This window comes from Melozone crissalis, unplaced genomic scaffold (assembly GCF_028551555.1).
Source record: "Melozone crissalis strain CALT ecotype California unplaced genomic scaffold, PUWL_Pcris_2 ptg000027l_1, whole genome shotgun sequence".
NCBI lineage: Eukaryota > Metazoa > Chordata > Aves > Passeriformes > Passerellidae > Melozone > Melozone crissalis.
In genome coordinates this window covers 12,684,948-13,250,794 of record NW_026535805.1, presented here as the reverse complement: position 1 = coordinate 13,250,794, position 565,847 = coordinate 12,684,948, and the positions used below count along the sequence as shown (strand labels likewise).

The 565,847-nt window shown below is 38.6% G+C and overlaps 4 protein-coding genes across 5 annotated transcripts; 2 read left to right on the top strand and 2 right to left on the bottom strand.

Moving 5' to 3' along the window:
• Positions 1 to 146,999: 146,999 nt before the first annotated feature.
• Positions 147,000 to 279,570, top strand: ZFAND3 (zinc finger AN1-type containing 3). Its single transcript, XM_054280576.1, has 7 exons — positions 147,000 to 147,094; positions 179,922 to 179,962; positions 181,868 to 181,894; positions 234,494 to 234,673; positions 245,425 to 245,490; positions 262,090 to 262,260; positions 279,177 to 279,570. The coding sequence occupies exons 1-7, from the start codon at positions 147,024 to 147,026 to the stop codon at positions 279,329 to 279,331; spliced, it is 711 nt and encodes a 236-aa protein (XP_054136551.1). The 5' UTR covers positions 147,000 to 147,023; the 3' UTR covers positions 279,332 to 279,570.
• BTBD9 (BTB domain containing 9) lies at positions 245,252 to 438,751 on the bottom strand. 2 transcript variants are annotated; one of them, XM_054280574.1, is made up of 14 exons: positions 438,697 to 438,751; positions 436,702 to 436,868; positions 431,595 to 431,805; positions 430,694 to 431,057; positions 428,837 to 429,101; positions 425,551 to 425,770; positions 421,713 to 421,832; positions 369,676 to 369,785; positions 361,602 to 361,791; positions 354,155 to 354,262; positions 338,672 to 338,750; positions 334,734 to 334,754; positions 332,150 to 334,011; positions 245,252 to 245,268 (listed from the first exon to the last, which is right to left on the bottom strand). In XM_054280574.1, exons 2-13 carry the CDS (start codon positions 436,781 to 436,783, stop codon positions 333,907 to 333,909), a joined length of 1,875 nt encoding a protein of 624 aa, XP_054136549.1. In that variant the 5' UTR covers positions 436,784 to 436,868; positions 438,697 to 438,751; the 3' UTR covers positions 245,252 to 245,268; positions 332,150 to 333,906. The 2 variants fall into 2 exon arrangements, with proteins under 2 accessions (XP_054136549.1, XP_054136550.1); XM_054280575.1 differs by lacking the exon at positions 334,734 to 334,754.
• Positions 438,752 to 441,167: 2,416 nt separating this feature from the next.
• GLO1 (glyoxalase I) lies at positions 441,168 to 447,733 on the bottom strand. Its single transcript, XM_054279716.1, has 6 exons — positions 447,625 to 447,733; positions 446,529 to 446,611; positions 445,239 to 445,379; positions 444,392 to 444,459; positions 443,416 to 443,505; positions 441,168 to 441,554 (listed from the first exon to the last, which is right to left on the bottom strand). The coding sequence occupies exons 1-6, from the start codon at positions 447,703 to 447,705 to the stop codon at positions 441,466 to 441,468; spliced, it is 552 nt and encodes a 183-aa protein (XP_054135691.1). The 5' UTR covers positions 447,706 to 447,733; the 3' UTR covers positions 441,168 to 441,465.
• Positions 447,734 to 455,349: 7,616 nt separating this feature from the next.
• DNAH8 (dynein axonemal heavy chain 8) lies at positions 455,350 to 565,620 on the top strand. The gene is made up of 89 exons (XM_054279522.1): positions 455,350 to 455,472; positions 456,793 to 456,982; positions 457,342 to 457,505; positions 458,459 to 458,635; positions 458,992 to 459,105; positions 461,535 to 461,642; positions 463,926 to 464,027; positions 465,354 to 465,500; positions 466,421 to 466,618; positions 467,154 to 467,230; positions 467,689 to 467,788; positions 469,967 to 470,086; positions 470,797 to 470,932; positions 471,626 to 471,813; positions 472,714 to 472,794; positions 473,572 to 473,688; positions 476,197 to 476,316; positions 477,065 to 477,194; positions 478,240 to 478,337; positions 479,267 to 479,373; positions 480,313 to 480,373; positions 481,912 to 482,098; positions 483,731 to 483,918; positions 485,499 to 485,625; positions 488,626 to 488,861; positions 490,827 to 490,931; positions 491,914 to 492,027; positions 492,597 to 492,659; positions 493,585 to 493,685; positions 494,588 to 494,725; positions 495,908 to 496,148; positions 497,143 to 497,342; positions 497,706 to 497,859; positions 497,952 to 498,115; positions 498,261 to 498,363; positions 498,918 to 499,022; positions 499,307 to 499,468; positions 501,284 to 501,508; positions 502,450 to 502,622; positions 504,271 to 504,449; positions 506,153 to 506,340; positions 507,190 to 507,276; positions 507,373 to 507,480; positions 508,254 to 508,388; positions 509,018 to 509,179; positions 510,019 to 510,265; positions 512,043 to 512,284; positions 512,367 to 512,507; positions 515,768 to 516,005; positions 516,961 to 517,103; positions 517,722 to 517,856; positions 519,845 to 519,967; positions 521,055 to 521,268; positions 521,805 to 521,914; positions 522,549 to 522,712; positions 524,690 to 524,882; positions 525,307 to 525,429; positions 527,079 to 527,209; positions 527,547 to 527,700; positions 528,136 to 528,300; positions 528,872 to 529,098; positions 529,485 to 529,603; positions 532,301 to 532,404; positions 533,225 to 533,401; positions 534,266 to 534,433; positions 535,280 to 535,492; positions 536,660 to 536,797; positions 537,138 to 537,265; positions 537,977 to 538,148; positions 539,187 to 539,342; positions 540,636 to 540,791; positions 541,796 to 541,978; positions 542,444 to 542,549; positions 543,377 to 543,629; positions 543,730 to 543,920; positions 544,294 to 544,415; positions 546,373 to 546,491; positions 547,778 to 547,980; positions 548,923 to 548,996; positions 551,223 to 551,375; positions 552,092 to 552,247; positions 554,248 to 554,364; positions 555,586 to 555,687; positions 556,063 to 556,223; positions 560,703 to 560,859; positions 561,378 to 561,530; positions 561,616 to 561,805; positions 564,751 to 564,872; positions 565,333 to 565,620. Exons 1-89 carry the CDS (start codon positions 455,365 to 455,367, stop codon positions 565,618 to 565,620), a joined length of 13,419 nt encoding a protein of 4,472 aa, XP_054135497.1. The 5' UTR covers positions 455,350 to 455,364.
• Positions 565,621 to 565,847: the final 227 nt, after the last annotated feature.

The following is a 565,847-nucleotide window of genomic DNA, read 5'->3' as shown; positions in this document are numbered from 1 at the left end:
CTCTAGCCCGGCGCTGGCTCAGCTGGGGCTCCGGGCAGGGCTGGTGCGGGTGTCCCTTAGCGACAGCGACTCCTCTCCGGCTTTCCTCGGGGCTGGTCCCTGCGTGGGTTCGGCGCGCTGCCCCGCGGGCTCCCATCCAGAGCTGGCCGGGGTGCGGGACCCGGCAGGCACTGAGCTGTGTGAACAGGTCACTCCCTGGATAAAAATGTAATTTAAAAAAAATAATCAAAAACTATGGCCCAAAGAGCGGCTGGCTGCTCAGTCGCGCTCTAACAAACAAGCAATTAATAGATATAGCCCCTAATTAGCAAGTAGTTATTCCTGTTGTAAACGGCGCTCAGTCAGAAAGAGAAGCAGAAGCTTGCCCCAGGAAGAGAGCAGCGACACAGACAGGACAGCATCACCCAGAGCCCTGGATCCCCACAGCGCCCGGCATCCATGCACGTGGGAGGCAATTTCCCACTGGACTCTATTCTATCACTTATCAGGATACCACCCGCATAAAACTCCCCTGTTTGTTTTTGTGGTCATTTAGGGTTTTTTTTTCCTTTGTATTTCTTTTTTTTTTTTTTTTTTTTGCTATTCTTTTTTTTTTTTTCTATAACTAAGGGAAAAATTGCCGAGAAACTGTGTTTTTCACACTCTTAAGATGCCTTTTCCAAAGCTGATAGCATAGAGCAGGGCACCTGTGAAAGCACCTGATATTAGCAAATTTATTCTTTAATACAATAAACCCTTATCTGAGAAGTATTTAATCCTTCCTGCACTGGGTGGTTGCAATGTTAATAAAGGGTGCACAGGTAGAAGGAGGCAGCCAGCACCAGGAGGACAGGTGGATCAACTTCTTTGCCACAGCATGAGGAGAAGCAGGAGCTGATGATAATGAGACAGAATAAAATTGCCTACATCTCCACAAAGCAGGCTGAAGGCAACCCAAGGAAAACAAGATGAAGAGATGTTTGCAGATCCAGGAAGCTTCGTGGTGATGAAATAAAACCGTGGAGATATGAGTCTTGTTCTTTTCTATGCATAATTTTGAAATAAGGATATTTATGTGGCATTTTGTAGCCCTTCCATTATTTTCTTCCAGGGATTCTCATGAAATTATGGACTAGTGCCTTGGTGTTTGAATGCGTATGAATTACGTATCTGGCTAATGAGTAAAAAAAAATCCAAAAAATGTATGCTTCACACCCCTTTTTTGTGTTAGTATTCAATGCACACACTCATGTTTCACTGGCACAAATGCTTGTGAAAGATGAATTTCAAAGTAAACTGCCAAAGTATGTTCTGAGTAGGAAAAGATACTGCCAAAACACAGGAACATAACTGCATTTGCTAAGTAAGGTAATTAATAATTATTGCTTGAGGCCTAATAAATCATAGCATTCATAATTATGGAGTTTCCAGTGGGTGACAGCAAGGCAGCACTCCCATGCATACTTGCTAAGCAAGCTACTTGTTGTAGGGAAACCATACCCTGTAGTGATTCTACTTGTCAGAAAGCAAAGATGAAGGATGCCTTTCCTCCCCCTGACTGTTTCCACAGAACATATTTGTCCCATCCTTCCATCTGGGAGTCAGTGTCTCCGGTCACTTCTCAAGACCCCACTTGTCAAATGAGTCCTGTCTCTGAAATATTTATACATTCTCCATCACCTATATTTCACAGCTCTGTTAAGAGGTAGACAGTCTCTGGGACAGCTGCTGTGTTCAAAGAGAGCAAATCATCCAAAGCATGACACCAGGCAGGAAGCGATTGAGGAGCTGTGTGAGGCCAAGGTCCAGTTGCACGAGCATTAATTATCTCTGTGTCAATGTTTTCATGCTGTACTCTGGTGCAGTCTGTCATTTCATTCTTTCCTGGGATGATGCAACTGTCTCTGGGCCCCGGTGATCTCTTCAGCTCGTGGCCTGACATTTCTATCACCTCTTTCCTGTTCATTTTCTTCTCAGCAACCCATCCAAGAATGCCTCCAGGATCTATGAAGTTTGATCTCTTCCTCCCCTCCCTTCTTCCACACATATATGGAAGCTTTACTGCAACATTTCTCTTGCTGTGCCTACTGAAAGGGAGTAGAAATAGAAAGCAGGAATAGAAAAGGAACATAATGGAGCACCTTAGAGGCAATGGGCAAAGCCAGGGCGACTCCAAATGCTGCAGGAGAGATGAGAGTTGGGAAGGGGAAAGCTGGAGGACTCTGTAGCACTGCAGCAGAGATGTTAGCAGGGAGAGGGGAAAACAAGGGAATTCTAACTGCATCATACATCTGCATCAAGGAGCTGAGCACACAGAGTTGTTCCTGTGCTGCTTCTGAGCTGGAGCAGGTTCTGCAGCAGTGTGGAACAGGGCACCTGGCTGACATGAGGCAGCAAAATTGGGCAGCAAAGGAGCCAAAGAGGGGGAACTGGGAAAGGCAAGGGAAAGCCAGTGTGTGTGAGGAAGGGGAGCCTATCAAACTGCTGCAAACAAACCAGCCACAACAGCACCAGGTACTCTGCAACACACAAACTCATGGAATATGAGAAGCTGGGCAAAGCTACAATGACAGGATGCAGCTGAACAGTCTGCTGTCCCTTTTCTTCTGTTTAATTGGTCTTCCCAGGAAAACTGTAAAAAAATACGTTAAAAAATCCTAGTTTTCATTCTGAAGTGCTGGAATCAGAATTTCTGTGCAAAAAAATTCCCCTGGCCTAGAGCAGTGTTTCCCATTATTCATAACACCAAGCTGGTGCTGTTGCAGTCCTAGATTCTCCTGGGTATCCCCTGCTTTCAGCATGAAGCATGCCAAGATAGGGCTATAAATCCCAAGGGTTCTGCTTTGCTGTCCTCAGTTCTCCTCATCTGCACTCTAGGGAATAGACCTATGCTGTGCTCACTTTCTTCCCAGATGCATTTTACACCACTAGTGGTGCCTCTGAGCCTTTTGTGTATTCTCTGCATTTTTGATTATCTCTTCTCATCACAGATAGCGTTTGGTACTGAAAGGAGTGATGGAGAGGGGAGTCCATCTCTGTTCTTCACCCAAGGTATTTATCCTACCTGAGCTTCACAACCCTTCCTCCCTGCACTTCCCAGACACTGTTAGTCATGGGGCTGTGCTGGGATTTCTGACAGCTGGGTGCTATTGTGTCAGATTCCTGCCTCCTGCCTTCACCCAGCTATACTTTGACACAGTTCTGTTTCCTGGTTAAAGCTTATTTGAAAGCCATTGCAATCCCTTGCCCCTGTGATCTCAATGTGTGGCCACTCTCCCTAGCTCAAGTGCTCACCCCGCGCCCTCCCCGCTTCCCCCTTCCCTGCTTGTGCACTAAACCCAGAGGCTTTTAACACAACATTTTCTACCAATCTCTATGCTTTTTAGCCTGTATATCTAGTTTGACAGAGATCCTGCTGGGTTGGGGTTTTTTTCTCTTATGCTTTAGGACAGATTTGGGCTGGTATAGGGGCGCAGACAAGTGTCTCAGCATCACTGGGAACATCTTTTCTTGTTTCACCTTTTCTTTGATCTTTTTTCTCTTCTGCCTGCTTCTCCTTCTACATTCATGCTTTCTTCTTCTTTCCCACCCTCTCTTTCATGTGTAAAAAGCAAGTTGAGAAAATGTCAAGCTGGTGCTGGTCAAAGGAACCTGTTCTTCCTTTCTTCCACTTCCTTTTATTGCCTCGGTGCCCTCTCCTAGTCCATGTCTCCCAGACTGTGCTGGAGAGGGATACTTTTCTACAAAGAGCAGAGACAAAGGGTTCAAGCATTATTCTGCCCTGTTTCTGCCCTCTGCCACTACAGGCAAAAGGTGCATCGATTGCAGCTTTTGTCAGGGCCAGGCAGCTGATCCAAAACATGTGATCCCTGCCCTGAGGTGGAGGTGGTGGGGCAGGTGACAGCAAAGGAGCTACTCCTGACGTGGATGCCTCCATTCAGAGGACTGTGTTTGAGCCAGTTGTCAGCACTCCCAGGAGAATGTGCTGCTTGAATTTCCCTTGAGGGGTTTTAAACACCACTCACAGCACGGGGAGGGTTTATTGGTCATACAATATGAACCAATAAACACATGGGACATTCCGGTTCAGGCTTTGGTGGAGGCAGACTTTGGCACATCATGTCTCCCTGGTGAGAGGAGGAAGCCATCCTGCAGAGTCACTTCTGTGGAAGCACTCAGGTGAGGCTGTGGCTCATATGTCCTGACACCTCCAGTTGGTGAGAAAACACTCCAGCTGGTGTTCTCGCTTCAGTTGCCCAGTGGCCACACTCATTTTTGGGAAGATGATACTATCAGCACACAGTGACTTACAATAACACACAAGAAGTTCCTCAGTCCCTTTTTTGTCCTTAGAGAGAGCCACCCTCACTTCAAGAATTGAGCATTTGTGTTTTGGATATTGAAAAGTAACTGCAGAGTAAACTATTTTTCTGCCAGAATCCCTTTTCATTATCCATCCCAGACCACAAGAGCTGGCAAAGCTGGTTCCAGAAAGATCCAACAGTGTGCCAGGCTGGCTGCAGAGAAGAACTTCCCATTCAATGCCTGAAGGAGCCTCACTGCTTCCTGGGGGACCATACCCTGCTGTTCAGAGGTGCAGCTCTCCACCAGCCTCTCACTGCACAACAATGAAATAAAATGGAAATCCATAGCTGTCAAAGCCAATGTGCACTGCCAGAGTCTGAACAGCCTGGGCAGTCAGACCTAGGCTGGGATGGGTTCCACCCAGGAGAATGGCTGTGCAGTCCCCAGCTCACCTGGCTGTTTTGACTGGAGGTACCTGAGTCAGCCCAGTGCCTGGTGGAGGCTTCCTCCTACTATTTTCTTGGCAGCTCTCCAGCCCATTGCTATTTTCCTTCACTACCACAAATCCACTCTCCAAGGCTGACCCATCTTCCCACTGCCCAAACTCCTTCCAGGCAGGAGTGCTATCAATAAACACGGCTTTGACCTGAGTTTTGGAAATCCTGAGGCCAGAGTTCTTGTTGGAAATATAATGGTCCCTGTGTACTTATTTCTTCCAGAGGCACTCAAAGATGGATGTGGACCCTTATGTTTTAATTCAAAATTATTTATATGGCCTGTTTCTCTGTCATTCCTTGCTCTGCTCGTACCCGTAGCTCAGGGTAGCAGGTGAATACATCAGAGGGTTTCCAGGCTTCAGGAGAGAATGCAAAGAGCTGCCTTAGTGGGCAGTGCATGTCTCTGTGCCACTGAACTTCCTTGCTCTGGCTCTGTGAGCTGATGAGGTCTGGAGGGACAGAGGGCTGCAAATCTTACTTCCATGAGGGAGCATGCTCTGAGCTCATCTGCGAGGACAGGGTCTTCCAGCTCTCATTTGTGCTCCTCAGCAGTCTCTGCACATATACCACTTGTATAAAAACATTTTTTCATCTCAGTGTTTTAATCCTGTATTACATTAAGAAAACTTGGATGCCTGAAGTCCAAGTGCTTTGAGAACACAAAGAAAGTCGTGGCTAGTTGGCCCCTCTGACTTAATCTAAAAGCCACTCCCTTCTCATCACACAAATCTAGCTCATGGTGCAAAAGCAGCACACAAGGCTCAGCTGCTTTGAGGTGAGTTTGAGAATAAAGCCCCTACAGTTAACTTGTGCAGAAGTAGCTTCCTTGTTGGATATTACATACAGTCCATGAGCTACTCTTAAATGTTGCTATTGCCTCTTCATTTTCAGGTGTTGTTTGCCACTGCTGCAGTACTTGACTCAAGGACCCAGTGACTTTTTTTTCTTTTCTTTTGTGTTAACTTCTATGTACACACACACACACACACACACCCCCTTTCCTCTTCTGTCCAGTGATACACTACAGCTACATTTTTAACAAACTGCCTGTTGAAGTGAAAATATCATTAAAATTCATTGCACAAATGCAGAAGTTGCAAAAAAATTTTTGAAAGAAGAGAAAATGTTCAGAACTGCTGAAAGGATGCAAAACACAACACACACACGCACACACACACACACACACACGCACCAAGGATATTGCTGCTCCCTCTTTACCTTTGGGGTGAGTCTGAAACACGATTCCATGTTGCCTCTATGCTTAAATATTCTCACATCCTTAAGGCACAGCAGCATCCCTGTTTTCCCTCTGTAAATGGATCCATTTTAGTAGATCCATGGTGAAATACCCTCTTTAAACTTCACATGCTTATAATACAATTGTACAGCGATTCAGAGTTAGAAGAACCATTACTGTAAAACTAAGTAACACTAGATGCTACATGCAAGAAATTAACAGAAAAACCCTACTGAGAGGAAATTACAGAAAAACCAACCCCATTTACCAACATATTTTCCATTGGAGTTGCTCTGATCATTTTAGAGGAGCTGGGGCTGGAGCTACCTGGGGACACCAGACAGGTGTGTGAGTTGTGTGCAGCACTGAAACGCTGCTCGTGGGGAGGCAGCTTACCAGCAGAGCTGCCCTTGCCAGGATCACCCATCTCCATCTCCCCCCTGCTTCCAATCAGCACGACTTGCACTCCCACAGAGGGCTTCTGCTGGCATGGCTGTCTCTGCCAGGAGCTGCAACTCTGATCAAAGGCGAGCATGAAGGAGCACTGGCCTGTGTGAGGAGGGGCTGAGACACAGAGCTGAGGTGTGACTCACCAAGCTCAGACAGCCAGGCAGAGAGATGAGCAGAGCTGGAGCAGAGTGCTTGCTTGCCTCATGTCTCAGCGTGGCTGCAGACAGACAGCATTGCCACTGAACTGTGTATTCCAATGTATAATTACTTGCCTATTAGCTGGCTGGCTCATTATGCCAAGAAAGTTATCGGGAATGTGAAACAAAGACATTTCTCCTCTTCCTGCCTTTCAGACCAGAGAAATGCCAGATCATACAACCTGCTGGGAACCTCCACCTTCTCTACCCTTCATAGGCTGTCAGAGGTTGAAGTTTAATTGATTTCTCAGTTACATCTAGTCCTCAGAAGAAGGAGAAAAAGAGCTAATCATGCTAGCCTGACACTAAAGTCAGGGACTTTGATGGCTGTTGCTACTGCTGCTTCCAGAGTGATATGCTAGGCCCACGGGTGATCTTCTACCAAGCCTCAAAGATGTTGGGAGCAACCAACCTTACCACACACCACTGCTTGGTACCTCACAGATGGGGAGGACTAGGGCATGGAGTGTCAGCCTGAGGTAATGCCAAATACAGGGCCACTGGAGCCAAGACAGGGCTTGATTTACCTATTGTTTAGGTGACCTTTTCCTAAAGCTTAAAAAATGTAATCCCCTCTGTTGCAACCTCCCTCTAGGGGCTCACCAGCCACTGCAGTGTTTTAGGGCATATCAGTCCATGTCTGAAGTGTTGCACACTCACCCTGTGGGTTCCCAAAGAAGCCTGTCCTTGCAGCTCCCCAGGTGGCTGCCCTGCACTGAAGGGTGAGGAGCCCCTCCCTGCTGAACCAAGCCCTGCATCCCAACTTCCCCAGGCAGAGCAGTCGAGGGTTTCGAGCAGCAGCAACAAACTTCCCTATTAGCTGTGTCAATCAGTAAAATTAGTGGGAAATTGCATAATTTTCAGATGGACCAAATCATTTCGATTACAGACAGAAGGAAACACTGCTGGTCTGATCTCCTGTTCTAATCAAAGTGCATTGTGAGGAACAACCTCCAGTACTGATTTCTGATAAGCCAATAATAAACCATTCATTTCTATTTCACACGGAGCAGTGCCATATTCCATCAGGGTGCGCAAACCAGTATTCTGAAGGAACAAAACCCATTTGGAATCAGATTTACAGCTCTTCAGCAGCCCTCAGATTTGCAGGAAGACCACAATATCTGACTTGCTGGAAGGTTTCATGGCATGTGAAGCTGGCACTGAGGAATTGATGTATCTGAGTTTCGCACTCTGATTTTTCCTGGTCTTTGGTGTGAACAATGAGGGAGACAGGTGCCGCACTCCACCCAGCTTCAGGGAGGACTGGAGGAACCAGCAAAATCCAGGTGAGAGGGAGGAGCTGGTGGGAAGTCAGGCAGCACTTACTCAGGAGTTAATGGTGTGGACAGAGAAAGGAGGGGCTGGAACATGGCCTGGGGGAGAGGTGAAAGAGGGGCACTGGTGCAGCTTGAATCATGGAAGGAGAAACAAGGGCTGCTGGAAAGATTCTGGGAGCAAGTACACAACTGAAGCTTGGGGAAAGCTGGAATGAAGAAGGCACTGCTTCCTGGGGCAGGGACTGGTTGGGCTGAAATGTGGTCCTGGGCCATGGGTTTGGCAAGGAGAGGCTTGTTGGGGGAGGCTGGGCAGGGTCCCCAGGAGCTGGCAGCTCTGCCCCTCCTTTCTGCCCAGCTAGCCCTTATTTCCCTCCCTTCCACCTTTGTGCACCCCCTCACTTCCCTCACACCCTGCCTTAATTCCCTTACAGTCCTGCCTTTGCAATGAAGCCAGTGGGGTAGGGAGGGCTGATATGAAGGGGGAGTCAGGGAATAACAAGGTAAGAAGTGTTTCCTTGTGCCTTAAGATCCAATCCAGCTGTCCTGGGCACACCTAGTCTTGGGAGTAACATGGAGTAGGGTCATTGCAGCTGACAGGGGATGAACTCATCCCTGCTCCAAACATCCTGTGTGAGATGTCTCATCTTAAATACTCTTCTGCATTCCCCATGTACCTCTGAGTCCCTGAAAATAGCAGACATATTGATAAAAGATGCCTGAGAAAAAATATTTTACAGGAACCAATAGATGCCTTTCTCTCTGGAAAATAAGCATTGGTTAATCAAGGAATTACCAATAAAAATTTCTCATATGAGCACTTTTCCCCCACTTGTTTGTCTGGCTAGAGGATCACATTTCATTTTCAAACCGCAGTTCTACATTTATCATCCCTGATTTAGCAAATTGCCTCTTGCAGAAACAATGTCTAACCTACCTTTATTTAAGATTTTGCAGGATAATGTGTTTATGTTGGACTTAGAGAGGCTCACAAAAAAGTGGTGAACATATTGCAGTGGAGGTAATATAAATTATTTTAGATTCAAAATATTTCTACTCAAGTAACACTTTCAAAATATATTGTATTATCAGTAAGACTTAACTCTAAAATCTTGGGGCAAGAATTTTGTTGTCTTTCTCCTTTACTTTTTTTTCTTAACAGGGATCAAAATCAAGCTTTCAATAAGCCTCTCATTCTAGTCAAAATAGAAGAAGGTGAAGACACCTCTAGTCAGAGTTGGCTCAAGGCTTAACAGCAGGGTAGGTAAAATTTAATTTTGCAGCCCAAAGATTTTCACTTCACCCTTGGGCAAGCAAGTCAGCTCTGTGGCAGCAGCAGAGTGGGTGCCTCCCTCGATGTGCTTCTTCTTTCCTATCCCCTTTATAGCACGCAGCTTGAAGGGGAAGGGCTGGACAGTGTGGTCATGCCTGCTGCAGCCACAGCCATCCCCAGCTCTTCCAGCCAAGCAAACGAGGCTGCTGGTAGCCCCTGGCAGGCTCCTGCCTGTGGCAGACAACAGCTTTGCCCATGCTTGCAAACCAGCCCTGTCTGTAATAAGGTAGAGAAACTCGTATCTGCAGAGCTGAGTCTGGAATCATTATCTCGTAGCTCAAATGGAGCCTCCCCCTTCAATGGAAGGATGCAGATAATTGGGCTATCCGGTAGAAAACAAATTCTTCTGCCCTATAAACTGCAGTCAGCACACATGATGGGATCTCACTGTGCCAGGGGGGAAAGGGGAGTCTTGGGAATGGGGGTGACTTGCTCACCCTGAGCAGGAGAGGACCTCTGTGCCCTTGGCACACACAGCCAAACTCCAGGAGACCATGACAGTCACACACACGGCCCCTTTCCATTTGAGCTCCATGGGAATACTATCAAGATTATGATTTCCAGTGAAATCAATAAGAAAGTAAGAGGGCATCAACACAATCATTAATAATTTCTCTCAATTATAATCCAGTTTCTTCAAATACAGCGGTTGCTGGAGCCTCCAGCCGGAATTAATGATACGGAAAATCTGAAGGACAATAAACAGTATATCCTTGAGCTAGCAGGATGTGAACAAACAGTAAACAAAAATGAAAATGTCAAAGGGGTTAAATCTTTAATAAACTACTGTTCCAATATTGTTTGATAAGCTCTCTTTCAGATTTTGCACAAATATTCTCGCTTGCTTTCAGAGCCAGCCTGGTCTTTTTCAAGCCAAACACATTTCACAAGACAAAATTGTAGAGGAACTGAAATGGCCTTTAAAAGAGAAACAGATTGTAACCTCATTCTTACATTTTAAAAGCAGTAACATGAATGCATGACTACACATTCCTCATAGCTGGGATTTCTCTTTCCTCATCGGTACAGAGCCTGTCCTGTGTTCAGCACAGAGCTCACTGATGTTCAGTGCATTCTGCTTGTTTATAAAGCAAAATGAGCAGGTACATTTTGCAGTTGTTAATACCAAGGGTAATAATATACACACACACATGCATCCACCCACACAAGCACAGAGAGGTTAATACCAATCTAAAAATATTTTGTGTGGCAGAAAGAATACAAAATCATTGTCAGTGGAGTCATTGGAAGGCAGTGTCTGTTAATGGAAGTTTTGTAGTCCTGGGCACACTGTCCATCCTGGGCAACCGCTGCATTACCTCTTGTAAAGTACTTTCTCAAATGCTCTGTGATGAGAAGTGCCACAATCCCTGTCTGCCTTACATAAGTAAACAGCAATGCAAATGAAAGAGGCACATTTATGAAGCCAGGGAAGGAAAGGATAAGTTATCTTAGGTCTTATTTTATGTCACGGGTGCATTTTTGTTACTTTTAGACTTGTCATGAGTGGCTCAAAATGCCAAATTCTAATCTCCCAAGACGCAGAGGCAATCAATCAAAGGGGAAATGCTGAATTCCCAGCATCCAGCCTTCTCTAAGACAGCCGGTCAGCTGTGTAATGCAAACTAATCTGTTTCAAGCATCGTTTTTTTTGTTTCTTTCCCTGGTTCACATAAATACACACATCCAGTGGGAGAGAGAGAAAGGAAAAAAAAGAAAGGGAGGGGAAGAGAGAGGCTACATCTACACATATCTATTATTGTTGGAAGAAAATAGCTAATATGTGGAGCTAGACCTGGAGAAGGTGGGACTGCTCTACAATTCCCTTGGTGAACCATAATTAAGATAGGTCCAGAACTATCATAAACAAAATACTGCATGGAAGACAAAAATCAGGGCATGTTTTTAGCCGTCTGGTGGGGGGAAAATAGCTATAGATTCTGACTGGGAGAAGCAGATGGCGATGAATTACGAGAGCAGGGCACTGCTGCTGCTGCAGCCGCTGCTGCAACTGCCACAGCTCAGCTCTGCTCCATCTGACAGAGGGGCCCCTGGGCAGCCACAGATGAGTCAGACTCGTGTGTGTGTGCAGGCATCTCTGGAGAACCCCAGCTTTTCCCTTTCGTTTGTGTGACACTGCTTCAGGGTTTGAAAAGAGTCACACAGCCCCCACATCCTAAGAGCACCCTTTCCCTTTGCACTTACTTTTCCCAGTGCCCAAGGTCTGGCCAGCCCTGACCAGCACAGCAGGGAGGGCAGGAGGGATCTCTACTGTCTCCAAGCAAGGCTGATATTGGCATCCTCTAAGTGGTGCACCAAAAGTCCTCAGCTGATGCCAGATGCAGAGAAGGAGCCACTGAGGACACCCACGTTGGAGCCACCGTGCTTGTGCTCCTTGGGAACACCTGCACCCAGGGATCCACAGTGCAGAGCCTCAGGATTTGGTCAACACACTGAAACCTGTGTTACCTGTTAGCACTGGTGAATAACACAGCTAACTCCCTTTGGCTCTGGGAGACACTGCAGCCCCTGAGCTACACTGGCCCAAAACTTGAACAAAGCAGTGGAAGCAGAAGGAGAGTGTTTTGAGCTGGAGCCTGGCCAAACAGCATCCACGGCATCCACAGCATGAGAGCATCCAAAGAGCATCCACAGTGTGAGAAGCTCTTGCCTGCTTGCAAAAGAGAAACTATGCCAGCACTGGCACCCTGGATTGCTTTTTTTACAGAAGACATAGATGTTGGATTGAAGCTGAGATGTTTCCTATCCTCAAAAGACTATTTTAAGCTGCTCCACAGAGAGCAGTTGTTGAACAAGCTCTGTAAATACAGAAGAGCAGTAGCAAATTCATTTTGCCTTCCTAGCTAATGGCTTCCCCTTTGGAAAAGAGATTCCTGAGGAAAGAAACAAACAATCTCTGCCACCAAGCCTGACCTGAGCTTCCTTGCAGCAGGCTGCTCCCTTCAGCAGGTGGGAAGGAAAGGGGGCACCTCTCTGATAAAGGTGTCTGCCTTCAAGTACAGGACTGCAGGCTGAAGGCTGTAGTAAAGGAGGGGAGATGAGCTGGGTGAGGAATTATTGTTTTCTGTTCTTTGATACCTTCTGGGAAAAAATTAGGGGTACTTAGCTGCTGTCACACAAACATTTTATGCAAATCTTATCTTTATCTTCTGCATACTGGTACATAATTTGCATCTGATTATCAACTTTGAGTCTATTGTTTTATTCTAAACAGAATTCCTGCTGCTGAAAGGTGTTAGATTGACAACCCTGGTGAATATAATAATCTCATCCTCTCTTTATCAAGAGGGTAGGAGAAGAACAGCTTCTCACACAGGGCTCTGCCATTATTCCCCAGCCAGGGCCAGCAGTGAGGGTGCCAGCCCTCGTCATCTTCTGAGCCTGCCAGCTGATGTATAGAGGAGCTATGAATATGGAATCCCCGTGAATTTTCTACAAAGAAAACCTAAAATCACTTAAAAAGGCAGCAATTCTGTTGGGTCACATTCGCAGACAAAGGGTTGCAGAACCTAGCTGGTTCTGGAGTCACACCCAAGGTTCATGAAACAGCTTGCATGGTGGGATCTTCACACCCAAAATGAAGGCCTTTACTCTCTTGACTTAGAAGAGTGGGGGTATTTGCTTCCTTCAGCATGTGCACAAATCCTGCCAGCTGGATACAGCCCTGTCTCCAGCAGCAACACACTCAGTCCTTTTCCTGACTGTGGCAGGGTGTCTTGCCCTGTGTCTTAAGTTAAAAATATTTGCCTGGAACTAAAGTGTCTCAAGTCCACTGGAGTCAGCGACTTGACTGTTCTATTTCAGTTTCCCCCACTGAGAACTTGTTTCAGGTACACCACATTAGCAGGAACATTTTGGGAAGCCCCATGTAGGAATCAATGACAAGGAGAGATCATGGTCTTCAAGTTTTGCAACATGTGGATCTTATCACTTACCTCTTCTGTCTCTGGAAAGATACTCTTCTTTCCCCTTGAGTGAGTGCACAGAGTGCCTTCCCCTCCCTAATTCTGGGGAAGAACAGGGGACTATTCACAGTAGCTACAGGATGAAGTGGGGACTGAATTAATCCTGCAACACAAGGCTGCTTCAGTCAAGCCAAAGGATGAGGACAAACAAATGTTAACTGGATTCTCAGGCTTCAGCAGTCACATTACTGAGCAATAGGAGTCTGTCCACTTGACTTTGGGATGGATGCCTGTTCTAGCTGTGTTTGTCCTTTCGATAAAATATTCAGGCCCAGCAACAGCTGCTTCTGTAAGAGCACCAGATTAAGACAAATAATGCAGACTTAGTGCTCTTTACATGGATTGCAGGGGCTGACCCTGCTGCAATATGCACACCCACAAATCTTCTCAGCTCATTACCTCATTGAACACGGCTGCTGCTCTGTGAGGACAGGAGCCTGGTGATACCTCGACAGAATTCGAACGTGACATGCCAAGTCAGAGATGGAAAGAGCTGACTGAGAGCTCAGGGCCTGCCTTGGCAGGAAGGTACATCCTGTCAAAAGATGCAGCCTCAAGAAGAACGTGACAGCCGTGATGGACAGGACCCTTGGCATTGTGGAGGAGCTCATTAAGACATCCCTCATTATTTCTATTCTTGTTCTTTGGCATCACCCCCTTAGTATTTCATTTCTCTTCTTCTCTGCACAGCCAGTTTTGGGTTAAAAAGGGAGGAGTATGCATGGTGTAAATGAAGCTTGTTGTTTTTCTTTAAAGTACATGGTAAGGCTTTGAAAACTCAACTGAAGCTGTTCCCAATAATCTCAACTTTCTGCTCTATTTCTCTGGTTAACCTTGCTGACTCAAAACAACAAAAAGCATAGCCTGAAGGAAATAGTGCTCAGTGTTTTCTTAACTTTCCAATGGCATTTTCCCAGAGATATTTTCTTTTTGCTAAGACCTTTGAAGTCCATTCCTCTCTTTCTGTGTGGATTCCCACTGAGACCAAATGACTTCCCAGCCTGCTTCCCCAGGCCCCCAGGGGGTGGGAAGCGTGGCTGCCTTCCCCAGGTGATAACAAGAAGGAAGAGTCAATGAGGGGGCTGCTGAGCTGACAGCAGTACACAAGTGAGCACAGAGATGTGTTTTGTTTTCTTCCCAGAAGATGGTGGGAGTGAGATCTTCCCTCACATGTCCCAGTCAGAAAATTATGACATCATCTATTAGGACATTGCTCTGCCCATCTAGTAAGACTGAGCAAGTCAAAAGCTCACTCTTGACTCAAGAAAATTTTCTTTCCCCACACACACTTGTTTCCCCTCACCCCTAACTGCAGTTAGAAACTGATTGCCTGGAGAAGTGATAGGAACTTCACATTAAGGCAGGCTCCTGTCAAGCTCTGCTAAGATACCTGCCTGGAAGAATAGGGTGAAATGGGCCAACAAGATCACTTGAGGTAAGGCAGACACCCTTCCTTGCTCCATTCCTGCTACAGAACTTCTGGACAAGAGTCTATCTCCTCTCTTGTCTGAGTCCAAAGGACTGTGTTTTCCTTGCCAACCTCAGGCGTGCTTCCACATGCTGGTCAGTGGCTTCACAGACAACCATCCTAATGCCTTAAGTTTTAGCTTTCATAGTTTTCAGATTCTGTACTGCCTTTGTGTATAACTCTGAATTTCTTGTGGAGTGTTAGCAAGTTCTTTTCACAGTTTAGTTAGACAAAACCATCTTTTTCCAGCCTGAGAACCAAGGACACCGTCCCATCTTTGGGCCCAAAAAGTGCAACCAATGGCAAATTGAGGAGAGCAATTTGGGAGGATGTGACTTCGTAAGCTGAAGCTGTAATTGGACAATTAACCCCAATATGTACATAGACCAAAATTTAGAAAAGTGTGAGACCCAGTGACCAGTCATACATCTTGTGTCCATCTTGGATGTAGCCCTGGCCAGGCCTTTTTACTGCCCAAGGTGTATCCTTTGAAGGCTTTTTAATAAATACCTACTTTATTATTTAACTCTCTCTAGCCTCTGTTCTGGGTCAGCCTCTCTAGGCACCAATCCCACAACTGCATGGCATAGATAATGCTAGTGCCAAGGTACAAATCCTGAGTGCAGGGAACGTGATGGGGAAGGGCATTTGCCAACTGTGAAGTGAGCACCACAGCACTACACCATGCAGCTGCCTGAAAACAGGAAAGACACACAGCTGGGAAATGTCTCTGCCAGGAAAGCCTGTCCCCTAGGTAGAGCCTTCATCCAGACCAAGTCAGACCATGTACCCACCCAAAAGGATTCAATATCACCACTCTCAGCTTCTCTCTCATCTCTAAGGAAATTTCTTCAGGGGAACATGAAGAAAAAGACATGTTCTGCTTCCATAAACACCAGCCCTTCCATTGATCCATGTGATGTGTAAAGGGAGGGAGAAAGGACTGTATGAAGAGGCCCCTTGAACATAATTGGAGAACTGGACTAATTTGGTTTGTCCTTATAAACAGTCCAGAGCTGGGCACTAGACTTATCCACAACAGATAAAAATTAGTAACTACATAATGAGGTTAAAATATTCATTAAGCTAATTGCATGTTAATTAAGTAAATGACGCTATTAGGGATCCATTGAGCTCCATCTATGTGTGCAAACAGGAGTGAGAATAATCACATTAGAAAGCAGAGGAAAAGACTGTGGCAGCACACAGGCACCAGGGGTGGAAGGGATAATCAGTGGGGGAAGTTCCAGGTCCTGGGGGAAATGATAGCTGGGAAAAGGAGGGTGGTCTCATGAGAAGAGGGAGCTTGGTCACAAGAAATCCTAGGTGCTGTTGCCAGCACTGTGAGTGGGCATATCACTTTCCCATGCTCCATTTCAGACACATAAAATTTGGACCATATCCTTGTATCAAGTAAGAAAATTACAGAGGGAACTCAGGAAAGGGTCCGGCTAAACTCGCCTTCACTACTGTGTCTGTTGATTTGATAAGAATTTCTTGCAGGGGCAGAGATCCATCACCCCAGAAAGATCAGTAGGACTCAAGCCAACAAGCCATAAGGCAGCAGAAAGGTCTGTTATTGAAAATGGCCAACCAGAAGACTAAAAATAAGGAGGCAGAATAACTCATGCATTTAAACTTCCTCTGTCAGCACCATGGAGGACAGTTTCTAATAGGTACTTCGTCAAAAAAAAAGAGAAAAAATTCCATCTGACATAATTACGGCCAGTGTTCTATATGGCAGAACAGGGAAAAAGCCTACATATTTCATGTTAAAATTCATTAATAATGAAAGGCAAGGGTTAAATTATATAACTGTCGCCTTAAAGTTAAATAATATTTTCAGCAGAAGGAAAGGGAGATGGGGCAACTACATAACTGGCACGTTTATTTCAGCACATGAATAATTTAGGCAAATAATACAACAGCTTTTCAAAGGGGAGAGGATTTGATGAGGAGATTGGGTTAGAAAGGACTCACACTGCATTTGGAGATTTGAAGGACTGGGAGAATAATTCATAATCAATCATTCATTCAATTAATTTGTCCTTTCTTTCAGGCCATTAATGGGCAGATTGTTCTTTTCGCAAATGCACTTACAGTTTGAAGTTACTGGAATAAATCTGGTCCATGGTTCCCCTTGCGTGGGCAGTTTTTTGAAAGGAGACACTGCACAAAATGGGAACAGGTTTGGATTGGGAGGTCATCTCCCAGTGGGCTTCTGATATCAGACTACTTCCTCAAGTACTATTTCTATGAATCTAAATTTAACATCTCATCATTCTTCTGCAATAATTGCTTAAAATTTCTTCTTGCCCAGGTAAACCTGGCAGCTCACCCCACTTACCCGGCATGGGTACAAAGTAGGAGGCAAAACTGGAGTGAACATGAATGAAGCAGATTCATTAAAAATTTCAGACCATTGTTAATGAAAAATTAGTTTATTGTGTTAGCTTGTCCCCAGTGAAGCTGGCATTGTTCCAAACTGCCCTTCTGATGAGTGGGAAGGAGAAGAACTGTTAAAGTCATTCATATTTCTGCAGCGAAACCTGACAGATGATGCTTTATCCAGACACTGATTATTGTCTTGGGAAAAACAAAAATATCCCTGTAGATTCTGCTAAGTGCCCAAACATATGTGCTCTGCTGTGCAGACCCAGAGCCTCCCAGAGAGACTCTGGCTCATGAAAGATGCCCAGGAGAATTGGCACAGCCCTTCCCACAGGCTCCCAGATAAAACCTCTGCAAAAGTTAACCAGATTTCTCTGAGTGGCTGGAGCTGTTGGCAAGGGCTCTACGTGGGTCTAGGGATGATGATCCCTGCGTAACAACAGAGCTCCAGTGCCCAGAAAACATCCCTGTGACTGACTCAGCAGGAAGCCTTAATCCTGATTATTTTATGGCTCTTAGAGGCCTGTGCCTAATGTTTTTTGTCTGGGTTGTCTGCCCATTTCCAGGTAGATAAATGTCTGTGTAGCAAAAGCAGAAGCCCTGTTTGGCACTGAGATGCCTGCCAAGCCAGGGATCTCAGTCTCCACTCCACATCCAGGGAAAGCTGTTTTGCAGTGGAAGGGACAGACAGCCAAGGAGGGCACAAATAATGTGACTTCTGCTCTGGTAGTAGGAATAAGCAAATAACACCCATCTCTGAGGATGCTGATTAATTCTGCACAACATTCTCGTCGTTTAAAGAAAAATGATAAATAATAAAAACTTCTGAAAATATTTCCATTAGATTTGAAACACAAGTGAAATCTAGGGTATTCAAATATGTAGGCAAACTGGACAATGAGCAATAATGAATCACAGTGGGGGTATGTGTGAGCAGGAAATTTTATCTGCTATTTTATCTGAACTGTTTTATGGGGGTAGAGGACCTAGTGAGTCTTTTCTATCTCTAATTTCTCTGCTTTACCTATCTCTGCTATCCCTAGTTTATCATTAAGGAATCACTCACACAAATTCAATTAAGTATTTAACATTTTCCTTCCTGTAGCTCCCTGCCTCACTGACTCTTCATCCCATTTCAAATCTCAGCTGACAACATCTCTTACCTCTCTGGTTCCCACTTCTTTGCCCTTAGACTATTAACTCAGTAGGTGTGTGACTCAATCCCCTGAAATATTTTGGATTCTCTTTCTTGCAAAAGAGACACAAAATGCAGCAGTGTAGGGAATTGACTTAGCCCAGCTGCTGACTGCCCAGCTGTGTGCTGCAGGAGATGAGCCTGCTGCTCTGTCAGCTCTGATGACCCCAGTTCAATGCTGCATTAAATGGATGCAGCAATGAAAATGAGGTTTCACCTTCCATTGCTGGTGTTCACAGGCTAGGTACAACATATGGGGCTGAGTTTAGCAGAGTGCATTCATGGGCTTGGGATGGGAAGAAGCAGGTTGTGACATGGGCCAGGGGAGGGGGAAGATTTGTGCAATGAGGAGTTAAGGGCTGGAATAGCAAAAGGTGAAAGGGTTGCAGGATGTACAGCAGTGGTGCACAGTGGTGCTCAGTCTCAGCCAAGAATTACTGCTCTGCTGGGTTTTGAGAAGGAAATTTTAGCTGCTTACCACCTTGGGTTTCATCTTCCTGGGGTTTCTGCCATTAGTCTTCTGGGTTTTTGCTCTCTCTGGCATATGCTACCCTCCCTTCCCACATACATGTTACTGCAATTATATGTAGGCTTGCTCCAGTTGAAAACCAATGTTCTACAAAGGCTCAGGAGCAGGTCCCAGCTAAGTGCATAATTACATAGTACTTGGAGTAATTTTCCTTTTCCTCTGAAAATGCTCATTGGCTCTGATTTTTCTATCTGCAGATTGTAAGCTCATAATTAGCAGTAAATTACTCACACAAGTGACAAATTTTGTGCTTTCAAGTAAACAGACAAAATACAGTTCACAGATTGCCTCGTAGTGGCACATGCACCTGGCTTTTCCTGCTTCCATCTATCCCATTTGTGAGAGGGATGGATGGATCAGGAAACATTTCTTCAAGGAGCTTGGATGAAGATATCATTAACTGAATTACTACAAAAAAGCCATAAAAGGCAACTGCTAAGCTGGTGCTGGCCAGTCCCTGAGGATTGCGTGTCTTGGCTGGGTGTGAGAAGGAGAGCATGTGGCAGAGGGACTCAGGAGCAGAGGGTGTCCCTGCAGCCAGCCCAGAGCATCTGAGCACATCAGTAAGCCCTCGGTTCAGCAACTGGAACTTCCCCTCTCAAGCAACAGGAAGAAAACATGTGGTCTGGAAAGCTGCTGCAGAGCGCTGGAGGGAAATCAAAGTGCTAAGCTGTTGTGGAGCAAGGCCCAAGCTAAGCCTTGAGGGTGGAACAAACTCCTCAAATTGCAGTCTGGTCTTGGGCAGTGCTGTGTGATGGAACAGTGCCAGTATGATTTGTTAATCACAGTTAATCCTGGCTGCCAGGGGCAATAGCCCAGACAGAGAGGACTGCAGGGCACACAAGCCAGTTATTTTCCAGTTTTAAGAGCCTTCAGCTGAGAAATGGCTTCTGGAAGAAGCCCCAGAGATGGGTGTAGCTGGAAGACCATCTATACCAACTGGACATCTGTCTGAGACTCAGAGAATGGCAATAGGCCTATTCATCTGATTAATGAGGTGTGAGTTTTCAGGGATCTGACCTGATGGTCATCAGTGTCTCTGCTACATAGCAAGAGGATGTCTCAGGAAAAATTACCACAGCAATTATCAGAGAAGTAGAGATGACAAGAGAAAAGAAATTTCTCCAGGGGTTAAAAAGTAGTTGTTGGGCAATGTGTAAGTACAAAGGAGGGATTATTGGAACATGCCATTAGCAACAGAAGAATAACGTGAGGAGGTTCTGCAGGAGGGATGTTGATTTGGGCTAGAGTAACTTTCAGGAACCAGTGTGTACAGTGGCACAGTAAACCCTGTTCCCTGAACACTGTCATGGATGCTGCTGTGAGAGCGCAGGCATAAGCAAATGCAAAAATCATATTCTTGTTTCATCTTCACTGGAAATTCAGGGGGGAAAAACACATAATCTACCCAGCAGCAGAAAATAACAGAAAAGGAAAGATGTTAAAAGTGGAATTTAAAAAACAAACAAAAAACCCCAAAACAACAGGAAAAGATTATATAAAAAAAATTTAAACCAGAGGTTGCTGTTGGCCTGGGATCATAATCCCTTTGTTATTACATATTAATATGTAAGGGATGTTTGCAGGGAAAGGCTAGGATAAAACAATTAATCTAGAGCATCCATCCAAATAGAGGCAATTCTTTCCTAAGCATAGTATTATGCGAATGCATTGGAAACAGAGCTGATCACAGAATCATTTCATATAGAACTCACTCACATTTTTAAAGGTGGACTGAAATTTTCCAATATATATACATAAATACATATTTTTAGGAATACAGTATAAGTCCTCGAATAATAGTACTTTGCACTATTGTAGCAACTTCCTTGTGAAGAACTCAAAGAACTTTACAGAAATGAATGAAGGAACTTTCTCCAACCCACTGTGAGGGAGATAACTGCTTGTCCCTTGTTATACAAAGGGGAAGGAGGGGAAAGAACAAGACAGAATAGTTAAACAATTTGATGAAAGTCAAGCAGTACACCCAATGGTCTGAATGAATTTAAGAAGGGAGCTGCTAAAAAGAAAGTATGCAGCATGTCTGATAGCAGCTCTGAGGAGAACCAGGGGCTGGCAGATGTTGCAGCAGCCCTCTGCAATAAGTGTTGGGAAAGCAGAGCAGGAAGTGTTAGTTACCTGTGATGAAAACAAGACTGGAATGACAAAATATCGGAAATTTGCAGGCATAACAGGGACTCTGGAAGGGCATTTGCAAAACCACTTCAATCTATTAGCACTCTTTGAGCGTGTCAGCAAACATGGCACAAATGAAAATTGTCTGCCTGTTTTCACTTGGATTTTCAAAGCATTCTCGACAGGATCCAAACAAGAGAGTAGGCAATCAGGTACTCTATTAATGAGAACATCATGCCGTGGCAAACAGACAAGCTGGCTAAGCATCCAGGAAAACAACTACGTCATTTAGCATCAAGTTTGCCATTTCCAATGCAGAAAAATACTAGTAGCAGCATTCATCTATCTCTGAGAAATATCTCTGTTGGTTTGTAGATTAATGGACAATGTGGTAATGGCAAAGTCAGTAAGGTGCAGATATTTGCAAATGGTAAATATTCTTTGTCAAACCTACAGAAAGATGTGAGTAATCAACCGTATAATGGTGCAGAGCTTCCTGGTAACAAATGCACATTGGAAGGATTCATTTGAAGTATCCATATCTGTTCCTAGGTTCAAAATCAGAAGGATCTGAAGTCCTCTGATGCTGCAGTTTACATCATTGTAGCACCATGCTACTCTGGGGTCAAACAGTGCTCTCCATTTGTTGGGGCATGAATAGAGAATAGGGTGGAGTTTCCTACTAAAGATGGTGTGAGATCTGTAGGAAAGAGCATTATGTCTGGAATGCTGTATTCAGTTCTGCATTCAAAGAAAATTATAGCAGAAATCAAGAGGGTCCAGAAACAGTCAACACAGTTGTTTCAAGGAATAGCATGACTTCCATGTACGAAGCAAATTAAATCGCAGGTGTATTTATTTTAGAAACCTTATTAATAAAATAGGCATTCAATATAGTTAGAATAAATTATGTAGAAAAGAAAATTCAATGTTCCTATTTATCTTGTCTTTCACACTCTAGCACCAAAGGCACACCGCATTAAACTGAGAGATAAGGAAAGTATTCCATCAAAGGGAATACTTTTCCTCAGGCGTCCTCATTCACCTGTGGAAATCTCTTCTATAAGATATCTCCGAGGTGCAGGGTGTGGAAGGATTCAAGTAAGAAAGAGATATTTGTGGATATTGAAATTTTCCAGATTTACAATGGAAGTTAAGATACAAATGATAATATAAAAGCTTCATGGCTTCACACTACAGCATGTCAGACAACCACTAATGAGGGTGCTAGGGAAGCTGTTTCCCTAAGCAATGGTTATCCTTAACTGCTCAGCATGAGATTCTGTGAGCCTTCCTTTGTAACTTCTGGTACACATCAATATCAAAGACAAAATACCAAAAAAATGAATAATTGCTCAGATCAGACGTGGCATTTCCTGTGTTCTTGAACCTTCTTTTCCTCTATTTCTTTCTGTCATCAAGGCCAACCTTCCTGTCATCTAAAGTGCATGGAGGTACAGTTGAATAATTTAACATTTCTATCGGTGGCTTTTTGGCTCTTTTAAGCAATTGAACTCATGGTGCCCAGCATCAGCCTCACTGCCAATTTTGACTTGACTTGGTCACAATTTTGCAAACACTGTCAATGCCAGAGCAGCAGCTGAAATGGAAATTTTAATGATGTTAATGAGTAAAAGCTTAAGCTGTGCTTTCTGCACCTGGGCAGCAAAAGTGCATTTATAATTACTTGCCGAACAAGCCTCCTGGCTGCGCTCTATTTGCCCCAGGCAAGCAGTTAACTGAGGTTCTCTCCTTTCACCGGGATTATTTTTGAGTGAATACTTCTGCCAGTGAAAGCTGTTGGATTGACAGCTGTGGAGGCTGAAGTCCTCTATTATGTGACAGAAGTGAAAAAATCTGTAACAACAGATTTTATTAGGTCAACTAGTTCATCCCTCTGTCAACACAGGATTGTTCGTTATAATATATTCTTGAGTGATTTCCACCGCCCCGATTCTTCTTCTGCTCTTAAATATAAATCCCTAGGTCATTTCCATTTTGCTGCACAGTCTCTTTTTTACTGACATTGTAGCAAAAAACACCCCCATGTGTGTGAGTATGAAGATATGCATGTGCATCTTCCAGGCTCCCAGACTTCATTAGAGAAAGGGCAAAAGAAAGTTTGAAATCTTCAGGGAAGATGCTGAGAAAATATCAGATACCAATTTCTGTGGAACAGTGATTTTTCCCCTAGAAGCATCCTGAAAAAACCCATTCTTTAACTTGCTCTGATACTAATGCACTATAGGTAGTGTCTCAATGATCACCACCTTTTTACCAGCAGAGCACCTTTAGAACTTATCATAGCAACTTTGGATCTGTTTAAACAGTGAGAATTGAGGCACAGAGGGATTAAGGGACTTGGCCAAGCTTACAGTGGGTGAAATGAGTCTCCTACCTTCAGGACCAAACCCTTAAATCCTCTCTGGGGACTGGTTGAGTAAAATTCAACTACCGATGAATCTTTGTCCATGACAGGATACTGGTCCCATACCAGTGCAGTAGGAACAGAGGAGTCCTTCAAATCCCACACAGCATGGATATCTGGGAATTCTGATCTCCTCTTAGCCCCTTCTCCCCTTACATGTTGATGGGATTCATTGCCTCCATATTGTAACATGAGGGCATTTATTCCAGAATGCATCCTTCTCTCTGTCAAAGTCAAAACTACAGATGAAAATAGGAGCCTGCGTAGCCTCATGAAGAGAATTGTGACAGCTGTTTCTCTTTGTACATTCATAGACTCACAGAATGGCTTGGGTTGGAAGGGACCTTAAAGACCATCTAGTTCCTGCCTCCCTGTCATAGGCAACCTTCCACTAGAACAGATTGCTCAGGGCCCCATCCAACCTGGCCTTGAACACTTCCAGGGCTGGGGCATCCACAGCTTTCCTGGGCAACCTGTTCTACTGCCCCACCACCCTCACAGTATTTAATACATGAATGGGAGTGGGAGCAGGAACTACACTAGGGATGACCAGTTTATAGAGATGCATTTTCGTTCTGTTTTGAAATCATGTATTTACAAATAATTCCAATAGTCAGCAGCAATTACCATACACCCTTTCTTATCAGACTACCAGTTATTGTACTGAAACACTTCTTTGCTGGTTAGCTTCCTCCAGAGAGGCACTCTGAACACCCTTAACTTCAAAAGACCATTACCAGTATATAAAATGGCCAAGACTACTGTCCCAGACGTGATCCAGTTTGATTAGCATTTGGGTTCCTGCCATTTAATTGTATACATCTGGTTTATAAAAGGATCTCAGCTGGCCCGTGTCAAGCAGTAACCAAGTGCTTTCAGTCAGGGAATTACAACTGATTTATTTATTGCTGTGATAGTGCACATGGATGGATCCCAGACTGCATGCCCAAAAACAGAGGGCATCTTCTGCTCTCACACTACAGAGCATATGTCCATCACGCAGTGCATCTCATGCGGAAATTTCCAGGCTTGCACGCCATGATTTTGCTTTGGTTTCAAAGGCACTGGAGCTTCACTGTGTGGTGCTGGCTCCAGGGAGCTGGTCCTGCTGGGAGCAGTGTGCTGGCATTGCTGTGCCACTTCCATGACCTGGCCTAATGTTTCCATGCCACTCCCTGCTGTTGGGCTCCCTCAGCGCTTCAGCACAGCAGTGCACTCTGCAGTGTGGACGTGCCCTCAGGTCACTTGCCAAAGTCATTTTATTCCTCCCAGCTCATGCCATGACAACAGTGCAGCATCCAGATGTGGTTATCAAAAAAGAGGGTGATTACAAGAGCATGCAACAGTCTTGAGGAGCCTTTACAGGAGAAGGGCTGGCTCAAGAGAGTCAGAGCATAAATAGAGCTTAGAAAAGAGACTAAGACTGGGGACAGCCTCTGTTGGGATTTCACTCTGCAGGAGAAAAGTATGTGCATGGGCCAGATTCAGCAAAGAAATGAAGGATATTGGAAGTGAACCTATGCTGCAAAAGAATCAGCTAGGCACTTTAAAGAAGGTGAGAATCTGGGTGGCAAATACGGGTTGTGTCAGATATCTGACTCAAGCCTGGCCACCTGGCCTCCTTCTGTCTTATATTGTTACTTTGCACTCAGCAGAACAAGGTCTGGCTCGCTGTGCAAAGACACCTGGAGCTGCCCCATCCTGGAAGAGATTCTGGGCCTGGCTCCCAGCCACCCTCACGCACCACAGAGCAGCCAAGGACTGGAGCCACGAGGACCACCCTGGGGTCTCATCCACACCACACCCACAGCGCTCATCCAGAGCCACACTGCCTTGTGCCCTGGCAAAATTCGTGACCTCTCCAAGTGAACGATTTCCAAAAGAGTAACACAAGTGACTCATTCTGTCTTACAGTCTTTCACATGTAAATATTTTATATTCCTATTGAATATTTTTAGATGATTATGAATTCTTGATGTGATGAGGACCTTGCTATGAAATGCAGGCAATACCAAGGACTCCACAAGGAGGGAAAGCATTCAAGAATAAAAAATATGCCATTACAAATGACAAGTTAGAAAGACCTGGGGTAAAACCATAGGCACATACCACTCCTTCTTTCTTCTCTGCCTGGACATTTTCAGAACTGTCTGGAGCTCGCATAATGAGTTTTGCACATGGATTGATATGGAATTGACTGCCTCTCACCCCTTCCCTCTCTTTCTCTATCTCTTTCTTCTTCCAATTCAGATTTTGTTTCACTGTTCCTGTTGAAAGTTGCAATACCAATAGCCCAAGGGACCCAGGACTGAAGTCACTCCAGAGCTTCTACTCCATCTGCAGTTTGACTCTTTTCCTGCAGTACACCCAAAAACCCAGATTGAGCCTCCGAATCCATCAGTGAAGTGGGACTGAAGGTGGAGAATTTCTGCAAAAGAGATAGATCCTGAAAGCATCTGGACAAGACAATGACTACTTTTGTAGCCCTAGTATTCATAGTGGCAGTATGGGCTTCATGTACAAGTACCAAAATGCCTCAGCGTCAACAGGGGGGACCTCTGCTAGATTGCAGTGATCTCTCTTCTGGGTCTCAATCATCCAGTTGGTCAGAAGGGCGTGCACACATACAGAAGTGAAGGGGTGAAAAATGTTAAGTCTCAGTCAAGTTAGGACAAGGTTTGTCAGCAGAAACCTATCCTCCTCATTGAACTAAGTAGGGTCAGTTATAATTAATGTTTTACCCTATGTATCCATATATAAACTTGGCTTCTCTTCTAAAAGTCCTTGCCATGTGCTAAGAAAGGGATTTGTAATGCCAATTGTCTTTGTAATGTCCTGACTGATAAGATATTGGTGTCTGTGGGTCACCACAATCCAGCTGTGGCCTCACCTGCTGGTGCAGATCTAAAAGTACAGAGCTTTATCCAAAGGGCATGTAGTTTGTGTTGTTGGTATGCCTAGCTAAACCAGGAATAATAGCGTTTCCAAGGTTTCTCTAGGATCCTTGTTGTCCCTTGTCCAAGGTCTCAGCAATTGCATCTCCGTAGAAATCCTGTGACAAGGAGTCACACTGCTATCTGTACAAGAATAATTTCTCAAAGCCTGTACAGAATACAAAGGTGCCTTAGCCTTCTTTATGTGGTGAGAAGAGAACATTATTTTTGTCAGAGACAAAGCTAATTTGGACAGATCTAAACTAAAATCTGAGTCAGAAAATGCTTATCTGACCCATCTTCCAGACCTGTCCACCTCTGTTCATGTTTCCTGAAGTAGTTGTCTCCAAGCACAGCCTCCCCAGACTGTCTAGCATGTTGCCTGCAAAGACAAAACATCCCACTGTCTACCAGGGAAACATGGCCAACCAGCACAGCAAGGGAAGTTCTCAGCTGAAAAAGCCCAGATAAAGATTGCACAAAGGACCCTGGTTATCTGGTCCCTGTTGTGCTGGTATCAAAGTCCTGCACTGAGCAGTAGGGCTTCCATGTGTCCCCAGGGTGCAGTACACTGACTTTGCTTGAAGTGCAATTTAAGATTGATGAATTCACACATTTTAAATCAACTGCAAGCATCCGGGCTGGCCCCTTGATGGAGGCTATTAACTTAATGAAACTGAAAGGCTGTGAAGTCAGATAACAGACATTAGAGTCTTTATTTACCTAGAGATTTAAGGAGACCTTTCTGAGATAGCTCATGGCTTCTCTTTTGAGAAGTATAAGCCACTGCCTAGCAGCTCTTCCCGTGCACATGTACACACACATTCAAGCTGCCAGGAAGGCACTTTGTGCTGAAAAGTGCTCATTCCCTCTCAAGCTGGCTGACAAGTAGCACACTGTGGCACACTGTGGCACACAGAGAAAAGCTTATTTTAAAAGCCCAGGTTCTGCTGCAGTGGCTGTATGAAAGCCAGTGTGAAAGGAAGGACACCCAGCAAGCATCGGGGTTCCATGCAGCCAGCCCCCCAAAAATGATGCAGTTGGATGACCGAGGGGTGGTATTGACCAGGTGTGTGCGAGGTCACTCAGCAGCAGGGCTAAAGGAAGAGTCTGACTCTCTCACCTGCTGCCTGGCTCTGTGGACCACCAAGCACCGCAGCCTCCCACCATACACTTCAAAAGGAAGAGCCAGGGCCGCTCTCCATCTGAGCGAGCCGGTATCCATCCATCAGCCGCCGGGATGCCCCTGCTCCCCACCTCATGGTTAATGCATGCAGTGCAACACGTGCGTGCTCGCTCTGTGTACAAACGTCGTCCCTTTCAGCTGCTATCACACCGAGCCTCTCTGATAAGCCCCAAACATTATGTTTCCTGCCTCTCCCCCACTCCCACACACAGCTACAGTGACAGCAGGCGCGCTTCGAGCGCTCGGGTGGCTGCTCGGAGGCGGGAGAGGCTGGGCCGTGTGCCTGGCTGCTTCCAGATGGGACAGGGGGGCCGCAGGGCGGGCACCCAGCACCAACAGCGGTCCCAGGTACCCAGCACCAACAGAGATCCCGGGTACCCAGCACGGACAGCAATCCCAGGTACCCAGCGCTAACAGAGATCCCAGGCGCCCAGCACTAACAGCGATCCCGGGTACCCAGCACCAACAGCGATCCCGGGTACCCAGCGCTAACAGAGATCCCAGGCGCCCAGCACTAACAGCGATCCCGGGTACCCAGCACCAACAGCGATCCCGGGTACCCAGCACGGACAGCGATCCCGGGTACCCAACACCAACAGAGATCCACGGGTACCCAGCACGGACAGCGATCCCGGGTACCCAGCACGGACAGCGATCCCGGGTACCCAACACCAACAGAGATCCACGGGTACCCAGCACCAACAGCAATCCCAGGTACCCAGCACCAACAGCGATCCCGGGCACCCAGCACCAACAGCGATCCCCAGGCACCTGCCCCGCTCAGCATCCCGACAGCCAGGGAAAGAGCAAGGAGGAGCAGAGCAAAGGATGGAGAGCAAACAGGTCTAATTACTCCCACAAGCCACTTGCCTCCTCGGCAGTCAGCTCAAGGAGAGAGGGTGTTTGGAGAAATCAAAGTGCCCCAGCCCTGAGTCCCTGCCTTCACTGCAGTCAGTTTACACAGCACTGAAATCCAACCACGGAGATTTGTGATGAGAGCTGTTAGAGTCAGGGAGCAGCTTCCTGCAAGGCAGTAAGGATGCCCCACTCATGAGATAATCTAGAAGAGCAATCTTAAATGAAGCACTGGTGTTTGGATGTGTTTGTAGTTATGCCTCCTTTATTCAAAAATAGACCCTTACTCAGTGACTGAAATGCAACAGAGCAAAATCTTTATTTAAGTCACTTTTGTCCTGGAAAGCCCACTGCAGACTCTGGCATACCTTGCTCAAATATAGCTGGGCTCCTCCCAGCACCAGATAGAAGAACTTTCAGAAGCATGTGGTAGAGGATTTAAATGTCAAAATAACTAAGGAGTATTAGGGAATTTATTTTGGCTAAATGGCATATGTTTCAATTTGCACAAGGCTGGGGACTATTCCATTTAAGCTCTTATGCAGATGATTTTTGCTCTTTTTCATCTATATCTAGCCATGTTTTATCAGAGAAAGTGCAAAGGTCACTCTGAAACACACTTTCTATTCAGTTCTCTTAAAAAAAGGGAGCAGGTAAAGTTCACCTTTTAAGTTCTTTCCAGTTTCCAGTTTTCCTCTTTTACTGATGTAATGCCTCTTTGGATTTTCCTGTGGGCTGAATGCATTAGTTAGACTGTAGCAAACAGACTAAATTTAAATTCCAGAAAAATATTCCATCTGCAGGAAATTTAAATCAAATATTACATGCTAGTTCTTGTTTATAGGCACAACGGAAATGCGAGCACATGTACATGTATTTTTGTAGATGTGTTTAAACCCAAGAATCCGTTGCTGGTATAATCAAAGTCTTAACAGTGTAATCCAAGAATAACACTCCAGATCTGACTGCAACACAAAAAGGAAGCATACTTCTGTACAGAAAAAGCCCTCAATAATAGTAATAATGCACTTCAAAACTTCTGAGTTGGCACCCCTTTTCCTGCTCCCGTGCTCCCCTTTCCATTGTTCTTCCAGGTGTTGATGGTGGTGCTTTCTCTCTAGTAGAAAGTGACGGGGTTTGTCATGGTGTGTCTTCAACATCTGGAGTGCTTCACCAGAAAAGTGTGATGTGAATGTTGATGGTTCCTTCTTCCTCACTCTATGGTCCTGTTGGGGTCTGTTTTATATATCTGTTCCTATACATTTATTTTTTTTTCATTGGTCTGCCCCCCCCCATTACATCCAAATGTATTATGTATGGATAGATACTTCCTTGTTCTCTTAGTCACCCAAGATCACTGGTTTTGGGCAGCTCCAGAACAGCTGTCCAGCTGCATTTCTTAACTGGCTGTTGCTGAGTGGTTTATAGCCATGCAGCTTCCACTGCCAACCTGTGACCCATCTCCTGCTATGTCATACTTGTACTCTTTTAAACCTCTTCATGCCGACAGAGATCCATGTGCAGCACAGCCCTGCTGGTCCAGGCATTTTTACCTCAATGTTGTTCTTAACTGTCACAAAAATCTTGAAGACCAAATGTAAAGACAGGGAGCTTTTCCTTTGAAATCCCTGTGCCTTTCATTCCTCTTACCTGCTGTCTGCCACATCTAATTGAAGTGCAAGGACCATGTCATGAGGATGGTGAAGTTGTATCCAGACTGCAAAATTTGTTTCCCAGCCCTGTCACCGACTTCCCAGATGACATCAGACAAAAACACAGAGCGTGCCCTTTGTTTTTCCCTCTGTAAGAAAAGGATGGCATTACTTGTATTATCTCCACAGAGATTTTGAAGGGAGGGCAGATAATGTATTGACCCAGGTTGGCAGATGAGCTCTGACAACTCAGACAGTGAAGGAGAGGCTAAACCATAGTAATTCTCTAACCAAGTTTTCACTGCTTGTAGTCTTGGAGCAGAGAAAAGAAGCCCTGGGGATCACTAACAATGGAAAATGTATGTAATACCTTAGGGATTATCCACCTGCAGAGGATAGTGAAACCTCGATGATTTTCTACTTTTCCCATATCCCTCATATGCTCAGTGCCAGGGACGGACTGAGGATGACTTAATACATGAGACTTCTGCCAGCTGGGTATGGGGAACTCCTCAGCAGTCAGGTACCCATCCCCTCTGGCAGGACAACAGGATGCAGAAGGTCTGATAACCTTCCAGAGGCTGTAATAACAGCAATAAGAGGATCTGTCTCTCTTGCAGCCTGCCTTCCAGAGAGAGAATTTCTTGCTGAGATTCTCATCCTAATTCACTGCTTCATGCCTCCTGGGCTGCAACTACAGAAGCATGCCATTGTGCTCAGAAACCTTTCTGTGGATGGCTTCTGGCTCCATTATTGGAAAATTGTGCATTATCTACTGGTGAGTGACTCGTGTGTTAAAAGTCACCCACGGGGCCCTGTCCCCTGTGCACGCAGGGACTGCAGCCTCGGGTCACTGGGATCCAGCTCTTTGTTTCAAGCTGCTGCAGACAGGGTTTCCTCTCCTTCACTGTTTTGTTCTGCCCATCTCATTGCTGCCATAATGTTGTGTACCAAGGAGCTGCTCCTGCTAACTGTGGTGCAGGTGGGCAGCAGTCTTGCTGGCAATTGATGGATATATTCCAGGGGGGTAGAATGCAGAATTCAGCCTTCCAGTTCTCTGTCACATCTCCTGCAGCAAATGCAAAAAAATACCATAACACAAAATAATTATATCTCCTACATCTTACCTTTCAGCATTAGGAATAGTTATGGACCTGGATGCAGCACATATCCTGAGTCAGGATTGTAAATTTTGCCTTTTCAACGCAGCTGATAATAGGTATCAGAGAAAAAAAGAAAAAACAAAAGAGCAACAAAATGATAACCATTCCTTCCCCTATTCCCTGCTGGAGGATTTCTTCCCTTTGGCTGTTGCAGAGCCAGAGAAATAGCAGACTGACTGGCTGTCAGATTTCTTCTTTGGCAACTGTCCTTCCAAAGGCAGTGCCTTTTCCCTTCTTCTTTTTGTCTTGTGAGACTGCTCCTTCCTGTGCCCTCACCTTTGGTTTTTGTCCTGCTTGGCAGAAGCAGCCAAGTCCTCATGCCAATCTGAAGTCAATCTGGAGTGATATCAGGGTGACTGATATAGGACCCCTTAGCTTCACAGAATCACAGAATTATTTAGGTTGGAAAATACCTCAGAGATCATTGAGTCCAACCTAGGGTCAAATACCACCTTGTCAACTAGACCATGACACTGCATTCCATGTCCAGACTTTTCTGAAACATCCCAGAGATGGTGATTCCACCAGGGCCCTGGGCAGTCCATTCCAATGCTTAACAACCTTTTCTGTGAAGAAATTCCTTCGGATGTCCAGTCTGAACCTCCCCTGGTACAGCTTGAGGCTGTGCCCTTGAGCTTTTCCCTGGGGAAATGAAGGGGAACTCTGTAAAGGAGAATGACCAAACCAAACCCATTATCATGTGTGAGAACAATTATTATTATATCCACTGTGAACTACTCTAACATATCCCTCCTTTCCCCCATCTGGCAGTTTACATGTGCAAGGTGCTTGAAATGAGAAACCACCCCAAATTGAGATGTCCTGGAGTTACCTGAGCACTGCCATGTCTGTACAAGCAGCTGGGGTGGTAGCTCAGCCCATGGGCAGCTACCTGCAGCTACCACAGAGAATTAAGGACTCTGTCAGCTGCACTGCCCAGAAACACTGGGCAAATAGATCATTTACCCTATAATGCATGAAGTGGATTTTACAAGGTGTAACTTCTGTTTTGCCCAGGAACAAACCCAGAAAAGCAGCTACAAGAGACTCCAGAAGAGGTACATCTTCTCCCAGCTGTGAAGAAAAGTTCTGCCTTGCCTGCTGCTCAGGCAGGGAGGGCCATAGCCACATTGTGATGGTGCAGCCACATGCTCCTCAGAGAGCAGAAGAAGACCCCCATTTTCTGGGTCTTTGAGTTGTTCACAGCCCTGCCTTGGCTCTGCCTTCCCCACTACCTTCTCCCTTGGAGGGGAATTAAACAGTGCCTCTCCAGCCAGGCTGGCCCTGCCCCATGTATTTAGCCTTTTCACTCTGTCATAGCTGGATTAACCCTCCTGCTCATCTGGACAAGCTGATTAGTTAAAGAACTTGTTCATCCCTCTCTAGGGCTTTATTTTTCATCTGTCATTTTCCTCTTTATTACTGCAGTAAGCTTCTGCCTCTCCAGCTTTTTCCATGCTTTCCACTCACTGTCCCTTTCAGCTCCTGGCCGCTGGACTTTGCCAGTCTTTCCCAGCTGGGGTGAGAGTGCAGAGCCTTCCCATTCACCTCAGTGTGATATTTCCCCATTTCCTTTTACCTCCTTCCATCAGATGTTCCCTTTCACCTGAGTTAATGCCCAGTTTATTCCTTCCTTCCTCCCTTCTGCTTCATCCCCCAGGGTCCATGTTGGTCCCATGCACAGCACAGTGCCTGAAGACTTTGGTGCTCTTGCACATTCCAACACAACTGGAGGGAGTCTCATGGGCTTTTACCACTGTGCTTGATAATCCTGGGCCAGGGGTCAAGGCAGAACCTGTATGCAGGTAGATGTCCTATAGAGCACTTACACATCTGTGCTTGTTTCTGGCCAAAAGCAGCTTTGGACCACAAAATGGAGGGTCCAGGACTCTGAAGTCCATTAGAATGAGCTGTACTGAACCTGGCAGCTTTTCTCAGCCTTTTGCAGGCCCAGCATCACCATTCCCTAAGCTGCCTTACACATCTTGGCAGCTGGAACATGGCCTTATTTCTCCTTAGCTCTGTCCATTTGCTGGTTACCTGATCCTGACCATTGCTCCCTGCTTGCTGCTCTTGCCATCTCCTCTCTCTGCTGTTTTCCTTCCAAGTGTCCCTGCACATCCTTCTCAGTCTCTGACCAATGCAGGCAAATACTCCAAATGGTGGGCAATGGAAATGTATCTTTAGGGAAAAAAAAGGCAAAATGAGTCTATGATTATGCTGTCCCTGTAGCTGCCATCAACAGCTCTGATCACTTTGATTGTACACTGTGACCCCTTTTGCCATGCTCCATCTGTTTGTTTTTATAGTCTGAATTGTAGCAGCAGCAAAAGGACAGTGTCTTCTTATTTGTATCTACAGGGTCTCCTGTGCAATCTGCCCCAGCTCTGACCAAGGCCTTGCTCTACAGGAGAGACCAGAAGGAAGAACAGTAAAGAGGGAGCCACAGCCAGCACCACAGCCCTACTTTTGAGAGCAGAATAAGACAATTAAGGAAAGAATTCTCAAATAATCCAAATGAAGAATACAAGGGAATAAATATTTAATACTCCCTCATGCAGTTTCATCCTCTCTAATAATCCCTAATGTTTCTACAGCGCCTTTCAAAAGGGAGCAGTGCAGAAAGGGCAGATGCCAAATGTGGCTCCAACAGGCCACAATCCTCCCTCGTCCCCAGTGGGATGGCAAGTGTGCTGCTATACCCAGGACATGAGGGAGTCCTGTCAGGGGCAGCCACCGCTGTACCCCCATGGAGCTCTGTTGAAGGATATATTCTGCTTAAGCTGTAGCTGTGCCTGTGTTTCATATTCTTACTCCCCTTGACTGCACAGGCAGGATCATGCAGAGATTATGGATTTAGAATCCAGTAATGCTCTGTTTAAATTTGAAAAAAGCCAGTTCACACTTTTTGCAACACAGTCCATGTCCTTGTCTGTTTGGGGGCTCAGCAAGTTACTCTTCTTGAGGGGACAGGGTGCACTGATCACAGCTTCCCTTCAAGAAACCTCTGCATTACACAGACAATTTCTCTGTCCTCCTCTTGCCCAGGCATTTTCAGGTGTCAGGCTCCACTCAGGAATTCCCAGCCCATACCAGTGCTGGTCTGAAAAATACTGATGTCCAGGCTGGGTCAGGGGGAACTGAGGACAGTGGGACAGGACAGACAGATTGCTGGTGGATTAGAGTGGCCAGAGAGAGGGAAGGACAGGAGAGGCATTAGTGTGCTCCTAATGGAGGATGCTGGATATGCACCTGGCATATGTGCTGGATATTTTGGAGTGGGAACATTTTACTTTGAGTGTGGAGAAAGGGGAGGATTTCAACAGTCTGATTTTCAAACCTTTTTCCCTTTGTCTGATGAACAGTTGTGATTATAATCAAAATTAACAAGCCATGCTCCTTCTAGGCAGGTAATATCTGTGAACAAAAGGTCACACACACACACACACACACATATACACACGCACATATATATATATATATATATATCTCACATAAATATATATATATATATATGGGAATGGGCCACCTGCAGAGCATCTGTAGCCTTCTCCACTCTCTAAAAGCAAACTTGGTCTATTTTCCTTCTCAGTAGTCAAAGGCTAGCTGCAAGCAACTGGCAGGAGAGGGAAGAAGTTACCAACGTGCTGCATCTCTGCTTCTGAGAGTACTTGAGTGTATTTGGGAAAAAAGAAATCCCAATTGCCAAGGATGGATTCAGATAAATCTCACTCTGGGATCTGATAGGCTTATTGGGGCTTGTGTTAGCTTCCAGAGACTTGACAAAGCAACCACATTCTCTTCACAAGTTCTCTGGATTACATAACCCTTTTCAATTTTCTGCAAAATCAACCATGCGTATGGAGAAAGCTCCCGCTTTGTAAGGTGGTCTCAAGGTGATTTTATACAACTCAGTCTCAGGTCCTGCCTCCCAGGGTGAAGACAGGATGGCATTTCAGACAGGCATCTTTTCAGTAGTTTCTGTGCAACCATGAATGCAGCACTGTGTAATGGCAACCTTGGATGGAGAAAGGAGCAAAATGAAGAATTGCTGAATAATCCAGGTTGGAAGTGACCTTCTAACTCTTGCTAACTTCAAAGCTGAGTTGGTTATACAAGGCCTTGTGCAGGTGAATTTCAAACATCTTCAAGGATGGGGCTCCCACAACTTTGCTGGGCACCTCTCTCATGATCATCCTCCTGGTGAAAAATTTCTTCCTTATGTTGTTCAGCTGGAATGCTGTGTGCTGCAATTCATGTGTGATGACTGCCTTGTGCCTTTTGACCTCTGGGAAGAGCATTTTCACTGTCAATGCCTTTAGGCAGTAGAAGGCAGCAATTACATCTCCTGTTTCTCTTCCCTGCTAAAGTCTAAGCTGAGTTTCCCTCAGCCTCTCTCTCTGCACTCTGTGCTGCACCTTCCAAGCACCTTGGCAGCCCTACACTGTACTCCCTGCAGTTAGCCAAGCTCCTTCTTTCACAGAGCAATCTCACACTGGACACTACGTATGTCCTCATGAGTGCCAAATGGAGGGACTAATCCCTTCCTCCAGCTTGACAGTCAGATCAGCTCAGATCTGCCCCTAATAAATGGGGCACACCATGGATGTGTTCTCTGCAGTTCTGCTCTATGCACTGCATACATGTTAGAAAAGGAAAAACTTACTGCTGAGTGTCAGACAAAATTTCCTTTGATACAAAAAATTAAAACACTTGAAATAATTAATGTTTGAAAGCTACAAAAAAGGAAGAGGTTTCAAATGTCCAGTAAAATTTAAGAGCCAATTGTGTGTATATGCTTATGGGATGTGAGTAGGTAGCTGAGTGGGTGTCAGTAACACTAGAAAGGAATTCTTACTGCTTTTTAAAATAAAAAAAAACATTAAGGATCAAGCAGTATGAAATAGCAATTACTACGAAGCATGTTCTCATTTCTGAATCTGGTATGAATTTCAGACTCTGCAGCTATTACATTTTGAATAAATAGTAATTAACATCTAAGGCTTTTCTATTTCTTTTAATTTCTTTTTCTTGCCTCCCAACTTCTGGATAACTGACAAACTTCAACCATTCTGAAATTCAAATACCTCTGAAGAGAATGTCAAGATCGCTACATCACCACTAATGAAAAAAAAAATCCAAAGCACATTATCCAGCTTTGAGATTTTGCTTTATCTTCCTGGACTGGCAAGCACTGACCACTTGTGGGTTGTCATTTATTGTAGTGTCAAATGCCTGCAAATCTCATACTGACTTTGCAGCTGATTTGTATTTCAGCTTTTCATTCTAGTGCCTCACTGTCAAGTTTAGACTTTTTTATCCCCTTGTTTGTACGATAAGACCCATAGCAAAGTTTTGCAGACCATGTTCTACTGCCAGTGGTACCTGAACAACTCTATTTTCTGTGGTTCACTGACAGTGATACTAGAGCATATGCTAAGTCTCCAAATTGTGCCCGAAGCAGAAGATGTGGGATGCTCCCACCAAGACTGGAAAGTGGGAAAAGGCAATGTGGAGATGAAGTATGGAGAGCTGGAGCTTCAGGTTACCCTTCCTGATCTGTAATAGTGATGTAGGAGACACCAAACAGAAAACCAGTGAAAATGTAGTTATCAAAGAAAAAAACCCCTAATTCTCAGGTGGTATATTTTTCTTTCACTAGAAAATCCTGTCTGACCCATCTTCTTCCCTTAATGTCTTCAGTCAGTATGTCTAACATCTACAATTAGAAAAAAAGCCTTGAACATGAGATGAAACATCCACATCAATGACTTAAACCATTCTTTTCAGTTTATGAGCTCCTTAAATAAAAATCCAGTGTAAGTGTTATTTATTTCCTGTAGAACAAATGTAAGACTGCATTCATATTTCTTTGTTATCATCTGAACATCCTGTGGGAGCAGTCTGTGAACTTCCAGGAATCTGTAGAGCTCAGGCTGAAAACGATTGCAGTGATGTATGTGGAACGGAACACCGCCTGCAGAGCAGCTGTTGGACCCGTATTCAACAAGATATGAAAGCTTTGGAATAGACAAAACACTCCACTATTAACCTCTGTTTAATAGAAAGTGCTGTTGCTGGAGGACTGATGGGAGTTTTCCTCCTGAAGAGGAAGCAGTACCACAGCCCACTTGATCCTAAAATGCATTAACCTCACCAAGCAAGTGATGCAAATAGACCAGGACCAGCTGCTGCCTGCTCGAAGGAAACCACACTCTGCCCCTCTTCCACGTATAACCTCCAAGTGTACTCTTCAAACCTCCTCTGAAGGCACCAGGGGTGTTGGCAATGCCTTCAGAGTGTGGCACAGGCTCCAGTCAGTTGTTCTTTACCCTCTATTCCTGCTTTATACCCTCCAGAGGGCACAGTGGGAAATCTGGACAAAAGAAGATTCCTGGAAAATTTTCTCCCTGCAAGTGCAGGGGGAGGATGCAGCCTCTGCTGTGGTTTCCAGGGGGGCAGAAGCAGGGAGCTGAGCGGTGTTGTTGAATCTTAATTCATGGCCATTATCAGAGGTCACTTTCAAATGTTTCTCCCTTAATGAAACGCTGGCTGTTCCTTCCTGGTGTTTCATTAAATCACAAGCTGGAGCAGGCAAAGATGCACTGGAATGGAAACAGGGAAAGAGGGGCCCCAGCTGGGCCCTCTGGGGTCTTCTGGGACCCTCCTTGTCTCCTGCAGCTGGAACTCTCCCCCAGCTCACAAAAGAATAAAGAAACTATTTTCTGTGTTGAGGGGTTTTGTTGTTGTTGTTGCTTTTTCCCAGTGCCGTGCCCAACGTTCCAAAGAGAGAAGAGAATATTTGATTGCAGTAATTAGTTAATCAGTAACTGGCATAATTTTTTTCCCTGATTAATGTTCTGAATAATCATTGCAGCCCTATCTGTAGGCAGTCCTGTTATCAGAGTCACTTTGAAAACAGCTTTGAAAAGATGGATCTGCATCCCTACAGATAAAATTAGACAGGTCAGATGCTCCACCCTCCAAAAACTGCTCTTTCATTTAAATTGGCCAGGGGAAAAAGGAGATCAAAAATGCATTCTCTTCTCACAGCTCACTCATTTGCACTTCCCTGTAAGCACCATTCTGGAAGAACCTGGGGAATGAATCCACATGGAAAATTTCAAGCTCACAGGGCAGATGGAGGCACAGGATGGGCCTTCCAGGAAATAAAGACCAGGAAAAAACATTTATACCAAGACTAATCCATCTCTGTCTCTAGAGCTTATTCCACTGCTCCAGGGGAATGCTGAAACAGAGGACCATATGCTGATCTCAGGGAAGGGCAATCTCAGTGTAGACTCTGTGTGTTTACACATATTTACAGTACATGTATATAAATAGGGTTTTTTAGATATATATATATATATTTTTGTATAATGTGTGTTTCATATGTCTTTGACATGTAAAACATGCATACAGAAGATAAACAATAAATCTAGTTTCAGAGAAAGAAAAAGATGTGATCTTTTCCACCCTGCAGGAGTTAGACCAATTCCTAAAGCAGTATCGAAGTTCAAATCAGCCTTTGGAGGGATGAATAATGCAACTGCAAAAATTTTTTGTAACAAATTAATAATTCTGAAAAACTGAATATCACCAGAAGAACATCCCAAACTCAGAAGCAGTCTCTTGGCTCCTGGGTGAGATTTCTAAACTGGACATTTCTAAGAGGAAGACTTCTGTGACAAGAACAGTACAAATGAATACATGCAATGCTCAGAATGCTTAGCACAAGATAGTGCTCAATGGGAAGGACCCAGCTGTCAAAACCATGGCTTTTTCAATTGACTCTGAAAACCTGAACCTTATCCATTTTTTTAACTCATCCATGATCAATGCTGATCAGTCTCTTGCACATGAGCTCTATTTTGAGTGTCCACTCCCAGTCTGTCACCTCTCACCAAAAAAGCTTGATAGATTGGAAGTTCTCCTTTTTGTTCTTTTTCTCCCATGAAGCAGAGGTATTTCCAAAATCCTGAAGGTGCTGGGAGGATAAAATAACATTTCCTGACATTTGGACCACCTGCCTCCAGAAGCTGCAATGGGCAAATCAGTAACTGTGGGAAGAGCCCATCAGCAACCATGACTTGATTGTCACAGATACGAGTTGAATCCCCTCCTTCAGCCAGTTCTCAAAAACCCACAAGGTATAAGGTGAAAACCAAATGAGTTTTTAGATAAAAGAGCAGCAGAATGTACGTGAGGACAGACACTGCATCATTCAGAAGAGCTGGACCCAGCTACATTGTGTGACCCCACAGATATCAGCAGCAAAGGGGTGAAAGAAATTCCTCTATGAAACCACGATTTCCTGCAATTTGTGTAAAGAAACATATTTATCAATCTTACAAAGTGATACTGCAAGTAAATCAGGAGCAATGCGATAGAATTACAATCAGACCATCTTATCTTTATCTAAACTATGTCCTCAGTTATGTTGCAACTTTAGTGAAAAATTGCTTCTTGGCAATGAGGCCATTCCTCCTGACCTTTTGCTTGTGGAAAGCCTCAAATCATTTGTCTTGCACCTCCAATGTTTCCTGGACATTTAACTTCCACTTAGCCTGCCTAATGCTGAGCCGACAAAAGCTGTCTTGGTAATGGGTACTCATACGTGCAAAACTACTACCTATACTCCTATCATATTCCTTTCCTAATGATTATTGTATCATATTTCCTACTTTCTCTTATGGTTAATACTATACTTAGACTTAGTAAAAGAGTCAGGATTAAATGACATGTGAACAGCTATCAAAATGGATAATACTATTCCCCTTGCGACAGGAAGACTCCCAGAGTGATATGGTCTGGCTGGCTGATGCATTTGTAGTCATGAGAAACTGAGCAGACAGATCCCTCCTCATTTCTGTCTCTGGAGGAAGGAGAGCAGCTTAGAGCTTCTTTCTGTCTGCTTAATGGGTAGTGGCCACTTACAGGGGTGAACACAGAAGGACCCAGACAGTGACTGAAGGGGACCCTTGGACATCTCTGTCTCAGTCCTGTACTTGAAAGAGCTAGGTCACTTACTGGTAAAACCAGTAAAAACTATGAGATTTGTTCTTGTTTTCTTTATTTCAGAAACAGCTATCATCTTCCAAAGACTGTTTATGCCTTTATAATTGACCTGGTCCTGCCAGTATACAGATATCTGCAGAGGAGAAAAGATGATAATCCACTGATGTTTACTCACTCTCATCCCAGTGGGGATGCAAATACAGAAGGTCATGGCCTCCCTTGTCCATTTATTTAACTAAGGGAATTTCTGCCTCAAGCTGCCAGGCAAACCCAGACTGGGGAGAGCTGGGGCTGCTGTGCTGTCCCTGCTGGTGGCAACTCCACAGCCCCAGGAGACTCAAACTTCACTGCAAACACAGGGAGCAGAAGCAGTGTTAAATTTAGACGACGTTCATTTCTGCTGTCTGAAGGAAGAGTGAGCAGCTGCCTGTGCCCCGGATTCCACATCTGAGCTGTCTCTCTCACGCTTGGATGCTTGGGCACACAGAAAGTCTGGGAAAGAACTGGGGGCAAAGGCAGGAAAGCTGGAGGACCTCTGTGCAATCTCATCCCCAGGGAGAATCTCCTCAGGCTTGGATGTATTTTTAATCTGTTCCATCAGCAATAACAAACACGGTCAGAAGAAGTAATAACAGGGATTTTTCTGTGTATGAACTTGTTATCATGAAATGTAATCTCTCGATCAAATTAGAGCTGTGTTCACACATTCTCTTTACCGACCTTGGGCTCATCAAGAGAAAAACATTTTCTTTCAAAGTTGGCCTGTCACAGCTGTGTCCTTTAATCAGCCACCTAAACATTTTGCCCTTGTAACTACCTCTTTAATCAGTCGATGCCTTATTCCCTCTGAGTCAACAAGTAAGAGTAAGGTCAGAGCAACAAGAGATGCTGTCTTTTAACATGAGATGTCCCATAAAAACCGCCATTGAGTCTGATCGCTATCTTATTATTTCTGTGCCTGAACCAGATACCAAGTCAAAAGAGTTGCAGTCCATCCTGGATTTATCCCATTGTCTTAGATGGCCAAGAGCATCTCTTTCCTTCATACACTTATCTGGTGTGTACCTAAGAACTGAAAGGCAGCTGCAGCTGTTCACAGCAAGGCTGTGACTAGACCGCAATGCAGGGCAGAATGCTACCTCAAGGTAGGTAATAAGTTGGTGAAGTTCGTGAGACAGCTTGGGTGGAAGATATTCACTCATCATTCACTGAGACACAACTCCTTAGACAATCAGTTCAGGATGTCAGACATCCTCCATCCCACAGTGCCAGTGCTTAAGGGCTCACAAGGACCTTGCAGCTGCTGCATCTGCTTGCTGGGGCAATATGATAAATGTCTGGGGGTTCCTGAAGCTGATCAGTAAATTCCATGGTGCAAGCTGGCTGAGTCTTTGTCCAGTGCTCCAGAAGACTTGTCCAAACCCACACAGCAGAAGTTAAAGGGTAGAGGTACCAAATGACCCTGCTGCGTCCTTAATGTGCCAGCATGCATAATTCATCATCCTCAGATAACCTGCAGTCCTTCCACCCTTCTGGTGACTGTATCAGCATTTGCAATGCAAAGCACTCCTTTAATTTTATTTATTGAGGGACTGATTTGCACAGCAGGGCATCACTTTGTTTATTCTCTGCTATCGTTGTTACCTTTAATGAAGACAATGAAGAATTTTAAATAATAATTATAAAATATATCCCCCTCAGTTACCGTGGCAACAAGCTGGAGCTTTTTAACACTGCCACATATTCCATCTGTTTCTTTCTTTTAAATGACAAAACAGCTTCCTTCCATACCAGCGTTGCATGGAGGAGAGGAGACTCTCAGGAGGAGGAAAACAGAAGTTCTAGCTAACAAACATCTCACTTTACAACCCTGAGAGAAAGCCTGTTTCTAGTCAAGAGTGGTTTCCTCCCACCAGCGCTGTCCAATAAGGTTTCTTTACACAAAAAAGACACAGGTCTTACAGCAGCCAAGCCTCCAGGACTTCATTCACTTCTTCAAGGAGCAATAGGTACAGTGGTGGCTGTGTTCCTCCCCTACCTCCTTCTGAGGCTAAATCAGCTAAATATCTTTCAGTTTGGTGCAAGTCTATACCTACGTATGACTCAGCCCAGTTTCGACTCAAAAGTGCATTCACGTGATACTGCATGAGAGCTGTCACAACAAGGTACTTTCCAATTGATTTTTTAACTGTGGATAGGGGGTAAATAAAATACCATAAAAATGATGTTTTTCTAGAATCAGTTTCTCTCAGTATTCTCCCGCCCGGATTTGCTGGACTGACTTTTTTCTCTTCCTCCTCTTTCTCAGACTCTGTTTTGGGGCTTACCTCAGCTCATCTCCATTCCCAGAATTTCTTAGATCTCTGAAATGAACTCTGGTCTTCTCTCTTCCCTTGCTGGCAGATAAACCCTCTCCTCCTAAGACTGGCTGTCTGCCCCTGCTCAGATATATATCACACCTGCCTCCTGCCTAGCATCTGACTCACAGATGGAACCATTTGTTGTACGAAGTCTCCATCTGCAAGATTTTACTCTTGCTTGTAAGGATGTAAAGCCAGAGCAATTCTCCCAAATTTCCTGGAGATACTCTGTCTCTTCTGCTTGCACTACCAACACCACAACTATGATCAAATGTTCCTCTTGGTCTCGCAACTGATGTTCCACAGAGAAACATCAATGGACAAAACCGAATGCTTAGAAAGTAAGTTAGGAAGTGACCTTACAAGCACAGCAAATATAAGCCTTATCTTCAGAAGCATCTTCAGAATCAAAGAGTTTGCACTCTCCCTTCCTTTCCAGCTCCCAGGGTTCATTTTGGTGTGTGTGGAGTTTTTTTCCCCTATTATCTAAATGTTTCCTGCAGTCTTCTACCTTCATTTTCAGTTGGTTTCTCTTTTTTTCATCTAGTGTCTCAGTGTTTCTCCCAGAGTCCAATTTAATTACCCACAATTTTATTTACAGGCAAGCTGCATAGTGTTTTGGGGTTTTGCCTCTTCTCATATCAATCTGTTTATTGGTTCCTTCTGTCCTTCTGAATAAACAGCAAATTGCAGCTGGGGATCAAGAGGAAGCTGGGAAGCAAACTGACAGTTCACCTACTGACATTGTAGCAACTCTAACCAAGCCTGAAATGAGAGTCAGCTCGTGGCCAGGAGAGGTTAATGCCTTTTCCTTCTGCATCTGTGGGTCCTGGCCAGAGCCAGGCCTCATCTCGACCACTGCTAATGGACACCAGATAAACCATCGTGGTGCCAATCTCTACTTCAGAAAGATTCAGGGCTGGACAGCAGAGAATGAGGACAGTCAGTAGCAAGGATGCATCTGCAGGAAAGCCTGGAAGCCACAGGCTGAAGCAGTAGAAAGTGCTGTGCCACTGGCTGAGGTTGCCCCAGGACATCAATAACAGGACATGGCCCCAGTGGTGCTGGAGGGAAAATTGTGTGCTGGTTGCAGTGTAGAGAACTGTGGCAGTAAGACTGGTCTGACTGGAGGATGAGTAGGAAAGTCTAGATGTGGACACACAAGAAAGCAGAAGAGCACTAAGAACAACAGATGTAAAAGGCACCAAAATCCAGAGGTCACCAGGATAATGGCATATCTACAGGCAGTCTCCCAAGAAACTTGGGAGAAAAAGCTCTAGAAAAAATAAAGAACAAACTAAATATTGTTATAACTTCTTTCTTCTCTTTTTAATATTATAGCCCTGGAAAGTACCACTAGCCTTTTTCTGTCACACACAGACTGAGGTTCTTTCTTTCTTTCTTTCTTTCTTTCTTTCTTTCTTTCTTTCTTTCTTTCTTTCTTTCTTTCTTTCTTTCTTTCTTTCTTTCTTTCTTTCCTTCTTTCTTTCCTTCTTTCTTTCTTTCTCTTCATGCATAAAAAACAGACTCCTAGAAATGCTGTTAATTTCCTGGAGGAAAGAGACAGTTATGAGGGGAGCAGAGATGTTTGCCTGTAACATGATGAGCCATGGAGCTAAGACTTGGGAGCCATGAAGCTTGTCTGCTGACCAGTAGAGTGTGGGATGAATGGAAGAGAGCTCCTCAGTGAAGCATTGGACAATGGTGGAGAAGAAGCAGAAAGGTCACATGACCTTTTAAAATTGGGATAGAAGAACTACTGGATGAGCAGTAGAAGATGGAAAAAAATGGGCTTGTTTTGAGATACATTGCCTTGAGATTTCTAGGGCAATGTGCAGTGTCTGAATGATAAACTGCTAGAATTGTGGTTGATATCAACCTTTAGAGATGCTGTGTTGAAATTTTGAAGGGCAGAAGGGGAGAACAGATCAGTAACATCTTATGTAACATCACACCCCTGAGCCTGGAGGGCTTGGGGCAGGAATGCCACCACCCTGCCTCGGCCCTGCTGTTTCACACTTGTCCATTACTGGGGATTTTAACTTTCATCCCGAGGTGTCCCTTGGTGTCTAGTGCAATAAACAGGGCCCTGGAGCCAGATGGTCCCATTAGCAGTCCTGATGCTGGCAAGACAAGGGCATAGCACTTGGCACTTCACTACCTGCTCCTTTACATTGCTTATAACTGATGGTTGCGCTGCTAAAAAAAGGACAAATATGATAAATAATCATGGGAAAATCTATGTAGATGGATATTCTACTGTAAACCATATGTCTCTGTCCAGGGTACTGCACAGTTGTTACTGAAAACAGCAGGGTAATAAAAAGCAAGATTTCCTAGATTTTCAGTGATGTTTTCTGACCATGTGTAATACCAAGTGTTGAGAGACTAGCCAGAATTTCAGCCCTGGAAGCCAGACAAAACCTCCTCACGTCACACCTTCTGGGATCTTTTGCTAAAAGGAGGAAACCATTGCTGCCGGCCAGTGTTTGCCTGGCACCAGGCCCTCCTCCTCCTTCTGGTGGTGGATCTGCACCTCCAAAGGATTTCACTGCAATCCTGGTGATCATAAAGCTAAAGGTGCTGGCCCTTGACATTAGCTCTTCAAGGGCAAAATCTTATTTAGAGAAAGAACACACACACAATCTGAGGAAAATCCAGTCCCAGCAGAGACTTAAACCCTCAGTTTTCCAGGATCTCTAATGACAGAGTCAACTCATCAAATTACTTTTTTGTACACTGATGAGGATGTCCTTAGGGTTTCTGGACACCCATCTCCCAAACTCCACTCATGACTAGGCATACCAGCCAGGTTCCCACAGAATAACCTGCCTTTGCTGTCTGAAAGCTAATCCAGCTAATTATTCACACCAATTAGCATTCATACAGAGAGGATTTGCCTGAGTCTTTTCTGCTTTAACAATGCCCTGACCATCAACTCTCACCTTACAGTCTGTAACAGCTGTCATTGTCAAGCTTTCCATCTCTGTTGGCTCTCTGAATTCCTTGATTTATATCTTCTGCAGCAAAAACTTAGAGGATGAAAGCTAAAAGTGCTTAGCCAAGCAAGGACTGAGATCGATGAAATCAAGGGTTTGGTACTCCCAGGTGAGGAGCAAGACATGAGTAAACACGATGTGCTCCAAGTTAGAAGCAGTTCTATCCTGTTACCTGCGTCCAGGGAGACATGGTGAGTGGGCAGTTAATTGTTACCCCCAAACACAAACGTTTTCTGCAACTGAAAATCAATATTGCTTTATCTTACAGATCTATAATCCCAGGTAATAGTGGTTTATTGCCCTGTCACAAAGAGCACTATGAGTAGGGAATCCATAAAAATGGAAATAGTCAGAGTCATTTCCTCCTCTACCTGAGTGGACAGACTAAAGGGTCCTTCATCCCTTGGAGCTCTGTCTCTTGGGAATTGGCAAGCTGGAGAGATGACCTTTTTGCTAACAACTGTGAATGTTAGAGGGGTTTTCAGTTGGATTTCTGCCCCAGTGGGTTGGTACAAGTGAAGCATTAAAGGAGAGAAGAGCATTTGCAATCCTTCCTTCCAAGCCTTATCACCTTTTCCTGGCTGTTATGATGAGCCGAAGGATTTGTTCCCCTACCTGTCTTCCCTGAGCTATTTTTCATAGTGGATTGAGAAAGGCTTAAATGTTACAGATGGCTGAAAATCTTGTGGCATCAGCATGAAATGGCTGTTGCTGTTCCTGCTAATAACCTGAAATGAACAGCAGCAGCAGCAACATTGTAAGCCTTGCCCTGGCCCCTTCAGTGTCTATCAGCTGAAAAAAATGAGGCAACATACCTGGTAGCAAATACTGTCCAAAGCCTTTTTGGCCCAAATTGGCCATTGTTTCTAAGACAGGTTTGGCTACCTCAGTGATAGCAATGGACAGGTGACCCATCCACAATGCACAGATCCAGAGAGATTGCCAGCATTTTTAATGTGGTTTTTGTTTGTTTGTTTTGAGCTTTTTAGCAAAGATGAACCTAAGGGGCTGTTTACGATGCTTCTTTTTTATGTGAACTTCCAAAACCTCCAGTGTTTGAGACCATCTTGCTTCCAGGCCCCATCTCCACAATAGCTGGAAGTGCTCAGGTCAGTGTCACGCAGCCTTTTCTTTGCTGTATGGTTTGGGAGCAGAATTAAAGGTGACCAGCATCTGACTAGATGCTTTCTGTCTGTTAACCAAAGCAGCAGGAGAGTGTGCATCCATACATCTGTACTTTTGCTTGGAAGGCATCCCAACCTGTCCTTGTACAATCCTTTCCTCATACTTGGTCCCTTCATGACCTGCCTTCTTTTTCCCTACTTCTTCCTTTCACTAGAATGCAGCTGACTCTGGTAGGGTGAAAAACCAGCACAGCAATCTGATTTTCATTCTCACATCAAGGAAAAGCAGTAAATCCAGGTTCTTGGTGCAAAGGCACCTGTAATTGAAAGCCATCACTGGAGCAATGGAGCCTTCTGCTCCCCATCCTCCCCCTCCTCCATGCAAGACAGGTATTTGCCAGCAGACACTTGCACACATGGGTGTCATCTCTAAAGCCTTCTCTGTAACAAAGTGTGTAAGGAGGAGGTCACCCACACATGTGTTTGAATTGTTCATCTACCAACAAAAAAGTGATCCTTTAAAAATAAAAATATTCAAATTTAAAAGAGATGCATTTGTTGGAGACAGATTTCAGGGTGTTTCTGAGCAGCTGAGCTTGGCTAAAATGATTAAAAGTGACAGGACCTAAAATTCAGTTTCCATGTTTTTCTGCAGATATGTTTTATACCTCAACCATGATTATGCCTTGGACTGGAATCCTAGGAAAGCAGATGGGTTTTCCTGGCATCAGGTTTCCTAGGCTTTTCACTGTTGGAGTCTTCTGCATCCTGTTGTAAGGGGAATGTATTTTGCAGTGCCATAACAGGATTCTGTCTATTTCCAAATATAGTGGTTCCCTCCTAATTCTCAGGCAGGAGGTACTGCCAGGAATGGCTCAGCCTGACACCATTTTACTACACTGGACATGTGAAAATAGCCTGATTTCTGCACTGAGATTCCAAGCCAGAAATTAATTGAACCAAGAACAAATAAGTAATTCCATGTTTATTCCTCAGCTAAGGTTTGCTGCTGTTGTCAGGCCATAACAGGTCAAGGATGACAATTTCTCTCTCTGCCTCAAAGAAAATACTACTCATTGTTACAGAAAATTAATAAATGGCAGAACTCCTTCTCCTCCACGAAAAGGATGTGCCCCCCTCTTTTTAATTTAGTATTTTTAAATTTCTGTCTCTTCACTACAAGTGGTTGGAATATCATTACTACTTCCTAAAACATTAAAATCTTCATAACTTCACTGAGGTTTTCTCTCACCTGTTAAGGTTCATTGTTGGCTTTTGGGGAAAATGCAGGGACAATGTACCTGAAAGAACTGAGCTGAACCCGTAAGTTCACTAACTCCACTAACCCATGGAAGAGTTAGTGAGTGAAGGGGTGCTCTACAGAAGATCATTGCCTCACCAAAGCCATGAGATCCAAACCACAACCTCCTTGTGAAGCTCTCCTTTCCTCTGTCATGCTGGCAACAGGAGCTGCTGGTACCCACAGCCCACTTCCTTCATAGGTACTTTTGAAAAGCTCCTTACCTTGTTGTTCAGGCTCTGATCACCAGCTGTTTACTCTTGGCCTTACATCTCAGGTGAGCACAAGGACATTTCCTGGCCATTGTCTCTGCACAGCAAACCCTGGAAGGAGAGGTTTCCACAGCGCTCAACCTCCTCCTCTGTTGCAGGCTCCTCTTTGGCAGCTGAGGGCACTCTCCATGGTCTCTGTCAGCAGGACAGGAGATGTGCAGCTCAGGAACCTGGCTTGTGTCCCCCCAGGGGAGACACAGGCACTGCTGACACCCATCTGTAGCACAGCAGTAGCCCCTGGTGCTGTGCTTGAAGCTGCCATGCTGTGGGGGCACTGCCAAGATGCCTTCTTGGCTAAGATTGCCTTTAGGAACAGGTTAATGAGAGGGGCACCTGTGAGGACACACAGCAGTCCTGCTGCAGCAAGGGAGGTGCCCAGGCCATCTCTCCCTGCTCAGGGCTGCTCAAGATGCTCCTCTTCTTGGTCAGACAAGGGGCTGCATCACATTTCTGCTCCATGCATCTGCTACCCCCTGTCCATGACATGTGGCTACTGCTACTGCAGAGAGCTCTTACCTTAGTATTTTACATTTTTATACAGCTTTTAATTCTAACATTGCTTGATGATCAACTGGACCCTTCCATCACGGTGTTAAGCACCACTGAAATAATTCATAATTGGTAGAACCTTCCAACAGGGCCTGATTTTCCCCCAGCCTTGAGACAAAAAACTTGTGGAGAAGAGAAAAAGTGGCTGTTTGTGTTGTCCACTAAAATGCTGCAAGGATATAGGACAAAAAGCAAAGTGAAAATCTGCACTAATCTGAAGTGTTGGGGAGATTTAACAATCATATAATTATACAGGCATCAATGCGGACAGGAAACCCCTGTTCAGTGGTTTCTCTCTTTAGAAAAGGACCTGAATTTTGTGTATGTAGCAAATAAAGAATTTACCAGAATATTAACAATTTTCCCATTTCCATATTAGGCACAAATATAAGGTTCAAATAGGCACCCTTGGCACAAATAGAAAGGTACTGCTGTCCACCCACAGTCTGTTGCCTTTGCTACTTAAAGACCCCAAGCATTTTGCATTTTGCCAGCCACTTGGAATATATATACTAGCTATAAAATGATACTTAAAGAGTTCCTGCACTTTGTACAAATGGCTATTTATGACCTGCCATCAATGTTGTTCTAGGAGAGACGTGGGGAGGGGGGATTGATGGAGTACTGAGCCCAATCCATCAGTCACTTTGCTACAAACTCTAAACAGATTTTAATTGTGAGGCCAGATTTACTCCAGCCATCTGTATACGAAACATGTCTCCCCACTGAAACAGAGAAATACTTTATCCTGAATGTGCTTTTGCAATGTATATATTGTATCAATGTCAATAAAATATTTGTCACAGCAAAAATGTAAGCCTGTCTGCTGTGTAACAGAGAGCCCCAGTGGAAGGCAACATTCCCAGATTTAATGCTGACTAAACTTCTCAGTTTCACAGGAAATTAATGGGGCTGGGGAAGAGCCTCGCAATTAGAGGAGCAGGGCTACAAATTCTTGCCTTGCTGTTGGCTTGCTTTATTGGAAAGATCTCAGTTCTCTGAGCAGTACTAGGCTGATGGTTGGAATTGCTGGGAGCTTTTATTTCTCCTCAAAGCAATAAAAAAAAGCCACTGGCATGACAAGCTTACCTATGCCTCCATCCCCTGTTTTGCCAGAGCATCCCAGGTTGTTCCCCACCCAGAGCAGTGGATTTACTCCCCACAACCCCTTTAAACTACAGCATCACTGCTGAGACTGCCAACATGGGAGCCAATTAGGTGGTGCTGCAAAGATGTGAATGCCTGTGGTGTGAAATCTATTGGCTCATCTCAAATATCCCCTGAACTGCTGTAAGTAGTAGCAGCTTTTAATCATTGCTGAGCTTGACTCAGTTCAGACCATTTCCTTGAGCTATCCAGTCCTTCTGTCCACCTTACTTCCACAATGATTAAAACTCTATTTAGAGAGAAGGCAGTAACTTTAAATGTTATTCCTTTCCTCTTTGCTAACCAAAATATGATTGCTTCTGAAGATCCCTGGGTTATGTGACTTCCCCCTCTCTTGTGGTAGACCCAGTCTGCCATCTCAGATCTCTGGGCAGCCTGGCAGAGTCCTCAAGACCTGGTGTCCCGTCCTGCCACTGCTCAGCTCCCTCTGGCACTCAGAGCTGCATTGCATTACACCCTCCTTTCTGCATTGCCATTCACAGATGCGTTTTACCCAGGCAGAACAGTTCTCCTTTGCAATTCCTAATGCATCTGTTAATAATAAAGGCAAAAAGTTACCAGTACAGCCTGAAAGGTTGGTGTCTGGGACTCCTAAAAGTGCTGTGCATGTGAGAAACATTTCCTCCACAATCAAGTGACCACTGCATGCAAGTGTCATCCTTATTTTCTGTGAAGGTGCAAGCCCTACCAGCCGAATTGTACTCTCATTTGTATTTTTTCTCCTATGACATCTGGGTACCACTCACTCATTTGTTGTGGTTTAGGTTATTCACACAGCTTGTGGCACAGGACTCCAGTCTAATTTACCTGAATGGATGCTGGCATGCTAAACATGGTGTACTCAGATTTATAGAGGATCCCTCAAAAGCTTATACTTGCAAGGCTGTTTATAATCCAATTTGCTTTTCGCATTCTGCTGTTTCCTTGTTCCTTGGCATTTCTCTCTGATGGACAATGGAAGCAGACATCTGGCTTTCATTTCAGTTTCTAGTCAGGTTTACTCTGAGTTTTGTGCACTAACAGAGTAACATTTGTGTTGCAAGTTCCAAAAGGGGATTTTTCCTCGTTTTTAAGAACATTTGTTTCATTGGAAGTTTTTAATAAATTGCTGTGTTATGTTTTTATTGGTCTGTAGTATTTATGGGGCAAGAAAAACCTGGACTGAGGGTTAAGCCCTAGCCTTGGAGCTTCCCTCCAAATGGCGGCCCCTGGGCCAGAGTTACTGAACCTAAAACATTCATCACAGGCTTTCTATGTGCATGAGGGGAAGAAGAGATATCGACGGCCTCTTATCTCCATTTCTGGTCAGCCATGCTTGGTATCATGGCTGCTAATTCTCAAATCACCAGGTGTGTAACCAACCTCTGTGCTGTGTGATTCAGAGAGATCTGCCAAGGAAGAAAATAACAGGTCAGCATCAGTCCTTCTGCGTTAACCTGGTGATGGTCGGTGCACAGGCACGAGCCTTGTCTCCTGGGTGATATTGAACAGCCCAGGAACAATTCCAAGCTCCTCAGGCTTTGCTCTTGCTAGGCTGGCAGCACGTCACCCTTCTCCCATTAGTGAAGTGAGACATGGAGTATATGGATTTGAAGATGGGAAGGAATCCCAGTGAGGCAGGCAATAGTTTGGCAGTTAAATTTACCATCAAAACCACTCTAATGTATTCTAGAGGCACTTTAAGTGCACTGCATTAAACACAACCAGTAACACAAAAACAGAACAGAAATACATCTTTGATTTCTTTCTGGTTTTTGTTGCTCTGGTGTGTGCTCTGTAAACCACGTGAGCATTTGCATCCAGGATAAGGCATTAAATGACAGTGAAATTCAGTGGGCAATGTTCCTGCCTTTAGGCAGCAGCATTGAAGGTCTGCATTTTCCTTCAAGCTCATACCTGCTAGTAGGAAAGCAGGAAAAGGCTGGAGGGATAAGCTGCTTTTTGGACCAAGCATTAAACAGAGAAACATTGTGAGATGCAACAGGGTGAGAATGAGGACGCACATCACTCATTCCAGAAACATTATAGCAGAGTATGTACATCTGACACATAACAAAACTTATTAAAATGACAGTACAAAGTCAAACACTGAAAAATTAGGGAAAGGCAGAGATCTTCAGGCAACCATTAGTTTGCTCCCTTATGCATTAACTATGTGGCTACACAGTGTTTTCCCTGCAGGGCCCTGTTTCATTCACTGCACAAGGTAGGCAGCACAAACTTAATAAATAGCATTTCAGTATTTCCTTTCTCCTTGGTGTTTGCTCTGCTGCCTTCACGGTTGGGTTCCTCATCTCCTGTGCCCCTTTCTGCTTTCTCGGTCCCTGTGCTCCCAGTCATGTTCCCCTCCCTTGCTGGTGTTCCAGTTCAGAGCCCCTCCACAGGCACAACACTAAGGCTTGCTGCTCTTTCCCATCAGTGCCTCCAAGACCTCCTGTCACTTTTGTCTCTGCTCCCCTCCATCCTCTTCAACTCCTTTCCAAGGGTTGTTCCTGTCTCTGTAGGGTCCCACCATCATCTCCTCATCTGCACAACCTTGGTCACTGAGGACTGGCCTCCCATACAACCCTCACCCATCCTGTCCCCATCAGCCCCAGGGAAGGACCAAGGAGTCAGCACTGCATCCAGGGCCTGCAGGGGTTGGACTGTGACATGGAGAGACACCCTGCAGAGGGTGTTTGTGCCAGCCCGGGACCAGGGCTCTGCAACACAGGCAGATCCCCAGTTCTCATCAGCCTGGGAAGGTTTAAATGACCTGGAGGGCTCAGCAGCTGATGTCCCTCCTGCAGGCTGCAAGCCTGGGCCCCATCTGACCAGACACAGAGGTGTCCCTCTGAGCTCATCATCTGGTGAGCCTTTTGTTGTCAAGGCAGAGAAAACACAGCGGTCCTGGGGCATGATTCATCCTAAACAGGCACTTAATATAGGTCAGTCGAAATGTTCCCTAGGAGTGCCACTGGCTGTAAACAGAAACAGAGCCTGCAAAGCTCTGCAAGTCAAATGCCACACTGGAGGCCAGGAGGGGGAGATCACACAGGCCCCTAGACACTGTCTCAGCCTCTGTCACCTCAGTCCCAACCTGACTCCCTCACCCAGATAATTTTCCAGGCCCAGTCCCTTTGCTGGTTGTGTGTCAGTCTTTTACCCTTCTCCAGATCCCAGCCTGGCTTCCCTCTCTCCCTCTTCTCTTACCCAGTGACGTTCCAAACCCCACCAGGCTCCTGTGAAACTCTGCTGGCCAGCAGGTGCTAAAAGCTGGCTCCACTTGCCTACAGACCTTGAACAGCAAATTCTGCATAGCCTGAGGCATCAAACATGCCCAGGACACAAGGACTGTTGAGGAAATTATGCTACTACAATCCAAGTAATTCCCAGTAGGCATGTGCAAATCACAGTTTTTTGGGGACCACATTTGGGGCAAGTTCACAGAGAGACAAAAGGTGCATTCCTGACTCAGAGGCTACCCAAGTGCTCAGTTTCAAGTCTTATTTCCACAGCATGCTGGACATAGAACTTTTAAAGGAAAAGGTCACCTTTATTCCTTAATGTGCACAAAGGCACATTATTTTCTGGCTTCATTCTTGAAAACTGTTACATCATTTTGGATTGAACAAATATATGTATCCTAAAAAGGAAGACTGAGTAACCATGAAAAATCTCTGCCCAGAAATGGTCTTACATATCGAAAAGTAAAACCTTGTGATGGGAAGTGCTGGACAAGCTTAATTATATGTGAGTCTAACAACCTGCATGTAAAGATGAGGCACTGTCAGGAACTGATGTGTCAAAAGAAAAATTGTTAGAATAAATGCACTACATTAAAGAGCTGTAAATCACCACTCTCTGATGGCCCAGATTAAAAAATTCTGAAGGCACCTAAGAAAGAAATTTTGGAGGAAAATACATAATCTCTCAATAAAATTACTTAGCTGGAAGACAGCAAACACCAAGTCTGCCATTTTCAGAAACACCAGGATTACTCATTCCATGCAAATCAATACGTCTTACTCTGATAAACAAGTTTTGTAATGAAAATTTAAAACATAATTACAGTGCCACTGATTGAGATACGTTAAGGTCTAACAAGCAAATTTTCGACACAGGAAAATCATGTTTCATTGTTTGATTGGACTTTGGATAAAAAGGCAATGGAGAGCTGGTTGCTACAGGCTACTGGATTCCTACAGAACTTTTGACAAAGTCTTTCTTAAGACAATTGCATAAATCAAGTCGCTAGGGGCAAAGAAACATCATAAACTAGAGCAAAACTGCAAAGCAAAAGAAAATCAAGAGGAACAAATGACCAATTTTCATTATGGTTAAACACCATTAGTGAGATACAGTAAGTTTTAGTACCAGGGGATTTTACTATTTAACATAGTCTTTGGTGCTCTTGAAATGTGAAAAAAACCAGCAGTAAAATGAGCTGATGAGGTCCCTTTATCTAGCCAAGGATATGTAGGACTGTGGGGATTGCTGGGTGCCTGAGCTCCTCACATCTCCAGGGGGTCACCACTGAACCACCAAGACAGAACTTGGGTTTATAACCGCTTTTAACACTGTATTTGCCTGCACTGTTTTCACAAGATTGCAGCTGCCATGCTGCTTCTTTCCAACTTTAATTCACAGTACAGCTGGTCTTCAAACAAATGCTCCTTTAAAAATCACAGGTATGGCTTACAACATGTAACCTTCCCTCCTGGGAAGCTGTCAAGCACAGCCCATGCCATACTCACTTTGGGCCTTGAGGATCAGCACTTGTACAACAGGGGTCTGTTCCTGGAAAGCTTTGCTTCAAACTGTGAAATTTCACCCATGTTTTTTAATAGCATTACACCATGTACATTTATAGCATTATAAAAATTAAAATAGTCTTTTTACGATAACCAGTCCACTCCAATCAAGGGTCAAGCCAACGCAGGTCCTTTGTCCTGGCACATTTGGATAGGAGACTCCTTAAACTCCCTGCAGGGTCAGCCAAAATGAAGCCAGTTGCTGTGGAGGGTGGCTGCTTCAGAACCTCACCTGTCTCTGCCTTTGAAATCTTTTCTCAGAGTTGCTGAGGACAAGAATCCTTTAATCCCAGGAGCTGGGCATGCATCCATAGATCACAGCTCCCATTTTCTCGGCCCTGACCCCACTTTTTGTTTTGGCATGAACAAATCTCCCAGATGGTGCATAGAGTGGGTAATAAACATGTCTTGTGCTCCCAGGTATGCTTCATTGCTGTGGCTGGGGAGCCAACAAGGACATGCTGCTTCTTGTGGCCTCAGAAATAATTCTCTCTTGGGATTTTCCTCTCTCCTTCAGCAGGCAGGAATAGCAACACCAAGGAGCTTTCAAAAGCTCTTCACCCACAGTAGCACCCTCCCAACTCTGCAAAGAGGGAGGTGGGGAAGGAACAGATGAAGAAGAAGAGGCAACATAAACTTATCAGGAAACAGAGTCAGAAATGGGAAGCATTACTAAGCCTTCACTTGAAATTCAATACTCAAAATGGTCAGGCTGGTTTGGAAGCTGTAGTTCTGTGATAAAGTTTGGGGAGTGTTCTGGAAACAGCTGGGCAGTGCCCTGCTTGGTATCTCTGCTGCACAAAGGCAACAAGCTCTATGGCTATTCACCTCTGGGCAGTGCCAGCCATTGGGGTGGACACTGCCCACGCTCTCAAATCAGCTGAGTTTTTCAGAGGTGCTCCCTTCTCCTCTCTCTGTGGTCATTTCCTTCTCTGCACACAGTGTCAGGTGCTCTCCTGGAGATAATGGGGATCTTAGTGATATCTGTGAGACAACTTCACCTCCACCTGCCTCTCTACCTCTCTTCCATACCATATAAGCCATCTCTTGTCTGTACAATCTGATGTTTAAGCTCAGTTTCCCATATGGAAATTCATGTTTTTTATGTTTGACTTCCACAGGGGCCCTTCCCCAACACCCTCTTAAGAAGTAAACAACAATCTAGATTTTTTTCCTACTCTTAGACATCACAAAAAGCAAATAAAAATATTTACCGTTCCTTCATCTATTTCCAAAGGCAGGTGGACATTCTCACACCAGAGAGGGCATGGAAGAAGTGAAAACTGTACTTCAGGGCTCCTAAATAAAAGCAGCTCCACAGAGCAGCCAGCTGAGCTGAGCTCTAGCTCCACTCCCCTGCCCCCCTTTCACTTCTCACACCTTTCTCCAAGTCTCCAGCTACAAAGAAGAAAAGCAACAAATCTTCAAAGGTCAAATGCTGTTGCTGGCTTGCTGGGGTGGGAGAGTTTGGTGTCTCATGTCAGCGTGGGGCTGTTTTCCCTAGAGCTCATGTCAGTAAGACAGAATGCTTTGAGGATGACACCTCAGAAGTAAGATAAATATTTGGGGTCTGAGTTGGATGGCAGCTGTCTAACAGATTGAAAAAGTCTAAGAGGACAGTCATGTGGGTCTGGCAGCAGGGGAACAGCCCTCTGCTTAATATCTTCACATACAGGCTAGAAAGAAAGCTCTCCCTCCTGTCCCTATATCTGACTGCTTCAGAGACAGGGGAAAGTGTTTTTTGAAGCTCTTCTTGCAGTAAAGCATCTCTCACAGCAAGGAAAACATGGTCAAAAGCAAGGCAGCTCTGGGGTATGGTACACTCATGTCTCCCTCCCTGAAGTGACATGCTGAAGTTACTGGCCTGAATGTGCACAGTTTAAATAAACCTCTCAGCTGCCTTAAAGAGGCTCAGCCCATGGAAAATAATAAAACTTTTGCATTTGTGCCATTGCCTTTTGTGCTAGAGAGTCTCTTTTGGGGGTCACATGTGTCCCTGTCTTGTACCTGCTCTTAAAAGGGGGGGTTCTGGGGAGAAGGAAGAGGCAGGCCACCTTCCCCCATGCAAAACTGGATATTGCTAGCTGGAGTCCACTGCCCTTTGCAGGGAAAGGGAGGTGATGGGGAGTGCTGCAGCCTCCCATTGTGCCCCAGCATGGGCACATGTGCCATGCAGCTGACAGAGCACATCACAGTGCCTCCAGCTCCTGGGAACATCACAGTGCCTCCAGCTCCTGGGCAGTCAAGGCTGGGTGGGGCAGCTGCACTAACACCCAGGGTGGAATTGTACCCAGCCATCAGCACACACATTGAGGAGTTTTGGTTCTGTGCCTAAACCATCCCTGGGGGAAGGGAGATGTTTCAAATATACCTTCTTGCCCCAGACAAGGGGTTTTAGATGCATATTAATGCATTTATTTACCTAAGCAGTTTAGACTGTTAGAAACTGAGGACAACTCCCACCAATTTTCCTTTTTCTTCTTTGCACTGATAAAACTCCGAGGACTGAGAATAATTCTGGAAAATTTTCATTAATTGCTTTTTTGGGAGATGTTCATAAGTTGGTGAGGCACTGGAACAAGTTCTGGATGTTTCATCCCTGGCAATGCTCAAGGCCAGATTGGATGAGGCTTTGAGCAAGCTGGTCTCATGGGAGGTGGCTCTGTCCATGGCAGGGGATGTTGGAACTAGATGATCTTTAAGGTCCCTTCCAACCACAATCACACTATGATTCTACAAATTTTGTGGGGAAACCCAAGAGGTAATGCAAAATGATGCTCTAATAGGACAAATGCTGGGGCCCAACACAGGGGCAGGTAAAGATCAAAAGCAGCAGTTGTTTGCCTTTCTTGACACTATCATGAGTCCTAATTAGCAACCTCAGGCATCTTTGTAGGAGTGAATTTTTTCTATTAAGGGTCAGGCTTTCACCTCATCCTTCTATAAGTAATAGCTCAGGGGAATCAAAAATAAAATAAAAATAAATGTCAAAATAAAATCAAAATGAATGTCCAAGATAGGCTCTGTCAAGTTGTGTTCCCTTCAGCTAAGCTATCAGAGTTCAGCTCCACAACACAGCCACGTACAGCAGTTTTAGTTGGGCAAAATGTACAGAGTGTGAAGCTGAGAGAAGGTTTATCCCTTTACACCATTCTGTCAATGATTTTCTCTATTAGAATTTCTCTTCAATAGGAATTGTTTCAATTTAGACCCTCAGGAATAGCCTGTGCATAATTTTTCATTCTGAGTTAATGATATTAGCTTCAAAGCCAATGTAATTAAAGTAGTATTCCCTCCTCCTCCACAGTCACACTTTAACTGGCATAAAGGGACTTATAATGGTACTGTTTACATGAAAATTAACTGCATTAATTTTTCCTTCTCTGCACACCTGTATCACATGCAAACAGCTGCAACATCACAAGGGGATGAACTGGGCATAAAATACTGAAACCTTTCTGACAAATTAAAAGGTGTTCAGGCGTAGGCAGGTGATGCTAACAAGGCAGACCACCTCACACTCTGGTGTTGCACTTAGTGGGACAGACTGAGAGTCAGCATCTGTGGGTTTGAGGAAAAGGAATCTAGAAGAGTCTGAATTGGGATACTCTGTCAAGAAAGTCCCCAAAGAATGGGGAACTTACAGCTTCTGGTGTCACACCAGCATGAATCAGGATCTCCACTTCTGATGGCAGAGAACAAAGTGCTGGTTTCAATTACTGCCTCTCACTACCTTCTCCTACCCATGGCTCTGCCACGTCTCAAAACTTGTTTGGATAGTGGAGTTTGCAGCCACCCTTCCACCCTCCCCACCCTGCTCTTCCATCTCCCAAACTCTAGGTCTCCCTCCAAAGCAACCAGAGGCATCCCACATCAGGCAAGCACCTCTAAGCCACCACAGTCATCTCCCCTGCACAGATGCCAAACAAAGTGCAACATAATTTCACATTTGTCACTTCCCAGACTCCTTCCCAGTCTCCCTGATTTGTGATTCCTATTTCAGGAGCTCTGCAAAGGATCTCCACTGATAAATCCTCCATCTATGAACTAAAAGCAGCTGTAATCCCATGGCATGGGGGAGGGACCCTTAAACATTCCTGGCGGAAAGAGGCAGTATTAATTCTGGCACGGGAACAGTACTTAGCTTGCCTGCAGAATTACTTAATTTGTTTCTTAATGTACACAATGCTTTGCTGATAAAAGCCCTAAAGTGCCTTTAAAAAAAATTAAGAAAGTGACTGTTCCTTCTTTACCCATTGGAGATTTCATTTGTAATGTTTATGCTCCATCCTGTAAAGTGGAAAGGGTCATGCTCCTGATGGAAATTAACAGGTGCAGGCTCGAGTACTTTGTTAACTTTGAAAGGGAAGGGAGGAGTCTGCCATTGAAGAAATGCTGAGAGCAGCTCCTTGTAAGAATTACTGTCCAGCCAGAGGTTCAGGGCAGGGCAGGAGGGATGCCCAGATATCCAGGGAAATGTTTTACCTGTGATCTTGTGTGTTACAGGAGGAAGAGATCAGAGATTAAAGCCAGTCTCTAAATTTCCCTGAATTGGATAGTAAGGAAGGTCAGATACCATATATCAGGTAAAAGCTGGGACCAAACACCACTCCCTAGGCAGAAAGGGTTATCAGCTACTTGGCTCTTTCTTCTCATGCAGCCTTCAGTTCAGGTGTCGTCATTTTCTTATAATTGCTGATGTCTCAGCAAAATGGAGGAGGAACAGTAGATACTAGAGATGGGAATAAGGAAGAGCTTTTTAGATTATATATATGACATCAGAATATCCAAATATAACCAAATATTCAGAAACTGGAAATCAGATCCCTGCCCAGGCTCTGGATCCTGGCCCAGTGCTTTGTTTTGGCCATTTCTGCAGGCTGAATTTGTACTACTGACCACTGCCAGGCAGTCTAGCTCCGAGACAGACGAACCATTTGTTTAATCTAACATGACAGGTCCTGTGTTCTGTAATGCATGATGCATTTCCAGGGACCCCAGGCTTTCATATTAAGCCCAACAGCCAGGTTTTGGTACCCAGGCTGAAGTGCTGGGGCTCCTGCTTGTACTCCTTGCCACATTTGCCTGGAGTTGCTGGGTGGGTGCCGGACCCAGCACTGCCATTTTTCCCTGTCTCCATGGCAGGCAAAGTCTTTCTTGGCATCCCCTCAGAATGTGGTGTGTGCTGGGTAGGGTGCTGCAGCAGGGCTTGCAAGGTTAGTGGATCACCTGCTCTCACCCCTTCAGGTCTGGGATCCCTTGTTCAGTTATTCCCATGCTGCACTTCCTGGAGATGCAAGACTGAAAGGACACCTGTGATGCCATGGGACAGAGAGAGAGAAACAGCAAGCGTTTCTCAACGCGGCTTGTGAGAATTTTTAGGGAGTTTTAAAGATGTAATAACTTGTTAAATATAAACAATCTGCAGGTGGTGTTTTTCTACTTCATATTTCTGTTCTTCTCAAGGACAGTGTAAAAAGAAAGTGTTTTTGTTAATTGGCCAATCAAATAGAATCTATTGCATCACTCTATAAAAACTGCACGGTTCTCTTGAACAAAGCCTTCTTTTGCTCTTTCTACAATACTGCCTCCTGCCTGTTCTGGTGTCATTCTCGGTGCGAAAGTGACAGACACCATCTCCTCTTATGCCTGGAAGCCTCTTCCAGGAAGCAGAGGAAAGCAACCCAACCTCTGAGGTTTATCTCTCTCCCCACGATGGGGACAGCAGTCTGGGTTGGACACAGAGAGCTTGGAAGTCAGTCTCCCCACAGCAGTAAGCTTCCTCCCTGTCCAGGAGATGAGGATGGAGCAACAGAGCTTCTGGAGGCCAGATTAAAGTAGATGAGAAATGAAAGTAAAACCTTTGAGCTGACAGAGAAAACTTGATGATCCAGGAGTATCAGTGGAATGAGGGAAGATCTTGCAGAGATCAGTGATATAAGAGCAATAAAGCAAAAGAACGTGACTAGCTACTCAAAATAAAGCTCCTTGAGTCATATTGCATTAGCCCATGCAGGAGAAAAATGCCCTATGTAATGCACAGAGAAATTACATACAGAAATCCTGGGCCAAAGCTGAGAGAGGGGGAAAGTGCACAGGAGTCTCTGTTTTAGTGTCACTCTCTCACAATCACTCACCAAGGCACAAATGTCCATGAAAGCTGCACATCATCCTGCCCTGGTGTGCACAAAGGGCACCCTTGTGTCTGCAGGAAGAGACAGGGATGTGGCATCCGGTCCAACCAACACTGAAAATTCCCTGACATTGAGAAAATCTAGGTTGAAATCTGCAGGAAGCTCTGTGCCTAGTAGGTAAAAATATTGCTCCTTGTTCAAATAGAAGAAATCAGGGAAATCCCATTCCCAAATGCACTCTTTGCTGGCACTTAGCATCTAGCCCAATGCTGATCTCACTTTTACAGGCATCAAGGCAGCATTAACATCATCTGAGAAGCTTCAGACTTAGAGTGTGTAACCACAATCAGAATCAGGCCTTCAATAATTTTTGACGTGCGAGTCTGTTCCCCTCCCCCTGTTCCTCCCATTATTTCCTGTGGTCTATAAGATAATTCACTAAAAATATTACTGTGTGCTGTTTGTACTGCCTGCCTTTTCAAGGTGTTCCTATGTCATCATCTCTTCCCCACTCCAATCTATGGAAATTTCATAAATCACTGCAGGTTACTCTCACCTGCCGTGAGGACATGCATCACCTAAATACCCTCTTCACAAACCGGCTTTCACCTCAAGGACATAAGAAAAGATGCTCCTGTTGGCTAGTCTGCTTCTTGCCTCGCAGAAGATGTGTGAGGAAAGCTCCAAACACAGGAGTATATTGATCTAAATTAAACACACAGACACAATCTTATTGCACTGACAGGAAACTGGTGTTTAAAGGCAGAAAATTAAAGCTGTTAATATAATAATGAACAGTTGTGCTTACTGTCTGTGCCTCTGACATTTCGTATTGTCATTTCACAGCTAATCACCACCTCTCCCTCTTTTGTGGGAGTTAAAATGTTTTCATCCATTCACCCAACAAGGTAGCTCTCCAGTTCTTTGACAGTTACTAATATATCCTACCTGCTAATGAGCCACCGAGCTGGAGCTGCCCAGGTGATGGAACAACAGCCGCCCACGCTGCGCAGTGACACCGCTCAGGTCAGGCACAGCACACTGAAAGCCTCCTGCCCACTTGATCCCTCAGATGAGAACAGCACCCCAACAGCCCCCCTGACCCCCTCAGTGCTGATGGGGAACATCAGGAGCAGCTCTGAGCAATGCTGCCAGGCTGCTGCAGGAGCAGGGGCGAGCCACAGCCACTGCCTTTGGCCAGAGAGGTTCCTCCCTGGCTCAGGGCTGGAAAGTCAGGCCCTGGCCGTGGATGTGAACCCCAGCTCAACCTGCTGCACCACCCATGGCTTTGCAGGGGACCTGCAACTCTGCCCATGCAGCTTCCCAGAAGGAGCTGAAGAGGTTTTTGAGGCACTGCACTTGATGCTGGTCCTGGCTGTTGTTGTAATTTGGCTCCCCTTACCTCCAGCCAAGGGCTGTGAACACTTCAGCCTGCAGTCCGTGAGGCCACTTCAAAGGATCTCTGCAAGTTTACTGCCAGCTGCCCCCTGCCTGCTCCCCCAGAATCACAGACATGAGCACTGCATCTCGATGGCTTTTTTCGAGAGAGCTGTGCTCACTGCTAAGTAAATATCTCTGCTCCACAGACAGTGAGCCTGGGGGGAGGCAGGAGAACAGACTTGCCTGCAGTCAGCAGCTGGACTGGGAAATGGACCCTTGCCCCAGCCTCTGGCATTGCCAGTTCCCATTTCCAACAGCAGAAGAGGGAGAAGGGGAACGAAGCTCGTCTGCCTTTAAAGACAACCTGCAAGCTGATTTCCTCCAATGATTTTCCAATAAACTTGGCTACATCGCTTGAGTGGATTCTTGACAGCCTCAGCATAACAGAAAGGGCACCACATTCACCTACAGTAGCCCCCACAAGGGCTGCAGGAGCTGAAAGCCTGTGGAATAAATGTTACATTACCCAGGCCAAATCCTGCTTTGTGCTGCCCGCCAGTTATGTCCTGGGTGATGAGTAACTACCTCGTTAATGGCAGAGGGATGACCTTGGAGTTGCCAAAGCGATTGGACCTGTGGCTACAGATCAGCATGACTGGGAGGCATCTTCTGCTTGCACAGCCAGTGTGTACAGAGTCCTGCATCCAACTGGGAAGGAGAAAATCCAGAGAATTAAGAGTATTTCCATAATACATATTCATGCATATTTCTTTTTTTTTTTTTTTTTGTCCCATTCTGTTTTTTGGACACATTAATTTTTGAGAGCAAGGAGTTCCTACAGACCTGGAGCTATGTATTACACAAAAATAATTTCCTAGCTTTTTATGAGCCGCTTTTCAATATAATGAATCATGTCTGAGAAAGAAAATAATTATGAGCCTCCAGTACACTTTGTATAACCCATCTATTGTTTTACTCTCGTCTACCATGTCTTTGTTATTTGCCTCCTGTGTTTGATTTTTAAAAATCCAGTATTTTCCACCCTTTTTCTGCCTGACTTCCAGTTCCTTTTACTTCTCCTACACCTTTTGTGGACACATCTCCAGGGCAGAGGATAATATTGCAGGTAAAAGCAAGCCATTTAACAATATCATAGCATTACCACATAGTTGATCTCCTCTCACATTTCCAGCTGTTCTCTGCCTTGCTTCACCACCTTCCTGCATACTGGAGGGGTTTCATAGAGTTCTCTGCACTGGAAATCTCATTTTTCCTTCCCTTAAGTGAAGACACAGCAATGTCACTGAACAGCTTAAATTACCTCGCCTTGCTCTTCGCCCATGATGGCACCCACATCTTTAGGAAACAGATTTTTGGCTTGGTTTGGGTTAGCAGTTTTCCATCGCCTGCATTTCCATCCACCTGTCACATTTTCTGTCAGCTCCCTCTCTTTATGGACAGCATGAATTGCCCACCAGTCCCTCAGTCAGCCCCACGTCGCAGACCCACACCAGCTGCTGGGAGCAGTGTAGATGAAGATGAATGCAGTCCTTCCTCCTGCAGTTTGCCCTAAATCTTCAGCTGAGGAGCTACAGGAAATCAGCCTCCAAGCCCAGACGCCCAGACTTTCCACTACCAGAGACATGAAGAACAAAATAAGTCTTCATTTGCCCAAGAGGGAAGCAGTACTCATGGGTGACATCAAGTTCCTGTGGGGAGCAGCAAGGTAGTCAGGAAGCCCCAGATGCCACACAGCTTTCTCAGGTTCATTCCAGTGCTTGGGTTGATTAAATCCAGAGGACATTGAGGAAGGGCCTCTGACCAAGCAGGGACAGCAGAAGTCCTGTTTCAGAGGGAGAGTAAGGACAGCAAGGCAAAGTGGAGGGGTCTGTCATGCAAAGCAGAGCCAGCTCCACCATCCTCAGCACCACACTTCAGAGCATTAGTGCACTGGTCCCTGGGGATTGCTGCCAGTGAGAGAATTGCTGCTCAGTGGAAATGCCTCACTTCTGTGTAGTCATGGCCACTGGCACCATGTGCTAGTCAGCAGAGATGGGAGGTGGTGATGGGGGCGATCAGAAAAGCCAAGGTGTGATCAGCTGTAGCAGTGAATCAGCATTTTCCCTGGCCTTGCCCTCATGGAACAGAGAGTGGACAGTGGATGCAAATCATGGCTACTGCACCTGCCTTTTGCATTGGGAGCGAGCCCACTAACATCCTCCTTCACGTGGATCCCATCCTCTGACAGGTAGGTACTATCCAGGCTTGCCCTAAAATTTGTCACTCAGAGGTCTCTTCTGAGGCACTCTGCTCCTTACTTGGCCCACAGCACAACCAAGAGGAATGCAGAGAAGGATGTAACTTCCCATTGCCCAGGCAATGAAAGTATCTTTCCTCGTTTTATAGGCACCTGCCAACAGGCTTTAAAAATAGGGGACCCAATTTCCATTTTCATGGTGTTCCCTTATAACATAAAGGAGCTTTAAATTGGAATGATCTATATTCATCTCATGGTTTCTTTCCACTGCCATAGTGCTGTAAAACGTGCTGTAGTGTAAATGAGAATCAGGTCCAAAGTGTTCCCCTACAGCACAGAACAGCACTGGTCCAAGTCTTTGAGCAAGGCACCTGGAAAGGGGGAGAGAAGGAGAAATTCCATGGTCAAAAAGGGAGGGAAGTAAAAGGGCAGGATGGCAAATGTGACCTTGATAGGTACATTTGAGAAATAACCCTCTACCAGCTTATGGCTGTGGATAGCCCTCAGGGATGAGAGTGCTCAAGCTGTTCACACATGGGTGAATTAATGTGAGTCCAGGCTTGTGAGAGAAATAGGCACCATGGAAGTGACACCTTCAGTGACACAGTGTGTATGTGTATGTATCAATCTATATATTTATACACATGGATATCCCGGAGTTTTGGCAAATCTTTTCAAATTTGTTTCAACTACCACCAAGATCCAGTGGATTTTTGATAATTTAGACTTATCCTTCCTGTACAAGATAAGCAGTTTCATATGCAGTGTAAGCAAATATGTCAAGCAATTTCTTGGTTCACCCATCTGTAGCTGCCAGTCACGCTGGGATTTATGTATTAACTGCGTTGGATCAAATGTTGGCTCAAATGTTGGATAATTTGGTGAGAGAGGCCGATGTTTTTCCAACTGAAAAGAGAACATGCTGGAAGATGGACAGGACAGTGAGCAATGGAATAGTTGTACTTTTTTAACCCCTGAAAAATGCCACAGGCAGCAGGGCTAATCACCTCCATGCCTAAAACTGGGAGGACTGTGGGTTTGGTGTATGCACAGCTTAGGTGCAGGTAGCCACTGCCATGGGCAGCGCTCCCCTCTGACCACATCCTCTGTGCCTGTGGGTGCAAACTTGGGACTCCTGGGCTTGAGGAGGAGGAGAAGGCAGAGTTCAAGAGTCAGAGAACAACACCTGTTCAGCAAGAGGTTTCTCTAACAATTCTCAGCCTCCACAAAGCCCATCTTTTTCTGTCAGAGTATCTGTGTAGTCTCTCCTTTCACTGCTGATGGGTAGGCCAGCACAGCTAGGAGGCATTTTCGTTTTATGACCAAGATCCACAGAGTCAAGATCCAAGTCACTTTGTGCATTCATCTTCTAAAGAAATTAGTATGGAGAGAGGAGAGTAACCGAGTCCCATTCTCCCATCCCTTGGATCCTCACTGAAGTCCAGAGAGACTTTCTAGCTTGAATAAATTGGGCTGAGTGGAACCCTGGGACCTGGACCAGGCTGGTGGATGAATGTTGGCATGTTCCAAGGTCCCCACAGAGCTGCTTTGAGGATTGGAAGGACAACCTCTCTGACCCTTCTGCCTTGCTCTGCCTCTGGTACCTTCTGCCCTTCTGGTTCCCTGTGGGACTCTGAAACCTGACTGCCTGCGTCTCTCCTTGGAGTATCATGAAAAAGTCAGGTACAGGATTCTGGGATGTTGAAAGAGAAAAGAAGGAAGGAAGAAGGGATTTTCCCAACCTAGCAAAGGTGAAAGGTCATTAAGTTTGTAAAAGGCAGCCTTCAGCCATAAAAGAGGCTTTGTCTGAAGTCTCAGATAGGTGAAAAAGATGTGTAAAGTGCAAACACACTGGCCAATGCTTTGCACCATGGAGTTAACACTGTCATTATGTGACACAGCATTTGGGGTGACAGGGCTCCATGAATGTCAGTGCTGTGGGTAACAGACCAGGAGACCCCATTAACTTGCTCCTCTCATGGATTTCTGCTTCAAAACAAAAGGACAGGTTGGCTTGGGGCTCCCCATAGAGAAAGCAGGTGTCCAGTTGGTGGTCTTCTCATTCTGCAAACATCCATTGCTCCTCACCATCAAACACAGAGGTCAGGCACAGTACAGCAGCTATGAAAGCACTGCACATTTCCCAGCCAAAAAGTCTGAAAACAGCTAAATGAATTGAGTGGGTTAGAATGTGTCCAGGATGCTGGTACTCAGTCCTAGGAAAAAAATGCTGTGGCATTTACCAGGGATTAAAGATATCACTAGCTGTACAGTTCATCCAGGTCTTGCTAACTCTTTTATGGATTCAAATAACAGAGAGTGCCTGTTTCCTGCAAGCACAGACACAGCAAAACACCAAAGCCATTTCCCACAGCAGTTAAGTTTCTCACAGTGGGGCACTGACACATCCTGGTGCTGCTTACTTTGCAGGACAGGTCAGAAGCAGATCCCTGAGGGACATCGTATGCTTGTCTTCTTCCTGTAACTTCTTCTTGCTGACACTGGTTATATCACCCTCCAGCCACCTTGGCCAACATATCTCAAGCAGAGAGATTTCTGTCACCAGCTGAATCAGACCTGACCAAGAAAAATCACAGTCACTGGCTCTTGCAGAGCAAGGCTTGTTCACAGCAAGCCAAGAGATGAGCTTGAGACGAGCGGTTTTCCCAAGCTCCCAGGAAAGAGACTGTTCATCCCAGGTGATGTTTCCCAGAAGACTTACCTGGCTGGCATTGTTTCTCCAAGGCTCATTTTGCTTTCGCTACTTCCTAGCTCATATTTGACTAGTTAAAAGTTTTATCAGCCAGGGCCATAAATTATCATGACAGCTTCTAGGGAAACTCAGCCCTTTCGTCTCCTGCTCATTTCCTCTCTGTCCCTTGCCATTGATCAAACCTGCAGAGTTTTAGACTTTTCAAAAGCAGAAAGAAAGAGAACTCCAACCCTGTCTAATTGAGATGTAGGTAAAGTTAAAAAGCAGCTGCCACGCATGTCTTTGCCTCAATTAAACTGGCTCCTTGATATTTCTGATATCTTTTTCTTCTTTCCTTTTTATATCTTTTTTTTTTTTTTTTTTTTTTTTTTTTTTTTGTTAGAGCAGCTTTATGATTAATGGCTGCTGTGATGTGGTGACATTTCAGCGTTTCGCATATCCCACCCCCCTGTTAAATGGCAGGGGCTCGAGCTCCTGTTTACAAGAAGCAAGAGGACTGCAAGTTGTACTATTAATCAACAGGGTAATTCAGCAGGGGTGTGGTGAGAGAGCTCAGAGCCCTGCTCCTGGCAAACGTGATACCCCCCCAGGAAATCTGAAAATGTTTGTATCCAATGCACTCTGCAGCTGGGAGCAGAGCAGCTCAGCTGAGTAGCGGCTCAAGGAGTATCACTGCACTGCTTGAAGGTCATTAATTTGTGTCTGACGAGGGAGAAAAAAAAGCAGTGAAAGCCAATGCTTTTCCAATGTGTGGATTGAGGGCTCTAACAGGCCCTGAAGAGCTGATGCTGGAGAGCAGGAGTTGTGTTTCAACCCATTAAGCCCTGGCCTGACTTTCAATGTCAAAAAGGAGATGGATGATGGTGCTGAGAGCAGTTTCTTTGCACAGGAGTTTGAAGGCTGTACAGTAAACTTTGAACGGGAAGAAGTGCGAGGAATATCAGGCTTTGCTGGGGGCTGCCTCTGTAATAACAAGAGTTTCAGACACTGTAACTGTCTCTGATCCTGAAGGAACTTCAACAAAACTGGGTTCAGGAATGCTTCACTCTGCTGAGAAGGGAAGGGCGGCTGGTCCTGGAGGGAAACAAGCACAGTGGAATAAGACAGCACTGCATGCCAGGAAGGTGGGACTGATCCTCCTTAAAGGGCTCATTGAGAATCCAAAAGCATTGAATGACTTTAAAAGTAACGTTTAACCATGTCCCTAAGAGAACATCCTAAGCTGCATGAGCATTATGGCTGCCTGGCAAAAAGCCTCAAATTTCCACAGCTGAGTTTCTTGGTCAGGTCTCTGCTATGTCAGTCATTGTTCAGCTGGGGAGGGCAGATAAGGTGGTAGCCTGACATGACTTTGTGCACCAGCTGAGGAAAGCACAGCTGAGGAATGGGCTGTCAGGATTCTCCCTTTCTTTCCCTGGTGCAGCATTTCTGAATAGGGGTGCCAGCCCAGCATCTAGCATCTGATGAAGCATCAAAGCACAGAATGTCCTTTCTTCTGAATGGGAGCAGAACAGACTCCCATGCCATTCAAGTGGGAGTTGCACAATGTGGCATGTTCAGCAACAAACAAAAAGACACAGGTTAAAAATAAGACTTCCAGAAAAGGATTGGAGAAGCTAATCTCGATCTTCTTATCAAAACACAGAACACAGCCCTATAATCATCAGTGTCAGGACAACTGAGGGGGCTGCAAAATGTGTTACGAGAGCAGAAATTTATTAAGTCGGCTTTCTGAGTAAAGGAAACTTATGATGTAATTACACCCTACCAGCCACCAGTGCAGCAGCGGCAACAGGTTTCTGTTGTCTCTGGATGTCTCTGTTCCTCCCTACAAGGGTGTAGTTATAGTAGAAGCAATCCAGCCAGTCCAAGCTATCCCACATAAAATAGCAGCAGTGAAGAAAATAATTTAAAGCTTTGTCTGCCACAGCCACATGGGGCTTGCAAATGACGTTCCCAGCTCTAAGAACAGGAGAGGCTTCTCTAGGGACCAGGACACCTAAAATCAGTGTGTTGTCTAACAGCTGTGGGGATGGAAGAAGTTGTGCTTACTCTTTGGGAAGACTTGTGGAGCAGCAGCCCTCAGAGAGAGCATCAGAGGTGGTGCAGCTGTTGTGTGGAGCTATTGCAGAGAGCACTGTGGCTCAGCACCACAACAGCGATTATCCTTCAATGGCTGGGAGGGGAGCAAAGCCAGCAAAGCAAAGAGGAGACACCCCCAGTCTATTCTACATTGCCACCTCTCTTTGCAGAGCACCAGCAGAGACAGACAACAGATGAAAGGTCCCTTCTTGGGCAAGCAGTATCCAAACATCATCATTACTGCTGCCTGCCTAACTCACCTCCGAGAGGTACTGAACAAGTGCTCTCCAACATAACTAAACCAAGGGATGCACACCAAGTGCTTTCCCTGAACTAGAGGAGCTCCCAAACCAGGGGTTGGCAGGCCTGGGAGATCCAAGAGAAAAGAATTTAAGGAGGTTTTGACAGCAGGTTCAGGGCCACAAGCTTCTGAAGGGGAAACATCAGAGGGACATGTTGGCACAGCTAACCTTGCCTGGGGAGTTTCTGGGATGGGCACATGTCTCCTGGGAGAGACCAGCTCTAACCAACCCTGCAGGGGTAGGAGAATGGGCCAGCAGATCTAATGACTTTCTTTTTACTCCCCTTTTCTGCCTTAGTTCCTGAAAAAGGTGCCTCTTTGTAAATAAAAGAAATCATCGTTTAATTCTTCCACAACCAGGCTTAAGCAGAGCAAATAGATTTAGATATAAAACCCAAGGGACAGGAAGCTCTGTTGGAGGCCACAGCTTTATCCAGTAACCCCAGCCACATCCTCTCCTCCCTCCTCTGCTGAATAATTCAGAGCTTCATTTTCTTATCTGCTCTAATCTAGGTTTGTACAAACCAGCCCTGCTGTTAAGTAACATGAGGAAGATAAAGAACAACAAGGCATCTTTGTGCAGGGGAAGCCTCAGCAGGCAACAGATACCTCCCCTTTGTGCTGCTGCTGTTCAAGAGAGGAACTGGCATCTTTCCTCTGCACTGGCACACTTGTTTCCCTTCATTTTTTCTTCATGCTCCTTTCTCCACAGGAATCATTATGTGCCTAGGCTGGCCTCTACCTGAAGCAGGAAAAGCCAAGAAGCACTGAGGGGGTAAAGGAAAAACAAAAAAGCTTCAAGTTCTGTAATAGACTTTTCATTTACTAAATCTTTTAGAAGTTTTCCTTCTTTCTTCACTAAATATCAGTTGCTTAAGATAATCTGTGAACCTGCAGAATGGCCATTAGGAACTCCCTGGTGACTAGGTTAATTCACAGTAAATTACAGGCACTGCCAAGGAGATTGCAGGGAGGTTAGGAAGAGATTGGAAGCAGCAGGCAGCAAAGCACTGTAGCATTTACCAAAACCAGAAAATAGAACAATAATCAAGGATTGTAAGGAACAAGGAGTCCAGGCAGTGAATGCATGTTGGAATAGTCATTTCAAAACTCTGACAAATGCTGGTGAACACTGGCATCAACACTGAGCAAGTTTTCTGAGTGACAGATCAGCAGTAGTCTGTGTTACCATACATAGGAAGCATGAAGAACAGGCATAAAGAGACTGCCCTTTTCCCAACTGTTTTTTAATGTGGTAGAACACAGGAATGTTGGGCAAGAGCCAAAAACTTTTCTGCACCAGGCACTGTGTTCATGGAAAGATGTTTTTCAGGGACATGACAACCTTTCCCACCTTCCCCTTCCCCTCACCATCCTTCCATCCTTTCCCATTTGACTGTTAATACGATGACATTGACCCTGTCATCAGCCCCAGCATTGGTGTTGCTGTAAGGACCTGGGCTCTTTCATAACCCAAATATTTGCTAGTGCACTGTGTGTGCTTGCTCAGGGGCAGGCTCTCTGGGTGCACCATCCTGGTCCTGATGAAGGCCAGCTAGTTGTAAGCATACGGTGGGGGACAAGTTCCCTCTGCACATCACATCTCACAGAGCATGCTTTGCCTCCTTTCTCCTGGACCTGGGCTATAAACTCCTGGCTCAGTTTATAACCCCGGTCCCTCTCATGTGCTTGGCCACTCTGATGTGGGAATAAGTACATTTCCATAATCATACTCGAGAGGAAAGAAGGGGAAAATGCCACAATCCAGGCAATTCCAGAATTACTGAACAGTGATTTCAGTCACAGCAATGTCTAAGTGCAATAAAATTGTGCCTAGAGAGCTTTTTGAGAATGCCAGAGTGGTCTCTACTATAGGACTGTTTCTATCTACTGGGGACTGCAGGTGTCCACTGCGAACCTCCTCAGGGCTCCCAAAACAATTGTGTACATCAGAAAACTGCCAGCATTTCTTCACCACAGCTTCCAGACACAAAAGACTCCCTCAACAGATTTGCCTCTTGTCTGCATTCCTTCAAGAGACCAGCATAGTGAAGACCAGCTTGGCCCATAGTGGCAATGCAGCCAAAAGAGGTCACATAGCAAGTGTCACCATCCCACAGGGGCTTCTCTTCAGCCTCCCACCCAAGATTTGTTTCTTTCTCTTGCCATTTCCACAGTCCCTTACAACCAGCCACTGCTGTGGCTACCAGCCAGTATTCAGATCCCTGTGATATTCTGGTTGTACCTTCCTCATGTATAAAAGGCTGGTATTTAGCACTTTCCCAGTAAGTTGGTAGGAGATCATCCTCCAGTGTTCTGGGGTTTTCTGCTCTATTCAGCTCAATCCATTCTTTCACCTTTCTGGTGGGCTGCAGGCAATAAGGTATAGAGGTCTCTGGAAATTCAGCTATCATCTCAGCCTTCCCTCCCTTCTTCCTTTTCTCCTTTTCTTCTTCCCCCCACCCCCAACCCCAGGCCCTGGGCTGCCAGGGCTTTTTTAATATGAATTTTAATTTTTTTCTGCTAGTAAAACATAACTCTACCAAAAAATCATACATGCCTTTTTTCTTTTTTCCTGAAAATACACATATTAACCTATTGGAAAGCCTTAGTTTCTTCTGCCAACTGGTATCAACAGTCAATCTGAGTCTGTCAACATACCAATTTTATCATCTCCAACTCGGATAGCAGTGCAGTCGTCATGGGAACCAAAATAGTAACTATGGAATAGCTGCCTTAGTAACAACAACAACAAAAAATGTGTTGGCATAAAATTGCATTTGTAGTAAATTTCAGTTAACACTTTAGAAATTAAACAGCTGCTGTGTGAATCCTGTAGTTTGTAAAATCAAGGGCCCTCTCCAAGGAAATGGGGGCTTTTAAAGTTCCCCAAGATCTAACCTTGTTGCTGGCCCCTAGTGCTCTAATTTGAAAGAGAAGTAACAGTGGGAAACACATATTTATTTTGATCTGGGCATTTGTGTAACATGAGATTAAAGATGCAGAGGCTTTACCCTGTTTGAAGAGGCAACCTGCATTCCTTATATACAGAGTTAAATTTGTGATGCTGGGGAGAACTGCTAACTACCGAGACTTTAAAGACAGCTTGCTTTGGTCCTTGTGAAAATCCAAAAGAACATGGGGAAACAGCAGGAAGGGAAACATGGAAATTGCTGTATCAGTGCAGACCTGTGGCCCAGACTCTGGGCATATGCACATTTCAAAGGAAAATGCGTATTCTCAAAATGCTTAGGTCACACATGCACAGAGATTCAGTTTTTCAGGATAGTGGGTCACTCCCTAAGTCCATTGAATGCTCACATTATATTCCCAAAATCAAGTGAACAGAAAGAGGGTATGTCTAAGAAGAGCACTTGCTGGGTTTGTCTTTTCAGAGTACAGGTTAAATACAGTGCTTTTATCCCCTCCAGACCTCTGGTTTCTGTCCTGAAACACCTTCAGAAACAGGAAAAGTCAATCCTAGCTTTACTTTGTACGTGACCTGTAAAGATCCTGCCAGATCTCCTTGCATTGCATAGATGAATATGATTCTCCTAACAGCAAAGATGAATAGCTAATTTGCAGGTCTGCTTTTTAATTCACTGTCAAGGAGGTGACCTGCTCAGCTGAGCATCAACGCTACCCACAGCACCAGGTTCAAATCCCAGCACTGTCTTCTCTGCCCTGCATAGAAAAACTCAGTTCTCTACCACTGAGGTCAATCAGACACTGTGGACAATTGAGAGAATCCCCAAAACAGTAATAAAGTCCTTTATGAAATGTCTTAGGGCTCTTTTTGAAATGACAGTACTATTAATTTCAGTTTGCCAAAACTAACAAATATATATAAAACACATAGGGCATTAGAAAGGCTGAGCCACAGGAGGCTGAAGGCTGTAGAAGACATGGGGAACTACCACTGTCTACTTACATTGGTCTTACATATTTTCTGATAGGTCCATTTTTTTTACTCCTGACAAATAAAAGATGCTGTGCTGTGGGGATCTCTGACACACATGGTTTAGGTGTTACAATACTCTTCCATACATATTCCCAGTTCATTACTGGCCTACAGCCAAGGAACAGTTTTATTTAACCGGTGCTATATTAAAATTGTGAAAACATTGTCATAAAAAGGGAATGGATAGGTAGTAAATGTTTCTCTTTCTAGAATAAGAGGTAGTTTAAATATTTGTGTAATTGCAATGCCACGAGGTTATAATCCATTCACTTTAGCACCAAGACATTCTTTACTGGGAACAAGGCCATTGAGACTGTCAGTTTGCAACAAAGGCCAGTGACCCAAACTCCTGCTCCAGTAGATCATGTCCCCAGGAAAAACACATTCATTTAGAATGGTATAAGTGCTGTACACAATTTAAGTGACCTTTTGGCCAGATGAGTGTGTCCTAGTGACTAGTTACCTAGAGAGAGCACGCTCAGAGGAGAGCAATGGTCAGAAAGGTCAAGAAAACTTTCCACTCTTTCACCTTTGTAAATCTTTTTGTAAGAATGCCTTGAGATGCTTCAGAGAAATCAATAGGAAAATTCTGCTAGAGCAGTAACAAAATCTGTGTCATGTAAAATGAATTTAGACCTAAGGTTTAATGCCACTATCTTAAAAGGGCATCTCTCTACATTCTTCCTAGCACTGTGATAGTGCAGTGGAGAATGGCCTGAAAAGGTGTTTCTCAAGAGGAGGTGTGACCACTGAAGGGTTTGGAGGATTAACCTTTCAATTTTGAGCCAGGGCTGTGAGAAGTGGGTACGAGTCAGTGAGGGCTGCAAGGCTATCAGCATGGACAGAGCTGGCAAGGTTACAAAACAGTTTGGGTGATTAGCCAAGAGGCCCAGTGGAATCAGTGACAGAAGTGAAAACAGATTAGAAATGCTGCAGCTTTGAAGACAGGAACCAGGACGTTGGGTGGAGAATGAGTTTAGTTTGCTCAGAGGCGTTTCTGTGCTAATGAACAGGGGCCAGGGGACTCTGGGGGAGGGAGGGGCCCTGTGAGGCTGATTCAGAAAGCAGAATTATGGTGGGAAAAGGACTAACTCCAGAGGCATTACCAAGCCTAGGGTGTACCCATGCAAAAGCTTGTAGCTATTATTTCCTTACTACTTACCACCCTCTGTATCACTTGCCCCCGCTCCCTTTCATCCTGACATACACAACCACTTTTCCAAACAAAAGTGGGGTGAGGTGAGAAAACTTTGCAGTTTCACAGCTCAGGAGAGCTGAGCTCTAACTGGGATGTCCACATGGATCTGTAATGGAGTAATCAAATTCAGTGACTGTTTGCCAAACTTCCTCTGTTTTCCTGTGTCTATGAAGCACACCCCTTCAGCCCATGAAAGATGATTGCTACTGTTCTAATTTCTAAAAGGCACATGAGAATTGTGATTTCTTTTTGCATCATGGAGTTATGGGTGGATCCTGGCATTAATGGTGCCTAGCTGCTGCCTATAATGTTCTCTAATCCTCAGAAGTTTCCACATCCCACATGTGCTACAACTAAAATGTTTTAGAGAGCAATTTAACACCAAGAAGAAAGAAGCAGAAATATTTCATAAATCCACTAAAATCTGCTGGGATTAGGAAGGCTTTGGGAAGGGCAAAGGGAGAAAATAAAGTTATTTCAAAAGACAAATGGGGCATAACATAGGATATGCATGAGAACCAGTTTGTCACAGCCCCTGTGACAGTGCCACCTCTGGCTCAGGAGGTCACAGGACTGCAGCCCACAGGCAGCCAAGGAGAGCACACCAGGGAAGCTTCATTGTCTAGTGGCTTATTTCTGGTGCTCTTCTTTAGGCCATTGCTGCTGCCAGACACTGGATTCTGAGTGAAATAGCTCTTGGGTCTCACCCAGAGCAGCTGCTTGGATGGTTGTGTCCTGAGCCTTTCCTGGAAGGCAGCTTTGACTACATAAGCTGGAAAGGGAAGATCTTAGTACAGAAGGAAACAGTATAGGCAGTTCACAGTCACCATGCACTAAGAGCACATGTTTACTTTTTATACTTCCAAGAAAACCTTTCTGAAATTAGGTCTGCAACTGCTGACCTATTTTTTCAGTTACAAAACATATCATTTTTGAAGAAAAAGTGACCAAAATTGAAGCAAATTTCCCCATATATCAAAATAAGGAGCCCAATGGGGAAGGCATTTACAGTATGCCCTGCATAAGCAATATTCCTTGTAATGCAGCAGCCCTCAGGGAAGGGAGAGGGAGGTGAAGCCCTGTCTCAGCCACGTGCATGTCCCCAGCACAGGCAAAGAGCTCGGCTCCTCTTGGGTGAGGAGCTGTCTGAACGCCACAACAAATGGAAATCCAGGCCTGAAATGGTTTCATGCCAGCTTTGTGCAGCAGTATATTATCATTTGATGCAATTATGTCATTAACTAATTTGCAAATTTGCATAGAACCATTCATTTAATCTTTAAATAAATAGTATGGATTTTGCACCAGCGAAAACCCTCCAGATTAACTGCTTGGCAAATGAAGCTTTCCACTTATCTGTGAGACAGCAGCAGGACTAGCTTTAGCCACATGCTGACCTGCCAGCACACTGCAACCTCGATTTAACAGATAAATGCACAGCTTCATCTGAGGAGTTGTAGAAAGGAGCTCAGCTCCCTGGCTCAGGCACCTCATAATCTCTCTTGGACCTTTATTGCACATCAGGGCAGAAAGTTTTCACAGAGTGCAGCTGGTACTGAGACTCATCTCAGCTCCTGTGCTCAAATCTCAGCATCTTTGGAATTGAAATGACTAGCAAGTTGTCACAGGGAGCCAGAAATGGCCCCTCCACAAAATGAGCACTCTGCATCTGTGAGCAGAATAACACTTTCACACGTTCTCTCACTGTTTTGTTGTCCTCTGCCAACCACCTCACTTCAGTCAGTTATGCTGTGCTCTGCACAAGACACTCACACCTCCTCAGACAGTGTCTGATGGTTGCTTTATGACAACTGGTTGGATTAGCTCTGCTGCTTGGAAGCTGCCCCCGCAACCATTGCTCTCTTGCAAGCTGCAGAGAGGAGGCCATGGTGTTGAGGAGGAGCAGCAGATGCTTGTGCACCTCTTTGGTGGCAGATGGAGCTGGATTCCTTCACCTGCCTGTCACAGCTGGGCAGACTGACAGACTTTCGCCCTTATTCTGGAAAATACACAAGGGCCTACACTGTAAGAAACAAGAGGAGGAGGAGGATCCAGGCTTTTGCTCTACTGTCTTTCTGAAATCCCAGTAACACGACATAGCCATGACAACTGCAGCTCTGAAATCAGGGAGCTGAGTACCCAAAGACAGTTGCAACCAGAGGAGAGGAATAGCAGACAAAAGTCAGAGGTGGAAAACTATCAGGAAGCAGGTGATTTTGCAGCCTGTGTTGTGAAACAGACCCCGTGCCTCAAACCACTGCCAGGGAAGCACACTCAGCAGTCGGGCACACCTGGACCAGCCACTTGGCTCTGGCTGCTCTTATTATTCTCTGCAACCCTTCAGCATGACTCTTGACAGAAAAATTACCAAATGTTATGCACTTGTGACTTAGTTAATTTGCACCTGTATCTAATTTCAGACCTGCTAGAATAACAGAGCAGTTCTGTAATCAAAAATGGAGAGAGGAAAAAAAAAAAGCCAGAGCTGCCAGTCATTGGCTGCTGTAGGGGAAACTGTCCCCACTTCATACGGTGTCCTCATGCAAGAGTTTGCAGGAAGGTCATGGGTTCCAGAGGTTTCCCTGAGAACACCCAAAGCAAACTTCCTGTATGGGACTCAGAGTGAGCCCATGGCAATTCCCAGTGGCAGCTGGCAGCACCATGCTCCTCCCTGCTTTGCCACTCAGCAATTGCTTCAGTCTTGTATATGTCTCTCCATTTTGGTTTTGGAGATTGTTCTGAGCAGTTTACAATTGTCTACTTGTGGCTAACAGCCATGACTTTCTGGATGCCAGAGGGTGCCTTGCTTCATCATTAGAGAAAGCACAAATGAGACAGAGACCCTCTGGCCCATGGTTGTGGCTCATTAGGGTACTAGTCATGACCCCTCAGTCTCCCCTCCAGGCTCTGTGGTGCCACAGATGTTATAGTTCATGTGTCATTTTTAATCCTCTCCCTCAGTCTCTGTAATGGTTTAGCTCCTCCACAGTATTCAAGCCCCTAGACACAAGATTTAAGAAAGTCAAACCCACTTTGCTTTTGTCAGCTCCCCCGGGACCCTTACTCATGCTGGTGCCAGGGAGCTCTGCTCAGCCTGCTCAGCCTGCTCAGCACCTGGCCATATGCAGTGTGGCACACCAGCCCACAGACCTCTCATGGGCTGTTCTGTGGGACCCTGGGCTGTCCTCATCCTGCCCATTCTGTCGCTGCATCTGCTTCATTGCCTTGCACAGAGCTGTGATTTGAAAAATGTTCTCTCTGAAGGAAATCAACAAGGAAGAGCTTTGGTTTTCCTCTTGACCAGCTTGTCTGTCCAGCCCTCCCCAAAGAGGGCAAATCCATCAGCCTCATTTCTTGCTGTCCCTTCCCTGTATGGATCCCATTGCATCCTGATACCCCTTAAACCAGGTGCTTAAACTTCCATCCTGTCACATTAACTACCTCTTACGCTAAATAATTTCAATCCATACCCAGCCATCTTCCTACACCTTCCCTCAATGGCATCTGCTTTCCTGTAGCACAATCACCCCGCTCATCCCCAGTGAGTGTGGTGACTAACCCCAGCCATCTCCACTCTGTGGGACCTGAAGGTGATACAGACAGTACAGCATGGAGCAGCCTGCACTTTTCCCCTGAGAAAGACCAACAGCCTTCAATAGAGCTGCATAGAGAAAGCAAATCGGGACATAAAACATTTTGAGATCTTCAGATGAAAGGGGTTAGTATGTCATTAACATAAATTTCTTTGTCTGAGACTCATGTTAAGCACAGCTCTGGGAATATGTAAGTCTGATGTTTTAACCTTGGCCTTCATACTGACCTTATCTCTCTAACCCTGGTCATGCATTTTAATACCCTTGTCTTATTTTCCAGCCTAAAAGGAGGTGGGTTCTAGCTGTCCTGCCTTGCCAGGCTGCTGTGGTTCTGTAATTAGGTACAGCCCATAGATCTCTTTAAATGTAAGCATTCTCTCTCTGTAAGTGCCTCAAAACTCAGTGTCTGCAAGAGTGAGTGTACCACAGCAATGTGCTCCCCAAGGAAATAGGACCAGGAGGTTTCACCTCCCAGCCTTGCTTTTCTCCACATGCAAGGGCTCTCCTGAGCAGCCTGTGCAAACAATATCTGCCCATTCCAGCTGAGGCTGAGGGTTGAACCAAGAGGAAGGAATTTGAGACACTGTCTTGGGACGTCCTCAGATATCATGCTATATCAAATAGGCCTTCTCTGCCCTAAACGCAATCCCAGGAGTAGTTGCTCACTCACCCGGTGAGAACAGTGCAAAGCACAACTGCTGATCCATGCTGATGATATCACTGCTGAGATTTCCTCCTGGACATGCAGCAAGAGCTCAGAGAAAAAATCTGGGTGAAGGACATGCACTTCTGTCTTCAAAGGGACCCCTGAAGCCACCATTCCCAGCCTGCCATAGGAGCACACAGGTCATGAAAAGACCATGCCAGCATTCACACCAGACCCACAAAAAGAAAGACTCCGAGGAGCAGGACAAACTCAGGGCATTGAGTGGTGTTGAGGACTTCCTTCATGTCATAATTGGCTCCAGCAAACCTTCTGCATTAGTCACCTGAGAACTGTTTCCCATTCACAATATCTGTGCAGAATTCTTCTATGCCAAGTAGCCTTTATGTGAAACAGTCTTCCTATGCTTAGCACAAACAACTAACAGAGGACTGGAATCCTCTGAGGCCACGGTGACTCATGGCTGGGTAATTACCTACACCCCTGCTCCTCTGAGACCTGCACCTACCTATGGGCTGGCCTTCATCAGTGCTCCTAGTTCCAGTCCTAGCAGAAAGGCCAAGCCCCAAGCACACCAGGGAAACCAAGCATCTGATCCCCCGAGGTGCTGCTCCAGGGCAAGGTTGGAGGCGCATCAGCGATACAGTGTGGGAGAGCTGCAGTTTATCTCAGGATCCAGAGCTATCAATACAGCTGCAGTGGGGAGATGCAAAATCTTTAATTAACTTTTGCTCACTCGCTCCCAGCGCTGGTGGAGGTGGGTGGATGTGATCGTTGCTCAAGGGAGGACTCTCCCCTCCCCCTGCTTTTGAATTCCCAAGCAATCAGTGCTCTGTATAGAACAACATAAATAGAGCTCCTCAAACCTGGTGGGCTTCAGTTTTGTTTTGTTCCCTTTGGGGTGGGTTTGCCCTCCTCCCTGTTCTATCAAATACCAAGAAATTTATGGACCACTTCGAATGTGTTTGCACACCTTCTTTGCATCTTAACTGACAACATACACGCTTTTTTAATTAAAATTTTATTGGCTTTTCCATAAGTGATGTACCTACTGTAAGTAAGCACAGTTCAGTACAGATAACATGTGGTTTGTTTAGCTATCTTGCAGGAGATTATTTCTGTTATCATTGTAAGTTGATTATTGTAATTATTGAAAGAGAGAAGGCTGACAGAGAGAGAGCATGCAGAAGGAAAATGGGGAAGAATTAAAAGATAATAATAAAAGATAATAGCAGTCTCCTTTGTTCTTATTTTTTCTCCTGACAACCTACTGTACATGCTAAATTTCAGTTTAATGTTAGAGTCCCTCCTTTTGCTAACACACCCCCATCAATAACACAAGGTCTTTAAACCCTAGATGCCTGCAATTAACTTCAGTATCAAAAAAAGACAGAAACTGTCTTTCTTGTTACTACTACCAACCCTGTGAATATCTCAGAATTATCCTTTTCACCTCTGTCTTCTGAATTAATTCGATATTTTTAACCCTCTTTAGAAATTGTATGGTTTGGGCACACAGAAAATTAAAGATAAGCATTATGTATGTGGGGAATGTGTGTGCATGGAAAGGCTGAGGGAGGGACATTACAGACTGCACAGTTAACCAGGTGCTCCTGGCATCGTTCCAAGGAGCCAGTCACCATTCTCTTGGTGAAACACTGTGCTGCCCCGTGCTTGTCTGGAGGGACACAGGTTCCAGAGGCAGTGAACATGCATTCCCCGTTCATGTGAAGTGCAAGGGAATCTGCACATGCTGGTAATCTCAGTAAGAGAAGTGCTAGTCTCAGCTGAGATTATTTTTTCCCACATTTCAGAGAGACACTGGACAATGCTTAAAACTACTGGAGGAGGGTATAGAGGGCCACTTCTTTCCTTTAGCTGCAATGGAAAATGGCAAGACTTTCATATAAATCAGATGGTCCTAATAAGGTTACTTTTTTAGATACTTTGATCCAGACTACTAAGGTTCTCAAGGACTGAGACTTTGAACTTGACTATGTATTATCTTAAAACATGAGAGAAAGGAATGGCACAACCAGCATGAACTATTGAAGTGTTCTGGGCTTCAGAAATGTCTCCCACACCACAATGACTTTGTGTTCAACTGGGTCAGCAAAAAAGGGGAAAAGCATAGGTCTTAGTGGGACAGCACCACATCCAGACATTAATAGTAGTGGCATATGTTTTCATCTCTAAAAACTGAGTATGTTCCACTGAACCAGACCGCAAAGGCCCTCCTCAGCAGGCACATGAAGAGTTTCATGGTCAACAGAGTCAAATTCTGCAGAGAGATACAGCAGGAAATCTGTCCTCTAGGTATTAAATGCAGAAGTGCCACAAAAGCAGTTTCATCTAATGTCCTGGCCTGACTCCAGCCAGAGCCCTGTGTCATTCCAGGAATACGGCGAGTGGCAAACCTCACTCAGGTCGGGGGGTCAGAGCTGGAGCCATCCAGCTATGTGCTATTCAGATGCATCTCAGAAAATCCTCCCAACAGACCAAGCCTCGTGAAACCAACCTGAAAAAGAAAAACCAAGAAATCAATGCTGTGCTCTTTACAGTTTTTCTGCGGTAAATAAATACTGCATTACCTACACTGTGCTCACATTAAAGGATTCTCTTCACTCAAGGTAGTTACTCACTTCAGCATATTTGGTGCTTGCTTCCCCTCTTTGCCAAGGAACCTGATTTGTGATGTTGCATGAAAGTTCAAAATGAAGTGCAGCTCTGCCTTCCCTCTCTCAAAAAGGAGGCTAACAGGCTGCACACCCTTGCTCACCTTTCCCGGGGAAGGAGAGCCATGGCCCATGTTACTGCTTTACAATGACACGACTATTTATGGTCTCAAAAGTTCTTGTCAGGGTTCCTCTAGTGAAGAGGAGAAAGACAGGAGATAAGGCTTTGAAGGTCAAAACAAATGGACAAACCAGGAGAATTTTTTTTTCCACTGGGGGAGTGGGTGAGAGATGAGGAGAATACACCCCTTGAGATCATCTTTGATCATAAAAAAGCAGCAGGGATCAAATCAGCTGATTTTCATTTGAGGTGTACAAATCTGGAGATCAGACTGTAAATATATTCAAGAATAACCAATTTTACCGTGCCTTCATTATCTAGCAGTGTCTATCCTGACCTATGGGAAACAAAGCAATGAAAGAAACTGGAAGGAAAATATTTTAAAATTAACCCAGATTTCTCAAACCACCTAAGACAGGCAAACAAACAAATAAAACAGGCGGAGCTGTCACTCACTTGGATGCAAGCTCACGTCAACTTTATTTCTCTGAATTGATTTGCTTGTTTCCATTGCTTGCCATTTTTATTTTTTGGTCCCTGAAAACATTGTAAAAACCAGCTAATAGGGGTACAAAATAGTAAGTTTTATGTACATTGCAGAAACTTGTATATGGTGCAGTTTGTTAAGATCTCTGCCGTTCCCCCAGCACCGCGTCAGGTTTGTCTAACACCCAGCCCCTGAGTTACAGTTTTACGGTGCCGATTTATAGCGCTGTAAGTTTAATATAGTGGCGCATTGTAAAAGGTTGGGTTTGGGTTTGTTTTTTTTTTTCCCCTTTCCCCTTCCCTTAATTAATATTTCAGGCGCCGGGAGAGCAGAGCAAGGGCAGCGAGCGGGAGCGGGGCCGGCATTCCGGAGCGCCCGGAGCGCGGCCGGGGACGGGCAGTGCTGCCCCCTGCCGGCCGGCGCGGCGCCGCTCCCCTCCCGCCGCCGCCCTGCCCGCCGGGCCGAGGGCGGGACAATGCCGGGCCCGCAGGCCGCCCTCAGGGCACCCAGCCGCCGTCTTCCGAAAAAGCCGCCGTCCTTTTAGAGTAAGAGAGCGCTCCCTCACTAATTAAAAGAAGAAATAACCCACCCCGCCCAAGAATATGGCAACCGGAAAGTGCTGCAAATTGAATGGACGCAAACCCCTCGGTCGCCTTTTGTTGCTAATGGTGGTGTGGAACTGTAAATGACATAAAACATTGCAGCCCTTGTGCACGGGGGGTAAAATACCAGCTTTAGGCCCAGGAGCTCTTTCCTGTGCTTGGCTCATTGGTGTGTTTGTTTCTCGTGTTCTGTGGCTGGGATTGTGCCGCTTGCTGGGGCCTCCTCTTCAAGGCCTTCACCTTCCTGGAGCTCACCTCAGCCCGCAGGACTCTTCCGAGATGTAGGGAACCTCTGGATAACTACAGGGAAAATAGCAGCCTTGCTGCTGGCTTGTAATACAATCACAGACTATCCTGAGTGGGAAGAGACCCGCAAGTGTTTCTGAAGTCCAGCTTCTGGCCCTGCACAGGACAGCCGCAAGAGTCACACCATGTGCCTGAAAGCATTGTCCAAACACTTCTCAAACTCTATAGGGTTTGGTGCTGTGACTTTTAAGTCTCCTTGTTTGCCATCCTCCAGTGTGTTGTTTTTTTCCACAGACTAGTGGGACCTAACAATGCTGCCAGCAAAACCAAGCTGTATTGTCTTACAAGGGAGGTGATGTGCCAGAAGTGAGTTGTGAAATGAAGATGCTTCAGGGATGGAGGAAAGAAGAGATGCTTTGGCTTTCATGGCAGCTCCTCTTCCACTGAGCCCCCTCTACTCCAAACAGCTGTTTGCCATCAGCCGTGCCCATCACTGGAGTCAGCTCCTGCTTTAGTCCCTGCTCCCCTCTGTCACTCTTCCCTATTTCCCTAGATCACCAATTTGTCTGATTGTTTGCAATTAACTGTTGATTATGGTGCACAAAAGTCCAAGGAGGATAATTAAAAATCGCTCAGCCAGCAGCAGTGGAAAGACTCTGCTGCTGCAGAAGAGAGAGTGGTGCACAACAAGCACGTCCCTGCTTCAGGTGGCACGACGTGGGCTGGTGAGGACCAGCGAGCCTGGTGTGCACAGGTAGGAGATGGGCTGCAGGAGAGGCAGGGCAGGTCAGAGGCTGGTGGTGATCTCAGAGAGTCAGATGAAACATTGCAGCTTAATGCCACAGCCCCCAGAACCATGAAAAGAGGGGTAGTTCCCCGCCCCAGTAATGATTCATGAAAAAAATTGAAGTCTCGAAATCAGGGAATGAAGTGAGATGAACAGACAGAGGAGGGATTATGATGAAATAAATTCCAATTAAAAAAAAAAGAAATTAAGTAAAAATATTTAAATGGAATGGGATGACATGAGCTAAAATGAAAGGACCATAAATTACCCAAATGATACTCAATGAAATCTCGAAATCAGGGAACAAAGTGAAATGAACGCACAGGAGATGTATTATGATTAAATAAATTGCAATTGAAAAACACCCAAAAATTCTGAAATTAAATTAAAACAATTAAATGATGATGACATGAAGTGCAGTGAAACAGACCAAAACTGGCCACAGTGATACTCATTGAATTTACAAGATTTCATTTCCTTTGTTAGTTGCATTTCCTTCTAACATATGTCCTGTCCAGTCTGTTCATTTCAGTTTGTTCCCTGAGTTTGAGATTTGATTTCCTTTCATGAAATGAAGAATCTTCATTTCATGAAAGGAAATCAAAATGACATCTCAAAATCAGGGAACAAATTGAACCAAACACATAGGACAGAAATTACAATGAAATGCAATCAAAAAGAAAAAAAGAAAATTTTGAAATGAAGTGAAAACATTTAAATGGAATGGACTGTCATGAAGTGCAGTTAAAAGTCCTAAATATTGCTGAAATGATGTTCACTGAAATCTCAGAACTGGGGAACAAAACTAAATGAACAGAGAGAGGAGAAGTTATGATGAAATGAAATGCAATTTAAAAAATTACAAAGAAAAATATTGCATGTAATTAAAAGAATTAAATGGACTGGGATGACATGAAGTGCAGTGAAATATACTGAAACTTGCAGAAATAATACTTATAGAAATAGCAAGATTTCACTTCCTTTCATGAAATGAAAATTCTTCATTTCATGAAAGGAAATAAAGTCTTGAAATCAGGGAATGAAGTGAACAGAACACACAGGAGAGGAATTATGATGAAATAAATAGTAATCAAAATTTTTAAAAAATTCTAAAATTAAGTGAAAAAAAGTAAATGGAATAGGATGACATGAAGTGCAGTGAAGTGGACCAAACCTGACCAAAATAATACTCATTGAATTAGCAAGATTTCATTTTCTTTCATGAAATATCAGTGGGACCAGGAGTCCAGGAACTGCAGCATGCACCTCAGGCCATAGCAGTAACATCAAAGCCTTGAGTGATTTCCTTAGTAACTTTGCTGAATGAGTTGAAGAAACATTTCTCTGTCTCCTCAAGCAGCATCTCTTTTTAGACAAGCTGTCAGTGGAAAACCTTTCAGGAAATCACCTTGCTGTGAATTACGCTTTTGTTGCATGAAATAAAGCACAAAGGCAAATGCTGGAGCTGATAATGCAAAGTGCCCACTCAGTCCTGTGTCAACACAGATCATTTTTATACGCAGTAATAGACGTCATGGGGTGTTGAGGGGAAGCCTGGGCAGGAGCAAAGTACATACAATAAATTAAAACCTTGGAGGACTGAGTGTGAGAAGCAGAGTTTTATTGAGGTAGAGGCATTTTGCTTCCCCAGTTATACAAAAAAGAACTGCAGATCAATTAGAATGAAGAAAAGTCTCACCACTTATGTGGGCTAAATGGACTCTACACTCAGAGCCTCTCTCAGATGCCACCTGTAAACAAGAACTGCCTCTGACTCTGCAAAGGGAAGTGGGAAAAGGGGTGTGCACATAGGACTGTTTGTCTCTTAATAGCATTGCAGAAATTTTAAAAAATATCTTTTCCCCATGAAAAATAAATAGCTTTTCCAAATGAACCATGCATCCACCTATGCTCTTTCATAGGTGAAACCAAGTCTTGGTACATGGTCAGCTGAGCCCACACAGCCTTTTCTGCTTAAAGGATTGTCTTCCTCATCCTGAATGTGTTACTCTTCGAGCCAGGTCTTATGAGCTCTGAGAGGAACCCATTACACCCAAGATAGCTCTGCTACCTGGAATGGCATAAAATCAGCAGGATGGCTTCTGAGGTTGTGTTGGAAACAGAAAAAGGTTTAATAAAAGGCAAAATAACAAAGCTCTTACAGAGAAAACCAGAGCCAGGGGCAAGAGGTTCTTGCTCCTGCTAAAACACTCCACAAAAGTGATTATTTCCTTTGTTCTCTTCTGTTTCTAGTGAATTACCTAGGCCAGACCTCTTGGCTCCTGTCCAATCAGGGAGCCCCAGGTCTGAGGTGAAGTCCTAAAGCTCCTATGAGATGTCTTTATACTAAATTGAGGAGAGGAACTTCTGAGCTTTTTGCCTTTTTAAGCAGACAAAGACAGTGACCAAATTATTCTTTGTCTGCTTAAAATATGGTCACTCCGTCAACAGGGGCACATCCCTACACACCCTGTTGTCTTTCTTTACCTCTCCACTTCCCCTCATCCTGTGAGATAACCTTTCCTTCTCCAGGCCTTTTGAGCCCATTCTTGTTGCCCACCAAACCCTTCAGTGAGCTATATGAATCATTAGCCTGGCAGGATGTGATCCTAATTTCTGGGGTGGTTTCTGCTGTTTTAGTGAGTTAAAGCCACTCAGGGTATGATACATGCAAGGTAAGAAGATGTTACATACAGATGGAAGAAAAAAAAAATCTTTCTTTGAAGGGAATAACACAGTGCCAAAACCTAGTGAAGTGTTTCAATATCGTGCAAGAAATAAACCTAGAGTCATTCCCAGCCCTGACCTGTATTTGAATGACCATATTGTACCCCAGATAAAACCAGCAATACAGAAATGAGTAAAAATGAAGAGTAAAAAGAATAATTGAATTGCTTTGATTTTCAAAGAGGGGTTCAGGACAGCCCAGCTGTGATTATAATGAACATCTTTTGTTTCCTCTGTGGGAGATCTGTAGGGATACAGTTGCTATAAAAATAGGGGCTCAGCAAACTGGTAGGACACAATTACAGGAACTGTGCCATGCTGCTACACAAAGCATAGTTCAAGACACAGACATAATATTTTCTTTTAAAAAGGTGGAGTTAATTTCAAATTTTCTTGGTTTCACTGAAATCTGCATCTTGGGTTGATTTGAACAAAGGAAATGTGAACAGCTGGGATACCAGAGGCAGAGTGAAAAGGAGAAGGAATTCAGTGCAGGGAAAAATGCAAAAATATAAACTGAATCAGGCTTAATACATCAGGGATGAACTCTGCCTTCACTTTTTAAAATAATATCCCTTATCCTGAAGACACAATGCTGGATGTTATAAGAAAATTACTGTCCTCTGAAGCCTGATGTTTCAAAATAATGAAGGCTAAAGTCCCATTAGATGTTTGTTTAAGGACTAACACATTTAGCAGCTGTAAAACCTAACCATAATGTCTTGCTGTTAGTCCACTAAATCCCATTATTCTCTAGCAGTGGGGTGTGTTCTCTGTTTAGCTGCCCTGCCTGCCCCAAAACTAGAGTTTTCTCACTGAATTTGACACTTGGTTGTACAGTTCTTGCTCCAGACCTTGAATTTAGGGCTGTTCAAAAGGGATGTGAGAAACATCTTTGAAAGAGCTGATCTCCTGCCAGGCAGTTCAGGAGCAACACAGGCAAGACTTAGACTGGCATAAGAAAAGGAACAGTTTTTCTTTTGTAAGAATTTAGGCAGCAAACAGTAACTCCTGGAATACAGAGCTATGGGACACTCATTCATTCCAGTGACACAATGCCCTGCCCACAGTTTACTGCTGTCTGCGCCATGGCATGATGGACAGGTCAGAGGGAATGAGGGTTTTCTCATGGCAGGCACCATCCTAAAAGAAAGCAGGCTGCCCATGTTTCATTTACAATTTCAGCAGGAGTTTTGCTCTCTTGAACCCAGTGTGCTTTGGTCCATGGATCCTATCCAGCAGAAAGTTTCATTGCAGCTCAGCTACTCCGTGAATCTGTGTTGTTAAGTCTCGGTGTCCTGGCATTCAGGCTGCTGAAATGCAACGCCTTGAAGTCTCAAATCTTCATGTCAAGTTCCTCATTTACCTCAGTCACTGACAGCCTTTCATCTCATTCAGATAAGCTCCTCTCAGCATTTAGAAAGTCATCCTTACAGCCCAGTCTAACTTCTCTGCTGAGCCTCTTAGCCCGATGACAGTTTTATACCTCTCTCCCCTACTGTGGATGTGCCAGACCCAGAACGACAATCCTCAGAACTCACATCACTAAATTGTGCCCCAAAGTTGTGAGTTTTGTCCAAAAGCTGTAAGCTCAGATAGATTACTTAGGGACAACTTCAATTTCCCATAGTCTGTATTTCCCTATCAGTTGCTGGCTGGAGAACTGGGCTTTAGAAAGAAGGAAAGAACAAAGACATTAATTCCCTGCTCCAGGAGACAGACCTGCAAGACATCGGAAATCCGTAAAATCCTGAGCTGGCACCACCCCCAGCCCTGGGGTCTCAAAAGTGCCACTGGGTGAAGCCAGGCACCATAGCTCATCAACACAGAGAAAATGCAAACTTTATTGTGCAGTCATTGTTGCTGGAAGAATTATCTATTCTTTATCTCTGCGAGAGCGTGAGAGATTAAGTTTGGAAGCCTATTAGCAGCCGTTGAAATGCCATTGTTATCATTCACTGTTAATCATCATGCCTGCCTCTGATGCACTTCATCAGACCAGTTGACACTTGGGCTCTAAATGAGAGTCAGCCAAACGGGAGAGAGGTGGAAAATGCCCACGGCTCTTGCACAGGGCTGGCATCTTCTGCTCATGGCAGTTTTGAGTCAAATAAAGACCCCAGCAGCAGGGTGGGAACTCCTGGCAGATTCTTCCAGGTGCCTAACTGATTACAGCTGGTCTTGGCAGTACACTTAAATGGCACAGTGAGGTAGCATGAGCTCCCTGGCATGAAACATCCCACACAGGACTAACAGACATGCTGAGGAAGCCAGGCCCTGGTCAGGGAAAATGTTTCTTGGGGTCTTTTTGGAAACTCTTGCCTGCCAGCTGTTAATGGATGGGGCTGAACTGCAGTCTGCATGTTAATGAGCCTATTATGAGCGGCACTTTATCATGTGACAAAGGTGGTTTTAATGGAGTTGAAAGGTTTCCCAGAGTAAATTCTAAATGTCCTAATAATGCAATGAAGACTCTATTAGTGTATTTATTAATTACAACACAGCCACGTTTCAGCAAGCTGTTTCAGCACCCCAGTATGTGACTTTCCCACCAGAGAAAGCTCACAGGATCATGTCCTGCAACCTGGAGATGAGAACCTGCAGTCCGTGTCACAGTCCTTCTAGAAGCCCTTAACATGGTGTTCCTTATCTTGTCTTCCACTTTTGCTTTTACTTTTACTCTACTTTATCTGGCAGTAATTCTAGCCTTGATGTCTGTGAGGAGCTCTGGGGGCTTATCACCCAAATGCTTCAAAACACCTCCTCAGCCTATGTGTCACTGTCCAGTTCTGGAGTGGCATGAAGGCTCATCTCATGTAGATTTGGGCCATATCTCACAGCTCCCCAGGCACAACCCATTGTTGGGTAGGATATTTTGATGGGACTTTACCTGTACCATGAATCTTGCAGCAAAACTGATGGTCATGTCAGCCTGCTTTTACAAGGCACTGTGACAATGCACCAGTTGTTATTCTTTGCATGCCTGGGCTCAGATCCTTTAAAGTTCAGGTCAGTCGCTGAGATGAATTCCTTGTCTCAGGACTGATGCTGTCTTTTTTACACTACCAGTCAGAGGACTCTTCTATCTTAGATGCTCTGGCTAGGTTTCCATGAAGATTGTTCAGAGGAGAAAGGGACCATGATAGTTGTTTTACAACACTGTCAGACAGAGGACATCTTTCTTTGTCTTTCAGGTTATGATTTGCATTAATAGTGAAGTGTGAATGACTGCAGGCTTTCTGTGGGTATGCTGGAGTCAAGCTTTTGAACTCTTTCCTCTCCTAGGAACTAGCACACTCAGAGGTGAGGAAAACAAGGTGTGCAATTAACATAAAATTCTGGCACAGTATCACAATTCGTAGTATCACTTGGGTTTTTTTTTTCTGTGCTCATCACCTTTGTCTCTTATTAAATAGCATCTGTGCACAGAAATGTATGTTTTCAAGCTGCAATCCACATCTCATTTGGCAACCATACACCTGTTGAAAAAAAAAAAAGCTAATACAACAATTCACAACTTTTCACTGACAAGGAGAATGTGATCTTTCTTACATCCACCAAAGACTCCAGCTAAGAAACTTGTGGTGAAAGGAGCTGCATAGATCTATAGGAGATGCTTTCATTCATGCCAACAGGCTCATTGGTAATTTTTAAGAAAAGGTTTAAAAGTCTATTTCAGTTGGAAAAGGGGACTAAATAATCTCCTTCAATTCAGTTTCACTCCAAGCTCTCTGCATTATAATTAACTTTACTATCTGCAGCAGTATAAGAACATTTTCAGTCAAGATAAGAAATTATGCTTCTTCTGTAGTACTGTCTATCCAAAGCTGACTTATCATATCATCCTACTGTCTGTTGCCTTCCTTGCTGTGAAGCAGCTTGTCCCTGCTGACAGCAAGCAGTGGTGGGACAGAGAGACTCCATCTCCCTGACTCACTGTCCCCTCCTATGCACTCTGGCTGTCACATTTGAAGACACCATGAAAGAGACCATCCTGCATGAGCCCTTCTTGGTGGCAAGCATGCCTTGCTAAGGAATTACAGATCTCATCAGAGGTCCAGCAAGTTTTAATATTGTATCTAGAAGGAAAATGGCTGCATTTTGGTCTTTTAAAGCAAGAAGGGTGGGGGCATTCCATCATTTCTTTAAAGCAAAGATGAAATTTCTCTGAACATGGAAAATGCCGTATTCAGATGAGTCCATGCCTGGACTCAGATGCCATCACATAACTGTGAACTTCAACATCATCACAGAAGGGTATCATTACAGAAAGAGGTTCATCCTGATTAACATAAGTATCCACACACTTCTGAGAACAAAACAAAAAGACCATGACAGATCTGGGTATCTCTGTTCTACCACTCTTCCAGGGGTAAATTGCAGGGATCCTGGCAGACATCATGAAGGAAAAGATGAGCTTCCTGATGTTTGCCATAAGTGATCGGAGAGGCACATTAAACCACAAATAGAGCTGTTTGTATTTCTAAATCAGTCCTGAACATGGTGGTTTTTCTGGAAAATAGAAATAATATAAATTAATTTGTCAGCTCCTGTTTAGATCCCAGCCTGCTCCACAGCAATACATTGAGAAGAGCTGGTTGAAATAATTATTCTTGACTTATGCAATCATTCTTTTTATTTCTGAAGGCTAATGGAGTGAAAACACGCTTTCCAGACCTTTGCTAATGACAGAGTCAGAAATAATGATCGGGGACCCTTATGTTCCTCTCATAATGAGGAAAGCAACACAAAATGATAGGGATGTGAGTCCTCAGCAATCACTTGTTCTTTATTTAAAAGGCAAATGGAGCATTCAGACGAGTTCTTTAGGTTAATGGAGCCACAAATAAGGTTTTGGGGCAAGAATTTTTCACGGATAATGCAATACAGGCAATCACTCCTCTGGAGGACAGAATTATTTACAGATGTTGAAATTTCTCTGTCACAGGGAGGCAACCTAAAAGCCAACACTGCGAGGACAAGCCAAATTAATCCTTGATTTCTCATTGCCCCAAGTCTGTGCACAAAGTCCCCTGTGGTGCAGAAGCACCACATGCCCAGCCTGGTGTCAGCTGCTGAAATGGTACAGGATGGTCATAGGAAATGAGAGTCCCAAAAAATTCAGAGGAGACATAGTAAATTTGAAAATCACTTCCCATATGCCTGTCACCTGAACCTCATGTCCCTCTGCCATGCACTTTCCTGTCCCCTACCCTTGCCCAAGCTGAGATTCTGAGACTAACCCAGCTCACACAAGACCCCCAGCAAAATGAAATGACCCAGACACTCCTGTTCCACTGTTTGCTGGGGGTCATGAGACTGGACAAAGCAAGCCCAGGAGGTCCCTCAGAGGAGCCCTAAGTAGGAGCTCAGGCAGTTTTATCCCAAGGGAGAAGAGGGCAGAGGTAGTCATCCACACAATCATCAGCTTCAGAGAGAAGGAGTAGAGTATAGGAAGTCCCCCAGGCTCTGTGCTGATGGTGAAATGCAATTTCCCTGACATCTGCTAAAAAGGGCTGGAAGCACTGAAAGCCTGGAAAGTCTTCTTCCCTGCTGGGTCATTCTTGCTAAGGAGATTGTACCTGTTTCTTTCTCACAGGCTGGTGAAGGCAGTGGCAAAATGGAGCCCCCATAACCTTGGAACAGCTGTTCAGGTCCAGCTCTCCAGAGGCATCTAATTTTTCACCGCATCACCACATGAAGCAGGTTCATGTTTCCTTTATAGTTCTTGTTGTAGTCATCAGTACTCCTGTAAATAGACCTGAAACAACATCCATAGGCTGGGGACTTTTAGGGAAAGGGGATTAACTCCTTGGTTGCTAGCACCACAAAAATTCATTTTACATCACCACTTTCCCTTCTAGTGCAGCAAGAAGGGAACCACCTGCAGGTTCAGGTGGTTAAAAACGAGTCCAAAGGCAAGTATGCCCAAATCATTGATTATTCAGCAGGGGGAGGAGGAGGCAGTATATAATCCACTAAATAAGTTCTGAAAGATGCATGATTAGTACAATTAACAGAATCTCATTCCTTTCAATATGAAACCATCAGAGGGGGAAAAAACTTAACAATCACTGTGCTGTTTATAACTGGGTATGTATCAAGAAGCAGTCTCCTGGACAGAAAGAGAGAATACTTCACAGATACATTTGTTTTTTATCAAAGCCTGCTAAGCCCATTAGAAAAAGAAATTTAAACCCATTGATCTGACAGGGTTAACGGCAAGAGAAGCACGTCTGAGAAATTGGTTCGATATTCAAGACCCTATTTTAATAAAGCTGTTTTCCCAGGTTGTGATCTCATCAGCTCTCACAAGCTTAGTGGCAGGAGCTTTTTGAATGTGTTCAGTGGGGTGCCATAAGCATGTAGAGGAGCATCTTGAAGTGATGGGGGAGAGTTGACTGGTCCTGGAAGTCAGGACTTGAGCCCAGCACCCTTGTTGATATCTGCCTGGTTTAGTGATCCATGAAAAGAGACGTGGAGACAATGTACTCTAAATCTGTGACCATAAAATTTTCCACAGGACTTTGTGGACTTACATTAGAGTAAGTGATATTTGATTTCAAGGAGGAAAAACTACTAAAGTAGAGCATCTATCAATGGATCAATTTTCATACATGCAACTTCTCTGTTAAGATTTTTGACTTTCACTCGAGATTCTTTATGAATTTAAGATATTCCTAATAATTAACTGGAAATAGACACCCCCTGTATCATCTTTTGCATTATTGTGTAGAAATATGAGGTTTTGATGCTGTAAAGCAAGTGCAAGCCGGAGAAATTCTACTACTGTGACTTTCCCTACCCTGCCCAAGACAGTGTGAGATGCTCATCACCCTTTAAACATTGCAGCATGAAGACTGAACCTTGGGAGTCTATTAATGAAGACCCAGCTGCAGTAAGCTGGGCTCATGGCTTGGACAGATGGTATGAGACTGCCCAAATAATGAACTGGGAAGGGCAGTTGTCCAAGAAAGTGCTTCAAGTAACTTTAAATGCACATTTGACTCGGTGTAATTCATCAGCCAATATATGAATCTTTAGTCACAAGCAGAGCACCAAGCTCAGGGATGATGTGAGCTGCTTTAATCAGCTTGCCCCTGGGTAGGAGAAGCACACAAGGAGAAGGGTAGTGCCAGCAGCAGAGTGACATGTGCTCAGCACAGAGTAGGTCTCCACAGTCACCTCCACCAACTCTGATTCACTCACTGCTGGTACAACACCGTCACCCTCACCTGTAGGAGACTAACACTAACATATGCAACCACCTAAAAACAGTCTGTGCTGGCAAAAAAACATTTGCAAAACAGTCAGTGATGAGATCCAAATGTATTACCCTAACAGATATTTCAAGATGGAAAAAAATAAAAGTAAAGAAAAGGAAACAAATCACATGCTAGGGCTATCATGAATAAGAGTTGGCCATATCAAAACTGGTTTCCCTGCAATCCAGGTGAATGACTTGGCATCTGGCAACATTAAAAAGCATTTTATTGAAATGGGCACTGCAGACTGCACCATCCTATCTCTCTGTGTAACCACTCTGTCCCCATCATTATTGGCTACTCCTTCAGCTTGTGTGTCATCCTCAGATTTTATCAGCAGCTATTTTATATTTATTTCAAGATCACCAATACAGAAATGGAAATAACACTGGACACAGACTATTTCCTAAAAACCTCACTCCCATCAGTCAGCATTCCCTACGTCTTTTGACTCAAGTCAAAATATTGTGCTGGGCATGCTGAACACAGTGCAAAAGCACATTATCTCTCTGCAGTCTCTGTTGACAACTGAATTTGTAATCACATCCAAAATGAAAGTGGTTCTGTTTAATAGGCTCTACCTCCCTGAAAGCTAAGTTGCCTGATATTAATTATATTTCCAGTTGGAACCTCATATTTCCCTGTGCACTCTTTTGCCAGATATTAATTTCAGGTTGTTCAGCTTATAACTATCTTAACTGCTCCTGTTGCACCCATCTGAAGGGGTGGCAAAGTACTGGAAAAACTTAAGACCTTTGCAGTCATCTGCAATATTGCCAGCACTACTAGGCTCATTAAAAACAGATGTTTCCTGAGCCAACCCTCTCAAGACTCCAGATATATTTTGTCCTAATAGATAATGTTTAGCAGACTCTTTGGTTACTTCTTCTGGGAAGTAATCAGCCTTATCCAAGTCCATATGCTGTGAATTTTCAAACATGGAGTGGAAATAATGACATAAGGCCTTTGACTCCCTGCCTTCATTATATCTTTAATTATCCCTGGCTGATAATGCCAGTATTCCTACTGTTCTTAAACCTGCAGATAGACCTCACTGCCTCTACCTTCTCTCACTAAATCAGAGGGTTTGTGTGCTGTGTTTAGCTGCTTCCTGCTCCAGCAACCCCTTTTCTGCTGCCTCTCCCCCCTCTCTGACACCCCCCTCTGGAAGGGTGTTGTGGTCAAGGAACAGCAGGCAAGTTCTGGAGGGGGATCATGAAGGATGCCTGACAACTGCTCTGGGATTCAGAGACTTTCTGCAATGGGGCCAAAAGCCCTGCCTGCAATTAGAAGGAAATTATGTGAAGACAAAAATTTGAAAATTCCCATTCTCAAGGTCTCTATGCTGTTGTGCAGGGTTTCTGTCTGTCAAAAAAGGTAATGAAAAGTAAGTTAATATTTGGCACAGAGGCCATAACAAAGACAGGGACAGAAGTCATCACTATAAACTATTAATTTTGTGTCTTTTTCCATTTCACTCATTTTTCTTTTCCAGCTTACCTGGTGCATCTTGTCTTTACTGCCACATGCACAACTGAACTAAAAGCTTTGCTCTCAAAATAAATATCTACTACAGGGAGAAGTTTGTTACTGTAATAGCACATGCACCACACACACACACACACTGCGTTGTAATAACTACAGCTGTGTAGAGAAATCCTCTTAAATCAAAGAAATACCACAACGAATAATGAGAATGTTCAACAAAACCCTCTGAAGCAAACAGGGAAATAAATAGATTGTTTGACCTTTTAATACTGTAAATACATCTGGAGTGCCCAAGGAATGGCTCCATCCCACATCCTGCTGAACAAATACCTGATGCCTCTAATAACATCATTTTCCTGCATGTGTCTGTAGCAACCACATGGCTCCTCTTAGCAGCAGGACAGGACAGCTGGGATTATATGGAGCAGCATTTCCCAGCTGTTTTGATTTCTGTGGGTTTTGTTTAGTTTATCTTAGGTTTTTCTTTCAGGAACTGTGTCCATTGAGAAGCTAAGTCGTCAAATGCAGCACCCATTCCTTCTCGGCAGAGTTAGGCAATAGCAGAACACCAGAGATGCACACGTACAACCAGTCAAGGACTACTTTGTTAGTCAGGACAGCCTGAAGGAGCAGCTGCAGTGAAGCACGTGTCCCACTGGACAAGCTACACTTCCCTAGGAGAAGGAACATGAGCAGCCTGATCTCAGAGGTCTCCTAGTCCTGAAGAAACTGTGAGGGTTAGAGGGGAATTTTGGTGAATGTCTGAGGCAAGGGCATGTTCACCTCCTCAGTATCTCCATATCAGGGAAGCAACCTCCATAGGTTTTGGGTTCACCCCATGCAGAAGTGGCTGCAGAAATGGGGTTCTTCATTGTCTGAGATGGGGGATGAGTGTATACACTCTCCCAGGCACTTCCTAAGGACTTCCAAAGTATAAACTTGTCTTCTTGGTACAACCACACACAGGGCAAAGGCCACCAGACTAATTCTGCTGTAATTATCATCCAATCTGGAAGGTGAATAGCTGTGAAGCTGCTTTGCACTACTGAAAGGCTAATTTTCTGGGCACTGAAAGGTCTACTGGATCTCTGGAAGCTGAGTTTGTTACCTGCTCAGAGCTGCACTGTGCTATGAAGACTCATCAGCTTGTTAAGAGAGGCCAAAGCACAGCTCTGGGTCAGGTTTCCAACACAGTTCTGTTCCCACTGAGTTAGGGTCTGTGAAACTCCAGTCCCAGGTATTAGTACCAAACTGTTTGGAAAGTCAAGCCTGAAGCTCTTGAAATCTGCCCTTTTTCGTGCTCTTCCAATTACTACTGATCTCCATATTTAAAAACCTGGTTGTGCTGAGGGGTGGTGTGGTCAGGATGGTAATAGAAATAGATTTTTGCAGTCTGATAAGCTACACTTGGTTGAAATGTTTTAGCCATCCTTTCTTGAAAGTAACGTTAAGAATGAGAAGAAAATAGTAACAGGGTGTTTAAAATGACAGCCAGAAAAGGCAAAAGTGTTTCACTAATCTCTCATAATTTTCTGGCCGTGTCAGAGGGAGGCCATGACCTGCTGAGACTATCAAAATGATTTTGAGCAAACATCACAAAAAAGAGAAACTGTAGGAATTCAGAGAAGGAAGAAAACTATTATTTTGATGAAACTTTAATAAAGGGGAAAGAAGTGAAGAATCAGATGGCCTATTTTCACCCTGGAAAACATCATATGCCTCAAGGTTCCAGTCTGGATTCCACACTGTTTAATTTGTTTGTGTTTATGAACAATCTAAAAAGGACTGGAACTGAAATAGCAAAAATGCACCAGCCACAAATTTTTAGGTGGGTGAGTAATAAGAATTATTATGATGATGACACTCAGCAAAGATAAGGAACATTGGAAAAGGGGAAAAAAGATACGAAGGTGACACAAGGAGACAGTCCAAGTCATCACTGTAGATATATCCATGCAGATTCAATCTGTGCACAAACAATAGCAGATAGCTAAAATTAATTCAAAATCTCAAAAATATTTGAGCAATTCTATGTAAGCACTACAAATCCAGCTGAAATCCTACACATAACATCTCTTCATAGGCTCTAAAACTTCCTCAGAGATACTGCACAAGTTAAATGGGGATGTGGTTCCCATTAAAGCAAAATATTAAGACATCCTAGGGAAAGAGCAGAAGACAAGGCTATTAGCAAGGGTTAGGTTTAAAAATCACTATAATAGGGGAGCTGCAAATGGCGCAGGGTGAAAAGGAGGCCAAAGGAACAGGGAAGCTGGAAAAGCATTTTGGACTGACAGCACTTCTACCTCCAGGATGCCTGAGAGTCCTGGGTAAGGCTGTGCTGACAGAAAGGGTGAGTGGAAGCGTTAGTGTTGGGAGAGAGACAGGAGCTGCTGCTGCAGCTGGAGCAGGGCAGGAAAGGCTGCCAAGGGATGGGTGGTCTGCAAAAATGGCTTTCCTATAAGATCTTGCCTGTCCTGACCACGACTGGGAAAACTGGGACAAAAGTCACCCTAGGTCAGAAATTTGGACTGAGGTATGGATCACAGTTTGTGCTGGGAGAGGTACAAATCTGCCTGTATTTTTGAGTGGGGCTGGAATCTGGCTGCCAAACCAATGCTTAAGCTGCTGAAATAATTCATTTTCTGAGACCTTTTATACAATAATATGATGAAGGAATGTGTAATCTTTAGAGTATACTCACTTTATCCCTCCTCCTTAGCTCATAATGTCAGGAAAAGAGACATGCAGTGAACAAAATCACAGCAAAATCACTACAGATAGAAAGAAATATTAAATACCTTTTGCAAACAGGTGTTTAAGCCTATGTACTCATTGCTGTAGCAGACCAAGGACACAAGGTGATTCAAAATGAAAATATATTTGTCTATGGATAACATTAGTTTCCAGAGTCATGGGAGTTAATGATAACAACAATTTTTAGAGTATATTAAATGCCATCCTTCAAGACTTAATCCAACCTCTAACTATTTTGGGATCAGGATGAGATCTAATGGGGCTTGAGAACAAGGTTGAAAGGATTGATTATCCTACATCTGCCTGCTGTGAGGTTCTTACATCTTCCTCTGAAGCATGCAGTGCTGGCCAGGGTCAGAGGCAGGCAGCTGGATAGGAAGGCACCCTGGATTAGCTTGTTTGTACTCTCCCTGCTCTGCCCTGGCTGCAAGCTAGGCAAGGTTTTATGTCTGTAATCCACAGCTCTCCTTGAGGAGCACAGAGGGCTTCTGAAATGCTAAACAACCCAGGGAAAGAAGCTTACCTGAAGCCATGAGTATCCCAGCAGTCAAACCTCTGGCACAGATTTTGGCATCTTCCTCTTCTAAATGGCTCAAGGTTTGGATGTCTTTGTTTTTAGCCCTGTATCTGAAAGATAAAGGAATTAGCAGGATTTCTTTAATCTTTGTGTTCTCCCAGATAAGTGTGTTAGAGGAATTTTGTAGGTTATGGAAATATTTATTTTGAATTAAAATTAAAGCTACACCACACTGTGTTTATTGTACCTTAGTGTCGGGCACAAGTGAGGCATGCAGTTTCCTATATCTGACTGCAGAAACATCATTCCTTTTGCCCAGACCTGGATAAATGAAATAACAATGCTCATTTTCAGCAAAACCCAGTTTATATCCTATTGTGATGCAGCACACACGGAGCCCAAAATGTCTCTTTAAATAGGTATTTTATTTTCAAAATTTCATGGGGAAATTGATTTTGGCTTTCAAGCAGCACAGAACTAGAGGTGTAACCTAGGGCATTATGGAGTTGGCATGCCTGGTTACTGACAGAGGAGACCAATAATTGTATTTTTGTGTAAACTTCTTTTAGTGAACATAAGAATATCTGGTCTGGCTTTACCTGAGCTCTCTCTAGCCAGTTCCTTCTAATTTAACCAGAGGAGAGGTTGCTGCTACTGTCAAAGATAAAGAATATAGAAAAGGTGATAGTTAACAGGCAGACATGTTTCACCACTATGAGACTATCACTGTGTCCACAAAATTTCCTTCCCACCTCCAACAGAAATAAAGTTTTCAGAAAGGATCAAGCCCAGAACACACTCGAAATCTCGCAGGCAATGATTTGTAAACCAAGTGACCATATTTCTGGGGTGCAGTGCTCCTCTGCCTGAACAAAGGGATAGAGGAGAAGGTGAGGAGTACAATATGAACACCTTCCATCTCAGAACCTTATGGGGTCTCTCTGATTCCTCCTCATGGCAGTGTGAAGCCCTCCCTGAACAGAGCAGCCCACAAGCAGCATAGCCCAGCACCAGCTGAACTACATTGTCACCTAACAACCCTAACAATTGTATCATAACCTTCCAAAAATCTCTCACTCTTAGTCCTGGCCCAGTCAACACTCAGGGAAATGCAATTTAATTAACCCTTTGTCACAAGGACTCCATTCAAGTACCCCATCCAGATAAGCACTAATGTTGGCTCAGTTATATTGCCTCAGTTTCTCTTGTCAGTCCTTTTTTTTCTCCCTTCTGCCTTCGGTAAGCTCTTTAGATTCAAGCACTAACCTCAGGCCAATTTTTTATTTCAAAGCTGGATTACTGCCTTAACTCCCTCTTCCCATTTTTCTACCACTTAGTTCAATGCTCTCTGACTGTGAGGATATAACACAGCAACAAAGGACCAGGAAAAAAGGCAAGAGATTAAAGTATAAGTGGATCTAAATACTTAATAGCTGGAAGGAAGAAAAGTGTGACCTACCTTAATCACAAACAAAGTGGTGACAATAGGCTTCAGCTGGATGTGTACCTAATTGTTTATTTATTTGGTTAGTTATATATTTATTTATTTTTAAGGCAACAGGTATCAAGAAAACATGCTTGAAAAGTTTTCATTCAAATGTGGCTTCAGACAGGATTTGGAAGTTTTCTACCATTTGGAAACAATCAAGGCATCATTCAAGGAAAAAAAAAATAAAATCAGCTTTATGAAGACTAGCCCACCAGACAAAAGGCTGTCAAGAATTGTAGATTGAACCCATGTGTGTAAATTACATAGATTTAAATACAACACAAGGATCTTTGTTGGCTATTCTTGAAACTTATCCTCATGCCTTTAAAACTGCATCTTGAAGGTCCAGGCTCTGGAGTCAAGAGATTATATACGTCTCACCTTCCATCACAAAGTAACACTGAATGTCAACAAGGTTCAGATATCAATAAAGAACCTCTTTCATCTATCTCTTTCTGACTTATGATTTTTGAAGGCAAAGTTATGAGGATGGTGTACCAACTTGTCTTTTGAGTCGCTGGAATGAGGAGTGCAGTACACATGGGGCTGCTGTAAATGTGCAGCTCTCTCAAGGCTCTTGGCTGCATCCTTCACTCTCTCTCCAGTTGCTCTGGAAGAAAGGACAGAAGATTTGAATGGCCAGTGCAAACACCTAGACTTGTGCCACCTCCTGCCTTGTGGGAAATCTGGGAGGAAGACTTGTTCTGCTGAGACTTCTTGGCCCACCCCAGACAGAGTGTGCCTTTGGGGTCCCCCAGACTGAAGCAATGAGCAGCTGAGAGTGATACATGGATTGCTTCAACCTATACCTTATTTGCTCCCCTCCTCTGAAGCACTGCAGCTTGACTCATCACTGTAACTCATCTCAGTAGCCTCTTGAGCTCTGAGCTAGATTGGGTTTCCTTTAACAAATCAGCCTTCTAGCCCCCATTTTAACATTAATTGATTGGAGATGCTTTTAACTGTTCCTTCTGGGTGTATTAATTTTTTACAGATTGAATTTGGTTTGATGAGGCAGGAAACCTGAAACTATTCCTGGCATCTCCTGCATACTCAGAATAACCACTCTAATGCATTCAGAGCAGCACACAGCAACAGGGGGGGTAACAGAGCAGGGCTGGGCACAGGGGTCCAGAAGAAGTGGGGTAGGGTGAGCCTAGGTAGTCACCTATCCATTTCTAAAAGACATCAGTAAGTGATTGCTTACCCATTTCATCTTTTATATTAAACACTCTTTTCCCAGCAATGCAGGCATTTTGATCAGGCTGGGCTGCTGACATTAACAGATATTAAATATACTCAGGAGAAATATGATCAAATGTTTGAAGTGTCTAGTAAATGTGCTGTTAGCTGCCCTCTCAGGGAGGCTTAGTGCAAGCTATTGTGTTTTGCTGAGCAAGAGAAAGGCTGGAATATTAGACAAGGAATCCAAAGGCAATTTTATCAGCAGTGTTATGCAGCCCTGGAACACATTGCTTTTCTATTGGAAGCTTTTCGGTTACAGCCATCAAATTACTTGCTATTCTTGAACATTGAAATGCCATTTTGCATTTTAAGCCTTCCAAGCTGGCATGTGTAAAGGATTACTGTGCTCAGCAGCAATACCTCCTTCTTCTGCCACTGTGGTGAGGCTCTGGACAGGGCCAGGCTTTGATACCCCATTAAACCAGACAAAGGTTTCATCCTTCCTGCTCACCCAGACAGGAGTGGGAGAAACATTTGGCCAAATTCCTCTGTCACATAGCCCTACTCAGGTCAATGTTTAGCCCATAGATGAGGTTTACTGATTCTATTCCTAGCAAGGTACCCTGAATCACCAAATAAGCTTTGTCCATCTCAGAGAGTGTTTGTTTCTTCCCACAAGATTTTCTATCCTTTTATTTACAGAGATGCAGTACCAGCAAACCCCAACATTACAGCTCAACTGTTCTGCTCCTGGAGCAGAGAAAATAACAGATGAGAAAATAATTGCCAGAAGAGGAAGAGGGTTGACCACACCAGAAGTTATATAAAAGAACATCAGGAAAATAGACTGGGAGAAGATCCTCCCTGAAAAATATATCTCTGTCTATTTCTCCTCTCTTTTTCAGCTTTTGGTTTCATAAGAAGGAGCTTGAGGCTGCTCCTTCCTCTTGGCACAGGAGGGATGTTATGAGACCTCTGTAGGGTAGGCAATGTAAACACTCCCTTGCAGATGTTTTCTCATCCTTAAATCAGCATCTCTGTCCTGCAGGACTCTTCCACAGGGCTATAAAAGGGAAACCAAGTAAAAGTGAAAAGCCACTTTATTTTGCAAAAGGCCAGGTTTCCCTTAGGGAAAAATGGCTGTAACATTTACAGAAGAAATTCCGCTTATTACTAAGTTACATAGATTAGTGACATGCACAGTATTTTTGGAAAGCATCTCCATTCCTTTAAAACTTCCCAGTGTATCCAAATAATACATATACAGCCATGTCTGGACTAGATGCAGTCCTTCAAAATGCTCCTCTCCAGCCAAAAGCTCATTTCAGCCAAACTGAAAGACCAGCTTTTATTTTGTATGAAAGAATCCAAATACTATTCTTGTGGTATACATTCACCCCTTTCCTGAGGTGGTCAGTCCCAGCAGTAGCCTGAAGCCTAGGACATCCCTAAGACCCAGGAGTCCACATCCAAAGTACCCATATAGATGATTTGAATTCATCCTGAATTCATCCTGTCTGCCTTTCCAAGAGGCAATGCTAGTGCCTTGTGAGGAAGGACTTGGACCATCTTGTCTGTCCAATCAGTTATGTGATGCTGCTCCAGGGCACAAGTGAGGACAGCAGAGCCAAGCATCATGCTCTGGGGTCCCTGCACCCACCCAGTCTTCAGCACCTGTACATGTTCCTTTACCACCTGTACATGTTTCTTTACCACCTGTACATGTTCCTTTTCTCCCTCCTCCCCACTGCCTGGGCTAAGCAGCTGAATTAGCCCAGAAGTAGCCCAAGGCAGTGATTCAACAGGCTAAACAGGTAGTGCAGTTGGCTTCGTTCTGGGCATTGAGATTAGTCATTAGTTGGTCATGATGGTCAACAAGGAGCTGGCCAGGGCACTACAGAAGATTTTAACCCAGTGTTCAAGCATCAGCAGGTGCTGGCTTTGGTGAAGCAATGGTCTCATTGAGAAAAGCTAGTCCTGGGCCCTCCTGTTTTTTAGAGCAGCATGCTTATTTTAAATTCAAACCTGCTGTCTTTTTTTGCTCTTCTTTTTCTATTGCTAAAAATGGTTTTATGTCAGATCTTGATGGATATGAATTGTCTGCCATATGTTGTTTCCTTTCCTGACTGTTATCTCCATATGTCAAATGTACTTGGATCTGATGATCTCCATACAAATGATAACAAAACAAACAGACAAGGAGAGGCCAGACTACAGGGGAAACAGAATCTCTACCAGAGAGCTGAAATACCAGCAGACAGCCTTTCTACAGGAGACTGTACTGTTTACATGCTGTCACTCAAAAACAGTGACTCCTTCTAGGCACTCTCACACATTACTTGCTCTGTGCTAAGACAGGATGTGTTCAACGGGAAATTCCCTGGGGATCCACCACCAAGCTTAGGATATACAGAGTAGTGAGAGACATAATAAATAAGATTTGTTTTGCCTCCAGCATAACTAGTGCCAGGCTTTCAGAATTTGGGGTTTTTTTCCTGGTAAATTGGGTAAATTATCAAAAGTGCCTCAAGTGACTTAAATTTACCAAATATTTGGTCTCTAAAGTCCCTTAGACTCTTAAGAAAAATGGATCTTTTCTATCTTAGTCGCTTCTTTTCTCCTTTATTTTCTTCTTACCATATTGCCATTTTGGGGGTGTCTTTGAGACTTCTCCCACTCTCCAAGACAGCAAACAGCAAGGCATATTTAGAAAACACAGGATCATAAATACCTCATAATAAAAGATAGTGTAAAGTTGGAATCCTACCACGATGTCCCTAATTACTTTATCCCGTAATGGTCCCAGTTTTGCTTTTCTAGAACAGACACAGGAATTGCTGCTCATCCTTCAGGCTGTTCCCCCCTGCAATGGGCATCTGTGAACATGGGAGTGCTTGGTCTGGCCAAAGTCTCCTTGCCATGTCTGTTGAAGAGAGGACAGGATATTCCAGGGAGACTGGAGACCCTGAGGACAGGTGAAGCCTTGCTCCACAGTGCTTTCCTCTCCTCTCTGTGATGGGAGCTTTCTCTGAGGCAACACAGATCCAGAGCCACGTTGTGCAGCCCCTGTGACCCTGTTGCATCACTGTAAAAGAATCATCTTTCCAATGGGAAGCATACCTGTAGCCCTGCCTCCTTCCTTCTGTGCCCAGACTTTCCTGACACAGTGCCTTTCTTCCTGGCTAAATCCACAAGGAATGAAATTGTTCTTTACAGGCTAAGGTAAATTTGTGCAGCTCCTGAGAAAGAACCCACCAGCAATGTAAAAGTTAAAAACCATATTTCACGTATGATAGCTTTTGACTTCCTCAAGGTCTACATCTCTGAATCCTTTTCTTTCTTTCTTCCCCTCACAGTTATTGCCTTGCTGAGCTGCTCAAGAAGGAAAGCACAGTGTTGGAATAGAGATCTTTCCAAGGTTAGAGGAGACACCTTTCACTTTAACGAATGACAGTCTCCATCTGGTTAGCATCCCTCTCATGTGTCTGTAACAGATACAGGCAGAATTGATTATCTTTACTTCAGGCCTACTAATTAAAGCCCTGCTCTGATGTAATGGTATCACTAAAATTTCCACTTAGGTCATCTGTGTTTTTCTGTGGATCCTGTTTGTTTTTTCTTCAAGACAGAGGCGATTATATTTAAGGGAGTGAATTTTTTAAGGGAGACCAGACAGTAAAGAAACGAAAGGAGATAATGAGTCCAAACAATCAACACAAAGGAGTTTTATTCTAGGAGACCTAGAATAATTCAGGTTTGAAGGGATTTTAGGAATCCATCTAAACCAAGCACAAGCTCAAAATAATCTTCAAAAGCAGTCTGGTTGCTGAGGGCCCTGTACAAAAATTTTGAAAATTGTCAAGAATGGTGATGCCAGCCTCACTGGAGACTTGTTCCAGTGCTGAATTGCACAGCTTACAGGCTAATACAACAAGCAAATAAAGGGATTTGTGGCTGGCATCTGTCTCGAGCTACCCTTTCAAGACAAAACATGGAAAGCAGGCTGCTTTGTGGCTGCTATTTGCTTGGGACTCAGCATCTACCCAAGAAAACTTCAGAAGAGGAGCTGGTAAATTGGTGTTTCAAGCTTTCATTTACCTGCAAAGCATGTCAAGGATGCTAACTCCTCAGGAAGTGTAACTCAGCCTGTACAGCCTTTTGGTGACCAGAGAGGAGCAAAGAAGGTCTGTAGCAATTTGCCTTGAAGAGCTGCTCTTGTGAGCCCAGGACATCCCTCGTCAGAGGGCTGGCCACACTGCTCTTCAAAAGCAAGAGGGTTTAGGGACTCACTTATCACTCATCATGCTACCAATGTTTCATTAGTCTTACAGTGTTACACAGACCTACTTTGCTGGATAACATGGCTGCAGCAAATTTCCTTCCATCTGTCCCATAATCTTTTCCAGGACTTCACTGTGAGATCCATGTCCACAGTACACTCTAGGGGGCAGTCACAGTGGGTACAGGCAGAAATAAGCAGCAATGAGCAATCCAGGTCAGAGGAACAACAACCAGGTCGTGCCAGCTTCAGTGCCAAAGTGGATGCATCAAAACTGTGCTCTGAGTGCTGAGCCACTGCTCAAAGAGATCTCACTGGAGTGAGTGCTGATGCTTGTGTGAGCAGTCAGGCGCATGAAACAGACTGAACCCTTCAGAAAATGCCTCTTTCTAAAACTCAGGTTTCCACTTGTTAGTTTGAGTGTAGTTAACAGAGGTCAGAGGTTCCCTGTAGCTCCTGGGTGAGTCCCTCACTTCACAAACCTTGTCACCATCTGCTCTTGTGACCATGGTGGTCCCTCAGACCTTTCTCGTTGATGGAAAGAAGATTGCAGCAGACCCTTGAATAGTCAGGGAAAGCTGATATGTTTCTAAGTTTCAATACACATGTAGATTATTTGTCAAATTTACTAACACCTAAGATAAAAAGTTTGCTGTTGGCTCAGCCAATACTAAGCAGACTTGTTGGGTTGGCTGTCTTCTACTTGTTGCTGTTACTACTTGTGTATTTAGAATATTTTAAAAAAAAAGAAAAGTTGATCCAAACAGAGTGAATAGACAGTACAACATGCTTGCACACACTGCAGTTTTTCTTTGAGTAATTCTTGAACAACCTCTCAAGTCTGAGATTTCAGTATTTAGCAGTACAGTTCACACTTGTTAAAATTCAAATCTTCTGGGCCACTTGCTCTTAAGCCATAGAAGTATGCTTCTTGGAAGTGCAATAAAAGTAAAGAAATACAAGACAGAATTCAATTTAAATACATAATTCAATTTAAATTCAAGAAAAATTACTCTGGCTCATTTTTCTTACCCATTCAGTTTTCCAGGACTCTGGCCTTCTGACAGTGCATTGACAGGTGCTCTGAAAGCAGTAACCCGTTATGCAAAAACCATTGGGATATGGGAAGGGCTGGAGACCAGGTGGGATCACTTTGAGTGGACTGTGACCAACCCAGCATTAGGGCTGAAAGAAAGCAACAATTTCAGACCTTCCTTCACCACAGCCCGAGTTATCAGAAGTCTGTCTGTCTATAAGGATTTACATAGTAAATAACTCCTAGTTTTGTCTCTGACCATTAAGTACCACCATTATTGCCCTTGGGGAGCACTTAATGTCTCTATCTATTTTAATTTCATATCATTTTGCACTGGTTCTTTAGAAATGCAATTTCATGCATTGCTTTGTTTCAGTCAATACCATCTAGACAAATTGAAGTCACTACATAAACAAGCTCCTTAAAGGTAATAATGCCCTGCGATGAAAAGAAAATATTTGACTGCTTCATATGCTAGAGCAGGAAGGAATTGAAAGGACCACTACCAACATCAGACAACCTCACTATTTAGTTTTATATTTCAAGAATTTGATTATGTTTTGTTGTCAGACTCTTGCATCTCAATTCAGTACTGTTTTTGCCAATATACATTGCACTTCAAAGCTGCTGGTGTAATTGCTTCTGTTTAGATGGTGCCCTTTAATCAACACAAGGCCTTGCACTACAGACAGCATATGTGGAACTCCTAGAAAGCCTTGCCAAGCCAGAACATTCACAGGCTCTAAAAAAAACCAGGCCTCTCTGTGAGTGGGAAATAATAGAAGTCATAAAGCTTCCCTAATTAGTGCATTCAGTTTTGGTGCCATCTAAAGACTGAAGCATGTAAGTCTCCGTGTTTAAAATTAATTCTACAAGGCAGAGAGGAGTCACTGTAGGGCACGAGCAGAACCAGGAAAGATGAGAGAGGAGGAAATGAAACAGCAAAACGACCGTGGCAGTAATGATTATGGCTAATAACAAGATGTTGCAAGAGCTACATTGTCCAGAGAGAAACAGAATGTGTGTGTGTGTGTGTGTGAGGGAGAGAGAGAGAGAGAGAGGGCATGGGACTAGAATCAAAAGGGTTAACTCCCAAATCTCAGGGGAGTTGAGCAAGTTTTTGAGCAAGTTTTTTTAATATAAATAACTTCTTAAATGAAGTTTCTCATATAATCTCTTTAGTCATTGCAAAACGACTGTTCACAGGTTTGAGGTTTTTTTTTCTGAAATTAATTCACCATTTGAAATTGGATCTGAAAACCTGTTAATTAATTCAAGTGATCTACAATTCATTCACAAGGTGGTTGTGGAAAAATTCAGTACCTAAAATTGCCCTGGTTTTGTATAGATTTCTAGATAGATTAATATGCTTCTCTATCCCTAGCTGCTGTGCCTTATTAATTGCTAACACTGGTTTTCAAAGGCAGAATCTATTGCAAATTAAAAATTCACTGTCTGAAAAAAAAAATCGCACACCAGTTAAAATTAATGGTAAAATGTAAAGGATGAAATTTTTCCCTTTTCTGAAATTTCTGTGGGCATATATGCTCTTGGGAGCTCTGGCCTCCAGCTTCCCTCAGGAGAATATGGAAGGGACAATGATAACAACATCTCAAAACAACAAAGGACTTGCAAACATCACAGCAAAGGACCAGAGGAATCAACTTGTGGGAAAAGCAGCAGTTTGAGCCTACATCACTTGACATGAGACACATTTCAGACAGATGTTTTGCATAAATTGAAGAGTTATCCCAAGCAAGGACAATACCAGCAAATTCATTTGAAATCACAAATGTTGATAGCTAGTTAATGAAAAGAATCCCTGAAATTTTTGATATTTGTATAGTGTAATGAGAGGAGGTGTCCTGAGTTTAGGTGGTACCTTTCTTTGCACAAATGAAGGATGGGCACATTCCATCCTGCTAAAGCAGTACATCTCTAAAGCCCCCAATATCTGGGATAATGACAACAACACAGATACTACAGCACATGAATGCAGCTGCTGTAGTTTAATTTTATTAAGTGTCATCTAAGCAGGAAAAAGTAACTTCCTGCATGTATTTGAAGATCAGAGTTGAAAAAGGGCAATGTAAATGGTACCTAAATATAACAACATGTCTGTATGGTGCTAAGCAAGTCAGAGGATCTGACTGCAACACATGCATACATCTTAAATACATTAAGGAGGATTCACACATGCCATACATCTTAAATAGATTACAGGTGAGTTCCCTGATTTGGCTGCTCAGATGGATATAAAATGTGAAGTATCATTTTAAAAAAAGAGTTTCTATCAGTGCAATCTACCAAACCAAGGGACAGAATTGCCAGAAAAGGGGTAGAACTCACAATTTTGAGATACAGGCATTCAGTTTGATAACTGCTCTGTCCAGAGGCAGCTAGAGGGAAGGTGATTTGGTCTTTTCCATGTAGAGCTATGATTTTCTAGCAGCCAGCATTAGGGGAAAAAAGAAACTTCTGTTTTCCTGAGGGTAAAATAATCCACTCTTTCAAATTCATTTCTATGGCAACATCGATGACTCCCAGAGAATGGGACAGCGTGTCCTCCACTCCACTTTGTGCCCCTTCTTCAGGCAACTCTTCCCTTGCTGGGCACCTCTTTCTGGAACTTATTGCTTCCTTGTCAATGGCAAACCTACATCCATCACTGCTGCTGTAGGTTATGGCATCAGGCTTGACTCCAAAATCCATGGAGGCAGGACTGACAACAGGCAATAATTTAAATTAATTGAGATTTCCCTCCTCATTTGGAAACAACTCAGGGAAAACATAAACCTTGTCATGTTTGAAAGACGACTTAATACTACACTCCTGAATGAGGTATGACTGAGCCTTAATCCCCCTGAGTGAAACTTGACCTGTTTGTATTAGAGGTTTATAATTATTATCTCTGATATTTCTCCCACTCTAAATCCTATGTGCATCATTTACATGGGATTTTTAAATGGCAAAGCAAAATCCATTTGGAGAGACATTTTCCCATTTTAATAACATTTTCACACACATCAGCTAAGTCAGTCACTGTTGCAAGATCAGTCTCTGCAGTGATCAAAATTAAATGCCAGCTGATCTCCTGGGAGGCTACAGACTGAGCCCAGCACAGCAAGATGCTGTGGTAGGTACTGATGCTCTCAGTGAATCCCATCACTACTTATTCATGTGTTTAGCAATAATTAAACACCACGTTCTTACAGAAATCACAGGATCCTAGTCCAGCAATTTTTCCTGAGGAAGTTTCTTTATACCCTCAGATCAGACTTCAAACCACCTCACAAAGTGCCAAGTTAGAACGTCCCTCCACTGTGGATCAGGTGAAGAAGTGGCCCTGAAGTTACCACAGGAGCTTAGAGGCAAAGGTGGGAAGAAGATGGCTCCTGTCAGGAACCTAAGAAGTAGATGTCAAATTTAGGCTTTGCTATTGTTTGGACAAATTCAATTATAAAGCTTCTGTTTTTCAAGAAGGAACTTCCTTTTTTTCTCCTCCCCACAGAACAATCTCTCCCTGTCTCTGCTGTAAGGAGATGAAAGGAGAACTAGAAAGACCAGAGTGCAACCTCCCTAAGTCATGTTCAGCACTGCCTGGCTTAACCAGAGCTGGCCTGGGTTCATCCAAAAGAACCACTGGGGACTCTTAGCACCAGCTATGTCTTTTCACAGGTAAGGTCCTTTTTCCTAAATGCTGTGATCACGTATATCATGCTCATTTCCTAAGGATGGTAGCCCACAACACCAAACAGTTCAGGAACCTGTGCCATCAAAGACCTATGGATTTGAATTAACAGACAGTATATACATGTTCTTCTGAGGACACCAGAGGGAAACAACCTCACTTCCAGAGGTAGGAAATACTCTCATGTCAGGGGTTCTTCCACAGTCACTTCCTTCTGTCATCCCCCAAGAATATCTGTCTTCTTAATAGCCTGAGCCCCTACACCTCTATAACAGAGAGCATTTGCTGTGAAAATAATCCTGAAGGGAGGGAACACCCAGAATTTTTTACAGGACTAGAAACCATTTCAGAGGAAAAAAAAAAAAAAACAAACCCAAACCCCAAATGTGCAGTATCACTGTATAATAAAAGGCCTTTCATTCTCTCTGAGGTATGAAATGGATCAGAGGTCACACAAGTATTTTAATTGTGAGTACATGCAGAATCCTTTGTTGTCCTTTATGTGCTGCAGTTAGAGGTGATCACAGGACACCCAAAAATTATTGAGGATGCAAACTGGTACTGTTGTAGTTCCTACGTGGGCTCAGATTTTGAAAAACTAAATTTTGTTAGCAGGTTGCAAATGAACAAGGTCATGGGAAATGCTATTTTATACCTAGTAGCTTTCTAGCTTTATGCCAGTTTTGTTTCGTGGGGATTGTGCTCAGCCTCAGTAATCCTGTGTTCAGACAAGAGGCAGAAGACCTAAGGAAATGTGCTACCATATTTAAGCATTTGCTAGTAACATTCTGTGATTGGAACTATTATAGTATCTGGGCTAGTCTTGCTTAGCACCTTGCACAAGGCATTCATGCTTGAACAAAGAACATACAAAATGCTACTCTTTGGATTTGGCAGCATGTTATAGGCATTTGGCACAAGCATAAATTTCAGTGTAAAGTGCAAGGCAACAAAGAATCCAATCTCATTCACTCCACAAAGAAAAGAGGGGGGGAAAAAAGAGTATTTTGCACTTACCTAATGATAAAATTTGCCAGGGCTGAAGAGCTTTCATTTTTTTTTTTTTTTTACGTTCCTACCAGCCTTGCTTTTAAAATGGAAAGAATGGTAGCTGAAGGCAACTAATAGCTTACAGGGTCATTCTCAGCAGTGGGATTTGAATGAGGAGATGAAAGAAGTCTAAAGGGAATGAAATCCCCAGACACAGAACTACGATCCTTTTGGGAATCAGTCCCGTAGGGCCACTTAGCAACAGGCCACCATCCAAGCACAACACCCCTGAGAGCAGAAGAAAAACTTTTTTTCTTTGTATCTTGCCCTCTCTGTTGGAAATACTGTTTTCAGCTTATTCCCTGGGGAGTCAGAGGCTCATCAGGAAGAAATAAAGCTGGCCAGTCTGGGAGTGATTGTGTCTCATGTTCTGCAAAGGCACACATTTCTCTTATCCCCAGGAAGAAAATTGCCTCATTTTATATTCAGATTCAAATGTACTGAAATTATAAGCAGTAGAATAATTACGTTCAACATGACACACCAGACCTGACCTTAATAAGATAGCCTGGTGTCCTTAGCTCTTATGGGACTGGCTCCTTCCATTTGTAGACCTGGGGGTCTTTTCCACATTCTCCGTCCAGTAAAAATAAGTTATGTGCTTTTTGCATCATGTCCATGTGTGACCCAGGGGCTAAAGCAGTAACTCATTCACTTCTGTAGTGTCTGAATGCTGGCCTGGCCAGTGCCACTAACATAGATTCAAAGAAAGTAAACATTTACTTAGAAAGAGCAATAGACACAGCTGTGGAGTTATTTTTAACTCTTATTACTTTGGTACTGAATTTTAGCAATGCTAGAAGAAACAGTGACACAATGAATTGGCTCCACTAGAATAAGAACATAACCTCTTTCACAAAAGTATTTGGTTTCAAAATCTGTCACAGACCAAAATCTACCAGCTTCTTCACTTCTGACCACCAGGCCACATTGGTATTCCAGTGCTAGCCCCACACATCTCTGCCAGTGCTGCTCAGCCATGACCCACAGGCCCTAGTATTGTAGCACTGAGCACCCACACTATGCAGACAACTCATTTTTCTGATGGAATAGGTGTAACACAAAGCCATCACACCAGTTGGAATGGCTCATCTTGCTTGGAAACCTCCCTGTACTTAGGAGATGGAAAGCTGCAGGATGGGAAGGAGCAGGACGAACAGCTCCGTCCAGGACATATCCTTTGGAACCTGCAGATGTGGTTTTTAATCCCTCTTTTCCTTGGGGATCAGTTAATCAAAAGTACATAAGAGATGAAGATCAACACATCAGCTTTCTCCTCAGTAACAAGAGCAGCTGGAGAGAAATGTGTGGATATAACTTACATCTAATGACTATGTGCCAATTCTACTCCCCAGAGGGGTGCAGACATGAAAATTTGGTTAAGATCATCCCCCTTTCCCTGACAGACAAGGAATTAAGGTTTTTGCAACTAAATATCAGAAAATAGGTTATTAAAGTGCTTTCTTCTGGAATTTATGCAAACATTGCTTATTACCAGTTCAGCTTTCCATATAATTTCATATTTCTTCAAACCAAAGGCATGAGACATGCCTTAAAACCCTGAATTGTTACTTGCTAGGTGTAAAATGAGGCACTCTAGCATTTCCTTCACAGGGAGGCTGGAAGGATAACACTGCAAATGCTTGAAAGGTGTTCAGAGGCTGTGGGTATAGATGTTGCAGAGTATGAGGAAATACAAAAAGAACTGACTTGTGTCTTTATTGGGAAACTGCATGCATATGCATCAGACCAGGAAACTTGGAGAAAATATTTCTGTCTTATTTTCCCAAGTCTGTCCTTGGCATTTATTCTAGTGGATGGTGGAAAACCAGTTTTATTCTCAGTACATCCATCTCTCCAGCCATAGTATGGGAACAATACTACTGACCTTACTGAGAAGCTGAGGAGACTGGGAGAGCTGAATTCACTCACATGCAGAATGCTTCACAATTTGCATCACAGATCATGGGTTAGAATGAACAGTGTCATTGTCCTGGTGCAACCCCAATGCAGCTGATTTTGAGCCTCTCATATTTCAGTGTTACAGCAAGGAAAGCAAAAGTCAGTCTTGCTTTAACCAGCCTTGAACTAACTGCCTGCACTTTCTGATGTACACACCTTGGAAAAGGATGACCTGGCACACTGTAGCCCTTGTGTCAAGGACAAGCACACAAAATGAGGTTGCCTCTGCAACAGTGACAGGCCATACCACCTCTTGCATGAAGCCCCGTCCCTGTTCAGTGAGCTCTACAAAACAAACTACAAACAAAAACAGAGGCTACAAGAGAGCCCAAAACCTCTGTAGTACCTTTGTCCTCCAGAGCTTTCCTGGCAGATGTTCCTCCATGCCTATGATCTGCCTTGGAGAGCCTGGCAGGACAGCAGGAGCCTCATGGCAGTTTGTCATTCAGCGTTGCAGGTCAGGGACTTGTGTTCCCTTCCCTATAGAAAGCCTCTGACAGTAATTTTCCAAGCTACAGTGTATTCTTTGTCTCTGAGGAAGATCCATAATCTGAAGTTGGAGAGGGTCTCTTGCACGGCAGGAACTGGTCAGTGCCCTGCTGCTTCCCAATGAATGCTTCCCAATGATTTTGCGCCTTGTCCTATTTTGCATGGCCTCAGCATTTATAGTCTGTAGCCTCCTGTACACCCTGCTCTTTGCAGTGCCACCATGAAAATGTCTGTATAAATGTGAATTTCAATAGCCATTATACTCCCAGCAACAGCAATCGCGTTCGGTGCCTCAGAGCCTGCTAATCTGCAGTAGTCATGAGGTTACTTATCTCCTGCTCTTTTCAAATACCTCAGCAGCGGATACAAAAGGGAAATGGCAGGAGCTATTCTTCTCTGGAGTCTGAGAGGGTGTTTTTTTTTTTCTCTTTTCTCTCTCTCTCTTTTTTTTCTTTTTTTTTTTAATACTGTACTGTTGCTACATTACCAAGCATCACATTCAAAATCCAATGGCAAAGTTTGCAGTTTGCAAGAGAGAGAAGAGATGAAAATCTCCCAAATTTCTGCTAGTGTAAAGCTCTCAGCCCACAAGGGCAGCAAGCTGCAGGTTCCAGAGTGCTTAGCTGTCTGTTAGCTAATTAAAGCACTGTGATCTGAGAGCTTTGAAAGATTTAGTTCAGATCCTCCTTGGGGTCATTTTTAGCTCCACTACCTATTTGCTGATGAATTCTCAGCTCCAGGTGCTGAGCTACAAAAGGATGTTTGGAGAGGGGTGCTTGTAGCCATGGACTTAGGCATTGTTAAAAGGCAAAGATGTGGCTCCACAGAGACTTCTAGTGAGGATAACGAGAGTTTGAAATGTGCAAAGAAAATAAATTATGAAAAACAATTATCATTTTGATTTGATTTAGAATGCTGTTGCTATGCCTCTTATGGTGAAGAATTTGGGTTGCTGGTTCACCTAATGTCTATCATTGCTGACATCCAAAGTTGAAGCCATTTCAGCAACTTAAAACTCTCCCTGAGAGCCAGTCCTCATCCTTTTTTATATCCTAGATGGAGTGTCACAGAGTAATAGAACACAGGGAGATCTCGCTGTGTGGCCAACTGTGACTAAAACAAAGCCACAAAAAAAAGCACTGAGGCACAAGCTCCATTATTAACCAGCTAAGTTGGAAACATTGTTTAATAGAAACTGAGGAAAATTTTCCAATGTGGGATGAAGTGTCCCAGACAAGATCAGAGGTCTGCCAGGTGGAAATCCAGCTGTGGAACTGGGTCTACAAAAATGGAGGTAACTGGACTTGCACTTCCAAACATGCCTGAGCAGAGCTGGGTGCTGCAAATGAAGAATAATAGAGCAAACTAAGCCAGGACACAGAGTATAGCAGATGTGAAGGAATTAGGAGGATGATGAAGGTGCAAAGAGCCCCAAAAGATGGGGATGATCTGGTTCTCATGAAGAGATGGTAAAAATTTATTTTCTGCTTATAGAAATTAAGAAACTTAACAGTTATTTCAGTTCAACTTTAATAATTTGGTAAACAAGAGACCCTTAGTCAGTGCACAATAATGAAATCTTTGTATTTGTTGTCCATCACTCAGAATTTGGAACAAAGGGATGGAACTGGATTTTTTTTTATCCTGCTGCCCAGGGTCCCAGAAAATTCAGTAAAGGATAATGTTAAGCTCTTTGGAAGGTATCTTTATTTCCTACTGGATTTCTGCAGGCACAGTCATATATAAAAATAAACACGACAAGGTATAATAAAATCAGAGAACAAGGCCTGACAATTTAAGATAAACTGTGCTCCTTTTGTTATTGATCACCTGAACCCTGTGCTTTCATTCCTAGTCAAATTGGAGAGAGAAATAACTTAAGGATTTCAGAGAAAATAAGCCAAATATGGTATACCTGAAATATCTCCAAAAAATATCTCCAAAATATCTCAAAGGCCATGGGCCAGGAGCAGAGAAATGAAATTGAATTAGAATCTGGCTTTTTTCTCTCTTCTTCCACTCCCCCCAGTGAACTGAAAAACTTCTGCCATCATCTGCTTGTAGAAGGGCAGAGGCTTCAGGCACCTGTCTTTATCTGTGTCAGGATCATTGTAATTACATGAGCAACCACCAGCAGAGTAAAGGAGTCTTTTTCTTCAGTGAGTCTGCCTGTTTGTGCAGCCTGGAAGGAATGTACTTTGGGTGTCTTTCCTTGTGCATCCTCACTCATGGCCCACTGCAACTTGGCTGCTAGTAGCTTTTCCTGCCTCACAGGGATAGATAGGAAGGAGGAGGAAAGTAAATGCGGAAGTGCCCAAGGTGCCTCCCAACGTGATTAGGTTTGCCTTCTGAATTATTGCTGCCACAAGCTAATGAACATTTCCCCCCAGCTTTCTCTCACAAGGACAGAAAACTCTCTTGGTTTAACAGCATTTTCCACATGCCTGTTGTTATGGGTAGAGGCTATGCAAGCTAGAAATGAAAAATTTTCACTGTTTGAGGCAGCTGCATAAAAGTAATAAAAAAAAATGCTGTTATAGAAAACAGGAAATGCAATGAATGAGCTCAGATTTGCATTCAAACATTACCTCAGGCCTCAGAGGCAGAGAAATTTGAGGTGATCTTTTGCAGCATGATTCCTTGACATCTTCTGGACGTTCAAGTGCATGAATACAATTTTGTGGTGTATGTGTGTGAGTATGTGTATGTGGTATGAGTGTGGTATCAGTATTTATGTGCAGATTATTTATGTGAACTCTGGCATGGGTGTGTGTACATACATTTAGGGCTTACTCTTTGAGCTGGGGGTGTTTAGCCTGGAGAGAAGGAGGCTCAGGAGTGACCTTACTGCTTTTACAACTTCCTGACAGGAGGTTGTAGAAAGGAGGGAGTCAGCCTCTTCTCCCAGGTAACAAGTGACAGGATGAAAATGGCCTGAAGTTGCAGTAGGGAAGGTTCAGATTGGAAATGAAAAAATTTCTTCACTGAACAGGTTACCAAGCTTTGGAACAGGCTCTCCAGGGATGTCTTGGAGTCACCATTCCTGGAAGTATTTAAAAGCCATGTAGGTGTGGCACATAGCGACATTGCTTTGTAATACATTTGGCTGTGCTGGGTTAATGGCTAGACTCAATGATCTTAAAGCTCTTTTCCCATCTAAAAGATTCTAGGATTCTATGATTCTAAACCTATTTTCTGAAGTTTACTTAAGCAAATAATAATCCAGTTGTACTTACAGCACTTTGCAGCCAGAACACTTGGGGCACTGCAGAACAACAATAGAAATGCTTCAAAGCACAATACAAACACAGTATTAAAAACATCTTATAATTCAAATAAAGCGTGCTGAGTTCCTGAGAGGCAAAGCCATGGAGATGTCAGAAGGGAATAAATATGTGGTTACAATGGTTTTGTTTCAAAGCACAGTGTAGAAAATGTGGTTTAGATAGATTTAGCAGAGGAGTGATGGTGGGGTGAGTTCCTCATGCCAGAGCCCTCTCTGACAAAGACTGCCTGTAAAAGCTGAGCTGTGTCTGGTGCTGACACATGGTCAAATTAAGCTTGAAGGAAGCAAGCCCGGGTTATTGCAAGGATCAGCTCTGTAAAGGGCTTTCAATGAGCAGCATCAGCCTGTGACAGTTGCTCTGCTTCAGAGGAAGCAGCCTTAGTGCTGAACACAGGGCACTTGAAATTTAATCTTTGCCATTTTCACCCACTAGTAGGGATTGAGGGAGTGACCTCCTAACCAGTGTGGGAGCCATGTGAAGAAACAAGGAATGACACTGTGAACCCAGAGGTGAGGGCTGCTAAATAAAAAGCAAAACCTGTTGTTCATACCTGTGGCCCATCTCAGGTACAAAACAAAATCCCTTCCTCGCCTCTTTTATTACCCTGGGCCCTTACCTTCTCAGAGATTTACCCGGAGAAACACAGCTCAGCCCTCTGGGAGCACCAGCTGCCCTGCTCAGCCATCAAGGGGACCCACAAATGCCACTGGAGCCGTTGTTATTCCTTCCATGCAGTATCTCTGAACACAGCACAGAGATATAAAGGCAGCAGAAGTCTTGCAAACAAGAACCTCATGATTTGTTGAGAGCCTTCTCCAAGGCTAGTGCGACGCCACAGGAGCTGCATCTGGCGATAAGCGCCTGCCTCCAAGGCTACAGACAGCTAAATAAGCCCGTGTTTGTTTGTTGTGCAGCAAGCAGAGCTCTAAGCTGGGTGCTGCCCAGTGCTTTCCCCATGTAAATCGGGGAGTTCCTGCCCAGATGCCAAATGTTAGAGCTGCCTTTGAGTGCCTGACATTGATTTCAATGGAATACAATTGCTGAAGCTTGATTCTTCCTGAACAAAATGAAAGACCTGAAGCAAAGTTGTGCCTGGTGGAGCCGAGTGTGGTGTAGCAAGAGAAAGGAGGAACACTGCCCTCTGGCTTTTCAGCTCTTTGGAATAGGCATTTTTCACGCCCAGGCTCCCATAGTACTCCAGGAAAAATGCCAGGAAACTCTCAAAGGAACTTAGGGTCAGGGCTGAACCCTGCTGGGAGTGTGCATAGTGAACTAGAAATAGTGCTGGGAGGCAAGAGTACTGCAGAGGGAAAAAGTTGTAACCAGGAAAGCACGAACACTGCAGTGGAGCATGGGTGTTCAGTATCAGCTGGCTCAAGGAGACCATGGATCATGTTGGCTGTCTCACTGTCACTGCAGCAGGAGATCCCAAGACCATCTTTCTGACTGTCTTGACAACTCTCTGCCAAAGGCCCACCCTGTGTGAGAGACTTGAAGTAGTGTAAAAATGAACCCTGTACTTTAATATAATCCTACTGACATAAACACAATCACAAATTTCACATGCCAATTCAATCACAAATGTGATATCCATATTTTCACTCTAATTTAAAGAACATTGAATGATCTTGACTCAAACTTTCATTTACTATAACCAGGTAGGGAAACAGCCTCAGTTTGTAGACAAAATTATTTGTTTGCTTTATCAGAACAGAATAGAATGCAAATTAGTTACCAATATTTGTACAGCACTTAGACTATGAGTGCTTGGACTCTTGGAGTCTCTCCTCTCAAGAAAAGGACACAAAAGACACTGTTCTACAATCTTTGTGTTCCCTCCAGCAGCTTTCCCCGTGTGATGGGTAGGAAGGGGGTCTGGCTGGCATAAGGCCTGTTGGAATTTCTTCTCTTTTACAATGACAGTATCCCCAAATGCCTAATTGTTACCTGACATGTAAGGTGCTGTGTATCTCAGGTGCAGTGCTCAGTCTGCACTCCCAATTAAGTCATTGGGGGCTGAGAGAATGAGAACTTTAAGTAATATCGAACCAAGAACCGGAATAGTTTAAAGTTTATACTATCAGGGTCACTACTAATATTCTTCAGTCTGTGCCTTAGCTGGAAAGGTTCCTTTGGCAATAAACTCAGCATCTCTGCAAGACTCAGAGGCAGAAACTTCAAGCTGACCTACCCAAGTCTAAATTTATTAAGTGGGACCATGTAAGAACAGACACAGCAGCTCTGTCATTGCAAGGTTAAATGTTTAAAATCTAATATACGAAAGAAGGTGAAACACCGAGATGTATTGGGCCAAATGGTACAATTAATCCCCAAAGGAGGACTGAATTCCACATGTCCAGAATCTCTTAAGTGCTACCTTCCTCTCCAGAGACCTCCCATTATGCTGCCTCATGTGTTATTAGTGACATTAGACCTATATCTATGGCCTCTCTCCCTGTCACAGTCCCTACACATCACACACTGACATTGTCCTTTCCTCCTTCATAAGGAATGACATTTTTGACATCACCCTATGAGCAAGGACTAAAGAAACAACAAAGCAGGATGAAAATGCACAGATCCACCTAGTTAGCGATCTGAGAGTTTTGCAGGCAGGTGATGTAGGTTCCTTCTTCACATGGAAGGAAAAAGGATACGTGGAAGAAAGAGTCTCTCCCAGTCTAGGGCACCTGGTGAGAAATCAAGAGTGTTCAGAAACTTCCAAAGTTCATTTCATTCTTTTAGGGCACCGTTACACTTTTGGGTGTTTGAATTAAAAAACCTCCTGGGGCTCCCTTGTTCATTTTGAGAAACTCCTTTCTTATGTGAAACACTTCCCTTGGACATATGGGCATGAGGAAGTGTAAAAAATGTGCAGCCTGGGAGAAAAGTCTGGAAAGGCTGGCTATTCTAGGCATAGGTTTGAAGATACTGAAAAAGACACTGAGGCCACTTCTGCCTTCCTGTTCTATTATTCTCCTTTTCCCCCCTTCATTTTTCCTTGAAAAGAACTTAAGGATAACAATCAGCAGTAACACAAATAGCAGAAAATGACAGATACCTAGAAACTAATAAAGGTGATGCTTTTCTGGGATTGGGCTGGGGTCCATAATAGTGTTAGAAGGTATTGAAGAACCTGACTGCTACATTGCTCTAATCTCTCTATTCAGTTTCTCACTTTAGTTTTCCTTGGTGCCAACACTATACAGGAATGTTATATGTAAAAGAAAATAAAAAGCATTTAGTGCTGCCCAATTTTCTGAGGTTCTAGCTCAGTGTTATATCAGTCTTTACTCAAGCTTCTTCTGGAGAAAGAGCTGAATGATAATTAAATAGTGGGCATGTAAAAAGGAAATGGATAAACAGAATATGTAATGTTTCTCCTGGAATTTTGTTCATTCTTCAGCCATTACCCTCTATTTATGCACAAGCAGGTGAAAGGATGGGTACAAATACGTTCCAGCCTAGACAAAGTAAAATTGATGGAGACTAGAGATGCCAGAGCAGATGAGATCTCTAAGGGCTCAGAAACAAACTCTCTGACATATCCACTCAATATTCATCGAAATGAGCTCAGGAAACTTTGCTCAATTAAAGACTGGCTGTGGGGGAAAGCAGATCCAAGCTGAACTCTGCAGAAGTGTTTTCCTGGACACCTAAGATCTAGGTCAAAGGAGATGTAATTGTCCAAGGGATGCAATATGTTATAATGACATCTTCCAGAAGCAGTGTTCTGGAGTGGTCTGGCTTAATAATGCTCATCTTTCACAGAGTGTTCACAGTGTTTCACTGCAGCGTTAACATCTGTACAGCTGGCTTAGTAGCACAACTGTACCTGGAAATGCAGATTCCCATGGACAAAGTGGACTTTTGACCCTATGAGTCAGTGAATAACAATTAGGACGGATTATTTTCCTAGTGACATTAAATCTGGAATGAATCCATAGAATTCATTGAAATTTCAGCAGTTTTATAGTAGTACAGACTATTTTAGCTTATTTAGTTGTGGTACTGCAGATTTATATTGAGAAAATCATATATCTCATGTCCATTTCATTTGGAGGGAGGAAACCACAGATGAATAGAGCCAGCACTTCTCATCACCTCCCCAGACTCCCCATAAAAGCTCCAGAACAGGCATGACTTGACCAGGTTAAGCAAACCTGTACTGTCATACTAAACAATGCCTTCCCACACCAAGTCATATGGATGGTACCACTGCAATAACATCTTACATTTCTGTAGTACCTTTCATCCCAAAAGAACCAGTGAGAGAACCTGTTTACAGGCTTTGGTGGAATGCTTTGACTCTCTTTTGTTGCACATGAGCATATTAATTAAAGCTATTTTCATAACCAGCACTTGCAGCCCGTTCTGCTTCCCACTGCTGCAAAGACCTTTCCTGGAGCCTACCCAGCTCAGCCTGGAGCTCTGGAAGGCCACATCACCCACTGACCACCCAGCAAACCCCCATGTCCAACTGAAGCTGTGAATGAATGTGAAAGGCTGCCAGACAAGAGCCACACTTTGCAGGTGAAAATCAGCAAAATCTCACTGCCCTATACAGCAAGGCATTAGGTGGGTTGTAAAACCTAAAACAATGGATAAATGGTCTGACATATCAAATATGAAATTGGATGAAGCATATGCAGAGACTTTTCAGTCTGAAGAGAGAATCTAGTTCAGATGGGGGCCAAGCAAAAGCTGAGCACTTTTGTCATGATGCATTCTCAGGTAATGCCGTGAATATCTAACACAGAGAGGAAAATCACTCCTTTACCTCCACTTTTGGTAATAGCTCTCATGACACTGAAGGCAGAATATAATTTAAGTGAATTTGATAACTAACTCTAGAATAAGGGAATTAGAGCCATCAGTAAATTTTTTCACCTCAGAACCTAAACAAATAGAATCAAATTGCTGTCTGGGGTGATCTAATTGAATTCTGTGGATTTACAACCACAGATGAACTTTAAGCAATAAAGAGAAGAATGTAAATGTTTTATTTTGATACTTGTGACATCACAAAGCTAATATAGCTATGCAATGAAAAAAAGATTTCTAAGCACATTTGTCTTATTTAATTCTCACTTATAATCAAAAGTAATTAAATACATCCCATTAAATTGGAGAAAGCAGAAAAGAATGCTGAAGAATGTCACTTCATTTGTGGGACTGAGATGTATTTTGTTGTTTCCTGCTGTTTATCTTTAGCTCTGTGAGCAGGGGTTCACATTTATGTTCAGTTATCAGCTGCCAACCTAGAGCCCATTGGAAGATGCATGTCATTTCCAGAAGGATCTTAATGAACACCACCAGTGGAGAGGCATTTCACACTTGGCAGTTCATCTGTCAGAGCAAGACATAACTTCAAATTATTTCCATGCCCATTCTGCAAGTGTTTGTGGAAGGCAACTGGCACCCAGAAGATAATACTCAGGGAAGACACAAGTTAGAGAGGACTCACTGGGTTCATCAGGAGAGAGCACAGCTCAGCAAGCTCAGTGGTGACACTTGTCTTGCCATTGTTATGCTACAACAAGTTCATCAGGCTAGTGGAAGAAAATGGAGATTTCCTTGCAATGAAGAGCTCAGTGCTGCTAACAGCATTCCATGGCTCTGGGGTGCCACTGCCAAACCTCTGTCAACTACATCGTGGTGGACAGATGATCTGCAGGGAGAAAAAGGGCCCAGACAAGTGCTTGCATCACATAGAAGAGTTAAGAGAGCACCCTTCAGCCTCCATGGGAGCCTGTCTCTTTAGCAGTGTCAGAGTTACAGTCTTCTGTTTCCCTAAGAAATTCTGGAAGTTGCCAAAGCTACTCCAGCTTAAGAATAAGGCCATAAAGTTCATACATGAATCAAGTGGGTGAAAGTGGTAGCACTCCCCTGAGCAGCACTGCCCATGTCCCTCTGGACTGTGTTATCACAGTCTGGCCATGTTCCTCTCTCTCCAGTTTCCCATCTTTTTATCATCTTCCTGCAATTCTTGGATAAGGGGGAGAATGGGATGATAGCAAACAGAGAAAACAGGATGCCTGACTCACAAGCAGGCAGCAGAAACTGAAGTATAGGTGTCTTGCTTTCCCTCCTCAATGGAGAGGCAAAGGCACAAAGAAAGGCATGCATCCACAGAATCTCAGGAAAGGTGTCCATGTGACTGTGCATCTAAGGAAAGGCATGGCTGAGTGTGTCCCCACAGTACCATGAGGTTGTAGCAGGTCTTGAGAAACAGGAGCTCTATAATTCTGGACATGTATCCCAGAGGATTTTTTTCCTTTTCTGCTTGTCACCATGGATATCACTACATCCTTACACTGCAAGTTCACCACTCCCAGCTACCACCAGCTGGTAACTACCAAGTTTGGGGGACATGCACACGCACACACACACACACACACACACACACACTCTCTCAGAGGCACCCACACAGTCACACACACGCTCTTCTTGCTCCCAACAACACTTTGACAACAAGGGTGTTGTGACTTTTTGCTGTTCTAAGAAAATCTATCCATCAGCTTCCCTCATGAAATTTTATTTTCATTAAACTTTTTAATGAAAATTTTCATTAAACATTTTTTTCTGGGGCACTTCTACAAAAATCACTCCATTCTACGAAGAGTTAATGTGGAATGCAAATGAAATATATATTTTAAAGGCTGACAAAGGCATGACAAAGCTGGAGGCTACTGAGCTATAGCTGCTCCTGTGAAGTGTAAACCCACTGCATTGTTTTGCCCCATAGGTTAACCTAGTTCTGAGCCTCACTGGCTGGTAGAAAGGTGAAGCGCAGGGTTTTTGGACATCACAAGATCAGCAAATTTCAGAAAATCATAGCTCAAAGGTGTGGGTGATTTTACACTTCTTCTTTAAGCCCAGATGCTAACCATGCTAAAATGCAAGTTTATTATGCCGCTTGGCAAGATTTCAGTGATTTTATTGAAAGGCCATTTTGTTATGTTTATTAGATTTGTCAAAAAGGCATTTTATGATGTTTATGAGAGCATATAAATTTATGAAACTGTAACAATTTTTTCAAAAATAGCCTTTGCTGGAAATCAAATAATGCAAGTAGTAAAACCTCCCATCAGAAAAATCCAGGCAGAATTTTCTATCAGGCAAGGTACAGACGCATCCACAGAACAATCTGTAAAATACTGTCAATAAAATCCGTTGTAAATGTAATCCATGCTGTAAAGCAGTGGAAAAGATGCTGGGTGCATGCAGGAAGGCTGCAATGCTCCCACCTGGGTGCAGATGTGGCCTTTCTGTCTAATGTCCTTGCCTGACTACAAGTGAGGGCCCTGCTGGTCTTGTTGCCCCAGCTTTTGCAGAAGGAAGGAACAAGCTTCTGCCCTGTGTTTGGCTTTGTGTTGTCTACTGCTGCCCATAATAATCCCTTGTCCCTCTGCTTTCCTGAAAGAGCTGGCTGGGGTTGACATAGTGCACAGGAATGAGCCACAAGCACATCCTCCACCAGCTCTCTGCTCCATCTCCAAACCAGAAGCCTCTTCTGCAGGGCTGTTCTTTCTCTTTGCTGCTGTTGTTGCTTTTCATTTACTGCTGTTCTGTTCTCTCTCCCTCCTACACCCCCTTCAAGTAAAAAGCTGTCTTGTATTTCTGCTCAGAGACCTCTCATCTTCTCCTCATTTTTTTCTTTTGTTCATCCTCTGCAATACCATCAGGATGATGTGAAACACTTGATCTCTTCCTTTTTCTTTCTTCCTTAGGAGGTCAATTTGGTACTCTGCAATTGATGCTCTCCCCTTTCTTGGAGACTGTGATGTGGCAGCAGGACAGGCTGACAATCAGATTAAGCCATTACTGTGGCAGCTGGGATCTTGATCACAGCCATGACAATGTTTCCAAAATGAGGATTTTGGAATGCCATTCCCAAGTCTCTCTTCCCAGGCAGGGGAAGATGTAGCAACAATAAAATGTTTCCCATGCTGCTTCCATTTTGCTGAAGAGCCCTAAAAATTTGGAAAGGTGGTGGGGATGAGAGGTGTGGGGAGGTTAGGCAGGAGAAATCAATGCACTAAGGAGCTGAAAGAGTCAGGATGGGGAGAGAATGAAGTCAGCCCTGCCTGTGTGTCAAGGCACATTGTTCTTACGCTGGAGAAGTTCATCCTGCCATGAATCATAGAATCATAGCATTTCTGAGCTTGGAAAAGAACTTCAAGAGTCCAGCTGTTAACCTAGCACTGCCAAATCCACTGCTAAACCACATCCCTATTTCTGCACTTACCTTTTACAGCTTGCTCTACAATGTATCAAATTGAAACAGACCTAATACTCATACAGACTTAATACCAATAACTACAGAATACTGGAATAAATAAAAAACTAAATGCATGAAAGTTTGCAATTTCCAACTGGTACTTTTTGCACTGTTTTTATGTATTCCAAGAAAACCAGTGAAAATGGTGTAAATGTACTGTTCCTAGAGTGACTGTTGTCTTTTAAACAGTTGCTTTTCAAAACAGACATGATATTTTGTTACTGGAAAAGCAAAAAGAGTGCTGCAACCACAGTATTTAAATTTCAAAAGCTTTTCATTAAGTAAGGCCCTGAAGGGCAGAGAAGGGAGCTATTTGAAAGCAGAGCACAGACAAGGGAGGTGTGATCACTTTGTGTAGGCAGAGAGTTGTCTCACAGGTCATCACTTCACCAACAACCCCTTGTGGACCTGCTTTGTCTTGCACTCCTGGTGAGGAGGTGCAGCTCGCTGTTCCCCCTCATTCCACCAGGGGACACGTTCAAAGCACAACGCCAAGATGAGTCCCACAATAACCTTACTAGACCTAAACTCTGATGATGCCAAGAGTGTGACTGTGACAGTGACCAGCACAGGGGTATTTAATCTCCTTCCATTTCCACACATCTTGTTTTGGGAAATATACCTCATAAAATGACATGGGAGCTGAAAGCTGACAGTGTCCATCAAATAGCAAAGTGCCTTGTTTATTGCCCACGCTTTCCCTAGCTGCAGTAAACTTGGATGCCCATATTAAGTATTTATCCATCTGAAAGTGCTGCACTGTCATTAGTTTAATTGAGGTGCAGGCATGTACCACAGTGATTGGCCTGGAAAGTACGAAAATGCAAAAGGCTGGGAGAATGGGAATGGTAAATAAGTGACAGTGTGCAATTATTATGCAAATTTTAGAGGAATGGTCATCACCAAATGAAACTTCCTTGGTGTGGATGCTGCTTTCAGCAGACTTAGAATCCACAACCCAAACAGGTTGAAGAAACTGCCTGATTCTTTTGGCCTAAAATGATATCAATTACAGGGCTCACAGAACACATTTGTGTGCCTTCCCTCATCCTCCCTGTATAACCCCAATATACACCTGAATGTGAAGTCTACCACCACCATCTTGAGCACTCTTTTACTGTAGCTCTACAGCAAGTTTATGCTTTTGTTTAAAGATCATCCTTGTCTGGGTCTGTCCAGGGTTTTTGTTTGTTTGTTTTTCCACAGGGGAGAGATCCTAGGTTTACAGAAATTTTACATTCTTGTAGCCCTGACTAAATTAGGACAAGACTCCTGTCTTCCACCAGCACAGGTCACAGCACCCAAGTTTCTGCACCAAATATCAGACACAAAGCCTTGGGGAAGAAGGTGGTACATGAAACACTGACAGAGACCTTGTTTACAGACTCAGAGTTTTCTCTCCCATTTTTGCCAGTTTTATTCCATCCTTGTTGCAATGAGCTATATCCTAAGTACATCCTCTCCATCATTTTAGTATATACTCCTATATCTCCAGGTCACTCGCAGCGTGTCTGATCAGCCTGCTTTTCCTGGGTGTATGATGGTCTATGAGTCCTGGATGACTCCTCATTTTCTGGGCAAGAAGATTGAAAGGTGTGAAATAGTGCATGAGATTTCGAGTATGTATTCACAGGCTACTTTTGGGTACATGCACCATTAGCTGAATCCCATTAGCTTGGCCCTTGATCCAACAAGAGCCTACAGGTAAGCAGATGAAACAACCCTGGCATGAAGAAATATCATATGGGATATCAGCAAGAGGCCAGGTAGAAAAGCACAAAGTATAGATGTGTCCACACAAAACTTTATACACTGTGGCTCATCCAAAGATTTTTACACAAGCCACTTTTTAAATAAATCCAGTGTATCAAAAGTGAACATTGACTTGCTGTAGTTCACTGTGTGAATTCAAAGTGCTTCAGGTTTGTAAGGAGAGGGTAGTACAAAAGCACAAATAGAATAAGCTGGCCATTAGGTGGCATTTGTCATGTGGCTGTGAATAACTGAGGCAAGCACGTGAGCAGCACAAACGAGAGAGCCACAAAAGAAAGGAGGATCAGAGGGAATGTTAGAGCTTCTTCCTCTTAAGAATTTATTTAACCCACTGGCTGCTCATTTGTTTAATTAGGAATAAAAGATTACGGAAAGACCTCCATAGTTCTTGGATGATACATTGAGAATACCTTAATTCAGCACTTTGGATTGGTACCCTTTGAACCGAACATTACTTTGGCATAATCCCAGTGCCTTCTACCAAGATTCTCCCCATTACAATAGAGCTGACTTTGCCCTCTCTTCCTGGGGCCACATAACTGTGCTCAGTAGTTATGAAAGGAATGTATGAAGCAGAAATTAAATAGAAAGAACAGTATGACTGCAGCTTCATGAATTTTACTCCAGTCCAAATGAACTTGGAAAGATTTCTAGGCAAGCTTTTAAAGTCAGGGAATATTAAGGCATCGGGTTTTTTGAGTCTATCAGCGCTGACACTGATTTAGTATTTTCTGTATCACTTTAAACACAAGAATTCATAGACAATCCGTCAGAATTTCAGAGGAGACTGTCCAAGCATTTTGAGGTCACAAATGTCTTGGAAACCAGATGTCCTCAATATCTGTGTGTTGTTTGCAGGTCAGAAGAGTTTCTTGTCCACTGAGAACCTCGCTTTGCCTCTGGTAACGTGATAGGGATTACTTGACCAAAGAGAATTGCTTCATACATAGAGGTATTGCCAGAACTGGTGAAGACCTGGGATCTTCTGAGGTTTGGAGCATTGTACACTGTGGGAACAACTTTACTGCACTGTGCTTTAAGGCCTTTGGAAAAGAACCAACACGGGTGAAAAAAACCCCATGGCTCTGAGGGGCTTGATCACCCCTCCCCTGTGCAGTTTGCACAACTCGTGATGGGATGGCAGTGGGTATCTGCCAGCTGAGTCCCACTTTCCCTTTCCTTCCACCTGTGCTGCCCCAGATAGGTTTGCATCTTTTCCCTGAGTCTGTGCAATCCTCTGCCTGCACACCATGGAGCCTTGATGCTCCTGTAAGATAAGCAGAAGGGTATGTGAGAGGCTGGATGGGTTCCAAACCACTCCCGGGGCAGCTCAAAGCAGAGCAGCTTGTGACTCACGAGATGGCAGCGTTCAAAATACCTGGGCTCCCCTGAGCCAGGGGCTTGACTTCCAACAGGGCCATTCCCAGTTACCTACTGCACTCCACATATTTTCCTGCTTCTAATGCTTTAGATAGGACGTCACATCCTGAAGCTGTGCCTGCTTTGTATGCCTACAGCATGTTTTGAAGCACTATTGGTGAAAGCTGGGTTTTCCCCACTGATTCTCAGTAATGTTTGCACCAGGAATAATCCAAATATCTAACTGACAGGAATCCTAGACGTTCTGGGGAGTAAATTTTCTGGGGAGGTATTCAATAGATAAGATATGCTGCTATGTATATATCAATATTTACAATTTCTAGGACGAAATCTGGAGTGTCACCAAATAAGTGGAAGAAAACACACATATTTTGACAGTGCTGTGTAAGCACTTTGGGCCTCATTTCTAATTTATAATGTGCTTTGGGATTAAAGGTGTCCTATAAATGTAAGATAATTATTAGTAACAGTATCTCTGCAAATCCCAAAACAGTCAGCTAGGAACAGATACAGGGTGTTCTGCATGTTTGTCAAACCAAACAGAACCACTACAGGGGAGTATTTCTTGTCTTTTATTAGAATGAAGCAGAGAAACAGTATGAACAAATATAATTAAAAATACCTTCTGGATTACATGTACCCTGATTGCTCTTGCAAGCCAGATATCAAATTTTGCACTATTTTCTAGGGGTTGATTTTTACTCTATAGTTTTCATCTGATTTTACAGTCAGCATTACTTCAAGCTTATTACATTTGTAACACAATACAAAATACAACATCATTAATTTAATTTTATTTACGTTCCAGAGTTATTCAGCTGGAATAAATTGAGCACAATTTGATTGAAATTGTCCTGCAGGACTGACTTTAGGCACATTCAGCAAGAGTGCTTTATAAATAATGACAGCATTTAGTACACAAAAGACACCCTCTTGAACTGGAGGATTTTCAGGAGCTGTTATCCAATGAGGGAAAAGCAGCAATGCCAAGCATTGGGCTAAGCTGAACACTTCTTCTCTGGAGCCCACTTCTAATTGCATGTGCCTTCAGAAGAGACCTTGGCTGGAGAGCATGATGACCACACACATAGAGCTCCTACAGAAAGCAGTTCCTAACTTGAGTGTTTCACTGGCACAAAAGCATCAGCACTCTGTCAAACTCTTCAAGTGATGGAAAAGGAATAGGGAGATCAATGTTTTGTAGTGCCCCTCAGAAGTCCCAGTGAATGACAGGTAAGCTGTTGTGAAGACACTTTGCAGAACCAAACAGACCATCCCTACCTTCCAGGTGTATGGAAAGGGCAGCAGGTGCATCTGGGCACACAGGGCAGTGGGTTGTTTCTTTGGGTCCTGTTTGTCAGTGTAAAAGAGAGTGGCCACACGGTTGGCAAGCTTTTCATAGGCAACACAGTACAGTAGTGTTTTCAACAGAGATTTGGAAAGATAATGAGGGTATTTTGCTGCTCTTTACCAAGATTCTTCTCAATAGCAGCAAGGAAAAAAGTCCAGAAGTTGTTTCTATAAAAATGTTAACAAGTGAGAAACAGAGACTGACAGAATGATGAGAAGGAGACAACATTGTCATAGCAAAGGAGAGCTCTTTGGCAGGGTGGGAAGAGGCTTGACAGGAAAGACAAATAGCTTGTGTTTGATGGAGTAAAGAAGAGGAATGTAGTAGAAAGGAGCAAAGAATGTGTAAAATCCTCAAACTGATGGATTAGGAGGATGATCTTTATAGCAATATTTTGCAGGGATGTGCACAGACTGAAAATACACTTGGCAAGACCAAAGAGAAGGATGTTCCAGTAATCAAAATGCAAGACATTTGGATTTTAGCCAGGCTAGATAACGCCATCTGATGCTTTTTAATAGGAAGACTAGACTATTAGCAGCAACTTTCTTATCTTGCCTGGAAGTGAAAGGAAGAACTTTGAATTAGTTTTTCCTTCTGATTATCATTGGGTTTTGTTCCAAATTCTGACAGCCTGCAGCATCCATGAGACATTCCCATTCACATCTGTGGGAGGACATAGAATTATTCTGATTGGAAAATACCTTCAAGATCATCCAATAAGTCCAGCCATTAACCCAACACTGTGAAGTCCAACACTAAAGCATGTCCTTAAATGCCACATCTACACATCTTTCAAGTAAGTTTAGGGATGATGACTCCATCACTTCCTTGGGCAGCCTGTTCCAATGCTTGACAACCCACTTGTGAAGGTTGAGGAATCTTTGGTGTCTTGCCACCTCTCTAACTGAGCTTGTGTAAGTCCTGAATGAGAGTTGGAAGATATTACTGTTAGGACAGGTAAGTGAGATTTGTTGGTGCTGATTTGGTGGTGTCTAATAGGTGGGCACTCAAGGTCAATACTGTTATGGAACTAGCAGAAGAAAAAGGGAATTTTGTTTCAGACCACTGAGATATTTGTGATCCTTCAGTGAGATATTTGATTATGAAGGAACAGAATTGCTATGCTATACCAAACAAATGGACCATATAGTTTAATAATCCTGCTGTGTCAGGGCCTGTAGAAACAATTCAGATTAAGTACAAGGAACCTAGCAGAAGACAAGTAGGGAATAACTTGCCAAAAGGCGAAGTTTCTTTTTCATTCTTATCAGTTAGCAACTCGCTTAGGCCCTGAAGCAAGAGGGCTTCCATAACAAAAGAAAATATGTATTGTACTTAATAAGAACATCCCCAATTACATTATCCATATAAATGTCTAATCCTTTTATTTAAATCCTACTAATCTCTTAGGCTTAATGTTATCTTATGGGAATGAGCTAATTAGGTATTGTATAAAATGTATTTCCTTTTAACAGTTTTATATATGCTGCCTTTTATTTCCATTGAATGTTCCCTTGTCCTTGTATTCTGGGAGCATGAATACTATTTCTCCCTATTTCTCCTTCTTTCTACTACCCACATTTTTCACATCCCAGTCAGGAACCTCCTCTCTGATGTACAACTTCCAGTGTTTCCAGATGTTCCCCAGTCAAATACCACATTCAGATCACTTTGCAATTTCTGCCTCTTGTATCTCAGAGCCTTATTCATCTTTGCCAAACAGAAACCAGAGCAGGGAGAAAGGATTGTGCCATTGACCCAACCAAAGGCATTACCATGATTCCAGGCTGGTTTAGCCAATACTCTGAGCAGACTGGCATTATCTGCAAATTTGAGCACCCCATTATGCCTTGAGCAGGAGAATCCACTGCACTCTCACAGTTCTTTTCCTGAGGCATTACAGTTCCTGGAAAACCCTGCAAGTGCCTGGGTGCTCTCCACCACCACTTCCAGATGCACTGTCCTATGCCTGCTCATGCAGGATGCCTCTGCCATTGCTCCAAACAGTTAAATAGTAGCCGTGGCAGGGATTAAGGAGGTGTCTTGCTGCCAATTTTCACCAACTTTAAAATTGAATGCTTATTCCTATGCTTTGTTTCCAGTCCTTTTGCCCAGGTGTTTGATGCTTCTTCTTCTCACCTTTTACCAACCTTGCCTTTTTAACAGTAACTTTGTGTGGGAGGGTTGATACATGTTTTTAAATGACCAAATAAAATCTGACAATTTGTTCACATCCCGTACAACCCTGCAGTGGTACTGAAGTCATGATAGTACAGCTTAGTTCTTACTAGACTGCATGGAGCAAAATATAGAAATTGTGAAGGATTTCTATATTCTGGATTCAGTACAATATTTCTTCTGGCACTCACCCAAGCTTCTCCACATTGATTTTTTTTTTCTCAGAGCTTATACAGGAAGCCAAAAAACCTTTACATTGAACCCAGAAGTAAACTGATCACAAGCCAAAGATAAGTCCTCTCTCTGCAGCTATCTGAACCATTATAGCAGCATTTATTGAGTGCCTTTATTTTTCTGGTTTTAATCTGCACAGTGCTGACAGCTCCAGAAAGATCTTAATGGACTTCAATAGTGATGCAGCGCTCAACTTATATATAGCACCTGCCACACCAAGGCATCCCAGTAGACTTCCCAAATAATAGAGTTTAAAGCTTCTGCTTTCATAAGCCAAAGGCAAGGCTCAAGAGAACAAAATTAGGTTTAGCTTTTAAAATATTGACAAACTTGACATTATTAATTTCAAGAGGTGAATTCATCACTGCTGGAATCGATTGCAAGGGAGAAACCAGGGAAGGATCAGCAGAGATAGGTCACAGCCATACACCTGCATGGGAACCCAGGAATGAAAACCTTTGTTCAATTTGCAGCAATTGCATGTTTACAGCTGTTTAACCCACTGCAATTAAAATCAGTCCAGAAAAGCAACAAGAAGTCTGAAGTCAGACTTGCTCTATGTCATTTTGAGCTTTCATGCAGTACTGTCTATGCTATTAGTCTCAAAGCATTCTACAACTTTTAAGAGGTTACATCTCCCTAAGAGCAAAAGCATTAAAGGCATTGCAAACCTAGACACATAAAGATCAAGTGATCTGTGGCAATTAATTCATAGTAGTACCAATAGCAGAAACTCAGGAACTCAGATTCTTGGATTCTTCATCTATCACTTAGTCAACAAAGCTTCCTGAAACTCCAAGAGACCAATGTGTTCCATGAATGACTTCTCTTTCACTTTGGTCCTAATCCTAAGAATGGATGTATAGGTGTTATTAAGGCTAAGATATCATTAATAACTGAAGCTTTTAACTGGTATAAAGCAGGTGTCATTTCCTTTCATCAGTAGGATTTCAAGCTTTGAAAGACAAGAAAGCAGAAGAACCAGATCTTGTGTTTTCCGAGCAGACCAGTCTTTCAGGAATAAATTAAACATGTCAGAAACAATTTGCAGATCACCTGAAGAAAGAATACAAGGAGATGATGAAATGTTTAGAACATTTATAAACACATTTAAACAGAACCTGGTAAAAGATTTTACCTCATTTCAACAGAATAAGAAACCTATTTCCTAGCTGTCTGCATGAGCCGATGGAAACTGCTTCTGAATGGTGACTACAAAGTTCAAAACAGGTCACACTTTCCAGCAGGAAAAAGGGCACATTCTTACTTAGTGTTACAACTAATATATATTTATTTTTGGTTCCATATCTTTCAAAGTTAAATGTGTCTTCAATTAATTACAGCTATTTTCTTATTCTCGAGTTACTTATCACATGTCTAATAAATCTATGAGCACCAATCAGTGCATCAGGCTACAAGCTCCCATTTGAAACTCCTTAAATATTTTTTTAATAATGGCAATAAATGTTGTTGATTCTGACAGCATAAGTAACTGCATCTTACTGATATTATGCAGAACTGAGCTTGGAATAAGGCATTTTTATTTCTCTGCTGTAAGATTGTCCTCCATGATTTCCAAACCATTCTCAGACATTTTGCTGGCAGGCAAAAGGTGACATGTAAAATCAGCTACTGGAAGGAAATGGTATGACTGGGCAAAAAGTATGCACAAAAAAAGGCAAAAAGAGCTCTTTTCTGAAAGAGAAAGTTTATAACCAAACTCAATGGAAAAAAATAGTCTGGGCATTCAAACTATTCTTATCATCCCAAATGGGAGCTCCATCCTTCCCCAAGGTCATTCTCACTTTCTGCTTCCTATGAAGTCCATTTACAGTCTTCTTCTGAATGTTTATTGAAGGTGTGAAGAGGGAAGTATCTCTGACTGAGCTATGTCTAGCTAGGAACCAATTTGCACCTTTCACCTAATCCACAAATTTGCAGCATCACTTCTTTACACATATGGGCAGAGCATTTGACTGTGGAAACCAAAATGCTAACTTGGTGCCCTTGGGCTGTCCTACTTTTTTTTTTTTTTTTGCTGTCAGGACAATACAGCTGGGTAAGCCAGATAACAAATATCAAAGGCCCAGTTCTGTCACTTTATGAAAATATGGGAGTACCGTCAGTGCTATCCAATGAAGAAGGTACATCTTTGGATTAAACAGATCCAAAATATGAAGTATTAGTGGATTTGGATGAGAAAGTGATGAAGAGATATGTCATCCCAAATGCCTAAGCCTCACAAAGATACAGCATAAAACATGAGGCACAGTCAAGCTCTCCTTGGTTCATGCATTAGCCTGCATGAGCTGGGAAAGGCAGTATAAGAAAAAAAAGTGTATGCTACCTTTCATATCCAAAGCTGGGGCAAATAGTCATTAAGAAGCTGTTGATGCTGGTACTGATAAAGGAGGAGACCAGTCTAGGCTGGGTCATGGAACAAAGGACCAGACAGCAAAGAGGACAAAGAATACTCAGTAGTATTATATAGGGATGACAATATCTAAAAGGGTGGCACTTCCTGAGAGACACTGCCCCCCAGGCAGAGAGTTTGGTGGGGGACTGAGAAGCAGCTTTAGCACCTTGCAGGAAGGAGAATGAATGATCACAGCTTTTTGCTAGGTTTTGTCCAGGGTTGGCATGGCATGAGACAAGAAGAGAGGGGAAAGGAAGTTTAATAAATGGGTACTTTAGCCTGGGGCTTTTAGTGGTTTTGTACCTGTAGAGGATTTGATGTGTTTCATTCAGGAGCCCAGTACTTCTGGGCACTGTCACAACATAACCTACATAGGCAGTTCTGCCTTGATAGAGTTACCAGCCAGGAGCAGGGAGCCAGAAGAGATCAATATATAATGTGGGAGTCATCGGCAAACCACCTGCTTAGCCAACGTCTCGCAGCCTGTCGCCTGAAATAGAATACAGGAGACTAACATGGTGCAAGAGATTCTGCAGTAAATAACTATGGATTAAGCTACAGCTAACTACTGGTAGTTTCTCTCTCATCCATTTTTGTACTGCCTTACCTATGGCTGCTGTCCTCATGCATTTTACTTCAACCTCCAGAAAAAGAGAAATCTAGACACAGACCTTTTGCAGGGGTATAAATTAGAGCCTAGGTTTCAGTGTAAGCTGAACCCAAACTGGACACAGTTGAAACCTAGACAGCAGAGTTTAATTTTAGTAGTCCTTCAATGCCATCACATCTCCTAAGCCTGTATTTTCCAGACTCTATTGCCCCTCCTTTTCCTCCAGGTTACTAGAAGCCACCTGCTTGTTTCTAGAAAAGCTGAAACCCAAAATATAACCCATTGCTTCACTGCTCAGAACTCTTCAACAGCCTGGAAAGACACTACCTGAGTGGGCTTCTTGCTGGGCTGTGTGCTCAGTCCTGGGTGCTCGCTTGTGAGAGAAGGGGGAACAATGTGGTTTGGGTAAGCACACTGACACCTGCATGGGTGTCATGACACAGATGAAAAGAGACGTGGGAAGATGGCAAAGAAAAGGCTTGGGAAGATGTATGTCCTGCTTTGGGGCAGGTTAAACAGAATTACACCACCTCACTATCTGCTTTACAAGGCAATGTACCACCACAGCAAGAGCTGCCATTAAGCTGTCCCAGAGCAAGGTGACTGACAAGGCACATCAACAAGTGTTGATACAGGATCAAAGCAGAGAGAGCAGAGTCCTTGTGAGAGCCCTTGGCAACAGGGGGACCAAGAAAAAAAGAATAGACCTTGGGACAGATTGTGTGATTAAGTGGAGCTGGAGATAATTGTGTTTTAAAGATCTCCTGGGGAATGGGCTCAGAATAAATGCAGCAGCAGAGCTGGATCTGTAGCTGTGTATACAGCAGCTGATGCATTTTTCAGCATAAGACAGGAATTGGAGAACCATGGTCTACATGAGTTCATTTCTGTTGAGCAGGTCAGTGTGCTGTTAACCAGATGTGCTGATACCAGTGATGCAACATTGTCCCACCCAGGCCATTACAGGTCCCAGGGCTATACTGAATGAAAACATTGACAGGAATACTAGTCTCCAAAGGTTATTGTTCACAGTCTGCTATTTGAAAATAATGCAGAAAGCTGGAGAAGAAATAATCTTTAACCGTCTTCTGGTTCTTGGTTTCAACACTACCTGGATGTTCACCCTCTTTATTCCTTATTCCTGACTGGGTGCCTCCTTTTTTTTTTTTTCTTTTTTTTTTTTTTTTCTTTTTTTTTTAATCAGAGGACAGACTTGCAACAAGCTCTGATATTCACAAGCAGGATGAATGTCCAACAGCTGCCAGCTAGCTCTTCCTATTCATTCATGTGATGATCAGCCAACAGGTGCTGAAATCTGTTGCCCATGCATGTGTACAAACTAGCAAAGCTCTGAACTCCCTAATGGAGCCGTCTCCTGATCTTCTCATAGCTGTTATGCATCCTTACTGTGTTCCAGTAAAGATGAGCTGCTACCAGTGGGCTTTGCTAGCAACATGACCATGCCTTCAGTACACCAGATATGTGCAGTAGCAGCAGCTCAAAATACGAAAACCACTGGCTCCCAGGTACTTAGATTTCAGCATTTTACTTCTGGAACCAGAGCAGTGCAGTCTGCTTTTCTTTAAAAAGAGATACCCAGCTTTCACTTTCGGCAGTACAGCCTCCCTTGTCTGGTTGCTGGAGCCCTTTTACCCAGTGCAGCCAAGGGCTGGGTGAACCACCCTGAGTGTGAGACCAGCTATAGCCCCTCTGCAGTAAATCAGGATTGCCAGAAAGTGCAGGAGTAGAAGCGAGAGAGTCACAGCATGTGGCCTTCTGGAAATAGGGAGGTGATGGGCCCATCCCAGAAATGCAGAGACAACTCTGAGAGTGAGTAATGGCTATCAACACCTACTCCCAGTCATGTTCCTGAAGGACTTGTGACACCTTCTGATCCCAGAAGAGAATGAACTTACTTGGTAATCAAAGTCGGTAACAACAGTACTTCACTAATAAGCACATGCAGCTCACACCTCAGAGCTGTTGTCTATAAATTCCTTTAAAACATAGTAGAAATTCCTGAATAGAGTTTTTCTTTGATCAGGACAGCAGAAAGCTTTCTTCCTGAGTGAAATGATTAGGCCTGGACTGACACAGTCTTAATCCAGCCTTGACTATGGATAACAGAATTGGAAAACAAAGCAGTTTGTCCCATATCCCATTTTGAGGTGTTGAACTGTCACATTTTTTCAGAAATAGAAGTCATTACAGACAAAGCCACTCTGACACTTCCCTTGGTCTTTTTAAACCTCTCATGTTAACCACTGCTGGGGGGGTTAATAAAGAAATTAATAAACTCAGCAGGTAACACAAGTGACAGTCCCAGCAACACAGACAAGCTTCAGGCAGCTAATTGTGACAAGTAAGGGCTGGAGGATCCCTGCTCAGAAGTCTCTCTGTTTTTGTATTGCTTGCTAAGACCTCACTGATAACTTCTTCTTTCCTATCCTCCTGTTACTCCTTTCTCCATTGCTATGGTTTCTCCCTGTGGTATTTCACTGAACTATTTTCAGCTTGCTAACCATTGACCTGCCCCATGTTCCACCCCTTCCCGTCAGCAGCCTTCAAGATGTGCCCTGTAAGCTGTTCCTCTGTTGAAAAGTTGTCTGTAAAATGCAATAATCTTCCTAAAACTGATATGCAAACCCCAACAGTGGTTTATTCGTTCTCTCCTGCATGCCTGGTTTAGACTTACAGGATCACCCAGTGTTTCATGCCTGTGCCAGCACTTGGCTCCCCACCTGAGTGTAGGCATTTGCACTGGTCTTCTGGCCAGACTCTTACTCCACTCACACCCTCAATTTATCCTACAAATCCACCCATTTGGAGCCCATACAGGCCAGACTCACTGCTGAAGTCAAAGATGCATTTGAGTTGCTGGAATGGTAAGCTGACCTTCAGAAAGTGAAGAAGCTGCAGTGAGCCCATTTCCATCTCCTCTCCCCACACTGAGACCTCTACCTCCCTCACCCATACACAAACACTGACAGCCACTTTCCCTCCCACCTGCTCTTAAGAAATCCTCCCTCTCACAGCAGCTGTGCGACTCTGGGGCCACCAATGTACTTGGTGTGTTACAGGCTATAAAATCTGGGATGGAGAGTCCCAAAGACTTTGGGACTTTGGGACAAGGTTTGCCATGCCTGCTGCTCCGGGTAGGAAAAGGATGGCTGCTCCTTGTACTATGGGGAGATAGCATCTCCCTGCCTCCACCCAGCAGTGCCCCCACACCATGCAGACCATTCCTCTTTCTGCACTGCTGGTACCATCGACAGAGTTGTGCAGGAGCAAAGGAAGGATCAGCAACAGGGGTTTCCCAGCTGCTCCCACTGGAGCTTGTGGTCATGAAGTTCAGGTGCTGCAGCCTGTCTCACATCCAGTCCGGTCTCCACTTTTTGTCCCAGCTACAATGTTGCTGCACAGACCAATTTCTTTCTCTTGCAGCTGGGCCAAGGTTTGTCACCATGGCTGGTATCTTGTCAGAAGCATCTCCCTAACTACTGCTTCACTTCCAGACTCTGAGTTCTAACTCCCCCAGTTCCCTGGAAACCATCCTCTCATGGCTTGCTGCTTGGATTTCTCATCTGTTGCTTTGCTGTCTGGGTTCTCCTCAAATTTCTCAACTGACTGAAACAAAATGTGGTACCCCAGCTTCAGTGGTAGCCTGCTAGTGAAATGCTTTGCAGTTTGACAGAGGGGGGTACAGAAATCCCCTGCTGAGTTTCTAAGGAAAATTTAAAGCCTCAGCATTCTCGTTGCCTTCAACAAGCACCATTTCCTCACTCTCCAGAAAATACTCCAGCTCCTCCAAAGTGGAGTAGCAGTTCTGTCCTTCAGGTGAAGACTCCTTCAGATCTCAGTGTTTTCAGCCCAGGGAGAGGAGAGTAGAGTACACTGCCCCAGGTATGTTACTGCAAGAGGCAGGACAGGATTCTCCAGCAGCTCCTCACCAATTCACCTCCTTCTCAGTATCTGTTCAAGGCCAGTGGCTCTGGCCTGGGGAGCACTAAGCTGGTAAGGGCCACCACCTCCTCCAGCCTTTCCTGCTTGTATGCTGCCATCACCTTGATGTGACAGGCAGAGTGTGAAACACGTGGGGCTCTCTGGAGGTGAGACTCCCCACCTGGAGTCAGAAGGTGACACACATTTAACAGGATGGGCAGAAGGTTTGAGGACCACCACAAGCACTGGTCAGCCCAGCAGATGCTGCTGTATGGTGTGATAGCTGCGGTTGGCTGCACAGCGTTCCTGCAAGTCTAGAAGTCTGCCCAGTCATTTCCAGCCCACAGCTGGAGAAATGCATCTCAGAGGAACAGCAAGGGAACTGAGCACAAATGTGGTAGCTCAGTTACATGGCATAAAGGAAATCTGTCAGTGTGCACACAGCAGGGGAAACTGTGCCATGGGTACAACTGTTAACACTTTAAACTTGTTTTATAACAGCATCAGACAAATTTGAAACAGCTGCTCTGTATGCTCTTCATTTCCAGTTGCAATGTATTTTTATTTCCTTGCTGTAAAAGAAATTGGTGCTGCTGCTGTTTACAAAATTACCCACACGGCACTTATGACTTCTGATCTTGCTGTGATCACATGGATACCATCAACTGTAGGATCAAGGCTTGCTCTGCTAACATTGGTACCACAGCCCTGGAAAAGCTAAATGCTGGATACATTATGGAGGGGAGCAGGCAGGGGCAGCAAGGGAGAACTGTCAGCTCTCATTTCACATTCTCTAAGACCTTTTGTCATTGAACTACCCAACACTTTCTCATGACGCCAAGCAATTAAGCCTCCCTGACACTGGAGTGTTTATGAGGGAATTACTGCCCATCTCAGCTGTGCTCAGAAACACCAGGTCAGAAGTCAGAGAATTAATAAACCTGTTGAGGTACCAAGAAATATGTTCATTTGCTGCATCCCTCGGGCTGACATCTTCAGAGCAGTGGAGGAAAGAGCAGAAATGGTTATATTCAAATAGATTACCAGGGGCAGGCACCTTCCAATCTAATGAAGGTGAACTTTTTCATATTTATACAAGATGAGAGTTTTATAATGCTTCTTTATCTGTGTTGCAGTAGGACCCAGAAGACATAGGTACAGACAAGAACCCTTTGCACAAGGCATTATGAAATTCCTGAAGACAGGTAAAGAAAACAGAAGAAATATATAAATATTACTAATATTCTACCTTTCCATTTGACCATATTATTTCAGCCTAAGCTGCTTTTTGAAATGGAAGGACATGTACAGTGCTTTATTCATTTTTATCCCTGCAATTTATAAACCAGAAGCTGCAGCAATGATTTGAGATACTGCTGTTAAGCAAATCTGGACACTGTGGCAGAGGAAGCAGGTGCTGGGAGGTGTTTGTAGGAGCACCCAAGGCATGAGTTCTGCAAGAGAGACTCTGCATCGGTTGCTATATTGGGAGTTGAGCAATGTGAATGCTATTACTGAATCTGCAGGTGCCTTCTTGTGTGACCTGAGGCAGCTTGTTTCACTTTCCAAAGTTGCTTTCCTCCTGGTAAAATTGCTGTCACAATGCTTACTTTTTTTTTTTTTTTTCTTTTAAGAAGTACTGGAGATTTGCTAAAAAGAACATTCAAAGGCTAAGATTGGTCTTTGCTGAGTCTGCTGTCCAGCACCAGGAAATGCCTAGCACAAATTCAGCATCATTACAGATTCATAAGTCTTCTTTCTGAAAATAATGGAAGTCTCACTTATATAGAACATAGAACCATTGCATCATTTAGGTTGGAAAAGACCTTTAAAATCATTGTGTTCAACAGTCAACCCAGCATTGCTGCTAAGCCATGTCCCAAAGTACCACATCTACACATCTTTTAACATCTGCAGGTTTATTTTTGTGTGACTGATTTCAGTGTTAGTTGCTGTCACCGTACTGTGTGAGGTCACTACTCAATTTTGTTTTCTAGGCATCCTCACTCCTTCTACTAAATTATGTCTAATATTCTGATTTTTTATTTGAAATACATTATCTGGCATTTTTAGACTAGCCTAGAATGTTTGTTTAATTGCACTCCAATTTTTCTATCTGTGCTTTTTTCCAAGTGCCCTAGATTACATAAGGGGCAGGAAGGGGAAGAAATACATGTCTGAAAAAATAGAAGTATTATTAATTGCCTCTGGGTTAGTCATAATAATGTAAATTGCGACTGGTTAAGAATTTTCTCTTTAACCTTGGACCTTCCATCCAGCCATTAATTGCAAAGAAATAGCACTCTCTTAGTCACAGTAATAGCAACAGCAGCAGTTTTGCATTTCTAAAACAACCATCCAATAAAGATTCCTTTTCCAGAGTGCCCATGAGATTGTTTCCATTTGAGAAAATGAAACTGAGGCACAGAGAGACTTCAAATAATCAGAAGAATGTCTAAGTGCCAACTCCAAATTCTGTGTTGTAACTATTTAATATTGTCCTTTAGTTTTCAAGCTTATGTTTTATGTTTTAAAAAGACACAGCTACAAAACCTCCTAATCTGCATGACTCACAAATTCATAGATCATGGCTGATATTTTGATATTTTTTTTTTGCTTTGTCAACACAAGCAATGTTGAGAGCCAAGATGAGCTCATTTTGCTTTCTTTAATCTGGAGACTTCCTTGGAGCAGCAAAGAAAACTGAGTTGGATTCATTGAGGCCAAGCCAGAGGCTAAGGTGTGGGCACCGCTCTCTTCAGACAGCTTGCACTGACACCTACCTTAAACTAAATGAGTAAGCAAAGGCTGAGGCATTCAGCTGGATCACAACCTGCCAGGCCAGGTGCATACAAAACCCAAGGTATGTGTTTCAAATGCAGAAAATGAGGTGGGCTATGCAGCAAAGAGCAGGCACTTGCAAGCCTGGCAGTCCTCAGTCCCCCCCAGGGCAGCCTTTGGCACAGATCAGTCACTTCTGGGATCAGATCTATGTTGCTGACTTGCTGCAGGTTAATGCCTTCGTGGTCTGCAGTCTGTGCCCTGGGCTGTAGTGAATCATCATAATTGTTCACTTTTATTGTTTGCTATGGCTAGAGCTCAGACATGTCCTCTCCACTGCCCTTTCCCACATGCTCACTTTATTTCACAGCCTCAGTACAGGTTTTAACAAGAATGATCTTCCGAAAGAAAAGACTTCACTAAGAATATCTGCCTACTGAAGAGGAATTAAAAAGTGGTGATTATTTCAATCAGTTCAAGAGTCTCTCAAACAGACTGGCATCACGAGTCACTTTTATCATTTCATGGTAATTTAGATCTCAAGATGAGAAGGAAGATGTACAATACTTGTGACATTCTCCACCTGCTCCACTTTATAGTTGTGCACATGTATTTCAGTTAGGCAATCATGTTTATACTAAAATAAACCACCCCCAAATGTTGTGATTATACAGAGGTACAACCTTTTCTAGCATAGTGAGAAAAAAAGGGGAGCTCTTGAGAAACAATGGTATTTAATTGATGCCTCTAGATTTGGTGGAATTGTGCCTCCTGATTCTGTGAGGTCTATTACCTCATCTAATCCTGCAATGGGGTCCTGCTGACAATGAGCTAGAAATGAACCTCAGAGAGAGGTTAAAATCAGACTTTACCATAAGAACACTTTCTGCATATGTCCTAGGTATTTATCTCCTTAGAGAGATGTTTCTATTTTTTACTAAATTCTGTGTGTCCTGCTAGCAAATACCTTCTATTTTTGGGGACAATTTTAAGTAAGAATATATGATTATAATCTCTCCCCAAGTGGCCAGACAGTAAACATTAGATTTTTCAAGTATTTCAGCATCTGCACCCTGTATTTTGGCTACTTTTCTCTATATTCTCTGAATTGTCTGCAAAAATATGCCTGGAGAATAGCTGCAGGGTCACTCATTAAAAAGGATTAGCACCTTCCCCATGTCTTTCATGTATTCAGATACACAGCACTAAAATTGCATGAGCTGTTTCTCTTGTTATGTACTTAAACTGTTGCTCACTATTCCAGGCACCACTCTTCTCCGAATTACCTTCCCATCACTCAGGAGGTTTTTCCCCCACCTAATGCATGTTTACAATGCATATTTGCTTCCAAAGGCTGAAACATGCTTTGCTGCATCTGGATCATTTGATAACTTTCTGCATGTGAATATTCTCAGCCCTGGAACCAACTAATAGGCTACCTATCCCTCTATGTATCTCCTAAGTGCTGTTCATCCATTTGTCTGTGGATGCTTGTACATTATTGAGAAAGCATCCAGGGCCTGGACTCTGGATCAAAAAAGCCACAGAAAATGTCAGCACTGAAACTCCTCAGGTGCCAGAGGGCTGTCTCAGGAGGAGATCTGTTGGAGGTTGGATCTGAATGGAGGTTGCAATGCCCTGTTCATTACAGCACTAATTTTAGATCAGCTGAACCAGTTTTCTCCTTGCCAGCCTCTAAAGAAGCATCGCTCAGCTGTACTTCCCCTTGCTGCCACATTTCAACACAAGAACACTTTCTGGTGGTTGTAAATGGATGGATGTGATTAGCAGACACATGACACAAATCAAAACATTACAGGGTCTAGAAAAACAGGTACAGATTAACATACTGAATTTTCAGGAGACAATGCTGAACTAATACATTGGTAATTTTCTGTTGTCTAGACAAAGTGGGAAATACCACAAATATACAAAAACAGGGTTGCAAAGGTCATACTTAAAAATAAAAAAGGCCAAACACATTATTACAAACATGACATGAAATCAAAGCAGATGCTCCCCTCTTCTGGATCCCATAGTATTCAGCTGCACTGTAATCCTGAAGGCTATCATGTGTGTGTCCCTGAGATTACTCTTCCTTAGGGCATTAGTAGCAGCCAGTTAGTTTGTGTATCTTCACTGGCAGCATGCTTAGTAAGTGTTTGCTTTGTGTAACAGCATTGTCCCTAATTCATGCTTGTGTTTAACTTTGGAGTGAAGTACCACACCCTTTCAAGGTTTTTAAAAAACTGAACTGCTGGGAAAACTGGAATTTTGACATAATCCCAAGATCACTTTACAAAATTATAGAATGGCCTGTGTTGGAAGGGATTTATAGAGAGATCATCTAATTCCAACCTCCCTGCCACAGGCAGGGACACATTCCACTAGACCAAGCTGCTCAGAGCCCCGTCCAAGCTGGCCTCAAGCACTCTCAGGGATGCAGCATCCACAGTTTCTCTCGGCAACCTGTTCCAGTGCCACACCACTCTCACAGTTAAACATTGTTTTCCTACTATCTAATCTAAATCTACTGTCAGTTCAAAGCCATTCCCTCTTGTCCTTGTCCCTACATGCCCATGTAAACAGACTCCATCTTTCTTCTAGGCTCCCTCCAGGTGATGAAAGCCAAGGTTTATTTGAGGTGACACAGAAGTACTGAGCAGAGAGACTGCTTCTGCACAACGTTTGTAATAGCTGAAAGCTAACTCAGTATGAGCTTACCTTAATAGCAATTATAGACATAAAGCCTATTAGATCATCTTTCAGAAGCCACTCCTAATCTGAGGGGAGTTTACAGCCTCTGGTAGTAGTGCAGGTAACCAGCACAAAAGAGACCATTTCAGTTTCCAGCTGACTTAGTGGCTTAAAGGGCTGAGTTAACAAGGCCAAGGCTGCTTTTTTGCACGTACTCCCTTCTCTTGGTACCCTCAGCAGCTCAGCTTTGTCCTCAGAGAGCTTTGCCTGGTGCTGGTCAGTGCACAGGGTGGTTTGCAGCCACAAACACTTTGGAGAGGGCAGAGTTGCATCAGCTGGGAGTCAGGCAACCCCAGACTAGAATGGTTTGAAAAAATCACCACCATTAGTAAACTGTCATGAACCAGCCTTTTGACAAGAAGTCTTGTTTACATGATTTCAACTAAATTCCAACTTTTTTATTAAAAAGTTGTAAGCATGTGTGTATATGTAATTCATTATTGCTTTTTTTCTGTCATGAATTAATTTCATAGAAGATGCTTTAGGAAGCTTAATACCAAAGCCATAACATCTTTGTCAGAATTAATTAGCTGTTCACAAAGATTCACATACTCTGAACTTTGTTAAAAATGTTTATTATTTTCAAAGTTTAATAACCTTGGTTTTAAGTGCAAAGCAAAAAATCAAAGTGTAAGACAGGCAACAGCAGTCAGGAATGGATCAAAATTCCCCCTCCATTAATTCCACACCGGTATTTTTCCACACATTTCCCACTCAGATCTGAAATTTCTGGCAGGGAGGGGTGGGGGCGATCAGCACTATTTCCATTTCACAGACAAAACCAAGGTACAGAGAGTGCAAGGCTGAACCTTGCTCAATACTATTGGCTAAACCAGTACCAGAAGTACAATCCCCATCACTCAGCCCTCAAGTCCAGGTGCTGGAAATTCCCGTCTCCTTTCCTGTCGGTCAAAGGGCGGCAGACAGTAATGCCCGTGCCAGCTGAGCCCTTCCCTCCCTGCATCCCTTACCTCTTGCAGGTCCCAGAGCACGGGGCCGCCGGGCCTGCCTTGTCCCGGCTGCAGGCAGCCCACAGCTCCGCGTCCTCATGGTGCTCACCACAGGCCAGGAGAGCCCCGAGTACGTCAAACACCTACACGGCTTTAGTTGGGACTGAGGGAAGCGAGGACGAACGGCTACAGGATAACAAGGCAAACAGAGGCCAAGCGTCGCCCTCGGGCCCTCCGGACCTCTCTCCAAGCGGAGCCCCAAGGGAACAAGGCCCTGTCCTCACCCCGCACCGCACCGGAGCCCCCTAGAGCCGCCCAGCCTCCAGGGAGAGCTCCCGAGCGCGCACAGCCGGCCCGGCCCCGGCACACTGCGCTGGCAGCGACCAGGACAAGGGAAAGATATTGAACAGCGTCCCTCGGCGAGGCAGGTCCCGGCACTGCGGGAGCGGCAGCACGGGACGGGCCCGGCCCGGCCCGGCCCCCCGGGACCCGCTCCCACCGACAGACTTCCGCGTCAGGGGCCCGTCTGCGCATGTGCCAGCGGCACCAGCACCCCCACCCCGCCGGCCGTCCCTGGCTGTACCACTGTGTGCCCAACGTATGGGTAGAGGCAAAAGAGGGCAGCGGCTCCAGGCGGTTTTGTGGGCCTCAGTCCCGCCTGGGACTCATCAGTGAGAATCCTGTTCTCTTCTCGAGCCTATGGGTGCCCTCCAAACTCGCTCCTCACCCAGTTCCCGCACGCGATCCGCCCCAACTTCCCCCGGGGAAGTGCTGTGGTACATGCCGCTCCCAGCTGATTCGGTGGCTTGACGAAACCATTGCGCTCAGGACGGGGGGAGCCACGGTGCCGGAGGGGGGGCACGCATTGTTGCGCGAGGGGCCGAGCGGCGCTCCGGGGAGGGCGGGCGCGCGCCGCTGTGGCACCGGGGCGGTCACCGGCACGGGTGGGGGGGCGGCGCCGTCGCACGGAGCTCCGCGTCCCCGTGCCGCCGCGTCTCCGCTCCCCTGCCCGCCCCATCGGCAGGGTGCGGCCGGGCCCCCCCGCGCCCTCCCCCTCCGCCGCCTCCCCAGTGGTGCCGCCCGGCTCCAGCTGACCGGCCTGGAATCCCGGCCGGGAGCCGCGCGCCCCCCGCCCGCCGCCGCCCCGCGCCCCGGCCCCACCATGGGAGACGCCGGCAGCGAGCGCAGCAAGGCGCCCAGCCTGCCCCCGCGCTGCCCCTGCGGCTTCTGGGGGTGAGCCGGGCCCGGGGCTGGGCTGGGGCGGGGAGGGACGGAGGGGGACGGGCGGCCAGGCGAAGGGCGAGGCGGCGGGGGGCCGCGGCCGGGCGCGGGGGGGGAACGGGCCGGGTGGGAACCCCCGGCACCGGCGGTCGCGGGGCCCGAGCCCGCAGCTCGCCGCGGGGAGGGGGCGGCCCCAGGCCCCTGCCGGGCGGGCCGCGGGGGTTCCCCCCGCTTCGGAAGAGGGATGTCTCCGTGCCTGTGGGTGCCGGGTCCCGCGGGGCCCGGACCGCGGTGTCGAAGAGGCAGCGGGTGCCCCGGGGGAGGCGGCTGCGCTGCCCCCGGGCGCGGAGGGGGAGGGGGTGCCGGAGCCGCCCGCGGCCCCCCCGCCGCCCGGACAGCGCGGCCTTCCCGGCAGCCCGGCGGGGGAGGCCGGACCGCTTCCCCGGGCACGCAGGTTTCCTGGAGAGGCCGCCCCTCCTCTGGGGCTGCGGGCTGCGCTCCGGGGCCTGCCTTCAGCTCCTCCAAGGCGCAGCTGAGTAATGCGGGCCCCTGGGTGCCCTGACGGGCGTCCCTGACACATCCCTGCCCTGTGCCCGGCAACCGGGAGCTGCCGCTGCGATTCACGCAGGGCAGCGTTACTAATGAGGGAAAAAGGCTAAGGACAAAAACACGCTTCGTTCTCCACCTTATGAGAGCGAAGTGGTTCATAATAGATAAGGCCCTTGTTAGCTGGTTGCTGATACCCTTTTAGGAAGAAGGAAGTAGGGGTCATTCCTGTTTGCCAAAGGTGAAAAAAAAGTAAATCTGTTCCTTCCTAAACTACCACCTCTAGGGTTGTGTCTGTTGAAGATATTTCCGTTACTGATTTTTTTAAAAAAAATCACTTGTGCCATGGGAGATGGTATTCTAGCAGATACACATCGTCGTAAAATGTCTTTAGTGTCTATCACAGCAACATTAGTCCCTAATGTTCTTATTTATGGAAAATTCATAGGGTATGCGACTAAATAGACTTTGGAGGGCCCACCTGAGATTTACACTTGTCTGTGATTGTACCTTCTTGGGATTTATGTCATGCAATTTAAGGTACTCTGGGGAAGTGGAGGCTGAGAGAAAAAAGATGCAATAAGAGTGATTTAGTGATGTCACTGTAGGTTTGGTTGGTTCATTGAAGTGGCAGGATTTTAAACGAAATCCCATTTTTTAGTATTGACAGAAGCCTGAATTGCAACAAATGCCATGGCCCTGTTGGGAGTGATCTTACAAGACAGATTATAAATACATAGTAAATAATTTTGTTAATTTTTGTTTTGCTAGGCTCCCATATTTGGGTCTGATATTTTTTGTAAAGTAGTGGAGAACAAGTTTTTGCTATCTCTAATGCAGTGCACTGACTTCTGTAACATGATACTTATGGGAGAATCATAGAAAGTTGAAAGTGAACTTTTTCTTTGGGCTCGACTTCTTGGCTAGTTCAGCATGTTTTGATAATGAGAAGAAAATCTGGTGCTTTGTGTTCAAGGATCTGCTTAATGGTTACAGGAGGCTCTCAAGAAAACCCATTGCCTTTAAAGCTGATTTTTTAAAACATGCTTCCCTTGCACAAGCAGATATCAACTGGTGGTTTTTTTTTTGCCCTCCCGTTTTTTTCCCTTCAGAGTGCCATCCATGCAGGGGTGTTTTTGTATGATAATTTTGAAAGACAGCAGTGTGGAACAAAACCCTCACTTTTTCCACTAATACAGTGAATGAATTAGCCCATTTTTCAGTCTCTCTTAAGTGTCTGCCAGGTGCATTTCAATACACAGTGACAAAATAAGTATCTATTTTTCCACTTTAAAAAATGGTCCTGTCAGTTTTCAGAGTTGATTGCTGTACTTTTCAGTCCTGAAAAAGCTTAAATGATTGCATCACCTTATTTACCTAGGCCTTGCTAGTGCTAGAACGGATTGTGTGGTAAATCAGTGCAGATGTGCCTTTCTATTGAAGTTGCATTGTCAGGAGTTCTGAAGGGGTTACAGTTTTATGCCAGCGTTCTGAAGAAAGTAAGTCATGACAGCAGAAAGATTTATATTTGTGTGAAGTTGAAATTTTGCTGCTCTAGATTTCAGCTAGGGTTCCTAGAGCAACCCTTGCTCTACCTAGGGTTATGACATGTTTTAAGACAGCATCTTACCTGTGACTTTCATGTCATTTTAATGTATGTCTGTCAAGTCATTTGTTTTGGAACAACAGGGCCAGTACATTTAAAGCTATGAAAAGTTATGAAACTTGTAATTTGATGTAGTAGTTTCTATTGAATTTGTAAATAAGGTATGTAGAGATATTGCTTTATGTTTTTGGGTCCCTGTCAGTGCAGTGGTTGAGAGCCCTTTCACAGTTCTTCCTGAGTCAGCCCAAGCCAGGAAAGCAGCAGAGCAATTTTGTGTCTGGGGGTCAAACAATAAGGTCTACATTTTACCAAGTATAAAAGATGATGCCTTTGTTTATTAAAATTGCTTTTATATAATGCCTATAGGACTCTCTGTAATAAGATGCATGTTTTCTGTAGTAAGCCACAAAGACAGAAAATATTAAGGAAAAGACAAAGAATTATTAAAATTGAGGTAAGCTATGGGCTCCTGTGCTGAAGCTTGCCCATTGGTTGGACAGGGATAGAAGCAGCTCCAGAGACACGTGTTGATAGTGGTGGCATGCAGAGAGATTACAGGAGCAGACTAGTGTGTGCTATTGCATTGAAGTTGGAGGGGTTCTTCTTTTAGAAGACTTGGGTTTATATTAGAAATTCAGATCCTCTAGGTTTCAACAATCTCTAGAGACTGGAAAACTACTAAACTCTTGATGTTTCAAGATCTGAGAGACTGAAAAATGAACAGCTGAAAGAAGATACTTTTGAGTGAGGCTGTTAAGAACTTCTGAAACATCTGCTTAAGGTCAACAACTAACGTTTGCTTGCCTTTTGTCGAAGATCACAGAATCCATCCTTAAATCTGCAGACTCGCCCTTCTTTTTAGACTCTCCAGTCAGTAATTTCTGCTTGAGTAAAGTTTAAATGGAGCACTGAGATGATCTTGATATTTTACAGAGTCATTTCACTTACCCAGATAATCTCAGCTGAGAAACCTCATCAGTATTCATGTTATTTATGAAAAATTCATACAACTTAGTGTTTTGAAATATTTTGCTCCCCTTTCCCCCTATTTTTGTATCTTCAAGTTCAGTCATTAGGAACTATCTTGCTGTTTATTGGAATAGTCTTAGTATACAAAGATTGGAAAGGGTTCAGTATGCAAGTTATCTTAGATTTCTTAATCTAAAATATGCTGTATTTAACTTCTGATTCTTATGACCTGGAAAAATGCTTTCTTATTTTCCTGGTTAACAGACCACAGAATTATAGAATTGTGTAATGTTTATGTTTTCTTAGACTACTGGATTTCAGCAGCCTTTCCCTTATGATGTATATGAGGTCAAGGTTGAAGATTTCATAAATACATGAAAATATTACTGGATGTATTATATTCCAGTTAAGCATTTTTGCTTGTTAGAGATGAGGTTGATTGTTTAATGACCTACATGTTGGCAATTTCCCTTTGACTTTTAAAAATCTCCATGAGGGTTTCACTGGTGAATGAAGCCATCAGAGGGCTGGGGATACTGCTCTTAAATGGGTGTATGCATAGAAGGGGCTTGTAAGCTGGTGGTAGCCTATACTGTGAAAGGGGTATGTCAGAGGGGGTAATACTTTTACAATTCTATTTGTACTGTTCTGACTGCTGCTTATCATTTTTACTGTCCAGACTGATACCGTACCACTGCATTTAGTGCCTTAGAACCAGAAAAGAAGGAAATATGTTAATAGACATAAAACAAATGAATTCCATTCTTGAAATGGTGGCAGCCAGCAGGAAGTTGATTGAAAACACAGTATGATTAGTTTCATCTTATCTTAGTTCTGGCAACTATAAGGTTCTGTAGTCAGCTAAAGCTGATAGCAATATTATTTGAGAACATGCCAGCAGGGCTTTTGCAGGATGTTGCCATTTGGTCTGCCTTTTTCTGACACTGCATGCATCATATGTGTGATGAGACACTGTGCCCCAAGCATTCTGTGCAGGCCCAGTTCAGAGTTTATTTCTGAGTCTGGGTTTTTCAGTCACTTATGTATCATCAGATCCTTGTCATGCCAATCTGGCTCTTTCCTCAATTTTGTTTGCTAAAATTAAACATTTGATCAAACGGTGAATCATTTCACTTAAGCATGATGTGTTTGTGAGTGTATATCACCAAAGCTTGCTTTTAGGTTCTAAACAAACAATGGTTATATATATGTGCCATTTAGAAGCCTCTTTTTTGACTAGTCTTTTCTTTACTTTTTTTGGTGATTACCGCTATTCAATCCATAGGAACTCTCAGTGTTCCTTTTTAATAAACACTGTCTCATCTCACAGGCAGTGTAGGTCATTGTGAATGCCTAATGCCTCCCTAAACCTAATTTTTTTTTAATTGTTGTGGCAACCTCACATAGATGTTCCTAAATGAAGCTTGAGTGCACTGTTGAAATATGTATCTTTCCCTCTGAGAATCTATTTTCACTGGGCTTGGATCATGCAGTTCCTTAGCCAGGCTTTCCCTGGCTGGCACTTTGGATCAGATGCTGGAGTAAGGAGTGAATTTGTCAGCTTATGTGAGACAGTGTACTCTATTTTGCTCTTAGGTTAAGACTAAAAATACCTTAAGATTCTAATTTTTCAATATTATGCATGAACTTATATAGTACTCTGTTAAACTATTGGATAAAAGAACTTGAAGCAGTTTATATTTAAATCCAGCACTAACTGCTGTAATAATATATCTGTTGGTCTTGCAGAAATAGAAGTGACAGATTATTTTACTGGGAAACAAAGACTCTGATGAGAAATTGATTTATTTACAACTTTCTTACAAAGTGCTACAGTGTATGATAAGGGATGTTGGAGAGGCACTGAAATTATTTGCTTAGATCCTAATTTTAGACGATACTGAGAATTATGAGATAGAGAAGCTTCTGTGTGAGGAGGGAGTGGTGGTGAGGAATTGAGCTTTGTCATGTTCCCTGCTTGAATAAATATGCAGGATAAAGAATGATAAATTGTGATTTCCCTCAGTCATAATGCAACTAGAAGGACATATCAAATAAAGTCAAAAGTATAACTTTTATCCACTTTTTTGTACAGTGAGCTCTTGCTTCTTGCAACTGCAGTTGCAAGGTATCACATTTTTGCTAAGTTTTCCATTTGCTGTAGAAGCTTACCTTGTGAAATGGGGCTTATTTGCGCTTGAAGTAAAAGCAGATGAACTGGATTTAATACTTTAACTGTAATAAGCTCTTTTCTAGGAATGTGAAAACAATGCTTTCTTTTGCAGTACTTAATAGAATAGACAAAACAGAAAGGAGATTTTGTTACTTAATGAAAACCAGCTGTTGTGGATCAGACCAAAGATACATCCAGCCCTATTTCTGATTTGGGTGATAAGTGATGCTGAGGGAATAAACATAAGGACAGGGCAAGCATGCAGTGATGCTTGTCTTGGTATACCTCCTTTGCTTCTGGCAGTCTGACATAAAGTTGTCCTCTCTTTTATAGATTTACAGCTTAGTAGGTCTTACCTATTTTTCAATAAATTTGCATAATGAATTGCTGAGGCCATATGTACTTTTGACCCTTACAAAATCCTGCAGGAAAATGTTCCATAATTTAACAATTCTCTCTGTGGGAAAAAAAAGTAATTGATTCTGTTTCTTTTAAACTTGCTGTGTGATAATTCTAAGGAGTGAATAAATTCAAACAGCTGGTGTATGAGGGCGTTTTATTTAAGAAGATCCAAAAATAGGCCTGCTTGATTAAAAATGTGTGTTAACATAGTGCAGCCAGAATTTGAGGAAAAAGCCCTCTTGCTTAAACCATGAATTTATTCAAAATCTGTGGATAAAATGTTTCGTAAATATTTTCTGATTTTAAATGGGTGCTGTGTTAATTATAGACAGGCATATCCAGCACCTTTTAATCTCATTGTAACTTCCTCATCAGTCAGAATGAAATTCGCCATCGTAGCTGCTGTTCTTACAAGTGGAACAAACAAGGAAGAAGGAGATTGTCCTCCTTTTTGAACTTGGAGGAGTTAAAAGTTACTGTGTCTAGGTCACCTTCCCAGTTTCTGTCTTGCTGTGTGGCAGAACCTTATCCTGTCTTCTGTAAACTGTGATTAGTCAAAGCTATTACTGTTTGGGCAGTGCTGGCAATTATTCCACAGTTAGTGCTAGGAATTATCTGTCCTAATGCTAATTATTAAAATGTTCCAATGTCGTACGGTACCATAGGTGTGTGTTGTGTAATGCTTTATTTTGATGGAGATGCTTTTGGTTATCAATAGTTTCTGATGATAAGCCCAGTCAGTCAGAGGGTAATAATATAGGTATCAGTTTTGGGGGAAATACTGCTGCTGATTTTAATTCTATAAATTTCAAACAATTTACCACTTCTGTTGAAATTTGATGTTCATATTGCTGCTGCGTCTTGGACAGCTGTTGAAGTCTCATATTGGTGGAAGCCTCATGACTCAGTATTTCTTTTAAAGTGTTGAAATCAGTGATGCAAAGCATTAACTAGAGAGAATGATCCTTGATTGATGTATTTATTGGAGATGTCTGGTTTTGACTTGAGTGTTTTCACTAACATGCTATGCCATTATTGGATTTTAATTTCTTTTTAAATTTGAAGTTAGTGAATATAAATAGGCACAGGCTTTCTTTACAGCCAGTGGGTAAAAATTATGAATGTGATATACTTTCTCAGTCAATTACTGCTTATATTCTTTGAAGTTAAAAATTGTGTTCATGTGTCTCCTGAAATATGCAACCCTGACTGATGTAATTATTATTGTACTTCAAAAGTTAAGACAAATGTCTTGTGAGTGTTGGATAGTATTTGATCTTGATTATGTTGAAACCCTTATTTGGGTTAAGATAAACTTCATATTTACTTTAGGCTAGTAAATTCCATTTATATTTTCTCCCTCTTTTTATCTTCTTTTTAAAGTGAAGTGTCAGAAATATTTCCTGTCTCTTTTGACCAGGCAGGGCTCACTAGGATGGAGTCCCTTCTTTGCTTTTGGAAGAAGAATTGAAAATCAGGCATGAATCAACTTCTTTCGATGACAGATCTGTGAAGAAACTTAGGTCAGAGTAGCTGCAGATATTAAAATGGCATCTCCTCAGGACACTGAGAAGGCCACATAACAAAATATTGTTGAGGATACCATATGGGTTGAATAAAAAATGGTTCTGACAAATGAAACATTTATGTGAATGACCGCAATGGTTTCAGGCTGTGGAGATGACATTAATGTACAGAAATAGTGGGTTGGTATTTTTAGGTTCTGCAGAAATGCCCAATCATTATCTTCTAATTTAAGATTTTTATGTAAAGCTATTTTTGTAATAGAGCTGGGTCTTTTTTTTGAAATGGTGGAAAGTTTATATACTTAAAGAGTATGGGGTCAGACTTCTATTTTTTTTGACACTTTTTTGAAATCTTGAATTTCAAACAATGTACTGTAATGCGTAGCTCCATTAACTGTAAGTTATTCCTTACCTGTACTCAGGAAAATATAGTATTTGAGGAGTTGCAGTATTCCAGGAGGAGAAGGAAGATGTTCACAGTTGTGTGTTCAGTTTCTGTGTATAGCATCTGACTTGTAGCATTGTGGTAAGTGCAGTACTTGCCTGTACCGAGAAGTTGTATTAGAAAATTGTTGATGAATTTTTACACTTAGTGTGTTATCTGCTGCCTTCCCTGCAGCAGAGAATGCTGCTCCATGCTCTGTATGAAAGACTTTTAGGTATCCTGTTTGATTCCATCTGTTTAATCTGGCCACCATTTGCATGCTCTGAACTTGAACAATATAAGTCAATGCAAAGAAGATAAATTTCAGTTTGTAAACACTGTAGTATTTTTGTTAGTGTGTCAAGGAAGTTTATTTCTAATATTACTTTCTTCAGTGTTATGTCCTTTAATAAATGTACTTTGGCTAGTATTGGATTTCCAAGGTTTGTGTGATGTAAATTAGAGACTAACTGAAAGTAATGAAAAATTTTGAATGGAGATAAAAACCAGTTTTTCTAAAATAATTTTAATAAGCAGTCCGACAAACAGAGAAAAAGAGTTTGGTTGATGATTACTGTCTTTAGTTTTTGACTCTTTAGATTATATAGTGTCTAATGTTGGGTGAGTTGTTTATTTGAAGGCCTGTCTTAGTAATGTATATATTTAACTTCTGCTTGGTTGAATGTGCTATTTAAGTTGAAAGTCCTATTTAAATACTAAACATCCATGGAAGGGGGAGGAGAAAGGAGCAGAATACTGGATTTGAAGCAGTGTTTAAAAGAACGAAAAGCAGGCTGGTTTCATGATAACCACCTGGTTGTGCCCTTGGAAAAGCAGAATCCAAAGTCATGTCCTCATTGACTTAATTGCTAAAACACAACCATCCTTCACAATATGACTGTTACTGGCATCAGCTCTGTCGCCATAACTGCAGCATTTTTATCTCTAATTATTACATTCAGAGGTGTCTCAGAGGAAGCTGCATATATAAAGTGTGTAAAATGCTGTCATTTAGCGACAGTCCCTCAGTATTGGAAATTGTATTGTCCTCTAACTATTGATTAGGTGCTATTTTGGTCCAAGATAATGTCAATATTAAGGAGCCTGGCTTTTTGATAAATCAATTAAGTGTCTCTGAAATTTTTCTTTAACAATTATCCACTATTACCTAGTGAAATGCCTTTTCTTACCTGAAGCAAGAAGAGTTCTAGGTTGGGTATTGCTGACATCAGTTTGCAGGATGAGGCGTTAGTAATGCTTGTTCATTGCTTAATGCCCTGCTGTTACCTTTTCCTTAGTGATCTCCTTCAGTGAGCTAATGGACAGTGATGGTTTCCAAAATTGTCTGGGTGTTAACAAACGCTTGCTTATTCGTGCAGATAGGTTTCAAATGTTCCCCTGAATTGTTAACATGTTTATCAATTTAAAATCCATTCATCTCTATTTTTAGAATAAACTTTTGACTGTGTACTTCCATGAAGGAATGAAAGCAATTATCATACAGCATGTTTCTATAATGAAGATTCTCTCCAATTTTAATTTGCAAGCATGTTAGTATAATTACTCCATTTTCATAGGTAAAAAGCATCTTAATTTAAATTTTTAAAATGCTCAGAATTTTACAAAATTTAAAATACATTTTAAATTCTTTGAAGAAACTGAAATGTTGGGTTTTAAAAAAAAATTTATAAATAGGTGTGTGGATGAATAATCATTTTTGCTATAACTTACAAAGAGCTTTTAGGATTAGTCCATATATACTCAGTGCCTTCCCTAGGTGCTGACTCATTTTTGAACTTTTGAAAGAAAGCAATTAACAATAATATTTACGCACTTCAAATATATTTTTCTTAGCATTGAGACTTTGTGATTAGTATGTCTTGGCAAAATGATTGAAATAAACTTGCTTTGGAAATAATAATTAAGATGGAGCAGGTTGACTCCTTTTATTTAGGAAAGTGGACTAACTCTGCTGCTTGTTAAATCCTGGTGTTGTCAAATACCAAATGGAGTGTTTGTAACTCCTAGCATATTTATTTTGGAGTATGATTTCTTTCCAGAATCTTACATCAAGTTAGATGTTAGAATGCCTCTGCATATAGTGTTGAATATCACTATATGTTTTTATCTTATTTTGACTGTAGTTTATTAGCAGTTGTTTTATTTAGGACACTGGATGTGTTCCTGTTTAACATTCTCTTGGGTTCTGCTTTAGACGTTGTGCTTCAATGCTGATTTTTTTAGAGACATCTCCCTTTTACAAGACTTTAGAGACTGTAAACCTATAAAGATATGGGTAGTAGGGTGTTCCTTTTTTAATAAAAGTCCCATTCTTACGTTTAAGTTTGGAAAGGATTTATTGCTAGTTCTGCTACTGATACACTGGGTGACAGTCCATGCTTTTCTCTGCATGGAGTCTCTCCTGTTTTCATTTGTGAATCATATATCCCTCTTCATTCAATTCCACAATGCTTTACAAGCCTTGAATGAGAGATTTTAGAGCAAGGAGTATTTAGGAGCAAGGAGTATTTTCATTTAGAAACAGGTGTTTGTTTTAAATTGGAACTTGCTGTGGGCCAATATTAACCCGTTGACATGTTGTTTCCCAGGTGGTTCATCTAGGAGGAAGTGTTTGTGGTGGGTGGAGGAAATCTCTTTCAATCAGAAGAGTTGCTATGCAATTAGAAGAGCAAGAACTGCCTGCATTACACATCTGTGAGTCTCAGGTGGTTTTGCAGCACTCTCTTGATGAAGATAGGACCCCATTATTATCCATTATTCTGTGATGCAGTCTCTCCTTTGGCTATTAAAGTTCTTGTGTGACTAATTCAGGAAAGACCAGAAATCTTTCTGGTGAATAATTAACACTTCCTGTTCTGCTCAAGTGACTTGCAAAGAGAGATTCAAAAGGTAAAAACAAAACCACAGTGATGTGTATTACAGTGATGTATATTATTATATAGCAAATTGATGCATTATATTATACTGAAAATGCCATCACTCAGTGGTATAACAAGAACTCCAGCATTACAATTTAAAATTCAGTTGCCTGGGCTGAAGTGGAGCTGAAATTCAAATAACAGCAAGCACTGGTTAGTGTTGAAACTGCTGTAGTTGGAATCCCAGAGTAAACAGAACTGGACCAGTGCTTTGAGAAACTTAAGTCTACGGCTTTCAGAGATGGTTATAATTTTTTTTTTGTTGCTTTGGTGTTCTCCCCCCCCTTTCAGATCAAGTTTCCATCACACTCCTAGATGCCATTGAGATAGTGATTTAGCTGCTTTTTTGTTAGCATTCTTTTTGACCTTATTATTTCAGTTTGCTGATTTAGAATGGCTTTCTGACTTCTAGCAAGGGTTTTTTTGCAAACTTGTATAAAAAAGAAATATTTTTAAAAATTATTATTTTTGAGGACTATTATTATCTTCTTTTTTCTTTTAGCTATTATTTTTTAAGACTATTTAAGGCTGCCAAACAACAGTGAGTATTTAAATCAGTATATGGTCCAAATGTGTTTATACTTCTTTTAAGATTACCTAGTGAAATTCTGACCCAAACAGAGGCTTCAAGGACTTGTGTTCTTTGTGTGTCCATGAAGGCAGTTGCAGAAGAGGGTATGGGAAATGGTGAGCATGATCCTCATCTCGGGATTATTAGCTGGTTAATCAGTGGTGCTTAACTTTCTTTGGCTTAGTTTTCCTGTCCCTCATCATTCTGCAGGACAAATTCTGAAGGTAAGTATTACATTTTTAGTAGCACAGCTGACTACTTAATTTGGAAAAAGTAGACCAGCTTTTGGAGGCACAGTCATTTCTTCAGTGTATGGGAAAGTTAATGTGCTTTTTCTAAGTATATACCTTGATATTACCTCTGTCCCCAAAATCAGTCTTGCCCATACCCTCAGGTCATCATGGTTGCAGCAGTGACATGAAAGGCAAGTGTGTTCTATCTGCCAGGACAGGTGGCCTGATTTAATGGTTCTGTATTTTTTCAGCTATTTTTGTGTGTATGTTGTTCAGAAACCCTTGTTTCTGGCATGATATGTCGCAAACAGTAAATGTGGTATTCTCCTTACCAGAAAAGATTGAACTGTTCAATTTATACCATCTAGAAAAAAGTTAGAGATGTGTTGAAATTGCTTTGAGTCTAGTTGAATTAGGCAAGTGTAAACATTTTCTTTGAGTGGGTATAGGTAGTATTTTTCTTTCCCAAAACAGAGCGAAATCATCTACATGAATTGACTGAAGAAAAATGATGCTTAGCTGAAAATCCAAAATTGTTATCTGCCAGTCTACTGTTTGCACAGGGTTAGATGTTAGGTAAAAGTTTTGGGAAGTAAGAGGACAAGAAAACAATGCACAAAACAAAAATTAGTAATTTACATATTTGCTGTTCATTAGTTTAATGGCTAATAGTGAAGACACTTTTTTTTTTAGTTCTGTTACATGTCACTAAATTTCCTAGACTTCTGTCATGCATTAGTGTAAAGGGAGAGTGACAAAAGATTCTGTGGAACTTCTTTCATAGGGACATTTTTAATTATAAGCCTAAAGTCAGACAGAATCATGGAAATACCAGATTTTCTTTTTTATTTTACTTGAAGACTAGAGATGATTGAAGAGTTATGGGCTGATATTACTACTTGCTTAAATTTTAAAGCTTATTTTAACTCCTGCTTGTGTTTAGGATTCAGCATTAATTTGACATAGTTAATGAAGCACTAAAGTTGCAGTTTGCAGCTGCAGCCTGGCCCAGTGGTTGGGTGGTTAAAACTTGCTTGTTCTTCTTGTGTACTGAGAAGGTTACACATAGCTTGGATGAGAGTTGAGGATGAGGTAAGGTTTCGGGGCTCATTTGTGTTACTTGCTGTTAATGATCACTCTGCTTGCTCACTGTGCCTTTGCCTGGGATTGCCTTCAGAGATGCATAAAAAGCTGCTCTAAGGAAAGAGCCTTTGCTGTTTGCATGCATGAGAATAAAATATTTGACTTGGCCCTGATTTCCCACTGTCGGAATTGGATTAAATGAATGTACTGATTGTGATTTATTCCCTCAGTCTCCATTATTAGAGGAAAGTAAGTTGAGGCTTGTTCCCACACTTTCTCCATGTTATTCTAAAACAGGAAAATGGTGAGACTAATAGTAGTTTCTCTAAGTGCTGTGATGCCCTTGTTTTTTGTTCATGTAAATAATTCTAGGCTGTCTGCTTCTAACACTTAGAAAATAGTAAAAGCTACCTTGTGAAAATGACAGCTGTGAAGATTACAGTTTACATTAGTGTGGATCACTGAAGATGGAAAAGCCAAAATATCACCCTGGGTAAAGGTTTCCTTCTCCTGTCATGGGATGAAGGATGTAGGATGAAGGCTTTTTTTTCACTAGATGTTTAAAACCCTTGAACTTTAAAGCAAAATGTGCATTCTGAATTCTTTTTACCCTGGTAATTGAAATGCAGTTGTCTGAGACCTGGGAAGTGTGCTGTGTGAAGTAGGAGAAAGGCACAATGCATTACATAGGGGGTCTCATCCCGTCTTCACATCTGACTGAGTCCCTTTTTAGAAAGTGCTGCTCCCTGACCTGTCAGCCACTGAAGGGCACGTGCAGCAGCTCATTTCCTCCACTTCCCATCCGGGATGACCAGTGCAAACATAGTGGAGAAGAGTGAGCTGCCCCTACAGCTGCTCCACGCTGCTTTCTGCAGTAGCTGTGGTCATACTTAAGGGGCTTTTGCCTGATCAGCAATGGAATAAGAGCTCCTGACTCAGCTTCCAAGGCGCTATGTAAGAAAGACTGTCTGCAAACATGTATATTCAAGAATAAATTTTGGCTGGCAAAACTTTAAAGGAGATAGGAAAGGGGAGGGTAAAGCATGTTCATATTTTGGTTATTCCTTTAATTCCCTTATTGCCTTTTCTTCTAAGTTCTCCAAGTACAAAAGAAAAACCTAAGTATTTTTATTTTTGTCAACGAAAGAATATAATAGTTTTGGGTGACCTTCTTCTGTCTGTCCTCCTGCCATTAAATTTTAGTTCTGCTGCACTTGCATGAAGACTTTAGTTATAAATTTATAATGAAAATGTCAAGTGGCTAGTCACAAAGTGTGATCTATCTTATTATGTAGACACTGCAAGCTTCTCCACAAACCGCTTAAAACTCTTTAGGAAAAAACTCACTGCTTATGTGCAATTGAATTATTACAGCAAGAAACACATTACAGAATGGTAAGCACCAATGCTTTTTACAATTTTGCTTTAAATCTTGATGGAGTCACTAGGACATAGGAGGATAAGGTTTAAGATGTTTGAGAGATTCTGATTATTTACTGAGAAGGGGCTGCTGATGGGTTTTATATAGTTTTGAAGTACTTCTCTTCAATTAATAGTATGAATTAACAGGACTTAAATGTTTAAAATGCAAAAGTGGCCTGATGTAGATTGGTCTGTTTAAATTTGGGAGTTTAGATTTGTGGGTCACTGATTAGCTGAACAGATTTGGTTATGTCAAAGTTGTTTCCAAACAAGACCTCCTGCTGTTGATAGCACATTTGATGATTGACCTAAACACTTAACTAACCCCCCTGTCGTTTAGCATGCATAGTGCTTACTTAGTTGCATTTCTCATTAGTTAGATACTGAGAGGAAATGAGATTAGCAGGTTTTGTTTATGTTTTGCTAGGTTCTTGAATAACACTTTCTTATACTGCTCCATTACTTAGATGATAAGTAGGAAATGCTGGGTTTTTCAAAAAAGAACAGCTGCTGCTTGTTTCTTTGAGCTTTATGTGATTTGTTACAGTTTGCAAGTGATAGCCATGTACGTCCTGCTTTTCAGAGCTGCCACAGAGAGACTGAAATGTAAGATAAATACTTTTTTCATTAGTACTTGCATTCTACTAAGCCTAAACTTGGATCTCTAATCACATGAAAATATTTATTTCTACTTTAGGGACACAAAAAGTTCCCTAAACTGGAAAAAACAATTTGTCAAGTTGACATTATGCAGAATTATCAACTCTTAATAAATCAGTGTGTTTTGCACTAGAGTAGTTTAAAATCCTAAAATGGACTTGCTTTCTCAAGCATGTAAAAGGAGTGTGATACAACATAGACCAGGAAATACCTGTGTCTAATAGAGATACAAATGAGTTCAGCTGCAAAAGTATAAAGTTGGGGAAAATGCAGAGGAGATTGAAAATCAAAATATTTGTTATCCTATTGCAAACATAAGTGGAGATTTATGAATGGAAGGTGTGTATGAAGAAAGCTGAATGATCTCTACTGTATATATAATTTGCTACTTACAGGAGCAAAATTTGCATGGTGGCTTGCTACTTAGAGGAGCAAAATTTGCATAGGTAAGAGCAGAGAGCAGGCTTGCTTGCACACTGTACAACCTTTGAGGAGTCATTTGAGCTCAATTTCAGAGGAAGCACAGAACAACTTTTTGTTGCAGTGGATGGATATTATCAAACTCCATCTTTGGGAGGCAAACAGTAAGAAAGAGCTCAAGCTTTCTTTTCCCTCCCTTATGTCATTAAGAGGAGTGAGGATGGTGTTGAAAGAAATTTGTGAGAAAAACAGCTAGAAGTTCTCACTACACCTTGGAGCATGAAAATTGAACAATATTACTTTATATTGATAGAAATCATGAAATCAATGAGTATTTTCATTCTAGAGAGTATTACAGTCTTCTGTGTTTCTGTTGCTGAGGTTGTTTTTGTTCACTTTGAAATATTGAAAAGCTTAAAACTGATGGAAACACAACTGAATTCTGATATAGAATCATAGAGTCTTTTGTATTTTTTTTTTTCTTGTGCAACTTGAGTTTTGAGTGATTTCCTGGGAGGGCCTTTTATCTAGTTAGAGGTGCCCTGAAAATAACGTGATTGGTTTAAAACCAAAAAACTCATTATCTTTCATGAGTAACAAAGCAAACATAGTTCTTGTAACTGAGTGTCCTTCATTGAAAATCTAAATATAAGAAATTATTTCAAAGCATTTAAATGAATTGTGTGTTAAACCCCCTTGACACTCGGGAGCCTTTGAAAATGTTCCATTACCGTCCATACTTGCGTAATGTGATCCGACAGTGATTGTGGGTTTGTAGGACTGAATCCAGAGCCAGAACTGTGGAGAATATCTTAGTGGGGTGATTACTTCAGTGGCAGAGTCAGCACTGGATAGGTTCATGTATGATTTGACCTAAGTGCTTTTAAAATGTTGTTGTGTCGTCCATTTCTTTTAGAAAACATGTATGATTAATATTGAACCAGCTTTAAACAACTCTGCAAAGAGTTACATGTAGGAATAAATGATGCAGTTTTACATTTTAATCTTTTCCCTAGCTGGCAATACAACAGAGCAAAAACTGTTGTGTATGCAATCTGTAGTTAACATTCAGTCTTGTACTAAATGTTCAGAACATTTTAAAGGAATGCCATGAAATAAGTTAACTAATTATGGTTCTATCCATGGTTTGCACATCTGAAAAGAAATAATTAATAGGTAGTGACATTAATATTTTTTAATATCCATATGAAATGTTTTTCTATGGCTGTGGACAGGAGTGCAGTTGTTTTTATTGTAGTTTCATGATACTTATTTAATAATTTCCTAAGGCAAGCTTTGTTTTTTTTTACTTCTTACTGGTTAGTCTTTTATGTGTTTAATTACTGGCAGAGATCATTTTGTGTGTGTACTAAAATAGAAATGTTTTCTCCCTTGGTAAGATGCATCACACCACAGTAACCTGCTATTGTTTCTGATTGTACACTGTTTTGGAAGAAATACTTTATCAGCATTATGTTTACATTCTATTGATGACTATTTTTTTGATAGACCCCATAGCAGTATACCAAATTTTTGCATCATTTGATTTATTTTCAGTTTTGAGATAGAAATGCCTTCAAGTATTTGTTGTGCTTCAAAAAGATACAGTAATTTTTCTTTTGTGGATTTTTGCATGAGTATGTTTACAGCTTGCAAAATAGTCTGCAAGTTCGAGGGAAGAATTTGGAAATCCTAAATGTAGTGGGTCCACTCTGTTGCATTTTAACTCTTAAGTGAGTTTCTCTGCAGCCTCATTGTGCAATATGTTTGAGTATCTCATGGAATCTGGCGGCACTGGTAGCATTAGGATTTTTCCTGGTCAGAGTGATCAAATAAATTGTTTGAAGTAGGGGACAAGACAGGATTACTGAACACATTGACTGGTGAGAGGGGAATAATTTAGATGATGGTAACAGAAAAAAAAAGGTGTTTAAAATATACTTAAGTTTGAGCATCCTGAATCAACAGGTTTTCAAATTCCCATACTTCCTTGTTAAATTCAGAGGAGAGGTGGCAGGGCAAAGAGCCAGGGACAATACCTGTCATTAGTATGTAAGTTTGATGTTTTATCTTGTGAGTTTGAAAGGTCTTTGGAATGTTTTTGTGTTTGTCATAATAAATGCACCCAAAAAAACCCCTCTAGTGTCAGTGAGATGTGGATACCTACACTGGGTAAGAAATAGTCTGTGAGTCCAGACAAGCTGTAAGCTCTGACATTGCAGGGTGGGATGTTTGATTCAGTACAGTTTCAAAAACCTCAGGAACTTGGAAGATGAGTCAGTAGTGCAAAAACGTGCATTACTCCATCCATATAAATTCTGCTTTTAATTACATGTGGTATCAACAGAATGTAAAGCTTTCATACAAAACAGCTTTTATGGAGAAGGCTAATGTTTTTGGAGGTCTTTTGCCTTCCCCTAAGCAGCCTTTGAATTATTTGAGACACTTCTATAAAATCATACTTTCTATTCTTCTTATGCTATAAATGCCAGAAGTACAGCTGCAGTCACTGACCTTCAGCTGTATAATAGTAAGATAAAATTTTTCAAAACCTTTGGGCCTGATGTATAAGTGCATTGCTTTGTACATCAGGGAACTTCACTGAAGAATGAAGACGAGAGTATTCAACTGAGTATTCCAATTCAGAGGATTTTTTTTTTTTAAACCATATATGTAATACTTCTATTCCAGCTGAAAGTGATGATTCAAAATAAGACACCTTTAGGGAACAAAAAGCAGAACATGGAGAGACAGATATGACAGTCTGTCCCATTGGCAGCTCAGAGGTAAGAAGCAGGTAGTTCAACAACTTTTTTTCTTCCTTTGGACCATTTTGTCACTATTACTGAAGAGGCTTCTGGACACTGTGCTCTGGGATGAAATGTTCACACTGTATTACAGGAGCAAACCTTGCCCACACTGTGTGACCAGTTTTAGTTATAGGTGTTATAAAAGGAAAATGAAACCTGCAGTGTAGTTATGGTTTTCTTGCACTGTAGCAAAAATACGAAACTGAATATAAGTTTTATTTCTCTGAAACTGCTTACAGTGATGGTTGCTGTAGCTGATGGGTAAACTATGACAGGTGATGCAGTCAAATGCAAGCTAGAATTCTATTTGCATCTTGAAGCTTTAGGAAAGTATTGGTTGCTGGTTCAAAAATAGTAAGAAAATAAGCTTTCATAGCAAAAATAGCATAAGATAGCTGGGGAAATAAGAGGATTTTTGGATTTTTGAGGTTTTTTGGGTGGCTTTTTGTTGAGTTTTTTCTCCTAGAGTGAGTATTGTAACTGGGAGGAACATATTTCATAATTTTAAGGCATTTTATTTCATGTGTGAAGGTTTAATGTGTGTTTAGAAAGTTGTCTAGAGAAAGTGACTTTGAAGCAATATATCTTTATATTGCTTTGTACTCTTACATTACGAAAGTCATGAGCTGACTGCTTGAACTTATGATTTCTAGTCAATTTCAGTTCTCCAGAGAGCACATTTCACAGGCCACAAACTGACAATGTTAACAGTACACTAATACAAATATACATATAAATATATATTTTATCTGTCTGTCTGTAGATGTATATTTCTATCTTGGTTGGAGCATGGTGGTAACAATGCCAGGATTATGAGTTCAATCCCTGTACGGGCCAGTCACTCTAAGAGTTGGACTTGTGGTTCCCTTCCAACTCAGACTATTCTGTGACATACCTATATATATTTCTCTCTATATAATTTCATTGAAGCCATGGACCTTAGTGTTTTCTTACTAAATTGAACATTTAATCTGGCATAGCTGACTTTAGCAAAGAAGCTGTGTTACATTTTTTTAAACTTTTAAGATATAGGGAAACAAAATTCTTTATGTGATGCATAGAAAAGCAAAAGCTTTACCTATTACAGTTACATATTTTGCAATTTTACAATAATTACAGTTCTCAGATGACTTGCAAATGAAATTTGAAGGAGAATAAAATTGTGGAATATGAAGCCCCAGCCATTTGATAATACTAAGCTACTTACCTTTTTAAAAAGGGACTACTGAAATAAAGTGTCTCACTTGCTTTTTTTCTGTTGTTTTTTTAACCTTTATAGAGACACTTAAAGACTGAGATTTTTCAGTAGATCTGGTGGGCCTGCTTCTTTGCTTCTGCTGAAGTTACTAAAGTCTCAAGAGCAGAAGTGGGAGTTCCTGCAAACCTTTACTGAGGGAGCAGGAAGAGTAAAAATTATGATTTTATTCACTTCGGCATTTCTCAAGCATTTTGTGAATGATTCACATTCTATTTAAATATAGTAAATGTTCATATTTGTTTTTATAGAATCTTTGCTTGGTAATAACACCTTCCAATGTGTTCATTCTCTCACCTTCTGATTTGCTATATTTATTGTGCCAAAAAGAAAAGCAGAAAAAAGTAGACCAGGATTCTTGTAATACAGTGTAAAAAGGAGGCAAACAGATACATGCTTGTGTAATTGCTCGTATTTTCTTTTCTATATGGGGTAAGTTTCCTGGGTTGTTTTGCTTACATGATATTGAATCTTGTAATATGCTAAGTTGTAGTATTGATCCAGTTTCATTTAATACAGTATTCAGCATTTCCCCTTCTAATAACACAGAAGACTACCACATCAATAAATGTATTTGATTCCTGAATGCTAATTTTAGTGAGTGGTATTTCTTCCCTAGAGATTTATTTGCAGACATGGGCATTTGCAGTCAAAATTATCATCTGGTAGTGCCCACTGCAGATGGCATTCGCTGGAACCTTGCAATGCAAGTGTAAGCAGGTTATGTATTTAATTTGGGTTTTGTAGAGCTCAGGGAAGGTCTTCAGAACTTGCTCTGAGTCCTGTTGTGACTCAGCCATTGGTACTGGAGTGTGGTAGCCTGCTTCTGTAATGCATTTCCTTTATACATTAAATTCTTTTTAGTGTTTCTAGTAGTTCAGCTGATTCAGTGTTTACAACAGCAGAAGCCCATGTGTGCTGATAGTTTGAGTTGTAAAATGTTTCACAGATGTTAGAGTACCTAGAGAATTATAAATGTTCAGTGCAAACTAGCAGAGACCCAGAGTACAGATTTTGTTAATGCAGCAGATAGGCATTATGTTAACTCCTACCTCTGTGAGTATTTTCTGTGATGCCACATCATTTTAAAGGTGCTGGGTACAATCCATGGATTTTAGACCAGTTGTATATTTGAAAGTATATTGAGTCATTAACATTTTTTTATTGAACAAGCTGTAAATTTAATTTTCTGACCTTGGTTAAGTGTGAAGGCTAAGGGGAAGTGAACACCATCTAATAAGAGATGAGCAGTCTCTCCCCAACTTCCTTTGCTGCTTTTTTATTGCCATATCTGATATTTTCAATTTTTTTAAAGTTCTCCAGACTTAAAAAAATAACTAAACTCTTGCCAAGAACTAACCTGAGATTTGGAGTTTGGTCCATTTTCTCTTAGTAGGTGAATTAGATACACTGGAACAATTTGCCTGTTCTTCATAGGATGTGCTCAAAAAAAACAGGTGGAATATTTACTGATAAATTAAATAACTTCCTGTGTTAGTGAACACTGTGGGACACAGCTGGTCTCTCTTAGAAATGCTTTTGATTTAACACAAGCCGAGCTCATACCATAAACATCTCTCAGGAAAAGAAATGATGTTAGGAATTATATGTGCAAGATACTTTTGAAGTTGGCTGTAGTTGCATACATATCACAACACCTGCATTATTTCTTTTGCACCCAATTCACCATAATACCTTTAAGAAAATAAATATTAAACTTCTGATTAGAGAGTATGTTTGTTGTAGATCTGACTGTCTTCTCAGGTAGTAATTGTGTAAATAGCAGAGTTTGATGTTCATGCCATTGGTTCCAATTTAACAAATGCTAGGAATGATTTAACAAATGCCCAGGTATGATGGGGGTAGCTGGAAGTTGGCCCATGCAAAAGTGATTAGAATGTGCTTGTAGTAGATTGTTGGATGGTGAGCAGTGCTGATTGACAGCATAAGGAATAATTTGTTCTGTGTCAGGGATAACAGCAGCTGCATTTACAGTGGTGAGTGTTAGTTAAAATTTCCAACAGTGAGTCCTTTAAGCCTGAGATGACAGGTTCTATGGAGAAAGATTCTTAAAATGTATCTGTGAATCTGTTCTTTTCACCGATCCTTTCTGTACTTCAATGGGTACAGATGCTCTTAGTGGAATATAAGGGATTGATTTTCAGGTGTGCTGCAGTTGAACATGCACAGAGAACAGTTTTTGGTCATAGTCAGAAACAAAAAAATTTAGGATTCTGACAAGATCCCCAGCACTTGGATATTTTAATTAATAGTGTTTTGCTGGGATAACTATGTTAACTACCAAATTTGAGTATGTGGAAAAAAATGCTGTTTCTTCCTTTTAGAATTTTGAGAAATATAATTTTATGTAATATTTTGAAAAGGTATAGAAAGTTGAAAGATGCAAAAATAAGAAACTCAGAATAATCTAGCATAAAAATGACAGTGTTCCATTATGACATTGTGACACTTGTCTGATAGATTCAGTTCAGCACTGATTCTGTCTGGTTGTTTTTTGTGTACTGTGCTCATTCTGTTTCAGTTCTTATGGAAGATACTCCATGCTGTTCACTCCCTGATCAATGCCATGACAGTAGCAGTGACCATACTACCGCAAAAGAGAATGGAAAGGTGTTGATTTAAAAGAATAAAAGAAAAGCATCTCTATAATTATTAACATTTACATATTAAGACTCAAAATACTTTGTTTCCTTTTGTTGCTTTATTTACAGAGAAAGTTAAACATGGAAAGGTTTATGCTGTAAGCTTTCCCATAACAGAGAGTTCTTCTTTTATCGGGTGTTTGTTTGAAGAGTTTCAGTTTTTGTCTGTAAGAAATTAATAAACATAGACTAGTAGTATGTCAGTTTTATTCAATGAGTCAGGTGCATGTTAACTTGAATTAACGTGATAAAAGAAAATAGCAAAGACTGGAATACTGACTACTAAAAGAATGCATGGAATATGTTTAATCTGTGTTTTGAAAAAGTAACTTAATAAACTTAATTCTTCTATAGTAGAACCAAATTGTATGGCTACAATTACAGAAAGACCAGCAGCCAGACCTATAAGCTAACTGTAGGTAATGAGAAGATTTAATAATATTTTAGTATTTCATACTATATCAGTGATAGGCAGGTTTAAAATCTGCATTTAGTGAATAACCTTTTTTCTCTTTCTGGAATTGTAGTGGGGTATTGAAGTGCTTTTTCTTTCTGAAAAAACATGGAGTACTATTTTTATTGTAATTGCTCTTGGAGATCATGCATTTGCATTCAGAATGCTGGAAAATGCAAGACATAGACATTGTGGTTCATTACATTATTTTAAAGTTGTTTCCTATTTTTCAGCTGCAAATTCTGGACATTTTGGCTTGAGTCATATGCTCAGGATGTTTATTACAATCGATTTTTTAATGTGTAGTTCTTTAGCCCAGTTAAATTTATTCTGAGCATTTTTCTATTCAAAGTAAAATTGAGACGAGTTTTCAGATAACATAGCTGGATAAAGTAGAGATAAGGCAGTTGTTCCTCCTGGGCACATGAATCATAGGATTTGAGCAAAAGAGCACATTTACTTGCAGTTCAGTTACTGAACTCTACAACATTGTTAACTCATTAACTTTCCAAAATCCCTTACTTGAAAAAAAGAGTGGCATTGAGCAGCATTCCCTGAGTCAAGTTCAGGTCTTCGAAATTGTGTTGAAGATGCAGGGAGGAGATGAAATTTTCAGATTTTTAAAATCTTGCATGTTTAATATTTTAATCACAGCTTGAGAAAACCTCAAAACCAACCAAACAAAAAAAACCAAAATAATGTTCCTCTTCCCCCTAAAAAATAACTACTCAAGTCTCTCAAGCACTTTCATTTCATTTTGGATTTCTTAATTGTGCAGATTTCCTACACCCCCTACTTTTGGAATTGTTTTTGAATGGACTGATTTGGGATATTTCATAGAGCAAACCTCTTCAGCAAGTGAAGGATCTTGGGGCTGAAGACACCTTCCATGGCCAGTGTCCACTGTGTCTTAGAAGCTCCTGAGAAAGCAACTTTGTACTGAACACTGCTGAAAAGAGGGTGCTGCTTTATATGAGCTGTCAATGGAACTCTGGGTCCCAGCCTATCAAATGTCATTTTTCACTGAACTAATGGTGGTTAGAGTATAACTGCTGTTGTATTTCTTTACCTGTGTTTGTGCCTGGGTGCACATGTGGGAAAGAAAAATTCACACCTTTTCCATATTCAGATTCATGTCTTGCTTTGTGTAAGTCTTTGTTATTATCAGCCAAATTCTTGTTTATAGTGTTTTGGGGTTTTTTTGAGGGTTTGCTTGCTTTTTGAAGTGGTTTTACCAAACATGTGTATGTTGGTTTGTTCCTTAACTCTTTGTTGTCCTATATTTTACCTGTTTTGTGTAGTCTTTTTCGGATGCTTTAGAAGTTGAATGTTTAACACAGAAACATTGTGAAAGAATTATTTATAAGCAGTTTTATGCCGGTTAGAAATACTGTATTGGTTGGAATGATGCTGAACTGTTAGAAAACCTCAAAGTACTTATGAGAGCATATCTCTTCTCAAGGTTAAACATTCCTAAGTGTTGTTCTGAGCCCAGACTTTGTGTAATGTGTTGGTGAAAACATTAGTTCATAACATTTCTGCAGTGTAGGAAGAGAGTTACACTCTGTTTCTTTATTCTGGGATGGTTCTTTTGAGGGTGGGAGCCTCTCATGCCTGATAGACAGAAAATCTGGGCAGACGTCCACCTGAGAGCTATTTGGAAATTGGCCAAAATTCTGAACATGAACATGTAAACCTGCTTTTGCTAAGAGTAAGATAGTCTTGGGTGGTTCATTTCAACTTTAAGAGTGACTTTTAATGTGGTTTTTCTTTTCCTACTTTCTTTGTCTTATTTTTCTGCTATTGTAACAGCAGGGTGGAATTGTTTTCTGACAGTGTAGGTAGATCTGCTTCGAGGAATGTTTTGTTTTGTTAACTGGCAGATTGCTCCTAGTGTAGTCATAATCTTAATACAGTTCAGATTCCTGAGGAGGAGCTGAAGTACTTTTGTTTTCTAAAATAGGATCATGAGACAGAGCTGCATTTTCACCTGAGAACTGGAAATGTCTGTGTGTAGTCAGTCAGGTGTAGAGGCAGCAGTGACCAGAGTAAGAGCCCCATTGCTTCTTGACTGTACAATTGGGTATAAGGCAGGCTAGGATCAAAGAAAGTGAATTTCCCATGGTGAACATCCAAGTAAGCTTTTGGAGACTACTGAAACTTGTTTTAAATGGGGAGGAGGAAAAATGCCTGCTAACTTCCATACTGGTACCTTCTTTCAGATGTGTTTATGAATAATGTAGTAAATAGAACTGAAGGCATGTTGTCCAAATTCTTCAGCTGCTTTTGGAGAAGTGCCACAATTCTATAATGGTGTGCAGTTCCAGAAGGATTCAATAATCAAGGAGTACAGAGAACCGTAAAAGGGAGCTTGTCTCTCATTAACAAAATATCTCTCATTGCTGCTTTTTGGTGTTGTCTAGGCAGGTGAGAGATCCTGCTGGACAGCCTTGTCCAAACAGGACACAGCTCTTTACCCATCTCAGATTAGTAATGCTTTCTTGCTTTGTCCAAGGTATACTCTGTCCTCTTGGTTTTGGCTGCTTTATTTCTGAACGTAGCTTCCTGTGTTTTTAACTCATAGAAATGAATGGTCAAAATAATGGTTGGGATTCTAACTCATCCTGTCAGATCTTTTGCATATAGTGCACCTTCAAGTGCCTTCTCTCTCCATGTTTAGGATGGTCAACACTTGCAACTCCTTTTTGCTTGATTAATGTTTGACTTGTTAGACACGAAATTTAGAGCTCTGCAACAAAGTACTTTGTTATATAATTCTGGTGTTCTGCTAACTTTTGAGAGAATCCACATGGCACAGTATTTATACCAGACTTTATTGGCGTGATTTGTTAATACTAAAGCAGCCACAGCATTTTAAAACCAGTTTACATACCTTGTCCTTTTAAATGTTACTTGTCATAAAGCCTGCAGTCTTGGAAATACTTTGCAAAGTTATTCCCCACTCCCTCCACACCAAGAATTCAAACTTTCTAACCATTCTAAGCCATCATAATGGCAGGCATTCTTAAGTGTACTTGTGCCATAGAAAAAGAACTTTGATTTAAAAAATGTAATGCTTTGCTATCCATTTGTGTACAGAAGAGACATGCTGGGTTAAAAATCAGTGAGAATCAAACATTTTCCTACTTTCTATGCTAAATCTGGCAGTTCAGGTTAGGAAGTATTTTAGGAGGGTTTCCTGGCAGAGTTTGATATGTAATTCAAACCCATACCTTTAAGTTCAGGGACAAAACAGTTTCTTTCTTGAGGTTTCTTCCAGCTGCTTTTTTTTTCCCTAAGAATGTTTTACTATTTAGTATCTATTTACTGCTCCTGTGGTACAAGGAATAGCAGAAATGGAATAAATTTTTGAGTGGTGCTTATCAGCAGAGCATTTATTGGAGTGTCTGATCTGAAGAAAAAGATAAAGTTAATATCTCATATTGTAAATCTCAGGAAGGATGATTGTGTTGTCATAGGGCAATGTTATTTATTACCTGCAATATACAGCAAAATAATATCCTTGAGGAATTGGTGGAAGGTGTGTAGCTCACAACTTTCAAGTTTTATTCCTACTTCACTAAAGACTTCTTCAACTCTTAGAATTCCAAACGTTTAATTGTCCTTTAAATAGTAGGCTACACATCTTGAAAAAGATTTTTGAAGAGTTATCAGAGCAATGTTTGGTATATGATTTTGCTGCTGAGATTGTTTTTTTAAAAGCGTAGAGTTGTGTATTCATGGGAATATGAACCATTTAGCTTTGACTGGAGGGCAACAACGTTGTAAGCTCAGCTAGAAACCCAGATGTATCAGATCTAAGTTCTTACAATCTGTCTTGGCTCGTTTAAATGCACTGGATTCTTTTGCAGTTTATTTTAAGAATTGTTGGAGAAGGCTTTTGTGAAAACTATCAGTGTTTTTGTGTGTTTTGTAAGACTCAGGTACTGCACTATTTTCCACATTCTCCCATCTTAGCACTTGTGTTTTTATGCTCTTTTCTGGACTGATTTTCAACTGAACACTTCAGTATCTTTATGTATTTAAAGCATAAAAAGTCTTTCAGTCATGGAGTTTAAAAAGGATGCTTTAGTGTAACCATTGGAGAAATTAAACTAGGATCCAACTACTTCATTGGGATATCAGCACACCAACATATCTTTTGAGTGTGGAAAGCTGCCAGAAGGACATTCCACTAGTAGTACACTGTAAAGTTCATAAAGTTTGCCCTTCATTTCAGTTCAAATTGAGGTAAGCGCATGTGGTTCACTGATTGAAGCATCATTTTCAGCAGCTTAATAAAAATCTTCAGATAAGCAACATTCAAATTGTTTGTAGTGAAAATAAGAAGTCCAACACCAGAATACTGTTGTTTTTAAAGCACAACCCCCTATAGTAGCTGTAATCATAAAAAAATGTTACTGACAACACTTTTTGAATTGAAATTCTTAACCCTGAGCATATAGATATAGAACAGATGATGAAGTGTGATTTTGAGTGCATTCAGATTTTGAGTGCATTCATGGGATATTTAATTTCAGATCTTAGTTCACTTAAAATCTGTTTCTGAATGCATGTGATTTTTCTCATTGCTGAGTTCTCTGTAGGTCCACCTGCGTTTGCCACGCTCCTCTTCTGCTCTTTTATTTGAAAGGAATTTGGCCTGCATCATTTATGAAGAATGATTGAATTACCTCCGTTTAAAAATATTAATAATTGTTTAAACTGCCCCAAAAACCTTGCCTATATTCCTTTAACAAGATTATAAATTACAAAGGACCTATAAATATCAAATATACAGCATATATGAAATCAGTGAAGTGACTTCTGATTTAGAAAAGTAAAATCGCTTTTTTCAGAAGGTAATGTACAAGATATGTAGAACTTTCAAAGAACAACGGAGGATCTTATTAACACAGCCTAATTAACCTCCCTCCTGTACAAGGTGAAGCATTAGATGCTCTGAATGAATGATGAAAAGTGTCAGGGAAATACAGAATTGGATCGATTTTCTTTTAATAATAAATAATCCTTCTAATTTATTTGGATGAAAGTAAATGTGTTTGCTATGGTTTTGCTTTTGCCCTGTGCCAGGATTCAGCTCACAGTGAATTCTTAGCAGAGGTCTAAGGCTTTGAAAATTGCTTTCTAATGGAAATGGTGACAGATCATTAACTACAGTAGTATAAATGCATTGATTTAACATGAGTATAGTCGTCCTAAGTTGCAAAATGCATGATACAGTGTGTGCTGAGCATATAGGGAGTATCTGTGTAGTTTTAACTAATTAATTACATGATTCATACTATGGTAATCTTTCTCAAACATAGGGCCCCTGACAATGCTGGACAGGTATCATTCAGGGGCTGATACACATTTGAACTGTGGTGGCACTGTGATCCCGCTGTAATTGCTGTGCTGGAAGGGGACCAAGAAGCATTTAACATGCTGCATTTAATCACCAGTGCAATTACAGGGACACTGAAGTAGATACGTTTTCCTGCTACCAAGTCATAGCAACTTCTGAATCGTAACAAACCACTACTAGATGTGCTGGAAGGCTTTTTTCCAATAAAAATGCAGAACCTGGGATTTTATAGTCATCCTTAATTAGCATCTGTGGTTTTTAATGTCTTTAAAACTAAATGTCTAATGCAGATTTGCTGCATGAAAGCATTTTTTCTCCAAAATCCTTATTCTTCCATCATCAAAAGACACATGAACAAAAATTAGTTTAAGGAATTATGATTATTCTAATGTTGTCTTTCAAGCATTGACAATGTATGTAGTAGGACAATGTATGTATGTACCTGTATGTAGTAGTAGAATTTTTACTCTGAGGCAACTGCACAATTCTTGTCATTGGTGAACATCTGCACTGATAATGCTAGTTCACCATTACCTTAAAAAGTCTAGGTGGCGTGCTATTACAGGTGAAACTGAGCATTTTGTACTGCCCTTTGGCACTTGTGTAGAGTAAAGCTAGTATTAGATTTAGTGTTTCTGGTCTCCTTTTGTTTTTTGTCCTAAAGATGGGATGGGGAAGTTATGAAGCACCTGACCATCTGCTGGAAAATGGAGGATTCTGTTACCAAACCCTTCATTATTTATTAGGTGTGCCTGTCTGAGTTTCTTGGCAGAAGTTTGATTTTGGAGACTGAGTATCTTGAGATCAGTCAAGTTTTGGTGTACTTCTTTTTAACTCTCTTTGACTGCACAAAATTTCCACATGTGACTTGTTCTTGAATCTTCAGTGAGATTGTCTTTTGATTATGTTTATTCTGATCAGCTGCTGTGCATCTACCAGTTGTTTCTTTGAGATTTAGGGCTAGAATTCACTTTCATTCTCTGAATGTGGTTTTGTATTGGTAGTCATTTATTGGAAGAGGAGGGAGAAGGAAAACCAAACTTCCAGTAAAGACAAGAGTAGAATATGCATTTATTTGGAGGTACCTTGCAGTGATATACTGTAAAGTGGCAGGGAATAAAAGGAACAATTGATAGGATAGAGCATAAAATTGAGTTTATAAGATCAAGTGCTCTTCTTGGAGCAGATAAAGCCACTTCACACCTTTATAAGAATGTAATGGAAATACCATATGAAAATGGAATCAGGTAAGCGATCTCTTTAGTTTTCTCAGTTATATATCAGTGGTAGTACACAATATGAGCACATATAGGATTTGAAGTATGTGATTTTTGCTATTTAACACCCATTGCTGGCTCTCAGTTTGCATTATGCACCTTTAAGTGGAGATGCAGATGTGCATCTCTCTGAGGTTGGGACCTTACAGTGGTCTGTGTGCGTGTCTGTCTGATGCTCAAATAGTTCCCTTTGCTGTGGCAAGTTGTAGCACAACAGCACAAGTAAGAGATGATGGTTTGGAGAGTCTCAAATACACATTTTATTTTTACCCTTACATGCAATTTATTTCCTGCTTAAAGTATAAACATGTTAGAACTTCCAGGATTTCCCATTTCTGTAAATTTCTTCGCTTTCAAAGTCCCTGTGTCATTGCTACTGCTTTCATGGCCATGTTGTTAAGGGAGAAGGTTTTTTCCTTTGGCAGCAGAGGCAGTTTTAATACCCTCACTGTTTTCAGACCAAACCCTGCAGAACTGGTGCATGCAATCATTCTGTAGCCTCTGGGCTTGAAGTATCCTCCCTTAGTCTGCCACTTGACCTTCTGAGCTTGCTTCACCTTGCGGTTTCCAATCTACATAATGATTTTGTGTTACACTTTAGTTAAATGGTTTCTTTTTGACAAATGGAAGTACCTCCAAAGAGAGTTTAACCATATATTCTGCCTCAGCGATAATGCCATTCTATTTGACTTGATTTATCTATAAATATGAATGTCTTTCTGAATGCCAGCTTAAATTATGTACAAGTAGAGATTATAAATTATCTGTATAAAAATTACTTTCTAGGGATATTGTACATATAAAATGTATACTCTGAGTAATGCTGGATGAGGTGCTGTTCAGCATGGAGCTGACTTTTCATGAGGGAAATCTAGAAATTGCTATAATATGTGCAGTTAAAAACTGTGGTGATATGTGATTCAGAAGCATATCCCAAGCCAGCTGTGTCAGAAGGGTGTAGAAGTGCTGTGTGTCAGCCTAAAGACTTGCAGTCTAAACCCCACAATTCTCATTGCCAGGGCTAGCTTAGAGTTCTAGCTTTGCTGTGCCTTATACACCACTACAGTCATGATATTGTTATGTGTTCCTAGAAACAGGAATTGTATTGCCTTCCCTAAAAGTCATCCATGACCCTCTTTTTCCTATGAAGTGGAAACAGAAGGCTGTGTCGTGATTAAGACTTTGATATTTCAGAACTTTTAGTGTTTCACATCAAATTGTCCCTAGAAATAACAGATTGCAGATGTATGGTATATTTGAGAAGGTTGTGGGGAACTAAGAAATTTTACATTTTTGTGTTCCTCCCTGGCACTATGAGCTTCTGGTGAGTTCAGTAGTCACTGAGAAATAATTAAACCAGTGATGTGGTTAACATGTGCTCCACGAGAGAACAGCAGGATGCAGGTTTGCTCAGTTTTAAGTCTGGTGAGTGAACCCTTGCCTGCTGAAAAGAGGAGATCCTGTCAGTGGGACGAGGGATTTGCAGTATAGCAAAAGGCTGTCAAACATTTTACTTGGCATACACTGACCTACAAAATTTGATGTACATAAACTGCGTAATGCATTTTCTTTATAAAACTTTTGCTCTAAATAAATATTGCATTTTCATAAAGAAGCTGATTGTTGATCAATGCTGTTACTCTGTCTTTTCTTTTTTCTTAGTTCTAGTTTAGTGCTGCTGTGTGTATCTGCTGTCACATAAGTGGTTATGTAAAAGAAACTCATAAAAAAACCACTCAAGGTTTGGGTTCTCATCCTGGTAGCAGTCTGAGGCCTTGGATGCCTTGAAAAGGCGTATACAAGGATCTAAAGGAAAGTGATCCTTGAAACTATAACTGTTACTTGGCCTACAAGGTCACTTGTCCAATAATGCTGTCCTTTCAGAAAATTTCATGGAGTTTTGTCTGTTAGATGTACGTGGCAGCCTTTTTTACTCTCTTTCACAGAGCTCTATGTTGTGTTTGTGTCTGTGTTTTTCATTGTTTGTGTGCTGATAAGTAAATATTATATGAGGCTTTGGATTGATATTTAACAGCTGAGATGGTTGATTATACCACTGAAAACATTTGTCATTGCCCATTCCAATGTCATCAGTATGAACCAGCTGAACTCTGCCTTTCTTTTTCTTTGCTGCCCCTGGGGTTTAATGGCTTTGCAGAGAAGGTCCTGCCTGGCATATTGCGCTGCTCCAGAAGGTCTAACCCATAAGCAGTGAGTACTGAACTGCAGCACACTGATGCTGGAGGTGTTCACTCACCATGCTGTTTTTAATTGCAGTTCTCTTGAAGGTGGATAATCTGTGTAGACCATCAACACATTGAATCTTTGGGTATCTACCAATCTGAAGAGATATTTCTGTGGCTACAAATGCTGTTTTGCTTTTCTTTTCTTGGGAATTAACTTTTCTCCTGTGCGCTTACTGTTTGCATTTAAAACTAGCTTTCATGTGTCTGTGGCTCTTGCTGTAGCTGGCAAATGGTTATGTCTCAAATCTCTAGTGATATGTGTTCTTATAGAATTTTTGAGCCTGATGTTAACCAGCTTTCAGATGGGCATGAATTGAAAAGCATCTGTAATGTTTGGTGTGACTGATATCAAGATATGTGACCAGGTCTGGGTTTACTTTGTTATTAGAAAGTAGTGTAAAATAACCATCTGCAAATTCAGGCAGGGAGAATCTATAATTCTGATATGTGTTCATTTATGATACAATTGCTTTGACAAAGTTGTCAGATTTTTTTGTCTCAAGGTAACAAGGAGTTTTTTATGATTGATGTGTTGTTAGACTCAGATCTCCTCTCAAAATTCCTTTCCTGTTTGGTTGGAGGAAGAAAACAACTGTTTTGGTAGTCTCAGTTGTTTCTTTGTATGTATTTTTCTAGAAAGAAATGTGCAACTAATTTGGCTAAATTGTGTGTTCCAGCTGGAGGCTGCTCTGGGGAGGAAAAAAGATCTTACAGGCATGGACAGTTTTGGTGCAACCTTGCCTGTTAATAGGTGCTTTCAGACTTGCCCAGGATGCTGTTAATGCCTGTAGATCATGGCAGAGTTGATTCAGGAATGCTGAACAAATCAAGTATTGGGCAGCGTGCACAGAAACCAGTTCATTCTTACCTAAAGATAATCCAACACAGAATTTTAGAGAATACTCTCCAGGTCACTTTGTAAAGGAGATGTGATGTTAGAAGAGAACATTTGTAAACTGGGGTTAACATAGTGTATTGCTTTGGGTATTTTCATTGGAGCCTTAGAGAGGTCTTATAACCTTAAATTTTAATTTTTTTTTTGGTAAGGCTACTGACTCTCTTATGTTTGAACACCTGTGGCATAATTGCATATGCACTTTGTAGGCATCTGGGAGGCTTAAGATATTACTGTGTTCTCCTGCTGTTTTTCTCTCAGCTGAAGGTTGCTGCCCTCAAAGCTGAGCCACCCTTGGTGGACCATGTGAACTATCCTAGTCCATGTCGGTGCAAAGTCAGCCAGGTTATTTTAAATGACTGCTGAATACAGCTGAGGGTAGTAATGAGCAGCTTGATGTAATAACTAGTTAAACCATTCCATCTAGACTTCCAAGAGCACATCTGTCTGTGTCCTTATAAGTACAATGCTTTAATCTTTCCATTGCTGTATTGTATTCAGGATTTGTCAGGACAGCAGAACTGTTGCCAGGGGGAGTCTGCTATTCAAATGGAATGTATTGGTGCTTCCTATCTATCATTATTATCACATTGCAATACAGAGACTTGAATGATGAATGTGTAACATAAATATTGAATGGTAAAGTAAGTTTATTTTCATATATGAGATAAATGTGTAGAAGTCATATTTTGGAAACTCTTGGAAAGAGGTTACCATACAAAGTCTTCTATATTCTTGTTTCTAGTTCAGCCACTTCTAGCCACTTACCTTTGATTCCTAGCCATTTAAGTTCTTACCTTCTCTGTACCCTTGCTTCATTGCCCCCAAAACTTCCCTGTATTGATTAGAAATATAATGAATTTTTTAGCTCTATTTTTTTTTTATTTTTTGCCCCAGGTCCAGCAAGACTATGAATCTCTGTTCCAAATGCTTTGCTGGTAAGTGCAGTAAAAGGTTTTGTGTTTCCCTTAGATTATTGAAACCACATTGTTGGCATCTCCCTTAGGATTTGTGCATGGGTTTCTTTTCCTTCAGTGTGTATATGTAATCAGATTTTCCTCACTTTAGTGCTTCCTTTATTTGCTAATCAAGAACCTCTTGTGTAAATGTACCCATGAAACTTAATTCTTGAAGTTCAGGGAATTTAGGTACATCCTTGTACTACAGAGCCCCATTGCCAGCACAGCTCCTGTATGGAGCTGTGGAGTTTCCACAACACATAAGTCTGAATTGTAATTTGGAATTTTGTAGGATTTATTGTGTAATAACTTCTGATATATAGAATGGATAAAAAAATTAAAATAAAAAGTTGGTATAGAACACCTCATTTCATTTCCTCTAACTTGCAGCCCTTGAACATTAAATCATGAGTAAGTCATTGGTAGGCTGTTCTAATTACTTCATATTATTTTCGTATTGTAAGGTCATTGCTATTGTGTAAAATCTTAAGAATTGTTTTTGACCTTGTCCTGTTAGCAGCTTCTAGCTTTGCCCTTCTGAATCAATTTTTTTGTATTCCTTAGTATTGTAAGCTTACTTTTAATTATAATTAAGGTCCTATCATAGCTCATGGTTTTTAACTGCCTTGGGGCAACAGATAAAATTTTAAAAGGTCCAGCATTTGTTTTTTTTAACTTTAAAGCTTATTTTGCGTTTTTAAAACAACAACAAAAAAAAGAATTTTGACTTAGATTTCAGATCTAGGGTTCAACATCACTTCATTAAACAAACACCTGGGAAATAAAGATTGCTAAAAGGTTGTTCAGCAAAATGTATTTCTCTGGCTGTTTTCCAAGGGCATGGGTCTCTGGAAATGGTATATTGAAGAAAGTGTAAGTCATTTCTTGTACTGTTTCCCTACTGTCCACATTCACAAACAAGTCTTTGATTTGACTCAGTAGGACTGTTACATTCATACTAGCCCTGTAAGTAGCTTGTGTTTGTGTACTCAGCAATGCAGGTGTTCTGATTCTGTGACATCAAAGCAGCCCAGCCCTCATTTGCTGAGTTTAGCAGAGTACCCAGCACTTCACAGCCAGCAGACCAGGCATTAGACAGAGCATCTTTTCTTTTGGTGTTTACTGGTTTGGATTTTTTTGTTTGTTTGTTTGTAATTTTGTTTCTTTTTAAAGAAAAGTTCTTGGCTTCTATACTGCAATTTTTCCGAAATGCCATTACCTCTGATAAAGTTAATTTTTCTCTGCTGTAAAATTTTAAGATGAGACCTTATGTGATTGGCGGGGTGGAGGTGGGAGAGCTTATGTTTTTAATTTTTCAAGATGTTCCTTAGAGCCTGTTTATTTTAATGACATTAGTCTTTGTAAGAGTTTTAGTAACTTAAAGAGCTGCTAGTGGTTGGAATAAAGGTACTGTAGAAGGTGCTGTGGAAAAAGACAAGTTTATCTTATTTAGATCTTAACTATGGTTCCTTCAACAAGTAGTATTAAAACTACTCCAGCTCTGTTGGAGTCATAATTCAAAACCTCTCAGTGTCATCATTCCAACATAAAAGTGGTTTTCTATTTTTTCTTTTTTTTCCTTGATGTTACTGAAATAGCTTTAGCGTATTTTTCTATACTGGGTTTCTAGCTACATACTGATATAGAAAGATATGTACTCCTGTTTCTGTAAATTGAGCCACCACAGGTAGCAAGATTTTAGGCAAGTAAGGTGTTGAAAGATGTTTTTCACTGTTTCAGGCACTCCAGAGAAGGGATGTGAAAACTAGTTCCTCTTTTTTCTCTTTTAAAATGGCAGGTTATTTATTCAAATGTGTTGAAGCAGAGGGAAAATTTCAAAAGACTATTTCTCTTGACCATCGTTTCCTTTTTCTTTTATTTCAGAAAAAAGAAATCCACACAATGAAAAAGGTTAGTAACTCTTTAAATTACTTTTTTTGATCATTTTTTTCTAGATGGAAGAATCCAGTCTTCCTTTTAAAAAAAAAATAATTTGAGACATACACTGCAGGAAAGACCCTTACATTTGTGTAAGCATTCCTTTCTTACATATATCAGGGGAGAAGGGTGACAAGTCCTGAAGGGATGAAATATTCTGTTTGCACTACAGTATGATTTATTCACAGAACCTCCCTACCTTAGCAGGGTTTTCAGACTTTCTGAACTATCAACAAGTTTGTAAATACATGATCATGAAGTCTTCTTTGCTTCTGCATTTCCTGGCTTCCCTATAGTTCTGGTTCTGCCAGGCCAGGGTTACTTTGTGCAGGTTGCATGAGGTTATTCTGCACCATCTCACCTCATAGCCAGGGGTGGGGGAAGGGGACACTCCTCCAGGGAGAAGGGGTTGTCTTCCAGTCAAGAAAGTCCGGCAGAGAGAGTGGTTGGGTAATGCCAGTTCTGAGCGTTTTGCATGTGAACCACTTTCCTCTCTCTGGTACATTTTTGTTACTAATATTGTCACTGTTAATGTTCCTTCTCTTATCTCATTGCTGTTTCCAGTAAATTGTTGTTATCTCAGCCTGAGATCTTCACCTTTGTGCCTCCATTTCTCCTCCCCACTAGGGGAAGGGAAGAGAGGGAGTGGCTTGTGGTTTGGAGTTTCAGTGGGACACTAAATTTGAGAATACCATTCCTAAAAAAATGACACCCATCCCTTGGGGGAAAAATTATCAAGTTTGACATAAATTGGATTAATTAGGCCAGAATTGGAGCAAAGGGTAATGTCAATTTGCCTTATTGTTTGACCAAGTGCTTCTGTTTCCTAAATTTATTATCAAACTAAATTCACTGAGCTTTCACCCACATTTGTGCAAAGATGAAACAAACTGCAAAAGCAACCAGATAATATGGCAGGGAGAGTAACATTCCTTATTTTGACTATCTTTTGTACTTTTTTTATATATTAAACATGGGAACAGTGCGCACAATATATTACTGAGATAAGTTGTTGGCAAGGAGTGCTAAGTGTATGGCAAGAGTGAGTGGCATACTGCACAGATACATACAGCCCTTTGTCTGTAACTGCCCAGTGTGTTCATGTAGATCAGAAAGTTCACTAAGCTCTTCTGTACAACCACAAAATTGCTGTTCTTTTGCTCCAGACTAGTTCTTAGCTTGCAGATAAGGATTGATAAATACTGCAGAAGAGCTTGAAGTTAGCTACCCTCTTCAGCTGTCTTTGCCTCCTCTTCACACCATCTGCTTATTCCAATAAGGAATACCCGACTTTACTTAAACCCTGTAGAAGCAACAGACTCTAAAATGTTCAAGAGCTTCTCTGAAGTAATTTCAAGTTAATTGTACTTCTGCAAAGTACTTCACAACATTCTGTCTCCAATTCAGTGCTGACCATGTGTTATCAATGCCTCAGAGTCTCCAGATACAGAACAAGTGCAACCCTACATATTGAAGTGCTTCAAATAAATATGCTCTTTAGATGGTGAAGACATAGTTACTTCAGACTTCCCATGCATCTAGAATACAAATGCAGTAAAGTAGTGTGGGTTTGGGAGGCTTTTTGATGTTTATTCTTTTGGTCAGAATATAGGCTGGTAAGTAAAAAAAAATGTAAATTATGGCCAGAGTATCTCCCTTAATGACACCACATCTTTCAAGAATGCTGCAGCATTTATTTTTTCAATACACTAAACTGTGAATTTTGAGTGATTAAATACACAACAGTGATAAGTTAAAATTTTCAAAAGTACTCTTTATTAACCTATCTTTGCTCCCATTAGGTTTATGGAAATTCTAGTATCAACTTCAGGTAGGGACATTGTTTGAGTACCTTTTGAAATGCCACTTGATAAAGTAGAATCTTTCAGACAGAAATTCTGCATTCATGGAAACAGCACCTGTACCTCAAGAATTCAATTTTAATTGGAACCTCTGGGAACAGTCACAGAATGAACTATTACAGAGTAAGAACAAAAATTTAAATAGAGAAAAGGATAAGACTACAGTTTCTACTTACATCACCCCCCAAAAATGCAGTCTATTTTATTCCATTTGATTATGACCCTGGAAGGCTTAATTTGTGCTATGTTCTATCAGCAATGGAAAGAGAGGTACAGGAAATGGATTTCAGCTTTTTCAGTAGTGTGTGAAGCTAAAGGTAAGTGCAGCACTGGATGGTTTGGTGGAGAGATGCAATTGCAAAATTGGAAGACGTTAAAATATGGTTAGAATTTTCATGGATTTGTGAATCAAAATCATAGGAATTCTATCTGAACATGTAATTGGAACTTCTAGAGGTGGGTATCTGTCCCTTAATCCAGCTGTGCAGTATTTATATTCATGTTGTGCAAAGTACTAGATCAGCGTTACTGAAACTGAAAAAATAACTCAGCCATATAACCAAGAATTGTCTGAGTTTTAGGGGCTTCCACTCATAGATTGGTCTTGTTTTTAGGTTGAAGTAAAACACCTTTTTTAATTACTGGATTCTTGATGAGTAAAAAATTAGAAATTTTTAATCTTCATTATAGTAGCAGAAAGTCAGTATTGCTAGAACCACATCTGTATTTTCAATACGTATGCTTAACTCTGTGCTAGACTGTTATGAAATTTTGAAATTTTTATAGTATTTTTTATGTTCCTGAATTGAAAAGATCTAATAAGGAGTGAAAAAGAAACATAGTATATATTAATGTCTATTTATCATCTGAATCTAGAAGTGTCAGATTATTCACCTATTGCCTGAACTCAGGTATCTGACTATAGAGTTACTTAATATTTTTGCATATCTTAACCTTCCTCCTTTTTTGAGCAGATCTTTATTTTGTCATGCTTAAATCACACGCAGTTTTTGGGGCTTACAAAATTGGCAAGTGTTTGTGTCTCAGACTTATTGAATAGTACAATTTCCTTTTCTCTCAGTTTTTGTAAATCTTGGGAGCTCTTTACAACTTGTCTGTTATTGCTGCCACGTCTGGCAGTAATGACTCCTATTGTAAGCACGAGCTGGCAAAAATCAGCGTTCCTGCCTAAATAGATTTTGCTGTTAATTAACTGCTGGTTTGATTCTTAGTCAAGCTTTCAGCTTGCTTTCTGGAAATCTTTTCAGCAGGTGCATCTTGCATGTTGCTAGTTCAAGTTATGCTTTTTTTGCTGTACCCTATTGTATGGTAATTACTAAATTATGCTTCATTAGGCATTGTGTTCATAAAGTTTTCAGTCCTAAATGAATTATACAAATATTTTATGTTTGTATTTTTCATACACTTGTAATTTCTGATGTGAATCCACAAGTTTTAGTGCTTTGTTAGAAAAGCAGCAAGAAGTGTTTCCAGAAATTCGAAAACATGACTAAGAACTAGTTTTCTTTACCACAACACCAGACATTTCTTTTTTCAATATGGTATTCCCTTTATTGGCTCCTAATAGAAGCCAGTGCCTCAATCTGTTGCTTCATTACGTTAGAATTTGCTGCTGTATTCACATCTTTGTGCTTTGAAGTACATGGACTGCTTGCTACAAAAGTGACCCTCACTGACTAGAGTTTGAAAGTAGTCAAGCTTCATCTTTAGCTTCCATTACACAGTCAAGCTTGCAGCTAAATATTTCTTTGGAAAATTGTATAGCTGTTACAGTGGTAGCAGAAATGTTTCGTATTTCTAGAGCACCTTCTAGTAAAGAAGGTAACATTTCAGATACAACCATAGATATTGTTTGGCATACACTCAATTTCTTTTACTCTGTACCCAAAGAATTTCTAAATGGGTAAACCTGGTAGGAAAAAGATGTCTTAGCATAATTAGTAAGCTTGAAATGTGAAATGTGCGCTAAGCTTGAAAAAGAGAGTCACCATGAAATGGAATTAAGAAAAAATTGGATAAACGACTTCAGTTATTTATACGCTTGATTCGCACTGCTGACCCCAATAATTTCTTTTACTCTGTTAGTATGCATTATTCTTTGACTTTGAAAAAATTTAAAAATCTGAGTAGTAGCTCTGTTTGGATTGTTAAAACAGGGCAGTATTTTGTGGAAAGGTGGGGATGGGATTTTTAGTTGACTCCTTTTAACCCTAACCTGTCTTAAAGGTTTAGAGGGGAAATACAAATCAGGAGAAAATGAATTTATTTAAATACAGTTGTATGATCTAAGCTTAGGAATAATCATTTTACATTTGTCAAAAGTAAACATCAACCAAATCATCTAGCATATTTATACAGTGCCTTCCTAGGTCTCAGTATATACAGGAGAATTGGAAATTTGGGAGAGAGGGATACCTGAAGCTTTCTAGCCTTGCTGGAGCTAAAATACAGATCACATGTTGAGTGAAGTTAGTAAAACATGACTTGAGTTGTCCTTATCTACACTGTTGTGGCATGGAAGCTGCAGAGTACAGTGCTCCTGTGTTGCTTTGTGTCAATACTGATATGATTTGGCTGTGCGTTGTATAAAAAGGTGTGGAAGATGCTGAGTAGAAGGCACAACCCTCACCTTCCCAGGACCTGGCTGTGTGAAGGCATTGTATACACAGCAGTGCAATGAAGGGTGTCAACAGGGCCAATGGCTCAGCTGCTGGTTTGGTGTGCTCAATTATTTTGTCCCTTTTCATCCTCCTTTAAGTTCCCCTGGATGAAATAGTGGGAAGGGGCAAGCACTGATGGGGGACAGACCCGTGAAGTTTCTGTGCAATTGTTAGTGGAAGACAGAATTTCTTTCACAGCTGCCACTCAAATGTTGTGTATTGAGGTAGAACAGGTTCTTCTTTTTCTCTTTTCTTCTTTATGGCTTCTTTAAGTTAGTGGGGCATTATCCTGTCACATAAGGGTCTTTTCACCAACACAGTCTAGTAAAATTGAATGCCTTTTAATTAATAACTGTTATCATTTTACAGTCAATCAATCCTATCAGCAAACTACCCTGTAGGACATTAGTGGCTGTTGGATTGCATCTTGCAGAATTCAATCTAGTAGACTGGGGCTTATTTGTTAAAAATATAAATTACACTCACACAAAAATATTTCCTTCTCTCAGTACTGGCTACTTGAAAAGACTACGAAAGTGTCTTAATTTAATTTTTGCTCTGTCTTGACAAGACATCACTGATGTTTTCCATATATTTTCTTTTTCTTATCTCAGGGGATTGCCAGTCCCCTTGTACAGATTGATTTGCAAGCAAAGAAAAGTGCTCAAGCCCTTTTTTTCCTCAGACTTACATTATTTTTAATTTTTCATAGCTTTGTTTTCTAGTATGTTTTTTTTTCTTTATGGTAAAGCTAGTTTCTTTCTCTTTTCTTAATATCTTGTTCCCCTTCTAACTTATAACCTTTCCAAATGACTCATTGAAGCACCAGCTGTAATTTAGTCTCTAGTGTATAGGTTCTGTGTTGATGTAAAAAAAATGTTTAGAAATACGACTTAATTGCCATGATGTTTGCTCTTTGCCAGCATGAAAGTGGAGTTACCTATTGAGGATGTGCAACCCACGGGTTTAATTTATTTAACTTTTTTATGACTCTGTTCCCCTATAAATGTGTGCATAAGATAGAAGAAGAAATGTTATTCTTTTTTTTCTAATTTAGCAATTTGCTTGATTTATGGAAAAGTCTGTGTTCTGTTTTGTGTATGTGCTCATTTGGAACCCTTCTATAGTTTATAGAGACACTAGTGATTTGTTCCTTAGCCTCCCTGTGGAGTTTGTTCCATATTACAATCTAATTCCGTGTCCGTGTCATGCACTCCTGAGCTGTTAATTTGTACATTTCGATGCAGTTTGTTTCATCGTGTTTTTGTAATCCAAACTGAATCTAACGAGCTGTGTGCTTTGGGGACCCAGCCTTGCCTTGCCAATTAGAACAAGTGGTTACTGAGAGAGAGCATGTTTTAAATAAAACATGGCACCTCTGCGTGGGACCAGCAGCCTTTGGGGAATAAAAAGAGGATATTTAACTCTTTCTGCCTGAGAAGAGAGGGCAATATCAGAGTACGTGTTCTAGAATCATTCAACTCATTCCTTTAAAAAGTATTATGCAGGTTCATGGTTTGTCTTTTATTTAAAATGTAGTTTGCCATTGGAGATGTTAGGCACTACTGCCAGAGGAGTATTTAGAAATTCATAAGGATATCTGTCGAGCTGACTGCATGTTTTCCAGGATTCTGATTGTTAATGTCACGTCAAAATTGTACAGGATTAGCAGCTACCTTTTTCTTTTCCCTTGTACTGCCACACAAGAGGCTGAGAGAGAGCATGAGGAATGCCAGATGGTGAAAGAGCTGTTTTCAGAAGGTATTTTACAAGGGAAGGAGTCTAGAAACAGCATTTATTTTTTTAGAGTGCTAAGGTTATGTGCTAGGTGGCCAAGAGGAAGTTATGTTTTGAGGTAGCTGGAAAGATGTGTGTTTATGATCAATATTTGTGATCATCGAAGAAATTTTCCTGCTTCTACTGATCTTGAAACTAACTAAACCTGGTGAATTCAAGCAGGACACAACAGTGATTTAGGAAGTTAACTCTACCTTGCAATTCTTTCTTGGATTCCACCCCCAGAATTTCCTTTCCTCTGTCATTACTATTAACTTGTACATCAACACGCTTGAGCATCTCCAAATGGAAGTAGTTACTGTCCAACAGCAGCTCTTAGCTAAGGACAGTGGGAAAGAATTTAGGTGAACAGTCACGGCAGCTAACTCAGACCACATTTCAACAGTCCTTGCATACGTAAGCAGGGGAAGACCAAGAAGAACCTCCCTTGTGGAGACCTTTTTATTGAGCAGCTAGCTGTAAGGGAAGTACAGCTGTTTGCTAAGGTGATTTAAGCTGTTAGGGAAAGTAGGTGTGTGGGACAAATGTGATTGGATAATAGAACAAAATGTAAATGATGACTTTTCAGTTCTTTAGCCATTTCATATGAAAGAAATGTGATCTAGCAGCTAGACAGCTAGCTAGGATCTTAACTTGATTTCCTTTTCACAGTCAATGAGGATTTCTTTGTGATACTAGACAGGTTGGGATTTTTTTGTCTTGCACTTCTTTTCCTCATCAGTTACTGAGAGATGATACTATTTTTCTACTGATTTTGGGACAACCTGATTTTGGACTTGCCTTTCATGCCCTTGAGAAATGTATGCAGATAGGGATCTTTTGTTCCTTTATTTTGTCTTAGCCTTCAGAAGTCTTAGGGAAAATTTTGGAATTTCAGTTCTTCTCTGTATGTGTCATTTCTGCAGTTGAATTTCTGTTCTTCATCTTCTTGACACTTTTACCTTCCAGTTTGTTTCTCTCTTAATTTAAAGGAAATCATACTGCACTGGTACAATCAATGCATACCATTTCTTTTAATACCTTTAATGATTTTTCTTATGGAGCAAACATGCCAGTTGTTGTTTATTCATACCAGTCTTCTTATATGTATTGCAAAACGTTCTCACAAAGTTAGTCACCAGAGGGCAAACTGCTCATGCAGATTTAGTCAATACAACTATAATTTCCTGCCTCTTTAAAAAAAGCCCAACAGTCTCTGAGTGAGTTTCCATGTAGTATTAATTAAATGAGAAGTTTAATGACTGTTGTCTTCAGAGATAAAGAAGTTACAATTTTACACTGAATGAGATGGAATTTTTAAAAAGTAAAATATAAACTTTTGGACTAATTTGCAAGCATTGGGGGAAAAATACCCCTTTAGATAATCCTTTTCCTTGTTACCACATTAACTATCTCTTACTAAATAAATGACTAAATATCACTTAACTATTAGTCAGGGAGAAAAAAGTAGCTTAAAACAGTTTTCAGCAGGAATATCTTTATCCTTAATTTTAAGTAGATGACTCTATTATGGGGGCAGATGTGTGTGTCTGTGTGTGTGTAATCGTATGCTGAAGATACAGATAAGGCCTTTCTTGAAAAGTCACCTGAAATAACTGCATCTCTGGTAGTTCAGACTGTAAAATGTTGTTCCTTTCTTTGCAGAAAGCATAGGCTGTTGACTGAATCTGGCACTGAAGATTTAGGAAATGATGAGATGGGTTATAGTGCTGTAATAATTAAGCCAATCTGTATGTATGCATTGTAACTGTCTTTTAATTATGATAAAAGGATCAGAGTACAGGAAAGCACAAGATTACTGGCCTAATCTCCTGGTTTAGATCACAAGTAATTAAATATCATCTAGGTAAGCTCTGTTTGCTGAAAATTTCTCCTTTAAAGAGCTACTCTGCCTTGATGTGAGGATGCTTGGGGTTCTGAATGCACCATGGTCAGTAGTATTTCTAATGAATAGGCCCCCATACTATTAAGTAATATTAAGGTATGCCTTCTTAAGTGCAGCATTATAGGGATGACATTTGCACGTTGAGCTGAATAGAGAATAATTATTTTCTTTAGAGAATTTCTTTAAAGAACTCATTAGCCCCCTAGTGATTCAAGTAAACAAGTAATTTACCATCTTGACATTTGTGTGAGTCAGAGGTGGTGATATTCTTGTTCACTGTACATAGATAAGAATCTAAAGCACGAATGCTAAACATTCAAAGATATTTGGTATCAACTTTGAGAAGCCTTCTAACTGCAGTCCTTTCTTAATCTCCCTCCCCTAGGATATACAATTTTTGATGCTTTACGTGTTAAAAATACACACCTCCATAACTCCATGGAACTGTAAAGGTATTTAATGCTTCTCTTGGTGAACCTAAGAATAACTTTGAACATTCTGAAAATAAATACAGTAAATACATTATAAAAGTCTTCTAAATTCTGTAGCAGAGAAAGTAGGTAGAATTTAGTTATCTTTGATTTTTCTTTGGAATGGTGCTTGGGGTTAACACAAAGTCAAGAGCAGAAAGGAGCTTAGCTTTGCTTTGCTTGCTGTAAAATTCCGATTGCACATTTTGAATGTCTTTCATTCTACCCAGCAAGGAAGTTAAGGGTCCTCTAAAAGAGAGGCTCTGTGACTTGCATGCATTATGAAAGTAATTTAAAATTAAATAAAGAGGTCAGATCACAAGTGTAAAAAATTAATTAGATCAGGCACTTCTTTATTTCAGACTGCTTGACTTTTCAAACTCAGTGTAGGATTTTGCTGTCCTGTAATGCCACCCCTAATCTTCTGGTATAAATAAATGCAGTTATGTGAAACTATGAACTATTACTGGGCCAAAAAATTTGGAAACCATGAGTCAGGAGTGTTGATTCTGAGCTGTTGGGTTGCACTCAGGTTGGACGCAAATGCTTTGCCATGGTTGATCAGAAGTGCTGAAGCTGATAAAGCAACCTGATTAGGGTCCTCTCTAGAGTCCATATTCTGAGATTGCTCTTTTCTTGCTTCAACAAGAGCACCTCTAGTAATAGTCTTCAGAACAAAATACAAGATTTTTTTTCTCTCTTCTCTGCATTAAGGCTTCTGATCAGACAAATATGGAAGGAGGCTCTGGTTTGTATATTTTTAACTACTAATGTTACCCATATCCTAGCTGTTCATTACTTGAACAAGTGAGCAGATGAATTTCATTATGTGCAAGGTTAATGATCCAGTGCATAAGAAAGAACCTTGGAGCTTTCTAAACATTTATTTTGTATTTATGTGCATTTATCTACCTTCATAGTTTAGCAACATTGGTAGCATTTTTATTGGGTTTCAGCTCCTAAATAACTGGAGCTTTTATATTTTGGGATTGGAGCATTTCTGTCCAGCTCTGTGGAAAAAGTCCCATATAAGTAGAAAGCAAATTATGAGCAGACGGTAGATGTCTTGGGAGGTTAGTAAGCATTAGAAATGACCAAAAGTACACTTCTGCATCTCAAATGATTGCTCAAAGTTGACCCAGTAGTCACTGGAAGTTGTTGTGGTGAGCTCAATCAGCAATAAAAGACTCATTTCTTTTTTGGTAATTCTGTAAGTTACAGACTTTGCTCTTTTAACAAAAGATGCTGGAGTTTTGTCTTCTGTCTTGTGTATTGCTTCAGAATAGAAAAAAAACCCTAAAACTTTAAACACTTTAGAGGGTGTTTGTGGAGGCAAATACCAGTGTGGCTCATTTCCAGGCTGAGAAGGAAATACACTGTGCTATTTACCTTTGTGTTCTAGCAATGTTTAGTATGGCATTACTGGTCTTCATAGATAACCTTTCATTCCCCTCTGTTGACTTGCCTTGCCCTGCAATATGTGAAGAAATAGAAGGTTGATCCCAGTGTAGGTGAATGCAGTCTTTCACCATGACATTTTCTGTGCCTCAGCAAAGTCACTGCTTAGCTTCAGGTTCTCAGCAGAACTGCCATCTGCTGAAACACTTTGAGTAGCAATTTGAAAGCTAGAGTTTGACAATGCCGACTTCTTTTCTCCTAGAGACTCAGTAATATCTAGAGAAAATTTTGATAGGTGTAAATAATCCCAAAAATGCAAATGCATATAATGAGTGCTGACATCTACTCAATTCACACAGAAAAGTTAATGTTTAGAAATTGTTCAAACATTTTTCTTCATTCTGCACTGCTTCTGTTAGTGTCCATAATTATTTGAAAAGAGTTAAAATTATTGTATAACTGGAAACTTTTAACTGTAAAGTTTTAATGTAAGATAGATATAGCAGTGATAGCAGTGACTTGTTTTGATAATCAGCACATGAAAATCATAGTTGATATGTGGCTGCAGCTAGTGTTCCAGTATGAATACTTTCTTTTTTTTTCTAAATAAGCTCTTAAATCTCTGCACAACTGAATTGTAAAAAAGAGTATGTCTGAGTCCAAATTCAAGATGGCTGGTAATATTCTCCAAATCAATGTATCTGTTAGCTGTGGGTAGCGGTAGGTCTCCAGTGCATTTCAGTCGTCTTTTTTTTCTCTTTTTTTTTTTTTCTCTTTTTTTTCTTTTTCTTTGACAGGTTCCTGGTATGCTCTAGCTGAGGAAGAATATATAGGAATATTAATTTAATAGATTCAGAAATGCAGAGTGCTGAAAGCTTTCGTAACAGAACCAGTTTTTCTTGGTAGTAACTAAATGAGCTTTTCTTCATGTAAAGGTCAGATTTCATGTATTTGTTCCCACTTGAGGGTTTTTTTGACAGAAAGAAAGCTATTTTCCACTTGATTTATAAGATATTTATTGTGAGTTAGTACTGCATAAACATCTGACATTGTGAGCAGCACTGTGTACCGCTGACCATGCCTTGGTGAAAGGAATTTTGAGATGCTTATTGTGGTGTTTTCTGCAGGTACTGCAGCCAAGTAGAGAATGTCCATTTACAGGAGAGCAGGAGTAATTATTTTAACTTGAAACTGTTTTCTCTGTCGTACAGCAAGCTGCAGTAGATCCCTGCAGACAGAATGGTCACTTGTGACTCCATCCACACACCTGGACCTGAGAAATTAATTGTGCCTTAACTTGCAAGGAGGGGAAACTCATGGCTTATTCACTTCAGACTTCTGAAGATGATATAGTCAGTAGGACTTGAGAGTGTGTGTTCATTTAGGATACTTCAAGAAATAGTTCAAGTAGTAAATTTTGTATTCTCTTATGGCAGCTTTTTGTTTAGTTAGACTTAGCAAGGTGTTCAAATAAGAGTCTAGCTACTTTGTATTAAAAAAAAAGCTAGGCAGATAATAGTGTTGATGTGATGACATATAATTTCTAAAAATTCAAGTTGAAGATGATTTCTGTGAAATTTTTACTAACATTTTATTATCATAAAAGCAGTCATTTTTACTAACAGTAGCAGTGCCTCTAAATAAATACAAAGCATTTGAGATAACTTCTTATTCAACTAAGTAATCAATTTTAAGTTCCTGTGTTTGTGAACCTTCTATGAAATTCCAGTTTGCTGTATTCCTAAACTATGAATAGACAAATGAACTAAAAAACAGTAACTGTCCAACAAACAGGACAAATACTAAGCTTATTTATTTTGTAAGTGTGTGTAGGTAGCCCTTATTTTTTTTTAGTTAACAAAAAGAAGTTCTAAATTTCATTATTAAATATTAACAGTGAGTAAGAATCAGCCTTTAAACATGTTCACCAAATAATACATTTTAGTTAAAAAGCATCCTTATGAACCAGGATTAGAATAGCATTTTTAAAATATGAAAACTCTTTCTAGAGCTACCAGGTTTAACCTATTTCTTCCATTTCTCTTTTCTTAATGAAACTCAAAGGAATTCAGGCCCTGGAAATTGAGGAAAATCCTTTTACTGTGAGATTGTGTTCTTGAGCAGGTGGAGAAGTCCCATATTCTGTTGTGTGTTCTCCATCAGGTTTGAGGCTGAGAGGCTGTAGAACCTGTGTAAGCAGCTAACTGCAAGGGTTGCATTGTTTTCTACCCAGCCTTCCTTTTTGCTTAGCCAAAAGGAGCTTTGGCTTCTAGACTCTCAGTGGAAACTCTTTAGCTTAGTATATGTCTGGGCCACCTTCTGGTTCCCTGTTCTCTGAAAGACTCAGGGTTGGGTGGGTGGAGAAGTTAAAGTGACATGACATTTACTGTGTCCAAAACAGACTTTTATTTTCTCCCCCCTTGTGTTAGAAAACTCTTCTTTCCTGTTACGTTGTGCCTTATATTGCATTCAGCAAGGTACTGTACTCTAGTAAGGACATGAGCACCTTTACAAAACACTTATCTGTAGCTGGGTTATTGAAGAGAAAGTTTCCTGAGTTTTGAGTGTGCTTACAGGTTCCAGTTGGTTGGATGAAACTAGTAGCAAACTATTCTTGTTCCTTTTCTGTGCTGTTCTGGCTCTCTAGGTGCATAGCTTTCTTCACTAGAACATGCCTATAGTAGTATTTAGTATCACTTATTAAATAGAATATGGAGTTGCATTTCATGGTTAACTGCAACTCATTTTCTGCCCTTTGCTCAAGGGGAAGCAAGTAGGAGGCTTCTTGCCTCTTTTCCCAGTTTTACTGCTGATCAGGGAAACAGAGACTATAAAAAATTAGTTTCTCTTTCCACTATCTAGGTTTGTTCAGCAAGGTATTAACAATTTTTTGGTTGTGCTCTGGCCTATTAGCAGGAATATACAGTGGTACAAGAATGAATTTGTTGAAAATTTTATGCATCCATGACCTATTGAAGAATGGTATCCTTCTGCAGTGTTATTAAGTAATTTTTCTTCTCCTCTTAAATTAATGTTGACGTTCTGTTACTGGATTTGTTCTTGTCTTCAGATTGGAACATAATGGAAAAAAATTGTATTGCTGGTACATTAAAATTAATTGTTTGAGTACTTTCCTTGAAGTAGAATTCAACTAGAAAGATTATATTGTAAAATCAATGTATGATTTAGTTTTGCTTTCATGTATGAAAAAGTGCTTGTGGAGCATTCAAATCAGCAGGGGAATACAGAAGAGAAGGATGAGTGAAAATCAGAGTGACAGAAGGGCAAATTCCTGAGCAAGAGGAGATACTCTTGTCCATCTGTGTCAGTATTCCAAGGAAAAGCAACTCTTTGGAGTTCTGCCTTGAGTGAGCATGATAATGCCTTTTCAATAACTGCCTTGTGACACTGGTGATGCAAATTTTGTGCAATGTATGGAGAGGTGGGAAAGCCGTTTGATATTAAATGTCAATCCTGGTGGTTTGGTTTGGTTTTGTTTACTTTGAGCAGAGCCTTTTTACAAAACTGGGTTCAGGTTTGGGGCTGGCATTTTGCAAATGCCTTCACTATAGATTTTTGCTCTGATTCAGCTCAGGTCAGCCTTAACTAGAAGTTATTGATAAGGGATTTCTATTTGCCTATGGAAGATAAACAGGCTTTATAATTCTGTTTCTATTGAGTACTTAGTAAAAATTTCAGAATACTCAAGATGAAGCATTTGCTTTTAACTTTAGCAAAAAGATAGATCCATATAGATGGAGCTGGAGTGCTCAGCATAACCAATTAGAGGTTTGTGATTTGGAAAGAAATTATTTGTTTTGCTTATAAGATAATTTAATCATCCTACTTGAAGGCTTACAACCCTGAGACGAAGCTTAGGTATAAGTGTAGGTGAGTTGGTATTTGACAAGGGATGGAGACAGACTTCTGCCAAGGGGGGATGGTGTGTACAATAAAACCACTCAACAGTTTTACAGCAACAGAAAAGGTGAATGAAAAATAATTCACCAGTTACCAGCCCTAGACAGAAGCGCCCCATTTTTTGATACTTTTTAAGTTGGGCTTGTCAGATTGTTCTGTATTCCTTAGGCAAGTGAGGATTTACTCTTACTGTTTTGTATTTGTTGTGGGTTTTTTTGTCCAAGTGAAATGGCCAGCACACAGCAGCTGAGGAAAAAGGAAGTAATCTTCAGTTTGTTCTATGAGATAATTGTGGTTTTCCAGGAGTTTTTCTAGTGTCCTGTCATCTGCTTGCTCTCTTGTAGAGTAACAGCAGAACCATATAAGGTGTATTCTTTCAATGCATTTGGTTAAAGTTAATATCTTCAAATTATATTCAACTGGCTGAGTTATAAACTGAAATTTGGGTTGTATTGGTTTTAATAGTGTTGTGCCTGAGATTTTTATAACTGGTGCAAACTACGGGTTTTAACCAGGAATTAAAAGTGGAGTCATGCACTGGATGGGAGTGATAGATTGAGATGGGGAAGTTAGGATTAGAGTTAGTTCCTTTATCTGGCTGATACTGCTCAAATTTAGATGACAAAAGCAGTAGTTGGAAACTTTTCTACTGAAAATCCAAGTTGTATGCTTATATGGTGGGACTGACTCTTGCTGTTATGACACTTATGAAGAGAGCTTCTACAGAGGCCGTAACCTAGTGTAGTAAAGCCATTTTGATTGCCTAGTCCATCTGCAGATGATATGGGATTTCTCATACTCTTTTTTGGCATCTGGTGTGAGCTACAGAAATTGTTTTGAGGATTAAAGGCAAATAAATTCAAGGAATTGCTTCATCTTTTCAAAGAACAAAGGGAAAACTCTCATTTTACTTATGTCTACCAAATGAGATACCAAAAGGAGTTGAAATACATATGCTTCAAACCTGACAATTGCACTGTAAATATATTTTAAAAACTCAAAAAACATGTTGTCAAACACTCTGGTTTTGCTCTTGAGCTAGATTTGCTCCTAGAGGATTTTGTGGAGGTTTTTAAATAATAACATAACGTTTGTCAATGTATTAGCTTACCAATAAAGCCCAAAACATATGTGTGAGTTTTCTAGGGTTAAAATAAGTTATAGGTGATGCTGACTGTAATTTTTTGTATTTTTCCTTTTTATTATTCTCCTTCATTCTGAGAAGTGAGACCTTCACAGAATGTCAGGTGTATCTTGGCCCCCAAAAAGCATGAAGAATCTGAGGCATGTACCTTACCTTGGACTTGTCTTCTTTCAAGCATTCTTGTAATGCTGTCAGTCTAACTTAGCTTTTTCTAACTTGGCCTCGTATGCTATGGGCTCCTGCCTTAGAAGGTACTAATGATTGAGCCCAACTTAGAGTGGATCATTACCTTATTTTTTTTAAAGATTTGCATGAACATTCATATTATTCAACTTGATCTACAGAAATGCACAAAAGAAAATGAGGAATCTGAATAGAAAAGCCTTCATCTAATGAGGGACTGAGCTTGGGATGTCTGTGTTCCAGGTGGCAGCAGTTTGTGCTGCCATGTCTGCAGGTGTCTGCTGGCAACAGTTCCCTTACACTAGACAGTTCTTTGTAATGCCCCTGTCCCTCTACCTTTTTTGTTTCCTGGTTTAGTTCAGAAGATGACACATCTGTCAGTGTGGAAATACCTTACAGAGTGCAGTACAAAGTGGTTAAAGGAAAGCACCTGTATCTCTGATAGCTTTCTGAGAAGCAGTTTTAATCCCTCAGATACAATACATTGCCTGTCTTATGTGATCAGTGGAAAGTGTTCCTTTCAAATCAGGTGTTCTCTGGTAACCTTTTTAAATTCTTGAAATCGAACCCACAGTGTTCAAGAATTGTAAAACCAATATTATGAAGATTCTCTGAGGCAGATGTGAATTAGCATGTTGAGCAGTGTGCTCCTACTGTTTTTCACTGAGAGAAAATAAGTGAAACCTTAAAAAATTTTATACTTTGTTAATCCGGTAAGTCATTTCCCGTCGCCTTTTTCCATGTAGATATAAATGGTAAATGTGAACTGCATTTTTGAAGGATTTTTTCTGTATCTGTGCTGTCTGGTGTTTAAATTGATTGGGCCTTTTCTTTAACTCTTATAATGAGATTTCAAAACTGTTTTCATTTCTGACTGAAGCTTTCAGATATGTTCACGCTTGAAATGTACTGGGCTATGCATAGAGTAAGTGGAGTTTTTTCTGTATGTATGCTTATTACTTTTCCAAAGAAACTGAAAATTAATCTTAACTCTAACCTGGCAATAGTGTGTGTGTGTGATATGGGACTGCTCCATGATTAAAAATTTAGGGTAAGGTTAATTTACTAGGTACTGACAGACAAATTGTGAAAAGTATAGGAGCTAACTGGAAGAGAGTCTGTAGAGAAACTGTGCTCCCTTTTGAAAGTCGTTAATATTTAATTTTAATTTTAGTTCAGTAGCTTTTATCTGTCTCCCCTGGACATTCTGGGGGAATTGCATCTGTAACTTGTCTTCTGCCAGTAGCCAGTGAAGTGAATATTCAGAGAGCTCTTATCCACAGGGCTAAAGAGATGAGAGAATTGTGTAAAATAAAAATAAAAGTTTGAGAATTTATATTGAATCTTAGGATTCAATTTAAACATAATGACAAAAATTTGCATTGCTGTTTATTTTCAGTGGGCCAGTATTTCACACCATTCCTGTCAAATTTCTCAAAAGCATTAAACTGGTACTGTATTTACTTATGTAGGGTTCGCATATGGGTTGGAAAATCACACTGCTCTCTTGGAGCACAGCAAAGCTATTCAGTAGTTAGTAAATTTAAAAACAATTGAGTCTGCGTAAGTTGGTGGTACCATGTGATACCACTGGTGATGAAAAGTTATTAAGAAGCCTGAAAAAATTCTTTACTCCCTTGTGCTCTAGTCACAATAATGAATCTTCTAGGTCATCTCATTAGAACTGAAAAAAACCTGGATGCTAATTTCAGTTTTGTTTTACCATGGTAGTAGTGTCTATGGAATTTCATTGTGTGGATTTTCCACTCTTTAGGCAGCAGGCATTGTGATTTCTGTATGCTTCAGTCAAAGCTAGAGCTGTGTCCTGTATAAATAAAAGTAAGGCACAGAGTAAACTTTCTTAACATTGAAAGGGGGAGAGGGGACTGGTGCTTCATCCAGCTCAGGCTAAGGAGTCACCCTGCTTACACACTGCTCCTTTATTGGCATAGTGCCATGAACATTGATCTTCCCTGAGATTGTGATCCTGAGCAAGTAGCATGGCAAAGGGAAATACATAGCTGAATAGATTGTGTGGGAAAAGCTGAAGGTTGGTTTTTGAAAGGATGAGTTTTGGGTCCTCTTCTCAATGTGGAGTTCATGTGGGCTTTTAAGGGGAGTTCCTTGCATGGTGCAGGAGAGTGAGACATGTTTTGATGACAAATGTATGTCTGGTTTGAAATACTGCCTTACAGATAACTGCTTCTTTATACCTGAATGTAGAATTTTCTCTCTTCCTTTTTAACTTCTGGTGTCATAGAGAGGAAGAATTTATGAGAAAATGTCAGTGCAGGTTAAAGCAGAGTAGACAGAATTCACTGAAGTTTCTGTATGGATAGAGGCTTTTTACTCACAAGGTAAAACCTGGAATTTTGTGAGCAAAAATGTTCAGCTAATGCTCCTGAAGTATGTAAGCATGTGCACATCAGGGTATTTTCCTTTTCTTGATCAGATGGCCCCATGTATAGTATATTTTTGATTTGTTGAGAGTAAGCTGCTTTAAAAAGAACTGTTCCTGTATTTTCTTTCTGAACAGAAGCTCCTCTAGTAAGTGTTCAGATTTTCTTACATTCATCAAAGCAAGATAAGGAACTACCTGAGAGCTGGAAGTGCAGAACTCAGACTAGGTGACAGTGGGGAAGGGTTTTCTGCCTGAGGCTGTAAGAGGCATGCTTGTCCTGTAAAACCATGTAGAATGTAATACCTTCTGGAAATATTGATGGTGGGAAACCATTGAAACTGTTGCTTGTTTTTTTTTTTTTCTTAGGGCAAAATATATTGGTTTTTAACTCTGAGAGCAGATTCTTTCCAAAGACTTTTCATTTGTCATAATTTGATGGAATAGATTTTTTTTCTGGTTTCCAAGTTATGTTATATGGTTGTGGCTGTGTTAGGAGAGAGAGGAAGTCTGTGTGCATGTGTGCACAGCCATTTATTTATATTAGTTTCCCTTCTAGTTATGTAAGTTTCTCAGATGCTGACACCCTCCTGTTTTGGCTGTTTCCATAGAAGTAAGTGACACCTATGCCAATCTCAGTAGAAAGAGGACGTATTGCTCATTTCAAGTTTTATTCATTGATTGAAGACACTCCTTTCTAGGAGTAACTACTGGAGCATTTTGTTCTTGTTACCTGTCATTGTAGGTAATGAGAATGTTTAATCAGTATTTTACTGATTAAACATCTACATTTACATCTACTTTCTAACAACATATATGAAACACTTGACAGAGCAACGAAATGTATTCACCTCTTATGGAGTTCTGGATGGACCTTTGCAAGAGGACATTCTCTATGCATATTCTGTGCATAAATTATTTTTTTTCCCTGGTGAAAGGCTCATTAAACATGTAAGGACATCATGCATCTGTTTAAAAATAGAGGGGAAATGTGTTCACCATGGCCTGAAGTGTACCCTCTGCTACCTCAACAGTTCTAAGTAGAAAATTTCTCCATTGCTAATCGTGAGATAAGAATTGATCAGCTACATTGCTTGACAGTGAATGAATGGAAGATAGAGAGGTGAAAACAGAAAAGGGAAGGTGGCAGCACCATAATGCTGGAGACATTACTAAAATAATATTAGTTCTGTTGATATACTGTGCTGTGTAAGGGCCATAGTGGAATCTATTGACTCTTGCAGAGATTCCATTAACCATATTTTTCTCAATTTAGGAGGCTTCTTAGCAGGAATTTAGTTTGTTAATGTGACATAGACCTTTTCCTTTGCCTCTATTGCATTGGTGTAGAAAAATTAATTTGTATAATATGCTTTATTCTGAGTTTTAGTTCGAGTTCTTAGAAATAGATCTCTATTTCCATAGTTTTAGGCAAATCAAACTAGAAATTTCCTCACTGAGTTCTGTTTGGTGCTGTTTGTAGCATGCAGTTATTTTACTGTGTGTGAATTTACATCTGAGCTGCCAGCAGGTTTTCTCTTTTGGAAGGTACAATTCAGATGTGGATGTAATGTTCATTACAAAAGTGTTTAGTTAAACAGTAAAGGGAAGAAAAAATCAATTCCCATTGGTATAAGAACATCACCATACAGTATGAAGTTGGACTTTCATTCTCTCTAAGAAAATCTCCTATCTGAAGACATAAAAAGGCATTGTTTAAAGCAGGTTTTCCACTGATAACAATAATATAAGTAAAACTGTACATTTTACTATTTGGTTTTGAGCAGCAGATTACAGTACATCTTGCACTACTTTGATAGCTTTTAAAAGAATTTCACAGTGTTTAAATATTTTCATATACATGGTTTCCATGTGGATTTTGCATTCTGCTGTGAATTTCTCATTTAAATTATCTTTAATTTTTTTTTTCTTCTTTTCATATATGGTACTTGTCTTTGTTGTGTTGATCACAAAATACAAAAATTTTAGCAGATAGTAATTGCTTTAAGAAGAATTACCAGAACTGTATGGTTATAAAATTCTGTTTCAAAAGTAAAATTTTGCAACAAATCTCAAAGCAAGATGGTAGCTCTGGAGAATAATAATGGAGCCTTACATTTATTAAACTAAAAAAGATTAATTAATGGTTAATACTGATTATATCTATGCAATATTGTCTATGTGAGAAGAAAACAAATGTTTTATAAATACACTTCCTTTAATTTATCAGTTGCCATACCCTAGTTTTGAGTGTAGATAATGGGCTAGAATACATTTTGTCCCAGAGTGTAAATGTGCACAGATCTTTGCACTGGAGAAAGGCTTCAAAGGCTACTTGGACAGTACACTTACACTCAATATACTTTTAGTGCTTGTCATTATTACAAATAAAAAATGAGAGTTAGTTTACAACATAATGGATGTGAAAGAAAAATCCCCATAAAATTAGTTTTAAAAGGAGAATGTTTTTAAAGAAAATGGGAACATCTTGAAATTCATGAGAGAAATTAAATAATATTGCATGGTGTCTTTAAGAAAAATCCAGAGATATTCTCTGTTAATACTAAAGTCATCTTCGTTGTGGAATGTTGTAAGGATTGCAAAAACTTATGCCCAGTGTGTTTAAAGTGTGTCTATTTGTATTTAAATATTACGGAAGACTGCTTCCAAGCTGTTGGCAGCCCTTCATGGTAAATGTTTTACTCAGCAAGTTCTCAGGCATTCTCTCAATTCTCCATGGCATTATGTGATCTTCTAGTGGGATTGTGTTCTAGTCTAGCTGCTTGTCTGCCCTAAATACACACTGTCCTTGAATGCTGCTTGTATTGGCTTAATTGTGACATTTCCAATGAATTTAGCTTCTTAGTGTGGGTTATTGTTTCATATATAGTTCTCCTTCTCATAATGCCTGAAATTAAGTAAGCAATCTGATTATCTGATTAGCATCTGCTATGGGTGGTTTGTTTTATCCCCAAGGTAAGTCCTGTAGGGTTGTAACTAAATACATTCCTTTATTCTGTGTTCTATATTTGTTAGTGAAAGCTACATCACCAGAGTATATCTTGCCCTTAGAGAAGATGCTGATAATATTTGCAGTGGGTTGTCTGTAGGAATCCATCACAGAGCCTTGAATTGACTGTGGGGAAATCTGTGCTATGCAGGTGAGCTTTACCCTTGCTTTAGGCAATTTGTGGTGTGTTCTGCATGGTTCTCTTCAGCTGCTTTCTAGTACCGTGTTGGCAGATAACACTTATCACAAAGATTAGATCTGACATCTCACCTGAATTTCCTCTCTGAGAAGCCAGGATAAAGGTTTGGATGGGTTCCATGTGCTACTGGCAGTATGGTGCTGACTGCTATATTCAGCTCTATCTGTAGCTCCCTGGGGGTTTGGACTATCAGCATAGCTGTGGAGCATCCTGAGTATGATGAAGTTGAATGTAGTTCAGGCCAGATCATCACTATCAGCTGGGCTGCAACTTCCCTTTACAGCAGCCATTTCTTGGAGATCATATTTACGTGTAGACTGTGGGTATTTATAGGTTGTTGCCACCTGTGATTTTCACAATGATTTGATGTTCCATATGCTGTCCAAATCTTTTGTTTGTTCCTGTTCTCACACAGTAGCATCAGAAATACAGTCTTAGTACTGCAGGTAACCCTATCTGCAATTTATGAGACCTGCTTTATGTTGTGAGGGATTCTTGTCATTGGTCTGACTGCTGCATATTTCACAGAATCACAGACTGCTTGAGGCCAGAAGGGACCTTTGGAGGTCATCTGATCCAAGCCCCCTGCTTAGGCAGGGCCACCTACAGCTGATTCTTTAGGGCCGTGTTCAGATGGTTTTGAATAGATCCGAGCATGGGGACTGCAGCCTGCCTGGGCAACCTGTGCCAGTGCTCAGTCAGTGTCATAGTGAAAAGCATTCGCAAGATGACAGTATATATGGATTTGGAAGAGACCTTAAAGGATCATTGAGTCCAAGGGTCATCCTCCTGGCCCTGCACAATCACCTGTGCCCAAGAGCACTGTCCAAACACTTCTCTGAACCCTGTCAGGTTGCTGCTGTGACCACTTCCCTGGGGAGCCTGTTCTAGTGCCCAAGCACCCTCTGGGAGAAGAGCCTTTTCCTAGTATCCAACCCTGACACAACCTCAGGCTGTTCCCTTGGCTCCTGTGTTCGTTCATATTCAGATGGAGGCTCACGTGTTTCAGTTTGCCCATTGCCCGTGTGTGAAGGAATGTGTCAGGGAAGGAGCAGGATGAGCAAGTAGTCTAAGTACATATCCTTGCCATTCCAAAGTAAACATTTGTGAAGAAGGAAAGAAAATATAATTAGGTTTTTAATAGTTCAGATTGCTTCAAGGAATATCCATTGTTTCCCTGGGCTGTTGTGTGTAGAAGTCATTACATGGAAAGAATATTGTTTCAAAGTTCTGTTTGCTTTGACACGATCCTATGTCTAAATGCATAATGGTATTACTAGCCAAATATATCTTTGAATTTCCATTCTGTGCTACATAGGAGTATTCCATTTCACTTAATTTTGTGTCTTAGAGCTCAATCAAGCACAAGTGTACTTCCTGAAAATCATGAAATGTTTGTTGTTTCTTTACAGTCCAGGTGTTAGAGGTCACATGACAGGAAGCAACAGGAGAATTTTTGCTTCATACCTCCCAAAATTTGAAGCAGGAGTAGATTTATTTGAGGTTTTAATGATAACAAACGTCTATTCATCCTCTATGCTGTTTACAAGGATTGTAATGCATTAAGTAATTAGGTTAGCTGTAATGATGGATTTCAGAAATCATCTTAATTTGCATACAATTATTGTACTACACAAAGTAAAGTATTTGTAGCTTGTCATATGACAAGCAGTTACCTTGGGTAAAATCAATATTTGGCCAAGTTCTGACTCTCTTAGTTTTTCCAGGCAGAGAATTAAAAGCAGTGTCTCACTGTTATGGCTTGTTATTTCCAGAGCTATTGAAGCAATTTTATAAGAATAGGTAAAAGTTGTTATATAATTTGCATACAATGGGCACAGATACACCAGTCATATGAAAGTGTACTTATGTCTGTTTGTCTCCCTCAAGGGCTGACCAGGGTTCTCCTGGGTTTTTATACTGTGTAATAGTCCTGGGTTTTTATACTGTGTAATAGAGCTTTAATCTGTCACTGTGCTTTTGTGGGGCTTTTTGTTTGGTTTGAATTGGTGTTTTCTTTTTGTTTTTTGTTTGTTTGGCTGGTTTTTTGTTGGTGTTTTTTGTTTGGTTTTTTGGTGTTTTTTTTTTCTGTTTGTGCTTTTTGTGTGGTTTATTTTTTTTTTTTTGGCGGGGGCTTTTTTGTGGTTTTTTTTGGGGGGGGTTATTGTTTTTTGGTGGTTCTTGGGGTTTTGTTGTTTATTTGTTTGTTTTTGTTTTGTTTTTCCCTAGCATCCATTAACTTCATGGTGTTTGTCATAAAGGAACAGTAAGGTAGATGGCTGGCACTCTCTGAGTCACTTACAAAAGATGTTCCTCTAAAATGTGACACTAGAAGAACAGCTAAAATAATTTTAGGTTTGTATTTGAGTGACTTTGAACAAGAATATATCATGCCCTAGAGAAAGGTCAGGTTACTCCTTAGCATTATGGATACAAAGTACTTTATACCATGTTTCCAGTAGAAAAGAGTTTAATGAACCTTCAGGTAGCGTTTAATAACTGAGAATGTAAGTTAAATTGGCCAGCTGTTACACATCTTTGCATTTGCTGCAGTGGCATGTGGGATGCAGGAGAAATTTCACACTCATTTTGTTTCAGATTGTTCTAATTGTTTCTTTTTCATGCAAAGCGTGAAAAGGCTCTCACAATTAAGAGAATGCTCTCTTTAAATTAAATGTAAACACAGAGATTTAATCAAACTAAGTCCCAAAATACATTCACTTGTCTTCATGGTGGTGCCTTGAAAGGTTAGTATATTACTTCGTAACTGAGTTGAAGTAGGACTCCATTGCCAATGATGCCTGAGGTGCCTATGGAGTTGCCTTTGTCTCATTCCTTGACTGATTTGCATTTGTTAGAAGATTTATCCTGGGTTGCCTGTCTTGGGGTAGTTGAATAAAAAGCTGCACAGTTCTTAAAAATCCTGCTGATCTGCCTTTACATGTGTTTTCTGGAGGTATTTGAGCTCACAGGCTAACTAGAGATCCTCAGGAAGAAATTATCAGCATATGGTATTGAGAAGAATTTTGTCCATATACAAGATATGGGGATGAAGCTGTTAATTTGAGAGACTCTAACTAATTATGAATCAGTACCGTCCCTTGGCAACTCTTATGTTCTTCGATGGACAGCAGAGAGGCTGCACCATATGCTAATGGAATAAATAGCACTTCCTCATTATAAGGAGCTGTAGCATCTTGGTGTCAGCTAATTTGAAAAATGTCCAGAATGAAGTCATGCACCATAAATGAGAGCCCTCATGAGAAACTGATTGCTAACTGTTATACAAAAGCACTTTCTAAAATCAAAGTTGCTTCAGGGATCAGTGTGTTAGTTGAAAAGTGCCCTCAAGCTGACATATATTGAAGGGAAAAATCAATGTTTTAGCTACAAAGTCTCTTTGGAAGTGTTATAATGAAAATAGTGTTCACTTTTTCCCTGTACCTAGTATTAAGTGAAAACCTATCCATATGGGGAGGGGGTTGTGTGTGTATATATATATGTATATGTGTATAGATATATATATAGAATGAGAGAGATGCTGTGAGGATAGTTTACCTTATCCCATATTGAACCTGAGCTATTAATCATGCAAATGCATGCAAGTGAACTATATAAGAGACTGATACATGTAAAATCTAGCCTTGGCATAAATTTGAATTTAATTTTTAGTACTTTTTTTTTGTCTGTATAGTTTTACATACTTTGTAATTGGGAAAATAATGTCTTATAAGGAACTAAGCATTTATTTTCTATTTTTCTGTATCAAGTAATTAACACTGGGTAAAATAGCAGTAAAAACACAGCCAGTATTCTTGGTAAAGTATTAAGTAATCCTTGGGGACTGTTTTAAACTAGTGATTTTGGTCAGAGAATTGGCTGTATGAGATAGTAAACTAATCCTAAATTAATGAAATCTTGCCTCTATTTGTTCAGAACCAGTGAAGCTGCTACATGGGAAAGTGTGTTATTGGTTTTGTGTGGAAAAATTAACATCTTCCATTTAAAGATGCTAATTACTCCATGTATTAACCTAAACACATTTTTATTGCTGTAGTTCTCTTCCCTGACCTCCACAAGAATATCCACATGATCCACAAGTGACTTGATACATGGCATTAGAAATACTAAATTCTGGCCACTGTGCATTACATGTGGGAAGGTACTCCAAGCAGTGCAGGGTAGCTGTGCCACTTGGCAGTCACTGATCGTGGGTGGTGTGAAGTGTTACCCTTGTCTGGTTCCAAAGGAGAGCTGACAGGGCCTTGGCCCTTTTCCAGGTGAGCTGATGATTGTATTAGGCATAAAAAAAATATCTCCTTCCTGAAGGAGGAATAGGAAGTGCTTCTGTCGCTTCAAAGTATGTGCAAGTTCTGCAACTGGGGAGGATGGTACTGCATTTCTTAAGCTGGATCCTGATGGTGTAATTATTAAGTTACCTATTTTATCTTCTCACTGGACAGAATTTTAGCACAAAAATATCTTGGATTTATTTGGCTTAAAGTATTAAAAAAATAAAACTACTTAACAAGAACCTCAGGTAGTGTCTGCCAGTCCTTTATTTTGAATTCTCTTTTTGTAGAAAATGATAGGAACAAATTATCAGGTATGTCTTCATATTTTTGTTCCCTAATAGAAGACATTTAAGTGCTTCAAAGTCTGCTTTTTAGATGTTTCTGTAAGAATGAAGCATTGCTTATACTGCATGTCAACTCATTAAGGTAAATTGTTATTGATTGTTTCTCACTTGTTATTCAGAGTTTCCTTTACTGTACATTACTGTCATAGTAGTAGAAATGAGTGGGAAAGCAGCTGCACAGCTGCACCATGTGCCTTCCAACACAATGAACAAACATCGTTCTTATTTAATGTCTTTTTTGTCATGCAATGGGGAAAGTATTTGCTTATGTCCAGTGTGCCAATGACAGAAGCGGTATCCTACATAATCACTCTTGCACACACTAGTATTTGTTAGTTATTGATGATATTTCACAGTTTGTCTCTGTGGCATGGTATCTCTTCCAAAACACGGCCATATCGGCTGAGAACAGGACGTGTCTCCCAGCTCACCAAAGGTAGTGGAGATAAGAGCTGAAACAACTTAACACTGCTGTTAGTAATAATAGGTGAAGCAATTCAACATTTTTAAGTCTCTCTTTTACTTCTGTTGTTTTTATAGCAGCCTGCTGAAGCAAGTTTCTGTGCTTTGAGATCTGTGTTGTGGGCTTGTAAGTTCTTTATTCCATGTAGGAAATGACAGCTTCCTCATCTGTCCCCAGGCTTCCTATTACTAATGTGATAAGTACTTGGATGATTAACAAAAGTTTGTACTGATTTGTTTACTTGAATTTTTAATTTTGCATGATGCTGGTTGCCAGTACATTTCACCAACTATGAAGAATAACAACTTCTAAAATTTCTGTCACTGTTAAAGAGAACTTCTATCCCAAAGTTTTTTCCCAGGAGACAGAATTCCTAACTTGAGTGGCAGCCAACACTGCACCTAGTGCTAGTATGGTAATGAATATGCATATGTTCAAGAGATTATTCTGTTTTCACTACTGAGTGCTAATTCTCTTGCTTTCCATTTGTCTCCCATGGCCTGGACAGTACAGGAGATTCTTGAGAGCAGGAATGAGTTTACAGTTAAGGAACTGAAATATTCATCTTGAGTTCTGCTGTAGACTTCACAATGTTGCATCTCTAAATTTACATCTGTTAATGGTTTAAAAATAATTTCTGTTGACTGTATCTGCTGGTCTTTGCATTGATAGTTGGGACACACATTTTGGATCTTTACATTCTGACTTCTATCAGCTAACATAGAAACATATGTTGGCCTCAGATAAGTAAAATAGTTGAAGAAACTGAAGTACTGCGCCATACCCAATGAGAACATGCTTGGGTATCCCAGGCTGACAATTAAATGGGGATATATGTGATTTAAAACTCCTCTAGACATGGGAAAAAATAATAGGGAAGTCACTCTCACTGTTCTGGATATAAGAAGAGTAAAAAGCAAGTGTTTGCTACAGTGCACCTAAACCTAAGAGATGTTTTATATAGATTCAGAATAGTTAAGTAATTGTGACTTTATTTTCTCAACAGTAATACTTCCTAAATCAATCTAAACAACAGGGTACTTATCAGAAATAAAACCCAAGCTGCAGGTCTTGTACGCAAAATAGCTCTGAAGTTCCACTCACACAAATTTGTGTATAGTAGTGTTCAATATGTAAAATAAATACAGGGCTAATAGTGAAGACTACTATTATGGGTTCTGTGGACAAGCAGGTAGGAGTAATGGAAAAATAAGCTGTTTTTCCTGCTGGGCTTTTATTTAGTTAGGCTGTCTTTTTGTTGTAGAGCACCTTCAGCTGGTGTTTGAAGTTGTTTATTAGTGTACCCAGCCAGCCATGTATTCAGTGCTTTAAAAATACAGTCTGAGAGCTTGATCTGATTAGACCCCCTATATCAATGTTCCTGCTTTTGAAAACACTTTACTGCCTCTTTTCACTTTGTGCCTACAGGGATTCAAGATAAATTCTAAAATGTATATTTCTTAAAGCTTTTTCTGCTGTCTCCTGACAATGCAGAAGCAATAGGAGAAATGCAAAATTTCACACCTTTGTAAGAATTGCCTAACCTGAAAGCAATAGCAGAAAATCACATAACCTCTCAAAAGCTGTGGAGCTCACTGCAGAAATGTTTCCTAATGTTCTTGGGGTTGAACAGATGACAAGATGCAGGTTTCTCAGCAGACAGTGAAGTGACACTATTTATTCAATTTTTTTATATCAAAGATAAAACCGTTCTCTAGAGACATAATGTCATGTTCCAGGTTACTACTTTTTCTGTAAATCCCTTTTAGAAGACTTGTACTGTCTACTGATTTAATAGCTGCTTTTATCTAGTATCTTTTGTACTCTAAACTGACTTTTTTCAGATTTTGTTTTGGAAATCATCTTAAAGGTCATATAGAAATAGACACATGGTAGTATAGATTGCTTTATTAGACTTTAGGTATTGCTTTCCCCATTCTTGCCTGTCAAACAGTAACCATGCTTCAAAGTGCTTCAGTTACTGAGTTGTCCAGTTTGCTCTGTAGATTTCTCAGCTGTGTTTTTATTTTATTGAGTTTGTCTATATTTGGACCAGTGTTACACTGCTCTCAGTGGCTGGTTCCTGCCTCAGTGTTTGGAAGTTTCATCTGAAGCTGTAGGTAATCAAACTTTCTATATTTAGATGACTGAAGTCAAGTTTGCTCAAATGTAACTCACTATAGAGTTGTACTATCAATATGGACTGGTTTAGGTAAACTGAGTTAGAAAGCCTCATTTGATATTTCCTCTGTGGGTGTGGTGATTTTGGCCATACAGCAGACTGAACTAGGGCCAAAATATCCCATCAAAATGCAAACACCTGGATGAGTTCTGTATTTCAGTGTATTTCATCACCTCACAAATAATTTTGTGACCACAAGGAAGGGAGCGATTACAAGTGGGTTAACATAGATAGGTACAAGAAATTAATAAGCTCATTTCAAACTAAGGATATGTTCTTAAACTGTCTGACAATCAATTTAGGAATAAATAGAGGTGTCTTTATATCTGTTATCTGCATCTTAGAATAAAGGAATCAGTACTAATGTCATGTTCTTACATATTTTTGACAGGGCAAAGCCTAGAGGTGCCTCCCAACCAGAGTAATACAGTAGTGAAAGCTGAAAAATGAGAATAAATTTATGAATTCCCTTCATTATTGCCAAGAGAAGTTCAGAATATCATGGAAATGACACTTGAGTTGCATTGTATTTAAAATCTTGTCTGGAGTGGGAGGTATCCAGGACTTTTACTAAGAAAAGTAGCAAAAAAATTATCTAGAACACAAAATGCACAAATGTCTAGTAACTGATAGCAGAGGGAGACTTATTTTTGACCCTTCTTGGCAACTGATTTGCCTTGAGCAGGAGGATTTAATTGATAATTTATTTATTCTTTCAGATAAAAGCACTGTCTATGTTCCCTCTTCTAAATCTAAAATGTTGGCTCCCATGATATGTCTAGTAAATACATGTCTAGCTACAAAGAAAATAATTCTGTTCTTTAGCTAAAAAAATGGAAGGGAAAGTTGTGGAAGATGTGTGGTTGCATTTAGTATGTTTGTTATAAATACTTGACTGTGTCAGACAGTAGTACTTGCTTATAGTTTAGAGAGTTACTGCTAAAGGAAAATATATTGAAAATCTTAGTTGAGATTGTCATACCAAAAGATAAAAGGTGTTTTAAAGTTTTGCTGTTAGGAAGTTGATGGAGCTGCATGGAGGGGAGGGAGAAAGGTCTAGGATGTTGACATACTATCTCCAAGTGTGGAACCATTTATTGATACTAAAATAAATATGCCTCTCTGGGTAGAGGGTATAATTTAAGAAATTTCCCACAAAGCTGCTGAAGCAAAGGTAACTATGTTAGTTGATTTTGCAGCCAGTTTTCAGATACTGAGAACACAACTGCTCTGAAAATTTATCGCTTCTTGCTCTACAGATATATGGAACTGAAGTCAGAGTTTAAAGTACATTTCTTCTGCGATTGCTACAGTTCCAAGGACTCCCTATTGTTTGTTTCCTCCTCACCCACCCCCAGTTCTTTTGTGTAACCTGGGCTGAAAAGTAAGTGATGTTGACCAGAATAAAAGAAAAACTGACAACAAAAATGTTCAGCTCTTTAGGATGAGAGGAGGTGGTGTATTTTTTCCTCATTCAGTGTTCTGGTGTGGTTCATCACACTGGTGTAGGACAGTTGCCTGAGGAACATACAGGGAAAGCTGCTTAAACTGGCACAGTTGTTGGAAGAAATACTTTCTGAACCTTGGCATGTTTATCTCTTCGAGATGAAATTTTTTTATGATGTGGTCATCTTGTTTTGGATACTATTTGGAGGGAAAGTACTTTAGTTATTTTTGCATTGGACAGAATTTCAGACTTCTGGCTCATGCAGATAATAGGGTGGGATAGATTTAGGATTTTTTTTTTCTTTGTCTTTGAGGAATAAAGTCATCCTCAACTAGAGATTGGATTAACTGTATTACAAAAATTACTTCTAAAAATGAATGAAGTCCTACTTTAGCTAAGGAGAAAACTTTTTTTGTTATTGCAGTGCTACATACAGTGTCTTTTTTTTTTAAATTTTACATAAGAAGGGAGGATGGCAAGGCTTACCATTAGCTGCATAATTCTAAAACCTAAGGAAATGCTGTCTAATTATCCTGCTGTAATATTTGGGGATTTGTAGACTTTGTTCTAGCTTTTGTTGTACAGATGGCTCAAAGAGAAGGTTTGGAGGAAGAGAGTAGTGGACTTGCAGGTCACTTCAGGTTTGTGTTGGGAAATGTCACATCCCAGAAAAATGAGCCTGATATTTTCCTAATTTTTTGCTATTGTAAGGGTTTCATGCACTTGAAATTTCTTATTGCTCTGCAATAAGAACTGCCACAGAAAGTTACTTAAAAATGCTAATGAAGGGGATGGTTGCCCTTTATAGTAGATCATAAAATAGTTTTGTTTGATTGTAGTCACCACAAAGACAGAATCCCACAGAAATGCTACAGAAGACTGATTTTGTGATTTCATTATGTTATTGGAAGTTCTCTGTAATATTGCAGATACATTTCTCTGCAGTCTTGCCTTTGCCTGTTCTCTTTTGTTTACAGCTCACCTTGTATGGTAGAACAGCAGCCCTGACTTGTTTGAGCAGCTGGTTAGTACTGTAGTATGGATAGGTAAAGAATTGGGGTTTTTTTTCCTTATTTAACCATGTAAAAAGGTTTTATGGTGTTTGGGGTTTTTCCTTTTGTGTTTTGGGATTTTTATAATCCTTGTTTGTAGGTTTCTCTCTTTATTTCCCAATGCCAGTACTTGGTATAATTCAATATACTGATTTGCTTTTCTGTCAGTAACTGCAAAAGGTCTGACAGGGGCCGAGGTTTGCTTTTTGAAATGGTCACAATGAAAGAGAGAGGCTATGATTTCTATTACAGCCACGTTCTGAAGTGTCTGAAGAAAACATGATATAGTGGCAGTGTTATTAACACGAAAATCTCCTTTTAACTCAAGCAGTTCTGTGACATGCTCTGTCCAGGGGACTTAAATATTGTACAAAAGCATTTGCCTTGTAAAGCAGAGGCAGTGGTTTCTGCACTGAAGCGACAAAGCTAAATAAAATGACTTGTGAAATTAAAGACTGCCATCTCCTTGAAGAAATGTATCTTTTTTTCCTTCTTCCAACCTTTACACAGCCTCATATTGTCCAGATTGCTTTGGGTCTCTTTGTTAAATGTGCTTTGCATCTCTCAGTTAATTTTGTGCCAGTATCACTTTAGGCTGACGGCTGTGGGTGTTTGTGTATCCATTAAGCACACTGCCAGGACATGTCCACCACTTGCCACCTCTCCTATTAAATGGCTGTCAGCAGGTTTACAGAGCTGCTTTCTTGCTTTGCATTAATTTCTGCAACTCAGTAGATGCACTGAAAAGCACCTATAAACAGAGAGCACAGTTTGTCTTGAAATTCCTAAAGGTAAATAGAAATGCCATGAGTAGTTAAGTCGTATTTCATATATAGTCATATCAATATGATTAGTAGGAAAGAAGTGTCACTTCTTTTTAAATTTTCTTTTTTCAACTAACCTTTCTTCTTGAGCTCCGACCTCCAAAAGGAAAATACTGCAAATCTAAACAAGTGTATGTCAGCAAATTCTTGCATGTTACTGTCTTGTTGAAGTTGTATATAATCCCATGCTGAGATTTACAATTGGTTCCAAAATGAAAATCTGTTAGGATTAGATCAAACATTATCCTACCTGAGATAAGCAGTGTGGGGAATTTTAGTGATTTGTCCATCAAAGTTGGTATATAGATGGGCTGTTAGTATAAAGCTTCAAGGAATGTGCTAAAATGCAGGTGTGCTAGCTTAGTTTGATGGGCTGCAGCTAGTTTGCTGCACATTAATGTGGTGTATTTTTTTAGACTAGGAAATTCTGATTCTAGCTCTTAAAACAAAGAATCTTTTTTTGGGTGAAAATCCCTTTGTAGTACTTGAAGCAGTAAAAAGCAATAGTAAATAATGAGAGAAGCAGTAATTTTGTATATCCAAGCTCTTATTAAAATATTACTTTGGAAATCTACTGCTGAATGTGAGTGGGAGGCCAGTGCTAGATAAAGGGAAACTAGAGTGTATTGATTGGAGGTGTGAAGTTTAATCTCAGGCTTATCTTGGAGAAATTTATGTGAGACTTTACTATACTTAGCCCTATGCTCAAAGACTTCAGACTTTAATTTGACATTCTGGAGCATCCTTTGTAGATGAATTTTGAGAACAAATTATTGTGTTGTTGAAAGCTAATTTGACATGACCAGGATATAGAAAAAGCTGAAAGAAATTAGTGAGTTGTGCAACATCACCCAGAACACGAGTGTTGGAGAGCTAAATAGCTCCCAAGTGCTGTGACTCAAATAAACATCCTCTGTGCTGGGTGGCCCAGTCTTCTAAAAATTACCAAAAGTTCTATTCGTTCAGGTCTCAGTGTCTTCTTACACTGTGCAGGACTGTGAATTTTTCACCCAGTGATGTTGTCTTCAAAATCTTTTTGTTTTATACATTTGGCAGAATATTTTGAGTTGGTCTGTTTGAGGGCTGTTCAGTGCTGCTTTTCAGGCAGCCAGTGGTTGATCCTACTTATCTCTCCTAGCAAACCTGCTGGTGGTAAGTTGCCCACTTCCACTGGTCACAGTGTGTTGGTGAAATAAACATTTGCTAACAATGATCAGGATCTTCACTACCTTCTCTCACAGAAATTTGTGTTCTCTGTTTTATCCCTGTGCAGTATTTCTTTTTACCCAACATCTCCTCTCTGTACAAATAGAGTTAGATAAACGTATTCCTGTATCAGGAATAAAATTAACTTTATCACCAGATATGTTCTATTCCAAGTAGTTTCTAGGCCACTTGGAGGTAGTACTATAAAGTAAGGTCAACATCTGATTTAAATACTTTGAGTTCCTTTCTGCTCTTTAGTAATCATTGTGTTGTTGCTGATAAAGTGTTGATGGTTATGAAAATGTGAAAAACAAGCCAACATCCAAAACAAATTAAAAAAAAAACCCTTCTAAAAATGCTTGTGTTTAACTTTTGTGCTTCAAATTTTCTTGTAAACTATGAACTTCTTTGTGGTTTTTTACTGCCTTTCAAAATCTTTGGAGTACCTACTGCTCCATCTTGCCCAGCATTAGTTAAATCAAATCAGCTCTAAGGCACATCTCTATAACATTTTATGCAGGATTCTTTACCGTGTCTCACTGTATGTTTTGATCATTCCCTGACAGTGCTGAAGAAGTATGATATTTTCATGCTGACAGTTCCCTTGTTCTTTTGCCAGGGGTAAGATCCTGTGCTGGCTGTGTAAGTGGTTTTTTGTTAGAAAGGTTTTGGGGAAGGGATGGGACTGGGCAGGTAGATAGACGTGTAAGTAGGTTACGTGTTAGGAGGAATATATATAAAAAACATACTTTGCCTATGTAGAGAAATGAATTGAGCTGTGTGTGGCTCATTGTCCTGAGGGAGCTCATTGCAGGTTTTGGTGAACAGTTTGCCTCCTCCACTTTACCTATCTGACTTTTATAGTTAAAAAATATTCTATTACTCCAAAGATGTCAGCCACTATGTCAGTGCCATCTCCAGCAGGACTCCTTTAAAACTGGCCTTTTTGAATATGGTTCCAACAGTTTTGGTAGCCATATCAAAAATAAAGATCTGTTCAATCCTGTAACACTCTCTGCCACTGAGATGGGAAAAATTCCTTTAGCCAGGAGAAAATAACAGCAGTAACTGTTGTTTCCCATCAATGAAGTCCATTGGAGGTGAAAGCAGAGCTCCTTTAAAAGCAATCAAATTGTCCATTAGGAACCAAAAAAAAATCGCAATTTCAAAAGTGACTTTTAGGATCTTTACATGGAAGTTGGTAGAAGTGTGAGGGCTATTAGGCCTGTAGTCATTTTAGGGTCTTGTATTTTTTATTTACTTATAATGTGGTGATACATAGATATATATACAGATCTGTGCATCCACTAATTATCTACAAAACTAAGTCTATAAAGTAATGTTAAAAAGTAAGGATATGAAAGCAGGAAAATAAAAGGATCTGAAGATGTAAGATAAATTTGGAATTTCCCACAAATTACTTCACTATCCTAAACAAAATTAATTATTTTTTTTATGATGCCTGGTTTGTCAAATGTGTATTTAGGAGGAATCAATAGCATTTAAATATCTGAGCTGAAAATTCAGGTCAGAGTATTGTGTAAACAATAATAGTGGTTCTTGCAATAAATAATAAATCATCTCAACAAGCAGGAAAAAAAGATAGTTTTAATATTTTCCTTTATTCCAGACTTTTACCCCTGATCCTATAAACTGAGCCCTGATATATATTTGGGACTCTCTGGTGGGTACATTATAAGTTCAGAATTTCACTGGGATTTTAAGGACATTTTGAACTATGGAAGATTTAAACAAGAGAAATTTAGACTTCAACACTTAACATAGAAATAGCAAACCATAAAATCACATGTATGTTAATCAAAGATCTTTGAGGCTCTAGCACTGGGAAGCAAACTACAAGTACAAGGATTCGTTCCATATTGGAAAGGTACTAATTCAGATTAAGCCTTTCTTTGCTTAGATACTTGTGACTGAAATCTGAGGACTGTTTAACTCATGTCTGACACAGATCCATTTATTTACTGCTTATAGCTTGAAAATTGATGGTCAAATCTTAAAGTATTGACATCAAATGTCAGACACGTTCAGTAACTTGTTTGCATGAAGAATTTTATCAGTAGAATCAAAATTCTTGTGTATTTTCCAAACTGCTTTCCTTCCCCTTTCCTTCTTTTTCATCAGAAAATAACTCAGCAAGTGCTGTGAACATGTTATGACTGTGTTAAATGTAAATGTCAAAAGATGTTCTGAAGAGTTACATTGCTCTCAAATTCCAGAAATCTGCAGGTGAATTCTGTAAGTCATGAAACAGTGAATGACAACTGGGAAGTTACTTCATTCTTTTGAGTCTGGTGCAATTAAGAGAACAGAAATAAAATGCACTTTGGAGGCTTTGTTTTCCTCAACATCTTCAAGTTCATTGCAGAGTTCTTTCCCACACAATCTCCTAAAACATACTTTTTGTATATAAAGCACTTTGAAAGTATATCTTTTTAAAATCCCTTTTAACCAAATCCATAAAATATTAATGAACATACAAAGAATTAAAATCCTGGTGGAATTCTGTAGCTAAAGCAATTTATGTAATAATAGGTAAAGTCACAGAAAATCAATATGAAGTTTTGAAGAACAAAATTTTTCACAGCTGTCTGCCTTTGTAATATTTATATAAAAGACTGTTGTTAGCAGAGACTGTGCAACCAATAATAGATACTGAAGGGGAAGGTTTCTTAATCACTAAAAAGATGTCATGAAGTCAGCAAAAATAATTAAAGTAGTAGAGATTTTTGAAGCCTAATGCAAGTTGCCTCTCTTGCACTTCTTCTTTCCTCTTCTTTTCACTTCTGAGAAAATTCAAGTTTTGCATTTGAGTATAGATTTGTATTTTAAAAAGGGCAGAGTAGCATGTCTTGTAATTCTAGCTCATGTATTTACTAAGAATGTGATTTGACAGTATATTGTGTATCAGAGTCTCTGATAATAACTGCCTGTCATGGTACTTGATTAAAATAACTTGATGTTTTTTGGTTTTCAGAATTTTTTTTGTCATTTTCTTTGTCTTCTCTTTTTACAACATGTTGATTAGAAGAAGCAATGCTATGCTGGCTAGAGAACACAGTAATTGCTACCTTCTTGCTCAGTAAAGCCCTAATTAGTGTGAATGAGCATGAAAAATAGATACTAAAATACAGTAGATAAAGGTAATACTGTGCCACAAGAGAAAAGCTTTCTTCATTGTGACCAAATTCTGGCATATTTAAAGTATTAAGAGGATTAAATGGGTGAATTAAATAGTTGTGCTCTCACACACCATTTGCATTTGAAAAGAGGGACTATGTGGTAGAGTTTAGAGGAGGAAATGGGTCCCAGCCTGCTGTCTCTGAAGGGACAACAGAAATGATAATGGACCCACTGGGTTTCCTCACAAAAGTTTTTCTTACTGAATCATTTTTAGGAGAGCAGCAGAAATGCGTAAATACCACTAGATTTAAGACAGATTTACCTTAGATGTATTTTGTTTGTAGATGTGCTTTTGTTACAAATTTTTGTTACTAAATTACTTTTTAAAATAGTTTAGTGAGTGCTTGGTGTTTATACATATATATATTCCTCTAATAGTTTTGAATCTTGATTAACCTAGGACTATTGAGTGCTTTCTTAAAGATGAAAATTATTTTTTAAAAAAGCAGTATGTAAATTGCATGCTGTTATTGCAATATCTCTTTTTGATTTTTATTTTCTGATAAAATTACTGTCAGGTTCATGATACCAAAGAGCATCTTTTCTCTTATGGTGTAGCTAATCACTCTGTGTATTGTCTTTTCTCTCATTATATTTACTTGCTGAATAGAATATCAAATAAATATATTTTGGTTGCACTTACAGTTTAGTTGGATAAAATATATGAAGTTGTTACCATTTGGCTGCTTTTTCATTTGCATCTACAGATTTCTAATCACTTCATAATTCAGTTATTCATTAGTCTGGTGTGTTTTTAAACAAGCCTCATAAGTTTTTGTTATATACTCTGAATATTTGCAAGAAATAGCAATTGTTCCTAATTGGATGCATCTATATTCTAGTGTTCTTTACTTTTCTGATGCAAATTCTAGTTCTTTAGCTCAGATAGTATTTCCAGAAATACATTGTTGGCTGCTGAATACAGACTAGATGTTGAGTTTTGCCTGAAAAAATCATGTAACCTCTTGCTTAAAACTTTCAGAAGTTCATAGTTGTGGACTTTCTAAATCTTACTCCTTCTGAAAAACTGAGCAAGTCCCCAAGGAACTTCTAGGCATCAGTGATAGATCCATGACATAACACAGTATAGAGAGTTCAACTCCTCTTCTTGTGAAAAATGGTAAAACTTTGTAAGCAAGACAAAAGTCTGCAGAGTAGTTTTAGCTTGACACTTCTGGATCACTTTCATTTGAACTTCAATTAGACAGCAATTTTGTATTAACGTAGAGAGGCTGTGCTATCAACCTCTATTTTTAAAAGCAGATGTCTTTGAAGATATTTTAGTACTAATCAGGCATCCAGGTGGAAAGCTACAGCTTTCTGTTCTTCACCACATGAGATTTGATGAAAGCCTTTCATTCTGCTGTCATTGGACAGGTAAAGAGAATAGACACTCTCCTTTCTCAGCATCAGAATAGCAGGCTGAGATTTGTTTCCCTAAAGAAACTATGAGAACGAGTTGAGAATAGCAGAAGAATAGCTCTGTACCTTTACTGAACTTTCAGTAAAAAGTAGAAATCAGTAAAAAAAAAAATCTTCTGAAATGTGATAATTCCTGCATGCTTGCTTTGACAAGATTCAGCTGCATTGGGACTGCTTTGCATTTGCCTAGTGTTAATGTGTTTGCTCTCTCAGCAGGTTAAGAATAAAGTTGCTCTAATTTGCTTCCAGCCATGGGGTTTTTTCCCACTTGTGCTTGATAACAGAAGTGAGAGAATGACCTAAAGAAAAAGAAAGTAGAATTATTCTTACGTGAGAAGACAATGCAAATACGACCTACAGTAGTCTTAACTTTCCTTTTGTATAATGTCTTTAAGATATCATTTGATTTGGGATATTATCAAATAGGAGGGGAAAGAAAATGCATGAAGTATCCATCAGTGTAACATCTGATACTGCTCCCTAAAACTAAGTGTTGAAAAGAAGACGTGTATCACTGCGATAGAAAGACCTTGTTTCTGAAAGAAACCTAGAAGGCAGCTAATGCAGAAAATCACAAGCACAAGTCTTGAATTTAGAGGCTGCTGGCAATGTCATTTCTGGGCATGTACAATTATGACTCCTCAGTGACCAATGTCTGCCTCAGTCTTTAGCATGAATTAAACAAAACGCTTGAGGATCCAGCATTTTACAGACAAGCCTGGTCCTAGCTGTCTTTGTGACTGTAATGCTTTTTAAAAAGTCACTACTTTTCTGCCACCTAATTTTGATGTGAAAACTAGTCTGGAAATACTTCGGGTGAGTGCCATGTCTTCAACATGAGGGGCTGCTGCAGGTTTTCAGGCTGATGCAGTTTTTCTCCTGGCATCGCATATCAATACAACTGTGTAGTTCTCTTGTGAAGCAAGTTTGATGGGAAATACTGACTGTGTAAATCATCTTTAAGTTGACCAGGGAGCATAAGATTCACATTTCTAAAACTACTTTTTTGAGGGAGTGTGGAGAAGGAAAGAGATTTCAGGTTTGATAAAGCAAGAAGAAGAGAAAGTAGCTCAAGAATCAGACAGTGGTAATTTTTCCATACATTATAATGAGCTACTTCAGGGTTCTCTGGAAAAGGAGAGCAAAAGTCAGGAACTGAAAAGCTCTACATGTCAGCTGTGGCATTACTTCATTTAAAGTTATGCTGGTCACTTTGCTGTTAGCAAAATAACAAACTACTTGAGTATTGTGTAATGTTTATAAAGATGTTACAAGTGCTGTTTCTTTTCAGAAGGGCTGGGTGATCTCCTTTTCAAAAATATTTTTTAAAAACAGGTTTGTTTGTCTAGAAGGATTAAGATAATTAAGCAAGATAAAAACAACAAGCCTTACAATTCACAAGATCAATGGCTGTTCTCCGAATTTTCGTATTAATTGATTTGTGACATTGAGTTCTTCACACAGTATACAGTGAGGAGCTGTATTATTTCTTTTCTGTCATTCTTTCCTCAGCTCCGTTTTTTGCTACAACATTGCTTGCTCTCTTCAAACTGTTTCCTGTGCACAAATGAGCAATTCCTAAATAATTCATTAATTTGAATAAAGTAATGTTTGTACAGGGCCAGCCAAAGCTATGACTAATCAACACCCTCTTACCAGTTGTGACCAAGGTGCCAGACTAAGCAAATAGGGCAAACTGTTCTCAAAATTTCTAAAAATACTCAACAAAGAAACCCTTCCTAAATTTGAAATGAATGTTGGTTTCCCGAGTTTGTCATGCATCTCAAGCATGAAATTGGGCTAGTAGCTTAATTTTCCTTATGCATAGCTGTTGCCTATCTCTAAAGACAGTTGGATACCCTTAAAAATGGTTATAAAAATATAACAGTACTGAAAGTGTATTTGATAATGCTGAAAAGATCACTAAACAGTAAACACTAATTTAACCTTCAGTCATATAGCATGTGATATTTTCCACTCTAAATGATGTGCAGTTCAATGTAAAGCAGCTTGAAATAATCCTGTTGAACATACTACACAAGCTTGGATTTCATCTGCCACTTCTGCCACCATGGTCCCTTCTGGGCTACTCATTTATTTGTCTCTGTTTAAAAAAAAATCTTTTAAATGTGCAAATTTGAATCTGCTAATTAAAGTAGCATCACAACCAGAACTTGAGTTGTTGATAATTTCATAGAGCAGAATTCAACTTGGGACGGACCAGGCAAAGCAGAAGAAGCACAGCTGTTACTGTAAATGTCTGCAAAACATAAAAATGAGTGTTCTTGCTTAAATTAAATATGAGGTCTTGAAATCTTGTAATTGAAAGTTCAGCTTCTGTAATCATACTGTTTATCTCAGATGTAGCTGACACATTCTAGTATAGCCTGGGGAACTTGGAAATGAAGGAAGCAAGAAGCCAAACCAGTGTTGCAGTCAAGACTGAGTTATGTTCTGAACTGGAAACTGGAGGAGATTATAGATTGAAGTCCCAGAGTGTGTTGTAGAGGTCACAAATTAATTAGCAAGGGAGTATGTTGATGGAATTGAATATATGGGTTTCATAGCAGAGGGTTTGTAGTGCTAATATGTTCTTAGTCATTGCTGAATTTGGCAGGAAGAAGACAGGGCACAACCAGCAACTCTCTTGAGTTTGTGAAATTGAGTGCAGGAGATTTGCAGATGAATTGCCTTTATGAAACAAGATTTAACATTCAGAGTTTGAGTTCCTATGGAATATCAGTATAGTTAGCATGCAAGTCTACAATTTAATTTCTTGATTAAAAGTGTTGAAGAAAACATGCATTAGCTTAGAATTTAGTTCTAGGAAAAGAAAAATGCAAATATTGGGCTGTGGATTGATTTAATTACCTGAAATCCCTTCATTTTACTTCTGCTTTCAGTTGAGCTGCCACTTTTATTTGCTGTGAATGTTAATGTACTAATGTTTACAGAAACCTTGGACAACTAATAGAAAAGCAGATGTTTCCTGATGTTGTCTTCCAGAATATCTAGTGCAGCCTATTTTTTATTTGAATAAATATATGAAACATCTTGTGTGTGTAACCAGTGTTTCTAGAGATAACCCAAGCCTATACTATGAATAAAATTAATGGTTCCATTGCTCCTGTTTCATGTAGAAAAAAAATTCTTTCATTTTTACCTGTTCTAAATATATATTTTGTTGAAGCTTATTTTAGTTTTAGGCATTAAAATATATCTGGTTTTATATATGTCACTATGGTCCTAGTGTATGATTAAGAGAATAAAATCTATACTTCAGAACTGTAACTTCTGAAGTTGTTTGCCTCCAATATTTTAATGCACAGACAATTAGTCAGGATTGAAATGTTACCTTACAGCATTTTAGATGAGGACAAACACTGGAACATCCATCACAGAGCATTACAAGTTAGATTTGCTGTCACTGTTTCCCAGCCAAATCTATTGAATGGGTAAATGCTTTGCTCCCCTTTTTTTTCATAGATACATTTCTGATTCTCCAGCAAGATTAGATTTAACATTGGAGATTGTCCTGGTAAAAGTTATCATCTAGTGTTCATATATTGAAGAACTTGCAGACTTTAATTAGAAATAGTCAATGCAATGGATGACAGATTTCTACTCCTGAAGACTGGCGTACCCTGTATTTGAAGTGATACAGGAAATCCTTGTTTTCTGTTTTTCATCTGCATTTCTATGTACTGGTTTGAGTGTTGCATGTATTCCCTGTTCAGTTCTGTAGGAAACATACAACTCTTGTATTTTTATTTATTTTTTTTCCCCAGACAGGGGGTTTGTTTTTATTACTTATGCAGAACAGGAGAAATTGTAAAGCAAGATGGCAGGGTTGTGAGATTAATTTTTTTTTCCATGCATAATTGAGTTGCTCACTGTATTCAGTAGAAGTGAGTATTTCAAGAGAGCTGTATATTGTAGTTGGTTTTTTTGTTAGTGTTGGCACTCTGAATGTCTTTTGTTTTTCCAGAGATGTCTGCCTCAGTCATCTCAAACTTCTATCAAAATTAAAATCTTGCAGTTAGACATTGTTGGTACCACTCCTTTGTGTCTTAGAAAACTACATTACTGGTTGTTCCCACAGATTTTTACAGCAGAATTTGCCAAAGATGAAATAACATCAGTCTTGCTTCTGCAACTATCTCTTTTTCTCCTATTTAATTTAAAATTTGTCATTCAAGTTTGATAATGTGCTGCACAGCAAGGTGGTGCCACTTCACTTTTTTTTCCCCCTTTTTCTTTTTCTTCTCCCCCCCCCCCCCCCCCCCACCTCCCTCCTCACTGAAGAAAGTAGATCTAGTTTGTGTTTTGGAAAAAAATCTGTAATGGTCCCCAGTCATATGGAAGATGAGCATTTCTGCTTTGTTTTATGTGTCAGAAAGAGGATCAAGGGCAAGGTTTTTGTTGGTTGGTTGAGATGAAAAGGATGGATTTAGTTACCAAGTTGCTTCTGTTAAATAATCAAATTTGCCATAGCTGTGCTTATTCTAAAATTGATATACATAAAAACTCTTCAAAAGTGTTTTTACAGAAATAAGGAAGCGTTTGTTTCTGCTGCAGATGATTAGAATAGAAATCAATGCAGGGAAAGAAGGTTTTGGAAAATGCAGCCTAATAGAACACCTCCCTCTGGTGGTAGATATTACAGTTCAGTCTGCTCGGTCACACCGTGACTGGAACCTTCATGGTGGGAATGCCACTGCTGCTGAAGAGCTAGGAGGGCTTTTTAAAAGGATAATGGAATTGCATTTATAGTCTCCTCCCCCCTGGGTGTGGTGGGGGAGATTTAGGCTGCTTGACCCCCTTCACTCTGAATTGTCAGGTAATCCATACTTTCTTCTCCTCCCATCTTACTGCTGGGATTTGTTGTACTTTGCCATTTGTGCTGGGCTGTAGGAATAGGCTCTGTGGATGGATGTTGGTGCTTTAAGCAGGTAATCAGAACAGTATGCACGAAACAGCTCATAGCTTCTAGCAATCATTTGGCTCGTTCTGAAAATTTAATTAATCTCTTAGTTTATTCATATTTAACTGCTTGGTCTGAATTCCATGTGCCAGTCCTCAGTTAGTTTCCAAAGTAATATCTATATAATTACTTGTACTTGAAACACAATTAGCCACCTTAACTGGAGGAGAAGGGTTGCTGTTAACAGTTTATCTTGTAGGGTATTAATGCCAAGAAACATATTACTTCAAAGATTTTTTTTTTTTTGTCAGCTGAACAGGGATGGGTTCAATCCATCAATCAGGCATCTGAGCTCCCAAAAAGGCTGTAGAATTGTTATTTCTAGCTCTGTTTAGGCATAACAAGAATGCTTTAAAAGGCTTCTTGAAGGCATATTATAGTTCCTTGCTTTTCATGCCCATTATGCTTCAGAAAGTGTAGCAAACGAGCAGAATGTGTGAGAATAACATTTTTGATCCTTTTTTTCCTTTCTGTTTAGTAAGCATTTTATTATTTTTCCTGTTGTTCTTTCACAGCATAGTGAAACCTGCTCCTATTCCCCCCATCCAGGCTGAACACTCAAAATACTTTTAGCTTTGTTTTGTATGCCATTAATAGACGAACCTGGGAAACCTTGTAAATCTTCTCCAAGGCTCCAGTTGAAAAGCATAAAATCTGGGACATTTTCATGAGTAGGAGTCCTAATTCCATGACTATGACACTGTTAATCTCAGAGAAACAAAACTTCAGACATGGAGGACTTGCTACAGAAGCCCATTTTTATGTGCTGGATCTCAGTGTTACCAGCATTTAATCAATGCATTGTTCAAGGTCAGCACATCACTGCTCTGATTTGCTTTAGTGCTGTTTAGACTCCCCTTTAAGGGATTTCACACCTATTGAGCCATCTAGCAGCCCTTTGCAAGCCAGAGCTCTGGAAACACCACTGGTGAAAGGTTTTTTCCATATCTACATTAACTTGGAAGTGATAGCACAGGAAGTCAGATCACATCAGATGACAAATCACGGATATGAGAAGCAAAAGGATTGTTTTCTTCTTACACCTCTTTTATTGCACTTTGTCTTAATATGGAGATAGAGACATAGACAAGAGTGGGTGTTTTAGGCAATTTCAGCAATGATTCTCCAGCACTGACAAGCAGAAGGATCATTTCATCATCATAAGAGATGCTTTAAGCTCTCATGTCTTTGTTACTTAAAAATAAGGTGAATTGAGGAGAAGTATATTTATCTGTGTTTTCCACTGAGGGGACAGGAATGCAACATTCTGAGGAGAGCAGTTTTTCTATTCCTTTTCCTTCTCGACACTTCTCTGGTTTCTTTGCATTTAAAGAAGCATCAATATCAAAATAGTTAGCATTTGTAAGGAAAAAAATACTTTAAAATCCATGAACTTCAGATACTAACTCGATAGATTACTTTTTTGTAATAAATTTTGTACCAGTTTCAAATGTTGAGATGTGTTCCAGCTTTTTTCTTTGGGACCAATTTGCTAATAATGAAAATTATTGTTGTCTTTGACTTATATTCAACACTTCTAATGCCGCCTTCTAAAAGACAGTTTTAATAAGAGATAAATAAACTTTTATTAATTCAAAACTTCGTCATGTTTTGTTGCTCACAGAGAGGTCCAAGCAATGTTTATTTTATGTAGGCATTCAATGTCTGTGTCTGATACTTTTGTTCCTAAAGGACTGGAAAATAAATATTTATATTTAAACTTCACTGAGAATAAGCATGGTATGCTTAAGTACGGGCTTGGTTTCTGAGCCATGGTGTTCCATAGTCAAAATTTAATGTAACATGGTGGTTTGTGGCAACCACAACTAGGGAGACTTTTTAGTGTTTGAGCTTTGGGATTTATAAACCATAGTTAGCTTTTCTTTTCTTTGTCCCTGAGCTCTTGCCTTTTTTTGTTGGATGGTTGGTTGTTTTTTGATTTATTTTTTTGTTGTTGTTGCTGGCAAGTTGAACACTACTCTCCGGCATTTCTGTTATAGAATGTGGTGGAGGGGACGTTAAGTGGGAGGCTACGGCTACTCCCTTAAGCTTCTGGGCTCCTTGTGTAGTTAATAAACTCTGGAGCTTGCAGCCAAGGCAGCAGGGGGTAGATGAGATTTCAGCGAGTGTTCTCACTTGTATGATTAAACATTACTTCAGTTTTCTTCATATTATTGTGCATTATTGAAGTTACAGATTGGTCTCATATAAACTCTAACCATTGCAAAGTTATTGCCCCAACAACTGAGGACTATCAGACTGGGAGTTCCCTCTCCAGGCTTTCCTGTAGCTAGTTTGTATGAAAGGCAGATGTGTATTACAAGAAACATTAGATTGCAGTAAGATTAAGAAGAGTAGGAAGATTACCGCTTATACTTCATTATTCTTTGCTTTGGTGGTAAAACCTAAAGAGTGGGAAAATACTAAATCTTCCTTACATACACACATTTCAGTGTTTGGTTGATTCTGGGAAAATGAGGCCAGGAAATGGGAGTGCTTGCTCTCCCTTTTCTTCTAGAACAGCCTCTGGGCTGTTCAAAGGAAAAGAATCTGATAAATAAGCGGTTCTGGGAGATGTTTTGAGAGTTTCAGTATAGGTAGTTATTAAGATGCCCTAACTCAAGGGTGAGGAAACTGATGAGTGGTTTACTACTAAGCAAGGTTTAATCTGCTGCAGAGGCCTTTGGTCCCTTGTGAAAAATCCTGTCAATTTATGACATAGTCAAGCATTTGGGAATGATTGAACCATAAATGTGACTATTATTGACAGAAAATGAGGCAAATGTACATGTTAATTGGAATCACATAAATTAGACTGGAGGAATTAATTAAAAAAATAACAGACATGTGTCTTGAAATTGGAAGGTTCTCTCTAGATATTGGAAAGGGCATGGTAAGGTCACTTGAAAGATAGCTCCAGTATAAGAAAAGCTAATTGAAACATTTCTTTTATTAAAATAATAGTTCTTATGTGTCCAGAATAAAGATGAGTTGTAATTAAATTCTGTCAGTTAACAATCCCATTTTCAAGATCTCTCATTTATTATAAACGCACCTTGAAAAGTTCACTTCATAAGTTTGTTTCACAGGACTCGCTGCTTTTGCAAAGTGCTTGGATTATGGGTTCATGGGTCAGTTTCCTCCACCAGAACAAATGTTTCTCCCCCTTTAGGTGTATAAGTTTTGATGTCTCATCACTCTGAATTTAGTTCAAACTTGTACATTTACTAATCCCTTTGCTTCATGAAGGGATAGTAATACTGAAGGAATTCTAGTGATAAACATACTGAAATTTAGGGGAATAATAGAGGTGCAGTTTTTAGGGGTTGTGTGCTGCCCTTAATCAGTTATATGCTTGCTTTTTTGAGCATTTTCTAGAGTTGTCTGTTGTAAAATGTCCACGTCACACATTTTCCAAGTTGTCTTTGAGAGCAAATTCTACAGATCACAGCTGCTTAGATGTTTTCCCTAGGTAGTTTTAAAAAAATTTCCCATGTTTAATTCTGTTAAATCTCTGCTGTATTACCCTCAGATCATGTTAAATGTTTGTTCTTTTTACGTGCCAGATGGGTCTTCAAATGGCTGCAGGATTTTACTTTTCCTGGCTATTAAGTAGTGGAGTTGCTTGTCTTGTTTCTTGGAGTTGGTAAAATTGTTGAGATTGCCATGTTTAGCAGAGGAGCATTGTAGGAGTCCTTGGCAAGCTGCCCACTCAGTTGGTGTCTTACTAGTCCACTCTAGTATGTGCTCTTCCTAATGAATACCCACTCCACGCATCATTGAAAAATAAAACATTTCTTGCAGTCATGATGGAGTGGTTTCTTTGTCTTCCTCAGTTACATTTCATGCTTTACCCTTGCACTGGTCTATTACCAATATCCTTTGATACAGATTCAAGAATCTGTAGAATGTCAATTAGTTGGGTATTAAATTATCTTCATGTCTTAGTTTTACCAGATGCAGGTGCTGTATAAGCCAGCCCCTCACTGGTTTCAGGTTTTGCAATGTAACAGTACCTTCAAGTAGAGCTTTTTCACTCTATGTACTCTATAATAAATTAAAGTATGAATGCTAACTGTGGATCTTAGGGGTTCTCTAACAGGAAATTTAAAGTGGATTGTTAAAGTAGGAGTTTGCTCTTCATGGCTTCAGCACTTTGGATCCTGTAAAAGTCAATAATATTTATTCTTTTTATGTTGGTGAGTTTTCTCTAATGACATTTTAGTTGGAATAATGTAAGCCTACTACTTTACGTAAGAATGGGAAATGTGACACCAGGGTACAGAAGTTTTCAGTGACCTTGTTCCTGTACTGAAATAGCTACAGTAAGCAAATTGCCATTATCAGGCAGAGCAAGGAGTATTTGTTCTGTGGGGTAGCCATTCTCAGGGGATACTTTGTAGATGATAATGAAATTCCTATTTCATCAATTTAGGATTTCACAACTGCTTTGAAAATGATGGGATCATATGCTGTAAAAATGGCAATTTTTTTCATGTCTGTTGTGCAATGTATGTAAGCCTGGTTAATACAGCTGCTGTAGATCCTTTTGTATAAAACTGCATTTTCCTTCCTTAAAAACATGTCTGCATATATAATAATGACCTGGATCTTAAGTTGAAGGTCATCTCTAACAATGTTATGCTTGTTGTCTCAATGGTCTTTGCTTATTAGCTATTCATGAATTTTCTTGCTAAATAATAGGCAAAATCTGGTAGTCAAATCTAGAGGTTCATGTAACTTTGGAGAAGAATCATTTTATTGAGCCAAGGGAAATAAGGTTTATTATGGAATGTCATATTTAAGCAAGGAATGTCTTTTTGGAGAGAAAACCAGGTCAAAACACATCATCATCAGACTTCCTCCCACCATCAAAAACCCAACCAACCAAAACAAACGAAAAACTCTACAACAAAACCCCCACCAAGCTAAATCCCCAAAATATTGATACATTGCATAAGATTTACAAATAAGGCAGTGTTATATACCTTGGTCCTCATTCCCGAGTGATAAATACATGTAATTGCAGCTGTGTTGTCTCAGTGTTTTCCACCCTTGCAGATGCATCTTTTTTGTTTTGCATTTGTAATACTTCTCTGCTTATTTGAAAAGACAATGAAATGCTTATGAAAAACTATATATCCAATATGCAAAGCTCAGTGTTATTTGAAATGTATTAATAATGTGCTGCAATTTTTAAAAGTATAGCAATCATAGAGGATAACTTAGCATAAAGAACTCATTTCAGTTTTTCTTCATGAAGAGAAGCTGAAAAAAAAGAGAAAATGTATTTATGAATAAAACCCCTAAGAGGCTGAATAGCTTTCCTGTATCATACATGCTCATAACTCTTAATAAGGTTGTTTTACAGAAAATCACCTTTCTAGTATTTTTACTGTTTAATTCTTTTAGTCGTTTGTACTGTGATAACTGTGAGATCTGCTGATAGTTCATATAAGAATATACTGCAATTGTAATTTTGTACTTTGCAGTCTAATATATTTTATTTATATATTTATAAATATAATTTAGTATAATTAATACATACCTCTGATACCTTTTTATGACTTTGTTTGTCACCTCTTAATGCAAATGCTTGTGAGTATTCAATGGTGCATTTCCCTAATAGCCAGGTATCTGTGTTTATTCTCCAAGTGTGCTAATGTGCATCTTTCTGTCTGCATGTTATTTAAAAAGAAAAAAGCTGAAACTTCTCTTTCCAAGTGGAGTTTTATTGTCAGACCATTATTGGAGCTCTAGATTACATTCAGTGTGTACTGAAAGTGAAGGTTTTATCCATCTCACCTTATTTTATTATGCAAAAAGTAGTTATGTATGAATGACATTTGAAATGCCTGCAGTAAGCTATGAACCACAGAAGTTAGTAAAGAGTTCTCAATAGGTAAATAAAATCTTTGGGTCTTTCAGTACTATTCCCTGGCCATATGTGAATAGTTTCTCCCTTCTCAGTTCTGTGAACAGACACATGAAGAAAGAAAAAAAAAGGCCATAACTTAAAGATTTCACAGTAGCAGTTTCAATGTCATAACATTTGTTACTTCCTATGGAGTATTCTCAGAAAGCAATTCCTTTTAATTTTGGAACTGTTTTCTGAGAAGAATACTGTAAGTCTGTTGTGTACATTGGGGTTCTAATGGACTGGAGACATTTGATGTTATACCAACACCTTAATTTATGCTCTGTAAAAGAACAAGTTGCTCTGGGAATAAAAAACATTGCAGATTGTGCATTTACTGCAGTGTGAGAAGCTAACACTCTCCAAATAACCTTTTTGCTAGCTCACATTGCTAAGTTATGGGGACTGTAGGATTGAAGAGTAAGGAAGTGTAATATTTTCTCTCGGTTAAAATAATTATTTTAAAGACTGTGATTTTCTTCCCTTAGCAAGCTGTTTACTCTGACATCTCTTTCATCACATATTTGAATGAACTTATTCTTTTTAATACAACATCTGTTTTAGGTCAGAGAATAGGAATTGTTTGTAACTTAGACTCTCAATATGACCCAAAAGGAGATTTTTGGAGATGGCATGATTTCTTATGCCATAGCAGTAGTGCAAATGAAGAACCAATCTGGTTTAGTGTTAAGTCATTTCCTGTGGTACTTTGACATGCCTGTCTTTTTTAGAAGAAATACTTTGTGATATGCTGATAATGTTCTTAGTTACCATTGCCTTAAGTTTTAACTGACTGTAATCACAGAAGTTACCAAAAGCTGTGAAGGGTCATTTCCTGCTTAGTCACAGAGCCCTTAGTTAAGCAAAAGTCCAGAACTCAAGATTTTCTTCAGCATTTTATTGGATATTGATGGCTAAAGAAGGCTGCATACTGAAATTTGGACTGTCTGATTTCCTGTGTCACAGAATCGAGTATTTTAGGGGTGGAAGTGGTTGGATGTCCTAAATATTTCAGTGGGTGAAATGAACATGCTGGGAAGATGGGCTCTTGCAGGTTGCTCGCCATAACCTGGTAACAGTAACTGGACAACTGAGCTTGAAAGTTGTGCAGAAAGTGTGCTGTGCAGAAAGTGTGATTTTGTGTGACAACTCCAATTTTATGGGCTAGAATCAGAAGCTGTAAAGGCAACAGCTTTCATTCTTAATGTTATCTTATTAATAAAAATGGGCAAAAAGATTGTCCTGCAAAAGAACGTCTTACCTGAAGTCTGGAAACAAATGCAGCTTCTTGCCTTCTTTAGTCTAAGCTATTAGAATTCATTGTATATATGGAATATGAAATGATTGAATCATGTCTGTCTGTTCACATAGTTGTTGTTTGCAAAGAAATACTAAGCAAAAAAAACCACTCTTAGTATTAATATCCAGTGCACGAGAGCTCTGAGATATTCTATTCTTGCTCAACTATTTAAGATACTGGGTGTGTAACCCCTGAACTCAACAAAGCAAAAGGATTTTGGAGCTTGAAGCAGCTGACAGCTTCTTATTCTTAGCAGCTTTTCTACCAAGCAGTACTAGTTTATTGACAGTATTTCATGCAGTATTTATTGATAGATCTTTCCCTCTACTATTTCTTCATGTTTGCAGGAAAGAGCAAATTTTCATGTGTTATTTTGATGTTGACTCCACCATATTGTTAACAACAGGATACTTTGCAGTTTAACATAAAAACCCCACCACAGGCACCCTAAAAGCCCTAAAAATGAAACCCACCAAACCTGAAGGCAATGGAGAAAGGGAGACAATGTTGAGAGGAAAAAAGAAAACATCTTTTCTAACAAATGGAGAAGGCTTGTGTTAAAAACTGCAAAGATGCATTTCGTTAACTAGGAATGGGCAGTACCGGTGTCATGGACTTTCGGTCACCCTTGTGCATTTTGGCACAGATTTTGGTAGTATAGTGAAAGTCTCAGGAAGAATTAAAAAGAAATTAAATTAAAGTATTTCTCATGCCTTTCCAATTAAATAGGAACTTCTGCAGATGCTGATTAATGTCTTGCCAACTCTTGTTCTGGTTTTTCCTTGTTGAGATTATTAGGTGAGGTCATTGTTCTGTCAACAGAGTTGCATTCTGATTTTAATCAGAATAAAGCTTACCTTTCAAAACTTGCCAGGGTCTTGCCTGTATCATGTGTGTATTTCTGTTTTATTTGTTAAGCAGTTAAGGCTTAACTGGATTTATTCAGGCTCAGCTCTCCTGGAAATACTGCCAACTCTTATGGTGCTTGCAGGAAGAGCAAGGTGATCTGCAAGTTATTTGTGTTAATGAGAGTCCTGGTTTACAGAAGCCAAATGCCCCCCAATACATGGATGAAATTCAAAGCAAGCTTCAGTTACAGTTCTTGTGTTTGGGGTGCTTGGGATCATCAATCTTAAGGCTTTTCTCAAGTACTGTTGCCTGTAATGAAGAAGGGGCTAAAACAGGGGCAGGAGGTGTTCTTGTGTTCCACTCAACTGAGCAGGCTAAAACTTTTTTTGCAAGTTAATTGATTTGCAGTCTGAGTAAAAGTTAGTTTTGAACAGGAGGTCATGGGTTAAGGGAGGCAAAGAGCATTTCACTGTTATGGTGGATTTTGCTGCTGCAGCAGCTCTGAACTGTTAAAATTGCTGCAGCTGCCTGATTGTGGCTGGTGCAGAAGAGTGTCTGAAACCTTCTTGATTGCACAAACACACAAATAAAATCCAGAAGCCCAATTTGAGTTAGACTTTGTTGATACCTAGTGAGACCTGAGTAGAACATCTTCTTGAGTCCTGTAACTCATCCCTGACAAAAAGCTTCCCATTGGTTTTCCAGAGCTGTATTGTGGAGGTGGATCATTTCCTGTCTGCCACCTTCTCCCTCCTTCTCCTCATCCTCCCCCTCCTCCTCCCTGGCTTTGAGTTTGCTCCTCCCCTATCTAGACTTCTGGCTGACTCTTCCCCAGCAGAAGTTGAGGCTTAATTTCTGACAAATCACTTAAATCCTAAATCAGCATTCAGGGGCTGTTTGACTGTAGTGCTTCCCAATCCCAGTGAGTCATGTTGGCAACCTGTGTTTCTAACACATCATCATCTGCAAATATTTATAGACTGCTCTGTTTTCTTCTCTGTCATGCCATAATAATGAGCAACCAAATATTGATTTATCTATGTATTTATGTATTGAATAAATTCTACCCTTGTATGTAATTTTAAAAAAATGTACTTAGATACCAAGTGGTGGTGCACTTCAGCTGTCTTTTTACAAGGAAGACATGAGAGAACTAGATGCTAAGCAAAACAAAATTCATTTGGTTGGCAGGTGTGCTTCCCAGAGGCAGAGTGTGCCAGACTGAAATCCAGTTGTGTAGCTGGTAGACTAATGCTATAATCAATCATATATCAGGACTGCAGATGTGGGAAGAAGCTTTCAGTGGGGAATTTGCATTTGAAAATATTTCTCCTCAAACCTGAATCTGGTTTGGAGGCAAGGTAAGCTGGAGGGTGGCATTTGGCAAACACATGGAATTTGGACTATGGGGGCAGTTTGGAGACAAGTGTGACTTGGCATTTGCTGATAATAAAAGAAAACTTTGAAGCCAAATCATTTGTACACATCTTCAGTGTATTTTATTGATTTACCTTCCACACCTAACTCTCTGCTCTTAGATCAATGGACAGCTTTTAGTGCCAGTGTTGGAGTAAGTGAGGGAAGGAGGAAACACCCCAAACTTCCACCCACTTCCTCTCACACATTCCACCCCAAATACCCATAAACCAATGATGCAGAGGCAATCCTCACCAGCTCTCCATGCTAACCTGGCACTGTAGCTGTCTACACTGACTTTGCCAAAACTGTTTCTGATAGGATTTTGTATAATAGCAGTGAAAATTGTAACATTCCCATAGTGCTGTATTACATGCCTTGGTTCTTCCCTCACTGGATGTCTGCTACCGTTATATTTCTGTACATGCTTTGTGTAAACCCTTTTAAAAATGTTACTATGTGCTGTGGTAAGCTTTGAATGCTCTTGGATGGCTGGGGAAACAAGACCTTTGTGGAACTCTGAAAATATTTTTTCTCCAACAAATAACTTTAAGTTATTTTAAATCTGAAGGAACAATTCGAAGGCCGCTGTTTGTGTTTATCAAAGTGATGATACCTCTGGCAGTGTTTTGAGCTTATTTTTATTACATGGGGGGTTTTGCATAAAATTTGATTATTAGACTGAGCAAGTGTGGTGACATATGAAATCTTGGTTTTGCTAGATTTCCAGAAGAAACAGCCAGACGATGACTCTACTCCCAGCACAAGCAACAGCCAGTCAGATTTGTTCTCTGGGGAAACGAACAGTGACAACAGCAATACCTCTCTAACCACGCAGGCCGCTAACTCCAACCAGCAACTTTTGACAGAACTGAATGTAAATTCACCCAGCAAAGAGGAATGTAAGTGCATGAGTCCTAGGTGAAAGCAAAGGAGGCATAAACTTTTTGCTCAGGTTTATGTTTCACTGAGTTCCTGTGGAAGTTATTGGCTTGGCTTTTGGGGTGAGGGGGAAGGTTAGAGGCTATTCACAAAATAGACATTGATGGCTATAACTGAAGAACAAATAGGAGTTTTTAAGTAACTTCACATTTGATGTATTGTATTTCATATATATGTAAGCTATTTGATGCATGGGAAAGAATTTAATTGTGAGAAACTCCTCACATTAGTGGTAAATTTATGTGTATATTCTAGCATCAACGCCAGTATCTTATGAAATTTGACTTTTAAACATGTTGGATTTAATTACTGTAGTTGCACAGAACATTGACTGTAATGTGTGTTTGTCTAGATTGCTACTTGCATATAAATATAACTTGTTTTGTGTGGTAATTTATCTGTTTTTTCATGACCTATCTGTTGTCTTTATTGAACTGTCAGGCAAAAATTCTCCCTGAAGGTAAGTTAGAATGCTTAGCAAACACAGTGAGATAAAATTGACTTTTAAATTATTCTAAACCTCCGTATAAAGTTCATCTTGCATCTAATATATTGAGTTGTAAAATCTGCATTCTGCAGCCTAAGCTCCAGTGTGTAATTTGTAGTTTCGTTTTTCTCCAGTAGTAGATTTATTTTAGAAGGTGCTCTATGGAGAGAAACCCCCTTGAGCTGAGATTATGTTAGGTTGTGGCTAGTGAGCACATCTACACATTGCCAGAATATGCTTGTTTTTCAGTAGGAAATTTGCAAGAGCTACTCTGGTTCTTGAACATTTAGGCAACTGCTGGAAATAGCAATGTTGACAAAGCACTAGGACTAACACATCTTGCTTTCATTTGTGTTAACTAATTGCTTAGGATGGTTTTGCTGAGTTGCCCAAGTATTTATTCTGTGTACAGGTATGAATAGTTTTTAATTGTGCAGGTTGGCTGTGGACAAAGTATTGGACTAATTAAAGTAAAATTTTTAAACTGTGATGATGTTATCTCTCTTGTATTGTGAGAAATACAAGTGCTCAAGTGTGGAGCACTTGTCATAAGACTAAACTTGCCATGTAACTCTTGTCTCTGCTTTGTGTACACAGTTGCTGCTGACCACCCTTCCATCTCTTCCTTCTGTTCAGTGCTTCTTCAGGGGAAACCTGTACCCTGCTGTAAAAACAAGGCCTTAAAACAAGCTTCCTGGGGAATTCAGGAAAGCACATTATGCTCCAGCAACGCATTTGGGCCTTCACAGTGCAGGGGACTTGGAGCACCTCGCTCGCGTATTAGCCAGTGTCACAGGGTGATTCTGTAGGGCTTACTGGGTCAGCTTTCCTAAAAATTTGTTCAGGTAGAAATGAAATTGTGTTACAACAAAGTGTTTCTGTTGTGCCTGAGAAAGATTTGGTTAAGTGGGAAGGTGATTGCAGGAATGGGAAAGAAATTAAATAGTGTCCTTCATTGTGAATTGCTGTGAGCTTGTGAGCATACACTGAATGTGATGGATATTAGGCAGCACAGCCTGCAAAGCATTTGAAAATATTGCCTATTAAAAACACTCTCTTTATGACTTCCTGCTGGGATGTTTTTAAGTGAAATACAGTGGAGAGATTTATTTACAGCTCTGCCTTCTCTCACATCCTCAGTACTTCTTTAATGAAGCTTAATATCATTTATCAGAAATAATTATGTACAGATGGAGATTTTCTGATGGATAATGACCTCATTGTGCAAGGTTCTTTCCTTTAATGAAGAATGCCCAGACTTAAATGTCTTGTGGATTTTAGTTTGAGGTTATCTTTTTCTGTGCAATATTTATTTATTTTGCAGCATATTCTGTAAAGTATGCACTGCTCTTAGTACAGCTGTGTTCTTCAAAGACTGATACTTCTCACTGTGTGTGATGGCATACAGCTGTATTCTGTTCTGAATAGAATTGTGGTAATTCACCAGAAATCATTGTATGGAATCACTGTGGTAATCCTTATCCAAGTGTGGGAAAATTGATCTAATTGGGAAGGATCCTCATATTTCATTCCACTCACCTCTCTTTCCTTTCAAGATTTTGAGGAGAGTCTTGCATCAAGGCATTAGCCACAGTACTTGAGTCCACAGGGTAAACAGAGGGGACAAAATTGCAGCAAGTTATTTAGGCAATTAAAGTCGTTTATGTTACAACAACTGAAGAAAACCATAGCAATCACGTGTTCATACTCTGTATCAGAAAAAGTGAAAGGGTTTTTGTACTTGTTTTTAGTTATCTCCTTTTTATCACAGAATGAATTATATAAGAGAAAATTTCCTTGAACTATATTTTGCAGGAGTTCAGTTTGGCAGTGTGCAAGTATTTGTGTGGGTTTTTGTTACTGTTTTGATTTTATGTGAGAGTTGCATTTGCATTCCTGAGTGTCTTACATATGCAACCAGGTTGTAGTGACTTTCCATCTCCCACCAGCCTCAGTTCTGAAGAGTTACCTACCACAATGGCTGCTGTGCCTCCTAATATCTCTCCCCCTTACAGGTGAAAGGTAGTTCTCAGTATTATATTTACAGTCAACAAAATTGAGATAAAAATTTATACCCAGTAGTTCTCAATGTCATAACAGTCAACAAAAATGCGTTAAAAAATTATACACAGAGACAGTGACACAACTTCAGTAATTATTTGCCCTCCTTCACATGTGTTTAATCTTTTATGACATATTACTAATCAGTGATTTTTTTTTAAATTCTGTTGAAATTGGTGGGGGGGGAATTCTGTGGAATTCTTTTTTTTCCCCCTTCTTGAGTTGCCTATTTCTTTCCAAAACTTTCAGGTCTCCAGTTGCAGTAAATTTTCTGAAATAAACTTGCAGACAAAGAGTAATATTGATATCGATATAGCTGCAGTTAGTCTAGGGCTGCATGGATTTTACTGATCCATTTCTTAACAGGTAGTTAAATCAGTCTAACTTTTGTTCTATTGCTGCTTTATGTGCAGATAAGTTTAATCTGTTCACATTTTTCCTTCCATGTCCTCCTTTCATTTAGGAGCTCCTAATGGTAGTTATTTTAGCATCAGTCACTATATCAGCCAGTTCCTCTGTCAAAAATTTCCTTTTCATATTGGGTGGGCAAGGTTTTTGATTATTTTTAGCAGAGAGGAAAAAATTGATTTGACAATGACCCTCACTTCTCTGTCCTTACCTTCAGCCACCAACATTCTTTAAAAAAAAAGGCAGCTTATTAAGCAAGGTTCTATGTATTTTGGTAGAGAAAAGGTCACACTGCACATGGAATAATTTTGCTTAGTTTCAGGCCTTCAATGCTTTCTTTGGGGCTGTCACATCATTTTTCTGTCACTGTATGAGCAGAGCTAAAGCTGGTTCTGTGCAGGTTTGAAATTAACTGTGTTGTTATGTGACAGGAGAAATGTCAATGTGAAGAACACTGACTGTGGCAGCTTGATCAGATTTGGTATTTCAGTAGTTTTTAGCTTCAGCTGACAGGATTTTATTTTAATTATGTGCTTAACTTTTCTTGGCCTTCTTGAATAGCAAGAACTACACTTGAAAAAGGACAAAAGGAATATCTGCTGTTTCTAAAAGAGCTAAATGCTTTTCATTCCTGTGTTGAAGAATTTATAAGAAGATAAACAAAGACCATTACTGCTGTGAATGTCAGAAAATACACTGGAGATTTCAGCCCAGAAAGATGGTGATGATCACTGCCCATACCTTACTTCTCTGTGGGCTGAGTTTTAGATGCCCAAATACAAAGGTATTTCATGACTGGATGTCTCTTAATTTTGGCTAGTTTTTGTATACCCTTCATAACTTGAGCCATTGCACATCAAAATGAAAACACCTTTGTCTTGAACATTTAAATTTGCAAGATAAGGTTAGGAAAATGCTTTATAACATCTTTATTTTATTAAGCATTTGTGTGCTGTGGAAGCACTGAAATACCCCCAATGATGGAGTAATATTAGTGAAGTTAATGTACATTAAGTGTACTAGTCCTAGACAAAGATGCAGTAGGCTTCTATAAGAGATATCTGGCAGAAAGGTGAGAGATTGTTTTTGCTACTGCACCTATTGGATGTTTATATTCTGAATTTTATTGCTTGTTGAAGCATGACTGTGTAAAAAGCCACATAGGCTATAGCACTCAAAAAGTAATGGTATTTTTTCTCTTTGGAATAAAATAAAAATATATGTCATTTTTTTCAACATAACTTTGTGAAAAATGGATAAACAAGTGCATTCTTTCTTTGCTTCTTTCTTGCTGAATGGCCTTTTCTCTGACACTATGCAAAAGGTTTCTACCAATTTATAACAACTTCACAGTTTTTGTATTTTGCCTGGGTTTGTGAGTAGAGTTCTAGATGACAGCTTTTCTGTGTATGCTCTGAAAATACTTCATATTTTGAGTTATTATGATGGCATCCTTAACTTCAATTTGTGCTTTTTAAGGAGAGTGATTTTTAAAATGACAGTTGTTCTTGGATGTTACTCATTGTATACTTTTTTTAATGACCTGACTGTGAGAATTTAGCTGCTTATTGCAGTAGGAGTCAGTTTTGTTCTTCCTGTCTTCATTTGTTTTGAATTTTTTCCTTTTTTTTTTTTTCCAGGGGATGAGGGCTGTGTTTTTGTTTTGGTTTGGGTTTGGGTTTTGGGTTTTTTTCCTAATGCAGTCGGTGGAGAGCTTTGTTCTCTGGCTCATCTCTGACTGAAGGTTACGTGCATACCCCCTTCTGTAACTAGTAAATGTATGAACAGACCAAGCTAGCTGCCTGTTTTTGTCTTGCTCGCCACACATGGTTGTAGAAAGTAATTTGCTTTGTTGCTAACCTGATTTATTCTCAATAATACCAATTTTTGTGTTTTTCTCTGATTCAAAAGAATGCAGTAACTGGCAAAACTGTGCTGGGCTACAGTGAAGCCTTTATGACCCACGTGACCCAGTATTAAATTAAACCTATAGCCAAACATAACTGAGAAACCTGCAACTTGGGTGATGGTGAATAATTCTAATTTTCTTTATCAACTCACAGGACTGTCATGTGTTTTCTCATTGTAGTCAATTTTGTGTCTTGTATCAAAGCAAGAGTGGACACATCTGTAATACCAGATATGCACCTCTCTGGTTTTTGATGTTATAGGCATCTTTGGGTTTCTGTGCCACAGAACAAGAACTAGCTATTTTCTCAGGCTTTTGCTTTTATTAAATTAGATAAAAGTAAAAGTTGTTTTACATTGTCTGGGATTTTTTTATTTTTAGCCTTGCTTTCATTAGAACCTATTTACAGATAGTCTTTTTGTACTGTTTTTAATGTTAAAATTAACTACGTTTTTAAATTTGGTTATCATTGAATCTGATTTTTTTAAAATATTTGTCACAAAATACATATATTTCAATAGCAATGCAAGTACTTTTCTTATGGGAATTTGTAAGAATGCTATCAAATGTAACACCATATTGAGTTGTGGGCTATTTCTTTTGAGAAGTGCCACCAGTATTAGGTGCCAGTACAGGACATAAAAGCAGATAGAAATTTGAATAAGTGTCATCATCATCTTTTCTTTGGTGAAGATAAGTTTCCATCTATTCCATGCAGTCTCAGTTTCATATAAAGAAAATATCTGTGTTTTCTGACAAGCAAAGGTCTGGCACAAAGATTTATTAAATGAGCACATCTTTCCACGTCTGTGGCATGATAATTTTGAAACATAATGAAGACCAGGGATGTTATACCACTGCTAATTGTTCCTTCTGATTTGTAGTCACTTCACATGCAGAGCAGACTGTGTATCCTAGGGTCCTGTTTATTAGCGTGAAAGGACCCCATGGAACACAAAACAGAAACACAGTCACATGGGAAAAATGTGGGTTAGAGTTGCACAGCTATTGAGGTTAAATAAAATTGTTTATAAAAATGTTATTTAACTGCTGGTTTCAGAAGCACTTTTTACAGTTCAACTTACACCTACAAAATAGGAGAATATAGCATCTGTTACTGAGGAAAACCAGGTTACCCAGTGAGACAATAGTAAAGGAGAAGGTGGAATCCGAATCCTGTCTCCCTTTACTTCATTATAGTTGTTAAATTTACCATCAATTCAGCAACAAAGCAGTACAGGTTTCATTTCCTTATTCAAAAGCTTCATGCAGAAAAAAATCCACAAAAGTACTTAAAGGCTGATTTGTAAAATTAGATTTTAAAAAAACATTTTTATGTGATATAATCCTCTTATCTGTGTAGTAATGACATCACTTAGATGATCATGCATCTTGCCCATTCTGCAGCAAATAAGCAGTTCTTAAGTGTTATAAAATTCTTCTGCCTTTTTTCCTTAAAGATAGGATAGCTTGACTGTGCAGACTGAACTTATATATTTATGTTTCCTTTTGTTTATGTATTGGTGTTCCTAATCAATGACTGTCCTTGTACTCAGTTGTGTAGATTAATTAGATTAAATCTCTCCCAGTTCAGGAAATGTACAACTAGGTTACTGATGTGGACAGGTTTCCCAAGGTGGGTTCTTTCCTGTATTGCAAATAGGAATGAAATTGTTCCTGTCCTGGCTAGAACACTGCTGTCCAAGGAAGTTCAGCTCTTAATTATTACCTTCTGCCAGCCTGTTGTATTCAGGGGGTCAGTGTGGCTTATCTGGGGAGGAGCCAGCACAGTACCAAAAGCTCTAAGAGAGGTTCCTCTGTCCTTACATTGCCGTGATAAAATGTTACTGAGATTCAGTATTTTTCATGTTTGTTCATTGTCTGGCTTGCAGGTTTTGTGGCATCTGAAATTGTTTCAATGTATTACTGTAATTTAGACTTTTTACTCATGTGTTAACTTCGTTTTGCTCCATTCTGCATCTGTTTCTCTGCACAATGTGCTTCTGAATGCCCTTCAAACCCACGTGATGCGTGTCCTCTGGGCTCAAACTTAGTGCTTCTCCAAACAGCAAGAAGAGGGGGTTGAACACCCTGGTGTTGAACTTTTTTCTTGCATAGGAGGCTCTGACTGAGTGGAGTCAGTTCACTTTACAGGGTTCAGGAAAGGGAAACAGCAAGTTGCCCTGACTCAGAGGTATCCTCAGGACAAATACTGCTTGACTGCAGTTAACATAGTTCAGGAAGGGAGATGGACAATGCAGAAGGGCATTCTAAAAGACAATTTACACATCAGAATTTAGAATTTAGTCTACAATAGAAAATAATAGCAATATTAATGTATCCATAGAAATATAAGCAATATATAAAATTGTACTACTTTGGATAATTAGAGAAATTAGGTTTGAATCTGTTTTTCTAATCAATATATTTTGAGTACAGCTAACAGTAAGTTATGGAAAGCTGTGGATATCAGAAGCCAAGAACATAGTAACTACATTAACAAGACCTATTGTATTAATAATATATGATATGGTTTATCTTGTTTTGTCCTTTGTTAATTCTATGTTTGAATTTGCAAACTTGAGGATTCTCAGAATTCTCACAATTCTTCTGATTTCTTGAGTAGCTTTTAGTATTTTTTGCATTTATAATAATCTTCTCTTGGGATTACATTATCCCTGGGCAGTGACTGCTTTTGTTTGAAAGAGGAGTTGCAAATGTCAGAAACCATACACTGGAAAAAATAGGAGCAGAAGCTGTTGTGTTTTCTGTTAATTGGATATAGAGTTGAAAGATATTTCTTTCCTTCCATTTTAATGTCTTGTTTGTGCTGAGCAAAAAGAGCTCTACAGCCTTGTGGGTTATGTTAGAAGCTAGACGTGTGTGGCCTTTCACTGTGCACTGAAGTGTTTTATATAGCACAGTTAAATAACCTTGAAAATTTTACTTTTTTGGCAATGAAAATGCAGATATATCCTGAATCATACAAAGTTATAAGCCTACCTTTGTGAATAGTCAAGATAGACTGGTGTTCTATTGTTATGACTTCCCTTTTCTTTTTCACACACAGAATTTTTGTCAAAGCTGTGAGAAGTATACTGTCCTGTTCCAAACAATACAAAGATGCTGGAATTAGCAGTTATGTATACCAAAAGATTCCATGTAGTGACTTCCACATAGAGCTGCACAGCCAAGCCCACAGCACTGAATTATGCATGGCATTTTTAATGGTGGAACAAAAGGAGCAGCAGAAGGAAAAGCGGCAAAGTGCGTGCTGCCTTCACTGGTTATTAGGCACTAGTGTACATGCATGCAAATCCCAGGATGCTCTTTATTGAATCTCTGGTGCTGTGCTATACAAATCAAAGCTGTATGGAAGCCATACCTAATGAGGGAAGAATAAATAACAGGAGAAATCTGACAAAGGGAAGTGCAGAATGCATACCAACTTATTGTACTTTAGAGAGTGAGAAATAAAGTTCTTACATTTGGCTGGATGCTGAAAGTACCAGCTACTGTAAATATTTACTTTGCAGTAATTGAAAGGATTAGTCTTATTTGTTAGTCCACAGTGATGATGCCTCTCACTGTCTATTCAGTGAAAACTGGGAAATTGTAACTAAAATTATTTACAGAAGAGCTGCTGCATTTTAAGAGGCAGCTGCATCTAAAGTCAGCTCATTGAAATTCTTTACCCTGTTGAATTTATTGCTTACACACATTTTATATTGAAACCCAATACTTGGTGTCTGAAAGTAAAGACTGACTTAACAGACCTGCTCTGTAGGTTTTTGAATATGCAGGTTTCACTAGAAAACTTGGTAAGGATTCTGTTTCAGTATTGATTTTCTTCCCCAAATGCACCAACCCCTACACTAAACATCTTTTGAGCCTTTTGCAACAGTAGTACTAACATAGATCAAGATAATTTTTCTAGGCCAGAATATAAAAAAATTGAAAATATTGTAGTGTAAAAAATTATTTCTGCTTACTTCACCATTTCTGGTTGTTGAGAAGAGGTCGTTGCTTGCCAGTGCTGTCAGGCTTTAAGCCAATGCCAGTTTGGTGATACCAGGATGCTCCATCCATCCATCCATCCATCCATCCATGATGCTTTATTTTTGCCTAGGAAAGGACCCACTCTGGGACTCCCAGTCCTCCTCACTGCAAAAGCAAGCTTGTCTCTTCTCATATGCAGACTTGACCCTGCATAGAGTCCCCACCACTCCCCTCCCCCTACCTGTGCAGTTCAGCCATTTCTCACCAGCTCCCTCCTTGCCAGCCTGGAGAATCCGACAGTGCCTTGCATCACTGTCTGTAGCATCTGCCAGCTACTGATGCTGTTGCCTGTCACAAGCAGCAATTTCTTATGTCAGGGTCAATAGTTTCCCATATCCTGAAGCTTTCCTTAACCTCTGCTCAGGCCCTGATGAGTGCCCTCAGTGTTGGGCTGCAGGCCAAGAATTGGCTTCTTGGCCATTGTAACCACCTGTTGAAAGATTGTCCATCACACAGGTGGGAAATGATGTGTGTTGCTGGAGAAACTTGTTGGGAGAACAATAAACTCATCAAGTTTATTGATCCTTCTCTGGAAAATTGAGTATAAAACTCTGTTCCCAAGTGGACTTCATTGAAATCAAATGCAACAAAGAAAGTTACTCGTGTTTTTCCCCCTCAACTGCAGATTATTTTTTTTAAGAGTTACAATGCTATGAGTATTTCAAGGTAGACAAAATTCCTGAGACCTGAAACTTAGTGAAAAAGAGAAATAAAGGAAAGCTTCAAGGGGGAGCATCCCAGAGAGAAGCAAAAAGAACCACTTTACTAACAAGCCAGGCTTGAAAATACTTGAAAAGGTAAAAGCATTTCCACAGTCACACTGCTACTTTACAGATATTCAAAGGCTGGGAGGGGGGGGAAGTATTTTTAGTATTTTTGTATTTTTTTAGTATTTTTCAGTGCATGAAGACTTAATGTTAAAGGTTATCCTGTTATACTAAGCTCTGTTGTATTGCCAGCAAGCATTACTATATTACCAGCAGTTTAGTGCAAACTTGATTATTGGTATTTTGATAGCCAAACTCTAGTAGATCTAACTCAATTTCAGGCTCTCTGCCATCTTCCCATTTATAATATTCAATTTTCAAAGCTATGATGTGTATTACCATTGGCAGTGCTACTGTCAATTTGTCTTGGCTTCTCTGCATGGAGTTTATTTTTATTTATTTATTTTTCCTGCAAGTCACTGTGTGCACTCAATTGGTTGCTATTTTAACAAGATCTCTGGAGAACTCCTCAGCGATGATGCATGTTAAGAAAAAAGGCAGAAAGCAATTTACAACCAAGTAGATACCAGATGAGTGGGCAAGAGTCCAGAGCTGAAAAACCTTAAACATGGAAAAGAGCTTGTTAGCATATGCTTGTGCCACACTTAGAACACATAATGAGAACAAGATCAGAGGCAAAGTTGTTATCTCACTGGAGTCAGTAGCAAGATTTGATATCAGAGAAGTGATCACTTTGTCCCTTGTGTTACTTGTGGGTCACTTAAATACATTTCTAGCATTGCAATTACTGTGTATATTTTCCTAAAAATGCCTCTTGAAATATTTATAAAGTATATTTTAAAAGTGTAACTTTGTCCCAACTTTTCATCTTTTCTTTTTTTACCACCAGACATTCACATTCAGCTGGGAAAAAACTGCTGAGAGTAGAACTACTTCCATATGTGCTCTCCAAAGACAAGTGCTCCTCTGTGTTTTTTATGTTATTAAGTATAATCTTGATGTGGTTGGAAATGTTAAATATAGGTGGTGTTTTGAGACACACAATCTTCTCTTTTTCAGGTGGGCCATGCACAGGTACAGCTCATGCCTCGTTAACCACACCAACCAAAAGATCTTGTGACTCAGGTATGTGTTTTTTGGGATAAAGAAATTAGGTTTTGCATTGTATTGAGCAGTTATAGTTTAATAGAAAAGGGTAATAACTGTACCTGCAAATGCCAAGTGAAAATACATATTGTTACTTTGCTGACAGAAGTATACCTATAAAAGGATTAGTATGGCAGATAGTTCATCTGAGAATCCTGTTAAACATAATTCTATAAATACACTCTGCTTTCAGTTAATCTTTGTAAAAACAAGACATACAGGAGTAATCTGTTTAAGTCTAATGATTGTGACAGCGTTCTGGAAATCCTGCCCTTGAAATGCAAAGTATTGAGTAGAAAACTGTTCTGAGTACGTTGCCTTTCCCTGATTGAAGATGCAGTATAGACAGCTGATCTTTGCTTTGAGACTAAATTTTACCTTCTTTGGGTTCTTTTTGATGCCTTTATTTCTATGTGCAGGATGTAGATGGACAATGTCTCACAGAGCTGGTATTAGGAGTGACTTGTTAGGTCACTGTCAGGCTGAAGTCACTGCTTCTGAATCAGATCTGTCCTGAAGTACCACATCTGCACTCATTCAGTCAGGCAGCCAAGTTACCTGCACTGGCTCAGGTCTTCTGCAGGCTTTGGTTTTGTGAGGATTAAGGAAAACTCACACGATTCTTGGACCACTCTTGGAAGCCATAATCTCCTGGGGAGCAGTGGGTGTGTAGGTAGTGGTAATGTTCTTGCAGTCTATGTTTCCAAAATAATTTTTGCCTGTATTTGCATTTATGTGCAGAAAGGAAGGATATTCCAGTTTGAGTAAGGGCCCTTGCTCTTTAAGGAGTTCAGGGGAAATTTCATCTGAAGTCATTCTTTCAAAAAGTCTTTCAAGTCACTGCTTGAGCTGAACTGTAGTTATTCCACAGGTGGTGTTAGCTTGCAGCAGGTGTGTGGTGATACAAGTTGGCTTGTTCTGCAGTGAAGGAAGGTTACAGAGAAGCTGCTTTAACTTGCTCTTGCTGCAGAGGCAGACTTCTCAAGTAGGACATGATAATCTCTGACAGTGAGTGTTTTTTGCCAAAGGAACTGAGTTTGGAACTGAAGGATAGTTCTTCAAAACAGGGAGACTGGATTTTCTTTTCTGTGTAGCCATGGATGTGTATCTAAACAAGATGGAATGTTTGCCACTCTATCCCTTGAAAACGAATCTGCTTTGCTGATGGTATTTCTAAATTGTATTTTCTTTATATGTTAGCTGTTGTAACGTTTACCTGGTTTTCATGGCAGAGTAATTTAAAAGCTTGCTGTGGTGCTACAGATACAGTAAACCGAGAGTATTGTTGGAAATTTTTTGTGTGTGCTTAGCAAAAAGAAATGTATGTTCATTATTTGGAGTGTGAAATGGTACCAGTAAAAGCTCCTTGGAGTAAAGCAGATGAAACCACAAGACATATTGAAAAATGTCTTGGCTAACTTTGCTCAGTAGTTCTTTTATTTTCAGTTTGTGCTCTTGTTTGGTCTGTACATGCTTTTATGTTTTTAATTTAGTGTGTTTTGCAAGAAAAGGAGGAGATGGCCTTAATTTGATAGCACAACTTTAATCTTCAGCTAAATCTACTTTAGAATTAGAATTTAGATTTTGAATTACCTCAATTTCCCTTGAGGTTCTTAAATTATTTGCTCAGTAATCTACATATTATCTTTATAGTCCCTCCCATGAATAAACCTGGTACCAGGAGTTAGGTATCTTCTCCAGATCTTGAATTTTCAGCAAACTTTCATCTTTAAAATAAATTACCATGTTGTCATGGGAATTGACAAAGAAACATTGGCTACAAAATATTACCCAGAAGTGCTGTGACATCTTCAGCCAAGAGCAGCATACTGTGTGGGTGAACAGTTGTCAGGGTTTAACCACAAGGCCAAAACACAGCCCCATTATCTACAGTGAAGAAAATTAACTCTATCCCAGTCAAAACCAGCACATTCTTTCACACTAGAATCACTTCAGCTTCCCAGGAAGCTACTTAAATGATGCAAGTAGTATTTGTCAACACTACACATTGTTCATAAACCTATTTTCTGTAAGTATCCTATGTTTCTTATGCTTGGAAGAGCTTTGAGGAAAAAATGTTGCATTGGATTTTATCTGTGTAGTTCTGTTCACCCTTCAGCATAGTTTATCCCCGAAGTTCCCTAGATCAGCATTTGAGACAGAAAATTAGAAATTTGACCTACTTATTTTATATGTAAGTTTCCCTCAGAATATTAAGGAAGGAGACAAACCTTTCATATTTTATCAGCATGAGTGTAACAATCGAAGAAAGATCAAAACAATAAATCTGCCAAGGTAAAGGAAAAGTTCTCATAGAGAAAAAAGAGATTTTACCTATATACTTGTCAACCTGCATGCTGTAAGAGCTGTTCTGATAAAAAATAGTATTATGACACCAAACAGTGCGGTTTTTCCTCCTGTTCACTAGAATCATCACTGTGGTAAAAGTATTTCTATTCCAGTGTACCCACAGGACAGGGATTACAATGAAAAAAATGAATAAAGCCTTGCAATCATTAGTTTGGATGATGCCTCAAAGGCTTCTGAGTGCTGGCAGTCTGAAGATTTTGTAGGAAGAAAGATGGGGCTGTGTGGTCCAGTGTATAGCTTCTTATACATTTTGATTTGTTTCCTAATGGTTGGGTAATGTGATGATTGATGGCAGGTACTGGGAGGCTTCCTCTAGTGCAGGGCATCCACATCCCATTTGTATCAGGTGCTCTTGTTGGGAAAGTGCAGTAGCAAGTAGCATATTACTCTTGTTTTTCTGCTGTACAACTTTAATGATGATTTACTACACAACTCTAAACAGCCAGATTTTATAACATTTTCATGCAGCTTAAAGAAACCTGGAAAAAATTTGATGGAACTGTGTGAGTATGCTCACTTAATTTTTAATTGTGCAGTAGAGAAGGTGGTAGAAACAGGCAGATAAAATGTGGTAATGATACAATCAATTCATACATTATATTCATAAAGTTGGTGAGGTTTTAAGTACTTTATTTCTCAGTAGCAGTTCATCAGAAATGTGCATCTGTAATATTTTGTATAGTTATATGTGTAGATAGTGTTTTCTAGGTTAAAATTTGAGTCTAGAAGATGGAAATAATTATTTCACTGCTTGAGTAAAGTGGTTAAATAGGGCTGTGGTTCTTTTTGAAGTTTTGACTTTATTGATGTTCTTCTACTAAGATATGTGCTTACTTGTAACATTGCCAGGAATCCAAATACATTGAGGTTGAACCTCCACAATTGACAGGACAGCCTTTGAGGAGATGTAGGAAGGTCAGGTTATGAAAATAGAAGTACAGAGATTTTGAGCCTGAGCTAAAACCATGAAATCATTACATTGATATGATCATTTTTTTAATCAATCTTTATGTGTTGAGCAAGGACAAAAGGACCTCATACACCACTAATTAGATTTTCTTTTTTAATTGCTCCAAAGTGTTAGGCTCCTGAGCAAAAAATACACAAAAGATTACTGAAGAGGGCTTTATAGCACCAAACCAACTTTGAGGTCTGTTTCTCATTGGTGTTTCAAGGGACTATTAAGGTGTTCTTTAGTGTTTGACTTCTGGAGGGCATTGTGTTGAAATCCAGCCTTCTTGGAGCTCTCTCACCAACAGGAGAGTGATGCTAGAACAGCCTTTGAGCAGCATAGTAAATCACCCAGCCCTAGCAATAATAGTGCCCATTAGGGACGCTCTTCCCCCTCCCCGTGCTCAGTTTCCAGCTGCACTAATAGAGCAGCACATCAAGCAAGGCTGTAAATAAAAGTTACAACCTAATAGGTGGGTGCTGAAGTGGAACGGACGGGAGCTGAGGCATGGAGGCCTTATTGCTGCTCATCAGCAATTACAAACAGGATGAAGTGCCTGGGACTGGCACTGATGTGGCAGGAGCTGATGGAGGCTGGGGGATGACACCAAACTGTGATCAGATGATGGATGGTGATGCCTTTTTACTGCCTCAGCTTATTGCCTACTTCTGTGACATGCTGGATTGTCTGTTCCATGCTCCTGTGTCTATCTGGATGGACAGATTGGTTTCCTCTCCTCCTGGTTACCTAAGAGCCTTCTCAAAGTGTTATGATTATTGTTGATTAAAATCCTCCTAGTGGTAAGGATCATAATAGTCATAGCAGTAAACAAAATTAAGGACTCTCTCTAATTTTATGATTTATTTCCACTATTGCCTTTCTCAGCTTTACAAAGCCCTCCTTGTTCATTAAAAATAGTGGTTATGGTTCACCTGAACTTTCTTTTACACTGAAGGCATCCCATGATTTTAGACTAATTGAGTTAGTTGGAAAATCTAAAGAGATGGGTTTGGGGTCAATACATCAAAAAGTTTGTTAAAAGTCAGCTGTAGCTGTGATGATCCTTGCCTCTGAGTTTAAAAACTTCAGCTGTTCCTGGGAAGGTTTATAAGGGCTTGTTAGCACACAATAATTGGTTTTGTTTGTTTGTTTTTTTTTTTGTAAAAAAGTCTTTCTTGATTTTTATCTATCACAGTCTAGCACATTTCTGTGCTAGACATCTAAATCATCGCTTTACTAAACTGCAGTGAAAAAAAAGCCTTGAATTTTAGTCTGTAGTTGCTTTGAACTAAACAGAAATTTTGCAAGCATCTTCATAGTTCATACATTAATCACTCATGCTGTTTACTTTTGAAGAGAATTTTCTTCCAAGTCGTGGAAAAAACACAGCATTCAGAAATGAAAAGGCGTGCAGCAGCATGACAGCATGTGAAAACAATGACTCCTGTCCCTGTCTATTCAGCACAGGGAGGATAAAATAAAGAGATTATTTTTCTATCGTCTTATGGTATTAGGAGAGGAATACTGCTGCTGTGTTAAAGTACACTAAACTAAGATGAATGGAAACTTTTCACAGTACTAGTTGGAAATTAACTTTCATATTTAGTGGCTCCTAGGTGTACTTTTTCTTTGCATTGATCATCAAATGAGGAAACTAGATAGCTGAGGTGGCCAAAAGGGATTAAAAATGTATCATGGCTGTGAAAGCCCTCTTTCACATGCTGTATAGATAAATTACAGATACTTTACAGACATGCCAGTAATTTTTATTTAGGATTAACTCCTTTTTCTTACCAGTCTGTTGTAGTCATTCTTGAAAGGACTGTTGGCCTTAAGAAATAAAATTAATGTTGGCCTTAAGAAATAAAATTAATGTTGTGGAATAAGATAAATAGATGAGCATGATAACATATGCTTATTAATGTTTCCTATTTTATAACATTATGGTCCCAAAAACCACACTAACTGAGATCAATTCTCTTAAGACCATATAAGGCAGTTGAACATGATCTGCAAGAAAGAAAACTCCTAGGTTTAAGAGCAGTTCAATAATGGGGGGAAAAAAAAAAAAAAAACGTAAAAAAAAGGAAAATAGCAGAAAGGAGAGAGAAATAACCAACTTTTGCCATCCAGTTCCTGAGCAGCGGCCCCTGGCCAGGTTTTCCCCTGGTTTATATGCTGATCATGACATCCTAAGGTATGGAACATCCCTTTGGACAGTGGGGGTCAGATGTCCTGGCTGTGTCTCCTCCCAGCTTATTTTGCTCACCAGCCCTTCTCACTGGTGGGATGAGGTGAGAGGCTGAAAAGCCCTTTACTCTGTGTAAACACTGCTTAGCAACATGTAAAACATCAGTGTGTTATCAACATTATTCTCATCCCAAATCCAAAGCACAGCATTGTAACAGCTACTAGGAAGAAAATTCCAGAGGAAGCCAGTGGAAACCAGGACACTATGTCATGCAGAAAGTAGGATTTGGTATATGCTGATGTGATTGGCAGAAATGTGCAATGATTCAGGTAGATTTTGGTTATTCAGAGGTTCATAGGTTATAAGAGTCAATCATTTTTTCCCTTGTGGAGAGGAAAAAACCCCAACCCAGTAAAACAGAAGTAAAACACAATAATCAGAATCTCTCTGTGGCTGGGGAAGAAGGGCCTCCTGGCCTGTGTGAGCTCCCAGCAGGTGCTGACACACACACACCTCTGTGTACCTCATAGTACTCCCAACTCTCTGAGGTCATTTCAAGTTCAGCATCCTAACAAAAAATGTCCTCCAAGTGCTTAAACTGTTATTCCCACTATCTTTATTTATCCTCTCAAATCACCCAAATTTGTCTTCTTTTATCCTTTGTGCAGTTCAGATAAGCCCTTGAAACTTTTTTATTCTTCACTAAATAACCCTTATAAGACTTTCTGGGTTTGTGTAAGTCCATTTCTCAGCTTTCACATGTCTTTATCTCTTTTTGCTGCTTTTGTTTCAAATTTTTCATCTGTTTTCATTTCCAAATTCTGAGTCCCATAAAAAAGAACTACTTGGAGGAAAGTGTACTTGGGTCAGTAGGACAGGATGATCTCTTGAGAGGAGTTCACATTGAATTGCCAGCCAATAAGGAAATTATTTTGAATGTCAAAGTAAAGGTAGCAGATGATAGGAATAAACACTGTCTGGATTAACTGTGTTAGCAACAGTATAGCTGGCTGATTAAGGGAAGAGATTTTTCCCCTCTGGTTGGCACTGGAACAGGTACCCACAGAGGCTGTGAAGTCTTAGTCTTTGAAAATTTTTGAAAATGTACCAGGCCCTGAGCAACCTGATCCAATTTCTTTGATGTTTTACTCTGCACTGCACAGGAGGCTGGACCGCATGACCTCCAGAAATCCCCTCCAACCTAATTTTTTCAGTGACACTAATGGAAAACAAATATGATGTGAGTCTTTAGAGATACTTAGTCTAACCTCAGTAGCATTTGTAGCACTTAATGAGAACTGAGGTCTGGAAGTACAGGCAAGCATTTAGTGCCTCAAGCACTTCAAGCTCTGTGGAGAAGAGCCAGGAGAGAGACTGTTGGAAAGGTGGGAGGGTTGGGATGGTCAATGCAAGGCAAAGATCTGGGAGAGCAGTGCAGGCAGCAGTGTTCTCTTGGGCCATGAGCTGATAAATGACCTGTGCTTTTATAAATGAGACTCTCCTGTCCTGAAAAACATGTGCTGCTGCCCTCAACATTTTCTCACTACATTTTCTCTATGGGCTGATGTTTTTCACTCTGGTTGGTGAAATTGTTGCCAAATACAAAACTATGCAATTAAAAGGTCATTGTCTTTTAAAATTCAGATATTGCCACCTCTTCTTACCAAAGTCTTAGGGAATTATGACAAAGAATTTGTCTTCAGTTTGTTGAAAGTGAACAGCAAATATTATGTCCTTTATGTATATTTTGGTTAAAATGAAACAGCGTTACCTTGATTATTTTTTAGTGGTTTCATGGCATGTTTAGTTTTCAGAACTCTAAAAATCTGTACGGTCAATTGAGTGATCTCTGACAGTAGGTATATCCTATGAAAGAATATACATCTATTGCTCTTTCTTAACATTGCTCTCCCTACAGCTCTGAACTCCTTGTTTTATAACCAGAGACTGCTGCAAAAATTGCATCTCATCACTTTAAACAAAGCACATCCCCTTCAATTTCAAGGGTAAAGAAATCAGGGTTGTATGTCTTGCATTTCTCACCTACACTCTACTGGAAGAGGATATGGGGAGCCTAGGGTTTCCTTTAATTTTGACAGTATGGAGAATGTCACAAAGAGTAGTTGAGATCATTAACTTGACAGGCCTGGCTCCTGTCAGGTTGAAGAATTGAATTGCTTTTACCTCAGCAGTCAGCATCTTGATCTGATCTGTTCAGATCAGACAGCTTCCTTACAGGTATGCTTTAGCAAATGATACACATACTTTTAAATTTATAATTATAAACTTATAATTTAGAATTTTAAAACTGTTACTTTACTGCACTGGGGATTTTTAAAATTAAGTTAAGCATTAAATAACTGGCCTGAAATAGATTTGAAACAAATAGCCACTTACATTTACTTTTTCATTCAGTTTTTTCTTTTTTTTTTTACTACTTTAAAAGACATGTAACTTGTAGGGAACAAATCCATGATCAGATTCCTGCTGTACTTTTTGATTGAGTGAGTGCCCCAAAGGTTTCATCTGACTCTTCATGAAGTTCTCTATTCTGACTAATTATTTCAGTGAGCATCAGACAACTTCTAAGAACAAGTTTTCAGTGTTTTCATTTAGATCACAGTTTTCATAAGGACTTCAAAAATAAATGAAGGTAATTTAAAAGCCTTTTGGAAGTATTCTTTAGTCTGTTGGACATACATGGGGAAAGTGTAACTTCCTAGAAAGTGAGGAAGTTTGTGTGAGAGTTCCATAAACATACAAATGATGTCTTTTTTCTATTTCTGTTCCAAATTATTTCCATAACTTGAACTTTGAGGAACAACTAATAACTAATGAGAGCAAATTTTGGAGCAAAGGAGAATTGAAAAGGAGCTGGATATAAGATACAAGACAGTGCATGTACTGTTGCATCCTCCAAGTTTCACTGATCTGTTCTTCCTCTCCCTGGTCTTTGGTTCAGGTTTGTGTAGAAGCTTCCCAAACATCTCCTTTCCAAACAGTAAGAACTACCTGGTAAACCAGCCTGACTTCTGGTGTACTGTAGACACCAAGCAGGTGTACAGGACTTGTGTCCTCTGCCAGGGTTGGTTGTTCCCCCTCCCTCCCCCCTCAAAAAATACTTGCTAGAAAAAGTAACACAGTCAAAATATAAACTGTATAATATAAATCATTAGGCTTTATTTAAAGGAATGGAATTAAAATCAAATTTGAAGATGGATTAGCTGTACATTTCAGAATGTACTTTCTCACAAATGCACTCAGGAAATTTTTTATCAAAATACAAGAACCTTTGGGGTTTTTTCTTTGACATTAATCAGGTACAATCCTTGGAGCTATAGTCTCTCATTGCAAGATTCCTGTTACTAATGACATCACTGAAGTTCTGCACTTAAAAGAAAAATTAGTTTTTTAAAAGATAAATATTGGTAAGTATTTTTTTCACTGCTAGCAGGCAAGAGTTCTTTACAATTCCTCTTCTGAATATCTCTCTTAGCCTTGGAAAACCCTCATTATACCAATGGGGGAAGGGTCTACTAAGGAAAACTCTGTGTATGAATGAAAAATAACAGAGCAAATATTTTCTATATAGAACTTGTTTTAGGCTATTAGTTTGAAGAATTACCTTCCTGAATACTGTATACCATCTGATTGATGAGGACATAGCTGGAGTATACCACTAGGATTTGGAAGCAGAGCAGCACCACTTATTTATGCATGCTGGAGCTGAGTAGCAAATATGAAATATTTATAACATTATCTATTCTTGCTAATCATATTTTAGAGAATTTTGCAAAGCAGAAGAAGGTTCTCATTAACGTCAGCAAAACCAAAACTATGATATTGCTGAATGCTTTCAAGTTTCCTATTTTATCAGAACCAGTGTGAGCTTATTTGTGTGTATTTCTACATACATATTCAGATATGTAAATATGCATATTTGAGTACTACTAAGTAGTCTTCAGGTGCTGAGGAATGGCCAGGGTGTTAATGATTTGCCTTCATAGGTTCTTCTTAATGTGTATTAGTGTTATGCCTTTTTTCTTTCTACTTGTGTCTTGTTCTTCCATTTAGCTATTTGTAGTATGCATTATCCTTTCACTTAGTAATCCTGTTCTGATTATTCAGGCCACTTAGGATGTCATTTGTTCTCTAACTTCAAGTGTCACCAGAATCAGCCTTTGTCCCTCTCCCAGCCCTAACCCTGTACTATTAAAGTACATTATTTAATAATGAGAAAAGAAGTTCAAATTGACACCATAAAACATTTTTTTTGTAATTTTTTTGAGTTTAGTGTCATGGCCCTTTTTCTCTTCTGGCCTTTTCAAGGTTCATTATTTATAATAGTCTGAATATATGCAGATGACATGGTGCTTGTGAGCCATTAAAAAAACCCCCACCAACAACCTAAGCCAGCTTCTCTTAGCGTCCTTAGAATAGTATCAAGCTTCTACCCTGCGTCAATTGCCCCCCAGTAATCAGGGGAATGAGAATTCAGCCTCATGCCTGTGCACACCAGCAGTCACTGAGTGTATATGATGTTGCTGTCAGCAGCTGTTCTTAAACACATTCTTCAGGTGTTTACCCTTGGAGCGTGAGATGAACAGCAGGCCTGGAATGTCCAACCTGTTCTCTCTTCACAAGCTCATCTGTTGTGGCTTTGGAGGTTTGCAGGCTTCTCCCATGGGTGTAATTCAGGAAAGGAACCCCACTCATGTAGTTTTCTAAACAAACAAAATCCTTCTGTCAGCCAGCAGCAGTAGAGGTGGCCATTGCCTCAGGAAATGTTCTAACTAATTGAAATGCCTGGAGTTAATCCATCAAAGGAACTGTATGGTACAGGTGCCTGAATACATTTAGATATGTGCTTGTTTGAATCAATCTGGTATATAAGTAAAAATGTTTGAGAAATAAATTAACATTTCATTTAACTAAAGACATGCTGACATCAGAGAGTGTGGGGGAAGTAATGCAGAAACTTAAATGTAAAACAGATGTATTATGGGAGCCTAAATACAAGATGAAAACTAATTAGCTTTTCACAAAATTTAACAATTATGAATTTTATTGACAGGAAAGGATAATAGCCATTTTCACACTTTTTCTAATTATAGCTTAGCTAAATGCATGCAGAACTAATGTAGTTCACTATTTCTCATACATTTTCAACATTCATTAGATTAGTCTCTTCTGTTTCATTAGTGATGGTAGTTAGAACCCTCATTAAGTTACACTTCCTCTTTCCAGGTGACAATACTGGCAATATGGGTTTAAAGGAGAACACAAACTGAATGGTGGGAAGGAATTAATATAAATTTTTTAATTTTATTTTCCTGTTCATGAATCTTAGAAGTAAGAAAGGCTGAAGGTGGGAGAGAGCTCAGGAGACTCTGCTGTGCTTAGAGCAGAGTCACCTAGAGCAGGCTGGGGTCTGTCTCCACTCAGGTTTTGAGTATCTTCATGGATGGAGCCCCCTCAGACCCACCTGGGCAACTTGTGCCAGTGCCAGCTCTCCCCTACAGTAAGAAAGCCTTTTCTTATGTTCAAATGGAATGTTACCCAAACTGTACGTATGGTTACGCCCCCACACCTGTCTGTTGTCCTGAAATCATGTAATTAATACCCATTCACTGACGTACATGGATACATGTATATGTATATCCTCTTTTCTAGCAGCACTGTCATGTGTGCCAGCTCTCATTTTGGGAAAATGAAGCTATGCTGTTGTTGAACATGAAAATACCTCTTACACCCAAAGCAGTATACATGCTAAGTTCCTTTTTTGTTTTTTGAGGGTTTGTTTGTTTGATTGTTTGTTTTTGGGATGATTTTTTCTTAAATTAATCCAATGCTTCAAGTCTGTTATGGAATCGTTTTTCTTAGCTCTATTGCAAAGGGGGAAGAAGAATTTTTCTGTCAAGAGTTTGAAGCACATCAGTAATGTTTCAGATTTAGAACATTTTGCAGCAATTCTCCCACTTACGTGTCTCAAACAGCTAGGCTGAAAGTTGTGGGGGGTTTTTATTGGTTGTTTTTACTCATTAGAGCTGGAAACAACTACTGTTGCTTGGTTTTGGTGATGGATGAGAAATAATAACTTATGTAATACAACTTATGGGGGTTATTTATAGTCTCCAGTGTGATTTCATGGAGAGCCTCCTGAGGCAAAGAAGCAACTGATGGGATGTGAGTTCTATAGAGACTGTTCCCATGTGGTCTCTCTGTTCCACATTGTTTAGGGACATTGAGTTTTAGTGCTGTTGCTTTTAAACTCTACGGAGGGGAAAAAAAATCGGTGAAATAATGATGCTAAAGGCCCTGCAATGATACTAGAAAAGAGATTGTGTGGTTAAATATTACCAAAGAGCTTATGTAAGATACTTTTGAGACATCTGTCTGTAGTGTTTTTAAAAAAAAACTGAGGTGAATTCACAAAAGAAATACATTTCTTATGATTGGTAGTGCTTCCAAAGAGGTGCACAGCCTTGAGATGCAGTCACAATTGTGTGAGAAGAAAAGATAAGATGTTCATTTCAATGAAATATCAGAGTTTCAGAATAATATTTTCCACAGCACTGTGCAGCAACAGGGAGGGACTGAGGCGGTCACAGTTGTCAGACTTGGCTTATGAGGTGTTAATCTTGATTTTCTGTTTCTTTATTAATAGTCAACAAACAAAAGGGTTTTGGAACCACTGTGTTAATTTTAGACTCATTTGAACTAGAGAGATTATTTTGAATTATGATTCTGGTAAATGTGATAGGGAAGATTTGTATGGAGGCAGTTTTTTCTAGATGAAATTTTTAATGCATAATCAACATGCCAGCCAGTTAAGTAATCCCTCATCTAAGAACAGAATAATGAATTCTAAAAAATAAAGAAAAAAAAACCCCTAGAAATTGGCAACAAGCTATTGCTCAAATTTTAGTTAATCCATGTTACATTGTTGTTGTCTGTGACTATGCAAGTTTCTTCATGGGCAGAGATTTTAACAGCTTAAGCTGCTTCTAAAATAGTTTCAGGGGAGATAGCAGTAATGTTTGAGGTTTCATTAAAGACTGCTTGTTCTGGTGTTTGCACAGACAGCTGAGATCATAAATGCCAGTCTGTGTGATGGGTTCTTTATGATAAGAAAAAAACCTGATTGAGTGCTTCAAAAGCTGTCATGGAACCAGAGATTAAACAGATTCATCTTGAAGAAAGCAGCAGCAAAGGAGAGATCCTCTTTTTCTTATGCTTTTCCCATCTCTTCCATTCCTCCTCCTTCCCTGTTAAGTTTTGTTAGCCCATGTCTCTGTTGGGCCTAGAGCATCCCACTCTTCCCCCAGATGCCATGGAGGAGCCATCATGATTGGAACTGAAGCCATCTGCATGCAGCCTGCAAACTCCTCCAAGGCTGGAGAGTAAGGCAGTGAAAATCAGCTCAGGCACCATTTTTTTGGAAAAATTTTGAGGGGACAATGTGAGTAATGAAGATGAGAACAGGGACAGTGAGGAACAAATGTGAGTCTCTGTTCATGACATTAGAGTTTTAAGAACACTGCTCTGCTTATTGATTCCAGACAAGCCTCCAGTTTCAGCCTTGCCTAACTGAACTTCTTTGTTCTCTCATTTCAAATGGGAATTTGATACACAATTAGAAGGATCTCCACCATCAGATATCAGAAGAAATCTTGCTTCTTAACTCAGAATTAAATTTGCAGTGGGGATGTGTCAATGGCAGTTACTCTGCTGAGTAGTTTCTTCCTGAAATTTTGGGAATTTCTAATCCTTATTGTTCATTTTTACAGAGAAGTTTTATGATTTTTACATCTGTGGGTAGAAGAAGAGCATTTTTGTTTTTCTCTCGGACTGGGTATTTGTTGGTTTAGGTGCAATAATAAAATGCAAGTTGAGCATGGAAAATGTTTTCTTACAAGCAAAGAAAGAAGTAACTGTTGTTGAATTAACCAGCTTTCTGAGAAAAGACACTGTCAGTCACTGACTGAGAGAATCCTCTTCTCTGTAGGCCTTGTTTGTTGTTCAAAGGTTCATGCTCTTGATTCTGGTTGCAGCACTTCAGCCTGTATTCCTAGGGGGTTTTTTTCAGTTGCACTCCAGGTAGTGAAGCTATGTATGACAATTTCATGTTTCTATCAGATCTTTGAACTTTAAGGTTGCAAGATTCCAGGTGCTGGAAGATGTATCTCATGTCCTGTACTGCATGTGTCAGTATCATGAAAAGCAAAGCAATCTGGAAGAAATGCACACAGGACTGACTCTAAGAGGTCTAATTTCTGCTCTGTGCTTTCTCCTTGCTCACTGTACTTGCCCATGGGAAGATGGAAGTGTGTGAGCTGTGGGTCTGGTTTGTGATGAGTGTTAGCTTGGACTCCTGTGTTCAAGGTCCTGGGCAATCAGTAATCAGAGAGGTGGTGCTGTCCCTGAGAGCCAGGTTGAGTTTGCCTCAGTGCTAAGTGGTTTAGCTTATGGCAGAGAGATACACATTGTAAAAAATGAGATATCTATAATTTCTATGATAATGAACAACTCATGTTAATATTCAGTTAGTCATTACCAATTAACTGAAAGTGTATGATTAAGTATTTTCATTTGTAGGACTACTAGCCTGACTTGAGGTGGCTGTTTTTCTCATTAAGGCATATGGTTTCATTAACTTATTAGACACTGCTTGACTCACGCCATGAATTGGACTTCAGGATCAGCAGACCACTATGGTTTCCATCAGCGTAATTCAGAATACCAAATTTGCTTCTGAGAACTACCAGAATGGTTTGTATTTCCAGAAGCAAAGATGTGTGGGGGGAGCTGTTCCATACTGGCAGTGTATCTGACTAGTGAATAAACTGCGAATGATGTACACCCTCCATTAGGGGCAGCAGGGTGGGCTGAGGCAGGTTTTACTGCACGCTGAGTCAGCCAGCTCACAGGACAGAATCTGCCTGTTGGAGGGGGTGTCCTTATACACCCCAGGCTAGCTTGGTGTTCTAGGCACTCTGAAAACATGTGTCCATGGGACATGAGTTGGGATCTCTGTTCAGGGAGTCAGGCAGTCTGTTCAGAGGATCTTTCCCTTGAACAGTTATCTCCAGAGATTTAAGACAAGACTAGTTGTTCCATAGCTGTATTAATGCATTATGCACTACTTTCTTTTCCTTGCCAAGGCTCCTGCACAGCCAGGCATGCAGAGGTGGAGTACATTATGTACTGAATGTTAGTTTAGGCCTAATATATGTATTTTGTAAGGTGTAAATTGTAATCTGTGACACTGATCAAAAAGGTGACTGTCTTGAGGCACACATCAGATAAAATCATTGCAGCTTAATAAAAGCTTATCACCTATATGCAGTGCAGAAAGGAGATCACTCTTCTATGAAACGTGAGATACAGAAGCTTTATACTTGTTGGAAAGCCAGGCACATTTTCAGCATATCTTAAGAGCAGTGTGACAGAAATAAAGTAGGCCCCAGTGAGGCAAGGTGTTTATTAGTAATGGCTGTGAACAGTGGGGTACAACAGGAACAAAAGTGTGCCACAAGGGCTGAAACACAGGTAAGAAATGTGAATTAGTCTGTATTGCATGTGAGGAGCCAGAAGTTAACAGAGCCTCCCAAAGGGAGAAGCTACCATGTATTCCTTTAGGTGTTTACTCAAGGAAAGTCATGATGTTGATCAGCAGTGGCTCAGGTAAGATAGCTGACAGAACAAGGTTATGGACAGTGTTGTATCCATGGCAGTTACTTTTTCCTGCCTAATCCAGGATAGCACAAAGCAGACATAAGCAATGGAATCTTAGAATAATGGTACAGACATATTCAATGGGTTACCATCCTGGCAAAAAGATAGATTTAGCCTGTTATTTGTTGGATTAATGTTGGTTGTAAAGGGATTTAACTCACCTAATGGGCTTTTTATTCCTTGCTCACCATCATTCAGTAGAATACTGACTGATTGCAGTAATGTCTTTCAGCAGCTCCTTGCAGCACTGCAACCAACAATTTAATTTTTAGTACAGTTGGGATTAGATTTATTTGCAGTTTGTATTACAAAGAAATACAGCACTGATTCTACTGTGCACAGATCTGGGAAGGGAAAATATCTTTTCTGGCCTGACTTGGTTTGCAATGCAGCAGATCCACTGAATTGTCATGTCTCTGACATATCACAAAAACAAGGCTTGGGCATCTCACTGTTCAGTCAGTAATGTGCATTCCGTGTGTTACTCTAGAATCCTTGTCAGTACACTCTCCATTGTAAAAAATAAGAAAGGCTGAAAAAAAAAAAGCACTATGCTACCTGAAGTAAGACTGTTATAAACTTTAACTTTTAAAGGCTAGGCTTTCCACACACCATTTTCTTACAAGCTGAAATTTATGAAGTTATTAATGCAAATAGTATTCTGACTAATACTTTAGAAAAGGCTGGGCATTTGAAATTTATAGGATGTATGTACAGATCATGCTTATTTTGTTTGGGCTTGTATTGTTGGTGTATACTAATTTACATTTAAATTGTTATCCATGTGGAAAGAGAGGGAAGCACGATATGGTGCTTTCATGTACTGCCTTCAGTCATAAGATATACAATTTACATGCTGTGCTTGAAAAATCCCCCTCCTGTCCAGGGAGGAAATAGGTCAAATCTGTGCTCAGTTGTTTTCAATCACTTCAGTCAGTTTGTGTGGGGACACCGAAGGCGGCGCAGGAGAAAATAAATGAGAAGACAGATGAAGCCTGCAATTGTTTAGGATGGTGTATGCTCTACATGTATCTCCATATGACCCAGCAAGGCTGGAAGGAAGCTAATCAGTTCACTTTATGCTCAGTATTGATAGCAGGAGGGGTTCTTATAGGGAACAAAGATAATTTGTCCTTTACTTGATGCTCATTTTGGTTGTTAGAAAAACATGCATATGCAATAGAATGGGATGTATCACACTGCTTGGTGGGATACCTCTGAAAGCAGTATACCAGCTGAAAGCAATATACCTTCAGTCTGTCTAAAGGGATGCCTCAGCAAGGAAATTCTAATATTTTTCCTAAAATATTTGTTGTGAATACAACAGATTCACAGTCGGAGAGTGAGGCTTCTCCTGTGAAACGGCCACGGCTACTGGATGACAGTAATGACAGGCCTGAAGAAACCAGTCGATCCAAACAGAAGAGTAGACGTCGATGCTTCCAGTGCCAAACAAAACTGGAGCTAGTACAGCAGGAGCTGGGATCGTGTCGCTGTGGTGAGTACAGCTTGGCAGTCGCAGCCGTGCTCAGGTCTGGGTCACACGTGGAAACACAGAGAACACTTGCGCTTTTCACCTTGCAAAGATGCTTGAAACAGAAGCTATAGCTTCCATTGGTAGCAAAAAGTTATCATTAGTTCCTCAAATTTCCCCTTTAAAACTTTGGCCTTGATGTACTGCCTTGTCTCAAGAGATGCCAGATATTAATGAATTCAGCTTCAGAAGTTCCCTGTAAGGCAGGAAGGGCATCATACCCACTTGACAGGAGAGGAGGCACAAAGCACATCAGTAAATATGCAAAGAAGGTTTCTATAGGGTGTAAAGGAACATAGGTCAGTAGCTGCTTCTGCATGTTATAATTACATAAATATTAAAAACTGAAATCCAAAAACCCCCTCTAACTGAAAATATTTCCATTCTCACACTTAGTTTGTGTGGGTAAGACTTATTTTTCACCATGCACTAATAATCATCCAACTTGTCTTTTCCAAAGTTGATGACACTGTTCAGGTAGTTGCATTGAAGACAATAATCCCATGCAGGCAGCTAATTTGGGGTTTCACATTAAATGCAAATAATCTTTCTGAAACAATAATTAATGTGACTGCATTCCATAGGAGATGCTCTCTCCTTCATGGAACAATTGTGTTCTTAACTGGTTTAAATGTGCTTGTTAGACCCAGTGATAATGGCATGTGGTAGTTTTACCTGCTAATTATTTTTTCATATAATCATGTATTGAAGGTTGCATTGAACTCTCTGACAGTGCTTTTATTGATACATTTGGAGAAGTTTGTTTCAGTTACTCCATTGTGTCTCAGGCAGGGGATAATTTCCAAAGGATCTGCACAAATGATAGGTGCAATTCACGTTGCACCTATGAAATATAACATCTTGCGTTAAAACCATTATCTGGAGAGAAGGCATGTCCCTCTGAGCAGCAGTGTGGAGAGGAAAGGTGGGCTAAGGTAGTTACAAAGACAGATAATCCTATACTGAATACCAAATGCCAAGTGAAGAGGAGCGATAGAACGCTGCAAAGATTCTGGGTTATGCTTTGTTCTCTTCTTCAGCGTCTGTCTGTCCTCAGGCTCTAGAGATTACTGTTGTGTTGGGCTCTTTTGGACATGAGATAAGGCTTTGTTTTGATATTGGAGCGCTGGCACAGAACTTACATGATATGTGGAGCCACCAAACATGAAATCAAAAGCTGTAATGTTGAAATTCCTGTTATGGAAGTCATGTGTCAGGATACTTTGAAGTGCCTGGTAACATTTTTATCAAACTGAAGAGATTCAGGGCTATCACTGATGCATTTTGGTATGGCTCTTTCTCTCAGCATGATAGAGGCAGCAATTTCTGTTCTTGGTCTGCTATTGTCAAGTATACAGCAACTCAGGCTGCTCACAGGCACCTGACTGAAATAGCATAATGGTCCCAAATAGTGGGAGAGTTTGAATTTTGGGGTGGATTGGATAAATGATTGCTTAACCATTATGTAACATCATTAATCTTTCCTGCATTCTGCAATATTGGAGCTATGTAAGAGCAATTAAGTTGGAAGCAACTTTTAAAAAGCCCTTTCATTGATCAGTAATGTTTTTAAAATTATATAAGACCTGCCTCTTTTTTCTGTAAATTGGATTACAGATACATTTAGCTGGTTCCTCTCAAGTTTTCATGAAGTAGTTCCATAATTCAATACTGTTGTAATATAAATGTTGTAGAAATTGTTCTTTTATTCTTTAATTTTCTTCTAGTGGATATATATTGCTTTATGGAAATACTTCTGTTAAAGTTCATAAAATGTGTTAATAAAACATGAATGTGAAAAAATTCTGAATTCCTCAGCAATAGTGAGGGAAATTTACATTCCTGTATTACATCCTACACAAGTTATAGTTTGTGTTATAAATATTTCTATTCTATACTTTTAATGAGAAAATAGAAGGCAGGAGTCTATTTCCATGTGTCCAAGAGGGCTGAAAAAACTGGAAGTCTTTGGTTCCTGTGCAGTTATGATGTTTCATTAATACTGTGTGCAATAAGGGTGTGTTATCTGTGCTCTGATGTGATGTGAATGTGGGCATACCCTGTGCCACTTACCTTTAATATCATAAGAAGCAAGCCAAATGCTTCCTATTAAGAAGAAGGAGCACTGGGCACCTCAGCTTCACATCACCCAAGCTGCTTTACCAGTGATCAGCAGCATGTGTCTCTGGTCAGTTTGAAAGATGCTGCCTGAGGAACCATTCTTGCTAGCTTGCCCTGCTGTCTGTAAAATTAGGTTGCTTTAGGTCATGAATGACAAGCCCATTCAAAAACCCTGAAAGGATGTGATGGAAATGCAGTAGAATAAATCTGTCAAATTGTCCTTTGTTTAAAATATTTCCTAAATCCACATGACTGGGTTATACTTTCTGTCCTAATGTGAAGCACCAGTAATGAATGATGTGTGGTCAGGTGGAGGTGATGAGATAGAATCAACTGGTGTAAAATAAGCACATACACTCTTCAAAAGTAATGGTCAGCATAGAACATTGTTTAAACTGAGTTTTGAACCACTGCTGTTAAATTCTTGGCATCTTAATCCTGAACTAAAGCAACGGGAAATAATGGAGGAAACTCCTCCCAGTTTTAAACATTAAGAGAAAATCTGATATCAGGATCAATAAAAAGGCAGACACCATCTTCAGAATGATGAGTGTGTGCGTTTGCTTGGATGTAAGGAAAAAGGATTTAAAGCACAAAAATGTTGATCCAAAACTGTGTCTGAAACAGTCTTGTTAAAATCCTAATTCACTCCACAGACCAACAATTTAATTGTTTCCTGTTGTGTATCTTCTTGTCCTAATGTTAAAAGTACTGGAAATCATCTTATTTTTTGATGGTTTGTGCTGGTGAATCCTCCAGTGAGATTTTTAGTGAGACATAGTGGAAAGTAAAATATATACATATTGAACAATGTTTCAATGTAGATGTATCTGCAAATACTGATCCAGTTAGCTGGGACTTGTCCAACAGGGCACAGCCTTTTTGGAAAGGAGACAGAGAGAGTGACTGGTGCTTTACCCCAGCTCAGAGATCTTTGGGAGGCTGCTGTATTGGCTCTCCTGGCTCCTGTAAGCCCTGTCCAGAGAGAGGTGACACTGCTGAGCTCATTCCCTTGACACTACATGGAATTTTAGACAGATTTGACAGTACTGCAGGGCTTTGCTCTGAAGAACAACAATTCACTACTGAGAAGGGAGTTCCAGTAATTCAAACACAACATTTTTCAGATGTAGAGAGATTTGTTTGTTTTCATACACACATACTCTCAAGATCTTTTTTCATTCTTCTTCCGCTGTGTTCAAGTTACTAACTGCTGACAAGAAATTCACATCTCATAAATAATGCTTAAGAGCCATTGCTGTATAAATTAAATGTGTTATGAATTGTGATGGGCCTTTTTGTAGCATTCTATGCCCGGAGCAGGAAGAACAGAGGATGTCATTTTCATTAATTTCTAATGAGGTGCCAATTAAAGCTAAGGAAGGAACTCAGAAGGGAAGAGTCACAGAGCTCCCCTGAATCCTGTGCCCCGGGGCTGTCAAGCGAGTGTGCTGCCAAGCCTCCTCTGAAAGTTCCAGTAAATTACAAACTCATCCAGAGCACACACAAGACAAATTCAGCTTCCCTTTGATCTTCAAAAGAGCAATTTGTAAGATGAGTTCTGAGCCTTTTCACACAGCAAACTGGGAGAAGTGATAGGAATTGTTAATTGCTGATGCACTTTGCAAGCTCCAGTGAGAAAGAGAAATTTTTAAATGAATTCTCATTTTGAGCTTCTGATGGGATAACCTTTGTATCAACACCACTCAAACAAAATCAGCTTCCTGTGCATGGTTTGTAGGTGACAGTAAGAGCAGGCAAGTCCTGCAGAGAGCAGTGTTCTCTAATTTGGGCTGGATAGCTCTTCCAATAGTTCAGTGTCAATAATGATTGTATTGAAATAATTTTTATTTAATATTAAATTTAGGAGTCAGTTTTATCATCAAAGAATTGCAGGAATCATATTCTTCCAGTTACACTCTGTTACAGCATTTTTGCAAGCACTCTGAAATCAACTGCCTCTGATCCTTGACCTGAAAAGGAAGTTGTTGCCTCAGTGGTGTCATAACTGGATGGTTACCAGAGAGTTGGTTCAAAACTGGGGGCACTGAATGTGTTAGTGGAAGTAGCTATAAAACACTGAACTGTTTTGGAAATGTGTTGTAAAAAAGGCAGGTTGATTAGTTGCAAATAACACTATAAATTTCTAGGCCTGCCCTTATTGCTTGACTAGATGTATATTGCTGCTAAATAAAGTCATGTACAGTTTTAAAAGACACTGAGCTGTAAACTTTTACTCTATAGAAATTATTTGCACAGAAAGCAAAATTTAATTTTACGAAAGAGGCTTACAGTTTTACAGTTAAAAGCACTTCTGCTAGCACTAGGTCTGTGGTACCAAGCCAACACGCAGAAGTCTGCAGTGATCCTTTTTATGGAATTACATGAGAAATATGATCCATTCTAGTCAGCAGTTAAAGAAAAATGATTGTAGTGTGCCAGCTCTGCAGCAGCTTTTGTGTAGAACACTTTGGTGTTTGTTGGCCACATCCTTACGGGTGTGTCTGTACCTCAGACTGCACCTGGCTCTTGGCAGCCAGAGGGGTGCCTGAGATAATGGGCCCTGCAGAGCAAGCCAGGCTGCAGCTTCCAGCAGCAGAGCCATTTGCTTGTGTGCTTTTCAGATAGGAATTGCAATGTTTTTCCTGTCCTTGGGCCAGAGGAGGTACTTAAGAGGACGGGAAGATGTTGAAACCTTCCAGCTTGATCACACTTGAAAAATAATTGCTCAGTCATGTTGCGTTCTGATCAAACACTTGCTAGCCATATTTCTTGCCTGTGTGGACAAGAAAGCTTTTCTTGGAATTTTACTGGCCTGGGTTATGTTGTAAGAAGCGACAATTTCCTGGAATGCATCTGGCCTAACAGCTGTGCACTCGCTGCTGCTCCTGGGGGAGGCTGCTGTGAGCACTAACCTCAGGCAGAGGTGAAGGCAGAATGTGGTGGTTTGCAATTTTAATTTGTGAGATGTTGGCAAGTACTGATGTTTGTCTGCTTTTTGGTTGGAAGGGATGGAGTTCACAAGTGGCCTCTACAGCAGTAAGACTGAGCCAGGAAACAAGAGTCCAGCTTTGCAACTCAGCCAGAGAGCCACCTCGGGGTGCTGAGCACCTGCAATTGAGGGTGGAGCACATGGCCCACCACAGCCTGCTTCTCTAGAAGGGCATAAATTTCCTTCCTAGTTACTGTGCTTATTTTTCACATCCCTGTTTTTCATTTAGTTCTGTATAAATCTATAACAATCTCTTGAAATTCTTTTCTTGGTGTTACTGTTGGTTTGTTTTGTTTGGTCTAAGCAGAGGGATAAGAGAGAGAGAAAAACAGACTCCTATCAAGCACTAGCAGAGACAAAATACATCCAGAAGGCAGAGACTGTACTTACAGATAAAATGGCAGCAAGTCTCACTGTCATTGAGTAATCAAAAAAGTGGAAGAAAAGCAGCTGCAGATTCTTAACTTTAATAACAGAACTGCTGGTCCATAAACTCAGGAGATGAAGCACTTGTTTGGATTGTGCCAAAATAAATTTGGAGTGATTTGATTTACTCAGTTAATTTAGAAATAATCTGCAGAAAAACAGGAAAAAAGAAACAAATTTGAATATATAAGCTGCTCCATCTTTACACAAAGTTGTCAAACATGTATTGAAACTAATGTTTCTTTTAAAACTTGGTCAAATACTAAATCATAGTTCCGTTTCCATGGAACTTTTTTCTGTGGAGGAGAATTTGTAATGGTGCTGGTAAATTCACTTTCTAGATGGATAAGGTTTATCTGGTACAAGCCAAAATGGCTTCAGGGCATGATTCTGTCTTGGTATAACAGATGTACTTCCATTGATTAAGATGAAATATGCACAGTGCTTCTGGAGAGTATGAGTCAGCCAGTTGAGTAAGGAGTATTAAAATAAATCTTATTAGTGACTGGTTGCTACAGTCTTGGCAAGTTTTACTGTCAGCCTGTAAGATGTGCCACATTCAGCTGTCCTGTGTTGGCTGCTCTCCTAAGAGAGTTGCTCCCAGAATAGTTGTTTTGCTTCAGCCATTTCAGGAATGTCCAGCATCTTACCTTATCTTGCTGCAAGTACTAAAAAAATACCCAACAAAACACAAAGTCTATTGAAGTTTGAACTTGAACTCAGAAGGGGAAGGGAGTTTGTTTTGTTGTATTTTATGAAGACTCCAGTTTAATTGATGAGGAATAGGAGCTGTTAACTAATGTTGGTTTTTTCTAATACGTATTCTGAAAGTACTGGAAATGAAGAAGTAGTTGATGAATTGGTGCATCATAGACTCCAAGTGTAGGACCCAGAAAAATGCTTTAGTGTCTAGGTTTCAGAAAAGCTGTCCACAGCTTTAGAAGTGTTAATGGAGTTCATGCTCCTTATAATTAGGAATCATGAAATATTGTTTGAAGAGGCTCCAGTATAATTCTCCAGCTTGTTCAATTAACATGGGTTTCTTACAGGATGTGCTGATTTTGATTTCTTCCATTGTGTTACCAAAAGTTTGGCAGTGTTGATTTAGTAATGTGTACTGAGCCTGTTCCTTGCCTTCCTGTAGTCCCAATCAGTCCATGTAATTGAGATGGGCTGCTCATCTCTTAAGTTCTCCTTAAGTAAAACAAGTTAGGCTGTTCCTTCTAAAAACAAAAAGTGGTTTTCTTTTGACATTACTGATGTGGTAAGTCCATCAGTGTATAACCTTCTGGGGTTTTCAAATGGAAACTGCAGTACTGGGTGAAAAATCAGCATTTTGTAAGCGTGCCACATTAAATCTCCTTCCATACATACCTGTATTGTAGTTACAGAGGAATGAAGTGTTTCCGTAAAGTGAAAGAGGATACAATTTTTTAATTGTCTTGTATGCACAAGAGACACATGGCCTAGTGAACTTGAACATAAAAATCTATCTGAGACTATCTCATATCTTTTCCAGTACTTTTAGGGAAGTATTTGCTCAGTCTCTGAGTCATTTTTCTCTTAGGAAAAAAGGACAGATAAGTCCCCCTTAAAAATGATTCAAACATGTTTGTCCATATGTTAACAGCTGTACACAGAAGTACTGATTCTACTAGTATTTGATATTTGAAGTAGACACAGAAGGCCCAAAAATATGCCATAATAATCTGTTTAATCCTGAAGGGACATTACCAGCTAGGTAACTTACCACAAGGTAAGGCTTAGGTAGGGAGGGATGTGAATTTTGTTGATGAAAGTCTAAAATATTCACAGGAAGAAATGGGGAAAGAACATAGCCACAACTGCTGCACCAGAACTGGGAGGAGAAAAAGGATAATTGAAAGGAATTGTCTAAATTTGCTTGAAAAGTCAGAATTCTTTCCAGGAGCTAGAGTATTTTTCCCCTAAGGAGTGCCATTAAATAAAATCTTATCTTAGAGGAAAATACCACTGTGGTCCTTAAGTACATAATTCAATTATAAGAAGGCGTTAAAGGTAGGTACTGAGACTTGAGTCTGTTTGATGTGGATGTTCTAAGGATAATGATGTCCTAAGGAAATGGCATTGAGATCAGTGTGCATCAGTTTTCCCAAATGTAAAAAGAATAGTATTAGTCTGTGTCAGGGCCTTTTAGTATTAAGTCTTACAGGCCTTGGAGGAAAGTTTCAAGAGCCGAGAAACTGCATCAATGGATATTATAATCACATAATAGTATTCAGTAAGTTTTTAAAGGTAATATATTTATTTACTGTATCTTTATGCTTATTGAAATGCAAATGCTTACAGAGGTGTTCAGAGCTGTTAAACATTCCCGAGTTGATGACATTTTTGCAAGTTACAGGCACAAGTCATGTATGGGCTCCTGCCATATTCTGAACAAGCAGGAGCCAGGAATGCTTTGTAAATCTACACTAAAAGAAAAAAAAAAAAAGGAATAGTGGTAGTGTACATTGCTCTAAGCATTTGTTTTCCTTTGTGGTGTAAATTGGACTTCTGAATGGAACTCTATTTTCCTGTGATTAGAAGAAGAATTACTCTTGACATAGATTGCAAGAGGCTACAGTAACAGAAAACTCTCATGGAGCAGAAGGTGTAATCTAAGAGACCCTGAACAGAAGGTGTAAATAAGGAATGAAGACATAAAACATATTTTATTTAGGTTTAAAGGAAGTAGAGCTGCATCTCTCTTGTTTGGCCAGCCAGCCCAGCTGCTCTCAGACTGTAGATCACTACGGTGCAACCTCTACTGAAACCCAGGGCATAAGTAATACAACTCAGGAAATAGACTGAAAGTCAAACCTGCAATTGTATTCAGCATGTGATGAAGTCAAAATACATGCAGGATCCAGGAGAACTGTTACAATTAATGCCACACATACTGGATGTTAGTACAAACCCTTTCATTATTCATTCCAGGTCTTTATTAGTAGCCTTATCTTTCCTGCATTTTCATTGGGCTAAACAAAATTACACACATACATTATTGAATCACTAGGTATTGTTTGCTATTTTAATTAACTTTCTGGGTACACTTCAGCTTTTAATTAAATCCTCAGCTTCTGGGAGAAGTGTATAAGCTCAGGTGGGTTTGGTGTAAAGAATTCTAGAAGTACTAAAGCTCACACAGCTCTTTTTAAAGTGTTAAATATTGCACAAGTCCCAGCTCTGACCTTAGGAGAGCTCTGTCATGCACCTGCCATTTCTCAGGACACTTTAATTAAGGTTTCACACCACTCAAATCTAGAGAGGCTACACTGCTCAAATCTAAATATGTTGAGTGGGAAACAAATGCCTCTTGATTAGCTGGTATAACCCATGGAAGATCTAATTTTATAGCAGTGTTAACATTTGTGATAGTGTAACCTGTTAGTAAAAGTTACCTCTACTTCATTAGCTGCCTTGGACACTAGGAGGCCTTTTTGACATAATTCTGCTTTCTTTCTGTGCATCCTGTTATTTGGTTTCATTTTCCCACATAACCTTGTGAAACTAGGAATTATTTGGGAGGTGCAGTGTTATTTCAGTGTGTTCTTGGCCGTGCAAATGTGGCAATGAATATTCCTTTTACAAGTGCAGCAGTGATACTAATTCCTCTTGAATATGCCATTGCAAAATCACACAATTGTTTAAATAAGGAAACTCCTCACCTACCTAAAGTCTAAACTTCTAATTTTGAACCTTACTTTTCCCCTCCTTCAAATAAATTGATCATTTATGTTTATTATCTGATACCTCACTTGATGCTGTAAGTTGTTTGGAGCAAAATGGTTTCTCCAAAGATTCTCTTATTAAATTAAAGTTTAACCAGTTTTAGTTATTTGGGGGTTTTTCCCTGCCTTTGTGTTTCAACAATTGCACAAGTCTTTGGTGAAAAATGTTTCTTCCAGTTATATCAACATATTACATGACAAATTAAAATGCTAATTTCTGGGAAGTTGCTCCTTTATCACAGATGAACTGGGACCAGAGCCCAGTTCTGCAGAGATTACACAAGAGCAGTGACCCAACAGTTGTGGTGGTTGGAGAGCGAGCTTGTGGTGTCACAGCTGCTGCTTGTGCCTGACTGCTGTGGGTAAAGCTGAGACCTAAAGCCAGGGACAGTGTGTAAGGCCAGAAGGGGAGCCTACAGATGCCATTGTCACCACTGGGTAAGTCAGTGACCTCTGGGGTATGAAGGGAGTATTGATTGCATGGTCCCACTCCCCTGTGTCTGTGGGAGTGTTCCTGAACATGAATTGTACTGACAGGCCGTCCCCAGTAGATAACAGCTTTAACTTACAAACCTGTTGTGGGTGAAGAACTTGTGATGTGGAAGTGTTTACTCTCAAATGCATGAGTTCTGTGCAGCAAGAAGAATATCTGGTCCAAATCAAAATATTTAACCACCATCTTCTTCTGGTGCATGATGGAACTGGGACAGAATCTTTACTAGAGACCTGCAGTACTCAGTCAGTCAACCTGACCCATAGCAAACATTTGTTAATGGCAACTTACTATTACAAAGTAGATGTGCTGTATTTATGACTTTGGTTAGGGATTATTTGAAATTCAGAAATAATTTCCTGAAAACCTCAGCTCTGTTCCTAAACATTTTCCCTACTTCTCTGGGATTAGTGTTCAATACAGCAAAAGTTAAGAATTGAGTCTAGAAGAGTGCCATATCTTAATTTTTTCCACTCCAAATACAATGTCTTCAAAGAAACAGGAGGAAACTTTGAGTTGTTCTTCTTAGTTCCAAAGACAAGGAATAGAGTAGTGCCTTGTGTAGAACCTCTTTAAGAATTGTTGATCCAAAAAAATCCCTAAAAAGCAGCATCTGCTCTGTCCTGAAGTGATATGAATTGTCTGTTCAAAATTTGTCAGGCTCAATGTAGGAAAAAATAGTTTGACATCTTTCTGTGCTAGTAGTCAGATAAATAGGAAAGTGTATTTGAAATTAGCACGAACTAGGATAAAACATACTTTGTTGGCAGGGTCTCCACAGTGCCACACTGCATCTCTTGTGTGCTCCCTAAAGCAGCTTCCCAGGCTTATGATCTTAAAGGAAATAGACAGAAAAAAACTTTGAAACACAGGTTATACATGACCAAACTTGGAAATACAGAGTCTTTTCCTTGCAGTTGGAAGAATTCTTGCAGAATCTTTAACCATACCTGTCTAGCGGCTGTTACAGTATTAAGATTATGTCCTCCCTCTTTCCATTCACTTCTTGGGCAGTCCTTTCCACAAATGCTTTTTCGTCTCTAATGCTGATATATACACATTTCTTTACCCTCTTTATGGCAGAGAGCAAACTAGAGGAAGAACAGAAAAAAAAAATCTTACTCCTTTCTTTTCTCCTAAGTGTACAACCAGTAGTAGAAATACAAAATGAATCTGTAGGATCTCATAAGCACTCTTATGTAGCACCAGAGGTATCACAGAGCTATATGCTTCCAGCATGAAACCTGAAACTATCACTGACTGAGAGCAGGAGGGAAGCCCCAGGGTGCCCATCCAGTCCCAGGGACAGATTGCCAGAGAAAAAGAAACATTCTAAGGTGTTTTACACCACCTCTTTCCTTTTCCTCTCTTTAATTCAGCTGTTGATCATTTTGGTAGTTGTGAGTAGGTATCAATGATCTATATGAAGAAGAAAATTCTGTGAATTAAGTCGCAGTGATCATAGCAAATGGTTAGAAAAATAAGTTAATAGGAAAAGTACACTTCATCCTCCTGTATGTTTTGTGAACCTTTTACAGCTGTGTGCTGTTTGTGAAGATTCATGGAACTGAAGTGCTTTGAGAGGGCAGTGCTTAAGACAATGTGCATTGATATTTAGAGACTTCTGACTTTGAGCACCTAGAGGTTAACACTCCCCATCCACTCAGTTTGCAGTGGAAACGATAGAAAGGAGTACCTAAATTTTGTGGAGTTTTAATAAATACATCTATGTGGTTAAAAAGCTTTATCATACTGTGGCATGCTCCTCTCTTTCCCCTTGGAAATGAATGACAAGATTCCCAACCAAGTTATTCTGAGGTACTTATCACTTTGTCCAAGTCTATGTCAACTTGCAAAGCTGGGAAAGAGAAACAGAAGAGTTTAGTTCACTTATTTCCAAAACCTTGCTGTTTAGCTTTGTGGGATTTGGTTTGCTTATACAGAAAATGTCAGTAAACCTGAAATTTCCTTGAGTTGTGTAATGAAAGCTGACAATTCTAGTGCAGAGCATTCCCACAGAACAGAGAGGAGAGATAATTAGAGTAGATGCATGGATGGAGCTGTCTGAAAGAGAAAAATACCAGATACCAGCAGACTGGAATACATTTCTGTTGCCTACACCGTGTGTCCAAGCTGCCCTGGAAGCTTTGCCTGGCTGGACTACAGCGCACGTTCCCGTCTTTCCATTACCGTGGGTTCTTGCTAAACAGCCTTCAGAGCACAGGGAGTGAGCTGGGTCATACTGCACCTCTCAGGTGCTGAAGCCTTTAGCATCTTGCTTTGTGTCTTGGTAGCTATTTGTTCTGCTCTTCCAGTCATTTCTTACCTATTTCATGCCTTTAAAAAAAACCCAGAAAAAATTCCTTTCCACACTTACTTATAAATAGTTTTATTGTTAGTATAATTTGCAACACATTAAATCATCTTTCCAGTTGGAAGGGCTACGGGGGAGATGCAGAAATGTTGTTTTGGGGTAGAGTGGTGTGCAGTTGTTCTGAACAGTGCAGCAGCATGAGCTGATCTTCTCGGCTGGCTCATCTGCCTGGTTTGGCTGTGCTGCGTGATAGCCTGCAGATATGTTCATTGCTTAAAGAGATGTTAAAATCTGTTCTTGAACAGAAAGCTGCTTGTAGACTCATGCAATACCTTGTTAGATAATACCTTTGGTGTAGTTAGTTATCTTCTAACCTTACACACTTTACTTCTAACCTTTGGTAGAGAATTTTTGCAGTATCTTCAACTCTTAAGTCACAAATTATTTTTAAATTCTGTTTCAACATCTGTTGATTAAAATTTCAGATTTGCAAGAAAAGTAAAATAGCTTGTGAAGAATGTGAAGTCAAAGCACACAGCACAGGATTGTGTCTGTGTCACTACTAGAACTGCTTTTGAATAGGCTTTGTATAGGGCTCTATACAAACATAGGTTGTTTATTAAATGAAATTTGGAAATGGTGCAAGTTCTGACAGTTCTGAACTTCTGCCTGTTGACTTGGGAATGAAAATAATAAATACTAATGCTAGTGGGATAGGTAAGATGATTTTTAAGTACCAGAAGCTCAGGGTTTTATGGTAATGTTGACTTCACTTTCTTTTACCTACCAGTGGGAGTTTCTTTGAATGTATCAAAAGGGGTCACTGTAGCATAAAGGCTAAACCTTCAGAGCAGTTGGTGCCTGCAATGAAAGGATAAATGTCTAGAGTGAACAATTAAGATGATTGATGGTACTTGGTAATGAAGGGCTTTGCCTTTCCATGTCAGTAGTGATACTTGAACGGCTCAGCCTTCAGAAACTCAAAAATGTACCAGGGCTCTTGAGTGTAGCAAAGGAGGAAGGGCAATTGTTTTTCATTACCCACACACAGCATGCTGTAGGTCTGTGATAAACTTTCTGGTCTGGAATATGGAAGCCTATTCTGTTTTCTGTTCTCTCCAATATCCTTTCCCATCAGGTTCCTCAGGAATGATGAAAGCAGCTTCATAGTTGCTGGTGTGCAGTCTTGGGCTTCCTTTGAGTGGCTCCTCTGTAAGGCGAGGATGGTGCTCTGCTTTATGGCTTTACCCATTTTTGCTCTGGTGATGAAATGGAAGTGAATTTTTTTTATGATGTATTGTGTAGAAGTTTCTGTGGTGCTCAGAGGAGCAAAAATGTTTTGAGGCACTACATAATGTTTTTCCAAGATGTTTGCATTAGAGACCCGAGGAGTGGGTGATTCATAGTTTACTTCTAACATCAGAAAACAGTTGCAGAGCTGTGAGATCTATTATTACATTTACTAAATTGAAGTCTTCTGCACTGGGAGTGGAAGTCTGGCATGTTTTAGGTTGATGACTTGGGCAAATGAACTCCAGTTGGCAGATGGATTCCCTTTTGCAATGCTCTTTACACTAGCAGAAAAGTTATTTGTTTTGGCTTTTAGTGATAGTGTGCTAAAAGAAGCATTTCTGCAGTAAATTCCTTTAAGAGACACAACCAGTATTTGATACCATCCCATAATGAACTTAGCAGCATAAACACTGCAGGAGTTCATTCATCTAACCTGCTTTGTAACCATAGAAGGAGAGTTCTCAGGAGAAAAGGTTTCACCCCTAAATATGGATTGGCATTAAGGATCCAAATACAGATGCATCTGTTGGCCTTCTGCCCCAGCACACACCAGGCAGTAATGGAACTGCTGTAAAATCTGATGGCCTTGATGCAGCTCAGGCACTTGTGCACGTGCAGAGCACAGAGTGTCCCTTCTGATTTTCAAACCACTGAAGAAACAAGGAGTGAATACAGCAGTAATAACCTAATTGAATATACCCACTCTGAACTAATGAAAAAATGTTCAGAACTAATGTCACTCAATTAGTTGCTGAATAACAGTGTTTTAAAGGCCTTGAAATTTTAAATAAAACCTACAAAAAACCAAATTCCAATCTTTAAAGTGACTTCAGCATTTGTAGCAGTGAGAATAAAGATCTGAATTCTCTTTTTGGAAATGGAGCTTCCAGGAGATCTGCATTGCTAATTCAACCAGAATAAGACCCATTCCATGAACCAGCCAATATATGCAGAACTATTTTTGTAACATTCAAAATGAGCTTGGGTATTCTTTCATTAGATACTATCTGTTCTAATTAGCAGTACATATTTAAATATATATATATATATGCATATATTAATAACAGGTTTAGATCATTTAGTCACTGAAATTTTAGTCACTGAAATTAGACATACTATTCCCATACTCTGGGAAAAATGAAAATCACTTGCCATTCTTTTGTGGACAGTTACTGAAACTTTATTCAAGAATGTAAAAAAAAACTTCTTGAGGAACAGAAAAAAATAAATAATGTGTCATGTGGAATAAATACAGCATATAGTACAGATTTTCCCGCGTGAAAACAAGTGCTCTGTAAAGAAATAAAAGGTGTTGAAAAATGAAATAAAGATTGGGCAAATCAGAGGATAGATTGTATTAGGGGTGGCAGGGTAGAAAGGAATATCATGAAGCTGTGCTGGTCTGCATGAGGTTTTGTAGAAGGGGAAGAAATGGCACAATTGAAAGGTCATGTTCTAAAGTGATAAATCACGTGAAATATGAACTTCCTTACTACATTTACAGAATTGTCAAAGGGTCTTGGTGAAGCAGTGCAGGAAATGGTATAAATTTTCAAGACTTCTTTTCAGTAACATTAGATGGCATTTCTACATATGCTTCTTAAACATTTGGAAAGGATCTGTAAAACTGCCAGGATTTAAAACAAATTTTTATTTAGAGGGGGGTGATACACCTCCTGCCCAATCCATATCTTTGTGGTGTCTTGCATCTCCTTCTTAGACATTCATTGTAGATAAGATGATGAACTTGATTTTTGAGCTCATCCAGGTAGGTATTTAATGATTGTTACACCTGCAGTGGACTTTGATTCAGCAATTTGATATCTTATTTCAAGAAATAAGGGAAGCCTTCAGACCCTGGTTTCTGTGAGAGGGAACTGAGTGAAATGCCAGTTCAGTATTGGCACTATAGTCCAGGGATATTTTCATTTTAACAACCAGACCTTGAATTTTTGGCACCTCAGGAAAGATATTTGTCACATTTGTGTGTGTATGACCCAGATTGAGATTGAAGTGGAGGCAATGATCACAAGGGGTCAGATACATAGCAATTCAATCTGCATGTTTCCATACATATTTCTGAATTGTACATAGCAATACAGAAAACTTGTCTTTTTGGCTTTGTTCCTAGAACTGGATTTCAAAGCCAGACACAGATAATAGCCGTGTCTTTTCATAGCTTGATGCTACTGAAACAAAGATAAATCAATTTTTCTTCACTTTTTAAAAATAATTCCATTTATAACACTTTTCTCCTCTCTGTTTTCTTAACAATTACTCTAATATAAAGGTAGCAAGTTGTTCTCTCCTGCAATTGATATTTCACACACATATTCTCATAAATGTGTGTGTGTGTGTGTGTATGTATGCACAAAACACTCTCCCAATCATTTTCTCACTCATTTTTATCCTTTTCCATCTCTCAAATATTATAATTTTGTGGGTTGAATATCTTTTGAGCATTTAAGGAGCAGCAGCAATGTAAAGCTTTCAAGTAAGAGGCAGAGTGTTACTCTTTGCACCATCAGGTAGGAAAAATATCCCAGCACAGGTAATATTACATGAACCACACTTGGTTTCCTGTACAGTGGGCCCTGTATCTGTGTGACTTCTCCTTCCTATAGCATCCACTGCTATTTAACATTCATCTTGGAGGTGGGAAGTTTGAGGCATTGTCTTTACTGTTACAAAGTGTTAGGGACAAAGAAAGAAAAAGCTGATTTCCTTTGTAGACTAGAAAGTGGTGTCTATGGCAGATGCCCTCCTCACCTGCAGGGAAAAGTCTTGGCATGTTTCTAAGTCACATGCTCCCTGGAAAGCTGAGTAACATCGAGGAGCTTTAGACCAAGAGACAATAACCTCAACTTCTCAGCTGCAGAGCAAAGTGATGTGGCATGCCATGTCCCTGTGACAAATGGCTGTTCCCCCCTGTGGTTAGTGACAGAATGGTTCATGGGGAGAAGCTTCTGAAGACCAGGATAGCGAAGGAGCTGTGAACTCTCCTGCTGTCACTGCCAGTGCTGGCAGTGACGAGGAAGAAAGGTGCTTAAATTTAACAGTTCTGACTTGAAAATCTGCTTGGGAGATCACCCTAGAGTACCATGGGTGAGTTTCAGAAATGACAACAAAGTCCACTCAAAAGTAGGAAAGATTTCAGTGAAAACCCAAAAGCATTAGCTTAGTTACTATGTAGATGGTACGTAGCCTAGATGATTTTGGAGGTTTCCTGTATAGGATGAGAGGATGGCAAAAAAACCCCACAAATCTTGTATGACTTGAGCTTTGGTACTGTGTTGATAAATTGTCAACAAAAGGCAGTAAATGATCAAATATTTGTTACCCTGCAAGAAAATAAGTAAAAGATTGAAATAGTGTGAATTTTTGAGAACTGAGTAATCCCCAGTAGAGGGGGGTTACTCACTTGTGGTTGAGGTGAGATGCCAGCTCTGTAAGCAGCCCCTAACCGTGTCTCCTGTCTCCCTGTGGCAGGTTACGTGTTCTGCATGTTGCACCGCCTGCCCGAACAGCACGACTGCACGTTCGACCACATGGGCCGCGGGCGCGAGGAGGCCATCATGAAAATGGTGAAACTGGATCGGAAAGTAGGGAGATCTTGCCAACGCATTGGCGAAGGATGTTCCTGAGTGCAAGACTGCAACCAAATGCTGTTCTCTTAGTTCACTAATGTTAGCCTTATTTAGGACAAAGTCAGCCAGACACCTTGTACTAGGCAAGTTTCAGACTACAGCCAATCAGTTTCCTTCCTTTAGCCAGCCGTCCTGGTACTGTAGTTTAGGGATTGATGGTGGTTGAAATCTATCTCTGGCTGGTTACTAAGGTGCCTGCTAGCCACCGTATAAAAATAAAACATGAAGAAATATTATTTTTGAGTATGGCTAGTGGATTTAAACAAAGCAAGAAAAATCCAAAGGCTTCTGTTATTGCTGGAGTCACTCTAAAAGCCTTATGCTGGAAACATTCCAGCTGCAGAGTTAAAACAAATAGTTGTATAGAAGCTGGTGTAAAAGTTTGCTATGCACATGGCTTTCGGACAAACTGTTTAATGTGCAGCCTTTCACCTCTTCACTGCTACTGAATCCTGAGGAGGTGAAATACTACTCGGAGCAGCAACTGCAGCTGCTTAAGCCCAGAAGACCTGACTGGTCACTCGTGCCTTCATCGCATGTGGCTTTTGAGTTAGGCAGTGTCACCAGCATCAGGGATTCTGTTGGGGTAGGAACACCTTTCCGGTTCTTCCCAGGAAGCCAAAAAGAAAGGGGGACAGAGATTCTTATGAAAAATTTTTATATGTATCTTACTATAAAGAACCTATCAAGGTTTGATTTTTTTTTTCCTTCTTTTTTTTCTTTCTTCTCTGTTAAATTATGATCTCTCTTTGAAGCCAGCTCCATCCTGGAGCAGTAAATGGTGCATAACTTTTTACATGGCATCTGCAGAGATTCTACGCGTTGTGTGAACAGATTCCACATACCTTGAGCAGTGCAGCCATTCCCACTGGCCGAAACCTGATTGGCTCTTGTTTGCCTTTTGCTAAGTGCAGGTATCTGATAATTGATCAAATAAGGCTAATTCACAGCACAGTAGCCATGGCTGGATTCTACAGACTGACTTTCTGTAGCTAGACTTACATATTGGGGAAAAAAGGACATTTTGTAGCAAATGGAATTCAGTAACAGTATTGGGGAACAACCTGTTAAACAAACGCCCTTTGTCAGAGTGAGTTCGTGTTCCTCACGTTCAGAGTGTCAATGAGATAATCAAAGGGGCTCCACCAGCCCTCCTTCTATGCAGCTGAACGCGCCCAGGAAAATCCCTGCCCGCAAAGTGAGTATAGCAAGTGGATGTGAATGCATGACCTGGATCTGGTCAGAGCCTTGGTTCTGTTATGCTGTGTCACGCTGAGCTGAGCCGAGCCGCACCAGCTTTGCCACTTCGGAAGCATAAAAGCAAACACCGTAACCGGGCTGTCTCCTGCTGCACGCGGGGCTTCTGCAGGTAAAAGTGATTCGTGCCCATGTTGCCCAGCTTAATCCAGAATGAGTTTAACTTCACAGTCGATTAGTAAGTTATTAACAATGGGTACATTTGTAAGAAAACCTGAGGGAGGGATCGACATTTCTCATCTTCAATTACTGGGCAGATGTGAAACATTGAGGGTGAAGTAACCTGTCACTTGGAAAACCCCAGCTTGTATGAGTCATCCTCCATTCTACTTGTTACAGGTAATTAACTCCTTATAGGCCAAATTATACTGTTACTTTGGTAGCCAGTTAGGAACATTTAACAATTAGACAACTAATTAAAAAAAAATACATATATATGTAATACACATATATGTATCTATGTCTCTCCACACACACACTCAGCATCTGACTGTATTAGCATTAACCATGAAGCAAATCAGAAGTGTCCCATCATTATAAATGCAAGCTGTCCGGAAGGCAAGCTGTTGTTTTTTTCCTTGTTCTTATTCAAGAATATGAACCAGCAGCAAAAGCTTCTGTAATGGGCTGCATTTTCAGGAAGTGGTCCTGGTGAGAGGGACTGTCCAAGGATATTATTTACATTTGCCATGAGGAGTTAAAAAAAACATGGATTTTGGCGGCTGCTGTGATACGCACTTTCTTTTCCTACAAAATCCTATCCTAGCATTTGATGGGCATTCTGATTGATACACAAGACTTTTCTGCATTAATACTGAAGATGCTATTTTGTTCCTCCTTAATATTCTCTTTAATCTCGTTACAAGTGCACAGACGGTTTCAAGGTGGCTCTTGAGAGGACACTACTTAAAGTTCATGTGAATTATGGACAATGTTCACTTTAAACAAAAAGTTGGGGAGGGGGTTGTTCCTTTGCAGTATCTGTTCTGTGAAGTTTGTTAAACGTAAAGAAAGCTTAAGTTCTTGTATCTTAAAAGAAGATCTTATTTAACCCTTTTGTGTTCTAGATTTACTTACACATGTAGCCTAGAGCTCAGTTTTAGTTTAACATTGTGAAAATATTAAAAGAATCTTGTAACTTTATTCTTTTTCCTCATGCTAAAAAAAAATTAAACCAATCAGATTAAAGTTTGAAGTCCTTTCTGCCTATTCAAACAGGTCTTGCTATTTTGCACCATTTCTACTGTAAACTCACGTAAGAAATACGAACGGGGAAGGACCAAGGTTAGGTCAGTAACTTCAAGCTGAATTTACAATTGGTGAAGGGTGGACAGGATTTCTGCAGGTTTGGAAGGGAAGGATAGTATTTCTACTGGGTTTGAATTGAGGGATTTGTTTTGTAAGCAAATCTACTGTAGCCAGTTTGGTCCATTTAACTTTGAGGTTAGATACAGAAATCAAAGGAATAAGTGTGCATACTCTTCAAGTCAAATGCATTCTGTGCTCTGTAGCACGGGCACTAAAATGTGTTAAATGTTCTTTCATGCACTTTGACAGCCTCACGTAGAGTAGCTGTATTCCAAATCAGAATGAGCTATATTCATAATGGATAAACAGAGGAATAAACTATTGTTTCTTAAACATTTAGATGCTAAAAACACATGGCTAATTAAAAACCCAATAATTTTCTGTATTAGAGGGAGAGAGAATGTGTAGTTATTAATTTTTTAAAAATTTGAAAATTGTTTGGAATTGAAATTGTGCCTGATTCATGGGTCACATTCGCTCATTTTTTTCCTCAAACTCCTATGGTACTTTAAATGATAAAACTGATTCTTGAACAAGATGGCTGTGTTCTAGTAAAGGTAAGTTACATAAAACAGCTCTGCCTTTTCATCCAGTTTCAAACTTGTGTCTAGGTGTGAGCCAGGGCTTCTAGGAAAAGCAAGACTTGCGTGGGAATGTTGCTGTGTACCTGTTCTGTTTCAAGCAGCTCCGTGTCTTGACTGAGCAGCAGCACATCTGTAACGTGAGGTACCTGAGACATGAGCTGCTCTTCAGTGGTGCACAGGAAATACCCTGAAAAGAGTCCTGGTGTAATTCCAGCAATTCAGAAGTTATATTAGCTGCTTTTATTAACTGAATGGCAGGTGATAAATACATTCAAAACTTAAATTTTGCATGACTTTTCTTTTGGACAAATTGCAATCCCCTCGCCTAGTGAATACAATGTCCTCTTTATATTTGCCTTTGTACTCACTGTGGTGTTCAGTTCATTGTGTAATCAGCAGTTCCTTCTGTGATTATGCTACATCTTAGATATAAATCTCTAGGGGATAAAAGGACATTTTTTTTTAATCTTACAATGATTATTTCAGTACAAAGACTCGGCAGGGAGGAAAACTGATATTAACTGTGTCATAAAAATACAGGTTTTGTAACAGACTCCAAGAAGTATACCAGTGTAATATCTGACAGCACCTGTCCTCACAGTCAATGTGTAGACAGTTAAGTGCCCTGACAAATTGTAGCATTCTCCTTATTGTATTGTAGTTACTGATACTGTCCATCACCAGAGGAACAGCCAAGAGAAGGTCTGAGCAAAGTAACCCCTTAATGTAACAATGAGCTTGTAGCCAGTTCACACTAGAAATAAATTCATATTCTCCTGGAAACTTTTATGCCTGGAAAACCAATGGAAACATTTAAGACTGCACTTTTTAAAATTAACTGTATTAACTGGTACCAGATGTTTATCTCATTACTCAAATACATTATTTGAATTCTGCATAAAAACAAAAATAATATATCTGGTTCAACACAAAGGTTGTGGTGGCAGGAGCTGCTGTGTAAGGATGTAGTTTTAGTATAACCAGTTCATAAGGTTATGGTTAGTTAAGGCTGCATCTGTACATACTTTACTACAAAAGGACCACAGTGAATAAAGAGTGCATAAGATTAAACTGCTCAAAAGTATTTGCAGTGCACATACTGGTGCAATAATGGGCTTTATTTCTCACTATCAGCAGCTGTTTTGGGAGAACAAATGTCACTGCTGCTGGAAAGAGCCACTCTTAGATAACAATCCTGATATACATCAGTGAGAGGGACTCTTCTTCATCTTCAATAATTTTTCCTTTTTGTGGAAGCAGTCAGCATGTGCAGCTGGGCATTTGAAAGTAGTTCCACTTGAATGTTCCTCTTTTTGGCTTTTCAGTATTCCCCACTGAAAAAAACCCATCAACTTCATTGTTCTTACAAGTCCCTGCACATTAGTTCAAGCAGATGAAAATACAGGTGTTGGTCTACAGAAGTGATGACCTCCTTGTATTTTACTGCAGTGGCAGCCTCTTTCTTCAGTTAACGGAGACTTAATGCAAACACAATTCACCTGTTCTGGATTTCGGGCTGTGAGGTTTTTGAACCTCAGTTCTATGATTCTGTTCACCAACATCTTCCCAGAAACTCTGCATGCTTCATCTTCCACTCTGAAGTTGAGTAAGGATGAAAGAAGGCATGCAAACAGAAGGCAGAGGATGGCAAAGTGACAAATGCTCTGTGATCACATCCACCTTGCTCTTCAAGTCAGATTGGATCATAGAATAGCAAAGAAGCAGGTAATTACTTGCCAAACAGCACCACCTTTTTTCACTTAATACTACAGAAAACCATTTTGCTTTATGTTTGTGACTATACCTGTGTAGAGTTTGTCTGAGTCAATTCTGCAACAGACATATGCAAAGAAATGAAACAGCACCATCATAATAGGAAAACATTTTTGATGGATTATTTAGTAATAACTACATATTTTGCTACTGGACCTTCCTGTTTCGCAATATGCTGCTATTTTCTTTGGAAGAAAAATCAGCAGAACTTTATAAGACTAACTGAAAATTATTTCAAATTCAGTACGTGCATCGAAGCATTAGAAAGAGATTACTGAAATTATATATAGTTTTTAAAGATGATGATGATGACTGCATCCTCTAACAAAAGGGTTTTGTTCTTCACCTAGTAGCAAGTGTTGATGGCAACAGTTTAACCATAAGCAGAATGTTTTCTGCTAGGTTTGTGTAAAGCCAGTAACATGCAGTAGGATGCTCCGAGTTAATAACTTGTAGCACGGTGCAGTGACTGTGTAAGTAATGAGAATAAAATGATAGAGACCTACTCCTGTCTGTGGCTCTCCCTTCACAAAAGGACAGGTAACACCCACTGTTTCCTTGTTGCTTAGTCGCCTTAATTCTTTTCTGAGTCGCAGAAGATGCTTTCCTTCCCTCTACCAGCATGCTCAAGGAGGATGGAAAACCAAATTCTAACTAAAGGTTATTTATAGAAAAAAAGTTGATATGTCTGAAGGCAAAGTATTGAAGTTATGTGGGTATCAGAGATGCAACTCCAGACAGAGCTCTCCTTAGGGTTCTTGGAAGGAACACTTGGAAATTTTGGGGTGTTGTTATCTTTGTAGGATGTTTAGGATCTCTTTGAATCAAAAAGCTAAGCCTAATAAAATCCTAAAAAATAAAGAAAAGCACAGCATTGTATCTTCCTTTGAAAGGGGTCTGCATGATCAGCACTGCTGCTTTAAGCCAGCTCAATGAAAGGTTCACTGTTGACTCCTGAACTACCCAGTCTCATCTCTCTGCTCTTCAAAGGAGCACATAAATGCAAGAGTCTTAGAGGAGGGAGGGAAGAGTGTGAGCTAAGGCTAAGCTAAATTAATTCTTCATTCTAGCAATAATTTGTCTATTTTTCCCCCCACCTCCTCCTTCTGCAGTGTTTATACTACATTTGCTTTAGATTCCTGGAAGTTTCAGCTACACCAGTTTCTGGAGAAGTCTTTTAACACACTGCATTTAGCAGCAGCATGAGGAAGGTGAGGAGCTCCAGTAGGTTAAAATGAAAGTTAAATCACTGTTGGCCAGCACAACTCTTGTCCACACTAGAGAGTCAAAAGGATGGCTACCTAGAAATGTTTCAGCTGATCCTCCTGTATGAGTTTTGCATCAATCCTTCTCATTTGGGTAGTCTGCCATGTGCACAGCAGACAGAAGTGTGACCTTTGTCCTGTCTGCAAGCAGACTTTGCCCTGCGTTACACACACCCACCCTGACATCTCTTTAGACCAGATAAGCAGCAGTTAGTTAGACATTCTACAGCTATACACCTATTTTCAGGTCACTCTGTATACCCCTTGTTTTCTCCTTCTGACTGTTTGGTCTTAGGTCTTGTCAAAAATAATAGTTCCACATGTATTTCCTGTACATGGACCTATATACACTGGAATCTTCTGGGACATCAAATGGCTGTAGCAGAATGATGTTGCTGGAAGAAGCCAGCTTTCACTTCCTGCACATCCACATGTGTATTATCAGTCCTTGTCTGGCTTGTGTTCTGGGGAAAAGTAGCTTGTCCCCATATCTCAATTTGCCTGTTTAATAGTAACTGCAGTTAAACTATTGTCACCTGCTATAGACTTCATCCTGGAACCACCCTCATGTTCATTTACAATTCCACTACAAACACTCCCCTCGAGCAGATGGGAGGTCTGAGTGACTGCCAGCAGTTCTGATCTTTCTCCACAGTGTGTGTCCCACTGTCCTGGGGCACAGAGCTCTGAGGGATGACAGGAGTGTGCACCTGTGCAGGATCAGCAAGGTGATGCTGATTGTATTCCAGCTGCCACCTTAACAGAGATCCTTTGCCCCTGAGGCAGCAATTCCTGCTAAGTTACTGGGAGCAGGTAAATATGTACTATTTGAAACTTACTATCCAATAAATATCTATTTATCAGCCTGTTTCAGCACCCCTGCTGGCCTTCATTTCTTGATTTGCTGTGATTTCCATAAACTTTTCTCTGTCATCCCTTTTGCAAATTCCCCCTCATCAACTGTGATGCCCACTCTTACATCAAATTGTCATGTTCAGAGACAGAGTCTGTGTGAAGACAACAGGAGAGCTGATCCATATCTAAAGGTGCTGGGGCTTGTATTGCCATCTGCAATGAAAACATAATTTTCAAATGTTAAATAACTGCTGCTCTTATGTATATGAAACTCCTAGAGCTGTTTTAATACACTGTAGCAAGTAACATTAAGGCTGAGTTCTACTTGCAATTCAACCCCTTTCTTCCTTGCTCTTAACTCTAGACTTTGTCCCTTTGAGGAACCGTAGGCTAGCTTGATACTGCAGCCTAGGAGATACACAGGAGATATGCAGGCAGTGTTTCATAGCACCTCTGCAAGTACCAAATACCCATCCAGACCAAGAATAAAAAATTTTCTGTTTTTCTGTAGTTCTTTCTTCTTCTTGTTAACCCAGTATTGTTATTCTGTGGATAAAACATAAAGCTATCAATCACTTATTTGCCAAGTAATGCTAAACAGTTATCAATCACAGTGATTGCTTTCAGATTTTTAGCATGTGGTTGATACTGTGAGTTTGGTTTCTTTACACCAAGCTTCATGAAGAGCAGTGTTAACTACTGAAACAGGCAGATCTGACTGACGTAGAAAGCACACATCAGGCAGACCTGAGTCAAGACTTCTTACCATGAATCAGAAGCAGTTCCTTGCCTCTGCTGTTCTCCACGTGGAGAATAAAGGCAAAGCCAACTCTGCTGCCTCAGCTGACAGCCTGTGCCAGTGGTCCCCTGGGTCAGCAGCTGGAGGGGTGCTCTGTGCTGTGCCCCAGGTCCTGAAAGATCTCAGGAGTCACAGAACCATCATCCACCAGTCCCTGAAGGCAGTCAAGCTCTACACTGTACCTCCTCTTTCTAAACATGTTTGTTCTGCAGAACAATAAAATTGTTTATGAAGAGATGTGATGCATTAAACAAGAAAATGCTGACCTGCAGTTGAATTGTGCATTCCAGGGTGGCTTTCTTTTAGCAGCTTTTGGCTGGTAGCATAAAGGTGGGTAAGGAACTTCAACAAGCCTATGGAATTTAAATCACTCCACAGGAACTGAAACAAATGTTAGGCTTTATGTAGTCTGCATACATCCAGCAAGGCACAAAGATTAATGCTTTTATTTCACACCAGCCCTGATTCAGTCACTTAACACCAACACAGATCAGTTTCCCTCAGCCAACATTCAGCATCTTTCTAGAGTAAAGGCAAGGAGGATCAATCATTTTGAGAGCAGTCTGCAGATAAAATGTATCAGAGTTAAATATCTACTATAAGGATTACACAGTTTAGTGTAAAGTGTGCCAAAATAGAATTCTAATACTGCAATGCATTTCAAACACAACGCTACATTTCTGATTTCTCAGAAAGCTCCATGTGAGCTGAGATTGGGGAATTAACAGCAGAAAAAACCAAAAGGCAATAGGCTTCCCACACTATATAATTCTTCACAGTAAGACAGTCTGACCCTTGCTGTTCTTACTGTTTATGGATTTCTTGGTGTAATTTTCTGTTTGAGAGAGCTTAACGGTGAACTACAGTTTGTGGATACTGTGTAATTCCATTGCTAGATAACTGCTGCTCCAAGTGTGTGAGAAGAATGAAAGCATTAAGTCTTAGAATGTCTAGTTTTTATCCTTGGCTAAGGGCTTGATCCCCTGAATATCAGAAAAACAGGCAAATCTAAAGTAGCAAATTTTCTCAAGGAGCCTGTGTAAACTGTGTGCACAGATTCCATCAGCATGTTAATTGAGAGCTGCCAGGTAAACAATCTGCAGTTTAAAAAAAGCCTCAGTGATACAGTGATTCACTGACTCCAGCCAGGGGCACATTCTTCACGGCATGCTTCTGTTCCATATGAATTATCTGTGACTGCTGGGGCCCTGCCTGTCCCAGCACAGCCACACAAACAGTTCCAGCTTTGCACAGTCCACAAAGGCAGCTGAACTTCAAAGGTTTGCAACAGATAACGGGGTTACACAATGCTGCTCCAACCATCCTTTGTTTTACTCCTCTGCTGGCACACAGGGCTTATGGAGAAGCATAACAAATGTCTTTGTTTTGTGAGGTGCCAAGCCAACTAAGACTTAAACACTGCACATAATTGTCCCCAAAATAAAAAGGATCTTTCCTTCTTGAGAATATGAAACCTGGTCACATTCCTTGAGTTGTGATGGGCCTACAACACTCACAGGGGAGGCTCACACAGGCATTATTTCTTCAGAGATGACAAACTACGCAACCTTCACCTGCACGTGAAGGTGCAGGCAGTCCAGCAACTAGTTCATGTAATTTGGCCAGGAGAGAGAAGTAATACTGTGCTCTAAAGTATCACCTATCCCAAATTTATCTGAATCTGGCAGCCAGCTCTGATACTGAGTTACAGTCCACAGCAACCTGCATGAAAGAATCAAGCTCCATTTCTGTGCTTGCCCACATTGACTATGCCAAACCAGTAAAAGAAATGCCATTTCTGGTGTGACAGTCAAACAAGTCCCTTGTCACTCCAAAGTCAAAGGCCCCATCAAGGAGTTCAGATTGGCCAGGCCAGGCTGAGACCTGTGCACCAGCCTCTCCACAGAGAAAAGGGTACAACCCCCTGCTAGTGTGGAGGGAAGTCACTGTGACATTCCTGCACTGACTCTGGTAGGCAGGACAGAAGGGCAGCCATGTGTAAGATCCTGTCCGTACAGCGACTGTGCAGTGCTGCCAAGGCACCTCCTGTGTGAGCTCCATGCTCTGCCCCCACATCACTTGGCCATGACTTCCCTGTACTCTGCAGAGCCTCTCCTGCAGCAGTAGAAAGGGCTTAAGAGCTCCTCTGCAATAACATCCACTCTCATTGTCTCATTCTCTTCTCAGAGAGTGGCAGATCAACACTAGCAAATGCTTGACCAAAAGCCCTCAAAGAGGAAGAAAAAAGACTAGAACTCCCTGTGCTACTTTAGACTGCTGAAGGCCATTTTGAAATCTTCCCCATTCTCCAAATCTTGTTTCAGGTCCTGAAAACCTGTCAAGCAAAGGTCAGTGAAGGGACATACATGCTCCACACAAGCCTACTTCCAACATCCCACCAGCTCCTGCCCAAAGTTCCAGTGGCGGCTCAGTATTTGATGGTACTGGAAAGTTTGGTGGAGGTGACATGGGATGCAAAACTTGGGTGGAATGTCCTCCTGACGCACAACAAAGGAAGTTGCTATGCTGTTTTTGAAAACTGGCATGAACCAGCCTCTGTTTAGTGAGGTGACTGTGCCCATTTTATCATTTTGGACACAGAGCTTCCTGCAGAAGGCAAGTTTCAGTCAGTGACCTGATGTCTGGGTACAAGACTGTTCCTCAGGAACAGGAACAGTAAATCTGCCACAGTTTCATTCTCTGCTCAAGCTGAGCCCTGCATCAGTGATTCCACAATGTCAAGGTGTGACATAAAATATCTGGCTCCATGCTGAACTAATGCTTTGACTCAGTATTTCATTTTCACAAGAAATGAAAAACAAATAGACATGGAAGATTACTGAAAGGACAGGTCACTAGCCAGGGTGACCAGGCTCTACATTACACTGACTTCTTACAAGCCATTCAGGTTTCCTGAGGTTAGCTGGAGTACCATTCTCCTCTTTCCCACACTAATAGGGTGTTTGATTTCTCTTTCAATGTTGTAAACCTGTCGGATCCTCCCAGAGGTATTTGCCCTTTGGGAAAGGGATCAAAGTGTGCAATCCAATTTGTAAAGCACAGAAATACTTGCAAAAAAGTGCTGCATACAGGCTATTAAGAGGCTGTCTGTCAGTATTCATTTCAGAATAAACTGTGTGTAGCAGAAAGCAACATAAGCGTGTGACCCTAAATACAAATAAAGTCAGTATGTGGCTCCTGAAGAAGAACATGAACATTGTTGACCCAGAACCTCAAGGGTACAGTTTAAAGGACTTTTCTTTCAGTTGTTTTAGCAGCCTTGAAAGTAGAAATTCTCCCCATCTCACATAGCTACTTCTCCAACAGTTCAGGTCTTTGGTAGTACTCCAATTTCACATCTGTGTTTATTAATAAGCGGACAAAATGTATTGAGCTGCCACATTTCACAGCTGAGAACTAAAGCTGAGAATTCAGAGACCAAATAACTATGAAAACTTCTGGTATGTGGGTTGAATGAAACTAGATCCTAGCTAAATCAGAAGTTCCTGATTATTATCCTGACCATTAAGATTCCTCCCAATTCCACTGGTATTTAAAGAAAACCTCTCTGCAAATGCTGCAGCATCACAGAAATTGCACAAGACTTCTGTAATAGAACTTTAAAAATCCCAAACAAATATCAATGCCATGAAAATGCATTTGCTGCCATCTCTTTAGGCAGCAAGGACCAAGTAACATGATGTCACCTTTCATAAAGAGTTTTAGTTGGGTACTGCTAATAGCAGTTCTGTGGGCTGAAATCAAATGCACAACATCATGCAGCCATGTTACAACAGCAGCGTATATGGAATTCTGCTCAAGTGCTGTGGGAGACACAGCGAGCAAAAGAAGAAACCCTTCTTTACAGCAACAAGGGGGTCTCATGCCAGGAGAGAGGCAGCCACCCTGAGGGCACAGCAAACAGCTGGGTAGCTGTGGTGGCACTGACCATCCCTCCACTCCACACAGATGCAAAAGCAGCTCTGAACTTCCCTGGGGCATCGCTCAGTGTGCAGTGCTTGCCTTGAAGGCACTGCTCAAGCTGCCTTGCAAACCTGGCCAGCTGAGTTAGGCTGTACTTGTCCACATCAAGTCTGGTTGAATTCCTGCCACCAATTTAATCTGTGGGTCTTGGGCACATCCAGTGCTGAGATCTCCCAACTGCAGATTTAATGTCCATACAGTGCTCAGCACCTGAGTATCAACACATTACTGCCACAATGCCATAAAGACAGCAGCAACACTAACCAGACTTCAGCAAAGCCTTGGGTTGTATCTCATATTTGGCAGAATTGCCATTTATCAGGTAAACAATGCCCAGCCTTTCCCTGCTGAGCCTCACAGCCCTCCTCTGGCCCCAGCAGAGCCAGTGCTTTGGAATTAAGACCCTTTCCTGCTTAAAACTGGGCTAAGTCTCTTCTGCTGTAAGATCACCAGGCCACAGTGATTGCCAGCTGCTGAGCTCTGTTGTTATCTTTGCTTTTAAAGCACTCTAGACAACCACAATGCTGCACAAAATATACTCATTTATTTAGCCAAATTACATTAGCCCTGCCTATTACACTGATGTGGCCAAACTGACATTTTTATTGATCCAGGTAGCTTGTTCTATGTACCTTCTTCATTATTTTCCATTTGTCCAATTAAAGGAAAAGGAGAGAAGAAAAATAGGCTGTGACAGAACCCTGAAACAGCTTGAGTATTCATGTGGAACAACTCCCCACGATTTCTTTCAGATAAGCACATCAAAGTATACCAAGAAGCTCTCAATCTCTAAACCAGATGATGTTCTAGTTTATTGGGCTCTAAAATAAGCCCTTTCTTCAAATAGATAAAAAACTGAGATTTGCTTGGTAAGGCAGTCAGTAAAAGAGTTTCAAAGCATATTTTCCCTTTCACATCACCCTGTTCTTATGGAAAATGAGAGGCACTCTGTCTCTCTGTTAGGGTTTCCCTACCCACGTTGCTGATCTTTTCTGCTGAAGATTTTCTACCTGAGAAGAATCCAAGAAGCCATCCCCAAGAGAAAGTACAAATACTTCCAACAGTATTTCCCCCTCATGTAGCAGGTGCAAGACACACAGGGAGCTCTTCCTCACTGCTACTCCCCTACAACACACCTCGTGAGAAACAAAGGGAACAAATTAAGCAGATGCACCCTTTGCATCTGGTACCAGCCTCATCTGCTAAACAAATCAAAAAACAAGAACTGTGTGCAAGAACTAGGACAACTCAGCTGATGTGCCCGGCCTCCATTACTGTACACCCTAGATAATGAATTTCCTGCAGCCAAGAATAACTAAAAAGTCATTTTGAATAAACAGGAAAGCTGGGGAAAATGAGCTTGCTAAATTTAATTCAGAATATTAAACCTGGATTTTTGTTGTCAGATTTTGTGGGCAAATTAAAAAGACACCATGAAGAGCTATGAAGTCAATATTCTTTCTTTTACAAAGAAAAATCCAGACAGAAGGCAGCTGCCAATAAGGTAGCATTTGTTTTAGTCACATAAATAATATCTTCCATAACCTCCATGTCTTGATGTCAACAAATGACAGCAATAGAGAAACTGAGATAACAGCAGGTCTGGATGAGCACAGAGGTAACTCCAGGTCTCCATTGATGGGTGGGTGAGCACTGTTTGACAGATGGCCTGAAAACCTGTGCAGTGCTCAGCTCATTCTGAATGGCTGCTCTTTACGGTGGAATGGAAAGGGCACGTGTTGACGACACTGTGCAGGAATCAGAGGGATGTGGTTTGCATAACAGCTCTATTCTTATGTTTGTTTGTTTTTAAATGAGGCGTGGGAACCTGTAATCCAAAAGTTTTTTAAATGCTCTCCCTTTTTACAGCTTCCTTTCTCAGCTGCCAACATGTTTTATATCTACATGCTTTGAGAATTTCCATAGCTGTTACATGCAATAGCTTCAGCAGCAGTTGTGGGGCTGTTCAGTGGTTACAGACATATTCAATTAGTTAACATGGAGAAGGCTTTGGTCCTAATTTGTTCCATTTCTGTCTTCTCCAATACCTTTCCACTGAGATCAGAATTCCAGAAGTCGAGTCAAACTGTGCAAGTCAGTCAATGTCAGATGCTGAACCAAAGTGCTTTTTTGAATAGCAAAAAGAAATTTTTCTTCTTTCATTAATTACAGCAATGCAGCACCCCTTTATCTTTCTTTCCTCATCATGCAAAGAAGACAGCTGAGATGCATATGTTGGCTAGGCTCTCCTCTCTCATTTGGAATCATTTAATGGTTTTGTAAAACAGGCACCCAGCAGGCAAAAAAAAATTAGCCAGAAAGTTTTCCATTCAAACACAAGTTTGGTTACAATGGTTAATCTTGGGCCCCTGCCCTCTGTCTCTCAAGCAATTCTGTCGTTTGAGATGCAGGTGAAAATGTGCAATTAGTACCTATTTCTCAGTGGTAGCTGAGCTGACCTACCTTGTACATGCCATTTTTCCTCCTTGATGCAAGAGCATAGCAGCATCTTAACTTCAGCAGCATAAAGGGAAGATCAAGTCAATTAGTGGCAAAAGGAAAAAAAAGCACTTCCTCTTATATGTAAGAAAGGGAGAGCAAGTACTGCACAGATTAGGTGGCTCATTACATTCTTTTTCATCTTAGATTTTAAAAGGCAGCAAAAATGCTATCATCAGAAGTATTTTCTAGGAGTTTCTGCAGTCAAGCCAAAGTCTAAATGCAACAAAGAAGAATTAAAAATCCCACGCAAAGCCTTGGTGCCAAACGATTCCTGATCAGAGCAGTAAAATGCTTCATGTGGCATTTAGAATGCCACAAGCATCAGAGATCTGCCCTTTGGAGATGATATAAGGCATCAGAACACCTCATTATTCTTTACACTAGAAAAATCCAAACATTCACTCTACTACTGAAATTTTACTGCTAGATGTAACCTCAATTGCAAAGAGCCCCAATCACAAACAATTTGTTCTTTCAAAAAATAAAACCTCTAATATGAAAAATACTCTTGTCCTGCTGAGTTGCCTACACACAGGTAAACAAAGCCTAATCCTTTTCATACAGGAAAGTCATGAAATGCGTGGATTAAAGAGAGACTCGTCACTATCCCTCTGAGCATGCTGGTAACACTGCACCTTTCTTTGGCATGAAACAACCCAATCATTTTCAAATGAGATTGCTGTCTCCATCCTGAATGGAGCTGCAAGTGATTGAGTTACTGTGGTGTACAGTGGATCAGAGCTTGTCCATCGAGCAGCAGCAGCCAAGGCCATGGTGTGCCCTTAATCCATTGCAAATGCAAAGTAAAACCACTTCCACGTGGCCTAGCTTAACATCTTGTACTAAGGAACCATCTATCACCCACACTTCAGTAATTCTTCACATGCATTTTCCTCCTCTTGCAAACACAGGCCTTCACACACAGTACCTCAAACATTTGTTATCATAGGAATGGAGATTTAGGGAGGCAGCACTGAAGCTGTTTACATGGAAATTTGAACAGGCCATGCAGAGTAAGATTCCCCCTGCCTTGGGAAGTTTTTAAGTGCAGCATAAACCAGATGCAATTTTCATGTAGTGCATGAATGATGGCACTTCCAGAAGGTCAACATCCCCTGTTATCACTGCAAAGTACTGTCTGCCCCTGAAGAGAGAGGAATGCCAGCTCCTCCATCAAAGAACTACACTCCTTGCAGCACAAACTTTTCCCTCTGCATTCTCCCACCTAAGAACTGACCAGATTTGAACCTGCATTATCTCACAAAATTTAGCAGAGTCACAGCCTGTGGCAGACAGCCAGCATGCCAATCAAAATGCTACTCTGATCTATGCAATGTCTTTTTCCCAGCTTGACTGATTGCCTTTGAGCTGGAGCCTCAACTCCAGTGACATCTTCAAAGAGACCAGTTGTGAGATACTGCACTGCCCATGTCAACAGTCTGGCACTAAAATGGCTGTGAAATCCCACTGCATCAGAATGGGACATGGATATTGTAGCCCCACAAGATGATGTGTACTAGAATGGGAAAACAGGACACACAAAAGGAATACCACATTTGCTGATGTTAAATGGCAGCCACCCAAAGTGTCATCCCTCTTTTTCTTCACCTGTGCAAGTGCCAGACAGATCAAATAACTTTCTGGAAGGTCACTAGTCAGGAAGAGAAGGATTCAACAGCCAGTATTTCAAAGCCAGCCTGACTTGAAACATTCAGGGCATAGCCTCATGTTTATATCATGGTCCATTATCCTTGGGTTAGAAGACACCTTCCTAGACCACAAAGTCTTTGGGATTCTAGATTAAATACAGGGATAACACGGCAGAAAGCAAGGAGCACAGGCTTCACAAGAGGAGTTTCTCAAGCACACACATTTTACACAACAGAGATTCAGTGCCCAGGCTTCAGGAACCCCAATCCTTCAACACAGCAGCCACCCCAGCCCACTGACGATGCAGAGGAACAGTACAAACACCTGTAAAAAGATTTCAGCAGCTTCATGCTGCGCCTACCTGACCGGCTGCAGGCACTGAGGCAGATATCAGCAGCAAGGTTTGCTGGCAGGAATGGTGTGGGATGGAAAAGGGGCCCAGGCTAATAAACCTGGGCTAATAAACCTGTCCCTGGCACTGTGGAATCATGAGCTGCAGCTGTGGCATGAAGGAAGCCTGTGGGAGTCCCGGGTGACATGGAGATGGGAGCAGCAGTGTGTGCCTAAGAAGCACCTGGGATCCCACAGTCTGGTTGGCAGAAGCAGTGTGAGGGCTCTGAGGGCTCTCTTGGTTTGTTGTTGACCCAGTTGCTTATATTCTACTGACACCTGTCCTTTCAATGTTACAGCTTTCTTCACATCTGTACTCTTACATCAGGGCTGACCTGGACCTGTCTGCACTGCTGAAGGAGACAGACAGTAGAGACAATTACTCAAAAGAGCAGATGCTGTCTAGATTTGGACAGTGAAGCGAATTCTGCTTCAGCTTTCCCACGAACAGCCAGGTGATCAGAAAACAAATGAGAAAAACAGAGGTGGGGTCACAGGGTGAACCTCAACAGGAGAGGTCCAGTCCAACAGCAGCTGCACACAGCAATCACAAACACTCTCCTCTCCCAGGTGTTTTTTGTACTCAAAAGCTGGGAGCAGTCAGAGTTGTGATCACTGCCCTTGGTAAGAACTAGACATGAGCATCTCAGTGGGAGAACACATCTCAGGGTAAAATTAGCAACTCTTCTGTAGATGCTCATCAGACTCTGCATCTTGAGAGACCCAAGATGGAAAGTATAAAACCCCTGTTAGATCTGCAATTTTGCTGCAGTAGAGGAGCTGTAAATTGAGAGACATTCAGCATATTTTTATCACCTTAGCAATAAAGAAATCATGCCATGGATGGTTTAGTAGCACTTCAGCCTCCCTTAGAGCACCCCCTACAGCTATCTATAAGCACTAAGCAGCTAGCACTAGATAGCTAAGCACTGTCCCTGCAGCCCAGGTGTTAGTTGGCATTGGGCTAGGAGGAATCTCAGAAGGAAGTTCTTCCTTCCCCCAAAACACTAGTGAAAGCCCTGCTTGATAGACTACACAAAGAATGCAAGGGTAATCCTGAGTGGCACAGAAGCACTGCACAGCCACAAGATGCCAGACACTACTTCCTAAAACTGCTTGTGTAGGTGTAAAATCAACAGAAGAGCTCGCTCCACACCTGCTGTGATTTAATTGGTTTGGCCGCAGGTGACCAGGCTGTACAATACAATATTCTACATATATTGGTACATATATTCTATACATGCTGGGCTTTCCTATTGCTGCTGCAAACTCCTCAGTAAGCATGTCTGGAAGCAGAAATAGAAAGCTGAGTCTACCACAAGGTGTTGGGACCTTGTCATAGTGAGGTCTACCCACATTCCATTTGTCACCTCTGTTAGAGCAAGGGGCTGGCCACTATTTTCCTCTTTCTCTCAGCCTACTGGCTCCATTTACATTACTGCCTCACATAAGGCAACAGCCTTTACTCCTTCACAGTTCAGTTACCTCCACTCTGCAGATTTTTGTCCTAATGTTGAGGCAACCTTAATTGCTCATCAAGTCAAGTGTGCCTCAGGCTCTTTAAACACAAAGAGCCTGTGCTGCCCTTTAAACACAAAAGTAGTCACACAGTAAAATCTACCGTGTCACTGAGAAAATTCTTCAGGTCTCATCTTCAGTGCATTGCCCACAAGATATATAACCATGGTTGGATGGATCATGCTGTTCCAACACTGGTCTCTCCCCAAGCTGCAATTTTCATTCCCCCCTTCTGCTGTTATTCTGCATTACTCTGGCCCCTATCCCTCTATTTTTTAACAATTGTTCAAAGGTTTTTGGGACAGGGCTTAACTTTTCATTACATACAGAGTACAGTGTTGAGTCTGATTGGGGCCCTTAGATGCAATGATACAAAATAATAATAATAGCTACAGAGCAGTGGTAATATTCTGCAGTTGTAATGGGCATGCTGGAAAGATTACTTGATGTTTATAAAGCTTTTTCAGACTCTTAGATGAAAGTCAAGCTAGTGATGCACAGGATTTATTATTCTATTCAGCACTTCAGTATCCAAGGCTAGCATCTATTCTAGTTGAAAAAGATCTTTACTGTATTGTAAAATGGAAACAAAATGAAATATATACAGTGCATGGTGCTTTATATATAAGGCACAGGCAGCACAGGAACAGAATTTCATTATTGAAATGGATGTAGCTGAAACTGTTACACACAGTAGGTAAAAGACCAGATTCAATGACCTCTTATTCCATTTAATCAAAATTGTTAGTATATGGTTTTCCAAAGGCCAAAGAAAATTTCTGGGTTTTTTTTTTCCTTTTCTTTATTACATATTTCATCACTTTGTAATAAACCTTTGTAGTTGCTTATGATGTGAATCTCAAGCAGACTTGACCAGCAAAGAAATGAAAATAAAGCACATGTAGGCTTAGCAAACAAAGCCAGGGTTCTCCTGTAATACCCTGTGCATTTAACCAGCAGTTCACAATCACTGGAGGCTGCACTGCCTCTCCCCCCTCCCAAGCTCCTGCTCATTTCACAGCATCCCCCACTGCTCCATTTAGATGTGAGCTCCCCCCTCCCAGCCTGCGCTTGCTGAGCACAGGGGGAAGGCGATGCTGTTTTAATGGTGCTGGTTATGCTGTACGTGGTCTTGCTGTTTCTAGGAATAGACATGCTCAGACATCAATTAACATCTAATTGCGGGAATTAATCTTGTTCCTCTGCCTCAGACACCACAGAGATCAAACCAAGCCCATTTGCAGCTCTATTTTTAATTTACTGGAATTATAGTTTTTCCCATCCAGTGAAAAATAATTAAGTGACACGCTGTCCAGAGAATACACAGTTCAGAGATCTGTTCAGGGTGTTCAGGAAGAAATGAACCAAGCCAGAAAAGATCATAACTATTTGTGCCAAAGCATCTTTGTTACTGCAAGTCTTTCCTCTGTTCACACCTTCTCACCAGTTCTTCTCTTCACACCTTCCTGCTTGAGTGATCCTCAGAGAGACAGTGAGAACTATGACCGTGCCTTGGGAAGGAGCTGGATTTACCACCCTAGCAGATAATCCCTACTTCTCAGGGTCAGCCTGTGCACAAGGGCAAAACAAGAGTGGAAAGATAAAACAAGGAAGTGGAGGGAAATATTTTAAAAACAACATCCACCAATGCCAACCAACCAAAAACCAAGCAAAATGTTTTTGCAGCTTTGCCTCAAAGCAGTCACTCATCTTCCTTATTATTTATTGAAGACAGACATTGCAGGCCACGGACAAGGCTTTGTACTGTATTTTGTAATTTTTTGTACCAAACGGAGCAAAGCAGCTTTCAGCAGACAGCTCCCAGTCTTAAGATCCTGCCCCAGTTTCCTGTACACATCAGCAAGGACGGCTCGAGCGTGGCCAGTGAAGTTAGGGTGGGAACAAATTGGATTATTTATCAAGAGAAGAACAGAATCCTACACAATAGGAGTGAAGCTGCAACTATCAGAAAGCTGAGCTGTAAAATGCTGTGTGTCACACAAGACTGCGCTCTGGGACTGGGTCACAGCACCTTCTGTGCCAGACCTAAAGCAGCTGAAGCAGGCATTATGTCCATGTACAATGCAGAGTGCCAATCAATATTTATGGAAAGTTCTTTGATGGTTCCTTTGGTTTCAGAAAGAGCTGAACCACCCTTCCTCATTCCTAGGTTAAATGGGCAATGTCCCAGGTTAAATTCCAAGGTCAACTGGCATGACATGTAGCATCACTTTTACTGCCTGTGTCAGCCAATTATTCTCTTAGCTTGTCAGCACGAGAGACCTGAGCTGATCTCACCTGAGGCCATCACCCCTTTGCTTCCTTTTTCTGTCATTTGCCAAATTCAGCATGCCCAGTAATAAATAACATTGAACACCTCCTCTTACTAGAGGAGAATGTGGAACACTCCCCTTCATAGCAGCTCAAACTCCACCCAGAAGTGCAGCTTAAGAAAAAGCTGCATTGGTGAAGCTCTCTGGGACCTTTACTGTAGACTGTCTCTCCCTGTGTGAGGAGCCCATTTGGAGGTGATGAACATCAGTCAGCCCCACACCCAGAGGCATTTCAGAATTCCCTCCCCAAAAAAGGGTGTGGAGGAGCATCACCACCATTCCATTTGCACTCACAGATTTTCCAAAATCCCACATTCTTACTTCCAAAAAGAAGAATGGTTCCCAGAGCTTTGGCAACCAGACCCATCATTCCCACGCTGCATTGTAGTCATAAACATGACAAGTGCTGGTGGAACACCACCATGCCACATCACACCTCACTGGAGAAACTTCTGGTTCCTTTAGAAGGGGGAGATGCTCAAAAACAAGACTCAGTTTGGTGATACTTTCCTAGGAAAAGGTCAAATTTGCACATGCTTATGTGTGAGTGAAAGGCAGAGGCAGGCTGTGAGTAGCAATCTGTGCTAAGAAGTGAGACAAAAAAACCAAAATGCATTTATTCAATGCACATCATTAAGCACTTAATTTACATTCCTACCAAGCAGCAATAAACATCCTTCTGCTGCTTCCCACTTCCCCTCCCCCCAGTATTTCCATTAGGAGCTCAGCTGGAGGCAAGGAAGGAATGGGAGAGGAGGGAAATAGAGAACCTAATTCCATCTATCCAGTTCTCAAAATACTGATACATTATTCTGCCAATACACATTACCTTGACTCATGACCTTTGTGCCCCCAGCAGTCCTTACTGCTGACAGCAGAGCCTCCAACTACAACACCACATCTCAACAACAATTTGACTCACTTGGCACTTCTTCCACTACCTCATTTCTGGAGTTTGCCCCTCTTCCTCCCAGTTGCATCCGCCCAAGCCACCAATAATCCACACCACTGCAATCCAGTAACTTTATGTAGCAAAAAAAAGTAACGCAATCAGTGACAGAGCTGAAAGAATCCATTCTCTACTGTCTCATCCTACCCTACAGTAAATGTACTTCCTTAGCAGAGGGATATTGCAATGAAGCAAGAACATAAAGAGAAACAAACCCTTCCCAGCATAAAGGTCTTCTGTCCAGGTGAAGCCCCCACAAAACACATAAAGTAAGGACCATTCTATTTGAATGGTATTTACCTGACTTGCAACCCACACAGAATTTTTTTGGTGTGAAAAAGCTCTGGCTATCAAGTGCTAAATACATCCTAGGGCACAGAACATAAAGAAAGCAACTTTAATGTAAACCCTAAGCACAAACCAGCATTTTTAAAAGTAAGCTGTGCCCAAACAAAAACATTTTCACATTCAGAGATTTTCTTTCTTTTGCTCTTCAAAGGCAAAGCAACTGATCCCAAAGCCACCAGGCTATTCCTTCAGAATAATGAATACACACTCAAACTCAAGAGTAACAAACAGGTACAGTTAGAGTGGTGCAAACATGAGAAAAGAAATCAAGTAGCTAAACACAACACTGGTTTGGGGAACGTGCCCCAGGCATGGATGTTCTGCTGAAGCACACCAGCACTTTAGATGGCTTTTGTTGAGAGCAGCCAAGGATTTACTGAGCAGGAGAAAAGGGTGTTTAGAAGAAAGACTGTAGTATCCCATTTCTGACTTAAGCTGCAAAGCAAATAAAAGTGTGACTTGCATTCCCACCTCAGTTTTCCATTTATATAATCAGGATACTAATATTCAGACACCTTCAAAAATATTTTACTATCTTTGTTTGGCAGTTGCAACATTAATTAAGTTTATTCATGCTAGTCACTTCCATCATACTCATTAGCTCTACTTGAAGACATCACAGCTTTATTAGAGACACCAAAATTGCTTCATAAATTTCAATTACCTAGTACAAATCATTATTACTATTATTTTATTAACTCTTGTGTAATTGCCTGTTGTGCATACAATTACAAAGTTAATATATGCAAATCCAACTTTAAAAGTTCTTTCTGTAACTTTTATCTCCATATCTGGCACATGTATGCTTACATAATTTTTCCATTAGTTTTAAAATCTCCATCCTGAAATTTTCACTGTGCTCACACACTGGCATGATTTAGACCTTAAAACATTATTTTTTTAATGACCTTATTATTACCAAGGCAGCCATTTGTATCATTGAAAAAAACAAAAATCAGCTTACCATTGAGAAGTATATGCAGAAATATCCATATTTACAGGAAACCTCGAAAAAGAGGAGCAGATCATTATTTCTTTGGTTCTTTTTTAAGAGGGAATCAAAGCCACCTAGTTGGGCTCTAGGCATAAGGTATCAAGATCCCAAATTACTAACCCACAGCTTTCACTCAGCTGTTTCTTATTAATGGCAATGGTCTGCTTTTACAGAGCACCTGAGGACTTAAAATATGCACCTGAGAGAAGGCAGCACTGAGTTTTGAGTATTACTCCAGGGACTGCTATTAACTGATAAAATAACTACGTGGTCTCAGAATTTTGGGCACTCAGGCAACTGAAGTAGTTCGTGTGGGTGCCAAATTTTCTTTTCTCATGTATTATTTTCTGGATGATGACACAGGTAACAAGTACTGTGCCTCTCTCCCTGTAAACTGCAGGCTTAGAGTATTTCTGGGAGCAGAGAGAGATGTGACTTTGAAAGTTGTGAAGTTGTAAAGAGAACAGTCTCTCACTTGCTGCACAGTTTCTCTGACAATGTGCTGTATACCAAGATGATACCTTCATCTCAGCTCCTACATGAGGATGCATTAAGGAAGAAATAAAAGCTCTCTTCTCTTTGTAGGCATTTCTGCTCAGTAAAGAACTCCAGACAGTATCCCAAATATTTCCTAATTAAACACCTGAACTCTAAAAAGAGACATGATGGATGATGAACCCTTCCACTCACAATTTCCTACTGGTTAGATCTATCTTGTGGAGCACTGTTCTGCAAACACTGTTCTGGAAGTAATTTCAAAGCATCTTTAAAATACTGTTCTGGAAGTCATGTTGATATACCCAGCTTTTCCTACAGCCCATTCAAGAAGCACAAGTGGGATTTGATACAGGTTTCAGACTCAGCCCCAAGGAGAAGGGATTTTAAAAGAAACCATTTTGGCATTTAAAGTGCTGTACTTCATTGTGCTGAATTGGTTTTGGTATCTAGCTCCTATAAACTGACATAATGTTGTTGTACTTGCCTGCTTTCCTTGAACTAAACGAGCATCTGAAGGTAAACACAGCAAGTTGTTTTTAAGAGGAAAAACATAGAGGGAAAAGGGTACAAAACTAAATTAATGGGAAGCCGAAAGCACCTTTCATTGTAATATTACAATGAAATAAGAGATTTCAGGTAAGACTATAGAGGTTTTACCAGGCAAGGACGAGCAGTTCCTCTACAGACCCCAAACCTCGGGGTGCACAGCACAAAGGAGCGACTGACACCCCGGGAGCCGCGACACACGGCGGGCCCCGAGAACTGCACAGGAAATCATGGAACCACGACTGGAAAAGGCAGGAAAACAACACGCAGAAACCGAACGAGTAACAGGGCACCTCTTGTAAATAACCGTAACAACGATGGAATTACTGCCAAATCAAATTATACCAATTACAGATGGTAGGGCGCAGCTGCAGAGCTGCCTGGTTGCTCCAGGCGGAGCGGGCGGCGGGCATCTCCGGCACTCCGAGCAGCCCTTTCCCTCAGCGGGATAAATGGCAGCCGCACTGACACATTTCACACCCTGGGGCTTGAGCTCGGCTCTGCCGGCAGGCCCCGGCAGGACGAGGGAAACCCGAGCCGCCCGTGCTGCCCAGAGAGAGAACACCTCGCCCGAGGGGCCCCGACGCCGGCTCGGCAGTCTGCGGCTCCCTCTGCCGGGGCCACACAGCGCTGCCATGGCGGCCGTGGGCGGGGGCAGCCCCGGCACGGGTCTCCCCGTCCCCAGCGTTGCCATGGCGGCCCCTCCGCAAGGGCAGCCGCGGCACAGCTCTCCCTACCTCAGCGCCCCGGCTGGCTGAGGGAGGGCCCGAAGGTGCCGGGCCCGGCCAAGGGGAGCCCTTCCGAGAGGCCTCGGCCGGGCAGGGGGAAAACGCTCGGGGTGCGGCTGCTGGAAGAGGAGCGGGCCTGGAGGAGGAGGCGAGAGAAGCGGCGGGCGATGTTGGAAGTGCAGCGGGGACGGGCCGGAGCCCGGCTGTGAGCCCGGGCAGGGAGCGCGGCTCTCCCGGCGCCTCAGCCGTGAGGGGCGGGCGGTGCCTCCCGCGGGAATCCCGCCCGTGGCCCTGAGGAGGCCCGGGGCGAGGAGTGCAGCCCTGTGCCTTGAATTCACCGGGTATCTGATCTGATAAAGCACCTTTCCTGTAACAAGCATTCTCTTTTCCAATTTGAATGGTCTCTTTCAATAAAATAAGTTGTTTTTATCGTTTATTCTGTCTGTACAAAACACACCAGATTTGTTGCTAGAGATAAAGCTATAGCAAAGTACAATGTTTAACAAAGATATCAAAGGGTTTCTCACAAAGCAGTGCCAAATCCATGCTTCACATTACTGATACGAAGGAAAGAAATTGATGGCCATTGTAGATTATCCATCTCTACAGAGAAAAGAACTTTCCCCTGAAGTTATTAATGCAAAATTACACCTGTCACCCAAAATGCCCAAATCGGTTCTTTCAGCTGTATTTTGCTAAGGATCCTAGAACAAAGTAGTAAACCCTTAAATACATGATTGCATTAAGCTCACAATGTCAACCTTAATATGTCATTATTGCCCTTCTGGCCGGTGGACATCAGCCAGCATTATGTGGATATCAGAAAGCATTAAGTAGTTTGTAGGTTGCTTTCCCCTTAATCTTTCCTAGGCAGCATTTCCTTGGGATACACTGCAAGAAATTATGTAAAAGAAACAAAACTAAATATTGCCTCAACTTCTATTACAGTGTGAAGCTCGTATTGTAGCTCAGGTGAATCTTCATTTGAGGTCTTGTCTTTACAAACTGTTCCTTAACTCACCTGCTTTTCTTTTTTAATAAAATTGTTTTTAAAATGTATGTGGAACATTGGAGGGGGAAAGGACAGAAAGTGCACTGTCAGCCAAATAAGCCCCTAAATGCAATAAATAAATAATGAGGGGAAGCAGAAGGCCCTGAAACATGGGGCCATAAAGATGTGGGAATGCCCAGGAGAGCAGTATTGTAAAAGAGCAAACACTACAGCTTTGCTTCCAGACAGCCACCCAGCAGAGGGGATGTGGAAGAGAAAGCTGCCACTGATGAGGGCAGAGGCAGTAAGACTCCAAGTGCAGGCACAGGCACTTCCAGGGCTAGAAAAATTAATGCTTCACAGAGGAGTCAGATGCTAATTGCAGGTCACAAGGGAAAGGAGAATCAGTTCCTACTTGCAATGATGAGCTCTGTGCGACTGTCCTAGAAAGATCAGGGAGTCTGCCATTTCAGGTCATTAAAAATCTGTGATGCTGCTCTGGAATGACTAAGCCAATTCAGGGAAATCAGGAATTGTCTTCTTTCTTTCTTTCCCTTCCTTCAAGATGAGAAGGACAATACTCACCTTTCCATAATGTCATATGTCCAACATTTGTTGGAAATCTGATGCTGTCATTAAACTGTTAGATCCAAGTTGATGCCATTATTCCCAAGAGTTTTATTGATTTGTTATATTGGAAGGAAGGTTATTAACTGCCCAGATCACTGTGTGCCCTTGGTTTCACAGTTTTCCATTTAAATAGATGGAGACTCAGGGAGATATTTTCAAATAGAGGAGCTGTAAATTTAAGCACTGTTTGATTTTCCGAGGTGCTGATATTTCTTAACTATCAGTGAAAAGAATCGGAGGGGCATTTGCTCAGCCCTGCTGAAAATTAGGGTGGTTTTATTCAGATATTGCATCAATTTGAAAATAAAAGCCCAGTTTGTGCACCCAGGTTGAAGATTTTGGCCATGATTTTTAGCAAGAGTCAGTCTAAGGCCCAGTGCAAGATCCATGTAGCACATGGGGGAAAAAAAATCCTCATTTCATTCTTTGCAAATGTTAAGAACAGCATTTTTGACTCAGCTTTTCTTTCTCAGTAGCACACATTGTTCTGGAGATTACTGGGCCTGCTCTGTTCTGTTCATACTTAGATGCTCATTAATGGAATTGTCCCTTTTGGGGAGAGGGATGGGAGGGAGAGGCCTGAGGATTGATAGCTGAAATACTGATACTGGCTGTGGAAAGCCCGTAAGAGGAATAAACCTATAAAAAGATGATTTTTTTTTTACCATGAAGATGCAAAAGAGCCCGTGGCACATTAATTTTTCATATGGAAAAGATAGAAACAGGTTGCAAGTTTAAATAATTTACTTAGAAGAGTTAACACACTCTCTTTTATCTCTAACTCATTCATTTTTCAAATACAGATATTTCTGAAGAGCATACTACTGCTGGCTCCTGAACAAGTTTATAGTGGGTGTGGTTTTACTGGCTCAGTGGAAACTCCAGGTGCCAAGCCAGCCCCTAAGGCCAACTCAGCCCACCACAGCAGGAGCAAGTGAACAGCAGGGTGAGGGAGAAGAAAGGTCCCATTTGTCAAGACTTTTGTGGTAAATTCACAAGTGAAACTCAATAAAATTTCCCTTTAAGCAGCTAAATTTTTACTGTGATATCCTTATGAATCTAGTCTCAAAGCATCTCAAATTGATACTATTCCTGGACTCCCATCTGTAAGGATTTCTGGGAACACTTTCATGCTGTAGTTATTAGGTGAAGAGCAAGCTTTGCTGTGCTTGAGTCATCCTGCTTCTTGCTGGGATTAATCTGTGTAAGAGGAAGAGGAACATCTCCCAGACCTTTTCTGGCTACATAGTGCAGTATCGTTTAATTTGATAATTGTAATTAATACTATGCAGAGGGTTATGAATGCAACTGTGTTAGACAGGGAATAAGAACACAAAATGTTTTAAATGCACCAAAAACATTCAAAATACTTTGCACCAGCAGAAAAATTGGAGTGTCTATTGACAAACAGTCACATCTTTGGGAAATCTCCATCTGAGTATTAATTTTGGAAGCCTTTCTTTTCCAAGAATTCACTCTAATTAGAAATCAGATCAGAAAACAAAACCTCTAGCTGCTTTCAACATCTTTTTCCACAAGATCATTATATGCATAACAATAAGGTATATTTTTTTTAAGACACTACTATCATGCTAGGAAAACAGCTTTAGAAATCCCACCACCTTGAGCCTCCTACCATGTTTGGAACAGCATTAATGAGGAAGCTGGCAGAGAAAGTGTCTTGGTCTCTGCTGAGCAGTATTGGGGTGTAGCTACTCACACAGGTCTTTCTACCATGCAAGATCTACTAATAAGAATTTAGATTAATCTCTCATCTTTCACTACAGAAAAGCCTTTTTAAAAGACAAGTGTAGAAAAAATAATTGTTTTCAAGACTCCACATTACAAAACCACCTGACAGTTTGCAGCTGACAGTGTATGTGGCTGTTTTGATGTGACTTACACATCTGAGGAGCAAAGAGTATTCTGCATTTAGAATTAATAGTTAAATCATGCTCATATTATTGGCTAATGATTACTTTGTGAGTGATGAATATATTAGTTGTGAGCTATTTTCCAACAGCTATATGACCTCATGGAACAAGCCCATATCAATCTGATTTTAGATTGCAAACATTACAGTGCCAAACAGTGATAGCTATCAGTACAGTCCCTCTGTTAAAATTTCTTTACACAAAATACTCATTGAGTAGCTCTAGGTGAGAAACTGTTCTCTGTTCAGAAACAAAATTCAGACTCAGTGGGTAAATAATCTGTTGCAGATAGCTCAGGTAGGCCAGCAGTGGCAGGCTGGGTGCTCTGTCACTGTTCTCTGTACCCACAAAAAAAAAACATTTGTAAGGGTGCGTGCTGCAGATCAGCATAAAGGACAAGCAAAACATCAAGCTTTTTTTTTTTAAATGGAAAAACTATATGTGATACTTTTGTCAGCTGCTTCCAGTAGACAACATGAAGCTGTGGGCAGGAAAGAGGAAGCTCTAATAGAACAAAGCTTTTCTAAAGGGCAAGTCAAGCAAGCGCTCTATAAAATTTCCAAAGAACAAGCACACTTTTTGCAGTCAAATCCGCTGTCCAACTGGATCTGTTTACCACCTGCCTTATCTCAGAGGCACAGCTGAAATAATAACAGGGATTTTGATGCTGGTGAATTGCTTAAATGTGGCTCATTAAAACCCAGAGCAACTTGTAAAGGTGAAGTATTTTCTACTGAGACTGAGTATTGTCAGTATCAGGGACTGGCATACAAGAATGCCCTCCTTGCTGGTGGCCCACAGTGGCCAACAATGAAGGCTGTCTGCTCAAGGAATTTGGAATATGATTTGGTTTCACTCTGAGACAGGGGCTTGAGTGGGATATGGGAAAAAGGACAATATGTATAAATCAGAGAAGCTGCAGATGGACAACCTAGTCTACATTTATATCAGTGTCACTATCACATTAGATAGCAGCCAAGATTTATTCTTTCTGAGCTTTTATAAGGAGCTGAAGGTTCCAGGCAGGCTGGAGAGAGAATTGCTATGGGACTGGGTACAACATGATGCTTTTCCTATTAAAGAAATGTGATTAGCCTATTGCTTACTGTACCTCTTAACCTTGGTGATTTGAAACCTGTTTCATGCTGACCATGGCTGGCTACGATCCCAGTGCACAGAACCTTGCTGCAAAGGCACTTGGCTACCCAGGAGGGATGATTAGTGACTCCCCTCATCACCATCACACAGACTAGGAAAATAACATTTATCTGACCTCCCCAGAAAATCTGAAACCTCTAAAAAGCCTTGGCAGCAAGAAGAAGTAGATGCTGATCAGTAGGAATCTTGCAACTACTATCTCTGGTCAAATCGTGCCAGCCTTCAGAACATACTTGACTTTTGCACCCTGCAAGGAATAGTCACACTTTTCTGTAAATTCCTGAGTCATTTTTTGTTGCCATGAAGATAACAAAGGAAATGGGTATTCACGGAAGCCAGGGACTTTTAACCAGAACTTTTCTATTAACATTCATTCTGAATCCTTATCCACAAACATGAAATGTTGGGCTCATATTGGTTATTGCTTCATGTTAAGTAGAACAATTGATTCTTCATGGAAAGGTAGTGCTGGCACAGAGGTATCAATCAAAATTCAAGTCTCTAAGTCTCAGCAGTGTTAGCACGTGGGATCCAGAAGAATGTGTCAAAAGAATCAGCATGCCTTTGCCCTTCATTATATAGTAATAAAGAAGAATTTCTGAATCTGTATCTGACTTGTTCTTCTTTCTTTTTTCTCCCCAAAACAGGGTGACAGAATATACGTGCACCAACTTACACAAACCAAGTATTTAAGACAGCAGAAAGCTGATTATAATACTGTGATCTGTCAGCACTCCAGAGATCTTATCACAGTTTGTAGTTGCTAATTCAGGCTCAGAAACCCCGGTGAGATAGGCTGGAGCCAGTATTTTCATTTTCAAATACGAGTAAACAGAGACAGAGTGAGAGGTCATGGCTCATGGAGTATCTCTTCAGGAAGACATCTTAGAAACGTGGCACTGCTGCCTGAAAGCAGACTGGTTAATGAAGGCCTGTGCCCCATTCTCACAGAACTCCAGAACAGTGTGCCTGCTGAGCTTAAGGGTCTTGGTCACACGTGGGCAGTTCCACCACCACATAAGTCATAGGAAGGTATAAAATTTCTTTGGCATGAATTCACATCATTCCCAGGGCATACATTAGTCACTTCTATTAAAAACACTGTCTCCCTCTTGCTTAATTGCACTAAAACCGTTGTGTCCTTTCTTCAGGACATCAAAGGAATAAAAAAAGCAGTAAGTAATTCTGGAGGCAGGGATGCTGGTGTTTGGGTGTCCTATACCCATTAGAGAATCAGGACAATCTATTAATGCTGTCACAGTGAAAATACAGCTCTCCTTCAAATGCTTTACAATCACAAAGAGAGCTGTTTTTAGTGCTTGGTTACATATTCCTTTTAATAGAATTTTTCTTTTTTGCTTGTTAGCCAAGAAGAGGAATGTTTCAGATTACTGCTATCCCCCGCAGTTTTCCATGTTCTCCCAGGGAGGTGACTGTATCCAGGAGGCAAATGAAACCTGCTTTGGTTCTCTCTAAATATTTGAGTACCCGGGATTCCCTTCGAGGGGTTTTTAATTTAGCTGCCTCTCCTGCATATACATTTCAGCAGATTTAAGAAGCTCATCCTACTTTCCCCCTGAGAATACTCAGATAGTCAAGTATCTGATTTATCATGACAGTGTAGAAGACAAGCACTTTTCCACGTTCAGTTCAAGACACCTTTGCAGTCTTTCTTCTCCTGAACCTTCACATTCATCCTAGCCTTGTAGAGCTGTAATTTGGGAAAACTAATACCATGGACACGACTGTGCAGTCACCTCTCTGTTTTCTGGGATTGGATTATTCAGATTGTGTTTATCTCTGGTATGGCTGTAGGGGGACTTGGCTCTGATACAATTCCTGGTATTGCTTAGGTGGAGAACAACGACACACCACTGAGAGGCTTGGAAATCACAGAGCTGATCTGTGTTGCTTGGAGCCCCCACTGTAAACCTTAGATTCAAAGTCCCTCAGTGCCTGTGCCACACTGGCAGGACCAGGTGGGCTGTCAGGAATGGCATGCAGGAACAACTTCCAGAGCAGTGAGACTGAGTACAGCTGTGCACAGCAGCCCTGTGCAAGCAGGATCTGGGTTAGCGCTGTGCAGAACCACTGCCTGTGCACTGCAGCTCTGTGCTCCAGGTTCCAGATTCCAGGGCTTGTTTGTTCAAGGCATGGTGCAGCTGCAGGCCCAGACTCAGCCTAGCACTGTGCTGCATTAGTGAAGCCTCTCTGGAAGACTGGGAATGCCAGTGTGACAGAAGAGCCAGCCTAGCTCTGAAACAGGCAGCTACCAGGCTCAACTGAATGCAGCCCCACACTGGACACAGACATTGTGTTCATTTTACTGTGCTCTCAGGTGTTGTCCATTACCTTTGATAAGGGAGATTCTGCTATAGGATCTCTCTCCCATCTCTTATCCAACAGTATTTATGTGCATGGGAAGAACAAATGTGGATGAGATTTGCAAATTGCCAAACTCTGCAACTGTCACAGCTCAGTATCCACGTTTCCATTCTTAGTTGAATACATTTCACAAGAGATTCTAAAGATGCCCAGGCACAACTTTATCAAGCACAGCTTCATTCTTGGCTCATTTGTTGCCTCTGATGTTTTACTTATTTACACACAGATAAGATCAACAGATTCAGCCTAGAGCAGCACCTGTCTCACATTTCCAAGAGGCTAGGGAGTGCCCAGGCAGCCTGCCAAGGCTGAGTGTGCTACAGGAGAGGCCACCTGACACAGAGGAAAATTGACTGGTTTCTCTAGCAGGAGTGCTAAATTAATTAACTGTGGTTTGTAATAAATCTGGTATGCTTTGGACATTTAATGCTCAAGAAAAACAACACTTTGGAGGGAAATAACAGTAAATAATTATTAGGACTAGCCGATTATGACTACCATTTCTGTACTTCTAGCTCTATTCCCAAGTCCCTGGCTGTCATTTTTGCACCATTGGTGTGTGAGATTTTCTTCAAGCTGATTTAACAGAAAGTATATTTGCACATTTCATTTCACTTCAGTTTTTCCAAAACTAAGCTTCTTTCAGGTTTTTGGCTTCCTGCACCTGATTTTTGTCACAGCTTCTAATTTTTTTCTTTGTTTTGGCTGAGATACAAAAATTGAGATTCTGAGTAACTTTGCTTATTGAGGTTCCATTTTTTGAAAGAACCAAGAAATAATTCAGTTTTCTTAATGGAAAATTCTACTGGCTGTTTTCCTTTTTAATACCTCTTCCACCTTTTTCTTAAGGATCTGTACTGCCCTTTTTATTTGTTCTAGTTCTCCACATGTTTTTTTCCTTCTACTTTTTCTTACTTTCTGCTCCTCTAACCTTTCATTTTCCCTTTCTTTCCAGCTTCTCTCTACTGTGGAGCACAAGCGCCTGTTCCCTGCAGTCCTGCAGGGTTTTTCTCTTGCCATGCTTTGTTTGAAAAGCTTTCCACCTTTAAAATGGCTTCCACCTTTAGAGCAGTCTTAGTGTTAGCCTTAATATCTGAACATAGCATGGGGTTTTGAGTGTTTCAATTTGACTGTTCTCTGCACTCTCTCCTCTTTCTGCGTGCCATTCTCCAGTACTGTCCTGAATTCCTGGACAAGCTGTGAGGATGCATGTTTATTCAGAAGTTTCACTTCAGAGGTGAAGTAAATGTCATGGTTTGCTGAGACTTATAGGAAGTTTTGAGGTGGTTATTAGCTGATTAATAATCACAGGAGAATGAATAAAGTCCATAGACAAATCACTGTCCTGCCAGTACCATCCAGCAGGCTGGGAAACCCATCTGAATGCAGAGATATGTACTAAGATTCACCAAAAAGGGCATTTCAGGAGGAGTGTTTAAAACAAAAACTATGTTTTGGAAAATAAAATTTTCATCAGAAAAATGTAAGCCTGTAACTTTCCATCTGCAGTCAAATTACAGTCAGGCAAGATCGTCTACATGCCTGCAGGGACCTGTTTGGTAGTCAGAAATGGAAGTTTATTTTTTGTTTCATTCTTGAACTTATTAAAATGAGGCCCAGATTTATCATTTTTGAGCTTGTATCCTACAGAGAATTTAAACTGTCCTATAGCCATGGATTATAAATCCCTGACCCGACATGGTAGTGAGTGATTCTTGTTTGCTCCTTCCCTGCTACAATCATTAGAGAAGTGTTTTCTCTTGATCAGAGGCCACAAAATGGATTCCTACAGTTCTCAGGCTAGCCAGCGAGTTAGTTAGCCTGTTCTCTTTCTGTCATCAAAAGAGTTGTGTAGAATGATCAAAAACAGGCCATGAACATGGAGAACAGTGCAATTACTTCAAATCCATATTTTTACCAGCTGTTAATCATGCCAGCAGTTTCCTCCCTCTCTGCTTCATATGCTGAGCCTCCTCGTTTCCTTTAATCATTAATTAGAGCACTTTTCAAGCAAAAAGATTCTCAAAAACTCCAAGGCCCCTCTGAATTTAGTGATTGCCAGCCCTGTCAGCCTTTCAGCAAAGTTTAGTTGTTATGTTTTATCAACTCCATTCACAGTAAAACAGTTTATCACTGCATTGATCCTTGCTGGTTTTATTATGGGATAGCCACTTTCCTGACACATAGTAGAGCCAAAGGGACACTTGCACCAAAGACATGTCATAAAGGGATTGCACAAAAGAGCAACAGCAAGAACCAGAAAGGAGGAGACAAAAATGTGCAGAGCTTAGGATTTATTAATTTAGGATACCCCATTTCACATGTTGCTTTTTCCTCCCTCTCTCATCAGTTTTTTCCCTTAACATAGGTGTTCCTTCCTGCCCACCTAAATTGTAAGTCTGATGTCCCAGACTGAATTTAGTTGTGCTATTTTGTACAAACACATCAGGCTGAGCATCAGTATAAATACAGTGACTTCTGTGTTTTGCTTTTTTTGCATAGTGAAGCCTTTAATCTTGGTTATCTACATCGTGCTGCTAAAGGGAAATTTAGACAAAACAGTAATTGAAACACAGATGTACCACAGTGAAATATGAAAGACAGCTGTTACAATCTCTTTTGCCTCAAGGTATGAATGAAAAACATCCCAAAATTCTAAGGTAAATATGTTATGTGGTAGGATACTTGCAGCAAATTTTGAGGAAAGGCCTCCTGGGATGGAATATTCTAGCTGCTTTCTCTAAATATAAAACTACAATGAAAACAAAATCTGTCTTCTACAGAGACAACACTATTCTATGGTTTCTCTTTTTATATAACAGACATTTGGAAAAGTTCCTTTAAATCCATAATCCACTCTGTAGGTGGATTATTATGAAACGAACTTATTTTCATTTAGAATCATATAACCATTTAGGTTGGAAGGGACCTCTAAGATCATCGAGTCTAACCATTAACCCAGCGCTGCTGGTTCCCCACTAACCCTGAGTGCCACATCTACACATCTTCTAAATACCTCCAGGGATGGTGACTCCACTGCTTCCCTGAGCAGCCTGTTCCCATACTTGACAACCCTTTTGGTGAAGGAATTTTCCCTAATGTGTAATCTAAACCTCCCCTGGAGCAACTTAAGACCATTTCCTCTCTTTCTATCACTTGTTACTTGGGAACAGAGACTGACTCCCATCTCACTTTGTTTTCTCACTTTCACCTCACATCTCTTTATTTTTTTTGTGACCTTGCCTATTGAAATTAGATTTCAAGTTCCTTGAGACAGGAATCCCATATTATGCAACATAGAGATCTTTAGAATACACTGAGCTGACTTTAAAAACACCTTAAAAAGAAGAAAACATAACATGGCAGCGATTCTGAATTTCATGGGCCTCCATTATTGCACATCTCCACCAGTTTTTACTTCTCATACAAAGGATTTTGCATTAGACTTGGAATTAAAGATTCCATGTGGGCAAACTGGGAGCAAAGGCTATACTCATAATGTTCTTACATTTTAGTTTCACAGACCTCCGTCACTCACATAATTAAAGACCAATCTCCCCACCCAGCTAACCAATCAGGTCACCATAGACATCACTAAAGTCATTAGCTCAGGAAGGTTTTTATCATGCTTCTTGCTTATTTAAAGATCCCTTTGTCTTGTGAAAATACCAGCTCTTTGGGGAAGAGGTTGCCTTCAAGCCACTTCTCAGACACCTAGCTTTGCTGTTGCTGAGACACTGATACCTCCTTCTGCTTTTGCATGGGGCCTTTACATTCTAAGCTTTTTTCTGAACTTCTACATTATAGAAACTCATATTGATTCAGTCACAGAGTTTAATGTTACAATCTTAATTTACCATGCCCATTCTTAAGTGTGGGTGGTGCCCATGGCTATGGTACCTGAGTGCCCAGGCAGACAACAACAACAGTTTTACTGGTGAGTAATAGAGTAAATCAGATAATCATGTAGTTTTGGGATCAGAAGTGTTTCTCAAATCTGCACTGGCTGTGCCACTCTGTTGATTGTTCTTACCAGAGCTCATTTTCCAGGTGACATGAGACAGGAAAGAAGCAGAAAGAATTTCTGAAAAATCATTGCATTCTTGGTCTCTGGGCAATGATGACAGCAGCACAAATCGACCTTATATATCACTGATGATCACTCCCCATAAATACAAGCAATTCAGTAAAGCAGCTGATATTGCAGCTTCTTTGGTAAAACTCTGTGATTCAGTGTGTAACACACAGCACTTACTGTGTAACTTCACTACAGAACTCCTCCAGGATTTATGGTGGTTCAAAGCATGTGAGAACATTGCCAGACACTGTGACTTGGATAACTTAACTGTGGATAAATATAAGCCTTTGTATTTACTTGGTTTAGCTACTTTATTGGAGCTTTGATATGTATTTGCCAGTTAGCTGAGAGACTTGGGGAGCTGGATCAAAGAAAGCTCTTGTGTGTGTGTCTGTGTGCATCTGCGTTTTTTGTACATACACATGCCTAGATTCATACATACATAACCTTACCAGTATAAAAAAGTGGGTGAAGAGTCTTCCGGTCTGTCTAGACTTCCATGGTGGAAGTACTTGTTCAATCAATATCTATGACCAGTTCATTCATCTCAGAAAAATACCCTGGAGTTTGTTTTTTTTTAAATTGTTCTATTAATCTACTATTTCTATTTTCATACTACTGTGTACTTGATGCTTTAGAGGTGTAAAGTACTAATAGAGTATAGGAAGTACCTATAAATACTACATATGCCACAGACCTTAGACTATATCCTTCCTGATTTACAGCCTTTCAGTACACACCATCTGTCTGATTTTGACTAACAAGGGGAGGGAGAAAGGAAGAGTGGACTTGGGGGTTGAAGGACAGAATATTATAACTGTTCACATATTTTATGTTTTGAAAACAAAGGCAGATAGGTTAATAAGATTCTCATGCTAATGTTGTTTGTTACCATTAATTAATCTTAATGATTTGCATGCACTGTACCTCTCAAAATCACAGTGACATCTTTCACAGTGCTGCTTTCCAGCATCTGATACCATTGTAATAAGACTTTATATGAAACTCCTTTATTACCGTGGCTAAGGATATAAAAATCTAACTTTATATGAAACTCCTTTATTACTGTGGCTAAGGATATAAAAATCTATACATCTGTTAGATGTATAAATTGAATAAATCAAATTACGTAAATTGAATAAATCAAATTACGCAGTGCACTGATGTGTCTACTGGGAACTGGAAAAAGCAGCATCTACTTTGGTCTGGGTTTATTTTTCCACTTTGGTTCCAGCTGGAAACCATTGCATAGGAGCAGCATGTTGCTTGTATCCTGAAGAGTCCCACTGAGTCTGCATTTCTTTGGACTCTGTTTCAAGATTTTTTAGGATGCTTTTCTGACTCATGCTGCCCTCTGCAAGGTGACCCTTAAGCACGCTGATGCACCTGTTCTCTCCCAGTATGATGATGTGAAAAGTCATGGTCTTCAGGGTAAGGTGAAACAGCAGGAAAAGTGCTTTATGATGCACAACAGGGGTTTGGGGGTTTTATTGTCATTTTACTAAAAATCTACTGAGCACCTAGATAGATTTGACTTGCCAATATCAACAAGATACACTTATATTTTGATACTGAATGGGTGGAACTATGATGCAGTCCTACATTACTGTAATAGCTCAGCAAAGATCCTTGAGCATGTTGCATGTTTTGAATTTGCTGTAATGGAAGAAAATATTTCTGGTCACTTCCTGAGGAGGGGATATTGCTTTACCATGATTCCCCAAGCTTTGCCATGAAAATCAAGTCATAGTCAGCTGTTGGCAGTAGGAAGTCAAAGCTGACCAAACACTCTAATATATGATGCCTTCTGTTTGCTCTTCAGTGTTTCTACAGGTTTCAGTATTCAGATATTCAACTTTAACAGCCTTTCCCAATATAACATAGAGTCCCTGATGCATCCCTAACTAGGGAGGATGATTAGATGAGCCAGGCACACAGTGCTGTTCCACTAAGGGTAGTCTCTGTGGCAAATCTTCGAAAAGGAAAAGATAAACTCCCACTGGAATACACAAAGAACCACTAACCATATGGGGATTGTGATGTTGAATATATCAGAGAAATCAAGAAAAAATATATCTCAGGATAAGTCACCATATGGCAGACATCAGCAAGGCTTAGATATTCTCCTCAGCTTGGGCTGTTTCTTGCACAGGTCACAGATAAAACCCAATAATACCAGGAAAAAAAAAAAAGGAAATATCAAAGTCTGCCCATGAGTTAAAAGCATCTCAATATGTGGGCACAGTACATAATCCATGGAGCAAAATAAGCAGTGTAACATATTGCCAGCTGACACTTCCAACACCTCATTGCACACAGGGGTACAGCCATCTCAGTTCCCTCTGCCTGCAGCCTGGTCTCTGACTACCACTATGGGAACCATGAAGAGAAAAGGAAATCTGACCTCACACTGCAGGACAAACAGTCATCACGTGAGGAGATAATTAGAATTTCTCTTTGCCTGAATCTTATACCATGCTGATTACCACAGTTTCTGAAAACGCACTCAAAACAAAAATTAAACTTCTTTTTTGTCTCCCCCCTACCCTGCATGTTTTCTCAGGAATTGCTTCCTGACTGTCTTCTGTCCAGGACCACTCAAATTATGTATGTTTTAGGGAATGTTTCCCTTCAGTTGAAACATCAGACACCAGTCCTTGACAGCAGCGATGGAACTGATTTGACAGAGCTAGGGATGTGTGACGGCATCTTTGCCAGCAATAGTTTCCCTCCCTTTCTGGAGGCAGCTCATGTATGTACAAACTGGTCAAATTTGTTTTGTAATGCACTGGTCTATCGCTTTGGGAAAGTGAGTTAGCAATTTCCAAGGTAATTCCCCAATTTTCCTGCCAAGAGCTCTGACAGGACCCCCCAGGGAAAGAATCATTAAGCAAACATCTGTCTACTTCCTATCTGTCAACATCACAACAGCTTCAGAAGAGGGGACTGACACGAAGGACCTGCCAGCTTTACCAGAGCCCACATTCTGAGGCTGCTGAGATTAGCAGAAACTCTGTCTCAACAGTGATAAAGACCCAGCGAGATACTTAACTGCACAAAGTAGTGAATTGCTGTTTTCCTAAATGTATTTTGATTGCCTTGATACAATATATGTCAATTTTTACAATAAAAATCTCCCTTGAGAACCTGCTGCAGAATTAGCGTTGTCACCTGTCTGGTGATGATACATTGTATTGTCAGCTTGTCAAAATGATTAAGTGAACAAGAAAACCAAATTTTTAGCCCTTTCTTGATAAATTAAGAGCAGAAGGGGTTTTCCTTCTGTTTGTCAGCATCTGCTATGTTTTAGTAGTTTGGCTTTGATGGTGGAGGGAAAAGGAAAAACAATGGGGAGAAAGACAGGCAAGGAAACCCATTAATCTTGAGAAAAACAAGACTCTGATCTGCCCGTCAACATTAAGATTAAAATCACTCAAAAAATGGGCAATTTTATTTTCACTTAAGAGGAAAATGTTTTAACAACTTGCTACTTCACATTCTCAGAAGAACAATCTACAAAACACCTGTTACCTAATAGCTTCTAGAATATTTTCAGGGGAACAGAATAAGTTACTTATCTTCCTTGACACAAAATGGGCCAGCCAACAATCCCAAACTACACCTGAAATAGCACTTTTGCACAGTACCCAGCAGAGAATATTTTCATAAGTTAGATGACGACCAAAACTGTGATCTTATGTCACCAAGGAGGTGCTGCAAGTGATATTAGTGACAGAGACTGTACTGTAGTTACCTTGGCACAAACTTGTAATCAAGTTGAAAATAATATTTTGGATGTAGATATTACAGATGCATCTTAATGGAATAAAATTTGATACAGGACTGCTTCAGGCAACCATGAGCATTCTCTGTGGTGTCTTAGCAGAAGGCACATAAATCTATGTCTTGCCCAACAGCGTGGTCGATTTGGCCTGCCCACTACTGCAATCAGTGGAGACAATTTGAAATAATATTCAATATGCCTAATACAGGTATCTGCCAACTTCAAAGTTCAGGCTACGTAGTCAGGATTTCACAGCCTTGGAAAGCAGATGATTTAAATTATTTTGTCATCTCTTGACCTTAGAAACTATTACAAGTAGACATACCAGCCTTTCCTCTTGGTCAACTGGCTGTTGTAGCACTGAATATTCATGTTTCATCAGCTCCTATCTCTGTCAGAGAGGAAAAAATCCTTGCAATTTTTACAAGAGCATCTCCTTGACTATGGATCATATGATAGCCTAAAGTGAAGTGCCAGGACCTTTCATGAGCTGCTTCATATACATAAATCTGACTAAAGGATCATTTTCTTAAGACGAATAATAAGCTGGCTTCCTGTTTTCTTACCCCACTGAGAGAATATCTGAAATGTGTAATGGTTAAGCTTAGAAATCATAGCATTGAAGTTATTGGGACAGTAATTTCCCTGAACAGCTACCACTGGGAGCAGTTCAGAGTTAATACTTGGAAAACAAGAAAGAAAATGCCCTTGGAGTATCAGTAAACTTGTGGCTTGTGTTTCTGAGCCTGCCAGTTTTAACAATGACATGAAGGGAAAACAAGATCCTCTTAGAGCAGATGTTTTATTTACCCTGGTACAAGAACCCCCACATGTTGGGCCATCACCCAAACAGCTGTGTGCCAGTGTGAGAGACAGTGGAAGTTCTTAAATACACCCTCAGTCAAGCCTGAATCTGGCAAATGCTAGAAGATTACAGGATTTCTTGCTATAAGTCATGGGGCCTAGTCTAGTTTGAAACAAAAAGAAAGGTCAGTTTAATGGGGAATTCTGATCTCATAAAATATGCAGGATAACACACATATGCTTATATTACTGCTCCTCGTTCTAGAAAAGTAGGAAGAACACTGGACTCACTGTCTGTTCTAATCAGGAGCTAACACTAAATCACAATTGTGCCACAACTTTCCCCAGTTAGTTTTCAAGGCTTTTAAAGTACTAATCCTGTATTCAGTGCTCTCTGCCCAAATACTTCCCCCACAGGTCGGCAGCTGGGAGTGATGCTTTTGGCAAGAGAGCTACTGGCATTTCCCACCATTTAAATAAATACTTGTACCAAACCTGTATGAGAATGTGGACAAAGAAAATATCTGTGTAGTAATTATTTGCTTTATTCCCCTTTCTGTAGAACTTGAGAGCTGGGGAACAGAACTGTCACTGGCAGAAAGCCCTTCAGACTGGAGCCACAGAAGGGTGAAAGCTGCTGGGAGCAGGACAGCAAAGCAGGACCATTAAACATATGGGAGAAGAGTTAACTGTACACATCAACTGGAAAGCTGTTGACTGGGAATATGTGAACATCCCTACTGTTATTTCCTGTGTTTGTGCAGAAAACCACATTTCTTCTAACAGCCTCAATTGCAAAGCTGTGCTTTTTTATTCCCCTACTAAAGTTTAACCAGGACAGTACTAAGACAGCATTAAAAGCATGGGGAATTGCTTTCCTTGTCCAATCACTTCCAAAGGTAGCCATTCCCATCTGGTATTACCATTAATAACCAGATAAATCACAATGTAACTATAATGTAAGTTTATATAATAGTAGCAAACTTCTACTAACATTATATAGCTTAGAACATGGCTAAAAGATCATTGTGACATATGTTCCATTTATATTAATAAACCCCCATTTATCTGTTTATTAATAGTGAAACTTTAGCTTAGAAACACATCTATAACATAAAGCATCACCTCCATTATGTGATACTGAAGTCTGAGCAGTGTAAGTAGCAATAAAACCATACTATGTCAGCACCTTGGCAAAAATATCTTTTCACCCAGCGGCTGATAACAAAATGTGATAATGTCACATCTGAATTAAAACAACAAGGATATTTATGCAGAGGTTTAGCAGAGAGCATTCAGCATAAAGAACACACCTGACAGAAACAGATCTATTTCTACCACATTCTTCTTTCTTAAAATACACATTGTAAGTGTTCATTTCATTAGGCTGCTGGAAAGCAAGACCTTTTCAGATCCTTATAGCGGCATCAGTTGAACACATTGCAATGATGGATTGATAGTAATTTGCCTTGTAAACAGAATGCACTTATAGACCTGTACCAGGCAGCCTCAGCTGTGCCTTAAGCAAATTTCTAATACTCTTACCATGCCCTTCATTGATATGTACATTTGTCAGCGCATGATCTCTTCGTACGTGTGCCTAATGAAACCATTAAATCAAGCTGCAAAATGGCTATTTATCAAAAAGTAAATACTTCTGAACAGAGCCCAGACTTCGTCTCATGCATCTCCAAGGCAAGGGCAATTAGGAGTAATTGTTGCTAGAATCACTTTCACATGGTTTTTAAGCAGCAATCCTGGAACCTGTGACAAAGCTTACTACCTAAGGATACAACAGCCCATATTTTCAAAGCTCACACATTCTCTGTATCTCATTTGGGATCTCTCATTAGCAAAGCGTGTGCATGAGCACAGATGATTTGCTGGTGGCCATTTGCATGAATCAGGTGTGCAGAAATATGTGTGAGCATGCATCACCTACAAGGCAAAGAGGTTTTTGTATTAAATAAGCACAGCTGTGTCTCAGTGTCTGCTCTTGCCCATACATGAGCACCAGGCAGTAGATCCAACTATTTGAGAGTTCCCGAGGCATGAGGGAGTGGCTAAGGGTAGATCAGGGAGGGTGGACTGGAAAGCAGTTACACCTCCATGAGGATTTTAGCCCAGAGAACAGGAGGCTCAGGGGAGACCTTATAGCTCTCTGCAACCCCTGAAAAGAGGGTGTAGCTGGGTGAGGATCAGCCTCTTCCCCCCGACAAACAGTGCCAGGATGAGACACAGCCTCAGGCTGTGCCAGGGGAGGTTCAGGTTGGACCTCAGGGAGAATTTCTCCACAGAACAGTTGATTCAACATTGGAATGGACAGCCCAGAGAAGCGGTGGAGTCACCATCCCTGAAGATGTTTGAGAAATGACTGGAAATGGCATTTAATGCCATTATCTATTTAAGAAGGTGGTGTTCAGTCAATGATCTCAGAGATCTTTTCTCATCTGAGTCTGGTTCTGAGGATGACCAAAGCCCTTGGCTATTCTATAGCTGTGCCTCCCTGGCTGGGGCAGGTTCCTCCCTTACATACAGCACATGCAGGTGTCCAGCAGCAGCTTGTGTCTTCTACAAACCACACCACAAGTGTGAGTGAAGGACTATGAATGAAACTGGGGACTGACAAGCAAGTCTCAGGTAGAAGCACACATATGACCTGGTAGATGGGAAAATGTAAAAGCTACTGCACAGTGCACAGAAGGGTGACTCCTCTTCATTACCTCCTCAAGAGACACACAATGGGAACACTAAGGATGGCTTTGTAGAAGAGATAATTAACTAACAAATACATTTAGTGCCTTGAAGAAGTGAATGAACACAAGGATACCAGTGATCTAGTGGGTATATTTAGGTTTCCAAAAGATACCCAGTTGTCATAGGGTGTAGAATGTCCCCTCACAAAAAATAATATTCAGACAATAGAAAACCAAACATACCTTTTATATTATAAAAACACTTCCTTCATGCCAACTTGATTTTATTCCAGAGATGGTGATATTTCTGTGCTAAGAATACCACTATCTCCCTTACACACATGCTGTGAACATTCACATCTGAAAACATGGAGGCATTTGATCAAGCAGAGCTGCAGATGCGTTTCCATGCTCACATTGAGAACAACCAGTCCGTGTCCTCTGCAGGCCACAAGGGTTCCTGTGCAATCACACAGTCTGTTGCTGAGGGAGGGGGGAAGATTTGTGAATATTTCAGTTTCTCCCTGAGTCATGCAGTCCTCAAGGAAAAACACTTAGCAATTTAACCATCAACCTTCAAGTTAATGTTTACCACCTTCAAAAGCAGACAAGGAGCAGTCTTTCATAAACAGGACTAAAGGGGGCACTGCACAGACCAGGCACTTCCCAATGACTTGGCCGCAACAAGAAGTACTTCTGTGATGTGTCTACTCTTATTAACAGGGATATGCTTTTATCTCTATACCTCAGTTCTTGTTTTTGAGGAAAAACCCGCACTCTTCCAGCTGCAGAAGGTTGGCATATTATTGGATGAGAAAAAGGGAAAGAGAATGGCAAAGCATGAAAATACAGACTCAAAATTTTATACGATTATTTCTTTTTTGCCTTGAGCTATAAGGCAACCATTGCCTACTTTCCAGGATGTTTAATTTAATTAACACAGCCTACAAGGATATTTAAGCAGCAGTTAATAGAGTATAAAATACAAAATGAATTAGCAACAAAAACGTCCTGTTTTTGTGCATTTTGCTTTGCATTGTAAAGATAAAATGATGGTGATTTGATCGGTATCTGGTCTTACTGAAATGATATGTCATGGTGTTTTAAGCTTCAATTGCCACTGCTCAAGCAAGCGAGCCCATCACTTAGAATTAGAAACAACTTTGAAATAAATCCTCAGGCTGTAGCAGAGGCAGTGCTGACAGCACTCCACTACTGCTTGGAAAGGCAGCTCTGTATTTCCACTTCAGTCTCCACTCTCTTCATGAGCCCTCCCTGCTGATGATTTTGCCTAAGCACAAAGACAAACTGGACCCTTACCAGAGCAAGGAGAAAGAATATTTCTTCTTAGCTTTGTTCTCATCCTACCGGTTTTCCTCTCCTCTAAGATTTTTTTAATGTGTTTTTTCTTGTTGTTTAATATATCCAGCCCTCATTACAAACTGCATTATCTTGAACACAATCAAAATTTTTCTGAGGGCTGCAATGCAAATTTCCCAAAGGCCTCAAGAGGCCTCTGATTTGTCAAGACGGTAAAGTCATTGACTCTCTTTTTAACTTGGACACATAGCATGGGAATGCAGATGGCTCCAGCATGAGCTTCTTCTCATTGACTGGGTTATACTGCTTTCTGCCTGGCTTTCAGCCTGTACCTTATTATGCACACATCGCTTCAAAAGTAAGGCTTCCTCACCTCACTATTTCCACCCGTGTCACAATCTGGCAGCTGAGCTGAGTGGCAGCTTATGCTTCAGAATCTACACATCTGCTTCTTAAAATGAACAGGAGGATCTGAAACTTAAAAAAATTCTCATTTTTATTCTCAGAATCTAACAATAACTGTCAAACATATTTACTATTGTATGACTAACCAAAGCACAAAAGAAATTAGATTTAATTACATTATGGCATTGTATGGTTTGCTGTGGTACCTCAGTTTCATCTTACAACTTAGTACCATCTTTTTTTGAGTTTGACCTCTCCACTTTCTAGGTACTTTTATGAAGAAACTAGCACGACATACAAATGTTTAGAAGATTACATGATGGAGGAATGTAGCATAGCTACAGAGAGAGACTGGAGAACAGTCACTGCTTTAGGGCATGAGGTTCTGAAAGATGGGCAAGGCTCACAAAAATTCTGTTTGATATGTGAGGCTGATAAGCCAGGAAGATAAAGGTCTAATACTCATTAATCAAACATTCAATGCTCCCATCTTTCATGGTAGTCTGATGGGTTTATCAGCTAAAAACCTCTGAAAAATTAAGCCTTTTTCGGTTTTTAGGAAACAGAATCCCAAGTCTCACAATATTAGTCCACTTTTTTTTTGTGAAATAAAGTGAAATACTGATTCATGCACTTCATCCAGAGAGTGTAGCAGCACGTAATGGTAGCAACACCCAGCACCTGTTGGTCCAGACATTTGCAGTAGTGGATGCCTGGTGGCCTGGAATCACAGTGAAAATCACCCCCATTTTCAATGTTGATATTAAGACTGTGTTGTTATGAGTTATGAGTTATATATCAATGATGGGGTTATTAACTGCCTTGATCTGATGAGAAATCAATACAGTTCTGCCCAAAGTCTTCTATTCACACATGCAATATATGAGCAGCATCAGACAGGTTCTAACATTAAGTTAACAAAACTACAGACAAGCAGTGAAGCACAAAAGATCACTTTATTTTCCAAATCACACCTCTCTCATTCTTGAAAAGGTGTATTTCTAATTGTTACTATTTTAAATATATTCTATATTTTCCTGTGAAGTTAAATACTTTGAAGAAGAATCCCCAAAGAAATAAATACCAAGCACAACAGTTTCACTTTATTATTTGCTTTGAGCATTGTCTGGTCCTGCATCCACTCTGGCACTCTGCTGCTCTTTGAAACTGTAAAAATCCACAGCCAGCCTTCCTTGTGTGCCACAGCCCTCTGCTTATCAGCTGTTAATACAAACTGTTAATACAATGCCAGAGCATGCACAAAATAGCTTACAGCAGTTTAATAATTCTAAAACTTTTGTTACAAATACACACATTGCTACTAAGAAAATAATTGGGATGCTTCTTTTTCTGGATGCTCATAGAAAATTCCATGTTACAAAATGCTTGTTTGATGATATGCATGTCTGCTGGTGAAAAGGAAATCAGTACTAACGAAGTCTGTTTAATGGATAACTTACAAAACCAGACAATTCCCAAAGTTATCAACTGGATCACTGCAGCACAATCTGCAACCACCATTTAACCTGAAACCTAATTAGCCCAAAGGGTCGGTAATGCGTATCTGCAACAGTATAAAATGACAATAAAATGACACCAGGGTCATCAGAACACACCATGTGGGGTTTATTCTCATATGATGAGCACAGTCCAATGCGATAGCATGGATCCTGCAGCCAGGGATGGAGGCCTGATGATGCAGTTTTATGATGCTTGTCACGATGATGGAGAGGTGGAAGTTGTCCAGTGCAGGCAGCATCATGTCCCTTCAAAGAGAAAGTTGGAGCACTTCCCATACCAGAAGTTGTGCTCCTGAAAAGCTTTTCTTGAAAGAGGTATCAGCGAGAGCCTGAACAGGTGTGGCTGTGAATTCATCGCAATTACATGTCTCACTTGGGACCACGCTCCTGAAAACGCCATCAGGGTCTGGCAGGCCGGTTTTGCTACATACACATGCACTTAAAGAACATTCCAACATTATGATAGAGGCTAAAAACTGTAGCTGAAACTCGTACCTGTTCACAACAAAGTCTGAGGTAGTTTAGAACCACTCTATGTGAAAGAAGGAAAGGGATTTGATGCACAACAATTTCAAGATACAATTATAATTGCTACAGAGAAGGCAAAGGTAACAGAGTGTAAAATGGATTTAAATTACTGTCTGTCAAGAAAGAGGAGCCACTAACAGAGAATGAGTGAAAAAGTTCACTAAAAGCTAATCTATTTAGCCTGGCTCTGAACATTAACATTCACTTAAAAAAGAAAGCCAAAGACAACACTGACACTGAGCAAAAAGGACAGAACATTTTACGAGAGAATGGACAAAGTTAACAGACAAAACTGTGAAGTAATACTGAACTTCACAAAACAAGTCCGTGTGCTCAGTATGATGTTTCATACGGACAGGTGAAATACCCACACACAGGGACATTGAAAATTATGAATTCTTTCAAGGTTCACTCGTGATGATGCAGTTAACTTAGAAAAGAGCACTTACGTACAATTAATGCCTTGGACAATGCACGACTAGCAAATTGAGTGCATAGCTGGTGTACCATGGTGAGAAGGAAATACTTAAAATTTATATTTAAACTGAAGTTATGTAAGCCAGCATAAATCCTGACCTATTTCCTAAGTCAACAGTAAACTTCTTCCTTATTTTCCTCTTAAGGGTAACAGACTGTAAACAGATCATAGAAGTACAAGGCCCAAATAGTATTTTACACATCCATAGAGAGCCAAATTCAAACATTGCTCACTAGCACTTGACAGCCTAGTGGTAGTTGCCTTTTAGAGTCTGATGTGAATGAAAGGGGATGATTATATTTTGTTCAGCATAGGATAAAGAGGTAAAAGTAAATAATTTTAAAAAATTCCTTAATACATCACAATATGGAGGAAAGTTACAGGGAACACCCCAGCAGCAGTGATATGATGCTATGTAGGGAGGAAAAGAAAAGGAGTAACAAGCAGGTTGGGGAAAGCATGTAGGAGAAAGTAACAGCTGGAAAGACTGGGGACAAACAGAATTAGCTCAGACCACAAGAATTGTATCTCTGTGTTGCTCTTGCCATAAAAACTACTAAAGCCTCACTTCCTGTGTTCTCTTTTAGCACTCATGTTCAGATGAGTGATAGATTCCTTAACAAAATTCCATTTTTAACCGAAAGTAAGGCCATATAGAAACACATCTTTGCAAATAGTCACTCAACTTGCTTAACACGTACGTTTCCATTGCTACATATTCACAGATGCAGCCATGTAATTCCATACCAGTCTTTCTTTCCCCCAAACTCCTCTTTTTGCAACTCCAGCTCTTGCTTTAAGAGATATTTCTAATCTAATCACCCAAGCCTCATGAGCTTTGTATTACTGCATGAAAACATTCATGTAAGTATTTACCTCTCAAAGTGAGTGACACAATTTCTGAAACAGATCCAGATCCTGCAACACCAACACCCTTGTTATTCAAAATGGCAAAAACAAACTCAGAGAACAACCCAAACAGCATCCTGGCCTGTAGAAGCAGAAGAAACCTGCTCCTGTTCTCCAGCAATGTACCTGCCATGATTGTTTCAAAAGCCATTCCTCAGCATGACAAATCTCTATGAGAAATTCCTGAGGAGAATCTTACCATCTTTTAGCAACTGATGATAACTCAAAAATCCAACAGACAGCTATAGAAGATGCCCAAAAGCCAATTCTGTGGCCTGACCATGTTTCAAAAGCATAAGCTGAAAGTTTTGAGTAAAGACAAAAATTTCTTAACATCTGTGGTTAAACACACTTACTGGATTCCAGGTATCAACCACTAATCTTGCTACTTCGCAACCACAGCTCAGGAGTACAGACACAACAGATAGGTGATGTAGACCACAAATTACAGGAATGAAGGAAAGGCTAAACTGGGATTGCTCAGCCTGGAAAAGAGAAGGCTTTGGGATGACCTGACTGTGTCTGTGCAGTACTTAAAGGGAGTCTACAAGAGAGATGGAGATGGATGTTTTACACAGACATGTACAGGCAGGACAAGGGGGAATGGCTTCAAACTGACAGAGAGCAGGTTTAGATTAGGTATTAGGAAGAAATTCTCTACTGTGAGGGTGGTGAGGCACTGGAACAGCTGCCCAGAGAAGTTGCAGATGACCATCCCTGGAAGTGTCCAAGACCAGCTTGGATGGGTCTCTGAGCAACCTGGTCTAGTGAAATGTGCCCCTGTCATGGAAGGGAGGTGGTAACTCGATCTTTGAGGTCCCTTCCAACCCAATCATTCTGTGATTCCCTGATCCCTCTCCAGAAAGACACTGTGATAACTGCTGTTCACCTGGACTACTGGGCACATAGTTTAGACACCCTCATCTGAGCGGTGATACTGTCCAACTCACTTGGTATTTCAGGACTTGGCTGGTATTTTTTGGACACACAGAATTTGTATAAAAGACCATATTAGATTCATTTTGTAAATTCCTCAGACTGCTTAATATAACTGACTGAAATTGTTGATGTGTATCTGTCGATTTTCAGGAGTCAGAGGATTAATTCTGAAAATGATGAGAAACATGTTTTAACTGAGCATCTACACAAAGAGAATAGAAGTGCCAAAATGACCAGTACAAAAAGGATGAATAAAAGTTCATTTTACCAGTAGTGTAGCTTTCCCTCCTCTGTGATAGCCCAGGGCCTAAAGAAGTAAGAGGCACTGGAGAGGCATGTTTACACCTGTGCAGGGTGATGCCACCACTCACTCAAATATTTAGTAATCCAAACTTAAATTCCATTACATTCATGTAAGGAATCAATTATAATTTCTTCAGAACACTGAGTTGCATTATTGTATTAGGCTGCAAGGAACAGTACAAGAAGTACTTCTCTAAAGACTGGCTGTGTGAAAATGGATAATGTCATGGGTGTATGGAGCTCATTCTTCACTTCCACCATCTGGACATGCCCTAGTAATTAAACACATACAGTATGATAAGATGGGTATGTGGTTGCACAGGCAGTCAGAATGTGGGCATATGACAGATACCTGTAGTTTCCTCATACTATGCTGCAGTTTTTAAATTGGGCTTTCTTTATCTAAAGGAAGTTGCAGAGCAATTTTAAAACTTTTCATGTAAGCATTCAAAGACAGACCCAGATTCCACCATGGAATGTGAGTGGGACTTTGTCATTACTTCAGCCAAAGCTTTGCAACAAAAGCTTGGCAAGGGCCAAAAAGACTGCAGGGTTTTTTTTCAGCAGGTAATGGAAGTTCTATGAAGGTTCACTCTGTAAATACTGCAAACCATGGTAGACAAGGTAGCTAGGAGGAATATCTGTGTTCTTCAGACTGCACACATCTTTGAGATGAGCATTTAACTTGCTTTTATTATATATACCTCACTACAGCCAAATCGCCAATATTTAACAACTAGACAAAAACTTTGGACTGGTTCACCTGTACCATTCTTAGACATTTACAGTTTTAAAGCAACCAGCATCCTGCCATATCACAACAGCAGCATTTCATAGCTGCCTGCATAGTTGGTTTTTTTCTTTTTCATTTTGGAGCTTTAGAACATATTCTAAATGCAAGCTAAATAATTAGCTATGGCCTCAATTTTATATATATATATGGATGGATGGATGAGTAAGCAGTCCTAAAACTTGACCCAGGACCTTTACTTCCATATCCTGAACAAAGCTTTGTGGAGCTTCCACATATATATATATGAGTTAACTAGTACAAATGACAACAACAATCAGTTCAGAGAGAACTAACGATTCTAACCTAAACAGAACCATTAACTGAGAGATGGGGATGGAAACCAGGCCTCAAGCATCCTCTGGGATCTACAATTACTTTTGAAGCATGGTTTAATCCTCTGGCAACTGATATGATGATGCACCAGCCTAAACATTTACTCTTGGATACATTAACTCTTACTGGTTCTATCATTTGCTCTACTACTCTAGTCACAACAACAAAATTACCAACGCATTTGCTTGTTCATTTGGTAGCAGACTAACACCTGTCAAAATATAAGCCAATTAATATCTTCATAGATAAATTCAATCTATAGTTTGTGAAATCAAAGTTCTAACCCCTTACTAAGTGTCTCTGAGTGGGCGTCACTTTATAACCAGAACTACGATGACACAACAATCAGACAAGAAAGGCAATAACTTTGTCATCTAATTTTTGCACTGAAAATTTAATTAGACTGAAACAATTACAGACTTCTTTTGCTTTCTTTTATGGAAACTAACTCTCATCAAGTCAGGTACTCAACTGAAAACTCTCTAATGTTGTCATTAGTAAAGATGAAGATGCATTAAACTGAATTTTTCAGCAATGCTGAGAAGCACTGAGCTCTTACATGAGTTGTCATAATGAATAACTTATTTTCATGGAGAAAAGAAGAAAGAAATGAAGCTCTGAAGGAAGAAAACTGCAGTGAAGAAGAGTTCTTACTCTAACAAAATTAGCAATTTCTTCTCTGTATTGTCTTTTACATTAGACTTGCATTAACTTCTCATTGTAATTCCATTTAACAGCCATTTGAACTTGTTTTAAAGCTGATTGGAAAGGGCTTGAAAAGCATCTTGAAAAATTGTAAGCTGCACAATGTTTGCTCACTTCAAAAATTAATTTCCTCAGATAATAATTTTACCCTACATTCTGTGAATAAAAACCCTTTTATTTTCATTTGGAAAAAGTTAACTAAATAAAAAGATTTTAGAAAGGCCTTTGCTGAGCTCTACATGAGTTAAGTCTAAGCCTGAATTCAACCCATGGAAGTAAAATTGAGAAAAGAAGGCTTGGGGAATTTAAAGATGCTGAAGTACCAAATAGAATCAATGGCTCAATATTGTCAGTATAGTTATTTCCATTATGCAGAACTTTTAAGGTCTATTTTATAGATTCTGATTAGAAAGCAATGAGTACCTGGTCTGTTCTGCTCTAACCTTGTTCTAAATAGAATAAGACTGATTACACAGTTCTGAATAATTACAGCATTTCATCACTTTGGTAAACCTTGATACTATGCCATAACAGCACGAGTTAGTTTTCCTAAAAGAAAAAGCAAAGATAAAAAAGAAAAGGGAAAAAAAAACTTCAGAGAAATATACGGGAAGTATATGTGAACTTGGGAGTCAATAAACACACACAATAATTAGAAAGAATGAGAACATTCACACAAAACCACAAATCAGTTTTGTGTTGTATCCTCCTTTGTCACTACTAGTACATTGCTAAGACAATGTTTAAGACAAGAGATCTCTTCTAGGCAATACAGGTAATTAGGGGTGTTTCTTGGGGGGCAGCATTGGAAGACCCAGTGGAGTTCAGCTCTCTGTAAACATTTTAGCTTGAAATAAAGAGGGTAAAGGTTGAAAGTGTGAAGGGCTTGTGGCAGAGCTTGCCTTAAAAGCCTGGGAGCTTACTGGGCTCACCTTGATGCCAGGTTCTCAGAGCAACTCTAAATAAATCAAAGACTCTGAGAAAGGCCAATTGTGACTGAGAAGAAGTCTACTACTAAAGATTGCTATTCACCTGAATGAAGGGACAATGCAAAGTTAGTTTTTCTTTTTATTGATTGATGGGGGTGGGAAACTGAAGGGTCTGTAGGACCTCAAGAGTTTTTGCTTTGGGGATTTCAGATATGTTCATCCAGATTCTTGGCAGAGAGTGAATGTCATTGGAAATAGACATTTCTTTTCCACTATGAGTTACAGGACAAGATCAAACAGATGTTCCATAGGTTATAGCCTACAAGACTTATTTGTATCATAAAAATTAACTGTGCACATCAAAGATTATAAATGGAAAAATTCCATTCTTTCTCCGAGAGCCTAGGCTCAGAACAGATGGCACAATACTTTTTTAGCTTTCTTAACATTCTCTACAATGTTGGCTACTAAATAATAACAGCTAGGAAGTTATGTCCTTTGCTTACCCACAGTCTGAGAAAAGCAGGCTGGTTTGATGGAACTGCAAAGAAAAACCACCACTGCCATACAAGGACTTATCTACCAAAAGCAAGATATGCTCCAGGCATCTCAGTAGTTCCAGCGTGGATTGCAACTGAAAAGGTTTTCTGCTCCTAAAGGGAAAAAAATTCCAACATTTCAGACTTGTACATGAACATGGAAATGCTGCCCTCAGTAGCTGGTCTCAATTCTTCCACGCTCCAAAGGCTGTTAAGCCATAATCAGCCCTGCAGACTGGGAGGTGGCTGGCACATGCAGCATCCTGCCTCAGAACTCTGCACTGTCCAAGGCAGCTGTGGCACATGAATTAGAAGCTTTCTACAGCACAGTGGGCATCCATCTTCACCAGCAGACATTCACAAGTCAGAACACAGCAGTGGGAAGGGAGGGAACTGCATGCAAATGTCAGAATTAACTTGTAATTTGGCAATGAAAAATACTATATTATTATTGATAAAGCCTAATCAATTTTATTTGAAAGAAAAGGGATGCTTTTCTTATTTGAAATATCCTCTGATTCATTGCTACCACTGATTATATTTCTTCTTGGGTTTAGCACAACTAGTACCCAACAGGGAAATTATTTCAAATTAAGCAGTGTGATAAATTAAGATACAATTTGCTATGTTGATATAACTCATTTTATCACTATGGTTATATAATAGAAAACCGTATTTATCCTGCACTAGCTTTGTTTTCTTCTGGCAAGGTTATTTATCACCACAGGAAATTCCAAGTTCATAAAACTGGTTAGCTGACATTTCCAATATAATGTACTTTGTGAGGAGGAGCAAGCATCCTAATCAATTTTGCCAATTACACCAGCATTTGTCTTAATACAAGATCTCTTTATACCATATGGAAAGGCTGGCATGGAGCTCTTCCTAAAAGTCATGCAGATCTGGAGAGTAAGAGATTACATCATCATCAGTGTGAAAACAGAATAAACAAAGTAGCAGGCAATGTAATCCAGACAGATATGGATGGATAATGAATTCTGTGACTGGAAAGTAAGAACCAGATCTTTTACAATACAGTGCAAAAGCGTCACGTTTCATGAAGATGACGAGAAAGGTTAATGCATACACAGCCTTTGAATTTTTAGCTCCAGACTGTAAAACAACTCTTCTTGGAAAAATGTAAATTATCTGCAAATTCGTCTTTTGTTATTTGAACAACTGCTTGTCAGTGACCAGATGGAGTTCCACTTTTCTAAACCAAACATTTTTGATGTTGTGTTGCAAGTTGTCTTAGGCAGGCAGAATTTAAATAATCATCTTCAGGAGTGAAAAAATACAATTTTCTTCAAGATGGATGTTTGATTTAGAAACTTCCTTTGAATTTGTACTTTGAAAAGTCAACTAAGGTCAAGATTAATATAGATACATTAATTAGTTTGTTAATATTATGAATGCTTTTCTTATCATCCCACTGATGAATGAGAGAATTTGCATCTCAGCAGGTAAACATGTCTGATACTTCCTTAATCTACTGTACAGCATTTGCTATAGTCAAAAATAAGAAACTAAGTGGAATACAGAATCAAAATGATTTAGAAAACAGATTACTAGTTACAAAGGAATACGGATGAAGAATCACTTTAAAAATAAAACATATTCTGGACTGATGTGTTCCATAAACATTTTTTTGCTAAGAAAAGCCTCTAGGGAACAAATACTTATTTCATATGCTTTCCATTCTGCTTGAGTAATTTTAGATTTCCACTGTAACTCTGCCTTTTATTCCCTTCTGTTTTCCTTGCCTTGGTTAGATTAGAGAGGTAGGGTGTTAATGGGGTACTTGATGAAGATTGAAGACCTATTTTCTCCCCCCTTGGAGACCAGCCTGATTTGAACATATCGAGGACAGTGCAACAGTCTCTTCATGTCCTTGGGAGAAAGCCTTTACAATTTCAATACTTCCAGCTTTGAGACATGGTCCCCTTCATTCCCAAAGAAAGAAAAGGCGCCAGCACAAGAAGGTTCTGAATAATTTCATAGAATGTCAGTGGGGCTGCAAAAGCTCCCGTTCAACCTCCTTTACGTTGGTGAACATGAGGATGCGAGGTGGATCCAGGAGGGGAACGCAGGGAAGCAGATGCTCGCAGCTCCAACAGGGCAAGACACAAACTACTGTCCACCAGTCCCCACCTCTGTTGTTGCTACTTCCTTACTACTCTCGTCCTTGTGGGTACTGTTTTGTGCTGGGCACTCAAAATGCACACAGTGAAACACCTGGAGAGAACAAAAAAATGAAGATAAAGCAAAACACTTTAATGCTGGCAAAAGCGTGATCAAAGTAAGATGAACTCTACATGGAAGTCTATGTGGAAGTCTGCAGGCCAGATCTATATGGAAGTCTGCAGGCCAGTGACAAAGTCAAAACAGAATGTTTCACCATGAGGTCAAAAAACATTTACTCATGGGCAATAAACATTAGGCAGGGACAACACTGGAGCAAGAGAAGGCCTTCAAATTATGCCAACCTTTATATATAGCACTAAAAATCAGAAAGATGGCTCCAAAACAGATAGGGATATTTGTAAACTTTTCTTTTCTTTGCCAACTAGCAGAAATACTTACTACATGCTATTGAATAATAACAATTATATTAGTAGCCTTAAACACATTTTATGATCTTATCACTTCCTCAAGAGGCTGAATGTTCATGCACACCAGAAATGAAATTTAAATCATTACCAACATGATTCTATTTCAAGATTGCCCTCTGCTGTAATAACAATGGCAGCTCTACAGACATGTCCTGGAGTATGCAGGAAGGCATTCAGAGTGTCCAAGGTGGCTGCTGCTTCATCAGATGAAATATTCCTTTTGCAATAGTGATCATTTTCTGATGATTCAAACAATAACTGGGACCAGTGTGCAGGTGACTGTATCTTAGAGTAAGAGGACCATATGCTTAAGCATTTTTCCAATTTATTTTCTACTTTACTTACTTCTACTTGTTCTTGAAGAGCCTGGGAGGAGAAGGGGGAGGAACTCTTTAAAATTGTTACAAAACCTCTTTCCATATGATTTTGCATTGCTATGAATTGCACAACTTTGCCACATACTAAACTTAAGTATTTTTTACACTGCTTTAAATTTGCTATTTTCCCATGCATTATAGTTTAAAAGCTAAAGCTCGATGATTATGAAATCCTGAATTTTAAACTTATTGTCTTAACTTTGTATACTTTTATGACTTCTTCTATTATTCTTGTCTTAAAAGCTCTTCTCACAAACAAAGGTAATCTCTTATAATCTTAACTGCCCTTTCCCAGACCCTTTCAAATTAATATGGGCAAAATCAAATATCATAAACAAGACATGGATATATTCATACAAGACTACAGAATACTATATTTTCTATCTTTTCCCCAATATAACCTAAAATCCTATTATTCTTTTTGACCATCCCTGCTCAAGTGAACATTGAGCAGACATCTGCACTGACATGTCTGCAGTGGCCCCAGGTCTTTTCTGAGGATGTAGCTAGCTAATTTGAATTATGACAGCATATATAAAATTTATTTAAAAAATCTTCAATCAATGCCTGTTTTTTTTTTTAATCCCCATTATATTTTCTTGTGCCCCTCAGTGTAAGTTTTTTATGCAGATACATTGCAATACATTCTTATATTTCTATATATACGCTCATGCTCACATAAAGATGTATTGCTATGTCTTTATATATACATATATATGAACAGATTACAAATCTGCACAGGCACTCACACATAGACACATGTGCACAAAATGGTTTTCCTCTGCATTTCTTCTGTTTCTTTCCTAAAGCTGAACTAATTCCTATACTGGCATGCATTCTCTCCATCTGTTACAGTTCTTGAGAAGCCAATTTTTGTATTTATCTACACTTCTAGAGAAGTCCCTTTTGTACTCATTCCACTCCTCTGTTTTTCAAGTAACAGCTATTGTAATTTTTCCAGCTGCACTTTTCAGGATAAGGCCTTGCAGAAAAGAACATTCTCTCATCTGTAAGATGCTGCTTTCCTTGAAAGGAAGACAGAATGTGATGGAGGTCTCTAAGCTAGAAGATTCTGTATTTCTACTGTATTCCACAATAATAGCATTTCTCATTTAAAACCTCACTTTATGTGGTGATACAGCGTTTTTAAACATAGTGTGGACAGCCCTGAAATTTAGCTAATACTAGTATAGAAAGTCAGAAGTACACAATTCTTAAATGGTAACTTTAATTTTTACTGATTCTTTCATATCAAATTCTTAATGGTGAAAACATGTGGCATATTAACAAGCCTATGAATTTGGAACATTATTCTCAGTTACTCTGCCACCTCAGCATATAAGGAATACAGTGTGTGGGAAAAGCCTAAGACTGAGAAGCACAATTGAGCCCAGCTGCTTCATCCAGTATCAGAATTAAGCATTTCAGAACAGTATCACTAAAACAAACAATCTTGCATGTGCTTCTCTCAAAAGAAACCATGACAGCTTAGGATCATCCTGTGACCCACATCATGTTCTACTTCTCATGGATATTTTAAGAGAGGTCGGGCACACAAAGCAGGAAGGCCAAGTACAAATACACTGGCACAGTAATTTGTAAGCTAAAGCTCTCACATCAGCAGCTAGGTGTCCTTTCCAGGTCACTGATACTGGACAGGAATAACAAGAGAAAACTTACATAAAGTATCAGGTGACCTAGCTGACAAATAATGACAAGGAAAAAAAATTCTTTTCTCTACAAAAGTAGGAAGTGTGTAAGCTTAAGAAAACAGAAAGTTACACTTCTATCATGTTCTAATATACCAAAAGCTATTCAAACTCCAGGTCAAAAAATCTGTGAACGTGCCTTTCAAAACTTGGAAAATGTTATGAGAAAAAGATGAGTTTAAAAGATTAAAGAATTCACAAAATGGAGAAATTTTCTGGGATTTCTTTTAAATTCCAAAAACCAACTCTTCCCTTTGGGATGTACAGATTGTGTTTCAAAGTTCAAAGGTATTTGTTGGTAGAACAAGTAAGGAGTATTTTGTACCTATTACAGTTACACCCCTTGATAAGAATATGATTCAGAATGCTGAATATGCTGTGTATTTTATTTAAAATGAAAATGGTTTGACATACTGTACAAGCAGCTGTGGGCAAGTAATTCTGGACACTGCTTGTATTCTTACTGAAGAGATTACTGAGACTATAGAACAAACCACGACTTTGGTTACACTGTTCCTATTTAATTTGTAAATATGAAAAATATCTTGCTGCTTTCTTTGTAAAATTAAAATCTATGACAAAACATTACAGACCCTCTGTTTAATATATATATATTTAAAAGTAATTTAGTAATATGTGTATACTGACAATGTTCCTTCTCCATAGGTGTTAGAAGAAATAATTTTAAAAATAAAAAGCAAATTAGTGCTGGATACAGATTTTACAGACAAAAGAGGAAAAGATAAAGGAGAACAGCATGTGTTTATAATTCAACTGAGATACTACATGAATAGCTGCAACCTCTACCTATACTCATCTTCACTACAGTTATGCAGTGCTCTATATAAATAATTATACAGGATATTAAATTCCTTGGAAATAGTAACCAATTTAAAATTAGATTTATGGCTAAAAGGCCCTTGCTCATTAGGGCTTAAAGCTACCTTCAAGAACTCAAAGCTGAAAGTAATGTTTCATGCATTGCTAAGTTTATGCAATGCATCTCGTTCTTTTTTAACAAAGAGTTGGGAATTCACAAACACTGGCATGAGAGGAAACAAGACTGTCAATATGGATCAGCAATGGAAGAAGCCTTCTTCACACATGTACTACCCACAGGCAGCTTCTGACACTAATTCTAAGGACTCATTGAGGCTGAACTGTACGTGGTGGGAGACACTGCTCAGAAACACAAAATAAAAATTTGTATTCCCAGTTCTGATGCTTGGTCAGCTGCTTTCCAGCTGTTGGCTGAGATGTTGATATCTGGTGCTGCTTTTGTTTGCGGGAGTTGCACTACAACAGGGAACAGACAATGCCATTGGACAATGCTCCCAGTGCTTAGGAACCAGCAACCCCAAATGCTAAATACAATCAGAAAACCTCACCTCTGGAGCTGACAAATTCTAATGCACCCAAATGTAGTATTGCTACCTCAAGCTCAGTGTAAAGCATCAAAGTACCATGTCTGGTGGTGAGTTACACGTGTGGGATACAGACAGGCAGATCTAGACACACAAGCAGTGGCCTTTGGTGCCTCTTATAATGTCCTGATCTCACAAAGACATTCATAAACTCTTAAATTCATATAATGTAAATTGTTTCACTGAAGTAAAGAGTAAAATCTGGACTTAATCTGAGACAATACAAAATGACTACAAAAGAGAGAAGCACAAGTAAACAAAGATGGGATGATATTGCACTTTCTTTTTATACAGAAAAATATTTTTGTCTGTATAAAATGAAAAAAAATCTTCAGGGTTGGCCACTATTAGTCAATCAATTTACCAGGTATGAAAATTAATTTTAAGGGACTCTTATTCAAATAAGATTTTCCTATGAATAATGAGATTTTTCTTATGTTTTGTTAATTAAAAAGATAATATACGGGTGATAAAACCCAAGTAGATCAGAGACCATACACCTTTCTCTAGTGCACTAAATTGGTATTTTAATTGTTCATCAAAATAAGGATTAATTTAAAACCAAACCCAATAGGAGTGTTTGATGGCAGTGTGGAAAGGTCAAAACGAGGAACAGGTAATAACACTGTTCAAGCACTTTGCTAGAATGCCAGAGCAAAAAGATGAAGTATATACATTTGACAAGTATGTACATTTATCAATTTCACAGCAAGATATGAAAAACTGTTGTAGTATATTCTTGAAGAATGTAGGGTTTTTTTGAAGTTCCTTACCTCATTAGCTGTGTTGCGAGTTCCAACTATTCTGATAAAAGATGCAGGCTGTTTATCAAAAGTGATTGTTTGCCAGGATCTACAATGAAAATTCAGAAATACACACAAATATTGAACATAGTCACAAAAGCCTCCAATAAAACATACAGAATGCATTCAAGTGACAGTATGTACTATTATCACTTAAGAGGGCAAATGGAGAAAGTGAATTGCTTGAATTTCCAGCACTACTTCCTCCTTTTAAAGTGTCTTGACTCTGCTTATGCAATTTCATACCTACCTTATACCACTATAATTTGTATGCAGGGACAACAATCATACTATTGAAGCTGAAAGTTAAAAAAATAGACAAAGAAAAAAGACCTGGATAAAAGCTGAAAATCTTTGACCAATATTGACTGTATTAGATTATAAAAAAGGTCAGATAAATAAAAGTGCATCCTCCTATTAACTTCTCATGAGGAATCACCAGAATTTGGTTAAAGAAAATTACAACTCTAGGAGAAAAAAAAAAAAACCCAAACCACCTAAAACCTCAAACTTTTCACACTCTATGTGGAGCAATAGAGAAAGAGGAGCCAAGGTTTCTTTGTGTGGACCAAGGTCCTTCCAGGAAGTTACAAATGCCACAAAGCACCATTTGCAGTTCAGGTTGTGAGCATTTCCCCATCCTGACACAGCGGCAGTGAGTAGAAAAGACAACTCTCCCAGAGCTGGTGTATAATTTTCAGGCTAGACTGAGAATATTAGAGGTACATTGGGACCACTGTCATCTTTGTTCCTCACTTTCATCTGATCTGAGTGGGGTGCAACACCTCAAGCAGCCTAATGCACAGCAGGAAAAAGACACCAGCACTTTGTGCTCACAGTACAACGGAAGAAATAAAAAGAATACCAGGAACTAAACGTTTCAGTTCGGCACCAGTTTAGTACTTGAACACATTAAAATTTCAATTATTTTATATTCATAAAACATGAAAAAAAAAATCCAGAATTTAACTTCTCAGCCAAACTATACTCTATCATAGAAGGCCTCAGAAATAAACTGAAGTTAGGTTAACTTGATTAATTTACTATGGAAAAAAGCTGGAGAGTTTTTCAGAATGGGTTCTGAATACCTTCAGAAGTGTTCATGTAAGAAAAAGGGGATCTAAGTAAAACTGGAATAGAACACTACTCACTGCCAGCAGACAACCCCAAAGCCTGGCAGTATGAACAGCTTCATTGCTGACTACTTGTCTGACATTTGATTTTTCTCTTGTTGGGAAAACCCCCTTTGTCACAAACATAGCATTTCTCAGCTTAATTTAGTTGGTTATATCACAGCTGTCCAGTTATATTTGCTTAAAGATGATTACAAGTCCTAATTTCAAATAGTTTACTGGTCTTACTGCATGAGGTAATGGGTGTAATTAGAGTCATTCATGATAACAGACAGGTGTGGTTTGTGGCAGGCCTTGGAGATAGGCAGTTATCTACCTAATGGTATGGTTTATTTATAGGCCTTATGTGGCTATACCTCTATTTTAAAGTTGGTTCTTCATGCTCTAATAAAATATAAAATGGGAACAGACTATTTTGTTGATTGTTTCAAGACTTGAAAGATTATTATGATTTAAACATTTCCCCACAAACAGGAGAATCATTCTTCTTGATATCCCTTCTAACCTTACTCTAGTACGGTCAGTCAATCTCCATGGGCAAACAGAACTTGTTATCTTGAACTACAATGTCCCAAAGATGAGAGGCTGGGACAAAGAGATGATCACAGCACTGCTTCTTATAACAAAGCACTGCCTCAGTATGCATTATGCATATGCTTTGACATTTACACACAAAAACTTGATTCAAGGAGAACAATGATGTAGAAACCAGTTTGCTTTCTAGTGATTTGGAAAATAATTTAAAGCTGCACTAAATAAAAGGGTTTAAAATCCTAAAGGAGCTATTAAGAAGAGCCTGTGCCTCTCGAGACACAGGCAGAGTAGAGTGTAGAGTTTGTGTATGTAGAGTTTGTGTTCTGTGATAAGAAAATATGTTAATTAGAGACCACAAACTAGAACAGAAGTGGGTCTGTATTTATTTCTACTATTTCTGAGCACTGGTCAGATACACACTGCAAGAGCTCAGTGCAGAATTTCCAAGCATGGCAATAAATGCCATTGTCTGTGCCATGATGTGATACCAGGGAGGCTGATGATCTATTTGGGAATACATCTGAAGAGCACAGATAGTAAAAGAGGTTGAGAAAAAGATCTCTGAAGATTGTTTTGATGACATACTTCCAGATCAACTCCTCCAGGAAGTTCCTATGCTTGTTCACTTCCCACTGCATTGCAAGTCCTTACTTTCTGCTACAATGGCAGTATTAGGATTTGATTATAATTACTCCTTTAATAATATTAAAATATAATGGAAAAAAATAAAAACATTTCTTGAGGGTGTTTTAGATATCATTGTCAGCAAATTCAGTCCTAAGAATATTTACTATTTTGGTATGTGTCCATTTTACTCCCTTCTCATTGGAAAAATAAAGTCAAAATTACATACAATTTGTAAGCAAGTTATTAAAATGCAATAATATTGCCACTAGAGAATTAATACTTAATTGCATAATGAGAAAACTAGAGGTCTCATTTTATTTTCTTAGCAAAAAGGAGAAAAGCCAAATAGAAAACAAGCTAAGTGGATTGGGAAGAATAATTTTTGAAATAAGCAAGGCAAACCTTCACTAGAAAGATGCATGGATTTGACTGCAACAGTACATTTGAGATTCTCTATATATGCAAAGCAATACCTCTACAGTATACACATTATTATGCAGCAAAGAGATAATTTATGCATGTAACTATACCCCTATGAGAAAAGGGATTTCTTACAGAACATTATCCAGGCATATTTGACCTCTTTTTTACATTTTTTGCTGATACAACAAATTCATTTAGAATTCTATTAATGTATACAGCCATAACAATTTTTCAGTGGTGTTCCTCAAAGACATCACAGGTAATCCTCAAGTTTTTTTTTTAACCTTCCTTTTTTACTACTAGTTATCTCTGCTGGTACTATTTTAATAATTTCAGTTTCTCTGTAGAAATTCTATTTTGCAAATTGTTTTGTAGCCACGTCATTTATCTAGTCCTGCCATGCCTATGTGCTTACTTTACATTTTCCTCACACAAGTTTGTCTTTCTATTCTCAAAATCACTTTTGATCGTCTTTACAAAAATTTCCTCCAAACTTTATACATTGCTTTCACATTGATTCACACATAAGTCACTCTGTAACAGGAACAGCAGCATTAAAGCAGATCAAAAGCACTTCATTTTTAGCCTGGGATTAGATAGTCCTGTGTAATGGATGGCATTTCTTCACCTTTACTCCCCATATGCCAAACAAACAAATTTGTCAAACCGGTGGCAATACTTATACTGTCTTTGCCTGAGACACAGTAATAAAGAAGCTATCAGAATTTACTTCTCTCATAAAATGACACTGCTGTCTTTTGGACTTTTTCTGCCTCTGTACAGCTTATTAGTGACCCTATAACAAATGTATTTTTCAGGGTTTAGCTTTATTAAATATCCAGGCAGTGTTGATATTTTTATGCTTTGACACCTGCCTTGCTGGTTGATTTGTTTTAGATTTGCTGGCTCAGTCTGCAGCAGTTCTGGTCATCACTTTCACAACAGAAATAATCACTGCGTTAAGTTGAGGTTTCCATCTCGAAGAGAAACCCAGGACTAGCAGCCTACTCAGATTTATACCAGGATCCTCAAGCTGAAATGCAGCACTAAAAGTTGTTTGGCTAGCAGCTCCATTTTAAAAAAGAAATTAGCCTCGTTACAGTCCTGCAGGGTTTAACACTCTACATCTCACCTCAGCCACACGACTTCTAACTCTTTTTCTGCCTGACTCCCCTAAGGAGATGCAGTAATTGATGATTAGCATTCCAAAGCCATGCTTGCATCCTGTGAGCCTGTCATATTTAATTACATTTTAACTATATTCGTCTTCTATAATAGCCTGAACATAATTTAGATAATTATCTTTTGCTCTCTTATTCTCTGACTCTGCCTGTCTCACTTAGAGCTCCTTGCAATGAAAATCACTTTCTCTGTTTAAACATATAAACAGACTCTTGGGCCAAGAATTTTCACCTCTCCAACAGCAACAGTTGAAAACATGATGGCTTTGTGCATCTCACAATCTCTTCACCACACTCTATTCAGAGAAAGGAAAAAGATCACTAGAAATCATCCCACTTTCGTATTTCTTCTTCTCCTTTTCCTTATTAGGCTGTTGCAAGAAGAATGCAAGAAATTCCAGGTAAACCAAATTAATACCTTGCTATTCATTAAACTATCTGTAGCTCCAAAATAGCAATTCACCTCCTAAAGAACATAATGGGTTTTTTCAGGATTTGGAATATTTTTCTCATTATTTCTAAGAAAAGCTGCTATCTTTCTAAAGATTTATTACACGTAATAGGACATAAATAGTGATTCTTCCCCAATATTTCTTTCTCTTCCAGAAAGAACAAATTAACAAAGAAGGGGAAGCTTATATTTTATTGAGGTTTTCTAATGAGCCAGTGGCACTACACAATACTACCACACTGTGGGCTTACCAGAGCAGCACTGATGAGAGCTGAAACCCAGTTCAGGCCAAAGATGTCAGACAAAAGAGAAAGCTGCTACATGAAACTAGCATTCATCAAGCTGTAATAACTATTTCATATTTCTATCAAGGCTTGCTTTAGGCTAAGCATGTACATTTTCAATGCGCACATCATGTCTCCTCACTTTCCAAGATGACATACAACTTCAGTATTTCTGTTCCTCACTCCAAAAAAAAAAAAAAAGCAAAGCAGACTTAGCAGAATTAACCTCCATATTTTACTTTCTAATATTTGTCTACATATTCCTTATTCTACAGTAAGTGATGAAACACTTCTTAGCTTATTTGGATGTTGACTTTTTCAACTGTAGCTATGTATTTTTTAATGGAATTTGTAAAAGCAAGTAACAGGACAATGAAAGAAGAGTTGTGTCCTTTTTCTATATATTAGTCTCATGACTGTACTGATATAAAGAAGGCAGATTGTAACCAGCATGTGATGCTGCCAAATAGAATTGTGCGCACAGATAAGCAAGCTTACTGGAGGAGTGCCACAGTATGCTCTGCATGGTATGTTACACCCCCTGCTATGTTAATGAATACCATACTAACCTTTCTTATGGAGTACCTATAAAATAAACACAGAAGCACACAACATAAATGCTATAAAAGTAATTGTTATAGATACTTTTGTTATAAAAAGGTCTACAGCTACCTTATAAATTGCCTATAAAACCCCTGTTTTCCACCATAACAGCACTAAACAATGAAGGGAATACTCCCTCTCCTGCTACAGCTGTACTTTAACACAAGAACTCAGAAGGACAGACACTTAAAGAAGTCAGACTGAGGAGCTGGCTCAGCCAACCCCTTGCCATCCAGCCTCCCAAGCCATTGAGGGGGGAAGACAAAGCATGAGAAAGAAAATATTGTTAGGAATTAAGGGTCATGCATGTTTTTGTTTATGAATGGAAGCCAATTAAGATAAATTCTACTACTGGTCTACCTCAACTAAAACTGAGTTTCCATCTCATGCTGTGACCATGACCCATGTTTTTCAACAGGTGGCCTATGAAACATGGGGCTCCTAAGGAAGCAAGGAAGGTCCAAGTAACAACCTTTTAACTGTTCCTCTCAGAGACGGAGGCAAAACTGATCTAATCATGCATCTTGGCAAAAAAAACCAAAAAACACCAACAACCGAAAAAGGACTTTAAGTACTAACAGAGGTAATAAAAATAGTTTGTATAAATAATACAAGAGTCGAGAATAAATGTGAGAATAATAATAAATACTGAAAGTCACCTCTTGCAGTACAGCTTTATATACTGACAAGTAAAAACATGCATGAACATCTTTTGGGAAACTTTCCCTCCAAAGTTTTTATTGTAAATATACTTCCCATAAGGATTGCATAATTCTGAAAGCGTCTGAACTAAATGTGTAGCTATTTGTAGGATAATTTCTATTATTTGGTCTCTTGTACCAACCCAAACAAAATATCTGTCCTCTATAAGAATGCTTTACTAAACTGCTATAAATGTTGCATTGCATAGGATTTGTTGTAGAAACCAAATGTGGGCTTGACAAAACAGACCTACTAGAAAAAAAATCTGACATATAATAGATTTCATAAAGTCTATACTGGCTTTCTGACATCTGTATAAAATTTCTCACTTGAAAGACTCCATAAAGTAGCACCTGCTTTCAAAGCCTCAGTGCCAACATTTTTACTTTTTTAGAAAAAGTATTACAAGAAGAAAATGTTAAAAATATAATCAAATGGAACAATTGGAAACTGAACGTAATAATTATCTTTCTATCTAAATGAAGCAATCAATTTTCAAATACTTCCTTTATTCCCCAAAATTTAGCTTATATTTTAAATCTTACATAAAATTAAATTACTAGCAATTTGCTGGAAACTGGCAGAAAGCCACAAGCCAAATTTCTACATTGTAGTAAGAATTGTGCATGTAGTACCTACACACACACCCTTGGGGATTGGCAGTGGCAGATAACAGCAGACAAAGGCTGTGAACTGGAGTAACTTGAGAGCTGATCTTCATTCTGTACATCAGAGCATACATGCACATGACAAGTCTGCATAATCCCAGAGGCTGAATTGGGTTTTTTGTGCTTACTTGTTACCAATAGTTATTGCTCCTTATGTTCACACAGGAGCACTACCACCTGATGTGGTAGTAAAGATATGAAAAGCCATCCAATGCAACAGCAAACACAATAATACAGTTAATGGGATGCTTTCAACTTTGAAGACTTCTTGTCCCCATAAATCTACAACAGATTGTAGGCTACTTTTATTATGTAACTTTTCATACCAATGGAAAAGTTGATTAAAAACAAATATATAAGCAATTCTTTTAGAGATATGAGGCAGAAACACGGTCCCTATTAATCAGTTTCTTTGTAGTGTGTACACTAACGCTATTTATCGCACTTGTCCCTCACATTCCCCTGGGTGTAATTTCACGGCCCACTCGTAAAAACTTCACATTTACAGCAACCGCTCTTCTATTACAGTCGATAACATCTAATTGACATGTCAAACCTCCAAGGAATGCAGTAAATTGAACCACAGCCTCTAAGAAGAATAAAACAGTGAAAAAAGTAAATCAGCATGTGCCTCCTCCCAACAGCAATACAAGCATAGTGAGGTTTGGTAATGGAAGGGAGGAAAACTGTTACCCTTTCTACTACCACACTGAATTATCTATTAACCTCAGTGTCAGAAAGGAAAGCCTTGTGACCTCAGACTGAAACTCACCCACTAAAAACCCTGAACCTGAATCCAGGACTGCAGTAATTTTAGACATGAGAGTGAAGTGAGCCAAGACAGACAAAAGTAACACATACAACTTTTTTTCTGTTACTTTTTGAACAGAAGAAATGAAAATTCCTCAGAATAGTGTCTGGTAAACTGAATTTTAGTATTTAGTTGGGAACTCTCTGCCTTCAAAAGTTACAGAGAAAGAACTGGGTAAAATTTAACAAACAGAATTTTTAAAAGAAAGTCATCATGACTCAGGATGAACGAGCACAAAACAAAGTCAGGCAAAACTTGTTTGCATAGCAACTGAAGTATCAGGAAAAAGGCAGAATGATTTAATAAATATGTACATGATATATATGAAATCCATTAAGAAAGAAAAATTAGTTTACAGGTATAGAAGAAAAATAATGAAATGAAAGGTAATATGGTGATATTCTGTACTGTCATTGAGAAATAAAAAATTCTTACTGTGGAAATTCAGTGTAATGGAAAAACAAAGAGCAAAATGAAAGCATCATCTCATTAAATATGTGAAACAAATTGACAAAACATTATTCTAAAAAAACAGACCACATGGCACACAGTGCAGAAGACCTCAAAAGATGAACCTCAAGATATAGTAATTCTTTCACTTTGTGTTTCATGGTTATAATCTGTCTTGCTAAAAACATTACTGTGACTAAATCAATGGCTTAATACTGCATGAATCTCAATGCAAAATATTTGTAACCCTAAAGATCATACCTGTTTAGGCCAGCATAAACAAATGGGTACTATTCAGAGTTTTGATGAAATTAGATCCTGAATATCAACAACCAAATTAGGGGAGACTTCTTGATTTGACGTGTTAACAACTGACTGGCCTCCTGACAGTACAAGGAGATTTCAACAGCTGCTCTATTATAATTGTTTTACCTGTAAGAAAGGCCTACAACAAAAAAAAACCCCTTACATTCTAGTTTATTTGGGTATCTCTTATTCATTAATTTATCATCTTAAGCAACAATGAATTTCAAAGCAAACAGACATAGCCACAAAACAACAGTTCAGTTATTAGACATTCCTTTCTTATCTCAGGCAGATAATTGGGCCAGTTTCACAGGAGACATGTACAATTTGGATAACTTTTTTGTAGTAATACTTATTCATACAAGTGCTGAGAGGGTGCATGCATGCCTACATGCATGTGGGTATATGCATGCACACACAGACATCTTCAAGAGAGAGAATTAAAGACTGTGCAGGTAAGCCAATGTATTGCCACAAGAGAATAATAATAATTCTTGAAAGTAAATGACCATTTTGAATGTTTACTTTGAATAGAAGACTATACTACAAATATTTCACACATACTGAATTGCCTTTTCTTCTTAAAAGTATTTTTTCTAGATGGCAATAGCAATACATATATCTATTCTGAATTCACCAATTTTTGCTGGTCTCCAAAGAAACATTCATGTCTTTGCTGGCATGGGGGAAAAACTCAATACCTAAAAAGAAACAGGTAGTGATATTGTGGGTATTTTGGTATTGCTTATTTTCTCTGAGGCAGAACTGAGCTAACATCCAAATTGATGTCAGATTTACTGTGGTGTTTTCACAACTCTCCTCACAGCAATGTGTGTGAAGAGGAACCGAGACCATGGCAGTCACAAGGCAAAACTTTAATGAATATGGTACATGCAGAGCTGTAGCGAACAAGAACATGGAAAAACATTTAAGGCAGAATAGGACACTGCAGTGTGCAGCTCCTTGTTACTCTGTCGAAGGCTTGTTCAAAAGATCCATGTATATTTGTGGCTGAAAAGCAAACACAAGGAACTGAAGGTAGAAGTGGAAAAACAGAAAAGACAAATGAACGATTTGAAAACCTTGTGATCTTGAACTGCTGTTAAGAAATGTAACTTTAAAGAAGCCAGACACTTCTTCAACTAAGCTAGAATAATCTAAAATAAAACTAGCAAATGAAATGTTAGATGCAGAAATTCTACACTGCTGAGAGGCTCCTAATGCTCTGAAATGGAAACTCTGGTTTCTGTCTGTGAAATCTTAATTCTTTGTGCTTAATAAGACAGCACTGTGAAGCTGGAGTCTTTCTTCTTTTGCCTTATTAGAATAGTTTGAAAATGTGAGCATATAAACACAGGGAAAAATATGTACTTCAATGCCTCTATCGTGCAGGGCTTAAAAGCTCAATAATTACACAAAATGACCCTTTATATCTGTCTGACTTGTTCCAGTAGGCATTATTACCAGGATAATGAACAGACTAATGAGAACTCTTAGTTTATTTTTGTGAAGTGAGACTTGAAATTGAGCTTCACAGTGTAGCAATTTCCCAGACATCTTGCCTGAATATATTTCATTTTGTATTGTTTGAATGTGGCCACAGTGAATTCGGCAACCCTGGAGCAGGCATCTGGATTTCAGAGAGCTGCTGTAAAACTTGCTTCATGTGAAATAAATAGGATGAATCACAGTTGAAATATACTCCATTGGACAGAAGAAGAGGTACAAGAAGAGGTTTGCTGTGAAATTAACTTCATGTCAAATACGACCAAGTATGGTCAAAAAATCTGCTTGACATCAGAGGTACAAGAACAGATCCTTTTATCCTGTTCCACCTGGCCACTTGGGAGCTCAGGCATGAGACAGAATTAAGTGCAGGAACTGGAAGAGGACAGGAATAAAAAACTGCTCTGTTTGTGGTTAAATATAAGAAACTACAAATATAAGTACATAATGTGCCCTGTGCAGGAAAGATACCTGTGCAGGAAAGATATTCATACACTTCAAATATTATCTCCATAGCATAACTAATAATCATATCATGATAGATATTAACCTGGTTTCACAAAAGTACACCCAGGAAAACAATCCCAACTTGAGTTTGCTACTATTATTGCTAAGAACAGAAGTATTTTCTCACTAGAAATCCTCAGACAATATGGAAAACATTTTTCTGTTCATCAGGAAAGTGGTTTAGGACTGTTAAGTGCATGATCTAGATCACTCTAGGTGTTCTTTACCTGTGAATTATCATCAAATAAAATACAGTAGTGAATGAAAACTTGAAATGCACATAATATGTCATGAGGAAGAAATATGAAACACTAGACAAGAGCAAAAATCTCAAAGTTGAAAATCATTCTGGAAAAAAAAATCAGAAGACAGTTAGTAAATTTTGATAATAAATTTTGCATTCACACTCCAAAGGTTGTTTCATGTGAAACTATTGATTAGACTTATACATGAACTACAGAAAAAAAATTTGAGGGGAACTGAACTGAGAATTGAAATAGCTATTATACAATAAAAACTCAATAAGCAATGGAAATGTAAAATTAAGTTTGTAAGCTTTTACACATTTATAACAGCAGAACATTCTGAATAACAAAGAACTAAAAATATATGTATAATGCAGTATGTTACAAACCTCCTGGAAATCAAGTAATGCCTGCCATGAGAAAATCTCAACCAGCCATACAGACAGTTGATACAAACTGCTTTAGAACTGTCCATCTAAAACCAATATTCATTGTCTCTCAAATTCCATCAGAGTATTAGACAGAACATACTATGCCTGCTGCCAAAGGATTAGATCCATTTCATAATAACTACAAAGAATAGAACTTTGAAGACTGATACTGAGTTGATGAGCACCGTGATAGCCTGCTTAGTATTTGTCTTTGCAGGGTTTATTTTATCAGAAGTGTCATTAACTCTGAGGTCTGGTTCTCCTACTGGCCTTTGGTATCTTTTGTTTTTCGTTTGACTTTCAGACTCTGTCAGCAAATTCTCCTAACAAGTGCAAGTCTCTGTTGTTCAACACTAACACGCTCATGTCCACTTATCATAAATGTTTTTAAAAATAGAAGGGAACATGACTGTTTTTCATTACTGTCATACTGTGTAGAGAAAAACAGCTTATTGTGGAAAAGAAAAAAAAATCGCCTCCACAGAGCATGTGAAAATTGTCAATTACACAACCAGTATGCATAAATTGGCTCTCACTTAGGGAAGGTACACAAGCTTCCCCTGTGAAGATAACAGACATCCAGTTTTTTCTTCAGCCTTTTAAAACTGGGAGAAGAAAAGGTTAGGAGTAGCCTGTCACTTCCCGCCTTTGAGCACTGAATTATTAATTTACACAAAACACTACATTAAAAATGCCATTAAAACAACCTCAAGGAGCACACTGAGAGTTTAAAGGGGAAGTTCATGCTTCAGTAGTCTGCCAAAACCAATGCATGCTCTTTAAACATAATTTAATTTTGTTCTCATAGTTTTTTCTTCCACTTCCCGTTTATCAAAGGTGTCTGTCGAGGTGTGTGTTCAGCAGACAGTTCATCCTCCCCTTTGTGCCAGCAACTGAGCAAAAATTATTTGGAGACCTCACAGAACACTTGCAAGAGAGCAAGCTAATGACTTCCATAAAAGTCTAACTCCACTGCAAGAACAGGTAGCCATAAAACCAGGCAGCAAACAGTGAAGGCCAAAAGTCTTATCCATAAAAAGAACTCTTACCCACACATCTTTGAAGACAGGAAAACTAATAGGAAATATTACTAGTAATGCAAATTTTCTCATGGAAGTATTCTGTCTTTTCAAATGTGGGCCCCTGTGAAATTCTCCCATGTTTTCACTACATCCACTTTGATTTTCTACATTGGAAAGCAAGTGAGTTATTTTTCTTCAGTCTACAGCAATATATTAAACACAGAACTAATGCCAGAAAGGGTAACCTCAGGATTTCAAGACCTTATCAATCACTTATATTGCACTCCATCTCCAGTATGTATATTGCAGTCAAGTGGGCAACCACAATCCCATGGAAGGACATTTCTACTTCTTATTTTCCTTAAACAAAGACAAAGACACAAGTCTAAGTGAAGACAATTTTTATACCAACAGAGGATTAGTTAATTTCAGGCTGGGATGTCAAATATTCATCAAAAAACCCCAGGATTTGGCTGAGATAAAAAAATAGCTGCAAAATTGGACCACAAATTAGCAAAAGATTTGTTTTGTTTCACCCAAGTGAGAGAGGAGCACAGCATTCAAAACCATCCAGGGAACAAAGAGATGAGGGTACTGTTGTTTCTATCCCTGTATGCTCTAGTCTGGTTAATAAAAATTGCCAAACGTAGGCATTATAATTGTCTGCCTAAACCTGATGGTGAGTCAAACCCAAGCACAGTGCTTCAGTTTGATCATTACTTTTCCTTGGGGGAGCCTGTAAATCAGCAACAGAAGGCATTCAGAGGCAGACTAAAACTATCAATGTAATGCTAAGAGGAAGGACAGACAGATAAAAAAGAAATCCTTTGCATCCAGCAGGAGTATCTTCACTCTTACACTATGACAGTAAACCAGAAAACTGTACCACCTCCACTTTACCAGCATCTGTTAATTTTGGTTAAGATCCAAATCTATCTTTTCTATTTGTTGTCACCGTTAAAATTACCTGAAGTGAAAACAAGTTGTTTGTTTTCATGGCAAGCATCCCCAGATTTTCAATTTGAGATTTCTTTTTTAATTACAGAAACTAACCCAAAAAATAGTTCTTCATCAGTCATAGGCAGTGACTGGTTCAGTTTTTCCCTTTTCATTAAGAAATCTCTACCATCACATTGAAAGTTTACCCAACAATTTTATGTGAGGGCCTTCATTCAGCACACGAGCCACTGAATGATGATGTCTCTTCTATTCTACATTCCACTATTTTTAAACACTAGGAGTATGGCTTTTTTAGATCATACTGTGTTTCAGTATTTTTCAGTAAAGAAAATTAGTGTGCCAGTACTGTATGTAATTACACACTGTATGAAATGACAACACTCTTTTCTTTACAGACCAATTCTAACATTTGTGGCATTTGGCACTTATATAGCATTTTATATATTTAACATATTTACTAGAGAAAAAATATTGATACTATGGATATTACTGCATATATTTATATAATACATATACTTGGTTATCAATCTGCTGTTACAATTCAAGTAGTTTTTTGAGCTGAAGTAACTTCAGCATTTCTGCAAATCATACCTGAAAATAAAATGAAACATATTTAGTTTTCTTTGACTGAAAAAACCCAAATCTATATTTCTGATCATAAAGGCCAGAGATATAAATTGAATGTAAAAAATGCTATCAGATGCAAAGAAATCACCTGAAATTTGATGGCCAGTGAACTCTGGTAGCTTCATGACCAGGTCTTTTTATCTGTTTAAAGCAGGTACAGACAATGCTAGGACACTCCCTGTTTGTAGACTTCAAGAATAAAGACTGGCATAATGCCAGCTGACTGCACATCTGTCAGAGCAAGAAGTTAGGCAAAATGCAATTCTTTAATCCACATGAAAATTGTTCATGCAGCCACAGCTTTGAGAATTTCCAGAGTATCTATGTTTTGAATCAAGATTTTGAAGTATACCCAAAGAAGGCAGCTATCTTTACTTCAGGGATGTAGCTTTATTTGCTCAAGGCTAAGGCTTTGAAAATAACAAAAAAAGCAAAAAAGCGTGGTTTGAACATGGTGAAAAGATATTTGAACTGGGCAGTCTATCAGCAATTTCACCTACGCTGTGCATACTTAAGCAAGTGCTCCTTTGGACTGTTAAAAGGCTTTCAATATCAAAATGTAAAAGGAAAAAGTGCACAGATTCCTGATATCTCTTTCTCTCCCTTTTGTGGTTTCAACCTTTTAGTGCTCCCACTGCTGGAGGCAGACAAAAAGATGAGTTTTATCTATTATGCTGAGATGTCTTTGAGAACTAGTGAAGATTTAATCGTTCTCCAGACCTGCAGGCAGAACCCAGGTTTCTGCTCATCAATACCCTGCCCTTTACAGGCACTGAAAGGACATGTCAAGTTCTCCTTCACCAACACATCCAGAGTGTGTTGTAAAGCATTTGAGTCACACTGTTTGTTAAGGGATGAAATATAAACTTTAGAAAAATGTGTCAGCAGTGCTGCTACAAAGGCCTGAATAACTCTCTTGCTTGATGTGACAAACTGAGAATGCAAAATGTCTCTGAATTTGTAAAATCAATTTTGTTTTGGTTGGCACAAGTAGAAGATGGGTGGGGGCTGGCCCCATATAAGCTGATGACTTGAATTTTGTCCAAAGAAAGAAAACACATCTCATGGAAAACTGACTCAGGGAAAATGAAAGATGTAAGATTTTTATAATTCTGAGCTTCCCAGGGGTTTAATCAGGGAATCATACCCCATCAACATTCACTGAATGCTGAGCATACCTGGCTTCTGGATACGTAATATATGAATTTGCAGACTGTCTTTTCAGTCTTATGACCAATATCTAGATCATTCTTTGCTAGGAATTTGAATCATCATCGCATGAATAGATTTTATCAGCAGAAACTGCAGTAAGGCCAATGGAGAGTATACAGTTGGAAAGTATTAGTGCCTGATTGATTTTTTCTGATTTAAATATTCAAATGAAAATGAAAGTTTTTCTCTTTTTTTTATCTCTGCTTAAGGAGCACTCTTTTTCTCTGGAAGGGTGCTTTTCAAAAGCAGAGTGTTCAGTGCATAAGTCAAGTACTCTGCTTTTGAACAGAGACAAGATCAAGCTTTAGCAACAGTGTGGTCTATTATGATTTGGTCCTTACCCCCACTCTCCTCAGATGTGATACAATACATTCCTGAGTTTTGGGAAGGGAGAAAGACACGTGAGTAGCAAAATCCTTTATCAAATATGCTCTCTTCCCTCTCCTACCACATTTCTCAAGGCAGGGTGGCTTGACATCGAGGGTCACCATAAACATGTGACCTCCAGAAAAACACAGTTTAACTTGAAGTGATGACAAAACCAAGGGTATAGTAGGCAGACTTTTTATGAATGAAGAATCCAACTGACTGTCTGAAGATCCAGAAGCAATCTTAAGAAATTGATTCTGAAAATCTTGCATTAATCCACAGGTTATGCAAAGATCATTCTTTTCACAGTAACATACGTAAGTAGTGAACAAAAATCCCACCAAAAATCCCAGCTTCCAGTTCTTAATTTGAGCCAATGAGTGTCAAAAAACTAAACTCACTTGCAGGAAATTTTTGTGCGATCCACCACCATGGTCCACTGCTGCTGATTTGTTGAAACCTCAATGTAGTAGCTGTAGCTCCGATCATCACAATCCCAAAGTAGCAACCTACATAAGAAGAAGTTTTTGAGATGTAAAGTTAAACATCAAACCAACTTTTAAATTTTTCCAGTCCTTTATTTTCTCACTTAATCCTTTCTAAGTGTAACTGTTTCTTATGAAATGTACCTGAAACACTCAACAAAGTCTTTACTGTTTTTGCCATCTCAAACTACGGTGTCTCCATTCTTATTATCCTGAGGCCAGCAACAGACTCACAAGCTTGTAATAACCAACTTATGAACACTAATCTACTATATTCATCCAATTACTTTTAACTGATTTGCCACATGGCATTGCCTTCTTAATAAATGATGCAAAGATCTGTTTCAAAAAGACAGTTTAGGAGAGGACAGAAAAAATAATTAGGTGATTAAAAGGATAATGCTGCCTTCTTAATTGTATTTTATTTTGACTTTGGAAAATACATCAGAAATATATTTTTGAAAAGTAAGGAAATGGGAATTCCCAGTCCTGGTTCATCAGAAGAAGAAGGAAAAAATGCAATAAACTGTTAAACAAATTGCTAAAAAGGCAGAAGAAAAAGAAAGACAATAATTCTAAAAAACATGCACTCCCTTCAGGAAGGGCACTAAGTGATATTGAATAGCCTTTGATTTCCATACTTGTCTTACAGAGAAGAAGACCTAAAGCATCAGGGATGGCATTTAGCTCAAGTATTATCAAAAACCATATCTGGCAAATGTATCTTCTTTACTTTTCTTTATATGGGCATAATCCCCCTGTTATAAGAAATATTTGGCCCAGAACTGGACACAGTACTCGAGGTAAGCCTCCCAACACCAAGAACAGAGAGAAACATCCTAGTTCAGGCCTTTGTTTTCAGCTTTTGAAATCCCAGTGTTAAAAGTGGAATTAGGTCTAGTGGCCAAGCAGATTCATAACAAATTCTCTAAATGCTGAATGTAACTCATTAATATTATCAGAAATAATATGCTGTCAAAAGTTGCTTTAAGAAGCTAAATTAAAACACTTTCAACAAAAGTCTTTTAGCAAATACGAATACTGTCTATTTGCAAATTAAAAAATTCAGAGTTGACTTAGTAAAAAATGAAGAGTTGTCTGTGGCACCATAACAATCTTAATGAAACATCCCACACCCCAAAACACAACCACTCAACTTCAACACCTCTCCTTCATCTGATTATACCCACTCTGCTTTTCTACAGCCAAAAGGTCTCCAAAGACACTGAATGAAGAGCATTTTCTTAAAAAAAGTTTACTGATTACAGTCCTCTTTTTGGTAACTGTTACTAATCAACAGGTCCTGAATTGATTTAACATTTATATTTAAACCAAGTCTTCTAAATTATAAAAAGAGCAAAAATAAAAAACATTCATAAATTTGTTTTCCTTCAAAAAGTCTATCAAAATGTAGCTAATTATGCTTTTTGATAGAATCCTTTTTATCATGGTGACTCATTGCTGTTTCCTTGATCCATGCTTTCAAAGCTATGATCAAGAGTTTGAATATCAGAAGCACACTGGTGACTGTAATTTCAACTAACAATACCATAATTAAAACACAGCTGGCTTGTTTTTAAAGCAAAAGTCTAACAGGACATATTTGTTCCTTTCAAAAATATATAATTGATCTCTTCCAAATCAACTGAATCTCATTAAATAGGTTTAAAAATCATATGGTTTAGAATTAATATAAATCAAATAATGAGTGAATTAAAGTCAGCAGCATCTTTCCCAAAGTGACTTTGCATGAATGCTAAATGTAGATTTCTCTTACTTTGATACTTCTGAAGGAAAATAAAAAGTTTTTTCTTCTCTAGCAGCTTTTTAGGAGAAAATGAGGATGTAGACTGACAGTAGAACTTACGTGGAATTTACTCTGCTTGAAATGCCTTTCTGGATGAGCAGTGAAAAATTTTCAGGTGACAACTAAAATATTCAGCAGTGCACACTGAGCACAAAGGCCCCTTTTTATGCCAGGCACAACAATCTTTGTGACACATTACAGGCAAATTACCATGCTGAACTTTTTTAGCAAAGCTATGTTTTGCTAAGATGAATATTAAATGACCAGAAAGAGAATATTCCACTTAAAAAATCAGAACTATACCCATTGGAAATGCATCTGTTTATGGCAAAATCCCCCATGTTCTTAGGACTTTCCATATTGAAATAAAAAAGTTAAATTAGCTCATTAGTGTATCTCGCCCTCAGGACTGAGAAAGAAAAATTGAGTGAAGATTTATCCAGCTTACACACTGCAACACTGTGAGATTTAAACATATTTCTGTTTTGGGTATCTGGAGCCTAAGCCTGTGAATCATTTAATATGACATTGCTGTTTACATCACATGTCCACAATGCCTCACTTTATAAGATAAAAGCTTTTCAAATATGAATCAAACTTCACATTGCAGGCATAGGAAAATGATTATATTGGCTACCTGTAACAGGAAAAAAAAATGCTGCAGTACTTTTTTAAACAGTTATGTCCCTAAATGTCATGTGTTACCCTGTGATTGAATGTTCTGCATTGCTAAAAACATTTTCTCTGTCTGTGCTTACTTTTTATTTTTAAATTTCTGTAAAACAGATTATCACTGTTTAGTTCAGACTGCTATATAACTACATATACTCAAGGTGCTAGCAGAAAGCCAAACATTAGTCATGCACCTGACAGGATGACACCTGCTTCCTGAGTACTGTAAGTCACTACAGAGAACATACAGATAACTATTTGACAGTACTCTGTTCATAAACCACTTGCATACTTGTAGAAACCTAAACAACAGAAATTACAACATGAAGTAGCGACACATCTTGAAAGAGAAAAAGAAAAAGGAAGAACACCCTTCCACATGGAAGGGGAGTTTTTTATACAATTGTTACTGCATTTTTGCCTCTGGTTCTCTATAAACCCCTTCAATTTTCTGCAGATATTTATGTTTCAGTAGTTACCCTGCAAGAAACCTTCTTTCTTCCTACAAAGATCCTATCTGCCTATTTTCTAAGTGCTCCTATGATCATTCATTCTGAGTCATGATTTTACTCTCAAGTCAGGCAAGCACAGAAAATGTGCAGCAAAGAAAGAAAAGCTTCCTAAGTAGAAATGGTATGGAAAATCAGAAAGCATAAGAGATGTATATGATGATGGTATAAGCAAACAGAAAATACATTCAAGTTCACTGATGCTGTTTGTTAATTTATGGATTACTCTGTATATGAAAAGCTATCAATTTCATACAAGCATTAAAGTCTTCAAAAAGATTAAAGTTGGATAAGTAGTTCATATACTTTTCTAAAGACATACTTTTTGTCTTCCTATTTATTCTAATATGAAAATCACTATGGGATAGAATTCCATCTCTACCACATACACTCTAACAATTATTTTTTTTTAATTTATAAGAAAAATCAGGCAAAAGCTGTAGCATAATAGTACTCTATTTCTAGTCCAGATAAATGCAGGGAGAATTAAACAGAAAGTCATTGTGATATGCCAGCTGCTACAATATTCATGTTTTAGCCATTTAAAAATTAAATTGTGTTTACTATGTTAAACACACCAGTTCCCTTCTTTCTGCTCCTAATTAAATACTATAGTATCCTGTCACTGATAGGGACCTTTACAGGGACTAAAAGGAGAAAGATATTTTGTGTCCAGACAGACAACTATGTGGAAAAAATACCTAAATTAACAATAACTTTGTTAACTGTTCTGAGAACTAATAAAAAATAAAACTCATAAATATTTTTTAAAATTTCATAATCTAGAAGATCATATTTACTAACAACTGTTAGTAAACCCCATAGGATCACAGAATAGTTTGGAGTGAAAGGGATGGGTTGAAATCTCCATGTTTTCCATGTCTTCTCTACTAGAAAATAGTATTGAGCATTGATTGTCATTAGACCTCTTTCAGAATTTCTGAGTAAATTTTGATGTGGAAGTCAAGACTCCAAATTTATATACATATAACATATACCTAATAACATACATATGTATACATATATATACATAACAACATATACACATATATTATTTATATACAAATAGAAGTATTCAATATTAACAAAGTTTCAGTGTGATCTCCCATGGAATTCCTGAGTCAAACGGAACAGATGTCATTAGTTGCCTGCATGCCTTCTCAGCAATGAAGGTTACAAAATTATGGAGCTAGAGTAACAGGAACTGAGCCAGCAAAACAATGGAAAGAGATCACTGTTCTGTACCCGACCCTTGTTAGATCATGCCTGGGATACTGAATCCCTTTTTGGATCCAAATAGAACATGGATACATCTCAGCACTTCCAGCAGAGCAGCATCTAAATGTTCATGATATTGAAGCACACACCTGTGGAAGAGACTGGGGAAGCTGGCTTATTCAGCCTAAGGAGGCTTGGGGCTGGGAGGAACCTAGCAGCACTTGTCAGTGTCTGAGAACAGCTTACCACAGGCTACCCAGAGAAGTTGTGGAATTTCCTGCCTTAGAAATTTTTAAGACCTATGTGCATAAAACCTTGATTTGGATGGTCTTTTTTCATAACTGACCCTCCTTTGAGAAACAACCTGATGCTAGATGCCTTCTTCCTCAAGTCCCTTTCAACCTGAAGGGTGCTAAGATTCTCAGACATTGGAATGACTTTGGCAGAAAGCATGCATACAATATACATTCTTGAAACATTCAACTCTCTGCATTTCTAAGGCATATATGAACACCAATAGTTCTTCTGGTTTTTTTTCCATACTCAGAATTTAGTTGCCATGGTAACATGTCTTAGAGGCTCTCCCCAGTGATATTCCCATTTCTGCAGACTAAAAGCAGCTACTACCTTTTTTCCAAAGGTTTATATAATATTTACCCCCTCTGAAATAAATATATTCAATGGCACATTTGTGTTTCTGAACTAAAAAGATACATACTTTAATTCCTAATTATTCACTTAAAATCCAAACCCATGGGTATAATGACTCAGTTTCTGAGGGTAGCAGAATTAATTCATTCTGTAGTCATGGTGTACTGCCAGCCTAAAGCAAATGCTCCCGGATTTTTTTTCTATTAGGTGGGAGCATGAGATCAAGGGAGTTTTCAAACAAGCAAACAGCAGGAAAACAGGCAGTGAATACAGTTCTATCAGTTATGGCAGACATTCTGTTAACAAAAAAAAATTTCTTGCTTCCATAAAGATTAAATACTAAGACTTTTTGCTGTCTATGTTTATATATGATTTGATTTCTGTACAAAACATAGATTTCCTGATGCTGAATAAAGAGACCACTGTCATCATCTTCAGCACTGCATAATACAGAATATGTTCCAGACCCTTGCCAAGGCTGTAGATGCCACAGAGTGAAACTTCACTTCCCCACTCCAAGGGGCAGCTTCCCTTGGCTTCCTATGACCTGCAATAGACATGGCTGCAATACAAAACCCTTGTTCTTCTGGGCAGTACACAAAAAAGGAAAAACGACATGCTGCTAGCATTTCTGTCTCTAGGCAATGCAGGTAGTCTCCTCGGTAAGAAGATACCCCAGACTATGTTTATTACTGTTATTTTTGTAAAGTAAGCTATTAATCTTGTTTGTACTATACATGCAGGGAAACTGACAAAGAAAGATGAGATTCTGAACCTGTAGCTGTACAATTCAATACCACATAAATCACTAAATGCCTATTAGTTTTGAATTACGTAATGTTTGGGTTATTTTTTTAATTTGCTTTATACACTTGCTGATTTCACAGTTATCACTTCTTGGCAACCCAAAGTTTAATTCACCTAACACATCATTTAATAAAGAGACTTATTAAAATCTTCTGCACAAGAATAAACAATAGCATAGCATTTATTATAGGAAATTCAGGTTTTTTTCTCTAACTGGAAAAAGATGGTACAATGCATCAATTGAAGGATATATAATTGAAGGATAACAATTGAAGCATATCAGAAAACAGTAAGATAGGAAGACAGAGAAACTGAGAAACTATACATTCTAGTTAGCATATTCTTCTCTTCATCTTTTATATGGCCAAACCCTTGCTGCTAAAAACTGCTACTTAAGTTTAAAATGCCATGAAAATGACAGCATTACATTTTCATGTACCTATTTAAAGAAATCTGAGTACAGCTTGTTTTTTACTTGAGATGCAATATTTAATAGAATATTAACAACACCAAACTCAAATGAGTGTGGAAAGTTGCCAACCACGCTTACTCAACTTGTTTCCCACAGTGAGAACAATGCTGGACTTGCATTATGCATAACATCTACAGCATGCATATGCACAAAACACTACTTTTGTTGGGTTAGGGATTTGCTTGGATAGCTGATATCAAACTCTATCTTCAGAGTTTTATAACCATCATAACAATGCCATAGGCCAAAACCAAACCACACAAAATAGAAATTGGCAGTCATAAACGAGCTTTCAAATCTCACTTGGCAGCTCTTAACAAGGGGAAGGCACTGAGCTCCTAGAAATACATATCTACATACATGGTCTCTGTTTGCAAGCCAATACTCACCTGGGACTTCAGCCTTTGATCACTGGTACTCTGAACTTCAGAAATCTTTATTTCGCTGTCACAGAGCATGCAAATTAAGTCCCTGAATATACAGTCTAAATTTACAAAGACCATTATCCCATTAAGACAAGGTTTTCTATGCCTGATTTTATGAAACAAACATCCCAAACATTAATAGTCAGAGAATATGAAGTTGGCAAGAATATTTTTCTTTTCACCTGCGAAAAATTCGGCTCTCCTATCTATTTCCTAGGTCTCTACAACAGCCAAAATTTTCATCTTCATATGTATACACGCATTTACAGTAGAAACAGCCCAATGAACGTCAATCCAAATCTAAACACATTCATAAATCCAGCCTTGTAAATCAATATTCAGGTTGCTGTACCTTTATTACACCCTCCATGTTTAAGTAAAAACTAGCAGTAATTGTATAGCAAAAAGGAAGCCAGGCTGACTTGACATGATGATTTTCTTCAAGGAAATTGTTTTCAGAATTAGGTGGATAACAGTAACTGCACCTACTTAACCATAAGTGAGACTGCAATTAAATTCTATTTTAAAATAAGTATATAACTTTAATCTTATAATTTGACTGTTACTACTATTATGCCTCTGAAAAGTATTATTTTCTGCAATTGCACTCTGTATCTCGACATATAATTCACACATTTAATTTTTAACATGCCTGTTATACTGAAGTCAGAAGCCAAGTGACAACTACTAAACTAGCCCCCTAATTAATGTCATTTCCAAATGTCATACATTCTAAAGAAAATAACTGCTCAGCAAAAATTTCACTGTGGCCCCTAATTTAGAGAAAAATAAACCCTCCTACCGTATTGATCCGATCATGTAGGGCTGTGCCAGCTGCACCACAATGGCTCCGCTCCCAAGCTGGTGGCACGTGTACCCAGAATCCCAGTCGTAGTTCTTTGTGTCTCCGTTCAACAAGGCATTGCGACTGCGACTTACACCCTCAATCACACTGGCACAGTCAGCAATTGTTGCAACATTTTCGGTGGGAACTGTAAATTAAAAACACAAAGATGACAGACATACAGTCAGAAAGCAGTGCAGATGCCAGTGGTCTTTATTTCTGGAGAAGAACTGGTAAAAAAAAAAAAAAAGAAAGAGAATAAAATCAACGGAAGGAAATTTATGAACTATGAACAAGTGGTACAGATACTTTTTATACCACCGATTTCAGAATAGCTTGGTAAATTAACAGATGGATTTCAGTATTGGTGATACAAAAGCACTCTTTTAACACAATTGGGAAAAAAATATCTTGTACTGCAAAACTTTAGAAATTTTGAAAGAATTTCTTCCTGTTTTCATGAGGAATCCTCCCCCTACTACAACATTCAAAAATGACTAGAACATAGTTATGAGAAATTTCAGAGATAACTGTATGAGTTTTCAGCATGCAAAAAAAGAGATAATTTCCCATAAAGAGCTAGAATTCTGTGATTTCACTGTGCTACTGGTGTCAGAAGCATAATCGTAAGAAAGCCACTAACCAACCAAAACACCTTAAAAAACATATGGGAAGAAACTGCAAGATCATTGCAAAGTAGTAATCCAAGGCAGTGGAAAAACAACCAGTTTTGGAAAAGCTACTGCATTACCAAATATACTATCATTTCTGTCTGCTCATAAAAAATTACTAAAATCACCACTTCACTATTCTAGAAATCTCCTGATTCCCCAATTACTGAAAAGAGGCACTCAACAATTCCTAGATTCTTATGGGAGAGCAGGTGTTAGACATTAGAAGTGCTTCACTGGGAGCAATCTCAATAAAGCAAAGCCTAACACTGCGAACTAAGAGTACTGGCATTGAATTAAAATTTGTCTAGACTTCCTTTTCTTCCTCTCCTCCCTCCCTGGGAGCAAAGGAACTTATTTGTGTATTCATTTTATATAAACTTTAAAGCATCTTCTACATAGAGCTGGTTTGTGGTTTTTTTTTAATAGGAAGAGGAAACTATTCCAATCTTGGTAAAAAAGAAAATGAATAGAAGAGTCAAAATCAATGCTTATATTGAGGCTCCATGGCACATTGCAGACACACTCTGAGCTAAGTGATTAATTGAATGTAGTGCAGCTCAGTTCATGCAATATTTTGCCTGTGTGCCCTCTGAGCGTCACCCTGCTCCTTCTCACATTTAGATTTCTGCACTAATCCATGACTCTCCTAAGATGATGTTACCCTGATTAATCAAACTCCTTAAAAACTGTACAGAAACTGTCTTGGTGTGCTTTTAACATAATTCTGTGGTCTTCCCTACAACAGCTAATTAGAAGGTGACTCTGACTAATTAAAGTGCGCAGAACGTGCCATCCTGTTCCTTTTCCCTAGGGGATCGGCCACTCCCTATTTTGAATGTTCATTATCTTTTATATACACTTGATAAATTTATTAAAAATACCATCTGGTGGGGACTCTTCTGTATTTTCAAGTCTTTTGGTTGTCTTTTTTTTTCCCATTAGAATACCTGCTTCCGTTTAGGTCACTAATTTACAAATAGAAACTGTCAAAACCAACAGTCTTGTTTCTATTTTTGTTTCCTTTTTTTTTAATCCACCAGCTATCCAGCTATTAAATATTGTCAGAGAAAAGAGAAGACTACAAATACAATTTTTTTCCCCTACTGTTCGTACAACAGTTTTGGGCTGAAAAGTCTGATTTGCTTTTATGGAACAGGAAAGACTGTGTGTTAGCAAAGCAAACACATTCTGTAAGCAAACAAAAGGAGAAGATGATTGAGGTTACAGGACAGCAGCATCAAACATTTATTAAAACTTACTTTCTTGTCTCTTTGTCTTACGCTGCAGTATGGAGTGATGAAGAACTAGCAGTATATATAATTCTAGCAATGGTATTTTTATAAAGGATTGCTATTTTCAGGACATGGCCTAAGGGTCATCTATACTGACTATATTTAAAGGTAAGACAGATATGTTATTCAACTGTCCTTAGAGATCTTCCAAGATAAAAATGTACCAGAAGCGTGTTGTAGCCTCAGTCATATTATCCCTCCTTAAGCTTGTTTCTCTTTGTCTTTTTAGCATACTTGATTTTTCACATGAAATTTTTTTCCCCCTGAAACACTCCAAAAAAAAAGTTAATACTGCTGCAGCAAAGCAGCTTCCATATCTGAGTGTAGACTACTTCCTTTTATCTCTCATTCTGGACAGGTCAGCTTTTGCTTTCTGTCCATCCACTGTGACTTCACTACAATATGGGTGGGTGGGAATATGAAAGAAAAATCCTCAAATAACTTTTTGCAACACAGAAAAGAACAGAACAAAGTGGGTATTTCTACTGGTTTACAAAACCAGCCATTAATAAACCTCAAAGAAACGATGAAAATAAACATACAGGGAGACAGCAGATCTATTACATAGTCTTATTTTATAGGAAAGCAGCAATTTAAAGCATTATGGACTGTTGAATATATTTATACTGCACTCTAGGCAATAGTCAAAAGTTCTTTGCTTATGTGTCATCATTGCAACAAAATTGTTCATTTTAGGGAATTCTCTTAAGACACAAAACTACCATTGTGAAGAAACTATAAACAAGCAATTACACTAGAAGAAGCATAATTTTGTTTTAGTTAGTATGAAGGAATGATTTTCCTCTCATGATTACATCTGTTAAAAGCTCATCTTCCAATCGTTCAATTTTTCACTATAAAATTGCATTCCTTCTCTACTTGAACATCTACTAAACTGACAAAAGTTTCTTTCCTGGCTGGTAGGAAAATAGAAAGCTGAAACAAAAGAAAAAGAGAATTAAGTATGCAAGGATTATTTCAGAGTTTGATCATATAAAATTAAGAATTAAATGGGTAATGGGCATTTTGCTCTCATTATTTTCCACATGCCAAAAGATTTGTTAAGTCTAATCTTTATTCAATATATGAATTTGCCCTTGTTTATTGGCTACATGGTAGAAAAAGTAAGAAATCTACAGACTTTTCAGTTAATTAAAAGTACAGCCACATGCCCTTTCATTCAACATACTCTCTTATTTTCTTGAGTTGAAACTTGCTGATGAAATTACTGTATTTAATATGAATCTTCAATTAAATTATTCAAAGAAATCAAGAGCTAAAAAAATATCAACTTCAAACAAATATCAACAGTATCTTCACCTGTTTCAGTGAAAGGCCCTCTGCAAGCCATATTTAGCTGGAAAAGAAAACCCCACTAATATGTTTTTTTGTCCAACTGTCAGAAATTGTATTAGAAAATCTTCAGAGAAGGCTGATTTTTCACTTGATATTTGCTACAGTTTGTGACTCCTAATCCAATAAATTAGAACAAAACCATTCAAGTCACTAGAACTGGCCATACTTTTCATTGCCAACTAATTGGCTGCTACAGGGCTCTTTCATTAAACATTGTGTCTGCAGAGGGCTGTCAGAAATGTCAGCTGTTTTAGGAAGTGTGCATCCCTCCTTGTGGCACTGGAAACACAGAGAAAAGGATTAAAAAAAAAAAAAGAACTGGAACCACATGAACAGATCTCTCTCAAAACCAACCATGTGGGTACCCTTTCTTGCAGAAAGGGGAAAAAATTCCTGCAGTATTTAGATTGTCTTCAATTTTTCATAATTTCCTAAAGCTATGTTTGCAGCAGAGCTGAATTATACTGCTGGGTAAGCCTGCATTGTTTCAGAAAATGTGACCCTTCTCAAAAGGGAATAAACAAAATATGATAGCTTTGTGTGGAGTCAACATTAAACTAGACAAAACCCAGCATCTTTCACTGCTTCCTTGGGGAGAGACAAAGCAATCTTTTACAAAGCTGAACCACACACTAGGAAACTGATATGACTGGTTTCTCCTTGTTACACATTCAGTTTTGTTTGTTCTTTTTCTTTTTCTGAATAATTGCTGGAGTAAAAGACAAGTGAATGTTTATTTGTATCATTTTATCCCTTCTAAAACAAGCTCTCCTAAGGCATTGAACAGCACACAAATGAAGGTTCATGATGATTCCTAAGAACTGAACAGCATTCCTCAGAGGGTGACCAAGGACATTCTGGCTGTTCAGTCATTATTCACTGTTCTCTCTTTCATGTGTATTGTACACATTACAAGACAGTCTGAAAGACTCAGATAGACCACAGACCAACACTGCTTCATGGAAAAACCATCCACATTGCACTCCCAATGCCCTTCACCAGGCTCAAAATCAGAAAGAAGGTTGGTCAAGCCCACATAATCCTTGACTGCCCCTTGGCACTGAGAATTGATTACAGGACACCGAGATTATAATTTTTTGTTCCATTTGAGGCAGAAAAGAGGAATCTTTTTCCTCTACTAAGGCGGGGAAAAAACACCAAGAAACCTAAAGAGGCCTTGCACAGAAGCAGCTCTTTAACTCTTGTAATTTTTTGCCACCGGGCAGATTAGAATATTTTACAATATATTGCATGACATCAGGTACTACTTCCAAAGCATTATGTCTCTTACTTGAGAAAATATTCTTTTGTTTTGAATTCTACATTATATAGCAATGGCTTAAGACCATTCAAAACTTCATAAGCAGTTCATTATAAGCAAGCACTATGATTGTCAGATTAAAGAATATTTGCATCCTTTTTAAACAAAAGAGTTATGTTAATATCATGAATTTAATATAGAAAACTGCTAACTTACACACTTAGAAATAATGCTATGCCAGAAAGAAAAATACATCTCAACCTTAATATCTGCATTAGGGAAATAATTTCGTATGATTACATTCCTTTCTATCACCTCATTTCACAAGACAACAAACTGTAAACCAACACTTTAAGACCAGGCAGTGCTATAAAGAGCATTTTCTGCTACTTTTGCTTCAAAAGTGCCACTCAGCTACCATTGTGTTGTGTTAGTACCACATCCAGTATTGTACAAAGCAACTGTATAAATCACCTTCCACATTGACTTTTAATTGTAATATGTAAAGTTAGTAATTTTTCATTAAAACCTTGTAAACAAAAACACAACAACAGAAAATTGTTGTTATAATGAAACAACACTTCATTTTTATTATTTGTTTACCAGCCTTCTAATCTTCACTGTATGGTGATGGCCATCACATAGATATTATGTACCAGTAGTAATATATCTGATAAATTACACTCTTCACATATACAGCTCTCTGATCAAGTTGAGTATCTTTCACAAAAATTAAATAAATAATTTCTCAAGTCTCTATAACATCTCTAACCAAATACTTCAGAGGCCTCATTTCTCTGGAATGAGTTTTCAAATGACAAATCTTCACATCTTATCTTTAGTGTTGTTTTGGTAGAAGTAGGGGTCACTAAGTCTTTTTGAAAGGAACTTATGGCCTTCTAGGGCTGACCAATACTTGATTTTTTTAATAAAACAGAGTATAGAAACAGCAGCTGTGTTTTTTCTAGCCTAATTTAATAAATGCCACATTTAATAACATATGGGATAAGCAATGAACCCAATGAACTGCTTTTCAAGGGTTTAAGATTAAAGTTTCTCTACTCAGTCAAGCTTAAAAGCAATCTGCTCTGATTACTGCACTTTCTTATATTTTGTTGACTTTTCCTAACTGCTTTCAGTTCATTTTATCCTATCTGGTCATTTCAGAAGCAGAAACAAACATTACAAATCCTCATCACAGTAACAAAATAAATCTGTGCCAACCCACTGATACTCAAACTGAGTTTTTACTCAGGTGGACTTTGGACTTGCAGTCTGCTTGATTGCAGAAGCCATACAATATGGCACCTTATGGTAATCACCACACTGAAAAAAAGCATTGAATAGATATAATATCTCTTTGATGGATCAAAGCTGCTGAGAATAATTTTAAATAGGCAATACTGATGGCCAAAAATTCTGATGGACAGTCAGAGGTGTTCCTGCTCCATTTAACAACTGGACTGGCCTCAACTAGTCCCCAAATCTTTCAATTTCTTTCTCACCAGAAACTCTGCAGGGTCATGTATACAACTGCTGGTACCTCATTGACAGTTGGAAGACTATCCACACGCCACTTTCAATTAACTGCTCCTCAAATTCTTACTTTTAACTTTCTACCAACTGAATTGACTAATATCCCTTAAATAAAAAAACCTGTGTAAATCTACAGGCCCTTCTCTTTCCTTACTGTTGATAATTTCAAATGACTTACACATACAACATCTTGACTGACCCACACTGAAGAGCAGCAAAGCTGCCCTTGATTATCAATCACCATTAACACCGGAAACCCTCAGTATTATGCTGCCAAATCCTATTCACCTGTAAGATTCTACAAAACCATTCTCTCAAACAGAGAATTTTTAATAAATCCATATAAAGTCTTCATCCCCTAGATTACCGTTGAAACTTAAGAAGTGATAAAGAGATCAAAGTTTGTCTCACCAGAATGATCACTCAACCAACTGAGTCTATGAAAGACGAGTCACTTTCAGTATAAGTTCACTTACACAAATGAACTTGTGGATTTACTGCCTTGCCAACTTATGATCAAACAATCTTTGTGTTAACACTCAAAATTATTTAAGTCCAAAATTGAGCATTTACTAAATAAGTTTTATCATCTGAAATCAAACACATACAAATATTTGTACACACTAACTGATTTTATATGAAGTTTTTAAAAACTCATGGCTGGCAGTGCTGACTATGAAATTTAGCTCAATGGTTTTATTGAATCTGAGATACTTTGTTTCTCTGCTAAACAGCTTACTGAAGGGAGATATTTTCTTTTAACACAGTTCTTCCTTACTGCTTATTCTATTTTGAAGTCAATAGCAATTGCATTGCTGCTTGCACACTGCCTAAAACAAAGGGAAGGCTTTTGATTTGCCTTTGTATAATGCATGGGGAACAGGCTGAAGAAATTTGGTCTTGGTTTTTCACAGCTAAATATTATAGCTTTCTCAGAGAAAAATTTGAAGTGAATATGTCTTACTAAAAATCTTCCTTCTCCTCCTATTTTGAAAACTGTTTTCCCTTCCATCTGTCACGAGTACATATTTAAAATTTAAATATATGTTTAAAACCAGCATGAACTCTGAGAATTTTGCTGAAATTCTTGATTTTATGCCAAAAGTAATAAATTGTGGGAAATCTCCCCTAGACAACTACTCAACACTCTCTCTCCAATGAACTTCAGGATCTGACTTTTGTGAGTTTATATTCAAGTAAGCACAGAAACCACCCCATTTTAACGATTAAAAAAAAATCAATATTAAATCTTTCTGTGACACATTTTATCATTCAGTACCATTGGTCTGTAGGGGATTTTACCTAAAGTAACATAAAGGTACTTAAATCAGTGTTATATAAGCTGCCCAGAGCTAAGAGTGCTCCATCAGTGTGGTGTTCTGAGAATAACTGCAGCATAGCTGATATAATGTTCTGCCATGGCTAAGCATGTCTATGACTCTTTGGGGGGAAATGAACACATGAGAGTTTACTTTCAGCTGTTGTAACCAGGCTGTTTAAGAGGCCCTAAATGTCCAAATCCATCATCACTACAATAAATAGCTATGCTTTGTCCATTCTTGTAAAAGAATTCAGGCTAACCTATTGGGAGGCATGAGCAACCATACTGCGACATGCAAAGAAAAATCACACTGCCAGCACTGACTGACTCAGCTACAAGTGGCTTTGTCGGCAGCGGTTGAATTCCAGCATTCCTGCAGTATCATTAATTAATCCACAGTACTGGAATTTCATAGAAGTTGTAAGGCTTAGCCAGTTAATTCTATGCTTACAACACCGTTTAACTCAATTGAGAGATTTCTGGATGGAAACAGGAGTGCAGTAATGGCCAGCTTTAAAAGACAAGTGTTTACACCAGTTCCTAAAAAAGGAAAATGGTTTCCTAAAAAAGGAAAATGGAAAATATCTCTTACCTATCAGACCTTTCTCCAGAGTAAAGGATTTGTTTGTGAACATGCATTCAAATGCCACAATATGGAAAACTTTGTTCACTGTGTTGTGGGTTCCAACAATTCGAATGTACCTATAGGGAAGCAAAAAAAGGTAAACAGCACAAGTTAAACATGACCAACTTCTGTGCACTTAAATATAATTGATTCAGTTAGACTATACCATGCAGACCCCTAAGAACTGAGTAACTGTTTAAAAAAAGAAAAAGGAATAAAAAAAGAATATCAGTTTCATAGCAGGTTTGCATCTAGTCCAGCATTTCATGCTGGTTCCAGTGCAATTTAAGAAGAAAAAAAAAAATCATTAAAGAGATGAGGAATCTGTTAAAAATGTTTCTGGATTAATTTGTCAAGGAAAGCAAATTGGGGACCATCTGTTTCAGAAATGCCCTGTTAGTGCAAATACATGTTCATGGAGGTTTTAAAAACTAATACTAATAATAACAGTAATAATAGTAACAACAAGAACAACAGTAATAATCACCCTTTTACCAACATATTTTCAGCACTGTGAAAAATTTCATACAGCCAGGACAAACCCAAAAAAGGAGTCAGGCTTTTCTTTCAAAGCCAAAAATCAATTCCATTTTATTAAGACTGTTTCTAATCCTAACACTGGATGTACAGGATATCAATCCTGTTGGTGTATCTTTTATTAATAATGAAAAAAACCCTCATTCAAATATTATGAAACAAAGCTATTCTGGGTGTCCTTCCTGGTGGTATAACTCACATATCCACACCTCAATTGCAAATCAAAGAGAGCTGCTCTCAAACATTGTGACCTATTCACCTGCTGCACTACCCTGGAGGCTCTACCTTCCATAAACAACCACTAACCTTGATGCAGTCTGATCCTGCATTTTCTGAAGAGATCCAACAGTTCTTACTATAAATTTTGAAAAATCTCACAAGGACTATAGTATACCTCTCAATAAATGCTGAACAAGCAACCAGAAAACTACCTACACCAAATACCAATTACTTCACAAGATGGGTTACCCACACTTACAGAAAAGCTTTGTATAAATTTAACTCATTTCAATTACCAACCATCAGAATGTAGGAATCTTAAGCAATATCCTTAGTCTGTCTCTCATTTACATGGTATAATTATATTGGCCATTCACCAACCGCATCATTTTGGCTTGTGCTCTTCAGCAGACCAAGTTGAGAAGATATAGAGTATATTTTCTGAGATTTTCTTTTTAACAAATAAAACAACCATCATAGCTATTTATTGTGGCAATTCTCAGTTTCCAAATTTCATTTAAAAATTATTTAAATAATCATAACTGGGAACAAAGAATTGTATGCTATTGCCTAATTAATATTAACTCACAGATCAATCAATTATCACAGTAGCAAATGTCCTGAAGTCATTCTACGTAGAAAAAACAAAGTTGCAAAAGTGGAGAAAATATTTATTACTCATGAGGAAGATGAACCTGTGTTTTAAGAGTAAAGCAGAACTTAGCCCTTATGCTGTAGCTGTGCCAAGTGCCTGTGAAGAGTACTGCAGGAATCTTGGTTGACAGGCAGGCAAACAGGAGGTGCTTCCCTAGACCTGCCCATGTGAACCAGCTGACTTTTTGTTATGAACTCACGACCACAGTTCGAACCCTAAACACACAGGGAATGTCCAAAATTCGACAACAGTAACTGATCTTGTTCCCGCCAGCCTCAGAAGCACAGAATTCAATTAAACAATGGAATAATTCTGGAATATTTTGAAGTGCACATGGAGCCTGGCTTGCCACACACACTCCCTTGACTCTCCCAGGCAAGGAAGATATTGATTGAGTCGTGCTGCTTGGACAAAATGCACAGGCAAACCACCAGAGTGTTACTAATGGAGATGTACTTTGACATCCTTCAGTTACGCTTCCTTGCATTAAAGAGCTTAGAGAATAAACAAAGTAACAAGATTAATAGGAACACAAGAAACTGCTTCATAATTAGCTTTAAAAGCTATTTTACTTCGATTTTTTGTGTTATAAAATTGTATCATTAGATCAAACTTCTTGATTGTTTGTTCAGAGCAACTGGAAGTTGTTCAAATTCCAGTCAGCAACAAAGCAGGTTCACATGACACAAAGTTATCTATGAATCTTTGTGTGATTACAAAGTAAAAGAATCACAGTCCAATGCCTAGACTAGCTCCACTACTCATGGATGTTAGACTCAACTGATAAGATTGGAAGACAGAAAAAAACTCCTGAATCATTCTTTAAAGAAAAAACCTTGATCAATTTGTGGGGTTTAAACAAACTTCTCTACAGGTAAACAGGAATGCAACATGAAAATTTTGCCCCTTACTTTTATTTTCTGGCCCTTTTTGAGAATAATGGATACTGATAATATATAAGTGCTCTAGAGTTTCATTCACATATCACAGACTTCTCTAGCCCATAGAGTCAAGCTACACATGAACTTAAAATCCTCACAACAGGAATATCAGAAAAATCTGGTTGGTGGGGTTTTTTTTCCCCACTCCCAAGAAAATTGTTTTGAAGATAGGGAAACAGCATGTTCTACTAGATCTTGGTAGAATTTTAAAGGACTGAAATTCGACCTGGGCTGATTAATTAGGCACCTACATGGCAACATCTCTCACTCATACCCCATTCTTCCAAGAGCAATTATTCTCCTTCATATGAAATTACAATATTTGTACCCTGATGTGACTACATATCTGAACAACTAAATTATGTTTTACTTCTGCTCTTTACATCTGTAAAGCTGACACATATAATTCAGATCACAGCAGCTGCAGATGACACCACTGATTCTGCTGTGGATACCCTAGAGGACCACAAACACCAAAGCTCAGCTGCCTACATCATCACAACGGTGCTTAGGAAATATATGTCAAAGCATGAAAATATGCATACTCTAGGAGTCATTTTAATCCTTCATTATAATAAGAGCAGTAAGACAGAGACAAACTAAAATATATTAAGCACAAATTCCAATCCCTTGAGACTATCGAGACAGAAGACTAAATAAGGGGAGGGAATGGAAATTAACAGGTATTTTGCAGATATCCACTCTTCAGTTACTATCAAAGCAACCTAGAATAGCAACAGCAAACTCAAAGAACTAAATCTAATCAGTACAAAATGCACTCCTATGAAACTGGCATTTCATTTTCCTTTGTGGAGCATTTAGTATGAGACACCAGTGCCAAAATTACTACAGACTTTATACCTCTTCTAACTGCTTAGAACCACTAACATTCACATTCCAATCACTGCCACAAAGATGCATGAAGCACAGCCCAACACACAAGGGCATTAGAAGACATTGTGTTTGTTTTTCAGTGGAAAAGGAAACAGTGTTATTCAACACTGCCTAAACTCCATTTATTGACAGCTCCCTAAAACGAATAATCCTTCAGACTCACACAGCTGAATCAACAGACCTGTGGCAGGAAGATAGAAAAAACAAGGAAGAAAAATCTATTGCCAGCATTAAATCATGTGGGAGAACAGTGGACACAAATAAATACATAATATAAATAATTAAGCCAGAACAAACATGAAAAGCGTATCTGTCTTTTGACAGAAGACAAGTTTTCCTGCCCTTAGACAGGCAAGTCTAATAAAGTCTATTTTATACCAGAGGAAATCCCTGCTGCAAATATTGAAAACAACTGTGACAAATTAAATAAAACACTTACACAAGACAAAATCATTGAACTCCAGTAGAAAAAGTACATCTAACACCTACAGAACCTGGACAGTAACAAACATTTTCACCTTGGAAATACAACCAACAGTGAAGCAGTTTGAAAACACAGGACATTTCCCTTTGTAATGTGCCAGAATGTGTATGCAGGTATTTTATGCTGGGGCATTCAAGTGACTAAAAATATTGGTATACAACACTTAAACAGGACATGTAATTATTTGTGTACCACATGTAAGTAATATGTCACCCCATCAACCAGTGCTTCTCAAAGGATATAACCAAATTAACACTGATGTGCTTTGGAACATAAGCAAGACTTGCACAATGTGATAATATGTTGTGTATTCCATACATAATAATCTGTAAGAACAATAAGTTTACAAATACTTTCTTCTTTTCTAATGATTTCCAATTTTTATTTCTTTAAAACAACAACAAAAAAACAAACCAATTTCGGGTAAACTGGCTTTAACCTCCATCTTCACACTGTATGCATCTCTAGCTCCAATGAAGTTCTCAAATCTGAACTTGGTACACCTGGTTTTATTTTGGGTCAGACCTCAACCCAGAACAGCTCAATTTCCTAGAACCCATCTGGATATGAGCAGAAATCTGCAATTACACCTGTTCTCATAACGGACCTCCACTATAAGAACACAAAAGAAAATATGAGAAGATATGAAGATTTGGATGACATGAAATCTATATTTAAACCATACTCCTGATTTGACTTTGCAGCCAAGCACAAATTAAACATCACCTTCACTTATCTTTATGCCATCTCTAGTCAATACATAAAATGGGACTCTATTAAGTTAAACTGTATAGAAAAAAATTAGTTTTTAAATAGAGAAGAAAGCATTGTTCTTCAGAAAGTCAAGTTCTAAAACAAACTGGACAGGGGTACTCAGAGAACAGACACGAGCTGGCTCTGCACACCTTCCAGGCTGATGTGACATGAAGCCACATTCTTTCCAAAGTGAACCTCATCTTCACTACAACTAATTTTCTTTGAATCACACTACATCCTCATGAGGTTTTAAGACTTAGGATCAATTGAGCTTCATTATATAGATACATTGAAGCTTCCACATTTTTAAACATATCGAATAAAACATGAGAAAATACAGGAAAGTGCTGTTCAGTGAAATCTGAGAATGTCTGCCATTTCCCCCAGCTTCTCTCGCTCCACCAGTCTGTGAATTTATCATGCAACACTTCTTTCTTGCTCTAGTGACACTTCAGTAAGTGCTGTCTAGATCTAAACTAGAATCAGACTATAAACAATATGAGAAAGAAATACCTGAAAAGCATTAGAAAAAGGAGAGGGAGGATGGAAGAACAGAAGGAAGGAAAAGAAAGATACATTGATTTCAATCCGCATCAAGGTAGCTCAACAAAGAAATAACAATAATTTTGATCTGTGCTTAAAAGAGAAAGGAAATTTGAAATTCATCCTATAAAACTGTAATGAAGATACATACAAAAATTTGTATTTAGCTCTGGCATCACAAAAATCTGACAGACAGTGGTAAAGAAGTGGATTTGAAAAAAAGACTGAAAATTATTTTTAAAAAGGAGGCAATTATTGAAGAATCTGTTTAATATAAGTGTTGTTTGGATGAATCATTACTAATCAGAAACATAGTAACTCCTGGTATTTGAGCTCACTGGCATAAGAGAATAAGAGAAGACCTCTAGGGCTCTCAAAAGGGGGTCACAAATATACATGAAGAATTAAATGTTTAAGGTAAAAAAACCCCTTACTGACAAACAAACAAATAAACTAAATGCTCGACCACTAATAAACCACCACTTCTATCCAAACAGTATAATATTTTACTTACAGAAAAATACATCCAAGAATATATGCAAGAACCCTTAGCATCCATTATGTTAAAATTATACTGGAAAACTACTAGACAATACCCAAATGAAAACAGCTAAGTATTGGTAACATTAAAATGACTGATTATATATTTTTCATCAATATTTTTATGATTTAAAAACTTGTACCCGGAGATACAACTTCTTATACTTGCAAGTGGTTAGAAAATTGATGCAAAGTATTGCTGGCTCAATTTCAAATTTGCTACTCAGTTTTGGATTGCTGAAATATAGGGTAATGCATTAAGCAAAGTATGTCTCATACATTTTAAACATTTTGCGTAGCATGTAGTGTTACTACTCAAGTGTGGTCTGGATCTGGGGAAAGAATGCCTTTGTTAACTGAACAAGATTTGGTTCTTTAACTAAAGATATGATTATATAATTATTAAATCCCTGTACTACCAGTGATTTATGGATTTACAAACACCAGCCAACAGTAAGTGTATCACAAGAAATATCAACTTCAATTGTTCGACATTAGGAGCAATGTTTTTAGGAACAAAACCATTAAAATACAAAATTACAAGTAATGTCCCACCCAAAGCAGTGGAATGTCACTTCTGAGTGCTTTGGTGCTCCTTTCTAACATAAAGTGTGCAATACCTGCTCTGATAACACACAGCTTAGCCAAACTTTTAAACTATGATCATTCTTTAGATGGATTTTAGAAATTATTACTGAAGACTAAAATTCACATGAAATATATATCAAATACTATGAAAGAGCATTTGTGAAACAAATGTCTGGTGTGAGACAGAACAGTGAAAGAATCAACCAATTATTTCGAAATTCACCAAGTTCTGTCTTTTATGAAAAAAATCTCAGATGATATCCACTAGCAGTATCATCTGCTATACATATATAGCATTGCTACCTCAGTTTATCAGTGTCTCTAAACTTCCTTGCTTATACTTTCCAGCATATTGAAGACCCAACTCTTAGCTACTGCAGGCCTGAACTGAGCTATAAAATAAAGGACAAAAGAAAGATTATTTATGGGCCTATTCATCAAACACAGACAGTGTAGCAGATTCAATCTCGTAAGCTTCATAGGTCTAGTTCTTTTAAAATCAAATTGTGTTTTACTGGAAATAATTGATGACATGGTGAAAGAAGACCATAAATTTGGATTACAAGTAGGTGGTCTGTATTAACCTGTACAAACACTCCTACACAGCTCATCACCAATGAGATGGCAAAAGGGAAGGGTAGTGACTTCCAATATATGTACACAAATAATAAAATATCCAGAAACTCAAGTTCATGTGAGAATAGTTGAATTATGGTTAAAGACAGAGCATTTAAGACAGACAACTACTACATTGATTTCTTGTTCTCACTGCTTCACTTTTTTTTATTTGTTTAATTGTAGAGTTTGAGCCACATGTATCACACTACATTTGCCACATTTGTCTTGCTGATTTAATAAGCAGTAAGAACTGCTTAATTCAGAACAGCACTCTGCAGTATTGCACCAATTAAACTGATTACAATGGATATTTATTCACTGAAACATCATCATCAGCCTGGAGTGGTACACTGAGTGCCACAGCCCCAAGAAAATGTTATTATTTTGTTAGAATATAGTTCTTGTTCTCCTACAAAACAAAAACAACTTATGTTTGACATGTTTATGAAATACACCACTATAACTTGTGAGCAGACCTACAGAAAACAGAAATATATTGACTAAGCTACTGAATTCAGATCTCTTCAATTGGCTCCTTAACCAAAGAACAATAACCACTCAAGAAGTTCTCTTCTTGTGGTTAAGCATCTAAAAATGTGAAACTGTTCTAAATCTAATTTCATAAATCTTAATCATTTTGGGTGCAATGGAAGAAGAGAAGAAATGGCAACCAGAAAAAGAAAAGTAAGGCTTTTCTTCCAAACTTTATTTCTTTTAGAGTGTAATAAAAAGTGAAGTTCTCACCTGCCCAAAATTCCCCAACACTAAGCTCCACATAGGTTACTTCTAGGTGATACTAATCCAGTGGGAGATTGCAACCATTGATACACTGACCACCTCCTCAGAAGGAACTCCAGACTCAAATGGAAGGAAAAACACTACTTACAGAATAATTAACATGGGAAGTCAGGAATATAACTAACAAATAGGGGTTTGGGTACTAATTAATGCAAGTTATGTAATTGCTAACCAACAAATGCTGATGCACTTGTTTGTTGAAATGTATAAACAGTGTAAAGTTTTGATGGTCAGGGAGCCAGTATTTTATGCATTACCACCCAGATCCCTACCTGGAGCAATCTAGAATAAAAAATAGAAATTACCCTCCTAAGTGTGTGAATTGATGCTGCACAGGTAATGAGCCTGTGTTTAAGACAACAATAATGCATATTTGTATCAGTAACAACAAAAAAATCTGTCTTGGTCCTTCTTAGTAATGCCTTCCAAATACTTAATAACAGATTCTACAGAGCTTTGAAAGGACATGAGAAAGTCAGTACCTGCCTGTGCACAAAAATTTCGAACAGTTGCAGGATGACTACTTCTGTAGTGAAGTAAGCTTTATGGCCACGGAAAAAACCACCAGAGTAATAACTTCCTTCACTATGAACAAAGAATCTCTTATCTGAGAATGAAACAGAGCTTTATCTGGATGCCTACTTGAAGACCGAATGCATTAAGCCATCATCCATTTGGCTATCTATATATTAAAAACTGCCAAAGAGCAGTTTCATCAACTGTTTCAAAAAGTAACAAACTCCCCGAGCATAAGAACTGCACTGAAAATGCTGGAAGTTGCAAATCAATAGGCTTAGAGCCAAGTTATGACAAAATAAAGGATTCTTAAATAATTTAATGATCTACCTAGGATCCTCTAATGTAACAAACTTATTTCTTTTTCATAAACCTCTGCCTTTTTCAATTCTGATGACATGCAGTACTTCTTTTCTGAGCTTAAAGCTGTTTCTGAAATATTTTCATTACTCAAAAAGGTAATGTATTAGACCCCAAATCAGATAAATCTTTATATCTTTTTCCTCTACTGTTAAATTTTGAACTATGTTCAAAACCACTCAAATGCAGCTCAAAAATTCATACATACATATATGTATATGTAAAGAAAATGTGAAGGAGATTTTTTAAGTGCTCTGATCCATCTAAATGCTTACCACAATATCCTTGACACCACCTTATAAACCTGTGTCACGCTTCTGATTTCACCTCAATAGCAGCTGGAAGAAGAATTCTGCTTATACAGCACATCTCTAGCACTGACAAGAGTTTCCAACATTTGGTTTGATGGGAACTTGTTTTCTTTGACTTCTACTTTTGACTGTTTCTGAATTCACTCAGCTAGCACTTAGAATGGGACTCCTCAATGAAGAAATAAACACTATACTTGAACTAAAAAGTCAGGAAAAAAAGGCATAGGAAAAGACAAAAAAAGAAAAATAAGTAAAAGGTACCAGCACAGCAGGTAAGGTTGTAAGAATGAAATTAGTGTTTTAGGATATTAGCTCTAACAATTGTACAGTGTATCAGAAACCTGCAGTTAGACATTTGTGTTGGAATCAGCTAAACTGCTCTATTCATGTGCTTCTTTCACCACAGCTACCCTCAGGATATTTGATAGCTCTCTATTGTTATTACCTTGTATGTGGCCTTCCCAAAGTGGCTGTGAGCATACACAATGCTCTCTTATTTGAAATCCAATTAAATCATTACAACATTACACTGGAAAAACAGCCACTGAAAGGCATTAGGTTGTATTGTATCTTCTTCAAGCAGGTTTTTTCCTTTAAATAACACTATTCTTGCCTCAGAAGTGACAGAAGTGCTCTGTGGAAGAGTATCTTTTAAATGAATCTACCACACAGTTATATGGATCTCAGTTCTATGGACATAAACTTCATTAGCACATCAATTCAATTTTCCTGAATGTCTTGCATTACCTTTTAAAACATCTACTTCATTTTATTAAGCTGATAATTTGAACTCAGTACTGCATTATTTTGATATATAACTAAAAGATAAGTTAATGCATTTTATTCTTATATATGAATGCAGTGAAAACATGTTTCAGGAGGCAGCTCTTTGTCATACTTCACTGCTTTATTCCTAGTTGTAACTGATGTCAGTTAGGTGGCTATTATCAGTCTAATAGTACCTTTTCCTCAATAATAATATTATTATTCTCAGTATAATGACATAAATATCCATTTAGAAATGGAGGCAATCAATATTATTTATTGCTATTTTTCATTAACTAGAAACTTACAGAAAATACAAGGCTGTGACTTCTTTCTGTCCTTCATCGAGTAGAACCTTTGAACTTCAGAACTAAGGCTCCCCCATCTGACCTTCCTCACCTGGCCTCTCTGACCTTCTTTACCTATGCTGAAAGTCAATTTTTCCCACTTAATTTTCATATCTTTTTCCCACATAATCTTTCATATCTCCACCTCTCTGTTCACACATTCTTTCCTTCACCTTGACACCCCATCTCCCTACTATGTCATGTATCCTGGCATGTGCACTTGATATATTCAAAATGAATCTTATATACTTAGAATACAGTCTCCAGATTTTAGTAGAAATCAATAATTAACCTGTGTACTTTTCATCATAAAATGATGTTTAAATACCCTACTGCCCATATATTTAGCAGGTAATTGTAGTATTGATCTGTGTAATATATATCTTTTGATGTATACCCCAACAACTTTTTACATACCTCAGAGAGCTTTCTTGATGTCCTACAATGTCTAATGACTCAACTCCATCAATCCTAAACTAAACTCAAACTTTCTGATAATTTCCTTTTATTACATTATAGTATTAGCTCAGAGAAGTCTGGTCATTGTTTCTACCTACATATACACAGTTGACTCTAAATACTTCAATTTTCAGATTCAAAACATCAATTCAGGGAAAAGATCCCAGTAACATCAAAATGCTAGCAGAAGAGTGGTTTATAGGCTGATTTCAGGGAAAGGAGTCCAGGACCACAGATATGGTGACCAAAGCATAAGGGAACAAAGTAATGGTAATTTTTATGCTACACTACCATGGGCTTTACACCTTACATTACGGATTAAAACACATACAAGTCTAACAAATAACCCAGAATCTCAGTAGGTGAAACCTACATCCCTACCACTCACCTATTATTATCCATGGTAGCCAGATTAAAGTTAAAACATGGAAGTTTAACTCATGTTAGGGTCATGTTTTTATTTTGCTATACACATACACCATAGGAACAGGATTTCTGTGTTATCAAACTGCATTTGAAGCTCTCTCATACTCAGGGATTCTACTGTATTTGCTAATTTTCCACAAATGAGTAAGTAAACCAGAAATACAGTGACTGGACACAAACAAATTTCAGCTCTAATAATTTTCTATAGCTGGAATACTAAAAATTATTTGCTCAATGCCTTACTCCATTCTATATCAATATCTAAATATCAATACCATGAACTATTTTGTGAAAACATTACAACTAGATCCTATATAAAGATGTATGACTACACATGACAAACAATTTGAGCAACCAGCATCTAACAAAATGAGGTGTAATGCTAAAAGTAGATCAACTATCTACGAGACTTGACATCTACCTGTGTTTCAAGAGAGATATTATAACAAAAAGAAAAAACAAAACAATAACAAAACCCCCCACCACAATCAACCAAACAACCCACAAAATTAGGGAAAGAGCAGAAATAGCAGATAGAGTGAACAAAAAAAAAAAAAAGGAGAAAATGCAGCGAAAATTAATAAATAGGCAGCTCCACATTATGCTATGGCTATCTCATTTTAACACACGTTTTTAAAGAAACTTACTTTTAAGTATTATTTAACCTCATACTGAAGAGTAACCAAATATTTCCCCATACAAATGAGATCTGATTTTACTGTGACATCTCTTAACATATTTAGTTTCACACTTCAAAATATTCACCATGTTTTGTGAAAGACAAAAAGAAACGAAAAAAATGGTTTGGAAAAACAGCATCATTTTGCAAATATCTTGCTAGGTATGCATTTTCAATATTAAATAGTAAAAATTCAAAGCTCATTTTTCTTATCAATAATTCCCTATTACTGAAGAATGTCAGTATTCTAAAAAGTAAACCCTGTATATATTTTTAGTTCTGCACCTACAGCTTTGGTTTTCCACCTCTGTTTCAAAGCAATAATATTGCACATTTATAAACTAAAAAGGACATCTAGAATGAATAAATAAAATTCAGAAGTCTGCTTTAGTGCACTGCAAATGAACAGCAGTGTAGGTGAACCTTACTATGACTGGTATGAACCATGTCTGCTTTGCACTGGTGAAGTCTATGAATCTGCCTACTCCACACCAAAAAAACTGAGCCTTGAAATCACTCACATTCTCATAAATACTAAAGCTAAAGGCCTGAGACACATTTAAATTAGAACTCAAAGTTAAACCTTCATGACTTTTGAAATATTAAACCATCATCAAAAATACATTTTAGAGGTATTACTTATATTTTATGCTATGATGTCCCTTTCCAGAAAGGGATATTTCAGACCTGCAGTTTAATGAAAGGTCTGGACTGGAGACCAGACTTCATAGAAATAAAAAGCTGAAAACGTGGTGAACCTTTTGGCCTGGAAAAAGCACTCTTGTTTTGGCACAAAACCTAAAGTATAAATCACTCATTTTTGAGAGTGAGTTCATACATGGCTAACATATCCCTTCCCTTTTAAAGCAGATAGATTACTTGAAATATTCTCCTACCAATTTTGATCTGTATTTATAAACATTATTGTTAGTGCATTCACTGCAATCACAGCTAAGATCTGCACCAGATCAGGATATGCTAAGACCAATTTTCCTCACTATGAAAGGATGAACTCTTTGGCTCCTCTTTTTTTTTTAAACCATCTGTTCCAGACCTGTTGAACATTATTATTCTCCACGGTACCCAGAACTCACTTCATTGGTAACTGATACAGGCTTATACCCAGCGCTCTTACTCTACACTGATTTCAGAATGAAAATTAACATTAAACCTGTCCCATGCCTTATGAGCATGCAATTAACAAAAAAAAAGCCAAAACCATCTCAAAACTTTCCTGCATCAGATATCCTAAAAAAGGATACATTCAGGACAGAAGTCATTAGCACTAGCTATCATTAGCACACTCCCCACACGGAGGGCAGAAATGTACCAATCTAACAGTGACCTCTGAAGTGCCCATATTTGGTATTTTGCTTTAAAGTAGAACATTTGCTCTGTGGTCAACATATTCAAACATAAAGAAAAAGAGTTTCTACAATTGTATCTGAAAACTAACTGGTGGAGACTACTGCAGTGGGAACAATTGTTTCCAAAAACTAGTACATCAGAAAGTAGCCTCATAAAAATTTCCACTCCTCCTACCCATTACAGGACACATGATCATTTTAACTTTATATTTGTTTATATGTATACGCAGATATATGTACATATATATAAACGTGCCTAAAAATAAGTCAGCACAAAGCCACAGTTAACAAATAGAATTGACATGACCTATTAGCTCAGAAGCTTCAGATTTCAAATTAGGAAGTTGATTTAACATAATATTCCATTACAAAGATCCAATAAAAATCTTCTCAAAGCTTGAAATAATAGGTTTGCACACCTCATCTGCTCAAGGGCAAACATGAACCAAAGGATGCCCACGTGGTGACACTTAAAATGACAACATGCAGTTTATGATTAAAGGAACTTTATATATATTCATGATCTCTGATGTTTCTGAAGTTGAAAGAGGTGAAGGTTAGCCTTTCTCTGCCCTGAAACATAGGTCAACCAAGCAACATTAAGATTATCAGATGGAAAGATAAACCATATTTGATATTATTGCTTTAATATTATACTTCAATTTTTTTTAACAAGATTTTAGGTTTGCCTGAATGGTTTTGGCTAGTTTATTTTACTTTTTTAACAGAAATGTTAAAAATGTTATTCTGGACTCAGAAGGGATGAACCTTATGAAACAATGCTTTAGCCTCTTCCAAACGGGAAAGAAGAGCAGAAGGGAAATCCTGACATTTTATTTAACATCAATAATATTGCCAATTAATATACACAGGCAATGATTCTGTAAATTGCAATATGGAGCAGGAAACTAGCATTTTATGTAAGCGAATACTGACTGGTCAAATATATTTCTTTTGATAAGGCAAAAACTCTTAGAGAAAACAAATAATTTCCTTTTAAGGGCATCCATACAAGGCAACAAAAGATTTAAATTAATATTAAAATCTTCAAACATATGAAAAATTTTCTAAAATTAACACTTGATAAGAAGTAAAATCATTTACTAAGGGTTTGAGCTTCATTTTTACCCACCTCAGTTTCAACAAATTCTTTTATAAGCATACATAGCCTATGAGTTCAATAGTGCAGAATACAATGAAGAACAATGGGGGAAATTTTCAACTATCAATATGAAATTTGGAAGCAAACTGCCTCCACCAAATACATACATTACATTGTGCAGAAATTCCCACAGAAACAGGATTAAAAGGACAAATGACAATGATGTTGGCATCCTCAATCTCACAGAAAAGAGAACACAATAATGATTTAATTCTTTTTAACTATACTGGGTTGGGGTTTTTTGCCAGCCTTAAAATATCAATGTAGCTCTTACTCAATTCAAAGTTTCAAGTCCTTCCTTATTTTTTCCTTTAATCCTTGCTCTGCTAAATTTAATTGCCTTGGCAATGCCAGAACATTGCCTGATCCTAACAGGTCAGCATTGATTGTTCTAAACCAATTGGTTCCTTCGTTACAGAGAAAATGAGGTAAAGAGAAAAGGCAGGTGTGCCCCCGCACAGTCAGCTGGACTTCAGCACTTGCCCTTCTTCTCCCTCATTAACTAGCAACCAATCGATCAGGAACTTGCCCAGAACCCATAAAAACTATTCATCACTTCTGACATGCAATGGTTTTAACAGGTCACTCAAGGAAAGAATATTTGAGGTATCTATCTTTACAGCCTTTAAAGCTCATACAGTTTTTAAACTTCCATCCATGAGAAAAGAAAACTGAATTGCTACACTCCTATATAATTCCAGTCTAAACCTTGAATCCAAAATAAAATCTGTTAGCTATTTGCCCAAGACAAGAATTTGTGGTGTACCTGATTTTAAGTGTTCTTTAGTGGGAAGAACTTTGATGGAGAGAAAGATCACAGCCGGGAGAAAGAGTGAAGATGGCCCCACTCTCTGCTTAAAGCTCATTTTCTTCTGTACTTCCATGGTCTTTAGTTGAACAATTAAAGAATGCCAGTGAATGTTAATCCTAAAGCTTAACACATCATTTTTACCTCCACCTTTTAAAATATCTGAACACTGTTTGTGTTAGCAATCATTTCACATCACTTTTTCTTAATAGTCCCTTTACTGTCAAGCTTCATACTTAATTTGCCCATACAATTGCTAAAGACCTCTTTTACCTTGTTTGTCAAAGTTACTAACTGTTCAGATAACTTTTCAAGAAGAATCACCTTTAAGAGTAATCTGTACTGATTAGCTCTTATTCCAGTCAGTTATTCATGTTTCTTTCTCTGATCGTAAACTCCGCGCAATATGCCTTGTCCTTGTGCTTTGTTCATTAACACAAATTTATAATTTCACATTACCATCAGTTTGAAACATTGCTATCAAGTTGATTTTAGGGGGGGAAAAAAAATCAAAGAGATACCATAATGAACATATAAGCAGGGAATAAGATATTTGAAAAAGAACAGCCAATACGCCAACAAAACGCGTCACAAGGAGAACAAGAAATGAAGAAAGGGAAGAGGCAGTAGACAACAGATTGTGTGAAGAAATAAAGAGGAGTGGCACAATTTTGATTAGGAAAAAGAAAATTACAATGAAAGATAATGCATTACTTCTTCTAAGAGGACCAGAAAAGAGAAACATCAAACCACTATGTCACTTTATGGCACACTGAATGGAAAAAAAATTAGGAGGGCTGCAGAAATATAGGTGTAATCCTTTTATTTGCAAATCAGTGTAGAAACCACTTCTCTCCCACTTATGTCTCCTGTCTAACAAATGAAAAGAAAAGGTTAAGGTTATTATTTTTAACAAATCCACAGAAGCTAATTGACTAAATCCACAGAACATAATAAAGAAAAAATCAGGTGTTTTACCTGTGTTCTTTGTAATAGAAACATGACATATGACCAGTCATATTAGAAACTAATTTCAGCTGGGAAAAAGTTTTAGCCATTACATCATATTCATCCCAGACTACTATAACAATTCTTAACTATACAGTAAAATGGAATTTCCAAGCACAAATAAATTAACTCATTCTTTTGCTAAATATTTCATCTGCTATGATGACATACAGAATCAGCTTACTTTCTGCTGCTGGTTTTCACTTCCTTTTTCACTTTCCCTCCCTTTTGAAACCTTTGAAGCAGTTGTCCTGTGTATCAGTTAAAGGCCATTATTTCTGAAAAGATATTGCTATGCAGGAACAGTCTCCTCTGAAGCAAAACCATTTACCAATAGAGCGCACTATGTAAAGGGCTTTTCATGTGACCTAAGTTAGCTGTTTGGATTCTACCTGAGCTCTCCATGATGATTTGAGTTCCCCAAGTCTGGCTGGGCTATCCTTTGTCATCGAATCACACACAACCGCACATTTATGAGTAGGCAATTAACACTGACAGAAAGTGGATGATGAGTCTTGCTGCGACTATTCAGCAACACAAAGTCATTCATATGTCAGAAGAGAAGCATGAGCACGTTCAGCAACAATTTTAAACACTACATAATTGCCCAGTAAGTCAAAAGTTATCTTCCAATGGTAAAAGTACATTCCAGCAGATTTGTTACAATTCAGCTAGAAAAAACAATTAAACATTTTACATATTACTGCAGAAAAAAACTGCATTTCAAAAATCACCTAAATCAAAGGTTCCCAAATTCTTTGGTCAGTGGCCATTCTCCAAGTTCTCTATGAGTTTTACACCTTTTGAGAGGTTTTTAATACCCCCCTTCAGACCTCTCTTCTCTAAACCAGTCAGTCACAAGTTTGTCCATCTTTTCTTGTAGGTCAGACTGTGCCAGATCTTGGTATTCCCTTCTGGACTGTTCACACGCTTTTTGAAGTGGAATTTTGTTTTTCTAATGATAAAATGATAATCCCCTCGAGGATCCAGAATTAACAGTTCAGATGTGACTGAACTGAGTGAACAACACTGATTCATATTACAAGTTATACTCCTATCTATATATTAAAATTATATTTTTTTTCACTAGCAGGAGATACTGCAGCTCTATATCTAGTTTGGCATTGCAGAACTTTCTGGGGCTTACCCTCATTCTCTAAATCATATTTCCCTACACAGGGAGAGATTTTTGCCCTTGTTTTTAGGAAACTGCATTCTATTTATTTTAGACTGTCTCCACTTTGTCAAGATCCTTATTAACTCTCATTTTGTCCTATTGCATAACTGCATCTTCTCTCACAGTTTCATGCTATCTGCAAATTTAAGGCAAAAACATTCCTAATATACAGTTGTGTGGACTGTGTGGAAGACCCCATAAAAATCCCACTTCACATTATCACTCCATTTTCCATTTCTATTTAACTATGATTACAACAGGTGCTAGTCAAAATTTACCTTCACTTTACAATATTTTCCCGTAGACCATGTTCCTCTTGCTTGGATATGGAAATAACCTTTTACTGTCAAAAGCTCTACGTATGACAAAATATAACATGTACGGATTTATTTCTTATCCATGCCCAGTTTTTCTGCCTCAGAAGGAAACTAAATTGACTATCTGTTTTTGACAAATCCAGTTTAGCTGACAGTAATTCCTTTATCTTTGAGTGCCTACAAACAATTTCGTTCAATTACTTGCTCCAATATTTTTCTGGAAACTGAAATTATGCTGTGTGACACAGTTCCTCAGCTCCCTCTTTTTGTTTCTTTTAAGGACGGGAAAGGAATAAGCTTGGTAGTTATTACATATTTTCCATTTATTTATAAAATCAATAATAGAAATTCAATATATATGATTCAATATAAAATCAATAATATAAATTCAAATATAAATTTCAAGTACCAGCAGAACAAATTTCTTCCTGGTTCTAAAATTACTAATTGTTAATTGCAAGCATTACTGTCAAGAAATTGGAAGATTACATACTGCAAATTTTCAAGGACAACAACGGATATTTAGAGTTTATCTTATTGCTTATATTTCCCAGTTTTATTAAGAATAGAACAAGTACTGCCTCTTCTCTAACATCACTATTGCTCTTTACAGCCTTGTAGTGAAAAAAATAAGGAATTTTGGAATTAACTTTCCAAGTCATGAAATCATCTGTAGTATAAAAGTAAATAACCTTTTAAATGGAAGAGAAAAATTACATCTTACTAAATAATATTCTCTAAGGAGCACAAATCAAGAACATATAGAGAAAGAAGTAAATATGATGAGCAATTTGGAAATAGTTTAAATGAAATAAAATATTCAGTGTTAGTGTTAAGACAGAATGTAATCCATACTGCCAAGACCGCTATTCACTAATTTAATCAGATGCAATAGTAACCCTAACAGTACACCTGTGAGGGCTTTTCAGAGACCTCCACTGGAAGGCAGAAGAGGAGAAAAAGCCTTAAGTGAAGCTGCCATATTCTGCTGCAAGCCTTTACAGAAAAAAATATTTACACCTTAATTCTCCTCTTCCCTCCTGTGATGGATGGATAGAAGGAAGGATAGAAAGAAGGAAGGACGGGAGGAAGGGAGGGAGGGAATACAGCTATTCCCAACAGCTTTCCGACTTCTTGAGAAGATCCCACTCAAGAGGAAAACCTCTGCAGGTGAATGCAGGAAATGCACAGAAACTACTGTTCAACACACATCATGATTGGACACATGGCTCTGAAAAACAAGTTCACCTCTTTTTTTATTTTATTTACTACTGAAATCACTAAAAGTGTGACAGCTGCTCTGCTGGTATCTATCTGCTAAATACTCATAAGAATTATCTGTTGTTTTCCACCTAAACCTAAGTGCTATAGAAAACTGTATTTCAAAGTCTGTCTAATTGTATCATATATGGAGGTTAAAATACATAAATAATAGAATTAAAAGAACTATTTAAAAGTAATTTATTTTTCTAAATGTAAATTGGTTGCTGGAAGGCACAGCAAACCCAAAGAAGACAGTTCTTTCTTGTTCTTCTGTATGCAAGAAGTAATAATGTTGAGGTAAAATGATGTAGGGTTGTTATTTATTTGAAATAACTGTTTTATAATATGGCTAAATGGGAATCAAGGAGGAAGAACCTATTGCATTTGTCTGTTCCACGCAAATACCTGCAAGTTAATTGTACCATTGTTTTAAAATTTGGAGACTCAAGGCAAGGGAGCAGAGAGAAAATCAGCTGTGTCAATAACAATGTCTTATGTGCTTTGCAACAAAACCCTGAGAGCCGCATTCCCACTTTACAGAAGCAGTTGCTCGTTTACAATGTTTTACAATGTTTTCTACACTTCAGTAACATCAGCCTATGGTGTTAGTAACATATCAGCATGCTTCACATTCGTATCCTTGTACTATTTAATGCAATAATCACTGAAAAAAAGAACAAAACTCAGAAACCTGTGAGACAAATCCTTACCTTAGTACCCCCAAAAATTTATACTCTGATTAGAGATACACTTAAAATCCCTCTGGAGCAGCTGAAGTAACATAGGTTTGTTTAATGTGTAAGTATAAAGCAAAAAAATGCTACGTTTGCTCCTTTAGACCTATTTTCTGACAAGAATAGCCTCAGAAATAGCAAGGGGCAAGATAAAATCCAATAACACACAAATTAGAAATCAAAAAAAAAGGTTGAGTACTTTAGTAAGCTTAATTTTCAAACCTATTATAGTATCCTTTGATGACTGTAATCAGGTAACAGAAGAGCAAGCACTATTCCACAAGAGAGATTAATTACCAGCTCTTCCTATTTAAAGCTCAGTCATTTTATATTCAAATTTTCTCCATGTGATATACAAATCTTAAAAAAAACAAAAAACCATAACATGATTTTAAAATATTTCAGAAATTGTCAGTCTTAGCACTGCAATACTGGAATTGTGACCAGAAGAAACTTCAGTGTGGGAAGAGCAGTACTTGCATGCAGATTTAACTTTAATCCACAAACACCGTTCAAACCACTTCCAGGCTAAGTCCTACAGGGCTGCTGAAGCATTTCCCACCCAAGCTTATTATACTGGAACAAGCACACCACCAGTACTCAGATTAAAAACAAAAAAGGAAACAGACTTCACAGTAAGGGTGGACAATGTTCACCATCCTGATCATCAGGATTGGAAAAGCAGAGGGCAGAGGCTTCCAGGAAGGTTTGCAGAAAAGAAGATGAGTCTGCACTGGGGCTGATAACTCACTCTGCACCGCTCTTAAATACATATCTTGGAGATGTCTCTGCTGAACTTGGCAGCAGAGAGAGTTAAAATCCAGGCACTAATTACTGGTTACTCACAACTAGCTAATACTACTACTGCCCCTCCCATTTTCCCAGCTGTAGATTTAGCTAAGGTAAAGGTACATTCAAACTCCCAAAGCAAAAACTGATGTCTCCCTCTTTCTCTGTACTTGTGTACTTTATTTCACTGTAAGAAATCAAGTCTGCGGATTGTTAAATGTAATATCTTTCCTTTGATACAAGGCTCTTCAAACTGTAAAGCTGCAGTAACAGTTTTCTAACTTCAAGGATTCATGTTCATTCATTTCAGATGGACTGTTAATAAAGTTTAATAGTAGAATTTCAAAGATTGAAAATAGCTGTATCCCACTGAGGAATTTATGCGATCTATTTCTTTTGTCATCATGAAGAAGAACACTGAAATGAAAGTCAAGATGCTGTTCCATACTTATTTTCAGCCTAGGATCATTCTTTATTTTATAGAAAATCTCTTCACTGTTCACTCAACTAGAACAGTTACATGCTTACCTTATTCTGGTAATAGTTCATTCCATATTTGTAATACAAACTTTTTTTCCTGCCAGTAGTTTGCTGTTTCCCTGTGAAATAACAATAAGGTCTTGCATTTCATCACAGTTTATCAGTTGAACATACATCCAGTTGAGTTATATATAACTCCAATATAATATGAAAGACTGCCTAGGCTAAAGTGAAACTTTGAGACATTCAGTGCAGTCAGGACATTACAACAGGATCCTGATCATCACAGATCCAGTGACCCTGACACTTTTGTTGCCTTTAGTGAAGAAAAAATCCCTACCAAAATAGAGCTAACATTACAAAAATTATAAGAATGAAAACCACTGTGAAAAGTAATTTATTTGCTGGTTTTTCTATTTTGTTGATATTTTTGTTTAACAGATGAACAAGAGATGGCAATCACACAAACACTTTGAATTTTCAGGAAAGCATCCTTCATCTCAGTCAGCACTAGCTCCTTTTCAATTAATAGCTCAATCAAAACATGCAAATTACACCAAGTAAAGTATATTTGGAAATGAAAAATATTGAATGACAAATTAACACTTGAGAGCCATTTCCTAGATGTTGCTCGACAAAAAGAAGCTTCAAGAACACTAAATATGTAGCTTTGATACTTGGCAATTTCAAGTAGCATCAACAAATTTTGCTTTTGAAAAGATATTGTAAGCCTACAAAACGAGAATTAGTTACATTAATTTTATCACCCTATTGAGTACATTTCTATGACTTTGCTGCTGCTCCTTTCACCTACCACCTTTAAAGGATGGTAGGTGACAGGAGATTACCTACCAGCAGCAGCAGATTCAGTATTACTTTACAGTAACAATACCACCCTTCTGTTTGTAACACGAACTCTGGTTTTAACATGATAAGAAACCACATACCAATTAATCAGTACAACTTTTGCTTATCTCAAAGATTAATCTATTTTGCCCATTACAATACTATCTTACTGATAATGGAATAAGAGCGAAGACAACTCTGTCTGCTGCAGCTTTCAGTCAGAGTACTTCTTCTCCAGTTTCTAAATAGGGTAATTATTTTTCTAAGACAGTAGGAAAGAAGTAGGTGGGCAGACAATTTTTTTCTAGTCAAACCTGTCTGTCTGTATTAAGACACTTGATACATTTAATATACTTTCAGACCAAACAAACACAGTTTTCAAACTCATTCAATAGCACATTATCATTCCAACTTTCAATATGTTTATTTTATCTCCCAGAGATAAGGCCCCAGAGCAATCACCTCAAATACATGACTTCCCTTATCACACCGTCCTCAGCTGGGGGCCAATTGTGGGGATAACATAAAAGATGATGCTGTAACAGCCTCAGACACTACTGACTTAGCAGGAATGGCAATGCCTCAAATATATTGGCCTCCCAGAGAAAGAAGGCTAAAAAGCAGGATGCAAGGAACACATCAGCACTACTACAAGACTCAGAGAAGGAAAACAGCTACAAAGCTTGTGCATGAAGTGTGAATGCCTAACTTGGCAAACATATTTAAATCGGCTTTAAGCTAAAATGGATACCTTCTGCAAGAGACAGATACAAAGTCTATTTTCAATTACATTCTCTATCCACCACATTGTTTCTGAATGACGAATGGAAAGAATATTTTTCATTCAATACAGTTGATTTGCAAAGTATGTAAATTAAAAGTCCAAAAGAAAACCCCTTAAACTTGTCTTTAGGAAAAAAGGCAAAACTTGTTTAAAGAGGTTTACTTTCCTTTCTCTGAATTGGATATTCCAGCAGATGCAACAATGGTCTGCAATACACAAAACAAATCACAAATTCACCACATCTCATGCTACTTCATAAATATTAACATTTCTCCTCTTTTAATGTCAGCTATACAATAAACCTAACTCCTATTATTCAAAATGTACTTTTCTTTCTTTTAAAGTACAGTATTATTCTAATTGTTAACAAAAATTTCAGATGAAAAACGTTTCTTTGAAATGCTACAGCAGAATTTTTACCAAGAATTGAGAAATTACAAAGAATTGAAGAAAAGTAAAAAAATCTTCTGGAGCGAATGGAGTTTTCTTTGTAGGATTTTAACCTAGCCAGCATAGTAATATTCAGGAACAAATCTTATGTATATCTATGTCAGTATATGGAAAAAAGTAAGACCAAACCCAAATGACACCTTTGACCAATGTCCATACCAGGGGAAAACTGCAGAACCAATGTAACTGTACCACCAAAATATTTTAGGGAATTGTATAATATACTCATCCCTGGAGGTGTTCAAGGCCAGGTTGGATGGAGCTCCAAGCAACCTGGTCTAGTGGAAGATGTCCCTGTCATGACAGAGGGTTGGAATAAGGTGATCTTTTGAGGTACCTTGGAACCCAAACCACTCTATGATCCTACACAGAGCAGGAAAACAACACTTCCCTTACAAAGGCTTGATGGTGGGATATTTATATTGCAGTTTTTAAGACCAAAACAAGCCACTACAACTTATGTGTAAGATTAAGCAAAAGCAACTGAAGGCTATTCCATTTCTATATGACAATCATCATGGTGATTTAAGATCCTTACCTAGTATATACCTCTCTCTCATACTTCCACTGATTCAACTCTGCAGTTGCCCTAGGCCATTACCCCATGTGTGCACCCTGAGCAGGAGGTTTTTTTACATCCCCCATATTATACTATACCACATCTCACAAAGTATATTGTGCTACAGCACATAAAATCTGTGCCAGGAAAAGCAAATGCTGCTTACAAGATACCCCCTACAGTAGACAGGTAATGTCAAATTTCTACCAGGAAAAAATAATAAAGAAAAAGAAGCGTAGGAATTTGGCTAGGTTCCTGAAAACTGATGTTTTCTTTCCCTGCTACATTTAATAGCAATAACTACCTGTCATTTAAAATTCTGTTAATTTTCCAGTGGACCTCTCTTCTCTCTTTCACAAAATTGTTGGCAATAGTGGAACCTTCTGTTTACAATATACTTCTCATATTTGCCTGTCATTCATGTTGAGAGTATAATGAAGACTGCAAGTATTAGCAATGTTATGCCACTTCATTTGCAGTTTGTTCTCGCTCAACAGATGCACAGTGGTTCTTCCAATATGCAATGTTTTACGAAAGTTAGCTTAAGCGATAACAAATTATCAGTGAATATCCTTCTTGTACAAACTGTGTATAGGCTTGGTCAACAACTGTGAAAAACTAACTTCTGCTATCCCTAGTACCACCTTAGTCTGCAAATAAAGGTGAACAGAAGCATTAAATCTCTGCACATAAAAGTCCTGCAAACCCTGCACCCTTACATGAAGGATTCCTGTGCATCAGATGCTTACACATCTTAGTGCGTCCAACTAAAACTCGTCCCTATGTTCCATGATCCAGCGGAATGTACACACCAATTCCCTACTCCTGCCCCACTGAGTTACTCATTCACCTTCCTCCATGCAGCCCGAAGTGCTTCTAATATGCCACTTTGTAAGATACATGATTCATATGGTTCAACCATGTGCTTCTATGCTAAGACAGCCAATGCAGCACTCTCAAGGGCAGAGCTGTGAGTTCACAGAATCAATAAGCCTGGAAAAGACCTCTGAGATCCTCAAACCCAAGCTATGATCAAACACCAACTTGTCAACTAGACCATGGCACTAAGTGCCATGTCTAGTTGTTTCTGGATGGTGACTCTGGGCAGCATGTTCCAATGCTGGACAACCCTTGCCATGAATAAATTCATCTTGACGTCTAACCTGAACCTCCCCTGGCACCACCTGAGGCTTGGTCCTCTTGTCCTGTCGCTGGTTGCCTGGCCTCACTTTGAATATTGTGCGCAGTTTTGGTCAGTGCAATTTAAGAAAGTTATTACAGAGTGTCCAAAGAACGGCTGTGAAAATGGTGAAGGGCCTTGAGGTGAAACCATATGAGGAGTGGCTGGAGTCTTGGTCTGTTCAGCCTGGAGAAGAGGAGAATGAGGGGAGACCTCACTGCAGTTACACCTTCCCTGTGAGGGGGAGAGGAGGGACAGGCACTGATCTCTTCTCTGTGGTACTCAGTGACAGGACCTGTGGAAAGGGCCTGAAGTTGTGTCAGGGTGGATATTAGATAAAGGTTCCTCACCCAGAGGATAGTTGGGCAGTGGAACAGGCTCCCCAGGGAAATGGTCCCAGCACAGCCTGACAGAGTTCAAGAAGCACTTGGACAATGCTCTCAGGCACACAGTGTCACTCTCCTGTGCAGGGCCAGGAGCTGGACTTGACGGTCCTTGTCCAACTCAGCCTGTTCTGTGATTCTGTAGGGATCCTCCTGAGCCTCTTTTTCTCCAGGCTATAGAACTCCAGCTCCCTCGCTTGCTCCTCATAGGACTCATCCTGGTGCTCCACTCAGACACGCTGCAGCACCTCAATGTCCTTCTTGCAGTGAAGGGCTCCAAACTAAACACAGAATGCAAGATGTAGCCTCAGCAGGGCCTAGCTAGAAGGGAAAATTTGGTGCTTGCAATGTGATTCTGAACCTACTAGGTTAACTAAGTTTATCCCAAGAAGAGAGCAATACATTTGTCCAAATGTGATGTATACTCCCTGGATCCTCAGAGGAAAATAAAATACAAGTCAGCAAATAATGCATGCGCACAGCTGGAGCTGAGAAATCAGACTGGTAAATTAAAAATAAGGTAAGACTGACTGCAGAAAACCTGTTCCATTATTTCTGAGGATGAAACTACAGGGTAAAACATGAACAAGAGTCCAGGGCATAACTGGAGCAAGTTGCATGATTCAGTGCTGCACTGCTGAATGGGGCACAGTCCCTTTGCAGGCTGCACTTCTGATGGGATGCCCGGAATCCCAGGCAGAACAAGCTTTTCTCAGGCACCCATCAGGGACGGCTCCCCAATATTTGAAGCTTGTGGCTTGACTTAACATTTCTAATTCCGAACTGAGTTCAACATGAAATGGCAATAAATGCAAGACTTTATTATAAACATAAACCTAAGGAGGTCAAGTAAGGTTATATACAACACCTTGATTTTGGCCTTTCCAAACATCCAATTACAGGATTTTCAACTTTGCAAAGAAAATTCACACAGAGAATTCAACAATAACTTTTGACCTTCAAAAGTCAATACGTCTGCCATACGGTGTAACACTTTTGTCCATTCAGATGAACAGACCAAACACATTTGTCATGCAGGCTTGTCAACAAAAGTCAACCAAGAGCAATTAAGAACAACAGATACTCATTCTCTACCCCATCAGCAGTAGAGGTGAATGGGACATCCAACAAGTTTCACAGGTATTTGCTGCCAATAGGGGAAAACCAACATTCAACACATCTGAAGGTGATACCAATTATAAACAGAATATAAACAGAAATGCAGCCCAATTAACACTCCTGGTTTTAATTTTTCTTCCTAATTTATTTATGCTCATACACACTTCAGATTTGGAAAGGTGATTTTTCTTAATTTCACTTTTAAATTTCCTTTGTGTTGAAAATTATCTTGTATTTCAAATGAATACACGTGCTTCTGAGGGCATCAATCATCAAGATTAACAATTAAGAATATTATTTCTATTGCTGACTATAAACTGCAAAATAAAGGTAGAAAAATACCACCACCCTGAAATATAATGTGAACTTCATGTTTAACATACTAGCATTTTAAGCCATTATATCTGCTCTACTCTGTTCTTAGGCCTATGAATTACTAAGAATCAAAATGAAACAATGATAGTAAGCGGTAAGACCAATTGTATTAAGTCCCCCTTCATATGAAAACAAACCATGAAGTACATTTGGAAGATAAAATATTTTAAGATAAGTAAAAATGAAGTACAGTAAATTTGTTCACACCACCAAGCAATACAAGTTATAATAATTTTTAGAAACCTTAATAAAATAGCCTTTCAAAAAATATTGATTGGAATAGTCAACAATCTAAGTGCTGTTCACACATTGGTGCACATCCTGACCTCTAAGTCCTGACAGGAAAAAACTACTTTCTAGCAGTAGAGTACTGCATGCCCAAACACTGTGTATAATTTTTGTGTTACCTCCTGATACATAATTTCCAACCTCCCACTCAGAGACAGGACATGGCTTGGCTAGGCAGGTTGTTCTGCACAGGCAAGAAACAAGAGCCCATGCAAGTCAAGTATCTCATTTCTCACAGTTTCATCAAAAGAGAAAAAGAAAGGCCACAAGGGATCAGTGCAGCAAACTGACTACAAGCACTACAGGATACAGTTTAACAGCATCCCAATAGGACAGGTGTGTTCCTTAAACCAAAATTTTTGTGAAAATACATTCCCAAATACATTTTCCCCACACATTTTCATTTATACATGAAAATATGTCATCCTGGAAAAAAGAAAGTAGATCCTTTAGTGCCATAATGCTTTAATATGAAAAAGTAGTCAGACAGCTATTATTTAAGGCATTAGTCACAACAATAAAACCTAAGAGGGAAGGGAGTCAAAGAAAGAAAAGTATCTTTCAGGTTGAACCACATAACACAGAGTAAGCAGAACATCTCTTGTTAACAATCACTCAGGTCACAAGAACCCAAAATGTTTTCTCTTTATAAAGTCACACATTGACAGCCATTTCATATTTCAATTAAAAACGAAAAAACAAAAAGAAAAAAATCCAGAGAAATAAATGCTTCAACAACTAATGGTCATTTCATGTTGCTTTACCAACAAAAGAAAAAATGAACTTAGGAATAGTTCCTTGAAAAGGAAATTTCAGCTGTGGCTACTCTGCTTTCTGGATACTTTGTAATATACCTAGTGCAGAAAAAGTAAAACCTGTCATATTTTCAAAGTCTCATGGTTTTCACCTGTTAAATTTAACAGCAAAGAGCTCTCTATCTCTTGTCTTGGGGAAAGAATTCAAAGACAGAATTAATACAGGAGTCTAATCATCTGACAAAATGTCAAGTGATAAGACTGCCGTATTATGATGATCAAGCTGACAACTTCTCTGCCATCTGAAGGGAAAGGTCTCACTCCATTTCCAATTTCATTATTTCAAGCCTCCCACTTTTTACATTTCTGGCCAAGGAGTTCTCTCTCACAACACTTCTGGAGTTTATCAGACAGAGCTTCTTCACTTAAATCAACTTAACTTAATGGGAGGTAGAAAACTACCCTGTCATGGGTCACTGAATTGAAGCTGCTCATGCAGAGGTCAGACATGCACCAGAGCCAGCACAATGGAGCAAGGCAACTCACCCAAGAATGAGGAAAAAAGATCTTCCATCCTTTTCAACCTTACTACAATCTTGCTACAGATTGTAATTGCACATACAGCTAACCCATCTTATGAACCAATTAGTCCCCTGAATTGCTTCAAAGAAGTAGAAAACAAGTATTTCCTCACTGTTTTCCAACAGTAAGCACATCAGGACATTAAGTGAGGGGACACAATTCACATCAACTCTGAGCACTTCTCACAGCCTTGTTCTGAAGCAAGGGGCGACCAGAAGCCCTGTGGTGAAGGTGGTGTATGTGGGTACTTGAATGATAAGTGATATGCTTGAAATCTCATCAGGCACCTAAAGGAAAGCATGGAACTGCACCCAAAACACTCAACTCCCCAAGCCAGTACTTCAAGCAGAATAACCTGGTATCCTCCTAATAAATATGAGGGCAAGGGTCATCAACTGATGCATAGATCTGACAGATACAATTACATGGCTACCAGAAACAGGGCAGCTGTGCTTCCAAAACCACCTTGCTCGGGCCACCAGGTCATACCAAGCTGCAGAGCAACTGACCTAGATGGAACATCACATGCTTTCAAGTATTTAAACTACCCCAGTTACTCATACACATTCCTATAAAGTCTGACTCACATAACTCTAACTAAGGAAATTTAATATAATTATTTAAAACTTGGTAAAATCCAAGCATCAAAATCCTATGCACAAGCATTGTTTTGCAGACATATTTATTCTGCTTTTCCTTTTTTAAAAAAAAGTATGCATTTCCTTCTAAAATCGCTAAAATGTGAGTCTGTGACAAATTGCAACAGAAATGGATCTGAAGCAATGAAACACACACAAAACAGTAAAATACATGGCTAAAGAGATGTTTAACTAAGAAAATTATCCTTTGCCAAAATCTAGCAGCAACACTCTTTAGTTTTCTCCACAAGACAATTTTATTATTCATACAATGCCATATCAGGTCTGATTAAAACATAAAATCTCTTTAGGAAATGGTAAGACTACATTACACCACAATTTACAGCTTATTTGTCAAACTGTGACAACACTGTATTTCTTATCAAACAACCTCTATTACTATGTATGAAAATTCACCCTAAAATAACTTCACAGTTGTCAGAGATGACTGTAAAATTAAAGCCCATGGTTCAGTACAAAATGCATTCAATACACAAGCATAATAGCTGTATTGAGCTTTGTATCATCTACCTGCTCCTTTTGGGAAGACATATGGCAACATTCACTCTTACTTCCATTGCTCACTCTGTCTTAAGCTTTCTTAAATATTGTTTCTGGATGTGACAGGAAAAACAGAGGCCTGTTGAAGTGCTCTGAGCACCTGGAAAATTAGATCAGGTGGCTGTACCATCACTGCTATTCCTCACTGAGATTAAAGGTTATTAGTGAAGACTCTAAAGGGAGCTTCTGTAAAGGAGAATTTGAAAGAATCCTGATTGCCATAACTTAGACAGTAATTAAACCAAAATAATAGACCTTATGCAAAAGTTTTGACCAACATTTTAATGAGGTTGGAGAGCACTTTTTTCAACTGCTATAGCTATGGACTCCTGATAACAAAATACTGTACTATTGAGTACTCACACAATGGAAGCTATTGAATTTCCAAACAAGAAAAGCAGCCAGGACTCTTGCAGCTTTCTAGCAGCTAATTTCAGTAAATTCAAACCTTTTAAAACTGCACAATAAAGTACTTTTGTACACCTTTATTAGCTGAATCTGTATCAAAGACCAAAAAAATTCCTGATGAGATCTCTGGCTTTGAATGCTGAGGTTTTAACTGCAGCAGTAGGAGACAGGAATTAAAGTACTCCCACTGTCAGTTAAGTCCACATTTTAGTTCCCTGTTTAGCAATTACACTGATGTTATTATTTCAGCAACTACAACATTCACTTCTGCTCAATTTATAGAGTCATACAGATTAAAGAAGGTATAATTAGGACTTCAAAATCAAGATTTTTTAGAAACAACATCTACATTGAATCAGCACTTGCTTCAAATCTGATCTCTAAGTCTACTAGAACAAAAACACAGGAAGAACTATAAAGAACTATTAAACTGAGCAGAAGGAAGATAAGAATAGATAAATTGAGAAAATTCTAAAAATTAAAATCTTCAAAACTACATTTATTTTCAAACTTTCTTTCTACATAAGAGCTGGATGGCAAAATATGAATCAGAAAGACTTTTGGCTTGTTCTCTTTTTTTTTTTTTTTTTTTTTTTTTGTTTTGGGGTTTGGGGGTTCTTTTGTGTTGTTTTTTATTTTTTACATATACAGTTAAATTAATGCTAAAAAAAGCCAGCAGCAGCATTTTGTTTTGATTCAGTCAAATAAGGAATTATATGACTTTGAGTAAATTATAACCTTAAAAGTTTAAATAACTTGAAATGAAACCATTACTGTCACTCAAACAATTTTCTACAGTTAAAGCCTGCATGTTAAGTGTAAATTAATTTTCCATTCGAAGAATATCAATAATTTATCTGCTTGATGTGAAGGAGGAAAAATGCAATTGGAAATATTTTTTTCCTGGAAAGATTTTAGCTATTGCATAGCACACTCTAGTGGCAAGAAGTGTTCAAAACAACTGGAACAATTCTGACTGAAGAATTTATGTCATAGCACAATTTTGCATGACTTAATGCATACCTATGTTTCTTTGGAGTTTGGGAAAAGTGCTTGATTTTGTGTTGGTTTTAGTTTTTAGTTTTTGTTTTAGTTTTGTGAGGCTTCAGGTTTTTTTCAAACTACAATCTCTCACACGCAACTTTTCTCCTGGTAGTGCTTCAAATAAAATGTTTGTGAAGATCATCAATGCTAAATCTAATAACATTTCATCTTTCCCTAAATCATGCCTTTTAATTTATATCTATGCAGGATATTCCACGAACAACAACACAGAAAGCATTTGCATAACTCTCCATTGATGTTCTCTGACTTCAAGCAGAGCCCATAAGGACAGATCACTTCGAACTGCTGCAAGGCAGCTTCTACAGCCTGCATGTATACTTCTTTCTAAAGTGTATTTCCAAGAGGCCTATGATTCAGTAGGTTACAAATGAAGATTTGGGTACCCATACATGTAGCCAAACTGTATTTTGTACATTATAAATTGTACCTAACACATATAATGACAAATATCACCTATCTCCATTAATCTGCACCAAAAAAAGACATAATAGGTAATATTTTCTGTTATATTTTTTAAGTAAGTTATTTTATTTTTAGATTAATATTATCTTTGCACATGTCATCCCAAATTCACTCACCCATCACCTGGGAACAAGGATACAAGGATGATTTCTGCAAGAAGTGCAGAGGAATTTACTGGTCTTTCAATAAGCTCACTCCCTACCTCTCCTAACAGCAAATTTTCACTGGGATCTTTATGCTAGACAGTGTAGATTTCCTTTTGTATTTGTGAACTATGAAAAAAACCCCTTTACATTACTTTTCAAATGCAGATCAACTTATTTCCATGTTCATTAAAAAAATAAATCTGAAACTCAGCTGTGAAATGGGAAGACTATACCTTATTATTTAATCACTCAGGGCATGCTGGTTCCTAAACTCCCATTTTATGCCTTTTGGTGAAATGGCACACTTTCTGGCAGATTAATAAAATACTAACTTAATTCTAGCAATAGAACAAGCATAGGTAAGACTGGCTAATCCCTTTTCATGACAGAATTGTAAATATTCTGTTAATAACTGTCTATAACAATTTTAAAGCATTAAATATGAAGTTCAATTGTATTAAAAGTCATTGTTAAAGATGTGAGTATTGCGAGCATCTGACTTAAAATATTCTTTGTCATAAAAGAAATTTAAAAATTACATTAAAACCCTGAAGACAGATAGGTTTGTATGTTTTTTTTAAACAAAATGTAAGGATTGGAATTATAGTCAGGCTAGGAGCCATTGCAATTTACTACATTTGTTCATTTCTTGTTATTTAAATGGCTCATTCTTAAGCATTAAATAGCACATGGAAAATCATGTTTTCTAGACAAGACTTTTACACAATAAAAGGAGTTTAAAGCATTTTAATTACTGAAGTACATTTCAGCCCAAACCTCCAAAGAGAGAACTAGGGATACACTGGCTGGTGTGACACATCCCTAGACAAACTCCCCAGGCAGGAGCAAACAGTGCATTCCAACTGCTGACAGCAAGAGCTGAGCAGGCTCTGATCAAAGCAAACTCAAGGACCAGGGATTCAAAAGGCTCTGGCAGGCAAAAAGAACTTATGTACCTAAATATTGAACTTGCTTCAAGACAGCAAGCCAAAATGCTTTTATCTAAGGAACCACCTAGTGCTGGAGGAATACACAGCCCAGTGGAAAGCCCTCAGATGGATCAGTTTCTTTGTATGCCTAAAATTTATACATACAAGCTCTGAAGCATTATTGATTTCTGATACTTCTTACCAGCTGAGGTATGACCCAGAGACTAGATAAAAAACTCCTAATAAAGCAGAATTTTCCTTAACTTCTACTTCTTCTTATTAGTATAATTATTTTGAGGTCTTTACATTATCCAGAACTAAGATGCTTCTGTTGAGAATACAAGGTCTCTGAACACTCTTTGGAACACTTTCCTTGATTTTATTACCAGGGTCTCTGTTGGGTTTTTCCAAATCTATTTAGTGAAGGTAAGGTGGATATTTGTTGTTCTGAAAAGCTGCCCTGGCAATAGACAGGTCTTTCTGGTACATTAGTACCACAGTTTCACAACTTCTGAAAAACACCACAGATACAAAACCAGCTTTTGCCCAAACCAATCTCTACCTGGAGTTCAGAATGATCCTGCTAAGCACAGCAGGATCTCTGTATGAAGTCAGAGCTCTGAAAAGCTTTGGAAGTACAGCTTATTCCTTTAAGGGTTGTATCATAAAAATATCAATGGCTTAAAAACTGCAGAATTCTTGGAACCTAATAAAAAAACTTAATTCCACAATAGGATAAAGCACTGATTGTTATCATCATGCAAGTTTAAAACATGAACTGCATTTCCATAAAGAACTTTTCCCACTATCAACTATCTGCTAGAACAGTTTGCACCATTTAGCTTTCATTTTGAACATAGTGAAGACTAAATGCTGGAGGATCCTACCTCAAAAAAAACCAGCAAGAGGGCTTTTTAAGACCATATAAATCCATGTTATTCCTTTTTCAAACTTCACAGAAAAATATTCCTATTTCAGGTTGTCAAACACTTATTCTAAATTAAAAGACTTTCTGAAGCATTTTTGGTCTTTGAATTAATTTTAAGGAGTACATGACCATGGAGACTGTGGTTCTTTCCAGAATTGATAATTTAGGAAGGGAAATTTATCAGGACTTCATTCTGAATTTCTTACTTTATTTTATTTAACCAACAAATTCTAGATCCGATAGGCATAGCTGTCTTGATAGAAAGAAGAATTTTAAGAAATCTTTTGTTATAAAAAATCTTCTATTATTGTCTTAAAATATTATTACATGTGGTATCTAGCTAGATTTTCAATACTCCCAGAGTAATCTAATTTTAATGTAACATTTTGAATTTTAAATGTTGCATTCCCCATATAAACTGAGTATTACACCAGCATACAATGTGCAATTAAAACAATTATTCATTATATTTATAAAGGAACTGAATTTAATCTTCCTAAAAGTAGTCTTAGTATTCTGCTTAAATAGGTTTGTATGTCTTCATGCATATACACATAAATGTGTGTGTACATGTGTGTATAGGTGCTTTACCTAGCCACTGAAAACACTATCAAATACTGTGAAAACACTAAAGGCAAAATCAATTCCATGTTTGCTACACATTATTTTATAATGATACAATACCAGAGAAAAATAGTATGGGAATCACTGCTTATAGAAGAAAATCAGTTTTCTTGAACTCCTAATTTATTTGACATCAGTAAGAATGCTTTAAATTAAAATTGAGTACCCTACAGGGGCTTAAATACATAACACACAGTTTTGTTTCCTAGTCAAAGGAAGATCTGACTCTGTACATTTCATGTTAAACTTTGAAATTACAGTAAGGATAGAATAAATGCTTTCTCACAGGCATGCTGACTTTTGCTATGAAAATCCACTGAATTTACATGATAGTTCTTATATGATTTTTGCTACAAAACAGTGTCTTGAACTACTGTGCAGACTAAAAAGCACAGTCTCTTCTTCCAAGAGGCAGTCTTCAAGCATTTTCATAGGAATATGAATTTGAAAAGTTAGCATGGTACCTTAAAACTGTGACTAAATGTAGTGTTTTTCTGACATCTTTCCTTACCATCAAACAAATGGACATTCTGCATATGAACTGTCACAACAAAAAGTTGAGGTTTTTTACATTCTTTTCTCAGAGCTGAACTGCTTCTGCATTGCAAATTTTAGTACAGCACTAGATTCTAAAGAACAGCATTTTTTAATCTCTTATCACCATTTTTAATAACAGACAAGTAATACAAACATAAGAGTTTTCATCATCTGGCCCTTGTATTCCTTTCCATATCAGAATGCAAATGGCCTCAGCTCAGCAGACAACAGAAAAGCGTCCAACAGCAGAGACAAAAACCTCTTTCTGGGCTCCTAATGAGGTCTCCAGAGCCCAAGGCAAACCAGTAACAAATTGTACTTTCCACACATTGGGATGTGGGGGCTGTGAGGGAGGAGAGGAAGAAAACCCTGGAGCTTGTCATCTGAAATTAATTGAACTTAGCCATGCCAGGAAAACACTGGTAATAAACCCTCCCCAACTAAATAAAGCTTTTACACTAGGAAAAAAATAAAAATTTATAGCAGTAATTTCATCTTGGGTTTTTCAAGAAGAGCTTGCTGTTTTTCTTGCACTCGATAGAAAAAATCCCAAAGGAGCAATGTAGGTAGCAATAAGGTAGACTTCTAAAAAGATATCACTTAATTTCTCACTCCTCCCTTGCACTATTGCTCCTCTTCCTCTTGTATTTAACTGAATATTAACTCTATCACTGAAATATGCTACCTCAAGGTTTCTCATTCTGTAGAGGTAGGAAGTCTTATGCTTCAGCATCCCCCTGAGAGGGTATTCCATCTCTGCAGGTTCATCATTCATTCCATCATCCTACAAGCAGTCCAGAGCTGCTAGACAACTTGGTATTAACAAAATGCCACAAAAGATCAAAACATAAAAGTCTAAAATAATGAAATTTCATCTTGAGTCAGAAGATAAACATTCTATATGAGTAACTGACATTGCACTTCTTATTCCCTACATGCCACAACAAAGTGATCTTGGATTCGGCAATTGCTGAATACATGTTTTTCTTCCCTTGCTTATATATCTTACATTCTATAAAAAGTCTAGCAACTAATGTTCATAGAATCTACTTAATATACAGCATCCAAATCCTTTAAGAACAAAAAATAAAGTTTTGCAATTTTAGTTTGTTCTGTAAACAAAAGGAGATTAACCAATATAATTTAGTTTTATTTTCCAATATTTCCAAAAGGATGATACAGCTAAAGGAGTTTTTTAGATGACCTGTATTAAAAAAAAAAGCAATGCACTGTACAAAATCTAAATAAATATCAGTGACATACTTTATTACTTCACTCTGTATCATAACAGAAACCAAAAATTTCTGTACAGCTCACACATATATCTATTGTGTCATAGAACAGCTTACACTGAGATGCTTTTCATGCATCAGAAAAATGACCAAAGTTCTCCAAATTAATTACTTAATGAGTTTAACCTCATGCAAAGAAGTTTTACAATCTGTAGAAGTTTGTTCAAGCAAACCAGAACTATGCCCACCTGACAGCCCTCATTTTAGACCTGCTATCTCCAAGCTTTTACCATATTCTACACAGCAGTCATTCTGCACAAAAGCAGAACACCACCTCTCCCAGAATTCAGTCCCAAGATTATTCAGGCTACACTAACAGTTTTTGAGGTCATCTGAAAATGGAAGCAGATATACTGCCCACACTTTAATGCAGAAGGCCCGTCCCTGGCACAACTCAGCCCAGCCCAACTGGCACTCCCTTCTCAAGCACTACTTCCCTGAGGATCCACACGGGCCAGAAGCTATTCCACCCAAGGGCAATGAGGACACTCAATACATTCTGAAAGCTGAATGGAGTTTTATAGGATGAACATGGCCAAAATGTAAAAGGACACTACATGACTAAAGCACAAGCATTGGGACTATTTAGTCTACTAATAATAATGGACTATAATAATTTTTAGATATTGCTATAGACTACTCGAAGCAGTTTTAAAGGTTTAAACCAATAGTTATTAGGAACAAATATACTTTCTAGGCCAAATGCTAAATTCCATAAGTTTGTTCAGCTTTCCTAAGCATTCTCCAGGCTTGTCTTTCATGGCCATACTTCTGTGATTTGCATATGACACTTACTCGTAATCGTACCTTCCACATATAACTTACTTTGCCCTTTGCCTCATACCCTCAGTTTAAAAGGTTTTCTTTACTTTAAAAGCTTATCCTCCTATTCTTGTCTTCTGCCCAGAAGTCTCTTCTGCTTGTGAGTCTCTTCTGAGACTCACAAGCTACACAGTTCTGAAGAGTTTATGTAATCTCCCAATCAGGCTTATACTGTACGTTTAAAGCTGGAGAATGCCAATTGCCTTCAAATAGGATGAAATAGTTTGTTTTTTTTATTTTAAGAGCTACAAAATCTGGATCCAGAAAAAAAAACAGCGCAGCATTTTTTCCCTTTAAACACATTGGTTATCAGGCTGATTTTTTGATGGAAACTCCTCAGAATTAATTAGTGACATTGGCAGTTACTCTATTATCCTGTATTTCTGTATTAATCCAATTATATTATCCAAATACACACAAAGAAACTTTACAAATATTCTTTACTGCTGCCATATATATGCCATTAAATTTATTGAAACAGTTCCACATCTCATCTAGCACAACTATCCCATCATTTTCAAATCAACAAAACAGTCCTTCCAATTCTGTTGAAATAATTTGATCCATTTTACCTTAAATTAACACAGTATTTACAAGCTGTTGTATCATTGTTGTCCACAGCATTCACCTAGCTGTCCAAATTTTCTGAAGTATCCTGCCAGTTCAGGACAGAAAGATGCTGCCAGAATAAAACCAGCTGATTCCAGTGAGGAATTTAGGCCTTTCCCACATCAAGTATGAAACTTTTACTCCTTATTCTTCCCTGCCTTCTTCCTGCTGTATGACGCAGGTCTCAGTTTTACTGAGAGAAATTAATGATGAGCTCCTGCTGTCTTTACCACATCTGTCTACAGGTAAGAATGTGTTTTAGGAATGAAGCCATGCCAGGTAAACTAAAAACAAAGAAAAGGCACAAATGTGAGATAGCTTTAAAGCTATCTGGCACAACCTCAGCAGAGAATTAAAAGCATCAAAAACACAGAAGAAAAAAGATTGATATAAGAAAATACAGAAACCCTTCCAGAAACAACAGAAAAAGGAAAAGAGCAGCTCAGTAAAACAAAGGCTCAGCCTGCTCCAGGGACTGATCAGATCAGCATTTTTCCACTTTACTGATGACTGGCCTGCAGAGTCACTAGGGCATTGTGCTATGGGTGGAGAGCATATTCATGTTTAATCCAAGAGCGTGTTCTCCTATTTAATTACTGTGCATTATAAACAAGAACTATTCTTCACTCACAGACTAGATACCATCCTGCTCTCAAGCATCCACAGCCAGTGGAAGATACCTAATGATGCAAAAAATCTGATGACTTTTTTTATCTCCTACCACTGCAGAGTGAGGGAATAAAGCAAAGGAAGTTTCAAGCTTGATTCTTGGATCTCCTGGCTACATCTAATTTAGCTAATTGTTTTTCTTTCTGTAAGAGGCTGTCAGAGTTTCCCACACACTCTGGAGTCCCACCTTGCAGTTTAAGCATATGAGGTTAAAGCAGAGCACCAGATGTTTTCGTCTTCAAGAGGAAAGTGAGAGTCAGAATCAAAAATCCCTGTCTCAGTGCTGACCTTGAGCTCAGGGCAGAGGCAGACCAGCAGGAACCATTCCAACAAGGCTTTCTGAAGGAAGATGAAGAGGTGACAGCACAGCATATGGCAGCCCTGTGTTAGTCACTAGGCCAAGAAACCAGCTGTCTTAACACCTGGTTCTTTCAACCAGAATAAACCACTTAAAATTTAGCCCTTGTCTGGAAAAGAATTTAAAGGATTAAATAAGGAATTAACAGGTTTTTTAACTACAAGGATCTCCAAAGCAACAGAGGAAGAATGTTAGCATCAAGACATTGTTAATGTGCAAGTGAACTGCTGCATTTAACTTGCTCAACAGAAAGTGGTGAAAAGAGGAAAGCAGAGTAAAAAAGAAATGCATCTTATAGCATCCCAGATAGCAAGCACTTGTTCCATTTGTTGTTTGGAAATTGTGAGAAACTATTCTAGAAAACAGGTCACAAAAATTACTACAGTGACCCTGGAATAAAGTATTCTTCATTAAAGCTCTGATGTTACAGTAACTATGAATAACAATTCCTCTAACACTGAGGTGTGGCCATAATTCTACAAAGACGAAAATCTTTAACTTTATTTTTAAGACCACATATTTCCTGTACTTCCAAGCCTTGTGAAAAGCACAGGTGTATTTCAGAATACCTGGATAAGAATTCTCCATTTTTGTTCTTCATATAGGTGTTTGCTATTTTATTTTATACCCATTTTATCTTCCAGATCTAATAAATCTGAAGTGGAATGTTGAGAATATTTGCCTATAATTATTATGGAGTAAGTTCACTCTAAGGCACCACATATGAACACCTAAAATATCCTGCACAAGAACACAAACCACAAAAAAATGTAACTCTTCCCCACGAGTGATGTTAATTTATATATATATATATATATTCTCTTTCAAGTTGTGCAACATTAAGATCACACACATTAGTCTATTCCATCTTAGTGGAACTTTTGCTTACTCAATGTAAGAGTATTTTAGCCAAATTTCATGAAACTACTGTATTAACTGGGCTAGAGCTTCTAGGTAACCAAGAACTGACACATGAGCACATGGCTTCCTGACCCACAAATCAAAATTAACTACAAGGTCAACATAAAAATTCTCCTTAAAAGACTAGGTGGGTAGGAAAGTTCCATAGTACTGTGAAGACATTTCTTCTATCCAATGTCTGAAGCAAGAATGATGGATTCTGAAAGCCAGAAGTCAGAAAGAGAAGGAGCAAACTGTGAAAGGAAGCAAACCAAAAGATGGTTTGAGAAACAGCTCTTCTCTCCTTTCAAAAGACCACTAGAAATGGAAAAAAACTGCAGAGATCACTAAAAAGCTCAGTCCCTTTCTATTAGCGTGATCCTATGCACCTCATACAAAAGCACTCTCCATACATTGTTTGTGACTTCACTGGTGACCTCTGTTTTCTTTAAAGTACAACTATTCAAGTAATTTCCATGGTAACTGCACAGAGTTTCTAATTTTAATAGCTAAACCAAATTCTTACCTGAGTGAAATAATACATATTTTAGCTCCTTATTCGAGTGAATTATGTTCATAATTCACTAGAAGCTAAAATGAACAAAGATATTCAAGTGCAGTTATGCCTGAAAAAGAAAAGAAGGTAATTTTCCAGTTTTACAGCTGCTTTCAGAATTCTGCCTGAAGGATTACACTCGGCAGTTACTCAGATGCAAAATATTACTTCTATTGCACAGATTTTGAACACGAACTACTAAATCTGTTAGATCAATAGCCATTCCTCCCACATGCACTTAAGAAATTAATAACAACTATAACATTTTCATACTGAAATACTTCCATTTTAGATAAAGGATTAGAGAACAAATATATTCAACTTTTAACACTGCATCACAGCAGCTACATACAATGTAAGCCATAAAGCTACACAATGAAGATCAGATTATGAATTTCACCAAAACGGCAATTTTAAATAATGTATCACTGAGCTTAACTTAAAATAAAATGGGATAATAGATGTTCTTCAGTGCCTAGATATATCTTTCCCCCTGCAATGTTTTTGTCAAATGTAGCCAGTCAGTTTCATAGTTTGTTTTTGAACAGCTCTAACACTGGTTATTCATAGTACAATATGAGAAAAAGTATCAAGTAATTTCAAACAGAGTAGATAGGTCTTCTCTATCTGGAAATCAGTTAATTAAAAAAAATTATAAATTGAAAACAAGAAGTTGCTCAAGAACAGTTCTAGAACAGTGCTTTAAACAGGCTGTCCAGCAAAATGGGCGACTTACCATTCCTGAACTTAGAAGACACTTGTGGATGTGGCAATTGTGTGGTGGACTTGGCAGGCCTGGATTAATGGTTGGACTCCATCTAAGAGGTCTTTTTCAACCTACATGACTCTGTGATTCTACTTCCTCTTACATGCCACACCGTCAATAAAACATTTATCACAGAATCATCCCAAAAACACACATTTTTAACTGAGGTCCTGTATTTGCCAAAGTTAATACAGGAAATGGGCCAATCTGGGCAGACAGTTTTCATTCCATGCATTGCTTTACACAATTTTCCTTAGCCTATGATCTGGAGGATTCTTCAGCAGTAACTTTTGAAAGTAATCTCTACTAAATGAGCTTAGAGGACAGAATAAAATGTTCAGTCAACTGCCCAGTGGCTAAATACCTTTTAAAATTAATTTTAGACACAAACTAATATTGAATCTAATATGCATCTTTTGAAAATTGCAACTTAGAAACTGTTCCTTAGTTCAAGAAGCCCACAAATTTTGTTAAAATGTTGCAGAAAAAAGTATTCTAAATATGCTGCTGAGCTCAAGCATTATTATATTTACTTCCAGAGACCTATGGGGGGAACCACTTAGGTGCCAGATGTGATGGTGCCAACACATGCCCACATGCCAGAGGATGGTAAAGAGCCTTGAGTTATCTACGTAGAAATCAGGTGATGCATAGATGGTGCAGGCACAGCATAGGTAACTAAGAAGTTTCCATAATACAAAGAGTAAAGAAAGATTAGGGAGTCTGAAAAAATAAATTTTCCAGCAGGGAACAGTAGCTTCTGTTAAAAAGATGGATTGCACACTCTTCTGTGTAAATTACCTGTGAGTACAGTGAACCCCTTTTACTTTACCATAATTCAATACTCGTGAACATGTCTGACAACTGCTGATGATACGAGGAGCATTCTCTTACTACTAATCTGCATTATGTCAATCCACACCAAGAGAATAAAAGACATTTATAGTCTCTAGTTTCACCCAAGAGTGAACTATTTCAATTTAATTCATTTTCACTCCAAAGAAATAATATAGATTTGCTATATTGAAACAATTTATTTCCCTTTCATTTACACACTTACCTATGAAGGCAAGATGAAATATGACACAGGAAGTAATCTCTCTTTACAGCTGTTACATGTGCTTTATAATTTACTGCAAGCTGGAATCATCAGCAATAATGTCTTCTAGCCCTTCACCCTATTTTGATCTATCAAAGTTTTAAAATCAGTTTTCATCTAAATATACATTAAATCATTCCTTTAAAAAAGACGGGATGAAATAATATCTGAATGGGAAGAGTGTCTATGCATATATATAGTGTTTCACACAGATTTAGTTTTCCTGGCTGTTAAGTCAAAATCAAGAATTCTCTTGTAAAAAAAAGAAAAATAACTCCAAATAAAACATTAACATCATCAACAAAATTGAAAAAAATAACTAAATTATCCAGCTACCAATATACAATAAAAATAAAAATAGCAATTCTAAAAAGCCAAGCTCAATAGAAATTAGACGAAAGTTTAACAGAAAAAAACTTAATACTATGCACTGAGGGAAAACAACTGCTAAATAAAATCAGCCTAAGGCACAGTTAAGATTAATTGTATGCTTCAATACTACGTACTCATAATTTACTCTTAAATTTTTCACAAGTCCAAGCATGTGACACTTAAACCCATAATTTCTAGTCTAAAAAGCTTGTTAGAGAAACAGTAAGGCATTACTCTTTTCAGGTATTGCTTTCTTAATTGAAATTATTTTTAAACTCTATTATCCAAATTTTGGTGGTATAAAAAGAGCAGAGGTGCCTGATCAGTTAATGGGAAAATGAATACATAATTTTAGATCACATAGAAAATGAATATAAAATACTCCACTACAAATCTTATACATCTGAAGAAATCAAATAACTTCAAGGTAAACTGCAAAACAACTGAAAAAGTTCCCCTTTCAAGTCTTCACAGGAGAACAGCAAAGAAAAAAATTATTTTAACTTCAGAATGTCTCACTAATTTTTAAGACTAGAGTTCTAGTCATGAACTTAAAAAAAAAAAAAATTGGATTTTTATCCTCTCCCCCAAAAGAGACTTAAAAAAATTCCCTGGATAGGCTTAGAGGAAAAATTTTGGAGAAAATAAACAAACAAACTCCAAAAAAGAAACAAAACCAACTAACCAACCAAGCAGAAAAATTCATCTCCCTCCATTTGATTTTAGCTTCTAAAGTATATAAGGATATTAATTTTTGCAAATGGTACATCAAATTCAAAGAAATACTACCAAATCTTATTTTTAAAATTGAACCAAACAGGAATTCTCATGTGGCTCACACAGTTACTTGTAACTGTGTGAAAGCCAAAAACATTTTCATTTGCTAAGTACTGTCAAATATCAAGAACAGAAGTAGCGAAATCTTTAATCTTGTTTTTAAATACCCTGGGAGCTAATAAGCCTAAATTCTTGTTAGTGCAGCCTCCAAGTCTGGAGAGGAAAGAAACGTTGGGTAGCCAGATAGCAGGGTGGGGCCACTGAAACACTGCACATCATTGGGAAGGTTGCTGAGAACAAAGCAGCGCTGTTCTGTCACTCTGTTACAGCTTGCTGAACCCAAATCTCAAATGCGCACATACGGTTCTGCTCTCCACACCTCAAGGAGCACACACCAGAGTCACACAAGGTACAGCCAACACCACCAAAAACCATAAAAGCAACTGAATAGATGGAACCAAACTGCAGTGGTTGAAGAGTCCACACTTCACATTCACAAAGGCTTAGTAAGAGTCAAAGAAGTGAATACAATGTTTTCATTCACCAGATCCCACAATACTGGAATTAGAAAGAACAAGGTAGCAAAAGGATTGTCTAAATAGATAAAACTACTTTTTTTATGCAATGGTTAATGAGCTTTTGGAAAGTGCTGCCACTACAACCTGCAAGCAGTCGACTGCACCCCAGTCAAGAGAGGGATCTTAGATAAATAAATGGCCAGGCTATCTCTGAACATGCATTAGCAGGATCAGAGGAGTACGAGGATGAACACACAGGAGTCTGTGCTCACAGCCTCTCCCTCACCAGCACCTCCTGCTCTCCGGGTCAGAGACTGGACACACAGCAAGGTGCCCACTGACCCGGCTCAACAGGGCACCTACACTGTCAATGTAATGAAAATGCACCTTGATTAGCCAACTTTGCAATTTGCCATTAACAGAGACAGGGTAATTTAACTGAACAGAATACAGATTTAGAAATCAATACTTAATACACCATCCATCACAACTGTTAGTCTCCAATACAAACAAGGAAGACAACGGTATGAAGAAAAGTAATGAAACAACTACTTTATTGATCACTAGAGATGTTACTTGCAGTACCTAAAATTTCCAAGATCTTTATTGCATCTGCAGTGAACTATAGAAAAATTTGTCCCAATCTTACAAATGAAAAACAAGCTTGAAAGTATAAAGCTATTAAAGTCACTTTGTGGTGAAAATCAAAACCCAAATGCAGAATCTGGTGTTTTAGAATAACCATTTTTTCTTTCTTTTGGAAGACATTACAAATAATAACTGCTTACAGTACAGCAGCAGCCTAAAAATCACAAATCCCATGTGGTTTTCCTATCATTAACCCTACCATAAAAAAGTCTCATAAAACATTTTTCACTTGCAGAGTTTTTCCCAAACATTGTATTTCATCTGAGCAACATATCTCTCTTCCATAGTTTTCTTTCCTTCATTCACTTCTGTCAGTTAAAGAGACTTACACACATGTTCACGTCTTACTTTCTACAAATTTGATTCTCTATAGCACATCATTTGTTCAGTTTGATTTTTCATTTTCTACTGTTTGTATCCTATTTTCTTTCATATTAAAGAGTGAATATTCATTTTAAAAACTATGTAAAGCTGCATCAAATGGAACCATCAGCCCCATCCTCCCAATTGAAACTGAGATGTAAAAGAGCAAATACAGGTGAAGCCAAAGAACCTTAACTTCAACACAAGTTGCATGAGCTTCTTTTGCAAAGAAAAAGGACACTGAAGAGTAGTTTACTTTAGGGCTTTTCTACTCATACTCTTACCTTTCTGCTGCATAGAAGATAACTTGAGGTTTGTGAACAAAGAATCAAGTTTAATCACAGACAAATTTGCTTTACTGTAAAACTTTTATCATACAAATTATTCCACAGCTAAGATTGGCCTAATATTGGCTGACAGGTGACTTTATACATTTAGACACTGAGAAGTAACTCCACAGAAGTGCATTACTTGGTTCATGCAAACAATGTGAATATTATGAATATGCAGTTTTAAGTGTGGCACAGCTTTTCAGATACACATGGGAAAACCATGTCCATTACGTGCTAAGAAATGGGAAACAGAGAAAAGCTTTACACAGTGGCATCAAATAACTTCAGCAGACAGTCATCACCGATCAATGAAGTGCAATTAACCAGAATTGTTACAAATTTCCCAAAACATGATTTCCTCTTGGAAAAGCCTGTCTTTGTAAACACATATGGCAAGTTTTCACAGTAATTCCATCTCTTGGAGTGCAAAAGAAAACACAAAAGAGAGTTTAAAGAAAAGAAGTGCTCAAGATGTCTTTTAACCACACTCATCTTCTGCAACATTAACTTTAAAATACAGCTTGCTGTAGAATTATCATCAACAATGTGATAATTCAGCATTTAGCTGTATCTTTATGCATCACTGTCAAGCTGAGTAATTACTGATAATTTTCACTTACATCAGATCTCATTTATGAGGTGAAACATTGAAAACAGAACTCAAGACAATTTAGAGTTTAAGAAACTCAAAATGAATACCTCAAAATTCAGACTAAAATAATTCTAACCATATTACAAAAAACCTACTTATTATTATGTCAAGCTTGAGAAATATGTCATCTAAGTCTCTTAAAAAGTTAATTGTTTCTTCCAAATCATAAAGCAAAAATAAAATAATATACTTTTTTTTTATAATTCATCTCCAACAAACTGGATTGGCAGGTTCTCCCTATTTCTCAGGTATTTCTATACAAGATCTATTGACCCTCTACAGACACTTTTTCAGACAAATATTCATTTTCAGCTGGTAAGTTGTCTGGCAGGTTGTCATCAACAATTTAAATACACACTAGCTTTTTTACTTTTCCTCAAAGCTGAGTTGAGCTCTTTAGGTTAAGATAATTGAAATTGCTATGACAGACAGGAGAAGGAATCTGAGAAGAAAAAAGCTGCTTTGATAAAGGTCTTGATGAAAAATATTATTGATTATTCCTGTAGAGAAATGAGCTTTTGTATCACTAGGAGCACATTTGGAGCTGAATTTAGAAATGTAAGCTTAAGATCAAAAGTATACATAACCTGAAATGAAGAAAAAGATCTTTTAAATCAATAAACACTCCAACCCAGATGAGGCAATAGCTTTCTTGATCCTGTGTAGATGATCTACATTGTTTGAAAAATCTCAGACTATCACCTTTTCTTAGGAACAGAAAAAACATCAGAATGAAAACCTACTGGAAGAGAAAAAAGGATGCTTAAATACTGATAGACAGAAAAACAAGGAGCAGCTATTCACTAAAATGGAGACTACAGGAAACCATTTCCTATTTCACAGTTAAAAGGCAAAGTATTGGAAACATGCCAATAAAGACTCCTAAATATGATCACATCTTACAAGAAAAAACAATGAGCTCTACTCCCCAGCCCCAAAACAAGAAAGAAAACTGCCTGTAATGAAAATTGATTTTTGAAAATAATGTCAGTAAAAAGCCTCAAAGGTTTGGAGTAACATTTCAAAATTGCTTTTACTATTTATTACCATGCTTCTGTAACAGAAATCAAGATAATTTTTACTTATTTCTGGAAATTACATTATTCTGTATCACTCACAGTATTAGATTCAGGAAAATATCTTAAAATTTCAGTATCCAGAAATAAAGAAAAGCTAATTTGAATTATGCAGCAAGGTTGGGATTTCTTCGTAAACTCACAAACACCAGCATATCTGCACAGTTACAAATAAAATATTTACACAAGAGGCAACGCTTCCCAAAGAACAGTACAAACAAAATAACTAGTCAACATGTTGCCTGTGCAACTATTTGTAGTTCTCAGATGCAGTAACTAAGGTAAAGATGGCTTCATTTACACAAGTTTAATCACTCCATTTGCAAGAAGTCATTTCATAAGGATACTAAGAACTTACTGATGAAAAAATTTTCACATACTTTTCAGACTGACCTTACCAAGCTCTTAACAGCAACTCTTAGTCTGTGTTTTCTAGTTAGGACAGTCGTGCAGTAGGGCTTCATTTTAAGTTAAAAAAAATGTTCAAAATCATCTTTTGGATGTCTCCATGCTTTTTCTGAACACCACCACTCCCTACTGGGAAACAAGACATAAAAAACACTCCTAGCACGAAATTAAATCTGCAGACACTGCTTTCATCTCAGTTTATTTCAAGTATGTTGGACAATACCTCAACTGTATGCACCTCAAGAGTTGACTCCTCATTTGTTTCAACATCTTCTTAAATCAAACTGTATCTGGAATGTCTTTTGGCAAGTTACTATCCACTGAAAATGCATCAAGCTCAGGAAAACTGCAAAATGGCTATCCATAACAAATAACATTGTCAGAGACCTACTGGTAAGGCTGAAAGTGAGACATTGCTGCTTAATCAGTAGCTAATTTCAATGACTCTCCAAAAGACAAAGAAAAAATAAAATTACTGCAGCACCACCAGTAAAAGTTACCTCAGTTACCTGAGGCTGCCTGATTAAGATCAGAATCAAAGAAAAATATTTTGTCTAGCCTACACCTGAAAATCACATCTCGTCGCATATCATTACATACAAAACAACTGTGCACAGACACTAATGTGTCTGAGTTTAGAACTACCTTAGTACTGAAAAATTTACTCTCCTTGTATTTTTTCAATGTTCAGAAGACATGGTCTACAATTTAATTTGTCTTCACTCAGGCAGAGGATTACAAATAGTGTAATCATTAGTAGCAAAAACTGTTGAAGAACTAAATGAAAAATCCACCCAGTATCATCAATGCTTAATAAAAGGAAGGGCAAGTATTTTTTTCTGCACCAATAAATACATCTAAAATACAAATACACCTTCTGAAGTAAAAAAAATTCTAATGCCACACTTTCTACAGCAGCCATGCGCTTTAAAGGAAACAGGGAGCCCTTATATCACTATTATTCAACACATTAGTACCAGAAAACCTCAAGATTTTTCAGCTTAAAGCAGATGTAAAAAAACAGGAAAAACAATATGCTTAAATAATTTCCCATGTTTACAGCATGCTTCTACAGGCATCTACCAGTTCTCTTAATAGAAACATAGTTTAGGACCAATTGTTCATGCAGAAATAATTAATATTTCCTTTTAATAAATCACACTATTATTATCACAAAAAGTATTAAGGCAGTAATAGCAAATACAGACGAAAACTGATCTCTTTACCATTTCAATATATTTTCTGAATGTTGGTATTACTGATAAAATAGGATTGATTTCAGACTATAAATTGGTCTGGTCAGGGAAATACTTCTCCAATCAAAACACAGAATCATCCAATGTCAAACTAAAGATGGAAAATGAATTGAATGTTTCTTTTTGATTTTAAGTACTAACTCTGTACTTGCTCAATCTAGAGCATAAAGAGCAGATCAGAATGATTTTGTAAATCTGGGAAGTTTAATACACAAAAAAAAGCACACAGTAGGAAAAACACTTTCATCAAAGGAGTGTAAACGGAAAGAAATTAAGTCTTTTAAACTTTTATTGGAGTGACACCTTGTGGCTACATCTGCCTTATTATGAAACCTCAAAATTTTCTTGTCATTCTTTTAATGCAGTTCTTCAAATAATGTGGTCAAGAATGAAGTAAAAAGATGAAGTCACAAAACAAAAATGAAAGGACGAAAAAAGTGGGAAGAGTAAGACAGAAAACAGCATTACCTGCTCAAAGATCTTTAGCATTTTTAACATTCACTGCTACAAGAGGAATATGGAATAACTATGAACCTGACACTTGTTCTTAACTTCCACAGGAACATTTTCTGTGTTCTGTCTTCTCTCTAAAGAGTTTTCAGCTTTACATGAAAGTTGATATGAAAGTGTAAACAAAGAAAACAGGACCAAAAGAAATTCTAAAAAAATACACTACTGTATTGAAAAAAAAAAGGTTGGGGGGGGGGGAGAACAACCCTGTAATCCCACTCTCTTATTTGCTTTTTCTGCACAGTATATGATTGTTCAATTCTCAAAGATGGTAGAATAATGTATTCTAGAAGGATTTAAAGCAAAAATTGAAAGTCTAAAACAATCACATCAATAAAACCCCCATATATGTTTTACTCAATATTTTCTTTTACTAAAACCCCTTTAAACACAGCAACACCCTGTTACTTGCTATACCAAGCTTTGACACTGAACAAGCAATCATTGTACAAATTAGCTTGTTTATCTAAATCAGGAATTGCATCCTACAAATAATACAAATGATCTGAGGAGTGTGAGAAAGCACAAACAATCTTCTCATCTTTTTATTTTCCGATTTCAGTCTTGGGTTATTGCCCTTGCACATTTTTTCACTTACTAATCTGACAGAGGTTATGGCTGGCAAAAGTTACTCTGAACACATTAAGACAGACTGGAGCATGTAAGCAACAGGCAGAAGCCAAGAGTGTAAATAGTCTGATCACATTACTTGACTTTGCCTAATGAGTTTGGATGGTTTGATATGCACTTTGCCAAATACAAATCATCTTTCATGGGAAGCACAACAATGCCCCTAACTCCAACACTACTGTAAATATTCCATAACACTCCACATATCAAAAAAATCAAATCATGACAGAGACTATGACACATATGACAAATGATTCATTAAGGAGGCTGAATTGGTTTTAATTCACTGTTGTATAAATTATTTATTTAACAACTAATGGCTACAAGGTTGTCTTTTTCATCCAGCTTGTGTGAAAAAGGCATTGATTGTAGAATTGAATATGAATAGATTTGCTTAAGAGGGAATATGGATAGATTTGCTTATGAGGAAAGTCACAGGTTTTCAAAAAGACAAATACCCCAACCTTTACACATGCAAATAAAAGACACACTCCATCAATTTTTATGCCCATGGAAATGTCTGAATAGCTTCTTAAAACTGAGATGAACATATCAGTTTAGATGTTGACAGCTCTCACCTTTTACAACTAATATTTATGTGAAAGGTAACTCAAAAAAGCAACTAACCCTGCCTAATGTTGCAGGGCTCATATCCTGTTTATAATCTATGAAGAACTGCTCTAGTGTATCAGACAACTGTACATGTTCTACTCCTTGATTTTGGCAAAAGGCATGCAAATAAAAAAACCCCAGCCAATAATTATACTCTTCAATTCTTTGTTGCACTTCAAAATGACATCTTACACAGTGACCTCATAAAGCACTTTGAGTTAAAATAATTTTTTAAAATTAAAAAAAAACCCAAACCACCACCTAGTTGAAGACCTTCCTGGTAAGGCATTCAGTCCATGATTATCTATTAAAAATGCATTCAAAACTTAAAAAAAAAATGCAGCATGGTTCCCAAAGTGGTTGCTTCCAAAAATATTACCTACATCAGTAAGACAAAAAGAGTAAAATGCCAAAACTAATGGCAAGAAGACAGAACATAACACAATACTTCCATTCCTCTGTACTGCTATCCATTAACAGGAAAATTTTGGCACTGGGACTTGAGACACTAAAACAAGACTATACAACAGAAGCAGCACTGAGCAAAATAGAGCATATAAAACCCTTGAAACATATCTGCCCCTTGATAAGTATGTACAACATGCCTGTGAAACAGAATATCAAATATTAAAGGAATACATTTTGACAATCCCATACTTTAAATCTGTGCTCACAAGACTGGAGAATACCTCTTTTTTAGGTGTCAAGAAAATGCTACATATATTAGGATTTCTGTTTTGTGTATGTTAGTATACTGGAAATAACTAATTTAACTTGTTTAAGTAAACAGAACTACTTTAAATACATTATCACAAAACACTGAAATTGGATACAAAAGAAAAGTTTAGTGGTCCATGCTTACTTCCTTCTGAACAAATTATTGATGAAAAGACAGATAAGTAAGTGTCTAATACTAATATCTATGTGTACACAGCCTCCCCTGCTCAAAGCCTCTCTCCTGGAGGGAATTTGATCAAAATTCCCAATCAAAGGAGATTCAACCTTCAAGTAATACCTAACTATTTATATTAATATAATTAAATAAAAAATTCTTAATGTTGAACTCCACAATGGAGCCTTCAATTCTCTGGTGTAAATAAAGATTACAGAAAATCTTATCTAAACTATATTTAATGATTATGGTGACTCAGCTGAGAATTTGTATTTTGCCTTAAGGTTACTGCTCCTTATTGAGCACTTAACAATAAGTGCTCATAAACTTAGGCTGCTACACGACTTTATTTTTAGCTCTTCCATTCTTCAAATAAGCTGCACCTCCAAGAAATTCCCAACCATTTTGTGGGTATGATAATGAGGAACAGAGATTTATAGAAAAGAACAGGATTTCTTTGGGAAAAAGAAAGCACTTCTCTCCATGGAGATTCCAAGAGTTGCTGTGCCAATTAAAAAGTTTATGTCTACAGAATAATTATTACAATGCAGGTCATTTCCTCTCAGGGTCCATGACCCAAACCTAATGATGACAGCATCTTTGGTATCTACAGGTTGTATCCTCCCTATCAATTAGCTCAATTCAGTTTTTGAATAAGGCTGCTCCAATGCGATTATCAGCTTTTTGCAGAACTCCCAATACCTACAGTTAAAAAACCTTTACAGTTTAAAAAACATCTACTCATTTTCACAGAATGGCAGAATCTCAGAATATGCTGAAGGCACCCATAAGGATCAACAAAGTCCCTGTCATGGACAGCACCATCCCCAGGAGTGACACCTTGTGCCCAAGCGTATTGTCCAAACACTTTTTGAACTCTGTCAAGCTGGTGCTGTGACCACTTCCCTGGGAAGCTTGTTTCAGTGCCCAACCACCCTCTGGGTGAGGAACATTTATCTAATACCCAACCTGACCCTCCCCTGACACAACTCCAGGTCATTCCCTTGCGTCCTGTCACTGGGTACCACGGAGAAGAGATCAGTGCCTGCCCCTCCTCACAAGGAAGGTGTAACTGCAGTGGGATCTCCCCTCATTCTCCTCTTCTCTGGGCTGAACAGACCAAGTGCTCTCAGCTGCTCCTCATATGGCTTCCCCTTAAGGCCCTTCACCATCCTCACTGCCCTCCTTAGAACCCTCTCTAAAGGTTTAATATCCTTCCTATATTCTGGCACCCAAAATGGCACATTGGAGGCATCCCTCAAAGCTCCTCAGTCCTAACTTTCCCCTTTCACAACTATTTAAAACAGTGCATCAGTAGAAAATACATAATACATAAAAATACATTTTCAAGTTCTATAGTAGGTATCTAAGTGCATCACAAACATTTAGACAGTCAAGGAATCATGTTTACTACTGAGTGAAAAAAACCCAGCATCATCAACAAAAAAGGTAGGTATGGCTCAAAGAAAAAAAAAGGAGAAGGAGATAGACATGGAAAAACCATAGATTTCAAACTGGATGCCTGCATTGTATCAACTATTCCAATATTAGAAAAGAATAAGATAAATTATTATAAAACTATACGAACTAAGATAAACTATGTTTTTAGCATAGCTGATAAAAGTTGAGATATAACACAACATAATTAAGTAGCAAAATCCAGCAACTCATTCTGTTGCCTACATTCTCTAGTGTCAGCCCACTGTATATCACACTGATGAACTAACCTGCAGACTCGGGCAGGAAAATACAGGTTCTGCCAGGACCGACAGAGGTACTTAGAGTGATCAATAACCCGAATCCAGTCCAACTCATCCATGGACACCTCAATGTAGTAGGAGTAAGACCTATGGATTGTCAAAAAACACTAGTTAGAATACAAGTCAACAAATTTTAGGTATTAAATTTTACACTGACTTCTGGATTTTCAGTTGTGTTGAAAAGAAAACTGTTCTTACCCAGATCCTTGTGTTGAAAAGAAAACTGTTCTTACCCAGATCCCTATTTTCAAACTAGCTTTGAAAAGGAAGTCTCACAGTTAAGATGTATTCTCAGAATGATTTAAAACATCCACACATTCACAATCTATAGACATTAGATGGGACTACTATGCCTAAAAAAGTGAAATGGAGACTTTTGACTCTGCCATAAAAATCATCATTTGTATTCCTTCCTCACAGAATAAAAGTAAATCACCACCAGTGATACAGTGGTACTTCTATTGCCAAATCAATAAAGAAAAAATGAAAACAATTACTAGATCAAAAATGCAAACTCAAACTCCTCACTTGAAAAAAGCAAATATATTTTATGACCATTTCCACTTAATGACCATTTCACAACCGAAGTTGCTCTTCATTTCTGACCCTTTCAGTTCTTTATGATCCATCACTGAGCCTGTCATTCTTCCTTACACATGCCAAAATCACCTCATGAAAAATAAAAAAGACACTGACAGAATCTGTCTTCCTCCTGCTTATCAGTTATGTTTACCTTACAGCTTGCTGTTAAAAGAAAGCAAACCAAACTAGAACATAAAAGTTACAGCTAATTCCCTATTATACCCATGACTGTAACGCTTAGAATAAAGTAGAAATTTCACTTGTAGGACTGGTAGTCACTGAATATATGTTTCAGAGTATTTTCCTAAGGAACTAGCCTGCAACATTCACAGGCATTTCAACAGCACCATGTCAGCCCTTAACATCCTTTCACACTGATTTCTACAGAGGTGTTGCTCTTAAAGAGTTCTACAGAAGCATGTCTTATTGAACATTAACGCCTTGGTTAGTATTTCTAATTTTCCTGATGACTTAAAAGAGTATGTACTTAAAACTATATTGTTTAAAAATCCTTAAAATGTAGATAGTTGTTAATACCTTGGAAAGGTAAGGCTGAGTCTTTAAATGTCAACTGCACAACCAGCTTTCACATTCACATCAATCAGATGTGTGATACTCACGACCCACATAAATACAATGCGTTTTAGCAACGTTACTGTCACTAACATATGGGTACTTGACCAAACTAGGCAGTCAAGTTTTAGAGTTTGAGCAGTTTGTATATGAAAGTAGAGGTTCTCATCATTGCTAACAAATATTTGTAACCAATACACAACATGCTACTTTTTGGTTTCTGAGGATACCAAACAAAGAAATATTACCCCAAAAATACAGTTCCATTATCATACACAATGGTATGCCTTTAGTTTTTTTAAGGCTGGATAGCATCTTATTTGCAGAGGCAGTTTGGATAGCCTCCCCCTAGCACTTTTACAGCTAAGATTCTGCTGTTAACACCTCTGAACTAGAGGTGTAAAACACCTGTTAGCTTCCGTTTGGTTCTGTTAAGAATATCCAATAGATCAGAGCTTCACACAGACTGTTAAAACTAACAGAGTAGCTTAAAAATTGTTCAACAAGAAGCCATCATGCTGTACAGGTCTGTTCATGCCTGTACAGGTGTTAAAACACCTCTTTCTCATATATCACATTATTCATGTATCCCAGTAGAAAGATGCAGTTTCGTGGCCAGCAATTGTTAGAAAAAGATGGTAGAAAGGAAAAGATCTCTACAAAAAGCATGAACCATCTCAGAGTAAGAGAGATATGGACATGTCTGGGCAATCCCATTTGGCTGGCAAAATTCTGCACACCTCTCTGGCCAAACTCTTCCCAAGTTCAACTACCCCACTGTAAATTGTTTTCCTAATATTTATTATTAATTTATCCTCTTGCTTGCATCCACTGCTCTTTGCACTCTCAGCACACAACTGCAAGAGAACTCTGTCCCTGTATTCTCTACATTCTTGCACTGAATAGGTGAGGAGAGCAACAAACTCTCCCTTCTAAGCCTGCTCATCTTAAAACAGCAAGTTCTCATGTGCTAAAGCCTTCATCTTTGTGTCCTGCTGAACTCACTCCAGGAAGTCAGTATCTTATACTGAGGAGCCCACATATAGACAAAGTACTCCAAATGCCCCCATTTCCATTTATCTTAGACAGTTGAGTTACTGGAGGGGAAAAAGCTTGACAATTCATAGAACAGAGAATCAGAGAGTATTCTGAATTAGAAGAGAACCCCTAGGATGATCAAAGTCCAACTCCTGGCCTTGCACAGGGCAGACAGTGCTAATTCCAGTACTATACCTGTTGGGAAGCACAAGAAAGCCCAACAGCAAGCTTTCCACAGAAATCAGGATGATTTAAAAAGAAAAAGTTAAAAATCAGCAAGACACAGAAACTAGATATTAAACCATTGAGCCCTCAGTATTTCATGAAGACAAAAAACTCTAGAGATCCACCTTGTCAGATATTCTGCCAGCAACAACAGTTTGTTGTACAAATTTCAGATGAAGCACACAGGACACCAAGTAACAGATAACTTTGTAACAAGTTATCCCAAGGAGAATATTTTTTCCTTGAAAATCAGTTCATAAATTTGGTTGATCTCCTGGCACAACTAGTATAATATTATATGAAACAGCTCCTTATACCTTCAAAGATCCACTTTTTGATCTTTACAAAAGAAATAGAAGTGAAACAAATTTCAGTTGAAGTAAGAGAACTTCCTTGAAACAGTTAAATAGCTAAAATTAATTAAATTGGTCTTGAATTATTAGTAACTAACTCATGTAAAAATTTATTTAAATTTACAAAACACCTTACCCTAACTAAAACTTTTATACACCCTGCTCTAGAATAACATGGCTTGGCTAAAAAAGCAAAATGAAAATATTCTGCAATGCTAAACTGGGTTTTTTTTTAAATAAAATAAAATAAAATAAAATAAAATAAAATAAAATAAAATAAATCCCTTTTCAGAAAGGTAATAAGGTATTTAGTAAATGTATAAGGAAGCTTGTTTTATTGTTTTTAACAGCTTATGAATACCTGCTGATCTGTCTACTAAACAGTAAGATCTGTGTCATAGCAAGTTACAAAATTAATATATTAAATTTCTCAGAGAAAAAGAACCCTGTAATTTTTCTACTTCAGCAGCCTCCCAATTGCTCAAATGATCCTAATTTGAATTTTCATACATTCCATAATAACCTGAAGTAGCTCAGTAACAACTGGCTACAGCATCTATGACAATTCATATTTCAGCAGTCTAACCATGAATTGGCTTCTAATAACTACTGTAGTCAGTTGGTAATTCACATTCTAAATAAATTTTACTACCTCTGAATTACAGAATCATAAAGTCATTTAGGCTGGAAAAGACCTCCAAGATCAAGTCCAATCTTATTGTCAAAGTGGGCCATTTCTTAACTATTTTGATATATTGAGAAAAATTGGAACAAAAGAAATCTTTCAATGTTTGAAATGAAAATATGTAAAAACATTGAAATACTTTAGGGTAGTTTAACATCTGTAAATATGATCTGGTGTGCAAGTAACCAAAATTACATTTAAAAATCAGGTTTCCAAATAAACCATGCAACTGTCAGCTCCAACACTACCATGCTATTCCCATAAAATATTTAAATTATAGTTTGCACTGCTACATTATCTCCAGGACAAAATGCATTACTTTCCCTTTTTATGTCACCTTGGCACCTACCGACTGTCTCTGTCCCACAGGAGAATTCGTATGTGGTTGATTATGGAGGGCTGGCCCAGTTTAATCTCAATGCCGGAGCGGCAGTCGTCGTTGATGGGGTGTCGAGAGAACCCATGATCCAGGTCATAGTTCTGAGTGTCTCCATCCAACAGAGCAGACTTCAGCTCGCCTTTTACAACTTGTGCTCCATACTTCATTGTTGCAATATTCTCCCCTGGTACTAAGAAGAAAAGGGAATAATTTCTTAAATTTTAAACTCAAATTAGATGTGCTGAATATCAACTCTATTAGGTCAGACCAAATTTATTTATATTGCTAGTATGCTTCCTTGGCCAGAAACACATGCTCTAGCAAAAAAAAAAAAAAAAAAAAGAAAAGAAAATAAGATAAAGAGGCATTAAAAATATTTTGCTACTTCAATTTTATTTGGTATCTCCTACATGCTTTATGGTAATAAAGCTGTGATAATTTACTATTATGTAGCAGCTATATTCTCAGTCCCCTTCATGATTTTACAGAATTCTGTTGCACCTGTCAACTGCTGTTTGCTTTTGGTTTGGATTTTATTGGGATTTTTTTTTTCCCCTAAATGGAAGAAACTTAAATGTACAAGATGTGTATCAAATTTTCAAGACCCATCCTAAATTTGCAGAGTGGTGCAAAGCAGTAAATCCACACATGCTTCTCTGACAGCTACACAAGCTTCGAGTATCCTGCAAAGCTAAATGAACCCAAGTGAAATGGGAAAATTTTGGCTACTTGGGCTTTGAACTCACATGGAAAAGCAAGTTTTTTTATGCCACCTGTAGAAGTCCATCCGAAAATCCTTCATTTTTTGCCTCACAATTGTCATGAGAACTACCGAAGTGTTAAAACTGCTGAGCCAGTTGGGAAAGAAAGTCTCCTGCTTATCTAGTGTGCTCACAAGTGATGTTTGCAGAACACGCCATGCTGTACTCGAAGGGGGCATGCTGCCCTTTTCTGGACAATTGAACTGGACTTTCTTCCAAACTCCTGATCTGGCTGGACTGAGCTCTGGGGTGGCTCCCCCCCCGCTCCATGAGAAGACCCCTCTTGCCTGTCTTCAACCACCATGACGGACCAACAGAGATGCGAATTCCCTCATCAAGGAACCAAGAACCCCTCTGGCACCCTATTGACACCCCCATGGCACCCCCATGGCGCCCCCATGGCAACCTCCTTCCAGAGACTGGGACTGTACCCCCTCCCAACTCAGGGAGGGGGAAAAACCTAACGTACCTGTGAGCATTCGGCCATGAAAACAATGGACTTCTCCCCTCCATGGAAACATAATTTCAGCTACCCTTCCCCCAACCAAGAACAGTATATATATATTGGGGTTCGGTCCGACTGTCCTTTGAGTACTCCCCAAGACGTGTACCAGCGAGTTTCGGCGGCGGGACCCCGAAGACCTCACGTTTTGGTAGCTATACCCCATTCCCTGACCTTCTTTCCTCCCTTTTTTCCTTGTCTTACCCTTCTCTTCCCCGGATCCCTTAACCTAATGCATATTTAGCTGTGGTTATAATCAATAAAATTGCACCTTGTTGATTTGTTACTGCAAAACCCCTGTGCCTTTGTTGGTTATTTTTGCACCCAAAAATCATTCGTCACCCGTTCATTTTGGGCGGACCTTCACACCACCATTTCACAGTAATAAGCCTGTGTCCTAGGAACAGTTTCCTTCAAGCTAACTGGGAATAATGATCCTTAACTTCAACTACAGAACAAAACTCTGTAAACTAGTCTCTTCAACAGACATTTTTAACAGCCTTGTTTGAGGAGAGATCCCATAAAATATGATCTGAAAACCAAATGATGAAAAGCTACCCCAAACTTTTCAGGCAGGTTGACAATAGAAGTATGAATATTAACAGGCTGATAAAAATTTGATATCTAAAGAACAGAATCTGAAGTGCTAGTCAACACTTCCATAAACAGAAAAAGCTTCAAGATCCTGAATGAGGACAAAGAACAAACAACAAAGAAATTCCACTCTCCAAAAAGCTGTGATTAGGAGAATTTTATTGTGGAGATAAATATCCAGGAAAAGAAGGCACAGAAGGCCACATGACTTATTCAAATGTATCTACTGCACTCTCAACAGAATGCCTCGCATAAAAAGACTTTTACAATACCCTAATATTAAACTCATATGTTTAAATATTAATAACTATAACTTCTAAGGGAGAGCAAAGAATATGCAATTCTAAGATAGCAGTAATTCTCAGGGCTCATCATGCATGACTGAGAACACAGCGCAGACTCTTAAAGAACATTGAACTTTTTTCCTTTGCTGTGGGTCAAATTCACACATTAGATGGCTAACAGTACCTTTTTAAAGCTTAAGTGTTAGTACTCTTCTTGAATTAACAGAGAGCACAGAAAAAAAGTCAAACACAAGGCTTGTTACACTTTTTAGGTTTCTGTCACAAACATCTTTTGTGGAAAATCCTTTCTTTAGGATTTTTCCCCCTTCTGGGAAGCTGAGGCCCCAGAAGAAGAATGTAAACAATGGTTATCTGCTGCTGTGAAATGCAACCGGTGCAGCTGTGATTGGCCCATGTTGGATATTTACAATTAAGGGCCAATCAAAGACTGAGCTCTCTCTGGGACAGAATCAGAGAGAGCTCTGTTGTTGATTCATTCCTATTCTATTCTTAGCTTAGCAGCTTCTGAGCTTTCTCTCTATTCCTATTAGCATAGTAATAATGTATTATATATCATAAATTAATAAATCCAGCCTTCTGATCATGAAGCCAAGATTCTCGTCTATCTCTCTCACCCTGAGGAACCCTTGCAAGCCCTGCAACAGGTTTCCATTAAAATGACTTCAGAGACTTATTTAAACTATTTAGACAAGCATGTAAAGAGTGAAAGAAAAGTCATAAGTAGCGGAGAAATCAAGAAAATGTTAATGAAGTAGAAAACAAGTCACATAAAACCATTTAAATATCATATTTCTCACAGCCAATTAATTTTTATTTTCACTGATTTTGTAAAACTTTTTCTATTAAATTACCACTGCCTCTGGGAAAACAGTATTACATTCAAGTTTGAGAAATATCTGAGATACAAAGCAAGAAAAATAACTGACTAATATGGAGAAATAAAAATGGCATGAACAGTTACATAACAACATGTTTCATACTGCAAACCTTTTGCAACACACAGTAATAGATGAAAACTCAAAGCACAAATTAAGCATATCCTCCAGACAACCACAGTCACTAAATGAGAAGGAAACAAAAAACCTGATGCTTACTTAACATGCCCCTGTAGTTGAGGTCCATGTCCCGACTCTCAGAACGAATCTTAATGGCATCTAGGATGGCATCAGGTGACAACAATCCAGAAGGTCTTACAACATTCAGTAGCTCTGTCAGACTCATTAGTGGCAAACGTACTGCTTGCATGATTTCAGCATGGTTTTCCTTGGGGTTATGTTTACACCAGTTCATCAAAGCTTGGAAAATATCCTTTTCAGGAGCTGCAAATGAGTCTCTCAGTACAATACTTAGAAGAGCAGCCTGGAAAAGAGAAATATGAACAAAACATATACCTCCTAAATAAACAGAAATTAAGTTGAATGTTTTTTTTTTTTTTCAATCAAGGGAAATTCAAATAAGGCAAAAATTAATGGCTATTTTACCTTATAGCTATTAAAAATAATCTCCAAAGGGATGACTCCCTGAAATTGTAGATTATTTTAGTTATGTAAGAATTACAGAATCCATTACCAAAATAATAGGCAATATAACAAAATAACTAGAGAAAATTGAAATGTAGAGAACTAATCAAATCAATACAATACCATTCAGTAGTGCAAATTTACTTTGGAATATTATAAGAGATTTGAGAACTTAACAGTGTAGCTCAAAATATTCCTTTAAACTTACGTTGCTATATGACCACTGATGAGAAAAAAAAGTATTGCCTGAAACCACTTTTTTAACCATTTCTAACTACTTGGAATTTCTGTCCTGTCAATCTTTCTCTCTCTTTGGGTACCAACTAAGAATCATCAAGTAAAAACTCCAGTGGCTTTTATTCATGTAGAAAACCCACTGACTGCAAAATGAAGACACAAATAATCAAAAAGCTTTTTGATTTTCACTTAGCTAGCAGAATCATCAGGAACTTGCCTAGAAAATGGAAAGATCTCTCCTATATACCAGCACTGGCTATGTCAAAGATCTCAAAGTGTGCACTTCCTGATGAATGATGTTTGCTCATTTCGTTATTGATAATACACTCTCAGAACTCAACTTTAACAAGCAGCATATGAGAAAGTACAGAGAGAAAAAAAATATCTTTTTTCCTTACACAATGAGTAATTTACAGCAGGGTCATATACTCATTCAAGGAATAGACCCTTCACAGCTCTTCCCCTAAGAAAAAAACACTTTAAAATGCCCCAATTAAAGCATCATTCATTCAAGGTGCTCTGCTGCTTCATGTGAACACTACTTGAAAACACACTCACTATGAAGTTCAGCCCAAAGACCCCTCTAGAGTAAATGCAAAATTTCAACTTTGTAGAACAGCCTGACTCAGTCCCGAATATTTATGCATCTAACAAAAAAAAAAACCACACACACAAAAAACCCAAACCACCATACCACACCACCATATTCTGCAAGTTCAGAGCATGATGACAATCAGCAATATAAATCACAGTAATCTCTAGAATGCTTTAGTTCACCCAGCAGAAAAACACCCATCATGATGAAGCTTATATCAAGGAATTAATAGAACAAAGTATGCCCTGTCACATTCAAGTGTATATTTGACTTTCCCTCTGCAGCATTCGGAAGCCAAATTGTATTATACCAGGAACAGATGAAATAAGACAAATTAAAATTAGATTGCCTGCTGCCATATTTTAGAACACCCCATTAGATAAAGTTTATTAAACTATATTGATTGGTCAATACCTGAAAAACTCAGAACAGATTGCCAAAATTTCCAGTTCAGCTTATCTTGAGCATTTCCAACCATCACAGTTTCACAAGCATAAAATAACTATGAGCTTACACAAGTAAGTAGTATTTCATCACAAAACTGTATTACCATTGAAATTAGCAGTCTTGGGGAAAAGAAGTACAAACTAAAGATATACCTTAGAAAGTGACAGGAAGCCTTCGCTGGAGAGCACCTCTTGAGCATTTCTATCCATGAACATACAGCACATAAAAGTTAATTTGGGAAGAGAATAAAGACTGGCAACATCAAAAGTCATACAGACATTCTGAATATTGAGTATTGTGCAAAGATACTCAGATGTGGAATCCTCCAGTTCTGGGAATCCATATTTATGTGCCAGGCTTAAGAAGTCAAGAAGAACCTCTTCTTTCTCATCTCGCAGCGTAGCACGACCAGTGTAAATGTATTTCAACAGCATGGTAAATGCTTCTGCAGTGGTGTCCTGCAGAGGAATTTCTGCTTCAGGCTGAGATTCTCTCATTCCTCCATACAATAATGCTCTATAAGGAATAGAGTTTAGTTTAGTTAGTGGCTTATCCCTCTGGCAAAACTCACAGGGATATTAAATGTATTTCTACTGAAAAATTTCCAGCTCCTAAAAATAACTGGATTAGTATTATTCCTAGTTTTAAAATATATATTCATCTGTATCAGTCAAACTTCTCAATTCCAATTCATCAAAATCAAACTTGCTATCTCACTATATTCCACAGAAACATACCATAAACATACCATTTATACTCTGAGAAATCAAAACAACTTTGCAGTAGTACTTCCCTGCTCTCAAGTTCTCTTTCTCTTGAATTTGTGAAACTACCTTCAAAATCCAATTTAATGAAGGTCAAAAGAATAACACTGTGACATGGTATTTATCTTTTTCTATTTGAACACAATGATTTGATGTGCTGGGAAACATTCACACAGAAAAGGTCACACTCAATGGACAGATGATTACACCCTGAAAAGTTCACAGGGATATAATGTTTATCTCATCTGCACAAAAACTTCCTGTGAGCCTGACAAAAAGCCTTACTCACCTGAAATAATGGCATCTAGCAGCCAGGATGACTCTGTGTGCCGGAAAACGTTTCTTTTCCACAATAAAGGTAACGTCACTGTATTCCTCCCCGTTCATCAGGGCACCAATGTGCTCGGACAGAATGTGGACGTGGTCGATCTCCCCCACAGCCGTGTACGGACGAAGCGGGTGGCTGTTACTCATCTTGGAGGGATGGTGGTACTGGTAGCCTAAAGCACAAAGAAAGCAAGCAGTATTATACAGGGCAAAAATAAGAATAGCAAGCATAACTGCAATAACAAAAAAGTGACTAATCTAAGTAATTATATATGACAAGAAAAATTAAGCTGAGGTTATCTATCAAAGTTCATTTTCAACCAGACTCAACACAGCTGGCATTAACAATTCTAGCTAAGTATCTCAGAGAATTAGCACCTTGTTATTCAGTCAACCCATTTACTTAAAAGAAAAAGTTTCCAACAAAGGGAATTAAAAATTAAACTATTTTACATCGTGTTACCATTAGAAAGCAATTTTTATCTGAATTAAAATGCACAGACACAAAATAGAAATAAGCAAGGTAACCAATTAAGCTTAGTCTTAACTCTCCTGTCTGTACTAGAATCAGTGAAAAGTAAAAACTGTTTTTGTAGATTTTTATTCAGCTTTTCAGAATTGGGAGAAAATAATCAGGACAACTTTCAATAAAGAACAAGGTCTGCCCGATAGAAAAGCTTTACAATGTACAGTTCAATTTTCTTATTTTTTACATTCAGTTCTCTTGATGACTTTGTTCCTGCACACATACACACACACACACGCACACACATATTATATACATATATATATAAAAACATACCTATCAGTCATAAAATTAGGAGATTGCCCACTAATGTGTAATATAGATAAATACATTAGTCATATCTTCAATAGAATTTTTTTGTTTCTTCTTCGATCACAACAGGTTTTAGCTTTTTATGGTTTTGGTTTATTTTGGCAGAGAGACTTTCTGTAGTCTCAATGGCAAGAGCATCCAAAAGTGAATTTAGGTCTTACACTGGCTTCTACTGTGACACTTTGGTTTACTTTTCTTTACAAAGAAGTTGATTGTTTCAGATAATGACCATCCATATCTTCAGAGGTATCTTCCCTGCTCCAGTTACTAGACACTTTTCAAAACAGGCAGATAGCCAGTGCTAAAAAAGGTGGTGTACCACACAATGATGAGGCCATACCTTACACACACCTAACATATGAATCTTTTAAGTCAAATATTCATGACTGAAATACACTTTTAGATTCTACTGTAAAAATACTATGAGAAAATATGTTAAAAAAAACCCCAAACAGATGCACTTGGGGTTAATTATTATTTGCACTTGAACACATGGAAATGCTTTATCCAAAATCAAGATACTGTGGAAACACAGTCCCAAAGAATCTCAAATGAAACTAAACAAAAAGTGATAGAAATAGAAAATAAAATTTAAGAAAAAATACAGCATACTAAATCAATCACAGATCACAACACAAATGGGAACAAACTCCCAGGTTTCCACTGCTGTCTCTGTTACTTGAATTAGAAGCTGTGTGCCTGTGTAGCCACTGCAGCCCAGAACCAGCAACACTGGCCAAGATACTTGAGGCAGCCTAACCATGGAACACAGAACACTGTAGTCATTCTTCTATCCTGACATGAAAGCAAATTACTTTTCAGGTTTTCATCATAACAGACTATTTCTTCCACTTGCATTGGTTATCTTACTATTAGTTAAGACAATTTAGATTTATTCTACATACACTTCCAGTACGATTTACTTTCTAACAAGCAAGATTAAGCTGATTACATCAGCCCAGCAACATCTGTTTGTACCAGCAATACCACTTACCACAACGTAACTGTTTGACACTTCATAGACAATGGTAAAATTGAAATGTCTTCGAAATAGAAAACTTTTTATTACACTGAGGGAGTATGCAAAAAGATGTTATTTGTTACTCAGCTACAGTCTCAGGTCTGGGTACTCCTTGAAGACTTCCATACCACACCCATAATTGCTGTTGTTGATCTTCATTTGCAATAGTCAGGCAAGCCAACTACGTGTGAATTACACATCATCAAGGAACTCTGTATAATCTCTCTGCTGCTAGCTTAAACATTTGTTGATTCAGGAAGCTGATTTATGATACTTCATTCATGTACAAATATTGGCACATTTTAATTTTACAATCTATTTTTATTTCAACTTTTTTACTATATTCTACTTCCTTGTTTCCTGAATCCACTCATCTTTAAAAAGAAGAACAAGTACTGTCTGAATAAAACTGAAAGACTGTATTAACTTTGCTTTCAGTAGCTGTGGATGTTGTCATGTGCCAATAGGACGAAAAGCTCGAGAGAAATTGTTTCTATTTAAGGTTAAATAAACAAATAAAATCAAAAGCACACTTCCCTCTCAAGAGTACATAAACCTCTGTCTAAACAAGTATCAGTGTATATAAGAGGGCAAAGTCTGAAGCAGGAACAGTTGCTAGTGACCCGAGGATGCCCAGTCCTTATGAACATCAAGATGCTGAACAGCAAGCAATGAAAGCAGAAATTTAGATATCAGCCTGTGTGTAAGCAGCAAGGCAAATTTCTTCTGATGTGTAATGCTCTCCAAATTGCTGGTTCCATGTACTATTCCAGCCATCAGTTTCAAACACAAACCTGCTGAGCACAGGAAATGCAGGACTCAAATGATGGCTACAAGCTGAGGAGGCCTTTCAAATGTTTGAATGACCCAAAGTGCTGGGCAGTCACCTTTACAAAACCATGGCCATGCCTATTCTGTGTGCCATGGGTACCTCAGTATACTTCAGTTTCTTCAGTATACTGAAGAAACACACCAACTCATCTATTGTCTACGAGTACAGATTTCCAACACAAGTTCTGTCTGTATTGTGGACTTTTCATATAAAGCAGACCAGTGAGACAGTCTTGCCTCCAAATATAGAACCAAATGATACATGACTTCATCACTTCCTAGGCTGGATTAATTAATGGTACAAATTCAGGCAACTCGTTAAGCGATCTGTACATTTCTTGTTTGAGGAAGTAAAACTTAATAAGCTCTTTAGTTGTGCCAAATTGCTACAAGCTCACAACTTCCCTGTAGAACTAAACATGTCTTTTTCTAGTTGTTATTCGAAAGTAATATTTATGATTAAAAATAAAATGGATGCTGCTAAGAACTTGCACTGAACCCTTCCTGAAGCTCCTTCTGGCTCTTCGGTCATCAAACAACATCACCTTTTCAGAGAATACAGATGCTTACTCTTCCTGGCAGTCAAAGAACATGCCATTTGTAAGCCTGCTGCCAGCACCACAACCTACTTCCAGGAGGTATTCAGAGCTAATTAACTGCTTCAGGAGTCAGCTGCTGCAGCTTTGGTCATGACACAGAAATAAACAATCAAAACAGTCTTCTCAGTGATTTTGAGGCACCATTAGAACTGCAAGAATATGAAAAAGCATTTGTTCAGTCCTAAGGCCTACAAACCACTTTTCTGACCTCAGTGAAAGACACACTATTTGGTGGCCATCTTTAACAGTGAGCATGTGAAAAATGCAGCCCAGTATTTATGACATAAGGCAGCATGCAATGCTACATAATGTGTGCTGTGCCCGGAGAAACAACAACCCCCTCCATGCTTTCAGTCTCCTGTATTTCTACTCAGTAGGTAATCTGTAACAGGCTATGGGATACAAAAGCATCATCTAGGAAATTTAGCAACAACAGCAATGACATCCTTTCTGAACAACTCTCAGTTGCAATGAAAGATCAGCATTCAGTCTCTTCCCGCCCTCATTTAGGCTAACATTGAAGGATCCTCTGAAAAGCAGTGCTGCTTCAATGAAACATGGGAGTGTTGTTTTTCTACCAGGTAATAATGAATTATTTGAAGAAAAATTTTTCATAACATGAGTAAAGAATGCTTACATAACAGATAGCTCTATCAAAACTTTAGAAATAAATGCAAGTAAACAGACTATTGCTAGAATTAATTTTTTCATTAAGCAAGTCCAGCTTATAGACACTGAGCAAATAATTTCATACTCTTAAAACAACTAATTCCTACATCCTCTAGTTTGTACCTAGCAAGCTAATACTTTTATCAGAATTACAAAAAGAAAATTTTCTTAAATTTTCCTTTACATTCTCTTATCTAAAAATTGTTTCTCAGTTGATTGGATGGCACTTGAGTAGTATTTTGATTTTTTGTAATTTCATTACTTCATAATTACTTCATATATTGTACAAAAATTCCAGTAAAATATTACTTTAGTTTCAATTTCTATTACCACAGACTCCCAGAACATGACAGATGTAACAGTAACACTACTGTACAAACATACCACTGGTTCCAATCATACGGTTTACATATTTTCAATGGATATACATATGTCTTTTCATAAATATATAAACTCAGGAAACAGAAATTTTCAGTAAATACTTCAACATTCAGAGTGTAAATACTTTGGTTCTGCCAGAACCCTAGCTCCTTTGTACTTCCAAGTAACAATGGTTGGTTCAACCAAAGTTGAACCGGAGTGAAAATTGTAACCGGAAAAAAAAAACCAACCCCAAACAAGATTTGATACTTTGTAGCCAAAACAAAAAAAAATAACATAATCAACTCATATGTCTTGAAAAATCGACAGAATCTGTAAGCACAAATAAGGGCAATTCACAGAACTTCCAAGTCTCATCTCCAACCCTTCTGTTGTGAAAGGATTCAAAGGAAAGCAGATGGTAACATTAATGGAGACTAACCACACCATCCAATCACAGCATTCTAAACAGCAATTTAGTACAAAAAAATGTTTTGACTCAAAGCATATGGGGAGTTATGCCCTGCTCATCTGCAGACACATTCCTGTCACTTAAGTGCTGTAGTGCTAACATTTTACATTCCGCTCAGACGCTTTCCTGTCACAGAAGAGAAGGAATAAGTTTAGCAAAGTACAAAGAACAATATACTTAGTGCAGATTATTTATTAACACACATATAAAATTAACCTGGTTAAAATAGCATACAACAAAACCATTAAAATCTCAAGAAAACACATGGGGCCCACTCACCAGCGAAGCTGTCTGAAGACCTGCAGTGCGCGTAGCCCGTAGGCAGATTGCCCGCCTCTGGGAAATTAGGGTTCTTCGCCATCCTGAACAACAGGCAGACTGAACAGCAAGCTCATAGAAATGTTATTCAGCAACATCCAGCTGCACAGCAACAACTGGACCATTTCCTGGAACAATGCATGAAATACACACCATCAGAAAGCATGAGCACAAAGCCTAATGAAGAAAGCAAGAGAGACGCGTATTTCTCAACTCAACTTCTTGCAGAAATAAATTCTTTAAAAAGCCTTCAATGTAACGGGAAAACTTCTAAAAACAGAATGCAGGAATAGTATCGCTATTCTGAGTCATCATAACTTAATTTTGACCGTTAATATTTTGTTTAACCATCACAGAAGACAGTAATAACACATTGCCATATTCATTATAAACCAAAAATTTCCATCCTGACATTTCTGCTACATGTCAGCATTAACGTCCCTGAAAACGCCATTTTCCCAGATGGGTGTCCTAATTAAACCAGGTCTGTACCAACTGTATAACACATGCTTTATTCCCTACACAGACAAAATTCTCCAAGTGTTCTTGCCTAACTAAAGTTTTAGGGGTTCTGTTTGGGGTTTTGGTTTTTTTACAAAACATAAGGCAGTTGCTGACCTTCCTATTGCACAAGCCTTTTTTTAAACAGGAAACCGAAATAAAATTGTAAGGTCACGAAATGGAGAAATCTAGAGGCTTGACTTGCTTAAATAAATAACCAACATAACGAGTATCTCTAAACAATTACATATTACTGTTAATCTTCCCATCACACCTTCCAGGAGGAAAAATAAACTGTATTTAATTTGCTAAATGGATGATATCTTGATCTATGAATTCTCTCATATGGGTCACTCTAATTTTCTTTATGGGATATGATTAAGAGAACAAAGGGGAAGGCAGAAAAAAATATTTTTAGGTAGTCTCATGAATTAGGAAGTAATCACACCTTAATCCTGCAAATCAAATCCAGGCTTTTTGCAAAGAAAGTCTCCTAGTTTTTGAGGATCAAAATTTAATATCTAAGTATCCTTCCTATAAGTAATGCACGTTATCAAGTTGGCCTGTGTTATGAAAATTCATTGAAAAGCCATTCATGAAAATTCTCGGGGTCTTTTTTTGTTAAATTTGAGTAAACATCTCAACGGAACAGTTCTAGCAGCTGATTTAGAATTGTAACAGAAGACACACCAAGTACACCTGCTCTGTGAGCAGGCTCAAATTAAATCCTAAAACACATAAAAGCCTAAATGATTCCAGCACAGGACCTTAAGGAGGTCTGTTTGCTGTGCTTTAAAAACATGAGCAAAAGACATTGTTCGGCAAGCGAGATCACCGGCAGATTGCTACCAAGTTAACATCAAGTTGCTTTTTTTTTTTTAAATCTGATAATATGTCTTCTAAGCTAAGAGTAATTCCAATGAATCACAGTAGTGCGTAACTTGCAGAGTGGTTAAACTACTACGACACCAAAGCACCGGGGAAAACATTGAGTACTGCGAGAGCGTCAAAATACCGAACTTATACTTTATATGAGATAAAATTCGAATTAGATGGCCAAGGAGGGCCTTGAGGAGCCAGCCAGGGGCGGACGAGGGGCCGGCAGGTGAGGCGGGCGCGGAGCGGAGCCGGCGATGCGCCCAAGGTCGCGCCCGGGGCAGCCCGGGCCGCCACCGACCCGGAGCTGGGGAGCCGCCAGGGGAAGCGACCCCGGCCCGCTCGGCCGCCCCTCCCTCGCCTCCACAACACGGCACTTCAGGTGAAACCGCTTCCCCGCCAAACGCGCCCGCCGCCTTCCCCGGACGGCAGCGCTCCCCCGGCCCAGCTCGCCCTGCCCTGCCCTGCCCGCGCCCGGCGGGAGCCGCCGACGGCAGCGCCTCCGGACCCCGGGCGGCCTCGGAACCCCGCTCGGCCTGGGGGTCGCGGCCGCCGCGCCCTCCCGCCCGCGGGACTCACCGGCCCCGCCGCCGCCGAGGCCTCCTCCCCCCGCCCCGCCGCCGCTCATACGTCACCCGGCGGCGCGCTGACGTCACCGGGCAGCAGCGGCCTGCGTGTGACGCAAGCGGGTCCCGGCGCGCCGCGGGAGCGCCGCCGCCGCCGCGTTTCCTGCTCCGCCCCTGGAGCGCGGCGGGCGGGACGGAGGGAGCTGCGCGGCCGGACAGCGGGACTGCGGAACGGCGAGCGGTGTTAACCTTCCCCGCCACCCGCCCGCTGCTCCTTGGCCGCGTCCTAAAGCCCCGTTTCCTTGGTAGCGGCGTGCGTAGCTCCTGCCCTCCGGTGTGCGTCCTGCTTTCCTGCGTCAGGAGAGCTTCTCCCAGCGGGAATGGGAAATGTGGGCCCGTCGCTGTGTAACCGTGAGAGTGACTTCGGCTGCACTGCATGAAGCTAAATTTAAGCCCTCCGAGAGGCAAAGCACTACACGCTATTTAATGCCATGCTTTATTTAGAAGAAAGGAAGCCTTCCTTGGAAGAAGCAAAAATAGCGGCCTGTAATCAGTGAGAACATGGAACAATTTCAGAAATGTTCTACATCTAAAATATTTTAAAAACGTTACAGGTTAAAAGATTTACCATTAGGTGTTTTTCATTAGTAGTTTATTCTTGGATTTCCTACTTGCAAATACTGGTTTAAATTAGTTCTCAGTATGACAAGCAGCAGTACCTTTTTTCTCAAAAAAACCCAAACCCACACCTTGTCCACTTCATGATACTTCTGTAACTGGTTTGTAGATGCCAGTGGATTTTTACTAGTTGCCTCTTTACTACCTCAAAATCTATCATGTCTACACTTTGTCATGTATATAAAAAAGCAAGGGCCACTACAAGATTAGACAACATGCTTAGAGTAAATTTTGATTACTAAGCAGAGAAACTTTAGCATAGCCTGCTCCTACTTATGTAGTTATCTACTGGACTACATGATAGGAAAGATGGGTGCCAATGTCTTTCCAAACAATTCCATGGACATGTGTTAATGTCTTTGAAACAGTTCCTTATGTCTCTACCAACTTCAATCTGCAGGTTTGTTAGAGCCCAGAAATTTGACTCCTGAAACAAATGGGTCCCCATGCAAGCCTGAGATTCTGAACTTTGGGGGAAAATGACATGTTTAAGGAGGAAGCATGTGGTAGGCAGTTCGGGAAGGCTGTACCTTCCCAGTACCTCAGCCAGTGGGGAAAGGAGGAGGGCAACATGTGGCTGGGAGTTTATAACAGGTGTGCGCCAGTGAACTCTCTCCCTTTATTAGAATAAATTTGCAGGACTTCTCTGTCTCCTTTGTGGACACTGGCTTTCCATAGTGTGGCTTTTCTGCTCACACAGGGGCTTTCCAGGGTCCTTCCACCATCTGGGACCAACATACGACAGGAGGAGCTGGAGTTAAGTCTCACCCAGTTTTTAGGTGGCAACTCCCTTTGGTGCTGGCCAGCACCAGGGAATTGACTGGGCTCCCAGGACTGTCCAGGAGACAGAAATGGAGCAGTGAGGTCTGTGAAGAGTCCAACAGGAAAGGACCACAGGAAAGGACCACTGGAAATTTCACTGCTGAGTACAATGATTCAAAACAGAATCCTCAAAGCAAAACAGCAAGCCTTTCAGTCATCTAGAATTCAACAATAAGCAAAGCAACACATCATCATGCTTTTAAATGTTTTGAAATTTTCACCAATGCTTTATTGGGAAGTGAACTGCAATGTCTTTACACTATTAGCCTTTGGTTACACTACACATTATTTGGTAGCCACATAACTGAAGAAGTTAGGTGCTATTCAAACCAGAGTAAGACAAGGCAGAGGGTTTTAGAGTTTGTGTAACACATGGAAATGCTACATGTTTTCCTGCTGCTCACTGGTGTGTACCATCACTTGTTTTGGGAGGGCAGATCAAATGTCTAGTAGTAGGAAACTGTTGTTTCAGATACTCTTTCATTAATTTCCTAAGGCAGAATATACAGAGCATTTAAGTCAAATATAGCCCAGGCTTCTACTGAAACAAAAATTATGAGCAAGTTCTTCCTAGTGTTGAAAGAGACAAGGGTTACTGTGAGTTAGCAACTATGAGACCTCTTTTCTTGGCTATCACTCAACAGTCAGAAACTGAGCCGAAAGACTGAATTCTTTCTGCTGTACAGATTTATTCCCTCTGTAAAATTTCTTTTTGAAAGACTGCTTAAGGCTGCTCCTTAGAAGAATTTTGCTTGGAATTATGTAAGAAAGATTATGACTTTAAGCATGCTACTACTCCAGTCAAAATTAGTCTGATATTTTATTTTCTAGTATACGAGATAGGACATGAAGCCTTCAGGATCTTTTGACTTCATGAAAGAAATATAGGGAAGTTTCTTTCTGCCTCCTCATTGATGCTTATCAGTAGTAACACAGGAGTTGTCATTGCTAGTTTAAATCTAATCAGTGTGAAATGCAGTAAGCTTCTGGTCACTTATCTTTTGACAGTGTTTATTGAAATATTAACATAATCAATGTTCAAGAGGAGAATCTGTGTAAGTGCTCTTCCAGAAAATGATTGAGTGTTCCTAACTGGAAACAATTTGCAGTGACATCACAGGACAAGAGAAAAGGAATCCAAGTGAGGTCCCAGGGGATAGTTTTGAAGGAGACTCTGAACGTGACTGATTCTTCTCTATTAAGCAAATTTCACAAACACTGTTTCAGATTTTCTCCAGGAGTCTGAAAATGGGTCTCTTTTATACAATATACTTCACTGGAACTAAGTGAGAGTCACCATGTGGTTAGGATTCAAAATTTCAATCCAGTAGCCATCAGGATCCTGAACAAATGCAAGTCCTTTCATTTTACCTATTAGGGAAAAAAAAAAATGAAATTAAGCCTACATGACTGGTTCTAAATGTCAAATATGATCACCTTGAAAAATATTTTTCCTTTTGCATGAGAATTAGTTCAAATTTAGATGGATAATTCTAAAAACATCCAGATTAGTTTTTAATCAGCATTAGATCTTTGTATGCAAAAGTGTCAATCCTACTCTCAATAAAGCTGTAGTTAAAAGTCACCTTGCAATTCCATCTTGTTGATTGAAGTTTTTTGCATATGCCCCTGTAAGTGTTCATCCTCGAAATTCAGGAAAATATTTTTGTGCTCTGGGGAGGTTTTGATATATTTTCTTGATCTGGCTTTGCAGGTATAAAATCCTGTGTTCCTCTGCCCTATTAATCTCCCATCATTCCTGACTCCACACTGAACTTTCACCATAAAAATTTTACCTCTGACATGGTTTACAGTATACTTCTGCATCACTTCATAAAGCAGAGAAATGCAGGACACAATTGTTATAAATTTTACTGTTTATATTATTCCTTAAAACAGGGTCCCCAAAAGTTGTTTTCAACAGTAGATCAGGATAGCACAGGTTAACATGTTATCTTTTAAGTGTTAACCACACACTTGTAGTTATAGTTGCTCCAGTAAGTTATTTACTGTAACAGACCCAGCCTAGCTCTTAATATATTCTAGTCACAAAAACAACTGAGAAAATAGATGTTTGACCAGTAAAGCAGGAAAGTAAACCCTATGCTTGATCTCCCAGCTTGCTCTACAAAAAATGTGAAGCCCAAAACTTCCTCCTCCTCCTTGTCATTGCTGCATCAATTTTGTTTCTGAATTTTAAAGAAGAGCTTTTGTTCTGCCCCCACCCCTTGTCTGCTTCAGGAGTTCTTGTGATTCTCTCCATATATAGTCTAAGCTTTTACTTCTATGTACTTTCATTCCTACCACTGCACTAAGTCAGCAACTCTCATTTCAAGCCTCTCACTGTGTAAGACACAGACAAATTAAAAAAGGCTCATAAACTCTAAAATGCAAGAAATACTAAGATTTATTCTTACTTCAAAAAATCAAGTTAAGTTTTCAGCTGTATTTCTTATTTTGCTTCAGCTGAGAACACAGTGAATAAGACGAAAATCACTTAAATCTCTTTTCTATTACTAGTATTACATGTCTGGTTTTGAATGCATCAGTTCTAAAAATCTCATGAGGTCTTTTTATGAAAGAGAATCCACCTGAAAACTTCTCACCACTTCTGAATTTTGCAATATTTTCACATACACATTCTGGGCTTATATACTCTCTAGACATTTGTGCTATACATTATGCAAGTCAATTATGATACAAACTAATGGGGCTATTCCCACCAAAGCTGAAAACAGTTAAAAATATAATAACTAGTAGGTTGTATAGTAGGTGTTAGGTGGATTTACATGAAAATAGCCAGAAAAGTCAAGAATGACTCAGTTTAAATGAGTAGGAATTATTGTTTCTGACTTATTTTCCTAAGCAGATTGTTATTCCTTGTTATTTCCAAGCAGATGTGCCATGTAAATTTGGTACAGTAAATTCTGTACCAACTCTAGGCAGCAGTATACATGACATGTAAACTATGACACCAAGAGAGAATGTGAATTTGACTGAAGGTCAGGCTGCATACAGAAAGCATGTAGCAGACTGATGTATTATTGTTACTGAGATGAATCTATTGCCAGTTTTGCCCACTCTAAAAGGGGGTGCAGGAGTAACTGGTTCTAGAAACCTCTAAGCAGTGGCAACTCCTAGCAACACATTACCCAGCTTTCCAGGAAGATCTCATAGACAGAATATATTAAAACCCAAAAAAAATTTACTTGCATTTCTGATCAAGACTTACCATCATCCGGTTTCTTCACAAATTTCACTCCTAGTTCTTCAAATCTCTTACAAGCTTTATAGACATCAGGAACAGCAATTCCAATGTGTCCTGTGCAAGAAGGTAAAAAGAGTGAAGTGCATTATAAATATTGCTGAGTGTTCTGTGGAAGTTAGTATTTCATGCTGTAGTTCACATAAATTATGACTACATTTAAGAACAAACTCCAGGAAGAGATTTTTGGGTATTAACATTATTCTTCAAACAGTTGTCTTTTGATAATGCCTTTTAAACACAAATGTTAGAGTTGAAATATCTTGTGTTGTTTAGACAAGAACTTTATTTAGAATAGGAAAAACCAAGATTTTCAATCAAATTGTTATATCAGCATGTTCTTCCTTGAAGCAGAGCTCCATAACAGGATTTTGTTGTATTTGCTCTGTTTGACAGCACATGGAGTTCACTATTAATGCTGTTTTTGCAGAGACTGACACTAGTGCTATGCAAGGACTGAGCTTACAAATCACTTCAGGAGCTTTAAATGTCAAGTGGCTGGACCAAGTGTGAAAACTTATTTCACAGCAGTGACCTTTCAAGCACTCAGAGTATCAAATCAGGCCACACAAATCATATCCTCAGTGCTATAGATGAGTGGAATTGTCCTCCTACCTTAAAATCATTAACTAGTGGATTATACAGTAGAAATCCAAGATTAAATCAGTTTAAGCACCATGATAATCTAATATACAACCACAACTGATGTTCTTCACTCAGTAGTTACAATTAGCATGTGTTTGCTTGCCAGAGGATTAGATTCTTGATAAAGAGTGAAACTATGGCTCATTACTCTGAAACACATTGCTTCATTCATTTTCATCATCCTTCACAGTATACATGCTGAAAGAAGAGAGGATGAAAGGCAAGTTTTCTGCTTTCCAAGAGTTAGTACATTTTATTTCAAATGTTAAAAACTATAAACACAAGACTAAAGACCTACCAAATCCTCGGGGATCTGAGTTGCCATTGTGGTAAGACTGACTGTCATCATTTTCAGTGCCCCAGTTGCTGTAAGAAGTAATTATTACATATTGAAGAAAAGCATTAAAATTAACTAATCCTAAATGTTCAGTTTCCTTGGGAGGGTAATTTGTTTCTCCTAAAAAAAGAGAGAATTTCAGCTGTTGGCTGCATTCATTAAACTACAAAGATCTTCCCTAGCCATGGGCTCCAGGGATGGTCTTGGGAGTAATCCAGCCACGTTCACATTCCCTCACTATTATTTAGGCTCTACATTTGAATGAATCAGGAGTACTCCTGTCTCATTCAGCTTAGGGAGGTTTTGCTGCACAAATCAGCTGAACTACCCATCACTGGGGAACAGCCAGTGAGGGTAGCAGGTCGTGCAGTTAAGACAGCATTTGGGACATTGTGTCTGCACAATTATAATGATTAGAAGCATTAAGTGAATTGTCCTGTTTACAGGAAGCACATGTTTTGACTTAATACCTCTTCAGATTAGATTCCAAAAGCAATAGTTACCCATTATTAGGATGCTTTGGGGATCCAAAGAAAGGTACCTGAATTACTTACACACATGGCATGCATATAAAATGTATCAAGTACTGTTTCATATTAGTGTTCACCTAGCAGTTTGAAAGAGCTCTGAAAGAGGAAGATTAACCTTTCCAAGTATCCAATCTTGGATATATTCTAAGTTTGTAAGACAGTGAAGATGTATCCCAAGTAATGATCAAATTTTTTATTAAATCTAATGGGATTTACACTTATTCAATACTTTTTAATCACTGCTACAAAGTGTCATCTCTCCTTATGTAAATACTTACTGTGTCAGTTCAAGTGTAGCTTTTCTAGAGAAGGTCCAGGGTGTTCTCTCAGCTTTCTCTTTTGGGATATCGTTTTTATCTTCATACCCCAGGAAATAGAGTGAGAACTTCATAGTAGGAAAATCAAATTTTTGAAGCAGTCTAAAGGGCAACAATTATTTTGAAATAGTAACTTAAAAGGGTAGTCAGGCAGCTTGCAAATAAACCAAGATGCTTCTCCTATAGAAAAGTTATTTCCATGAATTTTTGTTCTTCTATAATCCATACCTTAAAATAGCTACATTTTAAACTATCAATTAAAAATACCCCAGAACACCTTACAAACCTACAAAATTTAAAAGAATCAGATGTTTAAAAACCAAACTACCAGTAACTGAATAGAAAAGTCAGTACAAAGGCTTGGATCTTCAGATTGTCACACTGATACGTGACTGTGTTTTCACGGGAAAACCTTTAACCACTTTAAATTTCACCAAGGAATAAAAAGATATACTTTGAATCTTACTCATTCTAGAGAGCTCACTGGTACCAGACAAAGTTTAAGAACACAGCAAACACACCTTTAGATGAAATACATTTGCAGTTTCAATAGCTAGCTTTAATGATAAAATCCCTTTCAGATGTGACAATTTAATAAATTAAAAATACATGAAGCATACATTTTTATGTAAGACATTTAATTGGAACAAGTAGGCATGCAAAATTAATCTAATTTCTTTTTTACAAGGCATTTAATTTTTATTTTCACACATTTTCACTACAGTGGAAGTAATTTATTTTATTTTAGTCTGGACTCATTTCACGATGTTTAAAAACATAACTCAAATGCTAAGAAGGCACAAAACCCCCAGCATAAACGTGTTAAGCTGCTGCATGGCATATGCCTTCCAAAAGCCCTCTCCAAAAGACTGAGTCTGGACTTTGTCTTTATCCTTCATTGATTTATTCTCATGTGATTGGAGGCAGTCATAAGCCTCCTCATTATAAGCACAGTCATAAAAGTTACCAGTCAGCTGCAGGCTCAGTGAAGAGGAAGTAAGCAAGTTGTACCCTGATAATTAACGACCTATTTAAGAAAAAAATAAATTTCTAGTCAAGGCCAATATTAGTTCATTTGCAGCTTAGGCATCTACACCTTACTGCCAGACCATCCAACTAAGCATCAGCTGATGGGACAGCATTGTTTATGTAGTTAGACCAATTAATACAATTACACCAAAAAAAAAAAAGTTATTTTCAAAAGAACAGAAAAGAACTCCAAACTTATCATGGCATACAAATTCTACTCACGTCATTCCAAGTATCCTTGTATAAAAATCCAATGATTTCTTCGGATCTTTTACTCTTAACATTGTCTGCTGAAATATAAAATCCTGTGGAGAGAAAAGGTTTATACTTTATACATCAACCAGAATTGAATTATGGGTACTAACAAAGATGCCAGTTAGTAATGACTCTAAAACCAGGAGGCTCAGAAGTAAGGAAGAGAATTACTTCAAGTGTAAATAAAACCTTTTGTTCTGATTCTATACATACAAATTTGTGTTAAATAAATATGTCTTTGTAACGTAATATTTAAAACAAATAAACAATCCCATGAGTGGTATCATTCAATATGTATTATCAGATGCATCAAAACAGAGTATCCTTATATTTATTTTATGGGACTGCAGCATACATGAACAACTTCACACACAAGTGCAACAGACACATGAATATATATATATATATATATTCAATATTGAGCGTCCTAGACTCCTGAGCTCATTATTTTTATTATTTCATGGCACAGGTATTGAACTTCTGTCAAGCTTGATTATATCTTGGCAGCAAAACCGGCCTACCACTCTGTAAAGGATATTTTGTTGAAGCTCCAAGGTAACTATATACCAAGAGGCTTGTGAACGACCAAGTGGATAAAAAGTACGTGGTATAATAGTTGACAGAGGTAACGGGGGGGGGGGGGGGGGGGGGGGGAATAAAAATAATTCAACTACGATGTTCTCCTAATAAAAAGTAAAAAGGTTTGGGGCGTTTTGACGGATTTGTGTGTGCCGCCCGGGCAGGGACTGGCCGGAGCGCTCGCTCAGAGCCAGGACAGCCGCGGGCCCGGCCGAGCGCGCCCCGCGGGCTTCAGCGGCTCACACGGCCCGGCCCGGGCCGGCCGCCCCTCGCCACGACCCCGAACCCCGCCCGGCTGCCTGACAGACACCCCGCCAGGGCAGCTCCGGGCCCGGCCACCCTTCGCTGCCCCGCCGGGACCCGGCCCGGCCCCATGCCGCCTCCTAAGCCCCGCACGTCCGCCCACGCTGAGGCGCCGTGAGGGGGCCGGGAAGGAGAGGGCGCCACAACCCCGGGGCGCGCCCGTCACCGCCACCCAGCCCACCTTGGTGCTGGCATCTGGCTCCGAGCAGGCAGCGTACGCTGCCTCGTCCGTGAGCCCGCTGGGTTCCGCAGGGGCCGCCATGTCGGGATAGGACGGCAGAGGGGAGGAGGAGGAGGAGGAAAGGGAGGAGGAGCAGACGGGAAGGCGGCGCTGCGCTCCGCGCCACCAGCGGCCCGGCCGCTCCGTCGCAAGGATGCCCAAGGAGTGCTGCGGAGGTGTGGGGTCAGATCGTGATCTGCCGGTTCATCCCTACTCATAGCGAGCCGCTCAAGCTCTGAATCAAGCTTTTCAATTTTTGGTTTTTAGTTAGTCAGTAGTTTTATCTGCACAGTTATGATTAAGCAACTACATTGTGAATGTCGTCTGCTTGGCTAATCTTCTGTTTTAAGGAAAAGAGAAAGCAATCCTACATGATGAATGGGCTGTCTGAACTAGAGCCACCAAGAGTGAAGTCAGCAAAACTGAGCAGTAAGTGGGAAAAAGATAATCCCAGCAATGAGCAATTGCAACTCTGACTCATTGACCACCCACTCAAAACGGACCCCAGACTCAAATGGAAGGAAGAATTGCACCTGTGGACACAACTAGCTGAGCCGCAACTAGCAGACACAACTACAAATACGAGGTTTAGCACTAATTAATAGCAAGGTTATGTAATTTGTAACTAATGAATGCTGATGCCTTTGTTTGTTGAAATTTATAAATACTGTAAAGTTTTGATTATTGGGGAGCCAGCATTTTGTGTGTTACCACCCAGCTCCCTGCTTGGAGCAAACTAGAATAAAAAGTAGAACTATCTTGCCTCAGTGTGTGAATTGATGCTGCACAGGTAACAAGCCTGCGTTCAGGACACGGGCTAAAGGGAAGGAGCTTCCCTGAGTGTGGCATTACTTTGCTGAAACGTGACATGAAAATGAGGATCCCCTATGGTGACCTGATAATGCATCCCTCCAGTTGCCACCAGGAGGCCGAGGGTACCACACCTGTGCCACAGCAGACACACCTGATAACCTCCACTGGAATGGTGCTGCTTTTCTAAGTCCTGGCAGTATCAGGCTGTTTGGGAATCCTGGCCTTGCCTTGTTATCACACTCCTGGCAGCCTTGGTTTAGTGTTGACAGAGGTTGATTTCTGCTTTTGCATCCAGGTGCTGGGAAAAGATTTCAAGTAGCATTTGTCACAGAATCACAGAATTGGGCAGATTGGAAGGGACCGGAGTGGATCTGTTCCAATCTCCCTGCTCACGCTGTGTATATGGATTGTGTCCTGATGGTTTTTGAATATTTGCAGGGAGGAGAATATCTCCACAACCTCTCTGGGCAATTTGTTGCAGGGCTCAGTCACTCTCACATTAAGAACTTCCTGTGCATCACTTTCTTCCTTTTATCCCTTATCCTATTGCTTGGCACTCCGGAGAAGAGCCTGGAAACATCCTCTTGGCATTCCCCTCCCACCCCTCTTTAGATATTTAAAAACATTGATGAGCCCCCCTTTCAGTTGTCTCTTCACCCTCTGGAGTTACACACTGTTCTTTAGTATAAAAATATCATTTCAGGCTTAAGAGTGAAGAATAATATTTCTCTCAAAAAGGCAGAATGAAAACCAGGAGTGAATACCCTATGTGGGAAAAAAAAAAAACAAACTCCACACGTTTTATAGCCGAGAGCAAAGCACTTCTGCAGCGCCGAGCTCAGTCTGCGTTACTCAAGTGACTTCCATAGGCGCATTTACCCCCACCAACCGCGCGGGCAAGCCGTTCCCGGGCACACGAGGTCCTTACGGTGGAATGACGGTTCGGATGCCGGGGCTCGGATTTTGGCCGGCCGTGCGCGGGCCCGCAGCGGGCGGGTGTCCCCTGCGCCCCGCGGCTGCCGGGGGGCGTTGGAGCCTCCGTGCCGCAGCGGTTACAGGCTCCGGTACCGGCCTGGCCCCTCCGCCGAACCGGGAGGAGGAGTCCGCCCGCTCTGCCCGCTGAGGGGAGCGCCGGGGAGCGCCCCACTGCCCGCCCTGTGAGGAGACAGCTCCGGCCAGGTCGGTGGGGATCTTCGCCCGCCTCTCTCTGCCAAAGCTGCTGAGGCAGCTCAGCTTTTCAGGCTGTGTTCTTAATGCTCGGGAATCCTTCACTTCTCCTTCCCTCTCATTCTCCTTCGGCCCTAAGATGATGCATGCTGGAAGCCAGACCTGCTTTCCTTGAATGAACAGTTCCTGTAGAGAAGGTTTGGGGCATCCTGGAAGGAAGGAAAGGAGGTTTAGACATAAAACTATGTTTGTTATTCCAGCCAGGAGAAGGGGGCAGATGGAGCTCCCACAGGTTTTTGAAAAGTGTGAGAATCTCACCTGAGATTCTTGAGTATACATTTTGGAGGTAGATCTTCAGCTATCTTGAGTATAGATTTTGGAGGTAGATATTCAGGTATCTTGAGTATAGATTTTGAAGATAGATCTTCAGGTATCTTGAGTATAGATTTTGGAGAGCCAGGGACGATGCCAGGATAGAATGCAGCCTTTGTGGGTGTTTGAAAGAGAGCTGTGAGAACCCCATCTCTCTCATCTTGTGCTTCAGGGGAAGGTATCAGCTAAAAGCGAAGCAAAGGCAGGGAAACTAGCATCCAACCTATTCCACTTGAGTGGAATAATCAAAGAGGTAAGCATCACTGCTAACATTGTAGATGACCAGGCTAGTCATAGAAACAGGAAGAAAAATAAATAAATATGATAAATTTGGGTTTTTTCTTTTGGGTTTTTTTTTTTTGGGTTTTTTTTGGGTTTTTTGGGGGTTTTTTTGATGTTTTTTTTTTTGTTTGTTTTGTTTTTTGGGGTTTTTTTTGTGGCTTTCCTTAATTTGTTTTTTTAGTGGTACGTTTACTTCAAGAAAGAGATGAACACTTTCTGTAGCAGGTGGTTGCATGCCTAACCGTGGAACATCAGCCAATTTGTCACCTATTATATGGGCAAGAATAAGGAGCTAGTAATGTACTACCAGGTGTTGCTTTTCAGCCACGTGTTGCTTTTCATGTCAGCCTCACCTTTGATTTTTTATTTCCCACATCAGGTAATAATGTCTAAGAGAGTATATAACACTGTTACAGCAGTGGTAGGCTGCCTTTAGGCCTCATATTACCTGCTAAGGAATTCTTGATAGTTATCTTGATCCTTATTGTAATAGTACACTGAGCAAAATAGCAATTTCTGTGTATGCAAGTCTTTTCTAAGTTGCTGAATTTGGGTATATATTTTAGAAACTAAAATTTAAATAAGTCATTTGTGTTTGAAACAATTTCTATTTCTCAGTAATTAGATATGCACTGAAATTATTTATATTGTAAAATATATTTGTTTTATAGAGAGGCATTCACTCCACAAAACGCATGTGTATGAAAAATTGTTTTTAAAAAATGTCTCAATCTTCATCTTGACGTTTGTAACCTATCATAAAAATGTATTTAATGTCTGGCATTTTAAAAACTGGAAGAGGATTCAGTGAGGCTATTGAATTTATATACCTGGAAAGTCAGTTTTGAGATGCTCCTGTCTTCTGCAAAAGGTAGACTTGAAATGTTTGGATTGTTAAAAACATAATCTTCTCTTTTCAAATTTCAGATTTTAGAATGGCGGGAGCACAAAAAAATACTAAAAGAGGTTCAGGCAGTGCAGATGATGTACCTTCTGTGACAGTCCACCGATTAGCGAGCCTTTCCTCTTCGTCTCGTTCTCTTGGAAGTCGAAGTCAAAGTTTTTCTAAGATTTACCGCCCTAGTGGCGTTCCGAGCGTGCAAAGTCACAAAGCAAAAAAGGTAATAAGTTTCTAGTTCTTTCCTCAGATTATTAAATTCAGTTTATATTAATAATTAGTTTAAATCTTTTATTTATTGATTTCATTTTTGTTTAGACTCAGTTCTTTTACTAAATTGTTTCTGGCAAAAAGTACTTTTTTCCATGTTTTTAATATTTTAAAATTTTAAACTAATAGAGGTTAGAGGCAGGATATATTAGCTGAATAATTTACATAGAAGCAAAGCTGTGCTCACCTTAGTTCCTGCAAATATTTACCCACCCTAGATACTTTATTTTAAATTGATGTTTTAACCTTTCTGTATTAATTTAATAAATTGAAATTTTGATTGTGAACAAGGAAGCCAGTTAACGTCACGTAAAAATCTTAAAATCTAACTGTAATATTCTTAATGTTTGTTTTTCCTTGAAAAATCCTCAGATTTGACTTCACATCTTATAATAATACTTAATAATTTGTTCTCCAGTTAGCCTCTGAAAATTTAGGTATTTGTAAAATTAGGACATTTTGTATCTGTAAATACAAGACAGTAGATTTCAACATTATCTGCAAGTTAAGTAGCAGGTCATTGTTGTGATTACTTTGTGTATTTTTAGCTTGAAAGTCTTGCTTAATGTTTTAGATTCAATATGAAAGAGCAAGAGAAGATCGAAGAGCAAAAATTAATGCTTCATATAAATACATATTTGACGTTCTCAGTGCGAGGGTAGGCTTAGACTTAGCAACTGTGGAGGAAATGATATTGGACGTCCCTTCGGTGAGTCCATTCTGTATTCCTATTGATTTAAATTATTAGTAAAAATATGTAGCAGATTACCCCTTTGATAGAAAGTGTTATCCATCATTTTTATTGTTCCTGCCAGAAAATGTGATTACTAAGGCACACAATCAATCTAAAAGGACACCTGACTAAATCTTTCAGCTGACTTTCCCAGCAGATTTGCAAATATCTCCAATTTTTGATTGTGGCTTTTTAATCTTTCTTACCTCAAGGAAAATATAAATGCTGCTGTTATTTTGATCAAAGGGTTTATTTTCACATCTAACAGTTCCAAACAGTTTCATCCATCTGAGACTGACTTTATTATGTTCTAATTATGATCATTTTGTTTGTTAGGCAAGTTCTCAATGAAATTTCTAAGATAGAGCAAAAGTGTGTAACTTATGACAGCATTTTGAAAATTATCATGTTGTTAGCAGTAAGAAAGATAGATTAATCCTGCACCATTTAAATACTATGGAAATGTTTGAAAGACCCACTAAGAAATTTCACTTTTGAGCGCTTTATTTATGTTTGTATGTTTAAAAGATTAAGTGAGTTTGCAGAGTGTATAGATCTCAAATCTGTGGAACTTCTGAAAGCTTTCATTATTTTTGTGTGTTTAGTGTTGTCTTTCATGATGTTTCAAAATGATTAAACAAACAGGAGGAAACAGTTAAACTGTACTTTTAATAGATTATCAAAACTCAGTACGGCTGTTGTGAAAAGATACGACTCAACTTCTCTGATTACACTTTTGTTATTTGTTATTTGACTGTTGTTGCACCTCATTGATGTTATTTTTGTCTGTTAAGAGAGATTTGAATTAGCATTTCAGCCAGGCAATATCTCTTTTGATAAAACAAATCAATTCTTAGAACTTCAGTTTTACAGTTACAAGCCAAATGTAGCCTTACTCGAAATTTGCTTGGGTTTTGTTTGTTTATTGATACTTTTATATAATAAAATCTACTTTGCCTCATTTGTTTATTTTTTTGTGCTTACACAACATAGAGGTGTGCTAAGTATTGTCCCTTTTTTATGTTTGTTAAATGATATATTTTTAAATCATTCTGATTTAATGTGAAACTGCTGTTCTACACCAAGTTTGACTAATCTCAGCACTTGAGAAATTGAGAAATTTTGGGTTCTTGATGGGTTTTTTTGTATTTGGTTTTGGTTTGGGTTTTTCTGTTTGTTTACTTTTGTTTTGTTTGGGTTTGGTTGGGTTGGGGGTTTTTTTGGCTGTCACCAGAACCATCTGAAAACTTATTGTGGTTGAATATTTTCCTGCTCCCAGTTTTAGTTTATTTATAAACTGTTTAGGCTGTTGGGGCTGTGTCAACATTGTCTCTCACTAAATTGTCATTTAATAAATTCCCATAAACATATGTCTTTGATATCCATGACTTATGTTTTGCCCTTAAAATGTTAGCCTGCATATATATTCACACAGTGGGTGTGAGAACCACATGGACTTGAATCAGCAGATTGATTCTTTGCAGAATCAGCAGCTGTGGGAACAGCTCACATCTTACCTTCTGCGTAGAATCATACAGGCCCCAAAGTTACTGTTTCTCCTCCTCTTCCTCACAAGCTGGAGTGCTTCTTGTAGTAGTGAACTTTTCCCTGCTTTTTGTCACTGTGCTTTCAGCACTTTAACAATTATCTCTTTCACTGTTTTGGGGTGGGTCTTTTTAATTTATTTTTCTCTGTTTTAACCTTGTTAACACTAATGCTGTTAACAAAAGTGAAATGCACTTCTAAAGCTGGCTTGCTTTTTCTTCTTTTATTTTCATGCAATGTTGTCTTCTCACAAGAGTGGCTTCAAGTTCTGTCAACCTGGGTGTCACTCATTTTCCCATCATTGCTCTGATTCAGCTTTAATATTTGTTTATTTGGGGAGGAAAAAAACATGCTCATAAGAAATATACCACAACTAGAAGTGTATCCTTTGTCCCTGAACAGGTGATGCATCTCCACACATGCTTGCTAAACTTCTGACCTTTTTTTTTGATGAGGAGGAAGCCACTACCATGGCTGAGTCCTTCAGTTGGACACTTCCTATATTCTCACAATATTTGGGGATAAACATTTGAGTATAAACAGTGCCAACAAAACTTTAAACAGTAGCATGGTCACATTATTTTTGCACATCTTTAAGGCACATCAAAATATTTTGAGTAACACGTATTCACTCTTTGTTTTAACAGTTCGATGCCTTTGACTCCTTTTTTGCCAAGGGAGGAAAAAAATCATTGAAAATTTTTTATCAAGAAGGAGATCCACGAGGAATAGGTAAATGTTTAGCAATAGTAATAGTATGTAATAGATGTAACAGTGCATTTTATTGTTCATTTCGTTTGAGGTTTCTCAGAATAAAATCTGCTTTTGCTTGTTAAGAATTTTGCAAGCTTTTGTTCTGAGGACTGAAAATTAATATTTTAAATGCTTGCTTTAAGTCAAATTGTTTAGGAAAAAAAAAATCTCAATTTTGGCCATTCCTGGAAGAAAGACTATAAAGTGTTATCCTGAAGTACTGAATTGGTTGTGACTTTTTCATACATGAGTTTTGCCTGCAGCTCATTAGAAAGCACTTTCATAAAACCTGTCTCTGAAATTTCATTTATTATAAATATTTGAAATTTTTCACGTTACACATGTGTGGTAGAGAATTAGAATGTAATGTCCGAAATCCCTAATGATTCACTAATTACTGCAAATAATGTTCTGTTACTTATTTATATTGAGCTATCAAATTGCATAGGAATATATCCACAAAGGACCTGAGGCCATCTTGAAATCACTCTTTTCTCACTTGGACCTGACATCTTTTTTGGTAGGATAAATAGAAATACAGTACCTTAGTCACCAACAAATTGTTTCAGAACTATGGGCCTGAGCAAATTCCCTTTTCAGTGCAATACACTGCACCCAAATAGGTTTGTAAGATACACGTTATACGTTTGGTGTAGTTTTCTAATAGTGTCATTAATTACCGTTAGAAATTATACTGGCTTTTGTTCCCTGACAAAAGAAGAAAATAAATTATTTATATGCTCAATTTTATTTCCTTACATTGATTTTAAGCATTTTATAATACCCTCATTTTTACAAAGAGTCATACCTATGAAATTCCTTTTCAGAGTGTGGTCGGGTAATTCCAGATGTTGAAAAAGGACGTAAAATGTTTCAATTTTATTTGGAGAGGACACCAGACAAAATCCTAGGACTATGCTTATATTTCGTTCGCTATAAGAATGACACATCCATAAGTGATAAAACTATACACGAGGTACTCTCTCATTTTTTAAAAAAACTAAAAGCTTTAAAAGCAGTTATTTTTTGTTTCATTATTTTTTTCACAGTTGTCACATAACTAAAGTCACTGGTAACTTTTTTGCTCTCCATTTTGGGTAAACAAAAAATTGCTGAATTACTTCATCAAATACTTGTGAATTTAGTGTCTTACAGGATTCTTGTTAAAGAAATATGTATTAATTTCTCATTCTCCTTGGTAACAGTCAAAGCTGCTAAGTATATTTTAATTGTGATCAAAATTCCTAAGCTACAAAGAAACACTGAGAAGACTTTATTGCAAGTACCAGGAGACAAAAAGTTTACCCGTAACTTTTTATGTGTTTTGATAAATAAAATACAAAACAAACATTTGTGCTGTATAAATTATGTGGCATGAGATATTCTGCTTTACAAGACAAATTCTTATATAAGTGTGGGCTTCATTATTGTTCATAGCTACATGTCTTAGTATTTGGGCAGCGCTTAAGGGACTGCAAATTGATAACAAATAGTTTCACATATGTATCTTTTAATTAGTATTATTTCAAATTGTTCAGACAGAAAATCCATTATTAGTTTATATTCTTTATATTTCATATTAAAATATTCCATTCCTTTTGAGACCCAAGAAGGTGAAGGAGAAAAAACACTATAATAAGTAAGATACAAGTTCTGTCTTTATCAAGGGCCTCAGTATTGGTCATAAATATCACTTTTCCATCAAATATCTTCCCAAATAATTCCAAATGCTGAAGGGATAAGGAAAGGAAATTTATGTTCTAGTAAGTTTGTTACATGATGTATGTTAATACTTGCTTATTTTAAATACATTTTAAATACTGGAATATTAGAAATAGTCGCACCTTGTAAAGCTTTGTTTTGGACAGTAGGTAAAAATTTAACTTGATTCAAGATAATATATATTTAGTCAGACAATTGCTTCTTATATAATTTCAGATAAGGACATTCAGAGAATTTTTTGCTACTTGCAATTTTCATTAATTAGTAGCTAATTGTGGGTGAGGGCATTTTTCTACCATTTCAAAATTTCCAAACTCTATGTGATAGATAAAGAACTGATGTAACAAAAGCATAACTAGACAGCTTTTTAAAACTGTATTAAATAATTATTCACTTCCTTTTTTTATTGAAAGTACTATCTTACAGGCACGATGTAGGTGTGTAATATAATGATTTTCTCTCCTTAAAGTTTTGTTTCGCATATTGGAGTGCTTTTATAAAAATACATAGAACTTATAATACTGTTTCTAGTGTAAGTTACTGCTTTGATAACAATAATATTTTTACGCTGCAGGAAGTTTCCTTTGGTGTTTTGGATGCCACTGATGGACTCCTACCTGGTATTAAAGATTTACTAGAAAAGGTTTTTCTCCCTGCTATCCTTGAAACAAGTAATTGGGGTGATTTAGGTGAGTCCAAAGAGGATACAAAGGACAAGCAGAAGTTTGTGGAAACAATTAAGAAATACATTTCATTTATAGGAGGTAAGCATTGCATTTAGGAAACAAACTAGAGGAATTTTGCTTAAGGATTTCTATTTAAAGACAGTAGTGTATAGATAAGGAACTTATTACATTCTGCAAGGAAAAATAAAATTATCCATTACTTGCATAATATATACATGGGTGGATTATTTTCTTAAGCAAACAGTGACACATTGCTTTTAAGGAATACCACTGCATTTAAAATCAGATATTTCTGCTTTATGTGAGTGCAGTAAATTGCTATTATATCAAAATGAGACTGGCTGCAGATGTACATTTCCAAATTTAAATTACTTTGACTGGTGGAAATTTATTTTAAAGTCTAAATTGGTTTGATATTGTAATTGCCTTTTTCTCAGGTGCTGCAGAATGCATTGAAGGAACAGTTGAGTTGAAAAAAGTAGATCACATTAATTTTTCTGAACTCCAAACCTTTGATAAAATAACTGCAGCTGCTGACAGTCATGACACAGTTACCCAGCTAGAGGAAGTGCTTATGATATGGTATAAACAAATTGAACATGTAAGTTGCTGTTTTAACACATCAATTCAGCATGAATATGGATGAGTATTTATAAATTATATGTGAGACTTGCCTGAAGTTTGCCAAAGGCTTCAGCTGCATCTCCACCCAAATTAAGAGAAGCGCTCTGCTTCTATGCACAAGGGAAGTTAAGTAGATAGTCCTCATGTGAATTTACAGTCTAGTGAGAATAAGTTTCTGAGCACTTAATTCATAAATAGTAAGAAGAGAACAGAGAGTTGCAGGACTAATAACACTGATGAGGACCACATATGTATATAGAGCATATCTAACTGTACATTACCTGTTAAGTTTCTTCTGTCACTTGTGGTGGGAAGTACTTCCCTTAGAAAGATTTTTGAGCAGGCTCAGCAGGGCGTATTTTATCCAGTGTAAGTTTTGCATGGTAAGGTCTCAGTTATCAAAGTCTGAGACTTCCATGAAAAAGAGAGAATCCTTTGTCAAAATATGAATCTGTGTAGGCAGGGACATACTCTACTTATAAGGCATACTATAGTTAGTGTGTTTAGCTCATAAGAATAAAAATGTTAAAGACACAAAAAAAGAGCTGACTGCACACTTATCAACACACAAATGGATACATTTATGACTGATATCTAATACTTTTATTAAACTAGTTCTTGAAGTTCTGGACAAGTGAAATTACATTTGGTGCATTTCAATCCACAGATTCTGGTTAAAGGCTTATCTATATACACTGATATTCACCCAGGGTATGACAGCAATTTGTATTAATTGCCTTATTGCAGTTTAAAAATATGATTAAGTGCAATTCAGACTTAGAAAGCTTTTCCAAATGGGAACCATTTTCATGTGTCAGTAACTGCAAGCTTGTTCCTTTCTAAGTTTCCTCAAGAGTATTTTTTCTCTATAATGACTTGTCTATTTCCTGTAGTAGGCGTTTGATTTTTTTTTTTTCAATTGGGTTGTAGGTTCTGACTGAGAGCAAACAGCTAAGGAGAGAAGCTAAGGATTCAGGTCCACTGATGGAACTGGAGAACTGGAAATACATGTCTGCTAAATTGAACTTTATTATTGAACAGATCAAAGGACAAAACTGTAAAGCTGTTATCAATGTTCTGAAAGTTGCACACTCTAAAATACTAAAGGTAATAATTTTTTTCTTTTTTATGCTAGTTTTTTACTGTAAAGGTTATTGTTTGTTTGTTTGTTTTTATTTCATCTAAGAGAGGTTTGCCAAGGAGAATTAGAAGAAGAAAATTTAGATGTATTGCTAGTGTGCTGAATGTATCAAGACAAAGAACAAGACATTTCAGGAATGCAGCCAAAACTGAAAATAAAATACATCATATGTGTACTAAATTCAATAAGTTAACTTTTATTGTCTGCTTTGGCAACGCCTCTTAAAAATTCATTTACCAAAGTTTACTTCTGGCAAATGAGTGCAAGTTAAAGAAGTAGTTCACTATGTATGAAGTTTTTCACAGTACTCTTTTCCCACTAGTCATGGCAAGAATTAGATGGCAAAATCACAGATGCAGCAAATGAATCAAAGGATAATGTGAGATACCTAAGCACACTTGAAAAAGTTTGTCAGCCCCTTTATACCACTGATGTTGTAAGTATGCCTTTTGCCATTCTTTATGCATAGTTTAGGTGTTTACATAGAAATCCCAGAGCAGAATAGTTTCCCTTTCTTATGTTTACTTAAAAGCATTTTTTTCTAATTTACTACTAGTAATTTAGTAATTTTTACTATTTTTTTCTAAAAGCGTGTCAAGCTAAATGTTGAAGCATTATTATATATTTCATCAAATATAGTGTTTTGAAATATGTATTTAGTAAATATGAGATATGTATTTAGTAAATAAGCATAAATACATACAATTTTCTAATAAGTCAGTCCTGCTTCTGGTATTATTTTTTAAAGCAATTAAACCAGCTACATATTTTATAATATGAAAATCTCCAAATACGTCTTCCCCTGAAAATGCCATATGTCTATGATCACATAACTGTAACCAAAGTACTAAAATTTCAGTTATATAGAAAATAATGTAACCTTATAAGGCCCTAAATAGGCTAAACATTTTTTTAATATGGAATACAATATTATCTGCTTCTATTTGCAGAAGTACCTGCCAGTCAGAATTTAGACAATTGGTTGTCTGGGTACACCATTCAGTGGTAGTTCAAGATATTAGTTACTTGGTATAATAACTATAAATTATTATAACAGGTGTATTGCAGAACAGAATGTAAGGAGTAAATACCTTGGAAAAATAGTGCTCATTCTCCTTTGGTTTTGAGTCCTTCATGTTTTGGTCCTAGATGCCTCCAGCTCTCTGTCAGGAAGTGCTGCATTTCTTTTGAATCTCTGGCAGCTTAGGATCCTACTACAAAGTTGTAACAGAGGGCAAGCAAAAGGGCTTTGATATGGCAGAGAGCTCATATTACATGGAATAGTGTAAGAGGCAGGTATGATAAGCAGTGTCACCAAGCTGTTTATCTTCAGCTCTTCAAGGTATCACTAGAGAGTGCCAGGTACCAGGCCATAATGATGAACTACTTCATAGGTGTTATGAAGATAAAATTATTTGTACTGTAAACAAAGACAGACATTAGTGGGTGCAAACCTGTTGAGAAGTTCATAATTTTACCAATACAGGATAGTTAATTAGAGTTCTTTGTTTAATCTGGAACAGTTGGGATACATGCAATTTTCTGTTTAATAATGTTCCTGAGATCAAGTTAATTTAGGTAGGATTTGCTATGATGTTCAGCTTAAAAGCAGTGATTTCCAAGCTTAATATATCCTGTTTTAAACAGATCTTCATTCTGTACAGAGTATCTGGTATGCACAACTCTTTTATATATTAGCGAATAAGGGATGGAATAAGTAATACATGTTGATTTATGATGATATTTGGTGTGTGCATAAAATATGGCATTTAGTGTATGCAGTATCACACAGTGAACATTTGTGCTGAGGTAGGTTAATATATGAAAATTCAGACTGAGCATTTAACTTAAAGCTTTGAATCAGAGAAATTTCTACACAGTCCAGTATTCAGGGTTTTGTTTTCGGTCAAGGATTGAAAAAGAAAACCTATAGACTCAGAATCTCCTGATTCCATTTCACAGGTGGTGTTGGTGATGAACACTATGGACACAGATGGGCTTTTTTATACTATATAGCATTTATTTCACACTCTTGCTAAATGCAAATGCCTTCTATTCACACTATGAGTTTGAGTTTGCAACTCAAATTTAATTACAGGAGCTTGGCTTCTCCATTGAGAAGTGACAGCCAAAATTACTTTCTTGATGTTTTGAATTGCAATTTTGACAAGTTCCTGATAATGTTAATGAATTGTCTTTTGTTTTTGTTTAGTTTTGTTTTTTCCCCACCAAAATACTTTGGAAGTGTTTGAGCTACTGAGTATTTGTAATGTCACTGTATGATTTTAACAATGTGAACATTGATTTCACAAAATATGTGAAAAAATTTAGATGTTTGATATGCTTGAAGGAATTAGGCATTTGTTAATGAAACTCACATTGTGACAATTATTTAATGAGTTTTCTGAAGTGTCTGAATGAAACATTTTATGTAAAGATTGTTATCACAATGAAAGTACATTAACACCCTTACCTGAAGGAAAACAAAAGCATCCATCACAGAAAATTGCTGGCAGAAAAATACTTCCTATTGCACCAAACAATGCAACCTTTACACTTTTAATCAGTGTTCAATTTTGTTCATCAAAATAGGATATTAAAATTATTTTATGTTGTAACATCTTTAATCTGATTTCTTAGCCAATGATCAAACTTAGCCATTAATTGTTCTTGTTAGTTGATATTTGAAATCTTATTGAGCATGGTTAGTCTTTTTTAATAAGAAAACTTTTGGTAAGCTGCCATGACATTTTAAAGACTGATTCATGTGGCTTAGGGAAACACGTAATTCAGAAGTTATCAATAAAATGGAAATATAGTTGCTAAGAATAGAAAGTAATTTTTTTCTTGAAACTTTGCTTTGAGGTATTAATGACACAGGGAATACCATACTTGATAAAGGCTGTACAAATGATTCACCGTGTTTCAAAATATTACAATACTTCTGAGAGAATTACATCATTACTTATAAAGGTAAGTATATTAAACAAAATAGTAATTACAAAAATTGGGTGACTTTTCAGAAGAAAAAAAAATTTGTTTAAATCAGTAGAGCATTAAAAATGTAAAAAGAGTTTAAAAATGGTAGTAAATAGTTGGGTTCTGTAAGGGAAAGAAAAAGAACTCTGTTGATCACGAGAGGATTAGACTTGGACTGCAGATTTCTCTTCTGAAAGGAGCTTTGTTTATTCTTGGTTCATCAGTGTTAATTTTTTTTTATTCTTAATTAATCTTCTGATCTGAATTAATCTGATCAGTTGTTTCCTAAGTCACAGAATCTGCAAAGGCTCTTCTTCTCTCAGCCTGGATGACCTAATGGCAGATGGCCATCAATCTGACTAGGCTGTTCCTCCAAAAAGTCAGAAAGATAAAAGGTTCCTGTTTTCTGAAGCAAGTCATACTTGAAAAGTTAATTGAATTTCAGATCATAAACTTTCCCTCCTTAAAGAGAAAATTGAGACTGGCTGTGCATTTATACCAATGTCTTTTGCAGAATCCAGATATCCATTGCATGCAAAGATGGTTTGTACAATGATTTTCTAGCAAAGAAATCCTTCCTAACTAAGCCACACACCTTCAGTAAGCATTCAGGGGAAATTCACAGTAGACCCTCATTACACAGACACACATTTTTTGTTTCTTTACACCACAGTGTTCAGCATAAAATTTTGTTGCATTTCAATTTGAACTAGGATATTAGGAAGTATATGCTCTTTTGAATCTGTATGTATTCATCACTGTGGCTGTTTTCTATATATCACATTAGGTATATATTACCTATCCTAAAATGGGTCTTTGTACGTTTGTATATTGACTCTTGCTACTGTCTATTATTTAATGGTTTAAGGGAGTAAGTATTTAATTACAGAGGCTAATAGCAAACTGTTTACATGAAGCTATGCTTGAAATAGCAAGGAAAAATCTGTATTTTAATCCAGTAGGTTAAAGTCCCTATTTACTGTTTGTTTCCACTTAATGATCATCAGCAGTGACACTGGAGGTCCTATCTCCAACTTCATCAATAATTTTCTTAAAGTTTGAAGCTGCCTTTGGTATGGTAATTTCCAGTCTTTTTTCAATTAAGAGTACTTAAGGCCTGCTTTACAGTAGCCTCATGTCAGTGTTGCCTTTTTCCCAACCCAGAAATGAAACCTGAGATAATTTTAGTAAGGAGGTAATATAAAAGAGGATCTTTAATGAAGGCCTTCAGAGGCAGTTATGGAAAAATGTCCATGAAAGCCTACCCCTACAAGGATCAGTACACATTTATAGGTTTTAGGAAATTAGCATAATTGATAAAAATCACCAATTAGGAGTACAAGTGGTGCAATTTTCCTCTAGGTCAAGCCCCTTCTCTGGAGCCCCCCCTTCAGCACTAGTTGTGCTTTGTCCATGAGAATGCATCTCGAAGAGTTGTTCTTGGCTTTGGCTCCCAGGTAGAACCAAGATAGCACTGGGGCCTTGTACCTCTCAGGGCTTGAAACTCTGCAATTTGTTTTGTCTTTCTGCTTAGGGAAAGGCCATGGAAAAGTACTGGGAAAACTAGCTACTAACAAATATATTTGCAAAGAATACAGAGAACATATAAAAGAAAAAAGACAAAACCCAAACAACACCATCAGGAGAATTGTTTTGAATTGTTCATATTATTTAATAGACAAAAAAATTTTCTACCTGTAGCTGTTCTCTGTGGTATGTCTTCTGTATCTGCACATACTCCGCTCTCTCCTTCTGTCATGGCTAAATTTGGATTTTTGTGGTTGAGAAATGAAAGAATGGTTGAGAAGTAGAAGAATGGTTGAGAAGTAGAAGAATGTTTTTTCCTTTTTATAGCCACAGGAAATCAAGGTAAAGCCATACTGCTAGGATAAAAAATTCTCTAAGAGCAGTCCTCAAATAAGTGCAGCAAGTGTAAAGACAACAATGTAAGTGAAGAGTAGTTGGAACTCAATAAGTTCTTTTTGTTCTTGAATTTTGATTGATGACATTCTGTGTTTATGTATTGCTGCAATTATAGGACTTACAAATATGTCGTGGGACTTACATATACTTCTAGGGGTGTACTCAGAATTTTTATAGGGTGTTTGTTGTATATATTGCATGTATTTTTTAGCCACTTTCCTCAAGTGAAATTTATTCCAAATTTGATTGATAGTATTGACATGTATATGAGAATTTTATTAGATTTTGAGAAACAGAAAAATTTACTGTTAAGCTTAAAATTACTGTTAAACTTTTTTCATTTGTCTGTCCTAGGTTACAAACCAAATGGTCACAACATGTAAAGCATACATTACAGATGCTGGCTTGAATCGACTCTGGGATCAGGAGACACCAGTAGTCACTGGAAAAATCAATGTTTGTATTTTGGCATTATATTATTTACATGTCAAACCTCTTGATTGTCTGCTGATATTGTAAGGAAGTCCATATCAATATGTATCAAGTGCTTCATACCTCTTGGCTTTTTGATTTCATGATGTTTTGAAAGTTTTCCCAAGTTTTCCCATTTACGGCAATGCCCATGGACTCATAGTCCATGGGCATTGCTGTAATTAAATAGCTTCATCTTTATCAGTGTGGTCTGTCACCGACCTTGGAATTGGCATCTTTGCTTTATGTGCAACCAAGGAATTAATATTTCACATCTTTCCATCTTGAGGAAGAGGGGCTATGGAGGAGGGTATAGCTCTGATATGGTGCCATCTTCCTCTACCCTGGAAAATCTGGTGTATGAATAGACCCTGAATTTGTTGCAGTACTTCCTTTCCATACAAGATTTCCTTGCCACACCATGAAAAGTCAGTGTTAAGATATTCTTCCTCTTCTTCATCTGATGGTGACCTATTAAGAACAAATTAGGCGAATGCAATATGCTATGGCGAAATATGTGCAGCTGTGGGAATACTGGTTGCCAGTGTTTACTTCATTTCCACCTTCTCCTTTTCTGGACCTCAGTTACTGAGTTCCACTCTTCCTCAAAAGGCATAGAATACAGAGGAAGAATCACTTCCCTAGTCCTGCTGACCACACTATTGCTCATAGAGGCCAGGATGCCACTGGCCTTCTTGGCCATGTGAGCACACCACACTGCTGCTCATGTTCAGTCTGCCATCAACCAGTACCCCCAGGTCCCTTTCTGCCTGGCCACTGTCCAGCCACTGTCCCCAGCCTGCAGTGCTGCAGGGGGTTATTGTGGCCGAATGCAGGGCACAGCACTTGGTCTTGTTAAACACCAAATTTCTGGATTCAGCCTATTTATCCAGCCTGTCCAGATCCCTCTGCAGAGCCTTCCTACTCTCCAGCACATCCACATGGACATCCACATTTGCAAATTGGCTGATGGTGGACTCAGTCCCCTTATCTAGATCATCAGTGAAGGTATTAAAGACTGGGCCCAACACTGATCCCTGGGGACACTAGGGTGGCTGCCAACTGGATGCAACACCATTCACCACCACTCTCTGGTTACTGTGCTCTACTGCTGCACGTTCGCTCATATGTTGCGAACACTTTCTTCAGATACTGAAAGAAAACCACTGTGTTTAAGTTGTTGGTACCTCTTGACTGAAACCAGATTAAGTGATAACTAATGGCTTTGGAATGTCAATTGGTTTGAGTACTCTAGTCCCTCACTCATAAGCATAGCATAATGAATATGGTTTTCTTTCCTTCACCTTGTAGGACTGCATGTATCTGTTGAGAGAATATCAGAAATGCTTCCATGAAGCCAGGCAAGAGACTTCTAAAAATCTAGGGGAAAAGGCATTGGAAGTATCAGAAATGTACATTTTTGGAAAATCTGAAGCTTTTTGTAGGAGATTAGAAAAAGTGAGTATATTGGGTGCTGTTGTTATTTGCAAAGAAGAAGCTTCTCTCCAAAGAACAGTTTACAAAGTGCATGCTTGCCGACGTAAATTCTCTTAATCATCCTTTAAAGGAGTCTGTAACTCTCTATTGAGAGAATTTAGGCACTTCCACAGATTAAGTCATCCCAATGATTGATGCTATTACCTCACAATTGCCTTCTCAACTTGCCAATTTATCTCTTTTAGTGTGGAGAGAAATAACCTGACCTAGATTCAGATCGTTATTTTTAGAGGTTTAAAATTATGTGAAAAGTGACACACTTCTGTTTTTTTTTTTAATTACTTTAAAAACTCATGTTTAGTGCCAAGCAGAATTCTTCAGATGATTCTGCTGCTTGGTGTCATCTTAACATTTAGCTTGGTAATGCAGTGAAGGGGTTTTAAACTAACATTCTTGAGTGGAAAAGGTAATAGGTACTTCTTGGTACAGATTAAGGTCAGACAAGGGATAAGATGATAATCATGACAAGGTAGGAATTCTGTGAGTCTTTGATGTACTTTTTTATCACTCAATATACATACTAATCTGTAGGGTTGTGGTTTTTTATTCTTTGATATATCTTTTTGTCATAAGTCTGCCATGTTTTAACTCCTTTTCTGTATTATCCTATTGGATCTAGCAGTAAAACATAAAAAACCCCTCTTTATCCTTAAGAAAAACAGTTATTATTTTACTTTGTGTTGCGTTGTGGTGACAACTGATGTTGAAAACTGGATTAACCATGCCTCAAGTATTGAAGATACTTGACTCAGAAACAGCACATTTGTGAATGCAGTAGCCAGAAGAGTGGCTGTTGAATATTTTATTTTGCTCAGGTTTTAGTTTATAGAGGAAATAACAAAGAATTCATTATGACCATGAATATAACATCTCTATTTCAGATAATGGAAATGATAGCCATAGAACAGAATTTTAATGCACTGACTCAGTGTGCAATTGAAGGTATAGATCTTATAGCAGTAAAATTCAAAAATATCTACCACATTTTTCAAAAGAAACCATATGACACCCTTGATCCACAAGTAACAGAATTTGATGTGGATTTTGTGAAATTCAAGACAGAAGTTGAACGTTTAGAGGTGAGTAATATTTTGACTTCTTATAACTTACTTGGGAAAGAATTTATGGAACTGATTGTCAGTGGTATGTTGGATTGCGAACAGGCTACATTGTTCTTCTAAATAGCATGGAGTTTGTGTTTGTCTGGAGGGAGATTTTTTCCATTCCTTCTCCTTTTTTTGAAGGAAGGTGCAAAAAATATCAAGCAGTGTGTAAGGATGATTTTCATTCTGTGGCCAAAATGACAAAAATTGTGATACCTGAGAGAATGATCTATGTGAAAGTCATTTATTAGCCTGAAGAAATGTGGTCAAATTTTAGGCAGAATAAATTTGCAACTAATTTGTTTATTTCATAGAATTGTGTGACATTTTAGAGATTATTTGACTGAAAATGGCTATTTAATAATTATATTAAGCATGGCATTATGAAGGCTGCTATTTTGTGCTCTAAGTGTGCTTTAAGTAACAATTTTAAATGCTACTATGTTAAGAAAGTATCATCAAAATACTGTTTTCTGACCTGAAAACCCACACTGAATTGTGTATTCTTTAGACACAGCTACAGAATTTTATGCGCACCTGTTTTCGGAAAATTTTGTCTTCACAGAATTCACTTCAGTTACTTCAAAGGTATTGGCAACTATGTTTTAAAATATTTTAAAGTAACTTGAAATTAGTGATTTCCACAATTGAAACAGCCCAGCAAATTTTAAAACAAACAGCCTAATTGAGAATTTTTAATTACTGATATTCTGAACTACATAATAATGATAAAATATATGTTTTATCTTTCTTATGGGAATCAGTATATTCTTTTTCTTAATTTCATTAGAATATTATTATACACAAGAATATACTAAAGGAAAAGCCTAAAACATACTAAGCAACAACTACCAAAATACCCACCAGAGCAGAAATTTTCAACTTGTTTAAACTTCCTTAAAGAAAAAAGTTTTCCAGGTTCAAAATAATTTCCTAGATGTTTGCTTATTTCAGTTTATGTAATGTTCATATACCCCAAGGTAAATCAAAACAGTTATTATTTTAGAAATGTAATTTTGGGTCATTTTTGTCAATTTTTAATACAGGTTTCAAAGTCTGAATATGTCATGCCTACAAGAAGAAACAGAAAATACAATTAGTTCTATTCTTCAACATTATGTAGCAGAACTTGAAGCTACTAAAAAGGTATTTAATTTCTTTCCAGTAACTTGTAAACATCATGTTAAAATAGGAGTAAGCATTTTATTATGAATAATTTTTATTATTTCTGCCTCTTTCACTAATTTACTCCCAATTCTCAATTTATCCTACTTCTGTTTTCCTGTTACAGGAAAACAGGCCTTAGTGAGTGGGCAGCAGAATATGCACAGCTGCTCTTGTAGGCAAATTTGGCCTCACAATTTTACTTTATTATCAAAATATTTTCTGTTATTCCTTCAGAAATTAAATTTAAAGAAGCATGTTCTTTGCTGGTTTAAAGAAGCATGTTCTTTTCTGGCTGTGTACATTTCTTGCTTGTACCTTTTGGATTTTTTTATTAAATGAGGCTTCTGCAGTTAATTTGCATGTATAAGTAGTTATTATCAATTGCTGTGGCTACATAAAATACATGTAAAATATAGGTGAATTGCATTTATGTTCATTATGAAGTAATTTTTCATGATTTTTGTAGTGCACCCTGACTGAAGTATAATGAGAATTAAGTTCTGGCAACTGCTCATATCACTTGACTGTAAACTATCACTTTGTCCATAAAATAAACATCTGCAACAGAACTAGATGTCTAAACTCCCTTTCTACTAAAGATAGAAAGAAAGAATTGCTCTAGAGTGAGTTAATCTGGTCAATTTTATACAGAGTCCTGAAGATTTAAATAATTCCCTCCAAATAACCATTTTTCTCCAATGAATATAAAGGGAATCTGGAAAACTGGATTGTTGAAAAAGGTTTTTTGAGATGTTTACATTTTGTAAGATCAATGATAGAAGTTTGCACAAGGAGCCAATATCTATAAACTCTGCAGTTATTAGAAAATTTTTCCTCCAAACAGTGACTTAGAACTGTAGCCTAGCAAGGCTGTGCTGAACCACTCTTTACAAAACCACTCTTTCCTTTCCCTACCCATACACTGTATATAACTATCCCTGAACCCCTAAATACTGGCTTAACTGGATGAACAGATTTTTAGCAGCACTGCTTGCTTAAAAATCATGTAGCCCACCCTTAGCTGTATTTTCCCAGACAAAAAAAAAACGATAGGTACATTTACTGAGAGGGTTTCATCCAGGTAAGTTCCTCTCAAGGTCATTGTGAAGCTGCTTGGATTTCTTTGGATGGGGCCACCATAGTCAAGGTAGGGCTAAGACGTTCTAATTAGTGAATAGTTGTGTCATCACAGCCTGAGTTCACATGCCTAAAGTTGGGTGGCTCCAAATACTCCTTTTTTCTGTCAAAGAACACGTCTTGATTCTGCTGACTAGTTTTAACTATTTATTTGATATTACTAAATTGACTTTTATCTTTGTCAAGCAAGTTATTTCTAAGAAAATGTTGCTCTTACTGCAAGGCTGGTTCTAAAGTGATTGAATACTTTGCCATTGCATATTTCATACAGTATAAATTTAGGCCTTTTTTGGTTTTTTTTTGTTTTAATGCAGCCATTCCCTGAGCAGGAGACGTTCTTTTTTCATCTTGGGCACAGATAAAAACATGGGCTTTGTATCCAGGAGTATCTACGTGCATTTTAGTTAGGAGTTAGTAGAAAAGTGCATACCATAGAATGCTAAATTATTGTGATTTGAAAGGGACCCACAAGAATCACTAAGTTCAAATCCTGAAATATTATCTAATAGTCAGATATGTGTGTCTGAAGAACAGTGCTGATGTTTCTATTCAGGAAAAAACTCCCAGTTAACTGTCTAGCTTGGGCCTCTCCTAAGGCCAGTTCCAAGCAAAGGAGGAGAAGCCCCACAAGAGTTCTCCTGACACCACTTCCTTAAACAGATTGTTTTCACAGCAGATGGCTTCAAAGTCAGGGGTCAGACTTGATCCTGAGTACTGGCTGCTCTGCCCCAGGGTTCACAGTGCCTTTTGCTGCACTCAGGTCTCTGTCATAAGCGAGCACAGTTGAGAAACTGTGTGAGATAATGGAGACAGGAGAGGTACCAGCGTTGAGGTGTGTGCATCTTTGAAGCGTAGCAAGTCAGGGAAGAAATACATTTTTCTGTCCATGAGCTGCTGTGTGACACAATGCAAATTTAATCTGTTTGGGAGGAGGAAGAAATTGTGCTACCAGAGAAAACAGTTTAGCATTTCAATACATTTTTTAAATGCATCTGTTTAATGATATTGTTCTTGCTACAGCTTTACCAAACGCAGAAAGATGACCCTCCTCTTGCTCGAAACATGCCACCTATTGCAGGAAAGATACTGTGGGTGAGACAGCTATTCAGAAGGGTAAATGAACCAATCAGCTATTTCCATGTAAGTTGATGTGCGGAAAAATTAAGTGTTTTGTGTAACTGTGAACTGTCTTCAGTAGGGTAATCATACGATTTCTGGTTATGATTGCATCACTTGTTATATGCTAAGGAACATTTTTCTTTGTATGTTCATACTGCTCTGCAGTAAGCCTTGTAGATCCAAGATGTAGTGTTGGAATAGAACAGACTAGACTATTTCATTTGAAAATAACTTTGAAGAATTCTTGAAATGTTTGAATGATTCTCCTACAAAGCATCTAGGGTCTCATGCCAAGTTAACTTCTATGTGAGAGAGGTTTTCACTTTCCTGTTTACCTCAGATGGGAATAATGATAATCTAAATCTGTTCCAAGGAAAACAGACATAAATACTGATTAAAAAGGAAACTTTTACAATAAATTTTCACTTATTCAATTTTGAGTAGAACTGAGTATCCATTTCACTGTGAATTGCAGGTATCTATGACAGTATATTAAGTAATTGCTCTTAGTGATGTTAAATGTTTAGTATTTATCCCTTACAAGTTCTTACTGACTTTATTGCCCTGTAAATTTGAGTCATTAATATTTGATACAGTTTTTAACACCTCTGTCAGTATAATTCATAGTATTAACCGACACTATGTATAGACAATACTTAAATTGAGAAAAACCCAAGTGGTATGGATGGTTTTGGATATAGTTTTAATTTGAATGTGCTGTGTTTTAACAGAAACATTCAGATATCTTGGCAAGTCCAGAAGGTAAAGCAGTTGTTCAATCATACAACAAACTTGCATATGTATTGGTGGAGTTCGAGGTAGTCTATCATAATGCATGGATGAAGGAAATGTCACAATTACAATATCGTAAGTAATTAAATATGTAGTTGTTCTTTAAATTTTTGTTGGATAGTAAGTTAACATAAATCAAATCAGATTTTTTTTAAAGCTTCATTTGCCCTTAACACGCGCAAGTGAATCATGATCCAATTATCAGACTCGGTAATACAATCTCAGTGTTTACTGACCTTGATGCTGGGTTTTGATGCAGAGGATTGCAGATTTGGTACAGTGTTTGACTGTACAGATGACTGTAAACATTAGTGACACAAATTTTGGTATTTAAATTCTCTATGTGTGCTATGTAATAATTCTTTCTGGGTTTTTCTTTTTCCAGTATAATAATTCATAAAGTTGTATTGCTCCAGTCCCTCTAAGGACAAATATATTGTTATTAAACACCTAGAAATGTTTGATAGTCAAGCATTGTGTTTCCTGGTACTTAGAGAACTAATTTCATGATTTTTTAACTTGGGCTGAGAAAAATTATGACACAAATAAGACTGGATCTCAGGCTTGTTTAGATTATGAAGAGAAAGGCAGAAAGTTAATATGATGGGTTGTGTATTTTCTTTAACTGAAAACAATATGAAACTATTTCACAAGTAACTCTACATACTTAATCACTATATTTTAACATGAGAAATATGGATTTCATAGTAATTTATAGAATTTAAACAATTGTTTGCTTTTGAAACTGATACTAGAATGTCTTTACAGTCTTACAATCCACGATATTTGTGCGTCATCCTACAACTGAGAAGCTCCTGGTTAATTTTGATCCCCAGATTCTAGAGATTGTGCGAGAGACAAAATGTATGGTAAAGCTGGGTCTAGAAGTACCAGAGCAAGCATTCAAACTAGCAATATTAGAAGATGAATTGAAGTCAAACAAGTTGAAGTTAGAGGTAAACTTTAAAAGTATTGTGATTGCTGTTCAAAAAAATTTAAAAAAGAGTGTATTTAAACATGGATTTTTTCTATAGCTAAAGATTAAAGCTGGGTAAGAGGTAGTTCAAGGTAAATTTGCGGAATACACAGGTGAACATAGAAAATCTAATTTGAAAACCCCCTGTTAAGTCCTGTGTGGGCTGGTAGTTACTTAAATATAAGAATATATACTTCATATATCCAATGGCACACTAAGTATACTTTGGTCATGAAATAATTGAAGCTATACAAATAGTTTTCACAGTCAGCAAAACAGTAAAATGCAGGGGTTTAGAGTTTTTGACAATAAACATTGGAGTTAGTCTGGTTTGGAATTGTGAAGAATTTTGAAGAACTTTGCAGGTTACCTGCAAGAGAAGTTACATTTGTTATATCTATTGTAGTCTCTGCTATGGTGTTATTTCAAGAGCCTGTATCTTGGGGAGCCTGTATCTTGTGCATCATACAAGACTTCTCTGTGTGTGTGTGCGTATGGCATAAGAGAAGAGGATATTTTAAAACTGACTTGAGCATCTAAAGAATATGATACGCAATATTAAGAGGATATTGCAAAGATTAAGCTGTCTTCAGTTCTAGAGAAAGTTCGTTCTTTTTCTGGCTTTGTGCCTTAAGAAAGTGCTACAAAAAGGTGGCTTTTATTTCTCCTTCTACAGCATAATACAAATTCATTACATCCCAGAAATGATGTTCATAGGTATGTAATGTCTGTGTAAAATTCTACATTTGTTTTCAAATACAGCATTGTGCAGCTTTCAATATTGTTTTTCAGATGATTTGATTGTATGACAAATTGTTTTCTTGAGTAAAGAAATGCTTTAAATATTCTGTTTGATGCTATCCTTTCTAACAATCTACAGGGTATTATTGAATCTTATGAAGAATTGTGTCAAGGAACACGAAGTGTGTTTGTAAATCTTTTTGCACCAAAAATGCAAACGGTTAGTATTGCTGCATGCACTTCAGTATACCTCATAAGATCTTAAAATACCTTAATAATAATTTATAATTCTGAAATATTTAGATGGATCTGCATGTTGCGAGCTTAATGGATTTTTCTGAGACCTTTAAGACTAAAAATCTGTTTTTTTGATCCTTCATACAGTTCCCAAATAATGTGCTTTACAGTCAAATAATCTTAGTGCCTGTGAGATAGAAGACCAGTAGAACAAAAAATATGGTCTTTGAAGTCTATCTATCTCCACAAATCTCTGGCTTTAACATGGAAATTTGCTCAGAAGGAATTATTAACGTTTTTAATTGAGTCTCTTCAGTGGTGTACAATGCTACACTATGATGTTTTATGCTATACTAAAAGTACAGTTTTATTGGAGATGCAGGATGTCTATCCCACAAGCCATTTTGTTTTGCCAGACATTTGCAAGTGTACATATGTGAATGTTTTAAGTAACCCTCCCCATTTTGTTTGTAAGAGTCACACTGAAAGGTTGCAGAGTTTGTGTAAGTTTGTATAACTACAAAGTTGGACAGAAGTTTGAGAAACTAAAGACCTGAGGCTATAGTATGCACTACCCTCCCCTTCCTTTCTATTGCATAAATTTGTTTGACCTTTTTTATTGGAAACTTGTAACCTCCCTTACACACCACTCTGTTTTATAAGCAATGTTAGTAAATATAATAATAGAACTTGTTTTAATTGTTTTCTCTTGTGGTTTTGGTGTTTTTTTTAATCTATTAAATTATATCTTTATGCTTAGATGGAAGCTGTGTTGAGGCAAGGACTTACCATGTTGACTTGGTCATCTGTCACACTGGAAACTTTCTTTAAAGAAGCTGATCAAATTCAGCATATATATAGACAGCTTTTGAGAAGGGTAAACATTTGCTCACTATATAAATAAGACCAATACCTTACAGAAATTATTTCTAGGATCCTATATTTCATATTCAAGCATAATCTGTACTTATTTTTGTACCATACCTACAAATTTTATTGCTTTTTAAATTAGGTTGCTTTTCTTGGAGTAGGGATACACTCAATGATTCTCTCCTATTATTGCCATCATACATATTTGATTTTTCCTTCTGTCCTTAAAATAGAATCTATTTCCACTTGTTGTCTTAAAATTCTGTGGCTTTCACTCTGATTTTCAGAGCCAATCCCTGTCTTTGAGTGCTTGTCCATGACTGCAGCTGCATAAAAGACACTTCCATGTAAAAACTGTTGAGTGGAGAACTTTGGAGCATTAATTCTATCCGTAGCAGGCATGTTGTGAAACTCTTTGTGCAGCCCATAAAATAATGAATGAGATTATGCTCTTTTCTCACAGTTCTCTGTATGCTGCTCTGTGCTCTTTTATTCTCTTGGTATTCATCACATAATTTCTGAATTTATTTGATTCCATATTTAATATCTACATAAGTAATCTGGATGATGGCATAAAGTATAACCTGACAATGTTTGCTGATGACACCAAGCTAAATGGGAAAGTAGAAGGACACCCGACAGGAAGACCTGAATAGGCATGAAGAGCAGACTAGTAAGAACCTTACAAAGTCCAACAAGGACAAATTAAGGTCAAATCATTCACCTGGCCAAACATCATCCAGGAGTGAAGCATAGGCTGAGATCTACCTGACCTGGGCATCCTTGTGGATAACAAGTTCAGTGTGAGTGAACAGTGTGCTGCTCCAGCAAAGAAATTCAGCAGGATGTTGGGTTGCATTAATAAGCAGTGGTAACAAATCACCATCTTCCTCTACTTGGTGCTGGTGAGGCCAAACCTGGAAATGTATTCAGTTTTGGTCCCTGCTATACAGAAGACATTTGGAGAGGGTTCGGAGAAGGGCCACAACAATGATCAGAGGACTGGGAAGCCTGACGAATGATGAAAAGTTGAGAGAAATGGTTTTTTTCAACCTTGAGTAAAGAAGGCTTAGGGGAGACCTTATCATCATGGTGTAATATTTGAAGATTGGCTGCAAAGAAGATTGGCTGCAAAGGAGACTCTCTTTTTACAATAATTTATGTGGAAAAGATGGGGAGTAATGGGTATAAGTTACTTGTGGAGAATTATCAATATGAGAGAAGAGGAAAATTTTTTGCAGTGAGAAGAGTCAGCCACTGAAATAATCTCCCACTGAAAGTGGTGCATTCCCCAGTGCCAGACAATTTTGAGACTCATCTGAACAGGGTGCTGGGCTATCTTGCCTAGGCTGTGCTTTTGCCAAGAAAAGTTGGACCACATGATCCTTGAAGTCTTCTTTCAATTTGGTATACTATGATTCTATGATTTACCATGCTTGAGGACCAGTATTGGCTTGGTTTTTTCTCAAGACTTTAACTTGACAGTCAGATTGCCCTTCTGGCTTGATGATTAAACTGTGTGACTATTATCTTTTCTATGAATATTGTAAATTGTGTTTCCTTTGTGGTAGGAGATTGTTAGTCAATAGTCAGTTTATCTAGTTCTTTTTATGTATGGTAGAAAATCATAATTATGAGCAATGCCCTGTTTGCCACTGAAACCCAAAGCTGGAAAAAGATTTTCTTTGTCAGAAATGAACAGTTTTGTAAGCCTGAGTATATCTAAAATAACCATGTTTTTATGTAAATTTAGGTTGTATGTGGCTTTTTTTACTTCCCCCTCTCATATCAATTAAAAAAATTAACCTTGGTTAGACTCTTGATTTCTACGAATGGGATATTATTGTCAAACAGGAAAAAAAGTGATGTGCAATGGAAGCATGAGGTATATTGTGAAAAACAAGATGGAATATCATAAACACAGAGTACTTCAGATAAAAGACTAAAAGATGGACAGAAGTCACTTTTACTTGGATTCTTCCATGGCGAAAACCAATTCAGTATAGTTAACTGTATACTGATAATGCTGCAATTTAGGATCAAAGCCCCAGCAAAAACGGTGTTGACTAAAAGAAGGAGAAGGACTGAAGATTAACCCATAAGGAATTTATAGTAGACCCCCCCCCACTTGCCTTGTTGCTAAACTTGTGGTCAGTAAGATCATGAACAAGTATCCAATTATATTGATGTAGCTTGTTCTATTACTCTGTTTTGTTTAATCTAGAAGCCGTGTACCTTGCATGACAGGAATGATCCAGGGTCTGACTTTTGGTTACTGCCTGTCTGCCTACAACTGCAGTTAAACCAGCCAGGATTCTTTGGGAGTCTAGTCATTGTAAATAACCCTTAAGTTACCATAACTCTTGTTATTATTCACTTGGAGAATTTTCTACTCTATAACATTCTAGCATTTATTTTTCTGCAATACATTTTTTACCTGTTAGAGTGCTCTAAAATGGAATACATTATGCTTTAAAGATAAATGTATGGTATTAATGTGGTTTTCTCTTTTTAGGTAAATATTATAAGTGACGTGCGGATTGGTACATTATTAGAAGAAATATCAAATACTTCTTTAGTTAGCTTGCCAGTAGATGATGCTGTCAAAATTGAGGATCTGTTGACTGACAATGAGGTGTGTGCCACTTTACATCTTTCAACTAGAATTTTAGGGCATGTTAGAAAAAAATGCCTTAGTAAATGAAAATAAAACTATAAAATTCTCTATGAGGAAATACAGAACTTTATTTGTAATTAAATTATTTTAGTTAAAATATTTTATATGAAGATATATTGGTTCTTTGGTATTTGAGATACTAAAGCTGTAGTATGTCATACATAATCTTGTTTAAGTGCTTTGTATTTAGATTAGATTTCTTGTGTATGAAGGACCTCAGAGATATACAGCCCTTCTTCCCCCCTGCTTTTTCCAAACTGTTGTTTTTAAGGAGAAGGCAAAAAATACTTTCCAACAAGTATATTTGAAAATCTAAAAGTTTTCTTAGTACAAAATAGGCTAAAAATGTATTAATTATTAAATCAGTGCAAGTAAATAAAATTATTAAGGACAGTTGAAACAGTGTTTGGGTAATTTCAGATTCAGAATGTGACCTCTCTTCAACATTCAGGATTTTTTTAAGCACCTAAAAGTACCATTGCATTTTAAAACCTGGGCTTTTTTAGGCATTAAAAATATAGTGATAATATAGCAGAAGTTTTTATAAATGTACAAGTATATTTTAATAAGTATATATGTTTCATTGAAATGGTTTTGGTCTGATTAATACAATATTCAGAGAAATGTTTTTAATCTCCATCAAGAGAAACAGTAATAAGATAATCAGTGTTAACTATGACAATGCATTGATATTTTTATTTAACAGGAATATACTAAAGAATGTTCTGAGGTCTTTAACATCAAAAGCATGCGCGTTGAAGAATCTGTTCAAGATCTAATAGAGATATTTGGAAAACATTGTGTATTTCCATCTCTTAGGCCCTCAGAATTACAAGGTAGTTAATAATGCTTATTTAAATAAAAAATTCGGGTGGACTTTAGCTAGTTTTTATCAAAACTGATATGTTTTAGCTAATTTGCTAAACAAATTTTCCTCTCACTAAAATTTCATCTGTGTCACAGCTCTGCCTTCTTTAACCACTGTTAAAGTAAAACACTAGCTCATGAAGTATGGAGATAACTCAGTTGTGGGGTTTCTAGAGTTAAAAGCTGTCCTTCTGTTTAGATTAGCAAAGTATTTGCTCTAGAGGAAGAACATTCAAGTTCCATTTCTGTCAGTCACTCATCATAACTCTCCCATGTCGCATCTCGCCACCTGTAAATGAAATCCAGTGTTCCTCTCTTCTCAGCTCTGTCAGCTAGTTGGTACTGTGCCTCTGTTTTTAACTTTCCTGCAGCAGTACAATTATGTGCTTTTTTGGCTGGTCAGTTTAAATTAGTATTGTCAAAGGCTGGCACTTGAATGACTGGTTTCCGCTTCTTTGAGGTGTCTTACTAAGATTTTAGAAGATCCCGTATTGTTACAATAGAAATAGTTTATATTTGAAGGAAAAAAAATGTTTTAAGGAAAATTTTATTTTGATGCTTAATCAGTAATGGAGCTCTTTTCTTTCATGGGATTTTTTTTCTTCTAGGTTCAGGTTTCTCCAGCTGTAGAGGCATAGGCAGGGTCAATACTGCAGGTGGTTCAGTAGGATGCAAGCAGAAAAAGATGAAACAAAAATACTTCTCTGTCCTTTGTTAAATTGTTTATGGTTATTTTGATTTTTTAGTCATTTTCACGGATATATTAATGACTGCCTAGCCATCCTTAGTAACAGAGTGGTAGTGCACTGTGTTTGCTAAGCTAAGGCCTATAGGCCGGTCTCTAAACCACATTCCTGGTGTGAAAAAGTGTCATGAAATAAAACCAATTTTTGGTGATCCAGGTATTACTAAAAAAAAGTCAATATTTTTTTTTCCTCTAATGAGGGACAGCATGGTTTAAATCAGAATATTTATATAATAACAACTTTCTTTTTTTTTAATTTACAGGAAAAGACAAGCGTATAGCATTTGGAGGTAAAGAAAAAGCTCCTGCTGAAGGACCTAAAAGTGAAGATGGCAGGATCAGTGATAAAGAAGAAGAGTTTAAAAAGGTGTTTTGTGAAAATAAGGAAATTATTTTTAGGCCAATTGGATTAGTAAACAGGATCTTGAGTTTTGGTAGCTGCATATCTGTGTTACAGAAAGACATCACATGGAAACTATCAAATATAATGTACAATGATGAAATAGCTTACCTAAAAAGTGCATTTGAGATGGATTTTAGTTTTCACAAGTATATTGCATTTTATTCCAATTTTCACCCTTATTAAACAAATTCTTGACACGAGTGGTAAGTGTAAAAATTGGAGACAATAATGTGCCTAAGCCATAACACAGGCTTTCCCTCTTGGGTAGACAGGATCTTTCATCATTTCTATCATTCTCTTCCGACTTCATCAGCAAAGATTGTCTTTGTACTTTTCCCATGAAGAATGCAGTTTCTTCATGTTCAGCAAAAAATGAAAGTAGAAGTAAAGAACAAGGACTCTCAAAGTTGGACGTATAAATACAATAACGCTACGATGTTGCAATTTTTAAAAATAGTGATAATTTCATGTTGCTGTATTTTCATATTCTTGATCCAGTTGCATTTTATTGTATTTGTCTCTTATTCAAAAATGGAGGCATGGACACCAATATTCTTGAATAATTCATGGTTTAGTTTTGTGGCTTGGTTTTCTATTTGTTCTTTTTTAATATGGAGAGCTTTTCTGAAGGACCGTATTTCAAACAGATTTCAGTATTCTGTATCTGAATAAGACAAGTTGTTTCTTCACATCCTGTATTCTCTTTTCCATGCAGCTTTTACTTATTTACTTGCTTACAACCCCCCAACTTCTCACTTTGTGTCTTTCATGTAGCTTACAGCATAAGTTCCTTCTGACAAAATCTCTTAGGTTTGACTTATGATGTTTTTGCAATAATTTTCAGGTTCCTATGTGAACACGTTGCTAAATAATGTATGGTTTATTTATTACAGAACTGTAAAGACTTACTTGCCCATTTCAGTCGCCGGCTGCTAGTCAGTCTCCAGAAATCAACCCGACTGTCTTTGGATCGTATTAGAAGAAGAATGAGTGCTCCAATGTAAGTTGCTAATGAAGGATTCCCTCAATAGTATGCACTCTTTATGAATTCTTCATGATAGTGGCAAGATCCATACAAAATCACTCTCCTATATTCAGGTTGATTTCTATAGATTCGTCTCTGTTTGAACAGGCATAGATTTCAGAGACAGAATTGTTTCAGTATAATGTATTGTGCTTTGAAAAGCCTACTTAAAATTCTATTAAGAGAATTTAGTTCAAGCAAGTGAAGATTATGATGTTTTGTCATTAATGTTTGTTAAAGTCTGAGTTGCATTTTTTTTTCCTATGGACATTGTTCATAAAAAATGTCTTGAAATCCTTATCAAAGTCAATGGGATTTTTTTTGGTTGTTTCCTTCATATTTGTCTACTCTATCATATTGTTGAATCCTCCCTGATTTGGTTAATATGTCATACCACAGCATTTAAAATTTTACTTTGCTGTATGTTTTTAGGCTTTCATTTCAGTTTTGAGTAGGTTAACATCATGTTTTTATAATTTTGCACCAGCTTGTCATCTTTGAAACTTTTTTTCCATTCAGTTGAATACTTACCTAAAATGTAGTGGCCCAACTTTTGCTCTTGATAGGTTGCTGCATTTAATGATCAATGAGACCTTCTTATGCCCTATTCAAACCACTGGCAGAGTTCCATCATTCTTAACCTGAGAGTTTAAAATCCAGAAAATACTCTGGAGAAAAAATTCTGAGACAATGGCTGGATCCAAGTTAGCCTTTGTCAGAATGGTGGAGCTCTAGCTATTTTCTTTATCCTTTAAATAAGAAACTTCTGTAAGTTTTGGAAATAGTACATAATTTCATTTGAAAATTCTCCATGAGATTTTGGTCAGAAAATGTAGCTCAAAACTATATTTCTCAGATAAACTGAGGAGGTTTTGTGGTGAACTGTTTATGATATGTGTCAAAACCATTTTACAGCAAATCTGAGAACGTCCCTCCTTTTATAAAAGCAGAAGTACACCTTGAGATTCCAAATCTGGTAAGTGTTATTTTATATGGGTAAGGTAAGATATGTTGTCTTAGAGTTATCTCTGCATTTGCCCAAGTGCAGGCTGTGGGCACACTTGCACTGAGCCAGCATTTTCTCCAAAGGAGAGCAGTTGCTGATATCTTTCGGTGTGCTGAGAACACTGATGAAATGTGCTTGCAGTCTCAATGCTCTGGCCTCTGTCTCAGTAGTGCTTGCAGAACCTTGCTTTTTAACCTTCTGTGATTTAGCAATTACATTGCAATCCATTCATTTGTGTTCTTTGCAGAATGATTGCAGTTCTCCTCACGTGTAGTAGTAGTAGTTGTATTACTACTATTGCATGGAATAGGTTCTACATCTTGCTTTATTCATATGATTATTCTTATTCTTATGATTATTCTTATTCTTATTCTTATTCTTATTCTTACTCTTACTCTTACTCTTACTCTTATTCTTATTCTTCTCTTTCTTGTGTAATCTAAATCCTTTTGTTGAATTTCAATAATGAACATTATCTTTGCTCAGTTTGGCTTAAGTCACCTAAATGGGAATTTAGATGGCCAGAACGAGGAACACTGAACAAAAATAGAAGATTCAAAACCACATAAAGGACTTGTGGATTTCTAGGTACAGGGAAAAAAAGGCAGCTCAATTGCAAAGAAGTAAAGCATTCATTTGTTTTCCTTTTGTAGAGTAAAATAACTATATGTCAGCAATATGTATTTTTTATTTTATGAGAGAAGGTTACAAAATTTCTCAAATATCTTATAAAGATTGATGGGTTTATATTGAAATAACAATGAAAAAAAGTTTTGCTCTTAGGTGATATTCCTTTGACATTGAACTGGCGTTCCTATGGCCATTCTGTTATACATTCACATTGTGTGTGTGTACATATGATATGTAATTTCTGTCAAAGTGTAGAAGCCTTACCTTGTTGACATTTGTAGAAGCATAAAGCACCAAGCTCTACCCACTGCAAAGGAAGTACATCTCTCTCTCCAGTCCTGAAATGCTTGGCTGATCCAGGGCAGTAATCAAGTAATTCTGGGAAAAATACCTCTTTGCTAATGCTAAACTCTAGTGAGAGTTTGCAGGAGCCTTGCTTTTATGTATGTGGCTGATCATATATAAGGCCTGGAAAGGGCGGGAAGTGATGGTTGCATGATAGCATGCAATTTCTAATGCTTTGTTATTCTAGAGTGTAAAAAACAAGGTTTGTAATGTATTCCCATACATTATATAAAAGTCATTATAAAAATGATGCTTAAAATGTTGCAGGTGTAAAAAAAGCCAGTAAATCTATCTGCTTATATACTTGGTTGACTTTTCACCCACAGTATGAGTGCATAATTAGATGGTAGGTCACTACAGAATGTTTCATCTCTTAAGAAGCAATTCTGAGCCAGAAAACCTGCTAAAGTTGTATTTTCCAGCTTCTCTTCTGGGGTAAACTCTGCAATTCACTATGGGTGGAGTAAAACTGAGGTCTCAAAAATGACAATTAGTTACATTTATTTCAACAATTTTTCAACTGTTTTAAATAGGTAATAGTTCCCACTTTAGATGATATACAGCATGCCATCAATCGCATGATTCATTTAATACTGGAAGTAAATCGAGGAGTTGCTCAGTGGGGACAGAGGCATGTGCAAAAATCTATTTTAAAAACAGAACAGCAAGCAGCTTCTGCAGGCTTTGGATCACAAGGAAAAAGAGGCAGAAAAGGAGAAAGTAAGTGGTTTGTTTAGGTTTTGTTTTACTTTTCATTTTACTTTTTGCTTTAATAAATATGGCATATGCAAATAGTTGTAAATAAGCTCTCTTTAGTCAGAGAAGCCTACTGTGGATTATTTTACATTAATTTTGGGGGTTTATTTTGATTTAATTACCTGTATTTTTCAGAAATAGATTTTCAGGCTTACATAAGTATTACAACTCTGAAAAACAGTAAGCAAAAAACTTTGAAAATTCCTAGATTCTGAATATTTTACTTAACTTAAGGCAAAGTAAGCTGTTGATCAATTGTTTTACCTCCTTATTGTGGAATGTAGCCATAATGATATAGCTGAAACCATAAACCATGATTTTATACCAAATCTCATTGAAATATTGAGATACAGCAAGAGACGGATTTCAGGAAAGATTTTAATTGTTAGATGTATCCCTAGATTGGATTAAAAACACCTCAAATGTTTTTTCAAGTGAATGAAATATATTTGACTGGAGACAGACCTGCATCCATTTTAGTCAAATACTTTATTTCTTAATATTATTTCCAAGTGTCTCTCCATACATTTTGCAAGCCACCATAAAAGCCTAAATATGTTTTTACCATTGTTTTTTCTTAGCTCTTTGACCCAGTGATATGCAATCCAGTTATATCTTTGTTATCATTCCTTCAAAAAATCTGTAACATCTTGGAAAGTTTTTCTTTCTGACAGTCCAGGGCTGTTACTTTATTCTTCTACTGATGTGTCTTGTATGAGTCTCACCTCTTTTAATGGGCTTCAAGCAGGGTGGCAGGAGCCAATCCTTGTCAGACACTCAGAGTCTTTTCCTCTGCTGTGTCAAAATACAGCATCAGCAAATGACCATTTTCATCACCTTTAACTAGACACCAGCAACACCTGGGGGCATATGTTAATACTGTAGCAATGAGATTATGGAGTAAACTCATAAGGATGGATGAATCTGAGACTGTTTCCAGTAAGCAGACCCCAGAAAAGGCCTTCAGAGTAAAAGACAACTTGGAGCTGCCTCAAATTCCCCTCATTAAACAATATATACTGTAGGAAGGGTGGATTTTTCTTTGTTCACTGAAATCTGCTTCAAAATGCTCAGGAATTGTTATGGAAGAAGGAGCTCATCAGATCTGAAGAATATCGTTTCTATATTGACCCTGATTTTCTCAGCAATTAATCAAAGAGTTCAAGAAGTTTACACAACTTTAAGCAGTATATACATCAAAGCTTTAATTTCAAAAATTTTAAAAAGCTATTAAATAATGCGGAATATTTATGAGGCCTTTGATGTTCTTACAATTACATTAAAACGAAATTGGATGAAAATTCATTCTTTCATTTCATTCATTCATTTCATTCGTTGAGAAAATGAAATTTGTGAAGAAACTATTTTCTTTCCATTTGAAAACCTTCATTTTAAAGTGAATTTGCTCTAGCTGTATAGTGCCTGGCATGAGCTAGCAGCTGGTACTTCACATTAAGCAGTGTGATAGATCTTTGAAGAGGGATACTCAGCCTTTCTGAAGAGCACCATTGCTCAATTCGGTATGCATAGGTTTAGAAGAGAATTCTAATCAGACTGTCAGCAATTTATTGATTTATATATAATTTTATTTTACAGAAGGTGATGATGTTAAAAGAAAGTTAAAAAATTTTTACTCCGGTGTTGCAGAAAATGAAACTATTACTAAAATAATTGTGAATCTCTCTTCTGCTGCGAATTCTCTAAAAGAAGGAGTTAGTGAAGTTCTGAAAGAATTTGATAAATATAAGGTGTTGTGGACAGGAGACAAAGATGCCATATTTCAGGTCAGTTTAATGATTATCATTTACAGGACTATTCTTCATTAATCCTATCTTTTGAAATCAGAAAACATTGTGAAAAAATCAAGGAAAAAAAATATGTAGAAAACACATTTACAGCTGAAATTCTTCTTTTATCTTTCTGTAGGAATGGTATTGTATCTGCTAATACTGATTCTGTGCCATTCTAGATACTGAAAACCTGGTAATTGCTTTATTTTGTTTGTGTAACTCTGGATTTTTGGCCAGAAAAAAACCAACCCAATTTGATATGAGGCATGTCTCTATGCAAACACAGGTAGCACAGGGTATTAACAAGAGGAGTTAGAGATATGTACATACCTGCAAGGGTACTGGTATCACAGGGATTTGGTGGGATGGCACTATGAGTGGAGAGTTGGAATCGAGGGATGCAGGCTCTTTGGGAAGGAATCGAGGGATGCAGGCAGGGAAGACCAGGTCAGGATTAAAAGGAGGGCAGGGACAGGTGACATTATAGTGGGGATCTGCTGCAGGCTGCCTGACCAGGAGGTCCAAGCAGATGAGACTTTGTGTAGACAGACAAGAGCAGCCTCACACTCACAAACCCTGATCCTCATGCTGCTGGAGGAACAGCACAGCAGGCCGTAAGCAATCCAGGAGGTTCCTGAAATGTGTTGATGATTCTTTTTTGACCAAGTAATGGAAGAGCCAATGAGAGGAGGTGCCATACTCTACCTTGTTCTCACCAACAAGGAGGAGCTGGGGGTGGGGAAGGTGAAACTCAAGGGGCAGTTTTATGCTGCAGTGACCATGAAATGGTAGAATTCAAGAGGAGTTTGTGTGGGTTAAAACCCCACCAATTCATAAGCAGGGCTGAAAATTTCCTGTTAGTCTAATTAAAAATTTAAGATTAAAGTAATTAATGTTACTAGCTTGATCTAGTTACTGCTGAGGAATAGGCTACTGCTACAGTGAAACCTTCAATAATAAGGCAGTTAAGTTTTATACACACATGTTTAATTTCTACGTTCTTCCTTTTCCACTATGCTAACCCTTTCACTGCCTGTCTGGGTACTCTTGGACAGAAGAGTAGAAGCGGGATGATAAATGCTTTCGGCATTTATTACTTGTCCATACAGTGTAAGCATAATCAATACGGGTCTTAAGTAACATAGCTGAATTGCAGCTTTTCAGAATCACAAAATGTTGCTACCTTTGAGTTCTGCTCAGGGAACTACTTAGAAAATGTGTTTTATTGTGATTGTTTCTCACATAATTTGGCTTATGAGGTAGTCTTTCTGTAAGTGTGGGCATGTATTTGACCTCTGTTTCATCACCTATTTTCACAAAACAATTAGGTCCTCTATATGTCTTGGTTATCTGTTTTTCTGTTGAATTTGATTGGAATTTCCCAACAAGGTTGAGTGTTAGTGACAGAGAAATTTATAAACATTCATTTTATGATGCTAGCAAGGCTACAGAAGGCTAAACCCAAGTATAATAATGGTATACATTTTCAGTAATTGCTGAATTACAGTTGCAACATGTTTTACCAAAATTATGGAAAAGGACATTTGTTGATTGACATTTTAAACTGCACACAGGAATTTTTTGCTACTGGTCCCACCTTGTCTGAAATTAAAGAAGAAATAGTTCACTACGATACATTTGAGCAAGAGATGAAAAATTTTAAACCCACTCTGCCTCTTGGTCCAATTGAGTTGCACACAGGTATGACATTTTCTTATCTTAGTATGTACAGTAAGATAATGAGTAAAATAGTCACACAAACACAGAAGATGCATAGTTGAAAGGGACCCACAAGGATCATCAAAGTCCAACTCCTGACCCTGCACAGGCCCATGCCCAAGAATGACACCATGTGCCTGAGAGCACTGTCCAAACGCTTCTTGAGCTATGCCAAGCTGTGCTGTGACCACTTCCCTGAGGTGCCAGTTCCAGCCCAACCACCCTCTGGGCGAAGAACCTTTATCTAATATTCAACCTAAACCTCCCCTGACACAACTTCAGGCCATTCTGTGCCCTGTCACTGGTTACTACAAAGAAGAGATCAGTGCCTGCCCCTCCTCTTCCCCTTCACAAGGAAGGTGTAACTTCAATGTGGTCTCTTCTCAGTCTCCTCTTCTCCAGGCTGAGCAGACCAAGTGCCCTCAGCTGCTCTTCATACGGCTTCCCCTCAAGGCCCGTCATCATTTTCATTGACCTCCTTTGGATGCTCTCTAATAGTTTAGTATCTTTCTTATTTTGTGGTGACCAAAGCTGCACTCAGGCCTCAAGGTGAGGCTGCCCCAGTGCAGAGCAGAGCAGGACAATGCCCTCCCTTGTGTGGCCGGCGACGCTGTGCCTGATGCTCCCAGGACATGCTTGGCCCTCCTGGCTGTCAGGGCACTCCTGACTCCACTTCAGCTTGCTGTCAACCAGGAGCCCCAGGTTCCTCTCTGTGCCACTGCTTTCCAGCATCTCATTCCCCAGTCTGTTCCAAATCCAGGGTTTCCCCATTCCAGGTGCAGAATCCGGCACTTTCCCTTGTTGAACTACACATGGTTGGTGATTGCCCAGCCCTCTGGTTTGTTGAGGTCTCTCTGCAGGGCCTCTCTGACTTCAAGTGAGTCAACAGCTCCTCCTAGTCTGTGAACTTCTTTAGTATTCCTTCCAGTTCTATGTCCAAGTCATTTATGAAGGTGTTGCAGAAGCTGAGGTCTAAAATGGAGCCTTTTGGAACCCCACTATTGCCAGGTCCCCAGTCTGATGTCACCTCGTTCACCACAACCCTTTGTGTCCAGACCATGAGCCAGCTGCTCACCCTCACATGATGTGTTTATCCAGCTGTATGCTTTGTCCAGAAGGATACTATGTGAGACAGGTTTATTCTTGTAAATATGAATATATATATTGAAATATATCTAGATATATTTCAATATGAATAAAAATCACTGAAGAGACCTCATCAACTGTCAGCCAGGGCTCACTCAGATCCTTCTAAGAAATCTGTGATTAAAAAATCCTCCATTCCTCCATTCTCCTTGCCTTCTCTGCTTGTAAATGTGGGCACTAAGTTTTGTCATGAATGTGAAGTTGTTATGGAGACTTTCAAAGAGTTAATGAATGTGTATTGACACTGATTTGATCATCCTTGGTACTCCTGTCTGGCATCACATCAGCCAATGGTTATAAAAAGCATTGGAAGCATAAAGCACCTTCTTTGGTACTGGAGAAAAACTAGCACTTAACAGCATTAATGTGTTGTTCCCTTTCAGTGTTTGTTTCAGGAGGAGACGTGGCTACTTAGTCATTCCCATGTTGGGTATCTCTGGCTGTCAGAACATTACGCTCCGAATTAAGCTGTTTATTCTATGGCATTTGTGCCACAGTTGATTGTGCTAAGGATTCCAATGGCACTTATTCCTTTCACCTCACAGGTTTTTACGAGGCTAACACATCTTCTCTTGACCAACTATCTGGTTGGTACCTAGCGGCAAGTAGAAAATGTGTCCTGCTGCAAATATCAGTGTGGCTGTATTTCTAATGAGCAACCCTCTTCTTACGACAGATTAGTTTGATTAGATTGAGAAATAATCTGTGAAATTTGTCTTTCTTGCACATCAGAAAAGCAGAAGATGCCTGCTTTGAAGACAAGTTCATTTCAGGATCTTGGTGATGTGTTGACCCTATTTCTTTCAGTGAACAGGCAAAAATGTCAGACTGCTGACTGCACATCCTCATCCAGTTTCTCGATGCAGTTTCTTTTTAATGAGACTGCTCTGGAAAACTCTATCTAATGTTGTGTGACCAAGAGTAGGAAGAAAGAGTGTATCCAAAAGAATATGGTTTTTGTTGATTGTCATGTGTGACCTCTGCATCACAGGGACCCAAGTCCTCTAGGTTACAGAGCAAAGATGTTAAATGTCGTTTGTGATCTGGGACAGCAGGTAGTTTCTTGTACTCAGTTCAGGTTTGGGAACTGATTTATTGTGATTTACACATTTTAACTTCTGGAAGGGTGTGGTGGTTTTCTTGAAATATGCCTGGGTTTCATGATTCATCTCTTTAATGTTAATACACAAATTATTAAAGGAGCATCTATATCTGCTGCAAAATTTGTGGTTTTTTGAGCAGAAGTGTTTTATGCTATTAGTATATTTTGCTTTCTTTTACCAGAGTACAAAATGCTGCCTAATAAAATCCTGATTTTTTCTGAAAATAAATTTGAATTCTTGACTCTTCTGTCTCTTCAGTGTTGGCTTTTGGTTATATATTAAGTTCATATAACATGATGTGTCACCTTACAGTTTTAGCTGTGAACTATTCCAAGTCCCAGTTTTGAAATCCCAAGATACCATTTCCTCAAAGGGTATAAAGCATTTAAATATCACTGATCTTAACACATTTGGTTAAAGTATATCAAAGCTATTCTCTGAAAATCCACATTAATAAGTAGACATTTTGTTCTTTATTCATCTTCTCTATGTGCTCCACCAGGTAAGCTTACCAATAGGTTTTACAGATACCATAATATACAATAAAACAACGGAAATATATTTAGTTATAGTTGAATTTGTTTTGAAACTTTTAAAATGCTGTAATGGAATTGCTTGTCTGCTGTTTTCTAACTGCTGTTAAAGAACCATATGTGATGATGTAGGCTTTTTAAAGAAAAAAAATAGGATATGAATTGAGTAAATTTTTTTTATTATTGTTTTTTAAAACCAGAACCACTGAAGAAAGCTTTAGCAATTGAAGCCAATTCCTGGAAGATGGTCCTCTGTCGTTATTTAAATGTGGAATATAAAGCAAAATTGCTAGACATAACCACGTTCATAAGTGATTACCTAAACAAATTGGCTCGACCTCTGCTTGACTTAGATGATGTCAGATTAGCAATGGAAGCTTTAGCTACCATTCAAGAAAGGAGAGCAGATATAGACTTCTCTATGGGACCTATTGAAGTAAGATGACTTCTAATTAGTTATATTGGAAAAATTTTATTGTTATTATTAATAATAATAATATATATAATAAGTGTCACAGGACAAGATAAACTTTGAACATTGTCTTGAAAGAACTAGGCTGAAGATGGGAAACAAAAATTTTTTTTAGTTTTTATATTATAAATGATGAATATATATTCATATGAATATATATTATGAATCAGATCATTTGATAGGATCTGTATTGATACAAAACAGAAAAGATTATTTCTCAAATTATAATATAGAAACAATCTTGGAGACAACATGCAGAAATAAGGAGATGAGAACACAAGATGAGGGAGCACTATGCTCCCTTTTGCTTTTCATTAGCCTTAATCCTCTTACTTTTTCTGTGTGTGTAAACAAACATCTTGATCATCTAACTCCTTGAAATATAGCCAGAGAATATTTATGAAACCACACATAGTGGTACGCTGTCAAAAACTGACAACATTCTTTTAGTTTTTTCTATAAGAAAGAAGCTGAAGGAAGCTAAAACAAGGTCGTTATAAGTACTTGGTATTTACTATCACAGTCTGAAACAGTCAGCTAATAGAACAAATTAAGTAATTAAATGATGTAGAGGTAAACTGTGGAAATACAGCTGCCTTCTTAAGTGTGTGTCAAGTATGTTAGAAAGTCAGCCTTACATCAAATAGAAGAACCTGAACAATAATGTAGACATTTAAAGTGATATTCACATCTACTGAATGTTATTAATCTGTCTTCAGGATATGAAAATCGTACTCATAGCTGTTAAATAAAGCAAGCAAGAGGAACTGTGTCCAGCACTGTCTACTTGTTAGGTTTTACATGAGTAGGAAATAATGCAAAGTGTGTAAATAAATAAAAGATATTAACAAAGATGAAGTGTTAACATTTTGTTTATTATTATTATCATCATCATCATTGTGCTTCTGCCATTTTAAGATGAATAATTAAGATAATGAACTTTCCCAAACGACTTATATTTCACATATCTTGTAAGCATTTATTTCCTTCCTAGATTACTATAATGAGTTCTGTCAATGTCAGTAGGGTTAGTCATGTTAGCAAGTCACCCTTACATCCTTTTTCTTGAGGAGATGAAGAACCCCAGACACCAGTGCAGTCTGGCTAAAAATCTTTGCAGTAAAAGAACTAAGCTCCTTTTTGGAAAATACACCAAAGTGAACATAAGCTAGAAAAGTGCCCTTGCAACAAAGGGGTTTAAGGGTCTCCTGGGCCTTTTACAAGCTGTGTTGCCAGCAGTTGAGGGATATGATTCCTTCTGCTCTGGGATATTAGCTGGAGTGCAGTGTCCAGTGCTGGCCTTCCCATTACAAGACAGACATGGACATACTGGAGTCAGTTTGGCAAATGACAAGTAAAATCTGAAAATGAACTTATTTTTAAATAATGCAGTTTGTGTAGGAGGAGGATCATAAAGCAGAAGGTAAGCAAATAAATTGCAGATGAGAACAAATTATAAGAAAGGTTAATTCCATTACAGATACGTATCCATATATTTGACAGTTCGGCAACCTTAGCAAAAAAGTTTTTATAGATGATATGGCAAAATATTTATAGATGTGTAACTTAACATGCACAGTTATTCAGATTTAGGGAAAATTCGTCAAAATCTGCATTCAGGTGGACTGCAGATATGTGAAATAAAATACTATTGACATGATAAAATTTTATATTTTCTGATATTAAATCTATGGTGTTTGTATGTTTTCCTAGTATTTCATCCAAGACATCTTTGAAGAAATAGTTTTTGCTGTTGTTCCCTAGTTCTTCATTCCTCATCCTTATTAGAAAAAAAAAAACACCAAAACAGTTATGCCTAAAATATAAGAACAGATTTTCTTTGAAATGTTTTTTATAAATTTGATCTATGTTTCCTCAAATAAACTTATAATATATTCCTGAGTTAGGTATGTTTTTTTTTTCATCTAGGAAGCCTATGCCATTTTAAATGCATTTCGTGTGGAAATTACAAAAGAGGAATCAGATGGTGTTGATACAATGAGATATGATTTTAATAAATTAAAAGCCCAAGCTGTAAGTACATAAAATTATGTTATTTTCCATTTGTGGAAAATATGTGAATTTCTTCAGGTCATAAATGAGAGTGCGAGACTAATTGTCCGTCCTCCCTGACTTCTCACTCTTGACAACAGTTGTGCAGTAGTGTCTTAATCTACTATTAGTGGGCCCATTTTCTAATTTCATTTTTATAGATAACTTTGATATTTAAACATTATTGTAGCTTTTAGATATGTGTATAAAACCTTCAAGAAAATGCTGTGTCTGCTCTCCTTCATTTCCAGTTTTTGTGTAATTTTTGTCAGATCAGGGAGTTTATTACCCTTAAGTTACATTTTTCTAAGAAGTGCGTACTCTGCCGGTACCCTTACCCTCAAAAGGTGGTTGTACTTTCACCTTTGTGATTTAGAACAGTCTTATATCCCCCAAAAATTCTGTGTTTATTGAGTATGTTATGTAATGAAGGTGTTTAGATGGAAATATGTAGATATTTTGTTGAATTTATTAAGTTACATGCTCTTCCACAGATTAATCACTCAGGAAAGGACTCAAGAGTACATTTTACATTTTTGTGTAGCTCTTGGTTATTTCTCTCAAAATTTTGATCAAAGAAAGAGAAATTTGTTAAAGAAAAGACAGAGCCCTGTATGAGAAAGATGACTCTGTTAGCTTGCGGTTTGAGGTTTTTTGGAGGGAGGAAAGATAGATAATAGGATCTCGTTCCACTACCCCCTTGTAATGAAATACATTCCCTTAAATTCCAATGCAAGATTTTGTTATGGTTTTTGATTGAGGTGGTTTGTTTTATCCCTCACCTTTCCTCTCAAAAATTGAATATAGCACCATAAAGGAGAAAAAAAAGGTATTTAGCTTCAAATAATCAACTTTTGTTCAAAAATTTGAGATGTTTTAGTCATAGTTTTGATTTATATCTAACTCAAATATCTGTTACTGGTTCTTACAGAAATAACTTTTATTTTAATCTTTTCCATGTCAGATTGTAGTGCAAGATGAGTTGGTTGAAGTTCAGCCCAAGTTTAAGAAAGAGTTGCTAGAAGCAGTTGAAATTTTTCAGGATGACGTGGCACAGTTTGAAACAGCTTATGAAAAGGTAAATGAATTTAGTATTATTTTGGTTTGCAGGATTTGGGTACCAGAATTTTATTCTGCTCAGCTACTGATGTTGGATGCCATGGTTGCTAAGCAGTCATCACTGTAGGTCCAACTTTTCAGTAGGAAGAAATACACACAACTCTATAAAGAAAGAAAAGAAGCACTGGTGATGCAACTTGTAATGAAATTGTGATTATAAATTACAAATTAATTTAGAAACTGTAGTTCATGTTGTGGCATCTTTGCACACACATCAGCATTAAAAAGGATCACTGTCCTGGTTTTGTTATTTTCAGCAAAATAAGGAAGTATGAAAAGTTAGAGTCTAATCTTATTAATTTTAATTAAGGTAAGGGATTTTCAATTCCATAGAAGTTATGTCTTCTTATATTTACCATTGTAGGTATTGAATTACCAAGTTATATGACTTGATTTAAGTTTACTAATTTATTACTTGATTTAAGTTACTAATAAAAAAATGTATTCTGTAATGGTCTGTAAATATAGAGTGGCCTGCAGGCACTTTGAGAATTAATATTCCATTTTTGTTAATTGCTTATTTGATAGGAAGGGCCTATGGTTCCAAACATTCCACCTCAGGAAGCCAGTAAGAGGCAGCAGATCTTTCAGGTAAGGAAGTAAACTGCTGAATTTGCAGCTAATTAATTAAATCTGTTCTTGTTTATCAGAACAAGTTTACCAAATTATAATTTGGATGTTCCTTATAATATTATGTTATCTATAGTTACTCTCACACAATGTTTTCCTTAATGTGGAAGGATTGATTGATTGATCTGTAACCTTTCTTCACTCTTCATATTTTGTGAGGAGAAATTATCAATTTGGAGTAATAAAAGCAGAAAAATAGGCAAGAGTCAATTGTGATATCTTGATAATGGCCGAAAATAAGCCAGGTTACAAAGAAATCATGAGCCAATTTTGTAATCTTTAAAGATCACATTTTTCAGTAGATATTTGTCTTTCAACTTGTTATTTGTTTGTTATGAACCTTAATTCATAGGTCCAGAAGCAGTATTTTCTCTCATTTTAATCCTACTTCTTTTTTCTGCAAGTTATAGTAACTTAAATAGTACTTTTGTCAATCTAAAATATTGTATAGATTGTATAAAGTAAATTCCTAGTTTGTAAAAAGAACTGAGTGACTAAGAGAAGGTGCTTAACACTTGTAATGCATCTAATATGTATTGAAAATTGAGTGATTCTGATTAAATTTGCTGTGTTTCTTATTTTGCCAAGAGAATGCTCTGTACTTTTGGATACTATTTGCGAAAATCATTCTTCTTTCCATTTTTCTCTGGTGATCATATTCTTTTGGACAGCAGTTAGACTTTGAAAGTAATTGTGTTATTTTGCACTCTGGTGTTTTTCTTCAAGCTATATACTGGTTTAGATCAAAAATATTTTCAGATATTTTACATATACTTCTAATAGGCTTAATGAAAGTTTGAAACACTGTAATGATTTTATTTTAGACAATTTTAAGTTAAAACTAAAATACTTGTATTTTCATTTTGTCTGTATGAAACACAATCAGGCTAACTTTGATGAGCTGTGGAGAAAGTTTATCACGTACTCATCTGGTGAACGGTTGTTTGGATTGCCTGTCACAGAGTATGACATTTTATATAGAGTCAGGTAACTGTGCAAATATCATTGCCATAAGTATGTTAGAAAGTCTTAGGCTTGCACCAAAGGCAGAAATATTACAATATGCAAGTTTTCCATTGCCTTGAATAAATAAATAAATAAATAAATAAATAAACAAATAAATAAAATTTATAAAGTTCTAATGAATTTGTTAATTCTAATTCGTTAATGTTGAGTTTGTTAATTTTGAAAAAATTATTTATCTTTTATTGCAATAGAATGATACCAGATGATTTTACTGTGTAGAAATACTATATAAAGGAGCAATATGCCCTGTTCTAGACATAAATAGAAATTTTAAAAAATATTTATTAAGATATGGTAGAAAGTGAAGAAGAAATGTAAGGAAAGATCATTCTATCGTGATATAAGAAGAATTTAAATTTGAAAGTCTGAATTTTTTGAGCAGATGTACAAATGATGATCAGATTCTAAAGTTTTTGTTCCCACCATTTCAATAGTTTGATGATGATTCACCCCAGATCTCACTGTTTCTGCCTGGTTTTAGATCAGAGTTTTAGTTCACATTCAGAGAGTGCACCTAAGCAATTTGACAGTTTTTTCCACCTGCCATGCTCTGCTTTGCACTGCAGAGCCAGCTCAGGGCATATAACCTAGGTTTCTTTTGGACTAATGGGGGTTTTGAGAACTAGGAAAAACGAAAACTTCCTCCAAATATGTTTAGTGTGGATGTTAGGTCCTTAGCACCAACCATCTGCCCTTTTTTGTGGATATTTTTTGATGAAGTATTCTTTTCTACATTAAAAAAAAGACTCTAATTGTCTACCCCTATTTTTTGTATTATTATTTCCTATATAATGTATTTAAATACTGTGAGGTATCCAGAAAGCTGATTGAAATTATTGGCATAATTGCTTCTTTTTTTCCAGGAAGGAGTTAGGCTTGCTTCAGAAATTGTATGGATTATATGATACTGTAATAAGCACTATTGATGGTTACTACGACATACTTTGGACAGAGATAGATATTGAAAAAATCACTAATGAACTTACAGATTATCAAGCCAGGTATGTTTGGCGTATTAATAGTAACAGATGTTGAGTGCATTAAGATTTAGGTGAGTTCAGCAAAGCCATTTATGTATTTATCAAAACCTCCATGAATAAGGTTTGTTGAGAACAATAAGATTATTCAAGAAGGAACGAATTAACACCATACTTGTAGTGAAGCAGCCTTTTACCTGTAGCTTTGATAAGTGAAGGGCATAAGATCAGTCAAAGTGCCAGTCTCATTAGCTAGACCAGCTGAAAGGTTAGGAGGACTGAAACTTTATTTTTAAAAGCTAAGTTCTTCAACGGGGATGATTAGCCCTTTGGTTTTAAGTTTTGCATCCAATAATAATAGGCACAAAATTCTTTCACCCTCAGAGAAGGGCAGGCAGGTGTTAAACATCCAGTTTGGCATCAAGCTGGGAGTTAACCAACATGAACATACTGACAACCACCCAGCAGTGACATAGCTCTAAGCCACACACATGCTGCTGCATAGCTCCTGATTACTGTGAATATGAAATCACATCAGTGGGGGTAGATAAATAAGTGATAAAGGATGCAAAATCAAGGATTTATTTTTCTTCCTGATAAGGATATACGTTCCCATTTGCAATTAGGTATTCCTGTGGTAGGTCACCTGCTAGGTTCTTGGTGTGTTGGCTCTTTAAAAGTGTGGTCAAAGATGTGGATATTTATTTAACTGTTCTCAGGGTTTTTTCCACACTAGAAATATGCAAACCAAAAGTGGAGGAGACAGTCATGTTCACTTCATTTTCATGTCTGTCTCCAAATTGATATGTTACTAAGTGCCATGTCTGTTAAATTGAAGTAAATATATTTGCGCAATTATTTAATATGTGAAATTCAACTAATTTAACCAATATTTTTCTTTGATTTTTCTTTTCCAATAAAGAGTTTCTGATGATAAGCAAGAGATAATTATGTTTTAGCAGAAACTACAGTATTTTTTATTTCCATTATTTGCAGGAAAAATATCAGTGTTTGAGACTATTAAATACTATGATTTTTAAGTAGGGCATTTGTATTAGTTTTTCCTAAACAGGTAGGCTAGTTGACATAGGAAATGTTGACCTTAATACAGTCCACTTCATATCTCCTTGTTTAAACTCTTGTTTAAACAATTGTAATTTTGACAAAAGGGAAATTTGCTGCTGTATCTCTTTAATTGAACCGCAGGTGCCGTAGACTACCTAAAGGCCTCCACCACTGGCAAGCATTTTCTGATCTCAAGAAAAGAATTGAGGATTTTATTGAGTGTTGTTCTTTGCTGGAAATGATGTCTGACAAAGCAATGAAGCAGAGACACTGGGATCGTATTTCTGAAACAACAGGACATACATTTGATGTAGAATCTGAGACCTTTTGCCTTCGAAACATCATGGAAGCACCAATTCTTGAAAATAAAGAAGATCTTGAGGTAGGTACATATGTTTTTACCCTCCTTGCTCCTTTTCTATTGTCAGCAAAAATAATGTGAGTGGTTATAGAATGGTTGCTCTCTTTAAAAATAATTACTTCATTAAAGTCCTTGACTTTCAATCAGACCACACTGGTTTAAAACAGTCTGTGTTTTGTTTAGAAGTTCTTACCTATGTAAGAAAATGTAGAGGTAGCAGCTGGAATCTTTAGACCCTTATTTGTAGATAATCTCCTCACATTCCTCCTGCCATTATTTTTTATGATTTTCTTAGCTCTTTTTAAGCAGGAAAAAATCCTCAGATAAGACCTTAAATGGTCATAGTCACCTAATTTTTTACCTCTGTTGTTGCTTTATAGTTCTGTAGGTAAATCAGAAATTTTAGATGAGGACTTCTTAAGAATATTTAATATTAAAACTTTTTCTAGATTATTAGAAATAATCTTTTGATTATTCTGGATTCTTTTGAACCACACAGCTTCAAAAAAACCCACTCCCTGGAACTTGTGAAAACTCAGTGGAGTTTCAATTTTTAATATGGTAAATACATATGCAAAAACTTATTATATCTATACTTGATTTATATGGAAGCGTTCCAAGCTGACTTGCTTAATTTTTAATTAAGCTGTGATTTGAATAGAATGTTGGACTTGACCTTTCCAACTTAAACTTTCTTTAGATTCTGTGATTCTATAAACTGAAAAGTGGTACGAGTTCATCTGGTGATGAGTCTAATCACTGCCCCTCCTCAGCCTTGCAAAAATCATGATCAAAAATCTTTTTTAAAAAGAAATAACAACATGTGACAACACAGAAAATACATATCCATCCATTTCCAAAAGTGATTTTTTTCAGGTGTCCATACAAGTAATTTGAGTGAGTAACATTATTAGTGTGATATCTGCTTTTTAAAATATTCTATGACTGGAGGTACAGTATTAGGAAATTCATTTCACAAGACTAGAGAGCCTAAAAAGGGGTCCTTTCTTTGCAGGATATATGCATATCTGCTATGAAGGAAAAGGATATAGAAGCCAAACTATTACAAGTAGCTGACACGTGGGCTGCCCAGAATCTGAGCTTTGCACCGTTCAAAGCAAGAGGAGAGTTACTGCTGAAGGGGATTGAATCCGCAGAAATTATGATATTGATGGAGGACAGTTTAATGATTCTGGATTCTCTAATGTCCAATAGGTACTTGCCATTGTTCATGTATGGCATTTTCAGAAATACTCTGTGAGAGCAACAATACTATTATTGAACTTAATTAGCAGTAAATTTGAATTAAATCATTTTTTAAATAAAACAAACTATTAAAAGGCCTAATAAAAAACCTCCTTATGTGTAAGATTTCAATGCATATTCACTTATGACAACTTTAATCTCAATATACTTGAATATAATCAAGCTGCTAAAATCTTTCCAAAATGTTGTTCTTGTTCTAAGTGAAACAAGAGTTAGTTTGTTCTGGGTTTGTGTTTTTTTCACCACTGTAAGTATTTATTTTAAAATAGCTTTATTTACAATTAAATAGTTTATGCTCCTCTCCACTTTTAGATACAATACAGCATTTAAAAAGCAAATTCAGAGCTGGGTTTCTAAACTAAGCAGCTCTTCACACATAATTGAAGAATGGCTGATTGTGCAGAACCTCTGGATTTATCTTGAAGCTGTTTTTGTAGCAGGAGATATTGCAAAAGAGTTACCCCAGGTAAACTTTACAATGCTTGCCTAATATTGTTTACTGAAAGCTTTCTTTGCAATAATTTTCAACAGATTATGCTTTGGTTTTTCCATATATAGGAAGCAAAGCGTTTTCAGAATATTGACAAATCGTGGGTAAAAATAATGCAACGAGCTCATGAAAATTCAAATGTAGTTGCCTGCTGTGTTGGAGATGATACTATGGAGCAACTTCTCCCTTATTTACATGAACAGTTGGAAGTATGTCAGAAATCACTTACAGGGTATGAATTGTTTGATTTTTACTGCTTTACTATATTGTAAATAATTTGTATGAAGCATTAAATGTATTTCAGTCTTACTTACACCCCTATATAGAAAAAATTACAACCTGAAATGGTTTAATAAAAATCTTGTCCAATTTTAAAGATATTTAGAGAAGAAAAGACTGCTGTTTCCAAGATTCTTTTTCATTTCTGATCCTGCACTTGTTGAAATTCTTGGACAAGCAAGTGATTCTCATACAATTCAGGTATGACCTTAATGATTTTTTTCTACTTATAAAAAGAATTAATATAAAGGGAGGCATTTAATAAAATGGGATGCAAACATTTTCTTTTTATAAAATTTGCTTGAAAAAAAAATTTGATATCTTGCTCTCGACTATTTTAAAAAATGTGAAATGGATACCTGTAATTCAAAACAATCTTCAGAATTCAGACCACTAGAACATGGTTTGATCAAGTGATTTGCTGGGGGTTTCTTTCCCAGCTGAACTAATAAAAGGGCCCTGTGAGGCTTTCCTGCTTTGCATATTGCAAAATTCTTCCAGCTAGTCTGGATTGTTACTGAAGGTCGATTGAGATAAGCCAGTGTATCTCTGCTAGATCCTCTCTGCAAACTGTAAAAATACAGTAGACAGGGATAAAATTCTACGCAACCATTTCTGTAATTGCTACCTAGGGAGGGCCAGAAATTCTTCTGTAAGTTCAGATGAATTTCGCAGGATAACCTTATTTCAGGGGGAGTTTTCTGTTTGCTGATGCTAAATATTTACATTGAATAACTCCTGAATTATCCTTACAGCCACATCTGACTTCCATATCTGACAACATAAATGAAGTAGAGTTTCACCCAAAGGATTACGATCGCATACTGGCAGTCATTTCAAGAGAAGGAGAAAAAATTTCAGTAATTATCTGATTTTTTTTTCTAGAAATATTAATAGATAAATAATTTTATTAATGAACATATAAGATGTATTAAGGTGAATTATGCTTAATTACAAATAAATATTTCAAGATTTTTTGTTGACAAGACTAGAATATGTCTTCATGAAATAAATTGCTTGGATATGAAGTAAAATCTGTAGCTGTCATGAACAGGAATTTAGTAACTATCTAGTAACTCATATTCTTGAACAGGATGTTGGTAAATATGTTCAATTTTATATATTTGCTTTCATTATTTTTCAGCTGGACACTCCAGTGCTTGCAAAAGGACCAGTAGAAATTTGGTTGAAGGCTTTATTGCAAATGCAGCAGAGGTCGTTGCATGGCATAATTAGGGCAGCATTTTACCAAATTAGTGACCCAGGATATCAGCTGTTGACTTTTCTTAATCAATTCCCAGCACAGGTAAGAATACGAGGTGTGTACATGTGTCTGCAGTCTGGGCTGTGTCTGGGGGCATGTGGAAGGCAAAGAGCACGTGGGATTGCCTGTATGAGCAAGTTTCCATAGAGGAAACAAGGGGAAGGATCTGGACAGGAGAAGGTAATCCTAAATCACTTTGATTTTGATACTCAGTATATAGCATCATATTTTACTTGCCATCTGCTTTGAATTTCGTTTTTTTGGTTCTCTTGGTGAATATAAAGTAGTGCTTATATTTTCTGTAATGGATTTTTAATCCCTTTCAGCTGCAAATAAAATTGCATGTGCAGATTGATTTCTCTCATAATTTAAGATTTTAAGAGCTATGATTATGATTATTTATCTCATAATTTATAAGATTTATCTCATAGTTCATATATTTGTCACTATGATAATGTGATAATTCAAGGCTATGTTGAAAGATCCTAGAAACTCCTCCATCTTACTGATAATTAATAAATTTCAGCTAAAATTATTGAACCATTTCCCATTCTATATGAATTCTGAATCTCTAATTTGCTGACTGGTACAGTACTGGGTGTAATTTTTAATAAAAATCCTGCAGATATTAAAACTAGCTATCATGTTGCTATTTTCAAAAAAATCAATACATTTAAATATTTAATAGAATTATCCTAAAACTCTATTTATTATGTAATTGGGTATTGTCTCATCAGTGTTTATTTGAAAGTCTTTCCTACCTTGAACAAATAAGGACTGTCTTGTTTCATGTCAGACATTTTGATGTGGCTTTATTTCTGTCTGCAAAGATCTTTTCTCACACCTTGCTAAGTTCTTATGTTCAAAAAATTATTTGTGTTGGAAGGGTTTGGCCAAGGAATTTTTACAAAGAAAAGCTGTGCTACAGAAGAGAGGAGTTGGGCAAAATACTGACAAATTAAATGTTTTCTTCAAACTGTCTTTTTCCTGACTCAGAAACCGCTGTTTTAGATAGGATGAAATGGTCACATCCTAATATAATGTTATTTATTTTTTGTTTTCCTTTGACTAATTGGTGGTTCTAAAATTAATCTTTTTTAGTCTCTACCTATGATAGCTCACCATTTAGAATCATGAGGCTATCTTCCAATACACAAACTTGTAACCATGAAATAACTACAGTTATAGAGAGCCAGAAAAGTAGAAAGAGATGTTTAGTAAAACTTTTAGGGCTTGGTGCTTTGTGAACATAAAAATGTGTGTAATAAAAGAATACAGAGATTGTCTGTCATTTTTTGTTGTGGGTGTTGTAAATCAAAACCAATCTGAAAAACATTAATTTATGTACAACATCCTATAACTCTTTAGATTTATTTAGAAGCAAAATAACTTGTAGTTTAATGTGTTCTAGGCTTTACTCTGGGCATGACAGAATGTTAGAAGGCAAGCCATCCCATGTTCAGTGAAAATTCACAGCAATTTAATGTTCTTTAATTAGTTACAAATTGGCAGTGGAAAATTGTCAGAAGGTCTTCTCCCCCCAGAGCCAGTTTGGGTGCATATTCCTGGAGTCCTCTAAAGGATTAGAAGGGAAACTGACACTAGTCCTTAGTTTAAGACTATCTCACTATGTGACAAATTTTTGTAAAATGTTTAAATCTTTCTCAGCAGGTTGTGCAGCAGAGCCCATTAATTCAGCCAAGGTGTCCTGGTGGGATAGAGTCATGTTGGATGTAGTGATATTTTGGAACTGTCTACACCGTAATTCATCGTTCCTATTATAACTAAGCCTTCTGTCACGCAGCTAGAGTTCAACAAGTGATTAGTTTGTATATTTTTCATGTATTGCATTTTTAGGTTGGATTACTGGGAGTTCAAATATTGTGGACACGTGATGGAGAAGAAGCTCTACGTAATGCTAAGGATGACAAAAAAATCATGGACGTAACCAATGCTAGATTTCTGGATATTCTGAATACATTGATTGGCCAGACCACACTGGATCTTTCCAAGTTTGAGAGAGTGAAATTTGAAACACTTATTACCATCCACGTGCATCAGCGTGATATTTTTGATGACTTGGTATAGATTTTGATTTCTGACAACTAAATGCATTTTCTATCATAGTACTCTTTCTTATATGTGGTAGCTACAGTTACACGTGTATGCGTATGTAAGAGATGTCCATAATCTCATCACAGTAAAAATAATATAATTTTGCTTAAAATAGAATAAAATTAGTTCTGTCAGCTAAATATTTTTGCCAAATGTTTAAACTTTTCCTAGAACATTTAAATTTTCCATGTCTTCCTATAGAGTTTTTTTTGGTAGACAAAACAAAGTATTTCCTTTCTTTGAAAAGAAGTTGTACTATTCTTAATTGCATAACTTAAGAAGTTGAGACTGCTGAGGGTGTTGTAACTGCTACAGAATTTCCTCACGACTTTACAGAATCTCAGTTGGCACATGTCTGCACCTTCCTAAGGAGACTACATAGAACTCAAAAAAACAAAAGACCCACTAAAATAGTTGCAATCCTACACTTGAACTTTTGAGACTGTGCTAAATTGTTACTGTTCCTTCCTTCTTTGGGGAATGGCATCCTTCAGCACTGTCCCTCACGTATTTCCAGAGGCTGTTAAGATTATGCAGAATTTGCTTCTCTGCCTCAGTCACATCCTTCCCTCATCACACCCCTTGTTGCAATGTGTTTGGAGGATTTAGCAGTGTGCTATTTGCATTTCTCACTTGGAAAGTGACTGCCCTACTAAAGCAGTTTCAGATTTATTTGAAAACACAGATGTTGGGACGATTTGGTTAAGTGGTCAGGAGGTTTTTAAATATCAGTTTAGCATACATCTGAACATGTTATATCATGTTTATTGTATATAAGTTTACTTACACAGGAACTTTAATCTGAGTAATCACTCGTTATTAACATAAAAATAAGCATTTTATCACAGTTGGTAAAGTCAGTGAGTACCAGTGCTCGGTTATAACACATACTTTTACTTTCTTTTAAGGTAAAAATGAACATCAGATCACCAACTGATTTTGAGTGGTTAAAGCAGTCAAGATTCTACTATAAAGAGGATTATGATCAAGTCATCGTAGGAATCACAGATGTTGATTTTGTTTACCAAAATGAATTTCTGGGTTGCACTGATCGTCTGGTTATAACACCTCTTACAGACAGGTTAGAAAAGCAATTATAGATAAGGAATACTTTTAATATCTATGGTGTTTATTTAATATTTATCTGTAAAGAGATACAATCTGAGTTAAGTCTTGTGTGGGGTGAAAGCATTCTCATACATATGCTTAATATACGCTTTTAGAAAAGGTAAAATAGAGTCTCACTACTCTGTACACTTACTAATTCCTTTATCATTGCCTTTATCACAGTTTAAAAAGAAAATTTCATAACAGAAATTCATTGTTTTAAGGTTATATAGTAGCATATAGTTTAGCAGTATACTGAAGAGAAGGTTAAGTCAAATATTTCAAATTTTGTAATAAGCGATTCTGTAAAGATTCTCTGGCTTGTTTGAAAATCTGAGAAAAAGCTGTGTGCACTCACCTTACTTCTTCTGTAGCCAAGCAAGTAAATGGTCATTTTGTTTCAAATGTGGCTTAACAAAGAACTGTATTTCCTTTTTCCTTTTGGGAATATCTTTGCTTCCTTCCTTGTCCAAATTATTTTTTCTTTTGATCCTTTCTTGAGATATCACTTTAAACCAAATGAGAAAATAGAAGACCAAGAGATATTTCACTTGCAAAAAGATCCCCTCAAGAAATAAAACCAACTTCCAGTCTACAATAATTTACTTTGATATCTGTGTGGTATATGTGCTTCTATGACTTTTGAAATACCTTTATTCTCCAGAAGAGGTAGAGGTGCTATCGCGACAATGTAGAAAGCTCAGTAGGTTTCTGCAGTCAACTGTATTGCCCTCAGCAACTGAGTATTTTTTATGTAAAATTGTTAAAGTCTACCCCAAAATTGGTTGAAGTAGGATGGCAGAGAGAAACCCTTCCTGACATTTCAGAGGTCCTTATTGTATAGAAAGCAAGAAAGTTCCTGAAGTGCAAGTTGGGCATAATAAATTACAGTGATTCAAACTAAAATGAGGAACCAGTTAGTTATAAAACTCTGTTCAATATGGATTAAAACCAGAAATACTTCATTTAGAATGTGTTCAAACTATGTTGATTTGATAGTGAAGATACCCCATTGTTTAATTCCTTTAGCATTACTCATTCACATATAAGTAAAAATGTAATCTAGACTTTTTTAAACTTTAAAAAAAAAAAAGGAGTAAAGCTTAGGGTTCTTTTCTATTTCTTTTACAAATAGAATTTTAACTATATCTTACCCATCGCATGGGAAGGGGCCACACATATATCCTTATTCTTTCACGCTTGAGGATTTAGTCAAAGGTAGCATAATTAAATATATATGGGTTGGTATGCTGCAAAATATGATGGCATAGCAGAATGCAACAGCAGAATGTGCTCTTTATAGCTGCCAGAAAAGTTAATGAGAAATATCTTTATGGGATGTGCATTGATTTTTTAACTTGTTAACACCAGGGTTTGTTTCTTTTCTTATTTGTTTGATTTGTTGGGTTCTTTTATTTTATAAGTAGTGTTTAAATGTTGTATTTTGTGCCTTTTACCTTTCTGAACTTCTTGCATGGAAATCCATAGGATTGCTTTATAAAGAAGTAGCATTTCAACATAGGGGCTGTAAAAACTATTGCATAACTTGATCTTTATTTTAGATGTATGCATTTATATCTTGAATATAATTTAATAGATTAACATCAATTTTCTATTTGTAGGTGCTATATAACTTTAGCGCAAGCTTTGGGAATGAACATGGGAGGAGCTCCAGCAGGACCAGCTGGAACTGGTAAAACAGAAACAACGAAAGACATGGGAAAGGCTCTGGGGAAATACGTAGTAGTCTTTAACTGCTCTGACCAAATGGACTTCAGAGGTTTGGGCAGGATTTTCAAAGGTAAGATTTCTTCCTGTAGGATAGAAGAGACTTCCACAGGTCATTAGCAGGGGCAGGTACAGCAGGGCGCTCACTCAGTTCCTGACTGTGCTGGGTTTTGGCTGTCCCCAGGCATGGACGTTCTGCAACGCCTCTGCTTAAGTGTTTTGATCGTTCTCATCACATTTTTTGTACTTCCTCTGGCTTGGAATCTTCCACGTTTAAACACGTGTCCATTGTCTTTTCTTCTTCCTCTGCCCCTCTGAAACAAGCCCGACTCCAACTTCTCAGTGCCTCCTATTATCTAGCTGTCAACAGCAATAGGCTTTCTCTTCAGGCTCAACAAATGCTGTTCTCTCAACCTCTCCCGCTGTATCCTGTGCTCCCTCCAGCCCCTGACACGATCACAGCACCCTGGGTGCCCTCATGCGGATGTATCCATATCTCTGCCCTACTGGGAAACCCCAAAGTAAGTGAGCATGGCCCTCCCGCTGCTCCCTCCCGAGTGCTGAGCAGGGGTGAACACTGATATGCCTCACCCTGCACGCTTATGCTCTTGCCCAGTATGCAGCTGTCTTCCCTTGCTACAAGGGCATAGATCTGATTCATGCCTAATTAGTTGTTAAATGGACCATCAGCTCATTTTCTGCAGTTTCAAAGTGCTTTGCAATGCAGTCAGCACAGAGCTTGAACTGCTGCACGGGGTTATTCTGGTCTAAGGGACTTGAACTTCATGGGATTTCTGTCGGCTCATTTTTCAGAGTAATGGTATTGTATGTATGGCGAAGCAAGAGGCATAAAAGTGGCTAAAGCTGTGGGTTTATAAAGATATTGCCCATTTGAAAGTCATTAAAATTTTAGCAAATCTTTGAGTGACAAAATCCATGACAGAATGTCTTTAAAGTGATTTAGTCTTAACTGTGCAACACAAATAAACCCTGAATGACTGGCATAAATGATTCATAATTAAATAACAAGCTTTTAGCATGCATGAAAGAAAAACATGGCTTGCTGTTGGTTTAATATAATTTGGGAAAAAATGCTGTTAGAAACTTTCTTATAAAACATTGTGAAAGCAAAAACAATTCTCTTGGGTGCCACTACATACATGTTACTTTTCCAAACAGAAATTAGGCAACTGTGAAAATAATCCCGTACAAAAAGTACTCTTCTTATTAATATAGTACTTCTAGATTTCTCTTTTAATTTCTTTTTCTTTCTCTGGGTTTCTCTCTTTCTTTCACAGACATATCCACACTTTGAATGTTGTTAATGTGTTGTATTATTATGAGAAACTTGTTTAGTGGGGACTTAAAATAAAAACAGTGACTTTTTCAGTGACATTTAAGACTAATGTTTTGTAGCTCTAAGTCAATTATTTTAATTTTTTTAGACTAACAGTACAGCTTTTTGCAAATAATTGAATGGTGTTCTACAATAAAAGGCTACGTTCACAGAATGACCTATAAAAAATATTTACCAAATGCCCAAAATTATCACAATTTTTTTTCAGACCTTGGTTCACTTTTAAGTATTGTGTATAAATCAACTAATATTAATTCAGACAGATATGGAAATAGTCAGGTGGATTGGAGGAAGATGGGCCTTGACCACAGGGCTGTAAATAAAACTAATGCGATTTAATTACTTGCAGGAAAAGTCATTCAGATATTCAAATACGCATGAAGGACAAGAGATGATATTTTTTTCTTTCCTCGTTTTAGGTCTTGCACAGTCTGGGTCTTGGGGATGTTTTGATGAATTCAATCGAATTGAGTTACCTGTCTTGTCAGTAGCAGCACAACAAATCTATATTATTTTAACAGCAAGAAAAGAAAAAAAAAAGCAGTTCATTTTTTCTGATGGGGACTGTGTGGATTTAAATCCAGAGTTTGGAATTTTCCTAACTATGGTGAGTGTAGTAATAATTTCAAAGAAGTGGCAAATTATACTACATAGAGGTTAAGTGATACAGTGAAAAGAACTGGTTTTATTCATAAAATAATGTTACTATAGAATTAGATTAAAGTGCACAATACATAAATAATACAATTATTCATGAATAGCCTGCCTTCATTTTGACTTTAATATTATGGGAAGTGTTCCTAATTATGTCCCTTCATTGCTGTATTGCTACTCACTGTGCAGACTAAAAGTGTGACCAAGCTTGCAGAATTTTCTGCGCTCACTGAGAGGACTGAAACACTAATACGCGTTACTACCGTATCTTTAATAATGCTAATAATAATGCATCAATAATTCCTGAATGTTTTAATAATACTAATGTATTAGTTGTTTAATAGTATTAATATTTTAACAGTATTAATGAGAAAGATACTGTAGGGAGCAGGGAGAAAAAGAACACTCACTTAAAGAAGGAGATATAAGAAAAATGTTAAAGATGTTTTTCAGGCACACAGGTCTTGACTGATGGGTACCTACATGGATATGTAAAAATTCTTCAATCTCCCGTAATATTAACTTTCAGAGTATGCTGTCTTGTTGCCATGGGATTCTTGAGGCTTCATAGCACTATTTCCTGTAATCTCATGGGCAGGAAATTTTAAGGTGTATGTTTCCTAATGCCAAGGCAGATGGCAATCCAAGATTACTTTATGGGAGATTAAAATTACGGTAATTGATAGGCAAGACTTCAAACTCTGAACTGCTCTAAGTATTTATACATGCATTTATTTTTATTGAACAATAAAAAGGAGGCTATTTTGCAAATCATAATGATGCATTATGTTTTCTTATTTAGAATCCTGGATATGCTGGACGTCAAGAGCTACCAGAAAATCTCAAAGTACAGTTTAGAAGTGTTGCAATGATGGTTCCAGATAGACAGGTATAATTCCTGATTGAACTGAAAGGAAAGTGTTTCAATTTGCTGACCTGTCTTCAGGAGAACCTAATGGAATTTCTACAAATATTTGTATTTCAGATAATTATAAGGGTTAAACTTGCAAGTTATGGATTCATTGATAATGTGGTCTTGGCTAAGAAATTCTTTGTTCTTTATAAACTTTGTGAGGAGCAGCTCACTAAGCAGGTAATGTTATGTATTCTTTTTTCTTTGTATTTACATCATAAAATCTCCAACTTTTTGGGTTAATCAATTTTTTAATGAAACGTCACTTTCATGCCTTTTACAAAATATTGAAGTACTTTAAATGTAATTTTAGAAAATACCTCTTTAAAATTTCTGAATAAATTACTACATTAATTCATTAATACGTAGTTGTATATGGACCTTTTTTGTTGAAAATGTTGCTTTTTAGTTAATTGCAAGTGCATGAAGTTCTCTGCCTAAAAATGTCAATCTGACAGAAAATATCCCAGTCATGTAATTTTTTTGTAACAATTATCTAGGGCTAGGCTAAGTAGTTGGAAATTGGAAACTGGAAAGCACAGTCTATTGAAGTCGTTCATGTCCCTGTAGCGCTGCCTTGACCTGAAGTCTGTGCTTTAAGATGCCTTAGCTGAAAAGACGTGACTCAGAATGGAACTATTAGTTTTTTAGAATCCTGTTATTCAGAACTATAAATTTTTTTATATGGCATGATAAATGGTTTCATCAATTAAATTTAAATTAGGAAAGAAAAACCTTATAGCATACACACATCTTCCTGAAAACAACTTCATTATCCTTCATTTATTTGAACAGAATAATTCCTAAACAGCAGCAACAATTTCTATTTTAGCTACCTTTTCCAGGCAGGACAACTGTACTTTACAAGTAAATATGCAAGTAAAGTTTGATATATTAATGAAATAAAGGTAGAGAATTTGTTACTAATGCATAAGCCTTCTTCCACTCTCTAGGTCCATTATGACTTTGGTCTGAGGAATATCCTTTCAGTACTGAGGACTCTTGGAGCTCAAAAGAGAGCCAGGCCAAATGAAGGCGAATTGAGTATTGTCATGAGAGGGTTAAGAGATATGAATCTTTCTAAGCTGGTAAGAATCTAATTTAATAGTTAAGTACCATGTAGAGGAAAGCCTAATAGATCTTTCATGGGTTTTGTATGAGACCAGAAAAAATCTCAAAAGTTCTTTACTTTAAAAAATGAAGCATGATAACTTTCATGTTATCACTAAACAGCATAGAGAATTTATTAGACTTGTAAAGAGCGTTCATTATGCAAAGGTTTAAATAGATTTATATTAAGGCTTACCTCTGCATGTGACTTTCAGTGTCCTGGCTTGTGCACCAACTGACCACTGTACCATAAGTAAATTGAATAATGAGTATCCACTAAATCAGACTTCTAAAGATTTCTTTCCAGATAGGATGTTCTTTCCAATATATGCTGCAAGTGATTTGCAAATCAATTTTATAAATTGACTCCAGCGTCTACACAGTGGGAAATTTTCTTCAATTCTGAATTTCTCTTTTGCATGGCTTGTGGATGACATTTTCAAAGTGCTGCTTTTTGTAGCAAGCTCTCCTGTTAGCTGTCTGTAAGCATCTGTATCTAGAAAGTATGTTCTTACTGCTTTTTCTTTTAAAACAGAGACTAATTTTGATTTGGAAATGTTCTTTGAATAACCATCCTTTAAACATTTAATGACATTTTTTGTTTCAGATAGATGAAGATGAGCCTTTGTTTCTGAGTCTTATCAATGATCTCTTCCCGGGGTTGCAGTTGGACAGCAGTACCTATGATGAGCTCCAGGCTGCAGTAGCTCATCAGGTTGAAGAGGCAGGATTGGTTAACCACCCACCATGGAACCTTAAGCTTGTTCAGGTAAAACATTTTTTTCTAAAGCATTCTTCACAGTCAGGAGTCAGAACAATGTGTTTGTGGCTAGACCACTGTCTTACCCAAGAGCCTGCACATCGCATGTGGGGAAAAAGTGAAGGTTGTGTGTGCACCATGCTGAGGAAGACCAATTCAAGGGACTTGCACTGTGGTGCCTGTGAATCTTCATCCTGGAATGATAAAAGCTTTTATTCAGCTTGCAGAGGAAGAAACTGTGTGTGTTTCATCTTACAAGATTTTGGCACACTGGAGGATTACCGCTGTTTTGTGCCGTTCAGTTCATTCATACTTGCATAGGCAGACTGACACTTTCACAGCAAACCTAAGGCTAATATTAAATGGCAAACATAAAATTCAGTAGAGAACTCTCCTGAAACTAAACCCATACACAGTCCTGGAGGAAGTGCAGTCCCTCTGCTTGTTTCATATACATAGGTATTTCAGACTGTAGTAATTACTCATACTTCTGTAGTATTGATGTTTTACTACTATTAATTTTTCCTTTTAAATAATGCAGAAGACCCTTTTTCAAATCTTATAAAACTGTTTTCAGCTGCTTAAAAAAGTTTAGGTAAGATTTAGCTCTGTGAAACATTTATAGTGTGTTTGCTTAGTGCTAAAAAGATTAGGAACTGGAGATACGTACTCTTCCACAAAACATTAAAATTCAGCAAATGCATGCTAAATTAAATCCTAAGCATATAACTTGTATGTCTAATACCTCTTAATCACTGCTAAATGCAAGAGAATATATTTCTAAAGCATGTATTTGTTTTTATTTTGATTTTAAAAATTGAAATATTTTATTTTGATGCTGTTAATAGTTGTATGAAACCAATCTGGTACGTCATGGGTTGATGACACTTGGACCTAGTGGGTCTGGAAAAACGATGGTCATAACTATATTGATGAGAGCACTCACAGAATGTGGCCATCCTCATAAGGAAATGCGCATGAACCCCAAAGCTATCACTGCTCCTCAAATGTTTGGAAAACTAGATGCTGCAACTAATGACTGGACAGATGGAATCTTTTCTACTCTGTGGAGGAAAACACTGAAAACCAAAAAGGGTATGTAAATACTTCTCATTTGATATCATTAAAAGGTATCTTGAATGATATATTGTGGAGAGTTTATTTCAGGCATGGCTTAAGGAAAAAGGCCATGAAGACATACAATTGAGAGAAAAGTAAAAGGCAAAAGTAAAGCAGTTCCTAAAGCAGTTCCCAGGCTCAGTTTTATAAATAGTAGAGTTCTCAGGCAGTCTTCCCATAACAAGCAAAGCACTCTATCTGGGAAAAGCTGGCTCCCTGGGAACAGATGTGGTAGTTTTGGGAAATTCTCATATTGCAGTGGGAACATTGGTTCTGTTTTTAATAAACAATTGCAGGTATTGTAAAACAAAAGGAGTGGTTAGAGTTTTCTCTGTTAGCCTATCGTGGGCTCAGATTTTGCAATATGCATGAGGTTAATTAACACTGTTATATAAAGTGACTGATTGATCAATAAATCAGAGTTCGATGCATCAATCGGATGGTCCTTCTCCCTTCACTTCAATAATATATTGAAAAAAGAATATTGAATTCACACATGTTCCTCTTGAGGAAAACCATAGAGAACATATGAGATGAGATGAGATTACACCTCTTAAGAAAGGAGGTTTAAAGATTTAGTATTTCAGTATATCTACATTTTTTAAAAAAGATAAAAAAGATAATTTTCTTGCCACTTCAGCTCTACATGTAGATGTGTTACTTGGAAGCTGAGTAACAAGTTTATAAATCATAAATTATATAAACTTGTTCGAATGGCACTGTCTTTATAATAATGTCATTGTCATGGTTTACATGCATTGATTGCCTGTATTTATATTCCAGTATTTTAGGATTGGCATACTGAAATTCCTTACAGTGTTTAATTTGTATCTGAAAAAAATAAATATATTAAAGAAAGGGAATTCTTCTAGGGAACTTTCCTAAAAAGATGTTAATTTTAGAAGACAGTTGAATTTCTTACATTAGAAATGCATGCGATTTCTCTGTTAGAAAATTTATATATTCGAAATGAAGCTGGAATTCTAAAATTCAATTGCTAAAACATAGGTACTTACATCTATGTTTATATTTCAAAGTATAAGAAAAACAACCAGATTTTAAGAACAGAGGAGTGTACATAGTTTTCATTAACTTGAGAGGGATATGTGAATATTCAATGTCTCTGGTTTAGTTGCTCAAAGAACCCTCACTTTAGCAACAAAACACTAAATTCCCCAACCTCCCTGTGCTGCTGGAGTAGGGTTGGGGCAGGAGGAGGAAGAATTAGATTGCGTTATAAAGAAAGAGGTTGCATCTGGAGAAAGAAAATGGAGTGGGGTAAAAGTGTTCTAGGTGTTTGTCTTTGCTTCTCATCATCCAAATTTATGTTAATTTGCAATAAAATAATCTTTTCCAACTCGAGTCTGTTTTGCCCATGACAGCTGTCAAGCGATCTTCTGGTCTTTATCTGAACCCACAAACATTTTCACTGTATTCTCTCCCTCTGTCCTGATGAGAGAGGGTAGAGAAAGAGAGTAGCACAGTTTCTATCTGGTAGCCAGACAAGGTAACAAATATTCAACACTATACAGGTATAATTGCACCCTCATTTGCTATCAGTCTTTTCAAAAATATTTCCTTAACTAAGTATGCAATTTATTCAGTAAGGAGCATCCATATAAATGGCAGAAATTACAATAAATAAAATAAAATTTTGGGTGATATTTAAGTTCCCAACCATCTTTTGTACAATTATTTTCTTGATTTTTCAGCAATGTGATACGAACGATCTCTCTTTTGATTATTTTTCCAGGTGAAAATGTGTTTCTAGTTTTAGATGGTCCTGTAGATGCAATCTGGATTGAGAATTTAAATTCAGTTTTGGATGATAACAAGACACTCACTCTTGCAAATGGAGATCGAATTCCTATGTCTCCTTCCTGTAAACTGTTATTTGAGGTCCACAACATCGAGAATGCTTCTCCAGCAACAGTTTCTCGAATGGGTATGGTCTTCATCAGTTCTTCTGTCCTCAGCTGGAGACCAATATTGCAGGTAACACAACTATAACTGGCTGCTCCTTATTATACCTTGCTATGCCTTTTATACAGAACATTATTGTGGGTATTTTTTTCAGGCATGGCTGAAAAAGCGTACTGCTCAGGAAGCTGAACTTTTGCAAAGTTTGTACGACAGAATCTTTGAACCAGCATATACATATATGAAACTAAACCTTAACCCCAAAATGGAACTTCTGGAATGTAACTACATTATGCAGGTAAAAGAGATACTGTATGAGTCTGTGTGAATTGACTGGCAACAGTAAAAGTGCAGGAATAGCAAGGAGAACATTTGATAGGCATAAAATTTAATCTGAAAATATTGTTGCCTGAAAAAGAAAAGCTCAAAATCAATATTTGTTTCTTGGGAAATATAAGAGGAAGTGTGAAGATGTGCAGAAGACAATATTTTTCTCTCTACTACTTCGTACCTAGGCTAGTCTTCTAATGACTGGAATTTGCAGGCTTCAGTAAATTTCCAGAGGCATATATTTAATAAGGTAATGAATTAATTTTCATTATTTTAATACCAAAACATTATCGTATGGGTCGCTATATCTCTACTGGCAGTGTCAGCAGAGAGAGAAGAATAATTCTATTTATCTTTTTATCTTCAGATGTAATAGGTGTTATTCTGTCCATCAGGTCTTTCAAGATCAATGTGGTCATTTTTGCCTCTTCTTTCCTATCAGTTGAAATTCTACCTTGAATGGAGTCCAAACTATATCAGTGATTTATTAATAATATAAATATGTGTTTGACAGATTTTGCAAGACTGTCAGTCCTGTACTGCACATCTCCAGCTGATTTGTTTATGAGTCTGTTGTCATCTTCAGATTCTAAGTTTCCATTTGTCCAGGAATCTCCCTTTTATTTTGACACACTCATAAAAAATTCAGTGGTGCCCTTGAAGGAGAGTCTAGACAAGATAATGTTTTGGATAGCCCTCCAGTTTAATGTCAAACTACCAAATTTGCACTCAGTATCTTTTTTCTGTTCATTAGAGAGTTAGTTGCAGATTTTCTAGATTGTGAAGTATTTTACTGCAAACTGATAGCCACAGTAAGTGCTGGAGAGCTTAACTGTGCAGTATTAAATGACAGTAGAGTATCTTTAGAATTAAAGTCCCCAGGCAGAAACAATTGAACTTTATGTTGTGCAATGCACAACATTTTTGGGAGAGGTGTAATTTTTCTTCTACATTTCTTATCTGTGAAACCTCTAACTGAACTGAACTTGTCTTCATGGAAGATTTTTCCTGTGATCAAAAGTTTCTGTTATTTTTGATTAGCACTTGTTAGGAAGTGTCAGCAAGGCAGTGCTCTATTCATGCTGCTTGATCAGGGAAATATTTCCCTGATTTAAGCTGCATTGAATATTTCTTTCTGTGAATGAAAATCTCTAGTAATTTCTGTCATCTCTGTGACAAAGTAAATAACTTAGCAGGCCTCCATGCTTGTCTTATCTGAGAGCCAGTGTCACCAGAGATGTTTACCCTACTTAAAATCTCAGCTTTGCCATAAATGGTCTCTGTGCAGAAGAGAGACCTTATCAGCCTCCTGTTTTGTTGGGTCTTACATCTCTTTAGCAATTGCAGGATTCAGGACGTGGTGCTTCTGTTTAGTTCATGCATTTTCAAAAATTACAACCAAATCAAAGCAGTTGCATCTGGCAGACTTGTATTTGAGTTCAAAACTCAGTTTTGGATGTTTATCCAAACATGCACATGTACCTGATTATGTTCTCTTTTTTAGCACTCACAATTTAAGTTTCCTATTCATGTACAACAGCTTTATAATGGCTTCATACAAATGTGGTCTCACCTTTGCTTTCCTCCTTGCAATTTCCACTGACTTTCTAACTCTTTATGCATCCTCTGGCCTACCTCATTAGGAAGACAAATATCATTTACCTTAGGAGATTCAACACCAATTTTCTGTTTATAGAGTTATCCTGCCTTACGAGCCTATTGGAAAAGTCAGTAAACTTGTAGCTAAAAGGAGATTTGAATGATATAGTCTGCATGAAGGATCAAAGGTGCTTGACATCATTCTTTACCAGGCATTTACATGGATGCTAAATAGTCATAGCAGAAGACAGGAGTTTCATTTCTAGATAAACAATGTATTGGAAGATAGTAAATGTATGACTGGATTACCAGTTTGTAGGAAGGATAGAGGTTATCACTGATCCTGAGGCACCTTTGCTGGGATCACTCCTGTTCAAAATGTTCATAAAGAGTTTGGAAAAGTTTTAGGTGAAGAAATTTATTGATGATACTAGATTATTCAGGGTATTAAGGACAAAACAACTAACCATGAAGAACTGTAGACAGACTTTATGAGACTGAATAAATAGGTAATAAAATGGCAAATGAAATTCAGTGAAGATAAGCATGAAGGAGTTCACACAGGAAGAAAACAAACTGTTCAATGCCATGAATAGCAGGCCTATGGGACATCTTGCCAAATGTTGTAATAGACAATAAAAGTTTATGTAGGCTCAAGACCAGTCTTGCTATTTTCAGGGTGGAAAAAACCACATGGGATTATAAAACAGGAAAAGTGTGTATTGTTTAGAAAGCCACAAGCCGAAGAGGGTACCAACAGAAAATACTACCCCAGCACCACCACAAGCCAAGGGAGATTTTTTTCTTTTTACTCCTCCACTTTTGGCCACTGTTGCAAATGAGATTCTGGGCAAGCATTTGAAGCATGTGTTACTTTATCACTTCCCACTCCAATTATGAGATGCAAGACAGCAGAAAGAGTACTAATTCCAAGAAATGACTGAAAATCTGTTTCACTGTTAAAAAGGCTTACTTTGGAACAATATGCTGCACACTGCCTTGTATAGAAGGGGAGCACAAATGGGGATGCCTAAGACAGTCAAACATCCAAATTCAGCAACATCTCAGAATTGTAGATAACAAATGACTATTTTTCTAGAATCTAGACTCTAGTTCCTTATAAGCAGAGTAAAGCAATCACATAACAGAATCATTTAATATATATTTTAATGAAAAAATAGAATTTAATGTGATAGATACATAAATTGTACCATAATTGAGATAAATACATCAGACAGATGCTGAAAGTTCTTCCATGTTTAAAATGGAAAGAAATGGCTAAGTTTCACCTGTTCTTGGAGTTCTGAATATTGTAAAATCGCTTAAAAAGCTATTTTGTTACCCTAGCTCATAAATGCATGTTTGTTTTGTAGGCATAATTTAGAAGGATAACTGATAATCAAATTACCTAAGTAACTTTGAAAATTTTATTCAGTTTTATATAGCTATCTTTAATAAATTTTATTTGGTTTGTTTATCTAAATTTTATGCTTGGTGGTTTTTTGTAATCTGTATTGATTTAAATTTTGAATATGTATAAATAATGCATATATATAAATAATGCATTTATAGGTAAATAAAAAGTTATTATGTAATATTTTCTAAATGCATATTTTAAAATATTTTCAGTCTATTAATCTTCTGGAGGGCTTGATTCCATTGAAGGAAGAACGTGGTGTATCAGCTACACAACTACTGCATAAATTGTTCAACTTTGCAATTATGTGGAGTTTAGGTGCCCTTCTGGAGCTGGACAGTCGAGATAAACTTGAAGCCTTCATTAGAGCTCATGATAGCAAATTAGACTTACCAAAAATCCCCCGTGACAGCAATCAAACGATGTATGAGTTTTATGTAACTGATCGTGGTAAGAAAAAGAACAAATATTCTTTTTTTTAACTGTCATTTTAAAACTCTCTTATTGCTCTAGTCCTTATTATACAGTCCTATGAGTTGAGGATTTCTTACAGTGTAGTACCAGCACATCTGTGGATGTGAGAAGTCAGAGACAAGACATAGAGTGCTCACTGATAACCTTTTATTATTTCTTTTTAATTTCCTTCTTACAAATTACTTTTTTATCAATTTAGCCAACCTGCAATTTGTAGATAATTCATGCTTAGGCTGGTTTAGTCTAGCTCAGTACTATTTTATGTTTAATTTTCTTATAGGTGGTAGTTTTTATTAAAGGAATAAAATCTGATTTTAATTTTGCTTAGTAATTTATGTCTAATAACTGGTCATAAATCTGAAAGGTCATAGAATTATAAGAATAGTGAGATATTTTGATTCTTGATATTTTCAATAGTGTACTATTTTCTAGAACAGTTTTTAAAATTTAACTAGCACACAAAACCATGGTCACAAAAAACTTACTGTCATGAAACAGTATGTTCTCTTGTGAAGAAATGAATTTCCGTCATACCTTTTTTTTTTTGCCAGCAATATTGATTTCGTGTACATATGTGAAATCCATATTGCCTTGTTCTGTAATTTTTCATTAGCAGTGTGAGAATTCGTTTCTAGGTAAACATTCTTTAGAGTTTTTATTTAGATAAGTATATATAAATTCAATAAATATGTCTACATTTTGTAGGATTTTAGACTAATTACAGGTCATGATTAATAGAATGGCCTTTGTTAGGTGCCTTTTAGACAGATTTGAGCAAATTTATCCCTTTTTACACCTTGTAGTATTCTACCCATAAAATCTAGTTTTTAAATTGTTGTATTAGCAAATTATTGAACATATTGAACATGATCAGTATATTATGGAATTTACTCCCCTCCCCCCCTTTTTTTTTTTTTTTTTGTCATTTCAGGTGCCTGGGAGCACTGGAGTAATAAAGTTCAGGAATTTGTTTATCCAACAGATCATGTCCCAGACTATGCATCTATTCTGGTTCCAAATGTTGATAATACCAGAACTCAGTTTTTGATAAACACAATTGCAAAACAAAAGAAAGTAAGTACAGGATTACATATTTTAGTATATGTCTACCATATGAAATAAATAGAACACCACTTAAAAAGTAACTGGATGTTATAATTGTTCTTCATCTTCTAGTCATTGTCTCTAGTCATTGCTTCCCAGGTGCATAATTATATTGTTTTATTTTTATTTTCTTAACATGGATCCTCTAATTATTTTTGTTAAATAATTATTAGTATATTAAATATATATAAATATATATAAATATCTGTAATGATTTTTGTTCAAGAACAAAACTTTAGAATATAAAGGAAGGAATTTACAGGAAGCCTTCTTAGGGTCATCCACTAAAAGAGACTGTTGCAGCAGATGTGTCAGAAACTGGAAGAAGTTTGGCAATTGGAAGAAAATCCTCTAGCACATTCTTGTTTCTTCCTTTCTCTTTTAATTCTTTAAAGAAATTTCTTGGAGAATCTATGTGGGTTGAAAAACACATATGGTGTCAGTGCATCTGGAGACAAGAAAAACCTATCCAAAAATGTAGCATTTAAAAATAGACACAGAAACTATTATTTTCTCAAAAATAGGTCTGTTATGCATATATAAATATAAGTTTTGATATTACTTATGTGGTTTAAATATCTGTTACAGGCTGTTTTGCTCATAGGAGAACAGGGGACTGCAAAGACAGTTATGATTAAGGGATATATGAAGAGATATGACCCAGAAGAGCATTTGTCAAAAAGTCTAAACTTTTCTTCTGCCACAGAACCATTTATGTTTCAGGTAAAAATATAGATTTTAAGCAATCTTGCATACCATTTCCTTGCTAATTGTATAAAGGGTACTTAATTCTGATGAGTGATTTAGAAATAAATTCTAAAGGATCTTTTTTGTCTAAGTCACTTCAACATTTCAGAAAATTCTATAAAAAATAATGTTTGCAGATCAGAGTAAAATATAGCCACTCACACAGAGATACATATATTCATGTTTTTCAGTAGGAATTCTAAGAATGAATTTTTTTTTTTGCTAAAGACCTATGATTTTCTTTTTCTTTTTAGATTTTTGGATATACTTTGGGGTTTTTCCGATTCTTTAGTATATAGTATTAATTTTAATTTTTGTTAAATAAAGAACTGATTTCAACTTTTAGATAATTTTATTTTTCCTCAGCTCAGGAGTTACTACAGCATCAGAAATTCAATCTTTAAAGACCTCTAGCATGACAAATTTGTAGAAATTTCTCTTACTCTATGTAACTGGTAAAAATCTGTATAAACAGAAAAAATTGCTGTACAATACTTTTCGAGTGATTGAAAGGATATTTTATAACACTGTGGTATGATTTGATGCTACTAATTTGCTAGGATGTGGTTCAGTAAGTTAAATTGGCTTCGTTACCAATTCAGTGCAATGAATTCATAGTGATGGACCTCTGGTAGGAAAAAGAATTCATTTTGGATAATTTAATGACTGAAGAATCTGTTCATGCAATAGGTCTAACAATCTCCATTGCAAAATTAGGCATATTTTTAAAGAACCTAATGAAAATTTTATTAAGAAAATGGTGAACAATAGTGAACCATACACCTATTTAAAAAAAAAATTCCAGACTCACAGAATGGCTGCTGAGTTTTTCCCAGTTTTTCCCATTCTTATGTGTAAGATCTCTGATCATGGTTTGTATGAAAACGTGACAGAATAAGGCAGCCACCCTTTCAGGCATGCAAGGCTTGTGGAACAGTCAGTATCTCTGTCCCAGTGTCCTTTACCAGGCATGTTATGGGTCCTTAGAACATTCTTGGAAACAAATCCCAGGCTTGAGTCAGCTCAAGACATGGTTCACTCTGCTGGTTTCCTATGGAGAGATGTAGCAGAAAAACTGGTGGAATGCTCCTAAACACTTGAAAGAGTTACACTAATTTTTTTTTTTAAATTTCGAGTCACCATTCTGAGGCTATTTGAAAGGTTGTGTGATTTTGGATGCATTAGACATGCTACAAAGTTCTTGATTTCTTATGTAATCACCAGTTTCTCTTTTACACCTTAACCACATATTCTTTGTATGTCTGTATCTTAAAATACTCATCAATCTGGTGTAAAAATGGGGCAAAAACATTGGACAAAAGATGTGTGTATTTTCTGTTTCAAAATTACTTTTAATACTCTTATCTTTATGACAGCACATGCTACATTACTCATATAGGGTGACATTTGTGCTTTTATGGAGAAAACATTACTTGTCTAAGGAAAACATCTGGTACCATCTTGTAAGGTGTTTTTTATGTCATTGTTTATGTATCTTTAGAAATACTGTAGAGCTGTAGAATTTTGAAGAAACATTTCAACTATATATCATTCTTACTTGTCTATTGCATCCTCTTTCTTGCCACCAAAATATTAAAAATTTTGCATTATATCCCTCACAAAACACCTGGAAAATCATGATTAAAGGAATCTAAGCTGCCTCTGTGCCCTGCAGTTGTACTGCAAATATTAAACAAGTTATATTAGTTATTGGAATGATAATGCTATAGTGAAACAATAATTTCTAAGTTTGGAAACTTTTTAAAGAGCTCTGATAGCCAGACGTGGATTGCAGGACTGGAGTTGGATTCCTTAGGAACTGAGCTCCTTAATAGTAGAATTAAAGGTGAAACTGCTAGCAAAAAGAGAGAATCATTGGCTGAGTGCTGTTGCAGGTTTTGCAACGATTTCTTTTAAATATTGTTGCTTTAGATATAAAAAGAGAACTTTCTTTATCTTTTTAGAGGACAATAGAGAGTTATGTGGACAAACGTGTTGGAAGCACTTATGGACCTCCTGGGGGCAGAAAGATGACTATTTTTATTGATGATATCAATATGCCATTTATCAACGAATGGGGAGATCAGGTAGACTTTTTTAATATTTACTACTTATTTTCAAATTTTTCTGGTTTTTCATGTGGACTTCTTATACATATACATATACATATACATATACATATACATATACATATACGTATAAGAATATGTATAAGAAGTCCACTATATATACATATATATATATATATATAGTGGACTTCCTAAATTTTTTTATTAACTGTTAATTATTGGAAGTGCTTTATAATTTTGGTACACTGATGCACACAAAAAAAGAGAGCAAATTATATTTATTGATGAAATATGTAATATAATGATGCTATATTTTACATATTCTCCACTTCCTTATTTTTTTAAGACTAAAACAAAATCAGCACCATACTAAAGTAGCATATTATCAGTTTCAAGACTGACATTAATCTGAGAGTACCAGTAAAGAAATCTCTTCCAAGCGAAAGGCCAATACCTTGGAGAGAGAAATAAAGGATATGAAAAATTCAAGGCCTCCACTAAGTCTTGCATTATGGCCCCAAGACATGGCTGAAATATTTTTTGGTGGAATAATGGTTTCTGATTGGTGACATGCTGCATATCATGTTGGTTTTGGTGGGGTGTGTGAACACATGCATAAGGCTTGCTGAATATCATTGGAGCAATTGCTGTGGGGAAAACTCTGGAGCTGTAGAGTGGAATGAAGAGTGAATAACCTTTCCGAAAAAGATAAAAGAATCAGTTATTTTGCTTCAAAGGACGCCCAAGAGTGAGCGGAAAAGCATAACTGCAACATTTGTAGCTGAATTTCCAGCAACAAAATAAGGAACAAAATTTTTCTCCCTCCATTAATTTCATTAATTTTGTTTAGTTCAAAAGAATACAAACACGATTTCGTGATATTATATGGCAGTAGAACTGTGAAAAAAATTTCCTGCCACTTAAAATCACATAAACAAAGATCTTCCATATTTCTAAGGAAGGTAGTTTAATCTGTTTTTAGATAAAGGTAAAAATATCTCTCTCTGGATTAGTAGAATTACAAAAATAATTTAAATTATCATGGGTGTATTTTCTTCTTTCCTTGCATAAATTTCTAATTTGTACAACTTACATAAATTTCCAGATAACAAATGAAATTGTCCGTCAGATGATGGAAATGAGAGGGATGTACAGCTTGGATAAACCTGGAGAATTCCTTACAATTGTAGATGTACAAATAATAGCAGCAATGATCCATCCTGGAGGAGGCCGTAACGATATTCCCCAGCGTTTGAAAAGACAATTTTGTGTATTCAACTGTACATTGCCATCCAACGCATCCATTGACAAAATTTTTGGTACTTTTTTTTTTGTTTTAGTACAGTTTATTTCCCTTTGTAATGGATTTAAAATTTATAAAAGTATGCTTTCTTTCTCACTTTCATCATGCAAATTCAGAGTTTTTCCAGGGAAACAGCTAAAACTGTGGTACAGCAAAAATAGTGCTGTGGAAGAGAAATTAATTCCTTAAAATGCTTGTCTTTCTAATTTTGGACAAATGAATATTAAGAAAGTAATGATGTTTCCTGGAAGATTATGAGCACTGCTATTTCTGTGTAGGTTAACATTCCAACTCTGGACTGTCTGGAATGCACTCTGTTGCTAAATTTCTCAATTCTGGTAACTCTGTCAATACAGGATATGGCAGAAACCCAGTACTTACTGCCTGATGTTTCTATACCAATTCAGAAAAGCCATAGACAATAGAGAAAAATAATTTCACCTGTAATTTTAAATTATGTTTTACCAAGTATTGTTTCAAACAAGCACCTATTTGTCTTGCTCATGACCTACCTTCAAGCTGAGATTGTTTATTGTGTCTTGTATTTTTCAGGTATAATTGCCAATGGATACTTTCATCCCTGTAGAGAATTCAACCCTGAAGTATGTAGTATGGTGGAAAGACTGGTCTCAACAGGAAGAATATTGTGGCAGCGGACAAAGGTATAAATACAAGGAAAGTTTTATCTCTGAATAGAGTGACTATTAGTTTAGTTTAGGCAACTATTCCCTAAGATCCTATCTATAAGAAAAACACAAACAAAAAACCAGACCACTGAACCCCATCAAAAAAAGGAAAAGAAAAGAAAAGAAAAGAAAAGAAAAGAAAAGAAAAGAAAAGAAAAGAAAAGAAAAGATTAAAAAACCCCCAGAGAATGGGCTACAATGTTTTCAAGATGAAATCTGGAAAATATCAGATTTCAGTATAGAAGACAGAATAGAAATATCAGTCCATTCATTCCTATGAGTTAATTCATGTTACCCAAAGCTTTGATCTCCATAGCTAAGGGGCAGGGAGTGAAATTCTTTAATTTATGAACCCAGAGCAACAGGTGAAAAAATTGCATGTTGTAAATCTTGGTGTTCTACATTTAGTGATAGATTCTGCTTTTAAGGAATTAGATACTCTTGGTGACTTCTTATAAAGAGTTTTCCCATAGTATTACGTGTGAAAAATAGTAATTTTTGTTATTTGCATGTTTTATATGTGTTATTAATGATAAAGTTATGAATTTTATTATTAATGATTCTTTTTAGGTGTTAACTGATTTTGAATATTAACAATTTTTTTCTTTAGGCAAAGATGTTACCTACACCATCTAAATTCCACTACATCTTCAACCTTCGAGACCTTTCTAGAATTTGGCAAGGAATGTTAACTATAAAGGCAGAAGAATGCACAAGCAGCAGTGTTATCCTAAAACTTTTTAAACATGAATGTACCAGGGTAATTGCTGACAGGTATAATAATTATGGCATTTTATAGTTAGTAGGTTTAGCCATTTACTTCATTTATGCTCGTACATCTGTAAAACTTCTAAAGGTTATACATCTTATTCAGCCAATATGAAAACTTTTATCTTATTTTACATACAGTCTGCATTGGTGTGTTATTCCAACAAATATCATGGTATATACTGATAGATTAACCCAGTATCTGAATGGAAAACATCGAAATATCTAGGTATTATATCTTTTAACCTACTTTTTTCCCCCCCCTTTGGCTGCACTCAGCTGATTCCACTGTAGAAAAGAGAACTTTATGGTGTCCTAAATTTATACACATAGGATAATTTAAAATTGCTTTGCTCTCCTCACAGAAAAAAAAGGGATTGCATGCTTATGACTAAAAATTGGCCCATTTCCTATAAATCTCTTTCAAAATATTCATAAAACAGATGTAACTATGACCTGTATGTCTTGGAGACCACTATTATTTTTCTGTTCATTGTGCTTCAATTTCTTGTGAAATTCTAGATGTAGCACTAAAGCTGCTGCTAAAAGCCTGACATATACCCTCTACTACTGTGAGTAGTTATAATTATTTCTCTGTGATCAGAGAAGTCCATCCACTACAAAATGTTAGCAGTGCTGATATCTCTGTCTGATATTTCTCACTCTCTTAACTATCAAATATTATACAAACATACATATTTGATAAAATTTATGTCTATACATTTGTATGTGCAACAGAGTGCTGTTGAAATGAGACAGAGAAAATATTTAATTTTATTTTAAGCTAGGATCCACCCTACTAAGGCAAAAGTATCATACAGAATTATACAGTGTACTATTTTCTGCTTTAAATTAGGGAGCAGTATCACTGGTATTTATTAATATGTTAATACATGTTTTTAATTTGCTGCGGTAAATTTAAAAATGCATGGAAGACATGTATTTGTACACACACATTAGAAAGAGGGAGACAGAGAGTGTAGTCATGCATTCCCTGTTTCCATGCTGTTTTTAAATTTCCTAGTGATTAATATTATAATGTCATTACAAAAGACCTCTAGCAATAGTAATGTAATGCATACCTAGGCTATCTCTACAAAAGTTCTTCAATTTAGTTTGTCTTATTTGAAAACTCACAGCACTGGGCTTCTTCACATTTGTTCTACTTTAAGTTGCATCACTGAAACAAAAAAGAAGGATGGAAACTGTTTTTTATGTACTTTGACATTCACTGTTGGAATTAATTTTTTCTGTGGATGAGGTGGTTCTTGTCTCTTGCATTTGCCAGTCACTCCTAAGTAGTATTTTTTGTTGCTTCACCAGTAATCATAAGCAGAGTAGTCAAAGGTCTGATCTGTATTAAAATCAGATTTAATCTCTTAAGGGAAGAAGATAAAGCTGTTTACACAATGAAATGTAGTCACTAGTACATGTTTCTGGGCTTTAATTAGTCCCCTCTAACCCAATGTGTATTCCTCCACTAATTATGGGTTTTTGTGTAAGACTTGTTGAGAATGGAGTCAGAATGTAGTGGCATATACTACCTTCCTTTCAGTATTCCTTGTCTAATTGCAGTTCCATAGGAAGTGTTGTGATGCCAGAAATTATGCTGTTCTACTGCAGGTTGAAAGATGAAAGCATTCACTTTATCTTCCTTTTTTATCTGAAAAATTACATAGCCTGTTGTTGTCTCATTCTTGGTCAAACTTGGAAAACCAAATTATCTTGTTTTATATTTCATGTGACCGACTATTACACTTTATAGTATGGAAGCACTTGATTTTTGTGAATGTTGCCTAATCCTTGTCTGTGACCACTGTGTATTATGTATTGTCTAATACATATTTTTTTTTTAAATGTTACAAGTTTTGGGGTTTTGTTGTTGTTGTTGTTTTAGGGTTTTTTCTTAGTACTTAGATACCTGTTTTCTCTCTATATAATTAAAAATATTATTTTTAATTTGTACTAATTTATGGTTTTCAGGTTTAATACACCCGAAGACACAGCTTGGTTTGAAAAAACTATTGATAAAACAATTGAGGAATATGTGGAGGCAGATTTAAGTGAAGTTCTCAAAACTGAACCATATTTTGTAGATTTTTTGCGGGATGAGCCTGAACCAACTGGTGAAGAACCAGAAGACGTTGAGCTTGTAGCACCAAAAATTTATGAGGAGGTATTTCATTTTACAAATCAAATACTAGCCACCAAACTTTTCCTTTAATTTTTAAGTGTGTTATATTGCTGAACTCATACAACACAGAGTTTTGTTAAATAGCTATGAAAATTTTTGTGAAAATATATCCAGATTGTTCTAGTTAGCATGCAACAAATCATTTTAGTGATGTTAGATTTATTAATGACATATAAATGTGATCTATCTTTTCCTGTTCTTGTTGCTTCTTTTTTTTCTTCCACCATTAGCAAAAAATTTCTGCGTAAACACAACAGCAATAATTATGGTGAATTAGCAAGATACTATCATTACACATGGCCAAAACATAAAAATGAAGTTTGTGTAGAAATATCAAGGGAGTTTTAAAATTCTGAAGTGCCCTACAAGTGTTGCTGCAGATTTTTTCTTTTTCTTTTTTTCTCAGGTTCGAAGCTATGAATTCCTTTGTAACAAATTGCGGTACTATCAGTCCCAATACAATGAAAGCATTAGAGGGTCCTTTCTTGATTTGGTGTTTTTCAAGGATGCAATGACACATCTTATTAAGGTTTGGTATTGCTACATTTTATTTGTTTAACTGTTGTAACAGTGTTTATTTGGACAGGCTGCTCTTAAAGGGCACATCGTGAAAAGCTATTCTTATCCCCAAACTACTTTGCCATCTTTGCATGGTCATTTTTGAGAACTAGGAAAGAGCTACAGTCATTTTACCTGTTTGCATGTTTTATAATAAATTCCTTATTTAAATATCTGTTTAAGCTTCTGTGTATTCAGACAGATGAAAATTTTCCTCAAAAGGAAATGTGAGACCATAAATAGATATTTATATTGTCCATATAAAATTATTTTTAACCATTTAGAATTCAGAGAACACTTCAAATGTTTGTGTGCCTGACAGGGCACAAAAACAACCTGAGGTAGAATCTGACTGGATGAGAGACTGGATGAAAGGAAATACAAATTGGGGCTGCAATAGAATCAGTGTGTAGGGTAGACATTAGGGTAATGTGTAAGTCTCAACTAACAATCATTTGTTCTCCTAATCAGAAAAGAATTCATCTGAAATCAAAATCTGATTCATGGGGGTTAAATAAAGGCAAAGTATGAGATAAGTGTCTCAGCTTTAAGAAGTGTTATCTCAGGAATTGCTTTGACTGGATTGCTGAAAGACACACAGAAGCTGCAGTGAAATAAAAACAGAAGAAGAGGTTTTGTTTGTCTCTAGTTCACCTCAAATGAAGTAAACATTTGTTTGCTTTGCATTTAAACAGGAGTAAATAAATTTATTTTAAAATATGGTTTACATGATGCTAGGTGCATTTCAGAAGGCCATGAAAGCCTCTGACATTCCATTTGTTATTGGCGAGTTTTAGCCAGAATATCCTTGATATGCAATCAGTGACAGCAGCTCTCCTTTCTACCTAAGGTGACAATAAATCTAGTCACCTACATAATTTCATGTTTAGACTTTAATATATATATCTGGAAAGCCTCATAAGGAAGTGTGCAGTAAGCTAAAATATTATAAAAGATAAAAATGAATATATTTCAAAGACTTTATGTAGATGCCAATCTTTTGAATTTTGTGCATAATTTACGTGTGAACCAAAATATAATGTAGAATCTTAATAGTGCACTAATATGTCATAAACCCAAAGAATATGTGTCAAACAACAATAGAATAGAAAATTTGTAATTCAACTTTTATGTCTGGAGACTTGGTAAGAAAACTATCACAAAAGAAATATTGCAAGTTGATAGACTAGAAGATAACATGAAAGCATAGGTTATTTGTGTTAAGTCTTACTAAAAGGCTTAACACCGGTAAAGACTAAAAGACAGACTACTAAAATTAGGAAATTAGTATGTTTTTTCTTCTAGCTAAAGCTTTTTATTAATATTTTAAACACATTCAGAATGATGCCTTCAAAATAAACTGGAGTTCAAAATATCCCCTTTCATGTATTTATGATTATAACAATCCCATATTCTTATATGCAGCTTCTTCATTAGCCACACAAAATTCCTAAAGAATTTACAAGTGTTCTTGTGAGGAAAAATTTTCTGCAAGTATCCTTTTAATAATTTTTACATTGTATTATAGCAAATTAAGCATAAAGCATAAGAGATTTTTTAATTTTCCTAACTAGTGTTCAATTTTATTACTGATATTTTTCTTTATTATTTCCTCTACAGGTTTCCCGAATTATTCGGACAGCCTATGGAAATGCTTTACTTGTTGGAGTTGGTGGATCCGGAAAACAAAGTCTTTCAAAGTTAGCCTCCTTCATTGCTGGCTATAAAATATTTCAGATAACTCTAACCAGGTAAGAAATGCAAGAAATATAGAAATCAGATTTATGGTATTGCTCTGTCTTTACTTGGCTACAGATTTTTCTATAAATTTTTTTTAATTTTAATTTTGACACCATTGAAAAAATATTGAAAACAATACACTCTTATATACAACATTGCAATGTTGTTGTACACAACATTGGATTTATTTTGACTTGAAAAAGGTAGACCATGTGTTAGCTATTCCTGCACCAAAATATCTGTTTTTAAAAAGTATGTTTGCAATGTCATTTATAAAATACTATAATCCAAAAAGAGCGGTATTCTGTATTGTTTTGAATTAACAAGGAATGTCCTTATCTCTCTTAGATCCTATAATATAACCAATCTGTCAGAAGATTTAAAAGTGTTGTATAGGACAGCTGGACAGGAAGGACAAGGTATCACCTTCATTTTCACTGATAATGAGATAAAAGAGGAATCATTTTTGGAATATGTAAATAATCTGCTGTCCTCAGGAGAGGTAAGAGTCTCAGCCTGACAGCCAATGTGCTCTAGAGGCAGGGTACTGTAGAATTTGTTCTCACTACTTTATTTGTCTTGGTAATACATTGTAGAGTAATTATAATTAAAATATTTCAACTTTTTAAGTAAGGACTGCTCTGGATATGAAGTTTCTTTATTTCAGTGTAAGCCAGGAGAACAAAAAAGAGCAGTGGTTAGTATTTCAGTAGCCTTTTATTAAATGATGATTCGGTTGCCAGTTCAAATTCTATGCTCTTCTGGAGTTGGACTTCTTAGATTTCAATGCAGTTTCATAAGTCTAAACTTGTGGTTTTTAGTCTAAACTGTGTATATGCAAAGAGAGAGAGATACAGATGTAAACAGGCAAATATTTATAAATTCTGTAATAATGACATCCATGCAATTAATTATCAAATTCTTGCTTTGTAAAAAGATTTCTAATTTATTTGCTCGGGATGAATTGGATGAAATCACACAATCCTTAGTACCTGTGATGAAAAAAGAGCTGCCTCGGCATCCTCCTACCTTTGACAATCTTTATGAATACTTCTTAAGTCGAGCAAAGAAGAACTTGCACGTTGTCCTCTGCTTTTCTCCAGTAAGTTTTTTCTATATATCTGTTTTCCTTTCTTCCATAAGCAAACTTGCCTATGTGGTATAAGATAATTATTCAATTTTTATGTTTTTAAGGAAGTTCAAGATGCATAAAAAGATTACTGAAGTCTAGTTGTAATTGCAGAGATAATAAAAGTAATAGTACAGCTGTGAGAACTTAGCAGCAAAATATTTAAAAACTAAATAATTTCTTACAAGTTAAACTATTTTCTTCCTCTCACATATTCTTTCCTAATACATATCAGTGAATGTATTTTTGTGAAATTATGGCTTTTAACGGGAAAACAGTATTTTATTGGTAATTAAAATACATTATTTGATGCTTCAAAATATTGAAATAAAATATATTTGTAATGAACTTCTTTTTTCAAATTTCATGAATGTTAAATGTTAGCAATTTTGCAAAACTCTATTTGAGAAGAAAAAAAATTGCAAGATGTTCTAAGCAGAAATTGATCAAGAAGAAAATAGACTATTTAATTGTACTAATTAAACACTTTCACTGACCTTTGCTTAAGAGTCATATTGCTAACAAACTGCGATTCTCTCTTCAGGTTGGTGAGAAGTTCCGTGCGCGTTCTTTGAAATTTCCTGGTCTGATATCAGGGTGCACCATGGATTGGTTCAGTCGATGGCCCAGGGAAGCTCTTGTAGCTGTGTCCAACTATTTTCTGTCAGAGTTTAATATGGTCTGCCCTCCACCAGTTAAAACAGAAGTAGTAGAAACCATGGGTCTCTTCCATGATATAGTATCAGAAAGCTGTGAGAATTATTTTCAAAGGTAATATTTTCTACTAATGGAATAATTAATCTCAAAAATGTTGCTACTGACAGTGTTTTTTGAACTCCTGTTCTATGTATCAATAAAGGTATTTATTTAATAAAAAATAAATTTGCTATACCGTTATATCCTCAGGCCATGAAACAAAATTGCTATTATTTTGAAAATTCTTCATCTACATTCCCACTATTCAACAGTCTTTAATATTGTCTATGTGGATTAAAAAAATGTAACTAAAAGTATAAGGGTTTGCATCATGAAGAAATCTGATTTTGAATTAATAAAGACTTGAGTTATATAATTTTCTCTTTTTGTGGAAGTGATCAAATAGCTGCATATATCAAAAATATATGTGAAGTTGATGTTGCCAATACGCTTTTGTTTAGGTATCGAAGACGAGCTTATGTAACACCTAAATCTTACCTGTCTTTCATCAATGGCTACAAAGAGGTTTACACTGAGAAGTTAAATAGTATTAATGAGCAGGCTGAACGTATGCAAACTGGTAAGCAAATGCATTCCATGTGCGGTCTCAAATGATCTGTGTTTTTAACATTAGACTTCTTTTTCAGCGATCACTTTTTCAGCGATTCCCACTTCAGGGAATCACAGTCCAGAAGTGGTAGTGTATGAGCACCTTTACCAGACACTCCCCCAATCACAACCTCATAATGATTCTCTTGAAAAAATACCTCAAAGAAGCTACCAGCCTAACCACTCAGCTCAGCATTGTATTGAACTTTAATATTGGCCTGCCAGAATTTTTAATAGAAAGTAGAGCCTGAAAATGGGCAGAGGTAGCATCTGATTTACTGGTGTAGAGAGAGGTAATTGTAAACAGTTATTAACTTGTTTCTGGCGTCTATAGAAATTCTCACCATGCAATCTGTGTGCTTCACATGTGATTTATTTTGTATTTCTGCTGTAGAATAAGTAGTTGTTACTTGGGGTCATTTTATAGCTGGGGTTCTGAAATATAGAAAAGTATTTTTGAAATATTCTTCAGACAGATTTTTGGTATCTGTTTGAAATGGCCTAATTTTTGGCATTAGTATTTAATGGTTTCAGAACACCAGTTTTCTAGTGTTTTCAGTTTTCTCCGGTTTGCATCTAGACATGCTTTTGTAAATCTATAAAGTCAACTGAGCACCTTTGGAAACCTGGCCTTTATCAGAAAAGATATTGCATACCAATTCAATGGAATAAAGAATTCTACATGATAAGATTTTTCATGCAATGGTAAAGAATGTGTCACTTTACCAATGATTAATTGGTACCCTTTACATGAAGAAAAGTCTAGAATAAAAATGTGTAGGTATTTTATTCATTAATTCTTTACTGAATTAGAGTGAACTGTAGAAGAGTAAGTGGTCCTCAATATTTTCAAATTGTGTAAGTTTTGCTCTATGGGTCTGTTGCCAGTTCTTGAAATCCGAATTTATCCTCATTCTACTTTGAGATGGGGATGAAGTCTGAGAACCTTGACGATTCAAAAGACTGGGGTTGGTTTAGGTTTTTTTTTTGTATTCTTTCTACAGTTTTTTTTTATTTCCAAAATAATTCAGAAGTAGTAGCATAAGCAGCTTAAGCACTATCAATGAAATTTCATATGTAGATTTCATAGCCTCTGACATGTTATTACAAGTTCCTTACATGTTCTGCTGAAAAAAATGATTGTGTACCAGTGAACATGTGAATGGATATGTTCTACTGCAGCATCTTCATATCTTTGATGCATAGAAAACCATGTCTAATGAATGCCAGTTAGAAAATATTCTAATTATTTTCACTTTCACAGTTGGTACTGCTGTAATATTTCTTGCTGGAATTATGCAGGGGACCTCAACAAGCTATAAAGGTTTCTCATTTATAATTGAATTCTTCAATTCTCTTTGATCTGCATATTCCTATTTTCTTTCCATCTTTCCTTCTCCACACTGTAGGCTTGTAGCAGGGAAAAGTAAAGCAGCAAAGGGTACCATTTTCCCTCTTGTGGCTTCTGGGTTGAAGGTGCTGGATTGGTGGTGTAACTAGATGCTATTGAGGGTTTCTTCCAACCTAGGTGATTCTGTGGTTCTGTAGAATGGCAGCAACCTAACCAAGAGGCAGCTGTGTCAGAACAAGGGATATGCTGGGAGAGAACTTTTTTCTGTTTGAAATGGGGTAGCATTAAATTGGAGAGCCATCACAGAGAAATATCACACATCCAATGTGTAGCTGCAAGGGTGTGCTGACTCAAATCCTTAGGGAGAGAAGGCAATAAAGGGATTTACTTCCAGAAAACTTGTAGGATTTAAAGATTCAGTGATGAGGAAGAAATAGGCTGGAGAGGCTTCAGCATTCAATGAGGAACTCAGGAATGGCCAAAATTTCTGTGCTTAAGTCTATGAGCAAGAGAGAAGAGAAAAAAAGAACCCATGAGTGCATGGGAAAGACTGAATATGTAACTATACAGGGAGCAAGCACATCTCTTTCTGGATGCTCTCAGGCACATGGTGGGATTCTTGGGGTGTCCTGTGCAGGGCCGGGAGTTGGACTAGATCATCCTGATAGATTCCTTCCATTTCAGCATATTCTGTGATTCCATGGTTCTATAAAAGGCTGAGTTGCCTCTGTGGGTGGCCTGAGTGGTTTCTACAGCACGCAGAAAAGCTAGGATGGGACTGGCCCTCAGCACATGGGTTCTATTTCACCTTCTCTGTCACCAGGGACAAGAGAGGGTAAACTCAATATGCAGGAGCTGGAGATCATAATTATGCTGTGATTTTTAGGTCCACTTTTGACTCTACTTTCCAATTTTTTCTAGAAAGGACTCTATTACAAATCAATCATGGATCCTTAAGTAATTTATTCATGTAACGACGCAATGAAGCATCGTTCACAAATTCTGATTGTCTCATGACTTTATGATGCAATATGCATGTGACATAGTTCCTTTTTTGTTGTTTTTGTTGTTGTTTTCTTTTGAAGAATTAATCTTATTTATCATGATTTTCTGCCTTGGAAAATTACTTATATCTATGAAAAGTGAATAGTAGACACAATCACGATAGTATGACTGCTTACATCCACTTTCTCTCCTTTACATAAAATTGAATGAGAACACAAGGTACAACCTATGAGAGATCTGGGCTTAGGTTGTGTGATCTAACTAGGAAAAAAAAAGTTTCTGTATTTCTGAATTTTATCTTTTACTTAATAGGTCTGTCCAAGCTGATGGAAGCCAGTGAATCTGTTGCTCAGCTCTCTAAGGACTTGGCTATTAAGGAGAAGGAGCTGGCTGTGACTTCTGCTAAGGCAGATAAAGTAAGTGAGTGTTAAATAACACTAGAATATACAGCAGGTAAAATACTACTGCATAATTTTATCATAATTTGCAAGAATTTTCCTCATCTAAAATGAGGTTTTACTCTCTCTATAGTTTTGATTTATATATATATAGTTTCTGAAAGTGAGGTGATTTTAAACTGCAGCAGAGGTTGAGTGCTTTCCTTGTCCTTCTCCCATTTCTTACCCACTCAGATAAGCATCAGATTTCATTTTTTCCATTTTTTTTCCTAATTAACATAATTAAATTTGGGATTTATGTGCACTTACTAGCAGTGAAAAAGTTAACATGATATTGGGACTTTTCTACTTCAAAATTCCTTGGAAAAATGTTCATTGCGGTCCAGTTTCAGATTTTGTCTTTTACATTACCAAGGTATCTGTGTGTTCATGAGAGTGGTGGTCTGGTAGAAATCTGGTTTCCAAAATGACTCTCTGGAAAGGCATGCTAGGGAATGGATCATTATAGGCATTCTGTTTTCTGAAAGATAATGCTCTGATGGTGCATATTTAATATGCAGTGGAGAGTGAATTTTGGCTAGTGATGACTTAGGGACTGCCTGCATTCTTTGAGGCCTTTAATCTCATAAGAGAGAAATATGTGACAGAAAGGGATGAAATTGAACTTCTCACATTTAATTTTTATTCAATAGTTATATGATACCATATATAGTTAGCTATAGTTGGGGTTAGATTTATATACTTATTAGCTGTTACATACTTATTTTATCATGTGTCTGGTAATCATTTGTTCCACCATTTTGATTTATAGATTTTATGTGTTTATTACCAATTCCAGGTACTAGAAGAAGTCAAACAAAGTGCTGAAGCCGCAACTAAAATAAAACTTGAAGTCCAGGAGGTGAAAGATAAAGCACAAAGGATCGTGGATGCAATTGATATAGAAAAGCAGGAAGCAGAGAAAAAACTGGAGGCAGCTAAACCAGCACTAGAAGAAGCAGAAGAAGCTCTGAAAGTGAATAAATTTCATTTTCATTAGTACAGTATTATTTGCATCACCTGTGAGAGGCCAGAGCCACCAACATACAGCTGTCTCTTGGTATTAACTGCTGTCGCCAGCTCCTTGCTGTTGCTGGCCATGTCTCTCAAGAATAATTAAGGCATACATATTTTAGTTCAAACACATAGGAACTGTTTTATAGCATTTCTTCCCTTCCATCTGAATACTTGATCATTATGAAGGTGGAGATCTTTCCAAAAGCTACTGATGCCTTTAGAATATCTGTTATTCTGAATTCAAGGGGATACTTCTTGTGCTAACAGAATGTTTTTAATTCAAACTTAAGTAGTTACACCTGTCTTTTAAGACAAATAAAAATCTATCTCTTCCTTCACCAAAAACCACAATGCTTTTGATTTTAAGACTAAAACAGGAAACAAAGGGGATTCAGGGCAATCAGCAGCAGGGTTCAGAAATCTGGAGGCATTACTGTGCTACATAATTTCATTATTCTGCTCTGAACAGTAAAAAACTTCTGAAATCAGAAATCAATCATGGCCTTCCATTCCAGTGTTATAAGAATTTATGTGAAAGAATTTATTGAGTAGAAAAAGCAAAAAAAGGAGCATTGATTGCTCTTACACTGATATTTAGATAATGAGATAAATGAAACTTCCAAAAATAGTCACAAAATTACTAAAGTTTCACCAAACTATGAAACTTATTAATTAGGCCAGGTTGCTCACTTTTTTGGTGTATCCTCAATACAAATGCGCCTCAGAGAAAAGTACTACAAATGAACATGAAAATTAAGATATTGAATGGGAAAGTAGAATGATGGTATTGATGCAGGATTCTATTGCACCTTTCTTCAAACAGACCATCAGACCAGAGGATATTGCTACTGTTAGAAAACTTGCAAAACCTCCACACCTCATTATGAGGATCATGGACTGCTGTCTGCTACTATTTCAAAAGAGAGTGGATCAAGTTACCATGGATCCAGAAAAGCCTTGCTGCAAGCCATCGTGGGGAGAATCATTAAAAGTAAGTAGAGTTCTCAAATGGTGTTTCTTAAACATCAGAAGTAGCAATTAGTTTATCAGAGAACATTTGATGCTGTTTAGCCAAAACATGACAGAATTTTATTGAAAGGCAAACATATTGTTTTAAGATAAACTGTATCTGTATACTATGTCTAACTGGTAGAAATAGTAGGTGAATTGCTTAGAGACTTTTGCAGCAGAAGCTTTAGACTTTCTTTGACCCTTCCTGGCACATGGCCTGATGGTAACAGTAAGAAATAGTGCTCTTGCATTTTATTTAGACTTTTGCAGTTAAAAAAGTCATCAAAAGCTTTTGTTTTCCACTGATATAATAAAATGAGATAGGCAGTTATTCCATGAATTGCCTTTAGCATGCAAAAAGTTTGTTAGAAAAAATTAAACCAAATTATATCACTTTTCAGAATTTAGTTAATACATCACAACTGCCAAAGCTTTTTTTTTTTTTTTTTTTTTTTTTTTTTTTTTTTTTTTTTTGCATTTAGTTAAGTTACAAATATATTTCTGAGTCTTTCTTTGGGTCAATTTTTTTTTAATTAAATGATGCTTCTTAAATGCTTCTGAAGGGCAACACAGGAATATAGGAGATGGAAAAAAGTTACATCAGTAACTTTTGAATCTAGTTACTGGAGTGTAATTGGTTAAAACTTCAAAATAACAGAAGGCATGTGGGAGCAGTTACAACTGAATAGCACATATATAATATTAGCGATATGAATTACCTCTTTTTTACAGAAGAATTTTAGGAATGCTTTTTAACAGCTTTAACATCTATGAACAAGAATTTGAATGTCAAATATGTAAATAACTCGTGTGTTGTTTTTTAAAGCTTATGAGTGGCCCTTTCTTGAACAACCTAAGGAACTTTGCTAGGGATACAATCAATGATGAGACAGTAGAATTAGTCCAGCCGTACTTCGAAATGGAAGACTATACCCTGGAAAATGGTAAAAAGGTGTGTGGCAACGTGGCAGGACTCCTCTCTTGGACAAAAGCCATGGTGGTATTTTATGGTGTTAACAGAGAAGTCCTCCCTCTTAAGGTAATACATCCTCTCTTGCTTTGTGCTTGCTTACCAGTGGCTAATGAGGGTAGGAGCAGAAACAAAACTATTTGCTCCTTGATTTTAGAGAGAAAACAGAACAAAAAATTAGCCTAGACTAAATTTATGTGATCTGGTTTACTGTGTACGGGGAAAGGTGTTTTCAGTCTTTTTATTATGTTATAATTACTTTATAATTGTTTTTAAAATGTTGTACCAGCATCTTCATTCCTTCTCCAGAGGGTCCTGCAAACAGGAGTTTGCAGCTATTTTAGCATTTTTGATTTCTCCTGGTAACTTAGAAGTAGCGGAGCACTGACATCTTGCCTAAATATTGGCTTTCTGAAGAGGTTCAGAGTTCACGTTAAAGGAGCTATGTTGCAATAGTAGGGAGCAAAATAAGGAAAACATTTTTAAGAGTAAATTTTTACTTTAGTGTGTGTGAGTGTTCTTTTTCAAGTTTATGAAACTCAGTCAGTGATTTTTTTGTTCTAAACAAACTATTTTATCCTTAAATATAGCACAATTTAAAAAAAATAGTAAAAGCTGTGAGCACATGGCAATCCCAATTTTTTTTCACATTTTATCACTAGTAGAAGTGTTCTTTACAGAAGCAACAGTAATACAGATTAATATTTTTAAAAATAATTTCATTTCCTGTGTTCACCATAAATATAATTTTAGGAACAATAGGAAGAGTCACTGTTTTAGGACCATTTCCTAGTATGTAAAAGCAATATTGTTAGCGGATAAAGGACCAGTCTCCTGTTATGATTGCTGGTCACTACAAAATTCACTAATAGAAGAGGAAAATACATATAGTCAAGCAAGAATACTGAGTATTGTTCTTCTAGTCTAACCAGTTTGTACAGATCAGGAACCTTACTTCCTTAACCACCTTCTTGAAATGTAATTTTTTTAAAGGAATAAAATTGACAATATATAGTAGAACTTTAGGTGCTGTATTGTTATTGAACAAAAAAAATCATCTTATCTTTGGTATACATGTGATATAGTTTTCAGCTTAAATGTTTTTATGTTTATATAAAAGTTATTTTGATGTACTGTTGTCTTGTGATTACAAGCTAAGTAGGCTTAAATAGTTCATTGAATTATCTTGAAATCATATATATGATTGAACTTCTATTTTTTTTTTCTCCTTTGCAGGCTAACCTGGCAAAACAAGAAGGTCGCCTGAAAGTAGCTAACGCAGAAAAAGATAAAGCTCAGGCAGAATTAGATGAAAAGCAAGCTGAACTGGATAAAGTGCAGGCAAAGTTTGATGCAGCAATGAAGGAGAAAATGGTGAGATAAAAGTATTGTAGTCTTTCCAAAAATGCTTGTACAATATTGTTATGTAATTAGACTTTGCTGCAAACACACATTTACCTGACACCTTGAATAACATGGCTGAGATTCAGGTGTAATAGTAAGAGATTTAAGCCTATATCTTCTTCCTGCGAAGAGGAGCATATTAGATGCCCTGAAGTGTCAAATATGTTAATTTTATTGGTAAATATTAATAAAATATTTATTTTATTAAATCAGTAAAATAGTTATCATAAATATAAGAGGATGAAAAGTATAGAAAATAACTCCACCATTTTGCATTTGATGCTTAAGTAGGACATTTTTTTAATTTTAGGACTTAGAGGATGATGCAGAAACATGCAAAAGAAAGATGCAAGCAGCCTCTGCACTTATAGATGGACTGAGTGGTGAGAAAGTTAGGTGGACTCAGCAAAGCAAAGAATTTAAATCTCAAATTAAAAGGTATCAAATCCATTACAGAAAAACAAAAAAGAAAATGCTTGTAAAAACTGAAGTGTTGGTAAACAAGTTAGTAGCTTTAATTGTGGTATTTAATTTTCTTCCTGGAAATCTTAATATAGCAATGCAATCAAATGAACTACCCTGAAATTTGAATTTTCCGCCCATAAGTAAGAATACATGGATGCTGAGTACTAGTATTTCAGTTAAGAACAATACCTCTGATTTTGGAATTAGCTTCCAAAAAGATTATTACCAGGGCTGTTATGTATCTGTATTACAGCTGCTTCTGCAGTCCCCCCAATACTGTACATCCTTCTGATGTCACTGGGGAAGTGAAAACCTCAGATAAGCTCAGCTTCTGGAGAAGACTTATGTTACTACAAATTTGCTATGGGGAAAGTGGGCATTTCTGATGGGAGTTTCAATAGAACTAGGTTTGTATCCTTGATAAATACTGTATTTCAGACATATTTTTAAGAAATAAACCATTTTCTTAGCTCATTTATGAAAAAAAGAATAGCTGTCATTAGGGCTTTATTGTGTTGTAGGGGTGGAGATGGTGTTTTCATAAAATTTTACTCTTAAGTTTTGCCTCAAAAATGCTCTGGAAACAACTTTTTTTTATCTTATGCTTCAAAAGCTGGTTGTCTAAGTAATGAGAAATTGAATTTGTGCGCCACCTTTTAATGGTGATTTTTCCTCCTTTTCTAGACTTGTGGGAGATATATTGCTCTGCACAGGCTTTCTTTCATACTGTGGACCTTTTAATCAAGACTTCAGAAACCTTTTGCTTAAAGACTTATGGGAAACAGAGTTGAGAGAGCATAAAATCCCCTTTTCTGATGATTTGAACCTGATTTCTATGTTGGTAGACCAACCAACAGTAAGTTCTTGGTGCTTGGAGGGTTTAATTTGAATTTCTGTTAGCATATTCTACAACTGCTAGCCAGCATTATGCCTGCTTAGAGAAGAACTATAATCCCCAGTATTCCAAATATTGCTGTGCTGGGTAGTTCTGTGGTTTCCAAATGCTCCTGGCAATTTCCACTAAATCTTGGTGTAGTAATAGTGACAAAACCCAAGAGAAAGAGGTGATGCACAATAGAATTTCTCACCCCCTGCTGACCAACACCCAGTCAATCCCTAAACCATGATCAAGCCTCTTCTGAGTAGCTCCCCCAGTTTATATAGTGGAGATGGCATTCTGTGGTATGGAATATCCCTTGGGCTGTTCAGGTCAGCTGTCCTGGCCATGCTCCCTCCCAGCTCTTTGTGCACCTGCTCTCTCGCTGGCAGAGCACAGGACACTGAAAAACCCTTGCCTTGGGGTGAGCGCTACTGAGCAACAGCCAAAACATCAGGGTGCCAACATTATTCTCACACCAAAGCAGAAAATCACAGCACTGTACCATCTACTACTAAGAGAAAATTGACCTTTCTTTTGGCCAAAACCAAGACATTTCTAAAACAGTGGGTTTGGTTGTGATTTAAAATAGAATACACAAAGTCCTTTCATTCAATGTAAATGTATTTGAAATGGGCAAAGAGTGGGAAGTGCCAGAATCTTCAAGTTTCCTTTAGTAAACATTAATTCCCAAAAGCTCTCTTAGACTAGTTTTTACTTAATTTATCCCAATGCTTAATTTGTCTCTCAAGCTGTCTTTTAACATTCTTAGACTCTAAAATATACTTTTTGTGATTCTATACAGTTTAAAAAATCCATAAGAATAAAATTCTGGAAATATTTTTATACTTGCATGAATACTTCTTCAGCAGGTTGAGATATGCATTCCCTTTGATGTCCCTGTTACTTCTTAGAAAAATTTTAATTGAAGAAAAATTCCCATGATAATTTATTTCAAACTACTCCTTTTTCTTCATCTCTCTCTCTCTCTTTTTTTTTTTAATCTTTTTTCTTTAGATTAGTGAGTGGAACCTTCAGGGATTGCCTGGAGATCACCTCTCAATTCAGAATGGTATTATTGTCACTAAGGCATCAAGATACCCACTTTTAGTAGACCCACAAACTCAAGGAAAAGCATGGGTGATAAATAAAGAACAGGATAATGAATTACAGGTAAACAGTGTCTTAAAGGAAGGGTGTGTGCTCTATTATGCTCCTTCACACATTATTACTTTAGAAGGAGGTTGCATTTAAGTCAATGTGATCTGAGATAAGTTTAACATGTATGGAGACTGACAATTATGCATCGGCAGGGAACTTGAGAACAGCTGTAAATCCCACTCAAGGGCTTGGAAAAGACTATCCAACTTGTATGAGTTCTAGCAAAAAAGTATAAAAGTATTTTGTTCAAGATGGGTAGGCATGGTCCCAACACAAAAGAGGACAAAGAGGTGATAATTAAAAACAAAAGAGTATAATATGAAATTATTAAATGAGAGCAAATTGAGCGACTGTTAGTAACATTACAGATAAAGGCAGGATAAGTTACAGTTCTGAAAATGTAGGCAAAGTGCCTCAGTTGTTGCAACCCATAATTTAGGATCTGAGAGGATATTCATCATAAGGTGGTCACTACAAAAGGAAGTTGAGGAAATCCAGCTGAAGCCATACCCATGAAAAATTTGCCTATCCTAACATTACTGCAGTCTTCATAGCTCTTTTAGAAGTTAAGCCAATATGCTAAAATGCCTGCTCATAAAATATAATACAAAGATGTTCATGTGTCACTATTTGGATCACAAATTATTTTTTCCCGAATGATGTGACATGGCAAAAGGAAACTGCATTTTAAAACCCTTAGCCTGAATGCTGAGAAAACTCATATGTTCTGAATATCAATAAATTTTGGAGGGTTTATAATTAGTTAATTATGTAGCTTATTATTTTATGCATGCTTTTTAATAATTTCATATAGTATGAATTCCATTTCATGAAATATCAATCTGAATTCATAATATTGTAGCAGTGTTTCATTTTTTAGACTGAGTTCAGATTTCCAGAAGGAATTTCTCAGCACTTCAAAGCTAAAATTAGAAAATCTAGTCCTTGTAAGGACATAGAACAGAAAATTAAAGGCTAGGTGTCTCTGATTTCTAAAATATACATAACATCTTTAATATGCCATAAGCTGTATCAGTTTGATTTAGTACATTATTACTCTCATAATGAAGTCCTGAGGATTCAGTTACAGCCAGCCTTTTAATTAATCTTTTTGTGGTACTTTTCACTGTACACACAGAAGTATTTCTGCATAAATTGCTGCATGGTCAACATTTATAGCACCCGCTTTAAAATGCAATTAACAAAAACAATGAAAAAAATTTCCATGGTTAGGTCTGTGGTTTTCATGTAAGACTGTGAAGAAATGCTTTGTCCTTACAACAAATTTATAATTTGCTTTTTGAGGTAACAACTCTGAATGACAAGTACTTCCGGCAACACCTTGAAGACAGTCTTTCACTGGGGCGATCGCTCCTGATTGAAGATATAGAGGAAGAATTGGATCCAGTCCTTGATAATATATTAGAAAAAAATTTCATAAAATCTGGATCTGCTTTTAAGGTTAGTAATCAAACAAAAGAAATTGAAAAGGTAGCTAGCCTTGTGACAAATGTTATTTTATCATTGTTATAAACACCTAGGTAAACTCTGTATTCAGTGGAGACTTGTAAAGAATCAAACTGAACTAATAAAATATAAAAGACAGAGGCCTCAGCTGTGTAGTAAGTTAGCAAGTCTAAACTATGAGGGTTATTAACTGCCAGGGTTATTACTGAAGTTTCCAAACTGGAACCAATTATAAACTTATCTGATTGAATGCTTAAAATTCTTTCTACTGATTTCCAAGCAGTGCAAATATGCTTAAGGAAGTGGTTTGGTCCTACTCCTTTATAAGCCAGGTATTTGAAGACATCTTGGAGACTCAAAAGTTGGAGCCTCATTTGCCCCCTACTGTCCCATGGCAGATGATCTTTAAGGTCCCTTCCAACACCAACAATTCCATGATTCATGCTACAATATGCAGTGATCAGATTTCCTTGTGCACATGCAGCTGTTGAGTTAGACTGCTGTTTCAGAATATCTTAACTCTATAAAAAAATATTTTGAATACTTTGAATGAATTTTTACTTCATTTGGAAATATTCTTTGAAACCTGCTTAGTCTTAATAAAGATAAAATTTGTGTCCAGTAATTCCTGTTCCATTGTTGGATCACATAATTCCTTTTACCTTGGACATAAGAGAATGATGACTTCTACAAAGGTCAGCAGTTTCTACTACCTCTTCATTTGAGGTGTGCTTAGAAACCAAATGGTTCTGAAACTGTTAATCATAATCCACAGTGGAAATGATCCCTATATTTAACTGGAGGGAAATGCTACTTTTATAACATACTGTAACTTATACATTTGGTCATTGACTTTTATTTTCATGACAAATCTAAATTGTGAAATAGATTTCCTCTTTTTGGCACTTCAAATAGTGTAATTTTTTTTCTGCTCAATATTACTGAGTTTAATAAAGCTCATTTTCCTCTGTTTAATACTCTTTTAACTTGACCCACAGGTGAAAGTTGGTGATAAGGAAGTAGATGTTATGAATACATTTCGACTGTTCATTACTACAAAGCTACCTAATCCTTCTTTCACACCTGAAATTAATGCAAAAACATCAATTATTGATTTTACTGTTACAATGAAAGGACTTGAGAATCAGTTACTGAGAAGAGTAATACTCACTGAAAAACAGGTAAGTTAACATTACAAATAAATCATAGTGATTTTTTTTTCATTTAATTGGTTTTGGTATGTAGAAAATAAAAATTTTCAAATGGAAAAAAAAATGATATTAGCTATTTTCTAAAATTATATTCAGATTCAGTATAGACATTTCCAAATATCAAAAATGAATTGGGAGGCTCTTAATACATATATGACTGTTAGTACAACACAAACAATCAATTAGCTGAATTTAACATTGATAAGATAAATCACAAGATACTGAATAAACACTGCTTAAAAAAATTTGTTATTAAAAACATCTTTTAGATACCAAGAAAGGTAAAATGCACATTCCATGACTGGATCCAACTCTTCACCTCTATCTTCAATCACAAATCATTCACTTGAAAAATCAGAAACTGAATTTTAAGTATCTTTCATAAAAGTTGGAACCCATAAAATGTCATGCCATTTTCTTTTTTTTCAATAACAGGAACTAGAAGCAGAACGAATTAAACTCATGGAAGATGTAACTTCTAATAAGAGGAAGATGAAGGAACTGGAAGACAATCTTCTTTACAAACTAAGTGCAACCAAAGGTTATGTATCAAAATATTAATCAGATTAGGCAGATAAAACTAATTCACACTAGGTCTTTTCCTTACAGATTTTGGTTTATCCATCTAAGATTTAGTAAGAGAATGTACAATGGCAGGAGTATGGGGAACGTGAGGGATTTGGTGCTATATCATGCCACCATATGCAACTCAGGACACCTGAGCTAACACCTAAACAAGTTTTTTGAAATACATCAATATTTTTGAGAACTTTCTGCCCCTCAGATGAGATCAGGTATCTGACCATGGGCACATCTTTAATCCTTTAATGGAAATATAAATTGAATGGCCTGGCTTAAAATTGCTTTGAAACTCCTCTGCAGTACATTATGAGCCTGAACATGACCTCTTACTATCTCTGGTGGAAAAAGAATCTGGTAACAGAAAATCTGTGAGAAACTGCTGGAGATTCATGCATATTGTTGAATGATCATTTCCCTTAGGACCATAAGTCTTTTTTACTTTGAGAGTGACAATGAATAGACTTCAAAATAATTTAAATCATTTGTTGACTATGTAGACTGTGTGCATAAGATAGGTGACTTCTCTACTAGGTGTTGCAAAGCTGTTAGTATAAATACACTTAACATATTTGGAATGAATTTGATCAAATATGTTGGATGTAAAAATAATTTTTAGTATTACATATCCTGTCTGGTCTCTATTTTAAAAGCTTTCTGTAATTCAGTAAATAGTTTTATTTTTTAAAATCAATAATTCCTGTAATTTGGCCTTTTGTTTTATGTATAGATTTGGAGTGAAAATATCATTACAATCATATCCTAAACACCCAGTATTTTACTTTTCAGGTTCACTAGTGGATGATGAATCTTTAATTGGTGTCCTGCAAACAACGAAGCAAACAGCTGCTGAAATAGCTGTCAAGCTGTCTGTGGCAGCAGAAACTGAAGTGAAGATTAACACGGCTCAGGAGGAATATCGACCGGTTGCTACGCGTGGAAGCATCCTTTATTTCCTTCTTACACAAATGAGCATGGTCAACAATATGTATCAAACTTCACTGGCTCAGTTCTTGAAGCTGTTTGATCAATCTATAGCCAGGTAGGAAGACACAGATTTTTTCTATTATTCAGGTGTTTGCCTTTCCAATGTATTTGGTCTTTTTCATGTGGCTTCTTTGTGCTTTGTTTTCATGATTTAGGTCCAAGAAGTCTCCTGTGCCTCAGAAAAGAATCTCAAATATTATTGAATATCTTACTTTTGAAATTCACTCATATTCTGTTAGAGGCCTGTATGAAAACCACAAATTCCTCTTTACCCTCCTCCTGGCTTTAAAAATTGATATTGAGAGAGGACATGTGGAAAACAGAGAGTTTCAAACTCTCATTAGAGGTAAGTTTTAAAAATTGTTTTATGTGTAGAGCTAATTCAACTTTTTTAACTTTTATGCCATTTCAAAATCTTATTTCTTTGTCTACATGGTTTCTATCAACATTTCTGTGGGAACTGGGCTTGTTCAGCATGGCAAAGGGAAGTCTTAGAGAGCACCCAATAGTAATCTTCCCTGTGAAAAGGCCATTAATAATGCTAAGTTATCCTTTGCTATAAAATAAATGCTAAGTACACAAGAGTACAGTTAGTATCCTGGAGAAAATTACTTAGGTCAAAATATATAAATTAAAAAGAAATGTCAATTATCTCTTGACCCCTGGAATATCACGTATTTCATCAGAAAGTACATTTCATTCTGTCTTTTTATCCACAGGAGGTGCAGCTTTGGATCTACAGGCTTGCCCACCCAAACCAAGCCGCTGGATTCTTGATATGATATGGCTAAACCTAGTGGAATTGAACAAACTTCCACAATTTGAACAAATTTTGAACCAGGTGATATCTTCTAATTATCTTTTTAATGTTAATAACCAGTTTTGTCATCACAAAATTTATTTGTGTTTTGTTTCCACAAAAATACAGAATAACAGAATAGAGACAATTAGGAAGCAGGAATGGTGGTATGTTTATTTATCTTTAGGGTATTTGGTATCATAGTAATTGAGATAGAAAAAGGAGAGAAGGAACAGGAGCAAAGGAAAACAGAAGTCAATAAAAGAGAGATAGGATAAAAAGGTAGAAGTATCAGAAAGGCTCATAAAATTAATCTGAGTGTTAGGTTTAAAGTTACAATCTTTTTTTGTCTTGATTCTGGTGTATTTTTGCAAGTTTGCTGCTTGTTTTTACATACTGATTTCTGTTCCAAGGGTAACATTTTTATATGATGAAATGGCTACAAATGCCATGTTTTACATAGGTATGCATGAACTTACATGCACATAAGCTTGTGACATGTTCAATTTGGTTAATTTATTTTTCTTTTTTTAGTGCAGTTAAACCATTCCCTAAGCATTTCTTGTATCTAAGTGCTCCTTGTTAATCAGGCTGATAGCCAGGACAGCGAGTTCTCCTTGCTGTTATAGCATTGGCCAAGTCCATTTTGTGATGGCCCTGGAGGGTAGCAGACATTTTAGCTAAATGGTTACCTGCAAGTGGTCCTGGCTGCTTCTAAACCCTGGATCCGTACCAGTGCAGTTCTTCCAGTTTTTGGTTTCTTGAGTTATCAGAATATTAAGTTAGGAGAAAGGTGTAGAAGCTTCAGTTAGGTTGTTCACTCTGGGTTGTCAGGGCACCAGAATCCCATTTCTATAAAAGTCCTTTCACCAGGGCTTTTCTAGAATGTGTGCAAACAAAATTTTAGACTCTGAAATACTCAGTGACTGTTACCACAAAAGCTCTCCTTTTTAAGTTAATATTTTAGCACTGTCTTACTTTTGCCAGCTAGTAGCAAAGTTAAGAAGTGACAATTAAAATTATTTCAGTCATAGATAGAAATGGAATTTAGAAGGGTTACAACTAGGATATCAGTTAAAAAATCAAATATTGTGAAAACATCTTTTTAATACTTATTTTTATCCATTAGAAGTGCTGTTATATTTGATTAAGCATATAAAATACAACTGTATCATTATTTATTTAGATGAAAAAAAATTATTTAAAGTGATCAAAAAAGGACTGAGAATGGTATGCCCCATTCTCAAGAGGTCTCCCCCGCTTTTCTTTTTCTCATGCTAGTTTCAATTTAGTTTTCTCCTCTAAAAAAAATAAGTCCCAGAGGCCTAATTTAACATAGACATCTTTTGTTTTAAACCTTTGTCAGTACATTCCTTGTTCTTTTCCCAGTGGTCTGAGAATATTGCAGTAGCTGACCCTCCTCAGTCACTGCATTGAAGGCTCAGTTGCAATTTCAGTATGTTCTGCCCACCAGTACTCCTTGTCCCATTAGGTCAGGGGTTCTAAGAGGTGCCTTTATTGTGATCATATTTGTGGTCAGGTTTTTTCTTTCTCAAGCCAAAAGCTTGCTAGAATCTGCTACTTTTAATTTGTGATTCATTGGCTGGATAGACTGTACTGGGACAGATTTTTCCGGTCCTCTTCATATTTTGTGACCAAAAGGAATAAATTAATCAATCACAGTGTGTTCCTCTTGTGGTGTGGAATCCTCCTGCTAATTACTGATTTTTTTAAAGTAGATGCATGTGTTTGGGAAGGGAATGCATAAATAACTGACTGGCTTGAGAGTCTGCATCTTAACACTGATTGCAGCAATTGAATTAATATTATTTGTAGTATTTTAATAGCAATTCTCATGGCATGTGTCTTAAATGCTATAGGCAATGTTACTTGTAATATGTCCTAATATAATAATGGCCTCTCATTAAAAGCTACATTTGCAAGGGGATTTTACTGCAACTGAAATATATTTATTTGTGTGTTAATGCAATAAATTTAGATAGCTCACCATGATAAGCAATGGAAACACTGGTTTGATAAAGATGCCCCTGAGGAAGAAATTATCCCTAATGGATACAGTGATTCGCTTGACACCTTTCGCAAGCTTTTACTCATCAGGTGAGCATCTTCAGAAATTTTGGGAAATTACACAGTTGCAACACATCTCAACCTATAAGTATGCTCTTATCATAACAGTGTAATTTCAGTTATCTCTGGGTGACTTTAAATAGCAATTCACTCACATGAAATATGTTTTTATTCAATTACTTCAGGACTATTCTCTGCCATCTAAAGATACTTATAGAAAATATTTTTTATAGCTTTGCTTTTACGTCAGGAGAAATGCAAACAGGATTGCATAATGCAGCCTTCCTTGAGAAGCCCATGAAAATGTAGAATATTCCAGATAGTTTTCAATTTTTTAAAATTAAATTTCTTTTAAAATTAACCATTTTAAATACCTTTAAACAAGTATCAAAATATAAAATAAAAAAATAGAGAGATGGTGAAAATCCAAAATAAGTATTCAAAATCCCGTGTGAAAGGTGTGCTATAAATTAGATTTTTTTGCATCATGTAAGATCTCTAAGATCTTGGGATAAAATGGATTTCCCCAAAGAAGCATTCAGCTGCCTTATGCATGAGATCATATCTTATTCCATTCATTTTATACTTCCCAAGTGCTGTAAAAAATAAATCAGAGATACTAATGAAATACCCCAACAATATTATTTACTAGACTGTGATTTGTCTTTGGAGCTGATTCAACCTGTGCCATAAAAAAGGCTGAAATCTGATGGAAATACCATATTGTTTAATGCTCTACACCCTAAGAGGGAGGGAACCATCAAAGTCTGAAGCATTTAAATAATCTTCAAAACCTGAAGATTGTCAAAGTAATAGATTTTACCCAAAAGTAGTTTGTTTTTCCATGGGAAAAACACTCATCACCAGCACAAATACAATCCAGTGCAGAAGAATTGCATTTGTACCCTAAAAGGCTAAACAACCAAATTAATCATTGGCAGAGTTTTACTAAAGGGCAAAAAAAATCTTAACATTTTCCTCTTTGTGTTCTCAAATACAAAAGTTCTGTTTAAAATGAAGAACGTCCCAAACTAATGAAGGTGCCTAGAAGAGAAAATTCCAATGCAAATAGTTAAGGCAAAATTGTAAGCAACTGGAAAGTATCATAAATAGAGGGAAGACCATCAGCTCTGCCTGTTATTATGTCTGTAAAGACAAACCTAGAAACATATATACATGAATATGTGTGTATGTATGCATATATATAATGATTTTTAAAAATTCCTCTAATTGATAAAAATAAAATTTCTAATTTGAGTCTGATCTTGGAGGAAGAGGCAGTGAATTTATGTGTTTGTTTGTATTTTATTTTCTAGGTCTTGGTGTCCAGACCGAACACTTTCCCAGGCGAGGAAATATATTGCAAGTTCCTTGCATGAGAAATATACAGAGCCAGTTATTTTGAATTTAAGAAACACTTGGGAAGAAAGTGACATGCGAACACCTCTCATCTGTTTCTTGTCTATGGGATCAGACCCAACTGATCAGATTAATTCCTTGTCTCGGAAGCTTCATTTGGGTATGAAAGTAATTATTCATTGTCATATGTTAAGACACAGATGGGCAGTGTAAGTAATTTCAGAGATGTTTTTTCCTGAGAAGTATTTCTTGAGTTCTCTTGCACTACTGTTTGTTCCTGAAATACCATCTTAGAGATAAAATAATGTTCTAAATAGAAGACATTATGCTAAGAACCATTCTGTATGAAGTTGGACAGTAATTCAAGTATTTTTTTAATAAATTGTTATCATCCTTCCTGGTGATGATAACTTTTTAAATCCCTATCTTGTAAAGCAATTAATTATTATTTTAAAATTCTGTTATGGTGACAATGATATTTTCTTGTTTTAACTCAACTACAGGTAAATGAAAAATCAGCAGTCTGCTTTGAATATTACTTTATAACAAAAAAGAGCTACAAGAGCTACATTTGTATATTCTGGACTTTAATTCTACATTATGTGGAAGTTTTGAAAAAGTGTGGATACAAACTGAGTTGAGACTAGATCCTGTATATTCCTGACATTAGTCACATTAGTGTGTTCATAAATTCAGTTTTACATCTTTGCATTGTGTTTATCTACACTTTGAGATAAATCTCTGTTCGTATTTCAAATGCTCTGGTGTTGTTAAAATTTGGCACCAATTCACATTCACAGTCAACATTAGTCACAGTCTTTGGCTTCTGTAAGTATATTGTCTATGTGGATTTCAATGTTGTTATACAAAATGTCAATGTTTAGAAAATGTATACAATGTATGCAATATCAATGTTTAGAAAATGCTATATATTATTAGCATAATATGATGGTGAAGGGCTTTCATATGCTTTCATATTTATATATTTTTGCATTAAATTTATTTAATTGTGCTGTATTTATATCACTTGTTGTTGGGCTGAATTGAAATTCTTACTCAATAATGTAGGTTCATTAATCTTATATTGTCAAATATGTTATAGAATGTAGGACCATCTCAATGGGCCAAGGACAAGAGGTTCATGCACGCAAACTCGTAGAGGCGTCTATGGAACAGGTGGGGGAAAAACATTGCAACATAAGGTGATTGTTTGGTGTTCTTTTACACCCCTTTAGCATCCAGTCTACAATATTTTGAATTTTCATCTTACTATCAAGCATATCTCCAGGTGACCATGTCTTTTTGAATGTCTGAGTTTAAAAACATTTCTCTGTGGCATATATATGTGACAGTGGAGTCCAAGGCAATGCCTCTGCCAGCAGTGCTACTGAGCAGCTTCCCAAAAGCAGCACATTCCCTACTGATCACTACACTCTTGACAAAGGGTAGAAGGACACTGGGGCCTGGTCCTGTCCAGATCCCACTTCTTTATTGGAAATTTTTTTCATTTTTTCCCCTCCCATATAAGAGATACCTGGAAGTTGCATAGCTTCTACTGAATGAAACGGTGAGTGCACATGTATCTTAAAGTTGTAGATACAGAAGAATGTGCTTGCTTCTAATACTGTTTCACATTTTTCTTACAACACTGCTAGTGACAGGACCACTTACTCACCAGCACTTGGTGTATCTTCTTTGTTTCTTTAATTTTTTTGGCTTTGAGTCCCAAGCGTGTCTAAGACTTTCTAAACAATATGTAAGAATTTTTCTTTAGAGGTTGTTATGGCGGATGATATTTCCCAACAGTAAAACCATGAAAAACCTAAGTAGCAGCTACAGAGAGATAGTAATTGAAACTTCAAATACAATAGAAAAGTTTTAGTGCAAAGGGGGTACCTTCTGGTCAGCTGGCCACTTCAAGGAGTTGTGGACGGTCTTTCAAATGAAGACATACAGCCATAGTTGCCTGCAAGCTCAAAATATGGGATATCAGTCATATAACTGTACTTTGGAGGAGTAGAATATCTCCAGTAATAGAGAGCAGAACATGTATTGGCATATAGATGTACACCAATTTGGAAAAAGAGAAAAAAGAAATCTCTTTATAGCAAATGAAAATTTATAAGTGCACACATACATCTGGTATTTCTTTTTTTGTATGTCTAGAATGGTCACTGTAAACTCCCAGTTCATTGCAATGGTGAAAACTGGAGCATCCCTTCCTTTCTTTTGCCCTTAAATTGAAGCACAAGGACACTCAAAACAGCACTCCAGTAGAGCTACCAGTAACAATTTCTGAGCCACATGCCTTGGTGCTGAAGGGAGGAAAATGTGAACATCAGATTTGAAACTACTAAACAGAATTAGTGAATATGAAGACAAATACCTATTTGGCACCTCTGGCCAAGAGTACATAATATGATTAAAACTGCTGTGCTGTGTTACAGGAAGATAATTGTCAAAAACTCTGATTCATTTGGAAATGCATGAAATTGATTAAAGATCTCCCTCAGAAAAGTTGATCCTCATAAAAGAAGGAAAAAAACCACCTTCATTTTATCTTTTTTAAATATCCATCAATTCACCACAAATATGTCAATTATATTTTTTCACCAACAGTTACTGATGTTTTTTAAATGAGCTAAAACAAAATTGCTAAAATGAAATTACAAGCTGTAATGAAATCCACTGTCCATCACTGTTTAGAACTGATTAAATAATGTCCCATTTTAATATCAGGCTTCTAATTCATCAGGCTTCTAAAGTGATGCTAAAAATGTTGATAGGATTTAAATTCATAAACATAAGTTTAGGGAGACAATAATCTAACTAGAGCTTTCATGCTCAGTTTGAGAGATGAATAAGATCAAAATAAGTGGAGATGGAATTTCATGCAAATGCCTTTATTGCAGATAAACTAATTGGAGTTAAAAACTTTTAGAGTCTTATTACCACCTCTTTGCACTTATTTAGATTATATTATTAACAAATCAGTTTTTAAAAATACATATTCCTTAAATTTCAGCTGTTACTTTTCCACTCACAATCTTTTGGATCTGAGAACTGGATTGCTTATCACTGATGTTTTGCTGGGAGAGTACAGGAACCTCTTTTTGCCACTAGATAGCACTGATTCTTTACTTAGAATATTGAGCCTGGTTATGTTATTTTCATTGAGAAAAAGAGAATGTGGAAATAACTTTTGCACTAACTTATCCTATTTGCTTTATCTGTGCCAATATCCTATAATATCAAAAGAGAATATATATTTAGGAACAGAACAGAATTTAAAAAAAAAATTACATGGAAAACCAAATTTTATTCTTATATAGACAGCTGGCTTTAGCATTATAAATAACTTGTTCTTAATATTATACGGTAATAGTTGATATCCTTGTTTAGGGAGGCTGGGTGTTACTTCAGAATTGTCACCTTGGACTGGAGTTCATGGAAGAACTACTGGAGACACTTCTTACTGCTGAGATCCAGAATGACACATTTCGAGTTTGGATAACTACTGAGCAACATCTTAAATTCCCAATTACACTGCTACAGGTTTGTTCAAATATTTAATTCGGGTACTTAATGAAAATTATTCACATTAATTATGTAAATGGCAGTAAAAAAATAGAGGGGAAAAAACCAAGGAAAAAATGGACTTTTGTTACAATGTAGATATGTCAGTGTCAGTGATGGTTTTAATCAAGAGAAATTAAAGGTCTATGTTCAAAATCTTTGTGCCTAGTCTAGTATGACTGCAGAAGAGAAGGATTTGGAAAGACCTGTTTGTAGCCTTGCAGTACTTGAAGGGGCCCATAGGAAAGATGAGGACATTTTAGTATGCTGTGTTGCAACAGGTCAAGGGATTCTGGTTTTAAACTGAAGAAGGTTTTATTTAGATTAGCTATAAGTTTTTTACAGTGAGGGTGGTGAGGCACTGAGACAGGTGGCACCCAGAAAGGTATTGGATACTCCATCCCTGGAAATATTCAAGGTCAAGTTGAACAGGACTCTGAGCAACCTGATCTGTTTGAAGATGTCACTGATCTTCAGGGGGTTGGATTGGATGGCCTTTGAAAGGTCCTTTCCAACTTAAACTATTCTCTGATTCTGTGTACTCCTTTTATGCAGTTTAAGTACATATCAACTTCATTTCTACAAGGCTTCAGTTATTTGCATTTTATTTATAACTAGTAGTTGTGGCATTTTCATATGTTGCTATTTTTGTTTCGGTAAACAAATCCGATTTCTTTAAATTTTTCTTGTGACAGATTGCTATAAAGTTCACAAATGAACCTCCACAAGGTATACGTGCCGGACTGAAAAGAACATTTTCTGGAATCAGTCAGGATCTGTTAAATGTTAGCAACCTGCCTATGTGGAAACCTTTGCTTTACACTGTAGCTTTCCTGCATTCTACTGTTCAGGTATTTCTTAAAAGGTTTGCAAATAGTGGTGTAATATATGGAGTCATTCTAATAGAGTTTCCTGAAAAAACACATTCTGATATTTATTGTAGCATCATGCTGCAGGACTAAAGCTTTAATGGCTGTAATCTGTATTTCAAGGTTCATGATTATCTCTTTTTTTTTTTTAATGGCTTTTAAACAATTCTCATATAATGGGCATTTAGAATTTTTTTTTTTCTCATCTAACTTCAGCTGATCAAAAGTTAGTCATTGGGTATATGGGAAAAATTTCTCTCTGTAGTCTATAGAAATAGATAAGTATGCTGAAACAGAAAACCAGCTTATCTGTCACAGCTGTCTTTCTCTAAGAGTGAATATTTTTCTAGAGATATATCATTCTCTCCATTGATTTTAAAGGCAATCCAGATGCCTGATTTAGAGTAGCTATTTTCTAGATGGCTAAAATCAAATAACATTTTTCTAACATCTGTGCCAATGTTTTTTCTACATTAATTCCAGTGTGAGAACAAAGACATCTATACATTGTACTTTAAAGAGAAATAAGTTTTGAGATCACAATAAAGACTAATATTCTGAGCTCTCTGAATGTGCCTCCTTTTCACCAAGGATCTCAAAACAGTTACAAAACACTGTTTAAGCCTTAGGTTCTACCAAGCATCTTGTATTTTTTGGTATAGGCAGCTGGTGAGAGAAGGACAATTTTTGATATTCACTGTTACAGCATTCTGCATTGTTTTTCTTCTTCTACCCTTTTTAAACAGTGAAAAAGTTGTTCTGTGTACTGGCTCGGGATTATACTGTTCTTGTGGAACTACAAGATCTATGCTTATTCAACCCATCAGTATTTTCAAAAACTATTACAGCTATTCATCTATTAAGAAATTTTATGAATTGCCAACCAACAAGCAATATATACATTGTCCTGCCTTAAAAGTGACCAGGTCTTAATATCCTTTGGTGACAAGATCATGATGATAAATATAGCTTAAGATGTAATTCAAAAAACTTTGCAGGAAATCATTACACTTTTCTGCATGGTATTATTGGTTAATGCTGTCTCATCTGCTTATAAGCAGATGATGGTTCCCAACATTCTCATTGAAAAATAAAAGGTGGAGGGTTTTTTTCATTCTAGTTCTTTTTAAATATTGTAGCTAGGGTGCCTAAATGTTACTTCAGGTGTCAAAGACTGTCAGTGATTAGTGAGCCAGTAATATAAAATCTGATAAATATGGTATTACTTAGATAATTTTAAAATGTAATTTATTAATTTGATAAATGTCAGTGCTATTCATAAATTCTTGGATTAATTTGTTCTACATTCTGATAAAAAATCATTGAACAAATTAACTGAGATGACTTTAATATACTTGTGAAAAATCTAATAGTGCTAGATATTGAAAGGATTTGGGGTACAGAATATTTATTCTTTACTTTCATAGTTGAATATTTTCTGTTAATTTCCAAGTAGGCGGACAATAGTATATTTCAATAACGTAACGGTGGCAACCTTAACATAAAGTTATGAATTTTGAAAAAATGTAAATTAAAAAACTATATTGAAACAGTAAGACAGAAGTGGCAGTATAAAACTCTTTGGAAAACTGAGCATAAATATAGGAGCTTGAAAATTTTAAATATCATTAGTCGATAGTATATGTAAAAAGAAGAGAAAAACTGTACCATGCTAAATTAATTAATTGTTCAATATAAAAATCTCATTTTCTACACAGAAGTGTGGCATTGTAAACTTGTGACTTTCAAATTGATTATTAAATTTATTAATACGTTGTTTTTTTGCTTTTTCCATAAATATTTATCCCTTATGGAATAATTTAACTGTATTATTGATATGTTTGAGGCATACAGCTATTTCCTAGGCTACATTTCTTCTCCAGTTCAATTCTTTACTCCATTGGTATTGTTACTGAAATTTATTAAGGAAATAAAATTGTAAGTTGTTTCATAAATATATTTGGTTTTAATTTTTTCCTAAGGAGCGACGCAAGTTTGGACCTTTGGGTTGGAATATTCCCTATGAATTTAACTCGGCAGACTTTACAGCCAGCATTCAGTTTATAATTAATCACCTAAAAAAAATTGACATCAAGAAGGTGAATGCTAAAATCTTTATATAGTACATTTTAATGCTTTGAATGGCAGCAGAAATTGTTTTTTCCTCATGTTTATCATAATTTACTCATTGCTATTCATTTAGTGCCACTTCTAATGATCAAAGGTTGAGGTTCTCTGCAAGAAAATCAAGCTGAAATATTTTATGTGCTGTCATGCATGTAAAAATACGTATTTGTTAAGAACATTAAAATTTGTTTTTCTTTTTCACTGTACCCAAAATTAACAAGTCTGTATGTTATCTGTTTTGGAAAGGGAGCTAAAATATTTACCGAGTTTGATAGAGCAAATCAAACCTCTCTACAGCTACCATTAGATCTTCTACTGCTTAGCAGGGAATAGCCATTCCTTATGGAGCAGCACTCAGCCAAGAGAGAAAAATGAGAAATAGGAAGAAGGGGTGGCGTAGGGAGTATGGAATGTGGGGTAAGAAGAGAGGCAGTAGCAGCTGTGAGTGATTTTGGGTCAAACAAGTAATAATGAAATATATATATATGTGTGTGTATATATATATATATATATATATATATATATATATATATATATATATATATATATATATACACACACATATATATATATAAAATGAGATTTTACTTCTAGAGATCAAGGTATATGAGGAGTGGCTGAGGGACCTGGAGTGTTTAGCCTGGAGAAAGGAGGCTTGGGGTGACCTTGTCACTCTCTACACCTCCCTGAAAGGCGGTGTAGCCAGGTGGGGATCGGCCTCTTCTCCCAGGCAACCAGTGCCAGGACAAGAGGACATAGCCTCAAGCTGTGCCAGGGGAGGTTTAGGTTGAACATCAGGAGGATTTTCTTAGTGGAAGGGGTTGTCAAGCGTTGGAATGGACAGCCCAGGAAGGCTGTGGAGTAACTGTGCCTGTAGGTGTTGAAGAAACAACTGGACATGGCTCTTAGTGCCATGGTCTAAATTGGTGTTTGGTCAAAGATTGGATGCAATGATCTTAAAGGTCTTTTCCAATGTAAATGATCCTGTAATTCTGGATTTATAGTAGCAGGATCAAGCCCAACCCTTCTATAAAATGACAGAGCTGAGCTCAGTAATTACATTAGAAATAACCTATTGTTATATATAATTTTTTCAGTTTACGTTTCAGAATGAGTTTTAGATTGTATTTAAATTAAAATCTTCTTCTTACATATAATAACTGTAGTCTTTCATGTACTTTACTTGCATCCAGGGGATATCATGGAACACAGTACGCTACATGATTGGAGAAGTACAGTATGGAGGCCGAGTCACAGATGACTATGACAAACGTCTTCTTAATTGCTTTGCAAGGGTAGGAGATCTTGGAAATACAGTTATTTGTCATGCTTATTGGAGGCTGTAATACAGAAATCAGAAGGTCTTCTTTCTGCTGAATATGCATTTCACCAGTTTTCAAAGTAAAACAAATTTTTCAAAACATCATTCTTTGCCAGTGAGGATCTTCCCTTTGGTTCCTCTTTGGTGAGGAGCAGAAGCTTAAAAAGACTCACCTGGAGTCAAACTTAATAGACATAATTATTAACAATTTACATTTGTCTTAAAGTAAAATTAGATGCAGTAGCTGAAACAAGAACCCTAATCCTCCAAGAGTAAAAGTGAGGTTTAAAAGCCACCTAAGTGGCAAAATAATTGCTGTCTTTCTTTTTTCCCCATGGATTTTTCACAGGTATGGTTTAGTGAAAATATGTTTGACAGTGCTTTCTGCTTTTACACTGGCTATAAAATTCCAGTATGCAAAACTCTGGAACAGTACTTTGAATACATCCAGTCACTTCCTGCCATGGACACCCCAGAGGTGTTTGGTCTCCATCCTAATGCTGATATTACGTAAGTAGGTCTCAACATATTGAAAATGGAGAATGTTTCTTTTAGTATTTGGGAACAAATTCCTATCAAGTGTTTAAGTAAAGTATGTTTTGCATTGGAAATCTAGGATTCATGTGAATTTCACTGTTGAAGTGGAACACTTCCTGTGTATGTACATTGTTATAAATGCAGTATCTTCAGCTATGTTTTACACGTCCATTTAAAGCACTCTTATTACTTACTCCTCATGATTTTACTTTTTTTAATTGAAAACATTATGAAACTTTAATATGAACACATGATCGGTTGATCTATACAGTTCAACTAGAGAAAGTTTCTAGTATTGGCTTCTGTTTCAAGCAGTTTATTTTTCTGTGCACACTTGTTAAATGATTCTCTGGATTGTCATTTGGTTTACAAGCATGCCTTTTGGATGCAACTACAAACTTATGTTGCAGTTGGTCTGGCCATTTCCATTATTTAAAAGAGGCTTTTCAACTGCACCAAGTACTAGCTCCACTTAAAATTTTATCTTTGACTGAATTCACTCTTCCAGTCCAAACAATCTGTGTAACAGCTTGCCCTTTATTTCTTTGTAATATTATATGCCCTCTGAAAGGATATGAACATCATCATATGTTTTTCACTGAAGTTCTTAATAATTCTTCCATGAAATATTGCATTTTCCTATGCAGTATGTCCACATTCCACAGTTATTTTCTCTTCATCTAGCTATTTTTCTACCTTTAAATATTGAAATGCAAAGCTGCTGTGAAAACCTAACATCATCTAATATTTTTGGATGAAACAATAACTTCCCACAATTTTTCAGTGTCAAAGTTGACAGGCTGGTGCCATGTCAAGAGGCCTGTATTCTAGGTGTGCTGTGAGAAGAGTACACAGTCTTATTGTCAACTCCTACTAGCACATACCACTCTTAATATATGCTTGTGAAGAAAAGAATCTGAGAATAGATTCTGTTTCAAGTCATTCCCTGATACTTGCAAGACCTCCCTTCAGAAATGATTAAAGAAGAAAGACGAGCCAAGATTTAACAGAGAGCTAAACAAAGTCTTGAAGAGAGACATGCTGTAGATCCAAAATTAGGCTTGTAGGAGAGCTAATTTATAGGAGGAAATTTGAGACTAATACTCTTGGAGGAGCTGTAGTGAGTAGGAACAGCTCTCTGATTTCTCTTCAGTTCTCAGTTTTTCTTCCACTTGGTACTTCCACATATTCCTGTTACTTTAGCCCCTTTTTTTCTCCTGTAGATTTTGCCTTGTAGGTATTTCTTTAGAGTTTGGGAAAAATGTTCAATGGCTTAATGCTTTTTTCCATGTCTTATCATGGTCGTGTTATAAGCAACAATGCACAGCTGCTGTGTCTGAATTTCATCTTTGACGCACAGACCAAATGGATTAACATCCCATAGAGTATAAAATTCTATTCAAATTCTCCTTATAATATCTTACCAAGTCATCTCAGAGTATGCACAAGGCTAACTGCTAGGATTGAAACCCTGAGAGAGCCTACAGCTCTCCATGTTACTATTACTGAGGACAAGAAAAATCTTTTCTCTCACTAATTTACTGACGCAGTTTTACATTTCAGCCAAAAGCTCAATCTGTTGCTTACAATTGCAAGGCCTCAATGAATTTCAATGCTTTCATTTAGGATTAAGACCTGAAGACATTGAGAATGATTTTAACTTGCTGTATGAATCATAGGTTCTGCAAAGCCACATAGTTAACAGGTACCTGAGCAGCAAAGGAATATTCTGACAATCTTCTGCCAAAACCCCTTCCCAACTGGTTCCCTTCTAAAGCCTTAAATGTAGCTGGATTTTTGTTAAGCTATTGCAAGCTGATGAATGTAAGGTTTTGAACACCGTGCTGCAATAGATGTTGCTGTTTTCTATGAAAAGCTGAGGCAATGGTGCTGCCACATGCATTTTTTCTTAGTTTTCACTTCCAATGAAAATCCCTGAGGGCACATATTCCAGCTATCAAATAATGATAGTATGTTACGTCCAAATTCTTGAGAGAATACTCTTAATAATGTTTTTTGGAGCCTAGAATCCATAGAAAATTAATTTTCTTTTTTCATCTTATGACACAATTCACTTTACAATACTGTTTTGGGGGAAAAAAATATAAATACGTATTGAGCGCTATATCTTACATGCTTTAAGCAACACTGACACTATAAATGAGATTCGTTTAATGTTGCTGTATCTTCCTTTCTGGTTACTCTAGACTTGCTTAACAGTAATAGAGAAAAATAGATCCTTGTAAAGTGCAATTTCTCTCATCACAAAGCAGACATCTAAAATACATGAGCTGAATAGAGCAATCGAGACAAAGAGCTGCTATGGAGGCATCTACACATAAATATTTACATGTGATGAGGGTCAACCCACCACGTGCAACTGATTCCCTTCTCAGGAACATGGTACTTCCTCTACAGACTTCTGCATCTTTTTATTGTTATTGTTTGCATCTATACTTCATTTTATTTGCAATCTAAAGTAAAGTGAGGTTTTCCAAAGTCAAGAAAAATTTTGTTCCAGAGTGGTTTTTATGTTGAATATGTCCCAGTGGTATGTAAATGAAATTCTTTCTTGGTATTTTAACCTCACTTCCCCAGTGGAAAATTACTTTTAATTATGTAAAGACCAAGATACATATTTTTGTCTTTTCTATTTTTATTTACAAAAAAGTCTTGTTCAAAGAGTAATTATTATTTATGCAAGATTCACATAAATTCTCCTCTTCATAAGGTTCCTAGCTTGTTTCATTTAAGAAAGGAATATCATCAATCAGTATCACCTTTGATTCCATTCCTTTGATGCTGTTTCTCAAAAGCCATTCTCTCCTTTTCCCCAAAGTTTGCATACTGCCTTCTTTTTAAAACAGTTTCTATTCTTTTTTTTTTTTTTTTAGATTTAGAAAGACCATTTTTAAAATTCTGTAATTTATTATAATTTAATTGATGTAATAATCAGGGAACCCATACCTTCTATATAAAATAGTCTGACAAAAGATTTGGAAGAATGGTGCTTACAGTATGAAGAGGAAGGTTCACATATCTCTAATCACTACTTGTTAAATCAGCAAGACAAAAAGGAAAGGTTACAACCGCCAGTATGTCATCCAAATTACCAATAAAGCCATGAGTCCAAGAGAATTTTTATCTTTTCTGCTCATATGTGGTCTTGAATAAATCTTTCATTCTTTTAATGGGGCCATAAATTGAAAAAAAGCTTGAGAGTTTTGAGTCTGAAGTCAAGGGTTATGAAAATCCTTGAAAGCCCCCACCATTCCTACCTTTAGAAGCAGAAATTATATCCTCAGAGAAGCAAAATCCCGGTAGTATTTCTTCCATTTTTCTGATTTATAGTCTTTAAAATTGCATTCACACTTTTTTTTTTTTTTCTTCTGAAGTACTTTAGTATCTAGCTTCTCTGGTATTGTGACACTGTATCCAAAGCATCTTTAGGTGCTTTAGTTCACACATTCTATCCTTGGTTTCATGTCTTATATAATTATGTATGACAAAGTAATAGAAGGAGATGGGTATCATAGGAAAGTTGAAAAGTAATGCTGACATGCTAATCTATGCTTTGAATCAGTGTAAATGTATGTCCTGCATCACTCATTGATGTCTGTTCCTCATGTAGCTGATTCCATAAGGTAAAAGCAGGCACTGCTGACACTTCAGTACTTCAGGCTTTCTTTCTTATTTCCTCTCAAAGCTCTATGCCACTGGATAGCACTCCAACAAAAATACTCCTGTAATTATTCTGTTGAAGGACTGATGTGGTCTACCATCTTTCATTATCCAATGCCACACAAATTTCATTCACATTTTTGTATTGACTCAGAACATTAATTTGCATTAGCACTGCCCATGCTTCACTATGGAATAGAAGCTTTTTACCTGCAGTGCTGTAAATCTAGCAGGCCTTGTCATTAATCCTGAAACATCTGAAAGCAGAATGGATTTACTAATTATCAAAGGGGCAGCTTTCACAGTTATACCTCCACCTTTTCCTGTTTCTGCATTACACTTTTAAGAAGTAATTAAATGAGGCAAATATTCTTCCTTGTTACAAAACTTTTATTGCTTCTTCTCAACAAATAGCTCTTTAGAAGACATTAATCAGGAATATGCCCTTTCCTCAGAATCCCTGGTATCGTAGGTTTTTCTGCCACCTCACAATCTCAGCTTGTAGACCTCCTTCTTATCCCTGAATTAGGCACACAGCAAGTGTGTAACAGGGAAGAGGGAAGTTCATATTCTTTAAAACTTTGGTAAACCAAACCTTCATGATCAGTGTATTATGCAGTGTATTATGGTTGGTGCAGGATGCGAAGGAAAACAATTTTGTGCGAGTTTTGATTTGACTTCATGGCACACTGTTTTTTGTGTGTTCTACAAAGTTATCATTAACTATTGAAAAATTCTATGTAATTTATAGCATGTTCCTCATCCTCTCAGATACCAGAGAAATACATCAGCTGATGTTCTGGATACTATTACCAACATTCAGCCTAAAGAAAGTGCTGGAGGATCTGGAGAAACTCGTGAATCAGTTGTTTATCGTTTGGCTGAAGACATGCTAGAGAAACTTCCGCCAGATTACATACCTCATGAGGCAAGCTAACCTTAGTCATGTCCTACTGTTCTCTCTGTTGAGTTTTCCCACTACACATTCCAAAAAAGAAACGCCGAATTGTACAAAAGATCATATAAATAGTAGCAGATTCAAGTAAGGAACCAACACCCTTATTGCTACCAGCATGAATTAGTATGAAGTTTTTTTATCTAAAATCAAGACATCTAACAATTGGCCATGGAGATATGCTGGGGAGACTACGCTTGGATTTGCAAAGCTACTTGGGAAAACAGAAAAAAGTCAGTCTTGACATTTTGTGATAGCAGTCTCCTGGGCCTTCTGGGTGAAGTCCTGTTCTAGCAAAATCATGTGTAATTGGGTAGTATCAGACAAAAAGTAAAAACTGCAGCAGTTGCAAGGAGATAAGTGTTAGTTGAATAATACACAGATCTAATATTTACTTTTCTGAACACACAGGTAGTTAAAATGTTGCATACTAAAATGGCATTTCAATGATTTAGACTTAACTAAATTTCTTCTGTGCTTTTATAATTTAGGTAAAGGCTCGTTTAGTTAAAATGGGAGTACTAAACTCGATGAATATTTTTCTTCGTCAAGAAATTGACCGCATGCAGAGGGTGATCACAGTTGTCCGCACCAGTTTGAATGATCTGAAACTAGCCATAGATGGAACTATTGTTATGAGTGAGGCAAGTAAAGTGCTTCCACTACATATGGAATACTATGCTTTAAAATATTGATTTCTTTACTTTGAATATTATTTAATTCTTTCAGAATTTAAGAGATGCACTTGATAACATGTATGATGCTCGAATCCCTCAAGTATGGAAAAGAGTATCTTGGGAGTCCTCCACACTTGGCTTCTGGTTTACTGACCTTTTGGAGAGAAATACTCAATTATCTAATTGGATATTTCAAGGAAGACCAAAGGTGTTTTGGATAACTGGATTCTTTAATCCGCAAGGTAAGGCTACTGAAAAGACTTGAGTAGTAATGTATTGAATAGTAGTATTTCAATGGTTATGCTGCCAGCATGTGTCACAGGAGCCAAGATGGAAAATGGGTTCAATGTGCACTTACAGCCCAGAAAGCCAACCTTAGCCTAGGCTGCTGAATGGAGCGTGGCCAGCAGGGCAAGGGAGGTGGTTCTGCCCCTCTGCTCTGCTCTGCTCTGCTCTGGTGAGAGCCCACCTGCAGTGCTGCATCCAGCTCTGGGGCCCTCACAGAAAGGATGTGAACCTGCTGGAGCGGCTGAAGCAAAGGGCCATGGACACAATCAGAGGGCTGGAGCACCTCTCTTATGAAGGCAGGAAGAGAGAGTTGGGGCCATTCAGCCAGGGGGAAAAGGCTCTGGGGGTGACTTTATAGCACCTTCCAGTTCCTAGAGGGGGCTACAAGAGAGCTGGAGAGGGACTTTTCACAACTGCATTTAGTGATAGGACAAGGGAGGACAGATTTAAACTGAAAACGGGTAGGTTTAGAACTGATACTATAAAGAATTTTTTACTGTGAGGGCTTAAGGCATTGGAACAGATTGACAAAGGAAGTGTGGGTGCCCCATTCCTGGCAGTGTCTAAGACCAGGTTGGATTGAACTTGGTCTAGTGGAATTCTTTTTTTTTTTTTGTGTATGTGACCCTGACCATGGCAGATGAGTTGGAACTTGATGATTTTTTAAGGTCCCTTTCAACCCAAACATTCTATGTGATTCTATGGTTCTCTGATCTTTTAGTCTGACCCAAAGCCACAGTTTTTATATTACAAGAAGGAAAACATATGGTTAATAAATAAAACACTTAATCTTGCTGACTTATTGTACTATGATATTATACAACTTCTTAAGAAAGTATACTTAATAATATTGATACAGCTTTTAAAGAAAATACTATTTTTCTATGGTTTGAAGCTATTTAACTCATTCCAAACTGTAAGTTGCGAGCATGGAAGAGCTTTAATCTAGAGCAAGATGTTACAGTAGCAACAAAATGACTTTTTACAGTACAGTAAGAGCAATCACTCACTGGAACAACCTCTTCAGAGTCATGGTAGAGTCCCCACTTCTGGAGGTTTTCAAGATGTAATTGGACGGTGCTAGATAACCTCATCTAGTCTTCCCTTTCCAGTGAAAGGTTGGACCAGGTGAACTTCCCATGTCTCTTCCAATGTGGGCTATGAATGTGCAGTAGTACCACAATTTATAGCAGTTCTTTGTCTTTCACAAAGAATCATCAAAATGTATGTATCCATTTCACAGGTTATTTAATGAACAGTTTCTTCAAATCCATCAAAGATATGCTGTGAAGTACAAGTAAACATTATCTATCATTATCTGTTATAGCTTGATATTTTTACCATTTAGAGGAAAGAGGAGGTAAAACAAATTTTAACCATCTTCATGAATAAAAAAGGTATAAGGTGTTTGTTCCTAAGAGAATCTCCTTCAGCCTATACAACTACACATACAAAATTCTCATAAGAAACTTGTGTGTGAAACTTGTGTGTGTATGAGGGTTTTTTTTTAGTGTTTTTGTTGTAATTAGAACTAACCTCTGAAATTCTTGAATGTTATATGAGTTACCTTTGCTTTGTGATGCTTCTGTTCTTACTGGCCTTCTTACTGCCAGAACTGTAAAAACTAATACCAAAGTCTGATTTAGAGTCACTTTCAGAAACAACTGAGGTGCCTGGAGTACATCCAATTTATTATTAAAAGATGGTATTGGGATGCCAGTCAAAACATCATTTGTATACTAAGTGGCACAGCTAATAACCATACTGATCTCTGATAATTCAAAAGCAGAACTCACGGTGGTGTAAAAGAAGATAATGGACCACATTCTTTTGACAAATTAAAACATTTAGCCTAACGGGCAACCAACCTGAGACACAGATGGTCTTGAGCTTTATTATTGCTTCAACCTCTATGTTAAAAAACCCAACAGTAGTCCTTCAGCCAGAGAGAGGTTTGCTAAGTGCAAAATGTGTACTGTGGGTAGGGGTGAGGTGAGTATATTTGTAAGATCAGACTATATTTGTAATACTGCTCACCAGGAAAATCACTATTAAGAATGCAGTTCTCTTTAACTTCTCTTTCTTCCTCTTGAAGAAACAACCAGGTGTTTGGTACAGGTGTTTCTGTTTCTGTAGCTTTTTCCTTTATAACACATTCAAACCTCTTTGTTGCTCAGTCCTCTGTGCTTAAACTATTCAGCCCTTTGCATCTCAAACCTTTCCTATTTCAAATTTCTGTAAAGTCTGTTCAAAACAATACTCAAAAAATCACCTAACTTGCTGCTCAGTTATGTCATCCTTCACCTTAATTTCCATCTGACACCCTTTTTTCCCCTAACAAAACACACGTTTTTCATTCCTCATAGGCACTGCATTGAGTAGATTCCCCACACCCACATAGTGGTTTTATTATCATATTCAGACACATATTTTCTGTTTTCCATCAATGAAATTTATTCTACTTCTTTCATTTAAAACACCCCCTTCTTTTAGCTAAGTTGCCTTTACATAAACATCAGCTCGCACAATGGATAACTTGTTTGCCTTGAAATTCTCTCTTGAAAAGACACCTTTATCGTGGATCCTGTAGTTAATTGCCTTATGATAATTTGTTAGTCAGCGTCCTGACCAAATATTTCTTAATAGAAATTTAATAGAAGAAAAAAGTACATGCCATTTAAAAATATTTTTCTTGGTGTAATGCACAGTATACCACTTTTGTCACTTGTTCCTATTTTGGTCCCAAAGCAAAGTTTGCTATCATTAGTCAGGATGCTCCTTTTTTAATACAACTCTGTGTATCTGTCTGCAAGTTCAGCGCAGAACCATGCCAATAACTGAGCAATATTTTATTTTATAATGTGAGATAAATACTAAATGTCTGGCTTAATTTCTCAAGGATTCCTGACAGCAATGAAACAAGAAGCGACTCGAGCACATAAAGACTGGGCTTTGGATAAAGTTGCAGTACATAATGATGTGCTAAAGCTGACCAAGGAAGAAATCATATCACCTCCTTCTGTACGTATGACATGCAAAGATGTTTCAGTATTAATTTTGGTATTTAGTTTATATTATGTACCATTGAGTCGTTTTGGATTGATAGAGGAAAAAGTTACAACTCTCTTTGCCTTAATGCTTTTGCTCAGCATAGAAGCCAAACACTAAGTATGAAGATACTAATTAAGAAAAATATTTAGTTAAAAGAACTGTTTTCATTGTACCACCTGTTAATTTTTGGAATTTATAGTAAACTTTACATGAAACTTTGTAGTATATAGACTTTATTAAAGAATTTTTGTTGCCCTCCATTTCAGTAGCATTATCTTCTGAAAAAGGATTATATTATAATTTAAAATAAAATTGTTTGAAGAGATTCAATGTCAGATATTTTTTACTATAAAACATACACTTTTTTTAATGGTTTAAAAAAATTATTATGCTTTATGTGTTGTGATGTATCTGCTTACTCTTCCCACAGGAAGGAGTTTATATCTATGGGCTCTTCTTGGAAGGTGCAGGCTGGGACAAACGAAGAAGCATACTTGTTGAGTCTTCACCAAAGATTCTTTTTGTCCAGCTACCTGTGCTCCATATGTTTGCTGTTGATTCAACCAGACCTAGGGATCCCAGGCTCTATGTTTGTCCTCTTTACAAGAAGCCCAAGAGGACAGACTTGAACTTTATTACAGAGGTATTTTTGAAGACAGCAAAGTCTCCAGACCACTGGATTCTGAGAGGAGTGGCTCTTCTCTGTGACATCAAGTAAGCTGCTTTTCCTGCTATGGCAGAAGAGTATGTGGCTCCTGTAACAAACTAAATGTGTAATTCTTCTACTGCTCTTTATTTGGAGGCTACTTGTCATTATACTAGAAATTGCATTTCAGTCTTGGCTTACTGATGTTCTTTCTCTGCTGTCAGCAAATTCAGTTTGCCTTGGCTGTTTGTTGATAGTTTTGAAGTAAATCTTTCCAAATAAGTTCATTGCTTGTAGTC

Coding starts and splice junctions, on each gene's coding strand:
- ZFAND3 (XM_054280576.1), top strand. CDS start 147,024: ATGGGAGACGCCGGCAGCGAGCGCAGCAAGGCGCCCAGCCTGCCCCCG. Junction 147,095..179,921: donor TGCCCCTGCGGCTTCTGGGG/GTGAGCCGGGCC, acceptor TTTTTGCCCCAG/GTCCAGCAAGACTATGAATC. Junction 234,674..245,424: donor TTCACCCAGCAAAGAGGAAT/GTAAGTGCATGA, acceptor TCTCTTTTTCAG/GTGGGCCATGCACAGGTACA.
- BTBD9 (XM_054280574.1), bottom strand. CDS start 436,783: ATGGCGAAGAACCCTAATTTCCCAGAGGCGGGCAATCTGCCTACGGGC. Junction 431,058..431,594: donor GCTAGATGCCATTATTTCAG/GTGAGTAAGGCT, acceptor TATTCCTTATAG/AGCATTATTGTATGGAGGAA. Junction 429,102..430,693: donor GCTTCCTGTCACTTTCTAAG/GTATATCTTTAG, acceptor TCTCTTTTCCAG/GCTGCTCTTCTAAGTATTGT.
- GLO1 (XM_054279716.1), bottom strand. CDS start 447,705: ATGGCGGCCCCTGCGGAACCCAGCGGGCTCACGGACGAGGCAGCGTAC. Junction 444,460..445,238: donor GCTACACTTGAACTGACACA/GTAAGTATTTAC, acceptor TACTTCTTACAG/CAACTGGGGCACTGAAAATG. Junction 441,555..443,415: donor TGTGAAGAAACCGGATGATG/GTAAGTCTTGAT, acceptor TTTCCCTAATAG/GTAAAATGAAAGGACTTGCA.
- DNAH8 (XM_054279522.1), top strand. CDS start 455,365: ATGTTTCAATTTTATTTGGAGAGGACACCAGACAAAATCCTAGGACTA. Junction 477,195..478,239: donor TAGGCCCTCAGAATTACAAG/GTAGTTAATAAT, acceptor TTACAGGAAAAG/ACAAGCGTATAGCATTTGGA. Junction 509,180..510,018: donor GGAACCTTAAGCTTGTTCAG/GTAAAACATTTT, acceptor TGCTGTTAATAG/TTGTATGAAACCAATCTGGT.